Below are 576,716 nucleotides of genomic sequence, written 5' to 3' on the forward strand. Positions count from 1 at the left end.
TGCTGTTTCATCTGAACAACACATTGAAACTATTTTGTGGTCTACAGGACATCTCGGCTTCACATTCATAGATTTGCACGTGCGCATATGTCGACTATTAGTTTGCTACGGTGATGCCACGCATACTGTCATTTACTGATAACGTTTTTATAACACAGGAAATACTGTTATCACGCACGCGAGTTTTTGAGTGGTTCAAGCGTTTCCAAGATGGACGTTAAAGATGTCTCACGCCCGGGACGCCCCTCACAAACGGATGAATATATCCTAGAAGTAGGTAATCTCATTCGATACGACCTTTAGTTGAGTATTCGATCGATTGCTGAAACTGCAGGGACTCACAAAGAATGCGCAAGACAAATTTTTCATAACCATTTTAACATGAAAAACAAGTGTATGCGAAGCTAGTGCTGAAAATTCTCATCATCGAAAAAAAAGAATGCCATTTTTTGCCAGTGCTAGTCTGCTTTTGATCTCCTTGCTGCTCCGTCTATCATGGGATACTTTGCTGCCTAGGTTTCTTAACTTCATGTACTTCGTGATCACCCGTCCCGATGTTAAGTTTCTCACTGCCTCTCATTATTTTCATCTTTCTTCTATTTACTCTCAATACGTATTTTATATACCACAAGGCGAGCCAGTAATTATATAAAATCACTATGTATTCGAATACAACGTTACGTCAAATTTTCGAAGGAGTAGGTGAAGAACTTTTGGAGATTTAAGAATCTGAACAAATGAACATTTTCATTTTTATATATATTTATCCTATAATTATTACATGTATATATTTACATATTATCTTTGGCGCTCCAGTAGTTATACAGAAGCACAGTCGTCCAGAATGAGATTTTCACTCTGCAGCGGAGTGTGCGCTGATATGAAACTTCCTGGCAGATTAAAACTGTGTGCCGGGCCGAGACTCCAACTCGGGACCTTTCTTTGCCTTTCGCGGGCAAGTGCTCTACCAACTAAGCTACCCAAGCACGACTCACGCTCCGTCCTCACAGCTTTACTTCTTTGGGTAGCTCATTGGTAGAGCACTTGCCCGCGAAAGGCAAAGGTCCCGAGTTCGAGTCTAGGCCCGGAACACAGTTTTAATCCGCCGGGAAGTTTCAAGCACAGTCGTATTTGAATGAAACATTGTATCAAAGTTTCGAAGCAATCGGTGTAGAGCTTTCGAAGATATACGATTTTGAGTAAATGAACATTTAAATTTTTATTTCTATAGACTTACTGTTTTTTACTTGTAAAGCTTCTAGTCAGGCTTACGTTAACTTTGTACTGCCTCTTCAGCTGCGGCTCTCTTGATCGCACGGAATCTGATTAATAAAAAATTTAAAAGTAACAGGGCGGTGGTGAAAACTGGCGGAGACGCCATCCCATTATGACGGCTAACTGGAAGGGGACGTGCTACGTCAGGGGCTCCTTCCGCATCCGGGCAACGTACAGTACACCGTACGGCGTCCCTGAGGACACCCTGCCCGGGCCTCTCGCCATTATCTGCGCACCTACCTACTGGCGGGACTGCTCTCCGATGCCTTTAATCCCGTCCGACGCTCTTTCCCCTTATCTCTGCGTTTGATCCATCACGTCACTTTCCTGCGTGTTATCACCGATTCCGATGGATTCTTCATTGAAACATAGTGACTTTTACTCTTCCGCTCAGTTCCTCTAAGTAAAACTGTCATCTTCATCTCTGGAAAAGAATTCTTTTCAAATGACTTTTGTCTTTCTTAGGCCTTGGGTGTTGTTACAGAATCTATTTCATTTCCAGGCCAAGTGACGCGTATGATTAAATTTTTAAATTATATCGTTGCCTTCGACTGTTGAAGTTATTTATTTATAGTGCACTCAATTGCAGTTAAGGCCTTTAGCCATTTTGAAGTGAGATACAGTGATATTCCGTGCTTTAGATACTTATGTAAGTCTTCATTACATGGTCCAATTCCACTGACTGATTATATAACACTTTGGCATCTTTTGTACAAGTAACAAGAAACTACTTAGTACGTTTATTGCTTGATTGCTATATGGCTACGAAACTTGTGATTTCTTTGAAATTAAAAATGGGCATCTCTTTCTCCTACGCCCATCAAACGTTACCTAATTCTCCATTTGAAACTCTTAAAAACTTATGATTTTTTCGAATCATCCAGGTCCCATCTTTCCTTACCTTTCTGCAATTTCTTGATTTAACCTGCAGTTCGTAACTAATAAATACTGACCAGAGTCCACATCTGCCCAAGGAAATGTCTTACAGTATAAAATCTGGTTCCCAAATCTCCGTCCCACCATTATACAGTGTGTTAGGGGTATAAGTGGAGATATTTTTATTAGGACCTCCAAGTATATGCGGCAAGAGTAAGCCATTAACGGTTATCTTCCCCTGGACAGCAGGTCAAGTGTTGAAATGTGGAGGCATGAGGCTGCAGTTTCTCCTCGTTTTCAGTCGTCCGCACTATCAATGTAGCAAGGCCATCTTATGTTTCCTAACGTTACACGGTCAGATCATTCAACCAGCCAAGCTGCTGCTCTTTCAATTAGTGAAGAAGCTGCAGCTCGTTTTCAGGAACCATTTATTAGTAATACCTTATCACAGATACCCTTAAAATGACGTAATCGCACCTGCATTGTGACTGTATTGTTAAGGAATCCACCGTCCGCACCTCGTGGTCGTGCGGTAGCGTTCTCGCTTCCCGCGCCCGCGTTCCCGGGTTCGATTCCCGACGGGGTCAGGGATTTTCTCTGCCTCGTGACGACTGAGTGTTGTGTCCTGTCCTTACGTTAGTTAGGTTTAAGTAGATGTAAGTTCTAGGGGACTGATGACCATAGATGTTAAGTCCCATAGTGCTCAGAGCCATTTGCACCATTTTTTTTAAGGCATCCACCCTAGCCCGCCACGGCAAGGTTCATTGTTCTCGGGTGGAAGGGGAATTTAAATTTCTATACTGTGTTCATTTTTCATATGATAGTCAATGATGCTAGTTCGTAGGTTTCTTCGTTATTATGAATTACTTATTGTAGCTATGGAACACATTAATTCCACTGCAAAGCAGTCATGATCTGTAACTAGGCATAGTATGACCACCGTTTTGATTCGCATATACTTTGAGATAACGTTTTCCCTCGTGCAACAGGTTTTTCCATGACCTGAAAGTTGCTGTAATACCTGCCAAGATTATTTGCGAAGGTAAGGAATTCATTGAAGTCGAATGTGTACAAACGTGGAGTAAATTTTCTCATATGTATCAGGTTGGAAATGTATTTTTGGAGATGGCTCTTGACGCATAAACTAACATCATGTTTTTTCTTGTGAGGTTTTCTCGATGTGGTTGAGCCCCTCTGAGAATATTTAGTTGCTCGAGACTCATTTCTTCTACCGACTGTCAATACACGGCTAGCGGATATCACTGTATAAATTATGGTAACCTATTTAATTTTTTGACGTACAATAATCGAAACAGAAATGCTGTGGATCAAAGGGTTTCTTTCGATCTTACTTGCAGTGTTTAGCAGCAATATTGTGACCCTGAATCGATTTCAGAGCTACAAAACTGGGGGTGGGGGGTAGCAATATAAACCTGTTATTTGGATTGGTCATTGCAAAGAATTCATGAACGAGAAAAGTCCTGATAATAACTGAATACACTGCCCAGCTGCCCAGTTACATTAAGTGACCACCTGTTAAAAGCCTGAATACCCACCTTATGCTGCACAGACTGCTGCAAGACGCGCAGGAAGAGTGTCATTGAAGTTCTGGAAGGTACTGACAGGGGTATGGAATCATGATCAGTACTGTGTCCAGCTGCGATAGGTTTCTCGATTGAGGATCCCTGGCGCGAACAGGTCTACTGAGGTGGTTTCACAGATTCCATACTGGGTTTAAAGTCGGACGTTGTGGTGGCCAGGTGAGTGCGGTAAGCTCATCCTGGCGCTCTTAGAAGCACGCAGGTAAACTGCGAGGTGTGTGACACTTTGCATTGTCCTGTTGGTAGATGAAGTCGTGTCAGGGAAATACAAACTACATGTAGGGGTGGGCATGGTCCCCAGGGATAAATGCATACTTGTGTCCACGAAAACCTTTCCCAGACCATAAGGCTCCTTCCTACATCCTGGAACCCCCCTCCGACGATTTTTGTACTCAACGAGGAACCTCGGTGCACGAATGGCAAAACGCCATTTTTTCGGATGAATCCAGGTTCTTTTTACACAATCATGATGGTCGCATCCGTGTTTAGTGACATCGCGGTGGACGCACATTGGAAGCGTGTATTCGTCATCGCCATACTGGCGTATCTACCCTTCATTCGAACCCTGCGAAACCCTACATTTCAGCAGGATAATGCACGACCGCATGTTGCAGGTCCTGTACGGGCCTTTGTGGATACAGTATATATTCGACTGCTGCCCTTGTCAGCACATTCTCCAGATCTCTCACCAATTGAAAACATCTGGCTAATGGTGGCCGAGCAACTGGCTCGTCACAATACCCCAGTCTCTACTCTTGATGAACTGTGGTATCGTGTTGAAGCTGTACCTGTATACGTCATCCAAGCTCAGTTTGGCTCAATGCCCAGGCGTATCGAGGCCGTTACTACGGCTAGAGGTGGTTGTTCTGGGTACTGATTTCTCAGGATCTATGCACCCAAATTGCGTGAAAATGTAACCACATGTCAGTTCTAGTATAATGTATTTGTCCAATGAATACCCGTATATCATCTGCATTTCTTCTTGGTGTAGCAATTTTAATGGCCAGTAGTGTAGTTAGGTTCGCTGAACTGTCGTTGATAGCCCCTCGGTTCACCTGGGCGGTCAGTTGATCAACAGCTGCACGTCGTTTCACACGTACACATTTCCTCAGCCGTCGTTCGCCCCTGTCATCTATTGCCCGTGGTGCGTCACAGTTGCGTCAGTGCCGGTTTTGGGTAGCCCCATTTTGCCATGCACAGTATATTTTAACCACGGCGGCAAGCGAACAATTTACAAACTTGGCCTTTTCGGAAATGCTTCCACCCTTGGCCCGAAAGTCAATGATCAAGTCCTTTAGGAATTCAGATAAATCGCTCCTTTTCCACCTTACAATACTGCACTGTTTTCCGCTTTCCTCCGAAACACTTTATATACCCTCCACTGCTATTGCTGTCACCTGCCGTATGCGTGTGGTTATTGCACCTTGGCTCAAAAATAGGCAGTGGTCACATTAATGTGACTGAACCGTGTATACACATATTGAATTTCGGTGCATTAGCTATAATGATGAACACGTTCAGTGAACCGATCAGTGTGGGAGAGGAATAACTCCTCTCTGTTCTGCTAAAACCAATGCAACACCTGCTGAGTTGTATGATAGTCACAGAAAATGTGTCAGTTAGAGCCTCCCTCCTGTTGCTATAATCTGTATAAAACAAGACACAGCGTTTGTGTACTCCCTTCAAGACATCTGCATCGGACTCTGATGATCAGGACAAAGCACAAGAACTGATCGTAGCCGTTCTCTCCAGTACTGGAATCTGAACAACGCCGTTAGCATGGCTTGCGTACACTCTGTACAACACTTGTGTCAGTGTCCTACGATAAGAGCACAGTCTATGCAGCAGTCAGAGGCTTTCTTTCCAATACAGAATCTCTACAACACTTGACACAGCATTTGCGGGCTCAAACTACCTTTAAAGCAGGAACTATTGTGGGGTAATGATGGTCAGATGACATAAGGTGGTTACCATTACCCTGTCTACTATGGACCAATATGGTCAGTTGGCACAGTGCTACCATTACCCCAGATACTACTGTGGGACAATGACAGGTAGTTGAAATGGTGATTGTCAATACCCCTTAGTCATGATGGCAACCACTACCTCTAATATATACTTTTATTCAACAATTAATAAAAATAATGTGCTGACAGTGGGTGTCAGCTACTGGATCTCAGATCGCTGTGTTACAGCAATATTTCAACAAATGACATTGTCTGTGTGCAGTAAACAGTGGGGTCTCAGCAACCTGATAGTAAAATTGTATGCTAACACTAGAAGCCGATCAGGTAAATACCATAAGCTGACAGTGGATGGCAACTACAGGATCTCAAATAGTTTACCAAGCAAACAAGCAAAATTATTACTACAGCGATAATCTGCTGGTAGAAAGGGAGCAAGTTCTTTCACATAATCTCTGTGCAATCTTGCAGGTATCTCATCTGGTCCTAATGTCTTTCCACTACAAAGCGATTGTCGTTGTTTTTCTATTCCACAATCAGTTATCTCAATATCTGCCATTTCGCAGTTTTTTACGATCACTGAAAGGAAGGACTGTGTTACGATCCTCCGCAGTAAAACATTTCGGAATACTGTATTCACTATTTCGGCCTTCTTTCTTCCATTTTCCGTTTTGATGCCAATATGGTCCCTAAGTGACTGAATAGATAACTATGACCCACGCACTGATTTTAAAGACCGAAACCTCTTCGATCGTTTGACAAAATTGCACTTTCAAAGTCATTGAACGCTTCTCTCATTGCTATTCTTACGCACATTTTTACTTTGTTCAGTTTTTGGTCGCAGCTAGGTTTTGACTTCTCTCGAATCTTTGATGAATTTCACTTTGTTTATATAGCAGGTCTCTAACACAGTCCTTAAACCACAGAGGGCCTTTAACATTACTTAAGATCTTCCACTAAGGGAAATTCAACAAAGCTTTTGAATTTTTTCCATTTTCTCCACATCTTCGTCCCTAGCATTGAATATCTGATGTTGACAACTCAGATATTCTGCAGTTTGTATCCTCTTACTCTTGCTAAGCAAAAATATTTTCTTACCTTTTTAAAATGCCTTGTAATACCCACAAAATAATTCCGATAATTTTTACTTTAGTGTGATCTTCGACTGTAATATCAGAGGGGCTGCAAAGCACAACTGGGCTACTCCTGCCATCTTGTCTTTTTTATTTTCCCGCCACCCCAATATTGTGTTTCATAGTGATAGCATTTCGGACTAGTGGCAGTCACTTGAACTATTGCCCACGTAGCACATTGTTATACTATTCTCTTGATATTGATTGATTTGAATTTATTACAGCACGTTTCCCCAGTTATTTGTGCTGGGTTCCAGAAAGAGAACATATGGTCTAATTGATTGGTGTGGTCACTGCCTGGCGCCAGTAATTTTCTTCTCTTGCCGAATTTTAACTACTTAGAGGCCTTACATTCAGTTCGAATTTATTATGACGTCACCTTTCCTCTTAAAGACGTAGCTTTCAGGTATGTGACCACACTGACAGTAGAGCACTGAATTACAATAGATCTACATACGATGTCACAGCTGCTTCCACGATGGTAACGCACAGATGAGGGACTATAAATTTCATTTATACATCATAGAGTATAAAAACAGCACTTAAAACAATTTCTTTGCACTTCTAACAAGTTTTCTGACAAATGTTGTGAAAAAAGCCTGCTTTCCATCATCCTTAGTTTTTCTCATCCTATCTCGTTAATAGTCTTCTTTTTAATAGCTTGTGTTTTACTCGATGACATTCCGTCGATTACTGCGAACTGTGACGTCTCTGACAGGAAATCACGAATCCAGTCACCTAATTGAGGCGCTATTCCATAACCACGCAATTTCACTACAAGCCGCTTATGTGGAAAATTGTCAAAATCCTTCTGAAAATCTACAAATACGGAATAACTTTGAAATCCCTTGTCAATAGCACTCAACATTTCGTGTGAGTAAAGAGCTAGTTGTGTTTCACAAGACCGATGTTTTCTAAATCCATGTTGACTGTGTGTCAATAGACGGTTTTCTTCGAGGTAGTTCAAAACGTTCGAACGCAATATATGTTCCAGAATCCTGCTGCAATTCGACGTTAATGATATGGGATTACTCTTACTACGTTTCTTGAAGATGGGTGTGACCTGTGCAACTTTCCAGTCTTTGGGTATGGATCTTTCCTCGAGCGAACGGTTGTATAAGATTATTAAGTATGGAGCTACTGTATCAGCATACTTTGAGAGAAATCTAACTGGTATTCAATCTGGACCAGGAAAACTTTATTTTGTTAACTGAATTAAGTTTCTTCACTACTCCGAGGATATCTGCTTCTACGTTACTCACGCTGGCAGCTGTTCTTGATTCGAATTCTTGTGGTGATGAGTTCAAAATGGCTCTGAGCACTATGGGACTTAACATCTATGGTCATCAGTCCCCTAGAACTTAGAACTACTTAAACCTAACTAACCTAAGGACATCACACACATCCATGCCCGAGGCAGGAGTCGAACCTGCGACCGTAGCAGTCGCACGGCTCCGAACTGAGCGTGTGGTGATGAGTAAAACAATCGTACCACTAGGTATTTAATTGAATTTTTCGATTATTTCGATGTATTAAAAAGAAGAAAATGTCAAAAATCTTGAATACTTGGTGCTCCGCAGTTTTAAGGTATCTTTATAAGTTATGACAGTATACACGTGATGCGTTACGAGAGTGAAACGAACCTGTGACTACTGGAAACAGTGTTGTAAGTTCCTCCAAAAATCGTTAACACAACACACACACACACACACACACACACACAAACACACACACACATACTTACAAATGTAAATTCACCTGGCACTGGAGGCTTAAACCTTTGAAGTGCGTCATGGAGATAAATAAACAGTGACTGGTAACTGTAAATTTGTTATTTAATTTGATTCCAATAACAGTCACAGTATAGCCTAACCTAAAATGTTCGTATTTAAATTTAAGGTATTTATTAAGCGACATTTTTGCATATCATGAGCTGCAGTAGTAATGTATGTTTGCCAAAACCGGTTTTCTGATTTATAACCCGTCACCACTGACATCTGGTACAGAGAAACAAACGACTATCTATACTATCATATCCATAAATATCCGAACGATCTAAATTGTGTTTCGCCTAATTTGCATGCAGCCCACATAACATAGCTGTCTTGCAGGAGCCAGCCGAAGTGGCCGTGCGGTTAAAGGCGCTGCAGTCTGGAACCGCAAGACCGCTACGGTCGCAGGTTCGAATCCTGCCTCGGGCATGGATGTTTGTGATGTCCTTAGGTTAGTTCGGTTTAACTAGTTCTAAGTTCTAGGGGACTAATAACCTCAGCAGTTGAGTCCCATAGTGCTCAGAGCCATTTGAACCATAATCTCTCTGCAGTACGGTCGTTTGACAATACAAAGTGGGTGCCATAAGAGATCACTAGAGAACACCGTTCTTTAAGCTAATCGGTAGGGATGTAAATCAACAACATGATATTGTAAATACAAGGAAATACGTGGAGATGAGATAATCCGTAACGCTTGCTTAAACTCAATTTTATTACTCTAAGTGACATTTCGAAGTCACTACCACACTCATTACAATCCGAGTTAACTAAACCCATCACGTAAGTCATTCCAGTAGAATTAGAGAAGATTAAATATTTTTGTTTGTGAACAGGAGGTTTTGAGGCAGTATATGGACCCTTGAATTTATGTGACGGTACGAAATACTTTTGCTCTTTAAAGGTTTTCCCACACCTGTGAAACGTCGTTCCGAGTGGTATGACATATACTGGATGTTAAAAACAACAACATTAACAGCGGCAGCTGTTGTATGGAAACTTCGGAATTAACGTCGCATCACCAGTAACTTCTCTGTATTCATAACTGAGCAATTATTTGTGCACATTTATGAACTTTAAACGAAATGACGAACATTTTTGTTCTGGATTTGTATTGAAATCAAGCACTTATAGCCTTTGTAACTAAAGAAAGCTTTCCTGCCAGACAGTGATTCTATCACAGCAGCGTTCGTCATTTGTGACGAGGCATAAAGAGTCGAGAAGTATCAAAGTTTCCACAAGTATCAGTTAGCAAATCTAATCTAGAAAATTTTTTACTGTGCCTAGAATCCTGTCAAGAACCATGTCTTCTTGTTGACTAAACACGAAAAATGTTTCTAATAATTTCAAGTGACAAAGTTTGAATTGTTTAAAGCGAAATTCCATGATGTAAAGTTTTGTGACGTGAACCACACCCATCACATAATCAGATTATTAACTAAGCAAAATAGATGTTAGATACAAAAAATTTTCACCAGCAGCGAGATGCTTGAATTTGAAATGAGGATATAGTTTCTTTGCCCGACCAGCTAGAATTTGGTACCTACCGCCGTTGTTTTCTATCCACGAATTGTTTGCTCTTCATTAGTGAGATAAGTGCATATCTGACTAAAAATAACAGCACTTTCGTTACTCTTGACAACACATCAAGAGACATTACAAATTAAAATCATTTCCGCGCGCATATGGTAGGGCTTGAAATGAAACCAAGACTTCTTTCGTGATGGATCAGGATTCGAACCCACATATGTGCCTTTCATGAAGACCTAGAGAAGTTTGCAGTCTTGGGGAAAACAACGAAATAATCGAACTATACCTTTCCGTATACCACGAAAGAGGAGATCCGAATGCCATTCGCAGTCCGACACAAAATTTTTCAACAAGTTCAGATAAAATAAGAACACTGTGACTTTGAATGACCACTGACTCATCAAGTAAAATAAAGTTTGTAGTGTAAGGAAGTTCACTGGCGATAGAGTTCTTGTTTGCCGCGTATTCCTCCAATTGGTCCAACCTAAACCGGCTCTGTTCCATTTGGTAGCGAAGGGATGTTTATAATGTGGATTCTGAACTACACTGAAACATGACGTCCTTCACTTGCCATTGCTAGAGGCGGAGGAGATCTGTTGTGTGTGTCTAAAATAAATGACGGAAGAGGGAATAGAACTTATACCTCACTCCCAAGATACTAGGATCAATCGACCTGACCACTGAAGCCCACATTTGCTACATTTGTGACTGTGTCGTAACGCTTGGCTTACAAGTTAGACACGGTGAAAGAATTCAGTTCTCTGTTAGGTGGTTAATTATCAACAGGCTTCTGGCACAAAAATTATGCTAATCCTATGTCAGCGGAACGTGAAGATGCTTTTTGCCATCACAGTCTCTATTAGAAGCCATTTTTGAATTTTCAGTATTTCAAGAAATTTATTAGGTTAAGAAATACCTTTCAAGAGTATGACGTGACCAAACACATCAATTATTACTGCCATTATCGCTACTAGCTTCCCACTCTGCTGCTGCTACAAGCGTGTCTGAAAGAAGCATTAATGCTTCTTGGTCATTTTTAAAAGCAGTCGCTCAAATACAGGGAAATATTTAGCCCACATAAAATGATTGCAGCATTCTGTGGCAACTGGACTGTCCGTTTCCTAGTCATTATTGTTGCGAAATACACTGTTCGTCAGAGATTTTCTGGGACAGAATAGTGTTCGAACATGGCCGTTCTCCTGTCTATACAGCAAACTGTGTAAGCTTCTGGTTTCAAATGGAGACGTTGAGCTATTGGACTGGCCTCCCGAAGGTGCTAAACTCAGTCCCATAGAGCGCGTACGGGCATAGATGAAGAAAATTATGAGGTGTAAAAGGCCAACGCCGACAAACAAGGCAGCGCTGTCCGAAAAAGTTGATGACGCATGGGAAGAGTTGTCTCAGATAACAAATTCTTCCGGAAACTTGTTGTCTCTATTCCCCGGCCGGTAAACGCAGTTGTAAGGAGGACGGAAACTGGGCACGGTACTGAATGATTTGTTGTTAGGGAGAAATTGATTATGATAAGTTAACGTTCTGTTCTTCCTCGAAGAAGAGGGGAATTCGTTTATCTTAACCTTTTTTTAAAAAAAATGAGGAACAGATTATACATAAAAACTAGGCCGTCTATTTCACTCTTTCCAGTCTTTTAATAGACTCTTGATTTTAAATTATTTTATGACCTTCGATCAAAACGACTGGCACAAAGATGACACTATTTTTTTTATCACGATGTGCATAAAGAAAATAACGATGAAGGCATCAAAGAGACGGTACTTAGTTTTTGTACGCCGAGAAACGCTTCGTATCAATTTGTCTCTTTATTTACATGCAAGCAGGATGCCAATACCGACGAAACCACAAAAGACATATCATTTTCTTTTAATTCCACGCAGAAACCACAGTACTCCACATAAAGACAAAAAGTCAAATTATCGTTGTCCTCCTACACGAATAATTCTTATCACCAACTAAAATTCATGGAAGTGACCGAATTCGAGACCCCTACCTGCAGATCAGAACTGATCGCATTAACCATTACGATCTTAGCCCAGTAGACTATGCTCCCGAAATGGTACGATATGGTCTGTAATATCAGACCTTTTCCATGAAAAAGAAATGCTATACAGAGTGAAAGCGGCACAGTGCGTCTTCGAAGAAAAAGCAGTGAGTGGATCTGACCTTGAATTCCATGAACGGAGTTATGAAAAACATAAACTAATCGAAATGTAACTGTTCTATTAGGTTTTATCAGACTTGCTTGTTTGGAGATGCTGTGTGTGGAAAAGTGTGGGAACTTAATATCTGTCAACGCAATTGTCATAAAATTTCGCCATAGTGAACGCGAAGTTACTCATGTGGCAATTTCTCGTTCTGAAAATGGCTTGAGAAATTTTGTAAACGTCTATTGGGGCCCGCCCAGCTGGCCGTGCGGTGTAACGCACGGCTTTCCGGGCGGAAAGGAGCGCCTGGTCCCCGGCACGAATCCGCCCGGCGGATTTGTGACGAGGTCCGGTGAACCGGCCAGTCTGTGGATGGTTTTTAGGCGGTTTTCCATCTGCCTCGGCGAATGCGGGCTAGTTCCCCTTATTCCGCCTCAGTTACACTATGTCGGCGATTGCTGCGCAAACAAGTACTCCACGTACGCGTACACCACCATTACCCTACCACGCAAACATAGGGGTTACACTCGTCTGGTGTGAGACGTTACCTGGGGGGTCCACCGGGGTCCGAACCGCACAATAACCGTGGGTTCGGTGTGGGGCGGCGGAGGGGTGAAGTGGACTGCAGTAGTCGTCGTGGGGTTGTGGACCACTGCGGCTGCGGCGGGCATGGAGCCTATCCGTCGTTTCTAGGTCCCCGGTTAACATATAGTACAATACAATACAATACAATACAATACAAGCTTCTATTGTATCACCATGATAGAAATGTATCAGGAAATGTAGCTTAATTGTACACCAGTCCTATCTCTCTTAAGACGAAAGTTTGATGTAGTGAAATAAAACTTTTTGTTTTAAGTCACAGTTGTGAATTGATTCAAGTATATAACACAGTAATCAGATGTATATCACAAGGAAAATATTTTCTTCTGATGTAGGTACAAAAAGAAAAACATGAAAAAGCGTCCAGTTCTTCTATTCAATACGTTTCTTACCTCCAAATTTGCCTGATTATGGGACTTAACTTCGAAGGCATCAGTCCCCTAGAACTTAGAATTACTTAAACCTAACTAACCTAAGGACGTCACACACATCCATGCCCGAGGTAGGATTCGAACCTACAACCGTAGCGGTTGCGCGGTTCAAGACTGTAGCGCCTAGAACCGCTCGGCCACCCCGGCCGGCACGTGATAATCCCTTAATGACAAACAACCTATAAATTACTGACATTAATGGTTCCTCTGAGCCTTTTCTTGTGAGGTAATTCAGTATTCCCAAAATACACTTCTTCTCAGTGCTACAATGTACTGAGTGTAGGTTGTGAGAGGCTCATGATGCACAGCTTTTCTTATAGTTTAGTCACTGAATTTCGTTCTGAGCATTTTCAGATCGAATAAGCAAAATGAGAAAATGATTTACAAATTGCAGTGTGTCTCAGCAAGATCCGAACCGCCTTGTATATCATCCAACGCAGTGAAAATCGAGCGCGTTACCGCTAACTCAACACCACACCACTACCGTGTATCTTTCTTCATCACGTCCATATTTCCTAATGTACATTACTCGGAAGCTAACTTGAGAGAGAGAGCAACCACAGCTTAGATGCCAAACGTCAAATCTGATTTCACACAATGAATTTTACTCGTTCAGTGTAACATCTTAACTGCAAGCCATATAGAATATTTCACCGTGATGACGAAAAAGTACAGTATTAGACATAAAACTTGGCCTCCTGCCGGCCGCCTCGGAGTCAAAGTCTGAGCCAATATTCCCAGCTGCCCCCCATAAATCTAAGTCAGACCATATGGAGGATCTGGCAACACTGTAAGATGCGGAAGTGTGTGGAGGAAGTTCTTTCAGTCTTCTCGAGGTTTTACAGAAACTTATCTGCTTCTGGTGGAGTGGTAAGCTTCGTGTTCTGTAACCATAAAATCAAGTGTTTGAGTCCATTCCCTATCCTAGTTTTTTTTTTTAAATCACATATCAGATTTCTGCTAATGTTATTAGGCTAATAGAAGCTCAAACATAATTCGTTTCGTTTTCTAATCAAACTGCAATAGAAAATATGTCCATAAATATTTCCCCAAACAGTCCGTGGCTGCGTCAAGATCAGAACAGTTTATGCTCGAGAGTTTCCTCGCCTCACAGCAGCTACTACCTATCAGCCATGCGCTGCCCGCCGCGCCAACATCAGACATCTCCGACTAAGTGAACGTGTTGCACATACTATGAGTGCTTATTTATTTGAAGTTTTCTTACTTACCTCGCAGGTACGATTTGGATTTTGCATGCCTGAAACTTGCGAAAGTTTTTCAAGTATGATAAAACAAAGTAGCAGTGGATATATTATATTATTCGATTAGGGTTTAGTAGAGGAGTGAAGGCAACACAGGCAGTTCTGAAACTTTGTATTGTGTGTGCGGCGAGTGCTTTTAGACGAAAAATTAATTTTTTTTGCAAGAAACATTGTTCTAGCATGAATCATTTTGTGCATTCAGGAAACCTCGATAACAGACATACCTAATTGAGCGCAATCATTTAAGCATTGTACGACATTTTCATTCATCAGTCAGGTTTCAGAAGTCAGGAGCAGTTGTACTGGATGCTCTAATTTAAAATAATAAAAATCAAAGGGATGAGTATTAAGGCATTTTTGCTTGATCGTCATCAGTTCGCTCATTGAGAATTCCAATGTAATATTTCTACTGATGACTAGTCCGGGTGTCTTTATATTAACTTCTGAATCCTGTCAAAAGACATACATACGAGCAAAGGGCAGTGTGAACATAATGTACTGCGTATTGAAACATCCCGTTAGGAAAATTTATATTTTACTGTGCTTGTAAACCTCTTACGTTATTTTTTTTTCAAACAGCCGAGCAGAACTGAACGTACTCAGCCATTTCTCTCTTTACTTATTCTGATCAACACTAAACTGACACACAATATTTTTAGCGCAACGGAATCTGACTTTCAATAATCCCTACAAAAGAATGGCCCTGCTGACAATAACCTATACCTTTCATGAATCATTTACCTCACAAAAAACTTCGTTACTCGAACTACTGCAATACAGCGAGTGCCAATACTACCAGCTAAATAAAAGACTCTAACTACTGAAGGCACTAACTACTGATAGGCATAGTTAGCAAATGAAAGATTTTGATTGAGAACAAACAATGTATTTTCCTTAATAATATTCAAAAGTCATCATATATATAGCAGTTCATAATATACAATATTACAAACTTACTCTTTCTGATGGACACACGTCCAGATCGTCCGCTCTCAAAATTCTGCCATCTCTCTCCCCACATCCACCACTGCTGGCGGCTCACCTTCAACTGCATAACGCTATGCGCTGTTCATATCCAACTGCCCAACACTACAACACAAATATTCCAACAATGCAAACCAGCCACAGACTGCACACAGCACAGTCAGTGATTTTCATACAGAGCGCTACGTGGCGTTACCAACATAAAAACCTAAACAGCCTACTTACAGTATGATGGCTCAGAAAGGGTGTTGTGACAGGTGGTTTCATTGGGTAAATTGTAGCGGCGTGGGAATTGAGGAAGCAAACGAGACTCTTCCATACTTTTGCAGGCTTTCCTCAAGAGATAGGTTTATAGCTGAACAGGAGGAAAAAATTAGAGCCCTTCAGGCTGATTTGGACAGACCGAGGGAGGAACTGAAGAGGTTAAGGGGGGAGGAGGGTAAACAGTGGGGGATGTAGTAGCTAGGACAGGGGCCAAAGAAAGAGATCAGTGTCTGACAGTTTCACAATTGGCACAACCAATAGATTTGCCTTGCTACTACAGTTGAGTAAGGAAGAGGCTCCAGTAGAAGTAGATGTAGTTAAGATGCAACGGAATCTAACTAGGAAACCAACTGTTTCAAAAAAAGTAGAAAATAAGAGGAAAGTTCTGTTGCTAGGTAGCAGCCATGAAAAAATTAGGCTTTTTGCAGGAAAAATTAGGTGACAGGTACCAGGTCACACACTTTTTCAAGTCAAGTGCATATCTTAGCCAGGTGGTAGAGGATATAGGTTCTTTGTGCAAGGGTTTCTCAAAGCAGGATCATGTGATGATAGTGGTTGGAGTAGGAAACAGTATTGATAGGGATCAGGGCTGCAGTATTGAGTGTGACCTGGTGCAAATAGCCTCTGCAACGACCCAAAACAATGTTGGGCTGGTGCCTGCTTTCGTGTGGCATGATCAGCCCCCGTTGAGCCGCTGTCAGGAGGGTAAATATGGAGTTGGATTTGTTGTGCAGGGCGGTTACTCTGTCAGGTATTGGATTGGTTCCTGTTGAGGCTACTGAAAGGGGAGATTTCACAAGGCATGGACTACACTACATTAGGAAAGGGAAGGGTAAACTGGCAGGGTTGTTAGCGAAACCCATAAGGGCGGACACTAGTACTCATAGTACTCATGGATGTACCTCTTTTTTAGACTAATATCAGTGTCCATGGTTCAAGAATCATAAAAGAAGGTTGTATACCTGGAAGAATCCTGGAGATACTAAAAGGTATCAGATAGATTATATAATGGTAAGACAGAGATTTAGGAATCAGGTTTTAAATTGTAAGACATTTCCTGGGGCAGATGTGGATTCTGACCACAATCTATTGGTTATGAACTGCAGATTGAAACTGAAGAAACTGCAAAAATGTGGGAATTTAAGGAGATGGGACCTGGATAAACTGAAAGAACCAGAGGTTGTAGAGAGTTTCAGGGAGAGCATAATGGAACAATTGACAGGAATGGGGGAAAGAAATAAAGTAGAAGAAGAATGGGTAGCTCTGAGGGATGAAGTAGTGAAGGCAGCAGACGATAAAGTAGGTAAAAAGACGAGGGCTAATAGAAATTCTTGGGTAACAGAAGAAATATTGAATTTAATTGATGAAAGGAGAAAATATAAAAATGCAGTAAATGAAGCAGGCAAAAAGGAATACAAACGTCTCAAAAATGATATCGACAGGGAGTGCAAAATGGCTAAGCAGGGATGGCTAGAGGACAAATGTAAGGATGTAGAGGCTTGTCTCACTAGGGGTAAGATAGATACTACCTACAGGAAAATTAAAGAGACCTTTGGAGAGAAGAGAACCACTTGTATGAATATCAAGAGCTCAGATGGCAACCCAGTTCTAAGCAAAGAAGGGAAGGCAGAAAGGTGGAAGGAGTATATAGAGGGTTTATACAAGGGCGATGTACTTGAGGACAATATTATGGAAATGGAAGAGAATGTAGATGAAGACGAAATGGGAGATACGATACTGCGTGAAGAGTTTGACAGAGCACTGAAAGACCTGAGTTGAAACAAGGCCCCGGAAGTTGACAACATTCCATTAGGACTACTGACGGCATTGGGAGAGCCAGTCATGACAAAACTCTACCATCTGGTGAGCACGATGTATGAGACAGGCGAAATACCCTCAGACTTCAAGAAGAATATAATAATTCCAATCCCAAAGAAGCAGGTGTTGACAGATGTGAAAATGACCGAACTATCAGTTTAATAAGTCACAGCTGCAAAATACTAACGCGCATTCTTTACAGACGAATGGAAAAACTGGTAGAAGTCGACATCGGGGAAGATCAGTTTGGATTCCGTAGAAATGTTGGAACACGTGAGGCAATACTGACCTTACGACTTATCTTAGAAGAAAGATTAAGGAAAGGCAAACCTACGTTTCTAGCATTTGTAGACTTAGAAAAAGCTTTTGACAATGTTAACTGGAATACTCTCTTTCAAATTCTGAAGGTGGCAGGGGTAAAATATAGGGAGCGAAAGGCTATTTACAATTTGCACAGAAACCACATGGCAGTTATAAGAGTCGAGGGGCATGAAAGGGAAGCAGTAGTTGGGAAAGGAGTGAGACAGGGTTGTAGCCTTTCACCGATGTTATTCAATCTGTATATTGGGCAAGCAGTAAAGGAAACAAAAGAAAAATTCGGAGTAGGTATTAAAATTCAAGGAGAAGAAGTAAAAACTTTGAGGTTCGCCGATGACATTGTAATTCTGTCAGAGACAGCAAAGGACTTGGAAGAGCAGTTGAACGGAATGGACAGTGTCTTGAAAGGAGGATATAAGATGAACATCAACAAAAGCAAAACGAGGATAATGGGATGTAGTCAAATTAAGTCGGGTGATGCTGAGGGAATTAGATTAGGAAACGAGACACTTAAAGTAGTAAAGGAGTTTTGCTATTTAGGGAGTAAAATAACCGATGATGGTCGAAGTAGAGGGGATATAAAATGTAGACTGGCAATGGCAAGGAAAGCGTTTCTGAAGAAGAGAAATTTGTTAACATCGAGTATAGATTTAAGTGTCAGGAAGTCGTTTCTGAAAGTATTTGTATGGAGTGTAGCCATGTATTCAAGTGAAACATGGATGATAACTAGTTTGGACAAGAAGAGAACAGAAGCTTTCGAAATGTGGTGCTACAGAAGAATGCTGAAGATAAGGTGGGTAGATTACGTAACTAATGAGGAGGTATTGAATAGGATTGGGGAGAAGAGAAGTTTGTGGCACAACTTGACTAGAAGAAGGGGTCGGTTGGTAGGACATGTTTTGAGGCATCAAGGGTTCACAAATTTAGCATTGGAGGGCACCGTGGAGGGTAAAAATCGTAGAGGGAGACCAAGAGATGAATACACTAAGCAGATTCAGAAGGATGTAGGTTGCAGTAGGTACTGGAAGATGAAGAAGCTTGCACAGGATAGATTAGCATGGAGAGCTGCATCAAACCAGTCTCAGGGCTGAAGACCACAACAACATCAGTGTCCAATGAGAAGTTCAGGCAGGCAAGTGCTAGAGAGGTCCAGAACTCACAAGATTCTCGCAACAGTAAATAAATAAAAATGTTACCATATTTAACCAAAATATTGGTGGACTAAAGAAAGAAAGTAGATTCTCAGAAAAGTAAAGTAAAAAGTAATGTTACCATTTTCACCAAAATATTCTGGGATTGAAGAATAAAATAGATGAGCTCCTGGTTTGTTTAGATGACATTGAATCTGATAATGTGACAGATATACTATGCCTGTCTGAGCATCACAATGTGTCTGACATGGAAAAGGTAAATATCAGTGGTTGTAAACTAGCTGCTCATATGAGTAGAGAGAATAAGGTGAGAGGAGGAGTTGCCTTACATGTCAAAAGTTGTCACTGTGTAGAAAGCTTAGATACAAAAAAGTTTTGTCTTGAGCAATATATAGAAGCATGTGCCTGTCAATTTAAACCGAAGGAGGGCTCTTTTATAATTGTAACAGTATATAAGTCCACTGCAGGAAACTTTCATTTATTTCTGTAAAACTTGGATGCCTTGTTGTGCTATCTGTCAGATAGGCGAAAGCAAATTATTATTTGTGGGGACTTCAATGTTGACTCACTGAAAAAGTGTAATAGGAAGAATGACCGGAAAGTCTTGTTCGGTTCTTTCAATTTGACATCTGTCATTGATTTTCCTACTTGGATAGTAAAGGACAGCAGCACGTTGATAGATAACACTTTTATAGACCAACATATGTTTAAAAATATAAATTCTTGTCCTGTTGAGAATGGCCTTTCAGATCATGGTGCTCAGCTAGTTACAATATATGACATAGCTCCATTCAGTAATTCAAAACTACTCTCCAAAGTTGTGTGTTCAATTAATGACTCAACAATTAGAAATTTCAGGGAAAATCTTCAGCAGTTAGACTGGGATGAGGTACACAAGGAACCCGATGCTAATTTGAAATATAACTTATTTCATGATACACTTGTAAGAGAATATGAAAACTGTTTCCCCAAGAAAGTAGTTAAACCTAATTACAAGAAACCATGCAGAAAACCTTGGCTTACTAAAGGAACAAAAATATCTTGTAACCTCAAAAGGGAACTGTATCTAACGACAAGAAAGAGTAATGATCCAGAAACAGCCACTGTGCTACATTAAGAAAGTTATTAAAAAGTCCAGAAGCATGTGCATCATGTCTGTGATTAATACCTCTGATAACAAAATCAAAACAATTTGGATTATTATTACAAGGGAGACAGGGCAACCAAGAGTACTGGATGACGGCATTACCATCAAAACAAATGGAAACTTAACAAACAACAAGCTGGAAGTCGAAAACATTTTGAATAATCATTTTTTAAATTTTGTAGAGAAAATAGGATCTAAATGTTCATTAGAAGAAGCAAGGCATTTAATGGAAGAGGCCTTACCCACACAATTTGATACAATTGAAATTCCACCCACCTCTCCTTCTGAAATTAGGAAGATAATAAACTCTCTAAAGAATAAAAGCTTCCATGGAATTGATGGCATTTCCAGTAGGATAATAAGAGCTTGTTCCCAAGAGATAAGTGGGATTCTTAGCCACATATGTAATAGCTCTCTGAAGCAGGGTATTTTCCCAGAGAGACTGAAGTATGCCATTGTTAAACCACTGCATAAAAAAGGGGATACGTCTGATGTCAACAACTACCGCCCAATCTCTCTTCTGACTGCCTTATCCAAAATTCTTCAAAAAGTAATGTATTGTACAGTAACTTCACACCTTTGTAAAAATAAAGTTTTCACAAAATATCAGTTTGGTTTCCAGAAGGGTTTTTCAACGGAAAATGCTAGATATACTTTCAATAATGAAATATTAAATGCTCTGAGTAACCGGAAGTCACCTGTTGGGATTTTTTGTGATCTCTCAAAGGCTTTTGACTGTGTAAATCATGGAATACTTCTAGAAAAGCTTAAGTACAGTGGTATGAATGGGACAGCGCTCAAATGGTTTAAATCATACCTAACTGGAAGAGTGCATAAAGTTGAAATAAGCAGTTCACATAATATGCAAAAAACTGGTGATTTCTCAAACTGGGGAACAATCAAGAATGGGGTGCCGCAAGGTTCGGTCTTGGGTCCTCTGCTGTCCTTAATATATACTAATGACTTGCCATTCTATATTCACGAAGATGCAAAGCTGGTACTTTTTGCTGATGATACAAGTATAGCTATCACACCCAATGGACAAGAATTAACTGATGAAATTGTAAACAATGTTTTTCAGAAAATCATTAAGTGGTTCTCTGCAAATGGGCTCTCATCAAACTTTGACAAAACACAGTATATACAGTTCCACACGGTAAATGGAATGACACCATTAATAAATATAGACTTCGATCAGAAATCGGTAGCTAAGGTAGAATATTCAAAATTTCTAGGTGTGGGTCGAACTGGAAAACACACACTGAAGATCTGCTGAAACATTTGAGTTCATCCACTTATGCTATTAGGGTCATTGCAAATTTTGACGATATACATCTCAGTAATTTAGCTTACCACGCCTATTTCCATTCTCTGCTTTCGTATGGCATCATATTCTGGCACAACTCATCGTTGAGTAAAAGAGTGTTCATTGCACAAAAGAGTGTAAACAGAATAATTGCTGGAGCTCATCCCAGATCATCCTGCAGACACTTATTTAAAGAGCTAGGGATCTTTACTGTAGCCTCACAATATATATATTCACTTATGAAATTTGTTATTAACAGTCCGAACAAATTGAAAAGTAAAAGCAATGTACATGGCTACAACGCTAGGAGAAAGGATGATCTTCACTACTCAAGGTTAAATCTAACTTTGGCTCATAAGGGGGTAAATTATACTGCCACAAAAGTCTTTGGTCACTTACCTAATAGCATCAAAAGCCTGACAAATATCTATATAGCATTTAAAAGGAAATTAAAAGAATTTCTGAATGTGAGGCGTAGCGCCGTATACCGATCCTGCCTTGGAGGCGGTTAAGTGGGAGATGGGGCTCAGAGCTGGATAGTGACAGATGGTGATGCGAATCTGGACGCGCACGTGGTTTATGTATCAGCCAATAGAGGACAATATTGGATAGGGGACTGATTTAGTTTCGATTGTGCCGACTAGAGTGCACTAAAGTAATAGAATGTTTTTCATAAACTGTTCTAGTATTTTCATAAAATTTTATTATGTCTTTTTGTGTATGTAAAATGTTATAAATGTGTTTTAGCAGTATGAATGATGCCTGAGTGCGGTTTAAGGTTAATATGAAGATAATTATTTAACGAGTTATGTAGTGGGATTTAGTGTGGGAACATTTCGAAGAAGTATGGATGTGGACAAAGGGGATTTTTGTAGAATAGATTTGTAAAGTAAGTTAATGGTAAAAGGAAAGTTAATTCAGGTATAATTGACAATAGTAAATAATTTTATGCATAAACAAAACTTCAGCCTATTAAATAATTACGTCGGTAAAAAGTGCAGTCGTTAGGTTTACTATTTTGCGATTGGTCATTGATGAAAAGCGAGGACTGACGCGGGAGAGTGTTGTTTTGCTATTAGCTGTTGAGTAAACTGACCAATGGTAAAGCAATATTCTTCGTGCGCCTTTCTCTGCTGGTAGAGAAGACTTAGAGTATTCTAGAGAGGAGTCGGAGCCTAGTCATGAAACAGTTCGGACGTATGTAGTAGTAGTTCCGATGGAAATGACAAGTTGCCGGATCTAGCAGTATTTCATACATCAAAAGTGTGGTAAAGTGACGGCATAATTATTCCGATGGATGTGTAGAAATTTCGGAATTTTTAAGTGAATTTTGTTACGAGTTGTTGTTGTTGTGGTCTTCAGTCCTGAGACTGGTTTGATGCAGCTCTCCATGCTACTCTATCCTGTGCAAGCTTTTTCATCTCCCAGTACCTACTGCAACCTACATCCTTCTGAATCTGCTTAGTGTATTCATCTCTTGGTCTCCCTCTACGATTTTTACCCTCCACGCTGCCCTCCAATACTAAATTGGTGATCCCTTGATGCCTTAGAACATGTCCTACCAACCGATCCCTTCGTCTGGTCAAGTTGTGCCACAAACTTCTCTTCTCCCCAATCCTATCCAATACTTCCTCATTAGTTACGTGGTCTACCCATCTAATCTTCAGCATTCTTCTGTAGCACCACATTTCGAAAGCTTCTATTCTCTTCTTGTCCAAACTATTTATCGTCCATGTTTCACTTCCATACATGGCTACACTCCATACAAATACTTTCGGAAATGACTTCCTGACACTTAAATCTTTACTCGATGTTAACAAATTTCTCTTCTTCAGAAACGCTTTCCTTGCCATTGCCAGTCTACATTTTATATCCTCTCTACTTCGACCATCATCAGTTATTTTGCTCCCTAAATAGCAAAATTCCTTTACTACTTTAAGTGTCTCGTTTCCTAATCTAATTCCCTCAGTATCACCCGACTTAATTAGACTACATCCCATTATCCTTGTTTTGCTTTTGTTGATGTTCATCTTATATCCTCCTTTCAAGACACTGTCCATTCCGTTCAACTGCTCTTCCAAGTCCTTTGCTGTCTCTGACAGAATTACAATGTCATCGGCGAACCTCAATGTTTTTATTTCTTCTCCTTGAATTTTAATACCTACTCCGAATTTTTCTTTTGTTTCCTTTACTGCTTGCTCAATATACAGATTGAACAACATCGGGGAGAGGCTACAACCCTGTCTTACTCCCTTCCCAACCACTGCTTCCCTTTCATGTACCTCAACTCTTATAACTGCCATGTGGTTTCTGAACAAATTGAAAATAGCCTTTCGCTCCCTGTATTTTACCCCTGCCACCTTTAGAATTTGAAAGAGAGTATTCCAGTCAACATTGTTAACAGCTTTCTCTAAGTCTACAATTGCAAGAAACGTAGGTTTGCCTTTCCTTAATCTTTCTTCTAAGATAAGTCGTAAGGTCAGTATTGCCTCACGTGTTCCAGTGTTTCTACGGAATCCAAACTGATCTTCCCCGAGGTCGGCTTCTACTAGTTTTTCCATTCGTCTGTAAAGAATTCGTGTTAGTATTTTACAGCTGTGACTTATTAAACTGATAGTTCGGTAATTTTCACATCTGTCAACACATGCTTTCTTTGGGATTGGAATTATTATATTCTTCTTGAAGTCTGAGGGTATTTCGCCCGTTTCATACATATTGGTCACCAGGTGGTAGAGTTTTGTGAGGACTGGCTCTCCCAGGGCCATCAGTAGTTCCAATGGAATGTTGTCTACTCCGGGGGCCTTGTTTCGACTCAGGTCTTTCAGTGCTCTGTCAAACTCTTCACGCAGTATCGTATCTCCCATTTCATCTTCATCTACATCCTCTTCCATTTCCATAATATTGTCCTCAAGTACATCGCCCTTGTATAGACCCTCTATATACTCCTTCCACCTTTCTGCTTTCCATTCTTTGCTTAGAACTGGGTTTCCATCAAAGCTCTTGATATTCATACAAGTGTTTCTCTTCTCTCCAAAGGTCTCTTTAATTTTCCTGTAGGTAGTATCTATCTTAACCCTAGTGAGATAGGCCTCTACATCCTTACATTTGTCCTCTAGCCATTCCTGCTTAGCCATTTTGCACTTCCTGTCGATCTCATTTTTGAGACGTTTGTATTCCTTTTTGCCTGCTTCATTTACTGCATTTTTATATTTTCTCCTTTCATCAATTAAATTCAATATTTCTTCTGTTACCCAAGGATTTCTACTAGCCCTCGTCTTTTTACCTACTTGATCCTCTGCTGCCTTCGCTACTTCATCCCTCAGAGCTACCCATTCTTCTTCTACGGTATTTCTTTCCCCCATTCCTGTCAATTGTTCCCTTATGCTCTCCCTGAAACTCTGTACAACCTCTGGTTCTTTCAGTTTATCCAGGTCCCATCTCCTTAAATTTCCACCTTTTTGCAGTTTCTTCAGTTTTAATCTACAGGTCATAACCAATAGATTGTGGTCAGAGTCCACATCTGCCGCTGGAAATGTCTTAGAATTTAAAACCTGGTTCCTAAATCTCTGTCTTACCATTATATAATCTATCTGATACCTTTTAGTACCTCCAGGGTTCTTCCATGTGTACAACCTCCTTTCATGATTCTTAAACCAAGTGTTAGCTATGATTGTTACGAGAAAAGACATAAATTCCGCGTGGCGTATTGAGCAGGTCGGTGGCTAAAAACTGTGACTGCATTAGGTACCGACAGACTTAATATTTGGCGAGCATTCTCAATCAGAAACCATCCGTAGTTTTTGTAGCTATTACGTTTTCGGGAAATGCAACACCATAAACTTGCTAACGTGAATGAAAGGGATTGTGAGTGACTGTGTTAAGACTAGCACGGGCTTGGCAGTGATACTTGTTCACCCAAGTTTCAGAATATATTAATTAAGGACAAAGTTTCCAACCTTCCATTTCGTGTGAGAATTTCTCCAGAAACGTAGATTAGTGACTTTAATTGCAGCCTGGTTCACGTCGAAGTACGGTAAGTTTCGCTCGGCTTCCCTACTGATGATCTGCTGAGACAATGTTCACAGGTAGGTGCAGGTCCGTCGTAAAGGGACGGAAGGAACCGCGCCGCCGCAAATGGCAACTCCTTCTACTCATTAGATGAATTTTTGAACATAGTAAGTGGGTAATTTCCCCACCCGCCACCAAAAAGAATTTAAATATTAAGAGTCATGTAATATTTTGGGTAATGTAATATCTTGTATAGACACCTTTTATTAACCTGACACGTTCCACATCATTACGAAGTGTCGTATTCATGGACAAGTACTATTCTAATCTAATGTAATCTGTTGTGCACTACGATGACTTCCCCAGCCGAGAGTATACCGCTGCTGGTATCGGTCACAGTGTAAGAAAAAGACCTACAAAACTTCATCACATGTTGATACTACACGATAACGCACTCTACCGCTTTTACTAACAAAGTTATCCAGGAGTTTTAAAAGTCATCCATCACGCACTTACTCTTCAGATCTTACCTTTCGAACTCCTCGTCGAAAAACAGTCAATAAAATTGCTCTCTGAACGAAAATACACTTCAAACCTTGTTTGGCTACATCTTTAGCTCAGATCCAGTAGGTTTCTTCAGGTGTGGAACGGGTAAACTACCTGAGAGTTAACAGACTGTTTTAGGTAATCAGAGACAGTATACTGTTCATTAATTTCTCTCTGATGTTTACTGTTTGTTCAATAAAATAATGGACAACGCTATCACAATATGCACTGTACTGATTCAAACGAAATACAGATTACCACGTTATCGTCACGATGAAAATCTACTTTAATGAAACATAAAATACCTGCAACAGGAGCGTGCCTGTATCTGCTCGAATCAGTAAGATATTATTCATTCTGGGCTTCTAAATGGTCTGTGTCATAATGAAGCAGTACGGAAAGCGACATTTCATGACTAAAATAAATAATATTTTCTAACTGATTTTCGATCTGACTGCTTGTAGCTCTGTCACGAAAAGCCTATCCTTCGGCTAGACTAGAACTGGGAACCAGAGCAGCCCCCCCCCCCCCGCCCCCCACCACACCTCTACAGGCCATGACGTTACCTCATAACAAGCGGAGTACTGCAGCGTTGTGCTCTCTCTTATTGCTATCTAGGACTGATAAGCTCATAACATGAAAGACGAGATTAATTGCAATTTCCGCATCGAATGACTTTCCTGGACTCAAAACCACAAATTCATAACTTTATTTCACAACTTATGTGAAAATCGCTCAGATTATTTACTGGAAATCATGCGAATATATCAAGTGAATTTTGTAGACTAATCCTGTGTCATCCAGGAAGTAGCTCGTCAGTCAGAGGGTTGCGAAGCATGTCCTGCATTGTTACCAAGATTCAGTTATATACTTCTAGCAGGAAATGCCAGCCTTGAGCGGTCTAGGGCTGATTACAATTCGTTTCTCAAAGACGTGCCGACCGAGCGCTGAAATACCCGAAGTATTTGTAAGTAAGACTTATTTGCGTTTCTGTAACTGAGGAGTCTTAATTGCGTTTCTGTAACTGAGTTTAGGGACTACAGCGTTGTCACTAATAAGTAAACTAAACAATAAAAATCATTAGCTGTCACAATTATTTGTGTTTTTCTGTCTTAAGCGTACTGAAACTAAAAAGGTCATCTCTAGACATGTTTCATATTTTTAGAACAACTCCAGTAGTTATATTGTAAATGTTACGAGTAGGTAACACATCCTTTTTATAATACCAGACTTGGAAAATATTATTCTTGAGATCGGCGTCAACAGGCACCAAATGAAGACACAAGAACACAGCATCGGTTTCAAAACGAAACATCTACAGGGAGACTTCGTAAGCTACGAATAACATGAAGTTCGAAATCATGAAAGGCTGCTATGTAGGAACCATAAGAAATGACAGAAATGCAGGCTCAAAATTACATTGAAAATTAAACCAGCGAATGTATGCAGCGCAACTTCAATTCCAGGTTCTGCTAACGCGAAAGGCGAGGCACAGTTATTATCAGAAAGTGGAACAAGGAAAACAGAACATGGCACTAATGTCTAGCATAAGTTATCTTTGATTAAAAATATCATTCATCAGATAAATACTAAAAGAAATATAGGTATCATGATGTGGTGTCAATAAATGCGAAAAGCCCCTACATTGAATAGCTTTTCAGCGTGCTTATGATAGAGAGAACCCGAAATAACAACAGGTTCACCGAGTTGAGCGTGGTGCTGATATTCTACATATCACTTGTGCAAACTTTTATTAATAAATCCCTAACGTTTTAATATTAACGAAGCCTCTTGGCTACGCTCGTAGTCATATGAGAATTATCGCGTTCTATCGTGGCCGCACAGATAGGCAGATGGTCTTAGAATTTACAGAGACTATTCATATGCCGCTGAATCATAACACCAAACTATTACTACCTAATTTTTACCTGTGGAAGAATTGTTCAACAATACAACTAAACCCTCACCCTACACGCAACACAGTCCCATTAAGTGTCACTTAATCGATTCAAAATGCTCTGTACTCGCCTCTTTGTCCCAATAACTTAATTTCCGTCTCATGACTATCACCCAGTTACCCCGTAGCGACAAACAAGTATTATGGTCTACTACACCATTGTTCACGCCTTCTCCCTTCACCCAACCCACCAGACCATCTTGGATGTCTCATAAATTATGGCACCAAACGCAGATTTATACCTAAGTTAACCGACTTCTTATTAGCTTTTCTGATTGGCTATTCTGCCATTTCTCTGAAGAGAAATACTTCAGGTAAAAATGAATATTCTGTATGACGACTATCCGATGTTCCCATTCCTACAGGTCTGTCATTCGAAAAATTGTGAAAATAAGCGACAGAGAAGCACCTATGAATTAATATATAATAATCAGTGAAATGTGGCATACTCCATTAGTCATCTGTCATTCAGAAAACTGTTACATAAGGATAAATTATCTTAATATAACTTAACAAAGAACTGCTTTGATCACTGTTCGCTGTTGGAGCGGCTATTAAAGTATTTGGAGATGGGGATGTTAGTGGATGGCCGGAAATCAACGTCCAATGGTGCCTTCTGAGGACGTGGCGTTGTGTCTCGTTGTGATTGACACCATTGCCTGTGTGGGAAACATTGTTTTGTAGCAGTTATTGTGGTGCGGTATCGTGTGATACACTTTTTATATGTCAGTAGTTGACGTACAATTTAGGCTTCCCAAACTTCATTTCCTTTTCTGGTACTCTGGAGAGCTGTGTTGTAACACTACAGTGTTACGTAATCTGACATTGATTTGGATGTAATTGTTCCACAAAATCCTGTTTCCTAAACTTAGCAAGCGTGGCAACACTTAATGAAGAAAGAAGCGGGTTTCTCATACAATAACTAAAGAGACACTGAATTTCCCCATTAGATAAACTTCTTGTAGTCCAAAACTTGAAAGTTTCCCCATGTTACGTATAATGCACAAATTCTTTAGAAAATTTCATCAAAATTACAAGTAAATATCTAGTAAATTGAGTAGCCATACATTTTTCGGGTGGAATTTTATATATGACTGAGAAAATACAAGTGATTTCTGAACATTTATTTTTCTCTGTGTGTGATGGGGCTTTAACGGAGTCCTGCCCTTGTTTTGTGATGGCGCTCTAAAACATGTCAGATACATGTGACTCAAGAGTGTAGCGCCTATTTATTCAAATATATAAAAATCAGTGTATTTCAGAACGGTAGTAGCAACACTGCAGCGAGCTGATTACTCAACTAGCTGTAACATATTGAAACTGTGTAGTGGCTGGCATTTTACTTGCATAGCAGACGATTATTTGCTAAGCAAGTATCTGCAGAATTAATATATTTACCTCAAGAATCTGCTTGGTGCCAATGAGGTGGCGGTTACATCTACCAGACTGAGCAGATTGTTGGATGTTTCCCTTTTCATATTAGGAGTTTTTGATTCCATTAATTGCTTGTTCTTAAGTGTAACATTAATCGCCAACTGAGAGCAGATGTTGATAGTCACAGATCAGTGCATAGTGTATGCCAGCTTGTGGAGGTCGAGCTTAATCAGAGTTCTTGGTCATAAGAAGTGACAACGTCACCACGCCATCTTTACGTAGGTAGGCAGCGTTAAATTGAGCGCACAGCCACTAATGTCATTCAGAACATGTGGACCGCGTACCACAACTACATTCACTGAGCGCCCATACCATACTCATCACACAGCTGTAACTTTCATCTGATCATGTTTATTACAATAAAACTACTGTTGATGCTTTGCCAAGAAAAGCGAAAACCGCATTTTGAACGAAAATTTCCACGTTCAGGACGCCTCGAGTTCTTGCAGTTTGATCTTAATTAATGCTTGGTAGTTTCACACACTAACTGGTTCTTTCAGCCAACAGAATATTCGTATGGGAATTATCAAAGTGTAATTGTTGAAACATGTGAGTACCTTAAGTAGTACTCCGTTACGGCTTGAATATGACTTAGAAAGCTTTGCTAATCTGACTTTCAGTCCATCTCCAGACGACTTACTGAAAGATGTTTGGAATGCTCTGATAATGGTGTTCCCTACCTGGTCAGTTCTGCAAAGGGTTGTGGCAGTTGCCAGTCAGTGCTGAATGGAGACACACACAAACATCTTCACTGCTGTAGCGGCTACTCTCCTTTCATACATGTTCCCCATACCGTAATTAGCAAAGTAACATAAGGCTGATTCTGCTGCAACATTTGGTTTCCGCAAGTCCGTCAATAAGAATTTGCGAGCGGTAGTAGTGTATCAAACGAAAGAGACTGTTGATTTCTGTAACGCTTCCAATAGTGACTACGATAAGGATCTGATGTCACACTACGCTCCATTATCCTAAAATTTTTAATTTATCACTCCATATTAAACCAAGTACTGTGGATATGAGAAGAAGAAATGAATTATACGCTTCTCAGAAGAATATTTCCTTGTATATTACTAGCAAGTGCAGAAAAGCTCTTTAGTTCTCACTATGTGAGAAGGTTTTTTTTTCTTGGGGTCAAAAGAGGCTGGACATTATCAATGGCTAATTATCTGATGTCTAATGTGATACTCATTCCACTTGCTCCGTCTGATATGCAAATAGAGTTTCACTTTGGCTATTCGAAGAACATGTAGAATTCTGTAGGAAACCTACTTCGGACTTCGTTAATTTTTGCCATGCTTGCTTTAGGAAACAGGATTCTCTGGAATATTAACGTCCAAATCAGTGTCAGGTTAAGTAGTGCAACAGTGTAATGTTACAACACAGTTCCTCCAAAGTACCAAAGAACCAAATCAAGTTTGGGAAGCCTAAATCATAAATAAACAACTGACATATAAAACGTGTATCACTCAGTACTACACCACAATAACTGAAGCAAAACTACGTTTCCCACAAAGGCTATGGTGTCAATCACAACGAGACACAGACCCATGCCAGCAGGATGCACACTGGATGTTGATTTCTGAGCATCCACTGATACTCCCACCCTCAAATACTATAATACTTCAGCAGCCAACAGTGAACAGAACAGTTCTATGTTAAGTTAGATTAAAATAAGTTACCTTTATGTATCGGTTTTCTGCAGGCATAAGCGCCTGATGATGAGCAAAACATGCTTGAAATGCGTTGCAACATGTTCACTTAAACATAAAATAAATAATTAAATTGCTGCTCTATGCAACAGTCTGTACTACACCAATGAGAGAACGTTCTTCACGTTCTTGATTCCTCAGTAGCTAAGTGTTGTTAAGACTGTAAGCCATAGGCTCAAATCTCGCTGAAATAGTGTATTTAAAGTCAGGCTTTTTTCCCCTTCTGTATCCTAATTGATAAAGACCAAAACGAAATTAAGTACATATTTCTACGAGACACTCGAGTTTGTACTACAGTGCTGCGAAGGTGAAAAAGAAGTCAGATAACTGTTGCATATGAAACATTTCATTGATTATTATTTATTAATTAATAAGTGCTTCTCTGTTGCTTATTTCCACAATTTTTCGAACAATTGACCTGCAAGAACGTAAACACTGGATAATCCCCAACCAGAATATTCGTTTTTATTTATTTTTATGCATTTATCTTAGCAATAATTTAGGTATAAATCTGCGTTTGATGTCATAATTTATGAGACATCCACAGTGGGTATGGCTGGTTGGGGGGGGGGGGGGAGGGGGGGAGGGAGTGGGCATGAACGATGGTGTAGTAGACCGTAACGCTGTTTTACCTCCTTGGTAGCGGGGTGACAGTCATGCGATATGAGTTAAGTCTTTTGTAGAAAGATACGAGCATGAAACATTTTGCAGCGATTAAGTGGCATTTACTGCGACTGTGTTGTTTGTAGGGTGATGCTACTCATGCACTGTTGAGCAGTTGTTCCACAGGTAGAAATTAAGTATGGCTTATAATCTGATGTTGTAGTAGTTTGGTGCTATGATTCAGCAGCATATGAATAGTCTCTGCAAATTGTAGACCCGTCTGCCAATTTGTTTCGCCGCAAGAGAACTCATTACGTCTCATATGACAATTGTGGCAGCCGAGAGGTGTTAATATTCATATTAAAACGTTAGGGACTAAATTAAATGAGTAGAATCTCAGCAACACGCTCGACTTGGTGAACGTGTTGTTATTTCGGGTTCTCTGTGTCACAAGCATACTGCACAATGAAAAGCTCTTCAACATAGGCGCTTTTCGTTTTTATTGACAACACGCCACCAGCCGACACATATTAATTATAACGATTAGATGATACTTATCATTATTTTAGTTTTATCTACTGAATACTGAATGATATTTTATGTCAAGGATGACTAATACTAGATATTACTGTCATGTTTTGTTTTCCTTGTTCCACTTTATGATAACAACTGCCTCTCCTTTCGCGTTATCAGAAGCTGGAATCGAAGTTGTGCTGCATACATTCGCTAGTTTACTTTTCAACGTAATTTTGAGCCTGCATTTCCTGTCATTTCTTATGGTTTCCTGCAGTGGAGCCTTGCATGATTTCGAACTTCATGTTATTCGTAGCTTACGAAGTCTCCCAGCGGATGTTACGTTTTGAAATCGATGCTGCGTTATTGTGTCTTCATTTGTGTGCCTGTCTTTCATGGATAGTGCTGTTGACATCGATCTCAAGAAGAATATTTTCCAAGTCTGGTATTATAAAAAGGATGTGTTGCTCACTCGTAAAGTTTACAATATAACTACTGGAGTTGTTCTAAAAATACGAAACATGTCTGGAGATGACCTTTTTAGTTCCAGTACGCTGAAGACAGAAAAACTCAAATAATTCTGCCAGTTAATGAATTTTGTTGTTTAGTCTGGAGTCATAGCATATGAATATTATTAGAGACGACGCTGTAGGCCCTAACCCAAGCCAGCTGGGGTGGCCGAGCGGTTCTAGGCGCTTCAGTTTGGAACCGCGCGACCGTTACTGTCGCAGGTTCGAATCCTGCCTCGGGCATAGATGTGTGTGGTGTCCATACGTTAGTTACGTTTAAGTAGTTCTAAGTTCTAGGGGAGTGATGACCTCAGAAGTTTAGTCCCATAGTACTCAGAGCCATTTGACCCATTTGAACCTTAAACCAAGTTACAGAAACGCAAATAAGCCTCACTTACAAATACTTTGGGTATCTCGCCGCTCGATCACCACGTCTTTGGAACACGAACTTTAATCACTTCCAAGACCTCTCAAGCCTGGTTTTCCTGTTAGAAGTATAACTGTATCTTGGCAACCTTGTAACCGACGAGTTACTTCCTGAGTGACACAGAACTAGTCTACAAAAGTCACTTGATATATTAACATGACTTCCCTTAAATAATCTGAGTGATTTTCACAAAAGTTGTGAAATAAAGTTATTAATTTATGGTTTTGAATCCAGGAAAGGCATTCGATATAGGAAATGCTATTAATATTCTCTTTTATGTTGGAACTTATCTCTCCTAGGCAGCACTGTAGCAATAAGGAAGAGCACAGTGTTCCAGTATTACACTTGGTGTGGGGTAATATCGTGGCCGACAAAGGGACGTTGGCTGATTTGCTTCACAGTTCCAGTCTAGTTGAAGCATACGTTTTTAGCCATTTCGTGACAGAACTACAAGTACTCAGATCGAAAATCAATAAGGACATTTTATTTATTTTGGTTTTGTAATGCCACATTTCCATACTATCTCGCTGTGACACAGAACAGCAAGTAAACACAGACCAGACAACATGGTTTATGAACATACACAGTTATGGTGTGGGATGTACACAGGGTGGTCCACTGATAGTGACCAGGCCAAATATCTCACGAAATAAGCATCAAACGAAAAAACTACAAAGAACGAAACTCGTCTCGCTTGAAAGGGGAAACCAGATGGCGGTATGGTTGGCCCGCTAGATGGCGCTGCCATTGGTCAAACGGATATCAACTGCGTTTTTTTAATTACATATCCGTGTAGTACTTAAAGAAATATGAATGTTTTAGTAGGACCACATTCTTCTCTTTGTGATAGATGGCGCTGTAATAGTCACAAACGTATAAGTACTAGGTATCACGTAACATTCCGCCAGTGCGGACGGTATTTTCTTCGTGATACATTACCCGTGTTAAAATGGACCGTTTACCATTTGAGGAAAAGGTCGATATCATGTTGATGTATGGCTATTGTGATCTAAATGCCCAACGGGCGTGTGCTATGTATGCTGCTCAGAATCCTCGACGACATTATCCAACGGTCCGGACCGTTCGCCGGATAGTTACGTTAATTAAGGAAACAGGAAGTGTTCAGCCCCATGTGAAACGTCAACCACGAACTGAAACAAATGATGATGCCCAAGTAGGTGTTTTAGCTGCTGTCGCGGCTAATCCACACATCAGTAGCAGACAAATTGCGCGAGAATCGGGAATCTCAAAAACGTCGGTGTTGAGAATGCTACATCAACATCGACTGCACCCGTACCATATTTCTATGCACCAGGAACTGCATGGCGACGACTTTGAACGTCGTGTACAGTGCTGCCACTGGGCACAAGAGAAATTACGGGACGATGACAGATTTTTTGCACGCGTTCTATTTAGTGACGAAGCATCATTCACCAACAGCGGTAACGTAAACCGGCATAATATGCACTATTGGGCAACGGAAAATCCACTATGGCTGCGACAAGTGGAACATCAGCGACCTTGGCGGGTTAATGTATGGTGCGGCATTATGGGAGGAAGGATAATTGGCCCCCATTTTATCGATGGCAATCTAAATGGTGCAATGTATGCTGATTTCATGCGTGATGTTCTACCGATGTCACTACAAGATGTTTCACTGCATGACAGAATGGCGATGTACTTCCAACATGACGGATGTCCGGCACATAGATCGCGTGCGGTTGAAGCGGTATTGAATAGCATATTTCATCACAGGTGGATTGGTCGTCGAAGCACCATACCATGGCCCGCACGTTCACCGGATCTGACGTCCCCGGATTTCTTTCTGTGGGGAAAGTTGAAGGATATTTGCCATCGTGACCCACCGACAACGCCTGACAACATGCGTCAGCGCATTGTCAATGCATGTGCGAACATTACGGAAGGCGAACTACTCGCTGTTGAGAGGAATGTCCTTACATTTATTGCCAAATGCATTGAGGTTGACGGACATCATTTTGAGCATTTATTGCATTAATGTGGTATTTACAGGTAATCACGCTGTAACAGCATGCGTTCTCAGAAATGATAAGTTCACAAAGGTACATGTATCACATTGGAACAACCGAAATAAAATGTTCAAACGTACCTACGTTCTGTACTTTAATTTAAAAAACCTACCTGTTACCAACTGTTCGTCTAAAATTTAGAGCCATATGTTTGTGACTATTACAGCGCCATCCATCACAAAGCGAAAAAAGTAGTCCAACTAAAACATTCATAGTTCGTTACGTACTACACGAATATATGATGAAGATGGGGGGTTCCTATTTAAAAAAAGGCAGTTGATATCCGTTTGACCTACGGCAGCGCCATCTAGCGGACCAACCATAGGACCATCTGGTTTCCCCTTAAAGCTAGACAAGTTTCGTTCTTTGTAGTTTTCTCGTTTGACGCTTATTTCGTGAGATATTTGACCTGGTCACGATCAATGGACCACCCTGTATACAAAAATTTCAATTGTGTTTTATCCGAATAATTTTACTTTTGAGTCTATATCCTGGAAGTAAAATTATGTAAATTGACGTGATATGTTGGATTACTTTGCAAATTTATACCTTTTGTATCTTCTGCCTGCATATACCAACTGTCAAATGAGTGTAATTTACATAATGGATTTCACAGATGTATATAACTATGACTTAGAAATAACAAAATACAGGTAATGTATACTCTTTGACCTGTAAGTTTTATGTTTACGCTATGTGAGAGTTACGTTAAACGGGATCAAAACGTGTCACTGCCTAACATTTGACAACTGTAACATATATGACAACCTGTATACTATGTCGTAGGACAGCTTTCATATCCTATCGTATTAACTGACATGCTTGTCACTGTCGTAGACGGACATAATGAATGTGGACTTATATTTCTGCTACTACGACGGTCACTCCAAAAGATATCCAAAAGAATGCTCCATGTGATTATCATCTCTTTGGGAAACTGAAAGACTCTCTTCGTGGAACAAGGTTTGAAAATGATTACTCCCTAGTGCAAGCTGCCAAATAGTGGCTCCAACAGGTTGGTCCAGAATTTTACCGTGCGGGTATACAGGCTCTGGTCCGAAAATAGCGTAAGGCAGTTGAGAGTGATGGAAATTATGTGGAGAAGTGAAAATATTGTTCCTAAAGGATGTATATACACACTGTAAAATTTTCAAACATGTAGAATAAAAGATTGATTTTTAAAAAAATAGTGTGCATTTCTTTTGGAGTGACCCTCATATATATATACAGTTGTCAATTTGTAGAAATTGATGTACATATAGTTGTTGATCCCTCTGTATCAGATACCCCTGAAGATGGGTTATAAACACAAAAACCGGTATTGGCAAATAAACATTTCTAGTGAAGCTCATTGGTGGACTTTAATGAAGATAGTGGCAGTATCAAGTTTTCTTTTTCTTCAGATGGGCAGTAAGACTCTTTTATGTCACATACTCTTCGAACAGCAGTATCTGCCTGATGGTAATATGACGAATTTTATATAACATCACAAAATACAGAGCCGTCATTGGTAACGAACTCTCTACATAATAAAATGATAGTTGTTCGTGGAAGACGATATTCAGAACTATTAAACGACAATGATACTTGCCTTTTCTCGTAAATATATGGATATCATAGTCGCTACATAATATACGAGCAGCGAGAGAATAACTAGGGAAAAAGACATAGCCACTAGAACTACTTGGACTGCACAAGCAATGGCGTCGACAGAAAGTGCAAAATGGTTAGAGCAAAAATGCTATCAACGATAAAGGTAGAAACTGAATTTGGAAAGAGTTCAGGAACCGTTACAGAATAAAGAAATATATATATGAAGATGGTATCTGTTCTTTCGGACACGTCCGAAAGAACAGATACCATCTTAGTATATGTATAGTTAAGGCTTGCCGGCCATTTGACCATCTTCTTCTGTGTGGATGCACGAACAGTGCCCGGACTCATACGGGAATCGGCAGTAAAGCCGCGAGAGATGAGTATAATGGGCAGAGGCACTATGAATATGGTGCGGGACAGTAAGTTGCGAATGTGGGTCTCACGGGAGGCATGCTACGGATAAGTCCCTGCAGTCGCTCTATCCTCTGTGTCCTCGGTGGCTCAGCTGGATAGAGCGTCTGCCATTAAGCAGGAGATTTGGGTTCGAGTCCAGGTCAGGGCACACACTTTCAACTCTCCCCGTTGACTTATATCAACACCTGCATGCAGCTACAACGTATTCATTTCATTGTAATAAAGAGATAGTTATACAAATACCAAGAAGTCAGATGGCAAGCCGGTAGTAAGCAAGAAGGAAAATTTGGAAGGGCTTTATAAAAGAAAGGAACTTGGAGACTCTAATATGGGAAAGAAAAAGTAAATGGATGAAAATATGTTTAGGAATGCTCTACTGTGAGAAGAATTTGACAGAGCACTGAAGGACCAATGTCGAAACAAGCCATCTGGCGTACACCACTCTCACTCAAAATTATTAATATCTTTTGGAGAACCAAACATGCAAAAGCTAATTCACATCTGAAGAATGCCCCCGGACTTTAAAAAGAATTTAATGAAAGCAATTCCACAGAAATCGGGTGCTGACAGGAGTGAATATTACCGAATCATCAGTTTAAACAGTTCGGGCTGCAAAATGCTAACACGCATTGCGTTCAGAAAAATGAAAAGACTGGTAGAAGCCAACCTTGGGGTTTGGGTACTGGATAAATGAAGTAATACGTGAGGGAATGCGTAGCCTGAGACTTATCTTGGAAGACAGATAAAAAGACCTAAATCTCTGTTTATGTGAATGTCTGGTGTCTGTTTTTTCTGACTCACCTCAATGGGTGACGAATTCACCACGTGCAGTGCCTATGCACAATTGGGTGCAGTAATTTCAAAGTAGCGAGCTTGGAGGACGTGAACAAGGATTGCAGATAGGGGGCGCTAGAGGCGCTAGGTGAGAATGTAGGTCAGCCGGGAGGCGTGCAGAGATAGCCCGCGCAGGTATTTGAAACACCGTGTCCGCGTAGTGTAATGGTTAATGCAACAGGTCCCGGGTTCAAATCCCCATCACCGACACATTCTGCATTCATCGCCACTGATTCCGCATAAACATCAGTAGTTACTTCCCTTCATTTTCCTTTTCATTCTCCCCCCACCCTCTTCATCTTTAATCTACGTAATACAAGTCTGTGTTTGTAGATCGATAGAATATTTTTAACAGCTTTGACTGGAATACACTCTCTGAAATCCTGAACATAGCAAGGATAAAATACAGGGAGCGAAAGATTATCAAGAACTTGTGCAAAAACTAGACTGCAGAAACTTCCTGGCAGATTAAAATTGTATGCCGGACCGAGACTCGAACTCGGGACCTTTGCCTAGCACAGTTTTAATCTGCCAGGAAGTTTCTCCAGTCTAGTTTTTGCACAAGTTCTTGATAATCTTTCGCTCCCTGTATTTTATCCTTGCTGTGTTCAGGATTTCAAAGAGTGTATTCCAGTTTCATATGAACGCACACTCCGCTGCAGAGTGAAAATCTCATTCTGGGAACTAGACTGCAGTTTTATGAACTGAATGGCATGAACGGGAGGGAGAAGCTGGGAAGGAAGTGATACAGGGTACAGCATATTCCCCGTATCGTGAGCTGTAATGAAAATAAGGACACATTTTAGAAAGAGAGGCGGCCGGAGTGGCCGAGCAGTTCTAGGCGATAGAGACTGGCACCGCGTGACCGCTACGGTCGCAAGTTCGAATCCTGCCTCGGTTAGTTAGGTTAGTTAGGTTTAAGTAGTTCTAAGTTCTAGGGGACTGATGACCAAAGCTGTTAAGTCCCATAGTGCTCAGAGCCATTTGAACCATTTTTTTTTATAAAAGGAAATATTTTAATACAGGATGATAAAAACCAACTGCGTTCAACAAAAATGTGAACGAATATTCCCTGAATGGGTTTCCAAGTTCTATAATGGATGGAAGGATGACCTATGCCATATCACATCTATAATCTAGGTTTAAGTTAAGTTTCATAAAAGAGAAAAATATCAAAATGGTCTACAGTGATCCTCAATTATCTTTAATTACTTATTTAACTTGTCGTAAATTACAGTGGCTGATGTGGCTTCTCAATAATTATATAACAGAAAAATCATCGCGTTTCAGATTTTAACTTTTCGTAGCAAATGTGAATACCATGAGCTTTAATTGACGATCGACACTAGTATTACGCAAAAACGGGACGTAACAGATGAGACTTCTGCAGTTCTGAGTGAAGCCTTATGCGCTCTTATGCGGCATCGCGTGCGTTCATTACCTTGTCGGTGGTTAGGCAGCGTCATGGGGCGGCGGGCGGCGAAGCTCCACACACCTCGCCGTCTCGGTAGCAACTCTTCTCTAACCTCTCCTTACTACGATTTACCGAAGCTGGTTTAAGAAAAAGGTATCTGGCTGTGATTTCAACTGACCAATCAGGGTCTCAATGTTGACCTTAAGCTCCACCTACAAAAATTCTGTCTATCCAATGAGAAACGTTATACTTTTCGTGGTGGGGCAATGTTTTTAACGTTTGCAACGTAACAGAGACGCGTATAGTCTCACGCTAAAACTTGCAGCTGGTGTGGCCCTTTTAGTGTTATCGTAAGATCTATACTGTTCTTCTGGAGGGCTCTATCTTTTAACATGGGCTGGGGGGTGGTCTTGGCGGACGGCCGGAGATGTGGGTGTCCGTCCCCTATCGTAGGGCCTTCTAGCTTAACGCAGTTCTGCTCTCGGCTTCTGTTCTCGTTTCTCCCCTCGGAACTGCGTCTGTTTCACGGTGGGAAGGTATGACATGCATTTAGGCGTTCTTGTGTTAGTCTGTGGTATTCCATTTGCTCACTCGTTGATCGTATTACTTTGATTAATTTAATGTCAAGATTTATTCGGAGCTATGTGACATATTGCCGGATTTGCTATCATGTCAGGGTTTTCAACGAATGTGTTGGACTTGCCTGACACCTTACATCCTGCCTCGGGCATGGATGTGTGTGATGTCCTTAGGTTAGTTAGGTTTAACTAGTCCTACGTTCTAGGGGACTGATGAACTCAGAAGTTAAGTCCCATAGTGCTCAGAGCCATTTGTACCATTTTTTATTAGAAAGACAATTAAATTCAGGAAGAAGAAATAAAATTTGTAAGTTTTTCAAAACAAGTTCCACGGAATGAATCGTTTAAAAAATGTTTGTAAAGTGAACCCCAACAGAAGTAAAACAAGAGTAATAGATTGTAGTCGTTTTGATAATGAATTGGGAAATAAGCCAAGCGGATTAGTGTCGAGGCCCGGTGTGCCGGCCAGTCTATGGATGGTTTTTAAGGTGGTTTTCCATCTGCCTCGGGGAATGCGGGCTGGTTCCCCATATTCCGCCTCAGTTACACTGTGTCGGCAATTGATGCACAAACACTGTCTCCACGTACGCGTACACTATAATTACTCTTACCACGCAAACATATGTGGGTTACACTCGTGTAGCCTGTTGTGGGGTTGTGAACCACTGTGAACCACTGAGGGCTACGACGAGGACGAAGCCTCTCCATCGTTTCTAGGCCCCCGTTTTAATACATACAATACACATTACACGAAGGGCTTTCAATAAATAGTGCAACATATTTCAGTTTCGGTTGAAAAACTACGGAATTTGTTGTGAGACATCGTGGAATATTCCTGCTTCAGCCTCTATATTTCATGAAGTACCGATAGGTGGCGCCTCTATACATGGCCTTCAAAATGGCGGAGATTTGTTCCAAGCACAGAGCTGTCGTTGAGTTTCTTTTGGCAGAAAGTCAGTGCATCGCAGATATTCAAAGGCGCTTGTAGAATCTCTTCGGAGATCTGGCAGTGAACAAAAGCACGGCGAGTCGCTGGCCGAGGCGTCTGACAACATCACAGCAAGGTCGCGCAAACTTGTCCGACCTCGCATATGTCAGTCGGCCACACATAGCTGTGACTCCTGCAGAGTTGGAACGTGTGGACACTCTCATTCGAGGTGATCGACGGATCACAGCCAGACACCTCGCTGCTCGTACAGACATGTCCGTTGGTTGTGCTAACACACTTGTCCGCCAGTTATGGTACTCAAAGATGTGTGTCTCCTAAAGAGTAACAAAGGACCATCTGCGTGGAATTGCTTGCGCGTGACGGGGCTGATAGTGGTAATTTTTGTTGGAGATAGTCACAGGCGGTGAAACATGGGTTTATCCCTTAGAACCACAGGAAACAAAACGGCAATCCATGGAGTGGCGCCACAACACCTCTTCTCCGAATAAAAAGTTCAAAGCCTCAACCTCAGCCGGTGTAGTCATGGCGACAGTCTTTTGGGAATCTGAAGGCTTGAACTGTTTAATGTCCTCCCTGACGGTGCGACGACCAACTCTGGAGTGTACTGTGTTACTCCCAGTAACTGAAGAAAGGACTTCAGTGTGCTCGTCGCCACAAAAATGCAAATGAACTTGTCCTTCTCAGTGGCAATGCAAGGACTCATACATGTCTGCACACCCGATGAAAACCTACAAAACTTCATTGGACTGATCTTCCTCATCTACCTACAGCCCGGATCTCCGATTTCCGACTTCCATCTGTTTCGCACAATGAAGGATGCACTCCGCGGGAAGCAGAACGTGGAGGCGTGGGGTGGGTTTATTGACACAGCAAGATGTTAGCACCTACGTCGACCGATAGAGTGGTGCCATGTGCTCCCACAGGTTCTCCCAATAAGGTGGCGTAAGGCCGTTGTACTGTAATTATATTGAAAAATAGAGTTTGCAGCCAAAAGAGTGAGTAATAGTGCACTACTGGCCATTAAAATTGCTACACCAAGAAGAAATGCAGATGATAAACAGGTATTCATGGGACAAATATATTACACTAGAACTGATATGTGATTACATTTTCACGCACTTTGGGTGCATAGATCCAGAGAAATCAGAACCCAAAACGACCACCTCTGGCCGTAATAACGGCCTTGATACGCCTGGGCATTGAGTCAAACAGACCATGGATGGCGTGTACAGGTACAGCTGCCCATGCAGCTTCAACACGATACCACAGTTCATCAAGAGTAGTGACTGGCGTATTGTGACGAGCCAGTTGCTCGGCCACCATTGACCAGACGTTTTCAATTGGTGAGAGATCTGGAGAATCTGCTGGCCAGGGCAGCAGTCGAAAGTTTTCTGTATCCAGAAAGGCCCGTACAGGACCTGAAACATGGGTCGTGCATTATCCTGCTGAAATGTACCGTTACGCAGGGATCGACTGAAAGGTAGAGCCACGGGTCGTAACACATCTGCAATGTAACGTCCACTGTTCAAAGTGCCGTCAATGCGAAAAAGAGGTGACCGAGACGTGTTCCCATTGGCACCCCATACCACCACGCCGGGTGATACGCCTGTATGGTGATGACGGATACACGCTTCCAATGTGCGTTCACCGCGATGTCGCCAAACACGGATGATATCATCATGATGCTGTAAACAGAACCTGGATTCACCCGATAAAATGACGTTTTGCCATTCGTGCACCCAGGTTCGTCGTTGAGTACACCATCGCTGGCGCTCCTGTCTGTGATGCAGCGTCAAGGGTAATCGCAGCTATGGTCTCCGAGCTGATAGTCCATGCTGCTGCAAACGTCGTCGATCTGTTCGTGCAGATGGTTGTTGTCTTGCAAACGTCCCCATCTGTTGACTCAGGGATCGCGACGTGGCTGCACGATCCGTTACAGCCATGCGGATAAGATGCCTGTCATCTCGACTGCTAGTAATACGAGGCCGTTGGGATCCAGCACGGCGTTCCGTATTACCCTCGTGAACTCACCGATTCCATATTCTGCTGACAGTCATTGGACCTCGACCAACGCGAGCAGCAATGTCGCGATACGATAAACCGCAATCGCGATAGCCAACAATCCGACCTTTATCAAAGTCGGAAATGTGATGTTACGCATTTCTCCTCCTTACACGAGGCACCACAACATTTCATCAGGTAATGTCGGTCAACTGCTGTTTGTGTATGAGAAATCGGTTGGAAACTGGCCTCATGTGAGCACGCTGTAGGTGTCGCCACCGGCGCCAACCTTGTGTGAATGCTATGAAAAGCTGATCATTTCCATGTCACAGCATCTTCTTCCTGTCGGTGAAATTTCGCGTCTGTAGCACGTCATCTTCGTTGTGTAGCAATTTTAATGTCCAGTAGTGTATTTTTGCACCGGAATCCTGAATAAAACCAACCTGCATTACTTATTGAGTGCCTCTCGAAATAGTGGAATTTTGCTATTTGGGAAGTAAAACAACTGACTGTGGCAAAAAGCTAAGGGAGTATGAAATGCATTAGTAAGAAAAAAGCTTCTCAAAAAGAAGACATGGAAAAAACAGGAACGTGGATTGTACTTAAAATATTGGTAAGTCTTTCGCGAAAGTACTGGTCTCGAGTTTAGCCTTAAGCTGAAGTGATATGTGGTCGACACTTAGTGTAGGCGATAAGTGAATTGTAACTTCGGAAGTGCAGTATTACACAACACTGCTGCAGATTAGATGGGTACAATGGAATCGAATCGGGGAGATAAGAGAATTATAGCCTAACTTCAGTAAAAGAAGGGGTCGGTTGATAGAATACATCGCGAAGTATCATGAAATACTGAATTTGGTATAAGAGGGAACTGTGGAGGATAAAAATTGTAAAGAGACACCAAGGCTAGAATACCGTAGAAAGTTAAAATGATTGTAGGCTACAGGAGTTACTCAGAAGTGAAGAGGATCGCACATGATAGACTGTCGTGGAGAGCTGCGTTAAACCAGTCTTCGAACTGAAAATCACAATAATGACAACAACAACAATAACAGTATAACAATTCAAAGAACAGGCATTACGGTATAGCTCTCCTAACGAAGTAACAGTAGAAAAACTACGAGCAAGATATGAGGTACATTTGCGAAATTCCTCGGGTTTATTCCATAGAAATATTGTTTTATTAAATACCATTCAACACGAAAAAATGACAGACATAAGTATAGATCGTACAGCCTGCCAATATAACATAGGCTTAGAATTCTGTTTGTTAAAACTTAAATGTGGCTAACTGTTATTGTTCGTGCCACAACGATGTAGGCATCATGCGTCGCACGTTCGTCGCGTTAGTATTACTGTTTTTTCCATTACATTAGGCCAGAGCGAATTTCATCTGAAATACTAATGCAGTCATGTGGTATTATTGGAGAATCATAGTGCATCTGACACACAGTATCAGTTTGAATAGTTTAAAAATAAGTAATTGAATTATCGCAGGTGGCTGTCCGAAAGTGAAATTATGGTCAATAGAAAATTCCAAACTGGGATTATCAATAACGTTTGGAGCCCTTTAAAAATAATTCAAGTTACTTTGTTACTCTGGATGAGAGTAGCAAACTGGACATGAATCAACAAAGCTGTAGGTGAAGTCGGGGACTTTAAACTAAAAAGGCAAAGTCATCGCCACATGCTCGAAAGGTTTCAGCTAGTGTTTTTTGGCATAAAAATGGATTTTTTTATGATTACTAAGCAAGTGGCAAAACGTATTTGTTGGAAAACAATATTAATTCTTCTACTCCAACTGAATGGAAAAGATTAAACAGAATCCTAAATTGCAAAAGGAAGAAAACAGCATTTCATTAGGCCAGTTAAAGATAGCCCGAGAGTGGAAAAACAAATTGTGGGAACATTCACGCTAATCCCACGAGTTAGCACCCTCTGATGTCCACTTATTCCTACGTCTACGTGAATGTGTGGCTGAAAACATTTTGAGTTCAGTGATGTGTTTCTGGTAGTCGTAGAACAGTCTTTTGCAAACATCTTGTATGTAATCCCACGCAAAGTAACACCTTCTGAAAAAAGTAGTTGTCTTACGTGCAGATTGAGTGGATAAGAAAGATTACGAACAAGGTGTCTTACATAACACTGCTCACGTGTCTAAAAGCTGACCAATAAACAATGGCCTGTAGGGTTGCTGAAATTACAAGTGCTACCACTAAGATAGGAAGACGATTAACGAGATAAGATGAGGAAAGACTAATGATAATGGAAAGCAGGCTGTTTTCACAACATTCGTCAGAAAACTTATTAGAAGTGTAAAGAAACAGTTTTAAGAGCTGTTTTTGTACTCTATGATGTGTAGATTAAATTTACAGTCCCTCATCTGCGCGTTAATACCGTGTAAGCAGCTATGACATCATATGCAGATCTATTGTACTTCAGTGCTCTATTGTCAGTGTGGTCCCCTACCTGAAAGCTACGTCTTTAAGAGGAAGGGTGACATCATACTAAATTCGAACTGAATGTAAGGCTTCTAAGTTGTTAAAATTCGGCAGGCGAAGAAAATTACTGGCGTCAGGCGATGAACACACCAATCAATTAGACCATATGTCCTCTTTCTGAAACCCAGTACAAGTAACTGGGAAAACGTGCTGCAATAAATTCAAACTAATCAATGCCAAGAGAACAGTATAGCAATGTCGTATGTGGGCAATAGTTCAAGTGACTGCCACTAGTCCGAAATGCAATCATTATGAAACACAAGGTTGCGGTGGCGGGAGAATAAAAAATACAAGTCGGCAGAAGTAGTCCAGTTGTGCTTAGTAACCTCTCTGATATTACAGTCCAAGATGGCACCATACAAAAAATTAACTGAAAGATCTGATTTAGTGGGTATTACAAGGCATGTTAAAAAAGGCAAGAAAATGTTTTTGCTTAGCAAGAATAACAGGATACAAACTGCAGAATATCTGAGTTGTCAACATCAGATATTCAGCGCTGCGAACGAAGATGTGGAGAAAATGGAAAAAATTCAAAAGCTTTGTTGAATATCCCTTAGAGGAAGATCTTAAGGAATGTTAAAGGCCCTCTGTGGCTTAAGAACTGTGTCAGAGAACTGCTATGTAAACAAAGGGAGATTCATCAAAGATTCGAGAGATGTCAAAACCTAGCTGACGACCTAAAACTGAACAAGGTAAAAATGAGCGTAAGAATAGCCATGGGAGAAGCGTTCAATGACTTTGAAAGTACAATTTTGTCAACCCATCGAAGAGGTTTCGGTCTTACGTAAAATGAGTACGCAGGTCGTAGTTATCTATTCAATCACTTAGTGACCTTAGTGGCATCGAAACGGAAAATGAAAGAGAGAAGGCCGAAATAGTGAATTCAGTATTACGAAATTTTTTACTGCGGAGGATCATAACACGGTCCCTCCGTTCAGTCATCGTAAAAAACTGCGGAATGGCAGATATTGAGATAACCGATTGTGGAATAGAAAAACAACTACAATCGCTTTGTAGTGGAAAGACATTAGGACGAGATGAGATACCTGTAAGATTGTACAGAGGTTATGTGAAAGAACTTGCTCCAGTTCTACCAGCAGATTATCGCTGGAGTTATAATTTTGCTTGTGTGCTTGGTAATCTATCCTGATCGGCTTCTAGCGTTAGCATACAGTTTTACTATCAGGTTGCTGAGACCCGCTGTTTACTGCACACAGACAATGTCATTCGTTGAAATTTTGCTGCAACACAGTGGTCTGAGATCCAGTAGCTGACACCCACTGTCAGCACATTATTTTTATTAATTATTGAATAATACCATATATTTGAGATAGTAGCTGACATCACGATTGAGAGGTATTGACAATCATCATATCAACTACCTGTCATTGTGCCACTGTAGTATCTGGGGCAATGGTAGCACTGTATCAGCTGACTATATTCGCCCATAGTAGCCAGGGTAATGGTAATCACCTTATGTCATCTGACCATCATTATCCCACAATAGTTCCTGCTTTAAAGGTAGTCTGAGCACGCAAATGCTGTGTCAGGTGTCGTAGAGACTCTGTAATGGAAAGAAGACGTCTGACTTCTGCATGCACTGTGCTCTGATCATAGGACACTGAAACAAGTGTTGTACAGGTTGTACATAAGCATTGCTAACGGCGTTGCTCAGATTGCAGTACTGGAGATTAAGGCTACGATCAGTTCTTGTGCTTTGTCCTGATCATCAGACTCCGATGCAGATGTCTTGAAGGGAGTAAACAAACGCTTTGTCTTGTGTTATACAGATTACAGCAACAGGGAGGGAGGCTCGAATAGACACGTTTGATGATTCTTTATCATACATCCCAACAGGTGTTGCATTGGTTTTAGCTGAACAGGGAGGAGTTTTTGGCAAACAATTTTTCGCTTTTTTCCCCATTAGTGTCCATCATTAGATTGTCATGTGCAAGGGAATCTGATACAATTTTGTGTAACAATGATGATGTATGGGGTAATATGTTGCAATTTTGCTGTAACATAGCGATGTTTGGAGCAATTTGCTACAATGTTTTGTAACATGTCGATGTATGGGGCAGTCCGTTTCAATTATTGTGACGTATGAAGCATCTGGTACAATATTTCTAGAAAATGGCGCTGTATGGGCTAGTTTGGTACAATTGTGATGTAACACGACATTGTGTGTGACAGTGTGTTACAATTTTGCTGTAATATGACGATTTAGTACAGTCAAGCATTTAGTCCTGTAAGATAAAGTTAATATCCTAGCATGGAGACTCTATAATGTTTGAGTGACCTCAAAAAGTAGTTGAAAATGTGTAGTTGAAAGCACAACAACCCTCATTTCTTACCTTCAAAAATATGTATTACTACTGTTCAGTATGCTGCTTCATCAAAGTGTCATTCAGTTTCCACTGTGTGGCAGCATAAGTTACCATTAACAGCAGATGAGAAACCTATTGTACCGCATCATAACGTTAATGGAGGTCACTGTAATGTCTGGCAGACTCTGATAGTGGTTTTAGCTGAACTAAGATGCATTTTTGACAAATAATAAAGGTAAGTTGGACATGAGAATAACATTGTTTATTTTGGTGCAAAGATCATAAATTCTTGTCGATTTGTGTACCTTAAGTTAGATCAGCAGTAGTACCATGTGTTTTTGTAATGTGGCAGAACAAATCTTTCCGTATTTTGGTAAATGACACAGACAATTTTGGGTTGTTTAATGTGTGACACAAAGATTGAATGAATCTCATCGACAAATGCTGCTTAATTTGCAAGTTTTATCAGTACTCCAAATATACTAGGTATTCGAATCTCCATGTATAAATCTAATTTATTAGATATATTTCTTGTGCCTTTGTCAGGGTCTATAGGAGAGTTCAGCAGCATCTGTTGATAGTCCGTTTTTCTGAGTAGTGAAGTTTTCCATGGTCTTTAGTATGGATAGGGACTGTGATTATTGTGTGTGGAGGTGAGCAGAGTTGGTGACACTTCGCTCTCAGCTCCAGGCTGTGATGGCTTTGGTTACACAGCTTGAAGCTGCAGTAGATGGGCATGACTGCTGTGGGCCAGCCGTGGGGATCCAACCGATGTCCAGCATTTCTGAGTCCTCCAATCGGTCCTCACTGGTGGCCAGCCCAGTTACTGTTAGCACTGAGTTTGTCTTCTCAACTGTGGGCATGGCGGGTGGTGAAAGACTTCCCAGGCAGCAGCACGTAAGACCTCCCCCATCAGTTTGACAAAGAGGTTCTAGGTGCTGTCTGTAGCTGACACACATTGCTCAGCCAGATGCAGTCACCTGTTCTGTTTCAGAGGAAACCTCTCAGCCTGCAAGATACAGGCCATCACAGAGCGTGGGATTATTGGTAGTTGAGAGCTCCAATGTTAGGCGCGTTATGGGGCTTCTTAGGGACATGGGTGCCAAGAAGGGGAAGAAAGCCAATGTGCGCTCCCTGTGCATACCGGTAAACGGTTGTGAAAACACACTTGACCTTTTAGCGGCAAATAATCCTGAGCTAATAACAAGCATCAAAACGGATACAGGGATTAGTGAACACAGGGTCGTCGTAGGGAGACTGAATATTGTAACCCCAAATCCTCCAAAAATTGAATTCAAAGAAATAGTATCGGTAGCAGTTGATAGATTTATATCAAATAAATTAACGAACGATGGAGCTGATCCCCCTTGGTACACGAAAGGGCTCAGTTATGTGACTGGATTCGTGATTTCCTGTCAGAGAGGTCACAGTTCGTAGTAATTGATGGAAAGTCATCGAGTAAAGCAGAAGTGATTTCTGGCGTTCCCCAAGGTAGTGTTATAGACTGTTTGCTGTTCCTTATCTATATAAACAATTTGGGAGACAATCTGAGGAGCCGTCTTAGGTTTTTTGCAGATGACCCTGTCGTTTATCGACTTTTAAAGTCACCAGAATATCAAAACAAATTCCGAAACGATTTAGAAAAAATATCTGTATGGTGCGAAAATTGGTAACTGATCCTAAATAACGTAAAGTGTGAGGTCATCCACATGAGTGGTAAAAGGAATACGTTAAACTTCGACTACACAGTAAATCAGTCAAATCTAAAGGCCATAAATTCAACTAAATACCTGAGAATTACAATTACGAACAAGTTAAATTGGAAGGAACACATAGAAAATGTTGTGGGGAATGCTAACGAAAGACTGCATTTTATTGGCTGGACACTGAGAAAATGTAACGGATCTACTAACGAGATTGTCTACACTACACTTGTCCGTCTTCTTTTAGAATACTCCTGAGCGGTGTGAGATGACGGAGTACATCGAGGAAGTTCAAGGAAGGGCAGCACGTTTTATATTATCGTGAAATAGGAGAGAGAGTGTCACTGAAATGACAGAATCTTCTCGCTAAGTTTCAATCACCAATTTTTTTCTCCGAATGCGAAAATATACATAGGGAGAAATGATCATCTTAATGAAATAAGGGAAATCAGAGCTCGCGCTGAAAGATATAGGTGTTCGATTTTTCCGCACGCTCTACGAGATTGGAATAATAAAGAATAATTGTGAAGTTGGTTCGATGAACTTCAGCAAGGCAATTGAATGTGACCTTCAGAGTATCCATGTAGATGTAGATGTATATCTGCATTTTTTCTTACTGTTGTAGAACAATTAGATTAGTACATTAGTGTTACATATTTTTATAAATAATTTTATTCTAGTGCAAATAGTAGTGCTTTGAGATATCATACCTCCTTTTCTGTGAGGAAGCATGTTGCTCATTGTCTTTGGTTATGTTGCATTTTATGCATTACAAAGTTGACGTTGCACATTACAAAAGTATGTAGTTTTATTGTAACAATGCAATAAACATCATGTCAAAATATAGTCTTTTCAGTACAGTGGTGGTACGTAGTGTTTGTTACAGAACACTATTTGAACCTAACTTCTGACATGTCCTAGATCAAAAAAGTATTTATAAAAACTTACATTAGCCAGTCGACAATGTAAATTACATTTTTCTAGTGTATAATATGATGGTTATCTCCTCCACCCTAAAATGGTGCTTAGGGAGATAAAGCATTACTGAAAACTCCTAAATATTTTAAGTGATGAAAGTTCAATCTATGTACTGTATACTTTCTCCCTAAAATAAAGATCAAAAATACATGACGGTAGGCGCAGGCTCTACTCTGGGCTACCGCTTCACATTTTCTCTTTGCCTTTGAAGAAAACAAAAACATAAAAGCAAGATATGCAAAAGGTACATCAAACCGCCATTAACGATCTGAGTTAGGTGTAAGACTGAAACGCTTTACATGTTAGACTGAAGCGATAACACACTTTACATGTTTGAACAAATATTTTTGATGTGAAAATAACCTTGTGACACTTCACATAAACATCGTCTGTGTTGCTGATGTATTTTTGATATACATTTAAGAAATAGAAATACACCCTTTAATTATTTTGACGCAGATTTTAAACATAAAAATAACATTGTTTCAATTGACATAAACATTGTTTTTTACTATCTTATATCCTCCTAAAATGTTGTTTGGTCAGTTCTGTTTTTTGCATAGTTTCATTTTAGGCCTAGGATGAAATGTCAACTGCCTGCTTAGCACATTATTTTAGTCGGGCACATACGTTTTGTAAAATTGTCGAACAGGTTAGTCGTGGAAATATTGTAAGTTACACATTTTAAATATTTTGAGAGATATTTTCGAGATTAATGCAACCTTGTAAGAATTGATATAAACATTGTGTTGCTGACGTATATATCACATAAATTTTAGATGTGGAATTACTAGCAGTTACATCCTTTACGTATTTTAGATGTGGAAATAACAGTGTGTGTGTGTGTGTGTGTGTGTGTGTGTGTGCATATATGCTATATTTTCGATTAAAAAACTCAGATCGGTCAGATACTTTTGAAGATAATCCCGATTTTTGTAATTCAGATCGTCTGGATATAGTTGAAGATTGTCCCAGAGGCCGTCCAGAAACTTTTGAACGTGGCATCATTTTATGACAAATTCATTTCTGTTGATACTTTTGAACATGGCCCCAATTTGTACTAAATTCAGGCCAATCACATACTTCTGAACATTTCACAAAATTCTGATTCTTCAGATAGTTTTGAACGTACCAAAATTCAGGTCGTTCGGATACTTTTGAAAATGGCGCCCCGTTGGACGGTAACATCAGATGGGTTATCAAGTACAACTGAGCTAGTTTGTATGTCCCGCCGCCGCCATCTTGCTTTTCAAAACTTCCTGCCAACAGCATCACGTATTTTTTAATTTGCCGCCATCGTCGTCTTGCATTTTTTGCGACAGTGACCCCAACCAGTGGAGGCTACTTGAGCTGTGGCCAAAGTAGTACATTGCTATACTATGCTATACTAGGCTGTCATATGACAGGTGGCCAAATGGTCATCAGCATATAATATCTGAGCTACGTCTATAATACCGCTAATTGACTGTGCAGCGAGAACCCTGTACTCATGTGACTATAAGTTTTGTTCCTCCTGCCATCGCACTTCGCTCTTTCCCACCACATCAAACTTCAAGGTATTCGTTTCTCTTTTTAATTTCTCAACCTTCCTACTCAACTAACGGATCTAACATTTCATTTTCTGACACTTAGAATGGCAGTATTGTTTTTCCGTATGACAGCATCCTCTTGAGCACTATCAATCAGAGATCCGAACGTAAGACTTTCGCGTCCGGAATATTATAACAAAAAGAATGCTGTCATCATTAAGGTATGTCCTAAGGAAATACAACGGCTATACTTTTGCCTTACATTCAGCTGTTCACAGTAGCGACACACCAAGCTGATGGTGGCTGATGTTGCAAGGCCAGATCAGTGCAATATCGCCATAAGTTGTGGAAGTCGGCTGGAGTGGCCTTGCGGTTCTAGGCGCAGCAGTCTGGAGCTGAGCGACCGGTCCGGTCGCAGGTTCGAATCCTGCCTCGGGCATGTATGTGTGTGATGTCCTTAGGTTAGTTAGGTTTAATTAGTTCTAAGTTCTAGGCGACTGATGACCTCAGAAGTTAAGTCGCATAGTGCTCAGAGCCATTTGAACCATTTTGTGTAAACTGAAATACCTGCTTCCTTATAAAACTCCACCAAATCTGGACGAATTTCCATTGATGATACTCTGTCCAAAACACGGAATTTCATGACGGCACTAAACTGCTGTTTATTTATTTGAAGAGCACGCACGCACGCACACACACACACACACACACACACACACACACACACACACACACACACACCAAGGGGCTCACCACTCACCTTCCGTGTTGCTGTTCTTTCTCTCCTCCCTAGGGGAAACAAGTCTGGGATATTTTTGGGAATGTGTTCTGAATTTTCAGTAGTCTGACGTCAGAACAGTTCCCACAGTTTTTTTTTTCTTTATTTCTCTCTTAATTCTCCATCTCCTATCCTTCCTCTGCTTCGGCGTTTGCGGTTCCTATTTATTTCTTCTTCCTCCCTGTGCACTCCTGAAGGCCTGCCCACGCGTCTGCCGCGTAGCAGGTGACTGAGTAACGCGTAATTCCCAGCAATGTGTTGACCGATACAGGCCAGTCCCAAGGAGGGGTGATTGTCTGAGCTGTTACTTTCCCAAACTGCCAATTGATCTCTCTGTCAGGATTTTGGGAGATGTGTCCTGAGGTCTGAACAATCACCTAATGTGGGTGAGCCCCCTTCTGAGGAGGGACCACAATTGGAAGGAGCACGCCAATGGAGACTCTGGCAATCATGGGGGATTTTCTCGCAATGAGCCAATCAACATCTCATTCTACATCTGTTGTTGTTGTTGTTGTAGTCTTCAGTCCTGAGACTGGTTTGATGCAGCTCTCCATGCTGCTCTATCCTGTACAAGCTTCTTCATCTCCCAGTACCTACTGCACCCTACACACTTCTGAATCTGCTTAGTGCATTCATCTCTTGGTCTCCCTCTACGATTTTTACCCTCCACGCTGCCCTCCAATACTAAACTGGTGATTCCTTGATGCCTCAGAACATGTCCTACCAACCCATCCCTTCTTCTAGTCAAGTTGTGCCACAAACTCCTCTTCTCCCCAATCCTACTCAGTACCTCCTCATTAGTTATGTGATCTACCCATCTAATCTTCAGCATTCTTCTGTAGCACCACATTTCGAAAGCTTCTATTCTCTTCTTGTCTAAACTATTTATCGTCCACGTTTCACTTCCATACATGGCTACACTCCATACACTGTCCATTCCGTTGAACTGCTCTTCCAAGTCCTTTGCTGTCTCTGACAGAATTACAATGTCATCGGCGAACCTCAAAGTTTTTATTTCTTCTCCATGGATTTTAATACCCACTCCGAATTTTTCTTTTGTTTCCTTTACTGCTTGATCAATATACAGATTGAATAACATCGGGGATAGGCTACAACCCTGTCTCACTCCCTTCCCAACCACTGCTTCCCTTTCATGTCCATCGGCTCTTATAACTGCCATCTGGTTTCTGTATAAATTGTAAATAGCCTTTCGCTCCCTGTATTTTACACATGACACCTTCAGAATTTGAAAGAGTATTCCAGTCAACATTGTCAAAAGCTTTCTCTAAGTCTACAAATGCTAGAAACGTAGGTTTGCCTTTTCTTAATCTAGCTTCAAAAATAAGTCGCATGGTCAGTATTGCCTCACGTGTTCCCATATTTCTACGGAATCCAAACTGATCTTCCCCGAGGTCGGCTTCTACCAGTTTTTCCATTCGTCTGTAAAGAATTCGCGTTAGTATTTTGCAGCCGTGACTTATTAAACTGACAGTTCGGTAATTTTCACATCTGTCAACGCCTGCTTTCTTTGGGATTGGAATTATTATATTCTTCTTGAAGTCTGATTCTACATCTACTAAACGTAAACGGAATGAGGCTAAAGGTTCCAAGACTCTCCCAGCTGCACGGCGATTCCTCGTGATATCATGTACTGAAGGAGGTCGGCCCTTTGCTATGGTTAATCCGTTTATGATTCAGAAAGGTATTGATGGAGTTGCCGACCGTAGGAAATCTTGCTCTCGCTTATGCAATGGCACTTTACTGGACACAATTTGTGATTCACAGGCCCAAATTCTGCTTGTAGCTTCGTTCCTCCATGGCTATCCTGTTCGTGTTAAGCCCATCAAATGCTGAATTCTTTGAGTGGTGTTACTTGCACACTATACTATGCGATGGTCTGACACAGGCAGAAATCCAAACTTCTTTCTCTGATCAGTGCATCACTGCAGTCCACGAAAAACATTGATGTAACCTCAGTGCCTACATATACTCTTTTTCTTGCGTTTGATAGGATAGTGCCTCCATCGAAGATCAAAGCAGGCTATGACGTCATGATGGTCCGACCGTGCATTCCAAACCCGATGCGCTGCTACCAGTGTCAAAGTTACAACCACACTCGAAACTCCTGTCAAAACATGGGTAAATGTTGTACTTGTGGTAGGGATGCTCATGAGGGCGATTGCCCGCCTCATTCTCAGAGGTGTATGAGTTGGAATGGCGACCGTGCAGCCTAATGCCGACAAAGTCTTGTATATCTCAATGAGCGTGCCGTCCAGGAGTTCTGAGTAAAGGAAAAAGTGCATTGCCCTGTCGCTCGCTAGTTGCTGGCTAGGCGAAAGCCCAGCATCTTACCATCTGACACAGTACTGTTCTTGCTACACCCCGCTCCACTAAGGGCACAGCCATGCAGACTTGAACCTCAGATTGAGCACCTAGGTTGTAAAATCGTCCACTGTCCGTAGCATCCCCGTCTCCTTTTCAACCGACCGTGTAACAAGCCACCACATCTACGCCTCCGGCGGCGAAATCACCTGCTACACAGGTGGCATGACATAAACGACAGAAGAAACACTCCCACGAAGACCTTTTATGTCCCTCCAATCAACAAACATCTGAGTCTTCCTCTGCAAACCAGAAAGGCTCCAAGAAATCAAATATAGGTAAAAGGTCTTCTACATTGGCGACTTGGCGATTTCAATGGTGTCACTGCGTGATACGTTCACCTAGCTGACCTCCGTTTCGCCGGTGCATCGCCAACCGTTTCTCTGTCCTGGAATCCGCAGGCCGACCAAATGAGAATGCTGATGCCTCTGTAGATCTCATGGAACAGGATGCTCCAGCCTCTGCACCCTGTAACAGTGAATCTTCAAAGGCTGGCACTCGGCAGCCGCCGAGGTCACAGCCCTTCATTTTTTCCCTCCCCCCCTTTTACCCGCCATGACTCTATTGCAATGGAATGTTGACCTCTCCCATTTCTTTTCAGTCCCCTTTGAACTTCCCTCTCCCCCCCCCCCCCCCCACCCTCAGAGAACGGCATTCCATCTCATGGGGGTGTCATGCTGGTCATCTGGGATGACGTTCATAGTCAAACCATCTCACTAAACACTCGGCTGCATGCAGCTGCTGTCCGCAATTTCCTTACTCGCTTCGTCTTTTCTCTTTGTAACATCTACATCCCTCCCTCATTCGGTGTCCCCATAGAAGGCTTCCTCACCCCTTTTTGCTGATTGGTGACTTTGATACACACTATCCCTTCTGGGGCTCTTTCAGAAACTGTCCAGGAGGTACCCTCTTGGCTAACCTTCCCAACGAACTCAACCTCATCTGCCTTAACACTGGAGCACCCATTTTCCTTCCGGACTCCACGCACACCTATTCCCATTTGGACCCCTTGTTCTGCACTGCACAGTTTGCCCATCATCTCGAGTGGTCCGTTCTCTCTGACACGTATTCGAGCGACCATTTCCCGTGTGCTACCTTCTTTCTGACTCCCACTACACCTACATTTAAACCCCAGTTTTGACGACCAGGTAGGATGCCTTACAAACCTTATCCTTACCACCACAGAACGCTCCACTCCTCGCACTTCATCTTTACTGCGGCGTATCCTGGTCCCTTGGTGGACTGAGGTGTGCCACGCCGCAATTCGAGCGCAGATACGTGCTCTAAGCGTTTTTAACCGTCATCCCAATATGGTGAACTGTAATCGTTACAACCAGTTGCGTGCGCAGTGTCGTCGCATTCTTCCGAACAGCAAAAAAGCTAGCTGGTTTTCGTTTACCAGTTATTTTAACAGTTCCACTCCCTCTTCCGTCGTGTGAGCCAACTTGTGGAGGCGCTCTGGAACCGAAGTACTGACATAGCGGATGATGTCATTGTGGATCGCACTGCTATCTGTAACACCTCAGGCCGCTGTTTTGCGGAGACTCGAGTTCCGCCCACTATTACCCTGCGTTCCTCCGTCGGAAACAAGTCGCAGAGACTCGGGTGATACGCTACAATGTAGTCTTTGTGATGAGGGTGCTAGATTATGCTTTCATTTCATCCCAATCTTCCGCCCCACGGCTGGACAATGTTCATAATCAGAAGTTGCAGCACCTTTCTCTTGCAGACAAGCACTTTCTCCTTCATACGCACAATCGCATCTGGGCCGATGGCACGTTCCCCAGACGCTGGCCTGAAGCGAGGTGAGGACAAACACCTTCCTTCTAGCGACCGCCTCATTTCTCTCACCAACTGTGTTTTCAAGGTGTTGGAACGTATGATTCGTGCCCAGCTGGTATGGTGGCTCGAGTCTCGCAATTTACTAACCACTGCACAATGTGGGTTCCGGGGGCACCATTCTGCAGTTGACCATCAAGTCACTTTGTTAATCCATGTCATTAACGGTTTTCTGCGGAAATGCCAGAGAGTGGCTGTGTTTTTTGGTTATAAAAAAACCTATGACAGCTGCTGGAGTACTGATATCCCCAATACTCTCTACACGTGTAGCTTCCGAGGCCGCCCAACCCGTTTCCTTCAGGAATATTTAAAAGACAGTGTTTTCAAGGTACTTGTGGGTTCTGTCTTGCCGGACACCGTTATCCAGGAATACGAGGTGCCTCAGCGCTCGTCCTCTTTGTTAAAGCCATTAACACTATTATAGCCTGTCTCCCTCAGGTATCTTTGGCTCCCCTCTCGTCGACGATTTTGCGATCTATTACAGTTCTCCACGGACTTGTCTCCTTAAGCGGGAACTTTAACCATGTCTCTATGTCTTTGCTCGTGGAGCATTGACAATTGCTTTCGGTTTTCCATCGACAAAACCGTTCGTATGAATTTCTGGCGGCGCAATGGTTTTCTTGCACAGTCTTTACATCTTGGGCCTGTTGCTCTCCTGTTTACTGAAACTACGAAATTCCTGCGGCTCATGCTCGAGGGAAAATTTACTTGGTTCTCCCATGTGTCTTACCTGGCCGCTCACTGCAGCCAGTCCGTCAGTGTCCTACGGGTCCTAAGAGGTACTTCCTGGGGAGCGGATCGGACCAGCCTCCTCCGTTTGGACTGATCCTTTGCGAGTTCGAAACTAGACTATGGGTGAACTTCTGTTAAGTTTGGAAGCTAGGAGACGAGGTACTAGCAGAACTGAAGCTGTGAGGGCGGGTCGTGGGTCGCGCTTGGGTAGCTCAGATGGTAGAGCACTTGTCCGCGAAAGGCAAAGGTCTCGAGTTCGAGTCTCGGTCCGATACACAGTTTTAATCTGCCAGGAAATTTCTTAGACTATGGGTGTTTAGTTTATGCATCTGCATGTCGGTCGATCTTTCTTTTCAGTTTTGAGTCATCAGTCTTCTGACTGGCTTCATGTGGCGCGCCAAGAATTCTATTGCTGTCCCAACCTCTCGTCTCAGAGCAGCACTTGCAACCTACGTCCTCAGGTATTTGCTGGATGAGTTCTGATCTCTGCCTTCCTCACTCTATTTTTGCCCTCTATAGCTCGCTCTACTACATCGAAGTCAGTCCCCAGTCTTAACAGATGTCCTATCATCCTGTCCCTTCTCCTCGTCAGTGTTTTCCACATAATCCTTTCCGATTTCGCACAGAACCTATTCATTCCTTACCTTATCAGTCCACTTAATTTTCAACATTCGTCAGTAGCACCACATCTCAAATGCGTCGATTCTCTTCTGTTTCTGTTTTCCCATAGTCCATGCTTCACTACCATATCATGCTGTATTCCAAATGTACATTCTCTGAAATTTCTTCTTCAAATTAAGGCCTGTGTTTGATACTAGTAGACGTCTCTTGGCCAGGAATGCCCATTTTACCAGTGGTAGTGTGCTTTTGATGTCCTCTTTGCTCCGTCAGTCATTGGTTACTTTGCTGTCTAGGTAGTAGAATTCCTTATCTTGGCTTCGTACGGCTGCCCGTGTTCACCTTGGGCTCTCTGAATTCGCTTCCTAACGAAACTACTCCAGATTCGAACTATCGCTGTAAGTTTCTCGTCCTTCGCATGGAACTTCGCGATAGTACCTTTGTGTACACTGATGGCTCTCGGACTGACAATTGTAATATTTCTGGCTTAGTCAGCCATCATATTAGGCTCCAAGAAGCTGTTCCCAGAGCAGTGGAGATGCAAGAAGTATATAGATGACGAAATGCGGTGTGAGGTACCTGTGACAGATTCGGTACCATTCCCGTGAGAAAGACCGCCTGCATAATGTTACTGCTCTGTAATTGGCTGCTGTTTTCGGAGCAAGGGCACCAAAACGTTATAGTTATTATTATTAGTGAAACTACTGTTTGGAATGTCTTCAGTTTTTAATATAAATATCTCTCAACAGCTGACTATCGATCAGTAATTTTAGAATTATTAAAAACAATTTAAATCAAAAACAAAAGACTGACGAAATTCCAGACGAAGCACTGCGGAAGCGTTCGGGTCACGGCTTTTCTGGTATGGCGTGCGAAGTGTTTCGGGCTGATCGTCACTCTGGATTAGGCAGTCGAGGAGAACCGACATGTCTGTGGTAGGATGTGTTTCCAATTTTTATTTAAGTTCCTGTTCGTCACTCTGGATTAGGCTGTCGAGATGTACAGTCATGTTGTCTGTGGCAGGATGTGTGTGCCAGTATTCAGTATTAAAAGATTCACTCTGGTAGTCATGAGGCACAAACACGTGCCACAAACAGTGTAAAGATACATTTTCGTAAACATTGTGTTTGGCCACGTACTTAGCTGCATCAGAAGGTGTTGTATTAAGATCATGTAGTCTTCTCGTGTGGCTATATTAAAATACGCGAGTGGCATCCCAAAGAATTGGTACATTATTTCAGAACAGAAGCTCGCTAAAAGTCAGTTTCAGCCTCAAGATACAGAACCTACGACCTGCGTGCTGTTTTTTGCGCTCGGGACATCAACTTGAAGACAGGAGGCTAGTGAACTACAACAGAACCTTCGTATTCCACACAGTGCAGTGGAAACAACTAGGCGCCTCACCTGTACTGCATGCACAGAACAAATGTTCATCTGCAGTAATGCAGAGGAGGTAAAGGAGGATGATCGTTATTAACACCAACAATCAATTCATTCTTCCTTTCTTGCCGTACAATGTTGTCGGGTATGCCTTCGTCGTTAGCACCGACCATTTTCTGTATCTGCTTCCAGAACACTGCTCAGTATTTACAATAGAGTTCTTCGCCCTGTATCAGGCCACACAGTACATCCGACGACACGGGCTTTTCAATTGCGTCATCTGCTCCGATTCACTCAGTGCCTTTCTGAGACTCTCTGTGCTGTACACAGTCTATCAATTAGTGCAACAGGTCCTAGAAAACTTCCATTTGCTCACTCTTGAGGGAGCCACTGTGATGTTTACATAGTTCCTGATCACGTCGGCCTGACGAGAAGCAAGGTTCCTGACGCTGCTGCCAAGGTTGAAGTCCTCCTACCTCGGCCCGTTAGTTCTTCCATTCCTTCCAATAATCTCCGTGTTGCCGTCTGTCAGCAGGTGGTGTCATTTTGGCATCACCCCCTGGTCTTCTCTTCACGGGAACAAGCTCCGGGTAATGAAACCTTTCCCAGCGGCTTGGCCGGCCTTCTCTCGGCCTTCTCATTTTAGCTAGATTGTGTATTGGGCACTGTCGTCTCAGCCACTGCCATTTGTTAAGTGAGTCATAGTTCGCCATTTCCTGACCGAATGCCCTTTTTTTAAACACTGACGTTCTAATGTATATTTGGCTTCTGAGTTATCGCCCGCGTTTTACTTTTTATCCATCGTAGTAATATGACGACGAACATTTAATCCTTAGTTCGGAAGCTACGTTCTCTCTGCAGCGTATTTTTATGGACCTTTCTCCAAGGGGAAGTCTTTATTCTCAGCTCTCTTTCGTTCCATCGATTGGGCCTAACATGTAGTCGTTTTTAACTCCTTTTTGTATAAGTGTTCTAAGGTTCGTATGGGTGCGTATGACTTCAGTCATTTTAGCGCCCTAAAACAAAACAAAATAAAACACACACACACACATCACACGTACGTTAACAGCAGTATAAGAACCACAACTGAGTATCAAGCTGACATTTGCCTTGATGTTATTGCTCAACTCTTAGGAACTTTCATAGGCATCAGTGCTATCAATGTAGATCTCCTATGGTATTAGTGATGTTAGCAGATGAAAATTTATTGCAGTTGTTTCTGGCTACAGGTTGGCCTCTTATATACACTCCTGGAAATGGAAAAAAGAAAACATTGACGCCGGTGTGTCAGACGCACCATACTTGCTCCGGACACTGCGAGAGAGCTGTACAAGCAATGATCACACGCACGGCACAGCGGACACACCAGGAACCGCGGTGCTGGCCGTCGAATGGCGCTAGCTGCGCAGCATTTGTGCACCGCCGCCGTCAGTGTCAGCCAATTTGCCGTGGCATATGGAGCTCCATCGCAGTCTTTAACACTGGTAGCATGCCGCGACAGCGTGGACGTGAACCGTATGTGCAGTTGACGGACTTTGAGCAAGGGCGTATAGTGGGCATGCGGGAGGCCGGGTGGACGTACCGCCGAATTGCTCAACACGTGGGGCGTGAGGTCTCCACAGTACATCGATGTTGTCGCCAGTGGTCGGCGGAAGGTGCACGTGCCCGTCGACCTCAAACCGGACCGCAGCGACGCACGGATGCACGCCAAGACCGTAGGATCCTACGCAGTGCCGTAGGGGACCGCACCGCCACTTCCCAGCAAATTAGGGACACTGTTGCTCCTGGGGTATCGGCGAGGACCATTCGCAACCGTCTCCATGAAGCTGGGCTACGGTCCCGCACACCGTTAGGCCGTCTTCCGCTCACGCCCCAACATCGTGCAGCCCACCTCCAGTGGTGTCGCGACAGGCGTGAATGGAGGGACGAATGGAGACGTGTCGTCTTCAGCGATGAGAGTCGCTTCTGCCTTGGTGCCAATGATGGTCGTATGCGTGTTTGGCGCCGTGCAGGTGAGCGCCACAATCAGGACTGCATACGACCGAGGCACACAGGGCCAACACCCGGCATCATGGTGTGGGGAGCGATCTCCTACACTGGCCGTACACCACTGGTGATCGTCGAGGGGACACTGAATAGTGCACGGTACATCCAAACCGTCATCGAACCCATCGTTCTACCATTCCTAGACCGGCAAGGGAACTTGCTGTTCCAACAGGACAATGCACGTCCGCATGTATCCCGTGCCACCCAACGTGCTCTAGAAGGTGTAAGTCAACTACCCTGGCCAGCAAGATCTCCGGATCTGTCCCCCATTGAGCATGTTTGGGACTGGATGAAGCGTCGTCTCACGCGGTCTGCACGTCCAGCACGAACGCTGGTCCAACTGAGGCGCCAGGTGGAAATGGCATGGCAATCCGTTCCACAGGACTACATCCAGCATCTCTACGATCGTTTCCAGGGGAGAATAGCAGCCTGCATTGCTGCGAAAGGTGGATATACACTGTACTAGTGCCGACATTGTGCATGCTCTGTTGCCTGTGTCTATGTGCTTGTGGTTCTGTCAGTGTGATCATGTGATGTATCTGACCCCAGGAATGTGTCAATAAAGTTTCCCCTTCCTGGGACAATGAATTCACGGTGTTCTTATTTCAATTTCCAGGAGTGTAATAAGGGAAAATTTAAAAAAATCGGTTACTCATTGCAACCATGTCAATAAAAGCCAGGCAGGCACTAAAATGACTACCTGGACTATGAAGAGCCTAAGCTTAATTGGAGCAATAAATTACTGAAAATAACTACATGAAATTTACGGACAGATACATCATAGAAAAAGAACTAAATGTAGAACTACTGAAAGCAAACATTGATATAGCAGCAATAAACGCCACCAAAAAAGAAACAAAGTTCACTGAACTGAAAATTTATTTTTTTATTTAAGGCGAAGCGGATATGATTACACCAACATTAGCACCCAACAGCAGATGCTGATGTTGGTATAATGGTAAAAACGGGTTGGAAAAGGAGATACATTGAACCAAAGCGATTGATGAAAGAATTACAGATTTAAAACTGAAATCAAAATAGAACATTAACATGAGAGACATGTATGCTCCAGGGAAAAAAAAGTGAGTTTTATCGTTTCCTGTAGTCTGTTGTGGAAAGCTACCTAGTCATGTGCAAACCATAATCGTTGGAGAATTTAAATCAAGGGTAGGAAACATGCCTTCAAATGGAATAGTTGGCAGTAATAAAGAAGATTGTAAGAATTGCGATAGTGAACTGTCAAGAGACTTCAGAACGTTTAATAGTCTGATGATAAAGGATGTATTTTATTAACTAAAAATATTCATGAATTTACCTGACGCGGGAGAGAACAGCTCAGTCATTGATTACAACCCTAAAAATTATCAAATGATACTTTTAGTAAAAGATACTAGACTGAAAAGATGGTACGATAAACATTCAGATCATTTTCATTCGGTACCTGAAACAAAAATGCTATCGTATAAAGTGTATACACTGACAGATGAAGTCCTTAAACTACCTCTTCTGCAAGCTTCCAGTATAATACATTTATATCAATGGAAAATGAATAAGATGTTGAAAGACTCAAAAATAAACCGAAACGTAAAAGAAGAATGGAAAGAAATGAGTGATGAAATGATGAAAACAGACGAGGGGGCTATAGAAAAGAGGAAGAAAAATGAACACAGAAGAAGGGCCATATCTGGAATGAAGACCCAGTAAAAATGATTGGGAGAAAGGAAGGCGCTCATTTAAAATATCTCAGTATATGAAGGGTACAAGATCACACTGAATATAAAAGATAAATAGTATTAGTTAAAATAATGAAAGCTCTCAATAAAGAGGAGAAAGGTACGCTATTGTAGAATAGTATCTTCAATGAAAGAGACTACTTCCGAAACCTATAGAAAGCAGAAGAAGTAAATATAGTAACAGCTCAGTCAGATGTGAGTGTAGATTCCATCTACTTGGAAGAAATACAAACTGCAATAGCGTCCATGATAAACAGGAAAAGTGTGCAGGGGAAGAAAAAATAAATTCATATCTTATTAAATACGCCCATGAAAATCTTAAGACTAGACTTCTAAATTTTATAAATCTATGCTGTAGAATGGCCATGTTCCGGAAGGCTGGCAGACCTCAGTACCTATATAATTCGGGGTTTGTATGCTGCTAAAAATGTCAAGATAAAAGTTGGCTCAACCATTAGTATAGGAATGAGAAGAAGCACAAAAGGAGTCAGACAAGGGTGTCCTTTATCGTCGTCCACACTACTTCATATATGTATACTCTCACCGCGATGTACGGTATTTAACTCACACATTTTTGCAGATGGCCAAGTTGGTAGTTTTGAAAGGCAAGCTGCAACGAACTGTATGTTCCTTACAGATAAGGAAAAAAATATAATTTTACCATATTCACGAAGAAACCTAAAGTCATGGAATTTTGCAGAAAATAACATGTTAGAACTAAAATCATAATCTAGAGTAACATTCTGAAAGAAGCCTATAAATTCAACTATCTGGGCTGTGATATCCCTTACGGTTACGATAATGATCCTGAAAAGAGACTTCAAATGTACTTACACATGTCATGACAATGCATTAAGTTTCAGTTTAATAACTTTAACAGTTTTTCGAAATTTGGACGTTTTACATCAAAATCATCGGCGCAACAGGGATGGAGCTAGAAACTTCAAAATTTATATTCGGATTCCTTTTCCATTTTAATTTAATGGAAACAGCATGCTGGATCTCACTAAGTAATATTTTCGTTGAAATTCGTGATTTTCTGCGTTTGTGTCCTAAAAGTGCGGAAGCAAGATAGATTAAGTAAGCGATTAGATAAAGCTAGTATGTTTAAATTTAGGTAGAATGGAGATACACTATAATAATAAAGATGGGAGTTTCCAAAGGTAGCTATAAAACTATAGCTGTAGCGTCTCTCCAAACGGCAAGTTGAGAGCTCATCTATTGCGTGCAGTGCAACTAAAATATTTCTCTCGCGAACAGTTTTTAACCTAGCCACATCAGAATTTTATTGTAGATACTTACCTGTGTGCTGATTCCACAATTAAATTGAGAGCTCCATCGGCCTTCATCGAATGAAGCAATTAATTATTTAGTAACTTGAAATGGTACTCTACTAGCCCCAGCGGCTAGTTAGGAAGGCAAATTTTATCGGCTGCGCTATCGTCAGTCCGAACTGCGGCTGTATAAATAAGAGCACTGCAAGCTAGAGTCAGGCCCCAGTTCTCTTCTAGATTCGTATCAGCGCGTACTCTGTGTCGGAAGCCACGTCGCGTCTGTGCAGTTGCAAGGAACAGCCTTGGATGCTGTATTACGTAACTCGGTATGCACACAACAATGAGTTCGCATTGTGGTCAAGTGTTAATTGCGGAACGACCTCTGATTTATTCTCAGTTTGCGTATGTTGTATTTTCACGTGTCGCCGCAAGACAGACCTTCTACCATTACTAGCGTGGTGTTTGATGAGTATTAACATCAAATTTTGGCGAGCATTCACTTTGAACATTTACATCGATTACGATTATTGAACAGTTTCGTTATCTATGGACAACAGGATCCACACAATAGACTCTGAACAGCTGTGATAGTACAAGAGTTGATAGTAGCATTGCTTGGGAAAACTTTTGTCTGGAACCTTACGCTTTATCGTCTTCAGAATATAGTGAAAATTGTTATAGTAAACTGCATTTTCTATGAATCCCAGACATCATCCTAAATTCTCAGCGTAATGAACTTCAATGATCAATAACTTTTTTTTCTCCATCAGAGTGGGCACACTGAACTTTAATTACAAGCATCACGTTTTTGCTAATCACTTTCTGGTTGCCAACGTTGTGGTTAGAGAGCCTGTGTTGATAATGCAACAATAGATAATTTCCACCCGCCACCCCACACACAGACCTAACAGTAGAAGAAGGATAGGACGACCATGAAGAAGATGGTGGGATCAGCTTTAAACAGTGTGGTTTCGGAACAGGCAGGGGTGTCTAACCTGAAAATGTACATGTCGATGATGATTTTGGTCATACTGTAATCTCAATCTTACATTCGTATGTACTTTATACTTTTGTTGGAAAATGAACATGAAATTTATCGTATTGAATCGGAGACTGGGTAGTTGTTTAGTCAAGGTCACAATCAGAGACGTTATTCATGTAATTATCGTTCTGAATAATTGCAGCATTGAGTAAAATTCACGATTTATATATTTATATAACAAAAATAAACTCAGCGTATATTACGTATAAAGTAACTTTTCGATTACTCAGTTGACCAATGTGTGAATTTCGTTTGACGCAGGGTTCGATGTCTCCCTTCTCTCGATCCATCACCACCCACGTACACACTCTTTTACCTTCTCTATTTCTCCTTACCTCACAATCGTCATTTCCCACAGGCGAACTATTATTCGCTTCCAATGTTCCACAATAAATCTTCCCGATTGGCTGTCCCAGAAAAATTAATTACAATCGTCCCGTCTTTATAAATTTTATAGACGCCAACTTTGGACAACTCCCCGACTGTCCGATTATTTAGCTCCCTTCGATCTCAATTTTTCGCAGTGGAAAGAATTTTAGCTTTTGCCTGTGGTGTACTATTCAGGTTACCTACAAGACCATTTCAGTTCCTAGGGCTCGTTAACATGCAGCATAATACCGGCAGGGATACGAATGAGCATTCCAGCCCAAAATTCCAGTTAGTTCCTTAGGGGACAGTACTACAGATGTATTTACATGACTCATCCTTTCAACTGAATATTCGCTTTTCGTCGAATGTTCACTTGCAATTTCCAGAGGGCCAATTACTGAGTCTCCTTGTAGAAAAGTAAGATATCAAGAGGTACATGCCCATAAAAAGACAGAAAAAAATACTAACACATCCTACAGTTTTGTACATATATTGTGTGTGTTTGTGGACGTTTCTGTGTTGTTGCAGAAATGATGGACACATTCGAGATAACTGGGCACTTGAACTTCAGCTAAACGCTTAAATGGAAGTCGAGGTGAAAAATAAATTTCGAACATTCGTATTTCTTCGCAGGAGGAGGAAAATAACAAAGTGAAGATCACAGTGTAAAGGAAATTATGAAAGATGTTATCTGCAGTGATTTATATTGCTGTGCCTTGGCAATTCAGAGACGCTGTTTCCTCATTCCAACTTCAAACACTATCTAATCTAACGAAAAATTTATAGGACATGAAAATGCAGATGGCTTTGATATAATCATCTTCTGTAACATAAAATAACTGCAACGTCGAGTCATTTAGCATACACTATGTAACCAAAAGTATCCAGACACCCCTAAAACAATACGTTTTTCATATTAGGTGGTTGTGCTGCCACTTACTGCCAGGTACTCCATATCAGCGACCTCAGTAGCCAGTAGACATCGTGAGAGAGCAGAATTGGGCACTCCGCGAAACTCACGGGCTTCGAACGTGGTCAGGTAACTCGGTGTACATCTGTACACTCCTAAAAATCCCTAGGTCCACTGTTGCAGATGTGATAGTGAAATGGAAACGAGAAGGGACACGTGTAGCACAAAAGCGTGCAGGCCGACCACGTCTGTTGACTGACAGAGACCGCTGACAGTTGAAGAGGGTCGTAATGTGTAATAGGCAGACATCTATCCAGACCATCACACAGGAATTCCAAACTGTGTCAGGATCTACTGCAAGTGCTATGACAGTTAGACGGGAGGTGGGAAAACTTGGATTTCAACATCGAGCGGCTGCTCATAAGCCACACATAACGCCGGTAAATAACAAACGACGCTTCCCTTGGTGTAAGGAGTCTAAACATTGGACGATTGAACGGTGGAAAAACGTTGTGTGGAGTGACGAATCACGGTACACAATGTGGCGATCCGGTGGCAGGGTATGGGTCATCTGCCAGTGTGTGTAGAGCCAACAGTAAAATTCGCAGGCGGTGTTGTTATGCTGTGGTCGTGTTTTTCATGGAGGATGCTTGCACCATTTGTTGTTTTGCGTGGCACTATCACAGCACAGGCCTACATTGATGTTTTAAGCACCTTCTTGCTTCCCACTGTTGAAGAGCAATTCGGGGATGGCGTGCATCTTTCAACACGATCGAGCCTGTGGCGGAGTGGCTACATGACAATAACATCCCTGTAATGGACTTGCCTGCTCAGCGTCCTGACTTTAATCCTATAGAATACCTCCGGACTGTTTTGGACTTCGTGGCAGGCCTCACCGACTGACATCGAGACCTCTCCTCAGTGCAGCGCTCTGTGAGGAATGAGCTGCCATTCCCCAAGAAACCTTCCAGCTGGAGGGTTTCTTGGGGATTGGTAGGTGATTGAACGTATGCGTACAAGAGTGGAAGCTGTCATCAAAGCTAAGGGTGGGCCAACACCATATTGAATACCCACATTACAGATTGAGGGCGACACAAACTTGGGAGTCAATTTCAGCCAGGTGTCTGGATACTTTTGATCATATAGTGTATGTTTCTCAGGTACTAGAAGAATATTTCTAGTATGCAAGGATTGCTTCGTGGAGAGCGAGCGTGCTACATGGTACATGATTCGCGGAAGCGCGTGGCGCGCCCTAGCGAGATTTGCAACGGTCGGTGTGATGTCTTGGCCTCCGGGCAGCCACGTGGCCCGCAGCTTGGGGCATTGTTTGGTTTTTCGCGCGATACGCGAAAACTATGTTACTTACCGTGAAGAGCGATGCGGCAGTGGATTGTCGTCAGCAATATGCACCTTCTGAAAGATCGATCTTTACTTCAAGTCACAAGACGCAAAAGTTATAGTAACCTCAAAATCGATTAATATCACGAATACTGAAAGATTAATAAAGATAGGGATGAGCGTGCACTCATTAAAAACGTTTCGTCATAGCGGATCAAGTGTCGTAGTCATATGTTAAGATTCACAAACAATTAAGCCCGTAAAGAGCAATAAACAAAGCTTGAGGGAAAATTGTTTATAAAATTCAGTAGAAAATTCATGACGTAAAGAACGGCACTATGTAATATTTTGGGTGGCATCACACGTATTTTAACTATTTAAGTTATACTATACACTTAACCTGCAATAGTTTTCATTGTTTGCAAATTATTATTAACATTTATCGCCCATAATTAATTAATTATTATAGATATGGAGATTTTGAGCAGCGCAATGTATAGATCGCTATATATTACATCTAAAAACGGTGCTATATGCAGTTATATGTTAAAACTTTGCAGCACAGATGTAAACAAACAAATTTGCGCTAAGTGGCGAAATTTTACAAAAACTAAAACTTGATTTACGGGCAATAGAATAATCCTAGAAATTAATGTAACATAGTAAATAAGATGTACTTTTTAGCACGGTTCCGGTGGTGTACTTATTTCTATCGAGGGATGTATATATCAAAATTTGTAACCTTAACTGGTGAGATTGGTACTTGCATAACCAGGGGGGGTTTGACGTCCGAGCCTATATAAGCGAGCGGCCATCTTGGACAGTAGTCAGTCGTCTTAGAGGGTGGGTGGCGAGCAAGCCCCACTTGAGGGTGGCCCATGTGATCGTCTGTGTAAGAATTTTTCGAGCCGAATTATTTTTGACAAAGTGTATTGTTTAATAGTGCAAGTGTGCAAGCATATATTTGGTGAACTGGAAGTGTTACGATTATTTGTGTGAGTACGATTTACGAGGTATACAGCGTCTAAGTGAACATGTGGCGAACTGTGATTTCGCGCCAAAACTGTTAGAACAAAGAGGACAGTGGGACTTTTGGTTCTGTTCGAAGTGAATGAGTAATTTTCGTTTACAGCAGCCTACATTACTGCTATTGGGGGCTCGGAGTCAATATATTATTGAAAAACTGTAAACCGTCCCACCAGTGCTGATTTGATTGTGTGAAAGAAAAGGACGACGCCAATAAATACTGATTGAACTTTGTTGTGGAAAACTGATTTTGCTATAATAATCGCCTAATTTTTGTTCCCTAGCATAAAGTGTACTCATGTCTGAGTGAGTAATTAATTCAAAAAATATAACAAATGCGCGGGTATGGAACAGTGTACTAATGCACCAAGTGTGGAAATCATCCCCTGAGACTTACGTGAGAGACAATATTTGCACTAACATTCTTAACCAACATTTGTATATGCACATTCGTGTGAACATTCGCAACCGCACTTTCTTTATTTACTGCCCCGTCGCAGTATACTGTTTACACATCTTCTGTTTAGAAATCAAGACTTGGTTCTCCAAGGGTTTCATTTATTAAAGAGCGGCATTCCTCCAGTTCTCTAGGGCTTTCGAGAAGTCCAGGCTGTACTGTGGGTGCCAGATGTGGAATATTACCGCTTGAATCCGATCTCCCACGTGTCAGCCAGCCGCACACAGCTGTGACTCCTGCAGAGTTGGAACATATGGACACTCTCATTCGAGGTGATCGAAGCTACACAATTAAACATCTAACTTCTCAACTAGATGTTTCTGTTGGTTTGTGCCCGCTGGGTACTTTTCCGCCTACCAGAAGACCATAAATAGCTTTCATCTGTTGGTGAGGCTGAGCGGTTCTAGGCGCTTCAGTTTGGAACCGTGCGACCGCTACGGCCGCAGGTTCGAATCCTGCCTCGGACATGGGTGTGTGTGATGTCCTTAGGTTAGTTAGGTTTAAGTAGTTCTGAGTTCCAGGCGACCGATGACCTCAGATGTTAAGTCCCATAGTGCTCAGAGCCACTTTGAAGCCCTTCATCTGTTTGGTCCAATGAAAGATGCACTCCGCAGGTATTAGCACATGGATGATGGGGAGGTTATTGATGCAGCAACACGATGGTTCTGATGTCGACTGGTAGAGTGGTACCAAGAGGATATATTGACCCTCCCAGTAAAGTGATGTAACGCCGTCTCATTGAACGGAGATTACACTGAAAAATAAGGTTTTGTACGAAAAAGAATGAGGAATAATATGTTGTACTGGAATCCCGAACAAAACCAACCTGCTTACAGCAGAAAAATGTATTGCGTTCCTTATTGAACGCCTCCCATATTTTCTCATTGACTCAGTTCATCAGATCTTCATTAGTCTAATTTAACACGATATTACTTAGGTTTTCTTCTTTCTCATTGTCTATGTTTCGCCCCCATATCGACAGAATCTGAGCAATGAGTAATCGGAAGACAACGAACAAGCTGGAAGAGACCAGCTGAACGTCGATGTGAACTGAAGAGGACTGCAATGGGAGGAAAAGCTGAATGGTAGACTGTGGGAGAAAAGAGACACTTGGAGGAGGCTCTGTAAACGATCTGTATCAACAGAAAAGTTCCAGGAAGAAGAAAAAGAAGAAGAGGAAGATTACATGTAGAAGCTGTTAATGTTGTGGAATGGAACAAAATGTCTTCCACTTAACAACAGACATGGAAGAGCAGTTCGCCCATGAAGGAAACTGGTGTAATCACCAGTGACTAATGATAAAATGAGGAAATATGTGAAACAAGGACTCTCATACGCACCACTGATATTTAGTTCGTATAAATATCAGGCACTGACAGAAATAAAGTACTGTATCGTTATGGGAAGTGTTTGGTACAGACAAAATCAGAATGATACGGTACGCTGAAGAGCCGGCAGTAGTCGGCAAAATCTACAGAAATTGAAAGCAGTGCGTGAATGAAACGTGTGTTACTTGATGGCTGTAATGTTCGTATGTTGTTGTTGTTATTGTTATTGTGGTATTCAGTCGGAAGAGTGGTTTGATGCAGCTCTCCACGCTGCTCTATCCTGTGCAAGCCCCTACACTTCCGAATAACTACTTTAACCTATGTCCTTCTGAATCTGCTTACTGAATGAATTCATCTCTTGTTCTCCCACGACAACTTTTACCCCCACACTAAAATGCATCCAACGCTAAAATGGTATTCCCTTGATGTCTAGGAATGTTCCTATCAACCGATTCCTTCTTTCTTCAAGCTGTGCCACAAAGTTCTTTTCTCCCCAATTCCATTCAGTACGTCCTCACTAATTACGTGATCTACCCATCTAATCTTCAGCATTCTTCTGCTGCACGGTATTTCAAAAGCTTCTGTTCTCTTCTTGTCTAAACTGTTTATCGTCCATGTTTCACTTACATACATAGCTACACTCCAGACAAAATCCCTCAGAAATGACTTCTTGACACTTAAATACATATCCAGTGTTAGTGTTTAACGTCCCATCGACAACGAGGTCATTAGAGTCGGATAAGGGAAGGATAGGGAAGGAAATCGGCCGTTCCCTTACGAAGGAACCATCCCGGCATTTGCCTGAACCGATTTAGGAAAATCACGGAAAACGTAAATCAGGATGGCCGGACGCGGGTTTGAACCGTCGTCCTTCCGAATGCGAGTCCAGTGTGCTAACCACTGCGCCACCTCGCTCGGTATATATCCAGTGTTAACATATTTCTCTTCTCCAGAAATGATTCCCTTGTCATTGCTAGTCTACATTTTATATCCTCTCTGTTTCGACCATCATCAGTTATTTTGCTGCTCAAATAGCGAAATTCATCCACTACATTTACTGTCTCGTTTCCTAATCTAATTCCTTTAGAATCACATGATTTAATTCGACTACAGTCCATTGTTCTTGTCTTGCTCGTATTGATGTCCATCTGACTGGAAATAAGGCGTCTGTAGTTGATCTCCCAGGTCGAAATCCTTATTGATTTTCTCTTAGTTTGGTTTTATTTTGATCCTGATTTTCTGTAAAAGGGACTGTGTGTACCCTGAGACCGCTACGGTAGCTGTGAAGGTCCAACAGGAACGTCGGAAAGGGGCAGACAACATGCGCTCCAGTGGAGCTCCGATAGGCCCAGCAAGTCAATAGCGGGTAATCCATTTGCTTTCAACAATCTACGAAATTGAATGTATGTTTCTTTGTAACTTATTAACTAAAACTAGTTCTCTCCTACATGATGAATGAGTCATAACTATAATCAGTCAATACCTGGGTCCAGCAAGTTATGGAATCACATAGTTGTAGTTAATGTAGATGGCAGACGTCGATTCATTGGCAGGATACCGGAAAAATACAGTGAGTTGAGCAAAGTATCTTCATATAAAATACTGAATCCCCGTTAGCTGCTTTCATGTCGTCTCGTTGTCTCTGTAGAGCTGTACCTTGGGAGGCAATGTAACTGCACGCAATTAATAACTGGGTTCTTTATTCATAAAGAAAGAGCTACTTAGCTTCCATGTGGTGTGGTACAAACTCTCTTCTGTATAGTCCACGTAGCCTCAATGCTGTTGAAGTAAAAGTCCGCTATGTTCACTATAAGGTCGCTATGTGCTACCTGTCTGCGTGCTAGAGGTTGAGACTGTGGCTCTGTCTCAGTGACATGCTGGAACTCACACGCCGTACAGACTCGAACTAACTGAACTAACTCGGCGTAACAAGCTCGAACTAACTGGCCCTGAGCTCCGCGTCGGCTATCTAAATACTGGCGGCCGAGAGGGAATTGGCGGCGTGTTTCCAGCGAGTCTGTTTTTGGCCTCTGTCGATCTTCTTATGACCTCTATGACGCATGGTGTGCTGGAGCCAGCTTACACCAGCACACAAAACAGTCATGCGATCTATCCTACAATTTTGCTCTAGTGAGTAGAGCCTACAGGAGGAAGGGCAGCATGAGCAGTCATAGGTTTGACTGAGCAACAGAAATGGAGAAAAACCTGAACTTGCAGCTGATTGAAGATATACGCCAAAGTTTCAAGAACCGGTACTGAATGAATAAATTACGAACACATTCTAGCTCCGCTACTTATCGCACCCGCACGAGCCGCGAACACACCGAGACATTTTAAGCAGTCATTCTTCCCATGCTGCACTCGCAAATGAAACTTCAAGACACCCTAATACGTGATGCAAGATTTATCAACTGGAGGGAAAAAGTATGGTATGCATGGCTATTAGTCACGTGACTATTTTTTATTTCTTACATTTTCCTAGGCCCTTCCAATTAACTGAAAGTAGTTTGACACACCACAGTTTTTCTAACAAATCTGAAGATGGCAACAGCCGAAAGAGGTAGCTGTCCAGAAGCGTAGAACTTATGTTCTTTTCAAAATTTGATGGAACTTACTCATTTAAATAAATTTAATTCACTGGCTTTTACAATTCTCGTCTTGTCCTTTGGCCATACCCTCGTAAGAGTTCCGGTGGTAATTCATAAATATTTGCAAATTTATTACTTCCGAGTTGATATAAAGCCTTTAGAAATTTAGGAATAAGTATTCAGTGTCTCCTGTCACACTCTTGCACCATGTCCTTATTTTAAACTGTCACAATTTCTTCTCTGCCACTGTGAAGTTTCAACGGTTGTTTCCTTCTCTTCGCCTTATTTTCTACATCCATTACCCAATTATCTTTCTCATCTCTAATACATATACCCCTCGCTCTTTTTCTTCCTGTAGTGATTGTTTATTTTGTTGAGTGATAAATACAGCTGCAGCTGACTAGTTACTTTATTGTGACAACAATACCATGTAACATTTACTAGTGGATCAGACGAGTGGAGCAGAGGGCAGCGGCGCGGCTGACTGCAGACTAACGTGGAAACATATCGTACCTCTAGAAGAAAAGTAACACCAGTCTAAAAAGCGCGTATTTAGTACATCTCACTAAAATATACTTGTGAAGTGCCCCAACGTGCACGAAAATTGTAATAAAATTTGAAAGACACAAATGGCACAATGTGGGAAACTATTTAAAATGTTAAATATCTTTGAAAAAAGTAAAAAGGTGAGGGACGCATAAAGCATGAAATCGTAAAAAGACCCAAAGGCTGTGGGTGGGGGTTGGGGGGGGGGGGGGAGATGAAGAAGAAATATTATCTAAAGTCGATTTACGTTTCAGTTCAACTTAAGTGTTGAGAATATAACTAAGGAATTTCTTTAAGGCACGGTAAATCTCTAGTTCTTCTAGAACATTAAGAACATTGTCCATATGTTTCTTATACAAGAGTGAAAGGTTGGATGAAATACTTGTAACAGAGTGAGCCGTCACAGAAACAAAGGGTTACAAGAGCTGAGTTAGAATCCGACGCAGATGAATGTTCCCTAAATATACCTTAAATGTTCTACCCGTCAGGCCGATATATTGGGCAGTTACTGCACGTAACTCTGTAAACACCTGGAGACTTAAGAGGATCACCCTTCGTGTTATAACTATCTGAACTTCTGCGGGTTATTCCTGGAAATGAAATATGCTGGGACAATCTTGCAAGTCAAAAGCTGATGGCCCAAACGACATGACCATAGCAGCAACTCTGATACGAAACTGTCTTAGGAATACATTTACCTAATGAGAGTAACGTATTGACGACCTTTCTAAGTGTGCAGCCAAGGAATCTTTAAGTTTCTTAAGAATGCTGCTATTAATATTCCATACAAAGTCACGATGGTATACGTTAAAAAATGTTACAAACTGGATCACCATGAATTCCTGGAAGGATGCTTCCACTAACAGAGGGGTGCTATACAACCTCAAGAGCATAGCACGATAAGCACCCTGTTCGCAATGTTGCCTGTTTATTAGTCTGTATTACCTTCTTTCAATTTCGTATCAGTACACGTCCATTCTGCTCCAGGATTGCTTCATTTTTAGATAATTTCATTTCTGAGGGACCATAGAGTCTCTGTTCGCTACCGAAATTTTTATATTTTCGTCGTTTCTTTATTAATTAAATCTGATATCTATGACTGCAACTTTTCTGTCTTCCTCAATCATAGTACTTTTTCAGCTTCACTAATTGCACTTCTTGAAAATCAATTCAATCAGTTTTCCACACCAAAACTCCACGACGAGGGGTTACTTCTTTTGTCTCATATTATGCCAAAGCAGTGTGTTTTAATATCTTCAGCTTGTCAAGGCTCAAGCTTTTTAAGTGCCTTATCTTCCTGCCTTTTTTCTATCAGGTTGCGGCCACTATCAACCTCAGCACCAGGACATATTTTGTAACCTTTAACTTTTTCTATAATTTATTCAATTCGTTTCAGACAGAGACCATTTCACTATATAAATTTAGGTAACTTCATGCTGATTCAAAATATGGAAAGATTTTTCAGTGCCCGTTATCAGTAAAAAAACGTGTTGCCTGCATAGTTATTCAGTGAGGTAGCATATTTAGAGGGATAAAAAGCACCTTCATACTCCAATGGCAATACAAAAACATTGAAATTCATCATCATCATCATCTATATCAAGGATTTGTTCTTTGGTCCGTTCCAGCTCTTTCAAAATTAGTCAAGCCATCTCTTCATTGGTCTTCCTAAAGATCTTTTCCCTCTTGGTTTATATTGTTTTATGGCTTTACTGATTCTTCCATCTGACGTACGGTCTGTGTGTTCTTTCCATCTCAAATGATACTGTTTTACTATGTCAGTTACATTTCGCATATTCAGTTCAGTTTAGACTTCATCATTTCTCTTTTTTTCCATCAAACTATATCCAGCCATGTATCTCAGGAAGTTCATTTCACGTGCTTATATTCTCTTTTCACCTCTCTTTTTAAGAGTCCAGTTTTTCATTCATACAGCAGTGCTGCCATAGCTAAAATCTTATACAACGTTAGTAGAGTATCTTTGTGGACTTCTTTCCCCTGTGATATGCGTAAAGTTCGACAGAAATAGTTAAACAGGTCTAACTTATATTGCATTTCTTTGTTTTTTCTGTAAATTATACTGCACCCGAAATACTTAAATGTATTAACTTGCTCTATGATCTGCTTGTCAATTTCAGTTTTAACTCGCATGGACTGGTGTCCTAAAAATGTCATTGATTTTGTCTTTGTCATGGAGACGTTCAGACTGTATTCTCTGGCTATTTTACTTCAACTAAAGACAGCTTCTTGTAAATCATTTTCATTCTGTCTGACTATTGCTTGTTCGTCAGCAAAAAGTTGTGTACTAACATCGTTAATTTTAAAATTTGTTATTGTGTGTACCCATGTTTTGGTTACATCGTCGTGTACATATTAAAAAGAATGGATGAGAGGTACACCGTTGCCTCACTCCTCGATTTATTTCAGCTATATTGTGTCTGCTGCCAGCTATTTTTATGTGTATTTTGTTATTCATATATAAATCCTGTACAGCTCTTATAAGATGAGATGTAATCCCTATGTTTCTTAAAATTTCCCACAGTTTGTTTCGATTTACTTTATCAAACGCCTTTTCGTTGTTAATGAAGGCAAGAAAAGTTGGTAAATTGAATTAATGATGTTTTCCATTAGCTGTGTCATGGTGAAGATACAGTCTGAGAATGATCTGCCTTTTTGGAAACCATGTTGGTCATCAGATAATGCATTTTCAGCGACTGATGTTAGTCGTTTCGTTAAAATTCTAGCATAAAATTTGTAACATGGATTCAGAACGCTAATACCTTAGTAGTTCTGACATTCATGTAAATTTCCTTTCTTATGAATTGAGCACATCTGTTCTATATTCCATTCTTCAGGTATATAATCATATTGCCAGCACATATTCATAAAATCGAGTACCCTTATTTTTGTGGTATTTGGAGCATATTTTATCAGTTCTGTATTGATTCTGTCACACCCTGGTCTCTTCTTCTTCTTGCTAGACGTTATTGCATACAGTAGTTCCTTCAACGTTATGAAGTCTACATTCGTACCTGGTTCAGACAGAATCATCCATGTGTCTTGCACATCCGTCCAGAGTGTTTTACAGTATTGTAACCAATTAGATTAAGATATTATGTTTATTTACAGATTGTCCTATTCTTCTTTGTTTGGATGTTCCATTATTTTGCATGCTTTGTCTTGTCTTCTCCTTACATCATGTTCAATATCTTTAGTATATTTTTCCCAGCTAAGGTTTTTACCTTACCTGACTTTCCTTTTGAGTAGAACTGATTTCCTTCTATAATCAAGTCTCAGATCTTGATCGTCTGAGGGAATCCAAAGTTTTTAAGTAGGAATGCTTCTTATCTTTAAGTGGACTATGTATTGCATTATCCCAGTGTCTCTGGCCCCTATTAATAAACCTTTTCTTTCTTGTGCTAAGTATTTCTGTTGCTGCTTTAATTAGTGATTCCTTTATATTATTCCATTATTGGTTGATGTTACCTGCTTTTATATTTAAACTTATGTATTCTTCAAGTATTTTCTGATATAATAACCGGATATGCTGTTCTTGAAGTAAATGTGCGTTAAATGATGTATCAGCATTATTTTGTTTCTGTTTGGAACATATCTTCCATCCTTTACCTAACCTCTGCAGACCCATGTGTCTTGCACTAAAGACCAAGTCTTCTTATTTGTAATTACGTAGTCAACAATTGTGGAAGAGCCTCCAGTTGAGCAGGTATATTTGTGGATTCGTTCATACCTGAAGAGAAAGAGTTTGTTAGACTTAGCTGATGATTCAATGAGAATGCCTTCGATCTACATCCATTATTATTTATTACGTTTGCCCTTCAGAAACAATATTTGCCACGGGAGTGTTACCCACCCCTGCATTTACATCTCCTACTATTATCAGATAATCATTTTTGTTTATCTTATATGGAGTTCTCTGCGAGATACCACAGAAATCTTTAGAGTCATCATCCCATCCTTCTTCTGGGGCATATACTCCACTTCTGTATAGATAACCTCTTGGTATCTTTATTTTGACCACTATTATCCGTTCAGTAGTAAAGGTCTAAGTGTGTTTTTTGTTTCTTACAGTCTTCTTCCACAGAGCAGCAACTCTAGCACAGGCTCTTTCCTTTTGAGGGACTCCGCTGTAGATCATGTCATACCTCTTTATTGTTGTGGAACCTCCTGAGGGTCTTTTTGATTACTGTTATGATGGCCATATCAATATTTAGTACATTTTCTAATTCTACTTCTTTATGTTTTAGACTACGGACATTCCAAGTAACCAATTTGAAAGCACTATGTACTGCAAGTCGTTTCTACCTGTTGTAAGTCGAGGTTGTCTTAAATTTATCCGACTTGTTTGCTGTTTACTCTAGATTCTGACTAATATTACAATTCTTCCGTTACAGGATACCGGCCTGCAGCCAGGGCAGCTAGTTAGTGGGGCTGCCACCTTCTGGTAAACCAGTACACCGGCTTTTCTTTTCACATTGACTCTATTAGAAGGTTGTTTCCGCAACAGCTATGCAACCATCTTTCAAGTTTTGTAGGGTGTCCTTCCCTGTTTTTCGTCGACGTTGTCTCCTCTAGGAGAGTTAAATTCCCTATCCCCATGAGCCCCTCTCCCCCCCCCCCCCCCTCCCCCGAATAAGGTCTCGCCAGTACAGCTCTCTGGGTCAAAGCAGAGTGCACAAATCTCCTCGCCAACGGTAAGGTAGCAGTCATTGAGCAGGAGATATTAAAGTTGTTTTGTCCAGTCTTCATATGCACTATGGTTACACAATGGAGAAAGAAAACGATAACTTAATAAGAAGAAATACCACTTCGTGTGTTGCTCTTTCACTTAAAAAATGATGTGAAGGGCAAAAAAAATACTAAGTGAATATTCCCTCGTATTAGGCTATATCTTTCTTTCTTTCTTTACAGAATTACCACAGCACATGCCAAGAATGTACTTCCGGTAAACTTTTTGTCTGCCATTATAGCCTGAATGTGATGGTTATACCTCGAAACACGTTGCCTCATTAAATAACTGGATCAGTTAACAAATTTTGTGACTGACAGCAGTCTCTGAACAACTGTTTTAAATGCAATTAACTCGTATAATATACAATCAGAATTAGAACAAATTTTTCACTCTGCAGAGTAGCGTGCGCTGATTTGAAACTTTCTGGTAGATTTAAAAAAAAAAATGTGTGCCTGATGGGGACTCGAACCCGGGACTTCTTCCTTTTGGAACAAGTGCTCTATCGACTAAGTTGCCCAAGCACGAGTGGCGACCCCTCCTCGTAACTTAGCATCTGCCTGTACCTCGTCTCCTATCTTCGTACTTCACATAAGTTCCGAAATTTGTAGGACCAGCACACCTGGAAGAAAGGATTTTATTTCTGAAAAATTTGATTAAAGGATAAATATACCGATAAGCAATATTTAGTATAAAAACTTCTCTAAATGGGATACTGCAATAGGTTCTTAAATACCGTAACGTATTACACTCTTTTTGACTGGCAGAAAACTGTAGCTTATCTGGAAGAATTGCCCTAAAATAAGATACCGTACGATATTACAGAAGAAAAGAAAACAAAGTATAATATCACCTATAGAAGACATTTCCACTGACAACAGAGATTTATTAAAGCATTTCACCAGTTCTTTGGTGACTCGTAACTGAATTTTGTTATTTAGTCGTAATCCCAGAATGGAAAAGTGTCTCTCTCTTCTACCCGTCATCGTATTTTATACTTATGTGGGGTGTTAACCTCAGTCTGCAGTCCAGCGCTTGTAGAGGAGCAAAGTGGACGTGAAACCCATACTTCGCCTGAGGTGACGAGAAGGAAACTCGTCGAAACGTTGTGGCAACACGACCCCGCGACCTGGCTGATGAAGCGAGAGTATTTCGTCAATGGGTAAAGTGACGCTCTTTTTTTTTTTTTTAAGTGAGTGGCTCTAGAACGTTTATAAATGTGCTTGAAAATTTTGTTAACGGTTCTTTCTAAAATTGTAGCTGATTTTCTGTTTACCACAATATCAAACCACCCGCAAATCAAACAGTTTCAACATATCGTAATGTTCTTTTTGAGTCGTCCCTCAGATACTCGACTTTGTTTTAATCCGGAAAGTTTCGAGGCCAGGGGAGAGCGGTAAACTCAACCTGATGCACTTCCAGCCACACAAGTACGCTATCAACTTACATTGCGCTGTTGTTTCCAGGGCTCTCGGGTGTCCAGCCGGATGCGATCGTTGAAGCCCACGATATTTCGTCGAATAACCTTTCCGCCGTAATCAGGTGGTTCTGATAGAATGTTCGGCGACCACAATCGGACCGTCGGAGCAGGGAATCGAAGCCCGACTGACGGACATAAACAACACTGACAATGAGCAGATAGACCATTCCATGAGAACCACCTGATGATGGCGGAAAGGTTATTCGCCGAAATATCGTGGGACTTCAACGATCGCATACAGCTGGACACCCGAGAGCCCTGGAAACAACACATACGCCGGGAAAGCCTCCGATCACATATGCATTGTCCTGCTGGTAGATGCCATCATACCGAAGAAAAACAAATTGCATGTAGGGCTGGACATGATCCATATTTGTGTTGATCCACTGTGCCTTGCTGAAAGACGAGGTCACCCATGGAATCCCACGAAACCGTTCTCCTGACCACAACGTTCCCTTCTTTCGGCCTGGACCCTGCTGTCAGTTGTTGCAGTGTGTTTGCTTTCAGACGTTTCACACAGTACGTGCCAACGACGACCTGCTTTGGAACACGCAATTCATCTGAAAAGGACGCCTGTCGCCGGTTAGTGGACGTCCAGTTGCGGTATTAGCGTGAAAATTCCAGCCTTCGTCAGCGATAAACAGCGATCAGCGCGTATACACGGACGAGGCGCCTGCTGCGGATCCCTGTACACAGCATCGTTCGCTGTTCTGTCGTTGAGATGACACTGCTGGTAGCCTCTTGGTTCACCTGAGCAGTCAGTTGTTTAACAGTTGCGCGTCTATTTGCCCGTATACATCTCCGTCGCAGTCGTCCACCCCTGCCATTTTATGGCCCGTGGTGCACCGCAGTTTGCTCGGCGCCGGTTTGCGAAGCGCTATTTTGTCCTGCACGGTGTGCTTTAACCACGGCGGCACGCGAACTGTTTACCAACGTAGATGTTTAGGAAATGCTTCCACCCTTGACCCGAAAGTCGATGATCATGTCCTATTCGAACAGTTGCGAGAACAACTGCCCTCTTGCCCCCCTCATCCCCTCTCCCTTCTCCTCCTTTTCGCATAATGCCTTTATATACACTACTGGCCATTAAAATTGCTACACCAAGAAGAAATGCAGATGATAAACGGGTATTCATTGAACAAATATATTATACTAGAACTGACATGTCATTACATTTTCATGCAATTTGGGTGCATAGATCCTGGGAAATCAGTACCCAGAACAACCACCTCTGGCCGTAATAACGGCCTTGATACGCCTGGGCATCAAGTCAAACAGAGCTAGGATGGCGTGTACAGGTACAGCTGCCCATGCAGCTTCAACGCGATACTACAGTTCATCAAGAGTAGCGACTGGCGTATTGTGACGAGCCAGTTGCTCGGCCACCATTGACCAGACGTTTTCAATTGGTGAGAGATCTGCAGAATGTGCCGGCCAGGACTTGCAACATGCGGTCGCGCATTATCCTGCTGAAATGTAGGCTTTCGCAGGGATCGAATGAAGGGTAGAGCCACGGGTCGTAACACATCTGAAATGTAACGCCCACTGTTAAAGTGCTGTCAATGCGAACAAGAGGTGACCGAGACGTTTAACCAATGGCACCCCATACCATCACGGCGGGTAATACGCCAGTATGGCGATGACGAATAAACGCTTCCAATTTGCATTCACCGCCATGTCACCAAACACAGATGCAACCATCATGATGCTGTAAACAGAACCTGGATTCATCCGAAAAAATGAAGTGCAATAAGTGAAGCTGATAAAGTACTAGGATCGAGGAAGACAGAAAAGTTGCAGTCATAGATAGCCATTCGTGCACCCAGGTTCGAGTTGAGTACACGTCTATGATGCAGCGTCAAAGGTAACCGCAGCCATGGTCTCCGAGCTGATAGGCCATGCTGCTGCAAACATCGTCGAACTGTTCGTGCAGATGGTTGTTGTCTTGCAAATGTCCCCATCTGTTGACTCAGGGATCGAGACGTGGTTGCACGATCCGTTACAGCCATGCGGATAAGATGCCTGTCATCTCGACTGCTAGTGATACGAGGCCGTTGGGATCCAGCACAACGTTCCGTATTACACTCCTGAACCCACCGATTCCATATTCTCCTAGCAGTCATTGGATCTCGACCAACGCGAGCAGCAATGTCGCGATACGATAAATCGCATCCGCGATAGGCTACAATCCGACCTTTATCAACGTCGGAAACGTGATGGTACGCATGTCTCCTCCTTACACGAGGCGTCACAACAACCTTTCACCAGGCAACGCCGGTCAACTGCTGTTTGTGTATGAGAAATCGGTTGGAAACTTTCCTCATGTCAGCGCGTTGCAGGTGTCGCCACCGGCGTCAACCTTGTGTGAATACTCTGAATAGCTAATCATTTGCATATCACAGCATCTTCTTCCTGTCGGTTAAATTTCGCGTCTGTAGCACGCCATCTTCGTGTTGTAGCAATTTTAATGGCCAGTAGTGTACCATCCACTGCGAGTGCTGCCACCTGCCGTCTGTGAGTGGTTATTGCACGCTGACATCGAACATAGCGATGGTCACAATGATGTGATTGACCGTGTACTGCGACGAATATGAGCAACGTAGATGTCTGCTTCGTTTTCCTCGGTTCCATATGTGCCCTTTTTTTTAAGTATTTCTTACGTTATTTACCTGTCTTAGTAAACCTACTTTCTTTCCTGTAATATTCTACGCCTGAGAGAGCGTCGTCTACCCGCCCCTGTCCTTCGCATTGTTAATTGCCACAGTCACGTCTTTAGCTTCAGTGTGTGTTCAGGATGCAGCGACATCTGCGTGTCTGCCGCGACTCGGGTGGAAAGCGTTGTACAGACTGCCACGCCATCTATGCACCTGCGCATACAGCTGCCCGCGCTGTCACACGCGTTATCACGAATTTCTTGGCATATCAGCTGCGCGATAACGTAAAATGGGTATTTTCGAGAGATACGCCGGGGTATCTTTTAACAGGTGTTTGCTGCACTGCACCTGTAGCGGTGCAAGACAAAAGACAGCCTCAATTAATATCATGAGCTTTTGATATCTTTTCAGTACATCTGTACTTTTGTATGTGTGGTGTCTGTTCTTTCAGACATTTGATGTTGCCCCAACTATGGTTCAAAGGGCTCTGAGCACTATGGGACTCAACTGCTGAGGTCATTAGTCCCCTAGAACTTAGAACTAGTTAAACCTAACTAACCTAAGGACATCACAAACATCCATGCCCGAGGCAGGATTCGAACCTGCGGCCGTAGCGGTCTTGCGGTTCCAGACTGCAGCGCCTTTAACCGCACGGCCACTTCGACCGGCTGCACCAACTATGAACAAGACACAAGGAATTAAAGACATTAGCAGCCAGTGGGCACTGATTTATATCAATGGGGAAAACTGAAAATTTGTGGTGGACTCGGGTTCGAATCCCGATCGAGCACAAATTTTCAACTTGTTCCATTGATACAAACCAAAGTCAATAGGTGGCAGCTGATTTTTTAACTCCTTTGTGTCTTGATATCTGTACTTTGTCTAAGACCTGGTTAATGAGTATTTTCATCCAGTTTGTTGCATATTCAGTCTCCGTAACGAAAATTTTGCATTATACGACTGTACGAGAAGTGTTTAAAAAATCTGGTGACCTTGTAGTGGTCAACATTTCCAAATGTTTCTACGTATTGTATTTCTGCGACAAATTAATAAATAGGTACCGTAAAGAAGCCATGCAAGTATGGCCGTCGTTTCTTATTCCTTATAAGACAGTGCAGTTATTAATTAACTAATTAATGGATTTGGAACGATTCATACATTTAAAAAAGACAAGAAATTTGGAAACTGCACTAACGGTAAACTATAACTACGTTGCTTAATATTGTTTGTGCTAAATTTAAGATAATCTGCCTGGATAGTACTATCCCACTACTACTTCTCAATTAATGATAAAATCTATCAACTTAAATAAGGCTTAGCTATGGGGTAACAACATGTCAAGCCTCCTAGCTGACATATTTATCGAAAACTTAGAAAATACATTTTTGAAGGGAAAAATACTTGCTCAAAAAATTGTCTATTGCAGAAGATACGTGTATCACACTCTAATCCTATTTGATGGCACAAAAGATGAACTTCATACATTTCTTACATTTTCACTACACAATAAAATAAATTTCGCAACTGAACACGAAACGAATCAATCTATAATTATATCCGACAACTATTGATGAACAGCAAGAATATAATTTTAACATTTACAGGGAAACCAACCTACTCTGATATGACAAATAACCCAAACACACACTAGTATGCTGCATGTAGAGCCATGTTGAATGGGGCACACACTTTACCTTTTGAAACCCAAAGCGTTAAGAGAAGAAACTGATATGATCAAATCAATTATAGTAAATACTGGGTATTCAGAAATATCAACTGACAAACTATCCAGCAAAACACAGGCCGACATCAGTAATAGAATTACTACGGGAATAACAACTGACACAATACTTATCTTCACCACCATTCCATATTTAGGCACAACATCACGAAAAATTTCCAAGTGATTTAGAAACACCAATAGTAAAATTTTGTTGTGAACAAACAACAAACTTCGACACCACTTACCACAGACAGCAACCACAAACACCCCAATAATAGAACACAGTGGAATATACAAAATACAATATAACAGTTGTCCCGCATTTTACATGCGCAAAATCAGGCAGAACTTTCCACACACTCTACAAAGAACACACTGATATTTTTAGACTCAATCACTTCGGATAAATCCACAGTAGCTAACAAGGGAAACTGCCCGTCGCCCCCCCCCCCCCCCCCGCCCCTAATAAGATGAATAAGATGGCTCAGCGGGTAGCCTGACAAAAACTGAACACAGATTACCCATGAAAACTGGAAGAAGGTGTACTGAACTGTGAAAAAAAAAAGCAAAATAGAAACAGCGAACGGTCTAAGCATAACAACCATGGTGTTGGACTATGAACCAGAGGAGCAGTGTTCAAGACTTCCTACCGTCAAACTTTTTTCATTTACTTTTTTTTACACTATTATCAATTGTCCGTTGATCATTGAAATGTTTCTTCTCTTTCTGTAGTCTCGGCAGTTGTCATACTATACATTGGTTACAGAATATGAGTCATGTGGTGGGAATACATTACTTCGCAAGTAAATTTTATGAGTAGTGAGAGCAGGCGACATACCACACAAACATCTCACAGAAATGAAAACAACAAATAACCGGGTGTGAACAATGTCACAACGAAAGAATTCAAGAGTAAAAACTTCCGAAACAGAACGCAGCTTCAAAAACGTAAAAAACATATGTTTTGATAGATCACAGAGAAAACTGTATGACAGTGAAGCTGTTGCGTTCATTTGTTGCGGCTTATGTGACACACTATTACATTTTCATCATTTCTTTGGGAGCGCACACATTCACATTCAAACGAACACCTAAATCGGGCAAGGAGGCATATCTCACTCACTCATAGACGTGCAAGTTACGTGCGTCGATAAGGGATTCCTATCATATGACACACATACTGTCACTAACGCCGTGTATGACACATCAGACATGTTTTCCGGTGGAGGGTTCGGTTGGACTGTTGCCTTGTCATCAAACATTTGCGTTTCCCATTTGTAAGCCACTTCCTTTCGACCACTAATAGAGTAGTTTTACTATAGGTCTCTTCCTTACACCTCGCTGTTGCTAACAGACGTTACAACACGACACAGACATAAATCTGAATACAATGAACAGACACGTCAATGATCAGACGAACAGTTCATAATTTTGTGAAAATAAGTAGAATTTGGGACAATGGAGCTTTGAACACGGGCTCGTCTGCTCCGTAGTCCAACTCCGTCACCGCTTAACCACAACACCATGGCCAGTCGATGTGACCGAGCAGTTCTAGGCGCTTCAGACTGGAGCCGCACAACCGCTACGGTCGCAGGTTCGAATCCTGCCTCGGGAATGGATGTGTGTGATGCCCTTAGTTAGGTTTAAGTAGTTCTAAGTTCTCGGGGACTGATGACCTCAGATGTTAAGTCCCATAGTGCTCAGAGCCATTTGAACCACACCATGACTCGTTGTCTTTGCTCGCTGTTGTATTTCTTCATCGTGGACAGTTCACTGTTTCTATTTTGCTCTTTTTCACTGTTAAGTACACCTTCTTCCTGTTTTCATGCTTAATTTGTGTTCAGTTTTTGATGGGTTGTCCAAGGGGCCATCTTACCACTACATCTGGGGGGGGGGGGGGGGGGGAGGGGAGGGGGGATGCGATGGGGAGTTTCCCTTGTTGGTGACGTCCTATTAGCCTAACTGCATTCAATACAGTAAACCATGGTAGAAAAACTTGATCTACTAGAACAATTACAAATAATGTTATACAAAGAAAAATCTTCTGAAAACATAGATTTGCATGACACTAATGTTTAAGATGTTTTTTCCCCTCCCTTAATTTATATCTAAAAATTCAGCCAATGAGTAGAAGGAGTTGTCATCTAGAAATTCTTTTAATTTATTTTTAAATGTTGGTTGGCTATCTGTCAGGCTTTTGATGCTGTTTAGTAGGTGACCAAAGACTTTTGTGCCAGCATTATTTACCCCTTTCTGTGCCAAAGTCAGATTTAACCCTGCATAGTGAAGATCATCCTTTCTCCTGGTGTTATAGCTATGCACACTGCTATTACTTTTGAACTCGGTTGGATTATTAACAACAAATTTCATAAGTGAATATATATACTGTGAGGTTACTGTGAGGATCCCTAGATCCTTAAATAGATGTCTGCAGGATGACTGTGGGTGGGCACCAGCAATTATTCTGATTACACGTTTTTGAGCAATGAATACTTTTCTACTCAACGATGAATTACCCCAGAATATGATGTCATACGAAAGCAGTGAATGAAAGTAGGCATAGTAAGCTAATTTACTGAGATTCTTATCACTATAATTTGCAATAACCCCAATAGGATACGTAGCTGAACTCAGACGTTTCGGCAGACCATCAATGCGTTGCTTCCAGTTTAACCTCTCATCAATGGACACACCTAAAAATTTTGAAAATTCTACCTTAGCTACAGACTTCTGTTCAAAGTCTATATTTATTACTGGAGTTGTGCCATTTACTGTACGGAACTGTATATACTGTGTTTTATCAAAATTTAAAGAGAGACCGTTTGCTGAGAACCACGTAATAATTTTGTGAAAAACATCATTTACAATTACATCACTTAGTTCTTGGTTTTTGGATGTTATTACTATACTTGTATCATTAGCAAAAAGAACTAACTTTGCATCTTCATCAATGTGGAATGGTAAGTCATTAATGTATATCAAGAACAGTAAATGACCTTGACCAAACCCTGTGGGACCCCGTACCTGATAGGCCCCCAGTTTGAGGAATCAGCTGTTGTTTTAACATTACATGAACCACTTATTTCAACTTTCTGCATTCTTCCAGTTAAGTATGAATTAAACCATTTGTGCACTGCACCCCTCAAACCATAATGATTTAGCTTATCTAAAAGAATTCCATGATTTACACAATCAAAGGCCTTTGAGAGATCACAAAAAATACCAATCGGTGATGTCCGGTTATTCAGAGCATTTAATATTTCATCAGTGAAAGTGTATATAGCATTTTCTGCTGAAAAGCCTTTCTGAAAACCAAACTGACATTTTGCTAGTACTTTATTTTTACAAATATGGCAGGCTACTCTTGAATACATTACTTTCTCAAAACTTTTTCATAGAGCTGTCAGAAGAGAGATTGGGCGGTAGTTGTTGACATCCGACGTATCCCCCTTTCTATGCAATGGTTTTACAATGGCATATTTCAGTCTATCAGGGAAAACACCCTGCTCCAAAGAGCTATTACATACGAGGCTGAGAATCCTACTTATCTGTGGGGAACAAGCTTTAAGTACCTTGCTGGAAATGCCATCAATTCTGTAAGAGCTTTTACTTTAGAGTGAGTTTATTATTTTACTGATTTCAGAGGGAGAGGTTGGTGGAAATACAGTTGTTTCAAACTGCACAGGTATGGCCTCTTCTATTAGTAGCCTTGCCTCTTCTAGTGAAGATCTAGATCCTATTTCTACACAACATTTAAAAAATGATTATTGAAAATATTTTAAATTTCTTATTGTTTGTTAGTACACTTGTCATTCAGTCTCATGGCACTAAAGTCTTCCTGTGCTCTTGGTTGCCTTGTTTCCCTTTCAATAATATTCCAAATTGCTTCAATTTTATTATCAGAGTTACTTATCTCAGACACAATACACATGCTTCTGGACTTTTTAATAACTTTTCTTAGTACCACACAATAGTTTTTATAATATTGAACGATTTTGGGGTCAGTACTCCCTCTTGCTGTTAGATACAGTTCTCTTTTACGGTTGCAAGATACTCTTATTCCTTTAGTTAGCCAAGGTTTTTTATATGTTTTCTTGGAATTATGTTTAACTATTTTCTTGGGAAAACAATTTTCAAATACCCTTAAAAATGTATCGCGAAATAAGTTATATTTCAAGTTTGCATCGGGTTCCTTATACACTTCATCCCAGTCTAGCTGCTGTAGGCTTTCCCTAAAGTTTGCAATATTTATATTGTTAATTGAATGCACTGCTTTGAAATTATGATTTGATATACTGCATGGCGCTATGTCATGTACTGTAACTAGCTGTGCACCATGATCTGAAAGACCATTCTCAACAGGATAAGCATTTATGTCCTTAAACTTATCTTGGTCTATAAAAAAGTTATCTATCAATGTCCTGCTGTACTTTGTTATCCGAGTAGGAAAATCAATGATGGAGCTCAAATTGAAAGAACTGAGTAATACTACAAGGTCATTCTTCCTATTACACTCTTTCAGGGAATCAACATTGAAATCCCCACAAATGATAATTTGCTTCCCCCTGTCTGACAGATAGCACAACAAAGCATCCAAGTTTTCTAGAAACAGCTGGAAATTCCCTGAGGGGGACCTATACACTGTTACAATTATGAAAGTGCCATCATTTAGTTTTAGTTCAGTGGCACATGCTTCCATATGTTGCTCTACACAAAATTTTTTAGTTTCTAAATTTTTTACATTGTGGAAGCTTTTGACATATATGGCAACTCCTCCTCTCATCATATTATCTCTACTTACATGTGCAGCTAATTTGTACCCATTGATGCTAACCTTCTGCATATCAGTGACAATGTGATGCTCAGACAGGCATAGTACATCTATTACATTCTCAGTTTCTATATCTTCTAAACAAAGCAGAAGCTCATCAATTTTATTCTTCAATCCCCCAATATTTTGATGAAATATACTAACATTATTTTTCACTTTACTTTTGTGAGTATCTTGAACTTTTTTAACATCTTTAGTACTTGCCTGGCTGAGTTTCCCACTGGACACTGATCTTACACTAAAAAAGAGTTTCCACCATGAGATGTAGTTCCTCCCCCCTTTAAATATCCTGCTATCAGCCCAGCCAGTTTACCCTTCCCTTTCTTGTTGAGGTGTAGGCCATGTCTAGTATAGTCCGACCTACAGAGTGAATCAACAGGAACCACACCAATGTGTGACCCTGCATCAGATCCAAGTAGCCGTTCCAACTCCAAATTAACTCTCCTGACAGAAGAGCTCAAATGAGGTCGGTCGTGGCGGTCCAGAACCGACACAAACCCATCACTGGTATGACTCGATGTTGATGCAATCTTTGCCAGGTCACACTCTATGCTGTACCCCAGACCTCTGTCAATACTGTTGCCTGGCCCACCCACAATAACCACAGTATCTTCCTTAGTAAAGCCTCTACATAGTGAACCTAAATCCTCTGTAACCTGCCGCAGTCCAGCACTAGGTTTGAAAAAACTTGTGACCGGTATTCTGACCCTAATTCATCCTGCAGAAGTTGGCCCACACCCCTAGCATGCCAACTACCTAGCAAAAAGACTTTCTTTCTCTTTGCAGACTTCCCTATATTCTTATCCAATTTGCTGCTGAAAGCTTGTTGAGCCCTGTCTACATCTACTTCTGTGAGAGGCTCATCAGTTTCTGACTGAGGCAACAGGTCAAACCTATTTTGTACATTAATAATAAAGCTGTCAGAAAAATTTCTTGGCCTGTTCCTTATGCCTGTTGCCACTTCCCACCCCTGTTTACCCTTCTCCACCTTTAACCTGCCCAGTTCTCGCCTAGCCTCCTCTAACTCAGCCCGAAGGGCAGCAATTTTCCTCTCCTGTTTCACAATCTTTCTATCTCTACTGCATACCCTACAGAACCACTGATGAGTCTCGCTCATTTTCCCAATTCCCACGCAACTACAATCGCCCCTATGAAAAAAGTTACTCCATCCATCACACCAAACCCCGGAGCTAACGATTCTACGGCACGTCAGGCACTTTACACTCATGGTACAAATCGATCTTAGTGACAGAAAGACAATTAAGTTACCGGAAAACAATGAAAATACGTGTACGAAAAATTAGGCCTACTCGCGACAACGTAAACAATGGTTCAGAAGTTTATTACTGGAAATTACTTAAGAGATGACGATACTCTACAGATATAAGGGGGCAGCAAACGTATTTAGCACACTAAACTATCAGTAAATGCACTTAAAATTGCGGTATGAAGTTTAATCTGAAAGCTCAAAAGTTCGGCCTGGCCGCGATATGTAAACAAAACGAACTTTACGTGATTACTGTGAAAATACGCGAGTAAGACAAAAACCTTTAATGGTACGCTTGAAGAGCACTGTAATTAACGCAATAAATTAGTTTAAAGAGTTAAAAACAGTTTATTACTCCTTAAATTACTTATCTTGTACGAGAGCTGTGACTCAGACGTCCGTATAGCAGGCGCAGGGCGCAGGGCTGAGTGAACAAACGGAGTTAAGCAGCTACAGGTTTTTTAAGTAATTTTGCAAGCTTATTTTTTCCTAAATGAACAAATACTTAATAGTGCAATCGTATTTTGATATCATACAGCCACATTTGGCATAGTCACAAATACTTGTTTTGTAAATGCTATCTCTGTATGATCAATAATAGACTTTTATCGCCTTTGAAATAATAACACCTGTGTATTTGTGGAAATGCAGCATCTTCACATTTGAAATTCTTTGACTTGTTCTAAAGTGTGTTTACAAATGTGTTGTAGAATGGAAAGTGTGTATACGTACATAAATATGTCTACTCACATTGTTCTTCAAAACTATGTATCCACTACTGGAAACAGTAAGTTATTTTTCGATTATCTTAGTTTTGTAAATTTATATTCACCATGTCTCACTTCGTAATATACCATTGTAATCTTACCTGGAGCACAATTAACCTAATTCTGAAAGACAAAATGTACGCCGTCAACGCACCTGAAAATAAGCCACCAGGGCTCGAAATGCTTCATGCGTTGAAATAAAATCACGGTTGTGACTGAAGGCGGTTGTTCTTTATTTTACTAAAGTAATACAGCTGACAAGAGTAGGAGCTGACAAGTGCGATAATTATCGCACAGTCAGCTTAACAGCTCATGCATCCAAGTTACTGACAATAATAATATACAGAAGAATGGAAAACAAAACTGAGGATGTGTTGGATGACGATCAGTTTCGCTTTAGCAAAGGCAAAGGCACCAGAGAGGCAATTCTGACGTTACGGTTGATAAAGGAAGCAAGACTAAAGAAAAATCAAGACACGTTCATAGGATCTGTCGACATGGAAAAGGCGTTCGACAATGTAAAATGTTACAAGATGTACGAAAATCTGAGGAAAAATAGGGGTAAGCTATATAGAGAGACGGGTAATATACAATATGTACGAAATAATAAGAGTGAACTATCAAGAAAGAAGTGCTTGGATTGAAAACAATGTAAGACAGGGACATAGAATTTCGCCCCTACTGTTCAATCTGTATATTGAAAACGCAGTGATCGAAATAAAAGAAAGGTTCAGGAGGGGAACTAAAATTCAAGGTGAAAGGATATCAATGATACGATTCGCTGATGACATTGCTATCCTGAGTAAGTGAAGAAGAATGATATGATCTGCTAAATGGAATGAACGGTCTAATGAGTACAGAATACTGATTTAGAGTAAATTGAACAAAGACGAAATTAATGAGAAGTAGCAGAAATGAGAACAGCGAGAAACTCAACATCACGATTGATGGACCCGAGGTAGATTAAGTTAAGGAATTCTGCTACCTAGGAAGCAAAATAACCAGTGATGGATGGAGCAAGGAGGACATCAAAAGCAACCAAGAGAATCTACTAATATCACTTATAGGCTTAATTTGTGGAAGAAATTTCTGAGGATGTACTTTTGGAGCACAGCGTTGCATGGTAGTGAAACACTGACCGTGAAAGCCGGAACAGAAGAGAATTGGATAATTTGAGATGTGGCGTACAGACGAATGCTGAAAATTAGGTGAACTGATAAGGTAAGGAATGAGGAGGATCTGCACAGAATCGGAAAGGAAAGGAATATGTGGAAAATACTGATAAGGAGAAGGGACACGACGATAAGACATCTGTTAAGACAACAGGGCAACGGAAGAAGCACCAACAACAACGAAGAAAATCAAGTTAAGCTAAACTAAACCTAATAAATAGATGGAAAGCCGACATTGAAAATAGTCGCTGCTCCTCACTTATAACAAAGAGCTGCTTTTACCTTACTGACAAATTTGCATTTACCACAATGTATTCCAGTTTTTGAAAGAAAATAGTTATCTACCCCTGCATCAGCAGGTACCGTACCTGTTTGCGGAAAACTTAATCACGCAGCTTTACAATGAGCTTTGCTGCTTGGCGGGCAGTTATCAGGGATTTTCTAATCTTGAATCTAGGTAGATAATTTATAGGAGGAATGACTCCTCAGATACACTTATTTATGGGAGTTGGTGTGGATTCCCAATTACATGCATCGTGCAAATGTGAGCTTGCTGTACGTCTTTGCTCAAGAGCATTTAACATCACTCTGAACCTTCCAGGAAACAAAATCTACCTAAATCTTATATTTGTTCTTTTTATTGCAATTGCACAAATCAAAGTTCAGCAAAACTGACTTGTATTATCCGCAGAGAAAACCTTTGAGAAGTAATTTACTGGGAAATTAGTATAAGAATTCCATGATTCTTAACAAAAAAAAAGAAAAAAAAAACCCTCTGCAAAATATACGATTATCTTTTAAAACAATTTTAGTGCTCATTTCTGCAGAATATGTACTTTGTTTTAGGCGAATGGCCCTGTAAGATAATTCTATATGACAATAATGACTAAAAATTTAAAAAACAGACCAACATCCATGTCTCTGGTCAAAGGGTTCCAGAAATTTTGAGAAGCGGAATTCCAGGTAGATTCGCATATATCGTGTATATGAATCTTTAGGTTAAAATGAGAAAGGCTGACGTGCTTGCGGAAGTATACGATTTTTTCCTCTCTCCATGGGCAAATGGAAAAGGGCAGGGAGTGACTATTTCCACAAAATTCCTCCTGCTATCCACGATACCGTGGCTCTCTGTGCATATAACCAATAGACACTGCAAAAACAAAAAGTGTTCGGTACTGAGAATCCTTTAACGAGTTCTATCAGTGACACACAGACTGGCACCTCATGGTGCCATGTAGAAGCAGGTAATCAAATAAAAGACAGGAATACAGAATGACCGCAACTTGGTGAAGTTAAGTCAAATTACACATCATTCGGTTAACTCAGCACTTGAACGTAACTGTTTTCAGTACAAATGTTCACGATTAAAGTAACATGCTGCATGGTAAGTATGAGAGACTGGCATTACAAGTTGTTTAATATAAGGTCCATTTCTTTAATCATGTTTTAACCCACAAGGAGTCACACTTGCTGTTTCTTAATTCAAGTTCCAACATTAATTTTTGGAAATTTTCTGCTACTTCAGCACTTACACAATGATCTCAACACTTCTACCAATCAGGGATCGGGCGTGAGATGTTCCGGCTTCAAGTGCCGATATTGGAAATTTTTACATTTCTCATGAATTTTCCTCTATTTCGACGCTTATAACACTGTAGCATTACTTCTGCCTGCTGAAATTAGGTCCAAGGTTGCGGGTTGGAGTTACAGTGACAGTCACACTTCGCTATTTTCGTCGAACAACTTTGATTCCGCAGAGGAGCAACATAAGCTCAGAGAAGCCGACACCTCATAACTGTTATCAAGTACATTGAAGAGCCAAAGAAACTTGTACACCTGCCTAGTATCGTGTAGGGCCCCCGCGAGCACGCAGAAGTGTCACAACACGCCGTGGCATGGCCTCGACTATTTGAAGTAGTGCTGGAGGGAACTGACACCATGAATCCTGCAGGGCTGTCCATAAATCCGTAAGAGTTTGATGGGGTGGAGATCTCGTCTGAACAGCACGTTGCAGGACATCCCACATATGCTCAATAATGTTCATGTCTGGGGAGTTCGGTGGCCAGCGGAAGTGTTAAAATTCAGAAGAATGTTCCTGGAGCCACTCTGTACCAATTCTGGACGTGTAAGGTGTCGCATTGTCCAGCTGGAATTGCCCAAGCCCGTCAGAAGGCACAATGGACATGAATGGATGCAGGTGATCAGACAGGATGCGTACGTACGTGTCACCTGTCAGAGTCGTATCTAGACGTATCACTCTAACTGCACACCCTCCACACCATTACAGAGCCTCCGCCAGATTAAACAGTCCCCTGCTGACATTCAGGGTCCATGTATTCATGAGGTTGTCTGCACACCCGTACACGTCCATCTGCTCGATAGCATTTGAAACGAGACTCGTACGACCAGGCCACATGTTTCCAGTCATCAACAGTCCAATGTAGGTGTTGACGGGTCCAAGCGAGGCGTAAAGCTTTGCGTCGTGCAGTCATTAAGGGTACAGGACTGGACCTTCGGCTCTGAAAACCCATATCGATGATGTTTCGTTGAATGGTTCGCACGCTGATACTTGTTGACGGCCCAGCATTGAAAGATGCAGCAATTTGCGGAAGGGTTGCTCTTCTGTCACGTTGAACGATTGTCTTAAGTCTTCCTTGGTCCCGTTTTTGCAGGATCTTTTTCCTGCCTTAGCGATGTCGGAGATTTGATGTTTTACCGGATTTCTGATATTCACGCCACACTCGTGAAATGGTAGTACGGAAAAATCCCCACTACCTCTGAGATGCTGTGTCCCAAATCTCGTGCGTCGACTAGAACACCATTTTCAAACTCACTTAAATCCTGATAACCTGCCATTTTACCAGCAGTAACCGATCTAACAACTGCGCCAGACACTTGTCTTATGTAGGCGTTGCCGACCGGAGCGCCACATTGTCTGTTTACATATCTCTGTATTTGAATACGCATACCTATATCAGTTTCTGTGGCGCTTCAGTTTATAATAACGGTTTTCTGTGTAAGCTTCACTCTTTGCCGGTTCTCTATGACGCAACTACATGGCGACCGACAGGCGCTGTCGCGGGATGAGTCACCTACCTCAACACTTTATCTAGATCGGTTCCGCTTGGCATCAGCGATGTTCTTACGCGCCATAAAACCGAGAAAAATGCGAAGCCACCAGCTAATAGCGCTTTTCATTACGCTATTGTGTGAGCGCTTGATTCCGCGAAATGAGGTTCCAGTTGTATGTATGCCATTCAGTATGATGTACTGCCACGATAATAATGAGCTACACTTAAGCAGCAGCGGAATGTTTCGCAGTTTGCAAAATTTTCTGTCCGGTATGCGTGTATCAGTCGTAGAGTGACATAAGACGACTGAACATGGCGCCAGAATGCACGCACAACGCTGTACTATCCATGCAGAGGAAGGGGCTATCAATACATACGTGCAAACATAAGGTGTTCGGGAACATAGGTTTCACGGTGAGATATTGCTGGAGCTGGACATTGCTACCTTACCAACTCATTTTGTACGTGACATGTTACAACAAAAACTGATAAGTCATGCGTACGTACTTGTAAGTTAAATAACGATTGAGTCGTAAATAAATCCACACATTAGTAGTCTGTTAATTGAAGAACGAGCAGCGCTTGTTTTGGGAAAAGTAGCCTTGTCCGGAAGGGTGTTACCATTGCCGTACAGGATGACTAAGAATCAATTTCCGGTCTAGAAATGCAGTGCACTACAGCTTTCATTGCTTGACGTAGGTTATAAACGTGTGCATTTCTTGCTTTAGTTATATGATTTGCTAATTTATGCATTTTGTCTGGTGTCAATGCATTTAGTGAAAAATAAACAAATAAATAAAAATTAAAGAAGCTTCTCAGGCGTTCTGCATGCTGGCACACCTCTGATTCAAGAATCGCACAGCAGTAGCGTCTGTGTAACTTTGTGAAACAGCCTGTAGATGAAACTGAGTAGGCTTCCGCGGCCAGAGTCAGTAGACATAAAAGTCGCTGGTGGGTATGGTACCGCGTCATGTTGTATAAAACTACTGCTGGAGAAAACCAACGTTTCGGCCACGTTTGCAGCGGCCTTCTTCTGGGTCTACTGGTGCTCTCTAGCTATGCTGTGTCCCTTATATTTTGTTACTATTCACTGCGCATGCCATTACATCATAATTTTAAAAAGATAGTTTATTTCATGGGTCACTTAAGGGAGAAGGAGAGGGAACTTTATTTTAGTAGGTAAATGTGGTGGAGGGAGAGCGTGACCTCTGTTGTCTATTGGCTCTTGTATTATGTGCCATGACTGGTGGTCGTCTGAATGAGAAGTTGGCTCCTGTTTACCAACTGCTGGACGTCGGCCGCGCGGCGGCAGTTACTCGCCGGTAGTGCTCGTGCCTCGTGTTGGCAGTGCGGTCTGTTGGGCTTTGACTGCTGGCAGCCAAGATGGGGCAAGCCTGAGTCGATCCTCTCTATTTACGTTCATAGGGTGTTTAAGTATTTCGATGGCCTCTCTTATGCTGCGTTTCGTCATAACAGGCTGCTTGGCCAACACACAGGCTTCGGTGAATTTTATTTCTTTTTCGTAATCTCGCTGATGTTCTGCCACCACAAATTTGTTGTGTTGCCCTAGACGAATATGCGAATGCGCTTTGCTATTGGCCTGCCAGTCTGGCCGATGTATGCCTCTTCTAGCCAATGGCTGTAGCCGTAAGTCGTCCCACACAGCCTTTTCGACGAATACGAGTAAGCAAGACAAGCAAAAAACAGACGAACTGCAGCCAATAGTGCGCTTACCTTACGTGAAAAATGTCACTGACCGAATAGGCAAACACCTTCGCCGGGATGGGGTGCAGCCTGTGTTCTATTGTGGTCGCAGGATCCAGGACGTGCGAGGCCCCACAAAGTACAAGGTGAATGTATTACACACTGCAGGTGTGCACACGGTGGAATGCGCAGTGAACAGTAACAACAAAATATGAGAGACACAGCATAGCTAGAACGCACCAGTAGACCCAGAAGAAGGCCGCTGCAACCGTGGCCGAAACGTTGGTTTTCTCCAGCAGTAGTTTTATACAATATGACGCGGTACCATACCCAGAAAACTTTTATGCAGCCTTTTATGCTCCTCGTAACGTGGCAGAGAAAGTGAGGAATTTCGTGGTCGCCTTTCTGCACCAAACGAAGAATATGCAGCTATTGCACCATTATTTAAAAACAAACTGTTCACCTGAATTGCTGCTCATCAAGGGACACTTATAACAAACTGCAGACATATAGCCAAAGACAGTTCGCAGACATCAGATGATGAGGCTGAGAATGATTTTATGGCAAGAAAAGAATTTTTAGATTTTGAATTAGATACTGGATGTAAAGCTGATAAGAAACAACCAAATTATTTGCGAAAAACTAGAGCAGATTTTTTTTGGGTTGCTGGTAAAGATCGTGATTTGAAGTCTTCATATCGTTTTCTTGCAATAAAGGTGACATTCAGAAAATGTAACTCGACGTTATCCTCTTCAGCTTCTGTTGGTGCCACAATGGTGAACTGTTCTGAAAATTAATGTACAAGCGACAAAACGTACACCCATGTCAGAAATGACTGAGAACTGGAGCAATAAATATTTTTCGATTTGATAGTTTTCAGTTCCGTCAGTCCAAAAAGCTTCGAGACTGGCCTAATAAAAAGAAAGTGAAAAGTTAATTAAGATGGCTGTTTTAATGCTTCAGTTGTTCTACATAACCCCACCCCCCCTTCCCCCCAACTGAGTACAATGTACAGACCTTTCATACAACCCTGTAAGACTTAAGACTGTCATGAAAATGTGTGTCACATTCGCAAACTCTTCGGTCTTGGCGAACCGTTAGACCAGTTCTGCACTTTATCGTTTTATGGTAGGTTCATATTGATTATTCCAAGTCTAACCAACCACGATGATTTTTTTTTTCCAGTAAAGAATTGTCCGTGTTCCCATTTCAGTCAAATCGTGCCCCCCCCCCCCCCCCTCCACCCCCACCCTCCTCTCTCTCGAGTCTAGTTGCCCGGGACAAATGCTTCGGACACTTGCTTTCAATGTGATCCAATATATGACACGATTTTGTCACACCACAGTTGCCTGTGCATTACTCACTGCCTGTTCACAATTGAATGGTCGAATACACATCTGTTGTTTCCTGTTAGTTCATGCTGCCACCACTGTTACTGCTCTAACATCGCTTTTACGCCAGGATTAAAATTACTTTTGGAATTTTTTGGACGGACAGTGTACTTATACCCTTTGATTAAACGAATAATGGAGACAACGTTACAGGTAGGGCAACCACAGTTATGAGTAGTCATCTTGGTTATTAATAAACCGCTTCAGCCTCTCTGACCCATTGCCATTCCCAGTCTTTGAATTTTCTGTAGGATGTTAGTTACCTTTGTTCTCCTTCTAGTGTCTCTTATTAGAAGCCTATTCTCAGCAACTGTTCCTTCGTGGCCGATTGTGTCTGCTGTAGTTGAACACTTGCTTTGGTCAAGGTCATAGTTTTCAGACCTTAGGTTGTAACGGCACTTATTATAGACATTAGCCTTCAGCTTATTTGGGACGTAGTTCTTGCTCAGAATGAATTTATTTCTGGAATGCTAAACAACTCAGTCCTAGCATGTGAGGAATTTCTGCACTGTGATTGGTTTTTTGTTTAATTTTGTGGCCAAGATAGGTGTGTTCATCAACTGCTTCTATAGACTGGTTTCCAACTAAGTGGTTGGTTATCTGCGCTTGTTTTACTGATGTTCATTTCCAAGCTAATCTTCACAGTGCCAAGATTTAGTTCTTCAGTCATACGCTTTCGTTCTTCCAAATCTTCACTTATTAGCACATCATTGGCAAAGTGCAGGTGGTTCAGATATGAGCTACTGATTTTTATTCATCCATTATTCCAGTCTAGTGATTTGAAGACTTCTTTCAATGCAAGGGGTAACTCCTTTGCCAAACAGAATCTTTCTGGTGAAAATGTATTCATCCACTCTGTCACTCTTGCTTGTTCGTAGATGTATTCAAGCTCTTTATATATCTTTTAACATATCCTGGCATTTTACAGGGTCTTTACGACTGTCTGTGTCTCCATTGAGTCGAAAGGTTTCCGGTAAGCTATAAAAGCCAAACGGATTCTGGTGTAATACTCACTTATTTTCTCAAGAAGAATACAAATAGTCTGCATGTGATCCATAGTATAAAAACCTTTCTGAAATGCTGCTTTCTCAACAATTTAAAAGAAATCCAGTACTCTTGTGAGGTGGTTAGTTATATTAACAGTCAGGAGTTTGTAAAGATCTCATAGCAAACTTACCGAATGATATATCTCCAAGTTTTCATTATCACACTTTTTGAAGTGGTATTCTTCTAGAGCCAATGCATCTGTCAATTAGTATACATTTACTGCATTTAATATCTCTCTTCAAATGCAGCCAACATAACTGATGTCATGGTTGCCTTAGGAATGTTGATTGTAGGCTGTATAGTACCTATCTTGTTTTACTTAACCAATTCAGGCCTGAGTTTTTTCTGGACAAAGGGAAATTTTTGTTTATACTTTAATGGTCTTAGGTGATTTTTAATGATTTAGATGCATGATTTATGCAAATATATATACCTGTTTCCAATATATATTTTGAACATTTGGCTTCTTTTTATGGGCAAAAATTAATAATTTTAAAATATTCATTGTTGAAATAAATAAATTGATAATTTAGTAATTGCTGTGCAAAACAACAATAATAATATTCAATTATACAGTGAAGTATGCTAACCAACAACTTCCATGATTTCTGGCAATCACAAGCTGCTGCACACTGCTACATTCACTTTCTGATATTTTTACTGTGGTGGGCAACAGGTGGGAGCGCTCATGCATGATGAAAAGATCGAAAATTCACAGACGAGTACATGAAGTTTTCATTGAGCAAAAATGTTTCTGTTGCAGCTAATACACAGTTAATATTAATCTACACAATTGTAGCCAAGGGTTCTGAAAGGGTTACTTTTTCGAACTATTCATCTCCTTACATTTCAGTCACTGTCTTAATCCAGGTCTAGTTATGTTTAGGTAATTGAGACTGAACTTTAATATACATGATTGAGGTTTTCATAGAAATAACTGTGATAATATCTGACCTTGCACACATTTGCTGACTATACATACACAGATCTTTGCATAATAATTCTAGTATTTTTTGACAGAAATATTATTGTTTAATCAGTCAGTTTGAACACGGATCAAACCCAGGGCCTTCTATGTCAAGTAAAACCTCAAACATGCTGGCCTATTATTTAAGCTAAGGGGACAGAAGACAGAAAGATTCTCTATAAACTAAATTCACAATAATGTGTCACATTTACAACTCACCAGCTACAGGACTTACAACTCTTTTAATCTCTGCAGAGAAGATTTTCGAAATAAACTTTTTTCTTGGTCTTGGATGATTGAAGAAGATTTGAAGGTATTCTGAGTGGACTACTGTAGTCATGATACAATGTCCTGTACAAACTGATCGTCTCTACGTATGGAGCACCAGCAAGCTCACTGCTGACTGATGCACAGGGTTTGGTATGGTGTGTGGTAAACTTGGCACATGCATATTGCTTAAAGAGCTACTTTGTAAAGAAGATTGATGTGCAAGTAACACACTGTGATGCTGAAATAAAATCTCGAGTGGCTAGGACATCCCATTGAGTAGACCGGTCACCTGATGCAAGTCTTTTAGTTCACGCCACTTCGACGACTTGTGTGTCTCATGACGATAATGACATCACAATACCCAGTCCCTGAGCAGAGAAAATCTCTGACCCAGCCAGGAATCAGACAAAGTCCACTCCACTCATTACCAATTCTGTGATATTGCTTTACCGCATCTTAGGTCTCCTATGTGAATACTGAGACTGTCAAACATCACCAGTCAAAGCTGATATTCTTGACTGAAGAATAATATTAAGAAAGCCTGTAGTAGATCAAGAGCTTGCTGAGATACAAACACTTGTTGTCTGAAGAATAAATTAGGTGAGGAATAGAACACCAAAGTAAATCCACTACAGCATCCAAACCTCAGGATCTGACTAACAATGTGAACAACAAATTAGACTCAACAGACTGCAGATGCCTTGCTGCCTCAACAGTGAAATGGGGTATCCAACAATCATCTGCCTGCAACTGTGGAATTTAAAACTAGGCTGTTGGTTGTATCACCTTTTAAGTGTCTCACCAAGAGGTAAGCAGACGAGAAAGAAGATGTTTTTGATTTGTCCAAGAACCTGGACTGCATATTATAGTCATTATGCATAGCTGCTTTTTAATTTTAGTTGAAAATCGATCTCATTAGTCTGTGTCCTCTTTTTGGTGGCATACGATCAGAAAATAAAATTCTGATGTTCCAAATATTTCTATTTTACAGGATGCTGTCTGTACAAGGTAACTATTAGTTCTTATTAGGAAAAGAGGTAGCTATATCCATGTTTATTTGCGTAGACTTCCTCTGAGCTTTTTGAGTCCAGACCTGATAAGAATGGAGTAGGAGCTGCTGCTTCTGGAATATTTGTAATCTGTCTGCTGTTAACATCCACTTCCCATTGCTGATGATAGTAAAATAAAAAAACAACATAAGATTTTATATCCACTAAACCTGTACTTTTATCATCTGGAAGTTGTTTCTCTACAGCATAATTCTTCAGAACCACTTGAAAATGACTTACCAGAATGGTCAAGGCAGTAGTGGACTAAAGGATTTACAGAACAACTGGTGTGCTTTTACAGTAATTAAATTAATCCCATCGCTACAACAGTAATAAGTTATATTTATAACTGTCCAACAATACAAAATTACAATTACTTCATAAAATAATATTCCGTTCCATTAAAATTAAGACATACTCTATAATGCACTTTACTGTACATATAAAGTGAATCGAATAATAAATGGCTTTTTCAATTATATCATGATTTAAAATTTATGTTATATAAATTATAAACAGTTATATTACACTTATGGGCAGCTGTATTGCACTCACATTATGATGAACTATAAAGTTTACAACCTATTCATTTTCAGTCAAAACAGCATGCTAGAAGGAAGTATTTACATTCTCCACATAGCAGAAGAATGTGTGCTTATAAGCAGTTGATAGTAGATCAGAGTAAGAGAAATGGTAAACAAAACTCCTCTTATCAGAAAAAATTCCCTTTTGTCGAGATATGTCTCTTACAAAAATGATTTCCGAAATTAAAGTTAAAGTCCCTACTTTCAGTGACAAGATACAATGGAGGATCGTTGCTGTAACTTACATAAATTATTTTTGTTTTATAAAATATGAAATTCTTTAGAAAGCCTAGGACAGTTTCATATCCAGGCTGTGAAATAGTGGAAAAATTTAAGCCAATATCCATTTGCTAATTAGATGATGGCTATGTTACCTAGTGCTAGTTTCATTCTGAGGAAAATTATATTCATTCTTTGTGTTGAAGACCTCAGTCATAAACTCATTCTATAACTTTTATCAAAGTGTCTTGGAAATATGCTCAAGGTGATTATATACACATGTACATGTAGACTATTGTATGCGATAGACCCTTAGGCTGCAAACATCCTGGTACAGCTTTAGAGCAGGTCTTGAAGGGGCAATAGATGGATCTGGAGGCCATGGTTAGTACAGCACCTCCTTGCGTCTACCACCTGTAAAACAAAGAAAAGAAAGAAAAAGAAATGCTGGACAACTGACTGCTACAAGATGTTGTTGACTCTGCTGTAATTACCGAGGGAAAATTGTCAGTTGATGTTAGTTTGAAAATGGCAAAGCAATCGATAGTGATTAGCTGCTGCGTGGGAGTGCTCTGTAATTCATAAATATGAAGTATCATCAGTGGTTTCATGATGAAGGTATATTTTTCTCAGAATTAAAATGTCAGATTTTTCATCAACAGAACTTCATAAAATTATGAAGCATTAATTGTAGCCTTAAACTATTTTTGGTAGGCATTAGTAAAATGCAGTACACACTGCCAGTAGATTGCTACATCTACATCTACATCACAAATCACTGAAGTGCGTGGCAGAGGCTACTAGCTACTGGACTACAAGTAAGATTAAACTAGGGTCCACAGCACCACTCCCCACCTTTTATTAGCATACTAATATTCTATGCCCAACCACTGAAACTGTCACCTGGCAAGTGTCACCTGGCAAGTGTCACCTGGCAAGTGTCACCTGGCAAGTGTCACCTGGCAAGTGTCACCTGGCAAGTGTCACCTGGCAAGTGTCACCTGGCAAGTGTCACCTGGCAAGTGTCACCTGGCAAGTGTCACCTGGCAAGTGTCACCTGGCAAGTGTCACCTGGCAAGTGTCACCTGGCAAGTGTCACCTGGCAAGTGTCACCTGGCAAGTGTCACCTGGCAAGTGTCACCTGGCAAGTGTCACCTGGCAAGTGTCACCTGGCAAGTGTCACCTGGCAAGTGTCACCTGGCAAGTGTCACCTGGCAAGTGTCACCTGGCAAGTGTCACCTGGCAAGTGTCACCTGGCAAGTGTCACCTGGCAAGTGTCACCTGGCAAGTGTCACCTGGCAAGTGTCACCTGGCAAGTGTCACCTGGCAAGTGTCACCTGGCAAGTGTCACCTGGCAAGTGTCACCTGGCAAGTGTCACCTGGCAAGTGTCACCTGGCAAGTGTCACCTGGCAAGTGTCACCTGGCAAGTGTCACCTGGCAAGTGTCACCTGGCAAGTGTCACCTGGCAAGTGTCACCTGGCAAGTGTCACCTGGCAAGTGTCACCTGGCAAGTGTCACCTGGCAAGTGTCACCTGGCAAGTGTCACCTGGCAAGTGTCACCTGGCAAGTGTCACCTGGCAAGTGTCACCTGGCAAGTGTCACCTGGCAAGTGTCACCTGGCAAGTGTCACCTGGCAAGTGTCACCTGGCTGTGTACCATGGTTTGGCAGTGCATGTTACTGGAGCGCGACTAACATTAGCAACACATGTAAGGTTATGATCCAAAGGAAATAAAGATTGGCTGCTACTGGGCACTGAAATATATCAATGGAGAAAGTTGAAAATATGTGCCAGACAGGGACTAGAACCTAGATTTTTCTGTTTCTGATGAATGGTCACCTAGCCTGCCTCGGCCATTTGGATATGGTCCCTGACTGACTCAGATTTCAAACTCATCCACATGCTAGTGACATTTTGCCCCCGATCATTACCCTAACTACCTGCAGCAACTTTCTAATTCCTAAAAGCATTTGTTTATGTTTGTGCATCTGCACTGAAGGTTATCACTGGGCAGCCTTGCCCTAGTTATACACATGCAGAGCCTATTCTTTTGGACATGCCCTCAGTTATTTGTTGAATGTTTTCCAATTTCTGTCTTTAATCTCTACCTCTACGCCTCCCTCAAGTACCATGGAAAGTAACATGTCCCATCATACTGCACCACCTTCTCAATATTTTCCACGTTTCTTTCCCCAATGATCTTGTGGAGAACCTTCCAGTTCCTTAGCTTATCAGTCCATTTAATTTTCTACATCCTTCAATAGAGCCAGATCTCGAACATTTCAATTCTCGTTTTTAATGATTTCACTTCCTTACAATGATGTATTCCAAACATACATTCTAAGAAATTTCTACCTCAAATGAAGGCCAAAGTTTGATACTAGCAGACTTATTTTGGCCACAAATGCTCTCCTTCCTTGTGCTGATCTCCCTCCTATGTTGTCCCTGCTTTGTCCGTCATTTGTTATTTGGCTTCTAAGGAAGAAGATATCATTCATCTGTTTGAAAGTCTCCAAGTTTGATGTTTCACTGTTCTCATTTCTGCTACACCTCACCTCATTATTTTTGTCTGTCTTTAATGTACTCTCAGCCCACAGTGTGTGCTCATTAAGCTCTTTATTCCATTCAGCAGGTTCTGCAATTCTTCCTTGTTTTATCTTTGAAGGTTCAACAAATCTACTAAAGCCATTGTCTTCCCTACACCTGGCTCTCCGCTTTTGGAGTTTTATCAGAGTGTAAGGGTTCCTTACTAGACAGGGGATAACTAAAAAAACTATGGATGATATAACCACTTTAAATATCTGCTGTAAGCTGTCAAATTCTTTATTGAAGATGACCTTTATTCCATCATGTATTATATTACATTATGTACTGAATACAAGAACACATTTTGTAATTCATCACATAAATACATTGGTGTTAACAAATGGCTTTTAAGTTCTTGCTTAATGTATGTAGCAGGATAATCTGTCCTTGCTTCCACAGACTTAAACATAGGTGTTATAAAAATGGGGCAACAGGCAATGCTCAAAGAATAGGCTTAGACCATTACATTTTATAGTCTGTCTATGTATACAAGCATAGAGAGCCATAGTTGTATAACAACAGTATTGCACAATTAAGTACCTGTCATTATTATTGATGAAAAATATTTCATAGTGTAAGTTAAGATTACTTACAACAGTGTTGCTAATACAATTACATCTGGTTGATGGTATTGACAGTGGCATTAGGCTGTTTGCCGATGATGCTGTAGTCTGCAGAAAAGTAGTATCACGCGAAAGTTGTGAACAAATCAAAGACGATTTGCAGAAAATAAATGCATGGTGTAATGACTGGCAGTTATCTCTCAATATTAGTAAGTGTAGCCTACTGCGTATAACAAGGCAAAAATCCCCATTAATGTATGAGTACAAAATAAATGCCCAGTCTTTGGAAGCGGTAACATCCGTCAAGTATCTGGGTATGACTATACGAAATGATTTCAAATAGAATGATAATATTACACAAGAAATGGGTAAGGCGAACTCTAGATTGTGCTTTATTGGTAGAATCCTGAAGAAATGGAGTCCTTCAACAAAGTAAATAGCTTACAATATGTTAGCTTGTCCAGTCAGAGTATTGGATGTCTGTATGGGACCCTTACCAGTCTAGTCCTATTCAAGAGATTGAGAAGGTCAAAAGAAGAGCGACAAAATTCGTGACTGGTACATTTAGCCATCGTGAGAGTGTTACAAATCTCATAGAAAGATTGAAGTCGGACACACTTGCAGATACACGGTACGCTAAACGGAAGGGGCAGCTCTCTGAATTCCGAAATCCGATCTTCACAGACGATGTGGAGCATATATTATTACCACCAACTTTCAAATTGCGCAATGATCACCAATCACAGATAAGAAAATTAGAGCTTATACTGAGGCCTTCAGACAGTCGTTTTCCCCCCCGCACGATCCGCGAGTGGAACAGGGGGGCAGATATGACTATGGCGTGAATTGTGCCCTCTGCCACACACCGCTTGGTGGCTAGCAGAGTATATATGTATATGTAGATTTAGATGTAGATGCATTCATTATTGTTGCATAAAATATATCAAGGTCTTGTTAAAAATTATGCCAATGGTCAAAGTGGTCTCTCATGTTTGTTAGTTGGTGTGATACTTAAATACCCACAATAATGTCACCATTAGAATGAAGCAAAATCGTTGTTACTGTATTAAATATAGTGTGATTTCATAACATTGTCGTAACAGTAAAAGGTAGTCCCTTGTGTTCATTAACTCAAATGGAACTGCAGTTGCTAGAAAACCTTGTTATGTACGTCTGTTGAAATTGTTTACATAAATGTCCTTAGTACAATGAATTACAATGGTTATGGTTGTATACAATATACAATCTTTCTGTTATAATCTTCTTTGTCATCTATAAAAATGACCCCTTGTATTCATTTTGCTAATGTGGTAATTTAAAATTCAGATTAATATCACAAATACAATGTTGTATAACAGACATTACCACACAAAAAATAAAGCTCTGCAGCACTGCTAGATATTATGGGGTAAAAGCAGTCATTTGTGTTCATTTGCTCATATGGTGCTTAAAGTGTGACTAAAGTTTTCCAAAGACCTCATGTTTGTCAAATCTGTCTGGTCGTTTAATATTTAAGGGGGCTGTTTTTTCAGATGCTGGCATATTCAAGCTCCTGCAAAGTGTTCTTTTAATTTTGTGTTTGCACCTAATATGGTGTGGCTGTTTTCTCTCAAATGTGAGATCTTTTAGAGTCATCAGTCTTCTTACTACCATGACTTCCTCTCCTGTCACTATCTTCATCTCAGAGTAGCACTTGTGAACTACATCCTCAATTATTTCTTGGATATATTCCAATATCTTCTTCCTCTGCAGTTTCTGCCCTCTACAGCTCCCTCCAGTACCATGGAAGTCATACCTTCACGTCGTAACAGATGTCCTATCCTCCTGTCCCCTCTTCTCAGTGTTTTATATATATTTCTTTCCTCTCTGGTTCTGCAGAGAACCTACTATTCCTTACCTTATTAGTCCACCTGATTTTCAACATTCATCTGGAGCAGCACATCTCAAATGCTTCATTTCTCTTCTGTTCTGGTTTCCCCCCTCAGTCGGTGATTCACTATCATACAATGCTGTGTTCCAAATGTACTATCTCAGAAATTTCTTCCTCAAATTAAGGCGTATGTTTGATACTAGTAACTTCTCGTGGTCAGGAAAGCCCCTTTTGCCAGTGCTAGTTGTTTTTGAGGTGCTCCATCCATCACTGGTTATTTTGATTCCTAGGTAGCAGAAGTCCTAAACTTCTTCTATTTTGTGACCATCAATCCTGATAATTTTCTTGCTGTTTTCATTTCTGCTACCTGTCATGACTTCTGTCTTTCTTTTATTTACTCTCAATTCATATTCTGTACTCATGAGACTGTTCATTCCATTCAAGAGATCATGTACTTTTTCTTCACTTCCACTAGGATAGCATTTCTTTGATGTACAGATTGAACAATAGGGAAAAGACAATATCCCTGACTTACACTGTTTTTAACCCAACCACTTTGTTCTTGGTCATCCACTCTTATCATTCCCTCTTTGTTCTTATACACATTGTATATTACCCACCACTCCCTGTAGCTTACCCCTATTTTACTCAGAATTTCTAACATCTTGTACCATACTACATTGTCAAACGCTTTTTCCGGGTTAACAAATCACATGAGCATGTCTCGATTTAGCAAAAAACTTTCCTTCTCATAATATTGTCTCAATTTTTCTTTAGTCTTGCTTCCATTATCAACCACAACGTCAGAAATGCTTGTCTCATGCCTTTACTTTTTCTAAAGCCAAACTGATTGTTATCTAACAACCTCAATTTTCTCTTCCATTCTTCTGTATATTATTATTGTCAGCAACTTGTATGCATGAGCTGTTAAGCTAATTTTGCAATAAATCTCGCACTTGTCAGCTCTTGCAGTCTTCAGAATTGTGTGGGTGATACTTTTCCAAAGTCAGAAAATACGTTGCCAGACCCGTATATTCTACTCACCAACATGAACAGTCTATTTTTTTTTTTTTGCCACTTTCCTCAATGATTTTCGAAATTCTGATGGAATGTTATCTATCCTTTCTGCCTCACTCGATTCTAAATCCTCCAAAGCTCACTTAAATCCAATACTGGATGCCAATTCTCTTCTAAATTGATTCCTGTTTTTGCTTCTATAATGTCAGACAAAGCTTCCCCCGCACAGAGGCCTTAAATGTACTCTTCCCACCTATTCACTCTCTCCTCAGCATTTAACAGTGGAATTTCTGTTGCACTCTTTAATATTAGCACCCTTGCTTATAATGTCACTGATAGTTTTTTTGACTTTCCTATTTGCTGAGTCAGTCCTTCTGACAATGCTTTCTTTTTCAATTTCTTCACACTTTTCATGCAGCCATTTCATCTTAGCTTCCCTGCACTTCCTATTTATTTCATTTCTCAGTGATTTGTATTTCTGTGTTCCTGAATTTCCCTGAACATTTTTGTACTTTCTGCTTTCATCGGTCAACTGAAGTATTTCTTCTGTATCCATGGTTACCTCAAGTTACCTTCTTTGTACCTGCGTTTTTCTTTCCAACTTCTGTGATTGTACTTTGAGATTTCCATTCCTCTTAAACTGTAGTGCTACTGAGCTATTCATTACTGGTGTATCTATAGCCTTAAAGAACTTCAAGCATATCTCCTGATTCCTTAATACTTCCACATCCCACTTCTTTGTGTATTGATTCTTCCTGATTAATGTCTTTAACTTCAGCCTACTCTTCATCACTACTACATTGTGATCTGAGTCTGTATCGCCTCCTAGGTATGCCTTACAATCCAATATCTGACTACAGAATCTGCATCTGACTATGATGTAATCTAACTGAAATCTTCCCATATCATCCATCCTTTTCCAAGTATACCACCTCCCCTAGTGATTCTTGAAGAGATTATTCTCTCTATTACTATCTGAAATTTGTAACGAAACTCAATTAGTTGTTCTCCTCTCCCATTCCTTGTTCCAAGCCCATATTCTCCAGTAACATTTTATTCTACTCCTTCCCCTACAACTGCATTCCACTCCCCCATGACTATTAGATTTTCATCTCCCTTTACATACTGTATTACCTTTTCGGTATCATATTTTTTCTGTATTTCTTCATATTCTCATAATCATTTTTCTGCTGCTGTTGATATTACACTGCACTCAGCTGACCAAAAATCCTTGTCTTATTTTCATTTCACTTCAATAACCCATACTATGTTCAGATTAAGCCTTTGTTAAATCTTAGTATACATTTTAAGGAACATGTCAGAGGGTGAGAATAAGCCATTAACATGATGCGCATAGACTGAGGGAAGACAGACAATCTGCATTAGACATAAACAAAACATTAAAAATTTTACACACAACTAGTAAGGGAAAACCATGAACATTTTGGAGGAGATCAAAGTATAGTCATATTTTAAGTACCAGATGAACCAGCAGATACAACTGACTGCTTTTACCATCATGACGTCTGGCAGTGCTGTGGAGCTACGTTATTTTGTTTGGTAGTGTCTGTAGTACTATATTAAATTTGTGATGTTAATGTGAATTTTAAATGTGAATTAGTAGAATCGATACAGGGGACAAACGAATGTAGTTGATTGTATTATAGATGATACTGAAAACTATTTCAACCAATTTTTGTAACAAGGTTTTTGAACAACTGCAATAAAATTTTAAGTACCATGTTAACTAATGAACCAGATGGACTACTACTTACTATAATTACAATGTTGTAAAACCTCATTATGTTTTACATAGTAATGACCATTGTAGTTTATTATACTGGTGACATGACTGTCACTATTTTAAGTATCATACAAACAAAAGAACATGCATGAGAGATGATTTTTACCACTGGTAAAATTTTTAACAAAACACATACATTTCGTGCAGCGATAAAGAGTAGAATTTATTGTGCTAGTAGCATTACTGCAAGTAATTTTAACTTCATTACATAATTTGCCTATTAAAAATAATTACAGGAATGTACTGCATGCAATAGTGTCATCAGATGCCTGTAACTCTCTCTGCTGGTGTACATTGCCTCTGTGCAAAATGCCACTGTCTACGTATATTCTGTAACTGTTGCCTGTTCACAATGTTTTGCAGTGATTGTGCTGAAGTCTGTGGAAGAGAAAGTATATGTTGTGTTGCTAAGCACATTAGCAAGAACTTAGAAACCATTTTTAACAGAAATTTAGTTACAAGCTGTCTTACAAAATGTGTTCCTACATTCAGTATGTAATGCGCAAGATGATATTGCAAATTTTTTAAATCTGAATGTGTGGGAGCCAATGTCCACACCCATGTAGCACTAAGTAATTTTTAAATATGACACAAATCACTGACGCAGCTGTAAGTAATGCAAAAGCCATCATATGCAAGCGGGTAGATGCAATGGACAAAGAGCAGTATCTGAGACAACACAGTGTTATTCATAAGCACATAGAATTGCTGCATGAAAACTACAAGATATATAGAAAAATGACACGTATAAGTGCGTAAAGCACCTGTGCAAGTTTTAATTCACTGTGCACATTTTGATGTAGTTGCAGTTACACCACTAGAGGGCAGGCATGTTGAAACATGTATACAAATCATTACTCCATATCATTATATTGAATTCATTCATGCTAGTGAATGGTTTTGAATGTCATTCTGCTGAGTTTGTGCCTTCCAGGTCAACTGCAATTAAGACTTCAGTGAACTGCACATGATGTTTGCTGTATGAAGAACGGAGCCTATATTGGGCACCTATGATGTCAGTTACAAGTAAAATGGAGTGATGCTCTACACTCTGTCATGTATCCAATTTATTTATATCCTGTACAGGGTGGCACACTAAAAACTGGCCCAAGTACAGACTGCTCACTAGTTACACACAAATAGATGTCTGCCACGAGTAGATACAACAGCAAATCAATAAACATGTAACAATTAGGTGATAAAGAAATAACAAATAACCTAATGCTGCTGTTGTACCTAATCATGGCAGGCAACATTCGTGTGTAATTAGTGAGTAGTCTGTACTTGGGGCTGGTTTTTCGTGCTCCAGCCTTTAGTTTAAGTGCAGTTGCCATTTGAAACCCCCGAGGTACTGAATAGTTTTAATTACAGTGCTGCTACTTCAGCAGACTGTGGGCTGTAATTATGGTATGGCAGCGAAACTTGGTAGATATTCTAATGCCTTAAATTGGAAATGATTTACACTGGAAAAAAATAGTTCATATGAATATATGAGAGGTCAGTGCTAGCGCAACTAGTTGTTCACGTGATATTCATTGGGCTGTTGCCTGTAAACATGCACCATGTCAGTGCTCTTGGAAGAGAGCTGTGGCGGTGACATGGCTGCTGTTCACTCATAGTGATTTGTGAAGATGGTCGGCTAAGATGTGGCACTGCTCCAGGAATCATTACAGAAGTGCACAAAATGGTCATGGAGGATTTCCGATTGAATGTGCGTGAAATTGCTCACACTTGCCAGATGCCATCTGAAAGGGTATATCACATTTTAACTCAAGAATTATAAATGAAAAAATTATCTGCAAAATGCCACGATTCTTGATGCCGGACCAAAAACGCATGAGAATGGACATATTGGGACAATTTTTGGTCCATTTTAGGAGAAACAAACACGATTTTTGAACTGGTTTGTGACCACAGATGAAACTTGAGTGCACTACTATACCCCAGAGACAAAAACAACAGTCAAAACAGTGGAAACATGCTGATTCTCCGCCACCAAAGAAAGCAAAGACAATCCCTACAGTGGGAAAGGTCATGGCATCAGTGTTCTGGGATGCGAAGGCAATTCTGTTGGTAGATTATCTCCCTCAATGGGCAAACAATTACCGGAGAATACTATGCTAACCTCCTGGAGAATCACCAGTTTTCTCCTCCGACTGCGTAAACATTCTGTTGGCACCTACCTATGTAGGGAGAAACGATCATCATGATAAAATAAGAGAAATCAGGGCTCGCATAGAAAAAATTAAGTGCTCGTTGTTGCCGTATGCCGTTCGAGAGTGGAACGATAGAGACAGCTTGAAGGTGGTTGTTCATTGGACCCTCTGCCAGACACTTAACTGTGAATAGCGGAGTAATCACGTAGATGTAGATGTGAGACAAATTAAAACGAAAGATATGCGTAAAAAGGCCAGGTTTAGCAAGGAAGAAAGTCATCTTTCAGCAAGACAATGCGCACCCGCACACGTGTGCCGTCGCCACGGCAAAATTACACGAACTAAGGTATGAATTGTTGCCACAGTCGCCTTCTTCACCTGATATGGCTCCGTCGGACTTCCATCTCTTCCCGAAACTGAAAATTTTTCTTGGTGGACGAAGGTTCATTTCAAATGAGGAATTGATAGTCTGAGTTTACTATTACAGGGTGATCAAAAAGTCAGTATAAATTTGAAAAATTATATAAACCACGGAATAATGTAGATCGAGAGGTAAAAATTGACACACATGCTTGGAATGATATGGGGTTTTATTAGTGGAAAAAAAAGTTCACAAAATGTCCGACAGATGGCGCGTGAAAGATCTCTTGCGAATGTCGTTAGGTGATGATCGTGTGCTCAGCCGCAACTTTCGTCATGCTTGGCCTCCCTGGTCCCCAGACCTCAGTCCGTGTGATTATTGGCTTTGGGGTTACCTGAAGTCGCAAGTGTATCGTGATTGACCGACATCTCTAGGGTTGCTGAAAGACAACATCCGACGCCAATGACTCACCATAACTCCGGACATGCCTTACAGTGCTGTTCACAACACCGACTACAGCTATTGTTGAGGAATGATGGTGGACATATTGAGCATTTCCTGTAAAAAACATCATCTTTGCTTTGTCTTACTTTGTTATGTTAATTATTGCTATTCTGATCAGACGAAGGGCCATCTGTCGGACATTTTTTGAACTTTTGTATGTTTTTGGTTCGAATAAAACCCCACGTCATTCCAAGCATGTGTGTCAATTTGTACCTGTCTCTCTACATTACTCCGTGATTTATTCAGTTTTCAAATTTATACCGACTTTTTGATCACCCGGTATTTTGCAGGCCCGGAGGAAACCCATTTTCGAGATGGGATGAAGGCACTGGAACATCGTTGGACCACGTGCATTAATCTACAAGGAGACTACATTGAAAAGTAAAGTTTCTGTGATGTAAGTAAACCTTTTCTATTTCATTCCGAGAACTTTTCAAACCACCAGATGGAGACATGTGTAATGCATTAGGAACAGAAGTTGAGCAGAACAGATTAAACAAGTGAGAACATAATGATGATTTTATTATTAACTGCCGATTACACAATTTGTTCAATATGTGCATTGGAGACGTTGGCGTGATCCTACACAGCGCCAGATTTGCACCTGGTGGCCAAAATTGGAACTATTTTTTTCTTTATTTTATTTATTTATTTATTTTTTTGCATAAATCGATTTTGCATTAACATATTAGCAGATCTACCTAGTTCTGTTGCCATACGATAATTATAGGCTACAATGAGAAACCTCTGTGAGTAGCTGCACTTTAATTATAACCACCCGTTCTTGTGGATAAACTTGTACTGATGGCCCTTTGCTATATTACGGTCCAACAACGCGCGGATGGAGGAGAGGCTTACCGGCGGCACGAGTGCGCTCCTCGGCGAACCCAGACGAGGACGAGGCGGGGCTGGAGGAGGGCAGGCGGTCGCGCGAGCGCTGCCCGAAGTGCAGCGTGTAGTCCGGCACGGGCACCGGCGGCATCTCCAGGTCGGCGTCAGAGTCCGCCCTGGCGTGCCGGCGCGGCAGCTCCTCGGGCGGCGCCAGGTAGCTCCAGGGCAGCAGGCTGCGCAGCTGCTCGGGAGGCAGCCGCTGCGCGCCGCCGCGCCCGTCGTCTCTCCTGCAACAGCGCATACTCCGTCTAGTGTGACTCCAAACATCTTCCCTACTACACTACTGGCCATTAAAATTGCTACACCAAGAAGAAAAGCAGATGATAAACGGGTATTCATAGGACAAATATATTATACTAGAACTGACATGTGATTACATTTTCACGCAATTTGGGCGCATAGATCCTGAGAAATCAGTACCCAGAACAACCACCTCTGGCCGTAATAACGGCCTTGATATGCCTGGGCATTGAGCCAAACAGAGCTTGGATGTGCGTGTACAGGTACAGCTGCCCATGCAGCTTCAACACGATACCATAGTTCATCAAGAGTAGTGACTGGCGTATTGTGACGAGCCAGTTGCTCGGCCACCATTGACCAGACGTTTTCAATTGGTGAGAGACCTGGAGAATGTGCTGGCCAGGGCAGCAGTCGAACATTTTCTGTATCCAGAAAGGCCCGTACAGGACCTGCAACATGCTGTCGTGCATTATCCAGCGGAAATGTACGGTTTCGCAGGGATCGAATGAAGGGTAGAGCCACGGGTCGTAACACATCTGAAATGTAACGTCCACTGTTCAAAGTGACGTCAATGCGAACAAGAGGTGACCGTGACGTGTAACCAATGGCACCCCATACCATCACGCTGGTTGATACGCCAGTATGGCTATGACGAATACACGCTTCCAATGTGCGTTCACCGCGATGTCGCGAAACACGGATGCGACCATGATGATGCTGTAAACAGAACCTGGATTCATCCGAAAAAATGATGTTTTGCCATTCGTGCACCCAGGTACAGCGTCGAGTACACCATCACAGGCGCTCCTGTCTATGATGTAGCGTCAAGGGTAACCGCAGCCATGGTCTCCGAGCTTATAGTCCATGCTGCTGCAGACGTCGTCGAACAGTTCGTGCAGATGGTTGTTGTCTTGCAAACGTCCCCATGTGTTGACTCAGGGATCGAGACGTGGCTGCACGATCCGTTACAGCCATGCGGATAAGATGCCTGTCTCGACTGCTAGCGATACGAGGCCGTTGGGATCCAGCACGGCGTTCTGTGTTAACACCTCCCCCCCCCCCCCCCCTCCAACCCACCGATTCCATATTCCGCTAACAGTCATTGGATCTCGACCAACACGAGCAATAATGTCGCGATACTACAAACAGCAATCACGGTAGGCTACAATCCGATCTTTATCAAAGTCGGAAACGTGATGATACCCATTTCTCCTCCTTACACGAGGCATCACAACAACGTTTCACCAGGCAACGCCAGTCAACCGGTGTTTGTGTATGAGAAATCGGTTGGAAACTTTCCTCATGTCAGTACGTTGTAGGTGTCGCCACCGGCGCCAACTTTGTGTGAATGCTCTGAAAAGCTAATCATTTGCATGTCACATCATCTTTCTGTCGGTTAAATTTCGCGTCTGCAGCACGTCGTCTTCGTGGTGTGGCAATTTTAATGGCCAGTAGTGTAAGTTACTTCCTGACTGGAAATTGCTGCTTGACACATGGAAACTTCACAGAACTGACGCGCTGTGCGCTTTTAACTTCTGTTCGCATTCTGCTCTGAGTGGCTTCAGCTTGTTCTTGAAGAGGGGACACTTCGGTTTCAGTCTGAAGCAGTGCTACTTCGCGTTTTTACGCTCGGTAGTCACACTTGGGGCTCCGCCCGCAGCTGGAGTACTCTCAAGCTAGGATGCTATAGGCGGAGACTTTGCACAGCAGACTCAAGGTTCAGACCTCGTCAGAGGGCGACGCACCAGCGATGCGCACACATGGGTACGTAGCGAAACATCGGCAGCTCCCACATCATGATGATGATGATGATGTTTGGTTTGTGGGGCGCTCAACTGCGCGGTTATCAGCGAATTCCCAACCTTTTCTCAGCTCAATCTCGCCACTTTCATGAATGATGATGATGAAATGATGAGGACAACACAAATACCCACTCATCTAGAGGCAGGTGAAAATTCCTGACCCCGCCGGGAATCGAACCCGGGACCCCGTGCTCGAGAAGCGAGAATGCGACCTCGAGACCACGAGCTGCGGACGGCAGCTCCCACAGGCAGCACATTCACATCCCAACGACGGTGAGATTTACGGCGGTATACGTCGCGATGAATTTAATAACCATCAATAATTTCACGGTTAGATTCTACCTGGCCACTGGGGCTGGCTTATTAGCACAACAACTTCACTTATGTTCCAAGCATGAATCAACCACTCTTGCTCAGTCGCGGATTTGATTCTGTCAAAATTTAATACGTTACAGAGCGGAACTTACCATCACGTGCTTACGTTTCTCAACTTTGCTAACCATAAATCACTCCAATCTTTTTTCTTTTTTGTGGTTAATATCACTGTCGGTACAACTGGAGAAACTTCTACTGAATTACTTGACAGTATTTTTAACGAAATTACTTGTGCTAATAAAGTCAGAAATTTATTGTGACTTGGAATTTCATTTCGTAGTTATTAATTCCTGTGCATATTTAATGAAATTGTGTGGTTACCTCCACCCCCAATTTATCCACTGCTGGGCAGAAAATGAGCGTTTATTAACCCCGCTGTTCACAGTGTAATTAGGGTGGTTCTTTGGCGTCAGAGGTAATTAACTTTCATCATTTCTCACCCTACTTAATAGCGAGGGGAGGTTTCGCAATGCAGGCTCATTTCTTTTCGTTCCTCTGAAGTTCTGATGACGATCAGACAGCATTTCCAATTTGTTTCTGGTTCATTAAAATGACATCAGAGAAAAGTTCCTACCCAAGCACAAAAAAAAAAAAAAAATCCGAATATGTTGTTGTTTATTTAAACGACCGAAAAGTGGCGTACTAGCTGCCTCTTTTTTTTTAAACACGCAACTCACCTCAGCCTACCACAAGCTCCCTTAACTGTCACTCCTCACATTCACTACTAGTGCATCGCCGGCCGCGGTGGTCTAGCGGTTCTACGCGCTTCAGTCCGAAACCGCGCGACTGCTACGGTCGCAGGTTCGAATCCTGCCTCGGGCTTGGATGTGTGTGATGTCCTTAGGTTGGTTAGGTCTAAATAGTTCTAAGTTCTAGGGGACTGATTACCTCAGATGTTAAGTCCCATAGTGCTCAGAGCCATTTGAACCATTTCTGAACTAGTGCATCGCTATAAGTCGCTTGCACCCATCCACTTCCAGTTTCCCTTTCTCACTCACTCGTTACCCAACTCACAGTCTTTATCAATCTGTGTCTGTCAGTCATTGCGTCCTGTATCACAGTCTCCATCATTCTGTCTTACTACTATTGTCATGTCTCCCCTCAAAAAATGGCTCTGAGCACTATGGGACTTAAAATCCGAGGTCATCAGTACCCTAGAACTTAGAACTACTTAAACCTGAATAACGTAAGGATATCACACACATCCATGCCCGAGGAAGGATTCAAACCTGCGACCGTAGCAGTCGCGCGGTTCCGGACTGATGCGCCTAGAACAGCTCAGCCACCGCGACCCGCTTGTCTCCCCTCATTCACTCTTTCCGATTGTCTCTCTCTCTCTCTCTCTCTCTCTCTCTCTCTCTCTCTCTCTCACTCTCTCTATCTCTCGCTCTTTCTCTGCCCCTATCACTCTGTTCGTCATTGTCATTCACTCTGCTTCTCATTATCATTGCCTCTCACCCACTTCCACTTTTTCTTTCTCTTTACTCCTCTCCCACTGGTACTTTCTCCGTCACTTTTCCTACCACTGTTCTTTCACTCTTAACTATGCTCCACTGCCACCGTGTTCCCCTCTTTCTCTCACACTACCATTATCTCCTTTTCTCTTTCTGTAACACGACCACTGTCTATTCTCTTCTAGTATTTATTACTTTTCTGTCTCTTTGGCAGTGCTACTGTCTGCTTCGCTCAGCATAAAAAGGCGTGAAAATGTTCGCTAGACGAAATTTTTCAAATATGCTGAGGAACGTAGAATGAGTCAGCTGGTACGCCACTTTTTAGTCACAGTCTTTTGAATAAACCGGAACATATTCACATTTTTGTACACCGATAGGAGCATTTTCCACGGGTTTTTCCTGCTGCGGCACGGCCTGTAACTTATATGAAAAGAAATGTACTGGTCAGCAAACATTAGATGGGTTACTTATGTGAAATCGAAATAACGTAAAACTAATTTTAGACCTCAGACAGGATTTTACGCAAAAGAGAAAAAAAAATGCATCTGCTTCAGTCTTACCATATGGAGGTCCCAGATGATACCGGAGACATTTCACAGAATATTTCTCCGTGCTACGTCACTTTATAAACTACGTTTACCCTCACACTGGATGTTATATGCGTAGTTTTCGTGTACCAGTAGGGTAACTTGGAACCTCTATACCTCGGAAACGGATAATGATATGAAGAAAAATTTGAAGGTTGTTCCAGATCTGAATCTTAGGAATACATCGTAAGCCTTTCAGCCATTAGCAGTGCATTTCTGTCTTGGAACCCTCGGCTGTGTTTTGGTCCGCTGGTGACGGTGAAATAATAGTAAAAAAAAACTTTTTTGGGTTTTAATTAATGCTGCCTTCGTAAGTCCATCAAGTCGACCGCAGACACCATCAAATGCAAAAAGAACCAACCGATTTGTTACATTTGCCTAAGCAGGAAAAACTGTTTATTATTCATAGTTTGATCTTTTACTGTAGGACAGTGACACTAAGACGATCCAAATGGTCCCTACCCCAAGGGCTGTCCAGAACACTTGACTGGTTCAAATGGCTCTGAGCACTATGGGACATAACGTCTGTGGTCATCAGTCCCCTAGAACTTAGAACTACTTAAACCTAACTAACCTAAGCACATCACACACACATCCATGCCCGAGGCAGTATTCGAACCCGCGACCGTAGCGGTTACGCGGTTCCAGACTGAAGCGCCTAGAACCGCACGGTCACACCGGCCGGCAAAACACTACATTTTTATCACCAATAGAACCTAGGTGTGAGCGCACAGGAAGAGCCTGTTTTTGTACTCAGCGTTTTAGAACATGTCGTATGCACACCGATACATTATGGTTATGCTGAAACTGTGAAACATGTAACATAGGAGTTGATACAAGCGCAAACGTCAGCCGAGTTGAGTCCGACGGGAGGTACCTGGCGTAGTCTTCTAGCGAGACGGTGTGCGGCCCGGGTGAGGGCGAGAGGCGGCGGGGCTGCTCCAGCTGGTGCTCCAGGCGGCGCCGGAAGTCCCTGCGGGCCGTGTCGCTCCTGAGGACGCCGTCCTCCGGCGGGGGGCGCTCCGCAGGCGCCGGCGCCGGGTCGAAGCCCTTCTTGAGCGGCAGGATGCTGTAGCCCGGCAGCTCCTCGGGGCGCAGCCGCACGTTCTCCTGCACAGCGCCGAGCATAATCAGCACGCCGCAATAGTGGGTCTACAGGAGGTGAATTTGAGGAACGGGGGCAAACTACTGCATTCAGGCGAATGTACTTCGTGTCCGTTAAGTCCCCACCGCCATACGTAAAACGTTATTTACAAAAAAAAGAATTTTTAATACAACAGGTTTGTTTAACCGTACGTACGGAGTGGCCGCGCGGTTAGAGGCGCCATGTCACTGACTGCGCGATCCCCTCCCGCCGAAGGTTCGAGTCCCTCCCTCAAGCATGTATGTGTGTGTGTGTGTGTGTGTGTGTGTGTGTGTGTGTGGGTGGGTGGTTCTTACAAGGGAACCTCCCCATCGCACCCCCCTCAGATTTAGTTATAAGTTGGCACAGTGGATAGGCCTTGAAAAACTGAACACAGACCAATCGAGAAAACAGGAAGAAGTTGTGTGGAAGTATGAAAAAAATAAGCAGAACATACAAACTGAGTAGTCCATGTGCAAGATAGCCAACATCAAGGAGAGTGTGAACTCAGGGGCGCCGCGGTCCCGTGGTTAGCGTCAGTAGCTGCGGAAAAGGAGGTCCTTCGTTCAAGTCTTCCCTCGAGTGAAAAGTTTAATTTTTTATTTTCAGACAATTATTATCTATGTCTGTCCGATGCGATCGCTTTTTTGGGAGTGATTATCACATACACAAGAAAACCTAAATCGGGCAAGGTAGAAGAATCTTTTTACCCATTCGCCAAATGTACAAGTTAGGTGGGTCGACAACATATTCCTGTCATGTGACGCACATGCTGTCACCAGTGTCGTATAGAATATTACAGACGTGCTTTCCTGTGGAGGAATCGGTTGACCAATGACCTTGCGATCAAATGTTTTCGGTTCCCATTGGAGAGGCACGTCCTTTCGTCTACTAACCGCACGGTTTTGCGGTGCGGCCGCAAAACCGACAGTAAACTTATTACATTCAACAGAGACGTCAATGAACGGACAGATAATATTTGTCTGAAAATAATAAATTAAACTTTTCACTCGAGGGAAAACTTTAACGAAGGACCTCTCATTCCGCAGCTGCTCACGCTAACCACGAGAGCACGGCTCTCCTGAGCTCGCACTACCCTTGATGTTGCCTATCTTCGCGCATGGACTACTCAGCTTGTATATTTTGCTTATTTTTTTCATACTTCTACACAACTTCTTCCTGTTTTCTCGATTGATCTGTGTTCAGTTTTTTAAGGCCTATCCACAGTGCCAACTTATAACTAAATCTGAGGGGGGGTGCGATGGGGAGGTTCCCTTGTTAGTATAAGTTAGCTTAAGTAGTGTGTAGGTATAGGGAACGATGACCTCAGCAGTTTGGTCTCTTAGGAAATCACACACATTTGAACATTTTCTAAAAATTACAAAATAATATACAGGTTTATTCTTGCACAGACGAAAGCACCAACCAGAAACTTTTAATAATACCGATTATTCATATAAATAGCGTCGTTCCCGGTTTAGAACAGACAGGTTCGTCACGGACGCTCTTCAAGTTAAGATACATACGCAGATGTTGTAGTTCACACTAGTTATTCCTTCTTTTGGTGAAAATTCCTTGGAGTGTTGGTGCCGTAGGAAGTGCCACAGGCAGCTGGTTAATTCTGTTAAGACGCTTTGCCCGCAGAATGGAAGCACAGCTACAGTTTCATTGCATCGTTCCCGGCACCGATCTATACTACTGGCCATTAAAGTTGTTACACCACGAAGATGACGTGCTACAGACGCGAAATTTAAAACCGACAGGAAGAAGATGCTGTGACATGCAAATTATTACCTTTTCAGAGTATTCACACAAGGTTGGCGCCGGTGGCGACACCTACAACGTGCTGACATGAGGAAAGTTTCCAACCGACTTCTCATACACTAACAGCAGTTGACCGGTGTTGCCTGGTGAAACGTTGTTGTGATGCCTCGTTCAAATGTTCAAATGTGTGTGAAATCTTATGGGACTAAACTGCTAAGGTCATCAGTCCCTAAGCTTACACATTACTTAAGCTAAATCATTCTAAGGACACACACACACACACACACACACACACACACACACACACACACACATGCCCGAGGGACGACTCTAACCTCCGCCGGGACCAGCCGCACAGTCCATGACTGCAGTGCCCCACACTGCTCGGCTAATCCCGCGCGGAACGTGATGCCTCGTGTAAGGAGGAGAAATGCCTACCATCACTTTTCCGACTTTGATAAAGGTCGGATTGTAGCCTATCGTGATTGCGTATAATGGTATCGCGACTTTGCTGCTCGCGTTGGTCGAGATCCAATGACTGTTAGCAGAATATGGAATCCGTGGGTTCAGGGGGATAATACGGAACGCCGGGCTGGATCCCAAAGGCCTCCTATCACCAGCAGTCGAGATGACAGGCATCTTATCCGCATGGCTCTAACGGATCGTGCAGCGACGTCTCGATCCCTGAGTCAATAGATGGGGACGTTTGTAAGACAACAACCATCTGCACGAACAGTTCGACCACGTTTGCAGCAGCATGGACTATCAGCTCTGAAACCACGTTTGCGGTTACCCTTGACGCTGTATCACAGACAGAAGCCCCTGCGATGGTGTACTCAACGACGAACCTGGGTGAACGAATTTCAAAACGTCATTTTTTCGGATGAATCCAGATTCTGTTTACAGCATCATGATGGTCGCATCCGTGTTTGGCGAAATCGCGGTGAACGGACATTTGAAGCGTGTATTCGTCATCGCCATACTGGCGTATCACCCAGCGTGATGGTATGGGGTGCCATTGGTTACACGTCTCGGTCACCTCTTGTTCGCATTGACGGCACTTTGAACAGTCGACGTTACATTTCAGATGTGTTACGATCCCTGCGAAACCCTACATTTCAGCAGGATAATGCACGACCGCATGCTGCAGGTCCTGCACAGGCCTTTCCGGATACAGAAAATGTTCGACTGCTGCCCTGGCCAGTACATTCTCCAACCGAGCGAGGTGGCGCAGTGGTTAGACACTGGACTCGCATTCGGAAGGACGACGGTTCAATCCCGCGTCCGGCCATCCTGATTTAGGTTTTCCGTGATTTCCCTAAATCACTCCAGACAACTGCCGGGATGGTTCCTCTGAAAGGGCACGGCCGACTTCCTTCCCCATCCTTCCCTAATCCGATGAGACCGATGACCACGCTGTCTGGTCTCCTTCCCCAAACCAACCAACCAACCACATTCTCCAGATATCTCTCACCAATTGAAAACGTCTGGTCAATGGTGGCCGAGCAACTGGCTCGTCACACTACGCCAGTCACTACTCTTGATGAACTGTGGTATCGTGTTGAAGCTCCATGGGCAGCTTACCTGTACACGCCATACAAGCTCTCTTTGACTCAATGCCCTGAAGTACCAAGGCCGTTATTACGGCCAGAGGTGTTGTTCTGGGTATTGATTTCTCAGGATCCATGCACCCAAATTGCGAGAAAATGTAATCACGTATCAGTTCTAGTATAATATATCTGTCCAATGAATGCCCGTTTATCATCTGCAGTTGTTCTTGGTGTAGCAATTTTAATGGCCAATAGTGTAATAACATTAATGAAGACTTTTTTAATCCAACTCCTGCATTACAGTTAAAAACAATTTTTTTCTTGTTGTTGCAGACTACCAATTTGTATATAGAAGATCATCCATGGAATAGAAGAAGTTGCACAGGATAAATGATTTTTAGATTAGATTTATAACTTGCTTTGATACCCGTCAGACATTTTATGCTATTGGAAAAATTATCAAAATTTTTTGACTTTGCGATGGATGTTTAAGAGGAATTTCGTTAGCTAATATGCGTATTGTGACGGTGCAATTAAAATGCTCATATCCTAGAACAGGTACCTGCATGGCGACCACGGCTGAACACCGCCTTTTATTCTTACTGTTCGCTTTTTGCAATTAATACTTTACAGGTGTTGAGTGACCCAAAAAATGAATCCATAAGACGTTACTGGGTGGAAATACGCAAAAAATGTCAGGAGACTGATTCGTTTTATTCTAAGACTAGCAATCATATAAAGAGAAAAAGTGGCTGAAATAGTTTCAGAAGCTCAGTAATATCTTCCAGTTTTATTAACACCAAAAATTTGGAGCGTTCTATCTTACTTACCGACTCCCGTTCACGTGCTACATCAATTGTTGGGTACGACTATTTGTTGTACAGAACAGAATATAGCGTGTTTTCTCAAAATTTAAGGCGAGTCTTTTCAGAGAACCACTTAATAATTGTTTGGGAAACATAACTGACCATTTCTGCTGTTGCTTTCCCTCTAATGAGATGTATTATAACACTATTATCGTCTGCGAAAAGCACCAATTCTGCTTGTTCGATGTTGAGTTGAAACTCATTCACACACATAAGAAACAGGAGTGGATTCAAAATTGAACCTTGTGGGACTCCCTCTGATTTATTCCCAGTGGTGGCCACCTACTCGAGACGTATAGAGTCCGATTACAAGTATGGGCAGATCTTTTTTCACAAACCATACACGAGATATGAATTTCTCGAAGCTGAGTAGCGTCCCACTAAATACCGAACGTTTTTGGATAAATTTGCGTGCTGGATTAAATATCAAAGAATTTCCCGTAATGTCAGTGGAAACGTTTCTGGACGTTATGATATATATATATATATATATATATGAATGATGATGACGGTAAAATCAGAAAAAATCGAGGTCATAAGGAGTGTTGCCGGCGGTCATTCATAACAAAAGGTAACTGGGAAAATAACAGTGGTACCTGAGCGTCCTCGACCACAGACTTTGAGGCTTTCAGAGTATAGGTGCAGAAAATCAGACGTTGGGTCACTGTCAAGAGCAAGCTCTAGACGGACGCCTATGGGATCAAGATCAAAGTCTGCTCGGTTACATGGAGTGAGATAAAATCGTACTTTCCGATAGCATTTGGGCCGAACAGTACGTAGGTGTGGAGTATGGTGAGCTCACCTTTCCGCGGGGCTTCTCCTTGTCCGTCCGCTTCTTCTGGATGCGTGCCTGAGGATGCTTCTCGATGTCACTCTGCGGCCGCCTCTGTTGGAGGGCCTGTGGTGGCTGCTGCTGCTGCTGCTGAGGATGTGGCGTGTAGGTGAAGGGCCTGGCGTACTGGTGGTGGTATAGGTCCTCCTCCGTCATGGAGGGGACAGGGCTGCGACGCAGGTTCGCCTCGGGCAGCAGACGCACGTCCTTCCTGCGACACCACTCGCCGCTTAGTTACTCCTCAACACTATTTTGTCATAATACGTGCAATGACAGCAATCGTTATATAGTCCGTTTGCTGGACATTGTGATATCCTTACATATTATGCACACACACACACACACATATATATATATGGCGGTAGTATCACGTAGGTAAGGTGTAAGACGCAATGCGTTAGCAGTGCTGTCATTTGTACTAAGGGGATAAATGTGGCAAGGTTTCCGATGTGAACGCGGTATGGGATATTCCTCTTGGGAAATCGTTCGGGAATTCTATATTTACAGATCCGCAGCGTCAAGAGTGTGCCGAGGGTACCAAATTTCACGCATTACCTCTCACTACGGGCAATGCCGTGGCCAACAGCTTTCACTTAACGAACGAAATCAGTGTCATTTGTGCAAAGTTGTCAGACAAGCAACACTGCTTGAAATAACCGTAGAAATCAATGTGGGACATATGATGAACCTATACGTTAGGACAGTACGGTGAAATTTGCCGTTAATGGGCTACTGCAGCAGTCGACCGAAGTGAGTGGCTTTGCTAACAGCACGACACCGCCTGCAGTGCCTCTCCTGGGCTCGTGACCATATCGGTTGGATCATAGGTGACTGGGAAACCATGGCCTGGTAAGATGAGTCCCAATTTCAGTTGCTACGAGGTGATGGTAAGGTTCGAGTGTGGCGCAGACCCACGAAGACATGGACCAAGTGGTCAACAAGACACTGTGGAAGCTGGTGGTGGCTCGGTAAGGCCTTGGGCTTTGTCTACATGGAATGGACTTGGCCCTTTTGTCCAACTGAACCGATCATTGACGCAAATGGTTATATTCGGCTACTTGGAGACGATGTTCAGCCATTCATGGACGTCAAGTTCCCAAACAACTATGGAATTCTTAGGGACGACAATGTGCCATAGCAACGGGCCACAATTTTTCGCTATTGGCCTGAAGAACACACTAGACAGTTCGAGTGAATGATTTGACCACCCAGCTCGCCCGGTATGGGACATAATCGACAGGTCTGTTCGTGCATAAAATTCTGCACAGGCAACAATTTCGCAATTACGGTCGGCTATACAGGCAGCATGGCTCAATATTTCTGCAGGGGACTTCCATATGACTTGCGTCCATGTCACGTAGAGTTGGTCCGACGCGATATTAGAAGGTATCCCATGATTTGTCGCCTCAGTCTGTGTATATATATATATATTTATGTCCCACATCTACTCCTAAACTACTGGACCGATTTCAACCAAACTTTGGTACACGAACCACCCAGTGTCACGGAAGAATCACTGTGGTAATAAGAACCACCTACCTATCAAAGGGGTAGGACTAAAAAAGCGATGCAGCCCACGACGCGCGAATACGCATACGTTATTCATCCACTATCTGAGAATGAGAGCACTTGATGACTTGCAGCAGACTTTACACACAGTTTGACAGCTTTACGAAACTACTTCTCCCTGACAACCACGGTAAAACGATGAAAGGAAAAAAGATTATCGCTTGCTTCATTTTCGCTGTTCATGTAGTGAAACTGCCGGATTACGCACGGCGTTTTAATTTATTACTTCTTGACTAGTAACTGCATTCCCAACATAGTCTGCAGACAATATTCACATTTAATACAGAAAGTACCTGCAAAATTATATCACTGTAAGGCATACAGTGCAGGAGATATGACGTCAAATACTGACAACGGAAACTCCCCATCGCACCCCTTCAGATTTAGTGGTAACATGGCCCCGTGGATAGCCCGTCGAAAACTGAACACAACTTAAGCATGAAAAAAGGAAAAAGATGTACTGAAATGTAAAAAAAAAGCAAAAGAGAAACAGTGAACGGTCCAAGAACAAGAGGTGCTAAAAAAACAGCAGCCTAGAATGGCAACGGCGTTGTGTGTACTGTTTATTTATTTACCTAATTTTTCACAATATTATGAACTGTCCGTTCGGTGATTGAAATGTTTGTTCTCTCTGTGTAGTCTTGGCAGCTGCCATACTATACATTGGTTATACACTCCTGGAAATGGAAAAAATAACACATTGACACCGGTGTGTCAGACCCACCATACTTGCTCCGGACACTGCGAGAGGGCTGTACAAGCAATGATCACACGCACGGCACAACGGACACACCAGGAACCGCGGTGTTGGCCATCGAATGGCGCTAGCTGCGCAGCATTTGTGCACCGCCGCCGTCAGTGTCAGCCAGTTTGCCGTGGCATACAGAGCTCCATCGCAGTCTTTAACATTGGTAGCATGCCGCGACAGCGTGGACGTGAACCGTATGTGCAGTTGACGGACTTTGAGCGAGGGCGTATAGTGGGCATGCGGGAGGCCGGGTGGACGTACCACCGAATTGCTCAACACGTGGGGCGTGAGGTCTCCACAGTACATCGATGTTGTCGCCAGTGGTCGGCGGAAGGTGCACGTGCCCGTCGACCTGGGACCGGACCGCAGCGACGCACGGATGCACGCCAAGACCGTAGGATCCTACGCAGTGCCGTAGGGGACCGCACCGCCACTTCCCAGCAAATTAGGGACACTGTTGCTCCTGGGGTATCGGCGAGGACAATTCGCAACCGTCTCCATGAAGCTGGGCTACGGTCCGCACACCGTTAGGCCGTCTTCCGCTCACGCCCCAACATCGTGCAGCCCGCCTCCAGTGGTGTCGCGACAGGCGTGAATGGAGGGACGAATGGAGACATGTCGTCTTCAGCGATGAGAGTCGCTTCTGCCTTGGTGCCAATGATGGTCGTATGCGTGTTTGGCGCCGTGCAGGTGAGCGCCACAATCAGGACTGCATACGACCGAGGCACACAGGGCCAACACCCGGCATCATGGGGTTGGGTAGCGATCTCCTACACTCTCCGTACACCACTGGTGATCGTCGAGGGGACACTGAATAGTGCACGGTACATCCAAACCGTCATCGAACCCATCGTTCTACCATTCCTAGACCGGCAAGGGAACTTGCTGTTCCAACAGGACAATGCACGTCCGCATGTATCCCGTGCCACCCAACGTGCTCTAGAAGGTGTTAGTCAACTACCCTGGCCAGCAAGATCTCCGGATCTGTCCCCCATTGAGCATGTTTGGGACTGGATGAAGCGTCGTCTCACGCGGTCTGCACGTCCAGCACGAACGCTGGTCCAACTGAGGCGCCAGGTGGAAATGGCATGGCAATCCGTTCCACAGGACTACATCCAGCATCTCTACGATCGTCTCCGTGGGAGAATAGCAGCCTGCATTGCTGCGAGAGGTGGATATACACTGTACTAGTGCCGACATTGTGCATGCTCTGTTGCCTGTGTCTATGTGCCTGTGGTTCTGTCACTGTGATCATGTGATGTATCTGACCCCAGGAATGTGTCAATAAAGTTTCCCCTTCCTGGGACAATGAATTCACGGTGTTCTTATTTCAATTTCCAGGAGTGTAGAATATGAGTCTTGTGGTACGAACACGTTACCGTCCCAACTAAATATGGTGAATAATAAGAGTAGGCGAGATACCATATAGACGTCTTATAGAAATGAAAACAACAAATAAACGGCTGTTAAGTATGTTAAAAGAATTCAGGAGTCAAGACTTCCAAAACGGAACGCAACTTCAAAAAACGTTATTTTTATGTTTTGCAGAGCACAGACAAACTGTGTGACTGTGAACTGTTACTTTCCATCCTTGCAGTGTATGCGACAAACTATTATGTTTTCATTAGTTCCTTGGGAATGATCACATTAACATGAATATGTATATCGGGCAAGGAGGCGTATCTCGCTGACATACCAGTCGTATGAATCAGGTGCGTCGATAAGAGGTTCCTGTCATATGAGACACGTACTACCACTAATGCCGTGTATAACACATCAGACTGTTTTCCAGTGGACGATTCGGTTGACTTGCCGCCTTGTCATCAAACGTTTCCCATTCGGAAGTCACTTTTCAGCTGCTAATAGAGTGCAGAATCAACTGTATATGTCCCTACCTTACACCTCGATGCTGCACAACGACACTGACTCAAATTTGCATAAAGCGAATAGCGGAAAAGAATTTGGCACGGGAGAAATTAGAACACAGCTCTCCCTCTAGGTAGTCCAACACCGTAATCAATTAACAACGATGCTCTCCTTTGAAGGTTATATATTACGTAGTTAATATAGAGCCATACAGTCAATCTGTGTGTTCTCTGCAAAGCCTACCTTCATTATACAATAGTCTTGAAAGAACTGTGACAGATGCCCGAACAACAGGGGACTGACGTACTGGAATATGTATTGATACTATGAAATGGTATGTAATCTTGTATTAGCCATACTGGTTATTCCACGAGTTGTAACTTCCTATACTATCGCCTGACTATGTACTTCTTGTATTTTTTAGATTTGATAATGGCTAGGCACTACCCGAAATCTAGATTTGACGAATAAAACCTTCAATAAAAGGACGACTAATTGCTATGCTCTATCATTTGAAACTGAAACTGCACAACTTCTCCACTAACAAGGGGAGGCCGCCAATTGTGAAATTCAGATTCGATTCATACTGCGCATAATAAAAGCTCAGAAAATCGACAGTTAAAAGAAACCGTTGTGGTGAAATACTCTCTACGACTAACAATTATCTACAGCGCCGTGGCGCAGCGGTAAGCGCTCGGGTTCGTAATCCGAAGGTCGCCGGATCGAATCTCGCGCCATGCAATTTTTTTATTATTAGTTTTTTGTAATTCAAATATATATATATTAATGAATTGCTTATGCATGTGGGTGAAGGCGGATCGCTCTCCAATTGTACCGCCTCCATTTTTCCGTTTTTTTTACAGGGTGTACCAAAGCTCTCCCGTCCGCACTGATTTTCGACGATGTTATAAGTTGCGCTAGGGACCGCATCAACCTTCTTTCGAAGTTAGCACGCAACTACGCTGTTATGCGGCGGCTCGTTTCGGCCCATTCAACATCTGTCCTTCAAGTGTAACGAGCGAGTAACGGAGTTTATATTTCATACCTGCCACAGCGAATTTGTGTTCGTGGGGTCTCTATTCTAATTCGAAAGTTTGACTTACGCTACACGTATTCGTTTCGGAATACCGTTTCTACGTCTTCCGTTAACTATACGTGGTTAACATTATGAAGACAATTAACAACATTTGTGAAATACAACTTTGTTTGCGGAAAACATAATGATGTTCGAAGTCGCCAGTTTTTCCACGAGAAACGACTTTCAACAACTTCTTATATGCATAATTGTTGCAACTGATTGCCGGGAATTATATATATATATATATATATATATATATATATATATATATATATATATATATATGTGTGTGTGTGTGTGTGTGTGTGTGTGTGTGTGTGTGTGTACACATTTGAATTCGATCCGGCGACCTTCGGATTACAAACCCGAGCGCTTACCGCTGCGCCACGACGCTGTGAAAAGTTATTAATCGTAGAGAGTATTTCACCGCAACGGTTTCTTTAAACTGTCGACTTTCTCGACAACGGCTGAGATGTGCATCTTGGTGCTTTGCCACATTACACCTCTGGCCATGAGCTTTTATTATGCGCAGTATGAATCGAATCTGAATTTCACACTTGGCGGCCTCCCCTTGTAAGTTGAAACTTACACCTTGCCGTGGGTACGTTTGATTCAGTATCTGGCTTGGTGCTGGAGCAAAATGTGCACGACGACCATAATACTGATACCGATACTCAGGGCCCCATCTTCAACAAACAATGCTAAAATTTCTGAGGGAATTGGCGTAAATACTATCGATTACTGTTTCTTCAATAAAAAGTGGTCCATTGATACAGTCACCGAGATTTCGATACTAGATACTGAAGCTCATCTGTAGCTAAGATTCAGCCTGTCGTAGCCAGTGAGTGTTCTCTACCATTCGGCAATGCATGTTGCATAAATCTATCTATCGGTGATTAGCGAGAATAAGTCCGTCACTCATGAATATCTTATTCAAGGAAGATACGTTCTCTCTTCCCAGACAGCAAAATAAGATGCATTGCTGGAAACCGCCTTTCTGGAGCTGCAGATAAGGATTTATATGAAAAGAACGAAAAATTTTGTTGCAACATTCGAAGAACTCTTGACATCCTGATTCCGGTTTCAGATGCAGTATCTCACTCGAGGTCCTAAATGTATGCTAAAACACTTTCCTTTGTCGTTTCACACCTATTAGTCTTTATTTTTCTGTGGCATTCCGGTGAAGATATTACAATCCTAAAATTGATTTTACTGTAATGTTGAAGATTACATCCTGAATTTTTTATTGAAGCATGTAAAATTTAAAAAAAAAAAAACAGCAAGCGGAAATGCTACACGACGAACTCTGAACTTCTGATTACTTTTAACTACAATTCTTTCTAAGTTCGTTGAAGTATCAGGCATGTAAATTAATTTATAAGTACATTAGACATTGTATAATGATCTTCGATAATTCTTTAAGTTTATAGTTATCATCCGTTTTGTTCCTTAATTTGTTACTTTATGGGAAAGCTGATTTTTAAATGACACGATGTTCATGTTGGAAACGTACTGGAGAAATAATTTGAGAAGTTGATGATTCTGAATATTTTTACTTTGTTCTGTTGCCCGAAGAAGTTTGAAATAAAATAATTCAACACACAAAAATAAGTGCAGTTGCGTTTCCATTTCACTTGAGATCAAACGATAATTATATGAAAAGTTTGAAAATATCTCATTAACACACTTTAACGGAGAGAAAAAAATAACGCTGGCTCTCTATGGACATATTAAGGGAATGAAACCACAAAGTGTTGTAAATACAATATTGACTTACCAGGAGAACAAAGGCAAGTCCAATGGATGAAAGAAGTACATTAGGATATAGGGATGTGTGGAGTCGGTGTGCGCGAAGAAAACAGGGGCGCGAAGAAAACAGGGGCGCGAAGAATAATCTCAGAAGTCAGTCAGAGAATTAAGGAATACTGCCGAATAATGAACTCGAGAACTGAAGGTCGTTGTATAATATGTAATGACACAGTTAAGACATTAACGTACATTTTAGAAACACACTTTAAAAACACAAAGGCATAACTTCCTTTTTATTTGCTAATTTGTTAATTTTATTTACTAATTCAGTGTGAGGTTTGATGTTGTATATATCAAAGCTATGTTAATCTAATAAGTAAGGCCTTCTGTTGGAGGTGTAATGGACTGTTTGTACAAATGTTTCATTCTGAGCAAAGATTAGTTGGAAATAGTATCATTTTTGTGATACATTGACTTAAAAGTTAAACAACACAGAAACAGCATAAGTGTAGCAACGGAAACACAAATATGTAAACATTTTTATTGCATTTGTAAGATAACTGCACTGGTCAGACAAAGACTTACTTTATTCGAACAGCATGGAGCAGAGATCTGTGGTTGATTACCAATTTGACGATATATGTCAGCTTGGAATGCGGTAGTATGAAAATGTACTACCTAGAAGAATGATGTGTCATGTCATAGTTGCAGTGGCGATGTATTAAGTAAGGAAGAAGAAATGTATTCCCTTGTATGAAGAGACGCAAACGTGCCACTGAGATGTCACTGAAAGACACGACATACACGCAACAATGCAGCAGTGCAGCTACGTTCGAACACTTATTTTAAAGTGCAGCTTCTAGATGAATATTTCCATCTTTCTTTAAACACAAATGTTAGACTGTGTAACTAACTCATTTTCTTTAATTCTACAGCGTATCACAATAAAGCAGAAATAAATTTGGCATTTAAAGTCGTATGAACTCACACAACTGAAATCTCACTGCTGTTGCTGTAGTTGATTTCATTAGCTGTATAGTATCTTTTCTTACAGTATATCTATGTATAACTAAAAATTTATACCGTGCATAAATTCTATTATTTCTTTCCTTTTTGAGACGTTATGTCTGGTTAAAAATGGAAAGTGACGCGGACCTTGACCAAGCGTGACTTCCTTTTAACTGTACGGTATATGTTACATTGCATTTAGGAACTTTCGGGTAATTGAACATGTATCAATAATTACAGATTTCTGTAGTTTTATGTATACGTTTGGATGTAGCTGTATTGCGTTGATGTACTGATGCATATTGTGTGGTATGATTTCTGTAGTTGATAGTATAATTGGTATAATGTCAACTTTATCCTGATGTCACATGTCCTTGACTTCCTCAGCCAGTTGGATGTATTTTTCAATTTTTTCTCCTGTTTTCTTCTGTATATTTGTTGTATTGGGTATGGATATTTCGATTAGTTGTGTTAGTTTCTTCTTTTTATTGGTGAGTATGATGTCAGGTTTGTTATGTGGTGTCGTTTTATCTGTTATAAAGGTTCTGTTCCAGTATAATATGTATGCATCATTCTCCAGTACATTTTGTGGTGCATACTTTTATGTGGGAACGTGTTATTTTATAAGTTTATGTTGTGAGGCAAGTTGTTGTATTATTTTTGCTACATTGTCATGTCTTCTGGGGTATTCTGTATATGCTAGTATTGTACATCCGCTTGTGATGTGATCTACTGTTTCTATTTGTTGTTTGCAAAGTCTGCATTTATCTGTTGTGGTATTGGGATCTTTATAATATGCTTGCTGTAATATCTGGTGTTTATTGTTTGATCCTGTATTGCAATCATGAATCCTTCCGTCTCACTGTATATATTGCCTTTTCTTAGCCATGTGCTGGATGCATCTTGATCGATGTGTGGCTGTGTTAGATGATATGTGTGCTTGCCATGTAGTGTTTTCTTTTTCCAATTTACTTTCTTCGTATCTGTTGATGTTGTGTGATCTAAAGGGTTGTAGAAGTGGTTATGAAATTGCAGTGGTGTAGCCGAAGTATTTATATGAGTGACTGCTTTGTGTATTTTGCTAGTTTCTGCTCGTTCTAGAAAGAATGTTCTTAAATTGTCTACCTGTCCATAATGTAGGTTTTTTATGTCGATGAATCCCCTTCCTCCTTCCTTTCTGCTTAATGTGAATCTTTCTGTTGCTGAATGTATGTGATGTATTCTATATTTGTGGCATTGTGATCGTGTAAGTGTATTGAGTGCTTCTAGGTCTGTGTTACTCCATTTCACTACTCCAAATGAGTAGGTCAATATTGGTATAGCATAGGTATTTATAGCTTTTGTTTCTTGCTGTCAATTCTGTTTTCAGTATTTTTGTTAGTCTTTGTCTATATTTTTCTTTTAGTTCTTCTTTAATATTTGTATTATCTATTCCTATTTTTTGTCTGTATCCTAGATATTTATAGGCATCTGTTTTTTCCATCGCTTCTATGCAGTCGTTGTGGTTATCCAATATGTAATCTTCTTGTTTAGTGTGTTTTCCCTTGACTATGCTATTTTTCTTACATTTGCCTGTTCCAAAAGCCATATTTATATCATTGCTGAATACTTCTGTTATCTTTAGTAATTGGTTGAGTAGTAGTTTTGTTGCTGCCAGAAGTTTTAAATCATCCATGTAGAGCAAATGTGTGATTTTGTGTTGGTATGTTCCAGTAATATTATATCCATAATTTGTATTATTTAGCATGTTGGATAGTGGGTTCAGAGCAAGGCAGAACCAGAAAGGACTAAATGAGTCTCCTTGTGAAACGTCCCCTTAGAAAAATTAATTAATTACTGTGCTGATAAACCTCTTACATTATTTTATTTTCAAACAGCTGAGCAGAACTGAACATACTCAGACATTTCGCTCTTTCCCTATTCTGATCAACACTAAACTGACACACAATATTTTTAGCGCAACGCAAACTGACTTTCAAAAATCCCTACAAAAGAATGGCCCCGACTAACAATAACCTATACCTTTCACAAACTACTGCAATACAGCGAGCGGCAATACTGCCAGCTAAATAAAAGATTCAAACTACTGAAGGCACTAACTACTGATAGGCATAGTTAGCAAAAGAAAGATTTTGATAGAGAAAAAACAATGTATTTACCTTAATAGTATTGAAAAGGCATTTTATATATATATATATATATATATATATATATATATATATATATGTCTATGATATCCAATATTACAAATTTACTCTTTCTGATGGACACACGTCCAGATCGTCTGCTCTCAAAATTCCGCCATCTCTCTCTCTCCACATCCACCACTGCTGGCGGCTCACCAACTGCGCAACGCTACGCGCTGTTAACAGCCAACTACCCAACACTACAATAGCGATTATTGCAACAATGAAGACCAGCCTCAGACTGCACAAAGCACAGTCAGTGATTTTCATATAGAGCGCTATGTGGCGTTACCAATAAAAAACCGAAACAGCCTACTTACACTTGGTATTATTATTATTATTATTATTATTATTATTATTGTTATTGTCATCTATGCATTTCGTTGCTCCTGAAGTGCGTCGTCCCTTTTCTTCCTCGGTACACTTTCTTCGATTTCCAGACTTCTGTCTTTCCTCAAGGCCTGATTTTGCGCTGCTGTTAAATAATTATTCTGTTATCTACGTATCATGTCCGTTCTAAATGCAGTGTTTTTCATATCTTTGTCAATTTCGGTGAACCACATGGGCTTCGATTCGTAGCTGTTTAGTAAGTTCACAATCTTCTTGGTTCATCTTTCATTATTCATTCGGTATTGTCTCCATAAAACTATAGTCTTCTTTTCCTGATTACATCAGTTAGCTTTTCTGCTCTCAAATACAGCTATCTGTTCGATCTGAATTTGTATTCAACATTACTATTACTTCTAGGTCCCAATATTTTCCTTAGAATTCTTCTTTCAACTTATTTCAGTTTTTAAGAATACCCAAATCTTGCATACAGTTTTCAGAACTTGCCAATGTTTAATAGTGTCTTAGTTTTGTATTCCGGGACCAAGTTTTCTTTGTTATATATGTTTTTCTTATTTTATTTCTCATTTTATGTACTCAGTTTTATATGGCGATCTTCTGTTTTGTATTGTTTGGTATCCGTTCTCCTTGGTAGTTTTGTTTTTGATATTGTGGTGTTACGATTTTAAGATTTGTGGGGCATCACTGATATTTGTCATGAAACGCGTTTTTTCCGACGATAGTTTTAGTCCCTTATAATAATAATAATAACAAAGAACAACACGCATCAACTAAACAATCAGAAGAAAACGAAATCTTAAGACAGCCACCAGAATAAGCACAAATAGAACACGAAGTGACACACATGTTAGATATAGTAGAAAAATTTCAGCTGACATATATAGAATACAAAGACACAAATACAGACATTAGACCATTCTTGCATAGACCGCCAAATAACCCACTAGTCGAAACAACAATAAAAACTATCAACACAATCATACACAACAAAATATATGACAACACAACTATGGAAGAGTTACAACTACTGGTTTATATAGGAGCACTCACTACACTGAATATACACACTAGGCAGACACACAAGCAGACATATGTTTGCAGAAATATGTCAGCTTGTGTCTGGATATGTGTGGATGCATATATGTGTGTGTGTGTGTGTGTGTGTGTGTGTGTGTGTGTGTGTGTGCGCGCGCGCGAGTGTATACCTGTCCTTTTTTCCCCCTAAGGTAAGTCTTTCCGCTCCCGGGATTAGAATGACTCCTTACCCTCTCCCTTAAAACCCACATCCTTTCATGTTTCCCTCTCCTTCCCTCTTTCCTGACGAAGCAACTGGGGGTTGCGAAAGCTCGAAATTTTGTGAGTGTGTTTGTGTGTTTTTTATTGTGCCTATCTACCAGCGCTTTCCCGTTTGGTAAGTCATGTAATCTCTGTTTTTAATACAAATTATTTAACAGTTACATTGCAGACCCATACACATTCCCTGATACACTTACACATGGAATAACTTATCTGAAACCTTAAGATCAAGCAGACACAGCAAACCCAGCTAAATATCACCCCATAACATGCCTACCAACAATATACAAAATATTAACTCCAGTCATTACACAGAAATTAATGACACATACAACACAGAACAAAATTATAAATGAAGAACAAAAAGGCTGTTACAAAGGAGCACGAGGATGTAAATAGCAACTGATAATAGATGCCGAGGTGACATATCAAGCTAAAACTAAACAAAGGTCGCTACACTATGCATACATTGATTACCAAAAAGCTTTTGATAGTGTACCCCACTCATGGCTACTACAAATATTGGAAATATACAAAGTAGATCCTAAATTGATACAGTTCCTAAACATAGTAATGAAAAATTGGAAAACCACACTTAATATCCAAACAAATTCAAATAATATCACATCACAGCCAATACAGATTAAGCGTGGAATATCCCAAGGAGACTCATTAAATCCTTTCTGGTTCTGCCTTGCTCTGAACCCACTATCCAACATGCTAAATAATACAAATTATGGATACAATATCACTGGAACATGCCCACACAAAATCACACATTTGCTATACATGGATGATCTAAAACTACTGGCAGCAACAAAACAACAACTCAACCAATTACTAAAGATAACAGAAGTATTCAGCAATGATATAAATATGGCTTTTGGAACAGACAAATGTAAGAAAAATAGCATAGTCAAGGGAAAACACACTAAACAAGAAGATTACATATTGGATAACCACAACGACTGCATAGAAGCGATGGAAAAAACAGATGCCTATAAATATCTAGGATACAGACAAAAAATAGGAATAGATAATACAAATATTAAAGAAGAACTAAAAGAAAAATATAGACAAAGACTAACAAAAATACTGAAAACAGAATTGACAGGAAGAAACAAGACAAAAGCTATAAATACCTATGCTATACCAATATTGACCTACTCATTTGGAGTAGTGAAATGGAGTAACACAGACCTAGAAGCACTCAATACACTTACACGATCACAATGCCACACATATAGAATACATCACATACATTCAGCAACAGAAAGATTCACATTAAGCAGAAAGGATGGAGGAAGGGGATTTATCGACATAAAAAACCTACATTACGGACAGGTAGACAATTTAAGAAAATTCTTTATAGAACGAGCAGACATTAGCAATATACACAAAGCAATCACTCATAAATACATCGGCTACACCACTGCAATTTCATAACCACTTCTACAACCCTTTACATCACATAACATCAACAGATACGAAGAAAGTAAATTGGAAAAGGCAATATATACAGTGAGATGGAAGGATTCATGATTGCAATACAGGATCAAGCAATAAACATCAGCTATTACAGCAAGCGTATTATTAAAGATCCCAATACCACAACAGATAAATGCAGACTTTGCAAACAACAAATAGAAACAGTAGATCACATCACAAGCGGATGTACAATACTAGCAAATACAGAATACCCCAGAAGACATGACAATGTAGCAAAAATAATACAACAACTTGCCTTACAACATAAACTTAAACAACACGTTCCCACATACAAGTATGCACCACAAAATGTACTGGAGAATGATGCATACAAATTATACTGGAACAGAACCATTATAACAGATAAAACAACACCACATAACAAACCTGACATCATACTCACCAATAAAAAGAAGAAATTAACACAACTAATCGAAATATCCATACCCAATACAACAAATATACAGAAGAAAACAGGAGAAAAAATTGAAAAATACATCCAACTGGCTGAGGAAGTCAAGGACATGTGGCATCAGGATGAAGTTGACATTATACCAATTATACTATCAACTACAGGAGTGATACCACACAATATCCACCAGTACATCAATGCAATACAGCTACATCCAAACTTATATATACAATCTGTAATTATTGATACATGTTCAATTACCCGAAAGTTCCTAAATGCAATACAACATATACCGTACATTTAAAAGGAAGTCACGCTTGATCAAAGTCCGCGTCACTTTCCATTTTTGACCAGACATAACGTCTGAGAAAAGAAAGAAATAATAATAATAATAATAATAATAATAATAATAATAATAATCTTTGCTATCTAATTATATTTGTCATGACGTTGTGCGGTTTCAGGCGCAATGTCACGGATTGCTCGGCCCCTCCCGCCAGACGTTCGAGTGCTCTCTCGGAGATATATACAGGGTGGTCAGAAAATGTGTGAAATGCTTGTAGGGATGTTACAGGGCAGGTTGTACTAAGATATAAATGTTAAGAAAGAAATTCGATACGTTGCTGTGTTTCCGAGTTATTTAGCATAGAATTTACGCAATCGGGGCGTCGCGCGCTCGCATTCAAGTGGCCTGCCAGGGGCGGTGTTACCCAACGAGTGCTTTGACTCATTAGCTGAAACGAATTTACGCACGCGACGATCTGTTTGGCTAACTTCAATGCTAAATAACTCTGAAATGGCGTAACGTATCGAATTTTTTTGTAACATTCCTATCTTAGTACAACCTGCATATATATATATATATATATATATATATATATATATATATATATATATGTGTGTGTGTGTGTGTGTGTGTGTGTGTGTGTGTGTGTGTGTGTGTGTGTGTGTGTGTTTTGTTCTTAGCATAAGTTAGTTTAAGTATTGTGCAAGTCTAGGGACCAATGACCTCAGCAGTTTGGTCCCTTAGGAGTTCACACGCATTTGAACATTCATGACGTTACCTTTGTGATAGGAAACTCTCTATCAAATGTTGCCTGCGTCGACCTTCTGTTTCTGTTTATCATGTCAGCAACATCTATTTAAGTTTATGTCACATTTAAAATTTCGATTTCAAAATTCTGCAAACACGCAAAAGTGAGATTCCATAACTACGTGTGCTTGCACCATTATCGTTGTAACACGGTGCTTGGTAGTCCGATGCAGTCAGCGTCTCAGTCACTCAGAGGACAATGAACTAATAAATCCCGATGGCTGCTACGTAAATCGTAGCTCCGTAGCCCATAAACAACTGAAGCTATCAGATACATTACGACAGTTCGAAATGCCACAAAAGGTGTGTATTACTTTGATGGGAGAATGAGGATGCAATCCCTGTGTGATGCAACCCCGCCGGTTCGTGGTTAGGGTGCTAAAAGCGTCGACAGTTCTCAGTGAGACTTACCGCATAGCAGCCACTCTTGGGTCTTGCGGGTGCAGCGGCGGCGAGCTGGGGTCGTAGCCCAGGTACCCCGGGAGCGCCTGGCCGTCTGGCTTCCGGGGCGGGCCCGTGCTCATCACCTGCAACGACCACGACCTTCATCACGATCAATCGTCACATCACACAGACGAACACGATGGCAACTCGCAACCCTGCCGGTTAGCTCAGGGCCACTCTGCTCAGCGCTAAACTCCATGTATGCCATAGTAAATTCTTTTGTGCATACAGGCGCAAAATGTGTTGTGGACTGCCGCTGAAAAAGACTAATACAGGTGTAGCGGTAGAGCGGATGCGTGGGTTCTAAGGCAGCACACACACAATGAAAGTAACACAGAATAGTGGTCAGGAAAGTACATTACTCAACTTCGGTAACACTGGTTATAGCAATTGTACAACGCAGGTTTAGCCTATCTGTTCTGTTCATCACCACCAACTAAAATTTTTTTTCTGAACTAAAGTCGGAAGAAATCTGATCATCTGTCTTTATGTACTGTTCGAAGAAAAGTTCCAGACTAACAGTAGTCAGTTAAATCTCGAGGCAAGTGGCCTCTGTCGAAACGCGGTAATTCTATTCACTGTTCAGTTTTCATTGAAGCCTAGCCATTGTCTTTCTATCGGCTGTTGTTTGCATCTGACTAAGACACGAGGAACGTTCTGCAGGAGCTCCCTAACAACACTCGGACTTAACTTACAACTTGCAACCGAAAACCTCTGCTTGTGCACGGTTACTTAAGCGCGCGTCTCTCTCCCTTGTGAAGCTGCTGCTCCGGGGGGCGTGGTTCCCAGCGGGCAGCGAGGTTGGTTTGCGCGCAGCGACATTCCTGCTGTCGACGGACGTCCACGGTACTTTTGGTACCAACTGTCGCAAACTCTTGTGTGGTATCTCAGTAGGCCATAGAAAGCTGTTTAGACTTGTCTCAGGAAAACGAAATATGTACACTATTGTTTGTGTTAGTAACAAACTCAGGGTTGTTTGTAGTGATATATTCATAAAATATTATGGCAATCTCTAGGAAGACCGATGAAAAGCTCAGCGTATAGTTTGGTCGACGGAGAAAACACGAAGTAGGGGGAGTGTTGGAGCTTAAAATACTTTTCAGACATTCGGCTCTAGCCAGTCTTGTGACAGATATTTAATATATTTTCTTATTCCATTTTGAAGTAATAGCAGTCATGTTGTGTGCGCTGCAGTCTTTTTCTGGTGTTACAGTAATTACTCAGGAAAGGGTTTCCAAATACGAAAAATTTCCAAGGTGCACAACATGGTCATGTACCTAGGAACAAAAATTCTATTCATATCTGAAAATGTTATAATCACAAAAAAATCTTGTCAATACCCGTATTTAACAGTCTGTGTGTTACATCATTATTCTAATACATACCAATAGTAAGTGAATGAAATCAAATTAAGAAGTAGTGTCAAAAAAGTTACAAGTTAAATACTTTTTTAAATAGAAGCTATCGGCAAGTAAGAAATTCCCACTTTCAAGAAACAGAAAACTGTTAAAGACATTTAAGAAAGTTTCTTCATTTGGAAGTATCACTTTTTCGATGACAGAAGACCACGACCTTTTTCACGGTACAAGATGGTGTAGTGCAGACTAAGTATAACTCAACTGTCCACACGTTATGAAACTAATTACACGTATATACGGAATTTCACTCACCATAAAACTATGTGACTGAAGAACTAAACGTATCTTCCAAATAGCTTTAATGCATTATACAACGCTTAAACATGTATAAATCGTAATATTTACAAATACTCCATAAAACCAAACTTGAAGCCTCATAACAACAAAATCAATAGTAAATGCCAGAAATTGCTTATGGCGGTCTACTGCACGTTTCTTCACTGACTCTAAAATCGGTCACCACATTGAAACACCAACCAGAAAACATCAAGTGCACCTACGTACACTATCCCCTTACAAACACTGTTCCCTACATTGCTTTCCCTTATAATGGTGCAACATCAGATAGGACAACCAGTAATATTCATAAAAGGAAACTGCGAGTCTGAATGCACACGGAAAGTAAGGTACGGAAAATAGTCGGGCACACCAACCACACGACAAAATTACTTACACAATCACAAACTCATAAAATCGAATGTGGAAGTTTCTAGCTGTGGTAAACGGGCGATCAAAAGTTTTTCATTTTATGGCGTTGCTGCAGCGTATATGTAACGTAGCGCGACTCCGATGCGGGTATATAAGCACTGACTTTTTTAAATGTGTCCATGCCGGTCCAGCGTGCTACTAGAGACACTCCAGCGCCCACCCTAAAGTCCGGGTCTCTCAACATGTGATGATCGCATCTTCAGTTCCTTAACGAAAGGTGTTGAAGGTTAGACGATTCCTGTCGTAAGAGGATGTGCCGTAGGCAGTTACGGACATCTTCATCTTCAAGCAGCACGACACGGTGTTTTCCCATACGGTTGATTTCAACCTGGTGCGTCGGTCGGATGATTGGCTCACTGCTGACCGCGATTCTGGATGGTACGCCAATCGAACGGAAAATTTTTAATCAACCCTTATAGTTGGCACATCGATTCTGGACTGTCCGGACTTCGGACGGAAAATTTGTGATTGCCCCTTCTAGATTATTCTCCACCAGACCCACAGAGCACACAACGATAAGCGACAATTGTACATCCTCGTTTAGTGCACATCTGCGGTGGTACAATCAGCGCACCAATAGTGAGGAATCTTTGAGAGTACTACACACACTAAGTGATCAAAAGTATCGGGACACCTGGCTGAAAATGACTTACAAGTTCGTGGCGCCCTCCATCAGTAATGCTCGAATTCAATATGGTGTTGGCCCAGCCTTAGCCTTGATGACAGCTTCCACTCTCCCAGGAATACGCTCAATCAGGTGCTGGAAGGTTTTTGGGAGAATGGCAGCCCATTCTTCACTGAGTGCTGCACTGACGACAGGTATCTATGTATTTCGGTGAGGCCTGGCACGAAGTCTGCGTTCCAAAACATCCCAAAGGTTTTCTACAGGATTCAGGTCAGAACTCTGTGCAGGCCAGTACATTACAGGGATGTTGTTGTTGTTGTGTAACCATTCCGCCACAGACCTTGCATTATGAACAGGTGCTCGATCGTGTTGAAACATGCAATCGCCATCTCCGACTTGCTCTTCAACAGTGGGAAGCAAGAAGGTGCTTAAAACATCAATGTAGACCTTTGCTGTGATAGTGCCACGCAAAACAACAAGGGGTGCAAGTCCTCTCAATGAAAAACACGACCACACCATAACACCACCGCCTCCGAATTTTAGTGTTGGCACTACTCACGCTGCCAGACGACGTTCGCTGGACATTCGCCATACCCACACCCTGCGATCGGATCGCCACATTGTGTAGCGTGATTCGTTATTCAACACAACGTTTTTTCACTGTTCAATCGTCCAATGTTTAAGCTCCTCACAACAAGCGAGTCTTCGTTTGGCATTTACCGGCGTGACGAATAACGAATAAACTGTTGAAAGGAACACACAATTTCCACTTGAGAGGATATCATTAATTCACTGCGTATCAACTTTAAGTTCCAGGTTAGTATCACTGCTCAATGTGACGGCGATCCGCATCCACGACGGCGTGATGTGTGGCTTATGAGCAGCCGCTCGACCATTAAATCCTAGTTTCCTCACATCCCGTCAATCATAGTACTTGCAGTGGATCCTGATGCAGTTTGGAATTCTTGTGTGATGATCTGGATAGATGTCTGCCTATTACACATTACGACCCTCTTCAACTGTGGGCGGTCTCTGCCAGTCAACAGACGACGTCGGACTGTACGCTTTTGTGCTGTACGTGTCCTTTCACGTTTGCACTTCACTATCACAGTGGACCTAGGGATGGTTATGGCGTACTGATGTAGAGTTAGATATTAATCTTATATAGGCTTCAAAAAACAAGGATACAAAATCATGTAGTCCGTTTAGAGGGCATAAAAATACACACTTTTTTATATGTGATTGAAATGTCACAGGTGTATCGTTTCCCTGTTAAAGAGTCGATGAAGGGTTCGAAGCTAGTGCTGTTCAGAGACGGTGCTCAAACTATGGGGAGATTAAGTGTTCAGTGTAAAAGACAGCGACACACATTTCGGTGGAAGCTGGCTGCCCTTCTGACTGAAGCTGCTGAAGCTTGAATTCGCGAAACACATGGTTGTTCTGCGCGCGTTAGTGAACAACACGCAGATGCCAGTTGTACATTAATGTAAAAGGACAGCCGGCCGCGGTGACCGAGCGGTTCTAGGCGCTTCAGTCTGGAGCCGCGCGACTGCTACGGTCGCAGGTTCGAATCCTGCCTCGGGCATGGATGTGTGTGATGTCCTTAAGCTAGTTGGGTTTAAGTAGTTCCAGGTTCTAGGAGACTGATGACCTCAGATGTGAAGTCCCATAGTGCTCAGAGACATTTGAACCATTCTGTAAAAGGACATTTTCAGATATCTCTCAAATATTTATCACACGGAAGTTTGAACACCGTTTCTGAACATCACTAGTGTCAAAACTTCCATCGATCCAGAGCGGGAAAACAGTGCACCTGTGACACTGTCATATAACAATCTCCTCTAAACATACTAAAATTTTGTCTATATAGTTTTTTATACCTTACATAAGGCACTGACGTTTCACTCGTAATGGTAATGCTCAAACAGGGGAATATTTCAAAATTTTCTGACCTCAAAAATTCTACTGCGGTGTTCTGTAACCATCTTTAAGTACCTTATCATCAGCGTCTCGAGATGTCTTAGTGTTTTGCTGCATAGAATTCCAAAGTTCACCACGTATCTGAAACTGTGTGGGCTACTTTAAATACTTTGTTGTCAGATATTCTTCTGATGAAGATACCAAGTCTTTGATTTCACCAGTGTCTACAATGAGAAGCGACTGTACTTGCTGCGTGTTTAAGATGCTGGACTAGCATTTTAACAGAGCGGAGTGAAATTTCTCTGTTACCATCCATATTAAAATTTTCTGTAATTTTCATAAATAGCGTAAGACAACTGCCGGAATATTTCCTTTCAAACCACGTGGCTGACTTCCATCACCCATCCTCTCATAGTCGACGCTTGTGTTCCCTGTCGAATGACTTCGCCGTTGAGGACAAATCAGATCTCACTCTTCCTTCTTTCTATAATGATCGGAATATCGGAACGTCCTCGAATTACATGAAAAATTCTTCTGGAATAAAAATAATACGTCCATGTCCGCCCTCGTAAGTCAGCGGTCAGTGCGCCTGTCTGTCATGCGTTGAACCTACTATAGGTGCAATTCTTGGGCTAGCCAGGGATTTTTGTCGGGTGGGACACTGCACTTTTCTCACACGATACCCTGAAAACAACGGATCAATGCAAACAGGTGAATGCACCATTTCTCCACTTGCCAAAATCATTTTACTCGGGTCCCCGCCCACGCTTAGTAACGAAAGTACCGCCATATCGGGTATTAGACGAAATTTGTGACTGGAATAAAAATTTACTGGTACGAAGAATCCAGCATATAATATTGAACGAAATGACGTCTACAGTTGTAACAGGAGGTCTTCGTGAAATGTGAAGGAATCCTTGCTGTTCGTGTTGTACCTTACAGGGCGACCAATAGATCTTAATCACAGATTTTGATGAATATTATGTGTGTTGTAGAGGGACCTATCACGGGTACCTGGCTAGTAGCTTTTCATGAGGCAGCCCTTAATCTTCGAGAAAATCGATGTTTAAGTATTATGCACAGTCTTCTGTCCCTGTAACGTCAGTCATATTTCGACCAAGCGAGTGTAGGATTGCGGCTACGGTTCATGTCTAACACGCTGACAGCGGGGGTTCAGACACTGTCCGTATGTGATCAAAAGTATCCGGACAACTGGCTAAAAATGACGTTAAGTTCGTGGCGCCCTCCATCGGTAATGCTGGAATTCAGTATGGTGGCCCAGCCTGAGCCTTGATGACAGCTTCCACTCTCGCAGGCATACATTCAATCAGGCGCTGGAAGGTTTCTTGGGGAATGGCAAGCCATTCTTCACGGAGTGCTGCACTGAGGACAGGTATCGATTTAGGTCGGTGAGGCCTGGCACCAAACCAGCGTCCCAAAACATCACAAAGGTGTTCTATAGGATTCAGGTCAGGACTCTGTGCAGGCCAGTCCATTACAGGGATGTTGTTGTTGTGTAACCATTCCGCCACAGACCTTACATTATGAACAAGTGCTCGATCGTGTTGAAACATGCAATCGCCATCTCCGACTTGCTCTTCAACAGTGGGAAGCAAGAAGGTGCTTCGAACATCAATTTAGACCTGTGCTGTGATAGTGCCACGCAAATCAACAAGGGGTGCAAGCCCCCTCCATGAGAAACACGACCACACCATAACACCATCGCCTCCGAATTTTACTGTTGACACTACACACGCTGGCAAGATGACGTTCGCTGGGCATTCACCATACCCACACCCTGCCATCGGATCGCCACACTGTGTACCGTGATTCGTCACTCCACACAACGTTTTTCCACTGTTCAATCGTCAAATGTTTAAGCTTCTTACAACTAACGAGGCGTTGTTGGCGGTTTACCAGCGTGATGTGTGGCTTATGAGCAGCCGCTCGACCACGAAATCCAAGTTTTCTCACCTCCCGCCTAACTGTCATAGCACTTGCAGTGGATCCTGAAGCAGTTTGGAATTCCTGTGTGATGGTCTGGATAGATATCTGCCTATTATAAATTACAACCCTCTTCAAGCATCGGCGGTCTCTGTCAGTCAAAAGACGAGGTCGGCCTGTATGCTTTTGTGCTGTAGGTGTCCCTTCACGTTTCCACTTCACTATCACATCGAAAACAGTGGACCTAGGGATGTTTAGGAGTGTGGAAATCTCGCTTACAGACGTATGACACAAGTGACACCCAATCACCTGATCAAGTTCGAAGTCTGCGGAGCGCCCCAGTGTGCTCTCTCACGATGTCTAATGACTACTGAGGTCGCTGATACGGAATACCTGGCAGTAAGTGGCAGCAGAATGTATCTAATATGAAGAACGTATGTTTTTGGGGTGCCCGGATACTTTTGATCACATAGTGTATATATACATTGTACAGAATACCATTAAATAGTATAATTCATGCAAAATTATTTAAAAAACTGATTTTTACGGAAGTAATTTCATTAAAATATCAGTCATTCAGCCGCGTGGAGTGGCCACGTGGTTTGAGGCGCCATGTCACGAATTGCGCGGTCTCTCCCGCCGGAGGTTTGAGTCCTCCCTTGGGCATGGGTGTGGGTGTGTTGTTCTTAGCATAGGTTAGTTTAAGTAGTGTGTAAGTCTAGGGACTGATGACCTCAGCAGCTTGGTTCCTTAGGAATTCACAAACATTTGAACATCAGTCATTCGGAATTCCGGATGGTATTTGTCGTAGAAGTATTTAAACCATCTGTATTTTCTGTGTCACTTGTGTAAAATTAATGAGCCTACAACGCACTAGCTTTCGTAAAAAACGCGGTTGTCTACGAGTTTGTGTTTCGATTGCTTCTGAGGCATATTCCACGAGGGAATTCTGTTCTAGCACAGGAAGTGATGCAAGGGATATCGAGTTAGACGATTCTCTATTCTGTGACAAACGCAATGCGTATCTGAACAAAATGTGCTGCAATGACATTTAATTATAAAGTTACTACGGCAAAAATTACTATCTTTTATACATTTGCTTGACATATACTATTTAATGATATTCTGTACGAAGAATCTGAAAACAAGTGCAGGGGCGGAGTCTGAACCCATACCATCAGCATGGTAGCCCCCATCCTCATCCGCTGCGCTACGCTAGTTTGGTAGAAACGTGTTTAACATTAGCGGATTATGAGATACGTACAAAACTTCAACATCGATTTTGTTGTCATCTAGGAGCCGTCGCATAAAAAGCTGCTAGCCACGAACTCAAGACAGGTCCCTCTACAACATACCACCAAAATCCATGATTAACAGGTCTGAGGCTTCCCTTGTAGGTAACCTGACAGGTAATGTTATTTGTAACTGCTGATGATAATGTTATCTATAATGAAGGTGTTGGTAAAATTTCGAAGTGTTGCAAAGATTGGCGACTTTCTTTAAGTGTTCAGATATGTAAAGCTGTGCGCTTCACATAAGGAAAAAAAGCTTATCGACGGGTCACAAGTAAATGAAGAAAATAATAGATACACCTGAGTGCAACAATTTCCGGCGATATGAAATGGAATAATCATAAAAGCTCAGTCATTGGTACTGCGGTTCATTGGAAGGGTACTGCGACAACGAAGTCTACAAAGGGCGAGCGGTCCTACAATATTGGTCAAGTATGTGAGACGCTTATCAACCAGCCCTAACTGGAATGTTGAACGTGTACAAAGGAGGGCAGGACTATTGGTAGCACGTTTGTTTGACCCACGGCAGTCACAGAGAGGCTAAAACATCTGAACTAGCGCACTCTTGAAAATGGACGCCAGCCGGCCGCGGTGGTCTAGCGGTTCTGGCGCTGCAGTCCGGAACCGCGGGACTGCTACGGTCGCAGGTTCGAATCCTGCCTCGGGCATGGGTGTGTGTGATGTCCTGAAGTTAGTTAGGTTTAAGTAGTTCTAAGTTCTAGGGGACTTATGACCTAAGATGTTGAGTCCCATAGTGCTCAGAGCCATTTGAACCATTTGAAAATGGACGCCAACTATTCGACGAAAGTCTGCTTACAGTTTCAAGAAACATTATTGAGGAATTTGGGTATACTCTACTGCCTCTTATAGATCGCAGTAGTGTGGTTCACTTGAACATTAGACTAATTACACAGACATTTAACTAGTCGTTTCTCCCGCGTTCTTACGCGAGCGGAAAGGGAGGAAACTTTCATACGGAGTAGAATCGGAAGTATGCCATTTCATTCACAGTTGTCTGCAGAGTATGATTCTGGATACAGATGTTACGGGTTACACTAATCCCTCGACTCCAGCTGAGGAGGTACTTGGATTGGAAAAAACGTTTTCCAGGATCAGAAAGCTGGCAACGACGGAGAGCGATGTGCTCTCTATAGCGCATACGCTCTATTGCCATTGGCAGAGGATGACGTAGCGTCTGGATAGCATTACATGATCTAACTCTACTAACCGATTGTAGAGTCCTTTGATGAATTCCGTTACTAGAAGTGTAAGAAGGTTTCGCGGTGTATTTGTAGCATACTAGGACTTCTGACTAAATAATAAGCCCGGAAGATATTAGTGACAATGAAGGGAGTGGATTTAAAGGCTTTTCTCAAACGTCTAGCAGAAAAAGTTTTTTTGAAACAGGTAGAGGATCACGTTTGTGAACATCAATTAAGGTATTACGAGCATACGCAGATACAAAACATAGCGGTTGATTTCAGCATATGTAATAAAGCTTATCTCCTACAAAATATTGATTATAGAAAAAAGTACAGCATATGGTAACTTGCTAAATAATTCTGGTTGAAATAACATACTGAATAGACACCATAAACTTAATGATGTTAGTTTATCGTGTAACGAAAATACAGAGTTGATAATAAACTGATCCAACATCATAACTGAAGGCACGACATCAGGTATAACCATTATTACAGGTAATTAATTTCGATATATGATGACCATCTTCAAAACCCGAGCGCAAACAATTTTTGAATCTCTTTGAACCAACATACGTATATATTTTTCCGCCAAAAAAATAAGCCGACAACGATTCTTCGTTTTATGTAAAAATTTAAGAACCACACACAAACTGTTCGGACAGGCATGTTGACTCTGTAGTCTGCTAATGTATTTCATAGAGTCAATAAGCCTGTTGTAACAGCTTGTGTGTGGCACTTACGTTTTTACATAAAGAAACTAAATTTTTTACGGCTTACTGTTTTGTGACTTGCCATATTTACATACGTTGACTCGATGTGTTTGAAAAATGGTTTGTACTCCGGTCTTGATAATCATAGGCCCTAATTAATTACCTTTTATAAAATATTGTAGCCCATAGCTGGAATATAGAGAGAATTGGTATGAGGATAACCGACCTGGTCTCTCTCAGATCCACATATTCAATGAAAGAAGAGGAAGATGTGCGATTGAGTAAAGCTGATTGTACTGTGATACATGAATGCAAACAGTGCCAGTATAGAAATGAAAAAATATACGTGAGGCTAGCGGTTAAACCTTAAAAAAAAAAAGAGAATCCAACGTAGTGCGTACTGAAGGGCGAAAAGATTCATTAATATTCGATCTTTGGCTCACGCGAGATGAAACAACAGTAAAATATCTGTATGGTCCGGCGCTGCCTAAAGCGTAGTGTAGTGCCTGGAAGTGTAGAAGCAGTTCACTGAAATAATCCTAAGAAAACATAATTCATGTGCGGTAGAGGCAGCTTACAAACCACCCATTTGACAGAACCTTGACACTTGCCAGGCAGGGTTTTTAAGGAGATAGACAAAATCCACAGAAGTGCGGCGCGTTTATCTCGGCCTCGTTTGAAAAGCCATGCAGAACATTACGTCCTCTTACATATATCTTATGCATTGACTATGGCGGTGAAGTAAGAGGAAATCGAGCTCATGCCGGAGTATTTCGACAGTCGTCCCCCCCCCCCCCCCCCCCCGAGCAGCACTCACACATGGACCGGGAAAATTGTGACGTGACAACAGTGCCCTCAATTACTCTGCATCACATTTCGCAACACGACCTGTAGGATAGGCCAGTAGGTAATTGAGAGAAGAGGCAACAAACCTGTGAACTTTCCGCAGGTGTAAGGCATTCGGCCTTATCTCCCCACAGGGACCTGGGCCTCTGTTCGTTATCGCTGCGAGTAAGTCCCACAACCAACCTTATCAGTGTTTGCATCTGATATTAAACACCTGCGGAATATGTTCCTAATCCACATCATCGCGTCGCCCTTTAAATAGCGACCAAAGATGCCGCCAGCTCTTCTGCTACTCTCATTAAGCACTGGCCGACTCCAAATGAAACATTTCCTGCACGAAAAAACAAAACACCAAAATAAATCGTAATTTGGAACAGAGGCTAATACAGCATGGGACGTGACAGCGACGATTAAGTGCCATCGCTCCGAAAGTGAAAGTCTTTAATTCAGATTGTACAATGATTGTTCTAATTTAAAGGCCTCTTCCTGGATAGGGTGAAAATGGCACTGTGAATTAAAAAATAAATGTCAGTGGCGTGACTAGCGTATGGCTGCCTGGGCACAGCGGGTGCGCATATTTGTGACAGGCGAAAAAAATTAGGAAGGGAAAACAGGAAAAGGGGAAGAGGTGCGACAACGTAAGAGGGGGAGAAAGATGATCCAAAATCAATTGTGGTGGTGGTGGTGCTGGTGGTGGTGCCAGCAATAGTAGTAATGCCAAATGAGCCAACGTAACGGAAGTGTAAAGAGCATTTAACGCTTGTCGATGTGTTGTTATGGATTCTCATCGATCGACAACGGAACAGTGAAAAAGGAATAGCGTTACTGCGAGCAGTGCGACTTTAGACATTGTGGATTCCATGTTTTGTACTCCGTCATACAAACAAAGTTGCAATGAAGTTATAGGTAAACATTACAGTAAAATCGTGTTGATCTCTATAAACGAATAACAGGACTAGGCAGCGATCAAGATTAAAGTGGTAAGACGTCAGCAAGGAGGATTTGGGGGGGTGGCGCCGAGGGTACACGGAAGGCGTGCGCCCAAAGACGAAGTTTGCTATGGCGTCACACCCCCTAGTCACCCATTACTTATGATGCTTTATATTTATAACACTGACATATCATTTTACACACTAAATAAATTTTTATTTTGTTATGAGAATGAGATGCCATGCTATAATTACTCCTAGACAGGACTTTCCAGTTATAGGACTGCAACAAGTTACGATTTTTTAGAATCGCACCGCAGCTGTCCTTAATTCAAGGAAAAATGTCTACTTCGACGGTGTGTTTCGTCATTATGTTTCGTGTTGGAGACTTTGAATCTAGATCTTTAGAGAAGATGTGATTGTACAACACTTATAACGCTATGCTGGTATTTTTGCGTTGTCGGGGACGACTGGAATGCCTGTGCGTAAAGCGGTTTCAAAGCAATAAGGTGTGCGAGTGCGTATGTCGACTTCATAAAGTTTGTTACACGTCGTCCCGCGCTACGAACTTCTCGCAACGAGAATGGCACACACTGTCAGTAAGAGCCCGTGTTACGGGCTTCCTACAGACACAGTTCTACTCTGGTACGAATAACAAGTACATCACAGTGCGGGAATGAAGTGACGCAGCAATTGTTACATAGCTCGAAGTTGAGGTACGTGGAGCAGTACGATTCTTGTGCGAAAAACGTCTGAACTGCACACAGATTCACCGAAAAATTCTGGCGACATATGGATCAAATGTAATGTCTTACCTGGTCGTACTGAAATGGTGCCAACAATTTGACCAAGGCCGCGAAGAAGTGGGTGACGCTGTTCAGGAAGGAAGGTCACATCGGCCACGGAGGACAATGTCCAGGCAATCGAGGAAGAACACGAGGGGGAAAGAGATTTTACAATGTTGAGGACGTCCACACATCGGTTTTCGAACGGCTACATGATCAAGGCGCGAATTTATATCGACGAGGAACTGAACTATTGCTACAACATTCCGACAGCTGTTAACGGAGATTTGGTGACTATGTTGAAAAACGATGGGAGTTTCCTGTGTCACTTTAAAGTGCTGTGCCGTGGAGTCTTAAATAAAAATTACTTGGCGTGCTATAATAATACGTAACTTATCTTTAGAAGTCCCTCGTACTACAACGACTGAAATTTCTTTCTGTCTCGTCCTAGGAAATTCCGCAGCCTCGAGCGAAGTCCTACTCGCGAAGCAGACTACATGACAAATCCATAACCCCTCCTAGATGTGCTCCGAAAGGTTTATTGACAGGCCTGTATTAATCATCTGCACTACTATATTAAAACGGTCTAAGTGTCGCCGATCTTTGTTTTACGTATTATAAAGTATTGAAATTATCACTAGTCTTGCACCGCTAACAAATGTGTTGTAGCATTCCAATTACGTTCGGAAAGACTGTCATATACGACCTTTACATTACAAAACTTAAATCGCAACACAGTCGCTACAGCACCTCCAGTTGGTTTCTGTCAACTTCCAGCGATAATCTCCTCCAATATCAAAAAAGGGTAACAGTTCAAATTCAAAAGGGAGAAAAACACATAACTACTCCACACTCAAAAGTTTTCAAAGGAACAAACTGAACTTCCTGGCGTTAATTATACCTCGCTAACACGTCTCGTTCATTAAACGCCAACTCCGGTTAGCTAACGGCGCTGTGTTCTGCTCTGTGGTCTCCTTTCTATCGTGCGCATGCACGGTCATTAAACTAAAACACTCGTCTAGAAAACCGACAGGTTAAGCAGAATTCCAAGCCTGCAAAAGGAACCACACTTGCGAGTTATTTCCAAATTGTGCTTGCTGACGTAAGAAACCATCGCTGTGACCACACCAAAATTGAATCAGAGATTCATTATCGTGTCTTCTGTTTATACTAAACGAAAGGTTTTATGCGATGCAGGCGTCAAGACAATGGGGACTATCCGTGCAGTTCAGTTCAGGTCTGGCACATGTAGATGATTATTGAAAAACTGCAAGAACTTCATGCGCCAGAGTCTTTATTGAATTGCTAGAACGCCAAGAGCTATGAGCGACCCCTTTTAAAGTCTTGCAAGAGCTGCTAGGAATACGAAGCTACATATAAATGAAGGGAAACCGAAGTACATGCCTGTAACTAAGAAAAATTATCCTAATAAATGCCCTTTCATAGAAACTGGTTCACATACTCTTTAAGTTTGATGTCGTGCGTATTTCACCTATGCTGGGTCATAAGTAAACTGTATGAATCCCAAAACGAATATTGTCCGTCGGTAAGTTCTACCACTGCATCATAAAACATCAGAATTCTACGTTGTTGTTCAGGAAAATGAAAGTTACGTTGGATAAAGGCTTAGTGCGGTCGGTGCTAACATACAGTGCTGAAACATAGATATTTACGGAAGTCGATGAAAACCAACCTGGCATATTCGAAGGAAAACTGTTGAGGCAAATTCTTGGGTCAGCGAAAGGATATAGTGTCTAGAGGAAAGTTACCTATGAATTATATAATTTATATAATGAGATAGTCATTGTCAGTTTCATCAAGATTAAAAGGCTGGAATGGAAAGGTTCAAATGGCTCTAAGCACTATGGGACGTAACATCTGACGTCATCAGTCCCCTAGACTTAGAACTATTAAACCTAACTAACCTAAGGACGTCACACATCCATGCCCGAGGCAGGATTCGAACCTGTGACCGTAGCAGCAGCGCGGTTCCGGACTGAAGCGCCTAGAACCGCTCGACCACAGCGGCCGGCGAATGGCAAGGATATGTACTCATAGCTAATGACGGAATGATGATGATATTCAACGCAGTTCGTGAAGGGGCTACAAGAGCTGGAAAAGGAAGGAAGGAAGATGTCACAGGACATGAGAAAAACTGGAATTCAGCATTAGCGTGGCCGTGCGGTCTTCGGCGCCTTGTCACGGCACGACCTGCCTCCTACACCCGCAAGTACTGCCTGTCGGCTTCTTGAACCGTGAGCCCCAAACAGCTCCAAAAAATTCTTTCCCTTCCCAAACCTTTCAGCCAGTCAACATCGTGAACAGAACGCAGGCACTTTCATTGGTTATACCTTGCCGAGGACGCCAGTAACGTTCCTCTGGAAAGTACGGCTTCTTGGAAACCTACTCAAAAGTTTATTTCCCACAGGAGCTGCACAGATACAGCACTTCAAAGAATCATCTCTCGCTCTTAAACAAGCACAACACGCCCCGACTACTGGCCATCTAAAAGTTTTACAGAAAGAGCGACTCCTCATCTCCTGGCTGCACAAAGCAGGTACCGTAAACCGGCTCTGAAGTCTTACGTTAGCCAAGGTGACGAGCCCGCAGCTGCGGCTAGGAACGGTATGATGCATGTCTTAATTGCAGCACGGGCCGTTACAAGTGAGAGAGAGAGATGAGGCGATTGTTAAGTACAAGGTTCTCCGCTCAAAAAAGAACCCGCACTATTTCAAGATACCCAAAGAAGATTTCTGACAAAAGATGCTATACAGAGGCGGAGAAACATGTTACTCTATGATTAGTACCCGTTACTTGCTTCATCTATCGAGAACTGACGCAACTGCGACCTTCCAAAGGAAACAAAATACTTTTATTAGCATTTCAGAATGTTTGAAAATAATGATATAATACTTGGTAATGAGTGAAACGGAAATATTTCCAAACTGAAGTTTCCAGGTTGTTGCACTGGAATTTTGTGAAATACGGCCGTTTGTACCTCCTAAATAGTGACCCTTGTATCGAATTAGATTATAAAAGTGAATGTCTTGGTTACGAAATATTTTGTTACAATTAAATATCGATTTCGTTTTGAAGCCATCATCAGATGTAAAATTTTTGTAGCATTACGGAGGCGCGTAGTAGTTACGATGTGACTATGACACCGACTTTCATAATTTTTATGGAATAATTCTTCCTGCTTCAGTCACTTTTTACTAATATTTACTAGCATGGCACGTTTCCGTAGCGTGCTGCAATCATCAGGCGTATTACAGTGTATGCTAGCGAGACTAAGTGCCGAAATAATCCTCGTCACACTTCAGATTAATGTACATGTAACTGTAATACACCAGATAATGGCAGCACGCTGTCAAAACGAGCCACGATAATAAATATTAATGAAAAGTGACTGAAGGAGTACAAATTATTTTATTAATTTATGACACGGTATCAAAACTGAACACAACTTCCATACAACTTGGATAAATTAAAGATTAAGATTGTTTCTAAGTTTCCGGCTTCTGCTAAGCCCAGTAACCAAGAAACCATCAGTTTATCTGCCGAGGAAGACTGGTATATCATATTACGAAACGTATAAATGACGTAACGGTATATTACCTTCATACTGCACAAAGTGTATCATTATTATATGCTAAACCATTGTGAGGAGATTCCTTTTGGCAAAAAGGTAAGGAATTGTACACACAGTTTACAGTATATGGTGATTTTTGAAGGTAGTGGGAGCCCAGAAACGTACTCACGTGAAATTTATTCAGCGAAAACGGGAAACCGCTTGTGACAAAATAAGGTGTACAGAAAAACGATCATGAGACGTAATAAGATATAACATGAGGTTACGAAGGGATTAGCACCATAAATATTGATCAGGAATTTGTAATCTATCACTTGAAGGGAACGTACAGAAGGTTTTAAGAAGCGGCGTGCAAAACCCTCAGAGAAGGTCGACTTCATGCTAAGCGCTGTTCCTCATCGTTCAATGAAGATATGTCTTCGGGATTGAAGTGTAGAGGTGGTTGTTTTGGAGTTACACAGCCGCACTAGCTTGTCGCATCACGTGATTTTTTTTACAGCCACTTTGAATAGAAAAAAACGAAGAAAATATTGACGTCAATGGAACAAATTTTCAGTTTGCTGATGGCATGTGGCATGACGCTGTTTGCTTCTAAAACACGTAAACTTCGACTAATGGAAGAAAATAATAGAGTTAGTTTTAAATGGCTCTGAGCACTATGGCACTTGACATCGATGGTCATCAGTCCCCTAGAACTTAGAACTGCTTAAACCTAACTATCCTAAGGACATCACACAACACCCAGTCATCACGAGGCAGAGAAAATTCCTGACCCCGCCGGGAATCGAACCCGGTAACCCGGGCGTGGGAAGCGAGAACGCTACCGCACGACCACGAGCTGCGGACAGAGTTAGTTTTGAATTAGGGTTATAAATTGAGTGTATTAAGATCTAATAATTATTTAAATAAGACTCCGTTTTTTATACCACGATTTAAGATCTCCTACCTCCATACAGATTTCTAACTCCAAACAGATAGTCCTGAAAACTTATAACAATGAACGGTGTGCTCCGGACCACTTGTGCGTACATAAGTACTGTGCTCTTTCGGCAGAGATGATACAGACCTACTTTAAAAAGCAGGAAAGACTCCAAACCCCTCGTTCTGTGAAGAGTAGTGGATTTCCAACCATTTAGCACCTAGTTGTAGTTTCACAGTCCTACTACCTCTTTTCCGTTGATGCTCACGACAGTAGCACGCGAATATTCGACCAGCTTCGCCGTTTTCGAGATACTCGTTCAGAGACTCTACGTAATAATAATCCGCCCTTTGCCAAAGTCGCTTAACTCCATGGATTTCTCCATCTGCAGCCGATTACTTCGCTAGGGTGATCCCCCGTCCGAGACCGCTCCGCTTACACACTTACTACCACGCCACGTGCCCGCAACGCCAAAAAGGCGGCTTCCAACGTCGCGGAGGGCAGTAGTCATAATGTTTTGGCCTATCAGTGTATGCGTGAAGCAGCGAAGAAAGGTCATCCCCAATACAGGGTGTTACAAAAAGATACGGCCAAACTTTCAGGAAACATTCCCCACACACAAAGAAAGAAAATGTTATGTGGACATGTGTCCGGAAAATCTTACTTCCCATGTTAGAGCTCATTTTATTACTTCTCTTCAAATCACATTAATCATGGAATGGAAACACACAGCAACAGAACGTACCAGCGTGACTTCAAACACTTTGTTACAGGAAATGTTCAAAATGTCCTCCGTTAGCGAGGATACATGCATCCACCCTCCGTCGCATGGAATCCCTGATGCGCTGATGCAGCCCTGGAGAATGGCGTATTGTATCACAACCGTCCACAATACGAGCACGAAGAATCTCTACATTTGGTACCGGGGTGGCGTAGACAAGAGCTTTCAAATGCCCCCATAAATGAAAGTCGAGAGGGTTGAGGTCAGGAGAGCGTGGAGGCCATGGAATTGGTCCGCCTCTACCAATCCATCGGTCACCGAATCTGTTGTTGAGAAGCGTAGGAACACTTCGACTGAAATGTGCAGGAGCTCCATCGTGCATGAACAACATGTTGTGTCGTACTTGTAAAGGCACATGTTCTAGCAGCACAGGTAGAGTATCCCGTATGATATCATGATGACGTGCTCCATTGAGCGTAGGTGGAAGAACATGGGGCCCAATCAAGACATCAACAATGCCTGCCCAAACGTTCACAGAATTCTCGTCAGCCCACACATGTTGATTGTGAAAATTTACAATTTGATCACGTTGGAATGAAGCCTCATCCGTAAAGAGAACATTTGCACTGAAACGAGGATTGACACATTGTTGGATGAACCATTTGCAGAAGTGTACCCGTGGAGGCCAATCAGCTACTGATAGTGCCTGCACACGCTGTACATGGTACGGAAACAACTGGTTCTCCCGTAGCACTCTCCATACAGTGACGTGGTCAACGTTACCTTGTACAGCAGCAACTTCTCTGACGCTGACATTAGGGTTATCGTCAACTGCACGAAGAATTGCCTCGCCCATTGCAGGTGCCCTTGTCGTTCTAGGTCTTCCCCAGTCGCGAGTCACAGGCTGGAATGTTCCGTGCTCCCTAAGACGCCGATCAATTGCTTCGAACGTCTTCCTGTCGGGACACCTTCGTTCTGGAAATCTGTCTCGATACAAACTTACCGCGCCACGGCTATTGCCCCGTGCTAATCCATAAATCTAATGGGGCATCTGCCAACTCTGCATTTGTAAGCATTGCACTGACTGCAAAACCACGCTCGTGATGAACACTAACCTGTTGATGCTACGTACTGATGTGCTTGATGCTAGTACTGTAGAGCAATGAGTCGCATGTCAACACAAGCACCGAAGTCAACATTACCTTCCTTCAATTGGGCCAACTGGCGGTGAATCGAAGAAGTACAGTACATACTGACGAAACTAAAATGAGCTCGAACATGGAAATTAAGCGTTTCCGGACACATGTCCACATAACATCTTTTCTTTATTTGTGTGTGAGGAATGTTTCCTGAAACTTTGGCCGTACCTTTTTGTAACACCCTGTATATCCAGAACATGCAAAGTACAGTTATATCGACTGCGGATTTCGTAAGTTATAGTGGACATATGTCGAATTTAGTGGCGTACGTATGTAAGTAATTTTTAACCCCGTCTCTTGTTATTGGAGCTGCATACAATTTTAGGTGGAGTTGGAAAAATCCTTCGCAGACGACTTCAGCGACATATGTGCCGAACGTTGATGAGTAACAAGGAGGAATCCCACCTTCAGTAGGAGAGCACACAAAAAACGACACACCACGGAGGAATAATCCGACCGTGGCGGATATTGATAGATGTGATGTAAAAGTACAGACAAAATAATTAATACAATTTTAGAAAAATTGGATAATTTATTCAAGAGAAAGAACTTCAGAAACTGAGCAAGTCCATAACGCGTTGGTCCATTTCTGCTCTTTCTGCAAGCAGTTGTTCAGCTTGGCATTGACTGACAGAGACGAAGGATATCGTGCCAAATTCTGTCCAATTGGTGCGTTATATAGCCTGAATCCCGAGCTTGTTGGAAGAACCTGCATATAATACTCCAAACGTTCCCAACTGGGAAGAGATCCAGCTGCCTTGTTGGCCAGGTAGGGTGTGGCAAGTACGAAGACAAGCAATAGAAACTCTCACCGTGTGCGAGCGGTCATTATCTTGCTGAAACTGAAGCCCCTGGCTTGCCATGAAGAGCAACAAAACTGGACGTGGAATATAGTTGACCTACCGCTGTGATGTAAGGGCGCCGCAGGTGACAACCAAAGAGGTCCTGCTTTGGAATTAAATGGTTGTCGGGCTGTATGGCGGGCGACAGTCAGGTTGGTATCCCACGGCCATCTGGGGCCTGCCATCGGGGCTCATTTCGAAGGGGGACTCGTCACTGGACAATTCTACTCCCATTAATGAGATTCCAGGCCGAATGAGCCCGACGCCAGTGCAGTGGTATATAGAGATCACCCTCCTTTCTGTGGGCCGCCTATTAATGGTCCTTTTGTCCACTGAAGCACCAGTTGCACGTCGGATCGATGATGATGAATCTGGAGCTTCAAATGGCTCTGAGCACTATGGGACTTAACTTCGGAGGTCATCAGTCCCCTAGAACTTAGAACTAGTTAAACCTAACCAACCTAAGGACATCATACACATCCATGCCCGAGGCAGGATTCGAACCTGCAACCGTAGCGGTCGCGCGGTTCTAGACTGTAGCACCTAGAACCGCTCGGCCACTCCAGCCGGCCAGATGTAACACTCCGCACATTTAAATGTGAAGAAATTTAAAACAAGCGGCTTATAAGGGAACACCGGCGACTCCTTAAGGTAGCAAATGCAGTATATACTGCTCTGAAAAACTTAAGGGCGAGCTATGTAAGTAACATAACTACTCTGTGGTCATGAAGGGAAATGCGGGATCAAATGGCCAGGGATCTCCCAGTCCTGCCCTGATACTTGGACGTCACATGGGATGAGATGAGCGTCATTATAGCACCCAATGGGACTAGTCCAGCAACGCGAGACAGTTTAAGGAACAGGAAACGACAGTGTGCGTCAATCAGCGAATCGTTACGGGGTACTGTTGGGGTGGGAGTCGTTACAACACGGCGCGGAGACAACATTTTGATGACTTCACACGGGAAAGATTAGCAGAGAAGCTGGAACTACGACGAAGTGTGACGAGTGTGGCCTTTGAGTTTCGTATTGCTCACAGCATTGCCTCACACGCGTGGGGAGCATTTCAAATCACAGGCACTGCTGCCCTAAGGAGAGAAGGTGGCCGAAAACAGCATCTGACCGCTACATTGTATAACAGGCAAGAAGAGACCCACACCAAATAGCGGATGCTGTTTTAGCCACATTTAACTGGTCGGCGAGGTAGACACTCTCTCGCTCCACTGTGGCACGGCGACTGCATGGTGTTGGTTGGTTCAAATGGCTCTGAGCACTATGCGACTCAACTGCTGAGGTCATCAGTCGCCTAGAACTTAGAACAAATTAAACCTAACTAACCTAAGGACAGGACACAACACCCAGCCATCACGAGGCAGAGAAAATCCCTGACCCCGCCGGGAATCGAACCCGGGAACCCGGGCGCGGGAAGCGAGAACGCTACCACACGACCACGAGATGCGGGCCATGGTGTTGGTCTCTCTTCCCAACGACGAGAATGCTGTATACCGTTTACACCCGCACATCGACGGCACAGTTTGCTATTGTGCAAAGAGTATATGGACTGGACCAACGAGGAGTGGGGCCACGTGCTCTTCTCGGATGAGAGCAGATTCAGTTTGAGTGGTGATTCTCGACGTGCCCTCATATGGCTTTAGTTGGGAACACGTAATGACTCGGGAACATTGTCGAACATGATCGTTTTGGCGGTCAAGGTGTGGGGAGGCAGATGCTGCGTGGGCGTAATGACCTCCAAATCTTTGAAGATGGTAGACTCATCGGTCAGTGTTATTGTGACACCGAGCTCCTTTCCCATGTACGTCTTTTCACGGGTGCGTTCGCCACTGACTTCGTTTTTTTTTGTTTTTTTTTTATGAAAATGCACGACCGCATCGAACACTGCAGGTGGAGTAGCTCTTGGAACGAGGGACTATTCGACGAATGGACTGGCCTGTCTGTTCCATCGACTTAAATCCCATCGAGAAGCGTTGGATGCATTGGATAGACGTACTGCAACACGTCCACATGCCGTAGCGACCATCCAGCAGTTCTCAACTAAGCAGATGGAGGAAGGGTACTCCATACCCCAAGAAGTCCTTATCAAACTTTTGGCCATCACGAGAGCATACTGCAGAGCTTTCATTTCTGTCTCGCCCTTTGTAATGTCCAGATGATCATAAATGGCAGTGACTTCAGTATAACTCTTGTCTTTGTATGATTTTTGTTCATCCCATTCAGTGTTTCAGTTGCCTTCTGCAGTTCGCTGAAGCAGTCCTTTCTTTTATAGCCCAAGTTTCATCGAGTTGGCAGTGACGCATCTTGCGAAAATTACTTTTGCCCTTATGTTTTTCACACCAGTGCAATATTGACCAGTGTTGCAGTAAGCTCAGATGAAATTCAACATTGCATCTGTTCTCAAGGTCAATATCTTGAGCACTTGGTATAATAGTCGTAATAAGAAACACACGGACAGCCAAGGTTACTCCTTTGTTAGCAGTTAGTACTGCAGGACAATGGTTTGTGGCACCTCTTCTGCTAACGGTGGCAAAGCGATTTGCAGCTGTCTCCTTACTGTTTGATCAAGTTCAAGACCTGTTACACTGTTCTTCCTTCCAGTGCTACAGAAAAATGTACATTTACATAAAAAATAATCTGAATATTGTCAAATCGACATCGTTAAAAAATACTTGCATATGTCAGGCAATACGTCATACCCTCCGCTATGACTCAGCGAAAGCCGCACCTCCATATATTTACTAGATCTGGTTGTTCTGCCTCACCCCTTGCTGAAATGGAAGTGAGCAGGTTATCTAACAAGGGAACGAATGATAGCAGGTGAATGGGTGGGTATGACAGTACTGTAGTGCATAGGGAATCTGAAGGAAGGCGTTATTCCGTAGTGGCTATCAAATGACGGGTGACGATATTTTACATAACTGCTGTGCAAAACAAAACACACAAAATATTTCATTTGACTGATGAAGTCATCCATTTTTAAAGAATGCTACTGAGACTTGGTACGTCGTAGTTCCTTGCAAAAGTCTTTATCGCTAAACTATTTATGACTCGTTTCGAGTAATGATCATCAGACAAGTGTGGCCAAAATTAACACAATAAACAAAAGTAGAAAAGCATGACAATGTAACATCAGGAACGAAAATACACACCGAGTATAAGTACTTCCAATACGGTTAGAAAAGGTCATACAATTGAGCAATACAAGAAAAAAAAATGTACTAATTTTTTGGAAGGTTTCTGGAGGTGCCGTTTGCGGAGTTTAACACCAGCTCCATTTACCGCCACCGCCTGCTATCATGGTATGACGGTCTGAGGAGGGTCGAAAACTAACCGAAACCGGTTAGCACACAATAAATGTTTTTGCGGTCTCTCGTCTGCAGTTGGCGTTAACAGTATTTTCAAAAGACGCCGCACTAGGACGTCCCTCCACCACCCTGTCACCTATCTCCATCAACTCCTAATTCCATCCTAATACGGTTAGAAAATTGGTTGCTTATGACTAGGTTTTGTTTTGAACTGTCCAATCAGTGATATCAATTACGAGTTGCTTGCTTTATTTGAAAAATAATTTTAAAATGCATGTTGTCTTCCTTTATATGATGGCCTTTACGTTGCTGTCTCTCGATGGAATACTTGGCCTTTGTGCCTAGTGTTCTGTATATTCATTGTATATGTCCCATGGTAGGTTTTATTTATAACGTATGCTATGTCATTATTTCATTGACGTCAAGACGTTTATTGTAAAAACTAGATGTAATGTGGTAAGGGGTATTTACAATGTTTTGTATACTGTAAACGCCGTACCCTGTTATGTTTCGTTCTTTGAAATCCAACGCCATCTGGAGCCTAGTTGAGGTGTCCCGGTTCTCTAATCTGCTGCCTCCAGTCCGGCATGTGACTTCCCTAAGTAACGTCTTGTGAAAATGCGCTTAACGGCAATTTCACATGAATGTGTACATTTTCTTGTATTGCTCACTCGTATAAGCATTCTTAAGCATATTGTAAGTACTTATACTCAGTATGTAGTTTCGTTCTTAATATTAGATTGGTTCTGTTGTATTTATATACAGGCTTTCCTAATATTTTTTGTTAATTTAGGCTATAGTTATCTAATGTTGATTGCTCGAAACGCGTAAAAAATAGAGTACTTAACGATCAAGACGTTTCCAAGGAATTAATACATGCATAAAATATTAACGACACCCCTTTTTCTTAATCACCTGTGTGTTTCCAGTCTACAACCTATGTTTATAAGTCGTATATGTTAGGCGCCTAAGAATACACTCAACAAGAAGAAAAATTACCTGAAATCCAAACAGTGTAGTTGAGGATACTCTCTGAAGCTTTACAATAGTAGTCTTAGCCGTCACTACTTTGCAGATTGATTTCATGAACGTATTCTCGGTTACGTAGCACGTGAAAAAGTCTGCAAAAATAATGAGGTTACTTCGACACGGACTACACATATAGATCTACCGCTATTTTACCGGAGAGACGGTCTGCGAAAGTTGCGACGTGAAGTTAACGTTCTCATCGTCCTTACTAAGCTCCGACAGCATCTCCCGGCAATTCTGGCGTCACAGTGTTTACTCGCTGGAAATAACTGTAGATAGCACGTCTCATAAGCGGCGCTCGTTCCTCTCCTAAACTCTTGCCGTAATACCTCGGAACGTTATGTTTGTTTATCTTTTTATTGGCATACCGTGGAGCAAGCACACTGTTACAAAAGCAGAACAACAAGATCGTCAGTGTCGTCTTGCACAATGTGAAACGCTTTTGTCTGTTCCGTTTTCACGAAGTTTGTGACCACCATTCGCTAGTCGACCTGTCTCTTCTTCCTTTCGGACTGCAGCACAGAATTTTTCCGGGTGGTCTGTTCGCATGTTTTCCCCATATTCTATCGTTAACAGCATACACAAGTAATTGTGAAAACATTTCCGTTCTCAGTGAAGTCCCTTCACTCTCCTATAGATTCTCATCCTTGCTGCTTCTATTTAGCTTTCTTCTGTCCCTTTATTTACGCACCTGTCGCTGCTACACAAAAATGATGCCGAGTGTAAGGCATCTTATTGCAACTATTGTGTAACTAACTTACAGCAGAACTGATGAAACGACAACAATAACGGTATAGAAATAAAGGTACAAGAGAATAGATACAAATGTTGAAGTTCACACACAAATATTTTAGGTAAAAGTATAGAAACCTAAGAAGAGCTTTTAAATAAAACAGTCTGAATGTTGTTGTTGTGGTCTTCACTCCTGAGACTGGTTTGATGCAGCCCTCCATGCTACTCTATCCTGTGCAAGGTTCTTCATCTCCCAGTACCTACTGCAGCCTACATCCTTCTGAATCTGTTTAGTGTATTCGTCTCTTGGTCTCCCTCTACGATTTTTACCTTCCACGCTGCCCTCCAATATTAAATTGGTGATCGCTTGATGCCTCAGAACATGTCCTACCAACCGATCCCTTCTTCTAGTCAAGTTGTGCCACAAATTTCTCTTCTCTCCAATTCTATTCAATACCTCCTCATTAGTTATGTGATCTACCCATCTAATCTTGGGCATTCTTCTGTGGCACCACATTTCGAAAGCTTCATAACTAAGACAATTTGTGTTGAGAATAAATAGTAAAGCGGTTAAAGCGATGCAAAGAGCAATAATTGTGAACGGCTTGCTTGCGAAATTAGGAAGCAGAAGTGATGAAAGAAGTCTGCTAACGAGAAGGTAAATACATACGACACAATATGTTTATAACCTAATACGCTACCTTCGTGATTGAGCATTTCAACTATCTTACGAAGGTCCGCCCCCAGTAGCTAAGTGGTCAGTGCGACGGAATGTCAATCGGAGATTTTCTCCGATCAGGGACTGGGTGTTGTGTTGTCCTAATCATCATCATCATCCCATCCCCATCGACGCTCAAGTCGCCGAAGTGGCGTCAAATCGAAAGACTTGCACCAGGCGAACGGTGTACCCGACGGGAGGCCCTAGCCACACGCCATTATTATTATTATTATTATTATTATTATCATCATCTTACCAAGGAAATTTTTGGTTAAAAGGTATCACAAGAATCACTCTCCTTCGCAAGCCTGTTCAACTAACATTAGTCTCCCAATCAATAGATTGGAAAGTTGAAATCTCTCCTTATTACCACAGTGTCGTCTGGAAATTTGCCAGCGATATTTTTTAGCATTTCTTTGAAACGATCAATCAGCACAGCTTCTGAAGCTAGTGACCTGTAAAACCATTCGATTAATATGCGTGATCCATCTTCCATACTAAGATTCATGCACATTATTTCGCATTCAAAATCTGTAATATCCTCACGAGGTATGGGAATGAATATCCCGCTACCACTGCCAACAATACGATACATAACTTCAATCGGAATTTACCGTTTCTCTGCTGCTCATCTGATTTCAGACATCTGCCCTTTCCTAGTACATTGTAGACCTTATTACGGGTAAAAAAAATTAAGTATCAATAATTTCAAACCGTATAAATGTGTAAATATCTAGGAGCTTTCATCCGAAGTTATTTATAGTGGAAACGCAGATGACAGACTAAGATTTATTGGAAGAATCCTAAGGAACTGTAATTCATCCCCGAAGGTAGTAACTAACGGAGTCTTCATTGTTGCTCGACAATCTCAGAAGCTTATATACAGCAGATCGAAGGAAGGGCTACCCGTTTCGTCCACCTCCAGTGTCAGTCATCAAGAGAGAGCCACCATGCATCATGAACGTACTTACTGTTAAAATTCCTCGAGCAGAAGAGCCGAGATCGGGGACCATGTTTCTTTCTCATTCATGTATCACGGTAAATGACAGAGGAATTTGGGTTCATGCTCAGGTTTACCGGCACCCCAACACCATTATAATTTTAACAGGACACGGACGGAGGAAGGGTAGGATAAAGCACGAAATATCCTCGACCACACAACGTAACGTGTTTTCTGGAATACGGATGCAGAAGTACCAGGTGGTTATAATTAAAGTGCTGCTACTCATAGAAGTTCTGTGTGGGCTGTAATTATCGACGGCATCGGAACTTTGTACATATTGTAATGCGTTAATACAGAACCGATTTACGCTGGAAAAAATTAGTTCCAATTTTGGCCACTAGGTGCCCATGTGGCGTTGTAAGTGCAAGAAAAACGTATAGAAATGTTTCTGTAAGTAATGGATTAGGAAGAGGACGTGAGCAGAAAAGGTCGAACTAGTGAAAAATGCGTAAGTTGATTATATAATTATGCGCCGTTTACACAATTTATTCAATAACACCGGAGACGTCGCCGAGAAGCTGCATCCCTAAAACAACATGATCGACCGTTGCTCGCAGCAGTTCCAGTGGAATGTGAGCAACGTGGTCCTGCAGACTGGCCTTTCTATCAGGTAGAGACCTAACGTGTCCCTGGTAGACACTTTCTTTTAGATATCCCCCAAATCAGAAGTCACATGGATTCACATCAGGTGATCTTGCCGGCGATGCATCTGAGAAACCTCTGCCGGCCGGAGTGGCCGAGCGGTTCTAGGGGCTTCAGTTTAGAACCGCGTGACCGCTACCGTCGCAGGTTCGAATCCTGCCTCGGGCATGGATGTGTGTGATATCCTTAGGTTAGTTAAGTTTAAGTAGTTCTAAGTTCTAGGGGACTGATGACCTCAGAAGTTAAGTCCCATACTGCTCAGAGCCATTTGAACCATTTTTGAGAAACCTCTGGACGTAACACATTCGTGGTAGGCTGCTTTAAGCAGATCTTTCATTGGGCGAGCGACATGACGTGTTGCCCCATCTTTTGTGAAAATAGTGGTTTCCAGACAGTTGTGCTCTTCCAAACATGGAATCATATGCTGTACAAGTACACCTGAGAGGCCCCCTGCGTGTATTATCTTCAAAGAAGAACGGACCGAGAATAAATATGCTCGTGGATCCGCACCACACAGTCACATACGGCGAGGGCAATAACTCTTCGTGCACAACACGTGGTTTAACAGCACCCGGAATTCGACATTTCTGTGTATTTAGAGCACCCAGTAGTGTAAAATGTGTCTCGTCACTCCACAGAATATTTCCCGGCCACACGTCTTCAACTTCGATCCGTGCCAGAAACCGAAGAGCAAATTCAGAACGTTGCCGCGGATCATGGCGTTTTAATTGCTGCGTCGCTTGGGTGTTGTGCGGGTACGTGCGTAAAAGAGACCGAAAAACTTCCTGTTCTGTTAACCATGAGATGGACAACTCTCGTGACACTGTACTACTACTAGCACTACTAAGGCACATGCCGCATGGTCACTAACATCTACGGCAACCTCAGTTAACTTCCAACGGGACGTCTTCCGTGTTCCACTTCAAGCTCACCCTTCTTTTTGAATTTTATTATTACCTTCATTAAACAGTTTTATTTGCTGCCGTTCATAAAACAGTTTCACTCACAGCGCACGGCCTCCCATCCTGACAGTCTGATTACTCATTTTAGGAGGGTAATCCCAAAAGTAAGGTCTCCTAGTTTTTTATAAGTAAATAGACCTGTTTATTTCTACAATGGTTTACATCAGTTACACAAGTTGAACATTTAGCTATTATTGGTCATAATCACCATTTCTGTCTTGCATTTTTCTAGAAGTTGTGGCAGTTTTTGTATGCCCAATTCATACCAGCTCGCCGCCATGTTGTTCACAAAGTTATGAACCTCTTCTTCGACCTCGTCGTTGGAGCTGAATCGCTGGGACCACAATTAACGCTGACAGGTACTGTGAGACTCTGAAAAAACTCAAACGGGCAATTCAGAACCTGAGACCAGGAATGTTGAGCAAGGGCGTACACATTCTTCATGACAACGCTCGCCCACACATCGCTCGGCAAACCGTTGCACTCCTGCAACAGTTTCAGTGGAATATAATCACCCATCCACCCTATACCCCTGACTTGGCGCCCAGTGACTATCACCTGTTCCCTAGGTTAAAAGAACATTTGGCCGGAAAGCGATTCAGCTTCTACGACGAGGTGAACGAAAAGGTTCATAACTTTCTAAACAGCACGGTGGCGAGATGGTATGACATGGGCATATAAAAACTGCCACAGCGTCTACATAATGCACCGACAGAAATGGTGATTATGTCCAGAAATAACTAAATGTCCAAGCTGTAAACTGATGTAAACCATTGTAGAAATAAACAGGTATATGCACTTATAAAAAAAAATAGGAGACCTTACTTTTGAGATTACCCTCATATGTTTGTTAAATGAGTGTGGACGTCATACAGTCTACAGCGACTGATTTGCACCTGGTGGCCGCAAGTGAAACTAACTTGTTTTCCAGCGGAAATCGGTTCTGCAATAACGCATCAGCATATCTACAAAGTTTCGCTGCAATACGATAATTACAACCCACAATGGAACTCCATGAGTAGCTGCATTTAAATTATAACGACCGGTAGACGTGGAAAGCGCAACCTGAAATAGGAATTTCGCGCCACGTTTGAATTTCCGTCATCCCCACCAGCCCACACCAGCGTGGATCCGGCGCTCAAACTGCGTCCACGACGAGTTTTGCTACGGTGACCCAACACAGTGGTTAGCAGTGTGGTGGTATGACGCGAAAAAGCAATATCCTGCATTCAGCTCCGGGTTTCGTGGGCAGTACCGAGTCATGTTTACCTCCTAGAGTCGCTGGCTGCTGAGCCTGTGAAGACGGATGGAGGCTGACTCCAGATAGGCCGTAGCACCTGGACTTGAAATCGGGAGTACAGAGTGGTAGGGTTCGCATCACCGTGAGCTGGGACCGGAGCTGCTGTGGGCAGCGGCCTTGTTTGATGCCTCGCCTAGATGGGGTGTTGGCTACGCCTATCTTTGTTACCGGCGTGCCTAGCCAAGGGATTGACAGCAGTCGTCAGCTGATGGCGCTGCAGTGAATTAGTATTTGTCGCCATAATGAAATCATATGGACACTGGAGAAGCGATACGGTGCAGTGTAGCTGGGTAAACAACTAGACTGTAGTGATCAACAGGGGGAGTGGCCGGGTGTAGCGCGGACATCGCTTGGGTGTGGCAGCAGATGGGGCTTCTCCTTCGGATATCCAGAAGAGATGGCAGCTGTAAGCTAGGTAGGAGGGTGGAAGAGTGTTTCCGTTACGACCAATCTACAGCAGGGCGTAAGAGTGACTTGTGCTGTTGAGTGTGCCATGATTGCTTTTGTGCAGGCATTAGTGTACGTCTGAGGTATATTGGTTAAAACGTAGTGGGGACATGCTGCACCTGGATTGGTAGAATCGTGCCTTGTATAGTTGTAATGAACTGAAAAAGTACGTCAGTGTCATGGTGTGCTCTGATCGTATGACAGTTGTATTTAAATTGAAAAAGCGCAGTGTGGTCACAGTGTGACCTGGTAGTATCACTGTTGTTCTTGTATTTAAACAGCATGGCGAGGCAGTGGTGTGGTGTAAGTGTGTGTCAGTGATAAACCTTGTGATTCTACTGCCAATACATACGTATTTTTAGTGCATGTTGAGTAGCTTGTGCTTGCTCGTATAGGTTGTGTTGTGTGTATGTGCTGTCTTGTCAAAGTTGTGGTTTAGATTGGTGGTAGTTGGCTGTAATTCTAGTGAGTTAGTGGACTCACTACAACTATTATCCTATCTCCCTTGTAAAGCTATGTTGTGGGCTGAAGCAATAATCTTTTATACATGTATGTTAGGTTAGTTCTCTTTATTTGTTGCTATGGGGGTAGAAATTATTTTTGGTTATTGTTCCTTTGATGCTAATTGTCTTAGAAGTTACAGCGCATGTTTTTGCCTTGTTTATTTCTGCACGTGCTTCGGCATTGTAAACTTATTTCATAAATAAATTTTGGTTATAAGCCCACAGTCGCACAACCCACAGCCAAATTTCACCCCCACTGAAATCTTGAGCCACGAGAAAGTTCCTCCAGTAAAAAAGGCAAGGACATGCAGACGGGAATCGCATAGAAGTGAATCTTGCCAGTGTAAGGGATGTAGCTAACTTTTGCGCAATTAATTTAATAATGATAAACGAAGTTTATTTAACGGCGTTCCATTTTAGTACTTGCGATCATCATCGTTACGCTGTTGTAAGACCACCAAAACGACTCTACATCCATCGAATTGTGTCCGACCATATGTTCGTTCGGGCAACTTTATAAACAGATATTAACACAATGCGCAGGTTGTGCGGATCTATGCTGACATATCCTAGGTTAACATCACACAATTTTCTCTTTATTGTGCGTTTCAGAACAGCGGTTAGATAAACAATTGGCGCAAGTAAGTATTGTATTTTCACCGAGGTCACTTGGAGCTCTCGTGTTTCACGATTTCCCAGCTTTACGATAATCGTTTGTGGCGTCTATGACCATACATGAAACTCTTATTTTGAACAGTCTCTTTTAACTCGTACCCCATAAATAAACATACAGATTCGAAGAGCTAGTAATGAAAATGATAAAATATCTCAGGATAGTGAGTCTAGATTTTAATGTCAACGCACGCCAAGGTTGAAATATTATAAAACTGACACCTATCACTGATAATTCTGACATTTGTGATATCACCTTCATTCTATCAGAAAATCCTAGGAAGTACTTTTATATCTCTCACGGTTCACTCTGGTGTTGAAACTGAAGACAGCAGAAAATATGTCGAAATATTAAATTCCACATTTTAAACGGTATTCATATATGAAGTTTCTACGAAACCTTACTTTTTACCACAGCACACACAAATGAGAGGTATTGAAACAAGCAGCTCTGATACTGGAAACAATTAAGACGCTCAAAGAAAACAACGCAACAGGTTGTTGGAATTAATTTTTGGTTTTACATCGATTACGCTACGTAATTAGTCCGTTTTCTAAGTCTTGTTAATCGCTACTGTAGCCGACTGAGGTGAGGCAGCGGCAAGACGCTTGGACACTTACTCGAGAGGACAGCAATTCAAATCTCCGTTGAGGGAAATGTTTGGACTGTTCCTTTACTAGGGCACGGCCTATTTCTTCCGAAATCTAAGCTTGTCTTCAGTCTCTAATGACCATGTCGTCGACGGGACATTAAACCCCTATCTTCCTTCATTCCTTCCTTTCTTTGCTGGGATCGTAACAAATCGGTATATCCGGCAATTCGGCACTGAGGTGTAACACCGAACCGATGCTCCGGAAACCTGAATGGACATCTTTACAAGAAATCGGAGTCGTTCTCAGGAAAACCTATTGTTGAAGTTTAAAACCCGCCCGGGTAGCCGCGTGTGTTAATACGACCTCTTCTGGGACGAGGAGGTGCAGCGGTGCACCACGATGGGTGGGTGTGCCGGCCAGCCTGCATGTAGTTTTCAGGCTGTTTCCCCTCATCTCACTAGGTGAATGCCGAGCTGGTTCAAACGTTCCACCTCATTTACACGTTAAGCAAACGTTTAGAACACTTCCTCACACTTGCACACAGAATTCGCTCCGTATGCAGACAGACTGCTTCTGTCCTGGTGGGTGAATAGGAAACTGACGACCTTAGCTGTCTGATCTCCTTACACACTTAATCACCATTAGCATCAGCAGCTGTAACTTTAAAGAGTGTGCATACGAGAAAGATTTGCAACATCTATTTTCGACGAATTTTGTATCTGTATCGATAATTCTACGTCAATCTGTAGTGTTGCTTATGTAGCGTGTTGTATCTATTACGGAAATTCTTTAACTTTGTATACATATTTCAGTTATGTGAACTTTTGAACGATGTTGTTTAAATTATGCTTGTAATTTTTAAATAACTACTGAAGTGATTGTTATTTAATGAACTGTAAATGACTTGGTCCATAGATAGGGAACATAGCACTGAATGTAAAGGGTGTGGGAAAGCCCCACAGCTACGGAAGTAGCCTGGCGGAGTGGAAAAGGTGTGGAATCCTATCCTAGTGATTCTAATTTCGAGTGGCCTAATTTATTATGAGAAAGTGGTCGAATTTGAATTTAATGCTGTGTTGTCATTTGCACAGCCAGTTATAACTTCTGAGTAGGTCAAAAGGCTGCTTATGAAAGCACATTTGTTGTTTAAGGGGTTTTTGTGCTTTATTTAATTAATAATTAGTGTTATGCTTACAATTTCTCATACACACTGGTGTAGTTTTTTTAATGAGCATGGTTCTTCAAACCATGAAAGTTTAGCGGTGCTCATGTACTAGGCTATTTAGTTAATGAAGCAATGCAAAGGTTCCTTCAGAGCCAGTGTAGTTAGTTTTGCACTCTGTTTAGTTGCTTCAAAACGAGATTAAGAAAGGACTATTTACTGAGTTACCTATTCTAATGCAAGCTGATTAATACACGGGCATAGATACCCTGTACTAAGTAATGAAGTCATAGATTATGATCATTAACAGACCCCCTGATTTAAATTCAGAACCATTTCAAGCTTTTTCTTGTTCGGTATTGCCACTAGTTTCAAGTATGTCGGTAATTGGTTTTACAAACTGTTGCACCTAGTTCATTTAAGGTACGTGTTGTTAAGAGGCATATGTTACTGTTCACTATTTCATTGGTCATTTGTTTGCTAGTGACATTTATCTGCAAGGTTAGGTTACTGCGTTTTAGTATGAACAGATATAAGGAAACAGTGTGTGTGTGTGTGTGTGTGGGGGGGGGGGGGGGGGTCGTGTTCTGTTTCCATTAGGTTATCTCAAGGTCAACTTTTCAAAAATTTCTCGCAGAGGTATAACGTTAGCACTGATTGCCGTTTTATGGTTTCACGTATATGTGACAATAAGATAAGAAAGATTATGGTTTATAAAGACGCATATATACTATTTTGCGCTTGCTCAATACGCAAATCTAAGAGGGCAGAAAAAAAGATAATATTGTTACGAAGTAGCCTGTGTCAAGCACTGTGCGGTGACTCTAAAAGCATATATTTAGATGTATGTAAGTCAAATTAATATTTTATACAGACGAGTCATACTAATGATGCTAAAGCAGTGCATTTATCTTTGGAGATGTTTTCATATTGTTTCAGATGTATCCATTCAGTTACGATCTACTTGTTGGACAAAGAGCCACTAGCACCAAAGCTTAACGTTATCTTGTGTTTTGACACGTGACCAAGAATTCCACAGCTATAAATCATTATAACTTATGACTGCGCACTCACGTCAAGCACTCGCTCACCGGAGCACCTAGCCCACGTAATGTTTTGTACCTTCGCGATCCAAGCTTCTGTAATCTACGACGTCTTATCGCCACACAACTGTTTGCTAATGACAGGTAAAAAAAAATGAGATTACGATCCAAACAAATATCGATGTGCGAAGCATGAAACAACTACCACCATCACGTCTTAGCAAAAGTTCTTGCCGAGAACTCGAGAAAATACGTAAAATTGCTAAGCGGTTCCGAAGGCTTCTTATATCCGGTAAGTTGTTGACCATCCTGGTGTTCACCGCCGTACAGACTCCCTTACGGGGGACATGGTAATACGCATCGCTGACGTTGATAAGCAACTGAAGGAGTTGAAAACAAATCAGTTGCCAGGTCCGGATGGAATCCCGATTTCGTTTTATAGAGAGAACTACAGGGCTTTGTCCCGTTACTTAGCTTGAACTTATCGCGAAGCTCTGGAAAAACTGGAAAAAAGCGAAGGTGACTCGTGTATATAAGAACGGACCCGCATAATTTACTGGCAAATATCTTTAACATCGGTTGGCTGCAACATTCTTTAACATATTCTCAGTTGGACTAGAATAAATTTCCTCGAGGCCGAAAAGTTTCTGTCCACGAATAGGCACGGTTTTAGAAAGCATTGCTCGTACGAAACTCAGCATGTCCTTTTCTCGTGCGACATTCTTCGGACAATGGCTCAAGGGCACCAGACAGATTATACACTCTTAGATTTCCGGAAAGCACACGGACGCCACTGCAGACATAACGAAGGTAGGAGCATATGGCATAATCGCTTAAAGTAATATGACCCAAAACACAGTGTGGTCCGGTGTTTTTCTTGTAAGAGAAACATCGGCAGGCTTTTAACAGGATCGGAACTGGAACGTTGTATGGCTACTACCAGGTTCTCATTCGTCTTCCATCGCATTAAAAATAACCCATGCCGCCAAGATCTTGCAGCAGCCCCCCCCCCCCCCCCCTACAAAATACAGACTATGAGATCAAAAGTATCCGGACACCCCCAAAATCATACGTTTGTCGTATCAGGTGCATTGTGCTGCCACCTATGGCCAGGTACTCCATATCAGCGTTGTCATGTGTAATAGGCAGACATCTATCCAGATCACCACACAGGAATCGCAAACGGCATCAGGATCCACTACAAGTACTAAGGCAATTAGGCGGGAGGTAAGAAAACTTGGATTTCATGGTCGAGCGGCTGCTCATAAGCCGTACGTCACGCCGGTAAATGCCAAACGACGCCTCGCTTGGTGTAAGGAGCATAAACATTGGACGATTGAACAGTGGAAGAACGTTGTGTGGAGTGATGAATCACGGTACACAGTGTGGCGTTCCTATGTCAGGGTCTGGGTATGGCGATTGCTCGGTGAACGTCATCTGCCAGCGTGTGTAGTGCCAACATTAAAATTCGGAGGCGGTGGTCTTATAGTGTGGTGGTGTTGGTGGTGGTGGTGGTGGTGGTGGTGGTGTGTTTCTCATGGAGGGGGATTGCATCCCTTGTTATTTTGCGTGGCACTATCACGGCACAGGCCTACATTGATGTTTTAAGCACCTTCATGCTTCCCACTGTTTAAGAGCAATTCGGGGATGGCGATTGCAGCTCTCAACACGACCGAGCACCTGTTCATAATGCACGGCCTGTGGCGGAGTGGATACACGACAGTAACATACCTGTAAGGGACTGGCCTGCACAGAGTCCTGACCTGAATCCTATAGAACATCTTACGGTTGTTTTGGAAGGCAGGCTTGGTAACAGGCCTCAACAACCGAGATCGATACCCCTCCTTAGCGCAGCACTCCGTGAAGAATGGGCTGTCATTCCCAAAAAAACCTTCCAGTACCTAATTGGACGTATGCCTGCGAGACTGGAAGATGTCATCAAGGCTAAGGCTGGGCCAACACCATACTGAATTCCAGCATTACCTATGGAGGGCGCCACGAACTTTTAAGTCATTTTTAGCCTAGTGTCCGGATACTTTTGATCACGTAGTGTAGTATGAGTACTTTTGAACGATGGTGTCGTCCTGAGTGTCCCAGGGTAGTGTGATAGGACCACTCTTATTCTCTGCGTACACAAACAATTTGACGGACAGGGTGAACAGCAATCTGCGGCTATTTGCTGATGATGCTGTGGTGAACGGGAAGTTGTCGTCGTCGTGGATACGAGATGTTTTAGGCAAAATTTCTAGTTGGTATGATGAATTGCAGCTTGCTCTAAATGTAGAAAAACGTAACGTAATGCAGACGAGTAGGAGTAATAAAACCGCAATGTTCAAATACAGCATTAGTAGTGTGCTGCCTGACGCAGTCACATCGATTAAATAGTACACGTTAAATCACAAAACGTTAAGAAATGGAACGAGCACGTAAGGAGAGCAGCAGAGAAGGTGAATGGTCGACTTCGGTTTATTGGGAGAATTTTAGGGTATATAAAGTGAAAGTAGCTTTTTCCACAAACAACAAATTACTACAGATATTAGTGCACACTTTAAAAACAAAGAAAAAGATAAATTCTCACACTCAGGAAATACAAAATCACATTTGTAACTTGGACAAATTGGTAGGAATTTTCGTAGTAGATACACTGAACTGAGCAACACCCACAACCATGTCACAAAATCAGCGATAGCAACATACATAAAAACCAGTGGACATCAGTTAAAAACACAGAAGAAGAGCTTAAGATACTCCAGCGCTTCAGAAATCGCACACCTTCAATAGAGGAGCTGGAGATTTTAGTACGCCACCAAAGGGAAGAGGAAAAAATTCTCAATGACAATCTAAATAGTGAATCAATTATTTCCAAATATTTCTCCCTCATACATCAACTACAGTCAATACCGTAAATATGTTCACTTCCTTAGAAACTACTCAGTATTTGCAAGCAAATAAAATATAAAGTATAATCGATAATTTAAAAGTCAGTAATAGTCAGCGACAACTTTATATAAAAGAATATAACGCACAGAAAATTTAACACCTCTAACTGTATCTAAACTTTCTGCGAAGACAATGATAAAATACCTTTGTAACGTATTTTGATTTCAAAAACAAACAGTTTAAGTGGTAGTTTTGGCGTGTATGATTCTCTGCGTAATGGAGGCGGCACAGTACATGTAAGTACACAAACAAGAACACTATTTCAAACACGCGAATGAAAGGAAGTCTAAAGATTAATTTTGGCCGGCCGAAGTGGCCGAGCGGTTCTAGGCGCTACAGTCTGGAACCGCGCGACCGCTACGGTCGCACGTTCGAATCCTGCCTCGGGCATGGATGTGTGTGATGTCATTAGGTTAGTTAGGTTTAAGTAGTTCTAAGTTCTAGGGGACTGATGACCTCAGAAGTTAAGTCCCATAGTGCTCAGAGCCATTTCATTAATTTCGTGAGCTTTTCTGTTTGCAGTACGACCTCAAAAAGACGACTGCTGTGGAAGAGAGAGAACAAAACACATGCAACTGATCACACAAAAAACGTATGTAAATATTTGCACCTGACAATAAGAATAAATTCTCGAAAGGCGTCGTGCTAACCACAAATATATTTTTAAATCCTGTAGTGTTTTGTTATTTAAATAATGAATGACTCAACTGCAGGCTTTCCAAGGACATCTGTGATTATGTATGAAATTAAGATAAAACCAGCTCGAACACTACTTTGCAGATGTGTAAAGCAGCGCAACCAAGGGCTAAAGTCGTTTAACTGTCCGCCCTTACTGAATTCACTATTACATTAAAATCGTAGTTGTCGGATGTATTGCCTACCGGAATCGTGCTCTCAAATACCCCACCACTTAACTCCAACCACTGTACTAACGAACCAGCAGAGTTGAACAATACTGAATCAAGATACCAGAGGTTTAAAATACTGCTACATTTGTTAAGGTTCTTCTATTTAGAATGCGACCGGTTTCGGGCTGTTATTCTTACATCTGTATTTAAATGTACAATGTGAACTATAATCCACGCTGTCGGAGGAACATCCGCAACTGACATTACACCAGAGGTTGGAAATACCGCTACAGTTGCAAGGTGGTTCTATTTAGAACACAACCAGTTTCGGGCTCTTTTATACGCCGATCTTCAGGTGTCGTAACTTGGTGCTGTTACTCCGAGCGCCGCAGTGGACGAGTTCAGGACCGCGTCTTGTATTCGTCAACTGCGGCGCTCTGAGTCAGAGGCACCAAATTACGACACCTGAAGATGGGCGTATAAAAGAGCCCGAAACTGGTCGTGTTCTACATAGAAGAACCTTGCAACTGTAGCGGTATTTCCAACCTCTGGTGTATTGCTCAGTTGCGGATGTTCCTCCGACAGCGTGGATTATAGTTCACATTGTACATCTAAGTACAGATGTAAGACGAAACGCAGTGTAGTATCCCTTCTTCCTGTTCAAAAAGTGAAGGGAGATTTATAAGCAATTATTTCTACGGAAAGTCTGAACGTCAAATTCTTACTGAAATTAATAGAAAAGTCTTGTTCGTGGTTAGGTAGTCTGACAACGAAGACCGACTTGTTGCACCAAGTAACTACACTACTGGTCATTAAAATTGCTACACCAAGAAGAAATGCAGATGATAAACGGGTATTCATTGGACAAATATATTATACTAGAACTAACATGTGATTACGTTTTCACGCAATTTGGGTGCATAGATCCTGAGAAATCAGTATCCAGAACATCCACCTCTGGCCGTAATAACGGCCTTGATACGCCTGGGCATTGAGTCAAACAGAGCTTGGATGGCATGTATAGGTACAGTTGCCCATGCAGCTTCAACACGATACCACAGTTCATCAAGAGTAGTGGCTGGAGTACTGTGACGAGCCAGTTGCTAGGCCACCATTGACCGGACGTTTTCAATTGGCGAGAGATCTGGAGAATGTGCTGGCCAGGGCAGCAGTCCAACATTTTTTGTATCCAAAGAAAGGCCCGTACAGGACCTGCAACATGCTGTCGTGCATTATCCTGCTGAAATGTAGGGTGTCGCAGGGATCGAATGAAGGGTAGAGCCACGGGTCGTAACAAATCTGAAATGTAGCGTCCCCTGTTCAAAGTGCTGTCAATGCGAACAAGAGGTGGCCGAGACGTGTAACCAATGGCACCCCAAATCATCACGCCGGGTAATACGCCAGTATGGTGATGACGAATACACGCTTCCAATGTGCGTTCATCGCGATGTCGCCAAACACGGATGCGAACATCATGATGCTGCAAACAGAACCTGGATTCATCCGAAAAAGTTACGTTTTGCCATTCGTGCACCCAGGTTCGTCGTTGAGTACACCATCGCAGGCGCTCCTGTCTGTGATGCAGCGTCAAGGGTAACCGCAGCCATGGCCTCCGAGCTGATAGTCCATGCTGCTGCAAACGTCGTCGAACTGTTCGTGCAGATGGTGGTTGCCTTGCAAACGTCCCCATCTGTTGACTCAGGGATCGAGACTTGGCTGCACGATCCGTTACAGCCATGCAGATAAGGTGCCTGTCATCTCGACTGGTAGTGATACGAGGCCGTTGGGATCCAGCACGGCGTTCCGTATTACCCTCCTGAACCCAACGACTCCATATTCTGCTTAACAGTCATTGGATCTCGACCAATGCGAGCAGCAATGTTGCGATACGATAAACCACAATCTCGATATGCTACAATCTGACGTTTATCAAAGTCGGAAACGTTATGGTACGCATTTATCCTCCCCTTACACGAGGCATCACTACGTTTCACCAGGCAACGCCGGTCAATTGCTGATTGTGTGTGAGAAATCGGTTGGAAACTTCCCTCATGTCAGCACTTTGTAGGTGTCGCAACCGGTGCCAACCTTGAGTGAATGCTCTGAATAGCTAATCATTTGCATATCACAGCATCTCCTTCCTGTCGGTTAAATTTCGCGTCTGTAGCACGTCGTCTTCGTGGTGCAGCAGTTTTAATGGCCAGTAGTGTATACTTAATTATTTTCGTTTGTAGCAGCAGGTGTGTGCAGCAGTGTTCGTTGTCTGTCGATAATTGAGAGAGGAACAGCCAATTAGCGCGCGACGGCGAGACCGCGCAGGTGGTAAGAGCGAGTATCCGCTGCGCGGACAGACCGTACGACACGCTTGGAACGGCGGCTGCTCCTTCGTCGGACAAGAGTTTCTCGCCGCAGGGGCCTCGCTTTCGCAATGACGCGGCGTGCGTCCTCCTATGTCAATGGCGACCTTGGCGGCGGCCACGCTGCGTCCGACTCAAAAACACGAGCTGGGGGAACCCGAGAACTGCGGAAATACGCTGCTCCAGCATCACGGCAGTAAATAACACCACTGGTCGGGCTTACTTATTTAAGCTGACAAATTAGGGCAATCATTTTCACGGGATTATATCTTCCACACGAACAAATGTAGAAACTTTGGATCGATTTTAACTTTTGTGTCGAAACTAAACGTTTACTGTGGCGTCAATTGTAAGTTGGTAGTTGCTGTGCTACACAGCACATTGACAACGTATTTGTTACTGGAACAGTGAGTCAAGACCTGACGTCAGATTTTGGCATACCACAGTCTTTGGACTCATATACGTATTTGAGAGTAATTATTAGCAAAATTGGATATTGTAAAAGGGAAATTAAGAACTCCATGGCCGAGGCAGACAAGCAACGAAACAACTGAATAGAATTTTGTGGGGTACAAACAGGGCGTATCAAAAATGACTTCACAACTTTCCTAATTTGTAAAAACTTATTCATGCGTCTTACATACAGTCTTGTTGTCATCTTGAAGGAAAATAGTTCTGTGCCTATGCTATGTGCCTGTATGTAAAGGAAGCACCGATCTAAAAGACGTTGGTTCGTTTGAAAATAAATCTTTGCACTCCTACGCGTGAGTTTAAATTCACCTGAAGTAGATGTATAGTCTTGTGAAACCGGATGAACATTTTTGAAGCACACCGTACAGTATTAGCTCTGTGAATCACCGAGCGAGGTGGCGCAGTGGTTAGCACACTGGACTCGCATTCGGGAGGACGACGGTTCAATCCCTCGTCCGGCCATCCTGATTTAGGTTTTCCGCGATTTCCCTAAATCGCCCCAGGCAGATTCCGGGATGGTACAAATGGCTCTGAGCACTATGGAACTTAACATCTGAGGTCATGAGTCCCCTAGAACTTAGAGGTATTTAAACCTAACCAACCTAAGGACATCACACACATCAATGCCCGAGGCAGGATTCGAACCCGCGACCGTGGCGGTCGCGCGGTTCCAGACTGAAGCGCCGAGAACGGCCGATGCCGGGATGGTTCCTTTGAAAGAGCACGGCCGACTTCGTTCCCCATCCTTCCGTAATCCGATCAGACCGATGACCTCGCTGTGTAGTCTCCTCCACCAAAAAACAACCGAACAACTCTGTGACTGTACTGCAGACATTGTAATGTTTTCAGTAGCAGACGAGTAATGTGATGTTACACTAAATGCCCTTGAAATTGAAATTGCTACACCAAGAAGAAATGCAGATGATAAACAGGTATTCATTGAGCAAATATATTATACTAGAACTAACATGTGATTACATTTTTACTCAATTTGGGTACATAGATCCTGAGAAATCAGTACCCACAACAACCGCCTCTGGCCGTCATAACGGCCTTGATACGCCTAGGCATTAAGTCAAACAGAGCTTGGATGGCGTGTACAGGTACAGCTGCCCATGCAGCTTCAACACGATACCACAGTTCATCAAGAGTAGCGACTGGCGTATTGTGACGAGCCAGTTGCTCGGCCACCATTGACCACACGTTTTCAATTGGTGAGAGATCTGGAGAATGTGCTGACCAGGGCAGCAGTCGAACGTTTTCTGTATCCAGAAAGAGCCGTACAGGACCTGCAACATGCTGTCGTGCATTATCCTGCTGAAATCTACGGTTTCGCAAGGACCGAATGAAGGGTAGAGCCACGGGTCGTAACACATCTGAAATGTAACGTCCACTGTTTCAAGTGCCGTCAATGCGAACAAGAGGTGACCGAGACGTGTAACCAATGGCACCCCACACCATCACGCTCGGCGACACGCCAGTATGGCGATGACGAATACACGCTTCCAATGTGCGTTCACCGCGATGTCGCCAAATACGGATGCGACCATAATGATGCTGTAAACAGAACCTGGGTTCATCCGAAAAAAATGACACCATCGCAGGCGCTCCTGTCTGTAATGCAGTGTCAAGGGTAACCGCAGCCATGGTCTCCGAGCCGATAGTCCATGCTGCTGCAAAGTTCGTCGAACTGTTCTTGCAAATGGTGGTTGTCTTGCAAACGTGCCCATCTGTTGACTCAGGGATCGAAACGTGGCTGCACGATCCGTTACAGCCATGCGGATAAGATGCCTGTCATCTCGACTGCTAGTGATACGAGGCCGTTGGGATCCAGCACGGCCTTCCGTATTACCCTCCTGAACTCACCGATTCCATATTCTGCTAACAGTCATTGGATCTCGACCAACGCGAGCAGCAATGTCGCGATGCGATAAACCGCAAACGCGATAGGCTACAATCCGACCTTTATCAAAGTCGGAAACGTGATGCTACGCATTTCTCCTCCTTACACGAGGCATCAGAACAACGTTTCACCAGGCAACGCCGGTCAACTGCTGTTTGTGTATGAGAAATCGGTTGGAAACTTTCCTCATGTCAGCACGTTGTAGGTGTCGCCACCGGCGCCAACCTTGTGTGAATGCTCTGAAAAGCTCATCATTTGCACGTCACAGCATCTTATTCCTGTCAGTTAAATTTTGTATCTGTAGCACGTCATCTTCGTGGTGTAGCAATTTTAATGGCCAGTAGTGTATGATCGAATACGAAGGTGGACTTAGGCCAGAAATTGAGCGTTCCAGAATAAACCTTATAGTGAAAATACCGTGTCTGGTTAGCGTGTGCTGTTACCACACTGTATTTCTCGTTGCTGACGCTCGCTAGTACTGATAGATGTTCGTGAAGCGGACGCACTCAGAAGAGGTGGTAAACGCGGAAGCTGCGATTCCTCGCTAAACACACTTTTTATTTAAGACATGAAGGTGTTTACTGATAGCCCTATAGGAATGCAAAAACAGCCACTGCGATAAATTGTGCAAAGCTTTCTTACAACAAAAATTAACCAGCAACAGCTGTGCTAATGTAAACACGCTGAAATGCCTCTAACATCCCTTTTTTTAATTCTTAACTACTCAGTGCAAAGCGTTCATCCCAAACGGTGAGGAAACGTGCTAACAACAATTATGTCCTGCTTGCTCTTCCCTACGACGTACCATAGAAGAATTTCAAACATTTATGGCTTACAGATTTGCGTCTCTTAACTTCTGCTTGTCACTAGGTAATAAAAGAATGCAACAACGATAGTTATGTTTTGCTTTTATCTCTTTCGGTACGGTATTCTTACAACATCGCTGAAACCTTTGTGCTTAATAGACGAGCGCTCTGCTGTTGTGTTTTCATTTTATTTCCCTTTTCAGAATCGTACACTCTTCGCTCTCTTGAGTAAAGATAGCATTTACTTCTAACTTCTGGTATTTATCTGGATGTGTCCTATCTAGTCGTGTATCACCGTGTGGCGAATTGAGCGAACAGTAAAACATGCAGCAACAGCCAGTTTCCGAGAGGAATTTCACTTTTTAAGTATTTGTCTCCCAATAGAATAGAGCGATACATTGCAAAAGTTGTTTATTTTTGAAATATCCCAAAAACAAATTTAAACACGAAGACAGAAATGTTTTCGTTTGAAATTCTTTATGTTGTTAGAATTACAGTTTCATAGTAAGCAGAATGTACTTATTGCCTATTAAAAAAATAGGAGAAACCTTTACGAGAAAAAGTAACTAAGATTTTTTTAAATTTTTGCGATCGTTATTACTCTATGCTGCCCACGAAATATTGTTAATTAAATAAACAAGCCTTTACAATCTAATACAGTTCCATTATTCACTCTCGCTAAAGTAGTAGCAGCATCAGCAGCAGCAGCAGCAGCACCAACCAGAAACCGTAAAATAATACGCTCGTTATAAATATAACTGTTCGCTTTTCTCCAACTTCCACTGACCATTCCTCCCCTCTCCCAGCACGCCATTTATTTTGCCTGTTCATCACTTCCACCAATTATTTTCTCTGTAACACAAGTTTGTGCCGGTACTCGTGCATTGTTTTAGCTTTGATATTCCCATACTATGAATCTCTGTAATATGAGATTTATTTGTTCAAAGCTTCTGTGTGTATTTCAATACGCTTCTGTTTTTCGTATACATATATAGACGTAAAATGGTCAAATGTCTTTGGAAAAACAATCTTTGCACAACTATAAGCTCCCACTGATGATGTGTGGACTAGTCTCGTCTGCGAATGGCCTAGAAAACCGAAAGCCGGTCACAACGAAACATAAAATAAGTATTGCTATGGAGCATTAATACTGTGTACTTTAGTGTTAATTTAATGTATAACTGCAAAGCCATAGGAAAAACTAGCAGAGGTAGACCACAGAAAAGATGGGAAAACCAATTTTGAGACCTTTCACGTCTTAAGAAAATTAATGCTTGATTAATTTACAGATAAACCTCAACATGTCGTGTATTATTCAATTTATTACTAGTTTTGGACATCATAGACATGGATCTTCGGATATTCGTTACCCTGATTGCAAAAAATAAGACACTTTCCTCAATATAAAATGCTTCTATCTGCAATTAAAGCCTCTTCATTTTATTATATCACTCTAGATTTCGAGTTTTCCAGCCTCATCATCAGATGTACTTGATACACACACACACACACACACACACACACACACACACACAACATGTTCACCTTAGCTCATGTCTTGTTGATGTAGCCTTCAATCCGACTACTGATTTGAGATGTTACTCTCTGCGCTAGTATATTCTGTGCACGCCTTTTCATCTCTGCACAACTGCATCTAAATAGGTACTCGGCACGCCTTCGTGCGGTGCCTGGCGGAGCCCATCACTTACACTACGAGTGATTTGCTTCTCTTTTCCACTTTAAAATGGAGTCAAAAAACAGCCGTCTGCAAGCCTCAGTACGAGCCCTAATTTCTCTGATTTTATCTTCGTGACATTACGCGAAATGTATGTTGGCGCAGAAAAGTTCTGCAGTCAGCTTCAAATGCGTGTTCTCTAAATTTTTTCGATAGTGTTCCTCGAAAAGAGCGCCAGCTTCTCTCCAGAGAGAGTCTCGTTAAAGTTCCCGCAGCACCTCCGTAATACTTGCGTGTTGTTCGAACCTACTGGTAACAAATCTAGCACCACGCCGCTGAACTGCCTCTATGTCTTCCTTTAACGCAATCTCGTGTGGAACACTCCTCGAGAACGGATCGCACTGGCGGCCTGTACGCCATCTACTTTACAGCTGTGATATACTTCCCCAAAATTCTCCCAAGGAAACGAAGTAGAACACTCGCCTTCCCCCACTACCAACATGGCGTTCTCGTTCCATTTCATATCCCTTTGTAACATTACACCTAGATATTTAATCAGTGTGACTGTGCCAAGCAGTATACTACTGATGCTGTACTCTGACGTCACACGATTGGTTTTCCTACTCATCCGCATTAACTTATATTTCTCTACATTCAGAGCAAATTGCCATTTACCATATCAACTACAAATTCTGTCAAAGTGATCATGTATCCTCTTACAGTTACTCAACGACGACCTTCTCGTACACCGCCGCCTTATCAGCGAACAGCCGTAAATTCCTGCTCACTCTGTCAATCATTGATGTGTATAGATAATAAGAGCGGCCCTATCACACATCCCTAGGCCTCTCCAAACAGTACCCTTTCCTGTGATGAACACTCACCGTCGAGGACAACTTACTGGCTCCTATTAAGGAATAATCTGAGTCTTTCACGGACATTAGTCAACAGTCTGCATGGGGCACCGTGTCAAACGCTTTCCGGAAATCTAGAAATATGGAATCTGTCTGTTGTCCTTCACGCATGGTTCGCAGGACATCATGTGAAAATAGTGCAAACTGATCTTCCCACAAGCGATGCTTTCTAAATCCGTGCTGATTTGTGGACAGAAGCTTTTCGTCTCTAGGAAATTTATTACATTCGAACTCAAAATGTGCTTAAGAATTCTGCAGCAAACCGACGTTATTCGAATGTAATTATGCAGATTTTTTTCTTCTTTTTTTACCTACCGGAGTCACCTGCAGCTGTTTCCAGTCGCTTAGGATTTCACGCTGGGTGCGCGATTCGCGAGAAATGCAAGCTTAGTGAGGGGCCAATGCCGTAGAGTACCTTCTGGAAAAACCGAACTGGGATTCCATGCGGACCTGGCGACTTGTTTTCAACTCTTTCAATCTTGTCTACGCCACGGACGCTTATTACTATGTCCTCCTTGCGAGAGTCTGTGCAGTGGTGAAACTACGGTCTGTCTGTGTGAACGATTTCTTAAAAGTGAACTTTAAAACTTCAGCTTTACTATTGCTGTCTTCTATTACTACTGCGACCTACATCCATTTGAGCCAGCTTACTGAATCCAAGCCTCCGACTTTTACTCTCATACCCCCTTTCATTCACCAACTGACGATTCTTTTGATGCCTCCGGATGAGATTCAAATGCGTGTGAAATCTTATGGGACTTAACTGCCAAGGTCATCGGGATGAGACCTATGAAGTTAAGCTGTGTTATAAATTTCCCTTTACCTCAATCAGATGCAGTACCTCCGCATTACTTATTCGATCTATCAATCTAATTTTCTTCTTAAGTGCCGCATTCCAAAATTTTGTATTCCCTCTTTCACTGAAGATTTTATCTCCAACTTTCACTTCAAAGAAATGCCATCAGAAAGTACTTTCGAACTGTTAAATTTTTATTTTATATTCACAAATTTCTCTTTTTTAAAATGTTTTACTTGCAGTTGACATTGTTCATCTTATACCCTACATACCTCGGCCTTTATCAGTTATTTTTCTGCACAAATTAAGTGCTTTTAGTGTTTCATTTCCTAATCTTGCTCGCTCAGCATCGCCAGATTTAATTCTAGTACATTCCATTACTACTGTTTTACTTTTGTTGATGTTTATCGTATTACCTCTTTTGCAGGCACTGAGCAAGTCCTTTTCCATTTCTGATAGAATTACAAAATCGTCAGCACACTTTTAAAGTTTTTCTTTTGTCTGAATTACACTTACGTTTCCAAATTTCTACTTGGTTTCTTTCATAGCGTGCTGAACGTATACACTGAAAAACGGCGGGGACTGGCTACACCCCTGCCTCACTCCCTCTCAATCACTGTTACGCTCTCATGTCCTTCGACTCTTGCAAAGGTTTCTGTACAAGATTTACATAAACTTGTCTTCTCTGTATTGGATCCCCGCTAGCTTCAGAATTTCAAGGAATGACTTCCAGTCAGTATTGTCAAAAGCTTTCTCTAACTTTACAAATGAAGTAATTTCAGGTTTGCCTTTGTGTAACCTATCTTCTATGTCGTGGTGTCAGTATTGCCTTCCCTGTTCCTACATTTCTCCGAAAGCCAAACCGATATTCCCCGAGGTTGGCTTTTACGAACGAGTTTTTTCCATTGTTCTGCAAATAACGTGTTATTATTTCGCACTGATGACTTATTAAATTAATGATCGCTTACATTCACACCCGTCAGCACCTGCCTTCTTTGGGACCGGAATTTTCACATTTTTCTTGAAGTCTGAGGATATTTCAGCTGACTGATGTATTTCACATGCAAGGTGAAGTAGTTTTATCAAGGCTGTCTCCACAAACGATCTGAGTAATTCATGAGCTAATATCGACTACTAAAGCGCCAGTGTATCGACTTAGGTATTTCAGGGTACTGTCAAAGTCTTGTCGAAGAATAAATTAACCTGAGTACTAGTAGCACTACACAAACTATCACTGTACTCACGCGACGTCTGCATACTAAGTACGCATTGCGATGTATGTTGGTGCCAGTACCACTAGCGTGTTGAGAGAAAATGGGAAGCTAACTACGGCACAGTCCGACAACAAGAAGTTTCCGTGGTCTCTAGGACGGGCAACGAACGAGTGGCGACATGGTAAGGCACAGGAGGACGAAATTTGAAATCTGCTCTCGGGGGACTGTTTCTTCGGAAGGGGACGACGATTTCCTTGTAAAATTCAAGCATATATTCCGTCTCGAATGACCTCTTCGTCGATGGAACGTTAAATCCTACCTTCATTTCTTTCCTACGTCCTACATTTCTACTCCATCTAATCGAGAATATAACCGCAGCAAGTTTATGTGCAGGAATTGCTGATCTGTGTGGGTTAATTTGTTACCCGTTAATTTTTTTTTTTTTTTGTGCTACGGAACTGTTTTCCTGACAAGTGAGTTTGCTTATGTGCCGACATAAGGCAGTAATAGCAAATGTGTCAGAGAAAACTGAGATGGTGAAGTTTTAAGAAGAGGAACGAGTTTCGTACTCGAGTACAGCTTTCCTGGCAGTTTCCCTTACGCTGCCAAGAGTGTTTCGCTCTGCCCTTGAATTTCACGCCCTGTACCGAAATGGAACCGCAGTCGCTGGAGCCGTGCCGTGCCGGAATTAACAGGAATGGGTCGTTTCCGGTTCGTGTGTACTTCAAGTAGCAGTCTCAAGGGCAAACAGAAAAATTTCTCCATTTATGAGCGCTCCTAATGAGCGACTTCTATAAGACAACTGAGGGTTTCCTACACCGTTTTCAATGTCTGCGAACACTGTTCCGAGTACAGCTTCACGCAATAGCAAGAGCTCCGCGTACATTCCTGCGAGGATGGTTACGCCATGCAGAATTAACACCGTCCTAAATCTAGCCATGGCTCGAGCAGAGAATTATTCATAAAACAGCTTTAATGCCTCTAGTGGCTAGTTTTATTCTGCTATCACACAGACTTAGAAGAAGCATCTGGGCTCAAAAAGATATATCACGGAATCCCAAATAAAGGCTATACGGCGTTACAGAAATCGGAAATATATGTGTAATGCAGAGGAACTTCGAAAATAAAAACTCATTTATTACAACCGAAATGGATTCTATATCGAAAATTAAATTATAAATGTAAAGTTAAGTTTAATGGAACAACTTCTAGTCGCTTTCGCATTATATCAGGAGAGTAAAAAAAAGAGACGGTTTGGCACCAGTAGTGTTCAATTATGTGTAGGCAAAAGTTATAGACAATGGAAGAAAGAAGGGGGGGGGGGGGGAAGTTACTAACTAAAAAATGTGGGTGATCGCAAGAAGCAATATACTGTTCGGTCTTTGCATACGACCTCGTAATAAAGGATAGAACCTTAGAGACTGCAAAGAAAAGACTACAAATTCTGACGTAGCCAGATGAAAAGGCACATCTATACATATCTTTGTCAAAGAGAGAAGACATGACAAATGAAAGTAACCCACCAAGAATTTTAAAAACGAAACGCGGCAATATAAAAACATATACAACTTCAAATATCTGTGGGTAAAGTATAAAAGCAAAAATTGAGAAGTAGTAAATAAAATCACAACTTAAAAAAATGAAAAGAGCATACATGAAAGTGACAAGTCTGTGCAAAGAAATGTTTTCTCATGATTTAAATGAAAGCTTTATCCTACAGTTTAATACTCTAATTCCTCTATGGGTGGGAAACTAGTTTTTTCTGGAGACAAAATGGGTTTAGACGTTTTCGAAAGGAAAGAATAACCTTACGGAAAATATTCGGACCAGCAAGTAAGCGCTGAATTAATTATGCCCTAAAATAACTGATATCAGCAATATACGTGTTACATCCTATGGACATCTAGAAACAATGATTGAAAGTAGATTAACAAAGAACAACCACACATTCTTCCAAAACAGGAAAACAGCCAAAGAACATGGGTGGGGAGGCATGACAAAAAGAGGACTTAGAAGTGCAGACTGAACGGAAGAACCTACTCAACGGAGGTAAATTCAGACTAGAAGTTAAGAAATGACATAGTCCTTAGTTGGCCTGAAACGAAATTTTAAAAATCCCATTCTATCGTCATATACCAGTGACAGAAACAGACGACCACAGTGTTTGTTTTACTTTCTGTCTATCCTGAAAATATAGATTGTCTTCCCAGTAATACACCGTAATATTTAGTTTTCGCATCAGGTATAATTTATCACACTAGTCACTAAAATCTAAGACAAAATAAGATATGGGGCATTGAACCAGCAAACTACCGAATACGTGTCCAGTGTCTTATTGCTGTGCCATCTCGTTCGGTGTACGCCTTGCAGCCTTTATCTGCCATCAAAACTTTAAGAAGCGTTTTGAAATTATGAAAGGAACATGTATTTATAGTGCTTCATACTGCTTTGATGTTTGTCTGTTATTCCTGAATTTAATCGGTCACAGATGAAGTAAATTCCCAAACAGTTATCAAAAACCTTTCATTTATCTGTGCTACCATACAAACACAAGACGTTGTTAAACGTTGTTACCAAAAATCTCTAAAGGTTCTTCACCTACTCACTTCAAATTTTTGCACGATGCTCTAGTAAACATTCGGACGGACATTTTTTTAACAACTATGTACAGACTTTTTTGTCAAAACTTACTACAGGAAAGAAAATGCTGTGCTGTGAAAATGTACGTTTTCGTTTTCTTTCTCGCAGCCTGTTTTAACTACGAACGCAGGGCATTTAAACCATTACACAACCGTTGCTCCCCTAGTATATTTTTTCTTCTTATACATAATTTTAAGCAACAATTGTAAGCACTGCACAGTACTGCTTTGTTTTCTTCCTCGAAGTCGGTTTTAAGAGGAAAGTTTTATTTATGTCTGATCGGCTTATGATCAGAGTACTACTGCGGCAGTTGAATCGTCCGAAACTTTGTAATACTATCTTTTCTCTTTTCTCAGATTAAAAATGGCAAAATACTGTCATTGAAGCTACTATCCTCACGGATCAATCAGGTGGAGAGGTCTCTCTCACACCCCACGTACCAATGACCTCGACCGATTTACCCACTGATTTCAAGTGACTTCAATCAAGGTTTCGTAATAACAGGAACAAGGCTCAAGGTCAGAGAAAGGGAAGAAGAGGAAACGGACGGAGAGAGGGGGATGGACGAGAGAGAGAGAGAGAGAGAGAGAGAGAGAGAGAGAGAGAGAGAGAGAGAGAGAGAGAGGGGGGGGGGGGACGAGATTAGGACATAAATTCAGTTCCCGCACTCGTTCAGTAACTGCGAAGCATTGCCGGGGTTATACACTCCTGGAAATGGAAAAAAGAACACATTGACACCGGTGTGCCAGACCCACCATACTTGCTCCGGACACTGCGAGAGGGCTGTACAAGCAATGATCACACGCACGGCACAGCGGACACACCAGGAACCGCGGTGTTGGCCGTCGAATGGCGCTAGCTGCGCAGCATTTGTGCACCGCCGCCGTCAGTGTCAGCCAGTTTGCCGTGGCATACGGAGCTCCATCGCAGTCTTTAACACTGGTAGCATGCCGCGACAGCGTGGACGTGAACCGTATGTGCAGTTGACGGACTTTGAGCGAGGGCGTATAGTGGGCATGCGGGAGGCCGGGTGGACGTACCGCCGAATTGCTCAACACGTGGGGCGTGAGGTCTCCACAGCACATCGATGTTGTCGCCAGTGGTCGGCGGAAGGTGCACGTGCCCGTCGACCTGGGACCGGACCGCAGCGACGCACGGATGCACGCCAAGACCGTAGGATCCTACGCAGTGCCGTAGGGGACCGCACCGCCACTTCCCGGCAAATTAGGGACACTGTTGCTCCTGGGGTATCGGCGAGGACCATTCGCAACCGTCTCCATGAAGCTGGGCTACGGTCCCACACACCGTTAGGCCGTCTTCCGCTCATGCCCCAACATCGTGCAGCCCGCCTCCAGTGGTGTCGCGACAGGCGAGAATGGAGGGACGAATGGAGACGTGTCGTCTTCAGCGATGAGAGTCGCTTCTGCCTTGGTGCCAATGATGGTCGTATGCGTGTTTGGCGCCGTGCAGGTGAGCGCCACAATCAGGACTGCATACGACCGAGGCACACAGGGCCAACACCCGGCATCATGGTGTGGGGAGCGATCTCCTACACTGGCCGTACACCACTGGTGATCGTCGAGGGGACACTGAATAGTGCACGGTACATCCAAACCGTCATCGAACCCATCGTTCTACCATTCCTAGACCGGCAAGGGAACTTGCTGTTCCAACAGGACAATGCACGTCCGCATGTATCCCGTGCCACCCAACGTGCTCTAGAAGGTGTAAGTCAACTACCCTGGCCAGCAAGATCTCCGGATCTGTCCCCCATTGAGCATGTTTGGGACTGGATGAAGCGTCGTCTCACGCGGTCTGCACGTCCAGCACAAACGCTGGTCCAACTGAGGCGCCAGGTGGAAATGGCATGGCAAGCCGTTCCACAGGACTACATCCAGCATCTCTACGATCGTCTCCATGGGAGAATAGCAGCCTGCATTGCTGCGAAAGGTGGATATACACTGTACTAGTGCCGACATTGTGCATGCTCTGTTGCCTGTGTCTATGTGCCTGTGGTTCTGTCAGTGTGATCATGTGATGTATCTGACCCCAGGAATGTGTCAATAAAGTTTCCCCTTCCTGGGACAATGAGTTCACGGTGTTCTTATTTCAATTTCCAGGAGTGTATAATATACCTGGCTACCTAAATTTGCCGAACAAACGTGAACATGTCACCTATAATTTTATGCATGCTATGCACTTCACTGTTTTCTTTAATACTAAACAACTGACCGCCAACAATAGTTCCGATCAAATTCTGCAATTATTATATGATTTACATAGATTAGTCTGTAGAACAGTAGTTTTAAGCATTCTATCAAAATAACAAGTCTTTTCGTTCGTCTGCTACGACATTAGACAAAATTCAACATTACAAAGGCATTTCGTTGAGAACAAACACACTTATTAATTAATATTGGTGGGGACATTACAATCTAGTTAGACACTGTCTCCTGGTGGAAAAACTGCATTCACCTTTTATTGTGCACGTTCACCTTTAATAGTTTGTTAGATATTACTGCTGGCTTGTCCTTTCACCGTGGCCATAGGACATGCTGCCCATACAAGCACAGACTCTCCCCGGTGTTCCACAGTTCAGCAAGTTGGGAACATTGTCGACGTAGACTCATCAGGCCAGATCACGTTCTGCATGTCTACAGGTTGTTCACGCATTTTAACTGCCCTCTCTAGAGCTCATAAGTCTGCTTATCATAGGTAATAATCTTCTGCACAGGTCTCTTATCTCGGTAATTTTCGTTTTTCTGTCATTTTAGTCTTCAACACACCAGATTTCCGAACGAAATCTGCACACTTCCATAGCAGTCGACACCGTAGGGCCGGCCGGTGTGGCCGAGCGGTTCTAGGCGCTTCAGTCTGGAAGCGTGTGACCGCTACGGTCGCAGGTTCGAATCCTACCTCGGGCATGGATGTGTGTGATGTTCTTAGGTTAGTTAGGTTTAAGTAGTTCTAAGTTCTAGGGGACTGATGGTCTCAAATGTTAAGTCCCATAGTGCCCAGAGCCATTTGAACCATTTCACACCGTAGGTGTAGCTACATTTGCAAATGTTGTCACGTTAGTCCGACTAAACGAGCGCCATCAAGCAACAGAGCCTCGCTTCACAGCTATGACATCACATTCGAAACCTGCAGCTAACTCCGCCTAACAGGGCCCAAATATTGACTGCTATTCTAATCAATCGTGAAGAAATAAAAGATGGTGCAGATAAAAGTAGCTCATGCAAGTATAAAGGAAATGCAGCTAAATTATATAAATTAGGAGCCGAAATGGACTTAACAGTTATTAGCAATGAAAAAAAACAATGAAAAACGTGTAGAAAATGTTGAAAGTGGCCCCCTGGAACATCAACACACAGCTGTGCACGTCTAAGCATATTCAGATAGACCCGGCGTAAGGTTCGGATATCAATGGCGGCAACTTCACGGCTGATGGTGTCTTTCATTTCCTGTATTGTTTATGGATTTGTTTCACGTATCCCCACAGGAGAAAATCACATGTTGGTAGATCCGGGTAACGTGGAGGCCACAAATGTTTGCTAATAGTTCGTTCCTCAGTGAAGAGATCATGGACTCATCCCAGGGATACCTTAGACATGTGGAATATTGCAGGAACAAGCAGTATTGTCATTCATATTCAGTGAGTTGAGCACAAAATTTATCAGAATTTTCCATATATGAAACCGTGTTGAAGGTAATGTCAAAAAATATCAGTCCAATGATGCGATTTCCTGTTGAAGTGCACCAAACGCCGTTTTATTTCATCATGGAGTGACTGCTAACACAGTGTTGGGGTTTCCGTTGCCCATTGCCTCGCATTCTGTGAAATCCAATGACCGAGATTAAACCATACTTCATTACTCGTGATGTAATGGAAAGCATCTAACAAACCTTCGTTGATGTTATTCAAGAGCCACGCGCAGTAATCTACACGTTTCTGTCATCCTCCCGTAACTGCTGCACAACCGCCAGACAATATGGCTTCAGATTAAGACATTTCAATATGTGCTGGTAATTCCTCCTACTTACATGCACCTGTTGGGAAAATTTACGTGTAGACTTCTTTGGACTCTGAATAATTCTTCGTAGAATGTCTGCAATAATTTATGGTGTGTGATCTGCAGTAATTCTCTGTCGTTTTACATTTTGGACAGATCCATAGGTGCGCGCCAGTTTTTACTCAGACTCTGTGTTGCTCTCTTTGCTGGTAGTCCTCTATCCGGATACTTGACCCTGAAAATTTGGCGAGTTTTCTAAATCAAACCTATTTTTACATATGCTTCCAAAATTTCAATTTTCTTCTATCTAGAAAGTCATTTTGCAGACCGCAGGCCAACCGAAGTGGCCGTGCGGTTAAAGGCGCTGCAGTCTGGAACCGCAAGACCGCTACGGTCGCAGGTTCGAATCCTGCCTCGGGCATGGATGTTTGTGATGTCCTTAGGTTAGTTAGGTTTAACTAGTTCTAAGTTCTAGGGGACTAATGACCTCAGCAGTTGAGTCCCATAGTGCTCAGAGCCATTTTTTTGCAGACCGCAAGGAGAAACGTCTAACTTCGCTGATAAAATAAACTGAAATGATAGAAGAATGTTAATAATCGATGACTCCATAAAACTGTCCACTGTTGTAGCTTTTATTTCAAAATTGAAATATTGCAGTCGCATTCAAGGGGGGGGGGGGGGGAGGGGGGGCGGGCTACCTTTAACTGCTCACCCTGCAGAATCAAATGGCCGAGAGAAATAAGATGGTGGACAATTATGCCAAAGATATGTTTTTATAGGGGATCTTCTGTCACCTTCACTGTAACAGAGCGTGAACCAGGAACGAAGACTGGGGTAGTGTGCAGGGGAATGGTGGACGCAGTTTAGGCCCAAAAAGCTGCCTTCATCCCTGCAATGTGACGAACAGTTAACGTGTTGTGATTGATGTCCTTTTGCAATTGTGTCCGGCTCTGTGTAAGCATTCGGGAATGACCTGCAGTAATAATCCAGTCAGTGTGTACTCCCCCCTCTCCCAACGACCCCGAACTGAGGTTTGTGAACGGTAGTGCTATTTGTCGGCTCACTACAGTCACTAGTCATTTGTTCTTTAAGCCTGGCCAAAGGACTCGATAGAATCAAGACAGCGTTTCACAGTGGGAAGTAGGTAGTACATACTCGTAGGTGGAGACTATAGTAAACACGTCCTGCCATTTAGGGATACCTATAAATATAATCTCAGACCATACTACACGTTGGAGCTCTACAGTAGCACACGTTTCTGGATATATTTGAAAGTATTAATTTAAATACAGGAAAACTTATCGCACTCATGGTCTGTTCTAATCAATATAGTAATGAAATGAAATGTCACGTGGCTAGGGTGTCTGTTAGACCGGTCGCCTGGTGCAAGTCTTTTTAGGTTACGCCACTTCAGCGACTTGTGCGTCGATGGGGATATGATGACGATGACAACACAACACCCAGTCCCCTGGGCGGAGAAAATCTCCGACCCAGCCACAAATCGAACCCAGGCCCCTTTGCATGGCATTCCGCAGAGTTGACCACTCACCTATCAAGGCGGACATTACAGTAATGAGAGGAGCTTAACAGCGGCCGACAAAGAGAAATCGAAGGGTTATCTAACACGTAAGCAGCAGGAGCTTCAATGGCGATACAAAATTTAAAAAATGATGTAAATCTCCCATTGCGCACACCGCATCACACATAAGTTACTAACGTTTTAAAGTAGATACTCATGTGTAAAATTGTTCATTCTAAGCCATCTTTACATTAAGTGTCGGACGGGAATCGCTGATTCATTTTCTTCCGAGTCTAAACTCGCACCATTAGAACGTATTGCGTAATAAGTTTATTTAATTTCCTTTTGGGTCCTCTGTGGACCAAGTTTAGCTTACGCTTTTCAGTTTGCTGCGTTTTCCGCTGCAAATAACATCTATCACTGTTACACTATAAACTGAAGTGTCTGAATCTAGCTCCCAAAGGTACTGCTTACGTATACCAATCCAACCTTTTCTATACTCGTTCTTTTCAGCCAATTACCAGGCGAACTGATAGTGAACTATAGGTCCACAATCGAACCAACGGGAGGGGATACTATTTACGGCATTGGCCTTACAATCACGGTAAACCTAGCGAAACCCTTGGTCATAATCTGCAGACTGTAACAAAATAAATGTATATTTGTGTGCTTGTGAGTGGTTTCTAGCATTCTAGCTACAACAGCAGCAACAATAACAATAATTGCGATAAATTGATATTCCGTACTGCAGCAAAGGAATGCCGGTGAGGCCATTCAAACTTGGAAAAAAAATCCCTGGGAATTCCGGCTGTGAGGAAGAAGACGGGATCAAGAAGCTCCTGATAAATTAATGGTGGGCGGATGGAAGAGGAGGGAAGTGGGCAGCATACCACATAATAACTTTCCTTTCCTATCCGCTGAGCTGTATACCAACCATAGGCAGTAGTTTCATCGCAGTTCTTTAATATATAATATATATTAACACACTAAGATATTAAGTGTTTTAATATTTTTGGTTTATAAAATTCAATAAAATTCAGTTTCAACGCTAGGTTAAAAACGGAGAATTCCCTGAGACTTCATGAAACTCCTGAAATACCTTGAGATTTCCCTGATTTTTGCAGGTATAATATGATTCCCTGCGAATCCCAGGCTTTCCAGAAGAATAGCCACCCTGCATGCGCTACTATGTACAGCTGAAATCGTTCCACTGGTGTTGACTCCGACGGTTCTAATTTGCTGCCGAGGTTCCTGGGAGCGGCCTTGTACACAATTCACACGCGCACTCGCTTCACAAACAATACGAACTACGTGATTGCATATGTCACTTATTCGAGTACCAAGCAGCGCAAATTAATATTTCTGTCCGTAGTGAACTTCTAACTCTCTGGACGAAACCGTCTGCAATTAAAACATCATCATGTAGGATTCTCCTGCAAGTGAGATAATGTAACGGTGCGCACACCAACATTTCGTGTCTGTAGGCTTCCATGGCCGGAGTTATTTTGAATAAACTAATTTTCGGTGACGGACGTATTACACATTACCGAATTTCAGACATTTCGACCGGCATGCTGCGGTCCACTTGTGGCCGGTTAAAACATCGGTAATTTAGCTGCTTCAGTGGGTTATAATGACGTGGCCCCATACGCAAAATTATTTTATTCAAAGTACAACGTTTCAACACTGAACTTCGATCTTTATCTTATTACCGTCCTTGAATTAATGTGTGTCAACTTAGTGGTTTGCTTATCAGAGTTTCATTAAACAATTTTCTGTGCTAACACATGACTTTTTTTTTTTTTAAGAAAAAAGAGGATTAGACCGGTGCTTAAGCAGTGGAAGTGAACGTTGTACTCGACTGCTACGCAACCTCTTCACATTCACGATACATAATGTCTAATTTCACTGAACAAGTTACTGTAAGCTGTTGCTAATCTCCAATGCCCACATTTTTTCCGTAGTTTGCCTAACATATCTGGCTTTGTGAGGAGGCTATATAGTTGCTGTGTACAAGCAAGGCAACCCAATAAAAACAACTACTTCAGTGGTAGGGGTTTCTCTTCCTACTACATTTATTTTTGGTACCAATAGCATTCGGTGAATACAATGTGAGTGAGGAGAAGGCAAAGGAGCGAGAGGAGTAGGCGAGGAACAAGAAGAGACGGCGAAGGTGAAGAGAACGAAAGTCCAGAAGACGAAAATAAGAATCAAATGGAGGGAAGACTTGCGTGTGAGACGGAGTTTGTGGCCAAGAGGGGGACCTTCAGCTTGTAGGCGGCAGGTGTGTCAGTCTCGTTGCATAACACAGCTTCCCACAGTCGTGGGAGCGCCTCTGAAGCAGGAGTTCAGTCTGGGTCCTCTCCTGCTAATGCAGCTTTTCTCTCTGCTGCTGGTCTGCTTTGCTGCCTCATACTGCCTCTTAACATTGCATGGGGCCCCTTGGAGAAACGAAATAAATTTGAACCCCCAGTTTTCCTGTCACGCGGTACTTTTCTTAAGCACTTGCTGCAAGTGACAAATTTCTGACATGTTGTATTAAATAACTGTAAGAATTGTTTACAGGAAACTCCCGGTCATCCTGGTTAATGCTGACCCGAGGTTACACGAATAACCGAAAAATATGGGTACATCAATGTTTTTACTGGAGGTAGTGTATATGCTACAACCCTCATTTGAAAGTCAACTGCATTAATTACGGGTTACTTGTTGAATTCTGAGAAATTAGATACTAAAATACGCTTAAAATACACAGGCTTTCCTAACACTTGCTTTCAGCTCATTTTGTGAAAAATAATGGCCCACTTCTTTCTGCTTTCATTTTTCATTCACTTTTTTCCCTGACGACGGTTTTTATTTTCCGGAGAGGGGGGGGGGGGGGCATTGGTATAGTGAACTGAATTTTGTGATGCATAATCTAACAGATCAATGCCTTTCAGTGCCTCTGCATATGAGGTATCAGGTTTCTTGATCGCACCGTCTTCGTTTCATCCTCTACTAAATCCACTCTCTTACTTACATTCGCGTCGTCTGCCCCTTCATAATAATAAGTGTGTGTCCCAATCGAAAATATTAGCTCTAATTATAAAAGAAAGTCTTCTTTTTCTTTTTTTTTCAAAAATCGCACAAACATGTAGAAAGAATCTGCGAGATGGATAATCCGCACCCTGACAACCGTGAGCTCGCTGTATTCGAGAAAAAAAATTACTGTTACAGTTACAACCTTCCAGGTTATCGTATGTATCAGACGTTAACATTCCTGTAGCCTAGATACCAAAGTTATTCAAAGGGAGTCAAGGAGTTCTCCAGTAAAAGAAACCATAGAGCAATATGGAGCAGGAATTAAACTTCCAGGTATAAGAAATACAAACTTTGAGGTTTGCCAGTGACATTGGCATTCTGTCAGAGACGGCAAAGAGCTTGGAAGAGCAGCTGAACGTCGTGGACAGCATCTTGAAAGGAGGATGTAACACGACCATCAACAAATGGAAACAAGATAATGGAATGAAGTCGAATTAAATCAAGTAATTTTGAGGGACTTAGATAAGGAATCGATAGAAAAAAGTAGTAGATGAGTTTTGCTGTTTGGGCAGCAAACTAACTGATGTTGGCCAAAGTAGAGAGGATATAAAATTGAGAATGCTAGTGGCAAGAAAAGTATTTCTGAAGAAGAGAAATTTGTTAACATGGAATATAGATTAAGTGTTCATGATGGCTCGAGATCGAAACACTTTCCCCGGCATAAAAAATTATTCATTAAGCAATAAATGTAGGCTGCTGTTGAAGCTTGGCTCGTACTGGAAATTACTTACAGAAAAGCCAGTCGCTCATTCAACAAGACGACTGTCTGTTGTGTTCATATCTTTGTTGTATGATGCAGGGGTTACTCCCGCGTTTTACGGTTCCGCAGCGATTATAAAGTTACAAGTGTTCAATCTCCAGATGTTACGAATGACTTCATGTTAAGTCTGGGGTAGTCTAGTGTTAAGTAGCGGCAGCTGTTGCCACATGCACAAAAACACAATACTACCGATAATTCACATTGTAAGTCTGAGCTATTGTACAGAACACTGATTCATACGGAGATGACCATTTATGGGCTCCGGTGTGTGACTGATAAATCATCTGGCATGTGTTGCAGACTCCCTGAATTCCGCCTTTATTTCTGATAACCTTCCACCTTTTTAACGGGTGCTCGAGTAAATCGTGAAAAGGGTATTTCCTATCCGGAGCACTAGCTCCGAAGAATCTCGGATGAATTTTCTTCGTACACTGTCCGATACCCTGGGATCCATATCAAGGTCGAAGACTAAGCTGTTTGCGACGGATTTCCCTTGTCTATGCGAGAGAGTTTTGTGGTACTGTCTCAGTCCCCCCTCCCCTTCTCAGTTTTGTACCTGACTAACATCAATCGTAGTGACACGACTAGACGGATTATTGCTTGTGTATCACAGAGTAGGTGTTCGTTATTTCGAAAGGAAATGTTACGTTTCACGTCTCATTCAGGCCTGCGCCTTAAATGTAAAAGCACAGTATCGGACTGACACGGATGGAGCAGGAAGCGGACTGCGGCATCAATGAAGAATGCATCCGATCAGAGGTACCGTTGAACATGGCGATATCTTAAGACGTGTGACTGATTGTACGCATGCACCGTAGTTGACTGTACGCATGCAACATACCTGATTTTTTTGGCTGGAATCCGATTCCAGTTTCGGAAAAAAGTTTCCCTTCTCCTGTAAGGATGACACTGTCTGAAAAACTAAATTAATAAATTATTCTTCCTACAAGTTTCGTTGGTTGTAAGCGTAAAATTACGTGACCAACAAAGTCAAGGAAAGAAAAGAACTACCGGGTGATTCAAAAAGAAAGAACAAACTTGAGTTGTTTCTTGGTAGCAACATGGCGACTACAGCACAAGAGTAATCATTTTGTATGTTGGATGTATACAAAAAAATTCTTGGAAATTGGTTGCATATGCGAAAGGAAGGGCATTGGTCGGCCAAGCTCGTCTAATGAAAATGTCGAGCGTATCCGGGATGCGTTCACACGTAGCCATCTGAAGTCCGCAAGACGGCCAGCCCAGGAACTCAACTTCTCCTACAACGGAGTGGCATGTACTGAAAAGATGCCAGCATATGAAGGCTTACAAGCTACAGTTACTGCACCAATTGGATCGCGGCGACCATAATAGAAGTTACGGATTTTGCGTATCAGTTCTGCAGGATATGGCAGAGGACATTTTTGCGTAACTACTCATCTTTTCCGACGAATCGACGTTTCATCTACCGGGTAAAGTAAACCGCTTATAAAATGGGGGGTCAAAAAATCCTCGACGAACATAAAAGACTCACTGAAACTAGAGTGTTTTGTGCCGCTCCTGTTTATGGACCTTTCTTTTTTGGGGAGGAAACGGACAGGAATTTCATACCTGAACATAATGCAAAATTGGTTGTTCCCTCAAATTCTCGAAAATTCCAATTGTTTCATTTTGATGCAAGACGGCATCCCGCCTCACTTTCATCTCGAGCGTGACGTTATCTGAACAACAGCATTAGACAACATTGGAATGGAAGAGGTGGACAACAAGATCTTTTTCATTGTTTTGGCCTCCCAGGTCGCCAGATCTCTCACCTGTGATTTCTTTCTGTTTGGATACATAAAAGACAGAATCTTTGTTCCACGTCCACTCTTCAAGAGCTGAGATATCGAATTGTTGGAGCTGTCTATTCAATAAACAGGGACATGCTGATTCCTTTGTGGAATGAAATGGACTCCCGCTTCGATATTTCTCGAGAAATGCATGATGCTCATATTGAGCATTTTGCATAATGTATATGCAAACATAATTAAAACTTTGAACCTTCCTCTATCCAGTGACATAAGCATTTCTATCTTTCACAATCTGTCTGTAATAAGCAACTGAAATATGTTCTTACTGAATCGCCCTGTATGAAACTTCCTGTTGACACTGGTGCCATTACAATAGCGCCGAACGAGTTTCCACGAAGGCAACAAACTGGATCCCTACTCGTCAGGATGGTGATTCAGTGTCCCCTTCAGGCCAACCCGATTTACCAGGTGCACCGATATGAAATGAGCGTTAAGATACAAATGCGTCGATAACGAACATTTGTTGTGAACGAGCCTTAATTGTTTTTGTTTGGTTGGTATGACATCTGTCAAAGATACTAAGTATACATCAAGTCATGGAACAAACAACATCGTATGTTTTCATCGTGTTAACAATGTTGAATTTTGTACCAGAAAGTGATGATTTTCGGAAACCATCAATTTTTTGTTTCATTTGCAAAAAAGTGCTGCAGAGTCGCATCAAATGCTTGTCGAGGCATATGGTGATCATGCTCTATCAGAAGCAACATGCAAAAGATGGTTTCAACGGTTTAGAAATAATGATTTTGATGTAACAAATGAAGAACGTGGAAGACCACCAAAAAGTTCGAAGACGCCGAATTGCAAGCAATATTGGATGAAGATACTTTGAGTCAGAAGCAAAGGGCAGCAATGCTAAATTTTGCACAACGAACAATTTCTGACCGTTTGAAAGCTATGGGAAAGATCCAAAAGCGTGGAAAATGGGTGCCACATGAATTGAATGAAAGAGATGGAAAACAGAAAAACCATTTGTCAAATTTTGCTTCAAAGACATGAAAGAAAATCAATTTTGCATAGAATTGTTACTGGCGATGAAAAATGGATTTATTTTAAGAATCCTAAACGGGAAAAATCATGGGTTAATCCGGGACAAGCATCAACTTCGACTGGGAAACCAGATCGATTCGGCAAGAAGACAATGCTCTGTGTTTGGTGGGATAAGAAAGGTGTGGTTTATCATGAGCTTCTAAAACCCGGTGAAACTGAGTACTAATCGCTACAGACAACAAATGCTCAATTTGAACTATGCATTGATCAAAAAAGACCAGAATGGGCCAGAAGACACGGCAAAGTAATTTTTTTACACGACAATGCATCGGCACACAAAGCAAAACTGGTTCAGGATACAATCAAAACACTTGGCCGGGAGCTGCTACCCCACTCGTCGTATTCATCAGACTTGCCCCCTTCCGACTACCATTTGTTTTCATCAATGAGACACGCACTGGCTGAGGAACACTTCGATTCCTACGAAGAAGTCTAAAATTGGGTGTCTGGTTTGCTTCAAAAGACGAACATTTCTATTGGCGTGGTGTCCACAAATTGCCAGAGAGGTGGTCAAAATGTATACAAAGCAATGGTCAGTACTTTCAATAAAATGTTTTTTACTTTTCAATTCAAAATTAGTGTTTCATTTTCATAAAAAACGCTCATTTCATACCGGTACACCTGCTACTTTTTCCGAGATTTCGCGCTAATGCCAGAATGGTCCCTTTAAACGGGCACGACCGGTATCTTTCACCAGCCACACCCCACGAGTGCTTGTGTTCGTCTCTACTGTTCTCGTCGTCGACAGTATGTTAAGAAAACTTCAAAAAATCAATTTTTTTGCTTAAAATCTCCTCTGGGATATCTACTGCGGTGTTCTTTCCAAATTCTCCGGAAACTCCATTATCGAGTAAAAGGCGATTTGTGAAAAGTGTCTCCGGAAACCTTTCACATTCTAAATGTAACATCAACGTCGGCCTAACACGCATTATGGAAATTATGAACGTGCTACAACTTGAGGCCGGACCAGTCTGTTACGTCTACACAAAAGCGGATGAAAAGCTTATCGAGCAGCGCATGACAGAAGATGCGAAAGAGGCCCCCAAAACCACCATGGCCACGAAGATGGAAGAAGACCTCCTTTGAATCTGGAAGGATTGCTGGATGGTCCAGGGGAATGTTTAACCTCCACGCAAAAAATGTAAACCAAAACCACAAACGCGTTTTTCCCCAAACCGCATTTTTCAGATTGGTGGGAAACAAACTGAGAATGGTGCATAAAATTATGATAGGAAATTAATGTCGCTATTCGAAATTGATTTCTCTATCAGCGTATGTAGCCGTTTTGCGATCTCTTCACAATCCTATTTTCGGTGCTCGCTTTTGCCTCACTTCACAGAACTTCACAGCAAACAAACATAAACAAAGCCTTGCAGACAAACAAAAATTACACGAAGCGAAATGTAGTGTGAGGAGGGCTATGCGAGAGGCGTTCAACGAATTCGAAAGTAAAGTTCTATATATTGACTTGGCAGAAAATCCTAAGGAATTTTGGTCTTATGTCAAAGCGGTAGGTGGATCAAAACAAAATGTCCAGACACCCTGTGACCAAAATGGTACTGAAACAGAAAATGACAGACTAAAGGCCGAAATAATACGTGTCTTTTTCCAAAGCTGTTTCACAAAGGAAGACTGCACTGTAGTTCCTTCTCTAGATCTACTGTGTAGGAATCAGCATGGGTTTCGAAAAAGACGATCGTGTGAAACCCAGCTCGCGCTGTTCGTCCACGAGACTCAGAGGGCCATAGACACGGGTTCACAGGTAGATTCCGTGTTTCTTGACTTCATCAAGGCGTTCGATACTGTTCCCCACAGTCGTTTAATGAACAAAGTAAGAGCATATGGACTATCAGACCAATTGTGTGATTGAACTGAAGAGTTCCTAGATAACAGAACGCAGCATGTCATTCTCAATGTAGAGAAGTCTTCCAAAGTAAGAGTGATTTCAGGTGTGCCGCAGGGGAGTGTCGTAGGACCGTTGCTATTCACAATATAGATAAATGACCTTGTGGATAACATCAGAAGTGCACTGAGGCTTTTTGCGGATGATGCTGTAGTATAGCGAGAGGTTGTAACAATGGAAAATTGTACTGAAATGCAGGAGGATCTGCAACGAATTGACGCATGATGCAGGGAATGGCAATTGAATCTCAATGTAAACAAGTGTAATGTGCTGCGAATACAAAGAAAGAAAGATTCTTTATCATTTAGCTACAATACAGCAGGTTATCAACTGGAAGCAGTTAATTCCATAAATTATTTGGGAGTAGGCGTTAGGAGTGATTTAAAATAGAATAACCATATAAAATTAATCATTGGTAAAGCAGATGCCAGGCTGATTCATTGGAAGAATCCTAAGGAAATGCTATCCGAAAACAAAGGAAGTAGTTTACAGTACACTTGTTCGCCGACTGTTTGAATACTGCTCACTGGTGCGGGATCCGTACCAGATAGGGTTGATAGAAGAGAGAGAGAAGATCCAACGGAGAGCAGCGCGCTTCGTTACAGGATCATTTAGTAATCGCGAAAGCTTTACGGGGATGATAGATAAACTCCAGTGGAAGAGTCTGCAGGAGAGGCGCTCAGTAGCTCGGTACGGGCTTTTGTTGAAGTTTCGAGGGCATACCTTCACCGAGGAGTCAAGTAGTATATTGCTTCCTCCTACGTATATCTCGCGAAGAGACCATGAGGATAAAATCAGAGAGATTAGAGCCCACACAGAGGCATACTGACAATCTTTCTTTCCATGAACAATACGAGACTGGAATAGAAGGGAGAACCGATAGAGGTACTCAAGGTACCCTCCGCCACACACCGTCAGGTGGCTTGCAGAGTGTAGATGTAGATGTGTGTATTTTGTAGATGAACATAATCACATTTGGTTGAACGTGTCATCACTTTTTTAGAACGTAATATTCTTAAATTATCCTCTGTATGTTGATAGCAAATATATTAAAAGTGACGTACAAAATTATTCTGTTAAAGGTCTAATACGCAGGCTACGGGAATTTCCGCCGATGTCCAATGTTCCGCTGCAAGGGACGCAGGATGACAGGACACGTTTTAAGGCATCAGAGAATAACTTCCATAATAGAGAGAGGAGGTGTAGAAGGCAAGAACTGTTGGATGAAGAGCTATGGACAAGAGAAGAAATCGTGTGGGCCGTATCTAGCCACTCTGAAGACTGACCAAAAAAAAATTTGAACAATCCTAATAAGCCGGCCGGTGCGGCAGAGCGGTTCTAGGCGCTTCAGTCTGGAACCGTGCGACCGCTACGGTCGCAGGTTCGAATCCTGCCTCGGGCATGGATGTGTGTGATGTTCTTAGGTTAGTTACGTTTAAGTAGTTTTAAGTTCTAGGGGACTGATGACCTCATATGTTAAGTCCCATAGTGCTCAGAGCAATTTCAACAATGCTAACAATTTCCTCGTGTACTAAGGAAATGAAATATAGAGGAACGCAGATTATTGAAGTCGAATACCTGGAAATACATTTGGCCATGGAGCTGACTGCCTTCAGCCCCTGCGAATCTTTGAGAAACCATTATCAGGAGGGCCGGACGGGGATTTGCACCTACTTTCTCCAAATATGAGTCCAGCGACATAACAAATGCGCCTGCTTTGCCGCTAACCAGCACGAGCCTCGGAACAGACATACGGCTTATGAATCACACGATGAGACAACGGCTTATCGGTGAGCGTTCGACATTCGAAGGAAATAAAACGCAGTGACGACCACAAGTGACTGATTAATCAGCAGAACGCTTCAGTGTACTTTAATCCGAAGTAAAATTGACGGGTCGTCTTTCACTTTCTAGTAACAGTGTGTAAATCTGTGACTCATTCACCTCTACATACGTACTCTGTAAGACACCTCTTGCTATGCGCAATGGTTACTTTTATTCCCACTTTTCTAGGTCCATGTGAATGGTGCGCGTAAGCCTCCGAACTGGCTTGAATGTGTGAGATTTTCCCAAAATGTCAAGGGAGTCAATATGTTGTTTGGCTCTTCTTAGAATGTAAGTTCCTGCATTTTTAACAATAAACTTTTCCGGTATGTTCAACGGCTTTCTGGGAGGAGCATCCACGAGATGGTTTCGTACTGACTAAAAGAACCGAAGACGTAACACCGCGCTCTATCGATCTCCTCCTCGTAATATTACCTGGTACGTGTCTCAGGTTTATGACCAATACCCAGGACTCGGTCGAACAAGTCTTACATAAACCATTTATTTGGTGATGAAACACATTTCCTTAAGATTTTTTTTCATTGAATCTATGTCTGGCAACGGCTTGTGCTGTAATTTTTTATCGTTCGAATTTACATCATTCTGTCCTGATAATCCTGGGTGTTTCACGTCTGATACTAAAATGTAGACTTTCACGGCCGGAAATATCATGTCCATTATAATTATCCGGGCTGTTATGCCGTGGTCGGTTGATGAATTCTGTGTCTATTCCCAACATTTCGTCTCCGACTGCGGGAGACATCTTCAAGGGGGTCCGTAGCTCGATGGAAGGTCCAACACACCCACTGGTCAGTAGCGAGCCAGTGGGTGTGTTGGACCTTCCATCGAGCTACGGACCCCCTTGAAGATGTCTCCCGCAGTCGGAGACGAAACGTTGGGAATCGACACAGAATTCATCAACCGACCACGGAATAACAGCCCGGATAATTATAATGGACATGTTTTACGTCTGTTACTGTTTCCCGTGATTTACCTCCACTGGTGCAAAACGGGTCTTTCCAATTTTTCGTAATACGCTTGGATTTGATTATATTGAGAGTCAACTGCCAGTACACGCATGAAGTATACAGATTCTTTGCAGTTCTTCGTGCACTTCGCTTCAGTTTTCTGGACATGTAATTTTCTGATATGCAACAGCATCATCCGCTAGCAACCTCACGGAACTTCAGATATTAGCTTTCTACAAATTTCTTTATTTGAACTCTGGTTAGTAACAGCTACAGTCACTTACATCTGCCAAGTTGTACTCATTAAAAACTTGTGTTCAATCTGCTAGGAAAACCAGAATCCTAAATCCAATAACAGAGGCGACAATTCGGAACAGTAACAAATATGTTTCCTAACTCGTCGAATGCATCGTCAACATGGGCGCCATTATGTACCGTCCTCTAGATCTGAGGGCGAAGAGAGCGAGCTGCACTTCTCCGGATTACTGAGATTTTCTTGGAAAATCAGACTCATGGCACTGGGCTTATAAATGGACACCAGGTCTCCTGCAGTGTTGTCACCAGATCAGCTATCGATGACACGCGATACCACCTGATACCCGATCCTCGGCGGAAGCACGTTTTATGGCGCTACGAAAGGACACTACGTGCACTGGCGATCAGCTTATAGAGTTCCACTATCTCTGAAACCTGTTTGAACCCTTTCGATCGTTGAATAATCAAATCATTACGTATAAACTAATGTTGTACTTTTCATCCAGTTCAGAAGCTGTTCTATGCATTGTAGATGTTTGCTAGCTATCGAGTTAAAGCTGACAGCGAGTAACCACAGAAGAATTAACCAAAGTGGAGCTTACAGTGTCTTAATGCGAAGCTATTCCAGTTACAAAGCAGGGAGGTGCTGACAGGTGTGAATACAACCGAATCATCAGTTTAATCAGTTAGTCGCAGTTGCAAAATACTTATTTGAATTATTTACAGCAGCGTGAAAACACAGTTAATACCCTATCTCTGGGAATACCACCGTGGAGTCCGGAGAAATGTGTGAACACGCGAGGCATTATTAAAAACAGTACGATTTACCGTAGAAGATAGGCTAAAAAAAAAATAAAAGCAAACTTACATTTACAAAGTTTGTAGATTTAGATGCTTTTAACTGAGTTGATTGGAATACACTATCTGAAACTGTGGAGTAACTATCGAATATAACACAGATAGTGAAATGTTATCTACAACTTTTACAGAAACTAGGCGGCAGTTGTAAGAGTGAAGGGCACAAAATGGAAGCAGGTGGTTGAGGATGGAGTAGAACAAGACTGTAATGTGGCTCCGAACTTCTATCCGCACAATGAGCAAACTGAATGGAAAACAAAGAGAAATTTGGAAAGAGAAATACAGCTGAGGAAGAGCAAATAAAAACTTTCGAGGTTTGCAGTAAGATGTGGCAAAGACTGGAAGAGCAGTTGAACGGTCTGAACAGTGTCTTGAAGCGAAGTTATAGAAGGAAGATACCGAAGTCTAACGGAATGTAATCGAATCTAATCGGGCGATCCTGAAATAATTATGTTAGGCAATGAGACACTAGAGGTAGTAGATGAGTTTTGTTACTTGGGCAGAATAATAACTATGACCGACGAACATAAAATGCAGATTTGCAATATAAAGAAAATGTCGAATACAAATGTAAAGGAAGTCTATTGTGAAGGTACTCGTCTGTCTTGTACGGAAGTGAAACGTGGACGATAAACGTTTTGACCAAGAAGAGAATGGAAGCTTTTGAAATTAAATCTTACAAGAGAATGCGAATATTGGAAGGCGAGTCAACTAATTAAGGGGTACCGAATCGAATAAGGAAGAAAAGAAGAAATGAATGGTACAATTCAACCAAAAGTAAGAATCTGAGCATCAAGAAACAACCGATTTGTTGTTGCAGGGAGGGGTGAGATGAGGGCAAAAGTTAGAGGGATAGCGAGAATTGATTACAGCAAGCATGTTTAAATGGGTTACATTACGACCGTTATAGAGAGATGAAGAGACTTGCATAGGATACACTAACGTAGAGGGCTGCACCATAAGACACTTCAGAATGAAAATTATAACGACAACACGAACAAAAGCATTAATGGCAACTTCATTAACGTGGGGGGCTCTGCTGATGTGTAAACAGTACTTGGCGTGCACTTCGGCACTGGGCGGGAGTGCATAGCCATCGAAGCAGCAGCTTATGTCTACATGGGTAAAGAGGACATAATATCAACACTTACTCAGATGACTCTGTACAGATGTTTGATGATAATGAGTTGTGTTGAGAGGGCGCTCGACATCACGGTTATCAGCGCCCTGACGAAAAGTCAACATGAAATCTCATGGGTGGGGACGAAGGCTGCCCCCACATGCAGAGCAGTTTATAGCGTATCATTGGGGGAAGTGGCAACAAAACGACTATTCACGTTGGTGTGTAGAATATATGAGTCAAGCGATATACCATCTGACTTTCGGAAAAGCATCATCCACACAATTCCGAAGACGGCAAGAGCTGACAAGTGCGAGAATTATCGCACAATCAGCTTAACAGCTCATGCATCGAAGCTGCTTACAAGAATAATATACAGAAGAATGGAAAAGAAAATTGAGAACGCGCTAGGTGACGATCAGTTTGGCTTTAGGAAAAGTAAAGGGACGAGAGAGGCAATTCTGACGTTACGGCTAATAATGGAAGCAAGGCTAAAGAAAAATCAAGACACTTTCATAGGATTTGTCGACCTGGAAAAAGCGTTCGACAATATAAAATGGTGCAAGCTGTTCGAGATTCTGAAAAAAGTAGGGGTAAGCTATAGGGAGAGACGGGTCATATACAATATGTACAACAACCAAGAGGGAATAATAAGAGTGGACGATCAAGAACGAAGTGCTCGTATTAAGAAGGGTGTAAGACAAGGCTGTAGCTTTTCGCCACTACTCTTCAATCTGTACATCGAGGAAGCAATGATGGAAATAAAATAAAGGTTCAGGAGTGGAATTAAAATACAAGGTGAAAGGATATCAATGATACGATTCGCTGATGACATTGTTATCCTGAGTGAAAGTGAAGAAGAATTAAATGATCTGCTGAACGGAATGAACAGTCTAATGAGTACACAGTATGGTTTGAGAGTAAATCGGAGAAAGACGCAGGTAATGAGAAGTAGTAGAAATGAGAACAGCGAGAAACTGAACATCAGGATTGATGGTCACGAAGTCAATGAAGTTAAGGAATTCTGCTACCTAGGCAGTAAAAGAACCAATGACGGACGGAGCAAGGAGGACATCAAAAGCAGACTCGCTATGGCAAAAAAGGCATTTCTGGCCAAGAGAAGTCTACTAATATCAAATACCGGCCTTAATCTGAGGAAGAAATTTCTGAGGATGTACGTCTGGAGTACAGCATTGTATGGTAGTGAAACATGGACTGTGGGAAAACCGGAATAGAAGAGTGTCGAAGCATTTGAGATGTGGTGCTATAGACGAATGTTGAAAATTAGGTGGACTGATAAGGTAAGGAATGAGGAGGTTCTACGCAGAATCGGAGAGGAAAGGAATATGTGGAAAATACTGATAAGGAGAAGGGACAGGATGATAGGACATCTGCTAAGACATGAGGGAATGACTTCCATGGTACTAGAGGGAGCTGTAGAGGGCAAAAACTGTAGGGGAAAACAGAGATTGGAATACGTCAAGCAAATAATTGAGGACGTAGGTTGCAAGTGCTACTCTGAGATGAAGAGGTTAGCACAGGAAAGGAATTCGTGGCGGGCCGCATCAAACCAGTCAGTAGACTGATGAAAAAAAAAAGGCTGCCGCCCTTCCCCACCAGTATAGGGATGAGGTCTGATAGTTCACACAATTTCACCACTCTTAACACTGGTATCGGTATCTACGAGGACGGTGGGCACATCTCCCGCGAGACCAAGTGCTGCCCTAATATCAGTATACAGGACACACGTAGCCACAATATGCTGAATTGAAAGCGGCACGCCATAAACTTCACAGAAAGGTGGATCCTTCCCCCCCCCCCCCCCCCCCCCCCCCCCCCTCCGCCGGGAGAGGAGGAAGCCATGTGCGAAAGGGCTATGCCCGATGCGCAGTTTAGTAAGCAAAACCTCCTTCCAGCGACGAGGCTGACACGAAGTCCGCCAAGCTTTTGTGGTCGGTTTGAGCGACTGCAGTTTATTGTCTGTCACCTGCAACCATTCAGACTCCCACTGACGCATGATGCATCTGTCAGAAAATGAGATAATGGCGTGCGACGGGATGGGACATTGATGGACAGCACCATCCCAACATGCTTCCTTGGCGGCTTTATCAGCCATGTACACTTGTTTGAGTTCAAGTGAATAACATAAAGCCGGCCGAGCGGTTCTCGGCGCTTCAGTCTGGAACCGCGTGACCGCTACGGTCGCAGGTTCGAATCCTGCCTCGGGCATGGATGTGTGTAATGTCCTTAGGTTAGTTAGGTTTAAGTACTTCTAAGTTCTAGGGGACTGATGACCTCAGATGTTAAGTCCCATAGTGCTCAAAGCCATTTGAACCAATAATATAAAGGTGATTCCTAAATATCACTCTCTGCGTCACTGGAATGCGTATTTTCATGGTCTGATTGGTATAGACATCCTCTTTACATGTTGGCTACGGTCTCAAAAAATGCTTTTAAGTTACTATCTACGTGCAGCTGAATAGTTTTCTGTGCAAGTGACAACATAATCATTATGACTCACATACGGATCCACCAATAATCATCAGTGCCTCTGTAGAACACAGTGAAGCGACAAATTCAATGTGACAAACAAATTCATGTTAACGCACTATGTTCTGCATTCACAACTTATATAGATGTTAAGCTGTCCTATTTTATAGACAAAAGCACGAGGAAGTTTTATCGCGTTGTTGAGAAACGTAGATATTAGAACCAAAATTCACTTAAAATCTTACGTTTTTGGAGAAAAACAGTCCTCGAAAGAAGAGGGACGGTTAACACTGTAAAGCATGTCAAGAAGCACAAGAAATCTAAATTATCTACTTGTGAAAATGAGGTTTATAATTAACATGAAGTCAGCATTTAAAGAGCTACCTAACTATGTGACTGCGCGAGAAACAACGTGCTGTTATCGAGTTTCGAATTCGAAGAGTTCGTCCACACGTGGAGCACCCTTCCCTTTAGCGTGACAATGCCAGACTACACACGTGCGCTGCGAGATCTGCAACAATCCGACGCCTATGGATCAGTGTCATAGATCATTCTCCATAAAGTCCCGACTTGGGCCCATCCAACTATCTGTTTCAAAAACTTAGAGAACATCTTCGAGGGCTTGATACTGACGAAGCGGTGCAAGCACAGAGATAAAGTTGTGGCTCCGTCAACGTCAAAACATTCTGTTGTGACATTTCAACAAAATGGTCTTTCGTTGGGAGAAATTTGTTCGCTGCCAGGGCGACTAAGTTGAGAAATAAATATGCAGACATGAAGGATAAAGATGTAGAATATTACTGAAGTAAGTTTTATGTAAAAAATTAAGATTTCACATTTAAAAAATTCGGACACATTACATTTCAGTACGCCCTTGTAGGATCAACATGATGGAAGTCACAAACCACTATTTTTTTTGCGCACCACTGAATTAAACTACATTATTCGTATTCCATAGATGTAGTGAATACTCCTAATGGTAATAATTTATAGTCGACTGACTCAAGGATGTAATATGTCAATTAAATTGTAGATTTTTCGATTGACGTTCTTTGTGAATTGGCTTGACAGCATCATGTTTAAGTTTCCCTGGGAACATTTGACTACGAAAACATTCGATACAGCACCAATTTAATAAAATAAAAAGTACAAGGAACTGTATCTGATTACTCTACAACAAATTTCGTCATGAACATTAACCTTTAACTTTTAAGAGAGTTGGTAACACTGAAAACTTCCTTTGGAGGTGCAGCACGTACTTGAGTTTTATCAAACTGTTGGTTATCTATTAAGGAAGTTATCGGATTTAAATAATCTGCTACAAAAAAACAAAGATTGCCTACGGTATCTTGGTCGCTCAGGAAGTAAACTCATGTTCAGAAAGAACAGATCATCTTGAACGACTAGAGATAGGAGGTTCATATTTCACAGGACATGCACATTAGTATCTTCTGCAGAAATGATTAGCATTTCAGTCACCTCGATTCAGCATGTGTCCTGTCGCCTAGTAAGGTCCGCCATGGAAACCTGGTAACTTGTTCCATGCGTGATGGCATCGACGCGTATAAGGCGCGAATGGCGTCCTGTAGTAGAGCCACCCATGCTCCACTCACCTGGTTCCAAAGTTCATCTGTGGTGGTTGGCACTGGACCACAGCGCTGCACCCGTCATTTCGCCACATCCCACACATTTTCGATTGGCTCAAATGGCTCTGAGCACTATGGGACTTAACTTCTACGGTCATCAGTCCCCCTGGACTCAGAACTACTTAAACCTAACTAACCTAAGGACATCACACACATCCATGCCCGAGGCAGGATTCTAACCTGCGACCGTAGCAGTCCCGCGGTTCCAGACTGTAGCGCCTAGAACCGCTCGGCCACTCCGACCGGCTTTCAGTGATATTTCACCTTCTTAAGGAACCGCTTCCGAGACTGGAATATAATGGTAGTATAGTAATACAATAAAAAGTTATTCAATGTTACAATCCATTCGTGACACGGACACTTTTTGCCCATCCTTCGCCGGCCGAAGTGGCCGTGCGGTTAAAGGCGCTGCAGTCTGGAACCGCAGGACCGCTACGGTCGCAGGTTCGAATCCTGCCTCGGGCATGGATGTTTGTGATGTCCTTAGGTTAGTTAGGTTTAACTAGTTCTAAGTTCTAGGGGACTAATGACCTCAGCAGTTGAGTCCCATAGTGCTCAGAGCCATTTGAACCATTTTTTTGCCCATCCTTTGTGTACAGGGGGAATCACGTAAGATGTAGCACCCCTTTTATCTCATGGGCGATTCAACATATCGGAACGAGGTTTTCTGCCGATGTTAGTACGCACAGAGGCACCTAATTCTGTTATATGTTTAACCCTCCTGATTATTGTGTCACGCAGGATATTTAAGCGAGTACAGTTATTTTTAAATTTATGTGCTTTTAACGGCTTTCGGAAGCTTTATAAAGGTCTAATACAGCGATATAAAGCACGTTAACGTTGATTTTCACACGTTCGCAAAAAATATTCCAGAAATGTCCTAAAATTTAGAAGTTAGGTGGCTGTCGCGGTGTAAGCACCACCAAGGGGTGCTCTTATACAGGCCTTCGTCGTTGTATCGAGCCTTTCGATTGTTTACTTGTTTCCTAACAGTTTTTCTAAACATCATCTGCTACGCTATACGTGGAAGTTCGGTTCCAGTAACTTTGCCTTTCAATTTCAGCAAAGTTCTCTTATACTTCTGTGAAAATTTTCAGTTCGAATATTAACATGCGTTATATTACTGCACTTGTGGTTTCACGAGCTGTCGAATGCGGTTTAAAAAAGTACGTCGTTACGGTAAGAGCGTTTATCACGTCCTCGAAACAGCACTAATACATTGTGATTTATTTGAAAACGTGCTTGAAAAGTTGAGTTCAAGCTCTAATATTACCAATGCTGTAACAGTTTAATCAAGTGACCTCCGCAAATCAGAGTAACAGAATACGTAAACAAAAAAAAAAGAAAAAAAAGAGAGTACTTTGACATAATCTGATTCAAAGCAAAAAGAAGAAAAATGTCAATTTCACCAGTCAATGTTTGTACGTAAGCGTCACTTGTCAAGCTGATATCAAAACAAGTGAATGCACAATGCAGTGTCGTCGAATCCAGTAGGATCATTCCCAGTTTCGTAACACTGCGCCGAAATTACTGCAGCACAACAGCTAAGCGACTGGTTAAGGTTTCCCAAGACAGTTACGGCATGGTTAAAAGTTGCTTGGATTAGAATGGGGTTTAGAGCGGTTACCACAGTTCAACGAAACCAGTACAGTAATCGGGTTTCAACAGCAGTGCGTTCGTAATTAACACGCAAGTAATTAAAGAGCATGTAGACTTGAATAAACTTCAAAATGTATGGAGAAATTTGTTTCCTCGCATTATCCAGAAACGAACTGGTATGATCGTAAGGCAAGAGCGGCCAAGATTCCGGCTCGTGTGCCGCGCCCTGGCACGAGTAGCATAGCACACGGCTTCGCTGTACATTTCCCCCCATGGCCACGCCACTGTGAGCGGAAGGAGGGGGGGGGGGGGTGCAGAAGGGCGAACGCGCCGCACTTCAGTTGCAGAGCGGTCACACTGCATACGAGACTCTGTATTTCACATTTCTCAACAACACAGATCACAAATAAATTGTCGGTATCACATAACTATTTTTGGCGCGCTGAAGACAAAAGTTTCGTATGGTACAAACTGGTGCGATGCAGACAATTTCACTGATTTTCGCACTCAGGTTGCCACATAATCGTGACTTACTTACTTCCATAATTGAAAAACCGCATTACACACACATGTCGATCGAAATACCGAGGTAATTTTGCAACCTCATTAAGGAGACTGAGGAAAGCAATATAGACACCCTGGACAGTTTTAACGTAAAAGTGTTTGACATTAAAATTGTTATTACCTTGCAGATCAATTGGTTACAACTGCACATGCTCAGGACCACTTTCGGCTGAAACGGCAAATGATCTCTAAAACATACTTAAGATTGGCAATGTACATTGACGTTTACGAAACTATCAGCAATTCTGTCACGGCAACAATGAATTCTTCAAACCTTGCGTTTTCTTTAACGGCAGTGAGCTTAGGGAACTGGACTGTGTTTGTCAAAATGTATCGCTTCTATAACGCGATTTTCTTCTGAAATGCATCCCCATCAAATGAGAGAGACGTTGATGCGCACCTTGCAGTGTCTTACTGTGGGCAGAGTGCAGTTAAGTTCACTTAAATTGCGAGTTCTGCAATCCATCCCGGACCTAATTTTCATCTCTGCACTCCTTTTTCCTTCATATATTCAACAACAGCTAGTTTTAAATCGAAAAATCGTTCCAGGCTTGCCGCTTGACTTAACCACCGTACTTGGCTGTAGTAAGTAGTCTCCATATTCTTCTCTCACTTCCATCGAAAACAGTTGCCACTGTCAGTGCACTAATGGGTGCGACGTCAGAAATTTTACTATTACACCACCAATACCTTCACGTGCTGCATGTCTGCAAAATTTGGAAATTTGTGGTTAGGTCATATGGGACCAAACTGCAGAGGTCATCGGTCCCTAAGCTTACACACTACTTAATCTTTCTTAAACTAACTTACGCGAAGGACGACACACACACACACACACACACACACACACACACACACACACACACACACACACACACAGCGAGGGAAGGTTGGTTGAGTTGATTTCGGGGGAAGAGACCTAACTTCGAGGTCATCGGTCTCATCAGGTTAGGGAAGGATGGGGAAGGAAGTCGGCCGTGCCCTTTCAAAGGAACCATCCGGGGATTTGCCTGAAGCGATTTAGGGGAATCACGGAAAACCTAACTCAGGATGGCCGGACGCGGGATTGATCCGTCGTCCTCCCAAATGCGAGTCTAGTGAGGACTCGAACCTCCGATGGGGGGGGGGGTTCCTGCCTGTCTGTCTGCGAATTTACCACAAAATGCTCCTTGATGTACTGACCAATGAATCCTATCATTTGATGGTTGCAAATCTTTGCTGTTTCACTGTCGACCACATTTTTAATTTCTTTCAACATGGTACCGTAATAAAGTTTCCTATCAGATTGCAGTACCCGCCCCATTTTTCAACTGCACAACATGTACTGAGAATTCTCATCCCTCTCTTCTGCGTTTCCCATTCTTTTTTTAAAGGCTTGTGTCGATAGATCTCTAGGTTGCACCTTTTTGTGCAATCATCAAATAGACCTGTGAAAGTCCTTCATACAACGAGCAAATAGCGAAGGGTAAGCAGCGCTGAAATCACGGTTCTGCCGAACTGAAGAAAGTTGTGTCGACCGAAAAATTCTACACCGCAGTACTAAAAGAAATGTGCTGTACCGTATACTTCCGGGAAGGAAGGAGTAAAAGCGAGACACGTGTAGCCTTGGACCACCCGTGGCCCGTACGCCAGATCACATAATAAATGACTTTTGTGATTCAGGTCCCACACCCGGCCCGCGTGAAGTCAGGTACGCCGTGGCCGGCCGTGAGCATCACAAGAGGTCTCTTTCTTGTCCACTGGAACAGAGCTGCAGAATGTTAACGTTTTTTATGGAAAGTTGGCGTCGTGAAGCGAGAGTCATAAAGTTGCAAGCATCATGCAGTAGTCAGAGAGACAGTCGTGTGTACTTGGCGGCAGATGCAGACGCGTACAAGGTCTTACAAAACAACAGGCACTGTGGCCGTTTCGTAAGCGTCGTTAGCCGAGTCGGCAGCGGAAATAGTGTGAAGTGAAGTGCTCCCAGTACAGCACACACACACACACACACACACACACACACACACACACACACACACACACACACACACACCTGGACGTTCACTCCCAGTGTACAGGCGCTTCTGATAAGACACGTGCTTCGGACGTGCGACCCAGAACGTAAGGGCCAGTGCCTACCGAGACAAACTGGATCTCGAGTTTGAACTCCTGCGAGCGTTTATGTTGTTCCGTTCAGCACATTCACACCGTTAACTTGTAGATTCAAGCTCAGTTGTTCTGCAGAAACTTGACCTAACCTAAGGTATATACGTTTACATAGTCATCTCATAATTTCAGAAAATCACTCTTGTCGACGCATTAATCTAACTATAAGCTGCATCATTCTACAGCTCTGTGCAAAAGACAGCTTTACTGTTTTCTGCACTGATCTAAACTTTATGTTATTGCTCCATCACCAGCGCAAATACATATGGATACTGTGAGACCTTAACTTTTCCCGGCAAATTGAATGTTCAAATAACTTATGGGTTTGCTGCCGGGTGACGTCGTCGACCACCGCGGATATTTCGACTGGAGCACACCCTGCCATTCTCAAGGCAGTTGTGTCTTGAGAATGGCAGGGTGTGCTCCAGTCGAAATATCCGCGGTGGTCGACGACGTCACCCGGCAGCAAACCCGTAAGTTATTTGAACATGCGGATACGTTTCTTGTATGGTCATCTACTGCCGTCCAACGTTTTATAGAACGCCTGGATTAATTTCTATTGATTTAACTCTGAGTGCCTAAAATATTATTAAACGGAAAAACATTTATTTGCAACTTTTCACTAATTATCTATTTTTCCTCTCTACGTTTCGAGTTATTAGGTCATTGTTTAGCATTACTGGCAAAGATGATGTAATGCATAATGGTACAAAAGTAAACAGCAGGCAATTAAGTCAAAAAAGATACTTGCTACAACTAAATACAACAAATCTCTGAACTGCTAATTGTTCTCATTTCTAATCTGTAGAACGGTACACTAGATAAGACTTCCCAACTCTTGAATTTATATTCAATGTTAAATTTCTTTTTCAGAAACGCTTTTCTTGACATTGTCAGTCATTTTATATCCACTCTACTTCGGTCATTGTCAGTTAACTTACTACCCAACTGCAAAACTCATCTACTACTTTTAGTATCTCGTTTCCTAATCTACGTCTCAGCGTGACCAGATTTAATTATCCTTGTTTTGCTTTTGTTAATGTTCATATGTCCTTTCAATACACTGTCCAACTTTGCAAGTTCTTTGCTGTCTCTGACGTACTTACAGCACAGGCTAACCTCCAAGTTTTTATTTTTTCTTCTTTAACTTTAATTCCTTCTTCAAATATTTCTTTAGTTTCCTTTACTGCTTGCTCAAATGTACATATCGAATAAGATCGGGGACAGGCAATAACCCTGTATCTCCCTTCTCACCCACTGCTTCGCTTTCGTGCCCTTCGACTCTCAACTGCTATCTGGTTTCTGTGCAAGTTGTAGATAACCTTGCGTTTTCTGTACTTTACCCCTGCTACCTTCAAAATTTCAACAAACCACGATACAGTGTGTGAAACTGCTCAAATTACCCCGTTCCAGAGATTCCCTTTTCGAACCTAAATATAGTAATTTGAAAGGAATATTAGTTGCAAGTTAAAAATGCAGAAATTTCGTCTGCATTATGCGAATCAGAATGACGTATAAGATATTAAACACCCAGCTTGTGAAAATTTCCATCGGGACTGACGACCGTAGCCGTAAGTATCCGTATATAATAATACCGGTATTCGCAGTAAGACAAATCGTTTGATGCCACGCAACAGTACCCAAATAGGGCAAACAAAGTGAAAAGCAATTACACTTTAATTTACAGAAGGGTACACAAGTGCTTCATGTTAACCGAACGTGATGAAATTAGTGATTTAAAGAATAAATTGTGAACTTCAGTGACGTAATCGACAACTGTTTCTTAGCTCACTTATAAGGTTTCTTTTGATTGATGAATGTAAATTAGCTTACGATCAGTTAATGTCGTCTATGTCGTGACTGCAATGTAAACATATTTTGATACGACTTGACATGGATGGTCAAGAATGTGGAAAAGCAATCTTGATTTTCAATACAGGCTTTATTAGTCTACATAGCAGTCTTATTGAACGATACGAGCGGTTTTAAAGAGTCATACTTGGCTGAACAACATGTGACTTGTTAAACTCTGTAACGATGTTTTATGATCTGAAGATAATTGTTACTACTCAATCAAAACCGGTCACAAACTTAAAATCTAGGCAAATAAAGTTCATATTATTATTATTATTATTATTATTATTATTATTTTTCTCAGACCTTAGGTCTGGTTAAAAATGGAAAGTGACGCGGACCTTCATCAAGCGTGACTTCCTTTTAACTGCATGGTATATGTTACATTGTATTTAGGAACTTTCGGGTTATTGAACACGTATCAATAATTACGGATTTCTGTAGTTGTGTACATACGTTTGGATGTAGCTGTATTGCATTGATGTAGTGGTGGATATTGTGTGGTATGACTCCTGTAGTTGATAGTATAATCGGTATAACGTCAACTTTATCCTGATGCCACATGTCCTTGACTTCCTCAGCCAGTTGGATGTATTTTTCAATTTTTTCTCCTGTTTTCTTCTGTATATTTGTTGTATTGGGTATGGATATTTCGAGTAGTAGTGTTAATTTCTTCTTTTTATTGGTGAGTATGATGTCAGGTTTGTTACTTGGTGTTGTTTTATCTGTTATAATGGTTCTGTTCCAGTATAATTTGTATTCATCATTCTCCAGTACATTTTGTGGTGCATACTTGTAGGTGGAAACGTGTCGTTTTATTAGTTTATGTTTTATGGCAAGTTGTTGATGTATTATTTTTGCTACATTCTGTATTTGCTAGTATTGTACATCCACTTGTGATGTGATTTACTGTTTCTATTTGTTGTTTGCTAAGTCTGCATTTATCTGTTGTGGTATTGGGATCTTTAATAATATGCTTGCTGTAATATCTGGTGTTTATTGTTTGGTCCTGTATTGCAATCATGAATCCTTCCGTCTCACTGTTGATATTGCCTTTTCTTAACCATATGTTGGATGCGTCTTGATCGATGTGTGGCTGTGTTAGATGATATGGGTGCTTGCCATGTAGTGTTTTCTTTTTCCAATTTACTTTCTTCGTATCTGTTGATGTCATGTGATCTAAAGGGCTGTAGAAGTGGTTATGAAATTGCAGTGGTGTAGCCGATGTATTTATATGAGTGACTGCTTCGTGTATTCTGCTAGTTTCTGCTCGTTCTAGAAAGAATTTTCTTAAATTGTCTACCTGTCCATAATGTAGGTTTTTTATGTCGATGAATCCCCTTCCTCCTTCCTTTCTGCTTAATGTGAATCTTTCTGTTGCTGAATGTATGTGATGTATTCTGTATTTGTGGCATTGTGAGCGTGTAAGTGTATTGAGTGCTTCTAGGTCTGTGTTACTCCATTTCACTACTCCAAATGAGTAGGTCAATATTGGTATAGCATAAGCATTTATAGCTTTTGTCTTGTTTCTTGCTGTCAATTCTGTTTTCAGTATTTCTGTTAGTCTATATTTTTCTTTTAGTTCTTCTTTAATATTTGTATTATCTATTCCTATTTTTTGTCTGTATCCTTGATATTTATAGGCATCTGTTTTTTCTTATTGCTTGGTAATAACAGAACATGAGGTGTCGATTAACTTCATCTGACCATCTCATCCTCTGTCTTTGTTTTCCTTCTAGGGTGGTTGCAGGAAGCATATCCTGCAAAACACCTCTATTTGGATTTAAATCATTTTCCAGTTGGCTAGCAGTGTCGTTACCATTGTGGGCGGGCATAGGGTTCAAGCGTCGTCCCCGACCATGACGCTTCTTTAGTTCTGTCCTGAACCAAGTAATCACACTAAAAGGGGGGTTAGCCCTATTAGTGGTTTGTTCTTTTCGTCGCCTTTTAAGACTGGCAGAACATATCGGAGGCCTATTCTTTTCCCGGGCCTCCACGGGGATTATTATTATTAATTATTATTATTATTAATATTAGTGACATAATATACTTAAATTTAACATTAGCCTGACGCCACCGGGCTACAGGTAGTCGGGTAAATTAAGAACTTTGATTGAGATTTGGGCATTTTATTTTTCAATGAATTTAAAACCGGAGTACCAAATGCTGTCTTATCATGCATAATATGTAGATCGCTTAGAAACTTTACAGAGAACAGGAATAAAAAATGTAGTATAAAACCCCACTGAAGCTGATAAAATATTGTGAAACATATTTGTTTAAATAACTAACTCTGGTATTACAGGAAGTAAATACAGTATTTAAATATTTTTTGGGTGTTCACTACGATTGATATCGTTTGCAAAGCAACCTTTCATTTAGTTTGATTTCCGCTAGCTTGATTATGAATGCCACGGACCGTTATAAAAATTTAGGTTTTCTGTGGCTTCTCTGAATCAATCAACAAGAATGTCGTAACGGTACCCTAAAATAGGACATAGATTTTTGCCTTCCGTATGATTACCCTGTATGAAATTGTGTTGTCCCCAATAACCTCTTCATCCAGGGGTCATAAACCCTTTCGTGTTTCTTTCCTATTGTTACCACATTCCGAATAACGGGAGGTTTTCCTTAAAATGTTTTTTCCGAACGAGCTTAGTTTCTTATGTGCTTCTCTGTCTTCAGGACAGTGTAACGTCTAGTGTATAGCCATTCTCTTGCATACATCTTTTAATTGGCAGCGGATGTCAGCGTACGTGTGCAATTGTTCTCAGCGCTATTTCTGCTCGAGTACACCTTGGTTGTATCGAAAAGTTCAGCTTATCTAAGGACCCGATCCGATTTGATAGATTTCGTCAGATAAGATATGAGAGAGAAAGGAACCGGTCTTGAGAACAAATCGACAGCTATTACTGCACTTGAGGTTTGAATTTGAGGGAAATCAAATATGGAGTTGGATGTTTCCAAATCCAACCAGAATGCCTGCGAGTGAACTGATGTGTCTCGGAGAACGAAATGTAGTTCGAGAGACACGGAGATAGAATGTGGAGCCAAACCGATTTAGCACACGTCTCACTACATCATAGCCAGAGACAGTACAACACAAGGCTACACTATTTTTGGATGTCGTTCTTATAAGTCCTCTGAATAAAATACATACTTCTATAAGACAAAAGAGCAGCACTGCATATTATTGGTTCGCAGATTCTCAGATTGGTTGTCATTTAGCACGAAGCATTCTAGCTGTTTTCAGCCCGGGTACTTAAAAAGATTCTGATGCCAGTGTGTACAAAAATGGCATAATTGTGTGATTCTTAACCCGCGAGCGGGCGCGCCGTTTTTCATAACACCAGCGGGCGCGCGGCGCACATTGTACAAATGAAAAGAATAGTTTTCCTTATATTACCACAGTATGAACAAAATCCGACTTACTTAATATGAGCTAAACTACTGTTTTATTAAAAAATTATTAAATTTTCACTATAACTCTTTTGCCAAGGACAAGTGTTAAAGATATTCGAAGCATTAAGCAGTGCAGTTGCATCAGATCTTGGTCAGCTGCTTATTCGATCACTACGTATCTCGTAGACAACCGCCTCAATGTGGGATTATGTTGCCAGTTCGTAACTGGGGTCATTTTTTTAAAAACTGATCGTAAATTTTTTTCTCGCCTAGCTCGCTTTGTATTTTATATTACTGCTGTTCACTTGGACGTACGACAAAATTTATAGCTGTGTTACGTGAAGCAGTACTGAAGGAATAGGTATAGGTTTGTAGCTGTGAAACAAAAATGGAACAGCACAAAATCATTTTATTTTGGTTGGCGCACTTTATGCCCAGGCGCGCCCGCTCGAGGGTTAAGGACCATGTGCGGAGCACTAAAATAGAGTTCGTCGTACTGTCGTGTATCGGAATAGCACAATAACTTCCTGGAATCCACACTGTTACACTTTAAAGTAGCTACCGCATCCAAACGGAAATGTGGAAATCACATGTAGAGAATTCGTGATAACTGATCTTTACTTCGAATTGTGAACGTTCCTCAACGAATATTTCAGTTAATTAAAATTAGTTTAAAACATTAATTAAAGTATTCCTAGTTCGAATTAGCTTTGTGACATTCGTTTAATTTTCTTGCTTAACGAATGGAATGTTACACCTTATTCGAAATAACTGACTAAATGAAGGTTCGCTACTGAATCTGATATGCAACGTCTACTACTTGCAACTGCAATACTTCTTCAGTCAGCTGGCGGGATGGTTCATTCAGCAAAGTCGCGGGCAACTCTCCGCCGATCCTCACTCACTGCTGGTGTTCTGTAATAACCAAGACGTATTGTGGGACGTTTCACTCTAGAACGTTCCCTGTTCTCGCGTTGTTCCAAGTCTCGTCCTGAGAAGCAGTGAGCATGTAGTACCTAGCCTCGTTGTTCAACCACATGTAGCTCTTCTAATTCCTGATCATTATGGAGGAAAATGGTTTTTGATGAATCAACATTAATTTCTGGTGGAAGTTCACATCGGTGAAACACAACAAACTATTCATTATTTTCTTTTCCTCATGTTTCAAAACGTGTTTCGGTGCTTTTGCGCCATTTTCCCGAAGGTGCAACGTACTTAGCTGTCTTCCGTTAGAAAATACTGGTAAAACATGTCAAGAACTGATTCCAAATTCTACGAATAAGTTAGGTAGAAAAATTATAGAGTAAAAATTGACAAGAAATTCTGTATCATTTGAAGTTGTATTGTTTACCAGACAAGCATTATAAGAATTGTTAATTTCTTTATCGAAAACTGTATTTATAAGTGAAATACACAATACCAGATGACTATATCACTCCATAGAACTGAAGGTGAATTTTGAAGTAATTTGAAACGCATGTAACATCTGATCCCTCCTTGTTACCTCAATTAATGCTACAACCGTTTAATAACTTGACGATCTTGTTACGATGCCCATCCTAGTCGTTTACTTCGCCAATTGGAAAACTAGAAACCATCCTCTTGCCATTCAACATAAACTAATTCTCGAGCGAAGCACCTGATCAGTCAATTGTTCCAAAATTGACAAATATAAGCAAAGTAAACGTTGGCAGTTTCTGTATGTTCATACTTAAGAATACTAGAAAGATCGTGGTTCAATATCGACGGCGAGATGCTTCCCCCCCCCCCCCCCCCCCCTACACACACCCACACAGACAGACAGACAGACAGACAGACAGAGAGAGAGAGAGAGTTGTGTGGGACAATAGACAGCAATGCATCAGTGTATAGCTGTAAGAAAATCGCCGGAACTAGACCCACTTATTCTCAATTTGCAACTCTGTGCCCCATTAACAGCTCCCCTGGTATTTGGCTGAAACGAAAAGAGAAACTGTTATAAGCCGGATCTCAAACAGCCAGCTCGACCCCTTGGCATAGTCATAACGGAAAACCTAAATCGGGTAGGTCTGACAGGGATTTACACCGCTGTTACCTAGAGTGCAAGTCAATAACCGTACCACTGCGCTACCTCGCGACGTCGCTCGCAGTGAGACAAAAGCGTATCGACATTCATCCATACATTATCAAGGTAATATTCTGCTATAGGCTGGCTGGTTGGTTGGTTTAGGAGAAGCGGCCAGACAGCGAGATCATCGGTTACACAGGATTAGGGAAGGATGGGGAGGAAATAGGTCTTCCAGGCATTTGGCTTAAGTGATTTAGGGAAATCACGGAAAACTCAAATATGAATGGCCGGACACGGGTTTGAATCGTCGTCCTCTTGTATGCGAGTCCAGTGTGCTAACCACTGTGCCATCTCGCTCGGTACCGACTGAAGCTCCTTGATTGAATTACCAGCTTCTCTTCCACCTGCACTACGAGGTGCGTACGGAAATGATATACAATTGCGTTCTTTTAGAACACCGCTCAAACTACCGGCACGTCCTCTTTTACAACGATGAACTGATTCTAGTACACGCGCTCATGGTAGATGACATTTACGAACACTGTATGTATAACGGACAGTGCTTGTTTCTTGTTGAGAAAGCTATGGACAAGTTGAAAGGCGACTATCACGGACAAACATGGACAGTGTGGTTTTTTAGAAGGAAGGTGTCAAAACTAAAGATTTTCACAAGTGTAACTGCGGTGCCTGGGTCAATTAACTCCAACACAAAACTCTGTTTACTACTGGTACTGCTGGGAAAGCTAGTAGAAGGGAATCTGAACGCAAGAATGAGAGTGTTCATTGTCCGTCAACGTCGCAGTCTCCATGAAACATTGAGGTTGTCAACAGCATATTCTACTGAGAAACCTTTATACGACTTAGAAGCAGAATATAGCAAAGGCGACAGGGAAAATGATGGAACGGAGTGCTCCTCCAGCACGACAATGCGCTACCCACACCAGCAATCAGTGGAGTTATTCACGGGATCTCGATCCATCTGATTATACATCATTCGACAATATGAACGACGTGCTGCGAGGGGAGAGGTTCGCCAACGATGTAGAATTGCAGGCCTGTTCTTGATTGGGTGTGCAGTAACCCCAAACAATCGTTCCGTGACGCAATAAAAAAATTGCCAGAAAGGTGGCAGCTGTGCTGAGATAACTGAAAGATCCTATGTGCAAGGTACCAAAAATACCTTTTCAGAACACCCCTAGTAACCAGTTTACCAACACAACATGAAACCCGATCGCGCAGTCTTGTTACGCATTTAACGAGTAATGAAAATACTCAGTTATGTATATTCGCCTTGCTAGTTGTACAGAGGCATTGCGAATTAACTTAATAGTTTTTCAGTAAGTATCTACCAGTCACATATAGTTATGATAACGTTTGGTTATGCCAACACGGCAACGTGACTAATTTGGAGTTAGTTTCACACATCAGCCACCAACATACATCTTTGTGTGCTTTTATGAAACAAGTGAAAAAAAAACGACAGGAGCAGCAGAATTGTATAGGAAGGAGCATTTACATACCCTGTCCACAACACAGTACAGGGCGTATCAAAAGGAATCATCCATTTAAAAAAAAAAAAAAAAAAACGTAACTATTATGTTACATGAGAGACGTGCGTGAACAATGTACTGTTGGAAAGAGCAAACTCGCAAATTTTACATGCTTCCCTCTAGGTAGCAGCAGTGTGCCGCGAAATTAGTTCTAGTAAAAATGGTGTTGGGACAACAGAAAGAGTTTTGTGTTCCACGTTTTGCGCAGTGCGGGTCAGTAAAAGAAATGAGATTGTCGGCCTGGCGGACCCATCTGCGGAAGTTCGGCCGCCGAGTGCGAGTCTTATTTTAGTCGACGCCACATTGGGTGACTTGCGTGCCGGTGATCAGGATGAAATGAAGAGCGCAACACCCAGTCCACGAGCGGAGAAAATCTCCAACCCGTCCGAGAATCTGTCCCGCGCCCGCTTGCATGGGAGGCGTGCACGTTACTACCCAGCTAAGCAGGCGGACAACAGCAACAGTAACAACTTTTACACATTCACACGTCGCTCGGCCAACAGCGGCCTACTGCAGACCGACACTTAAGAGACACCAAATACAAATAGACATCGAGAGAGAGGCCCTGTAATATGGCACTTGGGGTGTATACGCTGAAATTAAATGTAAATAGTACATCTTTTGTAATGGGCGTCGCTCTACTGCAGTGTCACACATGACGAATAAATAGGAAAACAGTAAAACGTCTGTGTAGGGCCATGTTTCTACCTACACTGTCACTTGGCTGAATGTGTGTAAGTAAAAACTGTTCAGAGCGACTTTCGCACTAGGTATTGTGTGGATCCTCCTACAGCACAGACCGTTAGCCAAGAGCATTAACAATTCCAAGAAACGTGTGCGTAACGGCAAATCGCCGGGCTGTAACGGAGTGTGACAGTCGAACGATTCCGCCTAGTTTTACAAGGAGTCCGCAGAAATCCGTTCGCCATGCGGCTCGACAGCTCACCATCCGCCCACGGCCGTCTGGCGTGTGTTGCGTCAACGTTTACATACGAAACCATACAAAATTCAGTTACTGCAAGCTCTTCGCGAAGGTGACAAATAACGTGTTAAGTTCTGTAATTTCGTTCTTGGTAAGAACACTTAGTGTTTAGTGACGAGGCAACATTCGATTTAAATGGAAAGGTGAACGTCAGAATGTGAGAATATGGGGTACGCAACAGCCACATGAAGTTGTACAACACGAGAGGGACTGTCCAAAATTTAATGTGTTTTCACATGAAAATTTGTATGGTCCATTTTTCTTTGCCGAGAACACTGTTACAAGAAGCACATATATCGATATGCCTGAGAACTTTTATTTACCACAGTTGCAGACTGATTCGAAAGACTTCATTTACCGACAGGATGGGGCACCGCCACACAGGCATCTGGGAGTGCGGGAATTTTTAAATCAAAGGATTACCGCACGATAGATCGGTAGCACTGGACCAAGTAATTCAGCCTTACGTTACTGGCCTCCAAGGTCACAGGACCCTCTTGCGGGAGGGGGGCGGGGGGTGTTATAAAAGACTCGACTGAAATAAAGACTTTCACTCGGCGGCCGAACTTTCCCTATGGGGCCTCCCGGCCAACAATGCCACACGCTCATTTCAATTCTGTTTATGTGCCTCCGTTACCAACAAAAACGAATGAACTGAGACATCGCATAAGCTGTGGAAGCTGTAACCAAAGACATGCTCGCTGCAGTGTGGGAGCAATCTGAATACCGCATTGACATATGCCGCACATCTCAAGAGGGATATTGAACACCTATGAAAAGGTATGAAAAAAAAACAGTTTCCAGTTCATAAAAAAAAACAAAATTCATTGTATATATTTATTAGTTTCAGAAATTTAGATATACCAAATAGGATGATTTTTTTCATACGCCCTGTATTATACTCTCAAATATTTGGATCACATTAAATTACTGAAACAGCAAGATGATTTGTACTACTTATTGCTTGAATTTTCAAGACTCATCGGTTGATTAACATCAGAAGAAATGCGATACCGCTAGACCTGTGACTTTCATTAACGATTTTTCGTCACGCAGCTCCATATCACGTGTCACCAAGCAAATGCTGAAGAGCAGAGCAACTTTCCTTGGAATATTTATAAGAAGCGCGCTACAGAGAGCGGAACAACAAAACAAGAGCGTGGCAGGGCAAGACAACAGTCGGCAAAAGGAGACATAGAGAACAGGAATGACGCTGGCGCGCACCACTAGTGGAGCAGCTGGTTGTTTCCTACATTGTTGAAACAAATGAAACACTACGCTAAAGTACGATTATGGAGATTAAGCTACAAATACCACAACGGATTGACAGGATCGAAAGGCAGAAACCAGCGAGAACAAGTTTCGGTTCCAAAGTGAGAACAAGTTCCAAGACCCTGACCTCCCCTCGAAAAGTAGTGCTGTATTACGGAAGGATCCGAAACACGTTCATAATAGCTGAGCAGATGACAACGTCTGAGAGATTAATTTATGATTTTCGGAGGAATCAGTTCAGCCAAGTAGATCGCTCGTGCGACAGACTCGATCTCTTGCGATGACAAACTGCACAGTTCCCTCCGGTAGTCTTACGATTCACACGGCCTGGTCATGGCTCTTGACCTCAACGTCAACCTGTTGCTAATCACGAAACCAACAAAAAGAGGGTACCGGAAGCGGGTCGGTTGAACCTGACTATACTGTGTGTCTGTTTCGTTCCGTGACGTAATGATGTCGCTGCGTGTGACGTCATGCATGCACTAGCAGAAATGGTACAGAACAAGACAATTGTTTGCTTGTGTATTATCATTATTATTATTATTATTATTATTATTATTTGCAATGTAGGTTGTGGCAACAAATGTTTTGAAAGGTGACAGTTTGGTAATGACGTGATGAGGCCAACGAATCTTAACGTAAGATGACATCCTGTTCTGTAGCGCAGCCCAAGGTCTAGGTTAGATTAAAAGATGACAACTTCGAGTTGCCGAATCGGTACCGAAGGCATTTTGAACTTTAGGACAGAGAATTTGCTTCATATTCAAACTATGTAAAAGAGCAGCTGCAAACATTTTAATGAAAAATTAGAAATGTCTGGACGCTGACGTGTGTCATAAAGAGTAGTGATGAAAATAAACAACCTTCCATCTCGTTTCCGGGAAGAACTCAACAGGATTAACGATTTAAAGGATAGGGAGCGATCACGATGCGAGGCTCTCAAAGATTTGATACAATCACACAACAAACTAAAGCTCTCTCTCTCTCTCTTTTTTATTCCAGCACTTGTCACTTCATTGTCACTTTTCACTTCATTGTCACGGACACTGGATGGTACGCCAGAACTGAGGAAGATACTGAGGGCAAACTGAATGCAGTGGACACACCTTCAGTTCAGTTGAAAGTACAGATTTTAACATGGACGGATAACTGCGCAGTTAAACTGAAGGTGTGTGAACTGCTTTTGCGCGACATATAGAATTTTGGACAAAGAACCTGTGTCATGATCTCAAAAACATGTGTCATAATCTCTTCACTCGAAACGTCTCTTGTTTCACGTTCATATAACATACAGGCGTGAATACTGTCACTGGCAACAATTAGTAACCAATTAACAAGTCATTACGTTTTACGTAAATGGCAGTTCACAACTGAGACGCGATCACGTAATGCAGATGATGACCGTCACGTTTTCGCAGTGAACAAGGACGTCGCAGCAGACGGCGCAACACAAGGTGGGCGGGTGCCGTAGCGTTTACCTGCTCGCGCGTACGCGCCTTCTTCTTGCGGCTGCTGCTCGAGTTGCCCATGGCGGACTGCCACCGGCAGCAAGCCCGAGGCTGGGCGGCGCCGCCTGCCGTGACATCTGGTGGCGGTGCGGGCGTCTTATCTTTGCCGCGCCACGCAGCGCTCCCGGCACCTGTGACGTACCTGTTGCTGCTAGCACTTGTAGGTCGTGGGCTAGCACAGTGCGAATAGCGTAGCTCCCGGTGTAAGTTGGAGGCTATAGCGCCACATCGACAGCACCGTTTAACCGTCAGAGAAACAGTGCTGACGCGTCAAAGCAGATGGTACAGTAATTCCTTTTGCATACGAGCATACGGGATTACAGAACACACCTACAGTACACAAACCTGCACCAGCGCCCCAAGCGTACAAGTCTAGAACTACCAGCTTTTTCGTTTGCCCTATTGCACGATACACCCAATGCGTAAGTCTCCACGAACGCTCCAAGGTTGCCCATTCGGAACTGCGGGCTTGTTTATGTCTTGAACGGGAAAGTTGATATATTCGTAAAGCTGCTGCTTACTCTCACTGAAGCTACTGAGGCGTCTGGGTTCTTATTTATTAAGCAGCTGTTGTTACCTAGCGCGGCTAGAATCAAATTACGTTATGATTATACAGAATTATCGACTAAAGAGTTCGTTTATGTCGTCGTGGTACAAGCAATTGATTATGCTTACGTTCCACAGCATTTTGGACGTAGAAGACATAACTGTCTATGCAGCATTTGCCGTGACAGTGTCCGCCTTAGTCGTTAGCTGAAGGGCAGAACGACGCAATCCCAGGAGTAGGAATTGGGTTCGACCCTGGTTGGAAGAAGGGGTATAGGTACGAACAGAAACCACCTGTTAACGAAGGACTTCAGGCCCGAAGATCCACAGGAATTTAGGGTCAGAATGGATGTGTCTGGTGTTTTGCGCATGGATGTGCCTTGTTTTGACGAGCTGCTGTCGATCGTACATGACGGGATTTGTGCAAGTGACGCAGTAATAGGAAAGCTGTTTCACAATCATGCGGCAACAAAGATGCAAAACTGCTTTAACAGTCCTCAGTGGTCGCGGCCAGCACAATTGTTATGACATTGTGGCTATTCTCTTAGCACTATCCTTTCTGGTATGCTGAGACAGTACAAAAGATGCGATCAGATCAAACACGTGCAATACTTTCGGCAGTCAAGGTGATACGTAAATATATCGAAAGTACAATTATATGCACACTTATATGAAACATATTAAACTTTAGTAGACGTACCTTATTATGATCACTGTGTTTGTAAAAGCTGCGGGCTGAAAAATGTGTAGAATATCTCGCGCAGTAGCCGAAAGAATCCTCAAGAGCTCACGTATTATCTTGTCTACTGATCACAAGTGAACACAACACCAACAAACAATAAGCCCGTTCGAAATGCCGCGTTCTGTGCATGCGGGCACACACAAGCGAGTCGGCGTATTCACAGCAGAATACAAAGGCTTCTATTTCTCCCTGGTGGGCGTAACGCCTGCTGAAATCACAGTAGAGATGGGCAAACTGAAACACGTAACTGTTAGGAAACAATTGAAACAGTACAATGTAATGTTTCGATCGCTGTTTCGAAACCGTGAAACAGTTTGTGTTTTGTAATCTAATAAACCTACACATTTTATCATCTTGGATGTCTACTTATAAGTATGTCCATATAAACATAAATGAGGTGCGAGAGCGGTAATCATATCGCAGAAAGTATGAAACTATCACTTAGGCGTCTTGGTAGTTTCGTATCTCCTGAAGCAAATGCGCTGCTTTCGTGTCGTGTGACTTTCATGCTTTTCAACTGGCTGAGGACAGCCATAGCTGAAGACAGAAGAACCACCACGAACGGAACTGGAGGTGGGAGCAAACTGCAGAAACAACGGATATGCTACTGGGATTCCCACATTCCGTTAGTATGGGTAATATACCCATCTTGCTAATTTCCATGCACACAAAGGGAATCATTGTGGATAATAGGCACAGTGACTATAGACTCACAAATAATGCCAAATAATTCGAATAAATAACAAGATACAACAGAAAAAATTTTGTCTTTCAAGGTGTTTCGAACCGTTACTATAAATTCACCATGCTTCCCAGCCATTCCCGTTCACTATTACACTATCAGTGATATGACAAACAGATTGCTTGCAATTATACCTACATCAAATTTATGTATGTCTAATAACTGTCACTCTACGCCTTTTTTTATTCAAAATGTTGTAGGCTTACTTAATATGATTACTGTACATGACCAGAGAAATGTATGTTATAAAAAGGTGTAATTTAACTGAATGATTTCCACATATTTATTATTTTGAATGTGAATAGTATGCGTTGTTTTATTGTTTGGTTAGTGTTTATAAAGCAGATGTTACGCCATTTCGGAATAGGACAGTCAGATAGAAACGAAGCTTTATTTTCGGATATCTTGAGCTTCATACTATTGCTTGTCAAAATGATTTCGACACTCTTGAAAGTGTTTCACGAAATGGTATGTTGTGTTTCAGTACCTGTGCCGAGCCCGAACCTCGTCCGACACAGAGCGAAATGAAACATCACTGTTTCGATACAATTAGTCCGTTCCAAGCACAGGTGGTATAAAACAGCCTTATTTTGAAACAACGATACAAAAAATGGTTCAAATGGCTGTGAGCACTATGGGACTCTCAACTGCTGAGGTCATTAGTCCCCTAGAACTTAGAACTAGTTAAACCTAACTAACCTAAGGACATCACAAACATCCATGCCCGAGGCAGGATTCGAACCTGCGACCGTAGCGGTCTTGCGGTTCCAGACTGCAGCGCCTTTAACCGCACGGCCACTTCGGCCGGCACAACGATACAGTTTCTGTGTCTGGCTCGAGATCGAATCTGGTCCGGTTATCCGAGACAGGGGCGGAATGAAACACCGCTGTTTCGAAACAGTGAACCACAGCCGTTCCGAAACACTGAAACAGTTCCACGTATAGCTACACTGTATCGAAACATAGAAACAGCGGCCGAATCTAAATCACAGCTTCACCCGTTCTACCGCTAGGTGGCAGGCCTTATACACCGGACTCGTGCACGATAGATAAGTCCTGTAATAAAGTAAAAGTTGATCAAGGCAGAACGTGTGTAATTCGGAAATCTGCCCAAGCCGTACATATATTTCTGTCCCGACGCATTCAGTACACTATTATACGCTAATATTTCATATAAAGCGGAACGAGGCTAACGCGGAAATGGAATGCAAATTTTAATACGTAACTAATAATTCGCTGCATAATGCGGAAAAAAAGCTTGTACAGCACTACTGTATTACAGTATACATTAGTTATTCAGGACTTCAAAAGGAGACTACTTTTAACACAAAGACTGTACAGCCGACACTGAAAAACCAAGGAAAAAGGAGTTCGGCGCAGGGCGGCGTTGTCGATGTGAGGCCGCGCGGTTCGAGGCGCTATGTCACGAACTGCGCGGCCCCTCCCCCCGGAGGTTCGAGTCCTCCCTCGGGCATGGGTGTGTGTTTTGTTCTTAGCATAAGTTAGTTTAAGTAGTGTGTTAGTCTAAGGACTGATGTCCTCAGCAGTTTGGTCCCTTAGAAATTCACACACATTTGAACACGTGTGGATGTGGGCATCAAACCACACCGCTCTGTCCAACAACGAACAAGTTGAGCGCAGTGTCGGTACACCAAAGGAAAGGGTTCGCTCGTTTGTCGGCTTTTCTCGTTTTCCATTATTACTGATGCGCGCTGGGGCACACTGGAACTTTGTTGCGCAATTTACAAACACTGCTGCAATATGCACAGTGAAAGAGGTGGCTGTTGTTCGGTTAAACAATGGTTTTACCCAGCAAGGTCAACCATTCCAAACAAATGCTTTGCGTACATTATCTTCCGCCAATTTCAGTTAACTAGGAGCACTTTAAGTGATACCGGTAACATGATGTCAAACAAACAATATGTGTCGGCTATATTTAACGAAAAGATTAATGTAGTAGTCCAGGCGCGTGAGAAAGAAACTCTTCTTGCACGAAATGATGGTGTGCTTAAATTCCGTAATAAACAAATTTATGATACCTTAATGTCAGGGATAAGGCAGATGAAAGGGAACAGGCAAATGAAAGAGAAGACGGAAAATGAAGAAATTAACGAGATAGTGTGGAAATTTTTCGAAAGCGTGCGAACAAATACAAAACAAAACAAAAAATCTTTGTCTGGATCCATGTTGCAGAGTGACGTTCTGAGAGTCACTAAAGAGCTCGGAAATAAGGAGTTTGACATCCACAGGATGGCTTGACAGTTTCATAGCTAATCAGCACATCGTGTGACATCAAGTGTGTGGGGAAGTTAAGAAGTGCAGGAAATAGTAGCATTAAAATGGAGGACAATACTGTAAAACCTAATAGCGAATTAAATGCCAAACATTACATGTAGTGCAGATCACTACATTCAAAGTGATGACTTTCTGTCAACACACACTACTTTCACTTCATCAACAGCAGAAATCCGCAACATCGAAATCCGCAACACAGAAGATGATCAGAAAGAAACAAAAGAAGCAGAAGAGGAGCAAAATGATGTCACTAGAAAAATTAACACGCCTAAAGAAGCTATTGCACGTATAAACGATGTTACGCAATTTGCAGACACACAAATCCTCCCTAGCTGTTGGAACAATTGTATAGTGCAAAATATTGCGTATAATTTCCTATTCAGGAAAAATTACAAAAAAAGCGCAATGTACGTTAAATAAACGCGAGAATAATACGTATGTACATACAACAAACGTATTTAAAGTTAGAGAAACAATACAGAAATACCGTGTTATTTATCAATTTCTGTCAAGAAGTGTTCTGTTGCACATTATGCAGTAAACGAACATATACCGTGCAGGAGCGAAGGTACGTAAATACGTGCATAATTACCAATTTATACTTTTGTGCATGATATCTGCCAAATTTTATGTAACCTAATGACTTTTGTGTAATCCGGAAACTTCTCCAACTCGGAAAATTGTTTCAGTCCCATGCGTTTCCATTTTCAGCAAGTTTTGCGGTACCAGTTTTAAAGCAGTAGGTTTTCAACTGCCAAAATTTTACTTCCGAAAGGATTGACTGCTTCTATTATTGCTTTTCTTAGGCTCATTGTGGCTTCGTTTAACTTTTGTTTGTCAGTAAGGCTTCCACTTAGAACTATCATAAAGCTCCCTTTGCTTTCGTAGTAACTATCTAACACGAGTATTGAACAACAACCAGGAAGTGGTTTTGCTCATGAGGGTACGTCACGCACCGGTTGAGGACGTATGAAAATAAATCACAATGAATTCGGGACATCAGCATGTGAAGAGTGGACGCTGTGTTTCCAGATCAGATATGAATCTTCGCAAGAATATCATCTTATTTGCAGTCGTGTTGAACTAACATGATGTTCCGGGTTTCCAGCCAGGTGGTTTCTACATCTACATCTACATTGATACTCCGCAAGCCACCCAACGGTGTGTGGCGGAGGGCACTTTACGTGCCACTGTCATTACCTCCCTTTCCTGTTCCAGTCGCGTATGGTTCGCGGGAAGAACGACTGTCTGAAAGCCTCCGTGCGCGCTCTAATCTCTCTAATTTTACATTCGTGGTCTCCTCGGGAGGTATAAGTAGGGGGAAGCAATATATTCGATACCTCATCCAGAAACGCACCCTCTCGAAACCTGGACAGCAAGCTACTCCGCGATGCAGAGCGCCTCTCTTGCAGAATCTGCCACTTGAGTTTATTAAACATCTCCGTAACGCTATCACGGTTACCAAATAACCCGGTGACGAAACGCGCCGCTCTTCTTTGGATCTTTTCTATCTCCTCCGTCAACCCGACCTGGTACGGATCCCACACTGATGAGCAATACTCAAGTATAGGTCGAACGAGTGTTTTGTAAGCCACCTCCTTTGTTGATGGACTACATTTTCTAAGCACTCTCCCAATGAATCTCAACCTGGTACCCGCCTTACCAACAATTAATTTTATATGGTCATTCCACTTCAAATCGTTCCGTACGCATACTCCCAGATATTTTACAGAAGTAACTGCTACCAGTGTTTGTTCCGCTATCATATAATCATACAATAAAGGATCCTTCTTTCTATGTATTCGCAATACATTACATTTGTCTATGTTAAGGGTCAGTTGCCACTCCCTGCACCAAGTGCCTATCCGCTGCAGATCTTCCTGTATTTCGCTACAATTTTCTAATGCAGCAACTTCTCTGTATACTACAGCATCATCCGCGAAAAGCCGCACGGTTTTGGTTCAAATGGCTCTGAGCACTATGGGACTTAGCTGAGGTCATCAGTCCCATAGAACTTAGAACTACTTAAACCTAACTTACCTGCAGACTTATCTGCAGACCGTGCTTGGTAATTTCGCTGCCCTTTCGACGAGATCACCTGCCTGAAAACCGCAGAGCTTAACATTACTTAGTAAATAACTGCCGAAGTTATGACGTATCTATGAAAAATGACTGCTTTGTTACCGAAAAACTGTATGCCGGAAAACCGTTCAAGCCGGCCGGAGTGGCCGAGCGGTTCTAGGCGCTTCAGTCTGGTACCGCGCCACCGCTACGGTCGCAGGTTCGAATCCTGCCTCGGGCATGGATGTGTTTGATATCCTTAGGTAAGTTAGGTTTAAGTAGTTCTAAGTTCTATGGGACTGATGACCTCAGCTGTTAAGTCCCATAGTGCTCAGAGCCATTTGAACCAAAACCGTTCAACTTCTAAAAAATGCAGGGCTCAAAACAGTGCTGGTAAGGTATGGCCACCTCAGTGTTTTACGTCTGTAGTTTCCTGTCCGATGTTTATCTGCAGACCGTGCTTGGTAATTTCCAGAGGAAGTGCGATAAGAGGTGAGAGACTCGGCAATCTGTGGAGTGGTCACCGAGACGTCAGCTGATCGCCGAACGCAGTTAATCCCACTGAATCATACCGTGTCAGATTATGAATTGTCAAGTTTCTCACAATTTACAGTTTACCATTACAGTAAACGGGATGACCGTTAACTGGTCGCACACTTTTACTTGGCGCCTCTGTGATCGGTGGAAGTCGGCTGACTTCGTGCACCTCCGGAATGTTTACGCTCGTTGCCAAACTTACTTACGGTTACGTATATTGTGTGACGTTAACTATAAGCAGCAGTTGTGAGTACAGTGCTGATCCATGTGGGTTGTCGAGCGTAATGATTATTAATATTATTTGCAAAAAGGAGCAAAGAGGATCTAGCACAAAGAACAATTTTTCATTCGTGAAGAAATTAGCGTGCATGAATGAACTTGAAGTACCGGGTGATCAGAAAGTTAGTATAAATTTGAAAACTTAATAAACCCCGGAATAATGTAGATAGAGAGGTAAAAATTGACACACGTGCTTGGAATGACATCGGGTTTTATTAGAACAAAAAAAAAAAAAAAACAAAGTTCACAAAATGTCCGACAGATGGCGCTGGACAGCAAAACTGCTACCGTGACGGGTGAGAGGTACGCCGATACGTTACAGAATCGCATCATCCCCAGCCTGGTTGATAAAACATCTGCTGGAACGTACGATGTTTATGCAAGATGGCGCTCCACCCCATATTGCTAGACGCGTGAAAGATCTCTTGCGCTCGTCGTTTGGTGATGATCGTGTGCTCAGCCGCCACTTTCATCATGATTGGCCTCCCAGGTCCCCAGACCTCAGTCTGTGTGATTATTTTTTGGGGTTACCTGAAGTCGCAAGTGTATCGTGATCGACCGGCATCTCTAGGGATGCTGAAAGACAACATCCGACGCCAGTGACTCACCGTAACTCCGGACGTGCTTTACAGTGCTGTTGACAACATTATTCCTCGACTACAACTATTGTTGAGGAATGATGGTGGACATATTGAGCATTTTCTGTAAAGAACATCATCTTTGCTTTGTCTTACTTTGTTATGCTAATTATTGCTATTCTGATCAGATGAAGCGCTATCTATAGGATATTTTTTTAACGTTTGTATTTTTTTGGTTCTAATAAAACCCCATGTCATTCTAAGCATGTGTGTCAGTTTGTACCTCTCTATCTACATTATTCCGTGATTTATTCAGTTTTTAAATTTATACTGACGTTCTGATCATCCGGTACTTTGTCTGGGACTTAGAGAAGGCGGACAGAAATACGAAAACATCACAAACGCAACACATCACCTTGCCTAAAACGGTGTGAGGAACGTGTTCGTGTTCAAAACAGCTACCTGTCGTCTCGGAATGGCTAAATAGAGTTTCAGTATGGTTTTCAATGGAATCTTATACCTTTCTTCCTCCAAAGTGGTGCCAAGTTCAGATAACGACCATGGAGGCGGATAACGATTACATACTCCTCTCCGAAGTAGACCACAAAGTTTCAATAATACTGACACCTGGTGACTGGGGTGGACAGGGGAGATGCGACAATTTATCCTCGTGTTTACAAAACCAGTCGCCGGTTCTAAGCGCGTCAGTTTGGAACCGCGGGACCGCTACGGTCGCAGGTTCGAATCCTGCCTCGGGCATGGATGTGTGTGATGTCCTTAGGTTAGTTAGGTTTAAGTAGTTCTAAGTTCTAGGGGACTGATGACCTCAGTAGTTAAGTCCCATAGTGCTCAGAGCCATTTGAACCATTTTTTGAACAAAACCAGTACTGGATTAAGCGTGCGTGTGGACGGAGGCCGTGTCGTCTTTGAACACAGATCATCACTGATGAATATGCATTGTTCCATGGGATAGACCTGATCAACCAAAACGGTCACATAATCTTTGGCAGTAAGGCGACCTTGTAGAGAACTCATGGGGCTCATGGTATACCACGACATGACTGTTCAAATCATCACCGAACCCTCGCCATATTTTCACTTTTGGAACATAAAATCGGCCTCAGATTGGAAAAAGTCAGAAACAAGATTCATCCGACCAAATGACTTTCTTCCGTTGCTCCAAAGTCCAGGTTTGGCTTCAGCACCACATTTTCCTGTTGCGGGCTTTCCAGCTCGCCCTGAAACTCCGTGATTATGGAGCTCCGATCTTGTTTTGGTGCTGACAGCGTTCGCGAATGCGACATTCAGTGTTGCAGCGACTGGAGCTGTTGTCGTTTTTCGTCACAATTCGCTCCAGTGAATATCTGTCACGATCACTCAACACACGTTTTTGTCTCCATTGCGACTTGGCGAATGAGGTTTTTGCATTTTTCCCTGAATGCCGTATTAACGTTCGATACGGCACCTCTTGAAACACCAAACACTTTGGCTAATTTGGTTACGGAAGCACCCACCATTCGAGCAACAACAATTTACCTATGTTTGCATTCTCTTAGCTCCGACATAATGCACTCAAAACTACACAGAATACTGTTCTGACCACTACTGACACATGCAACGAATTGAGGACATTGCACAGGTGGCGTTTCTGTCAAATACAATAGCTCAACCTTCAGGCTTGGCTAGCATTTCTCGCATTCTTTCCATACTTTTGTCCAACCACTGTATATAGTTTGAGTAACTCTTTGACTCGTTTGAAGCGAAATCTTCACAGACAAACAGAGGAAGACAGACTAAAGGCCGAAATACTAAATGTCTTTTTCCAAAGCTGTTTCACAGAGGAAGACTGCACTATAGTTCCTTCTCTAGATTGTTGCACAGATGACAAAATGGTAGATATCGAAATAGACGACAGAGGGATAGAGAAACAAATTAAAATCGCTCAAAAGAGGCGAAGGAACTTGCCCCCCTTCTTGCAGCGGTTTACCGCAGGTCTCTAGAAGAGCGTAGCGTTCCAAAGAATTGGAAAAGGGCACAGGTCATCCCCGTTTTTAAGAGGGAACGTCTAACAGATGTGCAGAACTATATCTCTAACGTCGATCAGTTGTAGAATTTTGGAACACGTATTAAGTTCGAGTATAATGACTTTTCTGGAGACTAGAAATCTACTCTGTAGGAATCAGCATGAGTTTCCAAAAAGACGATCCTGGGAAACCCAGCTCGCGCTATTCGTCCACGAGGCTCATAGGGCCTTAGAGACGGGTTCCCAGGTAGACGCCGTGTTTCTTGACTTCCGCAAGGCGTTCGATACAGTTCCCCACAGTCGTTTAATGAACAAAGTAAGAGCATATGGACTATCAGACCAATTGTGTGATTGGATTGAAGAGTTCCTAGATAACAGAACGCAGCATGTCATTCTCAATGGAGAGAAGTCTTCCGAAGTAAGAGTGATTTCAGGTGTGCCGCAGGGGAGTGTCGTAGGACCGTTGCTATTCACAATATACATAAATGACCTTGTGGATGACATCGGCAGTTCACTGAGGCTTTTTTGCGGATGATGCTGTGGTATATTGAGAGGTTGTAACAATGGAAAATTGTACTGAAATGCAGGAGGATCTGCAGCGAATTGACGTATGGTGCAGGGAATGGTATTTGAATCTCAATGTAGACAAGTGTAATGTGCTGCGAATACACAGAAAGAAAGATCCCTTATCATTTAGCTATAAAATAGCAGGTCAGCAACTGGAAGCAGTTAATTCCATAAATTATCTGGGAGTACGCATTAGGAGTGATTTAAAATGGAATGATCATATAAAGTTGATCGTCGGTAAAGCAGATGCCAAACAGATTCATTGGAAGAATCCTAAGGAAACGCAATCCGAAAACAAAGGAAGTAGGTTACAGTACGCTTGTTCACCCACTGCTTGAATACTGCTCAGCAGTGTGGGATCCGTACTAGACAGGGTTGATAGAAGAGATAGAAGAGATCCAACGGAGAGCAGCGTGCTTCGTTACAGGATCATTTAGTAATCGAGAAAGCGATACGGAGATGATAGATAAACTTCAGTGGATGACTCTGCAGGAGAGACGCTCAGTAGCTCGGTACGGGATTTGTTGAAGTTTCGAGAACATACCTTCACTGAGGAGGCAAGCAGTATATTGCTCCCTCCTACGTATATCTCGCGAAGAGACCATGAGGATAAAATCAGAGAGATTAGAGCCCACATAGAAGCATACCAACAACCCTTCTTTCCACGAACAATATGAGACTGGAATAGAAGGGAGAACCGATAGAGGTACTCAAGGTACCCTCCGCTACACACCGTCAGGTGGCTTGCGGAGTATGGATGTAGATATAGATGTAGATAAACAAATCACTAATACAACGTACGTGAATACCGGTATACTGAAGAACATATTCGTCAGCGCTAAAGCTTTCTTTAGATTTCGTTGCGACGGTGAGAAATTTAAAATTGATAGAGGAGACAGACAAGAAGACTGCGTATCAACAGAACTGTCCTCGGTAGAAAGTAGTCATATCCTAAAACTGGGAAATCTAGAAACGTATATACATTAATGGAATATATCTGAACCAAGCTGATTTTGTATGTAGCTTAGTCCTGTTTGCTTCTACCGCGAACGAATGGAAAAACATAATAGAGCTAGTTTGAAAATAGACTTCTAGTTCGGTTACAGTAAGACTGAAATAACGTACATGGAAAAGAAAATCGTTCAAATTAGTGATTAAGTCATTGAAACAGCGGATGAGCTTTCGTATTTAATGTAGATGAAGACAATGGTGGAGTGAACAACGAAAGAAAATATAGAAGACTAAAAATTGTCCAGATTGTTTTTGGTATATTAGTCCGTGCGTATTATCTGTGTTGTTTGACTTTCAGCAGTGAGACATGGACTTCTAATGAGGAAGTCTTTCAAAAACCGAGGGTTGCTACGCAAGCAATGGACAATAGTCCTCACGGAATAACTAGCAGAGAGAAGAAAACGAACACACAAGAACAGATCGGATTGTAAGACGTAACTATGACTTCAATGAAAATGATATGGCCGTGGGCCTGATAGGTAGCCAGACGTATAAATGGAAGACCGTACCAGAAGAGTTCTTTGATGGATTCCAAGAGAAGAAATGACAGACGACAACATAATGATTCAAATGGCTCTGAGCACTATGGGACTTAACTTCTGTGGTCATCAGTCCCCTAGAACTTAGAACTACTTAAACCTAACTAACCTAGGGACATCACACACATCCATGCCCGAGGCAGGATTCGAACGTGCGACCGTAGCAGTTGCGCGGTTCCGGACTGAGCGCCTAGAACCGCGAGACCACCGCGGCCGGCTGACAACATAATGGAAGATGTTAGAATGACATCAGAAGACACAGTCTGCAGGCTTTCATGGCCGCTGAAGTTAAAATCTTGTGATTCATTAGATCAAGTCGTATTCCTCTTCAAAGTCTTTCACTGCTCCACGTTTCGATTCCTCTGCCGGAACCTTCTTCAGGATGGTGCCCCTGCGCTAGAGAGCATGTATCCCACACACGGTGAGACAAAAGGTAAAATCAGCGGTAGCGGAGCATAAAGAAAACCGTAGCCAGGTTACGGATTTGAAGCACATACACGTGCTGGCCGGAGAAAATATCTTTAAAAAGAAAGTCTGTGAAACAGTCTAAAAATCGAAGAATGAGAGATGAAGGTTACAGGCTTCCATCTTCGTATCTACACAACAGCATGAAAATATTCACCCTGTCACGGCGAGCGAGGAGCATAAACAGCTAACAGGAAACAATCACAACATTTTCGATTTCTCTTCAGTAACTACTTTCATTACTTATCCAATGGAAATGGTCCACCAATAGCAATCGGAAGATTTTTTCCCTTGGTAACTCTACTTAAAGGAAAAAGCGCGGAAAAATAGCCTTTTATAAGCAAAAGCGACTCTGTCTTTCGACAGTATTCACTCATCCAGGGACACCAGTGGAATCTTGAAGAGGATACCAACAGAGCGACCGAAACGTCGAACAGTGAAAAAGTTTGAAGAGGAATGTGAGGCGGCCTAAGGACTCAGAAAATTGTACCATCAACTGAAAACAGGCTGTGTCAACGGGACTGCGTACAGCACAAAATCACAATGAGAGATTTATCGAATAGATGATGATAACGAATAAAAACCAATAGCATTATTACATTATTAGTTATGAAACAGGTTATGGGCAATACTCTCATATTCATTGTCACCCACACCCCTTTTCCGCTGTTCAAAAAAGCCACGCACATATATCGTGCACAGTCTCTCTCTCTCTCCACACACACACACACACACACACACACACACACACACACACACACGTGGAAGCACCTACGTCTACGCTCATACACTAAGGCAAAAAAGAGAGAAAAAAAAACACGCACCACGGAGGAATTATCCGAATGGGACGCAAATCGGTAAATGTGATGTACATGTACAAATAAACAAATGATTACATCATCTGAAAAAAAATTGGATGATCTATTCAAGAGAAAGAGATTCACGAATGGTCAATTGTACAGTTCATCTCTGGCCCTCATGCAAGCATTTATTCGGCTTGGCATTGACTGACGGATTTGTTGGGTGTCCTGAGGGACAGCGTGGCAACTTCTGTCCAACAGACGCGTTAGACCATCAAAATCCCTGCTCATAATGTTTCAAAATTCTCAATTGAGGAAAGATCCGGCGACGTTTCTGGCCAAGGTGGGGTTTGGCAAGCACAAAGTCAAACAGTAGAAACTGTCGCTGTCTGCGAGCGGGCGTTATCTTGTTGAAATGTAATCTTAGACTAGCTTGCCATGAAGCGCAACAAAGTATCTTCAATTCACTGCTGTGCTGCAAGAATGCCGCTGATGACGACCAAATGGGTCCTGCTATGAAAAGAAATGGCTCCCAAACCATCTCTCCTGGATGTTAAGCCGTAAGGAAGGCGACAATCATGTTGATATCCCACCACTGTCTGCGGCCTCCCCAGACACGTCTTCGGTCTGGAATCTTGTTGCCCGCAGTATAATTGTCTTCAGTGATGAGTCCCGCTTCAAACTGAGCTCCGATGACCACCAACTCTCACCAGTTCAGGACGTTTGGAGGGTTATGGGCAGAGCCCTGCACCCTTTGGGGATTTTGACGATCTAACAGGCCAATTGGACAGAACATAGCGCGATAACCGTCAAGAAGACATCCAACAACTCTATCAATCAATGCCAAGCGAAATAAGTGCTTGCATAAGGGTCAGAAGTGGCCACCCGTGTTATCAATTTGCTTAATTTGTGAAGCTTTTTCTCTTGAATAAATCATCCAATTTTTCTAAAATTGTAATCATTTGTCTGTCTGTACATGTAAATCACACCTACCGATTTCTGTCTCATTCGGATATTTCCTTCGTTGTGCGTCGTATTTTTTGTTATTGTTGTTATTTTCATATTTACTAACGGGGATAGCCCTGGCCATCGAGAAAAAAGTTCGCCTTGTCAATGAAACACTGTTTTAGTAACTTTGCTTGACAGATCCATCATTCTAATCGTCACTAGCATTGCGTAAATTCAGAGAATAGCGCCGTTTGGACTGTGACGTTTGGACGGCGGCGTCGGAGCAGCGCATTGTATTTTGCTCCTGCGGATGAGTCAAACAAGCGGAGCATCAGGGAGTCCACGTAGGAAGGGGCGGGGTTAAGGTCGCAGTTGGAAGCGCTGCCCACGTCATTCAGCTGGCAGGCCGCCCAGAGAACAGCTGACGCACTGGGCTATATCCGGCGGGCGCTGCACGTGAGCAGATGGAGCATCGAGAATTTTTAGACTTTCTGTCAAGTTTATTCTCTGTGTTACGTACTCTGAGATACGACTCGTAGCGGAGTCAAGAAAAGGACCTTGTGTAGGCGCAGTGGAGTTGTGACGTCTGAGACAGGTTTGGCGAAGAAGCGCGGTGACACAGTGCTAAACATAGTGAACTCTCATTCACGAGCAGCAATGTTGAAACCGCTCTCCAGCCTCTCGGGTTTCTGTTTCTCCCCTTAATCACTTGGAGTGAATCCACGGGTGCTTCCCTGGAACATGCCACAGGCGCTTCTCCTTCCTAGTTTTCTTCAGTTGTCGCTCTAATGGCCATTATGTAGACGGGGCGTTCAACGTCTTTCCCTTCTATCAGGGATGGTTGTGCGACCCAGATTTCCTGAGGAAACCCAACCGAAGCACACGATGAAGTAACGTACGAAAAGCTCTCAAAATGTTGACTTAGTACTCATAGCACACATCGGCAATGTAAATATGTACGCTTATGACCAAATAAGCACGAATGTGTATTCCGATCGATGTTTTGAGCAATAAGATCATCATTTGATTAAGGAGAATACCGAATGCAGAGTACAGAAAACAGCTAAAAGGTAACAAGAAAACAGTGCATGAAGTGAAGGGAAACGAATTCAACATCCTGTCGACAGCGAGGTTGTAAGATCGGAAGCGCAAGATCGAATTAGATCAGAATGGGGAAAGAAACTATCCGAGTTCTTGTTAAAGGATTCGTTCCAGCATTTGACCTAAGCGATTTAGGAATCTCAATTGGGTTGGCTGGGCGGGATTTGAACTGCTGTCCTCTCGAATCCGTGTCCATTACCGCCTCACACGAAATGGTGGGCTTTGAGTACGCTTTACCGGTCGCCTGAGTCAGGGGCATCGGTCATAGAGCCATTCAGGCGGCCTGATTTCGTTATTACGACCGGTTTCCACCTTTGTTTCAGTTCATCTTCAGATCCTCATCTAACTACTGCGAACTGCGGTTGGTTAGTAGCACGAAGATGCCGCTAAAAGAACGGTAGTCTCAAATGAATCTTCAGCCTGCTGACGATGTCGTGTTCATATTAATTAGATTCTGGTGTGAGATGACGGTCACTATGTTGTCCAAAGCAATATGCGTAATTAATTTCTGGTGACAGTGTAGCAAAATTTTGTTTTCTGCACTAAAAGTTTACGATTAACTACATTTATTTAATGATTGTTTATTTGTGTGGTTCATTTCGACCATTTAGAATTACAGGTGGCTTGTTCTGTTCGCTTTCCTTCTTCCCAGGGCCTCTTCATCCTCAGGCTCCTCCTGGTTCATTCTTCTTCTGTGGTCTTAACTTTGATTGTGATGTCAGTCAACCTCTGTCCTTCCAATGCATTCCTATAACTGGAGCTATCCTGCATTGCTACGTGTAGATTTCTTTTTTTTCTTTTTCTTGCGTATTCCAATAGTTTTGTAGTTCGACACTGACTTCTTTCATTCATTTATTCCCTGTTAAGCATGTTGCGTTCCATATTTTCTACGTCAGTGTGTTGTCCTCCGTCCTCATGATGTGCCCGGCAAATCCGTATTGTCCTTGAAACAGGTTCTACACTCTCGTACAGCCCCTGACTTAACCTAGGTTTTTTTCGAGCCTCTGATATCTCTCCAGATCTTACAATTCGAATCCTCCATCCGGATGCAAGCTCTCTTGCTCATAGTGGTCGTCTCCTTTGCGTAGCATGCGGTATTTATGTTTGTTGGCATATAGTGTCTCAGTTTGACGTTTCTGGATAGGTTTTCCTTTCCAATGGTTGTCTTGGCAACATATCGTGGCTTCTACAGCGTTTCTGACATGTCTATTATGTCGTTGTTGATTGTCTTTATTTCAAAGCTTTCCGACAGTGAGCTTTGATCCCATGCGCTAGCAGTTGTGCCGTTCAAGATTTACTTTATTAATTTACGTGTTACTTTGTCCAATCGTCTGGTATAGCGACATCACTTGTCAAAACCTGGCCCTTTATGTATTTGCTCAAATTAGATTTACGAAGTACTACGTAGACTGAGACATTACAATATTTTCTCAAGCAGTGGCTTACAGAACAAGCAAACTGTTGCGGGCGGCTTTAACATTGCCTTTACCAGTACCACACGATAGTTACAGCTGGTCAATGCTCAGAGCAGAGAAAATATCTTCACACGGATATATACACTGGTGTGCAAAACTTAAGGATGAAAATAACTTTCGCATTATGTGACACTTCCAAGCAACATAGCTCGACAGAAAGAGCTGCTACAGTATAGTGCAAAGATTAATGGAAGAGATACGCAGTAACACGAACAGAAATGACACGTCTATTCAAAGACAACGATTAAACGTTGGGATATGGCTCTGAATTGGGCATGTTCCTCGTTACATTAAGTGTTCTCGCCATCTGGGGGTATGTCTAGCGTTCTCTAACGTGATCGATTGGTAGTCTGCATGGTATGATGTAGAGGCGCACAATGCTGCATGTGCGTGCTCATCTCTAAATCTTTGAAAACGGTATACTCACTGGTAAACGCTGCTGTGTTAGTGCACCCCTTCCACATGCGCATTTTTTTTCAGTTGTGCATTTGGTCCTGACAACTTTTATGGATGAGAGTGCATGACGGCTTCTAAGAGCGCAGGTGGAAGAGCCCTTGGAACGAGAGAACATTCGGCGAATGGACTGACCTGTCCTTTCACCCACTTAAATCCCATCGAGCACTTGTAGGATGCGTTGAGAAGACGCATTGCACCACCATGCATCAACGACACATGCACCAACGACAATACAGCTGTTGTCAACAGCACTGGTTGATGAGTGGAATGCCCTGCCACAAAGACCTCCGCACCAACTTTGTGATCAGCATGGGAGCACGTTGCAGAGCGTCATTTTCATCCGTCGTTATCAATACACCTCACTGAGAACTATGTTCCAGCGGACCACCATGATAAGCGGTGACTTCAGCGTAATTAGTGTCTGTGAATAAAAGTGTCATTCCTGTTCGTCTCATTACGTATTTCTCTCAGTTACCTTCCAAACTACTGAGTAGCATTTCTTTCTATGTATGGTTCAAGTTTCGTCGAGCTATATTATTTGGAAGGCACACATTATGTGAAAGTCACTTTCGTCCTTGAGTTTTCTACACCAGTGTACGTCGGGGTGACCTGGAAAGTGAATGCCAGACAGTCATAAGTTCAAATATACATATTAATAACAACAATTCATCTTTGATATATTCGTTCATTCATTCATCGTGTTCCGTTGGTCGCATCACGTAAGTGGACCTTCAGAGATATGAACAAGTCGAGGCATACGCTAACAGGTGACAAAGGCGTCATAGAAACAATCCATATGCCCTATTAACAATAAACTATCTCTACGCTACTTAATGATATGCACAATTACACCATCTAAATGTGACAAAGCTTCTACTTCGAAAAAAAGAAAAAAGCTGCCGCCTCCTCAGGTTTAGTACAATAGCTCCTATTACTAGCTTAATATTTGATAACTAAGGCATTTTTCACTGAAAATATTTTGACATCTATAAATAGTGAGTCTCATTTATAGTAAATAGTCATCCAGATTTATTACAAAATGCTTCAAATGGCTCTGAGCACTATGGGACTTAACATCTGTGGTCATCAGTCCCCTATAACTTAGAACTAGTTAAACCTAACTAACCTAAGGACATCACACACATCCATGCCCGAGGCAGGATTCGAACCTGCGACCGTAGCAGTCGCGCGGTTCCGGACTGAGCGCCTAGAACCGCTAGACCACCGCGGCCGGCAGATTTATTACAAAAACTGCTACTTGCCGTGCAGCTAACACAAGTTTACAATTTCTGAATTTAGGTATTCAGTTAATTTGGAGAAAAGGTAGCAAATACGATATGTTTTTAATTTTCTTTTGAATTGTTAAGGATTCATGATTACCTGCTTAATTTTGGATCAGAATGTTGGATATCTTACCTCTCGATTCTGAACCATAGACAGGGAGATAGAGTCTCCATGAAAATTATTTTTCGGTCTTTGAATTGTGACTGTCTGTACCACAGTTAAATTTCAATCGATTTTTATTATCACCCACAGAAACTGTTAAGCACTAAATGTACTGGGAAGCGAGTGAAAGAATTAAAAAATCATTAAAAAGGTTTCTGAAAGATGTACGATCATCTTTCTTACAAAATATTCTCATTGTTCGCTATTGCGCAACAAACACGTCATATAAAAGGTTGTTATATTTTAAACTTTCGCTACTTTAAAGGGCCTCCACGAAAAACGAGTGGTCGTAGGACAATGAAACTTTATCGAAACAACTGTAAGGACATGCGAAAGAGGAATAACGAATAAACCATTGAAAGAACTACGTTTTAACTTTCATATGAGAGTGAAGAGGGTAACATTTGTTAATTGCGTACCATGTTTACGTTCCAGGTTACAAACGTTGCTCAGTCTTCGCCCACGACAGACTGGAACCGCAGCAGAGATTGCTCTACTGCTACCATAACATCTCAGGTGAGATGTTGGCTGCATTGCTCACTAAACTCATCTTCAACCTCCGAAGTGTTTTACTGTCCCGTTGATGAATCCTGTCCTGAAGGTGACGCCACAGTCAGAAATCACACGAGTTCAAATCTGGTTATCTTGGTGGCCACGCAGTTGGGAATGAACGGCTAATGATTCAGTTTTCTGCAAATGTGTAATGGAGTGCCCTCAGACCAGTGTAAAATGGAGCATGATTGCGCGTCAAAACAGTTGACTCCAAAGCATCTCTCTCCCTAGAGGAGGAATAACATGTTGGCGAAGTAGATCACAGTAACTTGTACCGTTCGCGGTTCATATCCTTGACCCTGCGGTCCGACTTCCTCAAAGAAAAATGAACCGATAGTGAAATGTGGCATGAAACCACAACACATACTGACTTGTTCAATATGCAGTAGAACTTAAGGAACGCGCGTTGGCGGTGACGATTCAGTCCATAAAATGTTCCAAGGCCATACGTCTTCAACTTCAGCCCTTGTAAGATGAGTCCACTCGAATGTTTGCGTCACGTGGCAGAAGTTGTAGAGCAATGTGACGTTTGTACGGATTTTACACAGTTGCAGGCAGCACTCTTCGAACGATGGACCGTGGAGTGTTCAGCTGTCGTGACACAGCTCTTGCACTGCTTGAAGATCGCTCATTACGTCCATGATTCTCAGCCATGGCAACAGTAACTTACTCAACAAATATGAGTGGCAGTTGCCTGTCGGCCTCTCCCAGGGGCAATTCCCAAATCGCCAGTTAATTCGAACTTCCGAATCATGTTCTTCAACCCCAGTGCGGAAAGAAGACTCTCACATACCTATAATGCGTCGATACTGGCGAAGAGCAGCAGAACTCTGTTACTGTAGTGTTGATAAAAAAGTCTTACGAGTAAAGCTCTGTTCGCGTGCCCATACCTGTATTGACTGTGCAACTGTAATGCACAATGATGCCTGTGTTTCAACTCTACGTCGCCGTACTACTAGCGGCGCCAAACGGCAAGTCGTTACTCTAAGACTGTAAACTCCCCACTGTAGGTTTCTGTATGAAATTTAGCCCAAATTTACCTTCCACTCTATAAAAAGTCTACGTATTACCAATACTACGTCCCCACAAACTTATTTACCGAGGTGTAAGGAAAGGACCTATAACGAAAGTTGATTCTGCACAACTACTCTATTAGCAGACGAAAGCAACTGGCTTTCAAATGGGAACCGCAAACATTTGATGACACGGCACAAGTCAACCGAATCCTACACCGGAAAATACGTCCGGTGTGTCGTACACGGCATTAATGACAGTACGTGTGTCATATGACGGGATCTACGTAATTTGTACGCCCGATGAGTGAGTGAAGTTTGCCCCCTTGCCCGATTTACGTGTTCGTATGACTGTGAATGTGATCAGTTCCAAGGAAATGAACAAAACATAATAGTTTGTCACGTAAGCTGCAACAAATGACACAACAGTTTCACAATCACACGGTTTCTGTGTGCTCTGTCAAAACACATGTTTTTAACGTATCGCCGGCCGCTGTGGTTTTAGGTGCTTCAGTCCGGAACCGCGCTGCTGCTACGGCCGCAGGTTCGAATCCTGCCTCGGGCATGGCTGTGTCATATGACGGGATCTACGTAATTTGTACGCCCGATGGGTGAGTGAAATTTGCCCCCTTGCCCGATTTACGTGTTCGTATGACTGTGAATATGATCAGTTCTAAGGAAATGAACAAAACATAATAGTTTGTCACGTAAGCTGCAACAAATGACACAACACTTTCACAATCACACGGTTTCTCTGTGCTCTGCCAAAACACATGTTTTTAACGTATCGCCGGCCGCTGTGGTTTTAGGTGCTTCAGTCCGGAACCGCGCTGCTGCTACGGCCGCAGGTTCGAATCCTGCCTCGGGCATGGCTGTGTGCGATGTCCTTAGGTTAGTTAGGTTTAAGTAGTTCTAAGTCTAGGGGACTGATGACCTCAGATGTTAAGTACCATAGTGATTAGAGCCATTTGAACCTATTTTTTTTACGTATTGGAACTTGCGTTTCGTTTTGGAAGTTTTGACTCTTGAATCCTTTGTTGTGACATAGCTCACATTCAATTATTTGTTGTTTTCATTTCTGTGAGACAACTGTGTGATGTCTCCCCTGCTCTCACTATTCGTCACATTTATTTGTGACGCTAATGTGTTCTTACCGCGTGACATATATTCTATATCCAATGTATAGTACGACAAATGCCAAGACTACAGAAAGAGAACAAACTTTTTCTTAGAATCTTATTTTGTTCGTTAATGTTCGTTGCCTTTGTTCGGGGCGGACGTCCCATGACACCCGTTGAAGTTTGTTGTTGATCCATTCACTCAGTTTTTTTCATTATAGAGGCCTGCATACCCTCCGAACGAACACGCTGAGCTACCGGGCCGGCTAACCACGACGCCTTAGATGTAGAAGAAGTCTACTCAGTGCTGCACCTGGTAAGCTTGGACCGTTCACTATTACCATTTTCCTTTATTTCATAGTTCAGTACACCTTTTCCCTGTTTTCATGCATGATCTGTGTTCAGTATCTGACGGGCTATCTACTAGGTCACATTACCACTAAATATGAGGGGCGTGCGATGGAGAGGTTCCCTTGTAAGGACATTACCGTAGTCTAGGAATACTTGTGCTGGTCTACGACACCCTACGGTAGATTTACAAACATTTGTTTCCCGCTAGCTACTGTACGCTAAGTGACGGCGGCAACGCAAATAACTGCCGAAACGTATTGCCATACGGGCGCTACCCTCTAAATAGTGTCTGGCTTGTTACCGCAGCAAAGAACCTGTTACGTGCCGATAATTTCTGAACAATGCAGGAATGACATATCAAAATAGTTCGACGACACAGAACCAAGCCAAACTAAATTTAAACGGCGCGTTATATGGGACGTAGTAGCGCAAAAAATCTTGTTGTATATGGGCTAGTCGTATCTCAGAGATAACGTCAGGCGGCCTGCGGTCCGATAACACCGTCTGTTATCGGCAGGTGCCGCGTAGGAGGTAGTTTCCGGCGCCCACTGCGAGTGTGTGGGGCAGCAATTGACTGCTTAGTCAAATGCTAGAAACGTAGGTTTGCCTTTCCTTAATCTTTCTTCTAAGATAAGTTGTAAGGTCAGTATTGCCTCACTTGTCCCAACATTTCTACGGAATCCAGACTGATCTTCCCCGAGTTCGGCTTCTACCAGTTTTTCCATTCGTCTGTAAAAAAATCCGCGTTAGTATTTCGCAGCTGTGACTTATTAAACGGATAGTTCGGCAATTTTCACATCTTTCAACGCCTGCTTTCTTTGGGATTGGAATTGTTATATTCTTCTTGAAGTCTGAGGGTATTTCGCCTATCTCATACATCTTGCTCATCAGATGGTAGAGTTTTGTCAGGACTCTCTCTCCCAAGGCCGTCAGTAGATCTCTAATGGAGTGTTGTCTACTCCCGGGGTCTTGTTTCGACTCAGGTCTTTCAGTGCTCTGTCGAACTCTTCACGCAGTATCGTATCTCCCATTTCATCTTCATCTACATCCTCTTCCATTTCCATAATATTGTCCTCAAGTACATCGCCATTGTATAGACCCTCTGTATACTCCTTCCACCTTTCTGCTTTCCCTTCTTTGCTTAGAACTGGGTTTCCATCTGAGCTCTTGATATTCATACAAGTGGTTCTCTTATCTCCAAAGGTCTCTTTAATTTTCCTGTAGGCAGTATCTATCTTACCCCTAGTGAGATAAGCCTCTACATCCTTACATTTGTCCTCTAGCCATCCCTGCTTAGCCATTTTGCACTTCCTGTCGATCTAATTTTTGAGACGTTTGTATTCCTTTTTGCCTGCTTCATTTACTGCATTTTTATATTTTCTCCTTTCATCGATTAAATTCAGTATTTCTTATGTTACCCACGGATTTCTACTAGCCCTCTGCTGCCTTCACTACTTCATCCCTCAGAGCTACTCATTCTTCGCCTACTGTATTTCTTTCCCCCATTCCTGTCAATTGTTCCCTTATGCTCTCCCAGAAACTCTGTACAACCTCTGGTTGCAGTTTCTTCAGCTTTAATCTACAGTTCATAACCAATAGATTGTGGTAAGAGTCCACATCTGCCCCTGGAAATGTCTTACAATTTAAAACCTGGTTCCTAAATCTCTGTCTCACCATTATGTAATCTATCTGATACCTTCTAGTATCTCCAGGATTCTCCCGTGTATACAACCTTCTTTCATGATTCTGGAACCAAGTGTTAGCTATGATTAAGTTACGCTATGTGCAAAATTCTTCCAGACTGCTTCCTCTTTCATTTCTTACCCCCAATCCATATTCACCTACTATGTTTCCTTCTCTCCCTTTTCCTATTCTCGAATTCCAATCACCCATGGCTATAAAATTTTCGACTCCCTTCACTACTTGAATAATTTCTTTTATCTCATCATACATTTCATCAATTTCTTCATCATCTGCAGAGCTACTGTAGTACGCATGGGCTTTGTGTCTATCTTGGCCACAATAATGCGTTCACTATGCTATGGGAAAAATTACGGCTGTAGTTTCCCCTTGCTTTCAGCCGTTCGCAGTACCAGCACAGCAAGGCCGTTTTGGTTATGTTGCAAGGCCAGATCAGTCAATCATCCAGACTGTTGCCCCTGCAACTACTGAAAAGGCTGCTGCCCCTCTTCAGGAACCACACGTTTGTCTGGCCTCTCAACAGATACCCCTCCGTTGTGGTTGCACCTACAATACGGCCATCTGTATTGCCGAGGCACGCAAGCCTCCCCACCAACGGCAAGGTCCATGGTTCATGGGGGGGGGGGGGGGTTTAAATGACGTAGCTGTTCGAAATGAACGGAAAAAAACTAAATGGATAATGACCGAAACGAGATTGAAACTAATGATCCAACGAGTACCAGTCTCGAGTGCCACGGATTTTTGTCAATCTTCATTTGTTTTACGCTGCGCCGAAATGATCATAGAACTTGCACCTTCGTTTCAAAATCATCATCGACTACGAATTGAACCCAGGATCTTCACATGGCAAGTGAGAATTGTACCCCAGAGCTACGCTGACGGTCAAAATATCAGCCTTTCTTTGGGATATTAAGGACTCTCGAAAACTCAAGAATCTTGAACTTCATGTACCATAAATATAAAAAACTACAAAAATCCCATTGCTGTATGAGCGTTAAAGCATCGGACTACAAATCGAAAGATTTCGAGTTCGATCCCCAATGAATGCTAAATCTTTTATCAGCAGCTTACAACTTCTTTCACCTCTGCCTGCGTTTGTTGATGTGAAACATGCCCATCTGTGCCGTGGTTCGGAAACCACGTTAAACCTAGAAACCATTTTATACGTTGCTTTGAAGTCGGCGCAGTCCTGTTAGTAAGGCCTAAACGTTGGCAGTCTATTGTTTAAAATTGCTTCTTGTTGTAGTTCCTGTAGTGGCCACGTAACAATTGTTTTAAAGTAAATGCTACAGTGCTTTCGTGAATAACACAGTGCCAGGAAGGTACTTTCAGATGATTTTCTGGTCTTAAAGGCATATTTGATCCAGAAATACGATGTATTTGGTCTCGTTAATGTAACTTTCTTTTTGTCACACGTTTCGAATAACCAAGAAGCGAGTATATAGTCTGAAAAGGCCGCTTTCGTAATTCAGCATTTTTCGTAATACCGAATGACGGAACTAACGTTCCGTCTATGCCCTTTTCCCGAATATGTCAAGGACATACATTATATTGCTATGTCTGGATGGTTTGCAATATTTTCTTCTCAGAGCGATCAACCAGAGTACCCCTTCGAGTTTTACTGATAGGAAGTCTACAGTCAAACTACAGAAATAAAACGGCTACATTAATTGCTATGATTTTTATCGTGAAGCAACAATATTGTGCTCTACTTTATTGTAAGTATTGTGATAATTGATAATACTGACTTGGTCTATATCATAGCAACTTCTTGCTGTTAGGATCAACGGAGCTCACAATAAATAAAAAAAATAAAAATAAATAAATAAAAGAAAGTAAATGTGACCAGAGCAACAAATTCATGCACATAAAGGAAAATATCGCTTCCATGAGACCACTTCTGAATGAAATGTGATTTCTTTGTACTTTAGACTACCTTCAGAACGACTAGTACACCTGCAAATGATGGAAGATGGCTTTTTTTTTTTAATCAAAACACTTACACTAGAAGATGCAAGAAGACTTTTTTTGTCAAAACACTTCCACCAGAAGCTAATGTTTGGGGCTACTAACATGGTGGACGGCGTCTTCAGATTTGTGGCGTCGTGACAACACCCCGTATTGTACCTCCATGAGCTGTCTGCTAGTGCGGTGCATCTTTACAAAGAAATCGGCTTCCGTTTCTTAGGGGCACTAGGAAGGTTTGACCGTTGCCGGATAATTAAAGTGCAGCGCGTATATTTAACTCATTTAACTAGTGGAGCTCTGCACAAAGCACTTTTGTTTCTAGGCAGTATATAGATTTGAAATGATTTAGACCCGTGTCTTGTTCTTTCAAGAAGGGAACATTCAACTAACATCTATCTGGAATGTGGTGAAACGCAGGAAGACACGTGTATCTCGGCTGCACTGAAGTGGATGGAATGTACGCTTGCATTAAAGTTATGAGGAATTTTGTTCCTTTCCGCGTTGCATTTTGTATTCGAAATCGCCGTGATCTCATCTGAGCATGTGGTGATCGGTATCCCTTTTCTAATTTCGCCATCCGTACATTCAAGTGAGTTACAAACTGTCCCTTTCACTTATAAGATCATGTTTCAGAAGCTTATGATATTATTTTGAATTTTCCATTATGTCCATTGTGATGTTAAACAGTTTGATCTGATATATATATATATATATATATATATATATATATGCCCTGCTCTATATATATATATATATATATATATATATATAGAGAGAGAGAGAGAGAGAGAGAGAGAGAGAGATATTTGGGACACGTGGAACTGGTGAACAAAAGATGATGTGCACGATAATAAATCCGTGAAGATCACATGTATGAAGAACGTTATACAGGGTGAGTCACCTAACGTTACCGCTGGATATATTTCGTAAACCACATCAAATACTGGCGAAACGATTCCACAGACCGAACGTGAGGAGAGCGGCTAGTGTAATACAGACTATACAAAAATGTACGGAAGTATGTTTTTTAACACAAACCTACGTTTTTTTAAATGGAACCACGTTAGTTTTGTTAGCACATCTGAACATATAAACAAATAAGTAATCAGTGCCGTTTGTTGCATTGTAAAATGTTAATTACATCCGGAGATATTCTAACCTAAAGTTGACGCTTGAAACCTCCGATGTTCAGTTGCGTGTTGTAACAAACACGGGCCACGGTCGGCGAGCAGCATCTGCAGGGACATGTTTACGATGACGACCGTGTTTACGAGTGTGGCTGTAGTGCACTGTTGTGGTTTGGTCTAGCTGTCGCAGTGTCCGCATATAGCGCTTGCTGCTATTGTTATTCTGCATTCGTCTCCGCACGCAGACCAACTGTAGTACGCCGTGTTACCAGACGTCTGTGATAGTGGAGTGTTGTAGGAACTGTGACCATGGTGTATTCGAACTCTGAAAAGGCGGAGATGATACTCATCTATGGCGAGTGTTGACGAAATGCAGCTGAAGCCTGCAGGGTGTATGCAGAACGGTACCCGGACAGAGAGCATCCAACGTGCCGCACATTGCAAAACATCTACCGCCAACTGTATGCAACAGGTATGGTCGTAGCACGCAAACGGGTCGGTAACAGGCCCGTCACAGGAGAAGCGGGTGCAGTTGGTGTGTTAGCTGCTGTTGCCACGAACCCACACATGAGTACACGGGACATTGCGAGAGCCGGTGGACTGAGTCAAAGTAGTGTCATGCGCATACTGCATCGCCACCGCTTTCACCCGTTTCATGTGTCGCTACATCAGCAATTACATGGTGATGACTTTAATCATTTAGTGCAATTCTGTCAATGGGCATTAACAGAGAATGCGTTGCAGTTCTACCTGTTTACCGATGAAGCGGGTTTCACAAACCACGGGGCAGTGAATCTACAGAACATGCATTACTGGTCCGTGGACAATCCTCGCTGGCTCAGACAGGTAGAGCGACAGCGACCGTGGACTGTAAATGTATGGTGCGGAATCATTGGCGACCACCTCATTGGTCCTCACGTCATTGCAGCGGCCCAAACAGCTGCAACATACATCGCGTTTCTACAGAATGATCTGCCAACGTTGCTCGAAAATGTCCCACTGGAAACGCGTCGACGTATGTGGTATCAGCATGATGGTGCACCTGCACATTCCGCAATTAACACTAGGCTGACCCTTGACAGGATGTTCGACGGGCGTTTCATAGGACGTGGAGGACGCATAAATTGGCCAGCCCGTTCTCCTGATCTTACACCTCTGGACTTCTTTCTGTGGGGTACGTTAAAGGAGAATGTGTACCGTGATGTGCCTACAACCCCAGAGGATATGAAACAACGTATTGTGGCAGCCTGCGGCGACATTACACCAGATGTACTGCGGCGTGTACGACATTCTTACGCCAGAGATTGCAATTGTGTGCAGCAAATGATGGCCACCACATTGAATATCTATTGGCCTGACATGTCGGGACACACTCTCTTCCACTCCGTAATTGAAAACGGAAACCACGTGTGTACGTGTACCTCACCCCTCATGGTAATGTACATGTGCGCCAGTGAAAAAGACCAATAAAAAGGTGTTAGCATGTGGACCTAATATGCTGTTCCAGTCTCTTCTGTACCTAAGGTCCATCACCGTTCCCTTTGGATCCCTACGTAATTCGGTGCTCTCCGATACACACGATCGAACAGCGGAGGAGTGGTACTCAAGCGTCAACTTTAGGTTACAATATCTCCGGATGTAATTAACATTTTACAATGCAACAAACGGCACTGATTACGTATTTGTTTGTCTGTTCAGATGTGCTAACAAAACTAACGGGGTTCCATTTTAAAAAACGTAGGTTTGTGTTAAAGAACATACTTCCGTGCATTTTTTTATGGTTTGTATTAACCAATTACACAGCCCCTCTCCTCACGTTCGGTCTGTGGAATCGATTCGTCAGTATTTGATGTGGTTTACGAAATACATCCAGCGGTAATGTTAGGTGACTCACCCTGTATATAAGTCTGGGGTTTCATTACTTTTCTCGTTACAGATCTCCCATCAGATTAAATGTCTGAGTCATATTTTGTTAATAGAATCTTTTCTTGAGTTGTTCCTCTCCTAAGCCCACATGACTGTCAGTCAGCCAGTTAGTTAACACGATTCTTTGCTTACTCATATAAATGCTTTGCCTTCTGATATTTATTGTAGATTGTTTCTGTATTGTGTAATGCTTCGTAAACCTGCCCGCCGAGATGCTGGTTGGAGCTTCTTGCCATGATCTCCGGGAGTGAACTCAAATGCTATTACAGTGACCGCTTCTCGGCCGTATATTTTGCAAAAAATGAGGAATTTATTACTTTGTAGTATGTGTTATGCTTTTAACATTCTGGAGAGGATATTTTTTTCTAATTTGAGACTTCAAATACCGTGTGATGTCCAATGACCACTAAGTTGTCTTATCAGGTTGCTTTTAATGAGGGCTGTCTCTATGTGGTCTATATGGAAGAGGGAACATCTCTCATATTGTGCAGGAAGTTTTAGTTCCTTTAGTCAATCTCAATATGTTTTTATGATTAACTGTCTGTTACACATGTGCGTAGAATACGACGGAGCGTTTGGAGGTTTGTTTTGTGGAATTACCTGTATATTTCTATGCAATTTCTTGTGTTACTCATCCTATTTCTCAATCTATGAATGAAAGCACGTTTCAGGAGTTAATTTCGAGCATGAGATTTTTTCTGGTTCCCGCATTCTTGTATCCTGATACGCACTATATACGGGTGAACCTGTGTGCATTTAACCAAACGTAATTCGCACATAAATCTGGAGTAACGCGTTCTTATTTTTCGCATCTTTGATCTTATTCATATGTATCGAAATAGATGTACCTTACACTGGTTCGTCGCATGCTATTCCTGCAGCTTCGTCCGTTTTTGTTAAAACGGACATTGCGCCTTAAAATTAAAATATTATTTTGGCAGGGGAAACGGGAAAAGAATATTCAAATTATGACAAGCGACTTGGTCATGACCAAGCTTGTCCATTCCACGACCACTTGTTACAACACATAGCACAGGGTTTTGCTCTGGTGTGAAGCAGCTTACGAACAAGAAAGCAGGTGACAAGTTGTCCTCTGCATCCACAGCGCTTCCGAGAGGTTTCATTTGTGGCTAGGAACGGGATAGTGGGATAAATAGCGAAGGCTGTCTTTGTGCAGTGCTATGCGCTTTTGGTTAAAGAATAGTAAATTTATTCCGTAGCAAGTCATAATTTTGCCTTCTGTGCGCTTTTAGTTGGCCTCACTGATTGACCTTTTGGTGGATAAAATTGTTCCCAGTTGCATTTAAATACATTTAAATATTGAGTCTGTTACATTCAGGAGCGATTCTAGAAGTCGGTCAAAGGGGGGGGGGGGGGGGCGGGGAGGGCTAATGGAGGGGGAGGGGGGGGGGGGTTGGGGGAATGTAATATGGCTTAACAAAAGGAGAGTTGGGGTCCTCTACCGACAAATTGGTAAAATTTGGTGTCGCTTAAAGTAGTTTTTGGTTGTTGTTTCGTAGTTCAGGGTAAAAATTGTGTATTAATAAGACGCCTATTTTAAGTTAAATGATATTTACTGGTTTAGGTAATAAGCTATTAGCCACTCTTATTCTTTTGTTAAAATGTGTTTGGAATACATTGCTACATAATTATAAAAATATGATAGAATCTGCTGGAGTAATATATGCGCTGATTTATGAAGTCATTTTATCCAGTGTAATATGATACTACATGGGGGGGGGGGGGGAGGTGCTATAGCCCAATAGCCGCCCCCCCCCCCCCCTGGCCTCCGCCCCTGGTTACCTGTATTTTGAGGCACATGAATGATAAATTATTATTGAGATTTGTTTGTACATTCCATACTAGTCAGAGGAACTTTTTAACTTAAAATATTTTTGCCGTATAACTTGTAAGTAGCCTGTTTGTATGTTGGCAGCTATAGACCGTCTTAATATCGCTGACAGCGCTCTGCGCCCTCAGTAAGGGACTCTGTGGTAGGACGGACTAGCAGTTAGCGAGTGGACAGGGAAGTGTATGGACACGATTTTCTTAGTGGAGACTCTGTGTTGGTAGGACGCGCAATGCAAAGTGAGATGAAAATTCTTACAAAAATATACGCAAGGAAAGGTATGATAATGTTTGGCTAGTGAAATTATTCACAACCAAATAATTTTTGGAACTGGATGTCACATGAATAAGGTAAAATTTTCTAAATACATTGTTTGCTCTACAATAAAATCTTTCTTTTGCTGACCATATGCCTCCTAGTAGTTAGAGTCTATAGTAGTTAGAATCCTTTTATTTAGTTGGCTGTTGTTTCTACTTGCTGTAATTGTTGTAGTTCGTGTTATGAAGATTTTCTGTGAGGTAAGTGACTTATAAAAGAAATGGGGTTTCCACTATCGGGATTCAAGATTGAAAGGAGTTTAGGCAATTAACAGAGTTAGAGGTAGTTTCATATTTATTTAATTTCATATTTTTTGGATTTGTATTATTGTTACGATTTCTTATAATTCAGGGCTATTCAATTGTGTTAATCATTGGAAGTCATGTTGTCAGTGTATAGTAGTCAGATTGCGTTGGGCTTGTACATTGTGGGTAATAATAGGTTAAATTTGAGTTGTCATTGTCGGGGAAAATTCTGTTGGTCAGTGTTTAACAAAAAAAAAAAATTAAAGAGTTAGTTTCAGACTTCAAAGGGAAGCTCCTTATGACTCATTCACAGCAATATCGCTATCGATATCTCCCTGTAAACTAATTTACCCATTCATAATAGGGTCAGAGAGCTGATGACTTCGTTTTATGGCGTCATAAATTAAACCCACCAGCAAAACGGTTCTAAGATTAAAAGGCATTCTTCAGGGTGAAACGAAATGTAATACACGAAGCCTTAAAAAATATTAATCTCACATAATTTAATCTCAGCTGTTCAATCCTCGTATGTGAACAACAGGTTAAATATTTATCCTCTGAAACGTGAATCACCCTCTACAAACAGAAGAAATTAGTCAGACAAGGTGTTCACTTCTATCCACTCTTGGTAACATTTATGAAAACTGGCTTAAAAAATACAAAATTTTTTTAACAAAATAGATTTTATAATTAGACTATTTGGTGATGACCGGATCGTAATATGCGATACCGAAAATGAAGGACAGAGAGCAGTACAGAGATTGAACTAAGTTGCTGTTACATATGGTACGGCAATTCTCGCAAGTAAAACTAAAGTAATGGCATTTCGGGGATTAAAACCAATAAGAACAAAAGTTATAAAAATGAAGTAATAACTGAAACAAGAATTTAAATATCTGGGATATCACTTAAAGTGTACATAGTCGGGACATGGGATTTTTCTGGGTGGAGGAGTTCCCAGTTTATGAACTGTCTCACTTTCCCATCAAATCTAACTTGCCACTTAGTTTAATGTGCTACCGATGCCTACAAGTGTAAACAATAACAGTAAAATATATAAAATGTTTTAATATAATGATAATGGTAATTCTTTTTACATAAGTGTTCAGTACATCGCTTCAGTATAAAAAAGATATTGCAGTTTAGAGAAAAATAGATCTTGGAAAGACTTCGTCCAAAAATTTGAGAAGTACGCGTGCCATGCAAGTCACTTAAGCACCATAATAGTAAAAGTTTCACAATTTTTACACCAAAAAGGAAGGAAATTTGGATTTATCGTCCCGTCGACATCGAGGTCACTCGAGACGTATCACAAGCTCGGATTGTTTCAAGAATGGGGAAGGAAACCGGCCGTGCCATTTCAAGGGAACCATCCTGGCATTTGCCTGGAGCGATTTATGGAAATCACGGAAAACCTAAATCTGGGTGACCGGACGCGAGTTTGAACCGTTGTCCTCCCGAGTGGGAGTCCAGTGTGCTAACCACTGCGCTACCTCGCTCAGTTGAACTTCAAAATACCAGCTTTACAGAATCGAACTGTGCATTCACCACTTCGCTCTACGGTTGTGAGCAGTGGTGCTCAAAGTATGGCTATGCAAGCGTCTGTACGGGGGGAAACTTCTTTAGTCATTTGCGCCCACTTTCGGGAATTCAGTCTTTGTGTAATATTTTACTTATTTTTTCTAAGTGGAGAGACTCTCCCTTCCCATCTTCTCTTACTCAACTTCCCGTGGTACGTAAGTCCCACCAGTGGACTCTCGAACTTTGTATTTGTTGTCTGCAGGAGGTTCGGTCATCCAGTGAATGGGCGCCTTTACCTGATTGGGAGGTTCTGCACATGCAGTCAGGGCACAAGTCCATCCACGTAGACAAGAAACAAAAATCATCGTGTGTTAACCATAAATTTTAATCTTCTAGAGTTTCCCGTCATTTTCAAAACATTAGTTTTTTCTCCTAAATTTAGCTGATAATTTTGAAAATTGATGTATGTAACACTTTTACACCTTTGTTCAGCGAGAGACAGGTCGTGACCCTCATCAACCACTTGCCTCCATCCCCCCCCCCCTCCCTGCCCCCACCACTACCACCACCACCACCACCACCACCACCACCACAACCACAACCACTACCTTCAATCCGCGCCTATAAGCAATCAGACAATGTTTGAAAAGAAACTTCAAAGATTTGGGGACATCTTTTTCACAATTCGTCTAACAATAATCCGTAACGTTCAAAAGGATATCCCACTCGAACTGTAGAACGTTAGAGATCTTCCACTGTTGTATATTAAAAAAGACAAACTGAATCTTTAAATGTGAACATTTTTGATCAGGCATTTCCGTAACTGTTATTTGATACAAACGAAACAACTTTACTGTTACCAGTCAGTCTTTCATTCTGTCAAGTTTAGCCTAATCATCTTAATATTTTGTATACGTTTAAGTCATCACGTCAGAAACGATAAGTGTAATAATTACACTCCTGGAAATTGAAATAAGAACACCGTGAATTCATTGTCCCAGGAAGGGGAAACTTTATTGACACATTCCTGGGGTCAGATACATCACATGATCACACTGACAGAACCACAGGCACATAGACACAGGCAACAGAGCATGCACAATGTCGGCACTAGTACAGTGTATATCCACCTTTCGCAGCAATGCAGGCTGCTATTCTCCCATGGAGACGATCGTAGAGATGCTGGATGTAGTCCTGTGGAACGGCTTGCCATGCCATTTCCACCTGGCGCCTCAGTTGGACCAGCGTTCGTGCTGGACGTGCAGACCGCGTGAGACGACGCATCATCCAGTCCCAAACATGCTCAATGGGGGACAGATCCGGAGATCTTGCTGGCCAGGGTAGTTGACTTACACCTTCTAGAGCACGTTGGGTGGCACGGGATACATGCGGACGTGCATTGTCCTGTTGGAACAGCAAGTTCCCTTGCCGGTCTAGGAATGGTAGAACGATGGGTTCGATGACGGTTTGGATGTATCGTGCACTATTCAGTGTCCCCTCGACGATCACCAGTGGTGTACGGCCAGTGTAGGAGATCGCTCCCCACACCATGATGCCGGGTGTTGGCCCTGTGTGCCTCGGTCGTATGCAGTCCTGATTGTGGCGCTCACCTGCACGGCGCCAAACACGCATACGACCATCATTGGCACCAAGGCAGAAGCGACTCTCATCGCTGAAGACGACACGTCTCCATTCGTCCCTCCATTCACGCCTGTCGCGACACCACTGGAGGCGGGCTGCACGATGTTGGGGCGTGAGCGGAAGACGGCCTAACGGTGTGCGGGACCGTAGCCCAGCTTCATGGAGACGGTTGCGAATGGTCCTCGCCGATACCCCAGGAGCAACAGTGTCCCTAATTTGCTGGGAAGTGGCGGTGCGGTCCCCTACGGCACTGCGTAGGATCCTACGGTCTTGGCGTGCATCCGTGCGTCGCTGCGGTCCGGTCCCAGGTCGACGGGCACGTGCACCTTCCGCCGACCACTGGCGACAACATCGATGTACTGTGGGGACCTCACGCCCCACGTGTTGAGCAATTCGGCGGTACGTCCACCCGGCCTCCCGCATGCTCACTATACGCCCTCGCTCAAAGTCCGTCAACTGCACATACGGTTCACGTCCACGCTGTCGCGGCATGCTACCAGTGTTAAAGACTGCGATGGAGCTCCGTATGCCACGGCAAACTGGCTGACACTGACGGCGGCGGTGCACAAATGCTGCGCAGCTAGCTCTATTCGACGGCCAACACCGCGGTTCCTGGTGTGTCCGCTGTGCCGTGCGTGTGATCATTGCTTGTACAGCCCTCTCGCAGTGTCCGGAGCAAGTATGGTGGGTCTGACACACCGGTGTCAATGTGTTCTTTTTTCCATTTCCAGGAGTGTATTTTGCTAGTGGTAGTACAATTTATATAGAAACAATAATTTACGTATCATTAGAATGTCATATTGGTTTGTGTGTGTGTGTGTGTGTGTGTGTGTGTGCTTGCTTGCTTGCATGCATGCATGCACACTGGACATATCAAATAGTCTGAAATGAGGTTTCTCCCCTCCTAGGTTATAAGCAAATTATTGAAATCAGACAGGAATTAAATGTGGAGGCAGTTACAGATGATATAAAAAATACAGAATAGTTTAGAAAGATGACTTTCAACGTATGGAAGACCAACAGAATGACAAAAATTACGTTGCAGGTTGATTCTAGAGGAAAACGAGTTATTGGTCATCCTTTAGAGAGGTCGTGTATACAATTATGAGGCGGAACAGATCAGCAGGTCTAATCCTTGTAGATGATAATATCTCTCTACAATTTATTGTAGCTCGAGATTGTGTTTTGCCTCAGATGATATGTCTATTGCTGGCACTCAAAATCGCTACCTTCCTTCCTGGCGCCCTCTGCGATGTATGAGTGGGAGAAAACAGAAGAAGGGCGAGAACAACTCGAACTGCTGCGGAAATATCTTAGTTTTAACGTCGGAAGCGTTTGTGGGGAAATTAAACCCCGTTTGGTTACATAGGAGTTTGTTGTTGCGTCTTCATACATTCAGAGTCGCGGTAACTATGGTACCAAACATTGTTACATGTAACATAGGCTGCCCTAGTAACTCATGGACTACTCATGAAATCAGAATGTGGATTTCGGTAAGTTACTACCACTTTGGTGTATGGATAGGTTCGTGTATGATGTTATCAGTCAGCATCCGACTAGGAAGTAGCTAGCTATGTGTGATATCCGTCAAGGTTTCACGAAAATCGATATTTTACGAAATGTTACATGCGGTAGGGTTTAACACACAGAGTTCAAATTTTAGTGGTAGGCCTACATGTGATTTAATGTAATAATATGATGTAGAAATGCTCTGTAAAGTAATCTTCAATCATTTCCGAGCACTATGGAACTTAACTGCTGTGGTCATCAGTCCCCTAGAACTACTTAAACCTAACTAACCTAAGGACATCACACACATCCATGCCCGAGGCAGGATTCGAACCTGCGACCGTAGCGGTCACGCGGTTCCAGACTGTAGCGCCTAGAACCGCACGGCCACTCCGGCCGACAGTATAAGTATCAACTAGAATACAGAGGGTACAGTACCATCCTCTATCTAGAGAATGTTTCCGATGCATAAAGTTCCAAAAAGATTGATGTTATTTGAAAAGGCAATTGACAGTTCAGAGAGTGAAGACCACTTAAAGTTCAAGTGAAGAAAACGTCCCAACTGTATTTATTAAGATATAAAAATGAAATGTTCCTTTAAAGTGGGTCTATAGTAGGAAAAATCAGTTCCATTGCAATCCCAGTTGGGAAGTTAGTAGTACATAATTATTGCTGTACGAACACGTGCCTTCTTGGTGTCACAGGTTGTCAGCCTTTTCCCCTGGTCCGCCATATCACCAGACGTGTCGCCAATCTAAAATGCCTGGAATATGGTGAAATTACGGTTGCAGCACTGTGACCCAATGTCAACGACAACAGATGAACTTTGGAACCAGGTGAATACATCTATACCACAGGGCGCCATTCGTGCCTTATACGCGTCGATCCCATCACGCATGGAACAAGTTATTAGGCCCCATGGCAGACTGTGTGCCTAGTAGGCTACAAGACAAATGCTGAACAGAGGTGACTGAAATACTAATCCTTTCTGCAGAACATACTAATGTCATGTGCTGCAAATATGAATGTCCTATCTGTAGTCGTTCAGGTATTATGTTTTTTTTTCTTTTTTTTCTGAACGTGAACGTTTCTTGAAGCGTGGAAGAAAGGTAAAAGAATAGTACACAAGTGCAGTCGAATTAAATCAGAAGATGCTGAGGGAATTAGATCAGCAATTGACACACTAAATTGCTGTTCAGCGGAAGTTCAATTTCTGATGATTCTAATAAAATCCAATCTTAAATTTTCTAGCAACCCTCAGAAGATGTTTGCAAGCAGCCGTGCAAGGCTCCTGTTCGTGGTCGCTGCTAACAGCACAACGCAGTTCTTTGCGAAGCTCGGCACCGACTTGCTGACTGATGGCGACACAGACTATTTGACAGACGAATGAGCGAATGAATCCTCGAAGCAGCTCCAGAGACGCTTCTGTACCCCCGCTGCAATGTCGTCTGGCATCTGGGGGTGTGTGCAGAAAAGGTTTGGCTACGGCTCGCAGGACGCCGTTCATGTGTGTCACACTGATCACAGTGACCAGGACACGCACCAGCAGCACCCCACACCATTAAGGCCTTGAGTTGGCGCTGTATGTCTTACGCGAATGCAGTCAGTGTGATGCCGCTCCCCCTGTCTGCGGCGAACAAAAATGCGGCCATCATTTTCAAAGAAACAGAACCTGGATTCGTCCGAATAAACTATCTGATGCCATTCCTGACCCAAGTGACGTCGTTCCACACACCATTGCTGCCTAGCATGTTTCTGCACGTTTGTCAAAGGTAGGCAGAGAAGTGGACGACGCGCACGTAACCCACACCGTAACACACAACGACGGACTGTCAACCCTGATAGTGTACGATGTGTCAAACTGTTCTACTGTTGCGCCAGAGCCGTTGAGGACGTATATCTGCAGTGCAATGTCATTGGGATGAGGTGTTGACCTTCTAGAGGGGTCGCCTCGGTGGTGGCACGTGACCCATCTCGTCGTGTTCTACGGCCTTCCGTGAACCATTCTACACACACACCCGTTGCACTGTCGAAACACTTGGTCCTACAGGGGCAGCAGTTTCCCGGATGGATGCATCACATTTTCTATTTCCAATAATGCGCCCTCTTTCAAAGTCGCTGATTTAATGGTACGCTTCGCGCAAATATCTACGAGGCACCCTGAAGTCAAACTGATGCATTACCTTCGGATTATAGCGACAACGATAGCCGCAGGCACATTTTAACGATGGGTGGTGTTGCTCCGCGATATCGATGTTCACCTTGAACCCGCGGGCCGATCTGGTTCAAGTGCTAATCATTTCTGCAGAACGTACTAATGTACATGTCCTGTTGATATGAACGTCCAACCTCTAGTCTTTCAAGAAGTTCTGTTTTTTTCTTTGTGCCAGATGATCAAATAGTCAGTATAAATTTGAAAACTGAATAAATCACCGAATAATGTAGATAGAGAGGTACAAATTGACACACATGCTTGGAATGACATGGGGTTTTATTAGAGCCAAAAAAATACAAAAGTTCAAAAAATGCCGGACAGATGGCGCTTCCTCTGATCAGAATAGCAATAATTAGCATAACAAAGTAAGACAAAGCAAAGATGATGTTCTTTACAGGAAATGCTCAATATGTCCACCATCATTCCTCAACAATAGCTGTCGTCGAGGAATAATGTTGTGAACAGCTCTGTAAAGCATGCACGGAGTTATGGTGAGGCATTGCCGTCGGATGTTGTCTTTCAGCATCCCTAGAGATGTCGGTCGGTCACGATACACTTGCGACTTCAAATAACCCAAAAGCCAATAATCGCACGGACTGAGGACTATGGACCTGGGAGGCCAAGCATGACGAAAGTGGCGGCTGAGCACACGATCACCACCAAACGACGCGCGCAAGAGATCTTTCACGCGTCTAGCAATATGGGGTGGAGCGCCATTCTGCATAAACATAGTACGTTCCAGCAGATGTTTATCAGCCAGGCTGGGGATGATACGATTCTGTAACATATCAGCGTACCTCTCACCCGTCACTGTAGCAGTCACAAACCCAGAATCACGTATTTCCTCGAAAAAAAAAAAAAAAAAGGTCCGATAACGGTAGATGTGGTAAATCCAACCCATACCGTGACTTTCTCGTCGTGCAATGGAGTTTCCACGACAGTTCTAGGATTTTCGGTAGCCCAAATTCTGCGGCTGTGGGCGTTCACAGACCCTCGGAGCGTGAAATGAGCTTCGTCGGTCCACAACACGTTACTCAACCAATCGTCATCTTCCGCCATCTTTTGAAACGCCCACACCGCAAATGCCCCCTGCTTCACTAAATCGCCGGGTAACAGTTCATGATGCCGATGGATTTTGTGCGGATAGCATCGGAGAATACGCCTAAGTGCCAACCAAATAGTAGTGTATGGAATGCCGGTGCCACGTGCGACTGCACGACCGCTGACTTCCCCGTGCATAGGCGAACCCGCTACAGTCTCCATTTCTTCCTGAACTGTCTCAGCAGCATTACGCCTTGTGCTCGGTCGGCCACTACGGGCTCTATCGTCTAAACAACCCGTGGCTCCTAACTTCGAAATCATTTGTCAACGGACCCTTACCCGTTCGAATCTCCTTCCTATGGCGATAGGATCGTAACGCTGAACTAGCACATCCCCTATTCTGATAATATAGCTTCACTAAAAGCGCCTTTTCAGGTAACGTCAACATGCTGCGACTGCTGGCGCATGTGATTCTCTCTCTCATTACAGCTCCTTTTATACACGATTGTCATGCGCAGTCACTGACGTTTCGTTGTCCAGCGTTATCTGTCGGACATTTTGTGAACTTTGTTTTTTTTTTTTTTTGTTCTAATAAAACCCCATGTCATTCCAAGCATATGTGTCAATTTTTACCTCTATATCTACATTATTCCGTGGTTTATTAAGTTTTCAAATTTATACTGACTTTTTGATCACCCGGTATATCTGATACATTCACGTCATCGGCAAAAGTTCTAGTTTTTATATCTTGTAAGTAGCCTGTTCATATATTTTTATGTTGGCAGCATTAATATCACTGACAGCTTTCTGCGCCCTCACTAAGAGACTCTGTGGTTGGACGGACTGGTAGTAGGCTGTTAATAGTTAGCAGTGTTGGAGGTTAGAAGTTCGCTAGCGGACGGTTTGGACGTGTCCCCTTCATGGAGATTTATTGTTGGTTGAAAATTGATTGTAAAATTGTGATTGATGTATCTGCTAATGTTTGGATAATGGAATTATTGACGATTATATAATTTTTGGAACTGGATGTCACATGGTTAAGGTAAAATCTGCTAAATAGATTGTCTGCTCTGCAACAAAATCTTTCCTTTGCTAACCACATGCCCATTAGTAGTTAGAGCCTACAATAGTTAGAATCTTTTTATTTAGCTGGCTGTAGTTGCTGCTTGCTGTATTTGCGGTAGTACGTGTCATGAAGATTTTCTGTGAGGTAAGTGACTTATGAAATGTTTGGGTTATTGTTAGGATTGCTTTTAATTCAGGGCCATTCTTTTATGTTAATTATTTCCAGTCAGATTGCATTGCGCTTGAATATTGTGGAGCAGGCCGGGTGGCCGAGCGGTTGTAGGCGCTACAGTCTAGAACCGGGCGACCGCTACGGTCGCAGGTTCGAATCCTGCCTCGGGCATGGATGTATGTGATGTCCTTAGGTTAGTTAGGTTTAAGTAGTTCTAAGTTCTAGGGGACTGATGAGCTCAGAAGTTAAGTCCCATAGTGCTCAGAGCCATTTGAACCAATATTGTGGGTAATAAATCAATAAGTTTGAGCTGTATTTGTCAGGGAAAATTCTGTAGGTCAGTGAAATGATACAAAAAAGCATAGAGACAGTAGGTTCAGTTGCACTCGGCAACTTCATCTCGTGGTAAAGACTAAGAAGTTTCAGCAGCTGAAGACCAGTTGAATTCAGCAGTTTCAGAATTAAACTAAGAAGTTTCAATCTTGTCCCTGAATCAAAATCCCTTTCCAAATTTTTCTTGGGTTTTCTTCACAGCTGGCTCAGTGCACGTATTGAACAACATCGTGGGTAGGCTAAAACCCAGTTTCATTCCTGATCGACTGTTAATTCAGTTTGATATCCTTCGACTCCAATATTACAGCCTCATTTCTGTACATTGTTGAAAAGTTCCAAATTTCAGAGAATGTATTCCATCCAGCACAGTCATAAGCTTTTTCTAAATGCAAAACCGCTAAAAATTTATGCTTGCTTTTCTTCAACCTATCTCTTAAGATAAAGTATGTAGCTTGCTGGTAGATTAACCCTACCGTGACCAGCTACGATCTAGCTTTCAATGTATCAACTGTTTGAAGCCAACAGGCTCACAGTTTCAGGGCGTTTCTACTTACACACATGACCAGTTTCGATATATCCTCTCTCATTATGAAATCCTTGGCCATTTTTGTTTTTTGGACATTAGACCGTGGTCCATCGCGTGTTTCTGAGTTTAATCTTTCGTATCTTAACGCTGAAATAACGTCAAAGGTATTAAAATACGCAACATCAGGTTCAGAAACATGCTTTGGACCGCAGCCTAACGCCTGTAAAACAAAAATGTCCAAAGAAACAAATACCTGCCGAGAAAATTTGCATTTTATCACCACTACGAAATGTTAAACTGAATGTACAAAAAATTAGTCACCCCTAGGTAAAACATTGTGAGCATCATCTAATACGCTATAATTCCGCTCTAAACTTGATAACCTGCTGCATTCGGTTAGAAAGTGAGTCCACTACGTTATGCACCTAAGTCACATCCACCTTAAACCAGTCGCTGAGGATTTGACCGCGAAATTCCTCAAAATTGCGTGGATGCCGATGTCGGGGTTTTACCCGCGTTTCCGAAATGTACCATAAATTTTATACAGGGTTCAACTAAGACGGTTTTGCAGACCAATCGAAACGTAATCGGGGGGAGGGGGGAGTGTTCAGAAAACCGGTCACATATTCTTCCAGCCTGATGAACTTCGTTGTTACCGTCTTGAAAAATAGGGGTCTTATTAGCTTACTCATCATGCAGATGTTGACTGAAAGACAACACCCGATCATTCAAAATGTTTAGATAAACATGCTGATTCATATGTTAGTGGTCATCTCAATGAGTGGGCTCAGATCATAAGAAAAGTACCCCCCAAGAAATCACAGACCAACATTTGTCTTGCACCTGACCTTGCACACATTCAGGATGAACTGCTTCATTACGCCTTCGGTGCACTCTTATACCGTGATTCGTCAGAGCACATTACGTTCGGTAAGTCGAGTAGTGTCTACGTTGGATGTTTTCTAGCCCACTCAAGACGGGCAGCCTTACGTGTCTGTGTGATCGACGGCCTCCAAATGTCCATTGCATGCAGTTCCAGTCGCAATGTTTTCTCTCAGACATGTGGGTGTGGACTTATCATTCACTGCCCTTCCATTCACTGCCTGCAGCAGTTTCTGTAAGGTTTAGCGATTCTGATTCGTAAGTGGTGAGGAGCGTCATCGGTCCCTCTACCAAGATCTTTTCCGACCACAGTTTTGACGTGTTTCATGGCCGCGTGCGTTAGTCCACCGCGGTACACCACGAAATCCAGCAACATCACACATCGTATGGCAGTGGCTCCCAACGTGGGAATATTCACCTCCTGAGGTGTAAAATGAAATTTTGTAGGAGGTAAAAAACAGGTTCAGTAGTGTTTGTGTCTCACAACTGAACTACGTTCAAAAGATCATTATTATTATCATTACTGTTTCGAAAAACTGTAATACTGATTACATAAGTTACCAACAAATGTATTTTTTATTTTCAAATACTAGCATTAATGCGGGAGGCAATGTGGTGGAGATACTTGGAAGAAGAGACAGCATTGGTCGTATTTTTTTGTTTTATTAACCGCAAAATCGATTTTCGGTCACTTAGTGACCATCCTCAGTGCTGTAATATACAATTTAAATTGGTAGGCACTGGTGTCAACAAGCTTAGAGCGATCACATAAACTGAGGCCGCTGTTGATTGCTCTCTCTCCTTCCAAGTATATCCATTATCTGGCCGTGGTGCACAGGGACACTCCATGGAGTCGCCAATCAATGTGGTGGAGGTTACAGCGTGTCATAGGAATGTATGAACATATCTTCCTAGTTACTCAAATATTCCACCTACTGCACATGTACTTCGTATCATCCATCTGTGACAGTATACTTAAATATGCCTTCTCCGAGTTGTGTGTATTTCCTACAACGGGCCAGAAATTGCTTCATTATTCACTTCGATACAATATGCGATCTGAGAAGACAACACAGCAGTAATTATGTAATGGCTACTATATTGTTGTGCGGCAGTGGTCAGACGCAAACAATTGGCAGCCTGAAGTCTTTCAGTTTCTATGATTTCAGGGGTGAGGAGTCCAGGAGTCTAATGGTACATAAGCAGTTGTAGTATACACTTGGTTGATTTCAAAATGGGGTTGCAGTGCTGTGAGTGAAACAAGTGTCACTAGGGAGAAGGGTGGTGCAGAGGAAGCTCGTTTTGTAATAAGTTTCTATCATCAATGCGGATAATTAGCTCCCTTTTCTGTGGAGGAGTTGTAGGTAACACTCACGATGCACTGAGAATTACCTCATCTTTCTACAAATTTTTTAAAAAAATGTTGTTGTCTCATTGACTCATTATTTCGGGGTTTAGTAAGACACCTACGAAAACTAAATATCATTTCTCTTCTACCAAAAAAATGTCCAAAGAAAATTATTTTTCATTCTAAAGTTTAGTTAGGCGCTAATGTAGTTGATGATGGTTGGAGAGGGGTGGGTACTAGCCAATACCTGATTGCACTCAGGGGTAATAGTCTCAGAAAAGTCGGGAACCACTGCCGTATGGCCATGGGCACGGCCTAATATGGTTGCCCCTTTTTGTCGCTGTCTCACGTCCTTACATTTCCCCATGTTTCGTACAATGTCCCCTTGAAACATAAATGTCTCAGTGATCGCTACTTCCCTATGGTTAAGCAGAGACAGTGCGGCAGAGCATGTGACTCAATTGCTGTGCCATCTGTTGAGGCTTAGCGATTCATTTCTGCGTGCTCACTGGGGTGTCTATATTTTGTCTGGTGAGCTTACATGAACAGACGTGACGGATGATCAAGAAAGTGATATAGTGCTCGTCACCGAAAGCAGGGCACGTGAATTAATGGACGATGTAACATGGAAAACGCGATAGCAGGAAGAAATACAAATTCCAATTGGTAAATTGTAAGAGCTTGACAAGTGCGAGAATTATCACACAATCAGCTTAACAGCTCATGCATCAAAGTTGCTGACAAGAATAATATACAGAAGAAAGGAAAAGAAAACTGAGGATGTGCTAGATGACGATCAGTTTGGCCTTACGAAAGGTAAAGGCACGAGAGAGAGGCAATTCTGACGTTACGGCTAATAATGGAAGCAAGACTAAAGAAAAATGATGACATGTTCAAAGGATCTGTCGACCTGGAAACTAGCCTTAGACAACGTAAAATGGTGCAAGATGTTCGAAATTCTGAGAAAAATAGGGGAAGCTATAGGGAGAGACGGGTAACATGCAATATGTATAAAGAGCCAAGAGTGACTAATAAGAGTTGATGATCAAGAACGAAGTGCTCGCATTAAAAAGGGTGTAAGACAGGGATGTAGTGTTCCCCTCCTACTGCTCAATCTGTACATCGAAGAAGCAATGATGGGAATAAAAGGAAGGTTCAGAAGTTGACTTAAAATTCAAGGTGAAAGGATATCAATGATACGATTCGTTGATGAAATTGCTATCCTGAGTGAAAGTGAAAAAGAATTACGTGATCTACTGAACGGAATGAACAATCTAATGAGTACAGAGTGTTGCTTGCGAGTAAATCGAAGAAAGAGGAAAGTAATGAGAAGTAGTATAAATGAGAACAGCGAGAAACCTAACATCAGGATTGATGGTCACGAAGTAGACGAAGTTAAGGAATTCAGTAAAATAACCAATGACGGACGTAGCAAGGAGGACATCAAAAGCAGACTAGCAATGGCAAATAGGGCTTTCCCGGCCAAGAGAAGTCTACCAGTATCAAACATCGGCCTTAATTTGAGGGAGAAATTTCTGAGAACGTACGTCTGGAGTACAGCATTGTATGGTAGTGAAACATAGACTGTGAAAAAACCGGAGCAGAAGAGAATTGAAGCATTTGAGATCTAGTGCTACAGACGAATATTGAAAATTAGATGGACTGATAAGGTAAGGAATGAGGAGGTTCTGCGCAGAATCGGCGAGGAAAGAAATATGTGGAAAACACTGATAAGGAGAAGGAACAGGATGATAGGACATCTGTTAAGACATGAGGGAATGACTTCCATGGTACTAGAGGGAACTGCAGAGGGCAATAACCGTAAAGGAAGACAGAGATTGGAATACATCCAGCACATAGCTGAGGACGTAGGTTGCAAGTGCTACTCTGAGATGAAGAGGTTGGCGCAGGAAAAGAATTCGTGGTGGGCTGCATCAAACCAGTCAGAAGACTGATCATCACCCCCCCGCCCCAAAAAAAAATTCTACAATGGACAGCAAATGGGAAATTGGTCAAACAAATCTGTTCAGTGCATGATCGCTGTCGTATAGAACTGTACGTCAGTCACTGAAATATAATAATTTAAGCAACCATTTGTTACGCATGAGTACTGTTGCGTATGATTTGGCTCCCAGAGATAGGATATTCGGATAGACTTACAGACTAATCGCCTGGGTGGTCTACTGATGTGAACCCCTATCCTCTACTCGATGGAACCAATAAAAGAGCACCTTCAGCTACATTTCATGCATTATCTAAGTATGGGACATCCGACATATTGTTCCACATAATATTAGGTTTGAGGCCGAACGTCTCAAAACTGATGGCTATGGAAGGATTTATTTACCTCTGGCTCCTCAAAATCGTCATTACTGTCAACATGACCTTGCAGCTGTAACAAAAGCGAATCGGTCAAGCACACTATTTAGGTCGATGCATCGGCAGCCTCACAGAATGCCTACCTTATCGTCTTCAAAACTGTCACGCAGCCGGCGCGCGCCCATCACGACCATGACCACCAGTACGGCGTCCACGAGCCACAGCAGCACAAAGCGTGACGTCAGCAGCATCATCAGCGCCATGCATAGCGGCTGCAGGCCCTGCACCAGGTTCTGCGTCGACTCGTCCAGCTGGCTGAAGATCGGCTGCGTGAAAACCACACAATGTTAGCATCCAGCAGCACCTGTCAAGCATATTCAGCATGACTTCAAGCAAATACTTCCTATCAAAATAATTTACCATTTGATTTCCGTGGCATCTTAAGATGCAACTCCGTATCTTTACCCAGGTGTTGTGGATGTCTTCATACATGGAGCCAACCTTGCTCACAGCGCTGTCGACACGTATACTCGCTCCACCTTCTAGGTGTCTGAGTGCCATGGACGCATATACTGGATTCGTGCAAAAGTTCGTAGCGTTTTTACATAATTTTACACTACTGGCCATTAAAATTGCTACACCAAGAAGAAATGCAGATGATAAACGGGTATTCATTGGACAAATATATTATACTAGAACTGACATGTGATTACATGTTCACGCAATTTGGCTGCATAGATCCTGAGAAATCAGTACCCAGAACAACCACCTCTGGCCGTAATAACGGCCTTGATACGCCTGGGCATTCAGTCAAACAGGGCGTGGATGACTTGTACAGGTACAGCTGCCCATGCAGCTTCAACACGATACCACAGTTCATCGAGAGTAGTGACTGGGGTATTGTGACGAGCCAGTTGCTCGGCCACCATTGATCAGACGTTTTCAATTGGTGAGAGATCTGGAGAATGTGCTGGCCAGGGCAGAAGTCGGACATTTTCTGTATCCAGAAAGGCCCGTACAGGACCTGCAACATGCGGTCGTGCATTATCCAGCTGAAATGTAGGGTTTCGCAGGGATCGAATGAAGGGTAGAGCCACGGGTCGTAACGCATCTGAAATGTAACGCCCACTGTTCAAAGAGCAGTCAATGCGAACAAGAGGTAACCGAGACGTGTAACCAATGGTACCCCATACCATCACGCCGGATGATACGCCAGTATGGCGATGACGAATACGCGCTTCCAATGTGCGTTCACCGCGATGTCGCCAAACACGGATGCGACCATCATGATGCCGTAAACAGAACCTGGATTCATCCGAAAAAATGACGTTTTTCATCCGTGCACCCAGGTTCGTCGTTGAGTACACCATCGCAGGCGCTCCTGTCTGTGATGCAGCGTCAAGGGTAAGCGCAGCCATGGTCTCCGAGCTGATAGTCCATGCTGCTGAAACGTCGTCGAACTGTTCGTGCAGATGGTTGTTGTCTTGCAAACGTCCCCATCTGTTGACTCAGGGATCGAGACGTGGCTGCACGATCCGTTACAGCCATGCGGATAAGATGCCAGTCGTCTCGACTGCTGGTGATAGGAGGCCTTTGGGATCCAGCCCGGCGTTCCGTATTACCCTCCTGAACCCACCGATTCCATATTCTGCTAACAGTCATTGGATCTCAACCAACGCGTGGAGCAGTGTCGCGATACGATAAACCGCAATCGCGATAGGCTACAATCCGACCTTTATCAAAGTAGGAAACGTGACGGTACGCATTTCTCCTCCTTACACGAGGCATCACAACAACGTTTCACCAGGCAACGCCAGTTAACAACTGTTTGTGTATGAGAAATCGGTTAGAAACATTCCTGATATCAGCACGTTGTAGGTGTCGCCACCGGCGCCAACCTTGTGAGACTGCTCTGAAAAGCTAATCATTTGCCTATCACAGCATCTTCTTCCTGTCGGTTTAATTTCGCGTCTGTACCATGTCATCTTCGTGGTGTAGAAATGTTAATGGCCAGTAGTGTAATAAACGCCTCGGTCAAGCATAACAGAGACTTTATTCATCAATAATATTTTGTCCTTCACTTTTTACAACAGTTTGCCAACGCTGGGGTAACTTTTACATTCCGCGAATGTAGAAACCACGTGGTTTTAAGGCGAAGAAGTAGAGTGATGTTCGGAGCGCATTGTCATCCGGAAAGGAAACTCCTGCAAGGTTGTTGGACAGGTTATGGAAAAGGTGAAAATCTAAGGGCGCAAGATTGTGAATAAGTTGGGTGCGGAATGACTCCTGTATAGCGTTTCTTGTCAGTCTAGGAGAATGTGAGCGGACGCTGTAGAAGAGTAGCATCACCTTACGCAGGCTTCCTGGTCGTTGTCCTTGAACTGCATCTGAAGAACGTCTCAGTTGTTGACAATAAATGTTTGCAGTGGTGATTACACCTGGGGGAAGCAACTCGTAGCACACCACATCGTTGCTGTTCCACCAGATACCTAACATTATCTTTTGTGGATGAGCGCAGGTCTTTGTAGAGGGAGTTGCTGCTTTGTTTGGGATCAGTCATTCCTTTCTTTTTTATGTTAGGTTAAAGACACCATTTCTCGTCACCAATAACAACACACGAGAGGAGGAGGATATTAGTGTTTAACGTCCCGTCGACAACGAGGTCATTAGAGACGGAGCGCAAAGCTCGGGTGAGGGAAGGATGGGGAAGGAAATCGGCCGTGCCCTTTCAAAGGAACCATCCCGGCATTTGCCTGAAGCGATTTAGGGAAATCACGGAAAACCTAAATCAGGATGGCCGGAGACGGGATTGAACCGTCGTCCTCCCGAATGCGAGTCCAGTGTGCTAACCACTGCGCCACCTCGCTCGGTCACACGAGAGGAATGGTCGGTGTTGTTCACGAGTCAACGGATGAGGAGCAAGCAGAGATACACATATTGAAACCCACTGATTTTTGTGATTTTTGCTTAGAGCGTGCAGTGTCCATACACCTTATTTCTGAACCTTGCTCAATGCATGAAAACGTCGCACGATGGTGAAATGATAACAGTTCATCCCATTTTCCAGTTTTCTCGATTATACTGACGTGGATCATTGTGCATTAATGCGTTTAAACGATCTCCATCAAACCGCGATAGTCTTCCTGATCGTGCTGTCAGTAATGTTAAAAAGATCCTCCTTAAAAAGAGAATCATTTTATTGCCTTGCTCTGTCCAATGACATTATACCCACATATGGTGCAAATATTTCAGGCTGCTTCTGCTGGTGTCACACCTCTACTGAACTGAAACAGAGGAATATGTCGCAAAATTTCCGATTTCTTAACTTGGCACTCCATTTTACAGCATCCACAGCTCCATTCCCCATCTCCAAACGACAAAATAACTATATGTAAACCCAGATAGCAACTGTGAAATAAAAATAAAACTTTGTAATTTACAAATCGGCCCATAGCAACCGGAATACCAACACGCAAAAGAAAAACGCTACGAACTTACGCACCAACCTAACAGATGCAGTATGAGTCAGGTTCCTGTATGTAGTGGATGTCTCAGCACGAACAGCCATATTTATGTCGTAGTACACCTTCAGAGTTCAGGTTGCTTAATTTAACTATTTATGGGCGTTTACCATTGGGACGTCCTGTGAAAGTTTTCGGCTTTTTTATAAGTTCCTGGCTATTCTTCAGTATTGATACTAGACTATTATTCACGTTGTTGCCCTGTTCCATTCAGGCGAAGTACACGTAAGTTTGGCCACGAAATGATACGTCATCGTAGTTACAGATAATACAAAATCGTAGACACTATGGATGATAACATGTACGAGATCACGTCACAACCTGTTTTACTCTAGCATAGAATTCCGTGGAACGAATCATTCTGTAGAAAGGTTGCTAAAGAATACATGGAACTCAAACACTGCCGATAAGGAGGAAATAGAAGATTTTTAAATGTGGTTCTACAAAAGAACTCTGAACGTGAAATGGCTGTTGTTGGTATTTTCAGTCATTTGCTTTATCATACAGATAAAAACATTCCGTCTTTTGCAAATGAATGTTTTGTTTGTTTCTACCAAACACATACATCAAGAAAAGTTTTGCATCACCCCGGTTCCCGGAACTCCTTTAGCTGTTCAGTGATGTCACTATACCCGCCCAAAGATGTAAACAACCATGCATGAGCAGCGCCTAATAGACGGAAGGGGTCCGACAGCTGATCAGTTCCAGTCATTCCACGAGGAAGGAGGTACACGGCTAGTGTTGTCTGTAGTCCGACCATGCCTAGACGGTCAATGCCGCGGTTCGATCGTGTCCGCGTTGTTACTTTGTGCCAGGAAGGGTTCTCAACAAGGGAAGTGTCCAGGCGTCTCGGACTGAACCAAAGCGATGTTGTTCGGACATGGAGGAGATACAGAGAGACAAGAACTGTCGATGACATGCCTCGCTGAGGCCGCCCAAGAGCTACTACTGCAGTGGATGACCGCTACCTACGGTTTATGGCTCGGAGGAACGCTGAAAGCAACGCCACTATGTTAAATAGTGCTTTTTGTGCAGCCACAGGACGTTGTGTTACGATTCAAAGTGTGAGCAATAGGCTGCATGATGCGCAACTTCACTCCCGAAGTCCATGGCGAAGTCCATCTTTGCAACCACGACACCATGCAGCGCGGTACAGATGGGCTCAACTACATGCCGAATGAACCGCTCAGGATTGTCATCAAGTTCTTCACCGATGAGTGTCGCATATGCCTTCAACTAGACAATCGTCGGACACGTGTTTGGAGGCAACCCGGTTAGGCGGAACGCCTTAGACATACTGTCCAGCGAGTGCAGCAAGGCAGATGTTCCCTGCTGTTTTAGGGTGGCATTATGTGGGGCTGACGTACGCCGTAATGGCTGTACGATACGTAAATGCCATTCTCCGACCGGTAGTGCAACCATATCGGCAGTATATTGGCGAGGCATTCGTCTTCATGGACGACACTTCGCGTCCCCATCGTGCACATCTTGTGAATGTCTTCCTTCAGGATTACGACACTGTTCGACTAGGGTGGCCAGCATGTTCTCCAGACATGAACCCCATCGAGCATGCATGGGACAGATTGAAAAAGGCTGTTTATGGACGACGTGACCCACCAACCTTCCTGAGGGATCTACGCCGAATCGCCGTTGAGGAGTGGGAAAATCTGGACCAACAGTGTCTTGATGAACTTGTGGATAGTATGCCACGACGAATACAGGCATGCGTCAATGCAAGAGGACGTGCTACTGGGTATTAGAGGTACCGGTGTGAACAGCAATCTGGACCACCACCTCTGAAGGTCTCGCTTTAGGGTGGTACAACATGCAATGTGTAATTATTCTTGACAGCTCATTTAAATTATAACTATTTATAGATGTTTGGTTGTTTTAGTTTCCAGTTACGATAATTTTTATGACATGTGTCACGCCTACACTGCTACTCTCATCCCCTCCCCCCCCCCCCCCCCCCTGCCCCCGAGCCCTCCAGGACGAAACTGCGTACCCCATATGTCGGCGTCTAGAGTTTTAGACAAAGCAGTGATGTTAGTGATAGTTAGTGGCTGGTACCTTCCTTGCCCCCACTCCAAGGCCCCCTGGAGATGGGCGGCGGTATCTGTGTACGCAGCCTGCCTGAGTCTTCAGTAAATCTCAAAGTGTGAAAATGTTTTTTTTCGGAATGTTTGCGTAGCGGGTTTCTGTATTTACTGATAATGGGAGCCCGTGACGTTCGGATTACTGATTTACTTCAAACTTTGTACGCTTTTAATAGTCCATTAGGATAACATTGTGTGGAAATAGTGAGGCGCACCACTTAGGCGAATTCGAGAAAGTCGCAAGAGAAATTGTGCGCGTCATTGACGAACCGGTGCCTTGATACTCTGAGAGGGAGCTGGCAGCGGTCATGTGGTTAGCGTTCAAGCTCCGTAATCGGTGGACCGCTGGATTGAGTCCCCCTCACCTTCTTTTAGTTTGTATTTTTTCAACACTAGTCAAATTATTCCCTCATAGCAGATTTGAAAGGTAATACGATGGAAGGACTTGTGTAGCAGCATGGAGTTTTGTTGAATTTTCGAAGTTATTTTTATGTTTACTGAATTTTATTATTACAACATTTATTATGCGACTTTTGTTTCACCGAACAAGGTGGTGCAGATGTTAGCAGACTGGAATTGCATTCGGAAGGACGACGGTCATCCAGATTCAGATTTTCCGTGATTTCCCTAAATCGGTTCAGGTAAATGCTGGGATGGTTCCTGTGAAAGACCACGGCTGACTTTCTTACCCATCCTTCCCTAATTCGATGGGAGCGATGACCTCGCCGTTTGGTCCCCTCACCCAAATCAGCCAACAAACCAACCGTCTTATTTTTCTTTAGGGAAGATAGAAACTTCAAACTTGTTCACATTTGACTGAAAACGAACCAGATGTAATGTCTCTTGCAGCGTTCTCTCCGCGATATTTTCAGAAATTTTATAAATTATATAACTCAGTACATATCTCGAAATAACTCTTCTTATCTTACCGATTCCTAAACTTTAATATACGATGATTATCAATGCAAAGTAGTTTGAAGCCCTATTATTCCTTGGAGCGTCCATTTACTCCAAGGAATAGCTTCTCTGCTATCTGTTTTCTCTTATGAAAAGAATGAGGCAATGTATTGTTGAGCTAGTCGCCATCTTGATGAGATTCTGTATGAGAAGGAATTTAATACATGAACTAAACTAAAGTAAGTGTGTTCGCGTATTATTTAACATTATTATTGACAGTGTCTGCTTACTACGCAGTGTTGCACGGGATCAGTGGGGAACGTCTGATTTACACTGGACGAACCTGCCGTTTTGTATGCTCAAAAAGATATCCAGTTACTTCAAATAAATAGGCTAACACGGTCTTACCAGCAGATCTCCGGTCTTCCCCATGTGATCACCGAAAGTTAATAATTATTACAAATGTTTTCAGGAGACTGACTGACAATTTTCGTCGCACCGATACTTCGAAATTGCTTCACTGCCCTATGGAATTTTAAGTTAAGCTCAATTTAATCAGGATAGAACAGTATTGAACTGTGTGAATGTGATAAGCCTGCTTTGTGAATGAAAATTCCCTTAACATACGCATGTTTTTACTATCCTGATCAGTGAAGCTAAATCAGGCCGGTGTGAGAGAGGGTTTTAAATTTTTTGAATACCACAAGAAAATATTAAACAGAGATTGCTTGTCTTGAAGATGCTATTCAGATACATTCAATCGTACATCGCCATTTTTCGCCACCGATATTGATGAGAATGTAACGTTACGCATTGTTTGCATCCAAATTGTTAGAAGAAAGAAATTTTCCACAATGTCAACGAGCTTTGGTTTTCCTTAAAAACCCTGAAGATTCCTTGTGCTTCGGGGAGAATTTCATTTTTTCAGTGTAGTAGATGCCGTTATTGTTTATGTTTACCATGTCTGTATAAAAAGTATCGTCCTGCAACTAGACTCATGTTCGGGCGTATTATAACTCATTGTACCAACGAATGAAGTTACTGACACATTTATGTATCGATGTTTGACTTGGGCTTTCCAGACCTGTTCCCCTTCTTGAAACCTGTCTCCACACATCGAAGCATCCAGGTGCAAAGCGTTTTTCAGTACGTCAACCAGTTGCAGATATAAGGGATTTCTGAAGTCACGACAGGCAACAGGAAAACTTCAGGAGCGCTTGGTCGTTTACTTGTCGGTAGTTATAAATATAATATATATTTTGTTAGCAAACAACCAAATAACATTGGAAATTCAATAAAATTTCATGCGAATACTACCTTTCAAATGTAATACAGTAGTGGACATCAGTATTAAAGGCGTGGTTTCTACGAAAGTAATAGTACAAAGTATGAAGTATACATGTATCGAATTTATTATGAAAGTAATATATACATATACTACAAATAATCATGACGGAATTACATAGTTTCTTTTATAACACGAGTAACAAGATAAGGCATTTCCATTTCCTGGATGGAAATTGGTATAAAGGCACTCACTGTGCTGTTGTGTTGTTGCATTGGTAGTATTTCTCCCAACCCCGTTCTCTTTAGTTACCTGAAAAATTCTTTTCGGCATTGATGCTATTTGGGGTTGTAGTTCTTGTAGTGGAATTGCCGCCCACTTTTCTCGTATCGCTCTTTTCAACTCGCATATGGTCTCAAATTGCCTTCCATTGCGATAAACACGTCTTGCGAGAATTCTCCAAAGGTTTTCCTCGGGGTTCAGATCCAGGCCACGTGGAGGCCAGGCCAAGAAATCGATATATTTACCTTCAAATCACTTTTAGTTGTAGCAGAAACATGGGCAGATGCGTTATCTTCGTGAAACGTTAGACTTTTGTCCCCTAGGTCCTCATAAATTCTTATCAATTTGTCTCTAGCATCTCAGTGTGCATCTTAAAGTGCATTGTAGTGCGTGATTTACCTTTAGCGCAGAACACTTCCACCACCACAATTTGTGGTCATTCTTATCTGCTGCCGGCCGCGGTGGCCGCGCGGTTCTGGCGCTGCAGTCCGGAACCGCGGGACTGCTACGGTCGCAGGTTCGAATCCTGCCTCGGGCCTGGGTGTGTGTGATGTCCTTAGATGGTTAGGTTTAAGTAGTTCTAAGTTCTAGGGGACTTATGACCTAAGATGTTGAGTCCCATAGAGCTCAGAGCCATTTGAACCATTTGAATCTTATCTGCTGCTCTGTTCTCAGATCATGCCAATCATATTGAAATCCATGCAGCTCATCTAAATTAAACTTCTCATCATCACAAGAGATCACTTTACCCCATTTTGACATTTTTTCAACAAACTCCAATCTAGTCTGTTTATGTTTGAATATTACAGGAGGTTTCTGCAGTCATTTCTTGAGTGCAAGAAGTTTGTCATGTGACAAAACTTGTCGTACAGTTCTGAAGTTACTAGCAACTATAAACCGGCAACAAGGTGAGAAGAATAACTGTTTGCGGCCCCTCTTTTGCACAAAAGTAAACGTTTCGATGCCTCAGACGTTTTTCTAGTTTGCCCATATTTTCCGTCCTGTCCATATCGCACACCCAGTCTAACGAAATTGTGAGTCACTGTACTTGGACGTTTCAACTTTTAGCGATTTCACGATTAGAGAGTCCCATTTCCTTGTACGCACCTATGTCTGCTTTTTCATTACGTGATAACTGTTCTCCGCGTGGCGTTGTCACAATCGCTGTTAACGTACACAGCGCGCGCTGTCACTAACGGGGTCTTTTCTGTCTGCAGAAAGGGACATACGCACACACTAACACGGGACAGAGCTGACTGTCTTTATGCCGAGTTCCACCCTCGACCACCTGAACCGTTGCAGTCTTGTTATATACTGTACTACTGACATCAAATGCGATACAGTTTGACTGAATTTGTCGATATACTTGATCAGTAGTAAAATTTTCTCGGGCTTCCAGCCGCGTCAGGTGGTTAAAATCCCACGAGCTTTCGACCGAGCTCTCCCCGGTCACTGTCAAGTGGTAAGACTTGACTGCTGTGTCGCCGTGACGTTAAATAGCCGCACTGCTGGCTGTGACGTCACTGGTGCTCTCTTCCTCGCCATATATGGTAATGTTTTCATTCCACGTCCACAGCGCCCGTTTTAACATCGCGATGGCCGGGTCCAAGGCTGTGCTGTGCTGCAAACTGCCGTCCTTTTTGATGGTATTTTGAGAGGTTTTTATTTCAATAGCTTCTTTTATGACACTTTCCCAAAATCCCTTCGTCTTCATAACGACAGATGTTTCGTCGAACAGAATTCGGTGTCCCATTTTCTAAGGCGTGTTCTGCCACGGCTGATTTTTCTGGATAGCGTAGGCGCAAGCACCTCTCGTGTTCCGTCCGGCGTTGCCCCACACTGCGTGCTGTCTGGCCGACGTATTAACAGCCACACTGACAGGTATCTTGTACACTCCAGGCGTTCTGAGCCCTAGATCGTCCTTCACACGCCTCATGAGCTGACGAAAAAAAAGTTTATTAATTCATATCATCGCGAAACCATGCATTCATACTTGGTCTCACACTATCGCATATACATTGTGAAGAATTATTGCAACCGGTAATGTTAATTTTCTTACAAATATCAATGCCTTTATTGTGATTTCCACTACTTTATGTGTGAAATGATGTTGAAAAAATTTAAATATTCGTAAGTGGGACTCGACCCAGCGATCCGCCGATTACGGAGCTTGAACGCTAACAACATGACCGCCACCATTTCGTGCTCAGCGCACCGATACATCATTGAAGGGTAAATCTTCCCTTGCGATTTTCTCAGAAGCGCTTAAGTAGTACGCCTTACTACATGCATATTACGTTTTCCTGATGGACTACTAAAGGTGTACAGAATTTTAAGCTAATCAGTGACACGAGATCGTGACTTCCCATTGTTACTTCAATGCGGCAAGCTGGCCTGCTTGCCTGTCCTCGTCATTAATCCACGTGGTGGATTTGATCTGGGGCTGGCTCGTATCCTCGAATCCGGGAAGAAGCACTTTTTGCGCGTGTCTCTCCGGGCGAGTTAGGTTGCAACAGTTGGGCAGAGATGAAAAGGAACTTCACAAGACAGACTATCGCGGAAAGATACATCAGACCAGTCTTATAACAGAACACCACCACCATCACCACAACCACCACCACCACCACCACCAATAACAACAACAACAACCAAATGTAGCATGAAATACATTCATGCTCATAAATGAGGGATAATGCTGATACATGGTGCAAAACGCTCTGGTGGGCGGTCTGCGGGTTTAAATCACCTCGGGGTATGACCATGCGGTGCATTTGACCTGCGGTCGTCGCACGGTGGCGCTGGCAGCAGTCCGCATACGCACAGGTGTGTTGGTGCATGTCAGAGTACGGTGCAGCGAGTAACTGTGCAGACTTTTCAGGCGTGCTAACGGTGACTGTTTGTTGAAAATGGCTCAAAGAACACATATTGATGACGTTATCAGGGGTAGAATACTAGGGCGACTGGAGGCTGGTCAAACACAGCAGGTCGCAGCACGGGCCCTCCATGCGCCACAAAGTGTGATTTCAAGATTATGGCAACAATTCCATCAGTCAGGAAACGTGTCCAGGCGCTACAGTACTGGACGTCCACAGTGAACAACACCACAAGAAGACCGATACCTCACCATCAGTGCCCGCAGACGGGCACGGAGTACTACAGATAGTCTTGCTCGGGACCTTACTGGAACCACTGGAACAGTTGTCTCCAGACACACAGTCCACAGACGACTGAACAGACACGGTTTATTCGCCTGGAGACCTGCAAGGTGCATCATTTCACTGACCCCCGGTCACAGGAGAGCCCGTAAAGCCTGGTGTTAAGAACACAGTACATGGTCATTGGAACAGAGGTCCCAGGTTATGTTCAAGGACGAGTCCAGGTATAGTGTGAACAGTGATTCTTGCCAGGTTTTCATCTGGCGTGAGCCAGGAACCAGATACTAACCCCTTAACGTCCTTGAAAGGGATCTATATGGAGGTCGTGGTTTGATGGTGTGGGGTGGGGTGGGTTTATGATTGGTGCACGTACATCCCTTCATGTCTTTGACAGAGGAACTGTAACAGATCAGGTGCCTCGGGACGTCATTTTGCACCAGTATGTCCGCCTTTTCAGGGATGCAGTGGGTCCCACCTTCCTCCTGATGGATGATAACGCACGGTCCCACCGAGCTGCCATTGTGGAGGAGTACGTTGAAAGTGAAGATATCAGGCGAATGGAGTGGCCTGCCTGTTCTCCAGACCTAAACTCCATCTAGCCCGTCGGGGATGCTCTCGGTTGACGTATCGCTGCACGCCTTCAAACCCCTTCAGCAGCTCCACAGGCACTGGTGCAAGAATGGGAGGCTATACCCCAGCAGCTGCTCGACCACCTGATCCAGAGTATGCCAACCCGTTGTGCGGCCTATGTACGTGTGCATGGTGATCATATCCCGTACTGATGTTGGGGTACATGCGCAGGAAATAGTGGCGTTTTAGCACATGTGTTTCGGGACGGTTTTCTCAACTTATCACCAATACCGTTGACTTACAGATCTGTGTCGCGTGTGTTTCCTATGTGCCTATGCTATTAGCGCCAATTTTGTGTAGTGCCACGATGTGTGGCACCACATTCTGCAATTATCCTTAATTTATGAACATGAGTGTATTTTGCTAACGTAAGTGATTTCCGGAGTTTTCTCACCGGCGCACTAGAAAGCTACGGAATGAACTCGTTCTGTCGTGTCACTCACCAGTTGATCGTTAACGTCCAAGCCGTAGGCCACGGTGGCCAGCACGTCCAGCGTGAGGCAGGCGGTCGCGGCCAGCGCCCACGCGTAGCTCGACAGCAGGCACGCCAGGCCGGACACGCGGCGCAGCGACACCACTGCAACACACAAGTCACCTCCTGCAGCACGTCCTCTGCAGTGGCGTTGCTGGTCCAGACGCTCCGCTACCAACTTCTGCAATACGAGGCGCATCTAAAAAGCTCGGTGATTGGCCTCTATCTGAATGACCATCATCATCATTAGCAGCAGCAGCAGCAGCAGCAGCAGTCGAAAATACCTCCAACAGACTTGTCGTTACATAGAAGATTCACTCGAGCTGCTCATGTTTTCTTATGCCATCTACCCACTTTCCCTTACAAGGGATCCCCCCCAGATTTAGTGCTAAGACGGCCCGGTGGACAGCCCGTCAAAAATTGAACAAAGATCATGCATGAAAACAGGAAGAAGTTATACTCAGCAGTGAAAAAAGAAGCAAAATCGAAACAGCGAACGATCCAAGTTCAAGATGTAGAACATCGAGGAAAGTTCAGTAGCCGCAGCGTCGTGGTTATGTGGTCACGATCTTAGACTGCAAAGAGGGATTTCCGTGTTCAAATACCCCTCGTGCCCAATTTTTGTTTTTCTTTTCAGGAGATTATGAACAGTCTGTCCGGTCATAGACGTGTCTCCTAGTTTTACTCAAATTCGTGTCCGTGCTATGGTGTAAAGTGCATTTGCAACAGCGAGATGAAACGAAGGGATTTCCAGATATGCGTACATCCTATTCGTTCTGCACAAGTACCACATATTATAACTCTTGCATTCCGTCCTTTGTTGCAACGTAGTTCACACCAGTTTAGTTGCTCTTTCCATTTCTGTGAGAGGTCTATGCGGCATCTCGCCTGCTCTCATTTTTCATCACACTTACTTGCGACAGTAATGCATTCTTTAACCAATCTATAGTGTGACAATCGCCAAGACTACAGAAGGAGGATGGGCACATCAGTAACCAGACGGAGAGTTCATAATTTTATGAAAAAAAGATACACTGATGCGCCAAAGAAACTGGTATAGGCATGTGTATTCAAATACAGAGGTATGTAAACATGCAAAACACGGCGCTGCGGTCGGCAACGCATATATAAGACAACAAGTGTCTGACGCAATTGTCAGATCGGTTACTGCTGCTGCAATGGCAGGTTATCGAGATTTCAGTGAGTTTGAACGTGGCATTATAGTCGGCGCACTAGCGATGGGACACAGCGTCTCCGAAGTAGCGATGAAGTGGGGATTTTCCCATACGACCATTTCACTAGTGTAGCGTGGATATCAGGAGTCCGGTAAAACATCAAATCTCAGATATCGCTACTGCCGGAAAAAAGTCCTGCAAGAACGGGGCCAACGACGACTGAAGAGAGTCATTCAGCGCGACAGAAGTGCAACCCTTCCGTAAACTGCTGCAGATTTCAATGCTGGGCCATCAAGAAGTTTAGCGTGCGAACCATTCAACGAAACACCACCGATATGGGCTTTCGGCGCCGAAGGCCCACTCGTGTACCATTGATGACTGCACGACACAGAGCCTTACGCCTCGCCTGCGCCCATCATCATCGGCATTGGACTGTTGATAACTGGAAACAGCTTGGTTGGACGAGTCTCGTTTCAAATTGTATCGAACAAACGGACGTGTACGGGTACTGAGACAATCTCAAGAATCCATGCACCCTGCAAGTCAGGAGGGGACTGTTCCGGAGCCTCTGTTACGGTGTGAGGCGTGTGCAGCTGGAGTGATACGGGACCCCTGATACGTCTAGATACGACGCTGACAGGTGAGACGTACGCAAGCACCCTGTCTGATCAGACAAGATGTATCCATCCATGTCCATTGTGCATTCCGACGGACTTGAGCAATTACAGCAGGATAATGCGACACCCCACACGTCCAGAATTCCTGCCGAGTGACTCCAGAAATGCTCTTCTGAGTCTAAACACTTCCGCTGACCACCAAACTCCCCAGACATGAACATTACAGAGCATATCTGGGATGCCTTGCAACGTGCAGTTCAGAAGAGATTTACAACCCCTCGTACTCTTACGGATTTATAGACAGCCCAGTAGGATTCATGGTGTCAGTTCCCTTCAGCACTACTTCAGACAGTAGTAGAGTCTATGCCACGTCGTGTTGCGGCACTTATGCGTGCTCGCAGGTGCCCTACACGATATTAGGCAGGTGTACCAGTTTTTTGGCTCTTCAGTGTATATATGGGGTGCGAGGGAGATTTGAGCACGGATCTCGCGCTATATAGTCCAACACCGTGACCACACAATAAGGACGCCGTGTGCCTTGCAAGTTTCCTGATGTTGAACATTTGAGCTTGGACCGTTCGCTGTTTCTATTTTGCTTCTTTTTTTACAGTTCAACACACCTTCTTTCTGTTTTCGTGCATGATCTGTCTTCAGGTTTTGACAGGCTGTCCACTGGGACATTTTTTCACTAAATCTGAGAAGGGTGGGATGGGGAGTTTCCCTTGTTAGATCAGTGGTCAGCAACCTTTCAGAGGCCAAAAGCTCTCAAAGAAATCGAATGTCAGCATACACAACCGCCCACTCGCACCCCCTACAGAGCTTAACAAATGAATAATCTGTTTGGCCTGAAAGGCTACTCAAAATTCCTATTTTACATTGCCTCTGCAGAATTTAGTGCACATTCAAAGAATTCAAAGAAGTACACTCATTTGCTTTATTGTTAAACGAAGAAATAACGAGAGATGCGCCAATTCATGCAGTTCCTTACGTTTCTTTTACTCTGGTTTTTATTTCTATCTTTGGTCGAAAATGCACATTGTACCCAAATCCTGCCGTGAATGTAATCGTTATTCCTTAGGCTTTTCCCGGTGAGAAGGGGTACTGGCTATTAACTTTTCGACAAAATGTTACCAATTCTGATCAACAGTGAAGAGTTTCAATACCGGTTGTCATAGTTGCTGACAAGTATTCCGTACTGTATGGCCGTGGTCGAAGAAACTTTTCGGTTCTTGATGTTTTGTCTGGAGCTGAGCTGGTCATCTTCGGAATATACTAGATACGACTCCTGAAGATGTCCAGCGCAGCTCTGGCCGAAACCTCAGGAACCGAAAAGTTTCTTCGACCACAGCCACACAGCCCGGAAGACTCATCAGCAACTGTTACTAGTTCTGCTTCATCAAATTTTATCTTCAGGACGTTGTCTCTACGAAAGTTCTGACAATTGTCTTCGAACTCCGTAGTTACTTGTCTATTTTACAAATAAGAAAAATATTTCCTGACTGAATTTATAACACTAGCAAAGATTTCCAAATTACAGCACGATAAACAAAACCTTTTTGTAGCCACAACTGTTACAGCTGTCAAATAAGCGGTGACATAATTATTGCTCTTAAGAAAAGTAAGAGATTCTGAAAATTGTAGTAGAAAACAACTCATATCTAGTACAACCAACCGTCATTACTCCAAAAACACTAATGGAGTGTAATGAAAACAAAGAGACAGCGACAGAACCACGATAAAGTATGGATGTCAGATCCATCTCACGTATGTAACGAATTTTATAATATTTTTTAATTAATATTTACCTATTATATAAGAAATATTGTACCAAACGTATGTATAATTTACTTACAGATGACCTGAAGATGACTATTTGCCGAGATAAGCGTGTAGTAACGAATAAAACGATCTAACTTAGCAGCGTTTTTGGAATCTTAATAATGTAATGTCCTTAAAAAATCTATTGCGTATGACAGGTACTGACTGCTACTATGGTATTTATAGTAAAGAAAATAAATACAGTAAAGAACGTAAACAGAAACGTAAAATGGCCTAGAATATATCTGTGGTAACCGAAAAAGAGTGAAAGTGAAAGTTCGCCATCAGCATGTGCAACTAGTCTTGAATTACGGCAACGAGACAGAGCTGAAATCCAGAACCTGCTGAGGAACTTACAATACTGAGGGTTGCTGATAGAGGAAAGGAAGGACGCTAATACTTAAGTGCTTGGATTGTGTTTAATGTGACACCTTGTCGCACCCGAAGCACTGCATTTTGCTTCCCTGTAATCAAACTGATACTGTGATACACATCCAAACACATGCGCTTACCGCACAAACGCCTGTTGCTGATTGTCTGTCGCTCTATATCTGCAGCTCCACAACGGTGCATTTCCTACCAATGGTCATCTCGAAAATCATGCTCGTTTCGACGTACCACCCCCCCCCCCCCCCCCTTTAAACCACCACCATCCTCCCCTGCGCTGACGTTATTGTAAGATTGATTTACTCTGCTCTTAATTGTTTCTTATGACTTGCCTTTCTCCTTGTGAACCAGAATAAAGTACAGGGGCACGGGTTTTACTTGGCAGTCAACTTCAAAGTGATGGTGAGTGTGGTAATACTCCACCATGATAGTTATGTATACCCCGAGTCGGGTGTTTCACCAGTTACTGGGTGGCTACTAGCAGAGCTCCTTTCGAAGGGTTTTGAAGCAGCTTTGTTATCAGAACAATAGTTGTTGAATGCAAGGTGAGGTTTCTCAAAACCAACCTGGAGTTTATATGTTGACACAATGTAATCTGGACAAAACTTTGCTGTTGCGCCTGATATATGTTTTTCAGGAAATATCGTGTTCAGCAAATATTGTAGGACATACTGCACGTAATCAACCATTCCCCCCACTCCCCTACTGCTCCGTAACACATTTGTGCTTATTCCTACCCTGACATTTATCCTTTCAACTTTAATACCAAACTGATAGTTCCTTTCTAAACTACTGCACATCCACTGAAATAGTATCAGTTGGATGTCGTGTCAGCATTAAAAACTGCTTGGCGCTGCTGATTCAAGAGACTAACCAATCACTCACGCATCCTTGAATTTCTAGCCTGCGTTTCCGTGATCATGTATGTTCATAAAACGTTGTCGGCTATTTCCGGCGTCTGGAGACACAGTACCGCAGCATCGTCTCGGAGTATGGTCCACCACCCATAAAATCATTTTACAGGGTTCAGTAGTTACACAGAGGGACTTGTGCAGGATGAATTAGTGTTAACAGCGGCATCAAACCAATTTTAGGTCTCAAAGACCTAAATAACATAAAATATTTGAGCTTTCCCGTAATTTTAATTTCAGAAATTACATTACGTTTTACAGAGAAAAATAACTGTACAAGGCTGGATAAAAAAGTAATGCTTTCTGTGTCATAAATAAATTAATAATGGACATGTAACAGCAGAATTACTGCATATCATACGCCCGCCCGGTTGGCCTGAGGTCTAACGCACTGCTTTCCGGGCGGGAAGGCGTACCAGCCACCGGCGCGAATCCGCCTGGCGGATTACTGTCGAGGTCCGGTGTGCCGGCCAGTCTGTGGATGGTTTTTAAGACGGTTTTCCATCTGCCTCGGTGAATCCGGGCTGTTTCCCCTCATTTCGCCTCAGTTACACTATGTCGGCGATTGCTGCGCAAACACTGTTTCCACGTACGCGTACACCATAATTACTCTACCACACAAACATTTGGGTTGCACTTGTCTGGTGTGAGACGTTCCCAGGAGGGGGGCGGGGAAGGGGTGCACTGGGGGCCGAACCGCACAATAACGTTGGGTTCGGTGAGGGGTGGCGGTGGGCAGAGTGGACTGCTGTAGCCTGTTGTGCAGTAGCCTACTGAGGGCTACGGCGGGGACGAAGCCGCTCCGTCGTTTCTAGGTCCCCAGTCCCATACAATACAATACATGTCATACAGTGAACTGCCTGTGCACAACACTACCGTTCAACATAGTTACCATGCAGTAATCAAAACCACTTTGGAAAAGTTCAGTTCTTCTTCCTGAGCCATTATTTTAATATCCCAGGTTTCAGTGTTGATTGTCAGCTCTAACGCGTCTGCCTCCTCAAGTTGGTAAACTATCGGAAAAGAAAACAACGAAGACGAGACACTAAAACAACGACAACTGTAAAATAATAAGAATAAAATGGTGGAAGGGTAGGAGCGATGCTGGACCACTGGGCAAGGGCAGCTATAGGACCCGTGGGTCAGCGACGGGTTACCTCACGAACCCCTCAAGTGGTCGATGAAACAAAAGTGTCCTACCTCACAGAAAGAAGTAGAAACCATCTTCAAGAGTAAAACGTAAAACCAGATCAACCGCTTTGGCATCGTCTGCTAGCACCAGAGACAGCACACCAGCAATTTTAAGGTCTCACAGTAGGATGGCCAAATTAGGGAAGTCTAGTATGATGTGGGCCACTGTGACACAGGCACCACACCAACACTGGGGTGGATCCTCATGTCGTAGGATGTTGCATTAGATCAGCCAAATGCGGCCAATGTGAGGATGACGGAACGGTGGATTCCCTATGAAAAGCACGAAGGAAAGACTGCCACATGGATATGGTCCACTGTAGTATTCTCAGCTCTCTTGGAGAAACTAGAGCACACCATTCCATGCTCCTAGCTTCCAACAATTAACGTTGCGGTATCGATCTGCTTCTGGTACCCGCATCTCCAGAGTCGGCATCCTGGTAACCAATTTGGCGATCTGGTCAGCATTTTCGTTCCCTGTGGTCCCAACGTGTTCAGGGATCCAGACGATGATGACTGACTGTCAAGCTTGATGGATATCAGAAAGGACTCTGTGTTGGATCAAAGGAAGATCTGGTATCTCTTAGGTGTTGTGAGGGTAGTTTCGTCGTCTTAACTTACTGACGCAGCGTTTAGTATTATTCGTCTGCTATTTCAAATATTTGCTTAAATGTGTCGTATAGTACCATTGCCGAAGCTTCGAGTGGCAAAGATCCAACAAGAGAGAAAACTAGCCACAAGAATATTCGATGATCATCTGAAATAATGATTGAATTGTTGAAAGTAATGGTATCGCTGTACATTTTTTTGCGAAGTGGTTCCAAGATGGTATAGCATGGGTAACTGGTTCCAAAATTGTTTTACATGGGTCTTATGGTCAGTTTCAGTGGAAGAGTCGCAGTGAAAATGTGATGCTGAGAAGCTACAGTGAAGGAGTCGTGCTGCACAGTCACGTTCACACCGTGGATTTCTCAGTGGAGGTGGAGATATTAGCGGTTGGACGGATAGTCGCAGTGAAGTGCTACAACTTGCACTAATAACAGTATGGGTGCTTTCAGGTCAGAGTGACTACTGGTCATTTATAGCCGATCTGTTTAACACTAAGTTTTTTTCCAGAAATTGCTGTCTGGTGGTCCCAATTGTTAATAACCTTACAACGTTACTAGTAAGGCAGATCTTATCAAACAGTAATATGAAGTATGGGCTCAAATAATTCGTTGGAAACGTTCATTGAGAGCGCTGTACTAAGACCAAGCACTTATTGTCGATACGTAAATTGAGTGCTCAAATACTGTTCGGAATTGTCCCATAGAGTTTGGGATATGTTCCTGCAATGGAATGTTCGCTGTGTTTTTGTATATGTGATTAGCACACACTGAGAGAGTCGAGTGTTTGCTTTGTTTACTTGGAAGATTTGCACACATTAAGAGGATAGTGTTGTACATTGTTTGTGTGACTATTTGTAACATATTTGAATGGACAGGCACTAACGAATTTTCGGAACGAAACTATGTTTTGGTCGTACAGAGTTGACTGCGTCGAGAATGACTCTTCAGACGAAATCTGGAATCATCTGTGAAAAGAACATTGGCCCACGGTTCGACTGTCCACGTGGCATGTTGACAACTCCTCTAGACGTTCCCTTCTGACATGACGCATCAGAAGTACACAAGCAGCAGGTCTTCAACAGTAAAAACCAATCTGCTGAAGCCTTCTGTACACCATTTGCTTCGATGCATGTCCAGTGGATGCTGCAGTCAGATGGCAGTTGCTTTGCAGTACTAAGGCGACACTGTTGTGCCCTTATAGCCAAATAATGGTCCTCTCTTTTTGATATCAGTTGATCGGCCTTATCCTGGTCTTCGAGATGCTGTTTCGATCTCTATAAATTGTAGCCACATCCGAGAAGTAACAGAACGATTCGCATTAAGCCTTTGGGTCAAATCAGTTTGCGACTGTCCTGTTTCCATTCTTCTTATGGCCTTCCACCGCAGAGAGTCTGGGAGGCGTCTTCTATGTGCCATACTGCAGTGTCTGTCACTGTACACACAGCGACTGTGGATGTGGGACTACCAGAAAACACTACCCCCTTTGATAGATGCCCTGAAGTCGTCGTCGACATGGTTGACTAGAATGCCATCTTCGGTGCACAACACGATTGCACGGACATCTGTTGACATTTAGTGGGATTATACCATGAATTACATAAGGCTCGGGGAAATAGCGGTTTGCTGCTTTAATTTTGGACACTAATGAACTTAATAATACCTGGTATTAATGGTTTACACTTGTATAAGCATTTCAGGTACAGTCTTGTGCACAGTTGCTCCTATTAATTTAAAAAAAAGAAATCTTGCGCTGGTATAGATTATTACCGGTTTTAGGATCAGTGTACCTAATTATTTCATCATCAACATATGCAAATCTTAAGCACTGAAGCCCGATTTACTTTATGCAGAATTCGGAGTCGCAAACGTTAGAAAACTTTCTCTCACTTTTATACGACTAACAATAAGCCCAGACAGTTGGGGTGCATATAATCCACACAGGGAAGGGGGGGGGGGGGGGGGGGAGGGGACACACTGGGGTGGCGACAGGGAGTGCATCTGGCCGCAACTTACACAAACCATGTTAAATCCGTTAATAACCTTGCCAATATGAGAAAATGCCAAAAGAAGAAGAAGAAGAAGAAGAAGAAGAGGAAGAAAATCAGGACAGAGTGCAAATGCTACTCGGAGCTAAAGGTGTTGCCATAAGAGAGGAATTCATGGACAGCCACCTCGTACCAGTCAAAAGACTGTATATTGTAATTCTTGCTGTTCTAAGTGACAGTAACCAGCGTAAACCAATTTATGTAGTGACCACGTGAGGTGTTGCTTGCGCATTGATAAAACGTGTGTTACCTCATTGATTTGGCTTTATAAAGTCCATTATATGGACTTGTAACTAAGTATCCGATCTGATTTCAATTCCTACGTTCACTTATCTGTTATTTGAATGCTTTGGCGTCACTAATGTTATATAAAGTAGTGAACAATAAGGATTAATTTATCCATCGCCAAGATTAATATTATTTTGTGTTTCTTTGTTGCAAAGATTTATATTATTTTTGTTTTCTCTATTCAGATTTAGTAAGTAAAAAGTTTATGAATTCCTTTTTAAAGTTACTAATACACAAGTACCTACAATTTTCATCAGTGACAGAAATTATTAAATGTAAATAGTATCAAAAATTGGAATAAAATATAATAATTTGGTTTATAAATTACTGGTCCTCCAAATTTAGCATTTGGTTTAAATGAAGAAATTATATTAATTTTTCTATGAAAATGATCATTATGTTTAACAAACAATCTGTCAGATAGATTGAAGTTTAAATTTATTAATTCATATAGAATAATTTTAGGAACATTACTGGCAATTGCTTTTTCATTACCTTCAATAACTTGACTATTAAATCCTAAAATTTGAACTATACAATCTTCTTTATCCATAAATGAAGTAACTCTGTTTAAAATGTTGTCTTGTTTAATGAGTATATTATGCTTTTCTGATTGAAGAAATTTTCTAAATTTTTCAAACATTATCGACGGAAAGGAATTTCTACTATTTCTTCATTAGTATATAATGGATTATTTTTGATGTAATATTTAGAGTTAAAAAAGTTATATAAAAACATCTTTATAAGTGTGTTTTATTGTAACATCTTTATAAGTTTCTTTTATTGTAACAGATGAATTATCGCTCAATTGAAATAATCTACTCATTCATATTAAACAATTACGCAAATGGATGACAGATTAATAACTAAAAATAAGAATTTCTGAAAACAAAAAATAAACATGGTATACTTTTACCTAATTTAATTTGAAGTTGAGTAATAGGTCCAAGTGGCTGTGGAAAAACATTAATGATTGATAATTATATTCTAGGTTCAGGATGGTTAACCTGGAAAAAATTAATCATTTGTACATTTATTCTAGAAGTTTAGATCAAATAAAATATTAAGAATTTATAAAACGATATGAAAAAATTTAAGATAAAGTTAATGAAAAAAATTGCTGCTTTTAAAGAAAATAATTATAAAATTACCCTATTAGATTAATGTGAAAATAATTCAGTTGTAGTTTTTGAGGATTTAATTCTTTAAAATCAAGATATAGTTTGAGAATATTTTATTACAGATGGACATAAAGGAATGGACCGTTTTTACACAGCTCCAACTTATTTAAAAATACCAAACCAATTAGTTAGAGATAATCTAAGTATTTAAAATATTTTCAGACAATATGATACATATTTAAATCATATTTATCATTAATTTGTTGTGTGAGATTTAAAATTTGATTGCTTCTAAGAATTGCGTAGTTAATGTTGGAATAAAGGTCTTTTTGTTTTATAACAATAGATGTGGTGAGAAAAATTAATAATGGTAAATACTGAGGCAAGCTTAAGCATTTTTCTAACATAAAACGTAAATGTTAAAAATAAAATAGTTGAACAAATGGGAGGGGGGAGGGAATCAAATATAAACAGTATTTTTATTCCTGAACATCAGCAGATGGTAGGACTGGCCCTGTGCCTCTTCTATCTTTAGACTGGACTGTTAGAAGGTGAGGAGAGCATGCTGTTAAATATTTCCCACCATTTCATCAGTAACACTCACAATGTCTGACCAATAGGTGCACCCCTCCATTGTTGAATGCATAATTATCAAATTCCTTGCTCATGAAGGAGTTACAGAGGTGGACATTTGCCAAAGATCGACTGCACAGTTCGGTGACAAAACATTATCAAGAATGTGTGTGTTTGCCTGGTACAAAAAGTTAGAGGATGGACATGAATGTGTGGAAAATCAGCAATATAATCGCCGTCCTCGGACCAGCATTACAGACAAAAACATTCGTGCAGTTAAAGACATATTTGAAGACAATCGAAGGGCGAGAGTATCAAAAATAAAAAATGTCAGAATCAATTATGGGAGCTATCACAAACGACCTACAGTTCTGTAAAGAGTGTTTGAGATGGGTCCCTAAACATTTGAGGGAAAATCTATAGTTGAGACTTTTGGAGGTCTGTCATAGGCTTACAGCAAGGCTTGCAGAATAAGTTGATGCGTTTTTTAAGTCGGATCGTCACCTGCAACATACCTTTTGTTCACCACAACACTCCAGAATCCAAACATGCCAGTAAGGAGTGTTGGAGGAAAGGGGAGGCAACACCAGTGAAAGCCAAGACTCGACTGTCAGCTGACAAGGTTCTTTCAACGGTTTGTTTCGATCATTTTGCTGATTGACTCTTTGCATGAGCAACGCACAATCAATGCTGCTTACTACTGTGAACTGTTGAACAAGACGCGATTTGCATATCGCTGCAAAAGACAAGACCAATCGATTCAACAGGTCATCCTCCTCCATGACAATGCGCGACCCCATACTGCTGCTCTGTCTCCAAGCTACAGGGAATGCACTAGACTACACTTTATCATCCTCCTTACAGCCTGGACTTACCACCCTGTGGTTTCCATTTATTTGGACCACTTAAAGAAACACTAGGAGGGCGATGATTTGAAGATGACAAGAGTGTGGAAGACTTTGTGCTCAACTGGCTGGTGACACGACCCAGCTCTTTTTATGATAGGGGCATCAAAAAGCTGCCCATATGCTGGGACAAATGCATTTCGAAAGCAGGAATATGTGGAAAAATAAATTACAATTGTGTTGAGTTTTTCATTAATGAATTTATATAAAAATAAAATCCCATTTATATTTGATCCAACCTCGTAAAAATATTGAACATAAATGTCAAACATAAAAACATTGAATGTAAATGTCAAACACAAAAATGTTGAATGTAAATGTCAAACATAAAAACATGGAACTTAAAAATGAATGTTGAACATAAAAACATTGAACATAAAATCGTTGAGCAAAATAATTATGAACGTAAAAGTGCTGAATGAGAAATAATACAATTATTATAATATTTTATCCTTAACAAATGTTTTGAAAATGTATCCAGAAGTTGTAAAAAAAGCTAACCAAAAAAGAAAAGTAAAGGAACAATTAGAAGAAGAGTTTTAAAATGGAAAAAACAACCAATAACAGAATATTAAAAATTTAATAAAGGAGATGAAATGCATCTGGTCAAATTAAACAAGGAATCGAAGGTTAAGTCATAGTTATTAAAAGCAATTAAAGAAAGTAGAGAATTGGAAAAACAAATGGTTCTTTACAATCAAAACCTTTAGAAGAATTTAATGATATTCCAACAGTTAAACAATATGCTATTGATAAAAGAGATTATACATTATGTGAATCAGAAAAACATGATTTACTGAATAAACGTGGGGAGGAAGATACAAACAGAAGAAAATCAAAAGACAAAGCTGTTAATAAAGTAAATATAACTAAAACAATGTTAAAATTTATTAGTCATTCTGAAGATAATATATTTGGATTAAAACCTGTTCGTACTTTAAATTTATTGGTAAATATTAAGTTGTATTCAACGCTGATAAATTAAAAATTGGTGAATGAGAATATGAAGTAACTGATGCATTAATGAATATTTTAACTAAAAAACAAATTACTTTAGATGATTAAGGTAAAAATTTGGTTCTCTCTATATACAAAATTATTCTATAATTTTATTCGATTCAAATGCTGCATAATCTGATAATAATCCAAACAAAATTAAATAAAGTAAAGTAAATAAATGTAATTATTTGATAAAAACAATTGTTGATTATTTTCCTAGTTTTTCAGAAAGAAATCTTAATGACTCATTTCAAAATGTTGGTGAACACTTAGTATAAATAAACGTTCAGAAAAACCAGTTGAATATACATATTTGAAGAATGATGTTTGTCAATTAATTGACAGATTAACAGAAATTCATGGAGAAGAATTAGCTATAAATAAAAATTATCATACTGAAAGGTTGCAATGACACTGATGTTCAAACATAAACTATATGGTTTTGTTATCAACAATCCAAATGCTATACCTTACGTAATAAGACTCCTCAGTAATTTATAAGATACATTGTGGAAATCAGTAAAACCTATTTGTGACTTAATTGACAGATTAACAGTTATTCATGCAGCAGAAATTGCTAACAACTAAATTTATTTAAGTAAAAAAGCGGAAATAACAAAAATGGTGACAAACTCAGCGACTTCTTTATCAATGATCCAAAAGATATACCATATTTTATGAGAATTTTGAATAACACATCAGATACCCTAGGAAAGGGGAATATGGAAAACGCTTAGTAAATGATGCAATTAATAATTTACCATATGAAGTGCATTATACTGGTTACAATTGGTGTCACACCGTGTTCAAAGTAAAAGAAAAGAATGCAAATGACATGACATACCCTATCATGATCATAAAGATATAGAATAGAGCCATTGAGCTGATAAAGAACTTCAGTTAGCTGCAAAAGAAAGAATGTATGCAAGTGATGCTACATTGGGAGAAAAATGTAGCTGAAACTGCTGTTAGAGTAACAATGCAATGAAAACGAAAATTGGGATTGACTTCAGATGTCGATGAAAATGGATGGGTGTTATAAAACATTTCGTGTGTGTGTGTGTGTGTGTGTGTGTGTGTGTGTGTGTGTGTGTGTGTGTGTGTGTGTGTGTGTGTGTGTGTGTAACTTTAGTAAGGATTATACTAAACTTCCAAAATAAAACCATCTCAACTAAAATAAAATAATAAAGAATTAAATAGTGTTGATCAATTTTTAACTGATGCACAAAAAAGAAAGGGAGATTAAAAAAATTGGCGGAAATTTAATTATTAAATCAGGTATTTATATTGTGAAACAAATTATCGATTTTTTAATGACGAAACATATTTTTAGCTGCATTGCCATATCTAGTTACTGGTATATCTGCAGCAAATGCTTCTGCAGTTACAAACAAGAAAAAACCTGATAAAGAATAAGAAGGACAAAAAAGACATAATTTATCAATTGAAAAGAATGGAAGTGGATTGAGAAAAAATTTCAATAAAGTAATTAAAAATTTATTAATCCTTAATCTAATTTGGGATTGAAAAACTAAACGATTAAAAATTAATTATTTTTGTAGCGTTTTTATGATTGATGAATTATCTGATAAACCAAAAGATTTAGATGGTGGAACAGGTAACTTAGATACATCTAATCATGGATTTGTTATGTAAGAATAAAGCCATTAATTTTGTTTCTGATTTATTTGGTGGTAATGCACCAAAACATCTAGTAAATTATTTAGTAAAAAATGATTTGGATTATGAGATCGAAATGATACAAAATTTTAAGAAATTTATTTGCAGTCAGTTGTGTTTATTTGTTTTAAAGCTATTGCATATGAATTATAAGTTTAAAGATACTTTAAATTTAATACGACAGCAAAGCACCATTTTGCAGGCGATCTCAACTGCAGAATAGAAATTCAGAGCTATGAAACAAGAGCAGTCATTGAAACCCTAGAAGAAGACGGTTTCACCCTACTGAATGACAGACAAATACCTACATATATATGCCACAATGGGAAAAGCACCATTTATATTGTGTGAGCAAGAGGAGAAATAAAGGGAAGTATTCAACCAATATGGCATGACTCCATCACTCCTATATGAAAGCACATTCCAATGAAGAAAGGAAAATAGATTAAGAAAAATAACAAACCATCAAGAACAAATAACACAAATAGAAACTTTAATAGAGGGAAGAGACCTTGAAAAAGCAACAGACAAAATAGAAGACTTCCTAAAATATTCAGTGATCCAAACAAACCCAAAAACAAGAATGGCAAAAAGATGATTCGATGCTGAATGCTACAGCAAAAGGAACACTGTTTTAAAAACGCTTCACAGATTATGAAACTAGCACAACAAGGAAACATGCAAACTATACACAGTAGAGAGGAAAATCTACAAAAAACTAATAGAAGAGAAGAAAAAAGAATACATAGAAAGAGAGGCAAAAAGAGAAGTGGATGAAGCAGTGGAAGACCCATACATAGCAGCAAGACCAAGAAGACTGGCTCATCTACGAAATATAGACATGAATGAATGGAAAGACCACTTCAGGAAGATATTGAACAAATGAGGAAACCAAACACCCCCAAAGGAAGAGAAACAATATCAAACAAAGGAAAAAGACAATGTATGGGAACCTCTAAATGAAGAAGATGTAAGAGAAGTATAAAAACACTGAAGAACAAGAAAGCAGCATGACCCAATAATATATATATATATATATATATATATATATATATATATATATATATATATATATGCAAGCAACATAAACAAGATGCAAAAGAGGCTCTCCAACACGTATGGATCAAACTATTCAATAAATGCCAGAAACTTGGGAGAATTCTGACCCAGTGGAGACACTCGATAATAAAAGATCTCTAAAAACGTAGAGGAGACCCAACGGACGGAAACACGTACAGAGGCATAGCCCTAGAAAATAGTCAGTTCAACATGTATTCAAAGATAATTACACAAAAAATCAAAGCCTCTGTGGACAGTAACCTCCCAGAACCACAAATGGGTTTCACATCTGGAAGATCAACACTTATGGAAGTCAAAAACTGGAAAACGCAGTGGGAGACGATAGCGTATGGGCAAGAATTTTCACGCCAAACTTCGAATAAAACTTAGTCGCAGTATCAGACAACCTCTCTTTTCTGAACCTCATTTTGCAGTGGAAGAGAGTCTTAGAGGGTGACTCAATGAGTCCTTTGCTGTACTTTCTTGCCACTGAGGAAAATTGGAGAAAGTGAAGATTTGTACATATATGCATATGCTGATGACATAGCTGTAGGATCAACAGACATAGAAAAGCCGCAGAAAATCATTGTGAAAATAGATAAATAGTGCAGTGAACACAAACTACACATAAACATAACAAAAACCGAAATGGTGATTTTCAGAAAAGGAGGCAAAACACCCAAGAATGCGGAAATGAACATTAGGGGGACAAAAAAAATCTCATCAGACTTTAAATACCTAGGGGTGACATTGCAATCAACAGCCAAATGCTTCCCCGAACATTCAACAGAACATGTAGCCCGAGCAATAATAGCAATACAGCTCATCAAAAACATCTGCCTTCTCAGTCTAGAAATGGCCGTGAAATTGTTCAACGCAAGAACCTTGCCAATCCTGGCCTATGGGATGGATGTTATATGGGACCACCTGACAGAAAAAAATCTAGAAATACGGGAAAAGGTAAAACCGATTTATGTAAAAAGAGTACTAGGTCTCTCAAAGACTACAAGATCTCAACTAGTGTACCTGGTAGCGAGAGAGACATTTCTAATTGAAGACATCAAACTTCGATTATATGATGCCACACACAAAGGCTTCCAGAAATCAACTGAAGAACATGAAGGATAAACGAGAAAAAGTATGGCTGGAGTTCTATGGCACCAAAACAATGACAAGTCACTCATAGACAGCACCATACTTCGAACTGCAGCATGTTATAACCAGATCATTTATTCACAGCTTTCATCATCAAATTTGCAAAAACAAAAATTATCACGACCCAACCACAACACATGTGGGTGAACTGTGTAACGAAGCTTGTGAATGATATCACATAGAGGTGTGCAGTAAAAGAGTGAAACCTATAAATGAATATGAAAAAATGTAAAATGTAAATGTAAAATGTTAAGCAAAGTAACTGCATATGGCTATTAGACTGCAATTTTATTAAATAAATAAATTTCTTACATGGACTTTTTAGAAATAATTTATATGCTAAACTCAATAACAATTTAGAAAAAAGAAAAAATTTTCAGTCATTAGAACCAAATATTAATACTGAATGAATTTCTAAATTTTAAGATTTTGAATCAAAAATTAAAAAAATATTCCATCTACAGTAGGTATAAAAATTCAAGAAGAATTAGTCAGAATTGAAAACATAAAAGCTCTATTACAGTCATTACAAACAAAATTTAAATATATTCAATCATCAGTAGAGTCAAAAATAGATCATGAAATTAAACAATTTGAGGAACAATAAAATTCCATTTTTAAAAGTAACATGAAGTTACATTAGTTTTAAAGGTAGAGGAATTGTAAGAATAAATGATCCAACTGATGTAAAACATCCAGTGAGCAAACAGTATTCAGTTCATGAGTTAAAGAATCATGTTACTAAAGCTGAATATACAAGCATTTTGAAGCAGTTCAATAATTATGTCGCTAAAACAGATTTTAATAAGCTTAATAAAATTAATCTAACTTATTACTTTACAAAAAGGAAATACAAGATGATTTTTCAGATTATTTCTCAGAACCGGTTTTAACTCCATATTAAAACGAGTTAATAGTGCACAAATCAAATTTGCTGACTATAAGATTAAGGCATTCTGTTAAAACTGTTCCAGTTGATGTAAAGTTAATTATATTTGGTGAAATAATTTAATTTCATTTTATTCTGTATAAATGGAGAATCATAATCACATCTATTTTATGAAATGGAAAAAGTTCACTGAAACACATAATCCTCATAGAGTAACTACTTAAAATGCAAAACAAAGGATTGAAAGTCTTCATTCAGTTTGAAAAACTAAAAAAAGAGAATGTTTAAAAAATTCTTAGTGCTGGAATAAATATTCTAGAAGACATTGTTAATGAAATACATAAATCAATGAGAAAAAATTTAAACGACGAAATGTAATTTCTTTTAGAATAGATGATTTATGACAAGCTTGATTAATTGAAATGGATTCTGGAAAATTAAACAGAATTTTAAAAATAAGTACAAGATATAAATATTTATTAAATGTTATAGACTGATTTTCAAAATTTGCTTGGGCTATTCCAGTTAATAATAAAATAGGTAAGAATGAAATTGATTCTTTTGGAAAATATTTGAGTCGAGAAAATTAAAAAAATATTAACAGTTAATGGTCAAGAATTTTGTAACTAATAATCTCAAGAATTAATGAAAAAGATTTAATAACAATCATTATCCAACTTTTAGTGAATTAGAAGCACTTATTGCTAAATTATTTAATAGAACATTGAATGTAAAAATGCGAAAAAAATTTCACTCACAAGAAAATTATAAATGGGTTGAACTCTTTTTGAAATTAGTTGATGAATATAATACCACAAAAGATACAACAATAAAAATGAAATCAAAATATGTAAAGAAAAGAAATCCAAAAATTTATTGAAAACTGTTTATGTAGCAAATTTGTTAGATACTCTTGCTAAATATAAAATTGGAGATCAAGTAGGATTAAGAACAGTAGAAGGAATTTTCTAAAAAGCATACACAGCAAATTGGTCAACAGGAATTTTGAAATTGAGGATGTTATTCTTGCTAATCGAATCACATATAAGGTGAAAGATTTAAATGGCGAGGAAATAAAAGGAAATTTATATGAACAAGAACCATTGAAAACGAATTTTCCAGATGTTTAACTTGTTGAACAAGTTTTAAGAATGAAGGGAGATTAAGTATATGATAAGTGATTAGCATTTAAAAATTCACACAGGATAAACTATATTAATGTAATTTCTTTAAAATGTTAATAAAATTTTTTATTTATCAGTGCAGTCAGTTATTGAAAATTTAAACATGTATTGTAATGTTTATAATGTCCATTATGTGTACTATTTTATTAAGGAAGATACAGTATTTTTTGATATTCAATTAAAGGTCAACAAAAATGATTTAATGTTGGAATAATTAGAAAATTTTAACTGGGAATCAGATAGTTTGAATTAATTTCATTGATTGTATTTATATAAAAATCGTTCTGCATCTTATCGAATATATTGCTTCCCCCTACTTATACTTCCCGAGGAGATCACGAATGTAAAATTAGAGAGATTTGAGCACACACTGATTCTTTCAGACAGTCGTTCTTCCTGCGAACCATAAGCGACTGGAACAGAAAAGGGAGGTAATGACAGTGGCACGTAAAGTGCCCTCCGCCACACAACGTTGGGTGGCTTGCGGAGTATAGATGTAGATGTAGATGTAGATGTAGATTTAAAATCGTGAAAAGTAGTGAGGAATTTAGTTTTGTTTTCTAAGAAATATTATTAAGATTAATTACATCAGACAATTGTTCTCTTGAATAAGGATCCAAAATATTGAAATAATTTTGATGAAAACAATTTTCAACTTTTGTTATTTTCTTGGTAAAATTTTATTGAACTTGGCATGTAATTATACTTAAAAATTCTTCAAAATTTGGATATATATTTTAATATCATTTATTTGGTTATTAGCCTTTTTAAACTGTGTTTGAATAACATAATCATCATAACTGAAATTAGTATCACATAATGGTTAAATAAGAAAATTAGGTCTTAAATTTTCATGACGAGTTGATGATAATGTGTAGTAATAAACTATTTCTTTGTTCATTTCTTCATGTAATACTACTATAGTTCTATAAACTATTTCATCTCATTTTTATATAGTTATGCATAATTTTATTTACCGCTTTTAAACGATGTATTTGGCCTTCATAAGGAGTTTTATATTAATATTTATTTTATATTCACCATGATGGTAAAACTTCTTCATAAATCCAGTCTTGAAAACTTTCAGCAAATGGCATTTGTGAATTCGTAATTAATTAATATAACCCAATCCATTAGTAAATTTTGGAGGATGAATATTTTTACATAGCAAGATTACAGTGCTATTGAAATATTCATATCTTTTACAATACATTTCCTTAATATGTTGTTTTACATGATCTCAAGAACATTGTACCCTAAGATATTACCAACCTGATTTGCATAAAACGATGGATTACTTTTCCATCAATGATTATTAAAACTTTCTTATCGATATATATAGTTAATTTTAATATTTTTTGAAAATGTTATGTTTTTCTTTATAAATGAAAAGTATAACGATGTTATTTGTCCATTGTGAAAATATGAAAAAAAATTTCAAATGTGAATAAGCCTTCAAAAAGAATATAGAGAAAATAAATATGAACATATAAAATAACTCATTAATAACTGTAATAAAACATTTCCTTGTGAATACTATAAAAAAGGAATTAAAAGTTCTTCTAGATATGTAACTGTGACTGTAATCAAACGAAGAGGGAGAAAATAGTTTCCAGTTATGAAAAACAGGAAGAGGATATTATCACAAAGTTGCATGCTTTTGTGGGAAAATTTGTAAGTATACCAGAAAAATGGCAAAAACTACCATATCATAAAAATATTAAAAATTGGTTAATTTTTTTATTTTGCTATTATTATTTGGTTAATCTTCCATACAACTGTTTAATTCATGTAACAGCTCAGTGTATTCATCTGTAATTTTATTTGACTTTAAATTATAATGACCATATGCTGATGTATAAATCTTGTAATACAATATACTTGACATCATCAGAACTTAAAACAATTTTATTAGATTCAACTGTATACATTCATGTTTACATGAACTAATTAAATTTGTTTTGTATGATTTTTTATTTTTATAATCAACATAACTAATTTCAGTTTTTATAACAGATTTTTTATCTCCTTTAGTATGTTTTCTACATTTTCTCTAACTTTTTAATTATACATTTTCGATCTTAAACTAACATGCTCTAATGTAATTTTTCCATGATTATCATGTTTCATTTTTCCTAACACTTCCTTGTTTACTGTGGATTTCCATAAACATTACCTTTTGGAGTCAAATTCGTTTATTGTTCATCAATGATCTTTTTTCTGAATTTTTTCTATTTTTTTCATATGAATGCAAAGAGATTTTTTGAAAATATAGTAGTTTGTACATAATTTGGTTTCGAAATATATTTCATATACTTTTCTGTATCTGTAATTATTTTAACATTTTGTCCATATCTAGTATGTTCCATTTTCTTATGAAATACTCAATTATTTATCAGTTTATATTAATCTTTTAAAATCATTCTTGGTATATGTTCTCAGTTCTGTATTAAAATCGATATAGTGTTTCAAACAATGTAATTGTTCAAATGATCATAATCTATTAATTTTTGGATTTTTAACATGTAATTTATATGGTGTTTAAGATTTCTATAACTTAAAACATATTTTTCCTAATTATTTAATGTTGTTAGTAATTTCTTTCTTTCTTCCAGTGCTAATGGTAAGTCCTTATTTAAATCGTGAAATTATTTTGGTATTCCTTAAATTGGCTTCCAGAATATAACCATATTACTTGTTATTACTTATTGCAAATATTATTTCACAGTTAAAACATTTTGGGTTTAACCAACTGAAATGGCTAAAAGATAAAATTTGGCATATTGCCCAGCCACACAAATTATTTTTGTCTAAATATGCAATATAATTTGATTGTTTTTCTGGTTCAAAATTTTTCATTTATTTATTTTTTGATTTGTGGTACCTTTGAATACTATATGAAATTCCTCCTCGAATCCTATCACAATCGCTTCACAAATAAATGTCAGTTTTTCTCATTTTTAACACAGGATGCAATGACACTCCAGGAGGTGTAAAATACCAAGATGGATGGATTGTATAAGATTTAATAAATGTATGTCTAAAATTTTCAAAACTGTCCAGTGAAATTAAAACACCAGAATAATTATAAATACTTGTATATTCATCTAAATTTTTAATACTAAATTTTTCTAAACTGTTTTTGCACAAATATGATTTTCATCAGAAATATTTTCTTTAGTGAGTCTAGAATAAAAACATTCTTTTCTAGGAAATTTTGTTTCTTGTAATTTTTCTTCAGAATCCATTTATATGTTAATACACTTATTTTTTATTAATAAATCAAATTTTTCACCTTTAAAATATATTGTTGTTTATCTGAATTGTTCTTTTGTGAGATAAGAAGATAACTTATCAACATTCAAACTCATAAATTTAAGTTTACCCATAAATCGTAATGTCAATCCACCTTAACCTCTTTACAAGGAGATATATATTGTTGTTTATTATTTGGAATACAACCATTTAAAAGACATTCGTAATGTGCATAAATTACAAAAGGTATTCGTAATGAATTATTATTATTTTTAAATTTTAGTTTCTGACATTTTATGTGTTTATCAATTTTTACTTCTTTATGTTCATTATGATCATTTTCGCATTTGTCTATTTTTTCAGAATAAAAATATATTAAAAATCTATCACAGGAACAAATTTGATGTCCATTTTTAGTTGATTGTGAACTAATTAATCTAGTTTGATTTTTTATCCAACAATAATGTGAATTATTTTTATCTCACATTAAAAGAAGATCTACTTTTTCTGTGTATATTTTTTGTTTGGTATGAGGATATACAATAAATTTTCATCATAAGAACAAAAATTAATTGAAAAATTTTACTTCATTTCAAATTTTGAAATATCTGTTAGCTGAAGGGGAAAATTAATTTTCTCTTCTTGAAAAATATCATCTAATTCTAATTCAGCATTTTTATAATTAATACTCCTTTCTACATGACCATTTGCTGGGTATAAATCTGATTTTATTGAATAAAGAAAAAATTTTAGACCTGTTTTGTACATTACTTACAGCTTTTTTATCTTTCATTTCTTTTGATAAATTGGTATGTCAAGTAACAGTTAATTCTAAAGTATTTATATCAAATAAAGACCAACCAATTTTTTATTATATGCTATGAGCAACTCCATACATCTTGAAACCTCAATTTTGTTTGAGATATGTTGAGAGAACAGCAGCCTGAGGACAGTTATACTGAAGCACCATTTCACAGAGTATCCTTTCATGTTTCAGGGGTATTATAATGCAACATAGATACTGAAGACTGTTGAAAATGTTAGAGAGAAATGTAATTTTCACCACAAGAAGAAAGGCAGTTTTCGCAGTTAGCATATTCCATATCACTGTATCTTGTAACATGATTCTGTACCTCTTTTGAAGTCAGAGCACTGTGTTTGGGATTTCACTATGCTTTCAAGGCTTATAATATTTCTTGCTTTGCAACCATCATATTTAGCTACAAGAAGCTCTTTTTAGAGCAGTTGAGAAGGAAGCTCTGGTAAGATGACATAATATGGTGTGAGGTACCAATGACAGATGGTTTGTTTGGTACACGTATCATGAAAAAGATCGCCTAATTTGTGGCCGTTCTCCACAATTGGCTCCTGCGTTTGTAAGTTGCACGCCAAAATGTTAGTCTCCTATCATGAATATTTACAAAATTAAACAGTGTATTTACTTGAATTTCTAATTAAAGCATCTCTCAATGGTGTGCTATCATTCCATTATTTCACAAGTATTAATAACCAGCAGAATAATAAACAGCTGCAAAATGGAAAGGCAGATGAAGCACTTCAGTGATATTCAGATTGAGCCTAACTTGAATAGGGGGCAAAGTGTTTCGGCTGTAAGATCAGAGCTGGTGTGTCAGTGTCACAAGACAGACATGTAGTCTGTCACTGTCGGTGTTAGTTAAGACTTGATTAGCAATGTATGATTATTTGGACATATAGTTGAGAACAGTGTGATACTAATTACAGAAATATGCAGTTCATTAATTTGTTGAAGAACAGAAATCATTTGTGACTCTGAAGTGGAATGTAACTGTACAGTTTCTCCTGTTCTGCTAATAAAAAGCGAGTGGCATCCTGTATAAACAAACTGCTTGGAAACTTAATCACTTCTAAAACAAAAGTTCTTCACTAAGAGTTTCTTACAGCCTCCAGATAACAGATTCGTGATCTATGTGCTGTTCCCTGCACAGGGGACAACTACGGTAGAAGACTGCAGGTTGATGAACATTTATTAGAACTTACGCATTCCACCCAGGGCGGTGGAAGCAAATAGCCACCTTGTGTGTCCTGCAATCTTAGTACAAATGAGATCAGGGACACGTCATGTGTGGTAACACAGAGGAGGTATGAAGGGGAGAAATATTTTTGAGGGAAGGGGTTTTATCAGACAAGTATAAGTATCACCCACTCTTACTCTTTTCTTCTGTTGCCATGAACTTTATAAAATGTTTAATACACCATATTATACAACATCTCTCATATTACTTTATAAGAACTTAACAGTCGTTTATGTTACCTTTCTCTGGCTCTGTCGCCATAGGCATCTTTTATCATAATGCAAAATTAATCAGTGCACTGATTCGTGAGGCAGAAGAACTAGGCGACGATATACGCTAGTATGGAACAGTTTGTTTTTAACTACGTATAGTTCTTCCTGATTTTGATTTTACTGATACCTTCCTTAAAACAAATCGCTCGCAGTGGCTTGAAAAGAAATATTTTGCTAGTTGCAGCTTTCCATCTGAGAGAGGTGTCTAATTCATCAAAGATGGCATTAAATAACTAACTGAAAAACAAGCATCAGAAGTAACATGTTGGTCAAGTTGTATTTTGAGTGTTGCCCTTAGTTTCCAGGACATAAAAATGTTATCAAAGAGTAAGAATTTTTAAAAGAAATGTGATTTTCTCATCAGATTTGTTTAAGAAGAATTGTACATAGTAGCTATGAAATTATGTTATTAACGTTAATACAACGATATTGCTAATTAAGGTGAAAGTTAGCTACTTCAGAAGAACAGTGTTCAAGATAAAATATAAAGATAATTTTAAAAGATTTTTTTTCCTAGATGTTAAGGAATATCACTCCCCAGTTTAATAGGCAGCCAAAATTGTTCACAACCAATTTTTCCTGCAACTGGAACAAACTTGTAGATAGCATAAAAAATAACAACTGAAAAACACAAGCCATCTAAAGTAGCCATCCTCAGCATAAACTGTTACACTGCAAGGACAGTCGAAATGTAGTTTGCTTTGGTATGTTTTCATACTGTATGTGGTAGAACATCTAGAGTGATCAAATATACCTCAATGCCTCTATTTAATGCAGAATTGACCACTAGATGTCACAAGAGGCAAACATACGAGTATAAAAGAAGATGGGGAGGGGGTTAATGTGTCATCAGTACAGGAACTGTGATCACAGAGCAGGTCACTCAGGAGAGCTCAGTGACGTTGAACTTGGGGTAGTCATTGGATGTCATTTGATTAACAGATCCATCAGGGACGCTGCAAGACACCACCCAAGCTCCGACGTACATCACACAGACAACTCTTGTGAACTCAGCCCTCATTAAAGTTGTTACACAGCATAATGCTGATTATTTTAATTATTTAAATGATATCAAAATTGGTCCAAGCAACTGGCTTATGATGTCGGTATCTCTATGTTTACAATACCTAACATGAAATAGGACAGAATTTCTAAATACTTAAATTAAATTCAGGGTATAGTGGAATTATAGTCATTTCTTCTGTAGGTATTCACATGAGACCATAAGGCAGAGTAATTGCATGTCACAACGTCTGTCAGAATAATAACACCACATACAACCAATGCTACAGTTAATAAGAACAATATAATAGAGGGAAGTCCATACTTGCATTGGGTGTGCAAGTGGGTAATAACATACTGGATTTGAAAGACAGCCACAGCATTTACCATTAGATTTGTGTAACCACTCATGAAACTAGCTACTGAGTGGATTGTTATACGTAGTCCCAGACATCATATTTTGCCCAAAAAACAAATCACTTGTGAGACACACTAACATTACATCTATGGAATGAAAATGACAAATTGAATACAATCCGTGGTCCGATAGCATCTGAACTCGAAAACCCACCGAGCAGGGTGGTGCAGTGGGTAGCACACTGGACTTGCATTCATGACAATCATTCAAGCCCGCATCTATCCAAACAGATTCAGATTTTCTGTGATTTCCCTGAACCACTTATGGCAAATGCCAGGACGGTTCCTTCGAAAAGGTCACAGCCACTTTCCTTCTGCATCCTTCCCTAATGCGATTTTGTGCTCCGTTTCTAATGACCTCATCGTCGACGAGACTTTAGACACTAATCTCCTCCCTGCTCCTCCTCCTTCTCGAAAACCCACACCGCAGATAAATCTTACCACCTGTGCGTCAGAAACTGCCACTGCATGACGTGCATTGCTGCAACCGACGGAACCCAAAACGTCCATCGTCCTTCGTTTCCGATGTCCTTCCCCCCTCATCAGTATATCAGCGCAAAGTTTTCCAGATCTGGAGGAGCACGAAATGTGCTAAATAAAAGCCAAGACCCGCCTGTGAGATACCTACACTTCAGAGTTCGATGTTACAATTTCGAGATGAACAATGTGAGGATTAGCTCCAAAACTTCTGTCCAATGGAAGGTCTAATAACAAAATTATTGAACTGAACAAATGTGCTCTGTTCCTGTGTACAGAGACATGGGCGCTCAAATCTTTTCCCACGTTTGTTCCCAGACGAGCAACTTGTGTCCCCACAAACGAGGAAGCAAAACAGAGCAGAGCTCAAAGTGGCGTCTGATTCTCACCCAACATGGACAGTTGCTATCTCAGAGAAAATATTTTCAGCCAGCACTCTGGGAAGGCGCCGAAAAACTGCTTTCGTGATTTCTGTCGCTGGAGAGCGTCTGCTGAAAAAGATTATGTCGCTTGGCCGAAACACAACCTCTACGTTTCTTGACAGAACCCCATATTCACAGGCACTATCTTGCACAAGCGAGGTGTCCCATTAACAACGTCATCGCAGCGCCGGCTGATGCAGCGCTTTGTCGCAGGGATTGGCACTGTCGAGGTGAAGAATCCCTACTGTGCAAGGAATCTCCCCTTGAGAACAGTCGCCCCTTCCATATGTTCCTGCAGGTCACACAGAACAACGAAACTAGCACACAGGTGGCGTTGCTAAAAACATGCAGTATACGCATTTGAATGTAAAAGAAATTAAAAGGAACAGACGAAGTGAAATTTTGGATGAATCACATAACAGCTCACTGACCACCGTGACTCAGTTTAACACCACACGCGTGGTACACACAGTCGATGGGATGTTAAACAGTGACCTCCTCCTTCCCTCCTCCTCCCCCTCGAAATGAGAGGAGAGAACCCAGTCTTTGACTAACGCATTTCAAAACTTCAACCCTTCTAAAGCTACCCAAGTCGACTGTTGGTGATGTGACTGTGAATCGGAAACGGGAAGGAAAAACGACAGCTAAACCGAGATCAAGCAGACCTCATTACTAATGGACAGTTACCGAGGATCATTGTGGAGGGTGACCGTGAAATGTTTCATGAAATTAGTAGAAGGAATCATTCGTGAAGTCGGAAGTGCTATCAGCACACCAAGTGGAACATTTATTGTGTGGCATCAAAAGGACGTGGGTACAGTGCCCGAGCAACTCCTCTCAAGGGAAATTACCCAAGGCACCGCCTTCAAATTTAATGGTAAGATGGCCCAGTGAATAGCCCATCAAAACTGTACACAGATCAAGTATAAAAATGGGAAGAAGGTACACTGAACTGTGACAAAAGATGAAAACCCAAAACAGTGAACGGCCCGGCTCAAGATGTGAAATATAGAGTGAACTTCAGTAGCTGCAGCGTCGTGGTGATGTGGTCACAATGCTGGACTGGGAAGCGGGAGTTGCGAATTCAAATCCCCGTACCGTTTTTTTTTTTTTTTTTTTTTGCAAAATTATGAACTGTTCGTCCAGTCATTGACGTGTTTGTTCCCTGTGTCTGTGTCGTGGTACAATGTCCATCTGCAACAGCGAGGTGTAAGAAAGAGACCTACAGATGTATGTACCTCCTGTTCGTTCTACACAAGTACCTCATGTTGTGGCTCTTGCATTCCGTTTTGGGAGTTTCGGCTCGTCTATTTGATTGTTTGGATTTTTGCGAGAGGTTCATGCAACATCTCGCCTACTCTTACTAGTCTTCAAATTAACTTGCGACGGAAAAATATTTTTATTACATGACTCATACTCTATAACCAATATACAGTACAACAATTGGCGAAACTACAAAAGGAGAAGAGACACGTCATGACCGGACGAGAAGTTCATAATTTTGTGGAAAAAAAAAATGGGGCACGAAGGAGATTTGAACATGGAACTCCCGCTTTGCAGTCCAACACCGTGAGCGCACAATCACAGCGCCGTAATTCTAGCAAAGCGCTGGATGTTGCACATCTTGAGCTTGCACCGTTTACTGCTTCTATTTTGCTTGTTTGTTCACAGTTCAGTACTCCTACTATCTGTTTTTATGCTTCATCTGTGTTCAATCTCACAGGGGTGCGATGAGGAGTTTCCCCCGTCAGGATCCACACATTTCTGAAGTTGGTGGCAAGGGACACTTGAGATCGTGTAAGTACGACACCACTGGACACGGATGACTGGAAGCTGACGATCCAATGAAAGCATTTGGGCTCGGCGAATGCCTGGATAACATTACCTGCCATTGTGTGTTGTGCCAAGAATGAAGTACACAGGAGGCCGTTTCATGCTATGGGGGTGTTCTCTGTGGTTAGGATGTGGCCACTTTATAACGCTAAGCAAAACTCTAAATGCGGAAGGATATGAATATATTTTACAGCATTGTGTGCTGCGTACATTAGAGGGACAGACTGCAGACGATGACTGGTTGTATCAGCGTGGCATTGCTCCCTGTTTGAACTGTGTTGGGTTCTGTGAGAGCGTACGTGCGATCCTACTGGTGCCACTTGTGCGCGCGTTCCATCGACTCTGGCCCTCGCAGTGTCATCTTTGCTCTGTTATGCTTTGCCTCTGAGGCGGTGTGGCCGTGAGTGGTGGGTGGGACACGGAGTTGAGCGGGTGTGCCTGAGAACTCGGCGTCCTCGTGATATAGCGAGTTGAAAAACGTTGGCCGTTGGGTTATTGGGACCTGCGTTTTCCTGTGGCGTTGAACGTTGCTATCGGCGAGTTTAGCTGGCAAATAGCGGCTCTCGTCGCGTGCAACCTGGTTACGAAGTGAATCAGTCAGTTGTGGTGTGCCAAATACGCCGAGATGTAAGGACACCTTGTTAGCAGCTACTAGCAGGAGAGCAGTGTTATGCGGTTCCTAGACTGGACCCATGAAGCTGTTTGGCCTCCTTGGCATTTATTTGAAATTATGTATGAAGACTGTTCTGTAAGTACTGTACTTAAGGACTGATTTTCAGCCCTGGTGTGCTGCCCAGGAATCCGGTTCCTTTATGCCTTTCAGTGATGCCTTTTGGGGCTGTGTGTTTCAATCTGGATGTTTCTGTAAGCGCCAAGCTATACTCTGTTCGTCACAAGAGTAAACCTGATGTAAACATTACACCATGTATTATTCTGTGTTTGCTTGAATCTCATTGGATTTCGCTTCACGTGGAGTGGAAGCCAAGCTGTACCACTACAGTCAAGTACGATCATAAGGATACGTTTTATGCTGTTTTACCCGCACATAGAGATAATGCGGGACAATAGCTTCATTGGCGCATTAAACTTTGACAGCACTGGCCAGCCAGTGGTCCACATAACCTGCAACGGTGTGAGCAGTTGCAGTTCAGAAGTAAAAAGAGACGAGCAAAGAAACAATGAAGTTTCGAATGTCATTTAATTTTTTAAAAGAATGAAATAATATTCGCAAAACTCCCGCACTACCGCTCGCTTCTTAGGTGACCAGATGGTAAGCAGAGAACGCTCTCGTTCCCACCTTACATACTATTGTAATTTTAAACAAGAGTGATGAAAATTACTAACTTAAATACAAAGTAATTTTTCTGAGTGAGGTATGTGTGATGCGAAAGCGTACTGCAGGGATTTCACTGTACTGTTGAATGCTGAAGCCAACGAAGGTATTAATTACAATCAGTCGTCAGGTAATTTCTTAGCTGAAACTTCCTGGCAGATTAAAACTGGGTGCTGGACCAAGACTCGAACTCGGGACCTATGCCTTTCGCGGGTAAGTGCTCTACCAACTGAGCTAGTCAAGCACGACTCATGACCCATCCTCACAGCATTAATTCCGTCAGTACCTCGTCTCCTACCTTCCAAACTTCACAGAAGCTCTTCTGCGAACCTCTCAGCTCTAGCACTCCTGGAAGAAAAGATATTTAATCTGCCAAGAAGTTTCATATCAGCGTACACTCCGCTACAGAGTGAAAATCTCATTCTGGAAACATCCCCCAGGCTGTGGCTAAACCACATCTCCGCAATATCCATTCTTCCACGAATGCTAGCAAGGTTCACAAAAGAGCTTCCGCGAAGTTTGAAAGGTAGGAGACGAGATACTGGCGGAAGCAAAGCTGTGAGGACGGGTCGTGAGTCGTGCTTGGGTAGCCGAGTTGGTAGAGCATTTTCCCGCGAAAGACAAAGGTCCCGAGTTCGAGTCTCGGTGCGGCACACAGTTCTAATCTGTCAGGAAGTTTCATATCGGCGCACACTGCTGCAGAATGGAAATCTCAGTCTGGAATCTCTTAGCTCCTTCCTCATCCAAATCCGAGAAATACATTTCAGTTCTGGAAGTGTCATTTGCTACGTTGATAACGATTCGATCAACAACAGAATCCACGAAGCCCCCCAGGCGCCGCATTTTCTCCTCTTATTTTGTGATGTATAGTTCTACATCCCGCCAGTGCTCGGCAGTGACATGTGAAAAAGCTATGTGCGATAATTCCATTACGTATGGCAACTTAATAGTCATGTCATTTCTCGCTCCAGATCGCTTAAGTTGGCTCCAGGTCAGTTCTGTTGGGTTTATATTGTAATAGTACAGTGGAAAAATGTAAAAATGCAGAATTTGTATGGTGAGCTCAGTGCTGTGAAATGATTGTTATTCTTGTTTGTACGACACTTAACTAAAACTGTGGTATAAAGCAATGGACACAGTACAAAAAAAGAATATTTGATTTTTCGTTTTTGCCTTAAAAATTAAACTGTTATGTTTTATTAATTTAAGCAACCATTATTTAACAGTATTTCATAAAATATCGGTAATTAAGAATTTATATTTGAAATGAAAACAGAGGTTTCGCGTGCAATATGTAATTGGAAACAAGAAGACGCGCATTATTCATAATAAAGTGATGATGAATTTTACAGTTACGAGATGTAGGTATTTCAAATCGAACGAGAAGAAAAAGAAACTCACGACAATTGAACCAACGACCCACAGTCTGCAGAAAATTAACAATGTATAACGCTACCGATGGCGCTATTGTTGGTAAGTGTGTAAATTGTATCTAATACAGCGCCTTGGGAAACTTCGAAGCCGATTAGCTCTGTAGTTTATGAAGAACGTTAAGAACAACCTATTTCTCGGCACTTTTTAACTGTGTTCCAGACACGTGTTTCACTACGGAACAGTGAATAGCCTCAGCCGTTGTCATACTGCATATTAACAGCGTTACAATCGGAGCACAACAGCGCAGAGGCTGTGACTGTACACGATTTTTGAAATGAAAGCTACATAGCACAAGTGTCATTAAGAAATACGTCGATGGTTGTTAATACATTTGAATATCGTGAAGCGTCATTTAACGCAACTTAGTAGTAATATATCTCATACGTAAGTAGAACACACTTCTAGGAGCGTAACAACACCAATGTACGTGTGCTAAGGCCTCTGACCAATCATTGCGTTTGTGTTTGTTTACATCAGGTTTATTCTTATGATGAACGAAGTATAATATTTGCAATTTTTAGTCTGGTACTTAAAATCGTTGATGTTATCGTTGATAAACTGTAATTTCTATTTATTGTAGGCCTTATGGCCCTTCCTGGGGCGTGTTATTGGATTTGGTCTGCAAGTTTCGTGCGCTCAGCCTAAGGGTACGCACCTACAGGTCATATGTATGTGCGTGTTTGTATTTGCACACTCTCTTACTCCGCGTTGAGGAACACTACGGCTTATAGGTGTACATTTTAACCTGCCATCGGCCGGTCCGTAAGAGGCCCCAGTAGAGGTATACCTTGACTTGTGTAATCTCGTTCGAATTATTATGTAATTATTTTTGTAAAATGACTTTGTACATTGCTTCCTATTACTGCTACTAAGGTTAATTTACAATGTTATGAGCGGGGCGCTCCCGTAGTGAAGTATTAATAGTTGGTTTCCTTGAAAATAATCTTTAATTGGCCGCTTAAGTGTTGCTGTGTATGCTAATTTCTATCAAACTTGTCTGCTGTTTGTTGTTTAGAGTGTGTTGGCAGCCTTGTATCGACAGCGGTTGATGCGTTACTGTTCTATTGTTCCTGGGCAGGGAGGCGTTTTCCACTTCTACTTCGGCGGCTTTCCCTCATCGCACGGGGCCTAGGTGTTGCGGATCCCCCATTCCAGCCTCAAGTTGACTAGCTTATTGTTATTCTTTTGGCATCGTGTCGTGGGAAGTAATTTACTCAGTGTTTCTATTATCGTATGGTACTTGTGGGAGGGTGATGAAACCTGTTGGGCAAATTGAGCACTGTATTTCTTGATTTCTTCAAAAAAAGGAAGGGTTCAGTTGTTATTATCGTTTTAATAGTGTTTTAGCGACCCGCTAGTTTATTTTATTTAATTACTCAACTTGATGTGTAACAGGCTTGCGGAAAATCAGTGACGTACTTCTGTTTCCTTCGGTTTTACACGTGGGTAGCAATCACTATGTGAGAGCAAAACAACCAGTGGAGGTGTATGCATTTTAATGTTTTTTGTTTAACTTCCTTGAACTTATATCCAAGTCCCGTCGTGGAATTAGCTCTCAGTTGTGACGCTAGTCACGCGGACAGATTGCCGCCAAAGGTTTATTAAATCATTTAACTGTTTGTAATCGGGCCACCATTCCGTTGCACAATTGACATGTTTTCCTTCACGTAGAATTTGTAATTTTATGCGTATTGCAAATGCCCTTATGCACTGTGATTTCAATTTAAAAACCATAACTATCTACACGTATTTGGCAAGAATCTTGGCAACTGTTAGTTGGCTTTTGACAGAAATGTCATTAAATACACTGAAGAGAAAAATAAACTGATATACTTGCCTAATACGCATAAGTGCCGCAACACGACGTGGCATGGACTCGACTAATGTCTGAAGTAGCGCTGGAGGGAACTGACACCATGAATCCTGCTGGGCTGTCTATAAATCAATAAGAGCACGAGAGATCCCTTCTGAACAGCACGTTGTAAGGCATCCCAGATATGCTCAGTAATGATCATGTTTGGGGTCCAGAATGAGATTTTCACTCTGCAGCGGAATGTGCGCTGATATGAAACTTCCTGGCAGATTAAAACTCTGTGCCGGACCGAGACTCGAACTCGGGACCCGAGTTCGAGTCTCGGTCGGGCACACAGTTTTAATCTACCAGGAAGTTTCATGTTTGGGATGTTTGGTGGCCAGTGGAAGTGTTTAAACACAGAAGAGTGTTTCTGTAGAAACTGTGTAGCAATTCTGAACGTGTGGGGTGTCGCATTGTACTGCTGGAATTTCCCAAGTCTATCGGGATGCATAATAGACATGAATGGACACACAGCACGCTTACGCACGTATCACCCGTCAGAGTCGTATCTAGACGTGTCAGGGGTCCAACATCACTCCAACTGAATACGCCCCACACCATTACAGAGCCTCCACCAGCTAGAACAGTTCCCTGCTGACATGCAGGGTCCTGGATTCATGAGGTAGTCTCCATACCCGTTCATGTCTATCCGCTCGATAGAATCTGAAACGAGACTCGTCCGACCAGGCAACATGTTTTCAGTCATCAACAGTCCAATGTCGGTGTTGACAGGCCCAAGTGAGGCGTAAAGCATTGTGTTGTGCAGTCATCAAGGGTACACGAAGCCCATCTCGTTGATGCTTCGTTGAATGGTTCGCACGCTGACACTTGTTGATGGCCCAGCATTGAAATCTGGAGCAATTTGCGGAAGGGTTGCACTTCTGTCACGTTGAACCCCTAACACTTCTTCAGTCGTCTTTGGTCCCGTTGTTGCAGGATCTTTTTCCGGCCTCATCGATATCGGAGATTTCATGTTTACACTTGTTGTAGCTGGGATTCACAGTCATAAAAAACTTTTTGAAGGACATAATCTATACGCCAATGACTGTTATAAGTTTTTATTACACACTATTGCAATTTCGGCGTTGGGCCATTATCAAGTGCTGATACTACGGCTTCAAGCATTGTCAACGTAATGTAAGCTGTGGTCTAATGCATGGATGACTAGTGATGGGTTAACGAACATGTGCATTTACAGATTATGTTGTTTTACGATGTCTGAATACTTGTGTTCGCTCTGTGTGACAACGACACGTATGTATTTAACAGGATTAACAACGACATACAAATGTGTTAGCTTACATTACGTTGGCATGGCTTGAAGCCGTAATATCAGTACTTGATAATGGTCTAAGGCAGAAGTTGCAATAGTGTATAATAAAAACTTATAACAGTCATTGGCGTAAAGATGATGTCCTTCAAAAAACTTCACGTTTAACCGGATTCCCGCAATTCAAGGTACACACGTAAAATAGTCGTACGTGAAGATCCCCACTTCACCGTTACCTCGGAAATTGTGTGTTTCATATCTGGTGCGATGACTATTACACTACGTCAAACTCACGTAAATCTTGATAATGTGCTACTGTAGCAGCAGCAATCGATTTCACAACTGCGCCAGACACTGGTTGTCTTATATATGCGTTGCCGACAGCAGCGCCGTATTCTGCCTGTTTTCATATCTCTGTATTTGAATACGGATGCCTATACCAATTTCTTTAGTGCCTCAGCGTAAAAGTATTTGTTTGCGAATGATAAACGACGCATCAAGTTCGGCCATCCTTCCACGTGTTTTTCTTAAATTAATCCCGATCCTTTTCCTGGGTCTCGCTGTCATAAAGCAATATCTGTGAGGCAATTATTTGTGCAAAAGTAACATTCCTTAAATGGACTAGCCTGCCCAGAGTAGTGACATGAAACAAACGAAACACCAGTGGGACGAGCTAGAACGTCGGTTTCGCTCCAGATCCTAACGCCCAACACCAGTACCTTTTCCGTCCTCGGGCTCTGAGCACTATGGGTCTTAACGTCTGAGGTCATCAGTCCCCTAGACTTAGAACTAAGTAAACCTAACTAACCTAAGGACATCACACACATCCATGCCCGAGACAGAATTCGAACCTGCGACCGTAGCAGCAGCGTGGTTCCGGACTGAAGCGCCTAGAACCGCTCGGCCACAGTGGACGGCTCCGTCCTCGGCTCTTGCCGAAGAGTGGGCTGGCTTTCCGCCACAGACATTCACACACCTCATTAATGGAATGTTTACCCAGCAGAGCTGAGACCGTCATTAAGGCCAAGTGTGGACACACGCCACAACAGGTGTCTAGATACTTTTGATCAGTGAAAGCCGGTACCGATTCTGAAAGCTCGAGCAAGTAACGGTGTTCTGCGAGCAGCTACTGACCGAGCAGCGGCAGGGAGAGGAGCGCCCAGGCGGTGCCGACGGCCAGGTAGGCGATGCTCACCACCGAGGTCGTCCTCACGAGTTCCGACTGCGCCGTGGGCCACGTCGCGTTCAGCTCGTCTGGCAGCTGCCCGCACTCTGGGTCTGCAAACGAAGAATTGCACTCGTCACAAACGCAATTCACAAACAACAGACTCAGAAAAAAGAGCTGAATATTTACGTACTGAAGGAAAGAACACTTGATTAATGTCGCTGTACTTTACAAATTATTGAACACCAACGAAAGTGTAATCAGAAAACATACTTCGAGAAAGCCTTCGCTTCTGAAACAAGAGCAGAAAATGGTTAAAATGGCTCTGAGCACTATGGGATTTGACTTCTGAGGTCATCAGTCCCCTAGAACTTAGAACTACTTAAACCTAACTAACCTAAGGACATCACACACATCCATGCCCGAGGCAGGATTCGAACCTGCGACCGTAGCAGGACACAAGAGCAGAACATGTAATATAATATAAATGATACCCTTATGATATGGTACTAACGGTGTGCACCATGGGCATCCTCACAAATTTATCGGAGAGGGGGTAAAAATCTAAAATCGCCACTTTTTTATATAACTGAATCGGCGAGTTTTAAAACGTGTCATGTATGCAGAACCTATTGTGACAGTCGTATCTCAAATGGTTGATAGTTAATTACTTAATGAATGCTGGCGATGTTGTAAAATTCCTGATGATTGAAAATCGGCCGAAGTTAAATTCGATTTTTAAAAAAGAGCCGAAGAAATGTATGTGACAATTACAAGGTTACACGTCTGACGAATGCAGTTCATAAAGCTTACTAAAAAATGATAAAGTCACTTTAAAGTAGTAACATACACGTTTCGGCGAAGTGCAAGAGAGGGTCGTGCAGCGATAATTTTTTGGTATCAAAATAATTTTAGAAAGACGATGAGAAGTCAGTTCAGAAACACTTATTGCTTTCACTGACTTCGAAAAAGCCTTGGACTCAGTCATTAGAAATAGACTGCGGACAATAATGGACAAGTGAATATATCCCGTGCATCTCATGCAAGTTATTAGATGCATATATTGAAGACACCAAAACAATTAAGTACTGCAACTTCAAACACGAACGGAACAATAATAAATCAAGATGTCAGATAGAGATGCAGTGCGTTGCCAAGTACTGAGGATCTCATAACAAACTGTAATAAGAAAGTCCATGAAGGTAACAGCTAAAAAGTAACTATAATCTACACTATGTGATCAAAAGTATCCGGACACCTGGCTGAAAATGACTTACAAGTTCGTGGCGCCCTCCGTTGGTAATGCTGGAATTCAATATGGTGTTGGCCCACAATTAGCCTTGATGGCAGCTTCCACTCTCGCAGGCATAGGTTCAATCTGGTGCTGGAAGGTTTCTTGGGAAATGGCAGCCCATTCTTAACGGAGTGCTGCGCTAAGGAGAGGTATCGATGTCGGTCGGGGAGGCCTGGCACGATGTCGGCGTTCCAAAACATCCCATAGGTGCTCTGTAGGATTCCGGTCAGGGCTCTGTGCAGGACAGTCCATTACAGGCATGTTACTGTCGTATAACCACTCCGCCACAGGTCGTGCATTATGAACAGGTGCTCGATCGTGTTGAAAGATGCAATCGCCATTCCCGAATTGCTCTTCAACAGTGGGAAGCAAAATGGTGCTTAAAACATCCGTGTGTGATAGTGCCACACAAAACAACAAGGGGTGCAAGCCCCCTCCATGAAAAACACGACCACACCATAACACCAACGCCTCCGAATTTCATTGTTGGCAATTCACACGCTGGTAGATGACGTCCACCAGGCATTCGCCATACCCACAGCCTGCCATTGGACCGCCACATTGTGTACCGTGGTTCGTCACTCCACACAACGTTTTTACACTGATCAATTGTTCTATGTTTACGCTCCTTACACCAAGCGAGGAGTCGTTTGGCATTTACCGGCGTGATGTATGGCTTGCGAGCAGCCGCTCGACCATGAAATCCAAGTTTTCTCACGTCCTGCCTAACTGCCATAATAGTTGCAGTGGATCCTGATGCGATTTGGAATTCCTGTGTGATGGTCTGGATAGATGCCTGCCCACTACACACCACGACCCTCTTCAACGGTCGGCGGGCTCTGCCAGCCTGTACGGTTTTGTGCCGTAGGTGTCCCTTCATGTTTCCACTTCACTATCACATCTGCAACAGTGGACCTAGGGATGTTTAGGAGTGTGGAAATCTCGCGTACAGACGTATAACACAAGTGACAGCCAATCACGTGACCATATTCGAGGTTCGTGAGGTCCGCGGAGCGCCCCATTCTGCTCTCTGACGGTGTCTAATGACTACTGAAGTCACTGACATGGAGTACCTGGCAGTGGGTGGCGGCAGAATGTCCCTAATACGAAAAACGTATGTGTTTGGATGTGTCCGGATACCTCTGACCACATAGTGTATATGCGATGGTGTATGCAGATGATAACATTACAAACTAAAAATATCCACTAATAAAACGAAAGCTGAGGCCCACTAAGGAAAATTTCACGTTCTATCTAAGATTGTTATCGAAAACGAGGCACTTGAGTTACTTAGGCAGTAACGTAAATCTGGACATACACAAAGACATAAAAAAAACAAGACCAACAAATTCCAACGTACATATAGAACTATAAACGAAACATAAATATAGTTTAAGAAGCCCGAATTTGAAACGCTATAAAACAATGACAGTACCTGTGCTGCTCTCAGGCAGCGAAAGGTGGAGTGAGGGAAACAGAGATAAAAATAACATACAGTCAGCAGAAACGGCATTTTTTAAGAACTGTCAAAGATTACTCAAGGAGGAACCACAAAAAGTGATGACATCCAGGCCGAATTGGGAATTTATAATTTAAATGAGAAATTAGAGAACACAGGGAAGAATGGAGACAACAGCGGACGGATGAAGACAGAATTCGAGTCACTGTAATGAAGTGCGAGCCCTTTGTAAAGAAGTGCGAAGTGCGAGCCCTGAGGAAGAAGAGATGTGGGGCGACCGAAAAGAAGATGGAACTGATTATGTGAAGTCGGAGCAAGTATGTTGCCTAAGCAATGAAGTGCAAAAGAGGAAGGTGGCGAAGACGATTGCTATATATCAACTTGCCACATTTAAGGTATATTACTTTGTTCCCCCCCCCCCTCCCCCCCCCCCCCCCCCCATCAACCATGGACCTTGCCATTGGTGGGGAGGCTTGCGCGCCGTACCGTAGGTGCAACCACAATGGAGGGGTATCTGTTGAGAGGCCAGACAAACGTGTGGATCCTGAAGAGGGGCAGCAGCCTTTTCAGTAGTTGCAAGGGCAACAGTCTGGATGATTGACTGGTCTGGCCTTGTAACACTAACCAAAACGGCTTTGCTGTGCTGGTACTGCGAACGGCTGAAAGCAAGGAGAAACTACAGCCTTAACTTTTTCCGAGGACATACAGCTTTGCTATATGGTTAAATGACGATGGCATCCTCTTGAGTAAAATATTCCGGAGGTAAAATAGTCCACCATGCGGATCTCCGGGTGGGGACTATTCAGCATTACGTTGTTATTAGGAGAAAGAAAACCGGCGTTCTACGGATCGGGGCGTAGAATGTCAGATTCCTTAATCGGGCAGGTAGGTTAGAAAATTTAAAAAGGGAACTGGATGGGTTGAACTTAGATATAGTGGGAATTGGTGAAGTTCGGTGGCAAGAGGAAAAAGACTTCTCGTCAGGTGAATACAGGGTTATAAATACAAAATCAAATAGGGGTAATGCAGGAGTAGGTTTAGTAATGAATAAAAAAATGGGAGCTCTGGTAAGCTACTACGAACAGCATATTGAATGCATCACTGTGGCCAAGACAGACACGAAGCCCACGCCTACCACAGTTGTAGAAGTTTGTATGCCAACTAGCTCCACAGATGATGAAGAGATTGAAAAAATGTATGATGCGATAAAAGAAATTATTCAGATAGTTAAGGGAGACGAAAAATTAATAGTCTTGGGGGACTGGAATTCGTTAGTAGGGAATGGAGGAGAGAGACAAGTAGTAGGTAATGTGGACTTGGGGGGGGGGGGGGGGGTAAGGAATGTAAGAAGAAGCCGTCTGGTAGAATTCTGCGCAGATCGTAAGTTAATCATAGCTAACACTTGGTTTAAGAATCATGAAAGAAGCTTGTACACGTGGAAGAGGAGAGGAGACACTGGAAGATTTCAGATAGAGTGTATAATGGTAAGACAGAGATTTAGGAACCAGGTTTTAAATTGTAAGCCATTTCCAGGGGCAGATGTGGACTCTGACCACAATTTACTGGTTATGAACTGTAGATTAAAACTTAAGAAACTGCAAAAAGGTAGGAATTTAAGGAGATGGGAGCTAGATAAACTGCACGAACCAGAGGTTGTAGAGTGTTTCAGAAAGAGTATTAGGGAACGAGTGACAAATGCATGGGAAAGAAATATAGTAGAAGAGCCGTTGTGGCCGAACGTTTCTAGGCGCTTCAATCTGGAACCGCGCGACTGCATCGGTCGCAGGTTCGAATCCTGCCTCGGGCATGGATGTGTGTGATGCCCTTAGGTTAGTTAGGTTTAATTAGTTCTAAGTTCTAGGGACTGATGACCTCAGATGTTGAGTCCCATAGTGCTCAGAGCCATTTGAACCATTTTGAAGAATGATTAGCATTGAGAGATGGAGTAGAGAATGCAGCAGAGATTCGAGTAGGTAAAAAGACTAGGGCTAGCAGAAATCCTTGGATAACAGAAGAGATATTGAATTTAATTGATGAAAGAAGCAAATATAAAAATGCAGTTAATGGAACTGACGAAAAGGAATACAAATGTCTCAAGAAAGGCTAAGCAAGGATGGCTAGAGGATAAATGTAAAGAAGTAAAGGCATACATCACTAAGGATGAGATAGACACTGCCTATAGAAAAATTAAAGAGACCTGTGGAGAAAGGAGAACCACTTGTATGAATATCAGGAGTTCAGATGGAAAATCAGACCTAAGCAAAGAAGGGAAGGCAGAAAGGTGGAAGGAGTAAACAGAGCGGCTATATAAGAGCGATGTACCTGAGGGCAATGTTATGGAACTGGAAGAGGACGTAGATGAAGTTGAAATGGGAGATATAATGCTGCGTGAAGAATTTGGCAGAGCACTGATAGGCCCCAGGAGTAGACAACAGTCCATTAGAACTGCTGATAGCCTTGGGAGAGCCAGCCATGACAAAACTCTTCCATCTGGTGAGCAAGATGTATGAGACCGACGAAATACCCGCATACTTCAAGAAAAATATAATAATTCCAATCACAAAAAAGCAGGTGTTGACAGGTGTGAAAATTACCTAACTATCAGTTTAATAAGTCGTGGTTGCAAAATACTAACACGAATTCTTTACCGACGAATGGGAAACCTGGTAGGAACCGACCTCGCGAAAGACCAGTTTGGATTCCATAGAAATGTTGGAACATGCGAGGCAATAATGACCCTACGATTTATCTTAGAATACAGGTTAAGGAAAGGCAAACCTACATTCCTAGTATTTGTAGACATAGGGAAAGATTTTGCCAATGTTGACTGGAATACTCTATTGAAAACTGTGAAGGTGGCAGCGGTAAGATACAGGTTGCGAAAGGATATTTACAATTTGTACAGAAACCAAATGGCAGTTATAAGAGTCGAGGGGCATGAAAGGGAAGCAGTGGTTTAAAAGGGGGTGGGACAGGGCTGTAGCCGGCCGAAGTGGCCGTGCGGTTAAAGGCGCTGCAGTCTGGAACCGCAAGACCGCTACGGTCGCAGGTTCGAATCCTGCCTCGGGCATGGATGTTTGTGATGTCCTTAGGTTAGTTAGGTTTAACTAGTTCTAAGTTCTAGGGGACTAATGACCTCAGCAGTTGAGTCCCATAGTGCTCAGAGCCATTTGAACCATTTGGACAGGGCTGTAACCTATCCGCGATGTTGTTCAATCTGTATATTGAGCAAGCAGTAAAGGAAACAAAGCAAAATTTGGAATAGGAATTAAAATACACGTAGAAGAAAGAAAAACCTTGAGGTTTGCCGATGACATTGAAATTCTTTCAGAGACAGCAAAGGGTACCTGGAAGAGCAGTTGAACGGAATGGACAGTGTCCTGAATGGAGGATGTAAGATGAACATCAACAAAAGCAAGACGAGGATAATGGAATGTAGTCGAACTAAATCGGGTGATGCTGAAGTAGTTAGAATAGGAAATGAGACACTTAGAGTAGTAGACAAGTTTTGCTATTTGGGGAGCAAAATAACTGATGATGATTGTAATGGGGCATCCTCATCTAACACTACCTTTTTTATAGAAATAGCCGTTACCATGTATATTGTCGATTCTTGTATAGGTGAACATTATATCAGCTGTTTAACTGATGTGTTATTTTTCGGGCTAAAATATGTAAAAAGAAATCAATTGCTTAGTGCTCTGTACTTAGAGTTAAAATTACTCTTCTCTTAAATATATTTGAAATTACGAAATTTCTGGTATACTTAAAAAATTCGTATTATTAATTGCACAATCTAACGCGAATTATTAAATTTATTTCTGGATTCATTTATAAAATAATGTTATATTTTGGTGATGATTCTTCTTTTGTCGTGAAAGTTTGTGAATTCTTTTGTTTTGTCAACTCTTTGGAATACTGTGAGTACCACAGAATGTAAGGAGTAGTGGGCATGCCCCTGATGGAAGTAGACGTTTTTCTAAGTTTGTCAACAACAATGTAATTATTGGTTTTTCTGAAACTGGAAAATGTAAAGACGGTGTGATATGGAAGGATGTGACAAAGAATAAAATTCAAGAAATATACAGGCAAATCTTCACCAGTTATTTAGTAATCAGAAACCCACAACGTTAAGTCAAAATTTCAGCCGCAAGAATGTATTCATAGACACAATAATTGGAGCAAACAACAAGAAGAGAAAATGAAGATAAGTAAAAAAGTTTGTCTTTTGTATACATTACGCCTCTCGAAGCTTTTGAAAATAATGAAGAGACTAAGACTAATTTCATAATCATGTGTGGGAGGGTAAGATTACATGATCGAAGTAGAAAGGATATGAAATGTAGACTGGCAATGGCAAGACAAGTGTTTCTGAAGAAGAGAAATCTCTTAACATCGAGTATAGATTTAAGCGTCAGGAAGTCTTTTCTGAATGTATTCGTGTGGAGTGTAGCCATGTATGGAAGTGAAACATGGACGAGAAATAGTTTAGACAGGAAGAGAATAGAAGCTTTCAAAATGTCATGTTACAGAAGATTAGATGGGTAGATCACGTGACTAATGAGGAGGTACTGAATAGAATTGGGGAGAGGAGGAATTTGTGGCACAACCTGACTAAAAGAAGGAATCGATTGGTAGGACTCTTTCTGAGGCATCAAGGGATCACCAATTTAGTATTGGAGGGAAGTGTGGAGGGAAAAAATCGTTGAGGGAGACCAAGGGATGAATATACTAAGCACATTCAGAAGGATGTAGGTTGCAGTCGTTACTCGGAGACGAAAAAGCTTGCACAGGATAGAGTAGCATGGAGAGCTGCATCATACCAGCCTCTGGACCTAAGACGACGACAACAACAACAACTTTGGTACCGAAATGATATACACTGTTCATTGATGTATGCAATCTTTTGATACAATTACTATAAATACAGATGCTACCATTTTTGTTCAACACTCTGAACTTTTATGATTACCTCCAGGGTAAGCAGTTAGTTAACGAATATAGGTAGAAAATATCCACAAAAGTTTATTATATTCCTGTACTGCTAGGCTATACTGAAATTATAAAAAACTGAAAGATAAAAATTCAGAACGTGTGGGAAATACTGCTGGATATAAAGAAGACGAATACATTTGCCACTTTAATGTTTCACGAATCCGAGAAACAGGTAATAGGCTTTACAAAACACTTGTACAACTTAGATGAATCCTTTAACAATGTTCGCTTATGAAATTTCGTATCTGATCACGTTAAAGGATTTATTGCCTTACTTCCGTACTTCCATTTTTAATGTTGAGTGGCCTAACTAAAGCTGAGCAAAATGTATTTTGAAAGCTACATTTTTGGGTTCGTTGGAAGGAGGGTGGACCAGGTCCAGCATTCGACTGGATGAATGTGGGAAACTACACAAAGGGACCTTCACATGGATTGGTAGGACTGACTTCACAACCTAGGATTGAACCAAGACAGACCTCTTCTGTTTGTCAAATTACTGTGCAGCCAGGACAACTTGGCTTCAGGATACGAAATGCCATTTTGCCAGTGCTAGTCTGCCTTTTATGTCGTCCATGCTCCGTCCGTCATGGATTATTTTGCTGCCTTTGTAGAAGAATTGCTTAACTTCATCTATTTCGTGATCACCAGTCCTGTGCGGTGCGGTGTAGCCGTGCGGTCCAAAGCGTCTTGTCACGGTTCGCGTGGCTCCCCTCGTCGGAGGTTCGAGTCCTCCCTTGGAGATGGGTGTGTGTGTTGTCCTTAGCGTAAACTGGTTTAAGTTAGATTAAGTAGTGCGTAAGGCTAGGGACAGATGACCTCAGCAATTTGGTCCCATAATCCTTACTACAAATTTTCCAATTCTGATGTTTCCTCGATGTTTCATTTCTACTACTGCTCATTAGTTTCGTCTTTGGTAGATTTATTCTCAATCCGTATCCTGTACTCATTAGATTGTTCATTCCATTCAGCAGATCCTATTAGTCTTCTTCACTTCCATTGAGGATAGCAACGTCATCACCGAATCTTATCATTTATATCCTTTCACCTTGAATTTTTCTTTTATTTCCATAATTGATTCTTCGTTGTATTATTCATCTTTCTGTATACCTTACCCCTATTTTTTTGAGAATTTCGAACGTTTTGCACCGTTTTGCATTGTCGGACGCTTTCTCCAGGTCTAGAAATCTTATGAAAGTTTCTTGATTTGTCTTCAGTCATGCTTCCGTTATCAACCGCAACGTCAGAATTGCCTCTTTGTTGCATTTACATTTCCTAAAACCAAACTGATCGTCATGTAAAACATCACCAATTTTCCGTCCCATTCTTCTGTATATCATCAGACAGGTCGTCCCCCTCATAGAAAACATCAATGTATTCCTTCCACCTATCTACTCTCTGCTCTGCATTTAACAGTGAAATTCCCATAGCACTCGTGATGTTACCACTCCAGCTTTCTGCCTCTGGATCACGGGGTCCGGGGTTCGATTCCCGGCCGAGTTGGGGATTTTCTCTGCCTGGGGACTGGGTGTTTGTGTTGTCCTCATCATTTCATCATCATCATCATCATCATCATCGTCATCATCATCATCATCATCCGTGACCGTGGCTAGACTGGAGTGTGTAAAAGAAATTTGACTGTGTTAAAATTGGGCCTTTGTACGGGCGCTGATGACTATGCAGTAGAGCGCCCCACAAACCATCATCAAACCCCCGATTTAATTTCACAGAATGTTCTTTTAACTTTTCTGTATGCTTAGTCAGTCCTTAGAACCATTATTTCTGTTTCGATTTCTTCACATTTTTCCTGCACCCATTTCGCTTTAGCTTCCCTGCGCTTGCTATTTATTTCATTACTAAGTTACTTGTTCTGTATTCCTGAACTACGGTGAACATTTTTGTACTTCATTCTTTCATCGATCAACTGAAGTATTTCTTCTGTTACCCATGATTTCTTCGCAGTTACCTTCTTCGCGCCTTTGTTGTTCTTTCCAACTTCTGTGATTGTCATTTTTGACATGTCCTTTCCTCTTCAGCCAAACTGCCTACTGAGCCACTCCTTATCGCATTATATATAGTCTAAGGGAACTTCAATCCTATCTCCTCGTTCCTAAATACTTCCGTATGCCACTTCCTTGCGCACTAATTTTTCGTGATTAATCTCCTGAACTTCAGCCTACTCTTCATCACTACTAAATCGTGATTGGTTGGTTGATTTGGGGGATGGGACCAGACAGTGAGGTCATCGAACTCATGGGATTAGAGGAGGCTGGGGAAGGAAATTTGTCAAAACGTAAAGCAGGATTGCCGGTTGCGGGTTTCAACCATCGTCCTCTCGAATGAGAGTCCACTGCGCCACCTCGTTTGGTACTAAATTGTGATCTGAGTCTATATCTGCTCCTGGATACGCCTTAAAATTCGTTATCTGATTTCAGAATCTCTGGTAACCATGATGTAATCTAACTGAAGTCTTCCTGTATCTCCCAGCTTTTTCCAAGTATACCTTCTCCTCTTGCGATTCTTGAATGGATTATTCGCTATTATTAGCTGAAATATGTTGCTGAACTCAATTAGCCTTTCTCCTCTTTCATTCCTAGTGCTAAGTCCACATTCCCCAGTAACCCTTTCTTCTACTCTTTCCCCTACACACACATTGCAATACGCCATGACTATTGGATTTTCGTCTCGCTTTACGTACTGAATTACCCATTCAATAGCCCATATAATTTCCCTACCTCTACATCTTCGGCTTGGACGCGTATACCTGAACTATTGTCACACGGGGTAGCCGCGCGTTCTAGGGCGCCTTGCCACGGTTCACGCGACCTTTAGACCACGGATGTTATTAGATAACTCATATGCATGTACAAATAAGATATAAATTTTGTAGTGTACGATATACCTGTATTGGTGATTGAGGTAAACCGACAGTCTGTGCCCTATGTTTGGAATAATGTAAATGATTATGATTGTTTTCACTTAGACCTACAGATAATTTTTTCGTTATGTAACAACCAATCCTACATCAATGTTTCTAGCGATAATAATGTTGTAGTTAAAAGAATATTTAGCCTTTCTTGATGGCCCATGGGCCACAGCTGTTACGGCTCCATGGACGAACTCTCCTCCATTCCAGGGCACACTGGAGTTTTTATTTAATCTGTTTTATGTATTTAACAAGCCAATGTGGCGTCTTTGTTTTACAAGTGGAATGTGCTCTCATGACGGTTGTATAATTCATGCAGAATTATTTTTCCAGAAGGTGTGTTGAAAAATGATAGCTGGTTATTATGGTGTTCCACTGTAGACCGGTTGTACAGCTATGCAGATATTCATTGTTATGTTTTTCTCTTGGTACGTCGTAGAACCGAAGATGAGACCTGCACTTCGCCGAAACTGGTCGTTGAGGAAATAAGATGTTTCAACACGCGATCTTGGCTGCAAAAATTCTTATTTATCACCAAATATCAGACAGCGCCGAGAAACATGTGCAACTTACATAAATGTGTGGCAGTTCTGTAATGAATTAAAAACCTGTATCCAGATTCCATTACGGGCCCCATTCTGGACGCCATGGTGTGCAAAGTAAGAGGAAGGGGGGTAGGGGAGGCTGGGTTTATGAGGTAACACACAGTATCCAGGAGTCGTGTATCACGTGACGCACAAGCCAATAACCATTTAGCTTTGATTTCCATGTTAGTTTAGGTACGGTAAAGGTATTTAAACAATGAAGTGTTTAAGTAAACCAGTCGTCAGTCCAAAGGTTATTTTGAATTCCGTAATACTTTACTAGACTTAGTCTTGTTCAAAAATGTGTGTGAATTCCTGAGGGACCAAACTGCTGAGGTCATCGGTCCCTAGCCTTACAAACTATTCAAACTAACTTATGCTAAGAACAGCACACACACCCATGCACGAGGGAGGACTCGAACGAGGGAGGCTCTTCAAACCGCGCGGCCACTCCACGCGGCACTTGTTGCAAGCAGTATGCCAGCCAATAATAGGCAACCTACAGTTACGAATCATGGTGCGTGTTATATCCTAGCCAGTAATGCCACCCGAGCCCGCTGCCAAAAGGTTGGCAGCATCAAAGTCCGGACGCCGTCCTCATAAGCAGCGCCAGCGAGACAGGAAATCGCCGCAAGTCTGCGCGCGCCACCGCTGGCTTCTGGGTTCTTAAGCGCTGGAGTCGCGAGCGCTAGGACAGTTCTGTATTCGCCGCTCAGTTGTATACTCGCCACCGAATTGTGTACTTGCTAGTCAGTTGTGTGTTCATCGCAGCAGAGTAGTTGTTTGTCGTCAGCCGACGCTGACCTAGCCGCTCCGACTCGAGCTAGACAGATTTCTGTAGACACGGAGTTCACTACTGTATTTCTGTATCTTCGTTAATAAAGATAAGTACCGACTTTTATTTAATCAGAGTGTTTGGGTTTTCATCTTTCTGTTCACTGTTCCAGCGGACCGGTCGGCCCGCTATTAAAAGTGTGGCGGTGACTTCGTAAGCCGTTTCTACCGCGAATTGTTTGTCGCTACGAACACCGCCACAAAACTGGCGACGAGGACTGCCGAACTCGTGTGCAGGGCTGGTTCAACTTGTTTCTGGTTATCCTAATTATAGCGATAAAATTTTGGGGGCTGGTTTCATTTGTGTTCACTATGTCTGCCGAATTACAACAGTTGATCTTGTTACAGAGTCAGCAAATACAAAGTCTGGTGGAAGCAATCGCCAAACAAGCGGCTAATCCTCCAACACAAAAGGAACAAGCACAGGCAGCACCACCTTTCCGTGCTTTTGATGCATCAAGAGAAGAATGGCGAGAATATTTCGCGCAGTTGCAGGCGCACATGACAGTCTACAAAATCACAGGTACTGAGCGGCAGCTTTATTTAATTTCCACTGCAGGCGTGGAAATCTATCGACTACTTTGTAAGTTGTTCCCGGAATCCCAGCCAGAAGCTTTAGACTATGACGTTGTTGTTAACAAGCTTGCTGAGTATTTCGAGTCGCGAGTTCATGTGGCAGCAGCCAGATTCAAGTTCTTCAGATTAAAGAAACTGCCACATCAATCTAATAAATAGTGGTTAAAAGATTTATGAGGCCTCACCCGTCAGTGCCGATTTAATTGTGTGTGTGGAGCTTCCTACAGTGATGTCATGCTACGAGACGCTATTACTCAAAACATTGCAGATTCTCGTATTCGTGCTGCTATCTTAAAGTTGCCTGACCCGTCATTAGAGACTGTGATGAACATCATTGAAACCCAAGATACTTTTGACTATGCTGAGTGTGAGTTAGATCAGCCATGTATTTCTCAAATTGCCTGTGCTAAGCAAGTTATGTCACGCCCGCGGCACCACCGGCAGAGTCAGACTGTAAACACTAGCCGGCCGCGTCATGTTAAACACATTCGTCAGCCGCGTGTGCAAAATGATAGAGTTAAGTCTTGCCCTAAGTGTGTTCTTGCTCATCCTCGTGAACGTTGCCCGTTAAGAAACGCGGTTTGTCACTTTTGTCAAAGGAAAGGACACATCCAGACTGTTTGTTTGCGTAAACGCAAGAACAATTCTAGTGCTGCCCAGCCCATGGATATTCATGTTCTTCAAAGCCAGCCCGCTCAGAAGGTCGCGTTTAAAGACTCTTCCACGGTTCGTGTGGGTAATAAACTTGTTCGCAATAAGCCACCCACCCAGCCCTCTGCTATGCGACCCAAGCGTAATTCAAACGCTGTAAAATGTAATGTACAGACTGCAAGTGAAGCGGGAGTTGTTGTTCCACCCGCCCAACCCACGAGTTGTCGTAAGCAGCGAACACGCGCTAAACGCGCTGATTTTGTGTCTTCCGCCTCCACTGCACCGATCCAGAGACAGTGTAATAAACTATTTGTGAAGCTACGCATCCAGGATAAGACTTTCAATTTTCAGTTAGACACTGGTGCGTTTGTGACTCTCATAAATAGTGCTACGTATGCGGCTATCGGCCGCTCTAAACTTTCAGCGACAAAACATTCTTTGGCTACTTATAGTGGAGAACAAATTCCTGTGTTAGGTGTATGTAGCGTGCTAGCCACATTCCGTGGCAATACAAAAACAGTTTCATTCACAGTGCTCCGCGCTACAGACAGTGTAAACATTTTCGGATTAGACTGTTTTGACTTGTTTGGCCTGTCTATCCAAGACAATGTGTTGCAAATTAATTCTGTTGTTGTTCCTCAAGACAGCATAACCGATTTGTATAAATGATACAGTGACATATTTAAAGACGAACTAGGTTGTGCTGCGAACTTTCCCGCTCATATTACGTTAAAAGATAATGCTCAGCCTCGATTTTGTCGTGCTCGTCCAGTGCCTCACGCCCTCCGGGCACCTGTAGAAGATGAACTTCGTCGTTGGCAAAACAACGGTGTTATTCAACCCGTTTCAGCGAGCCAGTGGGCTTCTCCCTTAGTTATTATAAAGAAACCGTCTGGCAAATTACGTTTGTGTGGTGATTTTAAGTCGACAGTTAATCCTCAGACTGTCATTGATTCTTTTCCTTTGCCTAGACCGGACGAGCTGATGGATAAGTTAGGGGAAGCTCGTTTCTTTTCCAAAATTGATCTCCGTGAAGCATATTTGCAATTGCCCCTCGACGAGCAATCACAACAGCATTTTGTCATAAACACGTCGTTGGGGTTGTTCCGTTTTCTGCGTTTGCCTTTTGGTTGTGCGTCAGCTCCAGCTGTTTTTCAGCGTTTTTTGTCACAACTTCTGGCTAATGTGCCATCGTGTTGCAACTATTTAGACGATATTGTTGTGTCCGGTCGGACGCCTGCTGAACATTTCCGTAATTTGGAGTGTTTGTTTAAAGTGTTGTCTCAGGCAGGCCTACGTTGCAACATCGATAAATGTTCATTTTTCCTTACGGAGATGGAGTATCTGGGACATGTTATTAATGCTCAAGGCATTCATCCCTCCCAGTCACATTTAGCAGCTATTCGTGATTTGCCCGCCCATCGCAATCTGCAGGAATTGCAAGCAGTTCTTGGCAAATTGACATATTATATTAGGTTTATACCTAATGCATCGCAGATTGCTGCACCGTTGCATCGTCTCCGCCGTAAGAATGTTCCGTTTGTGTGGTCAGCTGATTGCCAATCAGCCTTTCAGCAGCTTAAAGAGGCTTTATTGAATGATCGTTGTCTGGTCCATTACGACCCTAACAAGCCTCTGGTGTTAGCTTGTGATGCCTCTTCTTTCGGCCTCGGTGCTGTGTTGTCTCACCGAGTCGGTAACACCGAACGTCCTATTGCGTTCGCATCTAATTTGCTAAACAAAGCTCAGTGTAATTATAGCCAATTGGACAAGGAAGCGTTGGCTATTGTGTTCGGTATCACAAAATTCCATCACTACCTCTATGGTAGACCATTCTATTTAGTAACAGATCACAAGCCCCTGACGTCACTGTTTCATCCGTCTAAACCAGTTCCTCAGCGGACAGCTCGGAGACTACAACGTTGGGCTCTTTTGTTATCACAATACCAGTATGAGATACTGTATCGCCCTACAGCTCAGCATGCAAACGCTGACGCGCTTTCTAGATTGCCGGTTGCTGCGGATGATGTCTTCGATTCCTCTGACGACTCTTGCCATCAGATTCACGCCGATGAGCATCAATCCCTCCGGGATTTTCCGATTGATTATCGTCAGGTGGCACGTGAGACAGCTACGGATCCTCATCTGAGTTTACTATTACGTTTTGTTCAACGTGGTTGGCCGTCCAAGGCGAAGGACATATCGGATCCTGTGGTTCGTCGCTATTATCCGCAACGTCATCTGTTGTCTGTTTCGCACGGAGTTTTGCTGTTACGTACCGAGAATGACCAGCTTCGTGTAGTGGTTCCCCAAGTGCTCCAATCCAAGGTCCTCGACTTGTTGCATCAAGGTCATTGGGGAGTGGTCCGCACCAAGCAGCTTGCCCGCCGTCATTGTACATGGATCGGCATTGATAAGCAGATTACGCAGATGTCTACAGATTGTTCGACGTGTGCCGAACACCAAGCTGCTCCGCCTCAACGCTATTTTGAGTGGGCACGCCCTGCCGGTCCCTGGCAGCGAGTACATATTGATTTCGCTGGTCCGTATTGGAATTCTCGTTGGCTCATCGTGATAGATGCATTTAGTAATTTTCCGTTTGTTGTGCCCATGCAGTCTACAACGTCTGCACAAACTATACAGGCGTTGACTTCAATTTTTTGTATTGAGGGTCTTCCAGAAGTTTTAGTGTCTGACAATGGTCCACAATTTACCTCTGCTGAATTTGAAAGTTTTTGTTCTGCCAATGGCATTCGCCATGTTCTTACTCCGCCGTTCCACCCTCAATCGAATGGTGCAGCGGAACGTTTTGTACGCACATTCAACGATCATATGGACCGCCTTCGTGCTACGCACTCTCGTCAGCAGGCCCTCATCACGTTCCTGTCGTCGTACCGGACCACGCCACGCGACGGCCCTTCGCCTGCGGAGTTTCTCCACGGCCGTCGTCATCGCACCCTACTACGGTTGTTGCACCCCGGATCGACCCGCCGCTTCTGAGCATCGCACGCGTTTTCAGCGCAACGACGCCGTTTTTTTTCAGAGTTTATCACGGTCGCCGTCGTTGGGAACGTGGTACAGTGATAAGTGTCCAGGGTCGCGGTTTTTATACTGTTCAAGGTGCTACTGGGGTGCACAGGAGGCATCAGAACCAGTTGCGCCGCGCTGGCTGCCCGGATTCTGCCGCTCGTTCTTTGTCCACAGATTTGGTCCGCGGCGGGTTCCAGCCGCGCCTTCCGACATCGCTGCCGCCCCCAGGGCAGCAGCAGCAGCCGTCGCCGCTACCACGCCGACAGCCCGTCCCGTTGATGCCTCCCGCGCAGCTTCATCCAGGAGCGCCCCAGGTGGTCGCTCCGGCGCCTGCGGTCCCTCTTCAGTCGCCACCGCCTTCGGAGCTGATGGACGTCGACCCCTCAGCCGGGCCGCCTTCCCAAGCGGTGGCTGTGCAGCCTGTCCTGCAGCCGCTTTCCTTGGGCGCCCCCAAGGAGTCTGACACCGCAGCGCCTTGTCCGGCGCCCACTCAGCAGCCGTCGACGCAGCGTCAGGAGACGCTGCCTCTCTTCGTGGGTCCCGACGCCCCGTCGCGTCCAGTATCAGAAGCTGCGCCCGTGGTCACAGGCGTGCACCCTGACCTCGGTTTTCAGTCGGTGTTTCCCGAGGCCCCGCGCAGCCAATGCTGGGGTGCGGACCGGGGACTGCCACCGACAACAGTCTCCGCCCCAGTCTCTTCTGCTACGCCTGCGGCCAGACCCCTCCCCCGCCGTCGACGCTCGCCACGTCATTATTCAACGACGGTGCGGCGATTTGGGGGGGGAGGAGTGTTATATCCTAGCCAGTAATGCCACCCGAGCCCGCTGCCAAAAGGTTGGCAGCATCAAAGTCCGGACGCCGTCCGCATAAGCAGCGCCAGCGAGACAGGAAATCGCCGCAAGTCTGCGCGCGCCACCGCTGGCTTCTGGGTTCTTAAGCGCTGGAGTCGCGAGCGCTAGGAGTTCTGTATTCGCCGCTCAGTTGTATACCCGCCACCGAATTGTGTACTTGCTAGTCAGTTGTGTGTTCATCGCAGCAGAGTAGTTGTTTGTCGTCAGCCGACGCTGACCTAGCCGCTCCGACTCGAGCTAGACAGATTTCTGTAGACACGGAGTTCACTACTGTATTTCTGTATCTTCGTTAATAAAGATAAGTACCGACTTTTATTTAATCAGAGTGTTTGGGTTTTCATCTTTCTGTTCACTGTTCCAGCGGACCGGTCGGCCCGCTATTAAAAGTGTGGCGGTGACTTCGTAAGCCGTTTCTACCGCGAATTGTTTGTCGCTACGAACACCGCCACAAAAGTGCGAATCCGTATTTCATACATCAAGAAACGTCGCATAGGTGAAAGAAGAGAAAAATTAGAGAGATAAATCCTGTGACTGACAAGATATCGAATACGAGGCCTTTGAATTTGTAAAAGTAACTCCATCTGGTGATTGTGGAGTGTTGGACAGGGGCTGGTCTAAAAATCGTAAAAATAGTTTTCCAACAGCCGTTACTTTTATAGTTTTTCATTCACATGTGTGAAAACCACACTGCTCGTGAAGTCTTCTACGGAAACCAGGCGCAGTTATTTGTCCCCTGTTATATACTTCATCGACTGGATGCTTCTTGTCGTTCATGTTACACAGCCTGAAGATGACTATTACGGGGTCGAAACTGGTATCTGAATGAAAACCTATAAACCTAACGGCTATTGGAATATTATTTTTACAATTCTTTGAGCACCGGTGATAATTTTCCGTACATGTAATTTTTTCTACAGCTCTGTCTGCTCAAAATACATCGGACCACCTACTTGCAGACCACTACAGCATTTCAGAGCACGTACAAATAAATATGATTTTTAAAAGTTGGTGGTGAAAGGCTGACCGTCTCAGGTCTAGAAAATAAAGGAGACTAGCTTGTAGCTCATCTTCTATCCCCTACCTCGACGGTGCTATTCGCAGATGGAGTGTGGGGATACAGCTATCTGGAGGTACTATAAGCAGGTATTTATACTGACAAGCTTACAATTATTTCTAGAAAATAGCTTGGATTTAGTGAACTGAATAAAATATGTTATGAATATACATTAAATTAAAAGTTTAGGGGCATAAAAATAATACCACCATTTTTATAGGTACAAGACAAAACAGGATACACATAAAAATTCGAAACAAGAAATATATTCTAAAACAGAAAAACTTATGTACACAGTGCTCAAGAGCAAAGGTTAGTTTTATGGCCACATCAGAAGAATGAACGATTGCCAATTGATGAAACATGTCTTCAACATGTAAGTTCGTAGGCTACCAGGACCAGTGTCGTTTTGAATAAAAGAATTTTGGATAATAGACCGCGTTAATGTAAAACAGTGAAGCAACTAAGAAACTGCTACGGCCCTCTTCAGGGCGATTAACTGCTATCTGCCCGCTGTCTTCAACATTTACGCCTCGAAACAGGAATATAAGAATGCTGTGGTAAAAGAATTTCAAAAGAGAGGTACAGGAAATGGATACCCATCCGGAAAACGTGGAAAACGAAATTTTCAGAACAGCTGTGGTGGCGATTGGGGACGTTCCGAGACGATGTAATACTACCTCCTTCGTACCGATGTGGATTTTATTTTAATTTTTTTTATAAGAAGATAAAACGTCGACGAAGGAGAGGCGCATCGCAGTAGCGATACCAAGAGAATGATGACAACATATACAGCTGTTTGACGCAGAAACGATGCGTTGAATTAAGAGCAATTTATCTTGCTGTCTAACAGACTCTAGGGGACTGATGACCTCAGATGTTAAGTCCCATAGTGCTCAGAGCCATTTGAACCATTTGAATCTAACAGACTTTACTTGCATCAGAGACAGAGGACTTCGCCGGTAAGCGGAAACATGGTGATGCAAAACAGTGGTATTGTTGACTTCCAGTGCAAAGAAATAATTTGCTTGATAATACTAATCATGATGATGATTATCGGACGTTGTTAAAAGCATGGATTTCAGGCTCGACTTAACACGTATAAGTACTGAAATGCATGAACGACAGCGCGCTTGTGGAGTGCGATCGTTGCATCACCAAACCGTCTACTTTCAATATATTTCAAAGGCTGTACATTATTCCGAGTAATAAATCTTTAGTAATTAACAAAAAAATGGCTCTGAGCACTATGGGACTTAACATCTATGGTCATCAGTCCTATAGAACTTAGAACTACTTAAACCTAACTAACCTAAGGACATCACACAACACCCAGTCATCACGAGGCAGAGAAAATCCCTGACCGCGCCGGGAATCGAACCCGGGAACCCGAGTAATTAACAGGGATAGCTCAGTGGTACGAAATAAGGACATGTTTACGAAAAAATTAATTATTATTTCACAATAAAATACAGAGCTCGTTTAGTATATGGTCTCTTCACGGCGAGGCTTAAGCAAGGAGGATCAAGACGACTATACGCGCTCTTCATATTTTATAAGCATTAGACGCTCAGAAAATGAACTCACATAAGCTTATAGCTTTTAATTGAATTGCATGTGAGGGGATCCAATTTCGTTGCTGACTTCATTAGAAAACGAATGTTTGTATTGATGAAAAAGATCTGGCTTAAACGAAAGAAGAATAACGGAGAACAGTGTCATAAATGTCGTAAGCTTGTCGTGGCCATTAAGTGACCGACTAACTAAATAAAATAAATAGCCGCACCGGTCAACTGTTATCAACAACAAAGAAATTGAACAATTCAAACTATTTAAATAATTTAACTGTGATATAATATGCGACTGTGATAAAGGAACTAGCGCAAAAAAAGACGCACCCGAAGGAAATAACCGAATGGGACAGAAATCACTGTGATGTACATGTACAGACAAACAACCATTACAATTTCACTAGAATTGGATGATTTATACAAGAGAAAGAGCATCACAAATTGAACACGTCAGTATAGCGTTGGTCCACCTCTCGCCCTTAGGAAAGCAATTATTCCGCTTGGCACTGACTGAAAGAGCTGTTGGATGAATATTTCGTCTATAAGGGGTGGTATTATGAGCGCTGCGACTATTGGTAAATGCAAATAAAACGCAGAAACTGTTTCATTTGTGTTGTTGGATGTCCTCCTGAGGGATGTAGTGCCAAATTTTGTCCAACTGGAGCGTTAGATCATCAATATCCCGAGCTGTTTGGAGGGCCCTGCCCTCTTCGGCCTGGAATCTCATTAACTTGAGCAGAATTGTCTTTAGTGATGAGTCCCGCTTCGAAGTGAGTAGCAATGACCATGGAAGACGTAGGCTAGTATCAACAACAGCAGGAGATGGTATGGCGTGAGTGGGATTCGTTATTCATAGGAAGATAGACAAGCAGAATTCTAATGAACCGTTTAGTAATGGGGTTGTTCTTATCGGATTCGACAGCAAACCAAGACTGACAACAATAGTCCAGATAGACATGCTGACAGACCAAAAGATGAAGAGATAGATAAACTATGTGAGGATAATGATCGCACAATTCAGTATGTACTGGGGAGAATCTAATAATCATATGGAAATGAATCGCTGTAGTAAGGAAAGGAACAATGCAAAAGAATATGAACTTGATAGTGGCACGAGGAGGACTAATGGCGGTCTGCAACAAATTTTGCTAGTAATAGTGTATACATTGTTCAAAAATCAGAAGAGGAGGAGCTACGGAGATACCAAGATTCCATCTGGATTACGTAATAAGCAGACAGACTCCGAAATAAGACACTGGATTGTAAGGTGTACGTTATATACAATATGCTTCCTGGCGGATTTAAATTGTATGCCGGACCGGGTATCGAACCTGTGACCTATGCCTTTTATGGGCAAGTGCTCTAAGTGCTCTACCGAGTGACAAGGAGACCACCCGGCAATAGATCTTTGTAATTTTTTATATTTATGGTGGTGAAACGGCCAACGGCCTTGCCCCAGTGGTAACACCGGTTCCCGCCAGATCACCGAAGATAAGCGCTGTCGGGCTGGGCTAACACTTGGATGGGTGACCATCCAGTCTGCCGAACGCTGTTGGGAAGCGGGGTCCGCTCAGCTCTTGTGAGGCAAACTGAGGAGCTACTTAATTAAAAAGTAGCGGCTCCGGTCTCGTAAACTGTCATATGGCGGTGTGCTGACCACATGCCCCTCCTTATCCGCATCCAGTGACGCCTCTGGCCTAAGGTTGACACGGCGGCCGGTCGGTATCATTGTACCTTCATGGCCTGTTCGGGTTGAGTTAAGTTTTTTTATGGTGCTGAAATTCTCAACTGAAATATCAGTTCCCCAAGAAGTACGATGCAACTCTCAAACACTCACGAGAAAGTCGACTTCGAAGATCTACGACGAACTATAATTCACAGAAGTTAAGGTCATTTTTCTCTAATGGTAGTGTGAGTCACTCGGTTTAAAAATGATATAAACCTGACAGCTGCCCAAGGCCACAGAATGAAACTGACTATTCATCCATGCTGCAAATAGTGTGGAGTGGTTGATACTGCCATGCAATCAACAGTTTGTTGCTCCAACATTCCAGGTCTATGGAAATGGATAAAATGGAAATCAGTAAGTTTACTACCCACGACTGTAAACGAAATAAACAGCAGTACGTGGACGTCAAAGCGTACCCCACATCGAAGACAAGAATACTCAAATGATTCATATATTGTATTATAAACTACGTATTGAGTGAGGGAGAAGAGACGTATATTCGACTTCACACAACACTTTGGAGAAAGAAAAACAAGAAATCATCAATAAAAGGAAACGAGACACGTTCTTGCCGTTTACACATCTTATATAAATGTCGTATTTAGAGCCAGTGCAAAAGGTTGCAATACCTGTTGTCCAATAAAATCATACTAAATTAAGAACAAACCTTGGTAGCATCGCGGGATTGTAATTGGGTAAGCAACGGATCTCTTTGTTCGAATCCTACTATGGTCTTTTCCTCGTTTTATTTTTTTAAAATTCGTCACATATACTGATTAAAACATCTCCATATCATTTTTGTGAAGAATGCACATCTTGTTCCTAATTACGTATTGCAAGCATTGCAGTATAAACTCTTAATTATCGTATTTTATAGACGATTGATCATAAAGAAGATTGAAATTTTTAAAAAGTTACAAATTTGTTAATCTTTTATAAAATATCAATAATTAAGAATTTATGTTTGCAATGGAAAGTGGAATTTTGCGTGCAATATATAATTATAAACAAGGAGACGTGCTTTTTTCATAAAAAATGAAGAGCTTATATGTGTTTAGTAGCATACATTAGATGAATTTTTAGTTAAATGATGTAGATACTCGAATTAAACGAAAGAATAAAACCAACGAAAATACCATAGCGAGAGTTGCGCGGTACTGCTTGGGGAATTAATGTTTGAATCCTGAACTTCACGTACCATGAATATAAAAAGTTTCAAAAATCTGGTTGCCAGGTGGTCTGCTTGTGAACTATCCAAGTACGACTCACCACCGCCCACCCTCACAGCTTCATTTCCGCCAGTACCTCATCTGCCTTTCACACTTCACAGAAATTCTCCTGCATACCTTGCGGGACTAGCATTCCTGGAAGAAAGGGTGTTATGGATACATAGCTTAGCTATAGCCATGGGATTGTTTCCTGAATGAATTTTCACTATCCAACGGACTGCGCACCTACGAAAGGCAAAAATAAATAAATAAATAAAATATATAATTTTTTTAAATCTGCCAGCCAATTTCAAATGCGCGCATACCGCTGCAGAGCGAATATTCATTCTGGAAGACTGTTCTCCTTTTTTACTGTTCTAGAGTGGCCAGCCAGGTGAATTCATTTATGAACTGCGATAGGCTAGTTAGATGGTGTTATTCAGGACATACCTGTGGAATGAGCTGCTTTATACTTTCATCACGTCACACTCATTCCCTTATTTCCCGGCCTCATGCAGCATCAGGCGGAGGGGCAGGGGGGGGGGGGAGAGTGTGTCTGAGCGCTAGGTCTAAGCTTCACTGTATCTATTGATCAGCCTCTCGGCCACTCATATCAACAGATACGACCTGAGTTCGTATCAGTGTTACAACATCGCAATTTTGTTCAGTGTGTACTATAATAGCTAGACCACGTAAACCTTTTGTGCAACAATGCGAGGGGACATAATAGTTACACCACGTAAACATTTTGTGCAACAATGCGAGGGGATGTACTTGTGATACAGATGTCGGCCAGGTGCCGTACAGTCCCGTCTATGTTGTACTGGTGGGGGAGTAGTGCAATGCTCAGGAACTGCCGACTACTCGGGTGGCTCCAACTCTGGAGCTCGATAATGCTGGCGCGAGGAAGCGACACAAGAATTTCGTGGTTGTTTCGGCTGTGAACATCCTGATCCGTCTTGACTGCAGCACGGCGCCACAAACGCGGCCACAGGGGGTAGACAAAAATACGGAAACACCAAAAACACAGGACATTACCATGTCTAATACGATACAGTACAACTATTGGCTTGTAAAACAGCATCCAGTTGACTCAAAATGGATAAATACGGGTCCTGTATGGTTTTCGACGAATATTATCACTCTTACCGCAAAATAGTGCCAATTTCAGGTAACTATGATGGAGTTTGATAGCGATCACACCCTCTTCTTTTCAAAGTAAACCACAAATGCTAATTGAGATCTGGTGATTGTGCTGGCTATGTGAAATGCGACAATTCATCCTCGTGGTGATAAAGTCAGTTTTGGACGATGCGAGCTGCGTGAACTAGGGCCCAGTCATCCTTGAACGCTGCATAACCATTGGGAGGCAAACAATGCACCAAGGGATGGACTTAATCAACCCAAATGGTCGAAGTCCTGGATGGTAAACCGACCTTGCAGAATACCTATGGGGCCAATGAATACCATGATGTACCATGATGTAGCTACCGCCATGTTTCACTCTTGGGACTTAAACTCGCCCAAAAGTTGGAAACAGAGTGAAACAGGACTCATCCGATCAAACTTTCTTCCATCGCTCGAAAGGCAAAGTTTTATGGCTTCGGCACCACGCTTTCCTGTTACGGCCATCTGATCACTGATGCCCAGTTTAGGAAGACCAACTCGACCTGAAAATCCCAACTTACGGAGCTCTCTTCCTGTTGTTTTAATGCTGACAAGGTTCGCGAGTGCGATATTCAGTTCAGAAGGGACACTTCGCAACTGCCGTCCTCTTATTCTCCGTCACAATCCTCTTCGATGACCTTCTGTCACGATCAATAAACACAAACCCTCGTCCGCGCTGTGGCTTAAAGGATGATGTTTTTCTGCTTTCCCTGTATATGGTATAAATCTTCGATACGGTGCCTCTTGAAAGACGCAACACTTCGGTTGCCTTGGTCACGAGAGCACCTACGATACGAGCACCAACGATTTGCTCACTTTCGAAGTCACTTAGCTCTGGCATAATGCGCTCACAGCTACACAGAAAACTTTTTTGGCCACGACTCACACTTGCAACGTACAGAGGGAACTGCACAGGCCTCGTTCGTGTCAAATATAACAGCGTGACCGCCGTGCTTGGCTAACATCTGCATTTATGTTCAAACATGAATTTCTCGCAGTAGTTACATACTTTAGCACAACCCCTATATTTTCTGTAAAAAGAATGAAAACAAAGTTCTGTAGCGATTGATTCAGCTAGAATATTTCTCGCCGCACACTGGAGCACTATGTCAGTGGTTTTGTGAAAATGCATCAGAATTCTGAAGCGAAGAAAAAGTCTACAAGTACAAGGCCAACTGCCTCCTCTTGCTCGCCCCCACCCTTCAGTTCTATCCCCCCTTCCCCGCTCCCTCCTTTCGAGACGGCTGTATACTGGACACTGGTTTATGGCCAATAACTTGTAAATAAAACGTAACCACGTCAGGGTAATTTTCCGGGATGTTGTAGAGGAAGGATGACAGCATCTCTCAAGTATGTTTTATTCTTGGATGCTAGTGTAGGCGTTGTTTGTACCCCTGTGATACCCTGCTTACTGTGCTGAAATAACATGGGGTTGCCCGCAGCAGGTACTCACTGTAGAAGAAGAAGGCGTAGAGGACGAATCCGAAGTTGTCCGGTGACGCCGGCTGCAGGTGGCACCAGAACAGGAGGAAGCCCAGAAGACCGAGGACGGCCCAGACCGCGCCCTGCAACTGTTACACACACACACACAGGCGATCAGCTGGCAGCTGCGAGGGGCGGGTACAGCCCGCGGTGCTACCGGCACAGAACGCCGCACGTTCCCAGCTCTTGATAACCACTCTCTTACGAGCTAAACCACAAAAACAAGCTGGCAAGAAAAGTTGGAAGAGGAGGTAAGAAATTTGTTTTTTTTTTTTTTCAGACAAATCCGAAATGATAAAGTGTGGGAATGTAATTTTCCCATGATGGGCGTACATTTGTGGTCCAATTTACCTAGTGCGAATCTTCACTGGCTCTTTATACATAATAAATTGTATACGACAATTTTTCAAACTCTGAAAGCCAATCATACTACTGATAAGATTTCCTTACAAGCACTGCTGGTTACTAGAATTGCAACAGCAGGAGGGAAAGTAAATAGTGAAATTTGGTTCATTGTGCGTGTACACTGTGTAACATGTCGTGGTCTCCTGACCTTCATTGCTTACATATTCCGCCCTCACAATCATATTCCACACATCAAGACGCTTCATTCGAACCCAAACTTGATAAGTTAAAGTCAATGTTGTATGAATTCATGTAAACGATATGCAAATAACTAATAAATCGCAAGTGCGCACCGTGGTTGAAATACTCGAGGCTGGCGTACACACACACATTCAAGACATGATGGTCACAAAAGCTTTTAGTTCGGGAGAGGCAAACACCACACGCCAGGACGCCGGTCCCTTCAGAGGTTTTCACAGGGAGCTATCTACATCAGCCGGCGGCCGCCTGTGGAGCGGACAGTGTTTGCCCGAGTGAAAGGAGGAATGGCCCCATGTTCGGCTTACAAGCAAATTCCGCTACATTGTGTGGGAGCGCCCAGCCTAACATTCTTTACAAATAGCACGCAGTTTCAGAGATTTTCACAGGGAGATAGCAAACGCCAATGGTACCGATTTCCAGATTGGTCACCTTAAACGAAACGTCATTCTCCCGTTTTAGAAGAGCAATGCTGATTGGCAGATGATATTTCTGACGCCTTGAGCTGAAGGAGTAATGGAAGAGACCGAAAGATACACCCCTTCACGTCTGGCGTGGAGAGGGGCCGTTCAGTTGTCGCTCTTGGAGCGAGAACACGTAACGATAGCGTGCCCGCTCGTATGTGTACTCAAAGAGCGAGGAACAAGTCTCTCCTCAGTACTTCACTGGGAGAGCACCTCTGTCGAGAGCAAATCAGAGTGCAACTCTATATTGAGTCCTTGCGATTAAGCATTGTTCACTGTGTTGGCCACCACACTTATTGTGTGGTGTGAACGGACAGAGTTATAGTTAAACGCCTGCGAGCGAATTTTTGAGTGGTATCGCGGAGGACTGGTTATCTGACCAGTGTACCATGCCAATAATTAGACTAGGGGCGAATAGGAGTCCTTGACTTCATCAAGTTGTAGGGAGAGTTTGATTGGCGAAGGTCAATGCCGATAGAACAAGAGGTATTTTATCTGTCAGCAGCGAGCGGTGCAGACAGCAGTCATCACAGCTTATGGTATTGTGCACTACAGCTATTGCGAGCCCCATATTTCCTCCACAACAATACACTTCCCTGCATTTCACACGCAATGGCCTCGACCATACCTAGCACATTCTAACGGATAATTAGTCAAGTTGAGTAGGTGCGGCTCTCAGCCATTCTGCCAAGTCAATAACAAACTTTGTATAGAAATTTCATTACCGAATCCTATCCTTGAGAGGTAACCTCACATTCCGAAAACAATCAGGAAATAACGTGTTCAGTTCATAACTAAAAGTACTATTGTGATTTCTCAGAATTTTTGGAAAATAAATAATTTTCGTTAGTTTCATGTTTTTACTACACTAACTAGCACTACTCCAGTACCCAAGTATCCCACTAGTTACGTAAGAAATTTTGTGAATTTTTGTGTTATTTCCTTACAGCGGACGACTCCAGAAGATATTTATTGCTGAAAGTTTTTCAGGCATTTCTCTTTAGAACGTTAGGAAAGTCTGTCTGACTTCTGTAGTAGTGTAGGGGTGGAAATTGCATCTTGCAGGAGCCGCAGGGAAAAGGGTACAGCTCAGATTAATCCGTTGCGCAGAATGACAGAATAGCACCCACACGCTCACAACTGGTCAGCCAAAACATTACGACGAATGCCCACCGCCAGGTTGGATGCTGTTTGGAGGCGCTGAGGGCACGTGAGGCGGTAAGAGACCTACATGGTCGGAGCAGAGACGAATGGGGACTAATTCTAGCGACGATAAGTGGCTCAAAATGCGGAAATCCGCCGACTTAAGCCAGATTGTCGCGGCCCAGCACCTGAAACCGACAATCTCGGAAACGGCGATGCTGGTTGGCTGTTCGCGTGCTACTGTCGTGAGCGTCTACGGAAAGTGCTTGAAGAATGCCGAAACCACAAGTAGGCGGCAAGAAGTCGGACGTCCATAGCTCATCACAGAACATACGGCTCTGAGGCTTGCCCGCTCTCTAAAGCAGGATACTCGGTGGTCTGTGGCAGATCTGACGACAGAGTACAGTGCTGGTGCAGGCGCAAATGTTTTGGAGCACGCCGTTCAGAGCATAATACTGAACAAGGTGTTCTGCAACAAAGGATCCGTACACGTTCCCATATTGACGCAACAACATCGTCAATTATGATTACAGTGGTAAAGGGATCACCGAAATTGGACGGCGGATCAATAGAAACGTGTTGCCTGGTCGGATGAATCCCGTCTATTGTTAAACCAGGTCGATGGTCTTTGTACGTACGCTGTTATCCAGGCTCGAAGCGTGCAGTGCGCCATGGACACAGGCCGGTGGTAGCAGTATTATATTATGGTGGACACTCACCTGGGTTTCCATGGGGCCATGACAGCTGTGGACTGCGTGAACATTAGAGACCACCTACAACACCTTACGCTTGATGTCTTCCCCAACAGCGATGTCACCTTCCCTGTCACAAGGCCAGAATCGTTCTACAGTGGTTTGAGGAGCGTGAGAGGCATCTCATTTTGTGTCTTGGCCATAAAATTCGGCTTATCTGAATCTGATGAAACCAACCGCACGTAAATTACGAGGACTGTGTGACCTACGTGTAGGCATCTGGTGCCATGAATCTCCAGAAACCTGTCGAGTACTTGTCGAATCTATGACACGCAGAACCATTACTGATCTGCTTTCCAGAGATGGATGGACCAACACGCTTTTAAGTAGTTGGTGATAATGTTTGGGCTCATCGGTGCACAGTATTATAGGATGAATACATAATTAAACTTGTAGATGATCTGGGAGTGTGCAAGGTGGGAAATTTAATAGACTGAGCTGCCACGTCCAGGAGATACAACGGGTCTGTCTTGGATGATCATAGAGTTGAACTGAGCCTAGATGACGGATGCGGGTATGCCATTCCATACTGCTTCAGCCCTATGCTGTAATTCATCAAAATACAAGCATTATTAATTTTCAAAGAGTCGAAATACAAGTTTTAAAGTTAGTGCCATATTGTTTTTTGTGGACTGGCAAGACAGCCAATCCACAGTGACGGGCAGCCGAAAGGCACGCGCTTAAACTCACGCAGGCTGGCGTGAGGTCTGAAACAGGATACGTAATGAATGCTATAAAGAAAAGTACGTAGCTGCTGGAATACTTAACTTTAATCCACAATTGGTGAACATTGGACTTGTTACTGTACATGCTTCATTAGATACATAGCAAAGGATAAATGGCGCCTTGCTAGGTCGTAGCAATTGACTTGGCTGAAGGCCATGCTAACTATCGTCTCGGCAAATGAGAGCGTAATTCTCAGTGAACCTTTCCTAGCAAAGTCGGCTGTACAACTGGGGCGAGTGCTAGTAAGTCTCTCTAGACCTGCCGTGTGGCGGCGCTCGGTCTGCTATCACTGATAGTGGCGACACGCGGGTCCGACGTATACTAGCGGATCGCAGCCGATTTAAAAGGCTACCACCTAGCAAGTGTGGTGTCTGGCGGTGACACCACATTGTTACTTACGCCAAGTCAGTACCAGTTCTCAGATCCATGTCATTTTTGATTAACTACGAGGGCTGTTCAATAAAGAATGATAATTTTTTTTGACAACATGCCTTTGCTCATCCTCATAATTTTGATGGTCCTTCTCAAAGTAGTCTCCTATGAATGCGATGCACTTGTCCCAGCGTTGCTGCCGGTCTTCAAATACATGCTGGAAACCATTTTCTTTAGAGATCCTCCAAATTCGCCTCCGCAGCCTTCACCACTGCTCCTGATGATTCATGTTAGGGAGTACAAAAACTCACATGGGGCTAAATACGGACTATAGGGAGCGCGAGGGATGTACATCACGTTGATTTTTGCAAGATATTCAGCAACAACATTGGCAATATGCGACCGCACATTATCGCGGTGCAACATCCAGCCTGCTTCGCGGAAATGTGGTCTTTTACACCTGATATGGACTTGCAATATTTTCAGGACATCCCTGTAGTATTGTACAGTTACTGATGTGAGTGCAGGTAAAACATGCTGATAAACCACGCCATGAATATCAAAGAATGAGATGACCATAACTTTCCCTGCAGAAGCAATCACTTTTGCTTTTTTGGGGGTTGGTGATGAAGGAGATTTCCACACTGAGCTTTGCTGTTTGCTCTCAGGATCAAAATGATGTAGCCAAGTTTCACCAGCAGTGATTACATTTGAAAGAAACTCCGGATCTTCCTCTAACATCAACGTAACTGCATGCAGACCTGCACGCAAATGTCCTTTTGTTCAGGAATCAACAATCTTGAAACCTATCGCCCACAAACAAGTGTCATGTGTAATTTTTCTGTCACCAGCTTGTGGGTGGCACCCAATGAAATGTTCAGTATTTCAGAAAGTGAACTTGGGGTAATTCGTCGATTCTCTTTCACAATTACAGCAGCAGTGTGGATGTTTTCTTCCGTAGGAGCAGTAACTGGAGCACCGGACCCACCTTCCTTTGAAATTGATTGTCTCTCCTCTTTAAACATTTTAAACAACCTTCGAGCTGTGCTATAGGGAAGAACAGACTCTCGTAGGCCTCCTGTAACATTGTATAGGCCTCAGACGATTTGTTGGGACTAAAGCAGAATTTCAAAGCTGAATATTAGTGCTCGCGTGTTACCTCCATTGCAGCGGTAGACGATACTGAACATGTCGGACCTCGCATGCCTCTCACAGGCTGGAACCAGGAGTCCCTACAATGAAACTACTACGGCGTGTTTGTTGCACATTAAGCTAACAGAATACCATAAGATTAAATTTTAGCGCAAGAAATTACGACCATACAACATTATGATAATTCTTTATTGAACAGCCCTCGTATTTTTCTCAAGATGCTATTGTCTCAGTCATATCCAACTTAATTGAAATGTGTGCTAAGCAACAGCCTTGCACAGTAGCTGTTTGTTAACCATACAATTTAAAGCACTAAGAGAGAGCAGTGCGACGTGCGTTACCATTGCGCAGATAAAGGTAAGAAATCTTGTTATATCAGGAATAGCATTCATGAAAGATAGGAACCATTATTTTCAAATAGATGAAGTTTTTGTTTTATTACCAGGGCAAATATCAAATCAATAGCGTTGCATCAGATTCAGTTTTTGTGTTACTTAAATTCATGCAGTTTTGGTTTGGTTTAAGTTTATTGACAGCTAAATTAAATTTACATTCTCGCAGTCTAGAAAAGTTAAGTGCAGGCAAACTGCAAGAGCGACGAGATAAAATACACGTTCACATGCCATTCCCATTCTAACAGTTGTGTTTCAGACTACTGTCAGTTACTTCGATATAATTAAAATGTACGTGTTTCGCCATGAGCAGATGTTTCAATGGGTGGGAGATCCGGAGAAAGTGATGGCAAGGGCATCAGTTCCTCGAGCATTTCAGCTACACTGAATGGTAATACCGACTACTACGATCCTGTAGCGCGTCCCTGAACCCGTTCGGTGTCTGTTGTACCTACTTCATAAGAACTCCAAATAGTGGAAGAGTATTCTAGAACTGGTCACATTGGCGTCTAGTATGCGATTTCTACATAGATTCGTTGCATTTTCGCAGAGTCCTTCTGACAAATCCGTCTTTTATTCGCCTTCCATAGTAACTGCCATTGGGCACTGAAATTAATCAATTGGGAAAGTTGAAAATTTGTGCCACATCGGATTTTTCAGTTTGCTGCGCACGGTCGCCTTGACCGGCTCGTCCATACGGACACGGTCATTGACCGACTCAGATTTCCAACTTACTTTGACATTACTGCTGTCGTACCGCTGCCCATTATCATAAATACTCGTAACAATTAGCTGATTCCCATAATAGTTCGAATGTGTTGTCCTCCTGCACGGAAGAGATCACCATCAAAAAATGGTTCAAATGGCTCTGAGCACTATGGGACTTAACTTCTCAGGTCATCAGTCCCCTAGAACTTAGAACTACTTAAACCTAAATAACCTAAGAACATCACACACATCCATACCCGAGGCAGGATTCAAACCTGCGACCGTAGCGGTTGCGCGGTTCCAGACTGTAGCGCCTAGAACCGCTCGGCCACTACGGATCACCATCATTCTTGTTTTTAATTACAATAGTACGTTAGCTAAAAATGATAACATGTTGTGGTTTCCGTCTAGTCGTCTAAGGAGCGTTTTTTGTGGGAGATTTGCAGTGTATTATTTCAGTCTGTGTAAAAATTAAATGACATTCGGAGCTGTGTTGCTCCTCTGCCTGTCTCTTTTTACGTGTGAACTGCAGCTGGCCACGTCACTGCAGGCTAGCTGTACCAGCTGACCGGCCAGTGCTGTCCAAGTTAGATGCGCCAGTAAAGCTGTTGTCCCGTTGTCAATGTGCGCCTAACGAGCAGCACAAAAAAATGGCTCTGAGCACTATGGGACTTAACTTCTGAGCTCATCAGTCCCCTAGAACTTAGAACTACTTAAACCTAACTAACCTAAGGACATCACACACATCCATGCCCGAGGTGCCGGCCGGAGTGGCCGTGCGGTTCAAGGCGCTACAGTCTGGAGCCGAGCGACCGCTACGGTCGCAGGTTTGAATCCTGCCTCGGGCATGGATGTGTGTGATGTCCTTAGGTTAGTTAGGTTTAATTAGTTCTAAGTTCTAGGCGACTGATGACCTCAGAAGTTAAGTCGCATAGTGCTCAGAGCCATTTGAACCATTTTGAGCCATTCCCGAGGCAGGATTCGAACCTGCGACCGTAGCGGTCGCGCGGTTCCAGACTGTAGCAACAGCACAAAACGTACCCTTATTATCGTACTTGATAGTACTCGAGACAACTTGGCTGCAGTCACGCGTGACACGGAAATCCAATGAGGTTCCAGCAAACGCGGAAGAACACACCGTACAATGTTTACATCTCGTTTATTATTTTTATTATTTTTTTTTTTATAAACGGATTATAGCTACACGTATGGCGAAATGGCTGAGATGCATTTGATTTATGAAGCGGCCAACTGCAATGGACGAGAATCCGTGCGATTGTATCGTACGAAACATCCCGATAGAAAGGAGCCGTGCTACACATTCTCCACCCTGCATCACCGATTGTGCGAAATCAGCTCGTTCCACGTGCGTAAGCCGGTTGCTGGGCGCCAACGTACAACACGGACAGTTTCGGCGGAAGAAAGCGTTTGCGAAAGGGTAGGGCGTATGCCGTCAACAAGTACACGAGGTGTATCCCGAGCCACTGATAACCCCCAGCCCTCAGTTTAGGGAATTGTGCACGACGGAGGACTGCGTTTGTTTAATTTCCATCGCGTCCAGGCATTGCAACCGGCGGACTATACAACAAGCGCACGGGATTTGCGTTGTGGTTTCTGCAGGAATTCACTGCGAGTGTCCTCTTCACCCATGACGGTGGGTTCTCACTCGAGGGGGTATGATGAACGTTCACAACCTGCATCCGTGGGGGGATGTGTAACCACATGCTATACGTGTGCATGCCTCACAACGCAAATTTACCCTTAACGTGTGGGATGACTTCGTCAGGGACTATTGAAGTGAGCTGTACATTCTACCGACTTGAAGGTCGCACGTATCAAGTATTCATGCAAGACATTCTGCCGGACATGCTGAATGATGTCCCCACGCCTATTCGCCGCATTAGATTTCAGCACGATGGAGCTCTCGCGCATTTCAGCGGACTAGTGAGGCCACATCTACGGTCAGCCTTTCCCGGCCACCACTGGACTGGTTGCGGCTGGGCAGTCGCATGGCCACCCCAATCACCCGATCTGTCACCAGTCGATTGTTTCCTGTGGGAGGGTATCAGAAGAGCCTTGCGTATGAAACACCTGTTACTTGGCCGGGGGACTCTGTAGGCAGGATTGTTGCGGCAGCAGGACGTCTTCGAGATACACCAGGTATCTTTGAGAGGATGCGCCGTTTAATGCAGCGTCGATGTCAGAAGCGTCTCATGCATGTGGACAAAATTTCGAGCATCTGTAGTGGGCGTCCATTTGTAACATGTGACTAAATAACTGCAACGCTATTTAGTAGTACCGGATGGCCTTTGCGGACGCCGGTTCCTATGTTATCACTGATGATAATGATGTTTGGTTTGGGGGCTGCTCAACTGTGCGGTCATCAGCGCCCCTAGAAATTCCGAATTTTAACATTGACCAATTTTTTTTGCAGTCCAATCTAGCCACTGTCACGAATGATGATGACGATGAAATGATGAGGACAACACAAACACCCAGTCCCCGGGAAGAGAAAATCCCCAACCCGACAGGGAATCGAACCCGGGATACCGTGATCACTGAGCCTTGTTGAAAGCTCGATGTGCCTTGTCAGTTTGTAGCCGTTCTTTGGATCACCCTGTATACTGATTACTATTATCATCATCATTATCATTATCACTTATTATTTTTATTACTCGTTTTTTATATTGAGACATAACTTTGTAACCAATCGAAACATAATAACTTCAACAAACGTTACACAAAAACTGAAGCGGTATCTTTCTGAGAGCAGAAGTAAAGACTGTCACAACAAGAACTAATATGATACAGCAACAAACTAAATATGCTGCACGTTACAGTGTATGCCGCATGAAATGAAAAGGGAAATAAAGCTACTGTGTTCACAGTAAAAAGACACGCCATTAAGAACTCGAGGAGAATCGGTGCTGGCAATGAAGATGTTTCTGTACCAAAAGTGTAGCTTCTGACAGACTTCGATTCACCAGTGACATGAAATCTTACAGTAACCGATAACTTATCGAAAAATGTGATTGATTTCCTCATCAAAGTATTATCACCAGATCTGAACCCGATGGAAAAAATCTGTGATGTGGTTGAACGTGGCGTCAGAGCTTTTCGCCCTCCAACCCGGAATTTACGGGAATTAGGTGATCTGTGTGTGCAGACGTCGTGCCAACTCTCTCCAGCGACCTGCCAAGGCCTCATTGCTTCCATGCCATGATGCATCGCCGCTGTTATCCATGCCAAAGGTGGACATAACAGTTATTATGTAGATGGTCATGATGTTCTAGCTGATCAGTGTGTAAGGTCACCTGCCTGGACGATGAAGTTTATTTTGCATTGGCAACACTACAGTTCAAATCAGTGTTCGGCCATCCAAATTTAGGTTTTCCGCGATATCGCTAACTCGCTGCGGACAATAGGTAGGATAGTCCTTTAAAATGGCAGTCCTTGATATATTCTTAGCTTGTGCTGTATCTCTAATGACCTCGATGTTAATGGAATTTTAAACCCTAATCTTCCTTTTTTTCCCCTCTTATTGTTTCAGGAAAAATTCTGTGATATTCTAGTGAATCGCCACGATCAGTCACTTTCCCTAGGTGGGACGGCGGAGTTAGTCTGTAATGATTTAACAGTTGGATAAACGGAGAGATACGTGTGTTATGAGAGATGCAAAGTTGCAGAGGGTAGCCTGTAGGATGCCTTTGCGACTAGCTCCAACGTGGGGACGAATGTACTTGGGAAGCATCAAGACAGCTCCTAGATGGCTGATACGAGAAGCAGGAAAAATCTGAAGGTAGGAAGAGCTAAATACTTAGGAGAACGCATTGAAGCTGTTCTGGTAGGAAAGATTATGTGGAAGCGCTAATAAACAATATTAATTTAGCATACAATCTCAGTATTAACGTCTACAATAAAAAGAACCATTCGATGATTACAAAATTTGTACTGCCCTTCAGTGAACCGCCCTGAAGCCTTATGAACAGCAGCAGAAAATCTGGACACTTCAAGAACAGGATCACTTAGGACTCTAGCACTTGCGAACGAAGAATTCTCAGGAGAATATTGAAACCTCGAAGAACAGGGGACCGTCGGTATAGAAGACGAGCGAACCCAGAACTGCACTCCCAGATACTGAGTACTTAATACTTTCATTTGGTAGTCGCTCATTTCCCATTCAAAGGTTAGGCTAATTTCACCTGTATTCTTCGATTTTTCTATTATTAGGGTCATTGCAGATGTCGTCCAGTCTGCTACACATTGGACTACTTTCAGGTACTTCATTTCAGTTGCTTGAATTCAGCTCCTATCGTTTGCTTTTGGTATCTATACGTCATTGCCGTGCAGAAGAGTTAAAACTGTTATTGACTGTTGTAACGCCATCAGAGTGTAACACGCCCGGGGGCACAACTGGTGGGGGACCCTTAAACTGATCACGATTTGACCGTGCGCCCTGTCCACGCCACGTACCTGATACTCCTGCGGCGGTCGTATTATTTCTGCCCCACACTACTGCTAGCTTGCTTGAAATTATGTATATAAATATGCAAGCGGGTTTAGGGGAGCCACTCATCACTAAACACAACACTGTCCTACGTCTGGTATGAATAATTATATTCTGAGACGATAAGAAAATCGCAGGTTGCACTAAGTCGTAAGTGTTGATGCTAATTAACATTCTTGCTGATTTGATGAGAGGTCATAATTATTATTCCCTTATTACTGTACAGTATTCTTGACGATGTTAATGTCTGTCACAATTGTACTTCACGTCGTCACACGTATTGCACAGTCTTACTCTGGCCGACCTTCGGCGATAGGTACATAGCCAATGATGATGATCATCTGCCACAATTATCGCACTTGGACGAGCGTACGCTTAACCGACGTGACGCGGGTGGTTGTTAATCATGCGGAAGCCGAATGGTCGAACGAACGTTCTTACGCTCGTCACATGCACACATATATCTGGTACCAGTCCTCGTTGACACTTGTAATAAAAGAACACTGTTCATAAAAGTTAATTTACAGTTCACAGTTCTCACTCATACGAGTACCCGTCGCGACGCGGCTGATTGTTGATGATGCTGAAACGCGATGACCGAACGCACGTTCTCACGCTCGCTATAAGACAATGGCACTTGAATGCTCTCCTTTGAGGTAAACTATTCTACTGGTTCACATTAGTTTCATTCTGGGAGGCCGAACACGACGCGGATTATTGATGTTGCGGTGGCCGAGCGGTAGCCGCTTCAGTCCGGAACCGCGCGACTGCTACGGTCGCAGTTTCGAATCCTGCCTCGGGCATGGATGTATGTGATGTCCTTAGGTTAGTTAGGTTCAAGTAGTTCTAAGTTCTAGGGGATTGATGACCTCAGATGTTAATTCTCATAGTGCTGAGAGCCATTTGAACAATTTGAACGGGCAGATGGATACTCAAATACGTTATCGGCGGCACTGCTCATATTTAATTGTTTCTTTATGCACTTTTCACTGAATACACTTCCATATCTCATTACTTCACAATAATAGCACTTGTAGCCACACTAACTTCCATGCAGAGCTACCCACAACCCAACATAGCAGCTCCGCGTCCCATGCTCGACTCATCAAAAGCAACCGCTCGCAAAGATACTCCGCAACCAAGCCAACGATATGACAGTACGCTCAGACAGGTGTAAATGTGGCAGCTTTTCACCATTGTTCGACTGTACCACACACGCTTGAGAAACTAATCGCTGTCTACGTCGTATTCGTGTCTGAGGGTATACCCGAGACTATTAGAATTTGATAGTTGTTCAAGGCATGCATCATGTAAGTCTAATTCTAATTTTATAATTTTTCCCTTAAATGACAACTGTTTCGCTTTGCCTATTAAGATTTAACAGTTTGCATGTTTTGGCCATGATAAGGTTTCCAGTTAACTTGGATCACGGTTTTACACAAGAGTTCGTGATTTACCGAAATGGAAATGTCCAGATAGGTGCGTTATGTCGCAAACGTGGGCAAGAGTACCATCAGCTCACCACAGTGATGTAGCAGCTGGACAAAGTAGCTGAAGGGATACACCGAATAAAAAGTGAGTTGGTGCAGAAATCTAATATGAATAAACAACGATTGCGTAGTAAGCACGACAGTAATGACACAGGTGTGGGGAAGTGATTATTCGAACCCAAAAAAGGTTTGGAGGAACTGGAGAGAAACAATTCCAAGAAACAATTTGTTCTTACAATGCATGGAAGGAGAAATACTGCGTGAAATAATAGCAGGAAAAGGAACCCATACATAAACGCGAAGAGCATCAATTACCCAACAGAAAAAAGAAACTGGTCACATGCTATTACTCGGCTGGTAATCTGAGAGTCATCAGTGAAATTAGTCAAGAAACCCAACATGCTCACAACAAAAGAAAACAAAAACTGTGGTTTTAGCCCGTTTAGTGGAACGTGACAAGAGAACACACATCGCGGAATTGATTGTAATTTAAAGCGCTCACATTTTTAAAATTATTCAAGATACTGTAATGAATTAAGTGGCATTATATAGATAACAGATAAGAGCTTCACACGATAACGCTGGCGTCAGAGCAAATGAAGTGTGACAGGGATTTTGTTCAACAGCCACGAGCACAAATGTCATTACTCGTCACTTACATGCAAAATGAAAGAAAAAGCAGCATACTACATCACAAAAAAAAGCCAACCCAGGATCTGATCATGCCGAACGGGGAACTCACGTTAATTTAAGCACGAATGGCAACCTAGTTTTGAGATTTCACGACGCACGATCCTGGATAAAGTTCTGCTATGAACATAATTTTTACGTGTTCTGGCTTTCTTCAGAATGATATTGAATTGTTGCGTCTGTCTCTTTGGCAAGGAAGGATGCGAATCCCGTCTCCGAAGATTTTTTCTAAGGGGCTAAATCAGACATCGATGTTGCCGTGGAGTAGAAGGACGAGACTGTGATATACGTAGAACCGGAATAAAGGAACGTTTACGAAGATGCATATTGTAAGAACATAAAATAGTCACTTACTGCAGGATAACTCTTCATATGAGTTCTGGCTGGCGATGGTGTAAGCATTTACCAACGGCCAAGATTTCGACTACGAAACGTTTTGGAGTATCCAACAATGCTAGATGGTTGGGTATTATAAAACATATATTAAATCTTATAATTAAATGTTTACCTGAGACATTTAAGTCTCTTTTTATTATCTACGATGATGATTGAAGCAGACGAAATGACTTAAAATTTGTGCTGCGGCCAGGACTCGAATCCGGGTCTTCTTGCTAGTTACACAGAATTGCTAACCATTACACTACCACAGCACAGTGGTCAACAGTGCTGCACGAACTCCCTAAGCTGAGTACCCTCCCCAACACAAATCTCAGTTCATTTTCCTTTATATATTGCCACTAGTGCCAGGGCTCTCCGATATTGGCAACCATCCCAGCATTGGACGTAACGGGTCGTCCTTGTACCATCGGTGATCTTATAGATCTTATAATTTTTGAGAATATATAAGGGAAAATGAATTGAAGTTTGTGTTGGGGAGGGTACTCAGCTTAGATAGTTCTTGCAGTAATATTGACCAGTGTGCTGTGGTAGTGTAATGTTTATCATTTCTTCCTAGCAAGTAAGAAGACCTGGGTTCGAATCCTGGCCGCAGCACAAATTTTAATTCATTTTGTCTGCTTCAATCATATATTAAATCGTTGGATAGAGTACTGTTCGCAACTAAGTAATTTTTTGTGATCCTTTATTAAAGTTAAACTCTTTTTACAAAAAACTTTTAATGCCTGGACTGCATTTACATAAAAGATGGCTAGCTACTTTCGGCTGTAAGAGATAACCATCTTCAGATCTGTAAACAATCAAAAAAGAAAGAATACGGAAAAGCACCTAGGTAAAATCTCTTAACCAAATAAACAGACAAGATTAAAATGTTTGAACAGATACAAAATATAAAGGCATATACTAATTCTTTGGTAAAAAACGACTTGACATCGGAGGAGAAAACCATATGTGAAACTGAACCTGCATCACAGTCTTGCTAGACAAAAATTTTTGTTGTGCTTTTTATGTAACCTACCTTGTGTATGCAAAATGTCGGTTGAACACGAACTGGAAATACCAATAGTAATAGTAATTTTGTGACATGCGTTCGTGTAAAAAGACCGTAAACCTGCAGAAATACACAAAACAAATATCTCAGCACCAAATATTTTTTCTGTGACATGCTGGATAAAAAAAAAAATTTAAAATATCTGAAGGAGACAACAGAGAATCTGTCACTCGTAGTAAAACGTCAATATGTCAATTATGGAACAAATATTCAGTATATGCATTCATAGGTCAGTTATGTCTTGACTTCGAATAGGGTTAACCAAGTCAGTCTGGCTGGAAGTATTAACAGTTTATTTCGTTACCGACGAGTTACGTGATGTATGTATATTTAGTTTGTTAAGAGGATTCTCTTAGGCTATTTCTTGTATTCTTGCTTTTTTTCCTGGCAAATTGGTTAATTACATCGTCAATAGGACAATCAATGTCAGGGTGGGTGTTCAACACAGCTAAGACATTAAGTCGATCCCCCCGGCAAGGGGGGGGGGGGCGTCCTCCATATATATCCGCCACTGCTTACAGCCGAAACTAGCTAATCATTTATTTTAATTGTTTTATGTAAATGCGGTCTAGGCATTAAAAGATTTTTGTATTTAATTTTAATAAATTACATGAATACCGCTTTCTCCATACCTGACAATGTCAGGTTTTATGAAAATTTAGGAATATCCCTTCCACTAAAATTAGTTAAAGACTATTTTCACGATTTCTTACGGCCTTTGTCGATGTTCGTGTCCTTACGAACTTGTTCCTCACGTGATGATAGAGGCAAAAAACACCGCACTCGTCAGTTTATAATGTCACTATGCTCGTTAAGCAGTAGCATTAAAAACACAATGTCACCCCTCAAAAGAGGGCATTGGTCGCTTTAGAGCGGTAAGATGGTAAAGAACGAGTTGTGGCATTGAAGTGATGTGTATTTGCCAGTCGGTTGTATAGAATCAGGGTCATCGTGGGAAAGTAATAGAATTGCAGAAAGCAGCTATCAAGTTTTAACGTGTCGAAGACCACGCCATGAATGAAATTTCCAGGTTCGTTGCCCAGTCAACACATACATTCGAACGTATCTGCAAGGAATGATGTACCACTCGCAACAGTGTAGCACACTGTAAGAAATACTGTTGATGTGAGCCACCTTGGTGCTATTCGAGAGGAGTAATTCTGAGGGGAAGACGAACCAAATATTGCATTTTATTGGCAAAACACTTCGAAGACGCAACAGATCTACTAAAGAGAATGCCTTCAAGCACATCTCCGTCCTCTTCTCGACTACTGCTGCGCTGTATGGGATCCTTACCAGATAGCATTGACAGAGGGCATCGAAAAATTTCAAAGAAGAGTAGCTCCATTTGTATTAGAGTGAAATAGGGGAGAAGGTGTCACGCATATGATACGCGACTTGAGGTGCCAGTAATTAAAACAAAGGCGTTTTTCATTGCGGCGACTGTTTTCATGAAATTTAGATTACAGTTTTTTCCCCTGAATGCCTGAATATTTTGCTAACCTCCACCTACAGAGGCAGAAATGACCGTCGTAATAAAATAAGAGAAACCAGAGCTATCGCGCAAACATTTTTGGTGTTCGTTTTTCCCACGTGTTATTCGTGAGTGGACTTGTCGAGAAGTGGGCTGAAAGAGATTCGATGAATCCTCTACAAAGCCCTTATGAGTGAATTTACATGTACTAGGACGTGCTGAAAAGTAATGCCTCACGAAAACTGCATATCCCTCCCAACGAATGGTCTCAGTCGTCACCGTTGAACCTACTTAGGGAGACAATGGGATTCAAATAGTCGATTTTACATACTCTGTAGCTTCCCGAAATAACTTCTGGTTAAAGCAGAGATGATTCCAAAACAAAAGCTTGGAAATTACGAACTCTGTCCTTGACCAATAGTTAAAAGGAATAATTACAGATCTTCAAGTATAAACGGTTAACGTTTCAATCGTGACATGTGTCACTGCATATTTTTGACAACTGACTGGCACCTGCCAGTCTACATTATACACCAAATGCTGATAACATCGTTGCAGTGATGATCATGACGCGTATACCATTTTTTGCGGACCCTTAAAACATCAGTGCGGAGAGGCAGAGAACAAACATTTAAGTTACCAGTTTCAGTAATGAAAGTCAGCAGATGCGATCTCTTACAATTGATGGACGATGCATAAGCTACGAGGCGCGCTGAAAAATAGTGCCTACAAATTTACGTGGAAACTCTTAAAGCTTTTTAAATGAAACAAACTTTATTATTCTTCTTGTCTACATATCTATTTTCCAACATAGCGCCGGCTGTGGTGGTCGAGCGGTTCTAGGCGCTACAGTCTGGAACCGCACGACCGCTACGGTCGCAGGTTCGAATCCTGCCTCGGGCATGGATGTGTGTGATGCCCTAAGGTTACTTACGTTTAAGTAGTTCTAAGTTCTAGGCGACTGATGACCTCAGCAGTTAAGTCCCATAGTGCTCAGAGCCATTATTATATCCAATATATATTGACGAATTTATTTCTCCCAATGAGAGACGTATTTGTTGATACGTCCACTCTAGAACGTTTAACTATGTTGACAGAGCGTCAACCTCACATCTACTATCAAAGTAAAGTGCTCATAGCTGTTCTTTAAGTTTCGGAAACAAATGAAAATCGGATAGGGCCATGTCGGGACTGTATGGAGGATGGTCGACGATAGTGAACCCAAGGTGTCGGATTGTTGCAGATATTGCAGCACTCGTGCGTGGTCTGTCATTGTGATGCTGAAGGAGAGGGTGTTGCATGTGTGGACGAACTATTCAAATTAGAAATTTAAGTTACAGCACGCTTTTTTCTCACGTACCGACATAGTTACGATACACACCGCCATGTTACATTCTACAATTCAGAACCCTGTAACGGCAGAGGACTGAAAATATGTGGACATGAAGAATAAAGACGTAAAACGCTTGTAAAGCTTGTTTTATTTAAAAAGCCTTAAGATTTTTCGCATAAAGAATTCGGAGGCACTACTTTCCAGCACGCCCGCTTATACAGGGTGTTACAAAAAGGTTAGGCCAAACTTTCAGGAAACATTCCTCATACACAAAGAAAGAAAATATGTTATGTGGACATGTGTCCGGAAACGCTTACTTTCCATGTTAGAGCTCATTTTATTACTTCTCTTCAAATCACAGTAATCATGGAATGGAAACAAACAGCAACAGAACGTACCAGCGTGACTTCAAACACTTTGTTACAGGAAATGTTAAAAATGTCCTCCGTTCGCGAGGATACATGCACCCACCCTCCGTCGCATGGAATCCCTGATGCGCTGATGCAGCCCTAGAGAATGGCGTATTGTATCACAGCCGTAAACAACACGAGCACGAAGAGTCTCTAAATTTGGTACCGGGGTTGCGTAGGCAAGAGCTTTCAAATGCCCCCATAAATGAAAGTCAAGAGGGTTGAGGTCAGGAGAGCGTGGAGGCCATGGAATTGGTCCGCCTCTACCAATCCATCGGTAACCGAATCTGTTGTTGAGAAGCGTACGAACACTTCGACTGAAATGTGCAGGAGCTCCATCGTGCATGAACCACATGTGTTGTACTTGTAAAGGCACATGTTCTAGCAGCACAGGGAGAGTATCCCGTATGAAATCATGATAACGTTCTCCATTGAGCGTAGGTGGAAGAACATGGGGCCCAGTCAACCTGTTGATGCTACGTACTGATGTCCTTCATGCTAGTACTGTAGAGCAATGAGTCGCACGTCAACACAAGCACCGAAGTCAACATTACCTTCCTTCAATTGGGCCAACTGGCGGTTAATCGAGGAAGTACAGTACATACTGACGAAACTAAAATGAGCTCTAACATGGAAATTAAGCGTTTCCGGACACATGTCCACATAACATCTTTTCTTTATTTGTGTGTGAGGAATGTTTCCTGAAAGTTTGGCCGTACCTTTTTGTAACACCCTGTATATGTGCCGGCATCGAGTTTAGCGCCCCCATTCCTTTTCTCATCAGCATTAACAATAACAACAAAATATTAAAACTTTATACTCATCACAGTAATTACACTACACAGATACAGGTAAGCCAAAAGTCACACATCGCGAAGAAAAGATTACATTGTTTCATCCATTACTGTTCGAGAACACCGCAGCTGTGGCCTTTTGCATCATTTCCTACATTATAATAAAGATTACTTTGTTTTCCAGGAAAGAAAACCTTTCCAATTAGATAACTGAACCTATCCAACAGGAGATATACTTTCCCTAATCGTAGCGATAAAGATGTTTCACGTAAGGAACTATCAGATTAGCCTCAAAATTTATTTTTCATTTCTGGAATTCCTTGAGAGTATACTGTGTGTAGCCTTGCCACGATAATTAAACTTTAGCAAACAAACATTTCGGATGAACAGTAAGATCGCTGCTAGTAGTGCTCAAATACAGTTCCAAGTTGCTGCAGGACTGATAATAATCACTAGTGAGGCGGAGGAAGGGGATCGGGACGGCTCTAGGGTATAAGCTGCATCGGTTATTTAATAGATCTAAAGAACAGAGACAGATGTCGCGAAGGAAATGCAAGAGATGTATTGTCTTGGCTCTCTAAATTAGTTTACAGAATATTCGAGACAGATAATACCAGTGACAGGGAAGAACAGTTAAAACTGTTGACGCTTACGAAAATCAGATAACGTGGAGCAGAAATTTCCTTGTAAGAACAAATCCGTTATCTTACACTGTAACTTTATTTCTGCCTTCTGTTTAAGTATTATTGGTCACGTATTGTTAAGATCGGAAAGTATAGCGTCTGAGAGGGTAATTTCTCTTCAATAGTCGAAGCGCAGCCAATACATGTGGAGATAAGTGCCAGTTTGGTGGCGCTATGTTCGATGACAGTAGAATATCCTTTCATCCGATTCGGCAGCCATTGCTGGAAGATTGCATCATCAACGAGGGGGATATTTACGACCTCGAGCTAATCTTATCATCGCTTAGCGATTGGCACCGAATAGAAGAGAAGGGGGCACCAACTAACGGGTACAGACTGAACAAAGAGACAAGGAAAAAACACAGTACTTCAGAAAATGCACTCATCTGAGTTAACGATATTGTTGATAAAACACACTAACCCATTTTTAAAATAAAATAATTATTTTAAATCTCGAAAGCATTACAAAATTGAAAAGCTCATCGAACATATAAAGTGCAATTAGCTCACTACGGGTTTCTATGATGTCAAATCACAACCGTAACAGAATATTAATACATGAGCATTGAAAACACACACACACACACACACACACACACACACACACAATACATAAATTTTGAAAACGGTAATCCTTCGGTCAGAAATTCTGCTGCCTTCCTGCTGGATGGTGTGCAGTAATCTATTATTTTCAATTCATTAACTAGGTGACGAATGTAATGATATCTAGTCTCTGTGGTTCGATAATTCTTAAAATCCTTATCAGTAAATAAATTTGATAGCTTAAATTTAGAGGAGGACAGCAATCAGTCGCAAAATCCGTTATTTATTGGAGCCGATATGGATTTCGTCTATTACATCATTGGTGCAATTACCAAAGAGTGACATAGGTCCCATCGACTAGCCTTTACGTGGCTGGTCAGTAACGTAAAGGCTTGTTTCGTTTACGGAAACGTTGAGACTCATGTCACTCTTTCTTTTTCACAGTTCAACACGACAGCAGCGTCTATGTTACATTACATGATACACAATTTTTACAAATATTTGAAGGCTGTAACAACAGATGTCATTATTTGATATTTAACTACAACAAATCGTACCAAAAACGTCGCGTTTTCGAAATATGCTCAACATGTCGGTGGTTAGAAACAGCTTGTATTCATAGAATGTACGTCGTAATGTAGAAACCACCAAATACGGGGCTCAATGATATTTGCCGAAATCCCGACAAAGCGAAACCCATATTAGACGGGATAAGTGTTGTACAGCACTTTTCTGCTGCACAACATATCCCTTGTGTAAATAAATTTTTGTTGGTATCAGGTCTTGTCATTATCAAAGATCACAACAACTAAAATGACGACGTTTCATTTGTCTTTGAAGCGTTCTTCTTCAGGGCGACTAACTACTAGTTATGGTGATAGTCTTCCAATATTTACTGTCTTACGTCGGTTGTCAGGTGACTACAGATGACATATTTTGCGATCCTATTGGACGATACAAGATGAAGATTGATATAGAGGACTGACTGTACAGTAGACTGTTGCCGGCGCTACCCTGGCAAGTGACTGGTTGGTTAGAGGGAACCGGCAGCTTGTACCCAGGGGTAGCGGTCTCCTGTTGCAACACGGCAGTTCTCTACTGGCTTTTTGTTTATATAGTTGGACCCGGGTCATGCGGACCTTCTGGCTGGCGAACACGCTTGGTGCGACACAACAAACCACTTGTAGCTGAGCCATCACCAGGACTGTGGCTGAACTATAGTTTTCAGGAACCTCGTGTGCTTTCACGACAGCCGTGGATACGGCAGCGAAAAAATAACAGCCTACCGAAATACGCTACTGGCCATTAAAATTGTTACACCACGAAGATGACGTGCTACAGACACGAAATTTAACCGACAGGAAGAAGATGCTGTGATACGCAAATGATTAGCTTCTCAGAGCATTCACACAAGCTTGGCGCCGGTGACGACACCTACAACGTGCTGACGTGAAGATTGTTTACAACCGATTTCTCATACACAAACAGCAGCTGAGCGGCGTTGCCTGGTGAAACGTTGTTGTGATGCCTCGTGTAAGCAGGAGAAATGCGTACCATCACGTTCCCGACTTTGATAAAGGTCGGATTGTAGCCTATCGCGATTGCGGTTTATCGTATCGCGACATTGCTGATCGCGTTGGTCGAGATCCAATGACTGTTAGCAGAATATGGAATCGGTGCGTTCAGAAGGGTAATACGGATCGACGTGCTGGATCCCAACGGCCTCGTGTCACTAGCTGTCGAGATGACAGGCATCTTATCCGCATGCCTGTAACGGAACGTGCAGCCACGTCTCGATCCCTGAGTCAACAGATGGGGACGTTTGCAAGACAACAACCATCTGCACGAACAGTTCGACGACGTTTGCAGCAGCATGGACTATCAGCTCTGAGGCCATGGCTGCGGTTACCCTTGACGCTGCATCACAGACAGGAGCGCCTGCGATGGTGTACCCAACGACGAACCTGGGTGCACGAACGGCAAAACGTCATTTTTTCGGATGAATCCAGGTTCTGTTTACAGCATCATGATGGTCGCATCCATGTTTGGCATTATCGCACATTGGAAGCGTGTATTTGTCATCGCCATACTCGCGTATCATCGTGGTGGTATGGAGTGACATTGGTTACCCGTCTCGGTCACCTCTTGTTCGCATTGACGGCACTTTGAACAGAGGACGTTACATTTCAGATGTGTTACGAACCGTGGCTCTACCCTTCATTCGATCCCTGTGAAACCCTACATTTCAGCAGGATAATGCACGACCGCATGTTGCAGGTCCTGTACGGGCCTTTCTGGATACAGAAAATGTTCGACTGCTGCCCTGGCCAGCACATTCTCCAGATCTCTCACCAATTGCAAACGTCTGGTCAATGGTGGCGGAGCAACTGGCTCGTCACAATATGTCAGTCACTACTCTTGAAAAACTGTGGTATCGTGTTGAAGCTGCGTGGGCAGCTGTACCTGAACACGCCATCCAAGCTCTGTTTGACTCAATGCCCAGGCGTATCAAGGCCTTTATTACGGCCAGAGGTGGTTGTTCTGGGTACTGATTTGTCAGGATCTATGCACCCAAATTGCGTGCAAATGTAATCACATCTCAGTTCTAGTATAATACATTTGTCCAATGAATACCCGTTTATCATCTGCATTTCTTCTTGGTGTAGCTAAGCGTCCTAACAGCATGAGCAGGATGATGGCTACAAGTTACCGACGGTCTGTTTGCGTGCTATTGCAGCCAACCTGGCCGCGTGTTCGCCATCCGGTAACTCCACGTGAGCCGGGTTCAACAGTATAAACAAGGAACTGCTAGAGAATAGCCGTGCAGCATCAGCGTCTAGCTGCAGGAAAACACTACCCCTGGGTACAAGCTGCCGATTCGCTGCAGCTTACCAATCAGCTGCCAGAGCAGCACAAGGAATATCCTACCGTACAGCCAGTCCTCTATGTAATTTTTACTTTCTATTATCCAATGGCATCCTACAACATGATTACAGTAGGTACTTGATAACCAAAATAAGGCAATATACAGGTAAACGATAACAGTTCACAACGTACCAAAGTGTTGTAGGTGAAGTTGAGACGAACAAATTGATACAGCAAATTAGTGGGCTATCAAGCCGCGAAACACTGTCTTATTGGCCTACAAAAGTCACCCGAATTTTACAGTTAATCGTCCTGAAGGAATCGCTGCAAAGTCGTTCGACACGTCAGCATTTAAGTTGTTTTGGTATTTCATAATGACCCAGCCTAAGGCCCGTAATGATCTTATTCTTATACGATACATATCCCACACCACCAGTTTGTTAACGTTGAAAATAATCATTGTGCCGGTGTGGCCGAGAGGTTCTAGGCGCTACAGTCTGGAACCGCGCCACCGCTACGGTCGCAGGTTCGAATCCTGCCTCGGGCGTGGATGTGTGTGATGTCCTTACGTTTAAGTAGTTCTAAGCTCTAGGGGACCGATGACCTCAGAAGTTAAGTCCCATAGTGCTCAGAGCCATTTGATCTTATTCCATCTGACTCTGGCCATGGAGGCTCACGAATTTAAATTTCTTATTATAAGTATGTTTATGTCCTATGTACAGCTTTTTAAAGAGTAAAGTTTTAAAACACGTACAGCAAAACCAGCATACAGGCCGAACAAAACATTCACTCGCCTCAACGCCACTGTGGGATTCCTTTCACATTAACAGTACAAAAATTTACATTTTTCGTAGAAACAGGACGTCGAACTTGGTAACACTGTCATCAAAGGCCCGGAATGTATCCTCAATCAATAATGTATAGCACTGTTGCCTGCTCAGAGTAGCTTTATGGTAGCACACTCAAGTCTATGTGGTCCATTCTGGATCTAAGTGTAATTTCTGTCCAGTTTTTAATTTTACATTGTCTTTCCCGGTGTGTTATGCGTTCTGTCTCCCGAGCCGGCAGCTGCTGGCATCGGCAAACGTGAGTATGCAGCCAACTACGTCATCGCTCCCCCTCCGCCTGCTGAAATCCCGTCTCTGCACCAAAATGAAGAAAGCCCCGTGCGATTCAAGTCACCGCCACTTCCGCAGCAATGTCCAGGTGAGGAAGCGGTACCCTTTCCTGACCTTTGGAATGGCCGAACGTTCACCACTGTTAGGGACCGTTCTCGGCCCTAACATATGTTTACATAACTGCACTGATAAAATTTGCAGCTATTTCCGCCCTATCACAAGATTTCTGATATGCATAGACAATGATTATTTTCAACGTTAACAAACTGGTGGTATGGGATATGTATCGTGTAAGAAACATTATATGACGCGGCATTACTGGACAGACCAAAATTAGACGCAGACTCAAACTCTCAAACTGGAGTATACTAACGAATACTCTACCCACTGCACTCCCTTGGCTTATTAGCTACAGAGTATTGAATGAAGATACTTATCGGACTGTTACTAAGTTACCTTTTGTTATGCTGCCCGTACTGCCTCCTGTATCAAACTTCCTGGCAGATTAAAACTGTGTGCCCGACCGAGACTCGAACTCGGGACCTTTGCCTTTCGCGGGCAAGTGCTCTACCATCTGAGCTACCGAAGCACGACTCACGCCCGGTACTCACAGCTTTACTTCTGCCAGTATCTCGTCTCCTACCTTCCAAACTGTGAGTACCGGGCGTGAGTCGTGCTTCGGTAGCTCAGATGGTAGAGCACTTGCCCGCGAAAGGCAAAGGTCCCGAGTTCGAGTCTCGGTCGGGCACACAGTTTTAATCTGCCAGGAAGTTTCATACCAGCGCACACTCCGCTGCAGAGTGAAAATCTCATTCTGGAAACATCCCCCAGGCTGTGGCTAAGCCATATCTCCGCAATATCCTTTCTTTCAGGAGTGCTAGTTCTGCAAGTTTCGCAGGAGAGCTTCTGTAAAGTTTGGAAGGTAGGAGACGAGATACTGGCAGAAGTAAAGCTGTGAGTACGGGGCGTGAGTCGTGCTTCGGTAGCTCAGATGGTAGAAGACTTGCCCGCGAAAGGCAAAGGTCCCGAGTTCGAGTCTCGGTCGGGCACACAGTTTTAATCTGCCAGGAAGTTTCATATCAGCGCACACTCCGCTGCAGAGTAAAAATCTCATTCTGCCTCCTGTATCGTTCAGTATGGATTTTCTAAATGTTTTAGAATCAGGAGTAAAATGTTCACGAAACAATGTCGCATCACACTGACGACAGCAAGAGAAAAGTCAAATTAGAATTAATGAGCTGAAGTGAAATTCTCCTGCTTTGTCTTATATCTTGAACTGATTAAATACCTGTTATCTTTATGAAACTGAATCATCAGACACACAGGTGGTGTTAGAGAGCGTAAAAATTTAGAGGCACAAAACAGAGTTTTATGTCAATGCAAAGAATGATTTGCACAACAGTAATGATAATCGGACTTTTTTTAGCATGATAAGCTGCAGGCTCGAATGATATACATTGATATTTGGATATCATGCAATCGTTGTGACATCAAACCAATAACTTCCATTTAATTAACACGCTGAAAATAAATAAATGTTTTTGAATTATGGGGGCATGATGCTGTTTACGCTTCTCGCAACAAAATATTATGCATTTTCAATTATGTAGTTATTACTTCATTTGTAATAATGATAACAAAAAATACAGAACCTTCTCATCTGGAAGCCCTAACGGCAAGAAGAACGTGAGTGATTTTTACATCGCTTTTTGCATTTTAAAACAGTAGAACTAAATTCGACAGATAGCTGATTATGCACAAGAGAAACTCTCTACAGAACATTACTAATTCTTTGACTTTGTGACATAATGATTTCTTATAATTTTTTGACGTCCATTTCATACCGAAACTAACCACGGAACGAAATTTTCTGAGTGACAGATTTCGTAATGTTTGAATGATCTTTCCGCCATTTGACTGTACAGACTTCTTTATTGGTATATAGCTGTCATGATTTCGGCCTTAATTCATTATCAAGTACTGCACTGAAAAAAATTTGTACAAATACATAGAAAGTGAGAAGGACCAAAATTTTAACATCAGTATCATTCCAATGTCAGATTAAAAATTATCGAAGTAATACTACTTACATGTAGAAAATCACCGAAATATAGGACGGAAAAGCAGGAAACACGTTTTCCAGCTACAGAATGAACATCAATACAGTAGTTAAATGTGCAATCAAAATCGTCTGAGAATACAATGTGTAACTTACTGGTTGACTGGTGTAGGCATAGATTGTAAGCCTATGTTGCACAAACCATGACTGTGGAATGATCGTGGGTACATAAAATTGAAACGTATTCATACAGGTTTGGAAGAACAGTGTTTCTGTGAATACAACTGTATATTCACCTTTGGAAGAACAGTTATCTGTGAATACAAGGTGTAAACAATATGTCTACATCACGAAAATATGGCATCATGCGAAAAGAAGCACCCTCTGTCACATACTGGTTTAAATGAGGAACACCAGTACATCAGTGCAGTGTAATCTTATTACAAATGGGTCTATGTGTTATGCACGAACATGTTGCAGAAAATTGCGAAAGTTTGCCTTTAAAAATAGTGTGTTGTTGGGTTGGGTTGGGAAGGAGACCAGACAGCCAGGTCATCGGTCTCATCGGATTAGGGAATGATGGGGAAGGAAGTCGGCCGTGCCCTTTCAAAGGAACCATCCCGGTAGTTGCCTGGAGTGATTTAGGGAAATCACGGAAAACCTAAATCGGCATGGCCAGACGCGGGATTGAACCGTCGTCCTCCCGAATGCGATAGTGTGTTGTAACCAACACGTTGTAGAAGAGAGATAATGCATGAAATGTAACGTATTAAATGCACAATTCATATAATGGTCTGATATTCATAAATATGGAGAGGTATTGTGGCAGGAAATGGTGGAATGGAGTCGGGAATAACGCGTATGGGAATGGTGCTAAGAAGGATGGAGAAGCTGTCAATGGGATAAAGGTACACGTATTAAAATGGAGAAGGGAGTAGGAGATGGGGGAGTGGGAGGGGTGAATTACTTGGAATCAGGAGTGAAATTAGCACGGAAAATACCAGGTAAGTGGTGCAAAACATGTCAGTGTAATGGAACTTACCGATCGGTGTAGATGTAAGGGACGCGAAGGAGGGGCAAAAGTGCCAATGGCTGGATTATGAAATGGAAATAGTAATTACAGGAGGTGGAACTATTGGACAAGCACAGCACAGGGTGTAAAACTACAAGGTGCATTCAAGTTCTAAGGCCTCCGATTTTTTTTCTCCAGACTGGAAAGAGACAGAAACATGCGCATTGTTTTAAAATGAGGCAGCGTTCATTGTCAATACGTCCCAGAGATGGCAGCACCGTAGGGCAGATGGAATTTTACCGCCAGCGGCGAGAACGAGAACTGTTTTAAATACTTAAAATGGCGACGTTTTCCTTACTTGAACAGCGTGCAATCATTCGTTTTCTGAACTTGTGTGGTGTGAAACCAATTGAAATTCATCGACAGTTGAAGGAGACATGTGGTGATGGAGTTATGGATGTGTCGAAAGTGCGTTCGTGGGTGCGACAGTTTAATGAAGGCAGAACATCATGTGACAACAAACCGAAACAACCTCAGGCTCGCACAAGCCAGTCTGACGACATGATCGAGAAAGTGGAGAGTATTGTTTTGGGGGATCGCCGAATGACTGTTGAACAGATCGCCTCCATAATTGGCATTTCTGTAGGTTCTGAGCACACAATCCTGCATGACGACCTGAAAATGCGAAAAGTGTCATCCAGGTGGGTGCCACGAATGCTGATGGACGACCACATGGCTGCCCGTGTGGCATGTTGTCAAGCAATGTTGACGCGCAACGACAGCATGAATGGGACTTTCTTTTCGTCAGTTGTGACAATGGATGAGACGTGGATGCCATTTTTCAATCCAGAAACAAAGCGCCAGTCAGCTCAATGGAAGCACACAGATTCACCGCCACCAAAAAATTTCGGGTAACCGCCAGTGCTGAAAAAATGATGGTGTCCATGTTCTGGGACAGCGAGGGCGTAATCCTTACCCATTGCGTTCCAAAGGGCGCTACGGTAACAGGTGCATCCTACGAAAATGTTTTGAAGAACAAATTCCTTCCTGCACTGCAACAAAAACGTCAGGGAAGGGCTGCGCGTGTGCTGTTTCACCAGGACAACGCACCCGCACATCGAGCTAACGTTACGCAACAGTTTCTTCGTGATGACAACTTTGAAGTGATTCCTCATGCTCCCTACTCACCTGACCTGGCTCCTAGTGACTTTTGGCTTTTTCCAACAATGAAAGACACTCTCTGTGGCCGCACATTCACCAGCCGTGCTGCTATTGCCTCAGCGATTTTCCAGTGGTCAAAACAGACTCCTAAAGAAGCCTTCGCCGCTGCCATGGAATCATGGCGTCAGCGTTGTGAAAAATGTGTACGTCTGCAGGGCGATTACGTCGACAAGTAACGCCAGTGTCATCGACTTCGGGTGAGTAGTTAATTAGGAAAAAAATCGGAGGCCTTAGAACTTGAATGCACCTCGTAGCACCAGCCGAGGGAAGCGTGGGGGAGGAAAGTGGAGGAGGGGGCAGAAAGTTGAAGCAGGTAACATAAGGCTGTATCAAGTGCGCTTGTATATAAACAAATAAATGCCAATGCCATGTGACAGAGGCATAGTGCATACATCAATCTCTTTGGTTATTTTGTACAACTACTGAAGGCATAAAATAACTAAAGAAATTAAACGTACTTTAATTACACTAATTACACAAGTTACATAGTCCATCAATAGATAAAACTTGCTTTATACAGACCAAGATAAAGTACGAATCACTTATTCCGTATGACATACTAAGCCATAACTGTCATGGATACAGCCATTTATTAAAGGTAAGAGGGGAAAGGGGGTGAGCGAGTGAAAGGGGAACCATTAGGAGGATATGTAAGACTATGGAAAGTATAGCCAGGCGCATATTAACCAGAATAAAATAAATAACTGCGGTGCAGCTAGGGAGATATACAGTGAAAGTAATGGTTTAATACGAGAAACCATATTTAATGTAACAACATAAGTCATAAATGCTAATATATAGAAACTTATGCCCGTGGTCTAGGGGTAGCATCTTTGAGCAGTAATCAAAACGTTCTGAGTCCAGGGTTCGAACCTGGGCACTGCTTAAATTTTGAATAAGAATCCATCAATGACGGCCGAAGACTTCCGGCATAAGAATTCACCCTCATACTTCGAACGGCCTTGTCGAAGAAGGCGGAGAAGCGGACATAGCTCAGAGCACACTCTTGCCCTTGGGCGGGAAACTACCCCTAAAAGCGAAGGAATCAGCAATGATCAAGGAGATGAGTATGCAAAACGCAATGGAAACCACTGCTTTAAAGACACACAATGTGTATTCAGAGGAGATGTAGGGCCTGTAATTGGAGAAGTGTCATGATGATTTCTCCATTGACGAAAGATTTCGAACTAGCCCACATTCGGATCGTTCGGATTCACGGGTGGGGAATGCCGGGGGGCGGAGGGAGGGGGAAAGCTACCATGAGAAAAAGATTGAATAACGGTAGAAAGGATAACGTTCTGTGAGTCGAGGCGTGAAATGTCGGAAGTTTGAACGTGATAGGGAAGCTAGAAAATCTGAGAAGGGAAATGCTAAGCCTCAATATAAATATAGTGGGGATCAGTGTAGTTCAATGGAAATAAGACAAGGACTTCTGGTCAGGCGAGTACAGGGTAATATGAACAGCAGCAGAAAATAGTATAATGGGAGCAGGATTCGTTATGAATAAGAAGGCAGGACAGAGAGTGAGTTACTGTGAACGATTCAGTGATAGGGTTAGAATCGACAGGATGTCAACAGCGACAACAATAGTTTCGATACACGTGCCGACATCACAAGCAGAAGATGAGGAGGTAAAGTGTATGAGGCTACTGAACGGGTAATTTAGTACATAAAGGGAGATAAAAATCTAAAAGTCATGGGATATTAGAATGCGGTTGTAGCGGAGGGAGTAGTAGTAACGGTTACAGGAGAATATGGACTTGATAGTAAGAACGAGAGAGGATAAGGACTAAATGAGATCTGCAAAAAAATTTCAGCTAATAGTAGCGAATACTCTGTTCAGGAATCACAAGAGGTGGAGGTATACCTGGAAAAGGTCAGGAGATCCAGGAAGTTTTCAGTTAGATTACATCACAGTCAGAGTCTGAAATCAGGTATTGGATTGTGAGGCATACCCAGGGGCAGACGTAAACTCTGATCACAATTTAGTGATGATAAGGAGTCGGATAAAGTCGAAGACACTAGTGAAGAAGAATTAGTATGCAAGGAAGTGGGATACGGAAATGCTAAGGAATGAAGAGATAGGGTTGAAGTTATAGGTACTCAGATAATGACTAATTCAGTAGGCAATTCAGTTGAAGAGGAATGGATATCTCAAAAAGGGCAATCACAAAAATCGGAGAGAAAAACGTAGGTAAGATGTAAGTAACTGCGAAAGAAAACTATGGCTACAGAAGAAATACTTGAGTTAATCAACGGAAGAATGAAATACAAAAACGCTCGGCGAAATTCAGGAATACAGAAATACAACTGTCTTAGGAGTGACATAAATAGGAAGTGTAGGGAAGCTAAGGCGAAATGGCTGCATGAAAAAGATGAAGTCGAGAAAGGAATGCTTGTCTGAACGACTGAGTCAGCATACAGAAAAATCAGAACACCCTTCGCTAAAATTAAAATCAAGGGCCGTAACACTAAGACTGCAACGAGAATTCAACTGTTAAATGCAGAAGAAAGAGCAGATAGGTGGAAATAGCACATTATAGTCTCTGCGAGGGGTAGACTTGTCTGATGACCTGGTAGAAGAAGAAAAAGCAATCAATCGAGAAGACACACGGGATCCAGTATTAGAATCAGAATTTAGAATAGCTTTGAAAGAATTAAAATCAGATAAGGCAGAAGGGATTGATAACATTCCATCAGAATTTCAGAAATCATTGGGGGGGGGGGGGGGGGGGGGGGGGAGTGGCAACAAAACGATTATTCACCGTGGTGTGTAGATCACGTGAGACTGGCGATATACCACCAGACTTTCGGAAGAACATCATCCACACAATTCCCAAGATTTCAAGAACCGAAAAGTGCGAGAACCATCGCACAATCAGCGTAACAGCTCATGAATTCAAGTTGCTGACAAGAATAATACGCAGGAGAACGGAAAATAAATTGCGCATGTGTTAGATTGCGATTAAGTTTGGCTTGAGGAACTGAAAAGGTACCAGAGAGACAGTTCTGACGTTTCGGTTGAGAATGGAGGTGACACTGGAGGAAAATCAAGACACTTTCATTGGATTTGTTGACCTGGAAAAAAGCTTTCGACAATGTCAGATGGTGTAAGATGTTCGAAATTTGGGAAAAATAGAACAAGGTATAGGGCAGGACGGGTAGTAGGTACGTACCAGAACCAAAACGGAACATTAAGAGTGGAAGACAAAGAACAAAGTGCGCGGATTAAAAACGGTGTAAGACAGGGATGTAAACTCTCTTTTCTGCTGTTCAGTCTATACGTGGAAAAAGCGATGACAGAAATAAAACAAAGATTCAAGAGTTGGATTAAATTCAAAGTGAATGGTTATCAATGTTACGAATCCCTGATGACATTGCTGTCCTCAGTGAAAGTAAAGAAGAATTACAGGACGTGTGGAGTGGAAAGAACAGTCTAATGAGTATAGGAAATGACTTGAAGGTAAACTGAAGGAACTAGAAAGTAATGAGAAGTAGCAGAAATGAGAACAGTGAGAAACTTGTAATCATAATTGGTTATCATGAAATAAATTAAGGAATTCTGCTACCTATCCTGCAAATTAACTAAAGATGGACGTAGCAAGGAGGACATCAAAAGCAGACTAGCACTAGTAAAAAGGACATTCGGGCCGAGAGAGGACTACTAGTATCAAACATAGGCCTTAATTTGAGGAAGAGATTTCTGAGAATTTACGTTTGGAGTTCAGCATTTATGACAGTCAGACATCGACTGCGGGAAAACCAGGACAAGAGAGTATAAGCATTTGAGATGAGGTGCTACAGAAGAATGTTGAAAATTAGGTGGACTGATAAAGGTAACGAATGAGGAGGGCGCCTACATCATACTATGTGTGAGATTACTCTAAGTAAAAGAAAAATTAAAGAGAACCTAAATCATATGTTGACATGAGCTTATAGTTCTTACATGTCACATACTTGCTGATAGAGGAGCCAAAGGGTAACAAAGTCAAAAAGAGTATTTACAGTAATAAAAGTAACATTCTCTTCATGATACGAGCATATTGCTTATACCTAATATTCGAGTATAACTATTCTTCCAAAGAAGTATTTACAGATGTATTCAAAGACAACAGAGTTGTCCAAAGAAGTATGAATACGTTTCAAGTACCTATGATATCTCCGTAATGTAATATAATCCTAGGTTGTTCATCTTTGAGCACCAGTCTTCCAGTAACTTCCGTAGTATCTTTCCAAACCAAGTTCACTGATCATGTAACTGGTGTATTGGTGTTCATTCCCTGGTTCAATTATTTTGTGGCTGAAAAACATGTTTGCTACGTGTGTGCCATACATTTCGGTGATTTTGAACTTATCTACACACTGGGACAGCTAGTTCAGTAGATCTTGGCGATGACTTCACTTAACGAAGTCTAACTGTACCCGACATGTAAGTAGTATTACGGGACTGTCGCCCAAAAACACGAAAAATTATCACTTTTCGTACTGTTAGTGCGCAAGGAATCACTCTGTAGCGTCCGAGTGCGCGAATTCTGCTTCATCCACCGTAAGTAAGCCTGGGATACAAAGGAAAGGTTGCGCAAAAATATCCACAGTCGAAAAATATGTACAGAAACAGAGGGTATGGGCATAGACGTGATGGTTATTAGTCTGAAGTCACTGAATCATGAGCGAGAAAAACCTTAAAACATTCTGCAGGTTAATATACTCCTACACAGACTAGAAGTATGAGAGCGACCAACAAAGTTCCATGTGGCAGGAATGTTTTATTTTGCAGATGAGAGGAAAGCGCGTGACAGTAAGCTTAGCTTCCATCCAGTATGTCGAACGGAAACAGACATACATGTACTAAAATCTCACACCGCGAGGAAGGTAATGGTTGCACTTGAATATTTATGGTCGTACTACTGAAGACATCACCTCCCTCCGCAACTAGCAATAGGCAACATACCCAGACATTTCTCTCTTTACTTATTCTGATCATCACTAAACTGACACACAATATTTTTAGCGCAACGCAATCTGACTCAATAATCCCTACAAAAGAATGGCCCTGGAATCACTCACCTCACAAAAATCTTCGTTACTCGAACTACTGCAATATAGCGAGCGCCAATACTGCCAGCTGAATAAAAGATTCTAACTACGGAAGGCACTAACTACTGATAGGCATAGTTAGTAAATGAAAGATTTTGATAGAGAACAAACAATGTATTTACCTTAATAATATTCAAAAGTCATCATATATGTATCAGTTCATGACATCCAGTCTTACAGATTTTCTCTTTCTGACGGACACATGTCCAGATCATCCTCTCCCAAAACTCTGGCATCTCTGTCCCCACATCCACCACTGTTGGCGGCTCACCTCCAACTGCACAACGCTACGCGCTGTTAACATCCAACTGCCCAACACTACAATAGCGAATATTCCAACAATGCCAACCAGCCACAGACTGCACACAGCGTAGTCAGTGATTTTCATATATAGCGCTACGTGGCGTTACCAACATAAAAACCTAAACAGCCTACTTACATAAGTATATTGTAATATGTAACGTCCGCAGCGACATCTCTGGTAGTGTTCTCGAATATGTAATCAATGCGCTTTTGCACAGTGTATAGACAAACAGGGGGTCTAAGGTGAATGTTTTGGCTATTTGCACTTATTTATATCCAAATTAAACACTGAAAAAATGTGCAAAATTTATCAGAAATGCCTTCTAAGGTCCGTTAAGAAACTATTTAGTTCAAAGGAGGCGAAGTGAGTGCTTCCAGAGGATAATAATCCGAAATTAGGAGCCGTCTCTGCACAGCGCGGAAACAAAACGTTGGCCACGGTGGATTGGCCTGCAATGTCTTCGGATGCAAATCCGATCGAAATGCTTGGTCGTATATTAAGTTGAAGCTTAAAAGAAAGCTAATATATACTTTGAAGCACCTGTCATATAAAATCAGGACGATATGGAGATCGTTACCGATAGAATATGCAGAAAATCACGTGAAAAGTATGACAAAAAGGTGCCAAACTATAATCGATAATGGAGGCGATTGGATTAATTATTAGGTAATTGTGAAATTAGTAACAACATTTATTGTAATGTAAAAATATATTTATAATTATGTCTTTTATCTCATACAGATAACGGCGTAACTTTCATGCGAAACTGGCTGTATGTGCTTCAGCAGTAGCTAAGTTTATGTGTATGCTTAATCGTTGTAACCGCACAGCTTCGTAGAAACTTCAAATGTCAGTTGCAGTTATTTTGCATAATTTTATTTCAAAATAATTTACTTCGAAAGTGTTTTTAATTTTGTGTCTACAGCAATGTATTCTGCTGTAGTAGTGGCAGTAGTAGTAGTAGTAGTAGTAGTAGTAGTAGTAGCAGCAGCAGCAGTAGTAGTAGTAGTAGTAGTAATAGTAATCGAAATCTCATGTTGTATCCAATAGCGCCCAGATTCATCCCATTCGGAATTAGTGCACTACACCACGCAACAGTGCTGGCTACGAAACTATAGTACTGACCACGTTTGCTATCATAATTGTAGAAGTTGAAGATGGAGTTGTTCCAGAACGCAACAGATTGCCTCTCAGCATGCCACCAATATTCAATGTGCATTGCAGCCTTCGTTTGTGGACTTTGAAAGCCGAAGCAGTGACAGTCTCACGGAAGACTACAACGAGGTGACAAAAGCCATGAGATACCTCCTAATATCGTGTCGGACCTCGTTTTCCCCGGCGTACTGCTGCAGCTCGACGTGAAATGGACTCAACAAGTCGTTGCAAGTCCCCTGCAGAAATATTGAGCCATGCTGCTACTATAGCGTCCATAATTACGGAAGTTTTGCCAATGTAGAATTTTGTGGACGAACTGACCTCTCGACAGCGTCCCTTTACGTTGGGCCATCTGGGTGATCGAATCATTCGCTCGAACTGTCCAGAATGTTCTTCAAACTTATCACGAACAACTGTGGCCCGGTGACATAGCGCATTATCATCCACAAAAATTCCGTTGCCGTTTGGAACATGAAGTCCATGGACTGCTGGAAATGGTTTCCAAGAAGCCAAACGTAAACATTTCCAGTCAATAATCGGCTCAGTTGGACCAGAAGACCCAGTCCACTCCGTGTGAACACAGCCCATACAATCATGGAACCACCACCAGCTGGCGCAGTGTCTTGTTGACAACTTGAGTTCATGGCTTTAGGGGGTTTGCGCCACACTCGAACCCTACTATCAGTATCAGCTCTTACCAACTGAAGTCAGGAATCATCGTCTAGGGTCCAACCGATATGGACACTATCCCAGGAGAGGTCCCGCAGGCGATGCCGTGCTGTTGGCAAAGACACTAGCGTTGTTCGTTTGCTGCCAACGCCCATTAACGTCAAATTTCGCTGCACTGTATTAACGAACATGTTCGTCGTACGTCCCACATTGATTTCTGAGGTTATTTCAGGCAGTGTTACAACTCTACGCAAATGTCGCTGCTCTCAGTCGCTAAGTGAAGGCCCACTCCGTTGTCCCTGGTGAGAGGTAATGCCTGAAATTTGGTATTATCGGCACACTCTTGACGCTGTGCATCACGGAATATTGAATTCCCTAACGATTTCCGAACTGGAATGTCTCATGCGTCTAGCTCCAATTACCATTCCGCGTTCAAAGTGTGTTAGTTCCCGTCATGCAGCCACAGTCGGAACGGAAACCTTGTCACATTAATCAGAAGAATCTAAAAGACAGTTCCTCCACTGCACTACCCTTTTATACTTTGTGTACGCGATACTACCCCCATTTGTGCATGTGCATATCGATATCCCATGGCAGTGTCACCTCAGTGTGTGTTGAACTGTCGACGCTTTTAGTGACATGGCAACACTGCTGATAAAGATGTACGATTTGATACAGCATTGCAAGACATTTTCGTCCGCTTCTGTGATGACCTTTAGTATTACAGTGCCCGAGTCGATTCCTGCTACACTAGACTTTGTGGGTCTCAACAGTGAAGTCCGTAGCAGCATTTCCCTTACTACCAGGTGAAATACACTACTGGCCATTAAAATAATTACACCAAGAAGAAATGCAGATGATAAACAGGTATTCATTGGACAAATATATTATACTACAACTGACATGTGATTACATTTTCACGCAATTTGGGTGCACAGATCCTGAGAAATCAGTACCCAGAACAACCACCTCTGGCCGTAATAACGGACTTGATACGCCTGGGCATTGAGTCAAACAGAGCTTGGATGGCGTATACAGGTACAGCTGCCCATGCAGTTTCAACACGATACCACAGTTCATCAAGAGTAGTGACTGGCATATTGTGACGAGCCAGTTGCTCGGCCACCATTGACCAGACGTTTTCAATTAGCGAGAGATCTGGAGAATGTGCTGGCCAGGGCAGCAGTGGAACAGTTTCTGTATCCAGAAAGAGCCGTACAGGACCAGCAACATGCGGTCGTGCGTTATCCTGCTGAAATGTAAGGTTTCGCAGGGATCAAATGAAGTGTGGAGCCTCGGGTCGTAACACATCTGAAATGTAACGTCCACTGTTCAAAGTGCCGTCAATGCGAACAAGAGGTGACCGAGACGTGTAACCAATGGCACCCCATACCATCAAGCTGGGTGATACGCGAGTATGGCGATGACCAATACACGCTTCCAGTGTGAGTTTACAGCGATGTCGCCAAACACGGATGCGAGCATCATGATGCTGTAAACAGAACCTGGATCCATCCGAAAAAATGACATTTTGCCATTCGTGCACCCAGGTTCGTCGTTGGGTACACAATTGCAGGCGCTCCTGTCTGCGATGCAGCGTCAAGGGTAACCGCAGTCATGGTCTCCGAGCTGATAGTCCATGCTGCTGCAAACGTCGTCGAACTGTTCGTCCGGATGGTTGTTGTCTTGCAAACGTCCCCATCTGTAGACTCAGGGATCGAGACGTGGCTGCACGATCCGTTACAGCCATGCGGATAAGATCATCTCGACTGATAGTGATACGAGGCCGTTGGGATCCAGCACGGCGTTCCGTGTTACCGTTCTGAACCCACCGATTCCATATTCTGCTAACAGTCATTGGATCTCGACCAAAGCGATCAGCAATGTCGCGATACGATAAACGCAATCGCGATAGGCTACAATCCGACCTTTATCGAAGTCGGAAACGTGATGGTACGCATTTCTCCTCCTTACAAGAGGTTTAAAATGGTTCAAATGGCTCTGAGCACTATGGGACTCAACTGCTGAGGTCACTAGTCTCCTAGAACTTAGAACTAGTTAAACCTAACTAACCTAAGGACATCACAAACATCCATGCCCGAGGCAGGATTCGAACCTGCGACCGTAGCGGTCTTGCGGTTCCAGACTGCAGCGCCTTTAACCGCACGGTCACTTCGGCCGGCCCTTACAAGAGGCATCACAACAACGTTTCACCAGGCAACGCCGGTGAACTGTTGTTTGTGTATGAGAAATCGGCTGGAAACTTTCCTCATGTCAGCACGTTGTAGGTGTCACCACCGGCGCCAACCTTGTGTGAATGCTCTGAAAAGCTGATCATTTGCATATCACAGCATCATCTTTCTGTCTGTTAAATTTCGCGTCTGTAGCACGTCATCTACGCGGTGTAGCAATTTTAATGGCCAGTAGTGTATCATGACATGACGAACCTTTATGGCCGTTCTAGCTCATTCAATCTCACTCATATGCTCATTTCACATCTTTGAGGTACAATCACACTTGCCTTTCCATTTCCGCTTTGAAACCTCTTCTCTTACTGGTTTTGCCGGGACACTAACTTCTCCGGTCACACACGAGGCGAGGCTTCAGAGGCTCTGTCTCCGCAATCGCTTTGCAAACTTACTTGTTGCCATTAATCCATCGTATACATTCTTCCAGCTTGTATTCGTTTGGAAATTAGGATCAACGTCCCACCAATGACGAGGTCATTACAGAGGGCTTGAACGATGGGGAAGAGGGAAGGAAATCGGCCGTGCCCACAAAAAGGAAGCTTGCAGGCATTCGGCTAAATTGATTACACAGGTCTGCAAAAAAATAATTTTTGGAAGTTGTTTGAAATTTGATAACTTACTTTTATGTACTTTTCAGCGCTGATTTAACAAATGCAGTCCATTTTTGTAACACGTCAGGTTCTCTAAAAAAAAAAAAAAAAAAAAAAAAAAAAAAAAAGCAGTATTTTTGGGTGTAATAAAATTTAAGCAACTTATAACGTTCCCAACGTTATAAAATTTTATTTTATTTGGAAATCGTGTTCTAAACTACATTTCCAGTACACTTCAATTTCTCTTTAAGCTCATAACTCCTTATAATAAAGCTTTCGCTTTCTGTCGAAGCGTCTTTTATTGCTTTTCCGTCTGTGGACTCGTTGAGGATCATCTCTTTTTATCATCCAGCAGTGGTCCGCTATCATGTTGGCGTTCCATCTTCCTTGACATCTTTCCATTTCTTTGATGTCTTGCTGGGATCTTTCACCCTGCTCTTCACTTACATCACGAAGGTTTGCAGGGAAGTCGTCAAGATGTGAGTGGAGAAAATGAACTTTAATGCTCATGTTATAGCCCAGCTTCTTAAAGTTTTCGAGCATCTTTGCGACGATTGTCTTTTAGTTTTGATCTCTTTTGTTTCCTTGGAAACCGGTAACAACTAATTTAAAAGATGTCCATGCTACCTTTTCTTTTGTTTCCATTTTGTCCATTTTGGGACATTTGGGACATTTGGGGATCCATTTTGGGATCTGTCATTAGTTTTCTAACTGACAATATTTTTAGCGCAACGCAATCTGACTTTCAATAATCTCTACAAAAGAATGGCCCTGGAATCACTCACCTCAAAAAATTTTCGTTACTCGAACTACTGCAATATAGCGAGCCCCAATACTGCCAGCTGTCTGGTCCGACAGAAATTCCTTCCTTTAGCTTTGCGTCGGATAAACCAGGAAACTGTCCACAAAGATATCTGGAACACTCCCCTTCTTTTGGCAATGCCTTAACAAATTGTTTCATCAGCCCCAACGTAATATGAAGTGATGGAAGTAACACTTTTTTGGGATCCACAAGGCTTTTCCTCTCAACAGTTTTAACCCCTACCTGTAAGGTTTTTCTCAAGGGCCAAGCTTTTTTATGTAGTGTTGCTTTCTGTCTCTACTGTCCCATTCACAGAGAAAGCAAGGGAACTTCGTATAGTCAATTTGTTGACCAAGTAGCATTGAAATCACTTTTAAATCACCACATAGAGTACATTTGTGGTGTGAATAGCAGAGTTTGCTTAAAACCAGTTCAAGGTTTTCGTAACATTCTTTAAACCGAACCAAGTGTCCAACTGGTATAGAAGCATACTTATTGTGCATTGTGTAGAAGTACTGCTTAAGGCTTCTTTTTGAAGAATCAATAAAAAGTCTCCTCTCATCAGGAGCATGTTCTGTTTTGAAACGTGCCATAAGTCCAGGAACATCACTGCAAAACACCAGGTCACCTTCTTGAGAGAAGAAAGATACAAACTCGTTTTCCCTCGATCGATACCAAGAAAAGGATGTAACCTGAGCCTATATTTGTTTATCTTTCAGTCTAGATCCTAAAACCTCTGCCGATTCGTGTTTATGAAATAACTGTACGTGATCGAATTTTTTCACTATTTTACCCAAAATAAGTGTTGAAAACACTATAAAAATCACTTAATAAATTTCAAACAATTTTTATGTCGCAAACCTGTGTTAGTGGAAGTTACGGGGAACTTACTCTGGACGGCCTGACCGGGACTTTTAACCCCCATCATCTCAAATAAGACGCAATGTCTTGCCGCTGAATCACTTATCAAATTTGCAATTTTCTCCAATAGCAGCTTTCTGGCCCAGCAGCGACATTCAACAACGCCAGATATCAAATTAAACGCACCAGCTTTTAACGTCCGAATTTGCATTCATTACTGTCCTGCAGTGCGGTTTCCAAAAAGGGTGTGGCGAAGACTACCTGAACTGACACCTGCCTATGTGAACTGCAGGCAGATGCGGCATGTCGAACAACACGCGAGGGTTTCGTAACAGATCGCAAGTCTCAAGGCAAATACTGTGTGTGTGGTCCTTGAAACCTGGTGTGTATAGCTCGTTCAAATGACATGTGTGTGTGTGTGTGTGTGTGTGTGTGTGTGTGTGTGTGTGTGTGTGTGTGTAGTAGAGATGGAGATGAGGACACGGGGGGGACGTGTAGCACTTGGGTGTTAGTGAAACGGTGGTATTCGGCTGCTCAATGCATCTAGACAAATTTTCTTTGTTGCTACTATTATAAGACTTCAAAAACACTGATGATAATTTGTACGCAACAGTAGCCGGTTGCTTCCTTTTGACTTTTTATAAAAAGGAACCTGTACGTTTACACACCATGCCAATTGTCGACATAATATAATTATTTATTTGCAAAAGAACGACAAACTGAAACGGAAACTGAATACAGAGGGAAATAATTTCACTAGTATTGGTGAGCGCCTTTTGTTCAGTGCATAGTCATCTAACCGTTCAGTAGAAGTTACTACCAGAATTGCGCTGTCGGTCGCAATACGTGTTTTAGCCGTTCCATTGTAAACACAAAGAAAGGACCGCGACAACCACGAAGGGTATTCTAGGCTCATGACCATAGTAGTTCCACATATTACAGAAAAAACACGAATAAAAGCAGCTATGTTACTATCAGATATACTTGTAAGTAGTAAAATAATGCTGAGTGTCAGTATCAATAAAATCAATACCTAATTGAGGCGCTCCGAATACGCACAGGTCGTACTGAGATTGATATTGAACCTTGTTTTATAATTTCAATGAAATGTTGTGTGGCGAGGGCCACCCGGCGGGTAGACCTGATCACCTGGTGCAGGTCTTTTGAGGTGACGCCACTTCGGTGACTTTATTATGAGAAAGGTGATCCAAAATCTTAATTCTAAGTCCGATTAGATTTTCAAAATGATCTCTTTTGTATCACCATGAACTACGTACACGGTCATTTGTCACCAAGTATACCATTGACCATTTTGGCCTGAATTTAATTTTCATTCAAGGTAGTGGAGCCAAAGAACTTTATTTAACTTGGAGTAAAAATAATCAGTATCTATAAAAAAAAATGCAAAATACGAGAATTGCACTTGCGCCTTTTTTTACTGTCCTTGAAGTGGATCCTTTTGTCGGAGATTTTATGATATTTATGATCTGGAAACTTAATTAATTTATGCTAAGGGAGGCACTCTACTGTTCATAAGGAGATCATGAGGGACAGAGTAGTTGTTGTTGTTGTTGTTGTCTTCAGTCCTGAGACTGGTTTGATGCAGCTCTCCATGCTACTCTATCCTGTGCAAGCTTCTTCATCTCCCAATACGTACTGCAGCCTGCATCCTTCTGAATCTGTTTAGTGTATTCATCTCTTGGTCTCCCTCTACGTTTTTTACCCTCCACGCTGCCCTCCAATACTAAATTGGTGATCCCTTGATGCCTCAGAACATGTCCTACCAACCGATCCCTTCTTCTTGTCAAATAGTGCCACAAACTCCTCTTCTCCCCAATCCTATTCAATACTTCCTCATTAGTTACGTGATCCACCCATCTAATCTTCAGCATTCTTCTGTAGCACCACATTTCAAAGGCTTCTGTTCTCTTCTTGTCCAAACTATTTATCGTCCATGTTTCACTTCCATACATGGCTACACTCCAAACAAATACTTTCAGAAACGACTTCCTGACATTTAAATCTCTACTCGATGATAACAAATTTATCTTCTTCAGAAACGCTTTCCTTGCCATTGCCAGTCTGCATTTTATATCCTCTCTGCTTCGACCATCATCAGTTACTTTGCTCCCCAGCATTCAGCTAAACGATTTACTGAAGGCATGAGAATCTAAATCTTGGTAGCTTGACGAGAGTTTATGCCTCCCCCCCCCCCCCCCCGCACCACCTCCACCCGAACGGGAGTCCAGTACTTTAAACTTAACCTGGGTCATATCGTTCGGTAAATTATACTGAGCACTGATACATAGTCTCTGTGGATTTCCCTCGGTGCAGTTTGTATCTCTCAAAGTTAGAACTCGCCGCCCGTACTACCGTCACTCTATATAACTTAACGTTGGCGGTGTTGGCAGCAAAATCGCGCTGTAACGGATAACGTGGCTGCCTAGTCAGTCTCGATCAGAGAGCAATTTGCAACGTTGCCGTTTCGTGGTTGCCCCTCTAATCACACCGAAAAGCCGGCGCCGCGATATGGTGCTTTTTCTAAGAACTGTGCGTCACCTATAGCAGTAGTCATTGCTTTCTGTATCTCAGGCGTTGCAGCAATAGCAAAAATCCCAGCATGTAATGCGTGTAAGAGGAAGTAGTTTACACTCTACGGCAGTGGTAGCAAATATTTTTGCTGAAGAGCCAATACTGACATTGTGGGGTACTGATACTTAATTAGAATGTTATGAGCCCCCAACACACAAGCTCTAGTAAAAGAGCGATAGTTTGCGACCGGCCCCCAAGTACAGATTGTTAAATGTGGGCACAATTGGGAACACTTCGTGTCGAGTGATCTCTGTTTCAGAGTGCTGGCACCCTTTGCGACACAAAAGCGGTGAAACTGTAATTGCTTGACGAAGTAGTGTTGTGTTATATGAGTAAGGGGATGAATAATTGATTACTAGCAGAAAATGTAGTTATATTTAAATGCATCAAGCAGTATGACACACAATCACAAATGTTCATTTAATGTTTTGATTATACTTTTTGCTCTACTCATTCTGTTGTATTACAACAGTCTAAATTGAATTTCATATTTCTTGCTGCAAATATATACTGCATTTCAAGATGACGGTCTCTGCAATCCATACTCACCAGTCCCTGTTTCTTCCGTGTCAAAATGCACTGACGCGCCAAAGTAACTGGTATAGGCATGTGTATTCAAATACAGAGATATGGCAACGCCTATATAAGACCAAAAGTGTCTGGCGCAGTTGTTTGATCGCTTACAGCTGCTACAATGGCAGGTTATCGAGATTTAAGTCTTTTAACATGGTGTTATAGACGGCGCACGAGAGATGGGACACAGCATCTCTGAGGTAGCGATTAAGTGAGGATTTTCCTGTACAACCTTTACACGAGTGTACCGTGAATATCAGGAATCCGGGAAAACATCAAATCTCCAACACTGTTGAGGCCGAAAAAAGATCCTGCAAGAACGGGACCAACGACGAGTGAAGAGAATCGTTGAACGTGACAGAAGTGCAACTCTTCCGCAGATTGCTGCAGATTTCAGTGCTGGGCCACCAACAAGTGTCGGCGTGCGAAACATTTAGCGAATCATCATCGGTATGGACATTCGGAGCCGAAGGCCCACTCGTGTACCTTTGATGACTGCACGAGACAAAGCTTAGCGCCTCGCCTGTACCCGTCAACACCGATATTCGATTGTAGATGACTGGAAACATGTTGCCTGGTCAGACGAGTTTTGTTTGTAAATGTATCTAACGGATAGACGTGTACGGGTATGGAGGCAGCCCCATGAATCCATGGATCCTGCACGTCAGCAGGGGACTCTTCAAGCTGGTGGAGTCTGTAATGGTTGGGGTGAGTGCAGCTGGAGTTATACGGGACCCCTGATACGTCTAGATGCGACTCTGACAGGTGACACGTACGTAAGCGTCCTGTCTGATCACCTGCATTCATTCACGTCCATTGTGGATTCCGACGGACTTGGGCAATTCCAGCAGGATAATGCAGAATTGCAACAGAGTGGCTCCAGGAACACTCTTCTGAGTTTAAACACTTCTGTTGGTCACCAAAACCCTCAGACACGAACATTATTGAACATTTTTGGAATGCCTTGCAACGTGCTGCTCAGAAGGGATCTCCCCCCCCCCCTCCCCCCCCCACCCCGTTCTCTTAGCTATTTATGGAAAGCCCTGCAGGATTCGTGGTGTCAGTTCCCTCCAGCATTACTTGAGACATCAGTCGAGTCCATGCCACGTCGTGCTGCGGCACACGATATTTGCCAGGTGTACCAGTTCCTTTGGCTCTTCAGTGTATATACCATATCAGCTGATTGGCATGAGTCGTGCTCCCCCTCGAGTTGTCAGTACTGGGAGACAAACAACAAAACATTTACCCCCTCTAGCGGCCTCTAACTCTGCAGTGGACGCACTACTTAGCCCTCTGACCCCGAGTTATGGGGCGAACTGTACTTAGCTCACGGCCGAATTCACCATCATCAATTAAAATTAAGCACATCTAAAGATGTCACTGTCTCTTTTAAAATTTTTGTTTGCTACTGAGTAGAAAAACTGTGCTTTTCTGAAGCTCTTGTCGTTGTATGATGTTTTTGGAATCAACTGTTAGCTGCTAGATGCATATTGCAGTTTGACAATCACTGCTCTAAGGACAAAGCAATGAAATTACAATTGGTATCCCATACAAACCGCAGAGAAATCGCCTGCAATTCGTCTGGTACGCCTTTCATGATGTTTAGTAAAAATGCACCAGTAATCTAAGGTGTGTTTCGCCACCATTGTAATCGAAGCTAAGTTCCACCTCTCCGTCATTGTTAGCATTTACAGGCTGGTTCATAAGATGTCCATTATAGCCTTAGGGTTCAGTAGTTCAGGCCATTATGGAGAATTCGTTTGGGAGTTTTCTAAACGAAAAGTAGCAATAAACTAGAGGTATGTGGTGTGAATTACAGAGCTTTGGACGCATTAGGCTTGTATGTATCGAAGATGCTATGGACTTACTCTCCTGCAGGTTGTGGATGGAGCTACCCAATGATGGACGGAAGCGGTAGTGGATGAGGCACTGAACTCGTATTACAGAGAAGTGCGATTCAAATTCTTGATCTCACATCCTAATTTGATTTCCTCACCCGAACGGTATTTTAAACCAGCCGCGATCACCCTGTTCACCTTTTATCCTCCAAATGGTCTTCCACCTCCAATGACCTTAACGTTATCAGACGTTAATTGAAAATTTTATTTGGCTTAGTCTATTTCTACGAGACCCACTGCTGCTTTTATAGAATTCGTGGCCCTACAGTCTCTTTGTACTGAGCCATTATTACAAACTGGAGAAGTAAAGATTCTTTCGACATGCATTACGAGGCTCTACAGCTGCTTTGTATCGTCACATTAATACATTACGGAGCCCTACAGTTTCTTTGCATCGAGCCATTGACACAACACAGCAACCCACAGATTCTTTGTTCTGACTGATCTGTTCAACATTCAAATGGCTCTGAGCACTATGGGACTTAACATCTGAGGTCATCAGTCCCCTTGAACTTAGAACTACTTAAACGTAACTAACATAAGGACATCACACACATCCATGCCCGAGGCAGGATTCGAACCTGCGACCGTAGCGGTCGCCCGGTTCCAGACTAAAGCGCCTAGAACCGCTCGGCCAAATTTGGAGTGGTTTTTGATTAAGTTCATTTGGATCAAGATTATTATTTGCTATTATCCATCCACATGCTTCCACGGACGGTTTTTAAATATTGTAAATAAATTCGTTCGCACTCCACCACCTAACCTCCTACCGTTTCAGTTTGACATGTATCACAATTCCATAACTCCACTGTAAGACCTGACAGGTCTAGCGCCTTGACTGCACCTATGTCTAACACATCCTCCGTCTCCTCCTCCAACGCAGTTGCTGATCTCTGCACGAAATCATCCAGCAACTCGTATCTGATCGAAAAAGATGCTACACTTTCCTGTTTATATCGGCGTCACTACCTTATCAGCAAATCCCAGCTATCTGGTACCTATACCACTTAAGAGAGAGAAATTAAAGATGTCTGTAATAACCGAAAAAATAACTCGAAAAAAGTTTTCAATCGAATATACGCTCACGCTTTATTACTTACCACCTAACGAGAGATTTCTTCGATTGTTTTCAGTAGGTGCAAAAACATAGTTTCAAAAATCCGAGGTTTGGCGTTAAGTGCTATGTCTTGTATGTGATGACTGATAGTTTATCACCACCTGAGAGCTGATGTCGGAAAAAAGATAAATTCGTCTCTAGTCTGCTCGAATAGCAGCAACTGATTTTACCTTTTCTACCCCGAAGCTCAGCAGTTTATTCCACAGGGTAGAAGGATTTGTAACGCTACATATGTCTGATCTTGCGTTGAGCACATTTTCTGCACACTCTGCTGCAGTTTTCTGTATAGTTTGTCAAGTTCAGACGATTTTCTTCGCAATGAACTGAGCAGCAGTCTTGCATGTTCGTCTGGCGTAACTCTCCCACTGGCCACAAATCACTATTTTCTTTGATTGAGCCGTACCGCCTAATATTTGCCGGCCGGCGATCTGTTCAAGACGCGAACTACAACTTTTGTGTATAAACTCAATTTACAATACGTGGTGACCTATAGCTTCCATGTACCGAATGTGGCACAGAATGTTCCAGAGACATTCACTGTCCACTTCCGTGCGAACAAGTAATTCTAGAGTGAACGTTTGTCTTGCCTGCGGGTCACCAGGAAGCTACTCCTGTACACGGGTGATTTTGTGTGGTTAACCTTACAGGAGGTTTCGTAGGATTTTATGCACCGTTCTCTCTGGGATATCCAACGTCCGGGCAATTCCCCGTACGCTGCATGTTTGCACACCACCGCTCGGCCCCTTCTGCAGTGCTGTGGCCACATCTTCGACAGACGTCGAATCAACTTCCTTTCTTCCCTGTGGCACCACTTCAAAAGAACCTGTCTTTTGGAAGTTTGTGACCAGTTTCTCCAGACCCTTAGCAGACATCGGGCCAGTGCCTTTTCCCATACCCTTAAGGGTCCGGAACTTATGCAGGGCTACTGGCGCGCAGTCATCGTTCGTGCAAAAGAGCTTTAACAAGTGCGCGCGAGCCTTGATGAAAACAGTCACATTGAGCTTCTCGGACGCAAACTGAGGGCCATCTGTGCCACTCGTATGTTGGTTGTATATTCTGAAGTTTACAGCGCCACCCGTTAGTGAAGTGTCATCGGCAAGCCTCAAAGTTTTCATTTCTTCTCCCTGAATTTTAATTCCCACTCCAAATATTTCTGTGTGTTCCTTTACTGCTTGCCCATTGTACAGATTGAATAAAGCCGGGGATAGCCTACAAACCTGTCTCAATCCCTTCTCAACCACTACTCGTTTCATGCCCCTCGACTGTTGTAAATGCTGTGTGGTCTCTGTAAAAATTGTAAATAGACTTTTGATCTCTTTATTTTACCGCTATTACCTTCAGAATCTGAAAGAGTTCAGGAGATATGACATCATAAAGATTGAGCTCCGCGAAAAGTAAACTGCAGGAGGATATTCGACACACATTTGAAAATGTGTATAAATATGAGGCAAATACGTTTAATATATGTGAAATATGTGTGACACGTGCGTGCACTGGAGATACCACGGATAAAAAGCTCCTCCTAAACTCCTGGATAGATTTCTACCTAGCTTGGTAGCTCCAGGCAAATCACGGGATGGTACCTTTGAAAGGGCACGGCCGACTTCCTTCCCCGTCCTTTCCTAATTCGATGAGACCGATGACCCCGCTGTCTGCTCTCCTCCCCTACAACAACCCATCCCAAGCTTGGTACATAAATTACTTTGGGTGTAAGAACTACCAAATTCTTTTTGGAATTGAAGTGATGGACAGAGAATGGGGAGAAAGAGGTGATGGACAGTGAGTGAGGAGGAGGAGACGGACAGAGAAAGGGAGAACCAGGAGATGGACAAAGAGAGAGGGACGAATAGGAGGAGATAAAAGAGAGCGACGAGTAGGAGATGGACAAAGAGAGAGAGAGGGGGGGGGGGGCGGAGGAAGAAATGGACTAATAGAATAATGGATTGAATATGTGCCAGGGCAACTCCGGGTACTCAGCTAGTCTTATTTAACTGTACACCAACTGTAGACACTATAGCTCCACAAAGGAAGAAATGAATTGATTCTATTCACATGTAAGAATGTTTCTAATTGACGGAGCGTTGGGCGCTTGTGTGGCACACTACTTTAACTATTTCGTGTAAGTAGCCGTTATGCTCCTAAACTTGGTTCAAATGGCTCTGAGCACTATGGGACTTAACATCTATGGTCATCAGTCCCCTAGAACTTAGACCTACTTAAACCTAACTAACCTAAGGACATCACACAACACCCAGCCATCATGAGGCAGAGAAAATCCCTGACCCCGCCGGGAATCGAACCCGGGAACCCGGGCGTGGGAAGCGAGAACGCTACCGCACGACCACGAGGCTCGTAGACTGTAGTGTCGTGTTTGTGTTACTGGTGGTGAAGGAAACGAAAGGGTGAAATGCGGTGCGAGCAAAAAGCCTACCCCTCTAGTACGAAATAGGCTGAAAAGCTTAACGTCAGCATCTGACAGGTGTCTCATACATGCTTACCCCACGAGACACTGAACATCAGGTATTCAATTTAATCTAGGATATTGGCGCAATGTCTGTGATCAGAAATTTTACGCTCCCACAGGTCGTCACCTATCAGATCAAATACTGGTGATGGTATTTTCTTAAGCCACTAGGATTGAAATTGGCTACCTCAGAGACGAACGGCTCCATAAAAGCGAAGGCAAATATTGGACGGTACTGTTCAATCAAAGAAAATACAGATTCGTGGCCAATGGGAGAGCTACGCCAGACGAACAAGAGAGACTGCTCAGTTCATTGCGAAGAAAATCATCTGAACTTGACACACTACACATAAAACTGCAGCAGAGTGTACAGAAAATGTGCTCAACGCAGAAATCAGGCATATGTAGGTTTCCAAATCCTTCTACCCTGTGGAATGAACTGCGCAGCTTCGGGGTAGAAAAGGTAAAATCAGATGCTGTTATTCGAACAGACTACAGACGAATTTATCTTTTTTCCGACATCAGCTCTCAGGTGGTGATAAACTATCAGTTATCACATACGAAAGATAGCACTTAACTCCAAACCTCGGTTTTTGAAACTATGTTTTTGCACCTACGGATAACAATCGCGGAAATCTCCCGTTAGGTGGTAAGTAACAAAGCGTGAGCGTATATTCGATTAAAAACTTCTTTCGAGTTATTATCTCGTTTATTACAGACATCTTCAATTTCTCTCTCTTTAGTGGTATAGGTACCAGATAGCTGGGATTTGCTGATGAGGTAGTGACGCCTACTTAAATAGGAAAGTGTAGCGTCCTTTTCGATCAGATACGAGTTACTGGATGATTTCGTGCAGAGAGCAGCAACTGCATTGGTGAAGGAGACGGAGGATGTGTTAGACATAGGTGCAGTCAAGGCGCTAGACCTGTCAGGTCTTACAGTGAAGTTATGGAATTATGATACATATCAAGCTGAAACGGTAGTGGGTTAGATGGGGGAGTGGGAACGGATTTATTTACAATATTTAAAAACCGTCTGTGGAAGCACGTGGATGGATAATAGCAAATAATAATCTTGATCCAAATGAACATCATTAAAAATAACTCCAAATTAAAGCAGTTATTAAACTCTCTATTAAAACTTTAACTTATTTAATACATTCTTCAGAAAATGGTAGCCTATCAATTGCAAAAGAATAAATATTCAGTCTTTAAAAGATGTTCTTAAAAAAATACATGTTTACAATTACAATTTCCAGAAGCTGCTGCCATGCAAGCTATCATGTACAAAGTGAAGACTGAGTTGCAATATGGTCAAAATCAACCACCTTTGTTTAATGTAGCACACGCCACAGCATCACTGGAACTGCTTATAGTTTCAAGTCTTTTACAATACAATAAATAAGCCGCCTATATCACGCCAAACATATACAAGCACAAACACAGGTGACATAAACGTAGAATAAAATAACTCTTGCTAACTCCAACAGCTAAAAATACTTAAAACCTGAAAACAATCTTTAAATTATTAAACAACGGCCACAGCTGAATGGTCCATGTACTTCATGTACTTTGGTTGAAATAATTTTCGAGCAACTCAGGAAAGTTACAGGGCAGAAACAAGAAGTACTGGTTAGCCGTTGCTGTAACTTAATAGCAACTTCATTCGCTGGTCACACGGGTCAGAATTACGCAGCAGCTTTCAATAAATGACAACGATTTCTTACGTGTACCCCCGCGGAACAGGTATTATTTGATATTACAATTTATTCGAAATATGGCTTATATTGCGCTGCACTCTCAGTGTGCACTTAATACATCACAAGTCAATAGACTGGAAACCAGGATGATATAGACTGGTAGGCGCCTTAGAACAAACTAGATAACTTCTAGAAAGAACTTAGTGAGGCAGATGCTCACCTAGCTGGTCAAATACCTTAGTAGGAATCACAACACGACTGTGTGTACTTTTAATATACGGCCCAACTGCCGTGCTGTAGTCGCAACGCCCCCCTCCAAAGGCACACTACTGTAGAGGTAAATCTGTCCGCTGGGGGCCGCGCGGGGTGGCCGTACGGTCTGAGGCATCACGGTTCGCGCGGCTCCCCCCGTCGGAGGTTCGAATCCTCTCTCGGGCATGGGTGTGTGTGTGTGTGTGTGTGTGTGTGTGTGTGTGTGTGTGTGTGTGTGTGTGTGTGTGTGTTGTCCTTAGCGTAAGTTAAAGTTGGATTAAGTAGTGCATAAGGCGAGGGACCGATGACCTTAGCAGTTTAGTCCCATTTCCAAATTGCCCGCTATGCTCCGAAGAATTACGCCTATTGACCGGAGACTTGAGTCCTGTGACTTACTGCCGGTTATCAACCGCACACCACGCTGCACTGGCCTACTGCACTAAACGAAACCCGAAAAACAGCTGAACGTTCATGCCGAGAACACAACGCTCACACAGCATACAGACCAAAGCCCTGTCACTAGTGCGGCCGTGGTGACCGATCGGTTCTAGGCGCTACATCTGGAACCGCACGAACGCTACGGTTGCAGGTTCGAATCCTACCTCGGCATGGAAGTGTGTGATGTCCTTAGGTTAGTCAGGTTTAAGTAGTTCTTAGTTCTAGGGGACTGATGACCTCAGCAGTTAAGTCCCATAGTGCTCAGAGCCATTTGAACCATTTTTTCAATGACAGTGTAGACGATGCCGAAGCCTCACTAAAAAATAACAGATTTGGGGCTATGATATTGTTGCAGTAAACACGTAAGCGATTTGTACCACATACTCGGCCATTATTATTTTCAATTTTTCTTTATTTACCCTTCTCATCTTGACAGACATCAAAAACTTCTACAACAATCTTTCGCCATATCAAGTAAAACCAAACACTATGCACAAAAAATAGAAAATACAAGATCAGTGCACGAATTTTGGAACAATAAAAGAAGTGACAGAACAATTATTTTTTACCTTTTCTATCGCTCTGATTCATATTGTCAGAGATGTTCTATTTAACTACGTCACAATGACATTGTATACGAAACTGTCTCATGCAGAAATACTTACACAGACGCAAAGTTCTTAGATACACGCGAAGGTTTGAGAACCTGCAGTTAATCAGAATTATGTATGAATTTTATCAACTTATGAACATCGCATCAGTATGTATACGCTGACTGGCAATTTACTCAAACACACTTGCAAATCTATCTAGCACTTGTCTTTTTTTCAACATATAAAATGCCCCATATCAATATGACCTTTAAAATTATTCATTTGCTGTACGTACCTATGAAAAGTAGCTGGCACTCTTTTCACATACTTCTCTTTACATCCGCAGCAACGACAATACGGCAACATACCTGTTACTAAGAGTCAAACGGGCAGAAACATATATAAAACAAGCCGAATACGGGTAACATTGAAGTTTGGAAGTTGCAGACAAACAGATACCATCCAAAAATCACGTGACCATCCCGGTTTAATATTGAGAACGTGCGAAGTAGGTAACGCTTACTCCATAGATATTTTATACTCTATGGTGACCACCACTGAAGATCCACCTATCGAACAAACGCAGCAATCGCTTTTTTTTACCAACAGCTTAACCGAAAAATCTCGCACCATGGCTGAAAAATATCCAACGAAACATTAAGTTCTTATCATGAAAATCGCGTAGCGTGTGTAAATCACTGACTGATCAACACTATTCCGCCTTTACTGAGCAAGAGGACAAACAGAGACTGATTTCATTCATGGCTTATGACCATAGTAATTACAGCTGCAGCTTGAAGTAACGGTTGCAGCTTTAAATAACAACTATAAACAACAAATCAGCATTCGATCTGTCACTTGTGAGCCGGCGCTGTTAAGTAATGGACATGAAGCCATAGTCTGTCAGCACTGTTGTCTCACACATCACAATGGAGAAACATCTCTAAATCGAGTGTTCAAGACATTCTACAGAATAATTTTTTTTTATTTTTTATTTTTTTTAACATGGGAAAGTCCGTCCGGCTAGCCATGCGGTCTAACACGCTGCTTCCCGAGTGGGAAGGCGTGCCGGTCCCCAGCACGAATCCGCCTGACGCATAATAGTGTCGAGTTCCGGTGTGCTGGCCAGCCTGTGGATGGTTTTTAAGCCGGTTTTACATCTACCTCGGCGGATGCGGGCTATTTCCCCTTATTCCGTCTCAGCTACACTATGTCGGCGATTGCTGCACCAACACTTTCTCCACATAATCATACACCATAATTACTCTGTCACACAAACATTTGTGTTTACACTCGTGTGGTATGAGATGTTCCCGGTGGGAGTCCACTGGGGGCCGAACCACACAACAACCCTGGGTTTGGGGCGGCGTTAGGGTGGGTGGACTGCTGTAGCCTGTTGTGGGGTTGTGAACTATTGAGGGCTACGGCGGGAAGATGCCTCCGTCGATTCTAGGTCCCCAGTTCAATACACAATACGTACAGCACACAAGATGAGAAAAATATGTTCAAAGTTTGTCCCGCACACCTTGAGTACCGAACAAAAACAACGACACATTGACGCCTGCCGCGACTAGATTTAAATGCACAATAAGGTAAATTTTTCTTGGAAAAAATCACTACTCTTGGCGACAGCTGATGTTATTAATACGAACGCACCACCAAACGACAAAGAGCAGAAACTCACACGAAAAGTCAACTCATGGAGGACAAGACATTCAAGAAAATGTGATGCGTGAGTTTACCAACATACCAAAGAACGACTTTTCTGACAGTTCGACAGTGGTATATGGAGGTGTTACACTCAAGTGGGGAGGGAGGGTAGATTACGTAGAACATCATATGCATTAAAACCACCGTCTTAACTTTTCTATAGTTTTATTAATCCAGTCTCGAACCTATTTGGACTGACAGAGTACAATGCAGATAGTCATGGCTAGCTTGAGTTGACTCCAGTTTTCTCTGTTTTTGTCTTTTTCAATTACAGCACTGTAATAGCGATTTTGGAAATTGGTTGGTTGATTGATTTGGGGGAGGGTATCAAATAGTGAATCCATCAGTCCCATGATCTAGGACAGCAGAAATCAACCGAGGAACACCACAAATAGTACACTCTAGTCTAGGGGAAGGGATAACGTACAAATGGTGGAAAAGGTACGTCAGGGCAACAGGAAGAGGAAAAAACAGGAGGGGGATGAGTGGGTGGGAACGGGGAGAGCAGGGGTGCCAAGAAAAGCTATGCATAGTGGGGAACCAGCATCCCACTGAAGCATCCCTACACCCACACCATACCATTATCACGATACAAGGGGACAACGCCAGACGAAGAAGTCACAAGAAAATGGAAACAAAACAGCGAGAAAGACCAGACAAAATGTAGGGAAAAGGCAGGGAGAATCTGGCCGGTGTGGGGCCATGGCCAAGGCCTCCATAACCAACGCCTACGCTAACTCAGTGACTCAAATTCCGGATGAAAGTTCAAGGACTTATACCACATTCACGAAGAAAACCTAAGATAGATGTAACCACACTAGAGTCGTCTGCTAACACACAAGACAGGGAGGGTGGGAGGGCATATTTAGTGCAAAGGGCCAAAAGGTGAGAGCAGTCCGGCAAAATGTGAATCACAGTGATCAGAGCCATGCAACTGCAAAGGGGTGAGAGGGGGGTTGCTTATTGCGGTGTACAAACCATGGGTCAACCGAGTTGGCAGAGGAGGGTAGAATCCCACCAAAAGAGGCAGAGGGAAGAATGTCACATGGCGGGAGTCACCTTGATTTCGTGAAATTTGTTTGACAGAGGAGTAGCCTCACAAGAGTTGGCTCACAACTGGGCAAAAAGGGATTTGATGTAAAGCCGCAAGTCCACTCCCAGAGGAGAGGAGGGATAGGTATCCAACCCCCTGTCCCCCTTGCTAGATCAGCAAGTTCATTACTTGGGATAACTAAGTGACCTGGAAACTGAAGGAAATCAATGGAACAAGCAGCATCAGCACGATCATCGAGAAGGTCGTGGATGGCGGAGACCAAGGGGTGGCAGAAAAGAGCGGTGCAATAGCCTGAATGTCACTCACTGAGTCGGTACAAACCTATATCGAGTGAAGACTGTTTAATGTTAAAGGTGGCCCAGTAGATGGCCATCAATTCCAAAGTAAACACCGCACATATGGCAGGCAAGAGATGGTGTTTCGTGCCAACAAAGATGTGAAGGTATATCCCACATGATCAGTGAATTTAGACCCATCAGTGTAGAAAAAAAAATTACATCCTGGAACTTCCATAGGAGTGTTCAGAACAAACATCGGAACACCATTGGAGTGATGGAGGCTTTTGGATCCCGCAAGAGATCCATCTGAATACAGGGCCAGGGAACTAATTCAGGATGGATAGTCGGAAAAGAACATGGGGAAGAGGACAAGGAGGGGAGATAAAAGTCATGGTGGAGAGGTGCAAGGCGGAGTCCAAATGGTAAACTCACCCAAGGGCGAGCAGTGGTCTGGGACGGCCTCAAGCAGCGAAAAGAATAGAATAGGAGGGGTGATCAGGGGAAGAGTGGATAGTGATGACATGGAAAACCATGAGCTGTGACCGCCGAATCGAAAGGGGAGGGATCCCAGAGTCAACCAGATGACTACCAACAGGGCCAGTGCGAAAGGCACCAGGGGCTAAGTGAATACCATGATGGTGAACTGGATTCAAGAGGAGCAGTGTGGAAGAGGCAGCTGATCCGTTAACTTGACAACCATAGTCCAGACAAGACAGAACTAATGCCCAGTGAAGATAGAGAAGGATTGAACGATCCACGGCCCTAGAAGTGTGGGCAAGGGCAAGGAAGCGAAGAACATTCAGTTTATGAATACAATCACCCTTCAGATGACGGATGTGGGACAGCCAAGTAAACTTGTTGTGAAATGGAAGACCCAAGAAACGAAACTGTCAGATCACAGTCAGGTGTTGGGCATTGAGGTAGAGCTCCAGATCAGCATGGACTGTAGTACAGTGACACAACTGAACCACTCTCGACTTAAGAGGAGAGAACTGAAAACTGTATGAGGCCAGATGGTACCCTGGAACTGTCCTTTCACAGAGGCCACTGACTGGGAGCTAACCCAAATACAGAAAGCATTCACATACACAGCCGCTACTTCAAGCCAATTAACAGTGATTAGAAAAAGGACACTTGATACAGAGCCCTATGGAGCGTCATTCTCCTGAGACCCCAGAGAGCTGAGAACAGTGCCAACCTGGACTCTGAACGATCAGTTGGGCAGAAACTGGCGAATAAAAGTATCGGGAGAGGAGCCCATTGACCCCACTCACGGAGTGTAAAAGAGGATGTGATGGCACTAAACTGTGTTATAGTTCTTACAAAGATTGAACAAAACTGCTAAAGATGGCGGTGTTGGGGAAAGGTCTGCTGAACTGCGGTTTACAATCAAAGCAGATGATCGATCAGAGACTGTGCCTCCCAAAAGGCGCACTGGTAAGAAGATAAAAGGTCCTGAGATTCAGGGTCCCAAATGAGCCAACAAGCCACCATTTGTCCCAGTAACTTGCAGATGACATTGGTCAAGTTGACAGGCCAGTAACTATCAAGAGACGACAGAACCTTGCTAGGACTGAACCAAAATACTGTCCCTCCATTGAGAAGGGAAAATTCTTTGGAGCCAAAAGCACCTGGAGGAATAGTGATGACATTTGTTATGGATGGAATCATGGCCAGGAGCTGAATTTTGGGAAGAAGAGAAGCCAGAAGAAGCTCCCACTCAGTAAAAGATTCATTGTAGGATTCCACCTGACAAGGGGTAAAACCTAAGAGCACAGCTTCAGCCCACTATTTTCATGGAGGAGGAACCCAGCTGAACAAGAGGCTGACTTTCATGCTGTCGAAAATTTGGGTTGCGAGGTATTCCATGAGAGCTGATGAATCTGTAGAAAGGACTCCTGGAAGGGCAAGGCCCAGAATGAAACACTGCCACGGACAACCTTGGAGGGTGCGGAGTGTAGTGTGCACATGTGACAAAGAGACAGAAGAACCTAGAAAGGAGACGAATCATTCCCAACACACCCATTTGCTCTGTTTCCTTAAGTAATGGGCTTCAGCATGGAGACATTTATGGGTAACAAGACCTGTGGTGCACGTCTGCTGCTTAAGATGTTGCAAGGTGTCACAATAATCATGGATAGTAGTGGCAATGGCCAAGTTCCCCAACAGAACTGGTCAACTGTGAAGAGAGCCCATCAAATGGGAAATGGCAATGCTGGCTGTGCAGATTATCTTATTGGACAGATCATGGACGATTTCATAAATGCAACCTGACAAAGGAAGGTGGGAGGTGCATAGAGGTCAATCAGCATGATGGAAATCCCAGCAGGGCAACCTGCTCAGTGGGAGGTAGGAAGGGAATGAGGGAATCAATGGGAAGTGCTCACTGTTGCAGAGGTCACCATTTGGCGATCGGTGTAAGGTAGGAAGAAGGCGAGGGGAATAGGGCGAAAGATCAATGACAGAAAAGGTGCCGTATGTGACTCTAAAATGAGTAGGGGAACCATTATTGAGCAGGCACAATTCGTGGTCTGAAAGAAACTGGTCAATGAGGAGACCGCAACTAGATGAAAAAGTACTGTCCCACAGATGGTGATGACCACTAAGATCTCTAAGGAGGAGGAAGGGAGGGGAGAGTTGCTAATGGGAGAAGTTAGGGCAGCAGATAAAGATAGCTTGTCAGGAGGGAGATACAGATTGCAAACTACAACGGAGACTCCAAGAAGACCTGAACGGCCACCACTTCCAATGGGACACAAAGTGGGATCCATGTGCTAACAATATCCCTATGGATCATTGTACAGACGCTACTGGAAGCCCTCAAAGGGCCGACCAGTTCCAATACAAAGCATAGAACCCACGAAGGATCAGTGAGTGAGCGTCAGTAAAATAAACTGCTGGGTAAAAGGCAATAAGGGATTCAACACTGGGAGTTCACGATAGTATCTACTACAGTTCCATTGAATAATCACGAAATGTCTATCCAGATGGGAGGCAAATGGATTGGAGCTAATGGCACTTCCAGGTAACCATCCATCACCGACGACGATGGATGACGTCCATAAATAAGATGTCAGACTCAGGTTGCGAGAGGGGAGATGGCATCTCTGAGGTACAAGGTTGGCCTTGTCCTAGGACTTACGTTTCTTTTTTTCTCTTTCATAGACTGTGCAGGATAGGGTGCAGAGCAGGCTTCTATAAGATTCAGAAATGAGAAAGAGTGCGCGACCTTGGGCTATGCAGACTGTGTCCCATGGTCAAATGGTGTAGCAGGCCTGTGGCCTGAGAGACGCCAGGGGGAGGGGTTCCCTCAGCGGCACCTGCAGGGGAGGGCGAGGGACTGCCAGTAGGGGAGGGGGGAAGGAGAATAGAGGAGGGTGGTACTGGGATAATAAAAAGAGAGGAGGGGGAAAGGATGTAACAGCCAGAAAAGTAGAAGTCATCGATACAGGATGAAGTCTCTGAAATTTCTGACAAGCCTCAGTGTGAGATAAACAATTCAGGGGCTTATACTCTTGGATCTTCTTTTCTTTCTCATAAATCAGGCAATCTGGTGAGCATGGAGAATGTCACTCGTGGCTATTTACACACGCGTGTGGTGGAACACAGGGTCTCCCCTCATGGAGCAGGTGTCTACAGTCACCATATAGAGTACATCAGGAAGATATGTATCCAAAAGGCAAGCACCAAAAGCACGTCATGAGTGGTGGGATGTACGGCTTCGCATCAAAGCGATAACACATAACCTTGACCTTCTCTGGTTGGGTATATCCTTTGAAAGGCGGCGGTATCAGTGCGATTGCCCTTACGACCTTTCTGCACACGCTGAACAAAATGAACTCCTCATCGTTCCCTATGAAAAACTACTCCCTGGACCATATTCAAAGACTGGTGAGGTGTCATGGACACCAGGAAATCGCCAAGATGATCACAAGCACGAAGAGCTACAGATTTGGTGTCAGGAGAAGTTGACCACATCTTACTCAGAGACTTCACCTCGCCAAATTTGTCTTTGATATTTTCCAAAACAAATAATGGCTTTGTGAGGGTGACCCCTGTCACATACTAGTAGAGTCCAGGTATGGGAAAGTATTCACCCCAAGCTGGCGAACCAGGCCCTCCTCCCAGAGTGTAACGGGGAAGGGAAGGCCACAGGATCATAAGAAGCAGCATTCAATGATGGTTACCACTCGAAGAGATGGCCATACGAGAATGGCCAAATTTTTGGATCTGGATATGCTTTATGAGCCAAGCATCTTTCCTGCTACCACTCAATTTGATCAGCGGCTCACCCCATGGACTCTAGCCAGCCACAGCAATGGCCATCTGTCATGGCAGCCATTGTCGGGCCTTCCGATGCTCCAGAGTGACAATCGACCCTTCTTAGGCATACATGGAGAGGGAACAGCTTAAGGTACAGTAATATGATCCCTGTGTTGTCAGGGAGCTCAGCCAAATGGACAGATAACAGCCCCACCACTCTCACTGGCTGTAGATGCTGGTGACCTAGTGGGGTGGAGGTGGCCTATCGCAGGGAAGGAAGAGCGAAAGAAAGGGGGAGAGATATCCATGCCTTAGACGTTAGGGAGGGAGTTCTCCCCGCAAATGGCTCAGACGACAGAGAGAAAATTTCGAAAGGGAGGTCAAACCCCAAAGGGGGATCAGAAGCGCCGAAAAGGAAGGGTGAATAAGAAACGGCAGGGGGAACAATACCGCAAGGAATACAGGAAACCAGGTAGAGAGCCAGTTAAACATAAATACGAACACCGAGAGAGAGGGATAGGAGGGACCAGAGGGGAAGTAGCAAAGACGGGGAGGTAGGAGATGGGGAAGGAAACTCCAGTCCGGCAAGGAAGAATAGGCTGCAATAGCTTGGAACTCCATGTGCGCCATGCACGAACTCACGAAAGAACCTTGAGCCCCCTTGGGGGCGGGGGGTTGACGTTCGTATCCTCTATTTTAATTGAAGTGACCCTTTCAGTAATGTGTATGTTTTTGTTTTTGGCTATCCTGTGTTTGTAGTTGTGATACTATTGTGCAATTATTTGTAGTTTTCTACTGACTTTCTCTTCTAACTAGGTTCTGTTGTTTGCTGTGACTACAAAAAATGGCTCTGAGCACTACGGGACTTAACTTCTCAGATCACCAGTCCCCTAGAACTTTTTTTTTTTTTTTTTTTTGGTCATCAGTCTACTGACTGGTTTGATGCGGCCCGCCACGAATTCCTTTCCTGTGCTAACCTCTTCATCTCAGAGTAGCACTTGCAACCTACATCCTCAATTATTTGCTTGACGTATTCCAATCTCTGTCTTCCTCTACAGTTTTTGCCCTCTACAGCTCCCTCTAGTACCATGGAAGTCATTCCCTCATGTCTTAGCAGATGTCCTATCATCCTGTCCCTTCTCCTTATCAGTGTTTTCCACATATTCCTTTCCTCTCCGATTCTGCGTAAAACCTCATTCCTTACCTTATCAGTCCACCTAATTTTCAACATTCGTCTATAGCACCACATCTCAAATGCTTCGATTCTCTTCTGTTCCGGTTTTCTCACAGTCCATGTTTCACTACCATACAATGCTGTACTCCAGACGTAAATCCTCAGAAATTTCTTCCTCAGATTAAGGCCGGTATTTGATATTAGTAGACTTCTCTTGGCCAGAAATGCCTTTTTTGCCATAGCGAGTCTGCTTTTGATGTCCTCCTTGCTCCGTCCGTCATTGGTTATTTTACTGCCTAGGTAGCAGAATTCCTTAACTTCATTGACTTCGTGACCATCAATCCTGATGTTAAGTTTCTCGCTGTTCTCATTTCTACTACTTCTCATTACCTCCGTCTTTCTCCGATTTACTCTCAAACCATACTGTGTACTCATTAGACTGTTCATTCCGTTCAGCAGATCATTTAATTCTTCTTCACTTTCACTCAGGATAGCAAAGTCATCAGCGAATCGTATCATTGATATCCTTTCACCTTGTATTTTAATTCCACTCCTGAACCTTTCTTTTATTTCCATCATTGCTTCCTCGATGTACAGATTGAAGAGTACGGGCGAAAGGCTACAGCCTTGTCTTACACCCTTCTTAATACGAGCACTTCGTTCTTGATCGTCCACTCTTATTATTCCCTCTTGGTTGTTGTACATATTGTATATGACCCATCTCTCCCTATAGCTTACCCTTACTTTTTTCAGAATCTCGAACAGCTTGCACCATTTTATATTGTCGAACGCTTTTTCCAGGTCGACAAATCCTATGAAAGTGTCTTGATTTTTCTTTAGCCTTGCTTCCATTATTAGCCGTAACGCCAGAATTGCCTCTCTCGTCCGTTTACTTTTCCTAAAGCCAAACTGATCGTCACCTAGCGCATTCTCAATTTTCTTTTCCATTCTTCTGTATATTATTCTTGTAAGCAGCTTCGATGCATGAGCTGTTAAGCTGATTGTGCGATAATTCTCGCACTTGTCAGCTCTTGCCGTCTTCGAAATTGTGTGGATTGTTGCTTTTCCGAAAGTCAGATGGTATATCGCCAGACTCATATATTCTACACACCAACGTGAAGAGTCGTTTTGTTGCCACTTCCCCCAATGATTTTAGAAATTCTGATGGAATGTTATCTATCCCTTCCGCCTTATTTGACCGTAAGTCCTCCAAAGCTCTTTTAAATTCCGATTCTAATACTGGATCCCCTATCTCTTCTAAATCGACTCCTGTTTCTTCTTCTATCACATCAGACAAATCTTCACCTTCCTAGAGGCTTTCAATGTATTCTTTCCACCTATCTGCTCTCTCCTCTGCATTTAACAGTGGAATTCCCGTTGCACTCTTAATGTTACCACCGTTGCTTTTAATGTCACCAAAGGTTGTTTTGACTTTCCTGTATGCTGAGTCTGTCCTTCCGACAATCATATCTTTTTCGATGCCTTCACATTTTTCCTGCAGCCATTTCGTCTTAGCTTCCCTGCACTTCCTATTTATTTCATTCCTCAGCGTCTTGTATTTCTGTATTCCTAATTTTCCCGGAACATGTTTGTACTTCCTCCTTTCATCAATCAACTGTTTCTTCGCAGCTACCTTCTTTGTACCTATGTTTTCCTTCCCAACTTCTGTGATGGCCCTTTTTAGAGATGTCCATTCCTCTTCAACTGTACTGCCTACTGCGCTATTCCTTATTGCTTTATCTATAGCGTTAGAGAACTTCAAACGTATCTCGTCATTCCTTAGTACTTCCGTATCCCACTTCTTTGCGTATTGATTCTTCCTGACTAATGTCTTGAACTTCAGCCTACTCTTCATCACTACTATATTGTGATCTGAGTCTATATCTGCTCCTGGGTACGCCTTACAATCCAGTATCTGATTTCGGAATCTCTGTCTGACCATGATGTAATCCAATTGAAATCTTCCCGTATCTCCCGGCCTTTTCCAAGTATACCTCCTCCTCTTGTGATTCTTGAACAGGGTATTCGCTATTACTAGCTGGAACTTGTTACAGAACTCAATTAGTCGTTCTCCTCTTTCATTCCTTGTCCCAAGCCCATATTCTCCTGTAACCTTTTCTTCTACTCCTTCCCCTACAACTGCATTCGAGTCGCCCATGACTATTAGATTTTCGTCCCCCTTTACATACTGCATTACCCTTTCAATATCCTCATACACTTTCTCTATCTGTTCATCTTCAGCTTGTGACGTCGGCATGTATACCTGAACTATCGTTGTCGGTGTTGGTCCGCTGTCGATTCTGATTACAACAACCCGGTCACTGAACTGTTCACAGTAACACACCCTCTGCCCTACCTTCCTATTCATAACGAATCCTGCACCTGTTATACTATTTTCTGCTGCTGTTGATATTACCCGATACTCATCTGACCAGAAATCCTTGTCTTCCTTCCACTTCACTGACCCCTACTATATCTAGATTGAGCCTTTGCATTTCCCTTTTCAGATTTTCTAGTTTCCCTACCACGTTCAAGCTTCTGAGATTCCACGCCCCGACTCTTAGAACGTTATCCTTTTGTTGATTATTCAATCTTTTTCTCATGGCAACCTTCCCCTTGGCAGTCCCCTCCTGGAGATCCGAATGGGGGACTATTCCGGAATCTTTTGCCACTGGAGAGATCATCATGACACTTCTTCAATTACAGGCCACATGTCCTGTGGATACACGTTACGTGTCTTTAATGCAGTGGTTTCCATTGCCTTCTGCAGCCTCATGTCGTTGATCATTGCTGATTCTTCCGCTTTTAAGGGCAATTTTCCACCCCTAGGACAAGAGTGCCCTGAACCTCTATCCGCTCCTCCGCCCTCTTTGACAAGGCCGTTGGCAGAATGAGGCTGACTTCTTATGCCGGAAGTCTTCGGCCGCCAATGCTGATTATTTATCAAAATTTAGGCAGTGGCGGGGATCGAAACCGGGACCGAAGACGTTTTGATTATGAATCAAAGACGCTACCCCTGGACTAACCTAAGGACATCATGTTGTGTCTAGACAAGACAGCCTAGACACAATGAGAGGAAGCCGAAAGGCACGCGCTAAGCTAAAGCTGGATGGCGAGAGGTCTGAAACAGGATACGTAATGAATGCTATAAAGAAAAGTACGTAGCTCCTGGAATACTTAACTTTAATCCATCCTTTTGGTACATCTGGAGATTGTGGCGATACAAGTGAGACTCTTTAGATACATGCAATGTTACTAATGGCGCCTTGCTAGGTCGTAGCCATTGACTTAGCTGAAGGCTATTCTAACTATTGGCTCGGCTAATGAGCAATGCTTCGTCCATGTAGTCGTTAGCAAAGTCGTCCGTACAACTGGGGCGAGTGCTAGTCCGTATCTCGAGACCTGCCTTGTGGTGGCGCTCGGTCTGCGATCACACAGTGGCGACACGCGGGTCCGACACGTACTAATGGACCGCGGCCGATTTAAAACTACAACCTAGCAAGTGTGGTGTCTGGCGGTTACACCACACATCACATACATCCATGCCCTATGTAGGATTCGAACCTGCGACCGTAGCGGTCGCGCGGTTCCAGACTGTGGCGCCTAGAACCACTCGGCCACCCCGTCCGGCTGCCGTGACTACAACTATTAGATTATTTGACCAGTCATCCACATCTAGAAGCCATAGGAGGGTTTCGATTGTTAAGGCGAATGGCTTTTCATGGAATTTGTTAAATGTAATCAACAGCTGTCATGAGGATAACACATTGTGACGAGTCTGTAGAAGCTGAACTCAGAGTAGAGCACAGAAATCACCCCGCAACAACAGAGGTGCCATTGGCGTAATTTAGATCCTAAACGAACCGCAGCTTTTGGGCTGGCAGGTGTGCGAAAGTAATTTTCAATAGGCAGCTCACAGCTATGACTGAAGCAACCTGAGGAGATCTACAACAGAACATGGAGGTTGCAGATTTTGGTGGATATTGGCAAGCTAAGCTCAACTGAGGAATGTTTTGCGAAGGAATATATGTCGTTAAGTTTGCTGTTCTCAGAATGGGAAGAAAGGGGGACACACAATAGTGACGGAACTTGCTGATAAATACTTCATTTGGTGGGATGAAGGGTCTGAGTGGGTCAATGAAATATAAGGACACCCAGGCCTGAGGTAAGACACTTATGTGTGTTCTCGAACGAAACATCAGAAACAGTAAACCAGCTACCATTTCAACTCACCACCCTACCCCAGAAACGCTGTTGGTTTTTTTGAAAACATCTATCTCTTGCATGTTATCTACTTCTTTCTTACAAGTGACACAGGAGACCCACGGTATTGGCTGGAAGAATACCGTACACACCACCTGCATCCAAGAGCATTTGTTTACATTCTGAACGTATGTGACTGACACAACTGGTGTAAGTCTGAATTTTATGTGAAGTGCAAAGTGTATGATCATGGCTAGGAGTACACACTGTGCACCAGAGAAGCGTGTCCATCGTTACCTTGAAGCCACAGACTATGGCAAAAGTTCATGTCTCCAACGCGGCCGGCCGGAGTGACCGTGCGGTTCTAGGCGCTACAGCCTGGAACCGAGCGACCGCTACGGTCGCAGGTTCGAATCCTGCCTCGGGCATGGACGTGTGTGATGTCCTTAGGTTAGTTAGGTTTAAGTATTTCTAAGTTCTAGGGGACTGATGACCGTGTATTTGCTGCTTTCCTATTTTGGACTGCAGATAATGGCATAATTAGGGTGTCCATAAAGTCTGGCTGTGATGTCAAGACATTATAACTTGGATACTATTAGAGATAGAGAATAGTGGGATGCTGTAAAAGATCACAGTTCTCAGTGTTACTTTTTTCTTTGTCTTTCATTACAGATTTCATGAGGAGTACATAAAAATGGCGACAGGCTAGGAAAAGGTGCAATGTTTGCATACTCGAGATCTTTGACAACGGTACTGCACAATAAGTAACGTTAGTTTGGGAGATCACGCGGCCCATGAGAAATAGAGGCCGCGTCAATTACGTCACATCACGTGACACTGCAAGTCTTAACGAGTGCTAGCAGCCGTCTCTGGCGGGAAGCGAGTACCTATTTCAGAGTAGTTTAATAATTCTTGACTGCGTGTTTACGTGCATGCAAGCTCTCGATATGGGTAGCTTTTCAATAAAAATTGATTTTGTTCTACAATATTACTTTTATTTTTGTTAATCGGTTTTCAGCTATGAAAGAGTGTTCTGAGTGAGGGTCACAACTACCAGCCAGTGCCCCATGCACTTCACTTAGAAAACAAAGGCCATAGACTCAACCTGCTGGAAGTCCTGGAAATTAATAAACATCTTGCTCACAGTCTAGATCTAATCCTAAATGATCAGACAAAGCTCAACACTTCCCCTCTCCTAAACTTTATATAATCATCTCTGTTGATCATTACTTCTCGCACTGTCTGTTCCTACATATTGCCATTTTACTGTATCCATTGAGTTTTTTGTTTTATAGAAGCTGTCTATGTATTCCATATAGACTGCAGTTTCAATAGTTAAGGCTTTCTTTTAACTGGTGCTTGTATTACTGTCCATGTTTACCACCTCTTGTAGTTGTCTCATCAAACACTGTTCATACGTGTCCTGTAGCTACATTGATAATTGTTTCTTCTTTTAATTGGTTTGTGTATCACTCTCCATCTTTTATACCTCCTGATGTAGCCTTATCAAGTACTAATTTTATTTTATTAGTTTTGTTTATTAATAGAACCTGTTATGTAGTCATGCTGTTCCTATTTTGTGTTAAAGTTTTTCCTGTCTGCTCCATTTTGATTTATTTTTTGTTCAATTTTTTATTTTTTCAATGCATTACCACCACTCTGTCAAAGATGTTACTTACTGTATGTTTCTGCTTCAGTCTAGACGTGTTACTTCTGTTCCATTGTTATTTGCAAACATTGTAACTTCTTTGGTAACAATCTTCAGTAAATGTCTGATGATGGCCTTCTAAGCCGAAAACCGTTTAACAAAAATAAAAGTAATATTGTAGAACAAAAGCAAACGGGTGCTTTTCATTTATTATAATGTTGTTCTACCAAGAACCGACGGAAAATTCTGTTAACATGGGAAAAAATTGATTTCCCGTCGGCCTTGCACGGAACCGAGCGTTCGCGAACTGTGGCGGACAAGCCAACTTGTGTGACGTCACAAGTTCGCTGCAGGACCCATATACCTCATTTGCCAGGGGGAGATAATCTCGAAACGGATATCTCGCTGCGTCTCAAGCACTTTTTGACAGAGCGCAAGCTGCATTTCAGTGTAGCGCGCAGAGGTCAGTTCGTCGTGCCTCACGCGAACTACAGAAAGCTACATCAACAGTTCATACAGTGGACTGACTGTCCGCCCCGGTAGCTGAGTGGTCAGCGTGACAGACTGTCAATCCTAAGGGCAGTCTGCTTTCGGCTGCGGTGGGGCGAGGACGTCCGCTGCGCCTCGCCGTGCGCGACCGTGAGCGCTTGCTTGTGTTTACCTTCTCGCGGCGCGAGTTGTATTTGTTCCAAGTTCAGTCCGATTATGGCACACACATGGCGCCACGATACGATCAAAATTACTTTCCAACCAGATCACGCGCGTCCTCAAGCCTATGAAATAGAACAGTTCATACGCGACGATCTACGTTTAGATCCGGCGACTGTCGTCGGAATACATTTTTCTATAACGGCGAGCGTGGTTTATGTTAAAATGACCAGTGCAGAGGTCTGCGCGACAGTGGTTTCTAAATACTCGAACTCTCTCCGATTCAAACATTCTGACGGGCATATCGGTGCAGTGACGGTGGATCATGCAGGCATGGGCCTAAGGACTGTAAGAGTTTTTGAGCTCCCCTTCGAGGTCCCAGAGGAAGTTGTCAAGGACGCCTTCCGACCATATGGCAATGTTATCAGCCACGTTGCAGAAAAGTGGCAAACTTTCTCGACGTATAAGGTCTACAATGGTGTGCGCCAAATTAAACTTGAGCTCAAGAAACATGTGCCGTCCTATTTGAACATCGGTGGCTGTCGTGCAATCATCATGTACGACGGTCAACCGCGTACCTGTTCCGGATGTGGGCAGGAAGGCCATGTTCGATCGAGCTGCTTACAACGTAGAATTACGCAGATACCAGTGGGAGACTCCGTTTCCCCGACGGGGACGACAATCCTGCCCCTCACGTACGCTCAGACGACGATGCGCACCATAGTTGAGAACGAAACGGGCGATCAGACACATCCATCGACGCCAGAAGTACCACGGGAGGAAGAGGAAGGACCCTCGGTGCCAACCCATATGTCGCCCCCTCCACAGCAACAACAGCAGCAACAGTCCCACGGACTCCAGACGCAACATAACATTCAGAACGCGATGGACGTGGACGCGAACATTGTCCCGACCGCGGCTTTCCTAGCGGAAGGTGATACGACGCTGGATTGCCTCCCACATTCGGATACGGATGTCCACGTTCGAAAGCAACGTTCGCCCCGACGACGCAAGCGACGTCGGCGGACCCCTTCTGACGATTGCCTCCTACACACGGCCGGTCAAGAAGGTGACATCTCATCAGACAGCATGGATGCTGCGCCTGCTGAGGATCTAAGTGGTGTAGACGGTTCACTTGCCCATACTACGAGTGCCCAGTTACTTCTTGCACCACAAACGCGGCAGGTCGCGTCGATGGATGGCGATCCGTCTACCTCTACCAAAGACGACGTACGTGAGAGAGATTTAGGTGCCGATCAGCCACACAGCATCGTGTTGCACCCACTGTGGTCGGACGATGTTGTGGAACTTCCTGAAGAGGGCACGGGTGACAGCGGAGGGGGCGGCATTGGGGATGCCACTACTAGCGTGAACGACTCATAATTTGTAACGGGTTTAGTGGGTCCGGCATCTCTTGCGGTTAGCTTTTATTGCCATAGCGTCTACCCTAGGTGAAGAGGCTAGACAGCACACCTTTCGCCTTGCCACAATCAATATCAACGCACTAAGGGCACCACACAAACTGACAATGCTACAACGCATGCTTGATGCGGCGGACATCGACGTGGCCCTCTTACAGGAAGTATGTGTCGCTAGTTTCCCTGACTTCTACGGATATACCGCCCACATCTCCCACGCCTCTTCTATCTATTGTGCGGAATTGGAAATGCTAGTGCGTGACCTCCACCTGATTGACACGTGGCGCCACATCCATGGCCCAGCTCCTGGTTACACCCATTATACAAGCCATTCATCAAGTTGGTTGGACAGGATTTACGTCACAAGCACCCTTTCGACGGCGACGAGAGGAGCAGAGCTCTGGCCCACTGCATTCACCGACCACACAGCCTATATTTGCACCATTGCCCTCAAACCTGCACGTGTGTGGCGCAGTAGGCCCCCCTGGAAACTGAACGTCGCCCATCTGGACGAGCCGGCATGTAAAGGTGCTGTCGAAGAGTCGTGGAACGCGTCCTTACGGCGTCGTGGTCGGTACCGATCGACCCTCAGTTGGTGGATTGAATGTGCGAAGCCTGCTCTTAGACGCACCTTCATGGCTTACGGCCGGGAAGCAGCGGCATGGAGGAGGAGCACGGAAAACTTTTATTACACCGTCCTACGGGAATGTCTTGCTATGGAGCCCTCACCTGACAGGCAGATCACAGTCAATCGCGCGAAAGCGCAGCTCGTCTCCTTAGCACGCCATCATTTACAAGGCGCTGTTATACGGTTGCGTGCTCCAGACATGATACAATCAGAAAGGCCATCTATGCACCACGTGCTCATAGAACGCAGGAGGCGCCACAGGGCACTGGTAACCGACATGATAACCGACGACGGTCGACATGTGGTAGGACAAGCAGATATAGCAGAAGCCTTCTATGGGCATTACGCTCAACTTTATTCAGCAGTGCTCCCTGATATGGCGACGGTAGACACCGTTTCAGCACATGTCCACGGTACAGTTCCACCAGACATGGTACCGAATTTACTGGGAGAAGTGACAGAAGAGGAAGTGCTCGACGCCATTGGTAAAGGTGCTCCCCATAAATCACCAGGAATCGATGGGTTACCATTGGAGTTCTATCGAGCCTTTACACAACTGTTGCTACCGTGTTTGATTGAAATTTGCCAGGAATTGATGTCCCCGGATATAACATTGCCTGCACCATTCTTGGAAGGTCTGATTGTCCCCATCCATAAGCCGAAGGGACGGAATCATGTCCGCGACTATCGTCCCTTAACGTTATTGAACAGCGACTTCAAGATCTTTTCGACGCTGCTATCAGAACGTATTCGCGGCACACTATTGCACGTCTTGTCCGGCGATCAGACGTCCTTGTGGGGACCCAACAACATCAGAACTGCGTTATGTCGTTACAGAGATCTCATCTCCCTTGCACGGGTGAGACGTTTGCCGGCAGCACGACTTTAGCCAGGCTTTTGACCGTGTGGGCCACACTTTCCTCACGGCCGTTCTACGGCGCATGGAATACCCCGACCCCTTTATCACAGTGTTGACACGCCTACTACATGGTGCAACTTCTCGAGTTCTTGTCAATGGAAGACTGACGGCACCCATGCCGATCCGCCGATCAGTACGACAGGGATGTCCATTATCAAGTTATTTGCACTGGCCTTAGAACCCTTGTTGTGTGGTCTCCGAGACAGGCTCACTGGGATACAGTTCGGCGGCTCCATCTATCGCTGCACCGCATATGCGGATGATTTGCTGATCGTCATACGAGGAGCTGACGATATGGCCGCGGCTTTGGACTGGATTGCAACCTACGGTACAGCTTCTGGTAGCCAAATCAACGTTGACAAGTCCGTCGCCTTGAGCATCGGGATTGGGCTACCGCAGGAACACATTGCCCCCTTACGCTTCAGTGATACTGTACGCTGCTTGGGCTTAGATTTCATGAACGACATGCGACGCGCGACGACGCTCAATTATCAACGCCTTCTTAACCAAATTAGGGCCGGAATTGCAAATCAGCGTTTGCGATCCCTCAACATCGTTCAGCGGGCGTATTATGCCAATGTATACCTTGCGTCCCGCATACCGCATGTCGCCCAAACGCTACCCATTCCGAAGCCCTTGGCTCGTAGCATTATGGCAGCGCTGGGATACTTCGTCACCACTGGTATGTTACTGAAGATCAGATACGTATCTCTTACCCTCCCCAAGGAAAAAGGTGGTCTCGGCCTAGTTAACGTCCATGATAGGGCCATTGCCCTCTATGTTAGCTCACATTTAAGTCTGCTGCGCCGTTGTCCTACGAGCCTCCAGAGTCTGCTTCTGACGGCGCTACGTCCTGCTTCACTAAGAGCGCCGGTGCCACTACAGGACATCCCAGCGCCCCTCTTTTATATAGGACGTTTCTATTTAGAACAAAGTTATTGCAGTGTCGCGCTCACGACACCACAAATGGCCACAACTCGACGCCTATATCATGACATGCTGCAACGCCGCCCCCTAAATGTGGTCGAACTAAAATATCCTGACGTACGGTGGCGCGTGGTGTGGAAGACTGTACACGATGCCATGCTTGATTCCGATGTTGTTTCTCAATGGTACGTCGTCGTTAATGGGAAGCTCGTGACGCAAGAACGTCTCTACAATATCCACATGACAGAATCTCCCAATTGTGTGGGTTGTAATACAGTAGATCCTGACGAGCACCGCCTCAGCTGTGGAGAGGCGGAACCGGTTTGGCACCTAGTGCGGCAGATGCTGGCTTATCTCTTGCGAGTTAGGCCGGAGCATATATCTGCGCGCACGTTATTGTTTCCGGATGAGACATTTTACCCCAAGACTCGAACCAACTCTGTCACCTGGATACGTGGACATGCCGTCCATTACCTCGGTCGTGACGGACACAAGGATTTCCTTGACTTCTGGCTCTATTTGCAAGAAAGACATCATGCTATTTCCGGGCATACCAGATATCGACAGTGCTTCGCAAACTACCTATGGAGTGCCTTTCACAGCCCGCCGTGTAGCTGGAATGTTCCAGGCAGTGGCAGATGAGGTCAGAACGAACTGCAAACGACCATATATTGAACAATCTTATCAGTGGGCGCAGTCGCTGGGAAGCCTCACTACGACGTGGTAGCTTTCTTTTCGTGCTCTTTATGTCTCATATCTTCGATGGCGTCTTCATTCTGTTTTAGTTTTCCAGGCTTGGTTAACTGTGACTGTTCGCACATTGAAAAAAAAAAAAAAACCGTGGGCAGGAGACCTGCTTTCAAATCCAAATAAATACACAAGAACAAAATAAGAACAAAATGAACAACAAATAAAATTTAATAAAGTATTATACCCTTTCCTTTCTTCTTTTATTTTTTTTATACAAAGTTCAGAGGCATATTTAATTTTTGTTCGTTGGCGGAACCTGAAGTGGCGGCGAACGGCCGTCCTAGTTAGCTTCAGGATGAAAGTGGCGGTGGCACTAGCTTTGTTTTTGTTTTTAGGCTAAATAGGTTTTTGGGGGTGGTATGGGTGATAGGGGCCAACGCCTGAAGTGGAAGAGGTAATTTTCTTAAAAAAAAAATTAAAAAAGGAAGCAAAAAGGGTAGCGTCTTATAATAAAAAAAAACAAATAAAGAATAAAAAAAGAGATAATAAAGAAATAAAAAAATAAAAGAAAATAAAATAAAAATAAGAAACAATAAAAAACAAATAAAAGAAAAAAAAACAAAAAAAACAAAATGAAAAAATAAACACAAAAACAAAAAAGAAAAGAAAAAAACAGAAACACAATAAAAGATAAAACAAAAAAACAAAACAAAAAAACAAAGTAGTAAAAGGGAAAAAAATTAAGAAAAAAACAAAAGAAAAAAATAGTATAACCAAAAAAAACAAACAACAATGAACAGAAATAGAAAAAAAACGCGACTACAACTACTCGAGATTTGCTTTCGTACCCGTGGTTCTGGGGGTAGCGTCTTAAAAAAAAGGCCCGGGTTCGATTCCCGGCTGGGTCGGAAATTTTCTCCGCTCAGGGACTGGGTGTTGTGTTGTCCTAATCATCATCATTTCATCCCCATCGACGCGCAGGTCGCCGAAGTGGCGTCAAATCGAAAGACCTGCACCAGGCGAACGGTCTACCCGACGGGAGGCCCTAGCCACACGACATTTCCAGTGGACTGACTGGTCGTGATGGTCCCATGGCATGGCCCCTGCGTTCATCCGATCCACTAGACTTCTTTTTGTGGAGTTAAATGAAGAACCACGTGCACGCAACACCAGTCCATGGCGTTTGTACCCATCGTACACTAGTCAATGAAGCAGTCAGATCAATCGATACTGCAGTGCTAATACCTCCTTGATGTTCTACGAGCGAAGCGTGTGGCATCCACTGGAATTCTCGCATAAGAGGAAGCAAACCACGATGTTTTATCTCTAATAGTTTCCAAGTTACGATTTTTTGAAATGATAGTGGTAATTGATAGACACACTATACTTTCACGAATTTGATAATGGGATCATTTCTTCCCGAAACTTGTTCTGTTTTTAAATCAATTACATATGTAGACAACTGGTGCGTCATAATATCCATAATGACCTGGGTAATGCATTTTCGACAATGCACAAGACAAATGTTACGTGTAGAAGGCACTCTTGCTGACTGATTAAGAATCCCTCCTTGCACTTACGTTTATAATTATGTTGAGGATAATTATATTGAGAGCTCTACTGAAACATTACATCGACGCTTTCAGCACGCGCGATTAGACAGTCTGATGGTCACCACTGGCTGGTCGAGTGGGAAAGTGAATTTTTAAATCTTTTGTGATTATCGCCGCAAGAAATTAAAAGAAGATAATTTATCACTTATCCGTTTACAATATGTCTCCTTTTTGCAGAGAGATGTGCTTAAGTTCTAGTTTGTATCGAAACAAAAATGGGGGTTTCCCTTGGCCATTTTAGAGGTAATAAGGCCAAAAAAAGCCGAGAGAAAACTTTGTGTAAGTTAACGAGAGGAAATTCACCCACGTTCTATTACTTATGCAGCTGAAATCCAATGATTTTCGTAATTATCTAAGAATGGATGAGTCATGCATTTCGGATATGCTAGACATCATAAAACCGTTGTTAACGAAAAAGAATACAGTCATGAGAGAGGGTGTAAGCTGTGAGGTGAGGCTGTTAGCTACATTACGACTTCTAGGCACTGGCAGAAGTTAAGACATCAGATTCAGTGCTATTGTGCCACTACAATTATTAACTAAAATAATTCCTGAAACTTCAGTGTGATTTACAATTGAGTGAGGAAACACATCATGGCAAAAAAGAGTAAAAAAAATAAAAGAAGTCCATGTGAAAGTTATGAATTAGTTTATGTATGTATCATAAAAGATGACCTGTAAGTTAAAGGAACTCCTTTTAGATTCAAAGAAGAAAGACTGCATGTGGTGGTGGCGTGCATCATCTAATAAATACAACGACAGTAGCATTTAGCAACTGTTAGACCTATGGGAAAAAAAAAGATCCCACACTTTGCTTTTCTTAGCAGAGGTCTTGGATATAGACTGGACTTTAACACTTATAACAATGAAGCAAGTGTATCTTAAGAATTAACGTCCTCTGAATTTCGGTGTTTAGATTTCGTTTCCAATAAGTATCGGAAATGAACCTAGAAACAAAAATACAGAAGGTGTACAGAGTTTTATTCTCTCTATGTGACATGACGGATATGTTAAAATTAAAAACTGCTTCATTTCTTGCATCTGTATAGCTGTACTCTTCGTGCTATTTGTCCCACAAATATTATACAATCTTTAAATTTCTCCACAGACTTTGTCTTTAAAGTTTGTTCTTCCCCGCACACTGTCATGTGTATTAGAACATTTAATGCCACGCGCAGTGACAAAAGACGAACTTTTGTCGTGCGGTTGGCACGACAGCGCTACACACGGCCACTTTGTTGATTGGAATTGGGGGGAGGGGGGGGGGGGGAGACAAGGAATGTTCCTCAGTCGGTCGGTCGATCTAAACGTCTGTATATGTCCAATTTGTCGGTCGGGTGGTCGGTTGGATGGTGGATTCCTCGGCAATGTAGGTGTTCTCGTTCTTTTGATAAATGTACACGTCGGGTACTGACAAGGGAACCTCCCCATCGCGCGCCCCCCTCAGATTTCGTTATAAGTTGGCACAGTGGATAGGTCTTGAAATACTGAACACAGATCAATCGAGAAAACAGGAAGAAGTTGTGTGGAACTATGAAAAAATAAGCAAATTATACAAATTGAGTAGTCTATGCGAAGACAGCGAGCATCAAGCATAATCTGGTTGCAGGATCGCTGTGGTCCCGTGGTTAGCGTGAGCAACTGCGCAACGAGAGGTCCTAGGTTCAAGTCTCCCACGAGCGAAAAATTTTTCTTTATTTTCGCAAAGTTATGATCTGTCCATTCGTTCATTGACGTCTCTGTTCACTGTAATAAGTTTAGTGTATGTGTTTTTCGACCGCACCGCAAAACCGTGCGATTAGTAGACGAAAGGACGTGACTCTTCAATGAGAACCGAAAACATTTGATCGCAAGGTCATAGATCAACCGATTCCTTCACAGGAAAACACGTCTGATATATTCTATACGACACTGGTGACGGCATGTGCGTCACATGACAGGAATATGTTGTCGACCCACATAACTTGTACACTTGGCGAATGGGTAAAAACATTCTTCTACGTTGCCCGATTTAGGTTTTCTTGTGGATGTGATATTTACTCCCAAAAAAATGATGAAAACGAAAGAGTTTGTCACATAAACTGCAACAAATGAATCCAACAGTTTCACAGTCGCTCACTTTTCCTTGTGCTCTGTCAAAACATATGTTTTTAACGTTTTCAAATTTTTCCGTGTGTAGACCGTCAAATCCTGCATATGTCCAAGCAAATCTGAACATGTCCTGGAATTTTGGAGAGCGAAATTGATTATGTGTGAGTGCCTGAACTTTGATAATTGTCTGAAAATAAAATATTAAAATTTTTGCTCGAAAGAAGACTTGAACCAAGGACCTCTCGCTCCACAGCTGCTCACGCTAACCACGAGACCACGGCTCTCCCGAGTTGAGTCTATCCCAGATGTTGCCTATCATTCGCATGGGTTACTCAGTTTGTATATTTTGCTTAATTTTTCAGAGTTCCACACAACTTCTTCCTGTTTTCTCGATTGATCTGTGTTCAGGTTTTCAAGGCCTATCCACTGTGCCAACTTATAACTAAATCAGAGGGGGGTGCGATGGGGAGGTTCCCTTGTGAGGTCCTGCGAATACTGGGTCCCATTGACCGACAGTTCAGTAGGTTTCGCGCTCAGGGGATAGCGAACACCAGCCGCAGACAGAGCGGGCCCTGCAATTTGGCACCAACACTCACCAGCCCGAGGACGCTAGCTGCGACGGCGACAGCAGCCGCGTTGTGGGTCCCGCGAAAGCACATGCTACACTGCCTGCCCGGCACACGGCGCACACCGCACGGCACATGCTTATCGCTTCGGCTCCTGCGTGCTGATTAGCTCCAGCGCCGCAGACTCGGCGCACCGGTGGCGGGCAGGGCCGCGAATAAACACGTGACGTCACAGACTCGCCGTACCGCGCGGACCTGCCTCTCTGCCGTGACGACGCCAAACAGCGCGGCATCTCCTCCTTTTTTCCAGATGTTTGTGTACAAACATCCGTGCAGCGAGGACGTAAGCTGAAGTGAATCCTTTAAGGATGAACGTTTCACCGCTATTTACACCTTCCTCCGTAGAGGACACCTCCTAACGAACGTCTCTGCAGAGTTGCTCACCGAGCGAGGTGGCGTAGTTGTTAGCACACTGGACTCGCAGTCGGGAGGACGACGGTTCAATCCCGCGTACGGCCTGTCAGGTTTGGATTTTCCGTCATTTCCCTAAACCGCTTCAGGGATATGCTGGGATGGTTCCTTTGAAACGGCACGGCCAATTTTCTTCCCCGTTCTTGACACAATCGGAGCCGTATTCCGTCTCTACTGACCTCGATGTCGAAAGGACATTAAATCCAATCTTCGTTCTTCTTTCTAGTGGTGTTCGAGTCGTAAGTATTCAGTTCGAACCCTGGTTCGGGAAGAAATTTTGTCTCTATGTTCTACTAAGAAGCTCTACGTACCTTTTAATACTATAGACAGACTTCGGTACACTGGAGACAGAAAAACCTACATCCACAGCCTTCATACTTTAATTTAGCACCTTAAAGACATCAACTGATGAGACAAAAATACAAGGTGTTCGGAAATTCCAGTGACAAAAAATGTTCAAATGTGTGTGAAATGTTATGGGACTTAACTGCTAAGGTCATCATTCCGTAAGCTTACACACTACTTAATCTAAATTATCCTAAGGAAAAACACACACACCCATGCCCGAGGGAGGACTCGAATCTCTGCCGGGATCAGCCGCACAGTCCATGACTGCAGCGCCCTAGACCGCTCGGCTAATCCCGCGCGGGCCAGTGACAAACTTCTAGGACTTGTACAGGGGTGTTAGTGCGTAATATTTTGAATAGGAACCTATGTCTGGAAACGTACTGTTTCCGTTCTATGGTTCAGCGTCCATATCTGCTGAGGGAATCAGAAAAGTCTCAGTGTTGTTTGTCGTGGTATGCAGTAAGGTAGACAGGACAGTGGGGTCGTGTGCAATGTTCAGTTTATGAGACTCCTGTATAAAAAGAGGAAACTCTTCTGGAACAAGACCTGGCCGCTGCACTAGAAATTGAAGGGACACCAGTTGGGATAGAGAGTGTGTACTAGAACATGCTTCGTGGGTACAGTGTCTTTAACAACGTTGGCGGTAGCGAAATCGAGCTGCTACAGTAATGCGTCAATAATGTTCTGTACCTACAATCTTAAACAAAGATATTGGTCGACAGCCGGCCGCCGCAGAGGCGAAGTCCAACTCGTTCAGTGAAGGTGGCAAATAAAGTCGATCGCCCACCAGACTTCTAAGGGCCGCGTCGTGCACCATCTCGCAACACTGTAGTATGCGGAAGTGTCTGGAGCAAGTGTTGACCTTTATGTATGTGTGTGAATTCGCAAGGGACCAAACTGCTGAAGTCATCGGTCCCTAGACTTACACACTACTTAAACTAACGTATGCTAAGAACAACACACACACCCATGCCCGAGGGAGGACTCGAAATCCGTGACACGACGCCTCAAACAACGCGGCCACTCCACGCCGCTGTTGACCTTTCCTCGAGAAGCTCCAGAGCTGTAAATGCTCCTGGTCTAGAGGTAAACGTAGCGCAATGCGGCCACGAAATCGCTGTATTGAATACACACCATTCCATTTTTAGTTAATCGTATTTCGGTTGTCTGCCAAAGTAGTCAGTCTGATGGAGCTAAAAAACAATTCCCTCTACTTTCTAACCCCCCCCCCCCCCACTTGTAAAACCAGAAGTCTCCACAACAATTCCGCCGCACATGTCGCGGCTGTATCAAAGCCAAGTTCACGCTCGGTAGTTTCCTCGCCCTACAACGGCAGATCGCAGACTGCTAGCGGCAGCACGTCACTCGCCAAGTTCGTGAGGCGTCGTACGACCAGGTGAACGCGGCTCTATCATTGTGTTTAACAACTGTCTTTTTCTAATTTGAAGTTCTTTTATCTTTCACTCTTAGATGTTGCATGCTCGAAATAGATTCGCAAGTTGTGATATTTTTGTTTTTATGTTTTCGAGTTCTTCAAATGTTCAAATGTGTGTGAAATCTTATGGGACTTAACTGCTAAGATCATCAGTCCCTAGGCTTACATATTACTTAACCTAAATTATCCTAAGGACAAGCACACACACCCATGCCCGAGGGAGGACTCGAACCTCCGCCGGGACCAGCCGCACAGTCCATGACTGCAGCGCCTTAGACAGTTCGGCTAATCCCGCGCGGCGAGTTCTGCAAAGGCATAGAGAAAAGGTAAAGCGGTAGCCCAGCGTAGAGCCTGCGCATGCCGTCATGTATTTTTGATTTTCAGATGTTAAAAAAAAAGATGTTTTCCCTGTTCCTCGTTAAGAGGAGAGACTCGCTCTCTGTTAATGAACGAAGGTAGACACACGTTATTTTAGAGCGAAATCGGGGGTAACCATTTTGGTTATGAGAGAATAAGTAAAAAAGTCTGTATTTTTGATGTGTTTAGAAGAGGTAATACATTCGTATTTCACCAGAGAAAAATTGAGTTATTATTCCAAGTAGTACTGTAATATATAAAAATCCAAAAAGCCTACCTGTGTACTTCGAATACCAAGATACGATTCGAAAAGGAATGATGGACACGGTCAGGATTTTGTAGGTGGAATATGGCGATCGGAGCGATCGAACGTAGTATTATTCATTGGTAAACATAAATCTACAACAGAAAGACTATTTCGTCCATGCAGAACTAATGTGAACTACTACGAAACCATTTACAGGCATAGCTCACCTTATTGTGCTTGTCCGACCACCGAAAAATTAATATCATTCTTTCCATATATCTTAACATTTATTATTATTGTATTTTTTATTATATTATAAAGTGGAAAGTCTAACATTTGCAACATATTGATTACTTTGAGTTTAACAGAGGTGTGAAGACAGCAAGGCAACTCAGAGAACTTCCGCTGTATGTTGAGCGAGGCCGGCCGAAGTGGCCGAGCGGTTCTATGCGCTACAGTCTGGAACCGCGTGACCTCTACGGTCGCAGGTTCGAATCCTGCCTCGGGCATGGATGTGTGTGATGTCCATAGGTTAATTAGGTTTAAGTAGTTCTAAGTTCTAGGGAACTGATGACCTCAGAAGTTAAGTCCCATAGTGCTCAGAGCCATTTGAACCATTTTTTTCAACAGCATGCAAATTTGGCATTTCATAGTTATAATTTATTTACTGATTTTGGATCTGACGGCCAGTAGCTGTGTCACGAAAAGGCTAAAAAATTGGCCTGCAGTGAGACTATGAACGGTGTCCCAAAGCAGACTATGCTTCAGATGCAAACACGTTACCTTTTTTTTACCGCTTTTTTGGAAGGTTTGTTTTTCTGCTTTTTTATTTGTCTTTCATTTTATTTTTATACAAATGGATAATAGGAAAGCCGTTCCTCTTCGGATACATAAACAGAATAGTAGGAAGTCGTCCCGTTACGACAAAGGATGCTCCATACTATAGCCCGCTGCGAATTTTTCGATGACTGTCGTCTCGTTGCTGTGTTGTTTGCGTTGTTTGTTCAATCTCATAAAAAAAGGAACTGGGAAGAGGTGCTATGATTATCTTCTCATGTCATCGATAAACCAGCTGCGAGGCGGATTATGGAATGCGCTCCAAAGAAAATTAGAAAAATATTGCCTATATTTATGGTTCTTGACGATAACACAATGTCGTTCGTTGAGGTAATACCAAAAATCGGGTACTGTCTCTTCGCCATTACCGAATAGGTAGTGAACAGCGTGGCCGCTAATCCACGTCACAAAGTCCGTTTTTGCTCTTGGGAAGTACATATCATCGGGGAAAAGAAGTGATCGGGTAGTTATCCTGTCAGGAGTATTGCGTGTGACAAAAGCCAATATCTGACGCACCAAATGCCAAACGTCCTTTGCCGACCCGCATTGGAGACGATGTTCATCAGTGTCAATCACTTGGCATGTGGCACACAAGGGTGAATCAGCGAGGTGGATATGGTGTAGGCGGGACTGGCACAACTGTTTCCCATTAACAATTACCCCGATACCACTGCAACCCGGCCATCTAACATTAATTATCCCAGTGATGGCTAGAACTGATAAACTGCAAAGTGGAAGACGAGATTATTAGCAGTTTCCGGGTGTAATGAACTCCCTTGACTCAAAAGTTTCACGCCGGTGTCACAGCTTTAAAGGCAATAACTCAGATTATCAATCAAATAGAGAAGGAAATGTCAAGGGAATTTGTCAGCATATTTATATATCATCCAGTAAGTAATTCGGCAGTTACATTGTTGCCAAACATATTCTACGTTGTTGCCAAGTTTCAGTTATGCTACGAGCAGGAAGAATTCGTTTCAGCAGATGACTCGAAGCCTGGCGAAGACAGGGCGAATGAGGGCGTGAATACCAAAACAATATGTCAATGGATTTTATTCGCGTTTCTGATCTAAAGTGTTGTTAAGCTTCAACTGCAGAGTAAGCATCATAAATCAGTAACTGAGCCAACTATTTCTGCTTGCTGCGCGGGGTGGCCGCGCGATTTGAGGCGGCATATCTCGGTTGCGCGGCCCCTCCCGCCGGAGGTTCGAGTCCTCCCTCGGACATGGATGTTTGTATTGTTCTTAGCATAATTTAAGTTAGTTTAAGTATTGTGTAAGTCTAGGGACCGATGACCTGAGCAATTTGGTTCCTTAGGAATTCATACACATTTGAACACATTTATTTCTGCTTTTCTGACGTAATTAAGTTGAAACCCGCCACACTGACTCTCCAATCGCGGCCACGTGTATGGAGCGTCTTGAGTGGTTATACTGCAAGCATTATAACAGGTTTTTCGATCGTTACATAGTATGATAATGGTTTTGTTGTGTATTCTGTCACTGGCACCGTTCCCGAAACCGAAGAAAACAAATGAAATGAGCTTTCACTGGAAAACTTGAAGATCCAAGGAAAGGTTTCGTAAGCTACGAAAAACGTTACCTCCAGACCAACAACTAGCTGAAATGTGGGCTCAAAGAACTGTGTAAAAATCGACACCAGCGAATAAGTGCAGTGTTAATTCGATTTGAGCTGCTGCTATGGTGAAAGAAGAAGCAGTTGTGCCCGCATCTCGTGGTCGTGCGGTAGCGTTCTCGCTTCCCATGCCCGGGTTTCCGGGTTCGATTACCGGCAGGGTCAGGGATTTTCTCTGCCTCGTGATGGCTGGGTGTTGTGTGCTGTCCTTAGGTTAGTTAGGTTTAAGTAGTTCTAAGTTCTAGGGGACTGATGACCTCAGAAGTTTAGTCCCATAGTGCTCAGAGCCATTTGAACCATTTGAAGCAGTTGTCGTTCGAACAAGGAACAAGGGACGAAAAATTCAGACAGTGTTGTCTGGAATAAGTCATCCTTTAGCATAACTGTCATGAAGTCCATAAATACTGAAAGAATGACAAGTATCTTCTCATAATGTGATGTTTAAAGCTTTCCGGCGTACTGATTGTTCCATGGAACAATTTTCTCATAATGACTACAGTATAACCACTGTTGGCGTTTTGTCAGAAAAAGCAAAGAGCATCTATGTTGAAGAGCTTTGCAACTGGCATTACGCTTAAGACAGAGAGGTATCGACATAACAATACGTTCACCACGCTGTGCGTTCCACTCATTTTCTATGCGGCGCTTCAGAGACGGTGCACGCTGTTATTAACTGAGTCCCTGATGATATCATTTACGCACGACGCCTCTGTCCTGGCACAGTACTCAGATGAGAGTTGTCAGGGTGTAATACGACGGCCCAGATGGGCAGACAGTTCTAGTACCCGCAAAGATGGTTCGAATGGCTCTGAGCACTATGGGACTCAACAGCTGAGGTCATCAGTCCCCTAGAACATAGAACTACTTAAACCTAACTAACCTAGGGACATCACACACATCCATGCCCGAGGCAGGATTCGAACCTGCGATCGTAGCAGTCACGCGGTTCCCGACTGAAGCACCTAGAACCGCTCGGCTACAGCGGCCGGCACCTGCAAAGACTATCTATACGCTGCTGATTCACGACGCTAAACAACCAATACGTCGGATATTTAGCTCAGACATATTTTCTGCACATGAAAGAGTTGTTAAGCAGTAGGTGAGTAGCTTCTGGTACTCCACACATAACACAGGCCAGTTATACGCCGCTTTACCGCAGTGGAATGCCATATGTTGGCGTCATTATGGAAGCGTCCTTTTTTCTTCCTTTGGAATAGACTGCCACCTCGTTTAGGAAGGAGGTAAACAATTGTTACAGACTACCACAACAGAATTCATACCCATTCCCTCCCCACCCAACCACAACAAAAATCGAGGAGTTTCCTTAATATATGTCACGGGATACAGTTTAATACCAAACTTATCAGCTTCTTGCTGTCAGGTTTTTTGAGTGGCTATTCTGCTATTACTCTGAAGATGAATACATAAAGTAAATACTGACATTTTATAGTGGTGAACATCCAATGTCTCCATTCTTCCAGCTTCACCATTCCAAATGCAGTAAAAATGAGCGAGATAAATGACACTTATAACTGATAAACAATGCTATGTAACTCCCGAAGCGTGGCGATCTCCATCAGTCATCTGACGATTACGAACTCCAGTGTTTCATAGGATTCCTGTAGCTGATTTCGTTGCGGTGCTTTTCAATTAAGTCAAAGGGAGAGGAATAACATTTGGCTTCAAACACAGTTTGAAGGGGTGTCTGAATGTATGGCTAGAGCTGTAGCATTACATTGTCAGTGAGATATCGTCGAGAATGTGGACATTCTCTCATTGCTTTCTCACAAGCTAAGTCAGAAATTTGCTGTTATAATTATTTATTTTATGTGTAATTGAACATATTGCAATCCATTTCAAGCATATTTTGCTCATCATCTGGCGTTTATGCATACTGGAAATTGTTATTTATAGATAAATTGTCTTAGCATGGAACCGGTTTGTTCACTGACCGCCTCTGGAGTGGCTGCTGGAGTATTTGAGGGGAAGCGGTGCCAGTGAGTGGCCAGAAGTCGATTACCAGCGGTGCCTTCTGTTGGCGTGGAGCAGTGTCTGTATTTTGTCGTAACGGAAATCACGGCCTGTACGAGTTGCAGATAATGTTTCTTCAGTTGCTGTGGTGCGATATCGTGTGATACTTTCTTTGTAAGTCGGTTGTTCAGTTACATTTTTGGCATCCCACTCTTCATCTGATCCATGGCACACTGGATGAGTGCTATATGACATTACACTACTGCACTGCTTGATCTGACACTGATTTGGAAGCCGGCCGGGGTGGCCGAGCGGTTCTAGGCGCTGCAGTTGGAACCGCGCGACCGCTACGGTCGCAGGTTCGAATCCTGCCTCGGGTATGGATGTGTGTGTGATGTCCTGAGGTTAGTTAGGTTTAAGTAGTTCTAAGTTCTAGGGGACTGATGACCTCAGAAATTAAGTCCCATAGTGCTCATAGCCGTTTTTGAACTGATTTGGAAGTAATTATTCCACAAAGACAGGCAGAGTGGTAGCAATGAATTAAGAAAAAAAGGAGGTTATCCACGCAGTAAATTACGAGAGAGTTTGTAATTTACTCATAACGTGAGCACCTTGTAGGCTAGTCGAAAACGTTAATTTTCCAGCGCTCTATCGATTATCATGCAAGAATTATGCAGGCATTGAAATTCCAAACAAATATCTAGTGAAGTACGGTAATTCAGCTCCAGGCCTGAAACTCCGTCGACTATCAGTTGCCAAACACTTTTCAAAAGGCATATTTTATGTAACTGTTTTCCAGACAATAAATGTAATAAACCTTTAACGGCATCCTTTTGTTAGTTATTGTCGTGTGATGACCCTAATACTTGTCAAATACTAGTGACTCGAAGTGATTTGCCAATCAGTTATCTGCAGAATTAATGTATTTACCATAAGAATTAATTCTGCGTCTGTCTAGTACTAACAAGATGGGTGCTTCGTATATTGGATTGAGCAGATTGACGGGTGTTTCCGTTCAAACGTTCAGGGATTTTGTTCTATTCTCTGCTTGTTCTTCTGGAAACATGAGACGGTACAATAGGGAAGGTGGTCGTAGCCTCAAATCGGTGCATAGCTTGCGGAGCAGGGTCATATAGGCAGAGCCTAATAAGGTCTGCTGGTCATGAGAAGGGAAGACAACACCACGCTACCTTTATTTAAATAGTCAGCGCTAGATTAAATGCACCAGTCCTAATGTCATGTAAAGCCGGTGGACAGCACGACGCTGCCTCATTCTCTTATCACCCGCACCATTCAGGTTATACAGTTGTCACTGTCATCTATTAGCGATGGGTACAGTATAAGCGCTGCTTATGCTTTGCCTGGGAGCGTGAAAAGCACCTGATAGATGAGAATATAAATTTCCAGTATGCCTCGTTCTTGAGTCTGGTCTTAATAAATTCCCGACTCTCTCATACCAATGGCCCTTTTGGCTATCAAATTATTCATATGGGAATTATCTAAGTACAATTGCTGGTACACTCGACTGCTTCGAGTAACACTCCATCTTCGTCTGAATATGACTCTGGAGGCGTCCTTAATAAGTTTTTCAGTCCACGTCCAGTCGAGTCACTGAATGCTGTCTGAATGATCTGGCAACTGTTTTGCCTCAAGTGTGACTTCTGTGAAGTGTTGTGGTGACTGTGAGTCGGTGCTGAATGCACACATGCGCAGAGATGTTCACTGCAGTCCGGGGGGGGGGGGGGGGGGGGGGTGTTGGGACTGTCCTTATGTCTCCATGAGTAAGGTAACACAAGATTCATTTACAGGAGAAAGTGAATGTCCGCGAATCCATGAATAAGAAAATATGAGCGATAGTTAGGCATGAAAGAAAAGAGTCTCTCTGGTTTTATATTTCCGATTGGGACTGCAGTTACAATCTGGTATCTTATTATGCTTCACAACCCTAAAGTATTTATTTTCTCACCTGGTACTGAAACAAGTGATTCAGTGCGAGAGAATGAAATGGAACATATGCTTTTCAGAAAATCTGTTCACTTTCATACTGCTATCTAGTGCAGGCAAGCTCTTTAGTGCCTTGTGTGTGCGATGAGTAAATTTCGATGTCATCTCATCTTACTTTGCGAGTAGGTTCTCTTCCTATTGGGGTAAGAAGAGAGCCGTGAATTACTAGTTAATGTTGTGATGGCTAAAGATATGGACGCCCGGTGTAGCCGAGCGGTGCTAGACGCTTCAGTCCAGAATCGTGCTGCTGCTGCGGTCGCAGGTTCGAATCCTGTCTCGGGCATGGATGTGTGTGATGACCTTGGGTTAGTTCGGTTTAAGTAGTTCTAAGTCTAGGCGACTGATGACCTCAGATGTTAAGTCCCATAGTGCTCAGAGCCATTTGAACCATTTTGAACTAATGATATGATACTTTTTGCACATGCTCCATCGGATCTGGCAACTGAGTTTCGCTTTGGCTACGCGAAGAATGTGCAGATAGTAATGTCGGCATTAGCGTTTACTGGGACCAGTCAATATAAACCCATTGGGTACTGTTTACCACTGCACTTTTCGCGAGTCATAACATCCGTAGCGCACTGTCTTTGGTGAATATATTACAGACATAATACATTCCCCAAGAATTTAATTAACGTAATGTGCAGGACGCAGGTTGGGCAAATATTAATTTTGTAACTTCCCGACACATTAAAACAGTGCACAGTGATAATTAATGCAATTTTTAATGTTGCTTGTCTTTTAATCAGACACACACACACACACCCATTGTATCCAGTGGGAGAGACGTCCAATGTCTCCTCAACAACATAGGCGTTAATTCATTCATCAGTTGCCGTCAGCTACAGAAGGTTTTTCAGTTTCCTGGCAATTCATGAACTGTGTGAAGGAGGTTGGAAGATAATGGACTTCTATGATAAAGAGCTGCTTTAAAGCAACGCTTAATAAATTATGTCTGCATACTGCGTTCACCGGCCGGAGTGGCCGTGCGGTTCTACGCGCTACAGTCTAGAACCGCCAGACCGCTACGGTCGCAGGTTCGAATCCTGCCTCGGGCATGGATGTGTGTGATGCCCTTAGGTTAGTTAGGTTTAAGTAGTTTTAAGTTCTAGGGGGCTGATGACCTCAGATGTTAAGTCCCATAGTGCTCAGAGCCATTTGAACCATTTTGAACACTGCGTTCAGAGCCGACACGATGTCTTTCTGTTTGTATCTCAGCGTGTTTGTGTTGTCCTCATCATTTCATCATCATCATCATCATCATTCGTGACAGTGGCTAGATTGGACTGTGTAAAAATTAGGACTTTGTACGGTCGCTGATGACCGCGCAGTTGAGCGCTCCACAAAACAAACATCATCTTGCGTGTGCTGGAGTGTCCGTCGCAGTCAACATAAACACATTGGGCACTGTTTATCGCTGCACTTGTCGCGAGTCATGACATCCAGAGGGCACTGTCTCTGCTAAATGTATTATGACGTTACATTCCCCACGACTTTAATTAACGTAATATGTGGGACACGAGTTGGGTAAATATTAATTTTGTAGCGGTAAAAGCTTCACACTGATATTTACTGTCATTTGTAGTGTCTCATTAATTTTATCTCATAATACATTTATTTGTACGATATTGTTCGAAACTTGTTTTCATTCTCACTAAATAATTCATTGAATAAATTTGTGTTACTCCTATCAGCAGTAAAACGTCTTTTGTTTGAGTGAGGGTGCTGAAAATGGCTCTGAGCACTATGGGACTTAACCTCTGAGGTCATCAGTCCCCTAGAACTACTTAAACTTAACTAACCGAAGGACATCACACACATCCATGCCCGAGGCAGGATTCGAACCTGCGACCGTAGAGGTCGCGTGGTTCCAGACTGAAGCGCCTAGAACCGCTCGGCCACCCAGGCTGGCAGTATTGTATTGGCTCGGAGCACTATGGGACTTAACCTCTGAGGTCATCAGTCCCCTAGAACTAAGAACTACTTAAACCGAACTAACCTAAGGGCATCACACACATCCATGCTCGAGGCAGGATTCGAACCTGCGACCGTAGCCTTCGCGCGTCTCCAGACAGTAGCGCCTGGAACCGCTTGGCCACCCCGGCCGGCGAGGGTGCTGATAACGTTGTCATGGGCGCCTTAAACGCACACTGTATAATGGGTGTATTACACCACATAGGTATCAGTCATCATGGCAGCTCATTGGTAACACGAGGCAGGAGTTCGTGTCGTCGCACTGATCGGGGACGAGAATTACCTACCGTTCGAGGCGTGTGAGAGATGCGGCGTCCCAAAAGTGACGGCGAGGCTTTGGCACTTTTGTCGCCACTGACCGTACCGGGCGTCAAAGTGCGAGTGAACGACCCCATGTGTCCCGTGAGAGAGGCGATCGACGTCTGCTCGACAACATACGCGCCAAACCGTTCCTGAATTGTAGCCACCTAGAACAGATTTCTGAGTTTCCTGGCAGTGCAAGGACCGTGAGGAGGAGGTTGAAAATAATTAACTTTTATGCCGAAGAGCTGCTATAAAGTAACGCTTCACAATGTATCAAAAGATAGGCCCACAATTTCAGAATTCAGACTTGAGGTAACACAGTTGTCAGATCATTCAGACAGCAGTCAGTAAGTCGACGGGAGATGGACTCAAAATCTTATTACGGTAACCTTCCAGGTCATATTCATACGACTCGAAGCAGTCGAGTATTCCAGCAATTGCACTTCGATAATTCCTATATGAATGATTTGACAGGCGAAAGGGTCCGTTGGAGTGACACTGACGGGAATTTATTAAGTCCAAACTCAAGAACGAGGCATACTGAAAATGTATAGTCTCATCTATCTGATGCTTTTCGCGTTTCCTGGCAAAGAATAAGCAGCACTTACATTGCAACCATTGCTAACAGATGACAGTGACAACTGTATAATCAGAATAGTAGCCTACAGGTGCTCACAGAATGAGGCAGCGTCAAGCTGTCCACGGCTTTGAATGACATTAGTACCAGTGCACTTAATCTAGCGCTGACTATTTAAATAAAGGTAGCGTAGTGTTGCCTTCCCTTCTTATGACCAGCAGCTCTTATCAAGCTCTGCCTGCATCATCCTCTTCCACAAGTTATGCACTGCTGCGTGACTACGAACACATTCATTACTCTACCGCCTCGTGTTTCCATTAAGAACAAGCAGAGAATGGAACAAAAACCCTGAACCTTTGAAGGGAAACACCCGTCAATCTGCTCAGTACAATATACGAAGACCCTTTCTCAGTAGTGCTACGCAGACGCAGAATTAATTCTTATGGTAAATACATCAATTCTGCAGACACTTCTTACGCAGTTTATCGTCTGCTACGCAACTGAAATGATAGTCATTACACAGGTTCTATACGTTACAGATAGTTAGGTAATCAGTTTGCTGCAGTATTGCTTCCACTCTTACGAAATGTACTGCCCATTACTTATCTGAACCAATATACTTCTCACTTCGAGTAGCAAGTATTTGACAAGATTTAGTCCCACCACAAGACAACGACTAACAAATGAATTCCGTTAAGGTCCTATTATATTCACTGTCTGAAAAACAGTTATACAAAATATTCTCTCTGAAAAGTGTTTAGCAAACCAAATGATAGTCGACAGAGTTTCAGGACTGGAGCTGAATTACCGTACTTCACTAGATATTTGTTTGGAATTTCGATGCCTGACTAATTCACGCATAATAATCAATAGAACGTTGGAAAATTAACGTTTTCAACCAGCGTACACGGTGGTCATGTTACGAGTAAATTACAAGGTCTCTCGTAGTTTACTGTGTGGAAAACCTCCTTTTTTCTTAATTCATTGTTGCCGTGCTGGCTGACTTTGTAGAGTAATTACTTCAACAATAGTGTCATATTAAGCAGTGCAGTAATGTAATGTCATATAGCACTCATTCAGTGTGCCATGGATGCAGATGAAGCATGGGATGCCAAAAATGTAACTGAACAACTAACTTACAAAGAAAGTATCACATGATGTCGCACCACAGCAACTGAAGAAACATTATCCGCAACTCGCACAGGCCGTGATTTCCGTTACGACAAAATACAGACACTGCTCCACGCCAACAGAAGGCACCGCTGGTAATCGACTTACGGCTACTTACTGGCACCGCTTCCCCTCAAATACTCCAGCAGCCACCCCAGAGGCGGTCAGTAAGCAAAACAGTTCTATGCTAAGACAATTTATCTATAAATAACAGTCTCCAGTGGGCATAAACTCCTGACGATGAGCTAAACATGCTTGAAATGGATTGCAAAATGTTCATTTACGCATAAAATAAGTAATTATAACAGCAAATTTCTGACTTAGCTTGTGAGAAAGCAATGAGAGAATGTCCACATTCTCGACGATATCTCACTGGCAGTGTAATGCTGCAGCGCTAGCCGTACATTCAGACACCCCTTCAAACGTGTGTTTGAAGCCAAATGTTATTCCTCTCCCCCTGATTTAATTGAAAAGGACCGCAACGAAATCAGCTACAGGAATCCTATGAAACACTGGAGTTCGTAATCGTCAGATGACTGATGGAGATCGCCACGCTTCGGGAGTTACATAGCATTGTTTATCAGTTATAAGTGTCATTTATCTCGCTCATTTTTACTGCATTTGGAATGGTGAAGCTGGAAGAATGGAGACATTGGATGTTCACCACTATAAAATGTCAGTATTTACTTTATGTATTCATCTTCAGAGTAATAGCAGAATAGCCACTCAAAAAACCTGACAGCAAGAAGCTGATAAGTTTGGTATTAAACTGTATCCCGTGACATATATTGGCCGGCCGCGGTGGTCTTGCGGTTCAAGGCGCTGCAGTCCGGAACCGCGGGACTGCTACGGTCGCAGGTTCGATTTCCTGCCTCGGGCATGGATCTGTGTGATGTCCTTAGGTTAGTTAGGTTTAAGTAGTTCCAAGTTCTAGGGGACTGATGACCTGATATGTTAAGTCCCATAGTGCTGAGAGCCATTTGAACCATTTGACATATATTAAGAAACATCGTCGATTTTTGTTGTGGTTGGGTGGAGAGGGAATGGGTATGAATTCTGTTGTGGTAGTCTATAACAATTGTTTACCCCCTCCAAAACGAGGTGGCAGTCTATTGCAAAGGAAGGAAAAAGACGCTTCCAGAATGACACCAGCATATGGCATTTCACTGCGGTTAAGCGGCGTATTACTGGCCTGTGTTATGTCTGGAGTACCAGGGTGTGGATGCTATTCACCTAGTACTGAGCAACTGTTTCATGCGCGGAAAATATGCATGAGCTAAAAATCCGACGTGGTGGTAGTTTAGCGTCATGAATCAGCTGCGTATAGTCTCTGCAGGTACTAGAACTGTCTGCCCATCTGGGCCGTCGTATTACACCCTGACAACTCTCATCTGAGTACTGTGGCAGGACAGAGGCGTCGTGCACAAATGATATCATCAGGGACTCAGTTAATAACAGCGTGCACCGTCTTTGAAGCGCCGCATAGAAAATGAGTGGAACGTATTGTTATCTCGATACCTCTCTGTTTTAAGCATAATGCCAGTTTCAAAGCTCTTCAGTATAGATGCTCTTTGCTTTTTCTGACAAAACGTCAACAGTGGTTATACTGTAGTCATTATGAGAAGATACTTGTCATTCTTTCAGTATTTATGGGCCTCATGACAGTTATGCTAAAGGATGACTTATTTCAGACATTACTGTCTGAATTTTCCGTTCCTTGTTCCTTGTCCGAACGACAACTGCTTCTTCTTTCACCAGAGCAGCAGCTTAAATCGAATTAACACTGAGCATATTCGCTGGTGTCAATTTTTAAACAGTTTTTTGAGTCCACTTCTCAGCTAGTTGTTGGTCTGGAGGTAACGTTTTTCGTAGCTTACGAAACCTTTCCTTGGATCTTCAAGTTTTCCACTGAAAGCTCCTTTCATTTGTTTTCTTCTGTTTCTGGGACGGTGCCAGTGAATGAATACACGGCAAAACCATTATCAAAGTATGTAACGACCAAAAAACCTGTTATGTGCTCATAATGTATGCAGTATAACCACTCAAGAAGCTCCATACATGTGGTAGCGATTGGTGAGTCAGCTTGTCATTGTGATTGATTTATGATGTTTACTCTGCAGTGGGAGCGTAACAACGCTGTAGTTCAGAGACGCGAATAAAATCCATTGACATATAGTTTTGGTATTCACGTCCTCATTCGCCACGTCTTCGCCAGGCTTCAGGTCCTCTGCTGAAACGAATTCTTCCTGCTCGTAGCGTAACTGAAACTTAGCAATAACGTAGAATATATTTGGCAACTTTGTAACTGCCGAATTACTTACTGCCGGCCGGGATAGCCGAGCGCTTCTATGCGCTACAGTCTGGAACCGTGCGACCGCTACGGTCGCATGTTCGAATCCTGTCTCGGGCATGGATGTGTGTGATGTCCTTAGGTTACTTAGGTTTAAGTAGTTCTAAGTTCTAGGGGATTGTTGACGTCAGCAGTTAAGTCCCATAGTGCTCAAAGCCATTTGAATTTGAATTACTTACTGGATGATATATAAATATACTGACAAATTCACTTGACATTTCCATGTCTGTTTGATTGAATAATCTGAGTTATTTCCTAAAAGCTGTGACATCGGCGTATCACTTAATGCTTTTGAGTCAAGGTAGTTCATTACACGCGGAAACTGCAACTAATCTCGTATTTTACTTTGCAGTTTATCAATTCTAGCCATCACTGTGATAATTAATGTTAGAGGACAGGGCTGCAGTGGTATTGAGGTATTTGTTTGCATCTGAAGCATAGTCTGCTTTGGGACAGCGTTCATAGTCTCACCGAAGGCCAATTTTTTTAGCCTTTTCGTGACAGAGCTACTGGCCGTCAGATCCAAAATCAGTGAATAAGTTATAACCATGAAATGCCAAATTTGCATACTGTTTCACTTTGACGTAGGACAAGAATAAAGACAGACTGTTTCGAAGTCCAGAACATGTAATATGTTATTCACTCGTGCTGTTGTAGGCATGAACGTATTACAGTGCTTTCTGTTTTATTAAAATATACTTTCGACGTTAGGTTACGATAATAAGCTGAATCAGAGTTCTTCGTTGTTGGAAACAAATACCAGTTGCCATTGACACGACCCAGGATAGGGTTTCGCAATGCACAACGATCTTCTTGAGCGACCAGATGTATACTTTTATGTTCATACTACCCTTTGCTCGAGGTGATGTCTTTCCGTTTTACTCAGCCGTCAATTTCCTCTTAAGAAGTTAACATAAAGACGTCATAACTAAACACCAGTAACAATACTGTATAGGAATCCTCAGTGAGCGAAATGATGACGTTCAAGCTAACATGCCTTAATAGTTAACCCTTTGATTTTTGTTGCGTTCAGTCAGAGCCTGTTGTACTCCCACAGCGGACTTCTGAACCTTGTCTACTGAATGAAAATGGCGTACTAAGGATAAATGGTCGCGGTTCATCACATATGTCAGTTATGGTGACTTCCTGAACGTGGATAATGAGTAATGACAGAACGAAAGACGTTTCTTGGAAGTAAAATCCCTTACTGGCGCGTTTTGCCCAAAAGCACCACTCCACATAAGGTGCAAGTGTTCCGAGCTGCCTTGCTTCGTTCACATCTCTCTGAAACCGGAGCAAACAAAAATCTGCAAATACTAAGTCTTTTTTCCACTTGCGAATCTATTTCACAACTTTTGAACAACGTTCGTAAGTTACAAGAATGCGAAATTCAAGACTGCAAGATAAAAGGACTTCAAATCAGAAAGTGACAGTTGATAAACAGAATTATAGCGCCACGTTCACCTAGTCTTACGACGCTTGACGAACTTTGCGAGTGGCGTGATGCCTGTAGCCGGCTGCCGGGGTCGGCTGTAGGGTGAGGAAAGTACCAAGCGCAAAATTAGTGTTCGCACCGCCGCGACTAGTGTGATGGAATGAAATTAGAATTATATATTAATACCTTCAGCTGCTGACGGGCGTTGATATATATCAACGGGGACAGGTGAAAAATGTGTGCTCCGACCGGGACTCGAACCCGGGATCGCCTGCTTACGTGGCAGATGCTGTATCCATCTGAGCCACCGAGGGCACTGACGATAGTGCGACTGCAGGTAGTATCTCGCGCACACCTCCCGCGAGAGCCACATTCACACCTTATATGTCCACACACCACATTCGTAGTGTCCCTACCCAACACCCTCATTACTCGTGGAAGACATTCTTACCAAGTCCCGTAAGAGTTCGGGTAATATGTGTGCATCCGCACAGAAGAAGAAGGTCATGGCCGGTATTGCCAGTACTAATACTTATATGGATATGGCGTCTATTCTTTCGGACATGATGACAGACACAAGATGGTACAAAATGACATACAAGCACACACTCACCCATAAAATCACCAACATTTTCAAAAGACAGGGAATAAACATAGCATAAACAACAAACAATTCTATACAAAAATACATCCTCCAACTGACAAAAAACAGAGACCTGTAGCAGAAAGCAGGTATATATCAACTACAGTGTAACACTTGTGAAGGCAGATACATAGGAAAACTGGTAGAAAATTTGATGTCAGATACAAAGAACACGTGAGAGCCTGGAAATATGGGACAAACCACTCCACATCTGCAGAACACCTAAGAGAACATGACCACAAACCAACCACTAGAGAAGATGACATGAAAATAATTAGAATCAACAATAAAAAACACCTCCCAACCCTGCCAGAAAATTACCACATACAGAAAACCAAAGCAGAAAGGAAAACCCTGTTGAATGAACAAGTACACATGCCAAGCAATTAATTATTTACACTAATGGATAAAATAATAGAATAACGCTCCCAAAGATGATTAATATAATAATACTCTCCAATATAATAATAATACCACCCAACATTTTTACACTCACTTATCCATGAACCCCTCCACAGAATATTGAAACGAAAAGTCAAATCAGCTGTCAGCAAAGCTTTCAACTACAAGGTTAAAAACTAGTACCACACCATACAATTCAAACCACCAACCTCCCCCAACAAAAAAAGAAAACTCTCTCTCTCTCTCTCTCTCTCTCTCTCTCTCTCTCTCTCTCTCTCTCTCTCCCTCTTTCTATCTCTGTCCCTCATAATAAAAATACAAGGTATAAACATCACGAATAGAAGTTAGTTTTGAACATATACTTCGTTAGGTTGGCAACAAGTAGGTACACATGCCAAAGAGGAGGAAACACGAGATTAAGTTGCAATATTTACCTTGTGAAAAGCAGCGTCCGACAAAATAGTTGTATCGAGTGGCAAAAAACAGTAGTACACCACAAAAAAGAAGAAGAAACATGGTGAACAGTGTGAAGAAGGTCAGAATGCAGAGTTGTGCTTATATGTCAGTAATAAAGTGGTAATGCGACCTCCAGACCAGATGAGAGGAAGCGAAGATCAGTATATAGTAAGCAACTACTTTTTTGCATAAAAAATTTCGACGTGAACTGTTTAATAATCTAAAACTAACAAAACTGTGTCGTTATAGATCCAACTGATGATGCCTCAGAACAAGAAAAAGGTGAAACGCATTTGGGATAAATGAATTAACTGGCAACAGGAAAAGGCGGTTTTATTCACAAAACAAGTATGGCTAGATTAGATTTGAGCCTGTGTAGGGGCCTACCGACATCCTTTCTTCCCACGAACCATTCAAGACCGGAAGCTGAAAGGCAGAAGTGATAGTGGCAGTTAAGATAGCAATAATTTCTACTTTCTGGATTTTTAATATGTTTTCGGTGGTGATTGACGTGTTGCTGTGCAACTACAATAGATCTGAAGATGTCCGAAATTTGAACGAAACCGGTAATTTGTTTAGGCAAAATAGACTTTTGCTGGCCAATAAATATGCACAAGTAGGAAATAGTTTTAATCGACGTCAGGCATCCCAAATAATAGTCAACGAGTTTGCGACGATTTCTGGCTTGTGCTACATTTTTGAGGCCCGAAAACCCGTTTTTTTAGGGTTTCGCTTATTGACTAGAAAACGATACATCCCCCAGGAAGTTTCCGAAAACATCAAAATGAAAGAGCGTAAAAATTCTTGTTTAGTTACCTACTTAAAAATTAAAATTGATTCTGCCGTTTATCCACAACGTATCGTCAAATATCAGCAATTTTTTACCAGCTGGGCGCAAAAGTTAATTATGTTTATGAGTCAACTCCTGTAACTACAGAACGGCTACACCAAATGAAAAGCGACACCCATGAAAGTTGCAGAGCGTCAAATTCTGTGTAAAAACAGCTTTTAAATTTCAAAATAGACTTACGTCATAGCGAAGATACAAATAAATACGTGAAAGTGTTCGTAGCGCTAAAAAAGCTTTTTGACGTGTTTCTTGTATTTTTCAAGAACGGAAGCAATTCATCAGGATTTCACACAACTTGGTATAAGAGGAACCTACCATCAAGGACAAAGTCTGTGTTGCTTGCGATTTTAACAGTGACTGGATTGAACAGTTTAAAGAAGTCTGATTTTCTTGCACGTTATTCCGTCGCCGTCAAAAAAAGATAATGGATATGGGCCTAAGTCAAAGGCGAAGTATTACCCGAGCTGCTTAGGTGAGTTCATACGAAAACAGATTTGACGGAAAATTGTGTCACAACTGACAGGGATTAGTTCACCATGCACTTTGACCGTACACTTCACGGATCGTAGGCACACTACTTGGTTCTTCCTCAAGAACTGCACTTCCTTAAAGTTTCTGCCTTCGTCACTTTTCATGTTTTTTTTTCTCTTTTTCTTGAGCCTCCTGGCAGTAGATGTCATCTTCCCCCTCCCCTCCGGTACTAATGCGTTTGATAGACGTTGCTTGAGGGAATGGGTCATGAGAATAAAACCACTTATTGAATTTCTCCAAATAAGTGTTGCTAATTTTGAATATTTCTACGAATGTTGATGATTTGTTGTTCAAAAGTAATTTGACTTAATAAAAAAGTCTTAGGGGAAATTTAGCACTACGAATACTTTTATTTGCATTTTGCAAAGCAGTGAGTGAATTTTAAAATTTAAGAGCTCTTTTTACGCAGAATTTGGTGCTCTAGGCTTTTCACTTTTGACACTTTTCATTTGGAGTAGCCGTTTTGGAGTTACAGGAGTTGCAGCTGAGCATAACTCACTTTTCCGCGAAGTTGGTAAAAAATACCAATCTTTGAAGATCGATTGTGGCTAAGCGGTTTAACATTTGAGTAGGTCATTCTAGGCGACATTTTATGCTCTTTCATTTTGATGTTTTAGGGATTTCTGTAGTCTTTGTCGTCTTCGAGCTACAAGCGAAAAACTGAAAAAGTCCATTTCGTGATTTTTCACGCAAGCCAGAAACCATCGCAAACCCATTTCACTCTTATTTGGAATGCCTAACATCGATTAGAAGTATTTTCAGCTCGTGGATATTTTTTGGCCAGCGCAGCCCTTCTTCGGGCTAATTTTCCTGTCTTAAACATTATAAAAGAGAAATTGTAACTCCTAATGCTGTGTTTTTAAATCTGGTCACCCTCAACGACTGACCCTGTCAAAATGGGAGTGATGTGGCGACCTCTTGAAGACACGGGATAAGGGCAGGTAAAAAACGAATGATGTGTCTTTTGAATGCTGGTCTGCTGGTCAAAAACTGCTCACCTCAGCGTTCTCTTACCGTAGCATCTGGCTCTGCGTCTTGGACCGAAAGATCGCAAAATGCCAAGAATTTAAGAGAGGTCTAACTCATTCCTGACCGTGGAAGGCAACTGACGTCCAACTTACTTAACTTACTTGCAAAGGGCGCCAATTAATAAAGCGACTGCCGCGCGGGATTAGCCGAGCGGTCTAGGGCGCTGCAGTCATAGACTGTGCGGCTGGTCCCGGCGGAGGTTCGAGTCCTCCCTCGGGCATGGGTGTTTGTGTTTGTCCTTAGGATAATTTAGGTTCAGTAGTGTGTAAGCTTAGTGACTGATGACCTTCGCAGTTAAGTCCCATAAGATTTCACAAACATTTGAACATTTTTGAATAAAGCGACTGAGGGAGTTGGATAGAAGATTGTCATTAAAACAGAGTAAAGTCTCACAATGGGATACATTCTTTTAAAATTTATTAACATGTAGCTGAGAGCAACCTTCACTGATAGGATGATCTGTAGATACACAGAGACAACAATTAATGGGTACAGGAATCAACACAGCTCAGAGCCGAGCTAACCGGCCACGGAGAGCAAAGTGGCAATTGGAGTTTCTGGTGGCTACAGCTATAAGTTGCTCGCATCGCCCGGGACACGCCCTGAAGTCTACGTATTTGCTGTGCCTCTCCTCAAATTTATAATAATTATTGTGGATTACACTTATCTTGATGTAAGGTAAGTGGTCAGTTCGTATATTTCTCATGGAGAGGAAACGTGACTTGTGTCTTTTTAACGAGATTGTGTTGAAATTGTCGCAGCTTGACTCTATAGTGCTACTTTAATTATTGAAATTTCGGTCATGCTATTAGAGCAGTGGTTCCCAACCTGAGGAAATTTGCCCCCTGAGGGGTAAAATATGATTTTCCGAGGGATAAAAACAATAGGGTTGACTTTGCTTCGGTCATTACATTAAATTATTTTTAAAATCATTAGGCTGTAATATTGATTACATAAGCTTCCAATAATTGCGTTTTTTTCAAACACGAGAGATGGAAATTTAATAGTGGCAACTGTTCATTTACAGCTCGCACGAGATAGATACGTGTTTCAAAGTTTTACTGACCTTCAGAGTAGTCACCAGCATTGTGTATAGCCCGTTGCCAGCGATGTGGAAGTCGTACGATGCTCTTAGCAGTGCAGGATTTGTTGACAGTTCGAGCGGCGCGGTCTATAGCCCGACCAGTTTGTAGCAGTTCTGAAGCGAATGCCGTGAAGTGTTTCCTTCAGTTTAGAAATCGAGTTGAACTCACGAGGGCTTAAGTCAGGGGAGTGCAGTAGGTGGTATAGCACTTAGCAGCCACATCAGTCAAACAAATCAGTAACAGCTTGCACTGTACGTGCTTGAGTATTGCCCTGCAAAATGATGCTCAGGTCCTGCAGAAAGTGTCATCACTTCTGCCTCTTAGCTGGTCATAAGTTGTGTTCCAAAAATGAACAGAAAAACAGTGATCTAAAAATAAAGGACTAAATACAACTGAAGCGGTCTATCAGTACCCTATTTACAAGGTTGTCTGCATTTTTAAAACTAGCTGTATAATGTGTGGACGGTTACGTCATACTTCGTTGGTCTTGCACCATCTCATACCTTGAAAAGGAATAAGGTCTTTTGAAGTACAGCTCGTGATATTTGCAAATACATTGACTTTCTTTAATGGTTAACAATTTCACCTGTCTTAAAAATCGAATATTTATGTTAATTTCCGATAGCTTGTATTAACTAGTAACTCGCTTTTGATAACATTTCTATTTAATTTGATTTGATTTCACTTACTTCTTGTTGGCGTGTAGTATAGTAATAAAACGACAGATTTATAACTGTACGATTAAATACAGTATTGACAAGATCGCAAGGCTTCAGTAGAATATCTTTCTAGGTACATGGCCATGTTGTGCCCTAGAATATTTTTTCACATTTGGAAACTGTACTTCACTGGAGTAATTTTTGTAATTTCAGAAAAAGACTGAAGCACACAAAAGTAAAAGCCATAATTTAAAAATGGATTAACAAAACACATAAAACTTGAAAGTGAACAAAGGCTACAACACTCTACCCAAGTAATACCACTATATGTTCCTAGGACAGATTATGTTGTTTCCGCATGTATGTACATCCAAAAAATGAAGCAATTTTGTCACTGGATAATGAGACGCAATATCCGAAGACTAACGCTGGCGGGTTCGCTCTAAGAGACACTCATGTGCTCCTTTACGTGTTATATTCTTATGCGTACTTACGATGCCACTAATTTTTGCTTAAAACAAATAATGACTTCGTATACCACTGTACTCAACTTCTATTGTTTAGCAGTGCATGACGCTAGCGATGTTTTTCAACTCACTCTTGTTTTTTTTCTAGGTTTTATGCTCGGAATCTCACTATTTAAGCAATTGCTTTTTTAAGTAAATGTTTAAACAATAATACGTTGAGGTAATAAATGAGCTTCTTATATTACTGAAAAGTAACTGCATAATTAAAAGAATGAAATTGTTCATTTAATCCGCAACAGTTGCTTACGTGGAGAGATCTTTTCAACTTCTGATAAATGGGAGCCATTTTCACTAACCCTCTTCAGCGGTGGTATTTCTGTATCTGCTTTTTTACGTGCACATACCAATGTTGCTCTTTTGAGTGTCCAGGATCCACTGTATTTTCTACAGCACATATTCTTTCTCATTCTTGTCTCTTGTTTTACATAACTTTATTAATTAAAATACGTCTTACATAACTAAAATAAGTTGAAATAAAATAAAAATAAAATCGACAAGAAGCTAGCCGTTTCAGCTGTCACATCACTAGTCTTCTGTGGCTATTTCCTTTTACAGCTCTATTCATTTTGGAACACTGCCGTGTGGAAATTACATTCAATATTTTAAAATTTTTTATCCTCTTGGAATTTTCAAATTCTGCTTGTAGGTGTGTTTCGAAGCCGGGAGTAATTTGTACTTTCTTCTGAGTGTACACCGTACAAAATAACATATTTGCTGTACTTATTTTGGGTCAGGATTTTGCACATCATGTCCACTGCGGCGAGCGATTCTATTCCTATTTTGTTAACGGCTGTGCGGTTAAGTAATGCAATTACACCCTTAGTCCAGTTCCATTAACCATCGCAGCTACTTTTCGACAAAGATCACCCATGATCGCATAGTGAGAGGCTTGGAAAAATGAGACGTGTGTATCAGTAATTATTCTCACAGTACAAAATATTGTTCATATATTTATGCAGACTGAAGGGACGAATGAAAATTTGTACCCAGGCCGGAATTCGAACGCAGGTCTCCGGCTCACTTGGCAGGTGCGCTAACCACATCTCCACCATACAGCACAGAGCCTTTCCACAACTCCACAGACTACCCTAGCACTCCTTCCTCCTCAGTCCAAATTCCACTGTACCAGGGTAGCGCAGCGCATAGCGCATCTGTGTAATGAGCAGGAGACCTGGGTTCGAATTCCGGACTGGGTACAAATTTTCATTCTTCGCTTCAGTCTGCGTAAATACATCACAGATGTTTGAGACTTGAAAAATCTACGGAACTACACAGTTTCATATGATATAATGTTCTGTTTTCAGTTGCTGAACTGACTGCAACTCGTAGATTAGTAGTTAGTGTTGCTATCTGTGGACCCTGGGGTCTTGGGTCCGATTCCTAGCCGGGTCCGAGATCTTCTTTGCTCGACGACTGGTTGTTTTGTCGTCCTCATCATACTCGACGCGCAAGTTATTGAAGTGGCGTCAAGAAAGAATTGCACTAGGTGCCCAAACTACCCCATACGGTATCTCCTGACCAATAACGCCGTACAATCATTTTCTTTCAGCTGATGAATTCATGTAGTTTTTATAGCTTTCTCAAAGCTTTACTGACCTGTTTATACATTCTTCGAAAGAAACTCTTGTGCACAAGTAAATGAATCCACATTTTACGATTCTGTAACCTCAGGCAGTTGTCCTGTGTAGTGAGCCACAGTGGAATACTTGCTGCACTCATGGCACAGCAGAAATTAAACTTCAACTTTAAAGTGCAGTGAGTGGGCAGCGTGTTAGTTGACGCTTGCGGGTGTAACGTTTTTATATACAGTACCTACATCGCATTTCCCACTATCTTGTTGAAAGAAATCGTACAGGTATTGTCGCATTTTTATCAGTCTTTAATTCACCGACTGTGGGAAACAAAACAAAAAAAGTTTTTCACTGCCCCTAAGTTATAATATGCAAACCACCAAGAATGACAACTTATCGAACTGTGAAATCAAATTTGACATTTGCTTCGTCTGTTCACCATCAGCCCACATTAGAGTTACTCTGTCTGCCAGTTATTGATACTCATAAACTTACTGGTATCAAAAAATAACTGTTGTTGCAATAACCGTTGGCCCATTATGACTGCGTACATATGTTTATCTAGCGTAATTTTCATATATCTAGATTATTCAATTGCCGCAGTACTCACATATAAGAATGAGAGTTAACTTGTCCTATTGTTCACACTGATAGTACAACTTCCTGGAGTTAACTTGCTCTAAACTACACTTACACGTGAGGTTTTCAATAAAATTTTCATTATTCACAGTTAGAGGGCGAACTGAAACATTTCTACACCTTGTAAGGCGACGTTCACAGATGTGTTTTTTTGGATAACTCGATTTGTGTCACCTGTGTGCTGGGACGGCAGTCATGGCCTACTCAATCTGACGTGACTGAACTTTTAACGTCCTTGTTTCCATGGTGGTACATGCTTTCAGACTTAAAATGCATCGCTGTACAGTGGTGTTATAAGGAGTTCGTTTGTGTAATAGATCAGTGCCACGTGCCTGAGAACAGGATCGTTGTATGCCGAAATCGACTTCATTGTGAGCTCAATGAAGTAAATAATACGGCTGAGGGAAATTGTGTAATTCAATAAAACCTTCCATAGCAATTAGTTTTCGCCGTTTGAGGACTTTTCAATCAAGCTTCAGAAGAGACAATAAAGATACGGAGATACGTAGCTGAGGAGATCAGATAAGGTGTGCCCACGTGGAGGAGGGGAGCTGGTGTGATGAACAAGTATCCAGACTGGTACCGAATACCGTCTAAATAAAGCCTGTGACTAAGGGTCCGCCGCACCTCCCCCCCCCCCCCCCCCCAGATAGATTTTTTTATCACCGCACCTTCTCGCTGAAGGGACCAATCAATAACAGGGCAGCAGCGTTTTAAGCAACTCATCAAAAGCCTAAATCAAACCCCTAATTCTAATTAAAGTGAATTATAGGTCCATTTTCATATCGCATTTCCGTTACAAGCACTGTCCTTCGTCACTTTACACAGACAAATTGGGAGCTAGTTTAAGTACTGATGGCCCTGATTGCAAGCACTACGTAATTTTCTACCTGGGTCTCAGAGACATGGCCTAAATTTGCTTTCAGTCCTTCGTCAGCAAGGAAAACGACACCCTTCTTTGTGCAAATGTAATCAATTTGACCGCACGTTAGCGAGCATTTAGCGAATAGCAATAATGACGTACGCACATTATACAGAATTTTAAGTTTTACTTACATCGGTTTTATACAGCTGGTGTCTACTGAATAATGTAATATGTCCTACGGGGTGTTATCCGGTAAGCTATCTTTGGAATTTCTTTCATTCTCGAAGTTTCGGTTCTCTACTACAGCATTAATTTTTGGACGGTATCTTCTCGTTTACATACGGTATTTTGCCTAGACGTTAGCTTTTTATGCATTTTACCCCGTTCACATAAGTGGTCCCATTCATTATCAATTTTTTCCCGCTTTTCTCTGGGCCTGGCTCATTCAGCAGCCATGCTCTATATATTTTTGTCAGACATCTTTTGGGTGTACTCAATTTTACTATGACAGTCCACTAACGTGGTTTGACTCTTACCGTGGATAACTTTCCGAATGCTGGGACTCCATAATCGTACATCAAAATTATGAAAATACAGCCGTTATGAGTACTCGTCATTGTTTCTTTATGAATGCCAACACTTTCTATGGTTCTGTATTTCAACTACTTCATGGATTTCATACAGTGATGAAACCTGAAGAAGCATCTATACTGATGTGAAACCTGTAGTTGCGAATAATGCACCTTCATACAGCTAGTCGGCTTTCGGAAACACTTCATCATTCTTGACCTTTTAACTGCTATAATATTTTTGTGATGATTTGAGTGGTTATTAAGTGTTGCGTGTTTTTGTTTTCGTTATTCACAATGTCATCGCGGTGCGGTTTCCCTCCCCTGGAAGTAGTTTGTATGAATATATTAGTGTCTGTACCTCGTACAGTACTATCTGTCTCCCACAAAATAACCATGTCCTGCTGATCAAAACACTTGAATACTTCTCCTATATAACTGAGTGCTTGTGATACAAGTGACACACTTCGAAACCAAACATTTTACTTCATTGTGGTTGCTCCTATACCATTACTGTTGTAAATGGTTTGATGCTCCCGCCACAGTGCCAATCTCTTCATAAAATGTTACTTGTATCCTCGATTACTTGTTCGATATATTCTAATGTTTGTCGTCATTTACAATTGGTACTCTCTATCTCTGCCTCTACCTCTAGTGCCATGGGAGTTATTGCCTGATGTCTTAACGCATGTCGTACCATCCCTACCTTTCTTCTAGTCAGCTTTTTCCTACCGATTCCTTTGCTTGCTCGTTTATTAGCTTGCCAGTTCATTTAATTTTCACGTCTTCACGTTATATCATGTCTCAAACGCTTAGATTCTCTTCTTTTCTGATTTTCCTCATGTCCATGATTCATTTCCAAACAGTTCTTTGACCGAGACGTACATCCTCAAAAATTTCTTTGTCACATTAAGACCTACGTTTATCTTAATAAAATCTTCATTGCCGTACATCCGCCACAGATAATCGATAAGTACTAGCGCCTAAGCCTTATCGTAGTTCGCCAAGAGCCTCAGATCTTTTCCTGGTATCATATCGCTTCCTCTGACGTCAGGCTGCGACACATTGTTCCATAAATTTCAAAATATTGTTTTAAATGTATGGTATTATAATCGCATGAGATTATAATCGTATGAGAGAGTATCGTATGGGGTATATTTTGTAACAGAAAAATACTGTTTACTCCCAGCACACTGTTATTTATACATATTGACCGGTTTCAAAGGCACCAGAAAGTTATTTTTTGACCTACAAAATAAAGAAGGAATATCCCAATGAAGGTCACGTGTGACGTAGAAAGTAAACGTATGTGTATCAACACATGTTTTGAAAGCTTTGTACGCCAAATTCCACCAAAGACTAATGCTTCATGAAGATCTCCCTCATATGGCCAAAATTATGTAAGATGTGTATATTTCTATTGTTTATTGTCAAATCACAATTTATGAAAGCTGTTTATATTTTATTAATAGGATTAAGTAGGAATAATTAATATTTGTCATGTTGAAAATAATTGTGATAGCAGGGAATATCTGCACCAAAGTATTGTTGATATAATTTTAAAAAGGGTGGGAGAAACCGCGTACGGATACATTATAAGAAAAGAGCGGGAAAGACCGCGCACTGATACATTTTGTAATGGTAGCAGGGATTGTCTGCACCAGAAACCATTGTTGCCAGGAGAAACGGCACTTTAGCGTTCGTAGGAAGTCAGTAGTAAGCGAGAAGTGACGCGAGTCGGTAGCAGGTCTGAAGCGAGAGGTTGAGAGGAGCGGTGTGCCTGCCAGCCACTAGCTACCGTATACAAGAGATTATAAACGGATGTACAGAGACATCAGCTAACTATTATAATAAGAGGAACTAATATTATTGAATTAATTTTTTTGAGGAACTCAAGACTACTGAAGGTAAGTTTGCGCATTGCTAGTTGTAAGATTATTGTAAAAAGTAAGTCCCATTTGAACGTTTGTAAAATCATTTCATTCAGAATGTAATTAACTTTTGCCAGCAATATTGCATTTCTAATTATAATCCATCCCAAAAACCATCAACGTAAAACTTTGCAAAATTTTATTGTTGTCAAGAAAAAGTTTAACTATGAATTACGTAATTTCAGTCAAATTAATTATAGAAAAACGTCAGCTTTGCTATTAAAGAATAACGTCAGCTTTGGTAATAAATCCAGCCACTTATTATGAAAGCCCACCAGCAGCTAATAGAGTATAGTAAAACAGAGTAAGTATATTCATGTCGCAGTTCGATGTAGCAGTCAGATGACGATCCAGTAACACAAAAAAAGTTAAGGAACAGTTTTGGGTTATTGCAGGCAACGACTGAGGGCCACGACGACGACACATTCTATGTTTCGTCGAAATAATCAGAAAATCACTGTTAATAAGCAGCAATTAAATTTGTATGCGAAGATAGAGAAAGAGAATAAATTTCAAAGGGAAGATTTCATTTGTTATTATTAAGCAAGAGATAGAAATCCTAAGGCAAGGTTTCATAGTTTATTGTAAAAGGGAAGGTTATCATTAACAAAAGAGATATAGAGGAGACGACGTGAAGGTTTCAATTAGTCACGATTAAATTCACTGCCTGACAGAGAAACTGAAGCACCCAGAAGATGTGGTCGGATGTGACTGAAACTTCGTACACGCCTGCACCATCGGCGGGTATGTAAATGATTATAGAGTTACAATTCTCTGTGGCAGTCAGAACAGCCACCTGAGTGTATTAGTGTTGTTCATCTTAATGTTACTACCAGACCTCATAGGGTATGTAAGGATCATGAACAGAGTCAGATATTGAGCAACATCTGTGAAGGACATCGCGATACCGCGTACTCGTTTGAGACGGCATTATCAGCAGTACCTTATTGTGGCTCTTCATTTGGCCCACTGTTAGAGTCGTGTAGTGTCCAGGATTATGGGGTTGTCGAATGTGACAGTGACCCTATGTTGAACCGTATGGGAACATGAAGGCAGGCATACTCTTGATGAGGGTTCTGGTCGAACACATCTGACCACCTCAAGGGAATATAAATGTACTGTGCGCCGAGCACATCGTAATCTCTTAATATCTCTGCTTGCTATCGGAGAACAAGTAATGGACTTCGTCCACCATTCTGTTTCCTGCTGCACCACTGATCGGAGACTAGCAGCACGCTGTGCCGAAACAAGCGGTGTATCATTGTGAGAGATACAGAGGCGATCGAGAGTGCTGGGCCTTACCCCAATCCACTACCACTAGCGCCACGTCATCACAATGTGCCTGTGCGTAGCATACAATGTATTGCACAATATTCCAGGAATTAAATTAAAAATTAAAATAACTTTTCCAAATTTTGTCAGTGTGTGCTTCAGAATAATAATGTTTAAACTGAGAAATCTCAGAATCCTCTAATGAATATGTTTGACTAAATACGGTATTTTAAGAAAAAAGTGGCACTACATAATGAAGCTAGAAAGCTAAAAATTGTTCAGAATGTGCAGTTGTACTTCACAATTAAAAGTTACAAGTCTCTACTTGATCAGAGCAATGTTTTGGTCAAAATCGGCGCTTTACGAAAATTTGAGGGCGCTAAGTATTAGATTCAGAAAGATGAACATTCGTGTGTACCCTCAGTTTGATATAAAAACATTAAAAATGTAACTCCATTAAGTTAAATGCATTAGTTTTCAAGTTATTTACTAAAAATTAAATGTGGAACACAATCGTCCCTATTCATAATAGATTAAGTATGATGTTTATTTATTATAGAAAGTTATTTATTATAGCACTTGATTACACTGATGAAATAATACATCTGTACCAAGTTTCAAGACGTGACTGTAAATAGCAAGTATTACAAGGAATTTAAAAGGAGCAGTTCAGAGGTCATGTTCTACTGTCAGTTCCAAAAATTCTAGTCGCCAAAGTTTACCTGTAGTCGAACTACAACATTTTCAGTAACTAAAGCTAATGTTACTCCATTCACATAAAAATTAAGACGATTGTAAATTTTAAAATAACAGAGATATTAATTAAAACGTGTCTGAGGAAGGGACCATTTAGATGCTGCTACCTGTGTCTAGAGCAGTTGACAGCAGGTGTTCTGTTCGGCAGCCCGCTGCGCCCGCATATAAATACGACCTGAGACACATCGTACCGTGATGTCAAATCTGTCCGCGTCGGGATTTGGATGACATCACAGCCGGACAGCTACCAAACGCGTGCTCTGTACAAGGAGAAAGTGAAGAACTGTGCACCGTTCTGGATCGCTTATTTTTCACGGAAGTAACAGTCTGTGTGACAAGACCGCATAGCACGTGACGAAATTATTTTTCAATTTTGAGACGAGCAGATAACTTTGATGGTTAGACCATTTTACTTGGAACTTACCGTAGAGGTCGGCTCTGAACTGCTAAAAGTGCTGGTTCCGACATGGGCATTATTATTATTATAAATATTATTTTATACTGTGTGTGTGAACTTTTACTGAATATACCTATCAGTCAGAACTGATAACTTTTATTTATAGTCTTAGTTCTTGATCCCGCTGAGTAAGTAGCAAGAAGGAACATTTTCTTTCGGTGACCACAACAATAATCTGGACTTGCACACTGGAAATTATGATCAGTATGTTCTCCATCGCTTTCTGGCTGACCGCAAAAATATTTTTCAGGCTCTTGTAAACGACGAAGAAGATTTTAATTTACCTGCCTCCCCACGAAGTGGACTGTGGAATTACCATCCCATGCATATGCTACCGTTAACACCACAACAAAAACGACTGCTTTCGTAGTGGTATCGTGACCAGGCAGCATAGTCTGCTTATGAATGCCGCCACACGACGGTGAGCTATGAGTCACGGTTCTGCACTACCGAGGATGACCATTGTCTGCGAGTATGGTAGCGACCTAGGGGAAAATCCCAATCTTCTAATGTTTTGGAGAGGCACAGCGGAGTTGCTACTGACGTCATGATGTTGGGAGTCATCGGATATGACCCCAGGTCGTGGCTGGTAGTGGTTGATGATGATGATTAAAAATGTCGTGTGACCAGGGCTTCCAGTCGGGTAGACCGTTAGCCGTGCGCAAGTCTTTCAATTTGACGCCACTTCGTCGACTTGCGTGTCGGTGGGGATGAAATGATGATTATTATGACAACACAACACCCGGTCCCTGAGTGGGGAAAATCTCCAACCCAGCTGGGAATCGAACGTGGGCTCTTAGGATTGACATTCTGTCGCGCTGACCACTCAGCTACAGAGGGCGGATATGATGATGATGAGGTTTGGTTTTTGGGGATCTCAACTGCATTAGAAAATTGTAGCGAAATGCAGGAAGATTTGCAGCGGATAGGCACTTGGTGCAGGGAGTGGCAACTGACCCTTAACATAGACAAATGTAATGTATTGCGAATACATAGAAAGAAGGATCCTTTATTGTATGATTATATGATAGCGGAACAAACACTGGTAGCAGTTACTTCTGTAAAATATCTGGGAGTATGCGTGCGGAACGATTTGAAGTGGAATGATCATATAAAATTAATTGTTGGTAAGGCGGGTACCAGGTTGAGATTCATTGGGAGAGTCCTTAGAAAATGTAGTCCGTCAGCAAAGGAGGTGGCTTACAAAACACTCGTTCGACCTATACTTGAATATTGCTCATCAGTGTGGGATCCGTACCAGGTCGGGTTGTCGGAGGAGATAGAAAAGATCCAAAGAAGAGCGGCGCGTTTCGTCACCGGGTTATTTGGTAACCGTGATAGCGTTTCGGAGATCTTTAGCAAACTCAAGTGGCAGACTCTGCAAGAGAGGCGCTCTGCATCGCGGTGTAGCTTGCTCGCCAGGTTTCGAGAGGGTGAGTTTCTGGATGAGGTATCGAATATATTGCTTCCCCCTACTTATACCTCCCGAGGAGATCACAAATGTAAAATTAGAGAGATTCGAGAGCGCTCGGAGGCTTTCAGACAGTCGTTCTTCCCGCGAACCATACGCGACTGGAACAGAAAAGGGAGGTAATGATAGTGGCACATAAAGTGCCCTCCGCCACACACCGTTGGCTGGCTTGCGGAGTATAAATGTAGAATGTAGATGTATCAGCGCCCGTACAAATTCCCAAACTTTTCTCAGTCCAAACTCGCCACTTTCAGGAATGAAGATGAAATGATGAGGACAACACAAACACCCAGTCATCTCGAGGCAGGCGAAAATCCGTTACCCCGCCGGGAATCGAACCCGGGACCCCGTGCTCGGGAAGCGAGAACACGACAGCTAGACCACGAGCTGCGGACGGTAGTGGTTAAGGGAACCCTGACGGCACAGCAGTACATCAAAGACATCCTGCACTTTTCTGACGTCATGTTGTTGGGAGTCATCGGATATGACCTCAGGTCGTGGCTAGTAGTAACTGAGGGAACTCCGACGGCATAGCAGTACGTCAAAGATATCCTGCACTCTTTTAAATTTCTCTAATACGACAGTAATGTGGTGCTGTTTTTCAACATGTCAATGCTCGCTCGTCTCTGTGAACTGTCTGCATGATGTTGAGATATTGCCTCAGCCAACAGCATACTCATGCTGACGCTAGCTCGGACGTCCACTCTGTCTCACTACCAGGTATCCAGGATAACAAAGACCAGTTGCAGCAGCTGTGGGACAGCTTGCCTCAGGAGGTAATTTGTTGGCTTTATGATATCCTTCACAACTGAACCTGTGTATTCATCCGGGCCAGAGGAGCTGCAACGTTCTACTGAAAAATGGGCTCATACTGCCAACGTCTTCGTGAATTTGACTGTGTGTTGTAATCATTGCCATAACATCACATATCCTCAAAACTGGTGAAATTTGAATTCGTTTTGCACCTGCCCTTCTCAGTGCTTCACTTCTTTTCTGTCAGGTAGTGTCGTTAGCATCTGACTGCAACAGAAAGGCCTGCTCCCACCAGCAATACACCAATGGAAGCTGTGCTTGCCGGCTCCCAATGTGTTGGCAATTGCGCTGCGCAAAGCATTTAGCCTGCCAGTTCTCAACTACGAGAAATTTCCCGCTGTGAAAGTTTTCAACTTTTTCGAGAAAAACGTGACTCCAAGCCAAATTAATAGCAGCTTTTTGACATGCTTAGAGATATTACACAGATGTATATACGAGGATTGCCCAGAAAGTAATGCAGCGCATTTTGTTCTTCAACAGTTCTTTATTGAACGTAATGAGAATTACAAACACGAAACAATGGCGTTTAATCTACACACCCTATTTTTCCACATAATCTCCAGCAGCCTTCCTCCAGTGTGAAAAAGTGCATGTATGACCTGTCGGTACCAAACCTTGTCCTGGTGGCGGAATCACCTCCTCATCGTCCTCAAAATTGTCTTCCACGAATGGCATCCTTTACATCTACATCTACATCTACATTGATACTCCGCAAGCCACCCAACGGTGTGTGGCGGAGGGCACTTTACGTGCCACTGTCATTACCTCCCTTTCCTGTTCCAGTCGCGTATGGTTCGCGGGAAGAACGACTGTCTGAAAGCCTCCGTGCGCGCTCTAATCTCTCTAATTTTACATTCGTGATCTCCTCGGGAGGTATAAGTAGGGGGAAGCAATATATTCGATACCTCATCCAGAAACGCACCCTCTCGAAACCTGGCGAGCAAGCTACACCGCGATGCAGAGCGCCTCTCTTGCAGAGTCTGCCACTTGAGTTTATTAAACATCTCCGTAACGCTATCACGGTTACCAAATAACCCAGTGACGAAACGCGCCGCTCTTCTTTGGATCTTCTCTATCTCCTCCGTCAACCCGACCTGGTACGGATCCCACACTGATGAGCAATACTCAAGTATAGGTCGAACGAGTGTTTTGTAAGCCACCTCCTTTGTTGATGGACTACATTTTCTAAGCACTCTCCCAATGAATCTCAACCTGGTACCCGCCTTACCAACAACTAGTTTTATATGATCATTCCACTTCAAATCGTTCCGTACGCATACTCCCAGATATTTTACAGAAGTAACTGCTACCAGTGTTTGTTCCGCTATCATATAATCGTACAATAAAGGATCCTTCTTTCTATGTATTCGCAATACATTACATGGCCCAAACAAGTGGAAGTCCGAGGAAAATGGTTCAAATGGCTGTGAGCACTATGGGACTTAACATAGGAGGTCATCAGTCCCCTAGAACTTAGAACTACTTAAACCTAACCTAAGGAGATCACACACATCCATGCCCGAGGCAGGATTCGAACCTGCGACCGTAGCAGTCGCGCGGTTCCAGACTGAAGCGCCTAGAACCGCTTGGCCACAGCGGCCAGCAATTCTCTTTCAAAATATCTCTAAACATTTATGCCTATTCTATGGGCGCACTTTTAAGAGGCTCCTTATATCTTACAGCCTGCGATACCTGTAAGGAACAAGGAACTGGAATTTTGCAGAAATGTGGAGAGACGTGGGATTTGGAGAAGCGGTTTTCGATTTCCCAGTCGATGCTACAGAATAACAGCTGACGCGGAGAATATTATTGCAGACTACTGCGACATGAAAATCGCAACTACATAGATGACACGGGACCAACCTGTGCCATAAAGCTCTGTCGCCGCGAAAAGTGATTACTGGGCGAATCTCTTTGTAAGTCACAAGGTGAAGGAAGGCCGAGTTCACGAATTACAAAAAAATTACAACTCACACAACAAGTTACTTCAATACTTTCGTTTTGGGGTCATCAGACATCTCAGGTTTCAAACTATTTAGTCTCTGTCTGAGGCTCCCTCTAGTACCAAGGACAATCTCTGGATTTCTATTTATTGCTCTTCTTAGCGACTCTGCGAAGAAAGTTCTCATTCTTAGTTTTACACGTAACTAAGTTTTCAGTACGCCTTTCCCTCTGCAACAACGCAGGTCAAACATTTCAGTTCCGTGTATTTCCACAACCCCCGATTCACTTACATTCGCCGCTGTGCTCCAGTCGTAAATTCTCATAAATTTCTCTCAAATTGAGCCCTATTTTTGATATTAATAGATCCCTTCCTGCAAAGGATGCTCTCTGAGCTTGTGCTAGTCTGCTTTCCTGTTTCATCCATCATGGGTTAGTTTGCTTCGAAGATCTCTAAATTATTTCACCTCTTACACAATGTGGTCCCCATTTCTGATATTAAACTGATCTCATTTTTTTAAATTCTCATTACTTTCGTTTTTCTTTTGTTTCAATGCTGTTAAACGAGTATAACAAGTTAAATACTTTGCTTCAACAGATAATAAAAATAACACATTAATATATGACTAGGAGGATGTCTATATCACCCGTAGAGCGCCCCAGAGTGAGTTTTCAGTATGGAATCTTTTCATTTAACTGTTTTCATTGCCCTTCTTTTTAGGTTATTGAACAGGTACATCAAAGAGAATCGACAATACCAGTTGCAACTGAAGAATTTGTTTCATGTGCAAACTGCAGAGAACTAAACGTTTCTGCTTTCGAATAGCGGAACATGGAAGAAAAGCTTTATAAGGTGACGTTTCCGCGAGGACGTTGATAAAATGGCTTTGCATTGTGATGGCCTCGAGCAAAGTCTCATTCGCGATCAAGCCTGGAATTTACACGATCTCGGCACGTGAACCAAATTACGTCACGTACTGCCACAAAGATTACCTAGGAAACGTTTATTGTTGGCCCTGGACGGGTTAACTGCACACTCACAACATCGGCTTAATATAGCTCGACAGCGTTCCTTCGATCCACGAGAGGGAATTAAACATTTCCTTGCTCCGATGCTAATATATAATCCCGTTAGCTACCTTACTGCATCCGAGATCTTGGCTTACTCCAGTAATCTTCACAAAAATAGTTCAGAATAACAGGACAAAATTCATACAAAACACCACATTTTTGTTTCCACGGAAACAAATTTAATTATTGTCTTCAACCTCCATAAAGGTAATAGTTCTACGCTCACTAAACCATAATACTCGCCTAGAGAACCGGAAATTTACTGGTCAGAATTTCACGGTAACGCATAATAGCACACTTGCCGTTCCTTTAGTGGTAGCGTTGTCCAAAATAAAACTTTTTCCTTTTTTCCTGACCGTAAAAAGCATCTAACCAGCATACGAAGAAATTACGGAGTCTCGGACTGTGATCATTGCAATGAAATCTCTACTTGCTTTAACTTTATTGGTGTGGCGATGACTTTGAATATATAGTGGAATCACATAGCTAGAAAAATAAGCCCCCCGCCTTTTTTTTTTTTTTTTTTTTTTTTTTTTTAAATCTTCACGAGACTTAGACCGCAGATGCGAGCGGTTGTAATCCAAAGCCTAGTTTTATTCGTGCGATTAACAAGTCACACGGTAGAGGATTGTGTGCGTGCGCCTAGCCCCTGAGTGAAGTGCAGGCTGACTCAAAATTGACTTTACAATTTCTGAATGATACAGAAATTTACTGCCATAACTTACAGGATCGGCAGATGTGTTATTTTGTAGAACACAACCTCGAGTTCCACATAAATGAGTCAAGTGTCATTTTGGTTTGATGTGGCTACCATTTTCATCCCACCGGTTATCAGTTTCTTCCCATACTCATTGCAGCAAATGGGACGTAACATGTGCAATGGCAGCGTGGATTTTCAGGTCGGCTAAATTGTTTGGTAGGAGAGGAACATACGTTCGGTCTTTGGGTAGCGGAAGAACATACGCACGGTTTTTTTTATGAAACTCCAGAGACAGAAATCCAGTGGTGTCAAGTCTGGAGAGCGAGGTGGCCATGCAATTGGCCATTCACGACCAGTCCACCGACCTGGGCAGCCATTACTGAGCAAACCTCGAACTTCCGCGAGGAAATGAGGCGGTGCACCGTCTTACTTGTAGTAAATCGTCTCATTTCGCTCATATTCATTGGTCTGTCGAATTAAAAAGTTTTCAAGCATATCCACATACACAACACCAGTGACAGCAAGTGGGCAACCTGGTGATTTATTATCTCACAGTGAACAACCCTTCTCAACAAAATTCTTGTGCCACTAGTAAGTTGTAGGCCTGCTTGGAGGTTCTTTAGCGTATTCAGTGTGAAATTCACGTCGAACAGTTATTGCAGAGTTTGTTTCATGAAACCAAACACACAGCGAGCACACTCCGCAACAGTGAAAGTAGCCAATTTAATTGTGTCCAGAATGAGATTTTCACTCTGCAGTGGAGCACCAACTGAGCACTTGCCCGCGAAAGGCAAAGGTCCCGAGTTCGAGTCTCGGTCGGGCACACAGTTTTAATCTGCCAGGAAGTTTCATATCAGCGTACACTCCACTGCAGAGTGAAAATCTCATTCTGGAAACATCCCCCAGGCTGTGGCTAAGCCATGTCTCCGCAATATCCTTTCTTTCAGGAGTGCTAGTTCTGCAAGGTTCGCAGGAGAGCTTCTGTAAAGTTTGGAAGGTAGGAGACGAGGTACTGGCAGAAGTAAAGCTGTGGGTACCGGGCGTGAGTCGTGCTTCGGTAGCTCAGTTGGTAGAGCACTTGCCCGCGAAAGGCAAAGGTCCCGAGTTCGAGTCTCGGTCGGGCACACAGTTTTAATCTGCCAGGAAGTTTCAGTTTAATTGTGCATTACACTAGCACTCCTGGTGGCGGAATGGCACACTAATGCACTACGTGAATCAAACTTGACGTTCTTTGCTACAAAATGACATACCTACCGATTCTGTAAGTTATCGCAATAAATGCCTGTATCATTTCAAAACTGTAAATTCCTTTTGACTCAACCTGTAACTGAACAACGGTACTACGTATACTAGTAAAAAAAATTAAGCACTGTAACATTATGTTTAGTTTTCGTCCTCGTTATTCTTTTCGTGTTTTCCTTTGCAGTCGCTGGCGCAGATGAAAGGTGCCGCCGCTAATCTAATCAGGAGGCGCACCGAAGTGCACGGAGGACTGTACCGGGCACGTAAAATGTAAGCCAATTATCTGATAATCAGCCTCTTGCCGTTTCCCTTCCCTGTGATAGTGTAACAGATTACCAGTTCAATAGTTCGTCACTCAGTTCCCAGGTCACGTCTAATACACTCGCCGGACGCATTTATTTCTTGACTATCGACTATGAAACGACACTGACAAAATGCACACCAACTAAATAAGCGTATAACTTCTTTGATTAAAAATTTGTTACATGTTGTGTGTTAAAAGGGATACGACACTGTGTGTTTGGAACATGCACTCTTTCTCTTACAGTTGTAGGTACCATTTCGAATCTTAGGTACTCTATCCTTTTGCTCGTATCTATTATTTTTGCCTTTGTACATGTGACCAGTGATAGATATTGTAAGTAGGCTGTTTATGTGTTTGTATGTTGGTAGCGCTATGCAGCACTCTGCATTAATAACTCTGGTAGCACTGTGCCCACTCTGTAAGAGACTCTGTGGCTGGTCGGACTAGCAGCTGGAGGTGAACAGCCAGCGGTGATGGAAGTTGGAAGTGAGTAATCAGCAGTTATGGGGGTTAGAGGTTAATAATTAGCAGTGTTGGAGGTTTGCAGTATTAGCGCGAGCGGACGGTATGAATGTGTATCCGTCACGGAGATTTATTACTGATGATTAAACAATTTTTGAACTAGTTGTCACATTATTAAGGTAAATACATTATTTGCTCTGCAACAAAATCTGTCCTTTGCTAACCACATGCCTATCAGTAGTTATAGGCTTCAATAGTTAGAATCTTTTATTTAGCTGGCTGTATTGACGCTTGCTGTATTGCAGTAGTTCGTGTAATGAAGATTTTTGTGAGGTAAGTGACTTATGAAATGTATAGGTTATTGTTAGGATTTCTACTAATTCAGGGCCATTCTTTTGTATTAATTATTTGCAGTCAGGTTGTCATTTTTTGAGCAGGCAGATTGCGTTGCCCTAGGATATTCTGGGCCAGTGCTGAAATGATAAAATAGCAATGAAACAGTAGGTCCAGTACGCTCAATTTCACTCAGCAGTTTAAGAATATTAAGTAAGCATTCAGCAGTTTAAGTAAAATCATATTTAGAAGTTTCACCTTCTCAGTTATTTCAGTTTAAGTAAAATTTTTTTATTAAGAAGTTTCAACATGTAGCACATCAACAGTGGTCTCTCACGTTACGTCCATCAGTTCAGAATATTTACATCTACACCTACTTCTGCACTGTACAGAATAGTGTTCATATACCACTACTAACTGAATACCCACCGTTGCCTGGGTTTGTATTTATTCGAGTCTTCTATTAGTCCATCTCCTTCTTCCCTCTCTGTCTATCTCTGTCTATCCATTTCCTTCTTCACCCCCCTCTGTTCATCTCCTCCACCCCTTCTCTTTGACCTCACGTCCTCCTCCTTCAACATCTGCCTTCTTTCCACTTCCTACTCTTCCCTCTCCCTTTTCATCTACTCTTTCCTTTTTTTATCCATCACCTCCTTACCCATCTATCTATGTCCACCGCTTCCTTTTTTCTATTTCCTCTTCCATCTGTGTCTCTTCATCCCCGCCTCCCCCCTCTCTCTGCCTATCTCTTTCTCTCATGTTTCTCCCCATCACCTGTTCTTTCTGTTCTCTGTCCACCTCTTCGTCTCTCTTTTTGACCATTTCCCCCAACACTCTGTCTGTCTATCTCCTCCTCCCCCCCATGCTACACTTTTCCTCCTTCCTCTACACTGTATGTCCACTCCTCCTTACCTTTCACTGTCTGCCAGTCTCCTCCTTCCCCTTCCACGTTATCATGCTACACCAACAAGAGGCTGGTGGTTCTCACCCTCACAGTATTTCTTTCCAGTTTCTAACTAATAAAATGGTTCAAATAGCTCTGAGCACTACGGGACTTAACATCTGAGGTCAGCAGTCCGCTAGAACTTAGAACAACTTAAACTTAACTAACCTAAGGACATCACACAAATCCATGCCCGAGGCAGGATTTGAACCTGCGACCGTAGCGGTCGCGCGGTTCCAGACTAAGGGGCCTAGAACTGCTCGGCCACACCAGCCAGCTATAACTAATATGTGTACCAAATTTGGTTGAATCTGTTCAAGGTGTTTAGAATGAGCTATTTGCCCATGACTTTGCGTTTGTAAGCACATGTAAAATACATTTCATGTATAATATTTAATACATTTTACACATGTTGTTGCTGTTGTGGTCTTCAGTCCTGAAACTGGTTTGATGCAGCTCTCCATGCTACTCTATCCTGTGCAAGCTTCTTCATCTCCCAGTACCTACTACAACCTACATCCTTCTGAATCTGCTTAGTGTATTCATCTCTTGGTCTCCCTCTACGATTTTTACCCTCCACGCTGCCCTCCAATACTAAACTGGTGATCCCTTGATGCCTCAGAACATGTCCTACCAACCGATCCCTTCTTCTAGTCAAGTTGTGCCACAAAATTCTCTTCTCCCCAATCCTATTCAATACTTCCTCATTAGTTATGTGATCTACCCATCTAATCTTCAGCATTCTTCTGTAGCACCACATTTCGAAAGCTTCTATTCTCTTCTTGTCTAAACTATTTATCGTCCATGTTTCACTTCCATACATGGCTACACTCCATACAAATACTTTCAGAAACGCCTTCCTGACAGTTAAACCTATACTAGATGTTAACTAATTTCTCTTCTTCAGAAATGCTTTCCTTACCATTGCCAGTCTACATTTTATATCCTCTCTACTTCGACCATCATCAGTTATTTTGCTCCCCAAATAGCAAAACTCCTTTACTACTTTAAGTGTCACATTTCCTAATCTAATTTCGGCAGCATCACCCGATTTAATTCGACTACATTCCATTATTCTCGTTTTGCTTTTGTTGATGTTCATCTTATATCCTCCTTTCAAGACACTGCCCATTTCGTTCAACTGCTCTTCCAGGTCCTTTGCTGTCTCTGACAGAATTACAATGTCATCGGCGAACCTTAAAGTTTTTATTTCTTGTCTATGGATTTTAATACCTAGTCCGAATTTTTCTTTTGTTTCCTTTACTGCTTGCTCAATATACAGATTGAATAAGATCGGGGAGAGGCTACAACCCTGTCTCAATCCCTTCCCAACCACTGCTTTCCTTTGATGTCCCTCGACTCTTATAACTGCCATCTGGTTTCTGTACAAATTGTAAATAACTTTTCGTTCCCTGTATTTTACCCCTGCCACCTTCAGTATTTGGAAGAGAGTATTCCAGTCAACATTGTCAAAAGCTTTCTCTAAGTCTACAAATGCTAGGAACGTAGGTTTGCCTTTCCTTAATCTAGCTTCTAAGATAAGTCTTAAGGTCAGTATTGCCTCACGTGTTCCAATATTTCTACGGAATCCAAACTGATCTTCCCCAAGGTCGGCTGCTACTAGTTCTTCCATTCGTCTGTAAAGAATTCGTGTCAGTTTTTTGCAGCCGTGACTTATTAAACTGATAGTTCGGTAATTTTCACATCTATCAACAGCTGCTTTCTTTGGGATTGGAATTATTATATTCTTCTTGAAGTCTGAGGGTATTTCGCCTGTCTCATACATCTTGCTCACCAGATGGTAGAGTTTTGTCAGGACTGGGTTTCCCAAGGCCGTCAGTAGTTCTAATGGAATGTTGTCTACTCCCGGAGCTTTGTTGTGACTCAGGTCTTTCAGTGCTCTGTCAAACTCTTCACTCAGTATCATATCTCCCATTTCATCTTAATCTACATCCTCTTCCATTTCCATAATATTGTCCTCAAGAACATTGCCCTTGTATAGATCCTCTATATACCCCTTCCACCTTTCTGCTTTCCCTTCTTTGCTTAGAACTGGGTTTCCATTATATGTTACACATATATGTGCACATATTGTACCTATATCTATAGCGAGTTTCGCCCTGCAGTTTCGTTTGAAACATATTTGAAACATATTTATTACCTCATATCTCCTGAGCTATGTGTTGTAAAAAAATGGTTCAGATGTCTCTGAGCACTATGGGACTTAACTGCTGAGGTCATCAGTCCCCTTGGACTTGGAACTACTTAAACCTAACTACCCTAAGGACATCACAGACATCAATGCCCGAGTCAGGATTCGAACCTGCGACCGTATCGGTGGCATGGTTCTAGACTGTAGCGCCTAGAACCGCTCAGCCACCCCAGCCGGCTATGTGTTGTACAGTGACATATTTTTCTAGATACATTCAGCGCTATACGTCGATACTATCTGGCAAATATGTTGCAAAAAAGAATCTGTTTCCTGTACCTGACATGTAAGCTGCCGTACAGGACTGGAGTGTTGTGCTGGAGTAGTATCAGCTAGCTTTATCAACCTGCTTTGCGTGGCGGCCTCTATGTCAGGGGCGAATAAATGATTTCCATGCCCCCCATGTGTAAACTGTTTTGCAATGCAATTCAATGAAGCAGACAAAAACGACTCCCACAACATGCCTATACTGCTGGGCAAGCTATGGGTCAGGCACTTTAAAATCATTTATTTGCTTCTGATGTAGAGGCTTCCATACAAAGCGGGTTGATGAAGTTGACCAATACTACAAAGACACAACACACCTGTCGTGCAGGGCAACCTACATGTTGGGGCCCAGAAAACCTTTTCTTGCCCCTGATGTATAGGCTGCCATGCAAAGCAACTTGATTTGGCAATCTGATGTGGTTCCCACACAACATATTTCTCATGTAGGGGATGCTATTGCCAGGGGCTCAAAGAAACATGTTTTTGCCCATATCTCTACTTCTGTAGGAGCTAGGAGGCTATAAACATCACAGTGTTGATACTCATGTGGCCTACTGTTTCTGTGCCAGATTTCACTGAAACTGATCCAAGGATTTTGGAGAAGATTCCAGACATATGCACATAAACTCTGCTTTATACACATATGTTTAACGCACTAGCTGACAACCATGGCCTTGCACAGGTACTCACTTTGTCAATTTTCTATTAGAAACGAAAACAAAAAAATTAACTGTGTTTGTACTGTAAAAACGAAAAAATTTCATTTTCATGTATTCATGAAGACACCTGTGAGATTATGCAATAGACTCATTGTGAGTTGATCCCAGACAGTTTCTGTATGGTGGGTGCAGCTGAAACATGATGTTGTAAACATCTCTACCGTAACACCTCTTCATATCTCTGTAGATAGCAACTGTTTTCGCCTACAGCTGTTTGAACTTCACAGTTGAAAGCTGTCAAAAGTATTTCTAGGTGTCAGGGATTTCCTTAAGCAGAGTCGACACTAAGAGCGTCTTATTAGTAATGAAAAACGCATTGAAACTCTACTGATGTTGCACCATTTTTTCACACATCTTCGTGTTTGTGACGTCATAGCTCTTGAACTATGGGTCATACAGTTATATATTTGTGTAGGCACATTCAGTGGTATATATCGATACCGCCTGCAAAATATGTTGCGAATAGAGTTAGTACCAAAGAAGTAATAAATATTTAACGCCATACAGAGCGGCAGTTTTTCATGTATGTCAGTGTTTATGACGTCGCATGTCCTGAAATATGTGACTGAACTATGATATAATTTTTAGGAGCATTTTGCGACATATGACCTCATATCTCTCGAACTGTGTAAGGTAGGTAGTTCTTACACCAACAACGATTGTTACCTGACAGTTTAAATAATTGTCACCCTAAACTTGTATCTTACATGTCATGAATCAACAATTGCTGGGGAAGGATAAGCAATTCCGCTACCCCTCTGACATTACAATTTAACAGTTTCTCCCTCCTCTATAATGTCATACTTTAAACAATTTACTTCATCCTAACCCTGGAGTTCACTTCTCCTAAGTTTAAAATAGTGGGAAATCCCAAATTCTCTTGTCGTCAGTTTTGAATGGTGAGAAATTCACTTACCCAAAGTTTAAAACGATGAAAACCCTCTGATTGTCAGAACTAAACGGCTTACCCTAACTTCAAAATATTGTAGCTGATTGGTGCAACATACAAAGTTGTCAAATCCTTGTCAGTGTCATGTGCAACAGTAGTATAGGACTGGAATAGGTGTGCACTTGTGTTTTGTTTTTAGACACAGTAATCCCAGTGCCACACCACACCAGATCATGGTTGCTGGCCACAGAAACTCTGCTGCCACTGCCACCTTGCCTGCGCCCCACCATGTCCAATGCTGCTGAGAGACAGAGTCCACTGCCATAAGCCATAGGGAGTTACACTGCACATGCCAAATTTGTAAGTGACTGCTAGAAACTCCATTGGGGTGTTCGGCCCTTTGTTTCATATTCACAATATGTCTGAACTGCCTGGCGTCGTGCCATGAGTTGGCAATGTGGGAAAACACTTTCTGCTGGCTATGGACATTCTCTGTGGGCTACGTGGTTCCAAACTTAACCATACTCGAATTTTAGAACAGGACAACAGGTACATCATACAATTCACACCCACCAATACTTTGAGAAAACATGTGTGAGCCTCTGTAGTGGAGACTGTCCCATACCGATCTTACTGATTTGAAGCTATTTTCAGTCGTCAGAGATGTGGTAACATGTAAATGCACTAACGTTACTCCTCTGTAACGTTTGTGGGGGTATTTTGGGCCTCTTGGGAATGTGGCACTAACAACATTTCAATGTAGGAAATCTATTTCCAGCACTTAACATACTATCAACTAAGACTGGTTTTTTAATAGAGTTATACATAGTTTGGTGGTAAACTTTAAGGGGGTAGAATCCTATAGCTGCAGCCAAAGAGAACCACCAGCATTCAAGTTAATCAAAATTCAGAGCTCCATAACGATACACCAGCTAGGCGGTGCTCCCATCCAAGTACACACTGCATGGCGATAACAGCCCATGTTATCTCTCTAGATGTGTGCACACTGTGCTGCTAATACTTACACGGATGCCAGCACCCCTGAAGAGTGTGTAGCAGCTATGACCATACAAAATTCGAAAGTATTGCAGTCATATAACCGACTGCTAATGTGTTTGCAATGAAAATTCTCCGAAATCGACAAAGTGCAACGTTTGTGACACCAGTTTCTTCATCTACTCAGTTTTAGAGTCTTCATTTGCTGGTTTGGAGTCGTTATCATGCAGATTTGATAGGGTTTAGGGACGGGCAACTAGGATCAAAACAAGTTAATGTACTCATATTGAGGTGTATGAGGGATACTCTGAGAACTCAAATGAGGAATGGGAAACCTCTGTAGCTCTATGAAACTGGCAGCAGAAGACGTAGCTGAATACAGGTAGGTGCTTCTTTTAGAAACTCGTAGTGACACAGAGACGATCACACCACGTCAGAATGCTTTAAAGAGACGACTAAGTCAGTCGATAAACTCAGAAGATCGCTAGTAAAGCACATATTTCGATAATCGGTTTCGGTAACATTACATTACCAGCTTTGGATCTTATCCAAATCAGTTATCAAAATAAATGCTTTACTAGCGACTTTGGCATTTTGGAGTTTTTCTTCCGAGTTTATTACACTGCAGATGCTCCAGTTCTGGCACTGTGTCAGGAAAATGTGTCAGCTGTTGGAATACTGCAAGCTTATGCACACAATACAGTGACATGGGTTGAACACTGCCATGATAGACTGAAAGTGAGTAAGACGTTTTTGAATCGTTAGGCGTGTCTACACCTTTCTTGAGTGACATATACCCAGATGAAAATGTTCCCTGTTGAATTCTACATATGCACACGGTGAGAATGCAGAACTAACAGTTCACATGACATGGTATTGTAACACCATCCAGAAGGCCTTAGATCCATTTTTTAAAGTAAAATCAGCTTGACTGTAGTATCCAGATCTTTTGCAGAAGCACATATAAGCTCTGTGTACGCACTAGATGACGTCCTCACAACATAAACAAATCCACTTGGTAGAGAATACTTAAGTATGGAAGCACATAATATTTCTCCCATTGCTCAGTTTGAGATTGAAACAGGAAAGGGAACGAGTAGTAGTGATATGCTGTTTTACAGGTGCTGTAACCAACATTAATCTTCGCATTTTAATAACAAAACATACAAACCGAAATATGGGTTGGCAATGGATAGCTGACTAGCTGAAATGTCAGCAAATATGTACCTAAACCAAATAGAGCAAACATTTTTCAAAGCTAACAGGCACATCAACAACAATGTCATCTACTATAAAAATTATATTCCTTGTGATGTCATCAATGAGGAAATCGACACATTAGCTACAAATCTGAGCAGCATCCACAAAAAAATTAAATCCGCTGTTGAATGTGAGACAATTAACAACATTTACTACTTAGACTTAAAAATCTCCAGCAATAACTACAAACATCTACAGATGGGCCCAACAACATGCCGAATGGGCCGCTCAGGATCGGCATCACGTTCTCTTCACCGATGAGTGTCGCATATGCCTTCAACTAGACAATCGTCGAAGACGTGTTTGGAGGCAACCCGGTCAGGCTGAACGCCTTAAACACACTTTCAAGCGAGTGCAACGATGTTCCCCGATGTTTTGGGGTGGCATTATGTGGGGCCGACGTACGCCGCTGGTGGTCATGGAAGGCGCCGTAACGGCTGTGCGATACGTGAATGTCATCCTCCGATCAATAGTGCAACTATTTCGGCAGCATATTGGCGAGCCACTCGTCTTCATGGACGACAATTTGTTCCCCCATCGTGCCCACCTCGTGAATGACTTCCTTCTGGATAACGACATCGCTCGACAAGAGTGGCCAGCATGTTCTCCAGACATGAACCCTATCGAACGTGTCTGGGATAGATTGAAAAGAGCTGTTTATGGACGACGTGACCCACCAACCACTCTGAGGGATATATGCCAAATCGCCGTTGAAGAGTGGGACAATCTGGACAAACAGTGCCCTGATGAACTTGTGGATAGTATGCCACGACGAATACAGGCATGCATCAATGCAAGAGGACGTGCTACTGGGTATTAGAGGTACCGGTGTGTACAGCAATATGGTCCACCACCTCCGAAGGTCTCGCTGTATGGTGGTACAACACGCAGTTTCATGAGCAATAAAAAGGGCGGAATGATGTTTATACTGATCTCTATTCCACTTTTCTGTACAGGTTCCGGAACTCTGGGAACCTAGGTGTTGCAAAAGTTTTTTTTTTGCGTGTGTATGTTTAGTATACATCAAATAAGTGCTCTATATACTCTTCAGTATTTTTTGAGCGCAAGCAAACAACATTACAACATGATGATACAGGATTTTTCACATAAATAAACTATAACTACAACATCTCGACTTCAAGGATTGGTTTACTTTGTGTTCAGACATTATATTAGGGATAGTTATGTTTAACTATATCGTTTATAACACCATATTTACTGTAGGACCCCACGACATCACTGAAATTTCTCAACAAGGGAGACTAAAGAAACGAAACCTAATGTCACCATCGTCAAATTGTATCTACACTCCTGGAAATGAAAAAAAGAACACATTGACACCGGTGTGTCAGACCCACCATACTTGCTCCGGACACTGCGAGAGGGCTGTACAAGCAATGATCACACGCACGGCGCAGCGGACACACCAGGAACCGCGGTGTTGGCCGTCGAATGGCGCTAGCTGCGCAGCATTTGTGCACCGCCGCCGTCAGTGTCAGCCAGTTTGCCGTGGCATACGGAGCTCCATCGCAGTCTTTAACACTGGTAGCATGCCGCGACAGCGTGGACGTGAACCGTATGTGCAGTTGACGGACTTTGAGCGAGGGCATATAGTGGGCATGCGGGAGGCCGGGTGGACGTACCGCCGAATTGCTCAACACGTGGGGCGTGAGGTCTCCACAGTACATCGACGTTGTCGCCAGTGGTCGGCGGAAGGTGCACGTGCCCGTCGACCTGGGACCAGACCGCAGCGACGCACGGATGCACGCCAAGACCGTAGGATCCTACGCAGTGCCGTAGGGGACCGCACCGCCACTTCCCAGCAAATTAGGGACACTGTTGCTCCTGGGGTATCGGCGAGGACCATTCGCAACCGTCTCCATGAAGCTGGGCTACGGTCCCGCACACCATTAGGCCGTCTTCCGCTCACGCCCCAACATCGTGCAGCCCGCCTCCAGTGGTGTCGCGACAGGCGTGAATGGAGGGACGAATGGAGACGTGTCGTCTTCAGCGATGAGAGTCGCTTCTGCCTTGGTGCCAATGATGGTCGTATGCGTGTTTGGCGCCGTGCAGGTGAGCGCCACAATCAGGACTGCATACGACCGAGGCACACAGGGCCAACACCCGGCATCATGGTGTGGGGAGCGATCTCCTACACTGGCCGTACACCACTGGTGATCGTCGAGGGGACACTGAATAGTGCACGGTACATCCAAACCGTCATCGAACCCATCGTTCTACCATTCCTAGACCGGCAAGGGAACTTGCTGTTCCAACAGGACAATGCACGTCCGCATGTATCCCGTGCCACCCAACGTGCTCTAGAAGGTGTAAGTCAACTACCCTGGCCAGCAAGATCTCCGGATCTGTCCCCCATTGAGCATGTTTGGGACTGGATGAAGCGTCGTCTCACGCGGTCTGCACGTCCAGCACGAACGCTGGTCCAACTGAGGCGCCAGGTGGAAATGGCATGGCAAGCCGTTCCACAGGACTACATCCAGCATCTCTCGATCGTCTCCATGGGAGAATAGCAGCCTGCATTGCTGCGAAAGGTAGATATACACTGTACTAGTGCCGACATTGTGCATGCTCTGTTGCCTGTGTCTATGTGCCTGTGGTTCTGTCAGTGTGATCATGTGATGTATCTGACCCCAGGAATGTGTCAATAAAGTTTCCCCTTCCTGGGACAATGAATTCACGGTGTTCTTATTTCAATTTCCAGGAGTGTAGATATGAAGACCCGTCTAAAGGCGAACCTCTTGGTTCCAAACCGATGACAGTGCTATTTACGTAAACAAACAGCATAGTATTACTGGCAGGTTGATGTTCTCTTCCTTGCAAGATTCAACCTGTGCAATGAATGTTAACTAATAGGAATATTTGGGAGACTCATAAGAAGGAAGCCATATGCTATAATATGGGATGGAGGCGATATAATTACCCAGTTGCGACAATGTCTTTATTAGGAATTTGGAGGAGCTGGGGCGGAGGAAGGTAGTGCGAAGTTCGCACTATCTGGCCACTATCTGTCGTTCCCACTACCTTGTGTGCAGGAACTTTCTGGTTGGGAAAATGTTTACCTGGTGGCGTGTACCGACAGCAAGGAGGAAGAAAAACCGTCAGCGGAGCGAGAAGACAGCATGGTGCTGGTCGAAGATAGAAACATGGCCGCTAGCCGAGAGTTGGGCATGTTTGTCTGCTGTAGCCGTACATATGCCGGTGACGGCGCTGGCTCGCCTGAGCAGAATTACGCTGTTGGGACCTATCATAGTGAGTCAATTCTGCTACTATGTCAGATATATTTACGATATTGGACATACGTTGTGTACGTGGCTATCTCGGCTAGTGACCGTTTTATCCTGAACGGGTACTGTAATTTGCTTCTTACTAAATCAGCATTTTCCGACAGTGTATCCCTAGACTGTGTTTGAGCTGAACACATTAAGTTAGCTTTGTAGTTATACATCACTGTCTTAAAGACCGCGACTAATTGTAAGTCTTTTTCAAATTTATTTGACTTCAGTACAATAGACAAGCCATTGTCGCAGTAAATTACAGGTAGTTTACATAACTAGTTTCGGTGAAGGTCAGTCACCATGATCAAATGTAACAAGTATGAAATAAGACTGCTATTAAAATATGAGAACTTGAAATATAAGTAATGTCTAACCACAACATCTTTGTCTTAGGAAACAATACTGATAAATTCACAGTATTGCTTCCTATGACAAAAAGCAGTTGTGGTCAGATGCTACTTATATTTTAGGTTCTCATAATTAATAGCAGACCTATTTCATACTTGTTACATTTGATAATGGTGAATGAGCTTCACCGAAACTAGTCATGTAAACTTTCTGTAATTTACTGCGACTATGGCTTGACAGGAAGACCAAGAAGAACTGCAAAAGGGCCAAGCAGTGATGGCTAGAGGACGAAAGCAAGGCTGTAGAAGCTTGTATCACTAGAGGTAAGATAGATACTGCCTACAGGAAAATTAAAGAGACCTCTGGAGAAAAGAGAACCACCTGTATGCATATCAAGTGCTCGGATGGAAAACCAGTCCTAAGCAAACAAGGGAAAGCAGAAAGGTGGCAGGAGTATGCAGAGAGTGTGCAAGGACGATCTACTTGGAGGCAATATTATTGAAATGGATGAGGACTTAGATAAAGATAAAATGGTAGATATAATACTGCGTGAACAATTTCACAGAGCACTGAAAGAACTAAGTCGAAATACGGTCCCGGAAGTAGACAATATTCTACTAGAACTACTGATATCCTTGGGAGAGCCAGCCATGACAAAACTCTTCCATCTGGTTTGCAAGATGTTTGAGACAGGTGAAATATCCTCAGATTTCAAGACGAATATGATAATTCCAATCCCAAAGAAAACAGGTATTGACGGATGTGAAAATTACCGAACTAGCAGTTTAATAAGTCACAGTTGCAAAATACTGTCGCTAATTCTTTACACACGATTGATGAATGGGAATACTGGTAGAAGCCGACCTCGGGGAAGATCAGTTCGGATGCCGTAGAAATACTGGAACACGCGAGGCAATACTGACCCTGCAACATATCTTGGAAGACAGGTCAAGGAAAGACAAACCTACATTTCTAGCATTTGAAGAATTAGTTGAAGCTTTTGATAATGTTGACTGGAATACTGTCTTTCAAATTCTGAAGGTGGCAGGGATCAAATAGAGGGAGCGAAAGGCTATTTGCAATTTGTACAGAAACCAGATGGCAGTTACAAGAGTCCAGGGGCGCTAAAGGGAAGCGGTGGTTGAGAAGGGAGTGAGACAGGGCTCTAGCCTATCCCCAGTGTTATTCAATCTGTATATTGAGGAAGCAGTAAAGGGAAAAAAAGACAAATTTAGAGTAGGAATCAAAATCGATCGAGAAGAAATAAAAATTTTGAGGTTTTCCGACATCATTGTAATTCTGTCAGAGACACCAAAGAACCTGGAAGAACAGTTGAACGGAACGGACAGTGTCTTGAAAGGAGGGCATAAGACGAACATCATCAAAAGTAGTACGAGGATAATGGAATGTAGTCGAATTAAATCAAGTGATGCTGAGGGAATTAGATTAGGAATGAGACACTTAAAGTAATAGATGAGTTTTGCTATTTGGAGAGCAAAGTAACTGATGATGGTCGTCGTAGAAAGGATATAAAATGTAGACTGGCTATGGCAAGGAAGGCGTTTCTGAAGAAGAGAAATTTGTTGATATCGAATATAGATTTAAGTGTCAGGAAGTCTTTTCTGAAAGTATTTGTACGGAGTGTAGCCATGTATGGCAATGAAACGTGAACGATAAATAGTTTAAACAAGAAGAGAATAGAAGCTTTCGAAATGTGGTGCTAGAGAAGAACGCTGAAGATGGATAGATCACATAACTAATGAGGAGGTACTGAATGGAATGGGGAAAGGAATTTGTGGCCCAACTTGACTAGAAGAAGGGATCGGTTGGTAGGACAAGTTCTGAGGCATCAAGGGATCAAGAATTTAGTACTGAAGGAAAGCGCGTAGGGTAAAAATCATAGAGGGAGACCAAGAGATGAATACACTAAGCAGATTAAGAAGAATGAAAGCTGCAGTAGTTACTCGGAGATGAAACAGCTTGCACAGGATAGAATAGCATGGAGAGCTGCATCAAACCTGTCTCTGGACTGTAGACCACAACAACAACAACGTTGCTTGACTACTGCGCTGAAGTCAAATAAATGTGAAAGAAAATTAAGTTAGCTGCGCTCAATGTATTATGCTGCTGTAAGCGATACAGATTTTCTTCTGTTGGTGTGTGATTAAGCGGACAGTCAGTTGCCTAGATGTTTTTGTACATTGTGACTAATAGTGCCATATGGTTGGAAGTCGGCAGTAGAAATAGAATATGTTTTTTAGAAGAATAAGAAAAGTTGGTTTCAGGTTAGTCAGTGGGATTTCTTGGTATCTGTATATGCTGAGGTAGACTGATATTTAAATGCCAAGATACACGTTATGGGAGAAAGCAGTAGCTGAGAGCTATGAACTCCACAAGGGAAGCTACAGTTGTTTCGAACATTCTGGTTTATATAAATTCAAATTTTGCTGACTTTGCTTTGTCTAACCGTTTTTTGAATGATGTTTCTTACTCATGTTTGTAATTAATTTGAGTCTTGGGTAAATAACTGATTGTCATTTCAATGGCTCTGGTTAAAGTATCTTTTAAATATATAACTTTTAAACTCAGTAATAATTGGTAGTGGATTGCTTCAAGTTGTTTGTGTTTGTTTTACTGTCGTACTAAACTGATTTAAATTTTATTGGATCTGAGTTTTATAAATAATTGATTGCTGTACTAAATTACGAATTCAGTTACTCGGATAGTTTTTGTTCAAATAAATTTGCATTTTCTGTCCTTGTGATCAATAGATGTATAAATGTTGTACTTCTAACTCAGACTCAATTAATCGATTCCATTCTTTAATGCTAAGGTCACTACTGTAAGTAACACAATTTTCATATTAGTTAACTTTTGATTTTGAAACGCTCAGTTGGTGATGGAATAACAACAAAATGGAGACCAGCTTTGCGAAAGTGCTGTTTTATTGATGCTGTACACTAAACAATAATACTGTACAATAAAATAGTAAACAAGTTCTAATGAATTGTTTCTTCTCAGTCCTTGTGACCAGTTGTTTGCTGGGACGTCATATGATGAGATTCAGTAGGCGTGGCATGGGATGATGAGGTGGTGGTGGTGGTGGTGATAGCATGGTCCGTCATGGCGGCGTCCTAGTCGCTGTCGTCAGAATCGGAGTCTGAATCCGAATCGTCAGAGGCCGCTGCCCGCCTGCAACACAACACGATAATTCATGACGCGATCGTCAGGTCACGTACGTTTGTCAGATATAACACAACGCTACTGTACTGGACCCCACCATCAGTACCGTAATAAACATTTAGTTGAACTATAACAACAGTACGACATATGACTCTGTCATCAGGTCACAAACTCTTGACTAAACTATCGCACCACTGTGGTAATCGATCCTGCTTTTATGCCACAGTCACTTTGCTCACAACACTACCGAAGTTATAACAAGGCATTCGAAACTGCGCACCGAGCGAGGTGGCGCAGTGGTTAGCACACTGGACTCGCATTCGGGAGGACGACGGTTCAATCCCGTCTCCGGCCATCATGATTTAGGTTTTCCGTGATTTCCCTAAATCGCTTCAGGCAAATGCCGGGATGGTTCCTTTGAAAGGGCACGGCCGATTTCCTTCCCCATCCTTCCCTCACCCGAGCTTGCGCTCCGTCTCTAATGACCTCGTTGTCGACGGGACGTTAAACACTAATATCCTCCTCCTCCTCCTCGAAACTGCGTGACAGATGTTTGAGTATCTTAAGAAGTAGAGATATGAGGTGCATGGAGTGCCCGAAACTCATGATCATGCGCTTCAAACATTTTACGGGTACTTCCAGAGATTCAACAAGGCCCAAGTTAAAATTTTCCGAAATCAGAAGCGTGTAATACATTTTGTTCGTGGTGTGATTTGAAGAACTACTTGGAGAAATTCGTTCATATAAATGTATTCATTCCTTGACGTAGTTTGTCATCCAACAACTCATTTCATGGAATCAATGGTTTAAAGAAGACCAATCTTCGGAAATACTTGGCCTATCTTGGTCAGATAGGTATTCATTATTCAGGAACGTACACCTGAAAGAACTTATCAGAAACCGTAAAAAGTTTAGCTACTAATAACGTACAATTATTAAAATGAACTGATACATATATTATCAACCATACCAAGTATGAATGATGCTACGTAACACCTGCTTTCAGCTCAGCGCCAGAGCTGCAACGCGGTATGTTTATATAACCTTGCAAACTGTACTTGTTTCCATGTTGCTCGGCTACAAAGGTCTAGAAATTAGCTTAAGTGAACGTTTGTTGAAGACCATTTCACTATGGGGCTAAGGAACAAGTTGGTACAATGTAATCTAATCTAATTCAATCTAATCCAGTCTAAGATGGACAACAATCACTATGTTTTAACGTCATCTCTAATAACAGATTCAAAACGAAACCGGCCAAGAACATATTTCACTTTTTTTAATGGTCCTGTACCTAACGAACATAGGACCTAGGTTCCACCTCTATTCCCAGATTTGCATGTTACCACAGAGGTTGTTCTCAGATGTTTCTCACTACATTGGCAATGTCGAATAATGCCCATGGAACAGGAAACGTGATCCATTGGCGACGCAAGCCTAGACAGTTTATTTTCGATATTCTCATGCAATTACAAGTAGTTGATAAAGCGCTCTATATGACAGTTTCAGTTGTGTAATAGTAGCATAGCGTATATTTATCTTTCATAGTGCAGTTCTGGCGGTGGTACAATAAGCCTAAACTGGTAATCGTGGAACATTAGTGGTGATCGAGAGCGTGTAAAACTAAAAACGAATTGTTCAATAGTATGATCATTCAATGTACAGACGATAGGACTTATTTCGTGAAATTCACTAAGTTTACCCACTTCAGGAGTAGACTGAGATAGTTGTAGTTCACGTAAAATGTGTCCTTATCCCAACAGAACACTTGGTAAAATACCGACGCACCATGTGTCAAGTCTCCTAAAAGCCTGTTTCACTGGTACAGACTGCGTCACTTCTCTAGCGATTGTTTTCGTGATATACTCTGGTGCCATTAAAACGTATGGAATGATTACTTGGTTAAAACGGTTACGAATCCCTCCTGGAAGGTAACGTTCACATGTACACCGTAACTGTCTTCCATAATACTGTTAGAAATGTTCACAAACAGTTGGAAGAGTGCGATTGACACAACTTAGTCCTTTCAAAACCCTCAGAATCCCCGCACATTAATGCAGTCAAATCTAATCTACTGGACCACATTGTTGTCTCATCCCTTTGTGAATGCCTCATGGTCATTTGAACAACGCTGCACACTTCATGGCGTTAGATGCCCATGCAGAGTTATCACCTTTTGGACCATTCGTTTAGAATCCATTTAGTTCTTGTATTTTTTTTCGTGATGGCTACTCTGTACATCTTTAAGGAATCGTTATAATGCTCCAAAATATGGCAAAAAATGTACAGGACAAACATAAATTTCTATCGACAGTTCAGTAGGAACACAATGTAGCTCTGACGCAATCATATTTAAAAACGCTCAAGCTGTAAACGAAGAAACTATTTAAAAAAACAGCTACACTGGACTCAGAACGATAAACTAATGAAAACGGAATCTGCAATTTCGTTGTTTTTAAGGCAACAGTTCAGAAACTTCCGAACTGCACTAGTTTCACCATCAGTCGTCCAAAATGGGGAGTATTTTACTTAATGAAGAAAATGTTACTTCTGTCATTAATTTCCCTCTGAGCCGCAGCATAATTTTCGAATCAGGCCCACAGATCACAAGACTATGCAGTTTATAAATTTGTTGATGAGACGTTCTTGGATTATCAGGCCAGTAGTAGCGTCGTCTTGCCGCAACGTTTCGACGAGTTTGCTGTCGTTATCTTCAGGCAAAGACTTACGTGAACGGATTTTAAAAGTGGGGAATGAGAAAGTTTGTAAAGTTTCAGCGATTGTTATGAAAACAGTGCAAAAGTCATACTTTACATCTCACAAACAAGTAAGTTTGAATGTAGTAACCAAACACAAAACTTATACGAAAATTAAGTCCAAATGAGTGTAGAATCATCTAACTTGATGCGCTAGCATGCTGCGAAGTTTGAAACACAGATATGGAGGAATGATATTTCTATTGTAATGACACACACACACACACACACACACACACAGGTACACACACAGAATATACTCACTTGTGTTTCTTTTCGGGCTTTTCTGCTCCACGCCTGGAACAAATGAGAAAGTTCGTTTTAGTTTAATGAATCTGAATCGCATTTACTGCTAAGTAAGACTGCTCCACTTATGCAAATATAAGCACTAATTACGTGAAAATCAGATTTTTTTGTGCCTTGTTTTCCTTCTCTCTTTTGTATAGTGGAGTAGAATTGCTAACGAATGAGCACAATTTTACACGAGACCTATGGTACTTTACGGATTTAGGCTGCAAATTAGGAATAGTAATAAACTGTTTTGAAAGGAAATCCCTAAATGCCTTTCTAGGATATATTTTACTAATGGACCAGAAAAAACTCCCTATGACTCGTAGTTGTGTCGTTATTATAACCAGTGCGCAACCTTGGAATACTCGTTAGCGGTATGATTTGACAGTTACACGACCTGCCAGTTACTCACATACTCACATACTGTATCGTTATTACGTGGAAAGACGCAGTCTATATGCTATTAATTTACACGTGTGGGTGCTACTATAATCTTAATGGGGATGTACGACAGTAAGAAAAACTCTAGCTTAAGAACAGCAGTATCTTATTCCATTGCTAGGTACGTAAGTTACAAATTTGCATATCAACATTCGTCCATTGTGCGGAATGACTTGCAAAGGTAATTTTCAATATGTTTTTAAATTTACCCTCACTGTCTTCCTCCGATTTTGTGTTTTATTAAGTAAATTTTTAGTAGCACATTTCTCCACTTTTCATGTGAATCTTTTGTAACGTTAACGATGGGTATTTTCTCCTACAAGTATTGTAATTGGAGATGTTCATATTCATTTTAATTTGTGGTAGATTAATTCGAAAATGAAATCCGTCATAAACAGTGAACCTCATTATTCAAACAGATAAAAGCTCTGAGAGCTGGCGCAGCAAATCCGTGTTTCTTCTGCATCCCGGGTAGTGGCAGAGATTAGTATGCTCACTTTGGGAAATTTAAGCCCCCGTGCTCTCTATTAGTCTGTAAATAGACAGCACCTGACGAGAGACGCAAACCATCTATACAAAGGATGCAAACGGTTCCACATTATTGCGTCAGAGATCTAGCCATCATCTGTGCAACGTGTAATTAATTTACAAGGCGAGGCACGACGTCGGGATTACAGATTAACTTCAAACTTTGCACACCTTTAATATGCCATTAAAACAATATAACGTGTAAGTAGAAAGGGGCGCTACTCTGACAGTTCCGAGAAAATAGCAAGAGCCGTTTTACGCGTCTATTATGTAACATTGTAACTGATGTATCTGTGCGTTAGTGCCAAATGTTATAGAGTTCATGGTGGTCAAGTGGTTAGCGTTCGAGCTTCGTAAGACTTCGAGCTGGGGAGACAGATGTAGGTCCCATTTGACAATTAACCTGCGTAGCAGTGGGACGTTGCTAATGTAGCAAGAACGAATAGTATATCAGGCGACGGTTCGACTCCTACACAAACTTAATTTTTAATTGATATTTTTTCATACTGGTCATGTTTTTTTTTAAATTTATATAATAAAAAAAAACTACGTGTATTTGCATGGAGTTTTAATGAATTTCATATTATTTGACCGCTTACTACTTGTAACTGAATTTAATTACTACACCAAACATATTCATAAATATCGATAAGTAAATGAAGAAATGGATAGAGTTTTCCCGAAGATGCAAGCCTGTCGTGATTTGCTAAATCTCTTATACATGCAGTCTGGTAAAGTACCTGTAACCTGCACAGCGGTGAGAGGTTGATAATGTAGCCAGAACGAATAGTGTAGGTGCAATTTTTTTTTTAATATCACAGAATTTACACTTGTAGAACAAAACTGAAAGTTTGAGTGGGATCCGAACGGTCACCTCGTACTCGTTCATCTTATGAAGCTCAAAAGCTAACGACTTGACTCTAATGTTCGGCACCTACGCACATATACATCAGTTACATAATAGACGGGTAAAACTTCTCTTGCGATTTTCTCGGAATTCCCAGAGTAGTTCACCTTACTGCTTGCACATTATGTTGTTTTAAAGGCCTACTAAAGATGTGCAAGTTTGAAGTAAATAGTGATCCCAACGTCGTCACCTCCCCTTGTTAGACCTGTATCCATTACCTTTATTTAGCATTGATGTTTAAGCAATTGCTGTAGATAATTGAAGATTGGGCTATTACTTTTCGAAATTAAGTGGTAGAAACTTTAGTAAATCTTTTGAAACATGTAAGCAGGAGATCCCGGGTTCGAGTCCCGGTCGGGGCACACATTTTCAGCTGTCCACATTGAGATATATCAGCAACACCTGTCAGCAGCTGAGGTTTTCAGTTAGTCATCATTTATTCCAGGGAAAAGCTGCACGGTCATCAACAGTAACTCTTCTTTCGAGAACAAAGTTACTGTCTTCGTATATATAGTTAAAGGCTACCCAGCCATTGACCTTCGTCTGTGCGAATGCGCACAGGTTGCCCAAACTCTTACGGGAACCGCCAAAGCGTGCGCGAGTAATGAGTAGTTGGGCAATACATATGTAGAATTGTGGACAGTTGGGAATGTGAGTCTCACGGGAAGCGTGCAAGGGATAAGTCCCGGCAGTCGCGCTATTCATCTCTGTCCTCGGTGGCTCAGATGGATAGAGCTTCTGCCATGTAAGCAGGAGATCCCGGGTTCGAATCCCGGTCGCGGTACACGTTTTCAGCTGTCCACATCGAGGTATATCAACAACACCTGTCAGCAGCCGAGGTTTTCAGTTAGTCGTCATTTATTCCAGGGAAAAGCTGCACGGTCATCAACAGTAACTGTTCTTTCGAGAACAAAGTTACTGTCTTCGTATATATATTTTGAAACATTGTTCCTCTGTTGACTTTTTTCTCTAAATATCTGTTATGATATTTGTGTCTTCTGTATACATCGTTGGAACGATCACTCATAATCATGGATGTGGACAGTGGGAGTCCCAAACGTGAAGTTTAAGTAATTCATTACCGATTGCTCCCCAGCCTCCACCCTCTTCACCGTTTACTGTCCCCGGGTAACATACAGCGTGTGGTGAGCGAAGCTTGTCGGACTGGACTCACCTCTTCCTGGCACCAGCTTCGTCACTGTCGTCGAGGTCCCTGGAGTCGGAGAGGTCCTCGGCGCTCTCTGCCGACCTGTGGAGAGATGGACAGCCGTTACACAGCGTTCCACTTCGTGCGTCGCAGCGCTCCTCTTTTCAGTTTTCGTGATACGAAACAAATGTCAAGAACTCCTCTCTCAAATACACTTTTACAAAGGAAGAACTACTACCCTGTAATTCTTCATGCTTTCCCGGGTAGTAGTTGACATCTTGGATTTCGGGAACCCAGCCGGATGTTCGCGTCGTTCTCGGACGATATTTCAACAGCGTGCCTCGCTGTCTTCGTCAGGTGCTACCTGAGACTGGTCCTTGGGTCGATCGAGTCCAGTATTTATGCCTGGGAGGAGCTGGGAGTTCCCTAATCGGTCCGCGCCGAGTGTTCCATCTGTGGTCCGCGGCCGCCAGACTCGGCTTCAACGGACCCCTCCAGTCGCGGATGTTCCGACTGCCGTCGGCGCCCGTTTTGGCCGTCCTTAACGGTTGTGGTTGTCATCTGCTCCCAGGCATAAATACTGGACTCGATCGACCCAAGGACCAGTCTCAGGTAGCACCTGAAGAAGACAGCGAGGCACGTTGTTGAAATATCGTGCGAGAACGACGCGAACATCCGGCTGGATTCCCGAATATCCAAGATGTCAACTACTACCCTAGTTGAAACAGCGCGCCGAAGTCGATTGATGAAGACTGACAATGGTCAGTGCTGTAGAAGTATAGTACATATTCTGGGTTCAGACATAATGAGTATCTCGAATACATTTATATCCCCCGTGGAAAACAGACAAACAGTCATGCGAAACCCAACCCGCATTTCTCTCACATGATATGCTGAAAGCGACGCATCAAGCTAATCAGGTGGCTGCACTAAGTATCGACTACCAAAAAGCATTTGGCTCAGTACCATGGCATCGTCTGTTAAGAAAAAGCACCATCGTGTGAAGAATCAAACAAAATTCGTGGCTGCTTTGAGAGTTCTTCGTATGGAGGACGCATAATGTTATCTTGGATGGGGATTTATCGAAAGAAGTAGAAGATACGGAACTACTTTGACTAGCGCACCACTGCAAAGATGGGTGATAAGGATTTTTTTGGCAGTGACTTTGAAAAACAGCGCTCCAGGGCCGGATGGACAAGAAATTGTGCCAAATGTTTGGACAAAAACAGTCGTCACACCCAACTGCGTGAACGGTATGGGAGGTGATAGTCAACACTGACGTCCCACATAGCTAAAGGCATGCCGCAGAGGAAAGTGTCTGCACCCTTCTATTTAAGTTCCACACTAACAACTCGGCAGACAATACTAATAGTTATCTCAGATTTTTGCAGATGATGCACTCATCTGTAATGGAGTAGAGTAGTAACTGAAAAAAATCTACACAAATTTTCACAGATGCATCTATCTCTGCATGACTAAACATAACTTATAAATATTATATTTTTGACAAAATATATATGTAGGGTGCAACGGATAGAAGTGCAGATATTTTTATATGTGGTACCCAATGTACACCCCTCAGTGAGTTGGTAGTTTTTTCTCTGTGTTGAACAGTCTTCCCACAAACACACTACATAATTTACTACCCGATGTTTTCCATATGGTCGTAGCTGCACCACTAAGTAGACCACACCTGGCAGCATAGACTAACTGTTTTGCGTGGAAGCAGCCACACTTCAGCACCTGACCTGCTGCCCAGGGGTAAATTAGCGTTAAGGGCTTGCTCTGGCCACATGTACTTGGAGGTACTAAGCGACCTAAAAACATACGGCTAGTAATAGCTATAATTATTAGTCCGTAAATCACGTAAGTACTGATGTAGTATTGTTCCATACACTATCCTCAGTCACCAACAGAAATATCTGCACTGATATCCACTATATCCTGTGTAATGTATGTAAAATGAATGTGTGTCTGTCTGTGTGTGTGTGTGTGTGTGTGTGCGTGAGTGATTGCGAGAGAGAGAGAGAGAGAGAGAGAGAAAAGAGCTGTTAACAAAAATTTGTGGTGGAAAAAGGTTTCTGACTGAAAACAGGCCCACAGTAAAGAATAAACTGAACAGCAGCTTAAGATTTCACATAATGTCGTTTCTAAAATTTATAAAATCTATGGAAGACAATGAGCAACAAATTTATAATCGTTCAAATCATCCGACAATGTCCAAAGTGGGGGTGGAATCCACGATCTTCCCTTTCTGAGGCCTTTTTAAAGTAGGAGTAATAAAACTTGTGTACTATTATCTTATCGAGAGAGGTGTTTGAGGAAACCGTCAATTGTCGGAGCTCAGCCGAAATAAGCTGATGCACTGAATTATTTCAGACGCGCAGTTTCAGACAATGGCCCCTATGAACGGGCTGAGCAGAGGACTGTCGACTCGCATGTGCAGCACGCCTACTCACCAACTCCTCTTCCTCCTGTCGTTGTCGTCATCGTCGCCGGGTTTCACGGGAGCCGCCTCCCTGAAAACACAAAAAAGGTCATGTGCTACATTATTAAAGGCCTCGCTCTCCCAACAGTTACGCAGCATTCAGACACTACAGTGAAGTATAGTGGAAATACTGCTTCACTACAGTGGTACGCATAACATGTTCTGTAGTAATTTACACTACTGGCCATTAAAATTGCTACACCAAGAAGAAATGCAGATGATAAACGGGTATTCAAATGGTTCAAATGGCTCTGAGCACTATGGGACTCAACATCTTAGGTCATAAGTCCCCTAGAACTTAGAACTACTTAAACCTAACTAACCTAAGGACATCACACACGCCCATGCCCGAGGCAGGATTCGAACCTGCGACCGTAGGAGTCCCGCGGTTCCGGACTGAAAGCGCCAGAACCGCACGGCCACCGCGGCCGGCCAAACGGGTATTCATTGGACAAATATATTATACTAGAACTGACATGTGATTACATTTCCACGCAATTGGGGGACATGGATCCTGAGAAATCAGTACCCAGAACAACCACCTCAGGCCTTGGTACGCCTGGGCATTGAGTCAAACAGAGCTTGGATGGCGTGTACAGGTACAACTGCCCATGCAGCTTCAATGCGATACCACAGTTCATCAAGACTAGTGACTGGCGTATTGTGACGAGCTAGTTGCTCGGCCACCATTGACAGACGTTTTCAATTGGTGAGAGATCTGGAGAATGTGCTGGCCAGGGCAGCAGTCGAACATTTTCTCTATCCAGAAAGGCGCGTACAGGACCTGCAACATGCGGTCGTGCATTATCCTGCTGAAATGTAGGGTTTCGCAGGGATCGAATGAAGGCTAGAGCCACGGGTCGTAACAAATCTGAAATGTAGCGTCCCCTGTTCAAAGTGCTGTCAATGCGAACAAGAGGTGGCCGAGACGTGTAACCACTGGCGCCCCATACCATCACGCCGGGTGATATGCCAGTATGACGATGACGAACACACGCTTCCAATGTGCGTTCACCACGATGTGGCCAAACACGGATGCGACCATCATGATGCTGTAAACAGAACCTGGATTATTCCGAAAAAATGACGTTTTGCCATTCGTGCACCCAGGTTCGTCGTTGAGTACACCATCGCAGGTGCTCCTGTCTGTGATGCAGCGTCAAGGAAACCGCAGCCATGTCTCCGAGCTGATAGTCCATGCTGCTGCGAACGTCGTCGAACTGTTCGTGCAGATGGTTGTTGTCTTGCAAACGTCCCCATCTGTTGACTCAGGAATCGAGACGTGGCTGCACGATCCGTTACACGTTACAGCCATGCGGATAAGATGCCTGTCATCTCGACTGCTAGTGATACGAGGCCATTGGGATCCAGCACGGCGTTCCGTATTACCCTCCTGAATCCACCGATTCCATATTTTGCTAACAGGCATTGGATCTCGACCAACGCGAGCAGCGATATCGGAAACGATAAACCGCAATCGCGATAGGCTAGAATCCGACCTTTATCAAAGTCGGAAACGTGATGGTACGCATTTCTCCTCCTTACACGAGGCACCACACATTTTACCAGGTAATGTCGGTCAACTGCTGTTTGTGTATGAGAAATCGGTTGGAAACTTTCCTCATGTCAGCACGTTGTAGGTAACGCCACCGGCGCCAACCTTGTGTGAATGCTCTGAAAAGCTAATCATTTGAATATCACAGCATCTTCTTCCTGTCGATTAAATTTCGCGTCTATAGCACGTCATCTTCGTGGTGTAGCAATTTTAATGGCTAGTAGTGTAATAGGAGCAATCTTCGTGGTAAGAACTCCACCACATATACCGGTAGAACATGTCAAAAACCTTTATCAAGATTCGCTTTCCTTCTTCACTGCTGGCCATTGAAATTGCAACATCATAAAAGTGACACGTAACAAATCTCAAATGGGCGTGAAGTGTACTACACGCTTGGATATGCAGATAATTAGCTTTCCAGTGTAGCCGCAGAAACGCTACCTATATTCCGCACGGGAAGACTGCAAGGAGGGTTCATAAATGGTACTGAATGCTGGTTGTCTGTGACCGATACAAGATTACAGAGATGCTTAAGGAACCCAAATGGCGGAAAGGCGAATCTCTTCTTGATGAACGCTATTGAGAAAATTTAGAGAGCCGGAATTTGAACCTGACTGCAGAAGGATCCTAGTGGCGTCAAAGTAAATTTCGTGGAAGGACCACGAGCATAAAACAAGGGAAATTATGGCTCGTACGTAGGCACGTAGACAGCTTTTTTTTCCTCGTTCTCTTTGCGAGTGGAACAGGAAGGGAAATGACTAGTAGTGGTACAACGTACCTTTTGCCACGTACCGTACCATGGCTGCAGCTTAGATTTGCGCCCAGTCATAGAAATTTACTTTCTCTTATATTTCCCATATTTAACTTCTGGCCTCGGTGACTGGGTGTCAGGCTCTGAATTTCAAAGCTCTGGGGTTCGGGTCCCTAGTCCGTTCTACCATTTCCTTTCACCTGTCACTTGTGGCAACGATTTGCTAGTGTGAAAAATGCACAGTTGTGCCAAGATTCGGTGTTCACGCTAAAATGTGGGTCCGACCGTAATTGCTGAGTAAGTTACTTCGAAGTTCGGAGCCGGCCGGTGTGGCCGTGCGGTTCTAGGCGCTTCAGTCTGGAACCGAGCGACCGCTACGGTCGCAGGTTCGAATCCTGCCTCGGGCATGGATGGGTGTGATGTCCTTAGGTTAGTTAAAGTAGTTCTAAGTTCTAGGGGACTGATGATCCCAGATGTTAAGTCTCATAGTGCTCAGAGCCATTTGAACCATTTTTCGAAGTTCTGACCATGTCCAGAAAAGCATTGCGTTGTTCAAAACTAGCCATCGAGTACGCCGAGCGAGTGATCCACAGAAAGCAAGTCCGTCTACTTTGACTCTAAGGACCGCGCCCCACCATGGTGCATGCGGACAAGGGTTTTATGCCCCAAAGATATTTGTTTGTAAGGTGGCAAAGCGGTATACATACACTTCTTGCTACTGGTTGAGGAACGGAAAAAGTGGTCAGATCGACTATTTGAGAGCTAATCAAAGAAACTGTCGGATTAATGGCTTGTCCAGTCTGAAACAGTCATTGCGATTAATTAAACCCTTGGCCAAACGAATACCTACTCTTTCTTCTCTTTCACAACCAAATCCTGAAATAATGAAGTTAATGACAGGATTTTGACGCTTTTATATGCCACAGAATAGTCGCTGTCGTTGCAGTGCTCTACCACAGACAAGCCGGTAAAAAAAAAAGGCTATCTTTGAGATAGGACTTTTTACCTGCGGTACAAAAGCCATGGATTTGAACCTGTGTGTTTAATCTTTCTCAATTTGTAGATATATTTCATGATTTATTGTGAATTTGTTGTGGAAAATTTCCAGTTTCTTCAAAACCTGTAGGTCTATAATTTCTTTCAGGAGACTGTCCTCGTAGCGATACTGCCCTATAAACCCGTACTAAACACGCCAATGGGCGGGAAAGGAAATCGAGAGCGCGAGGCGTTGATGGAGCACCACAGTCAACACATCCAGTTTCGAACGAACCGGATTCCCGCAGCCGTTCTTGTAGTCAAACGAAAACCGTAATTGATGTCATAATTACAACAAGAAGTGACGACGGCACCATCTGAGTTTGTGTGCGTAGCACGAGACAAGCGATTTAAAAGTGATCCTACCATCAAACATAGTTTATGTCGAAACGGTACGTTTCCGGAAATTAGTTGTTCATCGAAACTTTTGCCGAAGTCACATCGACAACCACTAGAAGCCCATAATACGAACAGTGAAACACCTTCGTACAATACAAGGTCGTATGGATCGGCTTGAGGAGTACTCCGCGTCTCGTAGTGTCATTATTAACTTCGCACGCACCGAGACAACCAAAAATGGAAGCGTGGAAGTCGCAAGTGTGGGTTACCGTTAACACATCATCTTGATGAAGGCAACTTGCAGCAGTAGCTGCGACATTGGTCCATATAACCCCGTGGCATCCCCATAATATACATTTAAAAGATTTACTTACTGGCGGAGGCAGTGAGCACCTATGATCAAACTGGCGCAACATATTTTGTATTAAACGAGTATGTTACAGTACAGCTTCAAAATATTTCCCAATAAAAGACAACATCGATGCATTGGTAACCATATATGAAAAGAACAGGAGGAAATATACTCATAAAGATGGTAATTCGCAAAACAGTCAATGATAAGTGATAGTTGATACTGGAATAAAACACTTAATATTATGCGAAACTATAGTAAAAATTCATAAATGCTCCATTCGTGTTTACATCAACGAATATCCTTTAGCCTGTGCTTTCTGCTTTCGTAGGCAATGGGTGGAAAAAATTATACCAATAATGAACGGCACAGACACAATAAGCAATTGGTTTACTTGTTTCTGGATTTCAAATTGAGTTCTAATATTATCTTTACACCATATGTCTATGGCTTCCCCAGACGTCTTCGTCGGATTTCAAGCGCAGAGTTCGTTCACCGAACTTTGAACGATACACCCTGCGAGCCACAAAATCTACACTCGACACCTGAGGGAGACAACTAGGGAAGGTGTAAAAGCTTGGAAAGCATCAATTCCGCCGAGAAATCTTGAAGGAACACACAATAAGCAGTTATTCATTCCCGTTCAGTCTGTGAGCTGGTGCGGAAGAAATTTTAAGATACGATACAGTAAATAGCACCATCCAATACGTGCTTAACAGTGATTTACAGAGAACAGATTAAGAAGCAGATGCAGGGCGACTTTCAACCACTCACCTCTTTCTCCTGTCATCGTCATCATCATCATCATCGTCGCCCGCTGCTCTCCTGCAAAAAAAGTAACAATACTTTAGATTGAGGCTGAGGAGGGAGGTGATGTACTACTTACTCCCTGTCTGACATTACATTTTCTACTATCGAAAAAAGGAAAACATCATCGTATTAACGGCAGACATAAAGATGGACATATCAGTGTGTGACTGTGAGTAGGGTGGGGTGAGGGGTGAGGGGGCTATTGACTCTAAAGAGAACGATCGTTGTCAGATTGCATTCGTTATCGACATATGGGTCCAGCACCTGCGGCGAGAATACCAGATACCTCTGGGTACAGAACACGACTACCTCTACATTGCTTAGCACACAGCCAGCAGCCGCTACACTTCTAACGTGTTAAAGCCGGTGGCTAAGTCATACGTTTGATGTCTCCGAGAAGTTATCTTACAGCAAGATAACGCAAGGTCGCTTATTACCTATGCTGCCTGACTTACCTCGAAACAATGGCTTTTGATTCCTGGTCTAGCCAAGAGGTACTCCCGATCGCTCACTCACTGAAAACATCTTCTGGTATATTTCCGAGAGAACCGAGGGGGGGTGACGAAGTGGTTAGCACATGAATTCACTTGGTTTACATCGTATAATATTGTGCATCTGCACGTTGACTGATACAAGTGTTGCGGAGCTGACTCAGGAGTTCAAGATAACGGTCTGTTTGAGGAACAATATTGAGAAAATTAAGAGAACAGGCATTTAAAGTCATAGAAAATTTCTTTCCCGTAGGTTTCCAATATTAAACTTCTAGCCTCTGTGGCTGGGTGTCAAGCAGTGTATAACTTTTTTTTCCTCGTTATCTTTGCGAGTGGAACAGGAAGGGAAATGACTAGTAGTGGTACAACGTACCTTTTGCCACGTACCGTACTATGGCTGCGGCTTAGATTTGCGCCCAGTCATAGAAATTTACTTTCTCTTATATTTCCGATATTTAACTTCTGGCCTCGGTGACTGGGTGTCAGGCTCTGAATTTCAAAGCTCTGGGGTTCGGGTCCCTAGTTCAAAATGGTTCAAATGGCTCAGAGCACTATGGGACTCAACTGCTGAGGTCATTAGTCCCCTAGAACTTAGAACTAGTTAAACCTAACTAACCTAAGGACATCACAAACATCCATGCCCGAGGCAGGATTCGAACCTGCGACCGTAGCGGTCTTGCGGTTCCAGACTGCAGCGCCTTTAACCGCACGGCCACTTCGGCCGGCTCGGGTCCCTAGTCCGTTCTACCATTTCCTTTCGCCTGTCACTTGTGGCAACGATTTGCTAGTGTGAAAAATGCAGGTGTTCACGCTAAAATGTGGGTCCGACCGTAATTGCTGAGTAAGTTAGTTCGAAATTCGGAGCCGGCCGGTGTGGCCGAGCGGTTCTAGGCGCTTCAGTCTGGAACCGCGCGACCGCTACGGTCGCAGGTTAGAATCCTGCCTCGGGCATGGATGGGTGTGATGTCCTTAGGTTTGTTGAAGTAGTTCTAAGTTCTAGGGAACTGATGATCCCAGATGTTAAGTCTCATAGTGCTCAGAGCCATTTGAACCATTTTTCGAAGTTCTGACCATGTCCAGAAAAGCATTGCGTTGTTCAAAACTAGCCATCGAGTACGCCGAGCGAGTGATCCACAGCAAGCAAGTCCGTCTACTTTGACTCTAAGGACCGCGCCCCGCCATGGTGCATGTGGACAAGGGTTTTATGCCCCAAAGATATTTGTTTGTGAGGTGGCAAAGCGGTATACATACACTTCTTGGTACTGGTTGAGGAACGGAAAAAGTGGTCAGATCGACTATTTGAGAGCTAATCAAAGAAACTGTCGGATTAATGGCTTGTCCAGTCTGAAACAGTCATTGCGATTAATTAAACCCTTGGCCAAACGAATACCTACTCTTTCTTCTCTTTCACAACCAAATCCCGAAATAATGAAGTTAATGACAGAATTTTGACGCTTTTATATGCCACAGAATAGTCGCTGTCGTTGCAGTGCTCTACCACAGACAAGCCGGTAAAAAAAAAAAGGCTATCTTTGAGATAGGACTTTTTACCTGCGGTACAAAAGCCATGGATTTGAACCTGTGTGTTTAATCTTTCTCAATTTGTAGATATATTTCATGTTTTATTGTGAATTTGTTGTGGAAAATTTCCAGTTTCTTCAAAACCTGTAGGTCTATAATTTCTTTCAGGAGACTGTCCTCGTAGCGATACTGCCCTATAAACCCGTACTAAACACGCCAATGGGCGGGAAAGGAAATCGAGAGCGCGAGGCGTTGATGGAGCACCACAGTCAACACATCCAGTTGCGAACGAACCGGATTCCCGCAGCCGTTCTTGTAGTCGAACGAAAACCGTAATTGATGTCATAATTACAACAAGAAGTGACGACGGCACCATCTTAGTTTGTGTGCGTAGCATGAGACAAGCGATTTAAAAGTGATCCTACCATCAAACATAGTTTATGTCGAAACGGTACGTTTCCGGAAATTAGTTGTTCATCGAAACTTTTTCCGAAGTCACATCTACAACCACTAGAAGCCCATAATACGAACAGTGAAACACCTTCGTACAATACAAGGTCGTATGGATCGGCTTGAGGAGTACTCCGCGTCTCGTAGTGTCATTATTAACTTCGCACGCACCGAGACAACCAAAAATGGAAGCGTGGAAGTCGCAAGTGTGGGTTACCGTTAACACATCATCTTGATGAAGGCAACTTTCAGCAGTAGCTGCGACATTGGTCCATATAACCCCGTGGCATCCCCATAATATACATTTAAAAGATTTACTTACTGGCGGAGGCAGTGAGCACCTATGATCAAACTGGCGCAACATATTTTGTATTAAACGAGTATGTTACAGTACAGCTCCAAAATATTTCCCAATAAAAGACAACATCGATGCATTGGTAACCATATATGAAAAGAACAGGAGGAAATATACTCATAAGGATGGTAATTCGCAAAACAGTCAATGATAAGTGATAGTTGATACTGGAATAAAACACTTAATATTATGCGAAACTATAGTAAAAATTCATAAATGCTCCATTCGTGTTTACATCAACGAATATCCTTTAGCCTGTGCTTTCTGCTTTCGTAGGCAATGGGTGGAAAAAATTATACCAATAATGAACGGCACTGACACAATAAGCAATTGGTTTACTTGTTTCTGGATTTCAAATTGAGTTCTAATATTATCTTTACACCATATGTCTATGGCTTCCCCAGACGTCTTCGTCGGATTTCAAGCGCAGAGTTCGTTCACCGAACTTTGAACGATACACGCTGCGAGCCACAAAATCTACACTCGACACCTGAGGGAGACAACTAGGGAAGGTGTAAAAGCTTGGAAAGCATCAATTCCGCCGAGAAATCTTGAAGGAACACACAATAAGCAGTTATTCATTCCCGTTCAGTCTGTGAGCTGGTGCGGAAGAAATTTTAAGATACGATACAGTAAATAGCACCATCCAATACGTGCTTAACAGTGATTTACAGAGAACAGATTAAGAAGCAGATGCAGGGCGACTTTCAACCACTCACCTCTTTCTCCTGTCATCGTCATCATCATCATCATCGTCGCCCGCTGCTCTCCTGCAAGAAAAGTAACAATACTTTAGATTGAGGCTGAGGAGGAAGGAGACGCACTACTTATTCCCTATCTGACATTACATTTTCTGCTACCGAAAAAAAGAAAAAGTGATAATGTTAACGGCAGACGTAAGAATAGACGTATCCATGTGTGGGTGTGAGTGGGGTGGGGTGGGAGGTTGGGGCTATGGGCTCTAAAGAGAACGATCGTTGTCAGGTTGCATTCGTTATCGACATATGGGTCCAGCACCTGCAGTGAGAATACCAGATACCTCTGGGTACAGAACACGACTAACTCTACATTGCTTCGCCCACAGCCAGCAGCCGCTACACTTCTAACTTGTTAATGCCGGTGGCTAAGTCCTACGTTTGATGCCTCTGAGAAGTTATCTTACAGCAAGATAACGCAAGGTCGCTTATTACCTATGCTGCCCTGACTTACCTCGAAACAATGGCTTTTGATTCCTGGTCTAGCCAAGAGGTACTCCCGATCGCTCACTCACTGAAAACATCTTCTGGTATATTTCCGAGAGAACGAAGGGGGGTGAGCAGTGGTTAGCACACTGGATTCGCATGAGAGAGGATGGCGGTTCAAATCCACTTCCGTCCATCCACATTTAGGTTTTCCGTTATTTCCCTAAATCGCTCAAGGAAAATGCCGGTATGGTTTCTTTCAAAGGGCACGACCTATTTCTCCCCATACTTGAAACAACTCAGCTCGTGCTCTGTCTCTAATGATTCTACTGTCAACGGGACGTTAATCCTTGATCTTCCTAGTTTTGTTTCCGAGAGACTGGATCACCACCGCTCTGGAGCTACTGCGTTGATGAAATCTGGCATGGCGTCATGGAACAATATAGATATTAATAATGTATCCTTCCTACAACACTGTATACACTGCAACATTAGCTATTCTTCCTGGTCTTCCAGTTTCAATGTCAAGCAGTGTATGAGGGGGAGAATTCGCACTTGGTTTACATCGTATAATATTGTGCATCTGCACGTTGGCTGATACAAGTGTTGCGGAGCTGACTCAGGAATTCAAGATAACGGTCTGTTCGAGGAACAATATTGAGAAAATTTAGAGAACAGGCATTTAAAGTCATAGAAAATTTATTTCTCGTAGGTTTCCAATATTAAACTTCTAGCCTCTGTGGCTGGGTGTCAGATAATAAATCTGAAGGTCTGGTGTTCGGTTCTAGAGAGGTTTATGGTTTAGGTCACAAAGCAGTGTATATGCGCTCCCTGCAGCTGGCTGAGGAACGGGAAAAGGTTGTCAGATACGCCAGACTGATTCTTTGAGAGCTAATCGACACTGGTGATCAGCATTACGTGTCGAACGTACGAAAAGGACGGTAGGACAAATACTGTCAAAGATTAAGTTTGGATGGTGGAAGGAAAGCTGTGGGGACGCTTCATGAGTAGTGCTTGAGTAGTTCAGTAGGCGCTGGCACTGTAGCTCAGCGTGTTCGGTCACAGGGCTTGCTGGTCTCTGTAACCAAAGAGGTGTGGGAAGGAAGCAACTATGAATTGAACATGTGTCATCTGATCTCCGCCCACACCAAATGTAACGAACAAAAGTGAACGAACTGAAAGGGGGGATAAAAGTCGGTAGAGTACTGGTCGGCAAAGGCAAAAGTCTCGAGTCCGACTAATTGTCCGGCACACCGTTTTAATCTGCCAGTAGTTTCACTCATAAGGATGAGCATTTGCAAAACAATCAAAGATAAGAGATAGTTGATTTGTTTAAAATGCATAATATTAAACGACCCATCGTAAAAATGCTTAAACGCGTCATTCGTGTCGATATCAACGAATATCCTTTAGCGTGTACTTTCGCTTTAGCAGGCAGTGTGTAAATAATATTATACCAATAACAACTCGTACAGACACGATAAGCAGACGGTTAACATGTTTCTGCATTTGAAGTCGAGATCTTATATTTATCTTTAGACGATTTGTCGACGGTTTCCCCAGTTCTCTTCGTCAGACGTCGATAGCAGAGACCGTCCAACCAGACTTTGAACGACACACCTACGGGCCACGAAATCTGCGCTCGACACCTGAGGAAGACAACTAGGAAAGGTGTCGAAGTATCGTTTAAACAGAAAAGTGATACCTCGGCTGTAAAAGCTTGTGAAGCATTAATTTCACGGAGAAATCGTGAAGGAGCACACAATAAACGGATATTCATTCCCGTCCAATCTGTGAGTTGGCAAGGGAGGTATTTTAACACATGACACAATAAATAGCGCTAGCCACTACGTGCTTAACAGTGATTTGCAGATAATAAATTAATGAGATACGGGACGGCTTTCACCCACTCACCTCTTTCTCCTGTCATCGTCATCATCACCATCGTCGACAGCTGCTCTCCTGCAAATAAGCAACACTACTTCAGTCTGAGGCCGAGGAAGAAGCTGATGCACTACTTTTCCCTATCTGAGAGTATACTTTCTGCTACCATAAAAAGAAAAATGAGACTGTTAACGGCAATATTTTCAAGTTAAGTTTTTTTCTGGTCCTATAAGTGCTGAAATTGCGGTATTTAAATGCAATGTTAGCTTGACAGGGCGTCAATAAAGGATGATTTTCCTAAATGAAAAACTGTAGAATGGGATTCATGAGAGCATACAGAGCAAGAAAGTAGATCTGTCCCTAAGGGAGGAACACCCATTTGAAGGTAAGGACAGCGCAGGTTTCAGTGACCGAAAACACTCATGTGAGCACACCGGCAAGTGTGAATGTCCTGTCTGTACAATAGTTTTAGCTTCGCAATCAACAGGGCAGTGAGCTGGGGCTCCATCGTGTAGTACCCACATAACACTTCGCACAACCAAAGGTACTTCTTCCAGAAGTGAAAGCAGGATCATCAACAGGAAGTGCAGATGAATGTCGTCTGTGATGTTTTGTGGAAGAATGACTGCTTCCGCGAGGTGGTCACCGGTAATCCCCGCCTACGCATTGAGAGTGAACCGGTACCGATGTTTCTCTACCATCACGGAGGCTTTCCGTAGCTCAACGATGGTTGTTAATTATAGCGCCCCGTTTAAACCTGTTCTGTCACAAGGAGGGTACATGACAGATATCCCAGCGCTGTGGTGGCATGTGCGACGTTGTTAAGTGATACGGATATTGTTCGTGGAGAATGTTCCACAAGTTCATCTGACGTACCCCGTGTTTGCGAGTCACTTGTCTGGTGCTGATTAAGGGGTTATTGTCAAAGATCTTTTCTTTCCACCTTTACGATGGGTTTACCTTCCTTGGAAATAGTTTCCGGCCACGGGTCCATTTAAAGTTTTTTGCTGCTTATCCTCGAAGGCACAGTTTCCTGCAATTGGACCGCATTTAGAAAAAGCAGTCTATATAAGCTGACTTCTGTCGGAGGTGCTGAATAAGTGATCTGTTGATTCATAACATTCTACAGACCGATTGATAGGATTTACCACCAAAGTTGTTTCTGTGCTGCAGAAGATGATAATAGACCGAGACGAATACATAATAGAAAGTTGTGAATGGCATTAAAGAACATGCAGAAGCAACATGGGTGTTTATAGCTAAACAAATGTACAGGTTTTTATCCAGCAGTGGGTTGTGGAAGTCAAAAGACTGCTGCCCGTCCTACTGTTGCTGCTGTTCTTGCTGTCGATAATCTCTATGATGATGACTTTTCCATTTTGAACTTTTCTTTAACGAAGTGTCATTTGTATACGTCTGAGTGGAATGTCCGTTAATGAAATACGTAAATACGGGATGTATTGATCAGTAGCCAAGTACCAGATGCACTTGAACGTAATGTTCGTTAATGGAATACGCAACTACCGGATGTATTAACCAGTAGCGAAATACTAGTTGCTCTCTGCTGATAATCGTCGCACGGTCTGAGTGTACAGTACAGTCTCTAGACTCATAACATAGTGCAGTATTCTTTCTGTGCTGCTTTCACTTCCCCAGTGTGGCGCCATCAGATAACCTACAGAAAGCTACGAGACTGTGAAAGATCTTACCTCGTCTTCTTGTCCTCGTCGCTTTCTTTCGACTCGTCGCTTTCCTGTGTCTTGCCCGCGGTCCTGAAAGAAACATTTACTTCATTTAGACCACAAACGCCTGAAAGTATGCACATTTATTCCGTATTACAACAGAAACCTTTTTCAGCGCGTTGCGTAGAAAAAGGCATCAATGGATTTGTATGGCACACTCTGCGATCTGCAATTCAGTTGTATTTTCAGGAATGTTAGTATTTGCGAGATGTTTGCAGTTTCTGCTGCAGTAGAGCTTACGTCAGCACTTAGCTTATGCTGGTATACCGTAACTGAAAAATGTGAACATAATTTCCAGAAGCTTACAGATTAAACTTCACCGATGAGCATTCGGAGAAGGTTCCCTTCGGTGCCGAGAAAAACAGGTCACATATGAAGTTTCCTCGCCAGAAGAATAGCTCACACTTCAAATGAGCAGGGTGCATGCAAGTGATGCAAATTGCGCTATTGCAGATACGTACATTACAACTTATACACGCAAGGTAACAGAATAGCAATACGTTTCTTATATGACAATGTTTCTCAGTGTATAAAATAAGTGAGAAATACGTTTTCAGCTACAGCGTTTACCGCTCACGTTATTATAGTGATTCGCAATTAGAATGATATTTGTGAGACGCAAAAGTGTGCAGAAGTGGAAAGAAGAGCATAGAAAAACAGGATACTTTCACGAAAGTCAAGAGTAATGACAGAGTCTGCGTCAACGAGAGCTGCAATGAGATGTTTGATATCCTGGGAAAAACGTAGACAGTTAGTTACATGCATGTTCCACGGATCATAGCTGTGACGGGAAGAGAATTTTCGGGTCTTGCTCTGAGCTGGCAAAGTCTGCAACTCGCTCGCGATCTCTCCTAGAGTGAAGACAGGTCTAGTGAGTCTTTTTATAGATGTACCAAGACACGAAATTATACTTGATCATTTTAGCGCAAGGGCTTTTAGTTTCACGTGAGGAAGAATGGAAGATAATGCCGTTTCGGGCTCACTCAGCGGCGGTATCTTTAGAAACAGAAAGCAGACTAGTATTAGGTATGCACAGAGAAAGAAATCGACCGCGTCCTTCTTTAGGGAACTATCTCAGCATTTGTCTCAAGCGACTTAGGGCAAGCACGGGAAATCTAAACCTGACTTTTCGGACAGAGACATGAACCGCCATCCTCTCAAATGCAAGTGTCTTTCAACTGACGTCAATACGTTCCGTTGTTCTACGAAGGCGGATTGTGACTGTAGAGGTCCAGTAGGTACTGAATTAGGTCAAGCTCTGTCATTGCTCGTTGACAGTTTGTGTCAGATCATGGAGCTAACAACTTATAGTAAAAAATAATAAGTGCTACTCGACGAAACGGACATGATCAAGCTTATTAAAGTGAATACTGAACATGACTATACCACAGCCTTTTTGCCGCTAATAACAATAGCCCACTTATTGTTACAATTTTATTTATTCACACGTTTCGAGCGTAGCCCTTCATCAGAACAGATAAAAAGAACTTAATAGAAAGAGTAGTGTCAAATGATTTCTATCTTAACATTGGTATTCAGTTACAATAGAATTTTTTTTTGCGTGGTACTTTGTATTAAGTTCTTTTACCTGATATTCTGATTATGGGCGCTCCCCGAAATGCGCGAATAAAAAAGTTTTAACCGAAAGTGGTCTGTCGTCAGAGACCAAAAAGCGGTGAAAAAGGCGTTTACAGTATTCACTAAATAATCGCAGGCACATTCTGCGACTTTATGTCCCAATCGAATGACAGTAAATTTTTTTTATTTTCGATGAAATTAATGTTTGATTTTCGAATGCCCCTTCGATCACCATATCGTTGTACTATTATCCACAAGACCTTTTCTTTTTGCTGAGGTTGCCTAGAAAGTTACAGAGAGCCAGTTCGAGTTGTAGCAGAGAAAGTTACATGTATAGTGTGTTAGAATTAGCGGTTTGATCTTGAATTTATCAGAGGGCGATCGGATTGCTACTGCGCAGGGACTTTGTTTAACCTTATCTCGTGGATTAAAGCAAGGCTAGCGGCGTTTATTAATAACCATGTTCACAAATACGGCAATGCAGTGTGTTGATCCGGGTGCGCCGATTAACTGTTTTTCCAAGAAGAGCGTGGTCAGTTAGGTCGCATATCAGGAACGCTTGCTTCGCAAAGGTGTAAGACGTGCGGGCCGAAGCAAAGATGTGCTTTCGTTGCGTTGCATTGATAATAGGGCGAGAAGTGGATGATTTCAATTTTAGTAGAAGTCATAGTGAGGTGGAGAGAAGCAGGAAATAAGTAGCAAGAATTTTGACTGACACAAGGTAAGTAAATTGAGAGAGTGAGGGCATACTTACTGTGGCGGTGCCGCTGCGGCCAGGGCTGGGCCACTCGCCTCCGCCGGCCTGCAACACGACACGAGGGGTTGTCACATCTTAGGCCGACAGTGCACGTAAACAAAGCAGCCAATACAGTTCTGTATCATAAGCACAAATGATATGGAATAGTTGGTGAATAAAATCACGTCGAAAGCTATTAAAATTTTCTTCGTTTATTACATCGTTTCGGCTACTAGCATCATCAGGTACCTGAAACTAAGATTTGAGGACCATAAAGAGAGACAGGGAACTGGCTCTCGACGTCTCAGGCATCTTAGGGTGACACATGACTGTCACAAACACAGATAAAGATGAAGTGCGACTTAAACAGATATATTTGTACAGTCGTGGACAAAACGAGCGAGACCGCTCGCCTGTTTGTTATGCTGATCTGCACAGCTTTAAAGTCTGCTACACAGCATAACAGGCAAGGCGACGAAGTGCTACCAACATACTACGCACAGGCGTGAAATTGAAACAGTATCCTAACTTTGTCAGACTGTTTTCAATCATGTGTAAGGCTATATAATGCTGATTAGTGTGTTTAACACAACACGTAAATATAAGATAGAAATGAAAGAAGAGACGCTAATTAGAATGAACTGCACTAATAAAAATGAATTTCAACTTATCGAGATAACACAACTGTTCTAGTAAGACATAGTACCCCAGATCGTTATGAATTAGCAAAATATTTTGCGCATTCGGCCGCGAAACGGTTTGTGTCAACTTTCAGACTAGTCATAGTGGATTACCGTTGCTGACCTACCATGAAAGTGTGCAAATTTAGCAATGCGTCAAGATTCATAACGAAATTCAGTTAAAAATCATTCAGTGCCACACGAAAGTCAATTCAATTATTGATAGAAGCGGAAAAAGGATGGCAGTAACAAGTATGAAATTCTACAAGAGTTTCATATTAACATCCACAGTGTGTCAGTACAGAATAAATGTAGCAATAAAACGTATTGGGGGCGCGAGAATTTCTTAAAATTGCTTTACTGCTAGTCTATCTGCCTCCGTCGAGATTAGAACCGAAAACAAACGAGACCCCCCTTGCAGTAGCAAACACCTTTCACTACGCTAATAGACAACCCAGGCAAACAGCCCTTTATTATTACCTCAGACATGAATAAGCCGGCAATTTCGCAATGAAAATGGCAAAATGATCTGCAGTTTCTGTTGCATAGAGCTTTCTGGACTCTAAAACAAGAATTTTCTACCTTTATGTCATCGCTTATGTGACAATCATTCGGGATGTTTATCGAAATAACAAAATGCTGTTATTAGCGAGTAACGGCAACGGGTTCTACACAACTTTGAAGGACAGTAACAGGTGCAAACATGTAACTCTTTTGTACCGGATGTGAATAAATAGTTGCGACTATTTAAGTTCCAACCCTCGTATAGTCTTACATATGATTGAAAACAGTCTGACAATTTTGGATAGTTCGTCAATTTCACGCCTGTGCATAGTATGTTGGTAGCACTTTGTCGCCTTGCCTGTTATACTGTGTAGCAGACTTTAAAGCTGTGCGGATCAGCATAACGAAAAGGCGAGGGGTCTCGCTCGTTTTGTCCACGACTGTACAAAAGATACAAAAAAAACAGAGTGCTTACTTAGGAAAGCATTACAATAGTTACATTAACTAAAAATGATTTTCGTGTAGATACGTTTAACAGATGATGAGGAATAAGATTAAATCACAGTTTGAGTACAGTACTGTAACGGCCGCGCGGGATTAGCCGAGCGGTCTGAGGCGTTGCAGTCATGGACTGTACGGCTGGTCCCGGCGGATGTTCGAGTCCTCCCTTTGGCACGGGTGTGTGTGTTTGTCCTTAGGATAATTTTGGTTAAGTAGTGCGTAAGCTTATGGACTGATGACCTTAGCAGTTAAGTCCCATAAGATTTCACACACATTTGAACATTTTGAACTGTAACGAAACCTTAATTTAACACAGGGGAAATGGAAACTGAGTATGACCAATTAATACTAGGCTGACTTTCTCTGTTATGTTTTTGTTGATTTCCTGTATTTCCAGAAGGTCACCTTTCTACTTTTCTTGACATAATGTAAGACTTCACATTCTACATCATATGAATGGTTTTCTGATAAAAGATGGTCACCAAAGGTCAGAGCTGTGGTAATTAGGCTACATGAACGTGAGAGAAGCTGGCTATTAAGAAGGACCTTTGCTCATCATATTTTAGCAGAAAACCATTCATATGGTGTAGAAACCATTCTGTCAAGAACAGCAGAAAGATGACCCTACTGAAAATACTGGAAAACGAGGAACACATGACGCAGAATGCCAGCCTGGTACTAAATGATCATCAAATATTAGATTCAAACTGTAAATGCATCTTATTTCTCATCATTTGTTAAATGTATCTCCAGCGAAATATTGTTTACCCCCTTTTTAATTGATGTAATTATTGTCATAGCTTGCCGCGAGGAGTGGCAACCCGATTAGAGGCGCCAAGTCACAGATTGCGCGGCCCCTCCTGCCGGAGGTTCGCGTCCTCTCTCGGGAATGGGTGTGTATGTTGTTCTTAGCGTAAGTTAGTTTAAGTAGTGTGTAAGTCTAGCGACCGATGACCTCCGCAGTTTGGTCCCTTAGGAATTCACACGCATTTGAACATTTTGTAATACTTTCCTATGTAAACGCTCTGATATTTTTGTATTTTTTGTAAAAATAATAGCTGTATAAGTCGCACTGTGTTTGCTACATTCAGTTGTCACCTGAAGATGCCTGAGAAGCCAAAAGCCGGCTCGTGAACGGATAAACATAATTTTACAGAACACTAGGAAGTGTTTTTTCTTTTTTATATTAAAGAGAATATTCGTAATTGTTATAATTTGCAAATTTCTCTCTCTGAGAACAATCCATAGGCTGCGGCAAGCCCAGTCTCAATCGTATCCACCCCCACTAGACTGTCATGTCTCTAGGTGAGCCATTGTACTGTCTCGATGGGCTGTTATCTATAAAGTATATGTCTACTCTTCCAAACTCTTAGATCTGCAGTCAACAAATCTTACGATGACTCATAACTTGCTTCTTTTTTATATGCCTAGCTTCTCTCTTACGTCATCGTATGACTGAAAGTGAGCATAGCGTAGACTGACCTTGTTTCATCGGCGGGAGCAGCTGTCGCCAGTAAGCAAACCGCCGCGACGCCGATCACCACCTGTAGACAAATACACACGTTGTGAGATGAAACTGCTTACTCTGTATATGGTGTGTCAATTTCTGGCGAACAGTTCTGACTGTGTGCTTATGGGACCTCGTAGAGGGATTTGTCCTGATATTCGTGGGCGGTTCCCAAGCAATAGAGGAACCGAGAACGTCTCAAGCACCACCATCAAGGTGCCTGGGTCGATTCCCGGCCGGGTCGTACATTTTCTCCACTCGGGGACTGGTGGTCTGTTTTCCTTATATTCTTATCCCATATAAGTGGCACCAAAACCGCCAACATGGCGTTACGTGAGAAATCGTACCAGGGTACCGGTTGACCTTAATGAATATTCCGAATGTCGAAGCACACTGTCGTATCGTCTTTCCACTTCAGAGACCGCAGTATTGGGCACGTACCGACAGCCAATACAAATGATAAATAAATGTATAAAAATTGAAAAGAATAAATAAATAAAAACTTGGTAGCTTTCAGCGAAATGCACTTATCCTGTTTGGTGCAGTTTTAAATTGTTCCTCATAATCATCATATATGGGATTTTACATATTTTTCTCTTATCAGTGATAGTTTGGTACCTTTGATCATCACCCAACAGAGACGTGAAAGATATTCTCCAGGAATAATGGTTTCAGACGCGCCTGTGTCTTCCACTCAAGTCACATTTTTTTAAAGAACTGATAGCCGGCCGGTGTGGCCGAGCGTTTCTAGGCGCTTCAGTCTGGAACCGCGCGACCCCTACGGTCGCAGGTTCGAATCCTGCCTCGAGCATAGATGTGAGTGATGTCCTTAGGATAGTTAAGTTTAAGTAGTTCTAAGTTCTAGAGGACTGATGACCTCCGATGTTAAGTCCCATAGTGCTCAGAGCCATTTGAACCCGGACGAAACCGCGCGTAATAAGCTAGTAGTCTACATGCAGCGTGACCATAATTAATGTTCCACTTTTTTTAAAGAACTGATACCTTTATAATCTAAACCGGCTACTTGTTGAAACAAACTAAAATGCTATGAAGAGGACGAATTCTAGAGTTTATTTAGATATCAAGGTCATCTGTCGCCTCCGAAGATTAAAGTGTCCTCGCTGCATAATATTCAACCTTTCTCACTTGAAAGAGGTTTCTTCAAGTTTTTTTACCAAGGTTGTACCGAGAGGTGTGATTGTCTTTTTTCAGATGTTTACCAACAAAAATTTCTCAACATTTCTGTTTTAAGCTGTCGCCAAGAGAAGAATCCTCTGACCATTCCCATCGTTCTTCTTCGTGTACGTTATATGTTCACTGTTATTCTTATCTGTTATGGTCTGATAAACGTGAACAGTGATCATGTAACAGGCCGTACAAGAGGTTTTCAGTCTTTCGTAAACGAACTGCAATTTTCCACCAACCTACACATAAATCGCAGCCTGCTTCACCCATTAAGGAGCTTATGAACTCATTCTAATTCAAGTCCTACATATTGTTCCCTCCCAAACTTGTGTTTCACATGACCGTCTCTAATTATGAGTCATTAATCCTATTCGAAGCACGACACGGTTTTAGGTTTCACGAAGTATACAACTCGGCACTTCTCTGGGAACTAGTTGCCACTCTCAAGCACCTAAACAACCATTCAGTGACATTCATAAGGGGAATTCAAGAGATGATTCCTTGGAGAATCGTGTTAATGAACCGTGTTGGCTGAATAGGGTACCTCGAAGGATTAGCGCACAATTCCATTATACAGGGTGAACCCGAACTCCACTGACAAAATTTCTAAGGTTGTTCAGGGACATTTTCTGGTATTTTGGTGTTAGGGACCGTGGTCTCTGGTGGCTCGTTGTAGAGTGATAATGTAAATATTATTTTTTCTGCTTGTTACGGCAGTTAACCTTGGTTCTGTGAAAAAGCATATAATCTGCTATCACCGAAACGTACAACTCAACACAGAGTAATGCAACAATCCCTAAACGATAAAGTACTGTGATGCGGTAGCCCCCGTCTCTGTGGGAACAGTTAAGCTTAGCTATCTTCCAGTGGATTCGTTCAAAAGGGTTCAGATGGCTCTGAGCACTATGGGATTTAACATCTGAGGTCATCAGTCCCCTAGACTTATAACAACATAAACCTAACTAACCTAAGGACATCACACACAGCCATGCCCGAGGCAGGATTCGAACCTGCGACCGTAGCAGCAGCGCGCTCCCGGACTGAAGCGCCTAGAACGTATCGGCCACAACGGCCGGCGTGGATTCGTTGAAGATATACGTGAGGTGCTGTAGGCCAAATCTTCATCAGCAAATCTATCGGTAGTAGGCCTACTGTATATAATTGTTAACGTACAACTAACACTGCCGCGAAAACAAACCCTAGACAGAACCGAGCAGTACCAAATGTAAGTAGAGTCGACATTAACATTTACAGCAGCAAATACCGTGAGTGAATGGGACAAGTTTATTTCTAAGCATGACACAACACAGCGCATACCTTCGAATTTGCACTGCTCTTCAGATATATTCGGTGCAGTACATATTGTAAGACACATGGGGGTAAGGAACCACGTCAAATATAGTTATTTTGCAACGAGTACCGGAGACCATTGGTTGCCTATACCATGATACTGAGAAAACTTCCCTGAACAACCTGAGAAATTTTGTATCTGGAGCTCTGGTTCGCCCCGTAAATCCCCGTGATAACCTCGTGGCGCAGTAACCTGGGCCTCTAACACAGCTGCAGTTTGCTGTCTAAGTTATAGTTTACTGTTGCAGTGTTAGTATAGGAGCCTCCGTATAGGGAGATATGTACAGAATTACGGACCAGTATCGGTTACATCCATGTGCACTCCTGAATCCTAAGCTCAAACATTACAACATTTCTGGAGGCAAACAAGCTTGTCCCATAGAATCAGCACGGTTTCAGAGAAAACCATTTGTGGCAAGCCAACACGCTTGTTCATTCACGTCACCTTGGAAATAAAAAATGTAGCTGAACGAGCAGATCGGGTGTTCCAAGATTTTCGAAAGACACCCGACATTGTACCATATCATCGACTACTAATTAAGACACGACCACAAGGAGGAGGAGTAGGAGATTAGTGTTTAACGTCCCGTCGACAACGAGGTCATTAGAGACGGAGCGCAAGCTCGGATGAGGGAAGGATGGGGAAGGAAATCGGCCGTGCCCTTTCAAAGGAACCATTCCGGCATTTGCCTGAAGCGATTTAGGGAAATCACGGAAAACCTAAATCAGGATGGCCGGAGACGGGATTGAACCGTCGTCCCCCCGAATGCGAGAGGACCACAAGGGATATCTTCTCAAATATCTGAGTGGCTCGAGAAACATTTAACTACCACACTCCAATAAGTTCCCATGGACGGCGATTGTTCCATGGAAACGAAAGTGACATCACGTTTGTCCCAAGGAAGTCCCATGATGCTATTCGGGGATGCTATTGTATACAGAGAAATCGCGACATTAGAAAATTGTAGCGAAGTGCTGGAAGACCTGCAGAGAGTCGACTCTTGCTGCAGGGAGTGGAAACTGGCCCTCAACAAGTGGCACGTATCGCGGGTACTCAGGCAGAAACAAGCTTTATTGTATGATTACACAATTGTAGAGCAAGGACTGGAAGCAGTTACTTCCATAAAAAAAAGTCTAGGACTATGCTTACGGAGCGATCTGAAATGGGATGGCCGCATAAAATTAATCACGAGTAAGGCTGATTCCAGACAGAGATTCAGTAGGAGAGATCTCAGGAAATGAAGTCCATCAAAAAAGGAAGTATCTCATAAAACACCCGTTCGGCAAATACTTGAATATTGCTTGTCAGTAAAGGATCAGTGCCAGATGGGACTGGCAGAGGAAACAGATATCCAAAGAAGAAAAGCATGATTAATTAAGGGTTCCTAAGAGCAGCAAGTTTAATTGCAGTTTCATTTAGTGAGCGCGAAAGCGTCGCAGAGATGTTCATCATCTACGTGGCAGACGATGTAAGAGAGGCGTTCTGCATACAGTACGGTCTAGTGTTCAAGTTCCGTGAGCGTATTTTTCTATAAGAGCCGTCCAATATATTGCTTCCTCCTATCTCGCGAAAAGACCATCAAGATGAAATTAGAAAGATTCGAGCCCACATGGACGGTTACGAGCAATCCTCTTCGCCAACTATACGCGACTGGAAAAGGAAAAGCAGGAAATGACACTGATACACAAAGTACTCGACGGCACTCGCCTTAACAGAACAGATGCAGATGTAGAATAGAATCTCTACTGTTTTCACTATACTTAAATGATTTATCAAATGGGACCAGGAGCACTAGGCCTGTAAGATTGTTGCCTGACGAAGCTGTTGTACCATCTTAAGGAGTTGCAGGAAAAAATGGCCAAATTTTTCACTCGGTGTTGTGAACGACGGCCCCCATTAAATATTGGTTAATTTTAGATAATGCCTGTAACCAAGAGACAGAATCCGCAACTGTCGGATTAGAAGATTAATAGTGAACATCTTAAACATCGTAGTACAAGTATTCAGGGATAGTACTAAGAGGGGATGTCAAATCGAGCGATCACGTAAAATAAATATTAGGGGAAAAGAATGGTAACCTTAGATTTGTTGCAAAGGTTCTGGGGAAACACAATGCATCTGTAAAGAAAATCATGTAGGCTACTCTTGTGTGACCATTTCTATTGTCCCAGTTCTTCATCGATCGAAATTAAAGATCCGCTGCTAGGCCCTTAAGAGGCCGCTAAAATGTTACAAATGCTCGGAGAAATTAAATAGGAATCTTTCAAACAAAGACGACGCCGCTCTCTTGAAATCCTGTTGAGTGAATTTAGAGAACGCGTATTCGAAGAAGAATTTGGCCCATCAAGCTCCCACCATGAGAATAAGAGAGATGATGGCACGTACAGATGCATGCAGATAGTCATTTTTCCCTGTCTCAGTACGCGAATGGAATGAGAGAGAAAAACAATAATACTGGCACAGTAAACATAACCTTCGCCCTGCATAGCGGGCTTTGCGGAATGTAGATCAGAAGATGTAGATAGTGAGTCTATGAGCAACAGGTGTATCGCTTACCAGAAGGAGAGCTCGTGTGGCAGCCATGTTGTCCTGCAGTGGTGTGCTGCTGACTTTGGGCTGCCGACGGCTTTTATAGCTCCACGCGCCGTCCCTGAACAGTGGTGAACACCCACGTGTCAGGCGGCGCTCGCCCCATGCATTTGCGACCGGGGCGCTAACGCGTGGCCTTGCTTGTCTTACGTGTTCGAGACACAGGAGGCGTTAATGAACCAGGCACCGGCCTCTGAAATGGCGACGGAAATGCCTGTCCTGTGCCCCTCACCAAGGTCTGGCACCTCTCTACATGTGTTTGCGACAGCTGCTCCAGTTCCCCAGCTGCTTCTCTATCTGTTCCACCATCTACGTTATTACTCTGCAGTTCAAAATTAAGTGTCTGGAAGAGGGTTCATCGCACGGCCTTCAAGCTACACTACTGGCCGTTAAAATTGCTACACCACGAAGATGACGTGCTACAGACGCGGAATTTAACCGACAGGAAGAAGATGCTGTGATATGCAAATGATTAGCTTTTCAGAGCATTCACACAAGGTTGGCGCCGGTGGCGACACCTACAACGTGCTGATACGAGGAAAGTTTCCAACCGATTTCTCAAACACAAACAACAGTTGACTGGCGTTGCCTGGTGAAACGTTGTTGTGAGGCCTCGTGTAAGGAGGAGAAATGCGTGTTTCAGACTTTGGTAAAGGTCGGATTGTAGCCTATCGCGATTGCGGTTTATCCTATCGCGACAATGCTGCTCGCGTTGGTCGAGATCCATTGACTGTTAGCAGAATATGGAATCGGTGGGTTCAGGAGGGTAATACGGAACGCCGTGCTGGATCCCAACGGGCCGGCCGAAGTGGCCGAGCGGTTCTGGGCGCTACAGTCTGGAACCGCATGACCGCTACTGTCGCAGGTTCGAATACTGCCTCGGGCATGGATGTGTGTGATGTCCTTAGGTTAGTTAGGTTTAAGTAGTTCTAAGTTCTAGGGGACTGATGACCTCAGAAGTTAAGTCCCATAGTGCTCAGAGCCATTTGAACCAGTTGAACAGGGCACACGTTTCAACAACCAATATAAATAAAATACTGTTTATGAGTTGCATTACAAGCTATAGTTTTCTCATAACGACTGTAGCAGTATGTGTGAACGAGAACCTGCGACAGAATACTAAACAAAAGCAGAAGTCTACCACAAGACAAACAATGGTTGTGTAACGTAGTCCTCTTTGCACAACCGTAAACCACTGTAGCAAGTATTAAAATATAGACGGGGAAAGACGCTGTGGCAGACCTTTGCCAAACAGTGAGACATCTGCTACAGTTTGCAGGAATTCTTAACATGTCGCTAACTTAACACGGTTATAAGGCTTGCGGCAGGCTGCGATCTTACCAATGCTTGCTGGTCAAATACCCTCATATACACACTAGACAAAATGTCCTCAAGGCCATAGCTCAGGACGACAAAGAAAACTTGCGAGACTTGGCGGAAACAGAACGAATTCTGTCGCACGACGTTTTCATTGACCGAAGCCGGTCGAAGCCCTTGGCTGTCTCTAAGAGTGTCCTGCACTTTCTCGATTTGTCAACGATACTTCGTACTGGCAGAAAGAGGCCATGGGAAAAAGGCGATACGTGACTGAGTGTCTGTAATTTAAACAAGTGACTTGAGTCGAGCTAAGTCATCTCTTACTACCTGGTTGTAGATCTCTGACCTCAGAGCATGGAACTTCGACATGCCTGCAGATTACTGCACACTCAACTATGCTCTAATTAGGTAAACAAATTTCCAACGGTCTGTGCATGATAAAGAAAACTTCACGTATTCCTGGCTTTGAGCTTTATATCAACATGCGATGAATCGGTTGATGTGGGAGCAGAACAGAAAAGCGTATTTGTTTTGCGTTCTCGTCACAATTCGTGCAGCCATGTTGTAATTAGACAAAAAACGAAATACAAGCACGTTTGGCCGGTACGTTCAGACAGCTGGAGTTCAACGTTGAGATACTATAGAGATCACTGGCCAAATGTGGAGGAATCCTGCGATATATGAAACGAGCTCGCTTTAAACGGCCGCCTTTTAAATCGTCTTTATATTTAAGTCTTAATATCGGGTAAACGTTACATATAGCTTCTTAAGCTATTTGAACTAAATTAATTGAAATGTTAAAATGTGACTGCGCCAAAGTGTTGGAAAGTTCTCCTTGGATGTGTGCATAGCGTTTTCGAAGATAAATTCTGTGTTTTTTAGAAACTGTATAACCCTGACTGACGCATGGAAGTCTTTCAGTCAGTCGACTAGTTGGATGCTTTTTCCACCTTTTCCTGTCCTGTGCTAATCTCCTAACCTCTTACGGTGTTCTCAACGAATTCTGATCTTTACATATGTAGTGGATTCAGGGAGTTTAGGTTAATTGGATGTCCGCGTGTCGCTACGTCGGAAACCCACATTTGTTAGAGTTATCTCAGGTTCGTACACATAGTGATATTTATCAATATTTGATTATTAATCTTCCGAAGAACTCCCAATTAAGAAGAGCTAAGAAAATAATTTCATAGCTTTTAAAACCGTTCAACCAAATTTTATCGTAATTGTATGTATTGCTGACTTCCAGAAATTATTTTTAGTATTAGGTTCCGTAATTATCTCTTGATTCACTGTTAACGCAAGTAGTAGTTGCCGTTTCCTTATTCCAATCTCAAGGAAATAGTTATATTCTCACAGCAAGACAACTGGCCAATTCCAAAAGCATAAACACCTGATATATTATGAATGAATATTGAAAGAAAACACTATTCTCAATTGTTCTGTATATATTTGTGAAGGCTGTTGACACTAGGAGTTGCTTGAATTCATAGGACAGCAATTATTTCTTTCCTTACAGTGATTCTTTTCAGATAAGACGAACTACATAAATTGTCACTTTTGAATAAATTTGATGTTGCTGATCAAATTCAACTCCGTATCCGTGTACGTTAATATGATTCATAGATAAAAAATAACGTATGTGACACAGTATGAGCTTCACACACCTTTGATGTGCACTCAAGAGCATACAATACAGAAGTGCTGCATAATCAATATTCCCTTATTAATTTTAATTTACAATAATATTTCAAACTAATTCATGATAATATTTTCCAGTATGTCTTCCGTAAGCTGGATGTCGGCTGACCTATACTGCCTCTTGCCACCTCTGTAGATTATCACCGGAGACCCCCATTTCAGTAGCTCGTGCGTTGTACATGCAACACACAGAAAGAGACACAATACTCAATACAACTTTCACAATGCTACATGTTATTTAAAAAAATAAATAACTCCAGCTTAACAAACGTCGCTCGGCGAAAAAGACAACTGTGTTTCAGTCACAAAAGTTCAAACACTACACTCTAAATAATTACTAAACTTGACAACCTGTATAATGTTGTTTGTATATTATAGTCTTGGTCTGTCTTCTTACCGAAATTACGGTAAAGTTTGGCGTTTTCGAGAGCTTTTGTGTGCAAATCTCACATGCAGAATATCGCGTCTTTCTTCACATTATCTTTGATTCAGAGCACATGGTGATTTGAATCTGGAAAACGCGACTGGCTTACAAGTAGCCATTTACACTAGTTTCCAAGTTTTTAGAGGTCTGCAGTATTATTTCTCTGTGAACCTGAGATGTTTCTTACAAGGAAGTGTTAACTTCTGTTACTCAACGTTCATGCATCACCACCTTTTCGACAACTTTATGGTTTGAATTATATGATTTGTGTATTGGATTTAGATCTAGTGCATTCATTAACTTATACTTTTTCCTGGTAGACCACTTTCCGTCACGTGTATTCACATCTATACTGGAATTTTCATGGATTTTCAAGCGGTGATATGCTTCTCACTTACCCTCAAACTTGTATTCAGGGTTAAATTGCACAAGCAGTCCCTATTCAGCTTTCATGTGATAAAGTGTAAAAAATATTAGAAATCTAGAGGTTTCTTTACACTCTAAGTAGGTGACTGAGTCAATATTTTAACATTAACTTTTACAACCATGACCTCACATCGATTATGGACAAAATCAAAATTTTCAGCAAACAATTCGCAGTTGAAGCTTTTAATTTGAGACCTGCGAGTGCTGAGATAAGGTGATTGCGAATCACTGCATTCAACACGCAGGCTAAATCTTACGGGTTATTGGACAAAGTAAGCAACACTTGACAAAGACATCTTACCTTGCACGAATTGGACCCATAAGATGTGATTCCAACAGATGTTGGTTATATCATAGACCTTTAATAATTTCATACACGTTTTCAGTTGTTTTATTTCCGAGTAACCTACCCCCACCCTCCCCCCATCTTCACCACCACAACCTCTTTGTTGCACTTTGCGTGAGCTCTGAGCTCGCTTCGTCTTATCGTTTTAAGAACGTCAGATCGCTTTATCGGGGCATAAAATGTATTCATCATTTTGAATGCTCAATTGTACTTTCTTAAGATATACTTGAGGCGCATATTCAAAATTTCTGGGTGAAGTAGGTGCTCGATAAGTAGTAATCCAAACCGTGATAGCCAACCTGCCTGTAGCTAATCCTATTTGTACGCATTGTTTGATGTTTTTCATATGGTACCGCACGTTTTTCACTCTCTGCAACTCATTTCTGTGAAATTACATTAAAAATTTATTCTTGATTTATTTTATAAGAAGAACAAAAGATCTAAAAAGTAATTAGAACAATGTAAATTATTAGAAACTGCGAGCGAAATCGGCATAAGGACTCTTGCGAAGGGGTGGTGCGACAAGAAGAGCATCCGTCCACCTTTTACCGCTAACACTGCAAAAAATCCGAAGATTAACACTCCGACTCCGTGAAAATATGGGACAACGGCCAGGAAGAAGAACGGAGACGCTGCGGCACTGACAGAATCCACCATTTGGTGATGTACTCTTACTTACAGAAGGCACAGCCCAAACCTAGCCCAGAAACACTTTCCTTCCATATAATGTTCCCGACGATAAAATGTGAGGATATTCTGTTTAATCGCAGATAATACGATGGTTTGTGATACGCAGGTGTCTATCCGCATCGCATATTTGATGCCGTGCTACCGAAACGTCTTGTTTGTGACATTCAGAAGCATAACCACTCCTCGAATTTCACCATTGTATCGTCTCGTCTTCATTTCTTGAAAACAGATTTATCGAAGCAGTATTTTTCTCTGTATCTCAGGGGTGTATGATAATGTAGATATTCCTGCACTGCCACACATGAAACTGGCTCGGAAAATATTTATATTGCTGACGCAGAATTGAACCTCGTTGATGAGGAAAGAACTAAGCATGACAGAAAATGCTGGAAACTGTGATTTCGATGTAACAGTCGGTTGCTGTCATACGTCTACACATTTGTATCTCTCGCTTACTCTGTCCCAAGTACTTTGCTGTACTGTGCGAAACGAGCTCTGTAGCGACTAAAATCCGCAACTGTCCGAAAGAAGTCCGAACACCGTAAAACACTGGTCGAGTAAAGGAAAGCATCGAATCAAAAGTTGACGAAATCTCAGCGCCGTTTATCAGTAAAAGTGGGAATTACGAGTTCGTCGTGTTGAAACATTATCAAAAAGCTAATTCTCATTTATTGTTCTGTGTCATATGCACATTTTTAATTAGATTACATGTTTTGATCAGTCAGGATCAACTTCAGATCTAAGTAGTTGCCACATCAACCTATCTACTGAGAACCACAGTTCTCTGATACATTCAAAACTATTCGACGATATTTGAACGTGATCCGAAGAAGCAAAAGGTTTTATGCTTCTTTACAGCCCTCCTCTTTCACACCCTCATGTTGCATGACCACAGGAGGGTGCGATATTGGCATATGCATGAACAAAATGGCAAAAGATTTCTCCAAGTCCTCAGTTTGGCACCACCTTAGCATTTAAAAATGTACAGAGATAATACTTGATCGATTCCTGAGCACCTGTGGACGGGCAACCACTTGGAAACTGGTCAGCTGAGTGTCACTACACAGACGACGTAGCACCTTGGAAATGTGGAATCTGAGAGGTGTCTAAGGATTTGCCTACCTGCAGGCTCCTGGGAATCAGGCAAGGCTTGTCTCTGTTCAGGTACACTTTTAAAAAGCTCAACAAAGGTGCGCAGGTGGAACCAAGGGTACTGCCGAATTGGGGCTCTTAAAGAGACCCTTTATCGTTTTATTCATCCATGTGTCGATGTAGCACCTCGCTCTGACCACTCCACAGAAGGGCGCAAAATATGACTGAAAAAGCACGAACACTCCTTGCTGCTTTGCATCATGTTCAAATTTCGTAGAATGGTTTTGAACGGTCTCTAAGTTTCTATCTTGTACACCACATCAAACACTGTGATCGTGCTATGCTCCTATGTGGTCTGATTGCATTCATTGTGGTTGCAGCCTCACAGTGTCATTTGAGGAAAATTGAACCATCTGGAGGATGTTAGCAGCGTTAAAGGTTGTGAAGAACGTCGGTCCGTTGCACATCACACTCCAACTGTCGGCAAAATATCGCTCACCGATAGATCTGTACCTACAGATTGGAAAATTGCGCAGGGTATTAGGAGTAATCCACCGAACTACAGACCTATATCATTGACGCCGGTTTGCAGTAGGGTTTTGGAGCATCTACTGTATTCCAACATTATGATTCACCTGTGAAGGGAACGATCTATTGATACGTAATCAGCATGGTTTCAGAAAACATCGTTCTTGTGCAACGCAGCTAGCCCTTTATTCGCACGAAGTAATGGCCGCTATCGACAGGGGATCTCAAGTTGATTCCGTATTTCTAGATTTCCGGAAAGATTTTGACACCGTTCCTCACAAGCGACTTCTAATCAAGCTGCGGGCCTATGGGGTATCGTCTCAGTTGTACGACTGGATTCGTGGTTTCCTGTCAGGAAGGTCGCAGTTTGTAGTAATAGACGGCAAATCATCGACTAAAATTGAAGTGATAGGTGTTCGCCAGGGAAGAGTTCTGGGACCTCCGCTGTTCCTGATCTATATAAATGACCTGGGTGACAATCTGAGCAGTTCTCTTAGGTTGTTCGCAGATGATGCTGTAATTTACCGTCTAGTACGGTCATCCGAAGACCAGTATCAGTTGCAAAGCGATTTAGAAAAGATTGCTGTATGGTGTGGCAGGTGGCAGTTGACGCTAAATAACGAAAAGTGTGAGCTGATTCACATGAGTTCCAAAAGAAATCCGTTGGAATTCGATTACTCGATAAATAGTACAATTCTCAAGACTGTCAATTCAACTAAGTACCTGGGTGTTAAAATTACGAACAACTTCAGTTGGAAAGACCACATAGATAATATTGTGGGGAAGGCGAGCCAAAGGTTGCGTTTCATTGGAAGGACACTTAGAAGATGCAACAAGTCCACTAAAGAGACAGCTTACACTACACTCGTTCGTCCTCTGTTAGAATATTGCTGCGCGGTGTGGGATCCTTACTAGGCGGGGTTGACGGAGGACATCGAAATGGTGCCAGAAAGGGCAGCTCGTTTTGTATTATCACTTAATAGGGGAGAGAGTGTGGCAGATAAGATACGCGAGTTGGGATGGAGGTCATTAAAGCAAAGACGTTTTTCGTCGCGGCGAGATCTATTTACGAAATTTCAGTCACCAACTTTCTCTTCCGAATGTGAAAATATTTTGTTGAGCCCAACCTACATAGGTCGGAATGATCATCAAAATAAAATAAGAGAAATCAGAGCTCGAACAGAAAGGTTTAGGTTTTCGTTTTTCCCGCGCGCTGTTCGGTAGTGGAATGGTAGAGAGATAGTATGATTGTGGTTCGATGAACCCTCTGCCAAGCACTTAAATGTGAATTGCAGAGTAATCATGTGTATATGAACGACCAAAATGAAGAGGTGGTTTCATTGCCACCCCGTATGCCACCTGTTGGGGCCTTTTCGTGTCGATTTCTGAGCGGCGGTGTGTCTTAAATCTTCTCCTCTGTCACTCATCAGAAAACCGCCTGATTCCAACGCTGTACCTCGCGGTCCTGACCACCATCGCAAAGGCGTCAAGAGAAGCGACGAGATCTGGCTAAGGGTGGTCTGACGACCTTCCCATAGTGTGACACGTACACGATAGCCAACACCTCACGTGAACTTCTGAGCTCTGGCCCTTTTTTTTTTACATTTGTCGATGCTTTGCTCTTCGAAGTGTCGAGCTGTGGCTGGAGGCCACGCTTCTGCACTATTACAGAGGAAAATTTTAGGTACTTTTGAACCAAATTTTACGCTTCTGCGTCGCAGTAATGACAAATTACGAGGTTTCAAAGAAAGTGTCCCTTTATTATTTTGAGTAGGGTAATATCTACTGCAAGTACCCCATGTTTTTCGTTATAAATCATACAAGTATTGTCATAGCTATTAAATATCAACAAGCACAAATTTTCATGACTATCCGTATCTGATTAGAATTCTGTGTGGGGTTAGGATAACTTATTTTATATTTTTTACTCTGTTTTAAATACTCTGTTTTTATTCAAATCATTATTTTTGCATTTTAAGTTATGTGTGCGTGAAATTTTTCGATTGATTTTAAAAATTCTGTCGAGAGTGTATTTTTACTTAAATAATTATTTATACAGTAGTGGGAATCAGCACAAAGGCATGGAAATTTGCAGGAAAATTAACATTGTCGTTTGTAATAGTTCTGCACAGTGTACATGCAGCACTATGTGTTCCAGTATACAGACAAATTCAGTCAAGGGGTATTGCATTTGATGTCAGTATCGCAGTATATAACAAGACATCAACGATTGAAGTGTCAGAGGGTGGAACTCGGTATAAAGGCAGTCGGCTGTATGGTGATGTTAGTGTGTGCGTCCGTGTGTTTACTGCAGATGCGAGGAAAACACCATTAGTGACAGCCACAGTAAGTATTATGTATATAAACCACGACTGTAACACTGCCACGAGGAAAACATTTATCACGTTTTGAAAAAGTAAAAATTAAGTGCGTAGAAGGAAACGGAACTCTACACGCCAACCGCCATAAAGTTGATCCGTTCAAGTACAGTGAATTACCATTCCGTTAGATTGGGCGCATGCTACGAACAAAACGGAAAATATGGACAAAGCAGAAAATTGTCTGAGGCATCAAAACAATTACTTTTACGCAAAGCAAGGGCCATAACCGTTATTCCTCGCAACTTCTCCGTGATTTACATTTGCTAGTAACTGCCAGATGTGTCGGCCGGAGTGGCCGTGCGTTTCTAGGCGCTACAGTCTGGAGCGAGCGACCGCTACGGTCGCAGGTTCGAATCCTGCCTCGGGCGTGGATGTGTGTGGTGTCCTTAGGTTAGTTAGGTTTAATTAGTTCTAAGTTCTAGGCGACTGACGACCTCAGAAGTTAAGTCGCATAGTGCTCAGAGCCAACTGCCAGATGTGGACGACAAATTTTGTCACATGACAAACATCTTGCATTCAAGAAACGACTGCAGAAACTTGCTCTAAGACTCAGACATAAACAGCCTACATTGGAGTTTGATGAAAAACGTATTTCATGAACTTCAGAATGCGATCAACTTATTTTCAGTGATGAGAAGAAGTTTAATTAGATGAGCCGAATCGATTTCAATATAATTGGCATGATCTTGGAACAGAGCAGCAGGTAATAATGAGCAGTGATGAAGTGTTGTGATTTGGGCAGCCTTCTGCGCCAAAGGTAAATCACAAATTGCTTGACTGAACACTAGAAAGTAACTAACACGTATATGAGATGCTAGAGGCAGAATGAATTAGAATGTATGAGGACCTGCTGGATCAAGCAAGATAGTTCATCTGTGCATGTTTCTGCTACAACCGAAAAGTGGTTTGAAGATAAAAATATCGATGTCTTGCCCTGGTCTGCACTTGCCCCGCGGAAAATATTTAGAGAATACTTGAAAGACGTGCTTATCGCAACTGAAGGCAATGTGAGGCCGTAAATGAGCTGAAAATTGCGATGCGAGAAGAGTAGGCGGCAGTTACACTGCAAGAACTACAAACCCTAGCAGAATCAATGCCGAAGAGAATCTTTGAGATAATTAAGAAGAACGGAGGTTCGACAAAGTGCTAACATTCTGGTAACACAACAGGTCAGTGAGTGCATTTGTATCAGTTTCCATCCAGGAAAAGCAAACGCCTTATTTTTTTACTCGCGTTATCGAAGAAACTATGTAATTCCGTTATGAGTGTCTTATTGTATCTACTACTTTCATAATTAATTCCTTATATACATGCTTCAGAAGTTGTACTATTACTTTATACTGATTTCGACTACTTTGTACAGTGTGTGCGTAGTTAAAAGTTCCAGTTGCAAAACACTGTAGAAAAAGTATCGCTGCTCCGAATGACGTCAAATTTGAATGTCATACTATCGACGCAGGGTAAACACCAAAAAAAAATTAACAAATAGCTGGCGCTGTAAGTATCAAATATGCAAACCAACAGACATGCGGCACACAGCCGTTCCTCAGTTTGCGTCTGAGACGTCCAACATGGCCGTCTCCATGAAGGGCCGCGTGCTGCTAGTAAAGCTCTTTTACAAGAACGGTGACTGTGCGCCAGTAGCCCTGCAGAAGTTCCGGACACTCAAGGATATGAAAAAAGATATTGGTCCGACGTGTGCTAAAGGTATGGAGAAAATGATTACAAAAAAGACAGGTTTTTTTGAAGTGCGATGTGGCAGAGGGAGGAAAGCAGCTGATTCGATGTTTGTGGATGATAAGACCTCAGCATTGCAGGAGAATTCGAACGGTGGTGTGGTAACATGCAATCCACTGGGAATTGCCCGAACGTTGTATACGCGTGAGAGCACGTTGCATAAAATCCTAAGAAACGTCCAGCATTGCTATCCATACAAAATCGCCCATCTTCAGCAATTGCTTCCTGCTGACCTGCCGACAAGACAGACGTACAAACGTTCGCTCTGGAATTTTTTGCTCGCATGGTAGTGGACAATGAATGGCCATGGAACATTCTATGGACAGACGAAGCCCCTTTCCATAGCCAAGGGCATGTCAATATGCAGAATTGTAGAATATGGGCAATGGAAAATCCGCACGCACATCAACCGGCATCACTCCTTTCTGCAAAGGTGCCTGGTGCGGGTTGACAGATCGTTTATCGGATGGCCGCAATTTTTTCGAGGACAGGAGTCCATCTGGTTCTCTTAGCTGTACTACTTAAATAATGATGACAAAACCAGCGGCTGTATTTGAGTCTAACGTCGTTTATTCTTTTTTAAAACATGCTACCAATTTCTACACCACATACAACCTCCCTCTCACTAATCAGCCTATCCTGCTTGCGATATAAAATATGACCGTGGATCATGTGTACGCCTAATGGATTTTTTCTAATTTGATAAGGCTATCTTTCCCGAAGAAGCGATACCGATAAGTATGAGGAAAGTGTACAACCGACACTTCTTATGGAAAGTCTGCTAAAAATAAAAAGTAATTAAACCGAACAAGGCTATAATATGTAAAATGAAAGTTATTTTGTGCATTCACTCACAAACAACACTGGACAGAAAAGGGGTACCACTGATCATGAATTCAAAAGTTACACTAATGAACAACAAGGAAATAATTAACGGTCGCCAGCCCATTAGGGCAATTTACATCCAAAATCATATACAAGGTGATGGGAAAGAAAAACATGTATTATTAAACACTGACGTGGCAACTGAAGGTTGTCGCGTTTTTTTGACACTAATTTTAAGTGAGTATGTAATGATAAAGAATACTGAGAAGTCACCCTTACGTTATGTTTGGCATTAAATTTTGAAAAGGGCAACCGAGTAATGATTTGAAAATATGTAATTAAACTGTATGTTTGTATTGAACTTCGTTACGTGAACAATGACTTTCAGTGACCTCAATGTAACGTCATCAAAGAAATTTAGAAAAAAAAGCAGCACTTTTTACTTATTTTTGAAATTGTATTTCATATTATAGTCTGAACAACTGAGACTTTTTTACTGGCTTGAACAGAATTAAACACTAGAATACACACCAAACCAAACAGCCATTTGATCCAAGCTATATGTAAAATAAATAAAACTTCCGCACTCTTAATTTGTGCATTTCTTTAGATTTGGAATTTTTTCCGGTGATTGATTCTCAAACTTGAAAAATGAAATTACTTTACTTTAGTCATATACTGAAACTTCTGTTGTACAACAGTTAATTGAAAGAAGACTGAGGCTAAAATTCTTAAAAGTGAAATTATTCATTAATAAACTGGCTGTAACTATTCAATTTGTTTCTTATGACACTCAGTTAGCATATAAGGAACAAAAGGAACAAGGATCCTGCTTGGTAACAATGTCTGGGGGCAATGAGGACACAATCGCCCTCAGTTTAACTGATTATTATTTAAATAAATTTTATCAATCAAATCAAATTCAGTTGTGCTGCTGTGTTAGCCTTTAATACATTCTACAAATGAACAGTTTTACTTCAGTGCTGTTCTTACGACGAAACTCGGAACCGACGACGAAACTGTGTTGCTAGAACTGCTGCTGTTGTTGAGCTTGTTGTGGAGCTACGGCTAGTTACAGGAATGGGCAGTCGTAATTAATACAGCCTCTTCCGCCCGTCCATTATCCGTACTCGTGCTACTAGACATCTGGCCGGCGAGCGTACATGATGCCGCCGAAAATAGTACTCTCTACTGCGTGAGCGTTAACACCACACTTCCGCACACTACAAGCGCTGGAACCCGTCTCCCTCTCTTCGCGCAATAACTCCCTACCCAAAGATTTTACAACACACAAGCACTGCTATTATCGTTGCTAGTCGATGCAAATAATTCTTTTGGCTTTCTCCCATGGCTTATAAGTTTCACAGTAAGACACAGATAAATACAATGAAACATCAACAGACTTCTACCTAAATTTACACATACAGTGAAGCAATGTCCTTATTTATTAAAAGAAATAATTTAAATTACAAATATTTACATACAATTCAGAAAAAAATTATATATCGGTAGCAGTTGCCATACACGCTGCATTTTCGGTGTTACACACATGGTGTCATCTTCAGGCCCCTGCATATGGAAACATACATGACAGAAGAGCATGAGAGCGCAGACAAAGTAAATCATAGTTTGTGATTAAAAAGAGATAAATCACATCATAAATGTACATAATAGAAATACGGTATTTTATCAACACAAAACAAAATTATCATATAAATTATATTGCATTTTTTGGCATCAATTACATAACGGACTTGAGGGAAACACACACGTACAAACAGTTACGCAAACTGTTTCTACCTGTGGGTTCTCCTCAAGTCCATTGCGTCATTGCTGTAAAACATGCAAAATATGTTAGATGCTAATTTTGTCTAGTGTGGATAACAATATCATATTTTTATTATGTAATTTTATGATGTGATTTATATCCTTTTACTCACAAACTATGATTTATCTTCCCAGACTGAGATTTTCACTCTGCAGCGGAGTGTGCGCTAATATGAAACTTCGTGGCATATTAAAAATGTGTGCCGGACCAAAAGTCGATCTTGGGACCTTCGGCTTTCGGGGGCAAGTGCTCTACCGTCTGTGCTACCCAAGCACGACTCACGGTGCGTCCTCACAGCTGTACTTCTGCCAGTACCTCGTCTCCTACGTTCCAAACTTTACAGAAGCTGTCCTGCAAACCTTGCAGAGCCAGCACTCCTGGAATAAAGGATATTGCGGGGACCTGGCTTTGCAGAGTGCAAGTTTCATTCTGGAAACATCCCCCACGCTGTGGCAAAATGGCAAAACCATGTCTCCGCAATATTCTTTCTTCCAAGGGTGCTAATGTTTCGATGTTCAGGGACCTGAAGAAGACACCATGTGGTGTCAAAACTGGCAGCACGTTTTAACAAAGAATAAACGACGTTAATTCAAATACAGCCGCTGGTTTTGTCATCTTCATTCGCGTACTCCGTGTCCGGCTGCAGTCCCACTTGATGGACTACCGAAGACTGTTGCCTGTATCGTCACCGGTGAACGCTGTGAGAGCGTTCTACGCTCCGACGCCATCCCAACCCTTCAACAGCATGGATGTGTGGGTAGGATCATTTTTATGCTAGATGGTGCTCCTCCGCACATTGCACAGCCAGTGAAGCGGCTGCTGCAAAATCATTTCGGAAATGCTAGTATTGTCAGCCGTCATTTCCTTACAGTCCGTCGTACAGTTGCCTGATCTTAATCAAAATGTCTCTGACCACTACGGGACTTAACTTCTGAGGTCATCAGTCCCCTAGAACTTAGAACTACTTAAACCTAAGTAACCTAAGGACATTACACACATCGGTGCCCGAGGCAGGATTCGAACCTGCGACCGTAGCGGTCACGCGGTTCCTGACTGAAGCGCTAGAACCGCTTGGCCACAGCGGCCGGCTGATCTTAATCCGTGTGACTTCTGGCTGCCGGGTTATCTGAAAGACGTTGTGTTCAGTGTTCCAATTACGAATGTAGCTGAACTGAAGGTACAGATTGCGCAACGTGCTCTAAACGTGACCCCGAGACACTCCGATTTGTTGTGAAGTATGCTGTTTCTCTATTTCAACTTCCGGAAGATAACCGTGGACAGAATAATGAACATGTCTTGCGCATGTCTCACAACAATTAGAAACTGATATCATTTTGCTTTTTATGGGCTTTTGACCTGAGGATCCGATGTAGTACATCCCCCCGTGATGGATGGCCTTACCTAACAGTGCCACAACTGTTGCCTGCCGAACTTTTGCAGTCATGCACGCTAAACAGTACGGACGACATTTGCAACTCAAACCATAGCCGTCATACTACCATTTATCTGTCTTTTGTAGCCGACATCTTACAGCGCCATCTATTGCTGAAATTTTCGTTATTTTTCTGAAAATGGAAATTTAATTATGGACACCCTGTATATGCTAGCATTTTACGTGCGGCTTCGCCCGTGTATAAGAGCCCTTACAAAATTGTGCATACCCTCTTTTCATAACTATATTAATTGTAGACATATCGGAGTCAACTTCACTTTTTCAAATGAAAGTATACATTTTTCTGCTGCCTTGTGGTAATTGTAAGAAAGACGAATTCATCGGCGTTCCCCTCTTCGAAATCTGACAAGTAGTTTCGGAGAAATTACAGTATTCTAAGTTAGGACTTACCTGTTGTTTTTTTTTATCTTTTACACGCTTTTGTCCTGAATGGCATACAGTCATTCATCAGTACGAAACACAAAATCGGTTGGTGTCTTACACGGAAGTTCGTATTATACGGATCTGTCAGCTCTGGCAGATGGGACATTCCAGCTCGACACAGCTGAGGGGGTCTACTTACTAAGGTGCAATAGTGGCAAATACAAATGTAAATGTTCGTTTTTCCAAAACCACATAGCTCCGAAAATTCCTTACCGATTACTTAGAAATTTTGGCACAACGTTGTATTCCAATAAGCGTGTGCTTTTTCATATCTTTAAATTTATGTAATATGTAAATAGATATATAATATACAAGGACGAAACGTTATTACCAAAAATCTCAAAGAAATCCACCGATATACTTCAAATTTTAACACATTAATGTAATAAATATTTCGACACATAAAAGCTATATATGGGTTATCAGGTTACGATTAAAATACTACTACTACTGCTACTATTACAGAATCGGAAGCCGCCCGCTGTGGCCCAGCGGTTCTATGCTCTTCAATCCGGGACCGCGCTGCTGCTACGGTCGCAGGTTGGAATCCTGCCTCGGGCATGGATGTGTGTGATGTTCTTAGGTTAGTTAGGTTTAAGTAGTTCTACGTCCAGGGGAATGATGACCTCAGATGTTAAGTCCCATAGTGCTTAGAGTCATTTGAACCATTTGAACAGAATCGGAATTTGCAATAACAATAAACAACAACTACTATTACAGAATCAGAATTCGCAAATAAGAGTAAACAATGCTCAAGATCAGAGAGAGGAGAGGGTAGGAGACTGACAGAGAACACAGAACGCGGAAAGGATGTCATGGACAGAGAGAGGGACAGGAAGAGATAGGGGGAGGACAAGATGGTCATAGAAAGGCGTTGGAAAGGTGGATAAAGACAGGAATATAGAGGTGGGGCAGGAAGAGACGGTGAAAGAGTAGGGAGGAGAAGATGGACAAAGAAAGGGAAAATAAGATGACGGACAGGGGAGGAAATATGGAGAGAGTTAGGGAACGACATAATGGGTGGAGAGAGGGCAAAGGACGTGATGGACAGAGAGAGGGAGAATGCGATGGACAAATGGAGGAGGAGGAGGAGATAGACAGAGAAAGAAGGAATTAGGACGTATGTCCCATCCCCGTACATACTACAAATATGAGCTTTCTCTTTCCATTCTTTTCCATTTAACCAGACTGAGACACAGCAATGCCTAGCCAGAAACCACAAGTAGTGGCACAAAATTCAACAGTGCGCGGGGCATTTATAGTGCTCGTACCTCATACATCCACCTATTTCAAGTTGTATTTCCTCTAGGAGAGCCGGTAAAATATCGATAGGAAATTGTGCGACTCTTTGACCCGTTTAGGTTTCTTCAATGAGATGTGGAGTATTCACGTAGTCGGTAACAATCCAGTACCAAACGTTTCGCCTCCACTGTCTCTCATGTTCTACCTGCATCAGACATTGCGGGTTCTCAGCGACTCCATAATGCGTATTACCTTGAAATCTCATCAGAGCAGAGAGACAGAATTCCCTGTACCTTCTTATGCGGTCCCGCTAGTTAATCCGCTGGTGAAGTTTGCGCACAACATCCAAACAGTGCTTGGCTGAAGCCGGCTAACTTATTCCTGATGCACTCGCAATTTCCCTGGAGCTAACGTGTGTAACATGAGCAATAACTGCCACAAAATCAATTTCATTTGATCCGCTAGTCCCAGCCTTGTTCTTTACCGTCTGCAAAGTATTCCACGCCCCTCCACCAACCGTTTTCTGTCTATTCGCGTTATACTTCTCGAGCACTGTCTATCGGGACACCTTTGAGCGAACAATTCCATTGTTGTATTTGCTTTCCGTCTTGTGGTAATTCTTTAGCAATTTTACTTATATTGCAAATGGTAAGGCTCAATTCATTGATTTTTTTTATGTACCCGACCTTGTCGCCCGTGGCAACACTACAAACTTCGGAATTATAACTTTTCCCTTCTCTGCTGTTAATTCGTATAATTTATATTTCGATTGACTTTTATTTTGAAGCTGAATAACTTTGCCATTCAAAACAGAACATTAATATTTTGCGTAACTTTAAGATTTATGACTTCAAATACTCATACTGGTTAAACAAATGCACCGTGTAAGTCATCAATGTCAGCGTATATCTTTGCCAGCAATATTGATTCTTCGAACTATTTGCGATATTTCTTGAATGAATATTAACATGTTTCAAAAATATCTTTTTTTATATGCAGTACCTTAGTAAACTTCTGATCTTAAAGTATTACATCAGACGTTACTGGATAAATGAATACTCCATATCTAAAATATTTTCAGCTGACTTCCTTCTCAGTAGTCGAGATTTATTGCATAACTATAATATCTTCGTAACATTTTTTATAATCATTCGATACAGACACCATACAGACATGATGAAGGCCCGTAAAGAACTGGTATATTATTTACAAAATTAAAATAATTTCATTATAATAATATGACAGAGGAAGGCACAATTGGAGCACATTTGGAGGGGAGTGAGGCCAGGCTGCTGCCTCTCCCAGATACTGTTTAACATATATTTGGAGCATATTGTTTAGAAATGTTTAAAACGTAAAAGAGGAGTACGGGCCGTTAGTAGGAGGATAGAATGCACTCATCTTGGGGATAATATAACGTTACCGGCAAAAAGTGAAAGAGCTATGCCTGGAATGTCGAAAAAATTAAATAAGACCTGAATGAGAATTAATAAGAAGAAGACAAAGTCTATGGTGATAAGTTCAATAAAAATAAGAGCTATAAAGTTAGGACAACAAGCTAGTGCTTTCAGATATCTGGGAATCATAACTACGTAAGGCATGAGATGCACTAAGCATGTGAAAACGCGTATAGCAACTCTCACGGTGGTGAATTTGAGGAGGATGGAAGGGATAAAATGGGTAGACGAAGTGAAAAATGAGGATATGTTGAGAAGAGTGGAGGAAGAGAGAGAAATTTTAAAGTTAATGACGAAGAAGAAACACAATTGACTTGAATATTGAATGAGAAGAGATTGTTTACTGATGGATGCTATGGAAGAAACAGCGAATGGAAGAAGAAGAGTCAGCCGCTGTGGCAGAGCGTTTCTAGACGCCTCAGCCCGGAACCGCGCGACTGCTACGGTCGCAGGTTCGAACCCTGCCTCGGGTATGGATGTGCGTGCTGTCCTTAGGTTAGTTAGGTTTAAGTAGTTCTAAGTTCTAGGGGACTGATGACCTCAGATGTTAAGTCCCATAGTGCTCAGAGCCATATGAACCATTTTGAAGAAGAAGAAGAACAAAACGCAGAAGATACCAGAGTGTCGGTAAGAGACTGTAGCGCCAAAGAAACTGATATAGGCATGCGTATTCAAATACAGAGATATATAAACAGGCAGAATACTGCGCTGCGGTCGGCAACGTCTATATAAGACAACAAGTGTCTGGAGCAGTTGTCAGGTCGGTGACTGCTGCTACAATGGCAGGTTATCAAGATTTAAGTGAGTTTGAACGTGGCGTTATAACCGGCGCACAAGCGAATGGACAGAGCGTCTCCGAAGTAACGATGAAGTAGGGATTTTCCCGTATGACCATTTCACTAGTGTACCGTGAATATCAGTAATCTGGTAAAACATCAAATCTCTGACATCTCTGCGGCCGAAAAAAGATCCTGCAAGAACGGGTCCAATGACGACTGAAGAGAATCGTTCAACGTGACAGAAGTGAACCACTTCCGCAAATTATTGCAGATTTCAAATGCTGGACCATCATCAAGTGTCAGCGTGCGAACCATTCAACGAAACATCATCGAAATGGGCTTTCGCAGCCGTGTACCCTTGATGACTGCGCAACACAAAGCTTTACGTCTCGCCTGGGCTTGTCAACACCGACATTGGACAGTTGATGACTGGAAACAAGTTGCCTGGTCGGGCAAGTCTCGTTTCAAATTGTATCGAGCGGATGGACGTGTACGGGTATGGAGACAATCTCATGAACACATGGAGCCAGCATGTCAGCAGGGGACTATTCAAGCTGGTGGAGGCACAGTAATGGTGTGGGTTGTGTGCAGTTGGAGTGATATGCGACCCCTAATACGTCTAGATACGACTCTGACATGTGACACGTACGTAAGCATCCTGTCTGATCACCTGCATCCATTCATGTCCATTGTGCATTCCGACAGACTTGGGCAATTCCAGCAGGATAATGCGACACGCTTCAAGTCCAGAATTGGTACAGATTGGTTCCAGGGACACTCTTCTGAGTTTAAACACTTCTGTTGGCACCAAACTCCCCAGACATACTTATCTGGGAGGCCTTGCAACGTTCTGTTCAGAAAAGATCTCCACCCCCTCGTAGTCTTACGGATTTATGGACAACCCTGCAGGGTTCATAGTGACAGTTCCCTCCAGCACTACTTCAGACATTAGTCAAGTCCATGCCACGTCATGTTGCAGCACTTCCGTGTGGTTGCGGGGGCCCCACACTATATTAGGCAGGTGTACCAGTTTCTTCAGTATATAAGGATAGAAGACTATTATGAGAAAGTGAAGAGGGTAGCGAAAGACAGGACTGCATGGAGAACTAGATGTGAAGACCTGCCCTACGGCAGAACACTAGTGACGCCGGTGATGATGATAGTAATAAGCGTCGATGTTCTTGACAATGCGTTGGTGGACGTCGGCTGATACCTTTTAGCGATGCATGTCACGTCAGTCAATGACTATTGGACCGTGTTGTTACAAACTCGTGCGCTGGAAATGTAACAAACAGGAAATGGACATTTCTTTAACACATTGCTCAATACTTACGAATATATATTGATGTAATTATTTGTTAGTTACCTGACGTCGCTCAGGTGGCAAAAGACGGAATTGTTTCAATTAACATTTTGAAGGTCCGCATCCTTCTTAGAGTATTATCGTAGAATATTTAGTTTCTTTTGATTTGTGTAAGACTTTATTTTTTTTCTTTTGTTTTCTTTTACTGCACAGACGAAATGGCTCTGAGCACTATGGGACTTAACATCTGTGGTCATCAGTCCCCTAGAACTTAGAACTACTTAAATCTAACGAACCTAAGGACATCACACACATCCATGCCCGAGGCAGGATTCGAACCTGCGACCGTAGCAGTCGTGCGATTCCGGACTGAGCGCCTAGAACCGCTAGACCACCGCGGCCGGCACAAACGAACTGGAAGTTTAGATTTCATTTTATTTACATTTTTGGAAGTACCTTCACCTCCATGAGACATTCTTCCTAGATGGCAGGTTAAGGGATTTAACCTCTTTTCTTAGTCCCCTGAGAACTTTTAAGGTCCGAAGACTTCCGTAAGTCTACCCATATGTTATTTTTCAAACAATGGAAAATCCAGGTTGGAATGTAACAATATTATGAAAAGGAAAGTTGTTACTCACCGTATAGCGAAGATACCGTGTCGCAGATAGGCACAACAAAAAGACTGTCACAAATAGAGGCCAGTAAGGCCTTCATCAACAATAGACAACACACACACACACACACACACACACACACACACACACGACTCGTGTCGCCTTCGACTCAGCATCTCCGCTATGTGGTGAGTAGCAACTTTCCTTTTCATAACATACGTTATTTTTTCTTCAATTGTGTATATTTTCTTTTTTGTTTTTATTTCGTCGTGCTGTACCAGGGACCGAGGTATTTTACACCTATGTCAAGACACTGCAACGATTACTACGACGTCCTGGACGTGTCTGGTTGTCTTCTAAGACGATCTAGTCTTTGGCGTATCGTGGTGGCTCGCTTCTGTGTCATGTGGTCTATAGCTCACACGTTAGTCTCTGTACGGAAATCTACTATTCTGGCGTTTCTGGATTCTCTCAGGATCTACCTGAGACAATTGTTCTCCACGTCCTGAATTTTTCTCCTTTATGTATCGCTGACCATATCCCAGGACATGCTAACATAGAAGGTATTTGATCGGACAGCACACCGGTATAACCACACATTAGGATACTCAGTACTTATAAAACTGGGAGCTGTCGTTTTGCCATCCCTAATGCTTCGTGCCACAGGTTTTGTACTAGTTATGGAATAACAGTTGCCTGTCCTTAATTATTCCCAGTTATTGACTTTTGGTTTCCATGAGATTTTTCTATCTGTGGAGATCTAGTGTTAAGCCTAAATTAGGAGGTTTCACGCTAAAGTATAGGGCTATTGTTTATAGGAGGTTAATTTTTATCTTATTTTTGCTGCACCAAAAGCTAAAGTTTCTCTGTGCCATTTTTATATTGGTACTGCAAAACTGCCGCGAGGAGTGGCCGCTCGGTTAGAGGCGCCGTGTCACGAATTGCGCGGCCCCTCCCTCCGGAGGTTCGAGTCCTCCCTCGGGCATGTGTGTGTGTGTGTGTGTGTGTGTGTGTGTGTGTGTGTGTGTGCGCGTGTGTGTGTATGTGTGTTGTCCTTAGCGTAAGTTAGTTTAAGTAATGTGTAAGTCTAGGGACCGATGACCTCAGCAGTTTGGCCCCTTAGGAATTCACACATACACGCATGCAAGACTCTTTTTTTCCTCCTTATCCCAAGTGACGTACTTCCTGTCTTGGATATGAAATCACGAATGCATTAGACATCAATAGATTTCGTGTTCAACACGGATAAATCCTAAGTTTTAAACAGTGTTACTACTTTGAAACTGGTGATCGAATTTTAAAGAGTGAAACACCATTTAATTTATCTCTTCCAGAACGTTAACGCTAAAAACGTAAATTACTACCGTTCTACTAAAAAATCAAAGTTAATACCGATATCTCTGTAATTAACATAGCTATTAAAACAGACTATATGTCATTTAGTAAGGACTTTCTCACATTTCATCTGTGTGAAAACAATGTATGATATCTTAACCGATTCCGGATATTTTTGATCAGCCTAGCTGAATTCATTTCTTATCTCAGAGTACTCACTTTAGAGTCCTGTACCACCTGTTTAAGTATTTTTTTAATCCTCAGTGAGACAATAATTGGAACCGGACGGATAAAATGTAAGAGCAGAACCGACAGCTGGTCACAGTACATCTTCGCTGCTGTAGGTAAATATGTGGATTCTGCCTCTCTATGCACAAAAGAAGGAACCACTCTTAAGGAATGACAAATGTCAGCTCTGTTTTGAACGACAGAGACACGCACGTGACTATTGCCTACAAAATAATATCCTTATCACGTTTTACTTTGTAAAAGTATAATGACTGAAAGTTTTAATTCTCTGCGGTGTACATGACTTGCTGACTGCGTGTAACAATTTAAGACTGTCGGTCAGATCGGGAATCGAAACAGAATCTGAGTTACCTCCGAGAGTAGATATCAGTGATTTTTAAATACGACAAATCTCTCATGGAAGAAATTTCAAGTGCCATGTTGATTCCACTCTGCATCATAATTGATACTACCAGCCACTGAAATTACAACACCAGAATAGTAGTAATGTAATTTTACTTACTGTATGTCCACAGCACAGACCGTCCCATCATTTTGACCACCCGTACGACGTTTCTGCAAAAGCTAAATAGGAAATGTATCAAGAATATGATGTTTAGCCACCAGGGGGACATGAGTCAGAATGATTACCATTCGAACATGTTTTTATAAGGTCGCTTTCTTGTCTACCTGTCTCTTCAGTACAAATTTTGCAATTGATTTTAAAATAACTTCCCGATGAGCTAGGGAGTTGAAACTTTCAACATAATTCGTAGCTGGATGACAGTGAAACAGGAAAACTGGATTTGTCTGATGTGTGGCGGAGGGTTCTTAGTGTACTACTGCTGTTTCCTTCTCTTTCTGCGCCAGTTAAGAATGTTTTGTGGTAAGAGCGATTGCTTGTAAGCTAACGTGTGAGCTCGAATCTGTCATGTTAGTTTTCACTGTCTTTTCGCAAAGTAAACGTACTCGAAAACAATATACTGGTTGATTCAGGTGAAGAGAATCTCAAACCTGAAATTCACCATATGTCTCTATTGTAATCTCGTCAAAAGATTTGAAATCGATTGAAAAATTTCACACTCACAAGACTAAAAGCCAGAAAATAATTACTTAGATAAAAATCTTTTTTAATATAACATGTTTTTAAAACGGACTGTAAAATGTAAAATCAATTCTCCTAGACACATACAGATTTCTAACGCCGTACAGATAGACCTGAAAACTTGTGACTGTGAATTTTTAATAGCTGTGTCAATACATGTAAAATTTAAAGCGCATTCATCGGTCACATGCAGTAGATGATAGTAAGGAGTGTAGAGAGTAGCTCTGTCGCTGAAAAAAATCACAAAACGGTTCTTCTCACTTGCAGTGCAATGAAACTGTTAGTGATTACGTAAACTATTCCTGCCTCGATTATTTATAACATGCACCCAACGTTTTTAGTTTTGAATTTTACCAGTAATGTCATGGGTATTAAAAATTCAGAAGAACATATTTTCAGGACTGTCGCTATGTACGAACTCGCAACATGCTTTAGGTGAAAAATAGGTCCGCAAGTTGATTTATAATTGAAATAAATGGTTTAGCTCCGTCATAAGTTGGATTGAAGAATACTCTTTTTTTATTTCTTGATTTTGACTGGTTTCGGACATCTGTGTTCATTTTCAAACCATCGCGTGATAATACAGGCGACAGCCTGTGTACAAAAACTGCCCATGCAGTGATGATCAAAGCGCACAGAACTCTAACGTACATCCTATGTGGTCTATTTAATGTCGTTGAGTCGGTTATCGCCTGTGTTGTCACACTTACTATACTGATGGTTTGAAAATGGACACAGGCGTTCTACACTAGTCACCATCAAGAAATAAAAAAAAGATGCCTCTCAATGCAGCTTATGACGGAGCTACAACCATTTGCTTCAACTATCGCTACGTAGTTAGGAATCTGGATGAGACTAGGAGAAATTATTTTATACATTTTAGTCCGTTTTGTAAACGTGTTACATTAAAGTTTTCTATTTAAATATTTTTTAGCTTTGTTCTTTACGAATGCATGAACAGCATTACGCTTTTTAAAATAGGATCCTATACCTCCTATTCGGTAACCTACTTTCTCTCCTCAAAACCTGTTAAAATACGTATTATAGGGAACCACTATGTCATTAAAAACTTAACGCAAAACTTAGAATCTCCAATGCTGGCACACAGTGCAGGTAATTGGAGTGAGGTACCTCGTTCAGTTGCGGGAGTTGACAGTAAACAAATGCAAACAGAAGGAAAATGCAGACTGGTGATTCAATCAAGCATCTTTATTTGAAACTTTGTGTGAGTATAATGTACATTAACGAAGAGAAATAAATATTACTCATGCATGTAGAATGTAAGTTAGCGGGACAGTAATTTCAATAATGTTTTATTATTTACAATATGGGCCCTTTTTGTACAGTCCTGTAGTACTTTCAAGCGATGTTTTGTATAAAGGCAGTCGATGATTAAAAACTACATCATCGTTACTTATCTTTTATTGTGGTTGCTGATAGGCATAAAGCTATTCAGGCAGAGGAACTGTAGAGAGAACGATACCCTGACGAATGCCCACCTTCCTGACGGATGTTTTCTAGTTGTGATGCTTCACGAAACTGGGATTTTCAACCCAAGGCAAGAACTCAGATGAAGGTGCTCGTATTATTGTTCTCGCTTCTGTTGCAATGAATTGAAACGTGAGCACACTATAGCCTGAACAGGATACTAGCATTCCTAAAATCAGCGTACATCGCATTCTACCATTCTATCTCTATCATGTATCCTTGCGCCAAGAGCAGCATTGGAAATATTTCCAGAATCGTATAACACTTCTGTCAATGGACACAGCAGAAAATCCTTGTCAAATTGAACTGCTTATCCAGTGTTCGCTTTACGAGTGCCTGTTTCTTCTAAAACAGATACAAATACTTAAATACAAAGAAAATGCATTATTTGTCCGGCGTAAATGCTAAACAGCAGGCCATATGCCAAATTTCTTGTCTTCTGTATGAAGTTTCCCACACGAGTTCTTTCTCGTCTTCTGGATGGAGTTCAGCTAAGAACCCGAATGTTTACGTGGTACTAACACGATGGACATAACTTGCGTATATCTCGTTTTCTGAACCGAGCTCTGGGAGGAACAGTGGACTGGCCCGTTCGCTCTCCTGACGTAACTCCTTCGGGCTTTTTTTTGGGGAGGGGGGGGGGCGGTATGCGTGAAAATCGTTGTCTTTAGCGATATTCCAACAACCCAAGAGAACTTACAGCAACGTATCGTGCTTGCTTATAATTCATATCAGGAGGCAGGACTGGAAGAACGCAAATCTTTCCCTACAACGCTTGGATCTGTTTGTCACTGTCCTTGGTCACTATTTTGTGTATCTTTGAATGAGCAGCCCCTTTTTGTGCTGACAATGAACTGCAATACTACAAAACGGTATTAAAGCTGTTTCTGTTTCTTATTAAGTTGTATTTACGGTAACGTGTGATTCATATTTAAATGATCTTGAGGAGAGGAAGTGTACTACCGAATAAAAAAAATATAAGATGCTGTTTAAAACGATGTACTGCAGTTCGTATCTTCGCTACGAGCAAAGTTACAATAAAAGGCGGTTAATATCCCCAGTGGTAGCTAAACAACATTTGCTTCATACACTTTTTATTTTGCTTCCGAACAAAAAGCTATTTTGGATGGTGAAGACAAATGAGACGCCCAGTTTAGTAGGAAGAATATACGGTTGCAATTGTAGATGATTTGGCGGTGTACTGAGAGAAATTTTGTATACAGAGCAGCCACCTCTGGCATAAACAACATCTCTGCCAGGCTGAGCATCGAGTTGAACTGAGCTGGGGTGACAGGTGTGGGTACGTCATTCCGTGCTGCTTCAACTCTGTGCAAAAAGTCTTCATTCGTGGTGAACGGTAATTGATGGCTTGGCGGTCCCTCGGAAGCCCAGGTGTTTTCAGTGGGTGAGATATATGGAGAACGCGCTGACCGGGACAACAGTCGAACACCTACTGTATCGAGGTAGGTCGGGAAAGGAGTGGCAACATACTTATACTGTATCTTGTTTAAAGATATTAAGGAGATTTTGAAGAAATGGTACAGCCACCGGGCTTAACACGTCATAAATGTGACGTCTGGTGTCCGAATTACCGGATATACTAACCAGAGGTCATCGTGATATACACCAGTTGACACCACATAGCATAACACTAGTTCCTGGCCATTATGACGATGATGAATGCAACATGGGAACCTTCGTTCTCCTCGGAACTTGTACACATGGATACATCCGCAGTAATACCGCCTTGTCTGGGACTCATCTGAGAAAACGACCGCTTGCCACGCCTGTATCCAGAGGTATCGTTGGGCGCACAACTGTCGGGACGCTTCTATCTGCTGCCGCGTCAAGGGAAGCGTCAATAATGTGGTACTCCAGACATCATCGCACTGTCTGTGTGGATAATTTTCTCGCTATAAACAATCATTTACTGATTCATGGTACGATACATGGTTATTAGATCCTGCACCGGCACTCAGGCGCTATGCCGTGCAGGACTGCTGAGATTCAGTATGGCATTTAGTATGGCCCTCCTGAACCCGAAGATTCCATGTTCGCGTGGCAGTCGTGGCATCCTGACCAACCTCAACAGTAATGGCGTGAAACAATAAACCGTACTCTCGTCTGGCCACAATCCTGCCGCTGTTCACTTCCGACAGGCGCTGGAATACTTTTCTCCACATTACGCGAGGCATAAAACGATCTTCTCGCAAACAAACAACATTCATCAGCGACTGTTGAATGTGAAACCCGTTGCGCAATCTTTATTTTTATACGGAACTTACGTTACTTCTGCCTACTAGGTGCGGTTGCACTGAAATGATAATCATTTGCATGTATTAGCATGTAGAACACTTTACTTCATGCCAATGCGACTTTTGCTCAACGCCGTTTTCAAGGTGTTGAAATTTTAGTGGCCATCAGTCCATTTAATTTGCAAATGTAGAAACAATTAACGTCTAGATGACATACCACAATATTTTGTCAGCGAATCAGAAGTGCCTAACGCATATTACGTTTCGTTCTATGGCCGAGCGGTTTTAGGCGCGTCAGTCCGGAACCACGCTGCTGCTACGGTCGCACGTTCGAATCGTGCCTCGGGCATGGATGTGTGTGATGTCCTTAGGTTAGTTAGGTTTAAGTAGTTCTAAGTCTAGGGGACTGATGACCTCAGATGTTAAGTCTCATAGTGCTTAGAGCCATCTGAACCATTTTTGTTCCGTTCTAAACAGAGGAGTGAACATCTTTTGAAGGCGAATGTCAACTACTGTTAAACATTTTATGAAACGCGTGATACACACCTGCCTATATGTCCTTTACTTTTATACACAGGGTATTCCAGGAGGACTTGTCAATATTCAGCGAGATGACAAGAACGACTATTAGACGAAAAAAAGTTTAGTAAACATGGGCTCTAAAATGCGTATCTTAAGAGTTATGAGTACTTGATCATCTCAGACAAGGTTAAATACTGTTCTCCTGCTACAAACTCTTTGGTTGCCATGTCTCTGGAGGAGGTAGTACAGACAGAAAAAAGAAAAAATGTCCAGTAAATATGGCCTCTAAAATGCATACCTTAAGAGCTAAGAGCTATGAGCACTTCTCATCGTACAAGGGCAGGCCACAACGCTGGGATCATGGATTTACTTCAAACGTTGTACACTTTCAACAATCCATTACGATAACATATTGCGCAAGTAGTAAGGCGTACCACTTAAGCAATTTCGAGAAAACCGGAAATTAAGTTTTACGCGTCAGTGATTTACTGGTGCGTTGCGACTGTGTGCATGAGATGGTGGCTGTCATGTGCTTAGCATCCAAGCTCCGTAATCTGTGGACCACTAGGTCGAAACCCTCCCACCTTTTCTTTTCAATCCATATTTTTTTCAACACTAGTTACATTATTTCAAAGACTGCATCTGAATGCTAATAGGATGAAAAGACACATGTATGTGCATCAACATTTTTTGAGTTTCCGAAGTTGTTTGGTTGCTTCCTAATATTTATTATCACAACAAATATTATACGTATCGACAAGTAAACAACGAGACGCATAGTTTCCATGGAAATGTATGCCTGTTATGGTTTCTGAAATCCCATGTACCTGAAATAGGGTAAGGTATCGAGCAATGCTTTTGCACCTGGACGCTTCGACCTGCAGACAGGCGTTTTAAGGACGAGGGACAACAGTGGAAAGCCGAAGTCAAACATCGATAAATAAAGGTGTAAATAACTTTATTCAATAATACAATGAGGTACAATATTTGCGAGAATAGAGCGTAACGTACGATGAATGAATCCAGTATTCCCGCGAGCACAATAGTCAGTTTCTACGGAAAAACAAAAAACCTCGTTGGCATTTTATAACATTTCGCCTTCATCCGACAATTTGGAAGCAAACCATGCGTAAATTGGCGATGTAATATTGAACGTACTTTAATAGCATCTTCACGACAAGCAATTTCACATTCGTTGTTAAAGATGAACAAGTCTAAAGACAGTTGATAAAGTTTTTAATTTGCCTATAGGAATGAAAGCCGCATAATATTTGTTGTAGCAATAAAAATTAGTGAACAGCCAAATAACATTTGAAATTCAGTATAAGGTCTTGCAAATACACGTTTTTTTTTTATCATGTTACCTTTCAAATGCAATGCATACGAAGTAATACGACTAGTAATGAAAAAACTGTAAATTTAAGGAAAATTATGCGGGACTCGATCCAGCGATCCGTCGATTATGAAGCTTCAACGTCAACCACATGACCGCCGCCAGCCTCTGCTGAGGGGTGCAACGCACAGGTACACCACTAATGCATAAAACTTCTCTTGCCATTTTCTCGAAATCGTCTCAGTAGTATTATGCACATTATGTTGTCCCAGTGGACTATTAAAATTATACAAAGTCTGAAGTAAATCTGTGATTCGAAAGTCGTGGCCTCCCCTTGTTAGATACTATGACGTAAATATCTTTTACTGCAAGCTCTTTTATTTCAATATTTCCGGAGGAGGTAGTAACGACCATGACCAGAAAAAAAGTCTAGTTAATAGTTAACATGGATTCTAAAATGCATAAGTTAAGAACTATGGGCACTTTTTCAGTAGAAGAGATATTTTTTTTTACAGTAGCGAAGATGAGCAACTGTCAAAGTTCTTAAGCTATACAATTTAGTGGATATGTTACTGGTTATTAGATCTAGTAGCAAGAACAGCACTAGAGTTTGTTCATCACGCGCAACGTTATTCCAAATTAGTTGTTTGTCTGGTAATACGTAGCAGCATTTTTTTCTGTACTTAACGCATTGTTTTACCTGCAGTGAGAAATAGCCCTACGAATTGGTTAATTCTCATTCTGGAAAGAAGAATGGAATATTCCAGCGTTAGCACTATGACATGAAACCAGGTTGCACGTACCTTGCAGATGTGATTAGCTTTTCCTGGAAGTATCGTGTCTGTGTGAAGAGGAACGATAAACAGCGGAACCCTATCAGCAGCCAAGGTGAATCTCACACCGGCGAGATAAACGGCGCGAACGCAGCGCGCCAATATGGGTCGTTAGCACCAAATACTTGCAGCCTGGCGTATTACTCGCTTCTAATAGCAGCGCGAAAGACAAGTATAGAAGGCCGAGAATGGAGGCAACTTTAGACTAATTATAATTATAAACTCTCCGCCCGAACAGGTCCCGGAAGGCCCACGGTACCGAGCGATCGCCGTGTCATCCTCAACCGACAGGCGTAACTAGATGTGGGTATGAGGGGGCACGTGGACAGCAGACAGCTCTCCCGGCTGTTGTCAGTTTTCGTGACCAGAGCACCTATTTTCAATCATGTAGCTCCTCAACTGGCCCCGTAAGGGCTGAATACACCCACTCGCCAATAGCGCTCGGCGGATCTGGGCGGTCACCAATACACGTGCTAGCCAAGCCCGACAGAGCTTAACTTCGGTGATCTGAAGGGAACCGGTGTTACCACTGCTGCAACGCCGTTGGCAGTTATAATTATAGGCCAATCTAATTGTTTCTTGTATGTAGTAACGATAACACTATCAACTGTATTTGCTTGTTTATTTATATGAAACCGTTTTCTGTGTTACAGTACACCCTCTGGGTAATGACGTAGGCATAGGGAATCATTACTATACTTTGCTTAGAAGATCCAAAAAAATATCTGCATCCGAGAAAAAACAAATGGTTCAAATGGATTTAAGTACTATGGGACTTAACATCTGAGGCCATCAGTCCCCTAGACTTAGAACTACTTAAACTTAAATAACCTAAGGACATCACACACATACATGCCCGAGGCAGGATTCGAACCTGCGACCGCAGCAGCAGCGTGGTTACGGACTGAAGCGCCTAGAACCGCTCGGCCACAACGGCCGGCCGTCCGAGAAACTTCTATCGTGTTAAGTAAAATGATCACATTACGAAGATTTCATAGACACGGTTCATCTAAACGAAGCTCGTTGGTAGGAAAATACGTGACAAGTTACAGTCGTGTATCAGGCGGAAGACGCTCGTAACTTTGGAAATGACGCACTTCCTCCAGCATGAGCCGAGAAATACGTCTCGGCGAATAAAAGTCGAGTGATTGTGGTATACTTCTCCTTGTACATGATATTTCCATGCGTGTCTCCGAATACCTGCATGCGGCTGCCTGTTCTGGCGGCCGTTGGTTATTAAAGTTTGTTCTTATAAACAAAATACTTTTGAAGATAATGTTTGTGTAAACCGTTTACTATACAAATAAATGAAAGGGAAATGTCGCGGTCCTGCGGGCAGCTACTGTTCGCCAGCCAGCAGCTCCTGGGTACCACATACAGCTGATAGTATTATCGTTACTGGATATAAGAAACAATTTGAGTGGCCTATAATTACAACTGCGAACGGCCTTGCCACAGTGGTAATACCAGTTTCCTGCAGAAAACCGACGTCTTGCTGCAGAAAAAAACTGCCCCTGTGCACAGGCTGGCAGCTTACTTTTGCCTCCCAGCTATCCCATAGAATAGCGCAGGCATTAGCACCTCTTCACAGGCGTCCTGAATTTGAACTGTCCAATGTAGTTTCAAGATAGTGACGTCACCTGTCACGTGAGAACTGGAATAGGATGGGATAAATGGTGAATCAGCTAAACTCAGATATTTGCTGAACCGCTCAGTATACCGTAATTCCATTTTCACCAGAATGAGTTGTGAAAACGACCCCACTAAACGAAGTAGACTATCGTTTCATAGCTATATTAATTAGAGCGACATTGGTATCAACTTAGCATCTACTTAGAGAATTATGTTAATTTATGTTGCTTGTATTGTAGTTCTAGGCCAGACGAATTCAACGCCGATCCACTCTTCTAAATCCGATGATTAGTTTCGGAGAATAGGTGTGACGTGAAGTTACTTAATAGGTATCTGCCGATTTTTAAGTAATGTAGAGGTTGCATCAGTGCTGTAACGGACGCTTTAAAAATACTTTGAATTCATTGGATGCGTGGTGACTACTTTCCCTAATGATGCGTTTCGTTTTATACTGCATGAGATTAATCTGAAAAGAAATCCGCAAAGAGCCACAAACAGTACATAGTGCATAATAACCGGTAACTGACCACTAAGAACAACAGCAGGAATTAAATCGCAGCACAATTATGACAAGATACCGAGGTTAGGGCCGGCCAGTGTGGCCGTGCGGTTCTAGGCGCTTCAGTCTGGAGACGCGTGACCGCTACGATCGCAGGATCGAATCCTGCCTCGGGCATGGATGTGTGTGATGTCCTTAGGTTAGTTAAGTTTACGTAGTTCTAAGATCTAGGGGACTGATGACCTCAGATGTTAAGTCCCATAGTGCTCAGAGCCATTTGAGCCATTTTTGAACCGAGGTTAAGAAACACACTCCATACTTAAGTACAGAGTCAAATATCTTATACATCAGACCATACGAAACTGAATCATTACTGCAGGTACACCGTTTCAGAAGACAAATAGGCCATCATTTTTTTTTCAATTTTATTTTACTCTGAAAGCGACCAGTTTCAGCAATTCATTTTGCCATCTTCAGGCCCAAGGGTTTTTTCAAGTCAACGAACTTATAGTATAGCGCCATAAAACTGGATATCGTGAGTTCCAATCGTTGTGCAGCAGGAAAAGGTGTATGGGTCCTGAAGATGGTAAAATGAATTGTTGCTTTCAGAATAAAATAAAATAGAGGGTGTTTCAAAAAGAATATACTTATTACAAAGTATTATTTTGTCCAAACTATCGATCGCTGCGCCTCGGCTCGGCTATTGGACAAACGAATACATAGTCTAGTTTATATTAATAGCCTCTAGACGTGAGTTGTTTTCTGTTTTGCTTGGTAACCGTCATATGATAAAATGCTATTGACAGTGATAACACTTTCCCACAACGCTTAGTGTTTAGCGATGAAGCGACTTTCCGTGTTAGTAGTCGAGTAAACAAAAACAGTGTCCGAATTTGGGGCCCACCGAACCCACGTGCAGTCATTGAATATGTACGAGATCCGCCCAAAGTCAATGTGTTTTGTGCGATATCCCGATCACCTATTTATGGCCCACTCTCCTTTGATGGAAACACGGTTAACAGTCAGCAGTATCTCGCTATGTTACAAAACTGGTTGTTTTCGAGGCTGCACGAAGACAACTTCATTTTCCAACAAGACTGGCCACCCCCTCAGTGGAGTTGCCAAGTGCGTGAATATCTGAATGAAACTCTACCGAATCGTTGGATTGGTCGTCAAAGAGCCTGCGGATTAGCATGTCTCAGCTGGGCTCCACGGTCACCGGATCTGACACCCTCTGACTTCTTCCTGTGGATTTTCGCTAATGACAACGTTTGTGTACCACCACTCCCACAGAACCTGGAAGAGTTGAAGAACTGGATCCGTACTGCCGTAACACCAGTGACGAAGGACATTCTTGCCGGAGGATGGGGGGAATTTGAATATCGATGTGATATTGTTCATGTCGCTCATTGAGGACATATTGAACATCTGTAATCTGAACTTCAGAGATTCGTAAATATGTGTGTTAAGATTCATATTCGTATGTCTTAAAGTTTAATAAATATATGCTTTCGAAATACGTATATTCTTTTTGAAACACCCTGTATCTTAAAGTGTACGGCTGTTGGTAAAGTTTATTGACATTGAAAACTACATACTAGCCGATGTCCCCTGGCCGTAATGGACCAGCAGAGACTAGGCCACCAGGTGGCAGTTCTGGCGAACAGTAATACTTATGACTTGATCATAATTATAAAAGTCCCACGAAGAATGACTAAGACACGACGTGAAGGCCACGTATGTACATCTAATCAAAAACAATTAAACAGCAATTGCCTTAAACACAAAAACAAATCTCACGTTGCAGGGGAGCGGAGGCAATAGAAGACCGCCAGGTGCAGTCGGTGGGTTAGCACTATGAATGAGAATTTTTGTTACTAGACATTTAACATTAAAACAGGCATATATACATAGCATCATGCCCAGGAAGTATATCTGTAATTTTTTTTCTTCCTACACTTTTACAACTTTGGCTTCATAGACAACATTTGTAATTAGTGTGAAATGACATCATTGCATGGTAAGAATTACAGCATAGAATAGCGATGACATATTGTAAACATACAATCGTACTTTAGTCAACACATTCAGGTGTGGGAAGTTGAGCTTATAGACGGGGTGGAGAGGGCGACAGCGGGATCTGTCGGAAAGGAATTTGACAATAAATAAAACGATCTTAATAAGATCTGTAGATAGAATAGGAGAAACATGGCTGTTGTGACTAACAGTTCGCAATTTTTCACAACACAACTTTTATTGATGTAAGTTCACAAGGTTGATGACTGAACATACAAACGAAAGGTAGCAATAACGAAAAAATGTCTCCTAATTGAGGCAAACAAAAGTTCACTTCTTATTTTCCACAAAGGTTCGCTAGTAACAGTCCAATTCCGAGACGAAGATGTAATCTTCGACGGTTACAGTAGACGAGGTCGGCATCCGGCGTGAACTGAACTTCGGGCCTGGTTCTAGCCCCTAAATAACTGTCTCCAGCCAATCAGATTTAGGCGTAGTGATACTTCCTGCCGGCCTTGGCTCGATCTCCCCCTGCAGGAAGTAGTGCTCGGAATGTCTGTTTCCATTATCTTGTGTTTAAATAGTCGGTGTTTACCATGGTGCATTTGGGTGCACCTTTGGGCATAGACAACCCCGTCCTCTGTGGTATTATATGGGTTGCCGGCCCTCAGAGGCTATCTTGGTTCCGGTATAGCAATGACCATACATTTCATGTGCGGAGAGAGACCACTGGCTTAAACAATTACACAGACATAGTTCAACATAGGATTCACAGGAGGCACTGGTTGTTAATGTAAACTAACAACATTAAAGTAGAAGGCGTTAGAACAGGCCGCCCCCTCTCCCCATTCGATCCCCATCGCCCAGTCTCCAGCCTCAGTATGCATAATATAGATGATCCTTTGAAGATTAACGATTTTCTACTCACTTTATGTAATTACTATTGTATGCTCTACTGTAATGTTGTTAGTTTACGTTCATGACCAGTGTTGCCAATGCAACCTACGCTGAACTATTTCTATGTAACTGTTTAACCCAATGATCTTTATTGTTTAAATGTGTGTGAAATCTTATAGGACTTAACTGCTAAGATCATCAGTCCCTAAGCTTACACACTACTTAACCTAAATTATCCTAAGGACAAACACACACAACCATGCCCGAGGGAGGACTCGAACCTCCGGCGGGACCAGCCGCACGGCCCTTGACTGCAGCGTCTTACACCGTTCGGCTAATCCCGCGCGGCAATGATCTTTATTCCGCCGGCCGCGGTGGTCTCGCGGTTCTAGGCGCGCAGTCCGGAACCGTGCGACTGCTACGGTCGCAGGTTCGAATCCTACCTCGGGCATGGATGTGTGTGATGTCCTTAGGTTAGTTAGGTTTAAGTAGTTCTAAGTTCTAGGGGACTAATGACCACAGCAGTTGAGTCCCATAGTGCTCAGAGTCATTTGAACCATTTTTTTATCTTTATTCCATGGGTTCTCTCTGTACAGGAAATGTATGATCATGTGTCTACAATTCTACATACGTATGTTATTAAGTCTGTTTCATTGCAAGATTCCGTCCAACTCCTATACATGCGATTGTATGGTGATTAGACATCTGTCGATAGGCCTGGAATCGTTTATTAGAGATAAAGAATATGACTAACATCGTTAAATGCACTTCCATACTACTACTTACAGTTGACTTACTTGTTGGGTGATGGACTTATACGCAGAATGGCTGCGTAAGCTTAGTGCAGCCGTGCGCCCGAGGCTGCACGCCGCGGCCGGGGGCAGACAAGGCGCCTAGCAGGGTGCCTTGGGCTGTCTCTGAAACGCGGGACAGTGTACGAACACGGTCACCGACCCAGTTGAGAGCCGATGAGGTGAGCTATACGGGGGCGCAGGCGTTGTATGGATGGCGACAGCTGTTCCACAATGGCCACTGACTGACCGCCGGCACCGTGGAGCCGCGGAAGCAAATTCCTTCAAACAATAGTATTGTGGTTAATTGGAAGCGGTCAGGTGACAGGCTGGCGCCGCGAGCCGTTAGCTCCTTTGGCACGTACACCAGACTTGTTCACGTGAAAGTTTGAATCGGATGTGCCGGATTGGTACAGTTGCTTAAAGCGTTGGTAGGAGGGATGCCTTCTGGTAAATTCGAAGGAACTTGACTGTGATTGTCCGGAGACGTTTAGTATGAGGAGAGCCTTTTAGCATCAGCAGACAGGTACAACACACCGTGGTTTCTAAGCTACGATTCGCTCGCCAGTACCTAGGGGTGGGGAGGCAAAGAGAGATGAGCTGGTGGACCGGCTCTTTTAGCTACGAAATTCCCACTTGAGCTCTGGAAGGAGCAGGGGACGCTTCTCAGTTCTCGAAAGAGCAGAAACATTTTCTTGTCTTTGCTGCCAATTGCACAGAAGAATTCTGTTTTAGCCTCAGTGCGACACAGAATTTCTTAGATGAGTTAGGACTCTGTATTTTGCTGTACGTTAAAGATGGTACTGTACTCACCCTTGTGTCGGGAGTCCTCGTCTTGGGCCTGGCGTACTGTTCTTGGGAGCACTTTGCAGTTATTCTCTTGCGCTTAAGACGTTGCTGAATTGCGTCTTGTGTTGGGAGTTCGCTTGTTGCATTTATTGCTGGCAGTAAAATGACAAGATTCAGCTTTGCTTTAGCACTTACAGATAACAGTCTGCTGTTTAAGGTCTGAGGCTTCAGCTCTCACCACATTTGCGGGTCTGTAGCTTTGTCGCCAGCTGCAGTTAATCGAGTATCATCATAGCATTCAACCAGGACACTTTTGCTACGGCGACCTAGCCAACGGCACCGACTTGTTAGGGCAGATAGAGACTAAATTTTTTGAATCACGTATGAAAGTTACTCCACTGAGGTTACACGCCAATCAATCGATTCCATTAGCTTCTAATTTTTGATATGACAGACGAAGTCAGTCATTGTGTAGTGTTTCTCATACCACGTTATTCACTTTGGGCAGACGCAGGCACTCTATTTATATCACAATTATTTCAGTCCACAAGAAGTATATTGTTTCTTATTTGTATCGGTAAATTTCTGGGCTTTTATTTAAAATACGTCGTGTAGGTAAACACTAGCAATTGACCTTCCAGCAGGACTATAGTTTATCCTTGATCCTTCTTTTACTGATATTATTATTGTTTTAATTTCTGCTCTAACAGTAACCGCAGGGAATAATCATGAGTGACAGGGCCAGATTCTAAGATAGAGTTAATTTAAAATTTACGTTGTGCACATTAACACGGCCCCGCCGTGGTGGCCGAGTGGTTCTAGGCGCTGCAGTCTGGAACTGCGCGACCGCTACGGTCGCAGGTTCGAATCCTGCCTTGGGCATGGATGTATGTGATGTCCTTAGGTTAGTTACGTTTAAGTGGTTCTTAATTCTAGGGGACTGATGACCTCAGAAGTTAAGTCCCATAGTGCTCAGAGCCATTTGAACCATTTGAACCACATTAACACTGACAGGTCAAAATGGTTCAAATGGCTCTAAGCACTATGGGATTTAACATCTGAGGTCATCAGTCCCCTAGACTTAGAACTACTTAAACGTAACTAACCTAAGGACATCACACACATTCATGCCCGAGGCAGGATTCGAACCTGCGACCATAGCAGTAGCGCGGTTCCGGACTGAAGTGCCTAGAACCGCTCAGTCACAGTGGCCGGTTGTACTGACGGGTCTCCCTACCCGCTTACCCCGAAACTCCACACACTCAATAAACGAGCGGGACCCTGTTGGCTGTTGTATGCTGTACTATAATGCTGTTAGTTTACATTAATGGCCAGTGTGTCGCCTATGAAACCTACGATGAATGTAACTGTTTAACCAAATGGTAACTGTCCCATAGCTTCTCCTCTCTACGTGAAATGTATGGTCATGTTTCTGCAGTTCTACCTACGTGTGTTATTAAGTTTGTTTTATTTATATCTGTCGTTTGTCAAATTCCTTCCCGATAGATCCCACTGTCACCCCTTCTGCCCATTCTACCACCACAGATTCCGCAACTGGACATCTTGACTGAAGACCGATTGCATGTCTACAATATGTCATTACTAGCGTGTGCTGTAATTCTTACTATCCAGTGATGTCGTTTTACACTAATTACCAGTGTTGTCCATGAAGTGTAGAAATTATAAACACATTTTCTGGGCCTGATACTATCTATAGGCAGTCAGTGTACGTATATCTATTTTAATCTTAAGTGACTTGTAACAAAAAGCTTGTTGATCATGCCGACCCATAGACTGGCCCCTCCCAAATTTCCTGGCGGTCTCGTACTGGCTCCCCTCTCCTGCAGTGTGGTGTCTCTATACGGAATTTTTCAGATTACTATTATGATTTGTAAAGCTAAACGCGTCATTAAAGAAAGTAGTCACCACACAGCCTGTGACCTCAATGTATTTTTATAGCGTCCATTATAGCATTGATACAATCTTTAAATCAGTTCGGAGAAATTGCAATATTTGGAACTTAGGATTTATTTATTTTTTGAACTTGTAACCTATTGCTGACATATGCGTAAGTTAGCTATTTCATCGAGGAAATACTTCACATCAGGAAAGGAGGAAGAATGTGTTACACCGCAGTGGTTCCGGTTTAAAAGGCCCGCAGAACAATGTAGTCTTTTTGACTGTGTCATGCTTGTGTGTCGAGTGCTGAAAAATTTCAAAAAAGAAATAGTGTTTACTCAGAATAAACTAGGTATGCTATTTGCCTGAGATGCACGCTGAAAGGAATCCCGAAATACAGTGTCCAAGAAAAATCGTGCAAAGAACTTGTTATTGGTAAGGCACAGGAATACAAGACAAAGGGTTAGGAGCAAGACTGCAACGAGTGACGCGAACAAAATAAATATTGTGACAGTTGCTCCAGATAATTAATATTTTAGGTGCAGAGAAACTGCGATTTTATCTGCAATAACTCATTCCAGTGCTGTTTCCATTTTGCGAGCAAACAGCTTCCACCCACAAAATTTGTCATTTCAGGAGCAGATTAACCAGAGGGATGCCAGGAAATCTGTCACTTGGTTCTGATGCGACAACAGGACAATACCTTATTTTTTTCAAAGAATTCGTTTCGCCTTTGAAGCTACTTTTACAAATCGTGGAAAGCTGAATGTAAGTATTATGGATAACTGGAATGATGAGAATCGGCAGTGGCAGAGGCAGGTTCAACATCACAGGCAATGGAGGGTAAACGTTTGATACGGGATTAGTAGACTACGTGATAGGTCCTTACTCCACTGATGAAACCTTACCTGTTCAAAGATACGCACAATATCTCACGAAAGTGCTACCAGCTCCCATATAGGGAGTACTACAAGAAATACATAGATATGTGTGGTTCCAGCACGACGAGTGCCCTGTTCAATATTCACTTATGGCTAGGAAAGCGCTCACCCAGGTCTTTCCTGGTCGCTGGACAGGACGTGAAAACGTAATCAGTTGGCCTGAACGTTGACGTGAATCTGTGCCACTTGAGTTTTTATTCTATGATAAAGTCAGAGATGAAGTCCACGCACAAGTTCCGATGATCCAAGAGGGTTTAAAACGCCGCATAGTTGCAGCATATGGAATGATACGAAGAATTCTATTCAACCTCTCCAGAAATCCTTGTACTAGCGGCTGTAAACTTATATTAAAGCAGACGTTAGGTACTTCTTTGTAATATAAATGGAATTATAAGGATGTGGTTATGACCATATTCTTTTGTGATTTCCCTTTTGGTGTTGTAGCTGATGTAATTTTGCAATGTTAGTGCGTATTTTGACATTAAACATACGACGCGACGTTGTTATTTAACAGTCTTCATACCTCAATGCCCTGTGTTATCAATTCATTCAGCTGTTTAATTTGCACTTTGCTTTCAAGGCTCATACCGAAACAACAGCAGATTTGTCATCGTCTGTAGTTGGTGAATCATCCTTATACTCCTTTACTTGCCTCCAAGTTTGTGTCACAGTCCAGTCACATGTAGCCAAATGTAATTAGTATCACAATTTGAGACTTTACTGGTCTCATATACATATGATTTTACGTGTATAGACTAAGGTAGCGAGTGAAAATTTTTAGCAATGCCGGGAATCGAACCCAGTTCTTCTGCTTACTAGGCAGGTGCGTTAGCCGCTAAGCAACCTCTGCACAGCGATTCACACAATTGTACAGATTACCCTGGCACGCTTCCCTCATCGATCCAAATTCTCACTGCCGCCCCAGACTACTGTAAATTCCCCCTTACACACGAACAGAATTGCCGAAGCTCTCCATGTTCTGGAATAGCACCTGAGGATCGAACGTAAATGGGGGATCCAGCCTGAAACCCAGGTGCAAATATTTTCTCAAATGAAGTAGATCAAGAAGGGAGCCGTGCTAGGGTAATCGGTGCCGTTATGTGAATGGCTGTGCCATGTGGCTTAGTGGCTGACGCACCTGCCTAGTAAAGAGGAGATCCAGCAGCGAGTCCTAGCCCTGGTACAAATTTCCACTCGTCACTTCAGTCTATATACACGGAGTCATATCTGTATGACACCAGTAAAGTCTCTGAAATGTGTCATTTCCATTTACGTTCGATGCTGCGGTGCTATTCCAGCCTTGGAAATTCTGTTCGTGTGTAAGGAGTGTAAAGAAACTGGTTCTCTACTTCTGAAAAAAACCTCTTTTAAATAATAAAACATGACCTATACAAGGAATCTGACTACCCCTGTTAGTCATGGACGAAAAAATAAATTGGCATAGTCTTTGTCAGAACGTGCAGAATCTTATGTGGGGCCAATAAGACGTCAATTTTAATCTAAATATGGTATGCCAATGACTACGTAATAAAAAAAAATAAATTAGGTAATTCAGTACAATTATTAAATACATGTGATATATAACTTGAACACGGGCCAAAGGAACAATTAAAGTCAATGTAATTCCCCTAAACCTGCTAAAGTAAAAAAATTATCGTAGGGGCCTACATAGACATCGCACATCTGCTAGATGCCCACGAAATACGTAGTTTTGTTTTTAAGCTGACAGCCAATGAGAAAATAGGTGCAAAAATAGTATTGGTCAGTTTTCAAGCAGTAATGGCGGACAGCATCAGCTGGTAATATACGTAATTTTGTGGTAGCTAATTTTCATCATCATCAGTTATCTGCTATATTAGCAGGTCCTTTGCCTCTCCATTTTCTGCGATCCATTGCTTCCTTCTTAAGGCTGCTGTATGTTGTACCGTCCATCATGTCATCCAGTATCTGGAATCTCTTCCTTCCTCGCTTCCTTTTCCCTTCTACATAACCTTCTAAAACTGTTTTTATCAGTCCGTCATTCTTTCTTAATATATGCCCAATCCAATTTCTTTTTCTTCTCTTTATTACATCTAGTAACTGCCTTTTCTCTCCCACTCTTCTCAGTACCTCTTCATTTTTTACTCTGTCCATCCAACTTATTCTTTCCATCTTCCGCCATGTCCAGATCTCAAAAGCCTCCAGCCTTTCTCTGTCTTTTTTCCTCATAGTCCATGTTTCAGCGCCATATAGAAGAACACTCCATACAAGACATTTTATGAGTCTCTTTCTGAGTTCTCTGTCCATACCGCTGCAGAAGATTCTCCTTTTCTTATAAAACGCCTCTTTTGCCATTGCTGTCCTTGTTTTAATTTCTGTGGTGCACTTCCAGTCGGTGTCTATCCTGCTTCCAAGTTACTTAAAATTTTGCACCTGTTCTAGTGTTTCTCCATTCAGCACAATTTTTATTTCCTTATTTCCTCCTATTGTCAATACTTTCGTTTTATTTGTGTTAATTTTCATTCCATATTTTTTTCCGTTAGTTGCAATGGTGTCCACCAAATCCTGTAATTCTTTTTCCCCTGTGGCTAGAAGGACCATGTCATCAGCAAATCTCAAGCACCCTACTCTTCTTCCTCCAATTTCTACTCCTTTGTCATCTAATGAGCATTGGTCAATCATATTTTCCAAGTACAGGTTGAAAAGAGTAGGTGATAAACAGCATCCTTGTCTTACTCCTTTCCCTAGTCTGATCCAGTTTGTACTTTCTCCTCTCACTTTAACTGAAACTTTTTGGTTAAGGTACAATAATTTTATAAGTCTTCTGGTTTTCAAGTCCACTCTCTTTTCCCTCATAATAGTCGCCAGCTTGTCCCAAACCACATTGTCAAATGCCTTTTCTAAATCGATGAAGCACATATATAGGTCTCTTCCTTTTTCAATAAACCTTTCTCCGAAGATTCGTAGGAGCCCTATTGCATCTCTGGTGCCCGTATTCCGTCTAAAGCCAAACTGCTCCTCGCCGAGATTCTCCTCTATTACTTTTTCAAGTCTTTTATTAATTATTCTTAACATCACTTTGGCTGCATGTGAAATGAGGCTGATTGTCCTGTGCTCGCTGCATTTCTTGGTTCCTTGTTTTTTCGGTAATGGAATCATTACTGTTGTCAAAAAGTCCTCAGGCCATTCACCACTGTCATATATTTTATTACATAACCTCAATATTTCTCTTATTCCATTGTGGTTGAAGCATTTTAGTATTTGTCCCGGTATTGTATCTGTACCTACTGCTTTGCCATTTTTCATTGCAGCAATGGCAGACTTTACTTCTTCCATTATGATGGTCGGTCCTTTCTCTTCATCACTTACACTGTTGTGTGATTCAAGTTCCAGAGTTTCTGATTTGCTATTTGTGTCATATAGCTCTTTTATATATTCTTCCCATCTCTGGAGGACACCGTCACGATCTTTATACACTTCGTCTTTACTCAAAATTTCCATAGTAGCACTTCCTGCTCTGTTTTGTTCCCATGTCATAGTCTTTACTCTGTTGTGTAGTAAGTCGTATCTTCCTTTCCTGTCCAGTTCTTCAATTTCATCACATTCCTGTTTTAGCCATTTTTTCCTAGCCTGCTCTGTTTCTCTTCGCAGTTCGTTACTTAACCCTCGGTATATCTTTCTTGTATCTTCAGTGTTCTTGTTTTTCAATTTTCTTCTCTCCTCCATCTTGGAAATTATTTCTTGTGTGACCCATGGTTTTTTTTTGACCTTTTCCCTTTTACATATCCTATATTTTGCTGTCCTGCTTTAATGATTCCTTCTTTCAGCATATTCCAGTACTCGTTGGAATTATCAGGTGCTTCTTTGTCTCGTAATGTGTTTAGAAAGTCCCGAGACAGCATTTCTGTAATTTGTTCTTTGTTGGACCTTGTCTTCTCTAGATCCCATTTCTTCACCATTGTCGCCTTTTTCAGTTTTTTCATTCTTATTTCTATTTCTGCCATAAGTAAGTTGTGGTCACTATTAATATCTGCACCTGGGAATGTGTGCACTTTCTTGATTCCATTCCTGTATCTTTCTTCTTCCAGTATAAAATCGATTTTGTTTCTATATTTATCCCCTGGTGATTTCCAAGTGTAGAGCCTCCTCTTATGATTCTTGAACCATGTGTTTGCCACTATCAGCTGCCTTCCCCTGCAGAAGTCAATTAACCATTCACCTTTGTCATTTCTCTTTCCAAGACCATGACTGCCTACTATGATTCCCTCTTTCCCTTCTCCCACAAAGGCGTTCCAGTCTCCCATTACTATTTTGCAGCATTTTTCATTTTCGTCCATTATTCTCTCTATTACATTGTACATTTCCTCTATAATTTGGTCATCATGTTCCGAAGTTGGCATATACACCTGGACAATCAGTAAATCTTTTTGTGCTCCTTTCAGCCTTACACCAATAAGCCGGTCATTTGCATAGTCTACATATTCCACACATTTAGCCAATTCCTTTATCATAATCATTCCTACTCCATTAATTCCTTTTCCTTCTCCTCCTGAGCAGTAGAATACATATTCATCTGACTGCAACTCTCCATGTCCATTCCATCTTACCTCATCAACTCCTACGAGGTCCATTTGATTCTTTTCCATCTCTCTTTTAAGGTTTTCTAGTTTTCCTGCTTGTAGCAGAGTTCTGACATTCCAGGTACCAATTCTCGTTTTGATTTTTTGCCTCCTTTCAAGTTGTCCCCCCTGGAGATCCGAATGGGGGACTATTTTACCTCCGGACACTGATTTAACACGAGAGGAAGCCATTTTTTGTGCATAAAATGGAGACTGCATTATGCAGGGAAGATAATCTGCGGTGGTATTCCGTTGCCTTCCGCAGTTCTGGAGGCCGCCCCTAACATGGGATACAGACGCCTTTTGCAGTCGCCCGCTCCGGGTCAGACGCTGCATGAGAAGTATAGGTTGGAAAATGAAAGACCCCTAGCCCTCGAAACCTAATAGCGTCAGGGTCGGAAAAGAACAAGAGCTGGCCGAGGGTGGCCAGATAGGAAAGATAAGAGTGAGGAGCCTGGCATAAGCAATGCCAGGACTCAGCTCGGGGCCCCGTGGTCGCCAGCCACGTATCACTAGGTGTGACTCCCTGAGGTAATTTTACTGCACCAAAAATAAAATATGTACTCCCTCCAAAAGAAGTTACACACAAACATTAAAATAAAATTATGATGAGCAGCAAAATGTCTGAGAAGAATTTTGAAAGAAAATTATTAATTGAACTTTAATTTGGCGGGTTTTCAACACTGTCAACAGGACGAAATAATGGAAAGAATATTTATTGGAACCAAACAAAATTGAATCTTGATATTGTGACAGTATTTTTAAAAAAGATAATTTAACTGCAATTGTCTTTAATTTTGAAATGAGAGAGAGCGTTATAATTTTCTTTTAATGTCTTTAACTGTTGTTGCAGGCAGTGCGATGACGTCAGCGGTGGTCCGCGCGGACGATGTGTGAAGTTAATCCTGGTTCGTGGCGTGAAGATAATGATGGATCCTCCTGTTCCATTAATATTCCAGTTATGGTGGTGGTCCACGTCTCCGTTGTAGTCGAATCGGCTGGCAGCACTGGCGCGATAATAATAGTTCCAGTGTGTGCGTTGTCGTTACGCGCGCGACGTTTTATTATTAAAAGTTTATTAATCACGCTGTGCGGGTAGCTCGGAATTATGCAATGTCTTTGGTATTTACGATATATAGCCGGTTAATGCCAATACTTTGCACAGTTCTTTCACCATGTTGCCACAGGAAAACAGTCAGACGTGTTTTCACTACAACAGTCCGTTTAACATCAGTTCAATTTACGTCGTCTTCTTTAAGACAGCTTGGATGATACAATAAATGTTTCTTGATCAAATCACAGCACTGTTCTTTTACTAAAAATTTTGTTTGTTCCACTTTCATGAAATTCTAATAGTTAGTGTCTCCACACGACAGTGGTGTCTGGTTCACGGCTAATTGTCACAAGTTCACACAGTATGTAAAATCGTCACCGCAAACACCCAATATACTTTTCAGGTTTTACTGTTCACTTAATGATGCACGATCTCCTATTAACACAGCGGACGCACTGTAATTAATTGTTCCTCCGCGTATCACCGTCTTTAACGCCGAACATGGCAACGTTTCTCCACCCGCGAACCGGCCACGATACCACATTACTCGCATGCTCTCTATCGATAGTCGTTTCCTCTCTCTCTGACACAGTACTTCTCCTAGCCTAACCAAAGATTTACAAAGCATATAAAACCAGAACATTCATATTCGTACAATATAAAATATAAAACAGTAGCAAAATGAATGAAGAAACAATGTGACGTATTAACAAATAAATATTAGTTGAAATAAATGATGCATACGTACTATGACAAGGTAATGTACAAAAGAAAAAAATATTATAGACTTTCGGGGAAAGCAATGTCTTTACAGGAGGAATTTAAAGTTGACTGGGGCGGCAGTGAGAAATTTGATCGAGGAGGGGAGTGTGCTAGGTTAATCCATGCAGCTGTTTGAATCCCTCTGCCAAGGTGGCCTAGTAAGCAGGAGGCTCGGCTTCGATTCTCGGCCTTGGCACAAATTTTCACTCGCCGCTTCAGTGTATATATATATATATATATAAATATTAATTAGCATGGGTTTTAATTTATACTTTTCTACACTATTCAACGTTTGTAAGTAGACTCCCTTAGCTGTGTCAAGTCCGAGCGCCCCATAGCCTGGCGTGACAGTTCTGTCTAACAAGAACGTCCATATAAGAAAGCAATCGGTTCTTTGTTCAAATCAGATAAATTCTAAGTTCTAAATATTGAAATATTTCCGGAACTACTAACCGGATTTTGAAGAGCGAAACGATGTTTAACTCGTCCGTTTTATATCTACGATACTATCAGCAGAAATCATTATAGTTCCATTCGAAAAAGCGTTGTAGATATCCATATATCTGTAATTACTATAGCTATGAAATGTGACTATACATCATTTAACTAGGACTTTTTCATAATTCATTTGGGTTAAAACGGACTTACGGTATCTTATACTGTTCAGGAAATATCTGAGGCGGAGAGCTTATAGCTTCGTCACACTGTTTAATGATCACCCCCAGAATATCAGCACCTCAGTCACCTTAGAGAGAGTCGGCGTAAAGACAATATAACTTTGGTTTTCATAGTATTTTTTAATTTCAAAATGACGCGACCTAACGTGCATAAGGATTTCTTTCCAGATAGCTCACTAGCTGAAAACATTTCATTTCTGTGTTTCACTAGACGTAACGCTGCGAAACGAAACGAAACAGGTCAATTGCAGGGTTGGTGAATAGATAACTTCAGATTCTTGAGTGAATTGTGAGGAAGGCAAGCGCGTTGCATTCTACCATTCGTTAGAAATTTTTGGAACCCTCACCAGGTTGTATTAAAAGCACACGGCGAACCAATTTAGAGGCGTACTGTTAAATTAGTTTATGACAGAGAAACTCTTCATAAACTTCAGTGTGAATTCTTGGATGGATGAAGATATTCTGTATGGAAAACATATAGTTTCAAACAGACATCTCCTATTATAGCAATTAATTTTTCCTTTCTCTGTTTGCGAATGGAACAGGAAAGGATTTGAGTAAACCGTACAAAGTTCTCTCCGACATGCGGAGTATCTACGTAGATCTTCAATGGCAAGCAGATTATGTATGCAGATGTGCATCGTCTATTCCACATGGTACCACCCTGAACCATTACAGCAACATTTCTGAGTCGGAAAAGTCTAAGCAATAACGGTGATTTAGCTAGGTATAACATTTTATTGAGTTCGTGAAATGTGCAAATAATATTTCACCCTCCCAGACGATTATTAAAATTTGCAAATAATGTGCGTTATTTAAGCAGTAGGTTATTTTGCAAGTGATATATTTTCACGTGTATAGTGACGAAGAAGGATTTCTTAAGTTCGAATCACATGCTTCTAATATTATCAAATCAATCCTGTTAACTTCGGATCCACCGTTGACGACTCGTAAAGGATAATGGACCTAATTCCTAACTTATTATGCTGGATAGTAGTCACCCTGCTCACTAAAAGCTTCGTAACACGTCACTCCCCAAGAACAGTCGTCAGCTACAGTAACTCTCACTAAAAGCGCACAACACATTTCCCTGTTCATGTCATTCCAAAAAATATTAGTAAAATTCATCCCTGTTATTCATCTCAGTTACTACACTCACATGAGTCTCGATGCGCCTCTTTATGTTATCATTTCCCCGCTAAGAGCTACGAAAATATGCTGAGAACTATCTTTGCAGGCCAATGACAAGCTACTGACTTATCGTCTTAGGAACAGTCTTATTCTACTTAACAAGATGAAGATTCTATAACTTAGAGGCGTTCTTATGATGTCAAAGAGTTTGATCACCTAACTTTCCATCGAAGTTTTATCTTCCATTCAATGAATTGCTCGTTTAAGTGAAGACTTTTGTTAGTTCAAAAAATTGCAAGATGGAATTATTTTTTAATCCTTCATACGTTCTTAAATTCTAATTCAGATAATCTGGTTAGGCTTTAGTTGGTTACTATCTTTTATTAGATTACAAATACCATTTAAATGTTAAGATGAGAGCTAAGGGGAAGTATTTGACTTTCTGTATCGCCATGATTTTAAAATAATGACCTTGTTCTAGCACTGTATATTGTAATAAATATCCATTATACTGTAAATAAATACCTGAAAGGTTAAAAGCCTGTAATTATTGCGTATGCATCTGTACTTAAGTGCATCAAATCAGTTGAAATATTCATTTTATCAGGCGCCTTTACCGAGGCCACTTAGAGTTACAAGATATGCCACTTTTTCTCAGTAATTAATTGCAACACCTTTTCTGCCGTTTTTATAACATTTGAAGTAGAGCAAAAGCTGATACACTGGTAATTAAACACAATCACATTATTTATCCAAGCCTTGTAGGCTGATAACTGACATGAGGTAGGATCTCATGTTTTGTCGGCGCTGGTGGTGTATAATTTCCTCTGGGCACGCCATCGATTTTATTTTGTGTATGAGGAAAATTTTTCCGACGTCTTTTGTAGCAACTATTTTGTAACTCTTCCTTCATGACCGTGTAGCCTAGATTTTGAAATAGTGAACTTTTGTTCTCAGTATTGCTTAATGAGAAGGACCAAACTTAATTTTGTTTCTTTTGCAGCCATATTCTTGGTATACGTGCAGGAATAGCACATTATAACTGATACACTGTTTTACATCCGTCTTAAATTAACTTCTTATTACTATTTATAAAAAAAGCTTTTTTGTGTAGCAACTTCCATGACATTCGTGAGAAGAAGCTCAAATCGTAAAATATAGAGTTCATAATACCTCATATGATACCATGTCTCTTAATGTGGAGTAAGCTACGACGTAATGTAATTCTAACAGTAATTATTGCACAGAACGTTTATGATCAAAGCACATAACATTTTTCAAACTTAATAAATGTCATCATCATCATCATCATCATTATCATCATCATCATCATTTAAGACTGATTATGCCTTTCAGCGTTCAGTCGGGAGCATAGCCCCCTTATAAAATTCCTCCACGATCCCCTATTCAGTGCTAACATTGGTGCCTCTTCTGATGTTAAACCTATTACTTCAAAATCATTCTTATCCGAATCCAGGTACCTTCTCCTTGGTCTGCCCCGACTCCTCCTACCCTGTACTGCTGAACCCATGAGTCTCTTGGGTAACCTTGCTTCTCCCATGCGTGTAACATGACCCCACCATCTAAGCCTGTTTGCCCTGACTGCTACATCTATAGAGTTCATTCCCAGTTTTTCTTTTATTTCCTCATTGTGGACACCCTCCTGCCATTGTTCCCATCTACTAGTACCTGCAGTCATCCTAGCTACTTTCATATCCGTAACCTCAACCTTGTTGATAAGGTAACCTGAATCCACCCAGCTTTCGCTCCCATACAATAAAGTTGGTCGAAAGATTGAACGGTGCACAAATAACTTAGTCTTGGTACTGACTTCTTTCTTGCAGAAGAGAGTAGATCGTAGCTGAGCGCTCACTGCATTAGCTTTGCTACACCTCGCTTCCAGTTCTTTCACTATGTTGCCATCCTGTGAGAATATGCATCCTAAGTACTTGAAACCGTCCACCTATTCTAACTTTGTTCCTCCTATTTGGCATTCAATCCGTTTATATTTCTTTCCCACTGACATTACTTTCGTTTTGGAGATGCTAATCTTCATACCATAGTCCTTACATTTCTGATCTAGCTCTGAAATATTTCTTTGCAAACTTTCAATCGAATCTGCCATCACAACTAAGTCATCCGCATATGCAAGACTACTTATTTTGTGTTCACATATCTTAATCTCACCCAGCCAGTCTATTGTTTTCAACATATGATCCATAAATAATATGAACAACAGTGGAGACAGGTTGCAGCCTTGTCTTACCCCTGAAACTACTCTGAACCATGAACTCAATTTACCGTCAACTCTAACTGCTGCCTGACTATCCATGTAAAGACCTTTAATTGATTGCAAAAGTTTGCCTGCTATTCCATAATCTCGTAGAACAGACAATAACTTCCTCCTAGGAACACGGTCATATGCCTTCTCTAGATCTATAATGCATAGATACAATTCCCTGTTCCACTCATAACACTTCTCTATTATTTGCCGTAAGCTAAAGATCTGGTCCTGACAACCTCTAAGAGGCCTAAACCCTCACTGATTTTCATCCAATTGGTCCTCAACTAATACTCGTACTTTCCTTTCAACAATACCTGAGAAGATTTTACCCACAACGCTGATTAAAGAGATACCTCTGTAGTTGTTACAATCTTTTCTGTTTCCATGTTTAAAGATTGGTGTGATTACTGCTTTTGTCCAGTCTGATGGAACCTGTCCCGACTCCCAGGCCATTTCAATTATCCTGTGTTGCCATTTAAGACCTGACATTCCACTGTATTTGATGAGTTCCGACTTAATTTCATCCACCCCAGCTGCTTTATTGCACTGCAATCTATTGACCATTTTCTCCACTTTCTCAAATGTGATCCTATTTCCATCATCATTCCTATCCCATTCTACCTCGAAATCTGAAACATTACTGATCGTATTTTCACTTACATTGAGCAACTCTTCAAAATATTCCATCTGCCCAAGGCATCCACAGCATTCACCAGCAGTTTTCCTGACCTGTCCAAAATACTTGTCATTTCCTTCTTACTTCCCTTTCGAAGACTGCTAATTACACTCCAGAATGGTTTTCCAGCAGCTTGGCCCGTAGTCTCCAACCTGTTTCCAAAGTCTTCCCAAGATTTCTTCTTGGATGCTGCAATTATCTGTTTGTCTTTGTTTCTTTCTTCAACACAACTTTCTCTGTCTACCTGAGTTCTAGTATGTAGCCATTTTTGATACGCCTTCTTTTTCCTTTTACAGGCTGCCTTGACTGTGTCATTCCACCAAGCTGTTTGCTTCATCCTACTTTTACACACTACTGTTCCAAGACATTCTTTAGCCACTTCTAGTACTGTGTCCCTGTACCTTGTCCATTCCTTTTCCAATGACTGTAATTGACTACATTCAACTAACTGGTACCTTTCTGAGATCGCTGTTATGTACTTGTGGCTGATTTCCTTATCCTGAAGTTTCTCCACTCTTATCCTCCTACATATGACCTGACCTCCTGCACTTTCGGCCTCACAATCCCAATGTCACTGCAGATTAAATAATGATCAGTGTCATCAAAGAATCCTCTGAATAAGCGTGTGTCCCTCACAGCCTTCCTGAATTCCTGATCTGTTATTATATAGTCAATGACAGATCTGGTTCCCCTGCCTTCTCAAGTATACCGGTGAATGTTCTTATGTTTAAAAAAGGAGTTTGTGATTACTAAGCCCATAATGGCACAGAAATCCAAGAGTTGTTTCCGGTTCCTGTTGGCCTCCATATCCTCTCCAAATTTACCCATAACCTTTACATACCCTTCTGTTCGATTTCCAATCCTGGCGTTAATATCACCCATGAGCAGAACACTATCCTTGTCCTTTACTCTAACAACTACATCACTGAGAGCCTCATGAAAACTATCCATCTTATCTTGATCTGTCCCTTCACAATGCGAATAACTGAAACAATTCTAATTTTCTTGCTAGACACTGTCAAGTTTATCCACATCAGTCGTTCATTTACATACCTTATTGCAACTACGCTGGGTTCCATTTCTTTCCTGATGTAAAGCCCTACACCCCATTGTGCTATTCCTGCTTTGACTCCTGACAGGTAGACCTTGTATTCTCCCACTTCCTCTTCTTTCTCACCCCTTACCCGAATGTCACTAACAGCTAAAACGTCCAGCCCCATCTTACTTGCAGCCTCTGCCAGCTCTACCTTCTTCCCAGAGTAGCCCCCATTGATATTAATAGCTCCCCATCTCATTACCATTTGTTTGCCAAGTCGTATCTTAGGAGTCCCTGGTTTGTCAGTTAGAGGTGGGACTCCGTCAGCTCCAAAGGTCCGAGGCATTTTGCTCTGATTGTTGCCAGCATCATATTTAAAGTACCAGGGAAGCAGGTTGCTAGCCTTACTTGCCCCGAGTCCCATTGGGTATTACCCTTAACGGTTGAGGGACTAACCGGTGGATTTGGTAGTCTTTGCCGTATGAGCACAAAGGTGACCACGACTCAAAATATGTCCGAGATGCCCTGCCTTATTCCAAAGTAACTGGTATCCCGACTGTCGGGACCACTTACTTAGCCACTCATACGTTGCCCGTGGTTCATGAACTAGGACATGACTACAGGAACCCACACCATGAACCACCTTAATAAATGTAAAGTTTAAAAAAGATTTTTTTTTCTTTTCTTGCATACGTATTGACTTTTCTGTGTTCGTCAAAAAGAATCATTATTATAGACGTTAGCCTTCAGCAGACGTTTTACAATTGAACAATACACTATATCGGCCTCCCTGCCTGCCGTAAGAAATATTGGCGTTTTTATGGATTATGGGAGACAGCAGGTAAGTCTGTCACGAATATATATATATATATATCCTTACAGTGATTTTAGACGAAGAATATCGTCACTAGCTTTTTACATGTTTTGAAAATACACGTATATTATAATTTCCTTTTCAACCGGTCCAGGGATAGAGAAATCCTTTATTAGGGACCACTTCTTTGAAAGTAGATGTCTGTTCATAATCTCTTATAAATAACTTACATACTAGAAACAAAAGTTAAGAATTAAGTAAGTGCTCATAGTAAGACTGGTAAATCTGAGTATAATCAACAATTTCAGATAGTTATCCCCTAGAATTTATGCAGGGTGTCTAATGACATGTGCGTCTCATACAGATCTCTTTATTTAAATTCGCGAATATATTTTCTGGGTTATTGCTCTTCGTGCTGCGTTACCAAATCCTACTCTTGAGCGCGGTCTATGGGCTCTAACTGGTGGTTTCCTCAGCGATGCGAACGGTTAGCAACCGTGAACACTTGTTGCCTTGTCAGCATCGGGTGAAAATATTCCGTCCTAACTCGTACGACTGCTTGTAGTTGCAAAGCTTAAGAATACCCAACACACCATCCACAAAATTCTGTCTGGTAAGTATCCAGATCATCCTCTTTTATTTTTTAATCATTGTCTACTGCGTTCATGGAGTTCCTTAAAAGGTGCATCCATTCGTCGTTGGTGCGCTGATCAGCATTGCTTTTTCTAACACCACCTCACTTATCACTTGACATAGCACTACGGCGTTTTCCCGTGTACCTTTGTGGAAAGCGGTTCTAAGCGCTTCAGCATGGAACAGCGCGACCGCTGCGGTCGCAGGTTCGAATCCTACCTTGGGCATGGATGTGTGTGATGTCCTTAGGTTAGTTAGGTTTAAGTAGTCCTAAGTTCTAGGGGACTGATGATCTCAGATGTTAAGTCCCATAGTGCTCAGTGCCATTTGAACCATTTGAACCGTGTACCTTTTCAAATAGCATTTGCACTCACACTTTTCTTGATTCTTGAACATTAATTTCCCACGAATATATTACAGTATATCGCTTGAAATTCAATAATTCCAATCAAAATAATATGTTCAACACAATTACATGTAGTTTTACATGTAGGAGCAGACATGTAAATATATTACAATTCTACGTTTCCATCTTGCAGGCAAGGACAATTTTCCCCATCCCGGTGGTCATATCTGTGCACCACCTCAACATTCTGCATCCCACAGAAGAACTGACAGACTCATTTGCATCCATTGTATTTAACTATGGAGTATACAACTTTCTACAAAGTCCGATAAGACAGACCAAATGCTACAGATATTAAAATGAATAGAAAGAATTACTATTTACAAAGGAGAAGAAAACTATTGCAACCTGAAGTTGCTTCATATCATCAGCTTACTTAATTGTCAACACAGCGTTCAAGCAGGCTATTCAGCATCTCGCTGCACCCATATGTCAATTAAACATTACATTTTCTATCATGAATTCTTGGGTGTTGCACTGTAATGTGTGACATGGATGTTTTCTTGCATCTTTCAAAGGTGTGTGCCAGTACCGACCAAGTTCCGGTATGCAAACGTATTTTCCTTGTACAACTAATTATTTCTCTTGTATGTACCGATTCGTCTAGCATAATGCCCGAAACAGCAGTGATTCATGTAATCGTTGATGTGTTCAGTATTTTCAGCAAGTGTAGGCTAAGACAGTCTGCGACAACTACGTATACTCACTTCATTTTATAACTTCTTGTCGTAATATTGTATAACACTCATGTGTACAGATATACTTGCACTTGTGCAAACTTGGAGATATGTAGAATTTAGAGTACATTTTGTGTTCTTTCAAGGCTACGGCGAAATATTCTTTCTGCTTCTCTAGCAGTCATTTTTGTTTTTCGTTTGACAGGTAAATACAGCGGTAAACTAGGGTTCCATAATTACTATTTTCCCATTTATTAAACCCTTTCACGCAAAATACCAATAACTACTTTACCGTTCCTCACAAGCGACTATTAATCATATTGCGTGCATATGGAGTATCGTCTCAGTTGTGTGGCTGGATTCGTGATTTCCTCTCAGAGAGGTCACAGTTCGTAGTGATAGACGGTAAACCATCGAGTAGAACAGAAGTGATATGTGGCGTTCCGCAAGGTAGTGTCGTAGGCCCCCTGCTGTTCCTGATTTATACGTATAAATGATCTAGGTGATAATGTGAGCAGTCCCCTTAGATTACTTGCAGATGACGCTGTAATTTACCTCCTAGTAAAATCATCAGACGATCAATTTCAACACAAAATGATTTAGAGAGAATTACTATATGGTGCGAAAAGTGGCAATTAGCACTAAACAAAGAAAAGTGCGAGGTCATCCACATGGGTACTAAAAGAAATCCGATAAATTTTGGATATACGATAAATCGCACAAATCTAAGGGCTGCCAATTCGACTAAATACCTAGGAATTACAATTACGAGCAACTTAAATTGGAAAGACCACATAGATGATATTGTGGGGAAGGCGAAACAAAGACTGTGCTTTGTTGGCAGAACACTTAGAAGATGCGACAAACCCATTAAAGAGACAGCTACATTACACTTGTCCGTCCTATGCTGGAATATTGCTGCGCGGTATGGGATCCTTACCAGGTAGGATTGACGGAGGACATCGAAAAAGTGCAAAGAAGGGTAGCTCGCATCGTGTTATCGCGCAATAGGGGTGAGAATGTCACTGATATGATACGCGAGTTGGGGTGGCAGTCACTGAAACAAAGACGGTTTTCTTTGCAGCGAAATCTGTTTACAAAATTTCAGTCACCAACTTTCTCTTCCGAATGGGTAAATATTTTGTTGACACCAACCTACATAGGGAGAAGTGATCATCATAATAAAATAAGAGAAATCAGAGCTCGAGCGGAAAGATTTAGGTGTTCCTTTTTCCCACGCGCCATTCGAGGGTGGAATGGTAGAGAAATAGTATGAAAATGGTTCGATGAACCCTCTGCCAGGCGCTTAAGTGTGAATTGCAGAGTAACCATGTAGATGTAGATGTACAAGCAGTGCCCTCCAACGCCACCTCTGCCTTAATCATACACTCTCTTTATAGAAAATGGAACCTGCAAAACATTATTTCTATCACCTTTATCAAAAATTTATATACTTAATTAATTAGTTAGATTTTGGTTTCCCGTAGGTCAACCAGTTTTTTCATACTTTCATGCATTCATACTCTTTCATACAAAAGGTTCCTAGGCAAAAGTCTCTGCCAGCGAAGTAACGTGTTTATATTTGGATCGATTCGTATTACAGGTACTTTAATTAAGTATATACTACTTGCCTGTTGTCGGTTGAGCGTGACTTTGCTCTCCAATGTATTTAATAATTTACACAGTTTCTCTTCCAAGTAGTACCGCTCCTCCTTGGAAGTAGTTCGTTTTTAGTATGGCATGGTATAGCAGATTATAGCTATATGTGCAGTATTTGTAGTATTTACCTTAGTTTGATCGTATTGTTAACTTAGACTTAGTGTACATATTGTATTTACCTATGTGTAGTTAGTTTGTGGGTCACTACGTTGTACATAGCTGTGTACATTCATGCATGGTTGTATATATCTTGTAGTTTAACATACTGCTATCTGCTGATCATATCCCACAAATATGCCACACAATTTATATCCATCGATTGCCTCTCATAAAATACATCTGACTCTCATCATGTCTTAACATACTAGTATTCTCTATGTATATATCTTATATTTATCACTCAACCCCAGATAATGTAAGAACATAGCGAAATTAAATACTGCATGTATAATTTTCAGATATATTCTCTAGCAGTGATGTAAAACGGACCTGTATCCACATACCTTCCTTCAGGGAAATGCTCATAATTTAAACGTATTACTCACTATATTTAAACGCATTACTATTTACGTATTTACTCTCTCCCATCTTTTATCCTACACTTCCTACGCTCACATATTCACTGAACAAATTTCTTCATATCTTTGTGTGTATGCTGTCCTTTGATCTTTCTCAATTTGGGATATGCTAAAGAACAGCATACTAGATGCAGAATGTCTATTATCAGGAAAGGTCCTAATTGTAGTATTTCCTACTTATCGTTTATCTTTTTAACTCTACCAGATTTTGGACGTGTTTGGGAGCAACACTTGGTCTCCTACCCGGAAGGTGCACGTCCAGCCTAGAAATTCTTGTCGTACTTGACCTTCCTTTTTGTGCTTGTTCACTTAAAATAATTGCAGCTTGCAATATTTTCTCTTTGAGTGAAGGTTCATAGCGGCAAACGTTTTAATCACTCGTGAAGGTCATTTTTCTGTAACATTAATTGGGTAGGTGTACAACCTGTAGATCGGTGTGATAAATTATTAACTTTGCATTGAAAGGTGGAAATGTACCTACCCATTTCGTTTCCTTGTTTAGTATATGAGTCCTTAGAAAGCGATTAAACTCTTTAAATATACGCCCAACTGGACTTGATTCTGGTTGAAATTGGGCTACTAAAATGTGTTTTATCTGTTGTTGTTTGAAAAAGGTTATTCATTTAGGATTTGTCAGTTAAAATGGTCTTAGATTTATCTATTGTAGGAAAATATTCCTCTAATATCCTCCTAGTAATCATATTAGTTACAACTGCTCTCATAGAATACAGGCATACGTATTTCTGAAAGACATCTTACACAGTAATCAAATATTTGACACCTCCCCTCCCTCGAGGAAATGTTCCAGCTGTGTCAAATGGCACCAATTCTAGTGGTTTCATTGTAACGATAAGGTGTAATTCATTCAGGTGAGACCGATTCGAGTAATTAACCCTCTGACATACGATACACATTTAAATTACTCTTTGCACCTTGCGACTCAAAGTTGGCGGGTAACAACACTACATAATTTCCTCATTTCACTTCTTTACTCCATAATGACCCCACGTGTTTTGTGTAAACCTAATAAAATTAGTCACATAATCTTCAGGTACAGTGAGGCTCGTCTATTCCAGAGCTCTTTCAGTAAACGCAGTCAACAATATAACGTAAGAATCAGCTTAATTTTTCAAGGAACTCCTCAACAGAATAGAAGGAATGACCCATGAGGAAACTCTTCAGTTTCGATTTGAAAGCGCTTGGATTACTGCTAAGATTTTTGAATTCTCGTTGTAGCTTATTGAAAATGGATGTAGCAGTATACTGCACACCTTTCTGCACAAGATTTAAGGAAGTCCGATCCCAATGGAGGTTAGATTTCTGTCGAGTATTAACCGAGTGAAAGCTGCTTATTCTTGGGAATTGGCTGATTTTGTCAACAAGAAATGACAGTACAGAATATATACATTAAAACGCCAATGTCAATACTCAGGCTAGTGAACAGGGGTCGACAAGAGGTTCGCGAACTTATACCACTTACTGCCCGAACCGCCCGTTTCTGAGCCAAAACTATCCTTTTAGAATGGGAAGAGTTACCCCAAAATATAATACGATACGACATAAGCCAATGAAAATAAGCAAAGCAGACTAATTTTTGTGTTGCACGATGACTTACTTCAAATACCGTTAGAATAGAAAAAGTGGCATCATTAAGACTTTGAACAACATCCTGACCGTGGGCTTTCCATGAAAGTTTGCTGTCTATATGAACACCTAGAAATCTGAAATGTTCATTCTGTGAAATTAAAATGTCGAGTGTTGTTGAATTGTGTGTTAGAAACTGTAAAAACTGAGTCTTACTGTGATTTAGCGTTAGTTTATTTTCTAAAAGCCATGAACTTAGGTCATCAACTGCACTATTTGAAATCGAGCCAATGTTGCACAGAACATCCTTTACTACCAAGCTAGTGTCATCAGCAAACAGAAGTATTTTAGATTTACCCATAATACTAGAGGACATATCATTTGCATAAATAAGGAACAGGAGTGGCTTCAACATTGATCTCTGGGGCACTCCTCATTTGTCTCTACCCCACTCAGACCCCACATCACAGCCATTCTCAGCACTGTGAATAATCACCTTTTGCTGTCTGTTGTTAAAGTAAGAGGTGAACCAATTGTGAGCTACTCCCCGTATTCCGTAATGGTCCAACTTCTGGAGCAATGTTTTATGATCAACACAATCAAATGCCTTAGGTAAATACAAAAATGTGCTCAGCGTTGGAAACATTTTGTTTAACCAATCCAGCACCTCATAGAGAAAAGAGAATGTAGCATTTTCAGTAGTCAAACGACTTCTAAAGCCGAACTGCACATTTGATATCAAATTATGTGATATAAAATAATCAATTATCCTTACATATACAGCCTTTTAAATAACTTTAGCAAAAACACTGATGGCACAGAAATAGGTCTAAAATTGTCTACATTATCCCTTTCTCCCTTTTTATAAAGCGGCTTTATTACTGAGTTCTTTAATCGTTCAAGAAACTGACCTATCCTAAAGGAAACATTACAAATATGGCTAAGTACAGGGCTAACATGTACAGCACAGTACTTTAATATTCTGCTAGCACTCCATCATACCCATGAGAGTCCTTAGTCTCCAGTGGTTTAATTATTGACTCAGACTCCCCCTTGTCTTCTGAGTCATTCTTGTACTCCAGGTGGCCCAAGCTTAGCAAGAAAACCAGTAGACTATCTCGAAAAGGTCTAATGAGTACTACGTGATGTACCTTCTTTGTTTCTATAGAAAATACCTGGACGTGTCTATGTTTTAACAGGCTTTCGTCAGTCAAGATAATCGAAAGGCAAGATGTATTATCGTGTGGATGTGGCATAGTTGCCGGTGTCACGTATGTATCACGTCCTTGCTGTACATAAGGTACTGTTAACTGTTCACAAGCCCCGTACTCTTCTTCGCTTACACCAGGTATAATACTGGGTGAAAAATTGTTGTTTTGCTTGTTTATTGTTTTGCCATTTGTCTTCTTGTTACTAATGACAAACGTTTCACCTGAACCCACGCTTCCTACGCCTATTCCATTACGCATTTGTTGAATGGCGTTCTTCAAATCGTTGTCGAGTTTGTTAAGAGTCTTACCCTCCCTTTCGATTACAGTCCTTTCGACATTCGCGAGGTGAGTGCGATGTTGCTCTACCACGTTTTCTGGAAGTGTTGTTATTACTGTCAAATAACCCAACATCAGCACGATAGTTTAATTTTTGTTCGTCGTTACTGATGCGTTTCTGTTCTAATTTAAGAAAACCCCATAGCTTACGATATTTCTTGTACTTGACCCAGTAAATCACCGTATGTGTTGTGTGAATCTGACATGCTAGTTTGCACATGGATACCGCCTCTGCTACGCTATTATATGTTGTATGTAAAACATGTTCTTTTAAGGTAAGTTCATCTTACCACTGAGTGTTTTTCTTGTGTTCACTGTCAAGTTCGAAAAATTTCTGAGTAAACTTGTGTTCTAACGTTTTCAAAACACTAAAATTCTGTTTTTAAATTAGAATATTTCTGGTCAAATCTACTTGACATTTTGACATTAGTTCCAACTGCTTAGACGATATTTGTTCAAACTGCGTAGATACCTGCTCAAAATGTTGTAGGATAAGACTGTCGCCCCCCAGATGTCGGTAAGACAGGCTTTCCTATTCTTTGTTGTTGTTCCATGTCAATAGGTATTTACGGTTCTACTATTTGTGGATGAGGAAAGGTACACAATTCAGTTAAACCATTACGATGAAACTATCGCAGGAGAACGCTCTTGTGGGCGTCGATCCAGACGGCCACTTATCATATAATTGTATCATCTGTTTTTGACAAACCATTGTTTGTTATTTGCTCTGAATTTAAAAAACGGTTATCATCAGTCCTACTTTCAGTGCTTTCTTCTGTCGCCGCTGTTTCCACTGGCGACTCCATATCAATTGCCGGTACTTCACTTCGCTGGACTGCATTATCTCGTCCCATTTTTCAGTAATGTTATTCACTTCCATAGTAAAATTCTATCAGTGATATCTATATTTACTACAAAATAATACTTATTAATGTAGCAATAATACATATGGCACTACACATAGGACGCTATTCTAATAAGTGAAATTATCTGTACGAAAGAAAGAAAAACTATTTTCCTAGAAATACCAAGAATAGACTTCCAAAATAGTTACACAAGTAGATGCAACGTGCCTAGTATGATTGAGTTGATATTATTAACTGAATTTTTACTCGCGTGTCCCGGAGACGAGTATGTTCGTAAACGTCGACACCTGTAATACTGATGATTGTTATATTCTTTAATATTATTGGTACTTTTCCAAGATTATTCTTATCACATTAAAGTATTCCATTTATATAGCTGAAAGCTTTTTCACAAAAAGGAAAATTAAAGGCATTAGTGTATTTACATTTGAACAATTCTGGAAAATTATATCCACACAATGTTAATGCTTCTTTCTTTATGAGGTCTAAACTCTTGTGTGATTCGAATAAAAGGCTATTAATTAGAATTTTATACAGATCCTGTCATTCGCAGACGTCATTATACTGTACTCTACATGTAATAGTAATGGTGATGATGCAATGAAGTGGCCGACCTCGTAAGGTTAGATGTACGTATATTACAGAATTCACGAAAATTGATTTCTGAGTCAATTTTTGGAATCCCCGTATTTCATTGTAGGTGTATACAGTCTCTTGTATTTTCTTACCAAGCCCTTGTGCAGTGATTTTATTTCGTTAATGAGGAAAATAGCCATGGTGTATCCCTTCTTTCTTGATCATGTCGCCTAAATTTTGAAATGATGAACTTTATTCTCAGCAATGCTTAATGAGAAGGACCAAACTTAATTTTCTTTCTTTTGCAACTATATTCTTGATATACGTGCAGCAGTGGTACAGTATAAGTGATACAATATTACACATCTATGTTAAATTAACTTCTGCTTATTATTCATAAAAACGCCTTTTTATCTAGCAACTTCCATAATTTTCTTGAGAAGTAGCTCAAATAATATAATATAAAATTCGTTATACTTCATATGATGCCTGGTCTTTTAATGTGGAGTGAGGTACAGCGTAATATAATTCTAATAATAATCATTCCATGACACAGAACTTTCATGATCAAAACACTCATAAAATTTTTCAGGTTTAATAAAAGTGAAAGTTAAAAAAAATAATAGTTTTCTTTTCTTACATGCTTATTACTGTCTGACCTGTTAGTGTTTGTCACAATAACCATATAATTTTAGAAGTTAGCCTTCAACAGGCATTGTATAATTGAATAATACAGTATAGCTAAGAAGAGAACTGTTAAAACAAACAAATTCATAAAATGATAACAGACTTGAAAAAGTAGGATGACAGAAACAACAGTAACATATAATCTAAAGCACCCAAAAATCTCAAAAAGCAAACTCCGAAGTGGAAACATCATTCTTTCTAAAACAGGCAATGGGAAACAGTAGTTCTTATAAACAAGCGACAGTATATTGACAATACAAGAGTTCATTTCAAAAATAGTTTAAAAAATGATATAAAACCCAAAAAACCCGATAGCAGCCTTAGGTAACAAATATTTTAAAAAATATATAGTACACACTAGATGATAGAGAAAAAGGAAAATTAACAAAATCTCGCTTCACCCACCCTCTGATGCCAAAATCCCATAAACCAAACATCCTACTAAACCAATTGTGAACTTTAAGACAGCTCCTACGTATAAACTTGCAAGACATATTTTAAAAAAGATCTGTCTGACTACTCCAAAATAGAAAATTATATAACTATAAGTTATACCTCCCATTTAATAAACTCATAAAAGATATTAGGAATCCCAGATAAAGTTAACCTTCTTAATGTCATTTAGATGTGATCTGAGCAAGGAAAGAATTACAAGAACTCGTTTAGCTTAAGTTTAAGCAATGTCCAATGTCAGATTGATTCAGTAGCGAATTGTTATTTCAGATCACATAAATGTATACTGTATCAGTGAAAGAGAAAGCTGAGCTGACTTTTGCACAAGAATATTATTATCTTTGAATATCTGTCTCTGGCATGACGTCACTAAATATGTGAACATGAAACATTTCCTTTACAATTAACTTGTTGAAAATTTTATGATTGTGAATCTTCAAAATTATCAGTGAATCAATTTCTGTTCAGGCTGATAGGTTGGACTTCATTGGCAGAAAACATGCATTTTCTATGTAATAAGTATAAAAGGCTATTATCTCGATGACATGGCCACAGTGGCGACTGTGCAAATCGAGACCAATCTGGCTAATTCTTCTCACAAAAACTCACCGACTGATCCATATGCTAATCACTAAGACGGGCGTGGACCTTCTGTCCCTAAAGTTACAATCAAGAAGGAAAAAGTGAATGAAACAAATTGACAGATCTATGTTTATTCATGGAAACAAAAAATTAATCAGCCTTATAAAGAGACTATACGAATCTGAAATATACATACATCTAAACATTATGAGAGTTAAACAACAAATATAGTCAATAGGCACAAAACACAAGCAACAAGGCAACAAAACGCCACATAAACTAGCACACATAGTGGAAGAGAAACAATTACACAAAGCATACATGAGAACAAGATAGAAGGTTAAGGGTGGGTCACAATGACATACTAGCAAAACTTACACATAAAATAACAATCATCTCCAAAAGACAAGGTATAAAGATAGCGCTCAAAACAAAATTCAGTCCAATAATACATTTGTAAAACACAAGACACAGACATATACAACAGGGCAGGCATATATTAATTACTACAACACATATGATGGAAGGTTGTAGGACAAACCAGCTGTACGACAAACGATACAGGGAACATATTAGAAGCTGGAAATGGGGACAAGTCACTCAACTCTTGCAGAACATTTACGAGAAATGAATCAGATGCCAAGAACATGCAAGAAAGACACGAAAATACTTAGAATAAATTATGAGACAGCTGGAACTGAACACGAAAATTATCACGTATACAAAACAAAGGCAGAAAAGAAACTGTTACTAAATTACCAAGTGAAAAAGACTAACGACGCGCTGTTTATACTAATTAGTTATGATTGTAACAGGAAAATATCCCAATAGATGATCACAAATCACGTTCCTGTCCTTGTCAGGGCTTAACAAAGTTGTATAGTCATACACACACACACACACACACACACACACACACACACACACACACACATATATATATATATATATATATATATATATATATATAAAAGACAAAAAGCAAGTGAAAGCAAAACCGTTTACAAAAACTCTAAAATCAGAAATGGCAGCTGAAATGTTATATTACGAAACTACAGTGACTTCACGAAGTAATGGAGGCTTCAAACGGTTTTCCACAGGAGGCAAAGCTGGATGGTTTTCAAATAAGGAATTAGACGTAACAAAAAAATCGGGATACCTACTGAATATGTCTTGTCAAAAAGGCGAAACGCCTCTGGGAGCACACACAAAACAAAAAATTAGCTTGCAAGGTACATAAGTCGGTTCTTTTGAAAACTACTGAAATTTATATACAGCTGCCGAGAACAATGGCCACCACAAGCAACTGGTTTTTCAGTATACTTGGTATGTCTCTTAGCTGTAAAAGTTTTAACACAAGGCACGATCACTGTCATCTGTTTGTAACTGACAGGTTTCGGCCATCAATGGTCATCGCCCTCGATCATTGCATAATATGTGTAGCACTCATTAGCTCTGAACAGAGGAAAGTCCTCGTAACTATCAAAATAATTAAACAATACATGAACCATGAATCATCTACAGTACGTCTGTTTTTATCTCTAAAATTTCTCTTATTTTCTTTAGCACCCAACCAGATGCTGCTCCCATCAAACTCTTTTTTCTATATTCCACTTACACTTACCTAGAACATTATCATCCTTCATCTGTTGACAACATAGATTGCACACACTCTTGTGTCGCTAAATTTTCTGCTTTGTTCATTCCTTCTAACACAATTTGATAAGAACTGTTCATAAATTATTGTTGTATGTTAAACTGTTGGTACGACGAGTTTGTTTTTTCGGACACTCTACTTGCATTATTTCCAAGTGTTGTCTTAGATTGTGTAAACTACTTATCTGTGTTGGTACTATTTCCACTTTCTCTTCAGAAGTCTTATCCATGTTTTCCTCTTTATTCTGCTCAACTTCGCAAAATCCCTGACGTCAGAACTTTTTCTTTCTTCCACTACATGCTGCAAAGCCACAGCAGTTTTCGGAGTTCATAAAACATTTCTGACCGAACTAATCATCGACCAAGCCTGCCTACTTCTATTTACTGTCTGTCATTCACAGCAGTATACTAGCCGAGAATTTAGATACCTCCGACTTCAGTTTTAGGCACTTGTCTATACTCTTCGTAATCAGTCGCTGGATTTTTGGGAACACCGTGCTTTTGGCAAAAAAATGTGAAGCCTATTTACAATGGACATACACGGCCCAGTCAAATTTATGTGACCACCACCCATGTTCGACGTCAACATGCAATAACCACTCACACATGACAGGTGGCAGCACTAGCAGTGAAGGGTATAGAGAGGTGACGCGGAAGACAGTGCAGTCGTTGTCGTGACGCAGAAACGCAACGATTTATCTGACATCCAAACGAGTACTATCATTTGCTTCAGGACAAGGACGGAAACATTTCCGAAACGGCTAAGTTTGTAAACTTTTCGTGTGCTGCCATGATTAAAGTATATCGTAAATGACGAAATAGTGGTATCGAAAACCAGCACCGAGGCAGCTGTAATGCACCATGGGCCATAGGTAACATGGTTGAAAGAAGCTGCGGAGATGTGAACGGCGAATAGAGGTGCAATTGTTGAGTAACTGACGGCCCAGTTACTGGGCTATCAACAGCGCTTCCTCAATGAGCGTTCAACGAACGTTGCTGAGTGTGGGCCTCCGCAGAAATCACCCAGATCGTGCTATTTCCATATTTAACGTATAATACACTACAGGCCATTAAAATTGCTACACCAAGAAGAAATGCAGATGATAAACGGGTATTCATTGGACAGATATATTATACTAGAACTGACATGTGATTACATTTTCACGCAATTTGGATGCATAGATCCTGAGAAATCAGAACCCAGAACAACCACCTCTGGCCGTAATAACGGCCTTCATCCGCCTGGGCATTGAGTCAAACAGTGCATGTACAGGTACAGCTGCCCATGCAGCTTCAACACGATACCACAGGTTCATCAAGATTAGTGACTGGCGTTTTGTGACGAGCCAGTTTACTCGGCCACCATTGACCAGACCTTTTCAATTGGTGAGAGATCGGGAGAATGTGCTGGCCAGGGCAGCAGTCGAACATGTCCTGTGTCCAGAAAGGTCCGTACAGGACTGCAACATGCGGTCCTGCATTATCCTGCTGAAATGTAGGGTTTCGCATGGATCGAATGAAGGGTAGAGCCACAGGTCGTAACACATCTTAAATGTAACGTCCACTGTTCAAAGTGCCGTCAATGCGAACAAGAGGTGACAGACGTGTAACCAATGGCACCCCACACTATCACGCTGGGTGATACGCCAGTATGGCGATGACGAATACACGCTTCCAATGTGCGTTCACCGTGATGTCGCCAAACACGGATGCGACCATCATGATGCTGTAAACAGAACCTGGATTCATCCGAAAAAAATGACGTTTTGCTATTCGTGCACACAGGTTCGTCGTTGAGTACACCATCGCAGGTGCTCCTGTGAGACAACCTCGACAGGGTCGTTCGTGGCA

At 42.1% G+C, this 576,716-nt stretch overlaps 1 protein-coding gene and 2 long non-coding RNA genes across 4 annotated transcripts; all 3 read right to left on the reverse strand.

Annotated features, from left to right (window-relative positions):
- Window positions 1–102,970: 102,970 nt before the first annotated feature.
- LOC124612898 lies at window positions 102,971–425,497 on the reverse strand. Its single transcript, XM_047141362.1, has 10 exons — window positions 425,382–425,497; window positions 350,182–350,299; window positions 324,772–324,915; window positions 289,380–289,513; window positions 277,214–277,396; window positions 141,099–141,214; window positions 125,817–126,057; window positions 120,589–120,821; window positions 115,221–115,480; window positions 102,971–103,915 (listed from the first exon to the last, which is right to left on the reverse strand). Exons 1-10 carry the CDS (start codon window positions 425,442–425,444, stop codon window positions 103,887–103,889), a joined length of 1,521 nt encoding a protein of 506 aa, XP_046997318.1. The 5' UTR covers window positions 425,445–425,497; the 3' UTR covers window positions 102,971–103,886.
- Window positions 425,498–478,895: 53,398 nt separating this feature from the next.
- LOC124613211 lies at window positions 478,896–496,137 on the reverse strand. Of its 2 annotated transcripts, none has more exons than XR_006979622.1 (5): window positions 496,085–496,137; window positions 487,678–487,737; window positions 485,246–485,320; window positions 482,169–482,201; window positions 478,896–479,160 (listed from the first exon to the last, which is right to left on the reverse strand). It is a non-coding gene; the product is annotated as an uncharacterized LOC124613211 (long non-coding RNA). The 2 variants fall into 2 exon arrangements; XR_006979623.1 differs by lacking the exon at window positions 496,085–496,137 and adding an exon at window positions 492,513–492,539.
- Window positions 496,138–502,503: 6,366 nt separating this feature from the next.
- LOC124613212 lies at window positions 502,504–510,814 on the reverse strand. Its single transcript, XR_006979624.1, has 3 exons — window positions 510,771–510,814; window positions 505,654–505,715; window positions 502,504–502,552 (listed from the first exon to the last, which is right to left on the reverse strand). It is a non-coding gene; the product is annotated as an uncharacterized LOC124613212 (long non-coding RNA).
- Between the last annotated feature and the right edge of the window lie 65,902 nt (window positions 510,815–576,716).

This window comes from Schistocerca americana, chromosome 4 (assembly GCF_021461395.2).
Source record: "Schistocerca americana isolate TAMUIC-IGC-003095 chromosome 4, iqSchAmer2.1, whole genome shotgun sequence".
In the NCBI taxonomy this organism is placed as follows: domain Eukaryota; kingdom Metazoa; phylum Arthropoda; class Insecta; order Orthoptera; family Acrididae; genus Schistocerca; species Schistocerca americana.

What these genes read in the sequence shown, in the direction of transcription:
- LOC124612898 (XM_047141362.1), bottom strand. Translation starts at nt 425,444, where the DNA reads ATGTGCTTTCGCGGGACCCACAACGCGGCTGCTGTCGCCGTCGCAGCT. An exon ending in TGGACGTTAACGATCAACTG is followed by an intron (nt 277,397 to 289,379) that starts GTGAGTGACACG and finishes GTTTTCACGCAG; the next exon opens with CCGATCTTCAGCCAGCTGGA. An exon ending in ACAGTTTTGAAGACGATAAG is followed by an intron (nt 141,215 to 277,213) that starts GTAGGCATTCTG and finishes TGGTCGTTGCAG; the next exon opens with GTGATGAGCACGGGCCCGCC.